Consider the following 447,879-nt stretch of genomic DNA (forward strand, 5'->3'; position numbering starts at 1 on the left):
AGAGAGGCTGAGTGCCAGGAGGTTTAGAGGCCAATCCTTACATAACAGTTCCAGAGACCCTACCTGAAAAATAACGAACAGAAAAACACGTTTGGTTATGGCTAAAGTGGTAGAGTGCAAGCAAAAGGTCCTGCATTCAAGCCCCAGTAGGAAGGGGGAAAAAGTCAGGGAAAAAGAAAAGCATCTCAGTAACTCTTGGCATTGATTGCCAAGTCTTTTTTAGAGATAATATAAATCCCTTTCCTGCCTCTAAGCAGTGCTTTAAAACAGTACAATTCTAGTACAAGTACAAAGGTTTTATAAAAATGAGAGGAAGAGGGGATGGAGAGGGGAAAAGGGGAAAGGAAAAAATAGGAAGGGGTAAAGTGGGATAGGAAGGGGAGAGTAGGGCAGGCAGGGAGAAGAAGACAGCAGAGGGCAGAGGATGGAAGAGAGGGCCAGGGAGGGGTGGTAAGCAAAAGGAAAGGAAGGGAAGGAGAAGGAAGGGAAGGGGGGCGGGAGGGAATCTCTGCAGATCACAAGAGAGGCAATGATTTCGTCTGTGGAATGATGCCTACCAACTTCTTGGTTGTGAAATGTGTAATTCCTCTTCCTGTCCACATTCTTGGCTAGAGAAGCTTGTGGTAAATTTCTAGAGAGGAAGCCAGAAGCTAACCATTTTCATGTCTTCACTTAAGAAGACGTTAATGTGTAAGTCAGGCTTTACCAGTCACCTGTTGGTAGAAGAAAGTCGACTTTAAAACATCCAGCTGTAGGCTGGGAAGGTGGCTGAGTGGTAGAGTGCTTGCCCAGCATGCACGAAGCAGCCCTGGGTTCCCTAACTCAGTACCACATATACAGAAAAAGGAGCTGTGGTTCAGGTGATCAAGCGCTTAACCTTGACCAAAAGTTGAGGGAACAGTGCTTAGGCCCTGAAGTCAAGGGGGGATAGTGGGAAGGAGGAGGTGGTGAGGGGGAAAGAAAGGAGAGAGAGAGGGAAGGAAGTAGCAGAGCAAAGAGAAGCAGGAAAAGATGAAACTTGCCAAAGTTTCCCCTCCGTGCAAGAGCACCCACACTGCCCGCCCCCCTTTCCCGTTCCCAAGCAGCGCCCGCCCTCCTCTCCCTTTCCTTCTCGCCCCGCTGTTCTTGCCCCAGCACACACGACATGGGTTCTGGGGTAGCAGGGCCCTGGTGGTGCTCCTTGGGTGGGTCGTGAGGCCCAGGAGGGTGCGCAGGCTCCCCTTGGGCAAAACCTCTCTTCCCCTGATCCATGCCAAAGGAAAGACTGAACCTGGAGCCGGCCTTCCCTTCCTGCTTCCTGGGGGCGCCCAGGCTGCGAGTGCGGGGCTGTGATTCACGGGCGAGAAAAGAGGGAGGAGGCAAGCGAACTCCAGAGCTAAAACTAAGTAAGTTGGCCCAGCAAACGCGCTCAGCCTACAGCTCCAGGGCCGGGGTTACCAGCCACCCCACCCCCATTCCCGCGCTCGGCGGGGACTTGGGGACCTGGCCTGGGACCCCTCCCTATGTGCTCCCACCCCGCTCGGGGACAAGGAACCGCGGCCGACCACTCTGCAGAGAAAGAGGAGACCCTCCATCGAGGGGGTCCGAGAAGCGGCTGCGCCGCCGCCTGGTGAGTGCTTGGAGCCTGGTAGACGCCAAGGAGAGAGCCCTGGCAAAGTGGAGAAGGTGATCGGGCAGAAGCCAGGCCGGTTCCAGGCTGGTGTGGTTGGCTGGGAGGAGAGCAGGAAGCACGGGACCACTTCGTGGTGCATTCCAGATGTTGGCACCACTGGATCCGGCGCCCCAGCACCGCGCGCCCAGCGTGCGCCCCGCACCTCTGCCGCCCGCATCTCCGCATCTCTGCCTCTCTACCCGGTGTGACTCGGGATGCTCCCTTTGATTTCCTTTCTTTCTGTCCCGGCTCCCCTCCCCCCCGAGAACTTCTTCTCCATCAAGAGATACTTTTCTTGTTGTTGTTGTTGTGGTTGTTTTCAATGGAAACAGCTCGTGGAGAGGAGTGGAGGGGGGGAGAAAGAAAAAGTGAAAGCAGACAGCAGGACCGCTTGTCCTGATTTCGACACCTCGGATGCGTCCAACCACCACTTCTAGAAGAAGACTGGAGTCCAGTCTTGCTGAGCTCGGGGAGGAGCGCAGGATTTCCTTCCAGGTGGAGACAGCCCTCTCCCCTCCTTCCGCACGCATGCCTGCGTGCACTGGTACAAGTGCAGAGTGCGAGGTTCTGCGGGGCGTCTTTGCCGGCACCAGAATAGATGGCCCCCAGGGGCTGCGCGGGGCCTCCGCCTCTGCCACCCGCGAGGGCCTGCGTCTGGCCCGGGAAGGTGGTAGCTATGGGCGCCCTAGCTGGCTTCTGGGTGCTGAGCCTCCTCACCTATGGCTACCTGTCCTGGGGCCAGGGCTTAAAGGAGGAGGAGGAAGGGGCCTTGCGAGCTCAAGCCGGAGGAGAGGGACCCGAGCCCCATAACCCGGTCATCTCCCAACCCCACATCATTTTCATCTTGGCGGATGATCAGGGATTTAGGGATGTGGGTTACCACGGATCTGAGATCAAGACGCCCACTCTCGACAAGCTCGCTGCCGAAGGAGTGAAACTGGAGAACTACTATGTCCAGCCCATTTGTACACCATCCAGGAGTCAATTTATTACTGGAAAGTAAGTGCTCCTGGCTTCTTTATTTTCATTCCTCAGAAAAAGTATTTATGATTGGTTCTTAATTTGAGGGAGTACCAGAAAGTATGGTGAACAGTTGAATGAATGAATGAATGAATGAACGAATGATGTACGGCATGGAATGATGGTATTGAAATGGATTGCCCTTCAATAATTTAACCAGTCTAATCACTTGTCTCGCAGTTTTGTTAAGCTGATGCTATGAGCAAGTTGTGAGCTGCTGAATGAGGTCAGGACTTGTAACTCTAATTCACCAACCAGAGAATGGAAAAGACCTCTCTTATCCCAAATCTGAGCATGCTCAGATTTTTGTTTCCACTGTCATGTTAATCATCACTGATTAAAACAAATAAATAAATAGCCAGGCACCAATGGCTTATGATGCTGAGGTCAGAGGAGCCCAGTGTGAAGCCAGCCAGCCTACCAAGCAAAGTTTGTGAGGATCTTATCTCCAATTGACTACCAAAAAGCCCAAAGTAGATCTGTGGCTCAAAGGTAGAACACTAGCCTAGAACAAAAACAGTTAAGGGTTCTTGAATTCTGAGTTCAAGCCCCAGAATCATCACAAACACACGCACACCACACACACACACGCACACCACACACACACACACACACACACACACACACACACCAAAATTACTAAATCTAGAGTAATTAAATGACCAAAACAACAAGTCCTCACAGACAGAAGACAGGCCACAAAAACAAATAGTACTTAATGTAAAATGTGACCAAATGAATCTTTGATAAGTGATTTTCTTTTGTGGTGTAACTAATAAGACATAATTTAATTAAGAAAGTAGTTCTCAGAGTGTGAATAAATTCAATTATTTCAAACTTCAATTAATTCAAACTTCATTACAAGTTTCACATATATATATATAATGTCTGGAAAATGTCTGCATAGCTAACATGGTTTAGATTATTTGGATGTTTATCTGTTTAACATTAGAGTCTTTTTGCTTAATAGCTGTTCATATTTGTTTATATCTTAAATAGTTCCATCGAAATATAGGCGAGTGTGACTAGTTACATCGTGCAAATACAGCCTGGCATGAGATAAGCAGGAAGGCCAAGGGTCACGCTCCTCTTGGACAGAGGTGCAGGAGAAGCCTTGCTCATTTCACCTAAGTACCTTGTGATTCCCTTACAGGACAGGGAGCCCTTGCTTCATGATGTTGTTCTTGGAATCGGATTCTAGAGGAGTAGCCAGTATCCACTGGAAAAATAAAGACTACAGTCATTTGTAGGAATATCTGCTTTGCAGAGACTTTTGCTCATAACAGAATTTCCACTGCCTAGCAAACTGTCAAAATTTAAAATCACTGCCAGGAGAAAAAATTCTATCCTTAGGAAGAGAATAAGGAAGGTTAGACATCTCCCTGTACTTGAGAGTCAAGTTAAAAGTTGACCATGGCATAGTAAAGTCAAGAACATTTGCTATTCATAAAGGAACAGAACCTTGGCTGAGAAACAAAAATTCCATGTGGTCTCCTGAGGGTCAAGTCCCTCCTGTCTAATCCTGACCACCTTTATGCTTGGCTCACGAAAGAAGTATGTCATAAAGCAGCATCAACTAACTTACAGAATTCCAATTTGCACAGATGGCCAACAGTAGTTGAAAATATGTAACTGAATCATATGAATTTATTTCTCACAAGCAAGCGTATGCTCAGAGCTTTTCACCCAACAAGAAAATATACATCTTGTACATAGATTTTGCCTTTGGGTCTTTTTTTTAAAGAACCTTATTATTTGATGAAACAAAATCTAAGCTGGAAATAATTTCTATTTTTTCTCTGCAGTCGAAGGTTGGTCCTTTTATATTTTCAATGCAATCAAACATTTGATGAGAAAGTTTTATTTCTCTTCATTAGGAAAATTTTCTATTCAGTGCAAAAGTTTTATAACTGCTTTGTAGATAGAAAATTCAAATACCTACTTGTATAATTTGATTTAAACTTCTCCCTAAAGGGTTGAAGTTTCACTTGTAGTTCTTCTTTTAGACAAACTACTGGAACCTCTTTTATTTTTGAATGAACACAAATGTAAAAGGAAAGTGGGGTTTTTTGTACTTTCATGCTGGTGATTTTTCTCTTTAAAATGTAAGCCACTAATGTTTTTAAAAATTAAACCAAAATTGCCTATTAATATTATACACAAACTGAAACATAGTAACTTTTAGCACAGTGTATACATGCTTACATAAACTTAAAATGTGTTACACATTTTAAACAATTTGCTTTAACATGTGAAAGTTTTAAAAAACATAAAAGTACAGTTAGGAAGTCTAGTTTCAGGTCTATTTTTAATAACACAGGACCAGTAAATATGGCCACTTACTTCATATGAGCACATGCAGATGCTTCCTACGATTAGCTTTCATAAGAACTTCCACATAGTTCCCAAAGTGATGCTTTCAGTTCACACTATTATAATTTGTGAGAAACTCCATCTTTGCCAACATTTGGTAGTGTCTTTTCTCATTTTAGTCTTTCTAGCAATTATGCACTAGTACAACATCTTGGTTAAAATTTTTATTTCTTGGTGACCTCGTAAACTTGAGTGTCTCTTAAGACATATTTTTTGAAGTCTTTTCTTTGACTATTTTTCTCTTTAGGGATTGTTTGTTCCTTACTGATATGTGTGTGTGTGTGTGTGTGTGTGTGTGTGTGTGTGTGTGTGTGTGTGTGTGTGTGTATTTAGAATATATAAATAATTATATGTTTTGTTTCTTTGTCAGAAATGTGTATTACAGATTTCTTCCAGGCTAACTTGCTTTTTCACTCTCTTAGTAGTGGTTTTTGGAGAATAGGTTTTAATTTTACTGTAATCCAATTTCCATTCTTTTATGTCTCATCTAAGATAGTCTTGACTCCATTCTGGTAAATTTATTTATTTATTTATTTATTTATTTATTTATGCCCATCATGGGGCCTGAACTCTGGGCCTGGGCACTGTCCCTGAGCTCTTCAGCTTGAACCACAGCACCACTTCCAGTTTTTTCTGCTTATGTAGTGCTGAGGAATAGAACCCAGAGCCTCATGCATGTGAGGCAAGCACTCTACCACTGAGCCGCCTTCCCAGCCCCTACTTTATTTTTTTATATTTAGGTCTACAATTAATTTAGAAATAAGTTTTAGTATGTTAGAAATCAGAACTCAGGATGATTCTTTTCCCATCGCATTTGCACACTGATATTAAAAAGACATTACTTTCTCTGCTGTCAGCTTCTTTAGAAATCAGGTGAATGAACTCTTGGCCTGCTCTTGGACTCCTTTGTTTCATAGTCTATCTTTATGTCACTGTTGTGTTTTCTTACTTACTATAGCTTCATAGTAAATGTTAATGTCTAGAGAAAGTTTCCCTGTTTGTTCCTCAAAATTTCTTTGGTTATTCTTTAGTATTTTTGCTCACATTAATCGGAAAGAAGAGGAACAACACATGGAAGACACAGATAGATAGGTTGAGCTGGTTGAGGGAACATAATATAACTATCTTCTGAATTATTCTACTTTGTGAGTAATACAAAAGTGAGATCACCAGCTGAGAATGAAAATATGGAGATGTAAGAGATAGCCAGTTGCAAAACTGGGAAGTGTGGGTGCATATTTCTTTTTTGAGGGGGTCCAGTCGTGGGGCCTGAACGCTGGGTCTGGGCGCTGTCCCTCAGCTCTTCAGCTCAAGTCTAGCACTCTACGACTTGAGCCACAGCACCACTTCCGGCTTTTTTCTTTTTTTTTTTTTTGCTTATGTGGTGCTGAGGAATCGAACTCAGGGCCTCAGGCATGCAAGGCAAGCGCTCTAGCATGAGCCACCTTCCCAACCCCAGGTACATGTTTCTTATGCCTGAAATCCTATAGCCTTAGTAGCCTGACAGCTGAGGATGGCAGTTCAAAATCACCCCATGTAGAAAATTCCATGAGACTTACCTCCATTCAACAAGCAAAAAGCTTGGAGTGGAGGCTCAAGTGGTAAAGGACTGGCCTTGAGTGGAAAATAAATAAAACAGGAGTCAGAGGCCCTGAGTTCAAGCTCCAGTAACCAGCACTGAAATCAGATGCAATATAGAGAAATTTATTTTCATTTGTTTCAGTCTTAAGTGAGTGTGCATACATAGGTACTTTATGTGTTAGCTAAGCCAGTACTTAAACAGAATAAAATCTGGTTATAAACACCAAGCCATCTATCGTGATACTTTGTGTTTTCCTTTGTCAGTCGTGGGGCTTGAACTCTGGACTTGTGCGCTGTCCCTCAGCAATTTAGCTCAAGGCAAGCACTCTACAACTTGAGCCACAGCACTATTTCCCGTTTTCTTATGGCTTATTGGAGATAAGAGTCTCATGGACTTTTCTGCCTGGGCTGGCTTTGAACTGTGATCCTCAGATCTCAGCCTCCTGCATAGCTAGGATTACAGGCGTGAGCCACCGGTGCCCATCTCATGGTACTTTTTTTTTTTTTTTTTTTTTGTCGGTCGTGGGGCTTGTACTCTGGGCCTGGGCGTTGTCCCTCAGCTCTTCAGCTCAAGGTGAGCGCTCTACCACTTGAGCTACAGCGCCACTTCCGGTTTTCTGGTGGTTTATTGGAGATAGGAGTCGCACGGTCTCTCCTGCCCAGGCTGGCTTTGAACCGCGATCCTCAGATCTCAGCCTCCTGAGTAGCTAGGATTACAGGCGTGAGCCACCAGCGCCCGGCCTCATGGTACTTTTATAGTCTCTACTTTTCATCATCTTATCATCTGCTTGATTACCTGTTCATCCTTATAAGACGGGATAGCACAAATAAAGTCTGATCCAATGGTAAACAAAAAGAAATAGTATGAAATGAATCTGGGGGAGAAGGAACAGACAAGATGGGGGACTGGCGGGAGGGGTAATTCTGACCATTGTCTCAATGGCCCCTCAAATGGACAGGTGAAATTGTAATCTTCTTACACAACCATTTGAAGTTCAGAAAGAAAATATTTCTCTAAGAGAAAGTGAACTGGATAAAGAAGTGCAGGAAAAATGCTGAGTAATAATGAAAATCTTCTCGAGATTTGAGTTCATACATTTTTCAGAGACTGACATCATTTGTTAATATTTCTCCCGCCATACTGAGGTGCTTGTGCACAATGAAGCCTATTGAAGAGGGTGAGTGTAAGTCAATCTGTGATTTCCCAAATGAGTAGAGTGGTGGATCAGATAGGTAGTCTATGAATGTGGCAAGGCAAAGAAGAAGATGCTGTGAGTGAGTGTGTGTGTGTGTGTGTGTGTGTGTGTGTTTTCTGAAAGACATGCTCAGGGGGCAATACAGCTTGGCTGCCTTTGTGGGGTAGGGGAGGGGAAGGGAGAGAAAATATTACAGTGCATTTGGAAAGCTGGAAAGATAGATGACAGCCATGGTGAACTTAAGTCCAAAATTCTGTCAATTCCCAATAAGGTGAGAGAGAGGAAAACATCTTTGAGAGTGAGACAAAATATTAAGACAGGATGATAAAGGGATAATTTTATGGAAGCCACTGGGAATCATGAGAAGAGTAGCAGTAAAGAGGAAAGCAACAAATAATGGGATTATCCATGAATGAACAATCAGGAGAGGAGGCTGCAACTGGCTGAAGGTGTTATACAGGAAATCAACGTGAGATACAGAGAAGCCACATTTTAGAGATCAAATCAGGAGTCTTTATTGGAAAGCCAGTGATTGTAGGTCACTGTCCCCAAAGAACATACAGCTTCAAATACACTTACTACTGTTAGAAAACTGGGCCATGAGGGTAGTAAAACAAAGAAAAAGCAGAAAAACAATCTCAATCAACTAATCATGAACTAAAGAGGAACACCATGGTACCTGCGGAGAGTCAGGAGACACTAGGCCTGGTGCAAAATGGTAGCTGAGCTGGTCAGGCTAAATAAAGTCCTGTTCAGGGAGCAAGGTTACGGGGAGCTTACTAGTCTCAAGAGTTCATGGCACAGGTCTGGCAGGTCCAGTAACCTATTGTCCAAGTCCCTGCCCCTGCCTCTAAAAATTCAAGCACTCCCTCCTCTGAGGATGGGACTTCATCTTCCTTCACCAAGAAGACAAGAAGATGCCAGTTAGACCCAGGATCCTTTTTTCAAAGGAAGCTAGGAAGAAAGAAACCAAATCTATCCTATTGCTTTGCTTTTCACAGCAACGGAGTTTTCAGAGGGAGTCAGTAGTGAAACTGTGTAGAAATGCCAGTGAAGACTGAAGCAGACATCCCTGCTCACCTCAAAATGTGACAACTAGGGTGTCTGTAAAATGTCCCCTTCCCCTCCATGAATGATTAGAATGGTAGAGACTTCCAACAACTGAGGAGCAAAATGGTAGAAGGAAGAGATGAAGTCAAAGAAGGTGTTGTAAAGATCAGACCTTCAAGAACAAAAATCTTGTTGGAAAGGGCTGGGGAGTTAGGATAGAAGTGCTGCAAGAGAGTATAGAACACAGAGACATTGAGGTTAAGGCTGGGAGTGAACACAAGTTTGTTGAGAAGGTTGGAGTGATAGTGAAGATGTAAATACATAGAGTTGAAGGAATAGATTGATTGTGTAGAAACTCAGGAAATAGTAAGCTGTTGATTTTTTTATGTTAGCCTTTCTCTGGAGCTAGATTGAGCTGGGCTCCCCACCATCCATCCTGCAGCTGATTCTGCAGCCCCATTGTGTGCAGACAGGAGCACAGTCAGATGCTCTGGGGCTTAGCACAGTCCAGGAAGAGAAAGACGCAAGTAGGCATCTCTGTGTGCTGCAGAGCATTACCCAGGCATGGGAACATGAGTTTCCATTATTCACAACTGGACTATTTGGGAAAACTCAAAAAGAAAGCAAATTCTTTGACCCTCTGTCACAGAAGACTCAGGAATTGCCTTGTGCATTTTATGAACATCTTAGTGTATAGTCTGAGCATGAAAGCCATGCTTAATTCCTCATCCACCTACTCGTTGTATTGAAGGCCTGATTTTAAGTAGTATTCTACACCCAAATGGTCCTCAGTAAATAGCAGTTGCTGATACATAGAAGAGCTCACGCGTCACCTTCCCAAATATCACATTAATACTTGGACATTTTGAGAAGCGTAAATGTTTACGGGTAAGATATTCCGATGAAATAAGAATTTCTTTCAAGCCTAACTTTTCTTTTGGAAAACAGATGCAACAAATGAAAAAAAAAAAAAATGGAGGGCGGAGAGCTTTAAAACCCCACACAGGCCTTGAATAGCTCAAAACCCTTGGCCTATTCCGATTTGACCTTGTGAGCTATCTAGGAGGAAAATCATGGTCAAATAAACTCTGAGCACACCTTGATGATCAAAGCAAGCACCTGATATTTTAAACAAGTCTTTCTTAAAAGACATCCTTTGATGTGAATGTCAATTCAGGTACTATTCAGTACCTGCGTGGCTGTTGTGCAAGAGAACAATCATTCAGGTGCAGGTTGCATGCAGTTCTGGTTACCTTCAGTGACCCTTGACAGAGCTGAAAAATGGGAAGGCCCCCACTTTTAATGTAGGGCAGCATATGAAAGCTGTTTTTATTTCAAAGTTTACTTTAATTCTGTTGTTTCCCCTCCCTATGGCAATGCTCTACAAATAATCTTTATTTAATCTTCTTCGGTCTTGGGCTGTGATATCATTAGTGTGTTTGAAATGTTCTTTTATTGATTGTAGATATTAACAATTCCCAGTTGTGTTACCTCACAGACACAGCTATTTCTTTTGTGCTGTACTGATATCAACAACAACAAAAATGTTTCTGCCCTTTCTCTTCTAATCCACCCCATACATTTGCTTTATTAAAGCCTGATTCTCATTATATGATCCCTCTCAGCGGAAAATCTCTTTGGATTCTCATCAGCTACCGAAAACAGAAAAAAAAAATTAATTTTTCCCAGAGCCCTTCATTCTCTTCTTGAACATTTCATTGCTACATCCACATAAAAGGTAAACTAATTTTTATCATTTTGAAAATACTACTGAATGATGAAACAAACACAGGTCCTATTTTTCTGGATGGTGTATTAAAAGTTGTCGGGAAGCTGGGCATTGGTGGTTCACGTCTGTAATTCTAGCTACTCATGAGGCTGAAATCTGATGATTGTGGTTCAAAGCCAGCCTTAGCAGGAAAGTCCTTGAGACTCTTATGTCCAGTTAACTTCCAAAAATCCTGGAAATGGAACTCTGGCTCAATGGTATAGTGAAAAAAGCTCAGGGATAATACGTAGGCCCTGAGTTCAAACCCCAGGACTGGCATACACACAGAAAAAAAACTATAGAGAAGTTATCTAAGGTAGTTGTAATTATACAATTCCTAAGATGCAGAGCATATATCTACACCCAATTAACCCTCATTGTTTCCATCACTGAATCCTGTCTCATACTTACATTGTAAGTACCTCTTCCATTCCTCAATTTGGTAAACCTCTTCAAAGTTTCCATATGAGAGAAGTAGGCAGTTTGCAGTTCTCTTTTCTTTTTCTTGTTTATCATTCTAAGTAGTTGCACAAAAGGGGTTTCAATTCAACAAGCCAGAAAATGAGTACAGTGCATCTTGGTCAATGTCACCCCTTTGATCATTCTCCTTATCTTTTCCAAGATATGTAGTTCCTTCAAGATATGTAGTTCAACTTTCCCATATGTATGAATAAAATGACTATATGTCCCCTTCCCCTCATGATTTTTTGAGCAAATCTGGCCATCCCTGTTTCTTTGTGCATGGGAGAATTCAGATCCTTTCTTCCTTTGTGCACATGCCAGCGTCTCATTAAGATGCAGCTAAAATACCACATTCTTCATACAGCTTTCCATGATACCTCAGCCAGAAATAATTTATCTTAACGATGATCTCCCATAATTCTTTCTATATCTGTCTTGCTGGGCAGGATTTTCCACTCCTTCACAGCTATTACCGGATCTTTTACCTCCCTTACAGGTCTGCTGAGAGGTAAAACTTTGATTTATGATCTCCATAAATCTCACAGCACCCAGTGCAGTGCTCCCTAGTAATAAGTACTAAGTAAAAGTGTGAAGAATGAATGAATGAATGTAGCGATGAATAAGAGAGTATTTATTTTCCTCTGGCAGGCAATGTGATGGAGCAAAAATAGCATAGGAATTTATAGTGAAGAAATCTAAATTGCAGTTGTGGATGCAATGAACAAATTACTAACATGATCTTGAATTAAACACTTAGTTTCTTTTCTGAAACACATATAGTTCTCATCATAAGCTTGGAAGTAGTAATATTACATGTATTTCCAAATTCCAAAGTGATTCTTCAGAACAATTGAAGCAATATAAAGGTACAAATACCTTGAGAAACTGTGCTATTGTATAACAAACTTAATTACTTTAAGGCTGGAGCTACATCTCCAAGACATAGACAACCTTAAAAATCAGCTGGCTATTTATCTTTTTCATAGTTTTCCATGAAGTAAAGCTATCTGTCTTCTTCAATTTCAACAGCGATAAATAGTTAACAATTAAACCCTTATGTCTTTTAATTTTAGTGTATTTTATTTGGAAATATTTTCCACCTGATATTCTTGTCCAGTATGATGAATTATTGCTAATTTTATATGTATAGATGCATATATGTATGTATGAATGCATGCATGTATTTGTGCATGTATGCATGCATGTATTTGTGCATGTATGCATGCATGTATTATAGTTCTGGTGATTGCATCTAGGGCCTTGCACACACTTGGCAAGCATTCTAATACTTGTGCCACACCTCCTATTCCTATCTTTAGAAACATTTCATTGAATGACCTTAAGTAATCTTGCTGAACTTTGAATTCCAGTGCACCCCAGGGACCACCATGCAATAGGTTCAAACTTGGTTTTGAATCAATACGTTGTTCTAGGCATCGTAGGTAGGGGGCTTTATGAGCTCCTAAGCTCCTAAATAATTATTGTGCCTGCAGCATCTATGAATGTACACTGCACAAAGAACCCAAGTGAAACTTCTGCAACACCATCCAAGCCACTCTACTGCCTAACAATTTTGGCAGCTCCCATTTCCTCCACAGCCCCATTTCTACGCATGCCATCTAGAGGCCTACAGAATACTGCCTTTGATAAGGTACTTGTGCAGTCTTCCAACACTTCTCCATTTATCCAGTCTTTGAGTGATTACTGTCAAAAATGCTTGTACTTTCTCAGGTGACTATTTCCCTTTACCCTGCTCCCTTCTAGAACATTCGTCAGCCTCCTCTGGGAAAAGGCCCCTACATTCTGCAGTCACTCCTATCTTTTCCTGATCACTCTCTCACTCCAAAGCAGGCAGAGTTGAGTGCATCATTTTTATTGTTAGTTTCTATAGCCTCTTCTGCATACCCATATATTAATTTTATAGGACATTATAACCACTTACTTTTCCTAATTCCCCAGATGTAGAACAGTGTGCTAAATTATAAACTCTCTACAGAGGCTAGTTAAAAAAAAATAACAACAAGAGCTGAACATGATAGTTAACACCTGTAATTCCAGCACATATGAGGCTGAAACAGAAAGATGAAGAGTTGATGACAAATCTGGGCCATATAACAAAACTCTATTTCTCTGTAAGCAGAGACCACTGGCTGTCCTAGAGAATAGCATTAAATGCAAGGTACTTGTGTGATGCCAACCTTATATCTTTATCTGTGCTTCAGGTTTCTCATAGGAAAGTTTCAATGATAATTACAATCTTATCTTGGTGGGTTTTATGGGGGGGGGGCATTAAGAGCGATTATATATACACAGCCCAGGGTATGCTGTATAGAAACTTACATAATCTTGATTATCTCAGTTGTCAGCACAATGAGTAAACGTAAGTGATCCTATTAATAACTAGTGTTTGCTGATAAGTAGATTCTCAAGTAGGTAATTAATGATTTGGGAGGATGAAGTGATAAAGATATGAATGAGAAAAAATTCAAAAATGCTTTGAAGTACATTATGACTGAGATATTTGATTCATCCTGAACCTCAAGGACTATCATGCTTTCATCAAAAGGTAAAATTAATATCTTGAAAGAATGTTTTGGTTTAAAACTGGTGAACAGGCCAGGCACTGTTGGGCTCATATCTGTCATCCTAGATACTCAAGAGGCTGAGATCTGAGGACTGTGGTTCAGGACAGCCTGAGCAAGAAAGTCTGTGAGCCTCTTATCTTCTATAAAGCTCTCTGAATAAGCCAGAAGTGGTTTTGTAGCTCAAATGGTCAAGTGGTATCCTTGAGCAAAAGAAGCTCAAGGACAGTGCTTAGGCCCTGAGTTCAAGCCCCAGGACCTGCAAACAACAACAACAACAACAACTAAACACCAAAAAACTTGTCAACATGTATGTCATCATGGTTCTTTTTTTTGGGCGGGGAGGAGTTCGGTCATGGGGCTTGAACTCTGGGTCTGGGTGCTGTCCCTCAGCTCTTCAGCTCAAGGCTAGCGCCCTACCACTTGAGCCACAGCGCCACTTCCGGCTTTTTATCTTTTTGCTTATGTGGTGCTGGGAATCGAACCCAGGGCTTCATGCATGCAAGGCAAGCATTCTACCACTGAGCCACCTTCCCAGCCCCACCATGCTTCTTTAATGGAGATATGATTCTGCATTTGATATGGTTAGATGGGCATAGACATTAAGATAGGTAACAGCCTTTAATAATTAACCAAGTATAATTTAATCTATTATGTTTAGGGAAAGCAGTCATATTGAGTGCAAACTATCTGAAAAGTGGTCAGCACTGTATCCAGTCCTTAGGTCTTTAACAAGCTCCCACTTGCAGTGAAGTTAGGTTCTTTGGAGAGCTAGAGTCTCCTAGTCAAATATAAGAAATGAGCATTTAGCAGACTGCTGCCTTCTATGTGGTTATCTTATTCAATAAGGACACTTTGTTGGGTGCAGTGGCTCACTCCTGTAATCCTAGCTACTCAGGAGGCTGAGATCTGAGGGTCACTGTTCAAATCCAGCCCAGGCAGCAAAGTCCGTGAGACTCTTATCTCCAATAAACCACAAGAAAACTGGAAGTGGTGCTGTGGCTTAAGTGGTAGAGCAGTAGCCTTGAGCTGAAGAGCTAAGGGATAGTGCCCAAGCCCAGAGTTCCATCCCCACCACTGCCAAAAAAAAAAAAAAAGAACACTTTGCCAAAGGTCTATGGAGCATTGTCTCACTTAAATAATAGGTGCCCAATACATGCTAGTTTTAGGTTTAGCTGAATTCTTTCTGGTATTTATTTTGAACAGAAGCACAGCATGTCTTAATTACTATTATATGTGTATATTATTTTACAAATTGGGCAAGCATATGAAGAATTCTTATCAGAATTATGACCATAGGACCATGCTAATGTGTTCATGATCATCTATATGTACTATATTATATATAAAATATAAAAATATATAATATATAAAATAAAAGTAAACATGTATGTATAAATTTTTGTTTTTATATTTTATAAAAAGTTATATATTTATAACATGTAAATGTGTAACATAAAATATGTATGAAAATATCTAATGCCTATATAATACATATTCATGTACTATAGATATACATATATGCTATATATAGCATAGATGGATTATATATGGTATACATATTTTATATTATAAATGGATTCCTATATAGTTTATAATTAGGAGGACATATGAAGAATCTTTATCAAAAATTATGACCAAACTGATGAACCTTCATGAAATGAGTGTGGGTGTGAGTATTTTACAAATTGGACACGTAAGGCATTTGTATCAGAAACTGTATTTTTAATAAGTTTTTTATTGTGAAAATTCTGTACAGAGGGTTTATAATTACATGAGCAAGGTAATGAGCACATTTCTTATCAAGCATTGTTGCCTCCTCCTGTTTTTCCCCTACCATACCTTCTCTCCCCTACACTCTCCCCCTCCCCCTCCCCGCTTGCCTAAATTGTAAAGTTCATTTTCAGAAAGTGTAAATATGCTCAAGAACCTTCATATTTTTGTTTTTTTCTATGAAGTGATTCATCACGCAAAGCTATTATTTCCAATTTGCTCATTTGTTCAAATGGTCAATTACCTCTCACCAGTGCATTGCTTTCCTTCAAAGTTCCCTAAACGATTAATAAGAGGAAAGAAAAGAAAAGAAAAGAAAAGAAGGAAGGAGGTCTTGCACATTAATAATACCAAATTTATGAACCTCCCAACATTAACTTCCATGTTTTCTGTTTTCTTTCCTGTGAGTATGGATGGATCACTCAAAAACATGCACCTTCCTAGCTGATAATGATGTGATGCCTTTGATCTCTTTCTTTACTGATTTCCTGTCTCTACTTTAGGTTAACTCAAGTAAAGCACCAACAGGCAAAACAGACATATTCGAAAAATCTACAAATTCATTTTCAACCTGGCTTTCTTATATCAGTTTTGGAGATGAGAATGAATTCCTGTTCTCCTTTGTTTTACACATAAGAATGATACTGTTTACCTTCCAACACTTCAACCACTAGCCAAACTGTACTTCCTTTTTGTAAGCTATGAAATGTCTTACTCTTTTACTATTACTGCAATATCCTAAATATTCAACAAATGTAGATCCTCATAAGCCATTTAAGACGTATTTTGAGTTCTATATATGGTATGCTTTAAAGTATGTTACCTAGCTTCTATAAAATATTTTACTGATTATGGCCTGGAAAACTTTGAATAATTTCTCTTACAAATTGCTAACAACTTCTTAAACTTAAGCATTTAAATATAAATAGTATGTAAGAATCACATAGAAGATGTTAAAACATTATTCATCTTGACCCCACCCTAGAAATTTTATTACAGAAGGCTTAGGGTGGGGACTGAGATTTTTACATTTTCAGTAAGTTCTCTGGTGATGCTGAAGTTGTTGGTGTGAGAACCTTCCATCTATACCATCTCCCCCTTTTATTTCACATTGCCATTGATTTAACACCAGCTGTATGCACATAACCATTTAAGTGCTCAGCCAAGTAGCAAGTCAGTTGGCTCATGTGCTTTTGCCTCATAATACTGTGCAAGTGAAGGCTTGTCTCAGGCTTCATAGATCTGTCTTTTAGAAAACACATGGTCTCAGTTAAAAGTGCGTCTGTTCTCCAATAAGATGAGTAATAAAAAGATTCCCATTTTAGGTAAAGCAATTGGTTCAAGAGCAAAGAGCAATGGAATTTCTGAGAAGTAAATCATGAAATTAAAGTTAAATCATAAAATTAAAGTTAGTAGGCGACGCTTGGGATATTGCATTTTTTGAAATCTTATGTGACGATGCCAACTTGAACAAAAATGGGTGGTTTGTCTGGAGTCTTGTTTGAATGCTGACTTTGATTTTTATCATCAGCTCTATTGCATATAGACACACACACACATACACACACACACTCCACACACACATATTCTGTGTAAATTATTTTTCTCATCACTCTAATATGACATCTGACTTGAACAGCTTAAAGGAGGAAGATTTATATGGGCTCATAGTTTCACAGATGGCAGATCTTGGTTCTTGGCTCTATAGATTCTGTCAAGGATGCTGCAGAAACTTATGGTAGTGGGCACCAGTAATGGAGAAGTTTCTTATTTTGTAGTAGATAAGAAGAAAAGACAAGAAGCCTGGAAGGACCCAGTGATCAGAGAACATCAAAGACTCTCCCTTATTTACCTATTTCCTTCCTGCTAGATCCTATTTCTCAAAGTTTCCTTAACCTTCCAAAATATCACCACCCACTGAGTATTTTTAAACATGTATTTTTAAATTATCATTGTAAAGGTGATATACAGAGGGTATATCTGACTTATACAGTCATACAGTATATCTGACTTATACAGTATATAGCTGACATACAGTTATATAAGTCAGATAAAGAGAACATTTCTTTTTAAATAAGTTCTCCCCTCTCTGCCCTCCGCTCTCTCCCAGTTTTTCCCTCCCATCCCCACTTACAAATTGTGCACACAATTCATTATCAACACAGTGTCTAGTGGATACCACTGCTGCATTTTTTCACCCTTTCTCCCTCCATTTACCTTTCTCCCCTAAAGATAAAGGAACAAACAAGACAAAAAGAAAAGAAAATACCCAGCTACAGTGGTAAATAGAACCCTTTTGCTTCCATTTCCTGGAGTTCATGTCTATACATATTATTTTATATGATCAAATGCACATAGCTATTGGGTCTTTGTGATTCCATCCTAGGAATATCCTCCTTTCATCTCACTCCATGTGAATGCCTAGGAACTTGTTTAATTTTTCATGTCCCAGTGTAGTTTTTTAAACCATGCTGTGTGTTTACTTGTAGATTTATAAGCAAATTTCAGCTTACCACAAATGAGGAAAACCATGTAACCTATGTTTCTCTGGGTCTGGCTTACTTCATTTAATGTAATTTTTCCAAGCTTTCTATTTCCTTATGAATGGTATACAATATCATTCTTTCCATTGGGCAAGCAGAATTCCATTCTGCATATATGCCACATTTTCTTGATCCATTTGTCCACTATGGGGCATCTGGGTTGATTCCATATCTCTCTTTCTTTCTTTCTTTCTTTTTTTCTGTCTTTCTTTCTTTTTCTTTCTTTCCTTCTGTCTGTCTTTCTTTCTGTCTTTCTTTCTTTTCCTTTCTTTTCTTTCTTTCTTTCTTTCCTTTCTTTTCTTTCTTTCTTTCTTTCTTTCTTTCTTTCTTTCCTTTCTTTCTTTCTTTCTTTCTTTCTTTCTTTCTTTCTTTCTTTCTTTCTTTCTTTCTTTCTTTCTTTCTTTCTTTCTTTCTTTCTTTCTTTCTTTCTTTCTTTCTTTCTTTCTTTCTTTCTTTCTTTCTTTCTTTCTTTCTGTCCTGGGGCTTGCCAAGGCCTAGGCACTGTCCCTGAGCTTCTTTTCAAGACTAGCACTCTATTTGAGCCACAGTATCACCTCAGGCTTTTTCTGTTTATGTGGTACTGAGGAATTGAACCCAGGGCTTCATGCATGCTAAGCAAGCACTCTACCATTAATCCACATTCACAGCCTTATTCCATATCTTGGCTAAGGTAAATAATGCTGCAATGAACTTAGTTGTAATCTACAGTCATACTACCCTGAATTTACACCCAATCTCATCTGATCTTGGAATCTAATTGGGGTCTGGTCTGGTTACTACTTGGATGGGATACTATGTTTTAATATATGACCTTGTAGGGAATATTTTGTATCCTGATCATAACAGATAATATCCTTAAATTGTTACATGTGTGTGTGTGTGTGTGTGTGTGTGTGTGTGTGTGTGTGTGTGTGTGTATCCAGAACTGTTATAACCATATGAATTTGTTTGCAAATACTTTGCTATTAACTGTCTTTAAAGGAAAACTGGATCAATTAGATCAGTGGTCAGATATTTCCTAGAGCATTTCAGTGAACCATTTCCAAGAATAGAAAAGTTTACATTTTCTTTCCTTTCTAATCTGCTTCTGAATTGTTCCAAGTTTTCAAAACAACCACAAATCACAGTATTTTGAGACCAATATTGTGGATTTATTTATTCCTCCACACAAATTTATAAGACTGCTGAGTATTATTATTTCTCAGTTTTATAAAGGATAAAATGTCCAGGATAAATTCATATGCTTATACTCCCATGATTAAGTATATTGTCTTAGAACTTCCATAAAGGAGAAGACTGCATTGACTTACATTGTAAGACATCATGGAACTTTCCATTATCAATTAGTGGTTTCAGAAATAACCACCTTGGATTTAGTTGGGCTTGGGTTCCTTTTTCTGAAATATATTCATCATTGATTCATTTGTTCACTATTGAGATCTAAGCATTGTTGCATATAGATCTATAAAATCTACAAAAATCTCTGTTCTCATGATATTTATAATCTAGTAGAAGACATAAGTAGAATAAATGATATGCTAGAGGTTAAATACACTCTACATGAATAATGAGACCAGAAAGGGAATGAAAAGTCATTGGGATTGAGAGAGCACTACCGCAGATGTTGGAAAGTCCTATGAACCAAGACAAGAGAAGACACCTTGTGTTTAGTTGATTTGAGCAGAAAGAACAGCAAATGTATATTCCCTGAGAGAGAAGAATCTCTGATGTGGTAAGATATCATATGGGGCCAGCACAAAAATGCTAGATTAGAGAGAGGTTAACAGAGGTTAAAAGAAGGTAGACGTCAAAGCAGTGATAGAACCAGATCCTATTACACTAGGCGGGACAAGGCTAGATGTTTCTGAGTTAATGAGAGTCATTGTGAATATTGCATGAATGGGGTGACATGACCTAACTTAGTTTTTATAGAATTTCTTTAGTTGCAGTGATAGTTGCAGGGGTAAGATTTGCAACAGGAAAATATATCACCTTGACCTGTTTGAGATATAGTGGGATATGGCATGGGATGATAGGAAGGGGTACATTTAGTTCGTATTTCACACAGCAGGCAAAAGTTTGCTTCAAATACCATGGGAAGAAAAGGAGGTGTCAAAGTCAACTTCAAGGTCATTTATGCAACTAGGAGAAAAAAAGAAGCGCTTGCTCAAGCAGATAACTAAAGTTTATTTGATGATTATACATTTTTATTTAAATCCCATCACTAAATAAAAGCCTTTGTTCCATCTCTTTTCTTGACAGTGGTAGGTTTTATGGTTTTGTGTGTGTGTGTGCGTGTGTGCATGCACGCGTGCGTGCGCACATGTACCTACTGGTATTGGGTCTTGAACTCAGGGCCTTGAGAACTTCCTCTTTCACTGCTCTTTTAAGCCACTCTTCCAGTTCCAACATTTTGCTGACTAACTGGAGGTAAGAGTTCTAAAGATTTGTTTTTGTGGGCTGGATTAGAAATCTCAAATCTCAGCCATCCTAGTAGCCAGGATTATAGGCCTGTACTATCAGTGCCTTCCTAGAATGATATAACAATTTAAAGATAACCATAGTAGGTAGGTCAAAATACCTGCAGTGAAGGTGTGGTACTTGCTAATATTTCAAAAGAAGATAAAGCAGTGGTGGTGGATGCTGAAGAGGGGTGCTGTGGCACCCAGGTTTTACTAAGTGGGTAAACTAGCATTCTCCTTCACTTTTCCACCTTGGGCTCTCAAGCACAAACTCTCCAACTTTTCCACACATTTGATTTTGCCTTGATGGTTGGTAAGGAAAAGGAACAATCAAGATGAAGCAACGTGTAAACTTAACATTTCTGTTTCCATCCAGTGAAAGAGCTGCCACTTAGACTATTGATTAGTTTGAACATCCACTATTCACACACATGGGTGTGTGCATGCATACACATTTCTCTCTCTTTCTCAGAGTCACATCACCGCAGAAAGACTCATGACAGTATTTTGTGTCTCCCTCTACCATTTGAAGTTTTTGAGTGATGAGTTTTAGGGATTTACTTTTGGCAAGATCTCTTTTTTGTTTTTTGTATATATTTTTATTGTAAAAATACTGTACAGAGGGTTACAGTCACATAAGTAAGGTAGTGAGTACATTTCCTATCAAGTATTGTTATCTCCGCCTTTGTTTTTCCCCTACCATCCCTTCCCTCTCCACCTCCCCAACTTCTCCTTCCCCACCCCTGAAATTGTAAAGTTCATTTTCAGTATAGTGTCTTGTATATCTCATTGTTACAATGGGTCATCCTGTAACCTTATTTCAGCATTTTGTTATTTCCCTTCCACTCCCCAAATTATAAAAATGTATATACAAGATGCAGGGCACCAGAATCAAATACAGTGAAAACGGAGGTTATAACCATGGGGGAAGAACATACAAAAGAAACAAAAAAAATCACATGGTGCATTATAAATACACTAAAACAACAACAAAAAAGATAAAACCACTTGTATCTCTATCTTGAGTTTCATTTCGCTTAGCATCTTCTTTATATAGTCATATGTACATAGCTTTTGATATTTTCTGCATCCCAGATATACTAGGCATAGAATTCCATTCTCTCTATAGATAGATAGATAGATAGATAGATAGATAGATAGATAGATAGATAGATAGATAGATAGATAAGTATAGATATATTACATATATATAAATATATATCACATTTTCATGATCCATTCATCTACTGAGGGGCATCTGGGTTGGTTCCATATCTTAGCTATGGTAAATAATGCTGCAATAAACATAGTTGTGCTGGAAGCTTTAGTATAGCCTTGTTTGTGATCCTTTGGGTAAATACACAAAAGTGGGATTGCTGGGTCATAGGGGAGCTCTGTGGAGTCTTTTGAGGAATCTCTATACTGCTTTCCAAAGTGGTTGAACAAGTTTATACTCCCACTAACAATGCAGTGTGGGATTCCTTTTTGGCCACATCCCCTCCAGAATCTGTTGTTATTAGATTTCTTGATTATAGCCATTCTAACTGGGATGAGATAGAATCTCAATGTTGTTTTGATTTCCATTTCTTTTATGGTTAGAGAAATTGAGCATTTCCTCATATGTCTATTGGCCATTCTTATTTCCTCTTCGGAGAAGTCTCTCTTTAAGTCTTTAGTCCATATATTAATTGGCAGTTGTTTCTTTGAGGATTTGTTGTTGGGGGATTTAACTTTTTGAGTTTTAAATATGTTTTATATATGAGGTCCTTGTCTGTTGTATGGCTAGTAAAAGTCTTCTCCCAGTTTGTGGCTTTCTATTGATGTTGCTAGTTATTTCCTTTGCCATGCAGAAGCTCTTCAGTTTCATGCATTCCCATTTTTCCAACCTTTCTTTGATTTGTTGTGTTTCTGGATCTTTATTAAGAAAATTTCAACCTGTGCCAAGAAGTCCTAGAGTTTATCCTATTGCTTCCTGTAATGTTTTCAGAGTGTCTGCTTTGACTTCAAGGTCTTTGATCCATTTGGAATTCATTCTGGTGCAGGGTTATATATAAGGATCTACCTTTAGTTTTCTACAAGTGTTTAAACAATTTTGCCAACACCATTTACTGAAAAGGCTGTCTTTCTTCCATTCAAATTTTTTAGCTCCCTTATCAAAGATCAGGTGACTATTGGTCTGTGGGCTCTGGATCTTCAGATCTATTCCATTGCTGCTCATGTCTTTTCTTGTGCCAGTAACAAGCTGTTTTGATTTGCTTTGTAGTAGAGTTTGAAATTTGGTATTGATATTCCTTCAGCACTGTTCTTCCTGCTAAGGATTGTTTTTGCTATTTGAGGTCTTTTATTGTTCCATATGACTTACTGGATTGCTTCTTCTATTTCATTGAAGAATGAGGTTGGACTACTGATAGGTATCTAATTGAATTTGTAGATAGCCTTTGTCAGTCTTGCCATTTTCATGATGTTAATTCTCCCAATCCAGGAGCATGGGAAGTTTATCCACTTCCTTAGTTCTGCTTTAATTTCCTTTTTCAGGTTTTTAAAGTTTTCATCATAGAGGTCCTTCAATTCTTTAGTTAACTCCTAGGTATTCTATTTTTTTATGAGGCTATTACAAAGGGAGTTGCTTTCCTGATTTCAGTCCTGCTCTTCTCATTGTTGGCGTACATAAAACTGGCAAGATCTCTTCAAACTGGAGGCACACCCTTTGGTGTCTCATTTTTAAATGGCTAAAAATATATTACTTAATTTTATTTTTTGCTTAAAGAAAAAAGAAAGAAAACAAATTCCACATGATGATGTCTCCTTTGTTCTCCAGAAACAAAGCATTTGCTCAATAGTTCATGCGCCACCCTGAGTAAGTTGTATTAACTTCTATCTCCTGCTGTTGTTTTCTGGGCTAAAGAATTTACAACAGCTGCACAGGCACAGAAAACATTTTAATGCAATGAATGTTGGTTTCAATGAATTTACCTTAATCACCACATCCAGTTTCAAAAAAAAAGACAAAATCTATCCAACAGCCATCTGATTAAATCATGTTAGCCAGAAATTCCTTTGCTTGGATTTTAAGGACTGCAGTATTCTTTTTGTAATATATATTGTTTTTATTGTAAAGATACTGTACAGAGGGGTTACAGTTACGTGAGTGAGGTGTGGAGTACATTTCCTATTGAGCATTGTTACCCTCTTCTTTGTTTTTCACCTATCATCCCTCCCCTCCCCCCTTCCCCAACTCCTCCCTCCCCGCCCTGGAAGTTGTAAAGTTCATTTTCAACATAGTACCTTGTACATCTCATTGTTGATCCTGGGGCTTGAACTCAGGATTCCCTACGTTTATTTGCTCCAGGCTAGCTCCCTTTCCGGCTTTTTGGTGGTTAATTAGAGATAAGAGTCTCATGGGCTTTCCTTCCTGGACTGGCTTTGAACTTCGATCCTCAGATCTCAGCCTCCTGAATAGTTAGAATGACAGGCATGAGCCACCCAGTGCCTGGCAAAACTTCTAATTTCCTTCTTACAGAATGCTGAATCTTTCAGAAAGGAATCTTTACAATTCCAAATCCTTCCACTAAGTATTCTTGCTTGAAATCAGATTGCAAAACTTTCGACATAGCCCTGTTGTCTTATCATGCAAATGTTATTTCACTTCTCATATGATGAATCTGTCCTCCAGGCTTTTCCAGCCCTGAGTATCAGGCTTTCCTAAAGTCTAAGTGGGAATTACATTTTTCTCTCATACTTAGTTTTGACCTAGATGGGCTGGCAAGTCTGCACAGATTTGTCTGCCATAGGTAAATTGGCTTATTTCCTTCTTGGACTTGAAAGTTGTTCTGTGATTTATAAAGTCTTTTTTTGCTGCTGAACGTTTCATTGACAGAAAAATTCAGGACATAAAACAGATGAAGAGTAGAGATGCCAGAAGATCCTAACACCCCCTCTTTCCCTGAAAGGTAGACTTGGGTCATTTTCACCCAAGCTTCAGGGCTCTCTTCAAGGCCACTGTCTGAAACCCTCCAGCCGACTTAATTCTTCAAGCAACATGTAGTTAACGTACTCATATCCAAGAAATAACTCTACAGTATGACATTAACTGCAAAAGCATTGACAAAAGCCTATCAATCTCTTAAAATACTTATAAGAAAGGAATTTTAATATATTTCTTTATTTTTATATTTACTTTATATTATATTTGTTTATTTTATATGTATTTATATATGTGTATTTATATTAAGATAAATATATATCTTTTAATGAAATATGACTTGTATTTTGAATTGTTTAACTCAGAGATCAGGCAGGTCAATGATCATCTTACTACATGGAAGTAGACTCAAAATCTAGGGTACAAGAGGGGTTTGGGGAAAGTAATGAGGAAACTGCAAGGTTAAGAAAGCTGAGACATAGCTGGGCGCCAGTCCTATAATCCTAGCTACTAAGGATGCTGAGATCTAAGGATCGTGGTTCAAAGCCAGCCGGGGCAGGAAAGTCCATGAGATACTCCAATGGGTGCTGTGGCTCAAGTGAAACAGCTCTGCTTTGAGCTGAAGAGCTGAGGGACAGCGCCCAGGCCCAGAGTTCAAGTTCCATGACCATCCAAAAAAAAAAAGGTTGAGACAATTTGTCCAGTAGCCAGTTTCCAGATTTTCTCTTGCCATCAAATCCCATTCCAGTTGCCTGGCAGAAAGGAACGTGTAGAAGGAAAGGACTGTTCAATAACTAAGCTTTAGATAAATTATGATACAACACACGCATAAAATATGCTCTCCATTGATGTATATTTTATGAAATGCCTATTACAAAGCAGTGCCTACCATCTTTACCATTTCAGCATGGCCTTAGTCTTTCCTTCATGTTTCTTGACCAATTTTCTAACTAGAAATCCTGAGACCAATACAAAGCTATTTTGAGATGAGAAATGAGAGAGAAGAAAAAAATTGTAAAATTAGAATAAGAATGGAAGAGAAAACATCGTTACCTAATAGCCCCATAAACATAGTCTTGTGACAAAGATGAGAAAACTAAAAGATTTTCAGAAGGAAGAAAAAAAAACGTGCTTGGGTGGATGTAATCACATTAACCAGACTACAAGGTGGGGAATATTCTAGACTCAAGGTCTGGCATTTGGCTTCATATTTCCACTCCATCTTCCAGAGAAACAAAATGCCAGTTGCTAATATGCCCAGTATCAACACAATCTGATGAAACAGTTATTCCCAGGCTGACTATCACTGCCAAATGGTCTGAAAAAGAAAATCATGGTAAATTAACATGAAGTAAAACACAGCAGCTGTCTGTAAAATTTTTGTTGAAATGCCACACATGCTTATTGCAGTCTCTTTAAGTTAAAATGAAAAAAAGATGTTGCTCCAGATAAACATTGTCCATTCAAAAATAACAATAAGATACTAATACAAAAGATACTGTTTTTCACTCACCCCAGAGTCCCGGAATTACAAAAATTTTTGCAAGTTTACATATGTCCCTAACGTTCAAATATCTAAGTGTCCCAAGAGACCTTTATTGCTCTGAGTCATATCTGGCTAGATGATTCAATATTAGGGAATTGAACCACTGAGTCAGACCGAGTCTGCATTTGAACCATTAAACAACAAGATCTTTGAAAGGAAATGTCATGCATTTTTAGCAGCAAAGTGTTAATGAGATGGAACTTTAGGCTCAGAGTAAACAGAAATGATTTCTCCCCACAGTGTGCTATTGGATTATGAGGTTTCTATTTTGTGTGAGCCATTAAGAAAAGTACCCATAGTAATGTGAAGCATAGCACAATGTTTGCCTATAAAGAAATTCTGTCTTCAGAAAGTCCCAGTTATTATTCAGTTTTCTTCCTTGTGTGTGTGTGTGTGTGTGTGAGAGAGAGAGAGAGAGAGAGAGAGAGAGAAAGAGAGAGGGAGACAGAGAGAGAGAGAGAGGGAGACAGAGGGAGACAGAGAGACAGAGAGACAAAGACAGAGAGACAGAGAGAGAGTTTAATTGCCCTTTAAACAGGAAAGATTTTGATTTTTGTTGACCACTCCTAAAACACAAATGGCTATGATTTTAATGGTTTGTTGTAAGGCTCACAGAGCTGCCATAGAATGGACCGTCTACCCAGAGTGGGAGGCTTGGCTTTGAACCAAGGGAAAGAGAAAATACATTGGTAATTAGAAAGTTTAGCACGTTCAAAGGCTTGTAGGTGTGAGTGAAGGCAGTGACAAAAGATGGAAGAAAGAAACTGGGTGAGCTGGGAAGGTGGCTCAGTGGTAGAGTGCTTGCCTTGCATGGATGAGGCCCTGGGTTCAATTCCTCAGCACCACATAAGCAGAAAAAGGTGAAGTGGTGCTGTGGCTCAAGTGGTAGAGCACTAGCCTTGAGCTGAAGAGCTGAGGGACAGAGCCCAGGCCCAGAGTTCAGGCCCTACAACTGACAAAAAAAAAAAAAGAAAGAAAGAAAGAAAAAGAAAAGGAACTGGGTGCCTGTGGCTCATGCTGGTAATCCATGCTATTTGGGAGGCTGAGATCTGAGGACTGGGGTTTGAAACCAGCCCAGGGAATGAGTCTGTGAGACTCTTTTCTTCACTAAACTACCAGAAAAGCAGGAAGTGGAGTAGCTTAAGTGGTCAAGTGGTAGAGCACTAGCTTTGAGCAAAAGAAGCTCAGGGACAATTCCCAGGCCTTGAGTTCAAGCTCCAGGACCAGCCCACCCCCCAAAGGAAAAAGAAAAGATGGAGGGAAGAGGAGAAGTAACCGTGTGTCACATCACCTCTTCTTATCCTATTTGGAATTTACGTTATCTTTGAAGAGCCAAGCCCACCCATGCCTTTCTCTATCACTCTATGCCTGAACACTCTCTCTCTCTCTCTCTCTCTATATATATATAGTATATGTAACATCTAAAGACAAATTATGATGTACTATCAGAACTAAGGATTTAAAGACTTTGTTTCCCAAGTTTGTTTGTGAAATAAAAGTTTGTGGGTGAATATAGAGTATAAAAATAATTAACAGATTTGTTTATTTTTCTATACATAGAGGCAAACATGAGACCACATTCTGACTTTAAGTTCTTTTTGTTTTTTCTTTGGAGGGGGAGGGTCTTGGTCGTGGGCCTGAACTCTGGGCCTGGGCGCTGTCCCTCAGCTCTTCAGCTCAAGGCTAGCGCTCTACCACTTGAGCCACAGTGCCACTTCCAGCTTTTTTCTTTTTGCTTATGTGGTACTGAGGAATCGAACCCAGGGCCTCATGCATGCAAGGCAAGCACCCTACCACTGAGCCACCTTCCCAGCCCCTTACACCTAACACTAAGTTTCTCTGCTTCTCTTCCCCATTACATAGGATTTGTATGAAACTATGCTCTCTTTCTTTTCTTTTTATAAGAACATTCAGAAATGACTGGATTTTCTTCTCCTTTTATATAGTAGACTGCTTTTCTTGATTCCAGTTGGGTCAGGAGAACTAGTGTTCAGCTTTCTGGTATGTTTGGAGGGAAAGCATCACTAATTAGATTCCAGACAAATTCAGGCTGCATTTTGTTAGGTTTCCATTTGCTGCCTTATAATTTCTTTCAAAAGGTTCCCTAAAACCACATTCACATTTAAAAAGATGTTCTACACTTGTTTATGTCATTCAACCTGAGGCTGCTTCCTTTGAACACCTTACATAGCATGGAAGGCAAAATAGCAAGCACTAAATCTTAACTTAGTAGATACTTCTCCAACAGGATTTCTTAACATCTGTGGGCTTGCCTGCTTTGTAATTTATTCACAAAAGTTTTAAGTTTGCCATTACATCATAAAGTTAAAAGAGGTATTTAAAAAAAGACCTTGTTGATGAAATTCTAGCTTACTTTTCATAAACACATGTTGTGCACTGGTGACTTTGTTTTCTTTTGTGTGTGTGTGCTCAACGATAGACAGATGACTTAGAATTGCTGGGTTGTGTTCTTCCATATCCTATCCTGAAAAGGTAAATTTAGATTTAAGATCTTTTGACTACTTAGTGGAACCAAACATGACATTTGTTGTAAAAAGAACAATTGTAAAGATCTATTTCCAGATCTCAATGATTTAATCATTCTGCTTATTTTTACACTTTATTTTCTAGTAAGAGGTATTGTGATTATTGACTTTGCAAACTTATGTCTCTTCACATTTCTTAGGAAAGGTCTCTCTCTCTCTCTCTCTGACATAAACTTAAAAAAAAAGGAGAAATCCTTATTGTTGAAGCATGGTAATAGAATGTTCAACTTTAATCAAAAGAAGAATAAATCTTGATTGTTGAAGCATGATAACAGAAATATTCAAATCAAGTGACCGTTTAGTGCTGAAAACAAAGGAATTGTGACCATCCAATTTATCACAATGAAGATTCTCTTGTTCTGAGTTACTATAGAATGAAGTATTCCCAATGGCCTCTTCTCAAATCTAGCCTTAGCTGAAAATATTTCATGCTACAAACTGCACACGATCATCACATGATCTAAACTAATTTTATGATCCTATACAGGATTCAACAGGTTCATTTTGCCACTAATTTCCAACTATTGAGAAATGGCTCATTGACATCAATCTCTCAGGCATTTTTCCTCCATTGAGCCACCAAATTGTCTTTTCCAGTCACACATCACATAGTATCTAATGAAAATATAGTTCTCTCATTGAGGCACAGAAAGTCACAACAGCCCATATTGGTAAAAAGACCCTTCGGAGTGTGACAGCCAAATGCTGTCTCACCTCTCCTGCAGGTACCCAAGACTATCTGTTCCATGTCTGTCACTGTTTGGTAGACCTATTCTTTTTCTTCTATGTTTCTGTGTTCTTTCCCAAACTGTTCCTTTTGAAGGGCCATTTATCCATTACTGATCCTGTCCATAATCTGATTTCAGCTTTAGAACTCAAATCAAATGATAATTCTTCATCTTATCACTGCAGGTAACTTTCTCATTTTCAATCGGCTATTTTTTTTTCTTTTTAAAATATTTTTGTAGTGCTGAAGATCAACCCCAATAGAGAAGGGCTCTCCCATGATGCTGCACATCCAACCCTTATGAGCTTCACTAGTACTAACTAACTGTTCTATTCCTCGATGTACTTGAGGTCTTTGGTGGCCTTATAAAGGTGCCCAAATATCTGGTAGTATATGACATAAGGCAAACAGAGAATAAATATTTATTAGCTGATTTTTATCACATGTATATTTCTTCACCTTATTTTTAACATCTTAGATCCTTGTCCTGTTAAAATTGATGATGTTCTCAAGAAAGTAAAAATTTTAAACATACCTTATAAAAAGAAGAGGGTTGCTTATGAATAATTTGAATCCTAATCTATCATACTCCATCACATAGTCTTTATCTCATTTGCTTTCTGAGTAATTACCATCTCTATTCTCTCCAATATCTTCCATCTTTTTTTTTTTTTTTGGTCAGTCATGGGGCTTGAACTCTGGGCTTGGGCGCTGTCCCTCAGCTCTTCAGCTCAAGGTAAGCACTCTACCACTTGAGCTACAGTGCCACTTCTGGTTTTCTACTGGTTTATTGGAGATAAGAGTCTCAAGGATTTTTCTTCCCAGGCTGGCTTTGAACTGTGATCCTCAGATCTCAGCCTCCTGAGTCTAGGATTACAGGCGTGAGCCACCAGTGCCCAGCCATATTCCATCTTAAAAAAAAATTGTACCTATAATTCAATGTATCTTCAACCTTTCAAATGTTGATTTCAAAAATTATCATAGCAAGGTGCCAGTGGCTTATGTCTGCAAATCCTAGCTACTCAGGAGGCTGAAATATTATGATGAAGGTCCAAAGCCAACTCAGGCAGACAAAATTTTTGAGAGATACTTATCTCCAATTAATTATGAATAAGCCAGAAATGGAGGTGTGGTTCAAGTGTCTGAGTGCCAGCCTTGAAAGATAAACCAAAGGAACAACATTCAGGTCCTGAGTTTCCCAGTACTAGCACAAAACAAGAAATATATTTTAATGCATGTGTTTTAACTTGCCTTATCTGCTACTCATCCAGAGATGGTTAATAAATGAAACTCAACAAATACTTTATTATTAGTTTGAATTATATCTGGATCAATCAAATTAGGCATTAAACTAGTTCAAGCCAGTTGGAAATTTCAACATAAGGGTAAGCCAAACAGCTGCTTTTTGGGCAAAGATGAGATGGTAGTTTTGAAAAGATATACCTTTATCTCCTGTAAGTTACAAATAAAATAATTCCAATTCATAAGACTTCCTTGTCTTAACTAGTTAAGTCCTATTGCTTTCACTTATTATAATTGGAAAGAATATTTATTTGCCATATTTAATTAATATGCTAGCATTCTGATTAAAATCACTACACAAAAAAGCAGAGTTCGAATTATCTACTGTGCTCCCAAAAAATATCCAAATTATTCACAAACAATTAGGGAATTAGTTTTAGTTCTTCCAGCAACAGTTTTGGAAATAGTCCATTTGGTATATTGAGTTGGTATTATAGGACAGATAAATGATCTCCAATCGGTAATTTTCACTATTTTTTTAAAAAAGAAGAATCTGTAGAATTCCAGAACTTTCCCTGATGTAACATTATTTTCAGCTGCATAATGAGGAAAGTTCCCCCTCACTGGCAATTTAAAATTCCAGTTAGTCTGCTTTTATGCTCCTTCTTACTCTTAACCATAAACCATCATTTTCATGCCTTACAAATACTTTAATTCATTCTTTATTTCCTTGAGCTTTTGATTTGGAGAGCCTTTACTTAAAAAAATCATAATTAGACTGCACACATAGCCAGAGCTCAATGTTAAATATTAACAACGCACTACAGTTTTTTAATAATCCTATTGATTATCCTACATTTAGTTATTTATGGTTTATAAATAACAATACATTTTGTGACACAGAAAGTTCTCTTATGCTGCAAAAAGCCCCCACAGGATACAACAGAATAAAACAGTACTATCCGTATTGCTTTCTTCACAAGAAATATATAATATATAATAATAATAAATAAATAAAAATAAATAATATATAATATATATTAATAAATTAGGCTGTATCATTTACATCATATTTGCACTTGTCTAAAATATAAAATAGAGCTATTATACCTCAATAATAAAATATGCCACAATGTTAAAATGTGGTAAACTATGAAGAGTATTGTAAATATAATAAGGCATATTATCAGGATATAAAAGTAACTGAGAAGAGGAATTATTATTTTTGGTGGTGTTATTTTGTCTTTATTTGGTTTTGTTTTGTTTCCGTGCTAGTACTGGGAATTGACTTCAGGGACTTGAGCTCTTGCTTAGTTTTTTCTGCTCAGGGCTGGTGCTCTACCATGTGAGCTACATCTCCACTTTTGGCTCTTTGCTCATAGGCATTTTTGCACAAGCTGACTTTAAACCAGGATCCTCAGCTCTCAGTCTTCTGTGTAGCTCGAATTACAGGTGTGAACCATTGTGGCAGGGATTATTGTTTTCTAAATGTTAGGCAGGGAAGATAGCTATGAGCAGGATGCATTTGAAACTGGAGGAAATGAAGATCTAGCTAAGAGAAGTTGTTCCAAGCCAGAGCTCCTCCTACCAGAGAGCCTGGGATTGGAGACATGCGTAGGAAATTATTTATCTCCAAAGAAATACGAGTGGCCAATGAATGTATGGAAAAAAGAATGTTCAACCTCAATCGTCACTAGAGAAGTACAAATTAAACCTACATTGAGATTCCATCTCTCCTTAGTCAGAATGGCTATCTGATGGAAAGAAACAAGTAATTGCTGACCTGGGATGAGATTGGCTGTTATGAGATGCAAATTAGCTCAGTCCCTATAGAAATAACTATGGAAATTCTTTAACACCGTAAAACTAGAACCACCAGTGTTGTGCCTCTCCTGTGTATGTGCCTGAAGCTGTGAAAGCCAGTGTACAGTGATGATACCTGCACATCCATGTTGATGGTGGCATGGTCACATAGCCATGTTAGGGAATCAGCCATCTACAGGTGACTGGATAAAAGTGTGGCATACGTACACAATAGATGATTATTTCTCCATAAAAAGAATGAAATTAAGTCATTGGCGGAAAACATAGATGGAAAGGGAAACCATATTAAGTGCCATAAGAAGACTCGGACAAGTATCGCATGCTTTCACTCAGATGCAGAATCTAGATTTTTAAAAATGACATGAAATTAGGAGGAAGGTTATTTGGAAAGAAGTCGTCAGAGAGGGGGACAAGAAGTGGCAACGGGGGGACAAATATGATCAATGGCTTATTTTGGTACAATCAGAAGATGCGAATAAAAGCCCATGCAAAACAAGATTAGCAGAAAAAACAATCAAATTTGTAAGGTTTTCACAGAAAATAAAGGAAAATAGTTGTCTGTAGGTTCATGTGACCTGCTGACTTGTGGTAAGAAATATATACACAGACCAAATCAGCAGTGGCCTAGCTAGGGACTAACAATCCTAGATCAGGACCTGGAAAATTACCTTGAGCCTGATAGGAGGGTTCTGTGAGCTTTTCCCACACAGATGGAACATGATCTATTTTATTTTCCAAAATGGATTTTTCTAAAACCCCAAACTGTATGTAACCAGGAGCTATTGTCTCTAAAGGAACATTAAGTGCCTCCAACACAGAGTGAAATTTGCTTCCTGTCCTCCTGACCACTGGATTATGAAGATGCAGAAAGCATCATATTTGGGGTGCTGAGTGAGATCGGGCAAAAGGGAAAGGGAGAGAGAGGGGGTGGGGAAAGGGGAAGAAGATGACAGAGAGGAGAAATAGAGTGGGGAAGAGAGACAGAGGAAAGATCGGGGAGGAAAGGGAGGTTAAAAAGGGGGAGGAGCAGACAGACAAGAAAAGGAGGAAGGCAACGAGGAGAATGGGGAGAAGGGGAAAGATTACAGAGAGTAGAGGGAGACGAAGAGAGAGCAGGGACGGGGAGAGAGAAGAAGGATTAGAGAAGAAAGAAGAGTTAAAAATGGAGGAGGGAGGGGAGGGAATAGGAAGGGAAGGGAGGAGAAGGGAGGGGAGGAGAAGGGAAAGGAGAGGAATGAAAGGAGCGGTTTCCAGGAGAGGAGAGAAGAAAAGAGAAAAAGAAGGAAATGAAAGAGGTGGAAGGGAGTGAAAGAGAGACGAAGGAGACTGGAAGGAAAGAGGAGAGAGAGGAGAGGGAGGGAGGGAGGGAGGGGAACCGGGAGGGAGGGAGGGACTGTTGATCATGCTTATTTCTGTTAACACGCTGGAACGGTCGGCGCACGGGCCAGGGGCGCGTGGAGGGGGGTCTTCCCACACCCACAGGTGCCGGGGAGGCCGCACCATGACTGCCCTCAAGCCTGTCACCCATGTCATCTTTGACATGGACGGGCTGCTCCTGGACACCGAATCCCTGCAGACCCAAGTGTTCCAGGAAATCTGCAAGCGCCACGGGCAGCTGTTCAACTGGATGGTCAAGTCGCGGGTGATGGGCTGCAGGGCGCCGGAAGCGGCGCAGACCATCATCAACATCCTCAAGCTCCCCATGGCCAAGGAGCAGCTGGTGGACGAGAGCCAGGAGATGCTGAAAGAGCTGTGTCCCCACATCAAGGCCATGCCAGGGGCTGAGAGGCTCGTCCGCCACCTGCACCAACACCACATCCCCTTGGCGGTGGCCACCAGCGCGGGCACCGAGTCCTTCGAGAGGAAGACAGCCAACTACAAGGAACTATTTAGCTTGTTTCATCACATCGTGGTGGGCGATGACCCCGAGGTCGCCGAAAGCAAGCCAGCCCCTAATATCTTTCTCACTTGTGCCAAGAGGTTCACTCCTCCTGTCGAGCCAGAAAAATGCCTAGTTCTGGAAGATTCTCCCAACGGTGTGGACGCAGCTGTGGCAGCTGGCATGCAGGTCATCATGGTTCCTGATGAGAACTTGGATAGAGATTTGACCAAAAAGGCCACGTTGGTGCTGAACTCCCTCGAGGATGTCCAGCCGGAGCTGTTTGGTCTGCCTGCCTTCCAGTGAGGCCCAGAGTCGTCTCTGCCGCTCTGGGTCCCATCCCTGATCCACGCTGCAAAAGGAAAGGAAACATCTTCCTTCCCCTGATTCAAGACCTGTCTCCTCATTATATTTAGCCTGCTCAAGTTAGCCTTTCTAGCCCAGATTGGCTTGGTTCACTCAAATGTTGGCAGGAGTCCAATTAACATCTGAAGGGAAATAGAGACAGCACAGAACATCTTTCTAGCTTTCCATCTGAATAATGAAGCGGATATCATTTAAGATAAAGAAGAATTCGCATGCATGCCTGCGTGCATACTCCCCTGCCAACACCTGTACACGTGGCTGTACATGTGTGGGTGGACGCATATGTGTAAGCCTGCGTCTGACCTCACAATTCACCAGGACAAAATAAGCATCTATGTGCACCGGCAGCTGGAAAATGTAAACTGCATTTGGATATGCATATTTGCTCTGGTGCATATCCCTCTACAGATATCCATTTGTAGATTGTATATCACTCCACCTTCTGCAATATTGACGTTTAACATGCAATTGTAACTAATGATGGAAGTAGTAATTCTCTCTGCTCTGAAATCTAGGTGGAAATGCCTTGCTAGAGATGACCGTGACGTGAAGCCCCTGAGTAGCTTTAAATTTGTTTCTTTGTGTATGTGTGTGACTTCAAGTATGTCTTTGGATGTTTTCCTCACTGACTCAATGAGCCAAACCATCAGCACTTTTTGTCTGAACATGTCTGCAGCAAATTCTTTTTTTATCTACCTGCTTATCTATGTTGGACAATGTTTTCTGTCTCAGGAAAAAAATTATCTCTTTGAAGAACATGGATTTTCTACTTGTTAGTATAAAAATAGATGTTGATTTCTGAATTGCTACTTGGTAAGACTGAGAACCAAAGCAGTACTTTTTGCATAATCGGTCATCATGTTTTTAGGCAGATTTACTCAGCCTCGGGAACTGGGCTCTAGTTTGCCAAAGGGGGAAAAATGAGGCAAGGCATTCAAAAAGCAGAGCAGGGAGCACTAGCTTTTTCTAACTTAACTCCAACTCCCTTCTAAGGTTTTCTGTCTTTTATTGTTGTTAAGCCGTTTATCAGCTCTGTAAGTGTTGGAAACCATGCATTAAAAACCTATGCATGTCTGGTGGGATGTGTTAATGAATGCACCTAGCTTTTCACCAACTTTACCTAAGCTTAGAAAATTCAGCATTCTTGTTTAAACTGTGTACTTGTCTGTTCTTTGCAAATTAGATGATAGCATCTTAGTGGTTTATCTGTAAGTTAATTTATTTAAAATCTTTGTCAGTGCTTAAAAAATAGCGTTCTTTTCTTATATGTCTGTGAGGACTTGAACTTAGGCCTCACACTCTGGCTTAATTTTTATGCTGAAGACTGGACTCAATCACTGAACCGCACTTCTACATATATATAATTTTGTATTTATATATACTATATTATATATTATACAGTATACATATATGTGTACATATGCACATGTATGTGTATATATACATATATATGCATATATAACCCAAATATATGTATGCATATGCACATGTATGTGTATATATACACATATATACAGAGGTGGAAGCAGTAGTGAGATTTGTGTTCTGCCACTTGAGTCATTTTCCAGTCTGTTTCTTACTAGTTATTTTGAGATGGACCTTCACAGACTTTTCACACTGGCTTGGAACTGTGAACTTCCAGATTTCCACCTTCTGAATATCTAGGATTGTACATGTGAGCCACCAGCACCCATTAAAAACAACATTCTTTTTTTTTTAACTTAGAAGATTTTATTGAAGGGTGGAGCACTGACACTTCAGGACTGCACCTGAGATTCCCAGGAGACCACCCTAGGTGCAGATTCACCTTGGCTTTTTAAACGAAAAACAACATTCTTAATTGATCTGCTCAAACTTTACAAACAATCCCCTATTTCAACTATATATTTTCATATGTTACCCCAAGTGAAAGTGAACACACATTTCTTTTAAAGCAAGAGTTAAAAACTTGTCCTTTAAAATCTGCCTTGCACTTCTCTTAAATATTGCTATGACAGAAGGATTTTCAGGCCTTTAAATAAAAACAAGCCCAACTTGCTTAACATAAGAATATAACTGTCTTGGAAGATGCATTGCTGGAAGACAGGTTTATCTATTATGTTTATATATAGTATATATAATATACATAATTTTAATAAACATACATTTTTCATCTTTAGTTCAAAAATAGTGACTACTAATGCCAGGGGTGCAGTTGGCTCACGTCTGTAATCCTAGCTATTCAGGAGGCTGAGATCTGAGGATGGCAGTTCAAAGCCAGCCCTGACAGGAAAGTCCATGAGACTCATAGCTCCAATAAACCACTCAGAACACCAGAAGTGGCATTGTGGCTCAAGTAGTAGAGCACTAGCCTTGAGCTGAAGAGCTGAGGGACAGCGCCCAGGCCCAGAGTTCAAGCCCCACAACCAACAACTACAAAAAAATAGTAAGTACTAAGATAGTTTCTTAGGCAAAGATGTTTTAGATGAGTATACTTTGAAGATTTGGGGGTTTTTTGGTTTGTTTTTGTTTGCTTTTGGTACTGGGAATTGAACCCAGGATATTGCATGTTCTAGGGCAAGCATTTTACCACTGAGCTACATTGTAGCTCATCACATTCACTTGAAACCATGACTCTTCACTCTTGGACATTGACAGCCCATATAGATGGAACACTAGTTCATAAATGTCAGAGTTCCTGTGGTTAGGGTTTGATCAGTTTTCCATGGCTATAGTCTAAACTACCAGCTTCGGTATACAGCAATAACTTTGGCCATAAGTAGAACCAAACAAAAGCATTTGAACGCGTTTCAACAAATCGTTCCCTCATCATAGCGTAGATGGCTCGGAAAATACTATCTTCAGAAAATATTAGTTTGCAGCTTCTATGACTGGGAGATAACAACGGACAGTGTTTTTTGGTCATAAAATTTCATTAAGAGATATAGCTCCAGCATTCTTATCCCTGCAACCTTGACCATGTTTAGACATTTTTGAAAAGGAAGCAAAAGGTGGGAATCATACTGGATGTGGTATTAAATAACTTATTTGGCATTGAAAAGGTCTGGTTTAAAGTATTACGTTGGGGGTAGGTGATTTTCACTAGATTTCTTCTCCTAAACCTCAGCTATAGCTTGAGCTATAAATGTGAATCACAACCATGTTGAAGGTTAAACAAAGCGATATATGGACTGGGTCATCCTCTAAGATGTTAGTCATAACTTACATAGTATTTACTGAGTTCTGTCCATGTGAGTTTGGTGCTGGGAAAAACCAGGCTCCTCACATCCCAATAGTTTAATTATAACCATAATCATAAACTATAGCTTTAGCTCCAGAAGAAGAGCTGGCCTTATTCCCCAAGATGGCTCCTTTACTATCCTATATCCTGTTTAATTATGTCATCACTTAGATTACCCTGAGTCCATATAGACTTAAGACCAAACTGAGTTAATAATAGCAACCAAACTGCCAGTGTATTCTGGTAGATTTTGCTTAGAATTTGGGAAAGAGAAAAATAAGTGCAGAGTGTTTTTAAGCCCAGTATAAACTGAGTTTTTGCCATGCTATTGGATCTGCTGAAACTCTGACCTGTGGTTTTAGTTTCTTCCTAACAATCACTATCTGCTTTATAGTTCTTCTTTCTCTTCTGATGGTATTAAAAGTACCTCGGTCTCCTTTTCCTCAGATTTTTTTCCCCCAATAATCAATGTTAATCCATCTGGCATGCATTTGAAAGCAGATGTTATATGGTCCCATATGCCGAAGAAATTGAGAAGAGAATAAAAAGAACATAGATAGGTTTATACAATGAAAGAAGGTAATAAAATAACTCCAGACAGATATGTATCCAGAAAATAGCAAAAGGAGAGATGTTCATCATTGCAGTAGAATGAATTCAAAATCACTTGTGAAAGGTTGCAGGCCTCTGGTTCCTAGAACATAGGTTTATAGGTATTCAACACACTTTAGAAACAGCGCTGCTTATCAAAGCCATGGCTCAGCTCACAGCAAGTTAGATGCTAGTATCAGTGGAACTGAGCTGTAACATAAATCACCTACTGGTAACATCTGTAGATCCATACATGCCCCTAAAAAAAAACAAAACAGGAGAAATCTTTAACTTCCAGATAATTTATGCAGCTAGTTTAAGGAAATGGATGTGGATTTGTAAGATATAGTTATTTCATCTGAAATGAAATAAGGGAAGAAATTTTCGTATCATGAAACAAAACATTCTAGAGGTTTTGCTTGACATAAAAATTAAACAATTATAGTATTTAGAGCTAGAAGTGGACTGTGTATGTGCAATATGTAGATGCATACAAATATCTATGTAATATTTAGATATATGTATATACATGTATGTAATATTTAGCCATATTTATATACATATACATATTTAATACATATACATATTTAATACATATGTACATAGAAATATTTATATCTAAATATCATAGAAATCCATCTCAGAGCCATAGAAATTCAAACTATGAAAGACAATGCAATATTACATATTACATATGCAATATTACATACATTATAAAGATATGTGATATTTAGATATATGTTGTATATATATAGTTTCATTTCTTTTATAGGCACTTGAAAATCCATATACTTATAAAAATGAAGATTCAAGCAAATATTATAAATATTAGTTCGTAAATCTGATTAATTTTGTCTGTTTTCCATCTGCCTGGGAAAGTCTGTTGTTTATTTTTGGATGAGAGAAAGCTGCTATGGAAACATTGTTCATTAACGTCATGGAAAAATTTGAATCAGTTGCAACAAATGTCTTAGAATGCTCCCAATACTTCTAAAACTGCTGTCATTCTGAATTCTTAAACTCTGTTTTCTTGAACAATTTTATTCAAACATCTCATGTTTCTCCAATACCAGGGACCTCAGTATTGCTTGAGATATCTTTCTGAATTACTTGGATTGTTTTTTTCATAGCTCTTTGTTTTCACTCATAACTTGTGGAAGGCTCATCAGTTTTAGATCCTATTAATTCATCCTTTCCATTTTTTCATCTACCTAAAATTAGCTTTACAGATGCTAAATTTAAGCATGATTTTATCTCCTTCAAATATTTCCTCCATTAATTCCTAAATATCTGTTTTTTCATGTGGCCGCTCGTGAAATTCATGGCTAATATTTGAGTCAAAGGTACAGGTCCTATTTAATATTAAACTGGTTAGAGAATCTTCACACTGTTTCTATTAAGTACATAGAACTACACAAAGCTCACAGCATGTATATTGACTTCAAAACTTTAAGAGAAAATTGAAGTCCTTCTCAGAATATTTTCATTACATTGTCCTTAAACATAACAGAAATCCCAATGGCAAGAGACAATGCAAACAGGTATCAGTAGCAAAAAAACAAACCCCAAATGAGATGCATTATCTCTACACAAGTTCTAAGAGAGGCGACCAGGTCTTGGAAGAGATTGCCTGTACCAGGCTTTCGACCATATTCCCTTCCCGAGTTCTCCTATGGAATCTGGCCATTCAGAATGGAGAGTAAGTGCTTTTCCGCTCAATTGATATCTGTCCACGTCCTAGCTCCACTACTTAAATTTCTTAAGCCCCTGTTTTCCCCTTTGTTATTTGTAATGTAACGATACTACTTTAAAACAAAAAACATCATTCCAAGAATGGATAGTTGCTTCATGGCTAGACGTCTAGTAGATGCTCCGAACAAAGACCTGTAGCCAATGTTTACAGATCCTGCACTTTGTTGATCTGAGCTTTGAACACAGACTTCAACCATGATACCCAGACTCCTCTTCTCAAGGCTATTTCATCTGGCATTGATAACAGACTTCCAAAATATGTCATAGCATTGCTTTGTGGTTCAGTTGAGTCCTGGCTGGCTGATCCACATGAACATGGTAAAACTCTACCCAAGTTCTTTTGTGAGCATGATCTAAACCAGGATTCCAGGTAGGCTTGGGTTTGCCATTCTTATCAGAGGGCTTGCATTCTTTGAAGAAAGGTCCTATTGGTCTATTGGTATCGCCAACACGGTCAGTCCTAGAACTGTTTCTCAGCGTTCTATCGCCCTCTAGTGCTTATTTTCAGCACTACCTCACTCAGGGTTACTCGGTACTGAAGCACTTGACATGGGTTGAAGGATTCGAACCATTAGCTTAATTTAGAATGGATTAAATGATGTGTTCAATTCTGGGCATTAAAACGTGCTGAAAATGTTTTAAAGTAGTCACTGAAGACTTATAATAACAAGTCTGCCCTAATACTGAATATGTATTACATCTCAATTTCATAAAAGAAAAACATACATTTGAGAAACAAGGTTAGCCAATAGATGGATTAAAGTTGTCTGAACTAAGAATAAAATAACTTTTTGATGAGTTAACTGATTGTTATAGAGTAGGTTACTAAAAGAATTGCTGATCATTAGAATTCATCTTAGGTTACTTGAGAAGAAATCACATCCAAAATATATCAGGTAAATTTGTTCTAGCATGCCGTATATCAGGGGAAACTAAACATACATCCTATTCCAATTTCAATAAGACTTGTAGCAAAGGTAATGCTTTTAAATTAAAAAAACATACTCCTAAGGCTTTGTTCCATGCCAGTTCTTCATCTTCAAATCCCTTAACACAAAATTTAGTTTAAAGACACTGACATTTTCCCAAGTGAATAGAAGGAATCACCAATATATATTGGCTGACAAAAGCAAATAACTTTTAGACTTTAAATAGTAGGAAGAATGAGATAAAGAACTGATAAATGAGAAATTCTTGCCAAACATGGTGGCTCATGCCTGTAATCCCATCTACTTAGAAGGTGGAAATCAGGAGGATTTTGGTTAGAAGCTGGCCAGGGCAAAAAGTTACAAGACTCCAACTCAATTAAATTATAGGAAGTATAAATAGGATGGTATAGGCTAGAGTGGATATAAATGTGAGACCTTAGCTTAAAAAATAAAGTAATATTCTTCTGTAACCATTTTCTTTCCACTGTTACCACTCAACAATATGCCCCCAAACAGCCCTCATTTTATCATTATGACATATTAGAATATATTAAATGTATGTAGGAAAACAGTACAATGGAACAAAACTATTGAAAAGGAGGAAGCAGTTAAAAAAGAGTAATATGATGACATTATCTGATCATAGTATGTTCATGTTATAAGCATCACAGTGAAATTCCTTTGCATAGTTAATGTATGCTGATTAGTTTTTATTAATAAAAATAACTTGCCAGGTGCTAATGGTTCACACCTGTAATCCTAGCATCTCAGGAAGCTGAGCTCTGAGGATCAGGGTTCAAAGCTGCCCGGGCAGGAAAGTTTGTGAGACCCTGATCTCCAATAAACTACCAGAAAACTGGAACTGGTGCTGTGGCTCAAGTGGTAGAGTGCTTGCCTTGAGCTGAAGAGCTGAGGGACAGCACCCAAGCCCAGAGTTCAAGCCTCACAACTGACACACAAAAAAATAAATAAAAAGAAGAAGTAAAGCTCCTGCCTAAAAATGCACCTAGCTCAACCCCCAGTACCTCTATCCACTTAAAAGAAATGGGAACTTCTCTGTGTAGATTCACAAAATAAACTGACCCCCTACAAGATGCAGAATACCTGGTTTAAGAAGAGTTTAGCAGGGAAGAAAATGCCTTGGGTTTCATCTGCGTGAAGGCTCCTGCTCTAGTGTGCTGCCATGAGAGAACTGAAGTATCTGTTTCAGATCAAGGAACCTAGCAATTAGCAATCCCATTGAACTTCACACTGCTGAGACCACATCTCTAACAATGTGATCAAGGTGGCAGATTTTAAAAGGACACTGACGATCTCAAATACCTTTCAGCATGTGGATAGGCTGAAATAATAGAAATCTCAGAAGCATGGTTAATCTTGCTCATGTAGTGAGAAGAATTGTAATTTCCAAGGAACTCACCACTAATCAAGGTTCCAGGAAAATAGAACTTAAATGAATCCCAATAAATTATTTCCAGTGAATCAATGCTTCAGAAGGAAAATAAGCTGTCTGGATGAGTAACTGAATCTCCCCCTACTAGGAATATTCTAAAACAGTCTAGAGGACTAGGTGATAAGTATGGTTCTTTGTTCATTTGATTCTGTTTATTTGCAGTACTGGGAACTGAACTCAGGGTTTTGTGCTTGCTAGGCAAGTGACTCTGTGTCATTGAGCCCCACCCCAAGTTCTTTTCTTTAATTTAATTTTTTTATTTTGTTGTGAAGATACTGTATGGAGGGGTTACAATTACATGGGCAAGGTAATGAGTACATTTCTTATCAAGCATTGTTGCCTCCTCCTTTGTTTCCCCTTCCCATCCTTTCCCATCTCCCCCCTTTCCCCTCAAAGTTGTAAAGTTCGTTTTTCGACATAACGACTTGTACATCTCATTGTTGCAGTGGGTCCACCTGTATCCCTAGTTAAACTATTTGTTTTTTCCCTTCCCCTCCACAAATTATACCAACATCGAATACAGTGAAAACAGGGGTTCTTCTTTTAAAAAAAACTGATGTTTTTGCATGGCCTGCTTTGGACTGTGATACTTCTGTTGGGGGCAGGGGTTGGGGGAGGAAGGGGTACAGCCACAAGTTTCTTAAATAAATGGGATTATAGGCATGTGCTACCACATCTCGTCTGTGTTTGAGTGAATATCACTGATTTTTTGTTGACGTTGGTCTTGATCCATGATCTTTTCTCCACCTCTTGTATCATCAGGATTCTAGGTTTACCACTTCTCCTGTTCCCCTACATTTTTTATAGCTTTCTGTTCTTGGATTTAAATTCAATTATAACCCTTAAGATTAATTTTCCTTCAGTCTGTTACATTAATTAATTATATTTTTACATTTTTCTGTGCCAATCCTGGAGCTTGAACTCAGGGCCTAGGCTCTGACCCTAATTTTGATTATTTTTTTTCAAGAGGCTAGTCCTCTACCACTTTTTAAAAAGAAGCTAACCTCTACCCTTTGAGCCCCAAATCCATTTCCAGATTGTAGGTGGCTAATTGGAAATAAGATTCCCACAGACCTTCCTGCATTGGCTGGCTTGAACCTTGATCCTCAGATCTCAGCTACCTGAGTGGCAAGGATTATAGGCATGAACCACCAATGCCTAGTTACGTTTACTTTCTCAAACATAGGAAACTTTTATTTACCCAATTTGCTTGCAAATTCTTCTTCCCAATTCTTACTCATGGACAGAGGTGGCACCATTTAGTACAAGGAACAGAAGTTCTCAATACCATTGCCATGCTGCTTCGGCTACACAAATGTACGCTGAATACAACACTGTCTGAGAACAAATTCCAGAGCAAGAGGCCCTTTCATCTGCCTCTCTAGCTCAGGAAGGCAGGCACAGCATCTTCATGTACAAGCCTTTATAACCGGTGGTGATAAAATTAAAGGAAACTATCACTGCAGCAGTTTTGATATTTACATGAATGACCCAACAGATTTTACATACTTCCAGAATTTGCAGCCTTTAGAGCAAAATCAGTGTCTAGCTGTCTTTCTTTCTCTCCTTCCTTCTCTCTTCCCCTTCTCCCCACTCTCTTTCCCTCTCTTCCTCTCTGCTTCCTTCTCATATTCTTTCCTCCCTTTCTCCTTCTGTTCCACTTTTTTTCTTCTTTCTTTCAATTTTGATCTCCCAGCTGTTCGTGTGGAATAATTCAACGTCACTTTTTTATGTTTCTCCATAGGCTTTTCTTATTACCAAACCAAACCTACTACTAGTCAGGCTGGGGTTTAATACCTGAGCTGTGATAGGTCCCCAGAGGACCACGAGCAGGGAGAAGGATGCAGGAGGTGAGCAGGTGTTGGAAGAGTATGAAAGCAAAGCTGATTGTGGAGAGAAAATTCCTTTCTTCCTTTCTTCTGTGTGAAGGGTTTCCTTCAGGAGAGTTCAGCATATCTAAATCGCTTCATAGAGGAGGAAATGGAGGATCTGCTCTTCCAGAAGCTCATTCCTCCTTAGGGGCAGCTGATATTATTAGCTCTGTGTAATCACTTTTTCGATACATTTTATGTGGACTTCCTTTTATTTCCAGAGAAACCATAGTGTGTACCTGTGTGTATCGCGTGTGGCTGTGGCTCCATAGAGCTTCAGCTGGACTCCTTTCTCCGATTAAAAGGAGGAAAAACCTAGAGGAAAGAAAACTCCCTCATATTCCTTATTTTAAAATCAAGTGGAGCCAGGTTCAGGTGGCGCACTCTTGCGATCCTAGCTACTCAGGAGGCTGAAATCTGGGGAACGTGGTCTGCAGCCAACCCAGGCAGGAAAGGTCTTACCTCCAATTAACCAGCGAAAAGCCAGTCATAGATCTGTGGCTCACATGGAAGAAGGCTAGCCTTCAGTGGATAAAGCTGCAGGACAGCACCCAAGAATTCAAGCCTCAGTACAGGTGGAAAAATATGCACACACACACACACATACAGACAGACAGACTTGAAAGAGACATTCTCTATTATTGACCATATCTTAAATTCTAGCCAGAAAGTATTGCTGAGAGATAGCAAATGTTATACTAGTGAACTTTAAGAAACCATTTGAGCTTTGTTGCCATGCGGGCCCTCAGAAAATGTAAATATTACATGTCAAGCTGAGAAGCAGTCAGGAATGGCTGCAGTCTTTCTGTTACACAGCAGATGCTTCACAGAGCTCTCAGAACTATAGAGCTATTAACTTTTCCAATATATGCTGCTCAAATATGATAGCCTGCCATAATTGGCATAAAACCAGTAGTGCACCATAAACAAGCAATTCCCAGGAATAAGACAGGGATGATGTAATGCTGGGAAAATAGTCTAGAATCCTGACTGTTTTCAACTATGAACCGAACATTTTCTATAGAAGCACTTGCTGTGTAGAATAACACAGCATAGGTACTAGGAAATGTGACATTGAATATACCTGTAAGAGTTCCAAGAATGCTTACATATTTGTTAACTCTAAGGAAGTTTTTGAAGAAAGGCACATGAATGAATAAAGTTTTCCTCCCTGGTTCAGGTGTAATGCTAACTACATAGGAGACAGATCTGAAGGTTGCAGTTTGAAGCCAGCAGGAACGTCCATGAGACTCTTTTTTTTTTTTAGTAAGTTTTTTATTGTGAAAATACCATACAAAGGGGTTACAGTTACATGATCAAGGTAATGAGTACATGTCTTATCAAGCACTGTTGCCTTCTTCGTTTTTCCCCTACCATCCCTTCCCTCCCATCTCCACAAATAAACTCCCCCCACCCTGCCAAAGTTGTAAAGTTCATTTTTCAACATAGCATCTTGTACATCTCATTGTTGCAGTGGGTCCACCTGTATCCCTATTTAAACAATTTGTTTTTTCCCTTCCCTGTCCCAAATTATACCAACATCAAATACAGTGAAAACATGGATTATACCGCGAGGGAGGGACATACAAAGCAACAAAAAAAAAAAATCACCTTATAAATACGTTAGAAACAATAGCAAGAAAGAAAAAAAAACATTTGTGTTTTTATCTTGGGGTTCATTTCACCTATCATCATCTTATCTGACCTTTTCTGCTTGTCTCAGATGTATACTAGTTATTATTTCCAATTAATCACAAAAAGCTAGAGGTTTAGCTTTGGCTCAAGTGGTAGAGTGCCAGTCTTGAGCAAAAAAAGCTAAGGGACACTCCCTGGCTCTAAGTTTAAGCCCCATACTGAGGCTTAATAATAATAAAAAATTTTTTTCCAAACCTTTGGTGATATAGAGAAGTCTTTTAGGCTTGCTAAAACTTTAAAGTCTTACTTTTCAAAACCCTGTGATTAAGGGACATATTTTATATCCAGAAAGATACAGTAGTAGTATTTTGCTATATTACACTTGCTCAAACGTTTTGTTTTAATATTCTCAAAATAAAAGATAAAGATGTTTTATTAAGAGACTTCTGAATTATAGAATCTTATGTTTTTGGTTATTGAATTTATTACTGCTTTTTAAGTAGTTGTACAAAGGGGTTTCCATTGGACACACCATTTGCTGAGTACTATGCACCTTGTTCAATTTCACCTCTTCCTTTGTTCGCCCCTTCTCTCCCTGCCCCACCCTTCCCCTCCAGTTACCCAGTCTGGATTTCTCCTCTGTTGAAGCTGCTTTTGTCCACCCTTCCTCTCTCCATTCACCTCGTAAGCCCTACCCCACCCTCTTAGACAAAACCTGTTCAACTTTCTTCTATTCATTTTCGTTAAATTCTGCAATACTTGTTTAGGACGTTTACCATCTCCCAATTTTTTTTTTAAAAAGCCACTATTTCGATGTTAAATCATTGTTAAGAGTACCTAAAATTATGGCTTAAAATATTTGAATATATAAATATTATATAAAAATTATTATTTATTTATGTTTTATTGAGGAAAATTAAATTTTTTGTGTTCTCCATTACGTCAATAGAATCTGTTATTCATAAAGTAGTAGAGTGAGTCACCAACTTTGATTACGTTCCACTTTGCTGATACCTTACCTGTAATTGCTGAAGGTTCAAATACTGTATGTTAATTTAATAATGTCACTTTTTAATGGAAATTTTTAACACATTTAGAAAGAGAAAAAAAAATCCAGAAACCACCATACAGGAAACCAGAAGAGTCATAAATTCAAATAACCAAAATTAGTTTAAATATTGCATTTGTTTTCTTATAATACTGTGTGTGAAAACAAAATGTCCTATTTATGCAAATACAAAATATTATGGATGCATTGGTATTCTTGAGGCAAAACGTAATGTAGATTTATGTAAGTTTGATATAAAACTTGGAGAGTATAGTATATTAAATATATGAATCATATTTACTGTCATGTGCATATATATAACATATAGACACATTTACTGTGTATTGATTAGCCCATCTTTCTTGATTTCTTTTTTAACTCTAAAATGTTCAGTGGAGACTGTGTGCATAATTTTGGATGCTGGTCCATTTCAAAACATGATATTTGGGTTATATTCAATATGTTGACATTCTTGTCTTTCAATTACATGTGCTATGGTATTAAAATGACATTGGATGTGCGAAATGCTCTTGGTATGAGCATGTCTTTATGCAAGTGGTTAGAAGACATGTTTACATTTAGGATTTCTGTTCTTTTTAAATTTGGAGATCAAAGACTCTGTTCTTTCCAATTCAAGAAAAATATAAAGGAGTTAGATATTAAACTGGAGAAAAGACACCAGAAAGATTGAAGGAATAAACAGTCACTTACTTCTTACTTTCTTTACACAATTAGGAGAATAGTGTTAGAAAGAACTTACCTCTCATTTATTTTTTTATTGTGCTCTCATTTATTTTTAGTTCATGATTCCAATAAGAGCAAAGCAAATTATTTTGGTCCTCTGGATCTTTGTTTCCTGAGGAGTTAGGATTATAGAAGTAAAACATCAGCATTCTACCTAAAATTGTAGTAATTTCTGGCCTTTCCTGACATATTGACAGGAATGGATATTTGAAGGGAAACCAACAAAGAACTCACCACAGCATGGCTGTTTGTATTTGGGCTTCAAAATTTGTTCATTGGGTTGTTTTGATTTTTTTTAATGTGCTATTGTTTTTCTTGTTAATGTGCAAGTTCAAAGGGTACAAATATTCCTACTCAAATATTCCTATTAAAGCCATTAATTAAAGAGGAAACAATTAAAATTCCAATTCTATTTCAAATGAAAATGTGAAGAAAAAGCTGGTTACTATGTATAAAATAAACTGTTTGGAATGATCTTTTGTATAGGGAAGAGATCAAGTGTATCTTATTGAACAAAATTCATTTGCATTGCTACAAGCAAAAGTATTTTGTCTTACTTTCAATTTCTTCTACTATTTCCTTTTAAAGAAAAGAATTAGGTTTACTGTGATCTCCTTGATCATGAAGATTTCAGCTATTTTCTTCATATTTCAACTTTCATATTATTTTATCCTTAAAATTTAGTTCAAGAAAATCAATGATCAATATCATTCAAAAGTGAATACATTTATTATTTATTTTTTTATTGTGAAAATATTGTACAGAGGGGTTACAATTACATGGGCAAGATACTGAGTACATTTCTTATCAAGCATTGTAGCCTCCTCCTTTGTTTCCCCTTCCCATCCCTTCCCATCCTCCCCTCGCCTCCCCCAATCCTCCCCGTTACCCCTCCCCCCCACCAAAGTTGTAAAGTTCATTTTTCGACATAATGACTTGTACATCTCATTGTTGCAATGGGTCCACCTGTATCCCTATTTAAACGATTTGTTTTTCCCCTTCCCCTCCACAAATTATACCGACATCAAATACACTGAAAGCAGGGGTTATACTGTGGGGGAGGGACATAAAAAGCAACAAAGAAATAATCTTATAGATGTGTTAGAAACAATCGCATGAAAGAAAAAAACATTTGAATACATATCTTAGGGTTCATTTCCCTAACATCAACTTATCTGACCTTTTCTGCTTGACTCAGACATATACTAGATATTGCAAATAAGGGAAACCATGGGACCTATGTTTCTTTGGGCCTGGCTTAATTCACTTAATATAATTTTTTCCAAGCCTTTCCATTTCCTAACAAATGGGGCAATGTCATTCTTTCTAATGGAGGCATAGAATTCCATTGTGTATATATACCACATTTTCTTGATCCATTCATCTACTGAGGGGCACCTGGGTTGGTTCCATATCTTAGCTATAGTAAATAATGCTGCAATAAACATAGTCGTGCTGGTAGCTTTAGTGTGGTCTTGTTTGTAAACATTTGGGTAAATGCCCAAAAGTGGGATTGCTGGGTCATAGGGGAGCTCTATGTGGAGTCTTTTGAGGAACCTCCATACTGCTTTCCAAAGTGGTTGAACAAGTTTACACTCCCACCAACAATGCAGTAAGGTTCTCTTCTGTCCACATCCCCTCCAGCATCTGTTGTTGTTAGAATTCTTGATTATAGCCATTCTAACTGGAGTGAGGTGGTATCTCAATGTTGTTTTGATTTGCATTTCTTTTATGGCTAGAGAGGTTGAGCATTTCTTCGTGTGTCTATTGGCCATCCTTCTTTCCTCTTCAGAGTAAGATATACTTGGAACTCAAAACTTAAATCCCCCAACAACAAATCCTCAAAGAAACAATTGCCCAATAAATAAGTGGGCTAAAAGTGAATGCATTTATAAGACACTTTTAAAGACAACTTTTGCTATTACAACTGAAAATTTGTATCAAGTTATGATTTTCTTCTTTTATTGTGAAAATAATGTACAGAAGGGTTACAATTACATGGGCAAGATAATGAGTACATTTCTTATCAAGCATTGTAGCCTCCTCCTTTGTTTCACCTTCCCATCTCTTCCCATCACCCCCCCCCACCCCCGCTCCCCTACCCAATTCTCCCCTTCTTCCCCCCCCCCCCACAAAGTTGTAAAGTTCATTTTTCGACATAAAAACTTGTACATCTCACTGTTGCAATAGTTATTATTTTCTTGAAAAAGAAAGTAGAATGGATCCAACAGAATGTATTGACACAGGTTCACATATGCACACACACACACACACACACACCTAGACAGAGAGAAAAAAGGGACAGAGGTTAATTTTAAGGACTTAGTCCAAGGGTTCCTATTTCAATTCAAAATCAGTAACCATGTATTGACACAATTCTTTATTAAGGAGAGATTATTCTTTATGTTTCTCAGCTGATTTCATGAGGCCCACCCATACTGTAAAGGGTGAGTCTCATAAACAGATTACTTTATTATAATTATCAGACTTCCCTGATTTAAATGTTAATCTCACCTCAAAAGCATTTAAAAAAATAAATATAGAAGAATGGTTGGCCAGATATCTGGATACCATGCTTTAGCCAGTTTGACATTTAAAATTAGCTGACATGTGGTTCATTTCACTTTTTTGTGTTTTTTTTCCTTTGTCAGTCCTAGGGCTGGACTGTAGGCCTGGGCATTGTCTCTAAATTTCTTTGCGTAAATGAGTGCTCTACCACTTGAGCCACAGCACCAATTCTAACTTTTTATTTTGTCAGTCATGAGGCTTGAACTCTGGGCCTGGGCACTGTCCCTCAGCTCTTCAGCTCAAGGCGAGTGCTCTACCACTTGAGCCACAGAGCCACTTCCGGTTTTCTGAGTGGTTTATTGGAGGTAAGAGTCTCATGGACTTTCCTGCTTGGGCTGGCTTTGAACCACCATCTTCAGATCTCAGCCTCCTGAGTAGCTAGGATTATAGGCATGAGCCACCGACGCCCGGCCAATTCTAACTTTTTTGAGTAGTTTATTAGAGATAAGAATCTCAGGGACTTTCCTGCTCAGTCTGGCCTCAAACTGCCATCCCCAGATCCCAGACTCCTGAGTAGTTAAGATTACAGGTATGATCCACCAGTGCCAGACTTCACATTTTTTTTAATGTTACAGTAAATTGTATTGTTCTGTAGACTGCATTAGAAAAGAATTTGACTAATGTTCTAAAGTAAATTACTTTCAAATAATGAAAGTTAGGTCCACTTTGATTCGTGTATTCTAAACCTCTTCATTGTAAGTTATTCTTACATAATATTTTATTGTGTTCTATGTATGTGTAAATGTCTAAAGACTACACATATTCATTATCCCATGGTGAGAGTATAATGGTGGTCACTGTTAAATCTACTCTTCCAATAAGGAACTACAGATAAAGTCACCAATATTTTGGGAGAAGACAGGATAGCAATATATTTAGAAGGACTTGCCATAATTAAACTTGGAACAATAGCTAATCATGGAAGAATCATTAGCATATCTGCTAGTAATCTTCTTATTTACATTTCAAATATGGAAATCAAATACTAAATTAGATGTCTGTGTTGATTACAAACACTTCCCAATTAACACTACTTAAAATTAAATAACCACTTTTGATTTGGGCTGGTTTATAATTTCATACCCAGAATTTCAACTCAGTACTTTTCTGACATAAAAATCTTTGACAAGTACATGAGATCTTATTTAATCAGAGCATCACCCTGGAGAAGAGAATTATAGTAGAAACAGCTCCTGGAAGTGTATGTGTATGTGAGGCTTGAACACAGGGCCTGGGTACTGTCCATTAATATTTTTGCCCCAGCCTAGTGCTCTACAATTTGAGACACAGTTCTACTTCCAGCAATGTAGAAGTTAATTGGAGAGAAAATGGAACTTGCTGCCCTGACTGGCCTTGAACCATGATCCTCAGATTTTAATCTCCTGGGTAGCCAAGTTTATAGGCATGAGCTAATGGTGCCTGTCATTTCCTGGATTATTTAAGAATGTCCTCTCATGTAGTAGGTATGATTTTGCTCACAAACTATGAATGACAAAGATGGAATTGGAGGGGAAATACAAACTTCTCTGTCTGTGTTGATTGTCCATATTGGCTGTTATTTGAATTATGCTTGTAATTATTTCAGAATCTCTTAGAACTTGCTAATTTGTTTAGATTCATTATACAACGGAAGCATGTTTTTTATAGATATTCCAGTGGCTGTTGTACAGTGGGGGTCTGCATAGGATTGTGGTAAAAGATGAAAAATGTATGTGTTTTTTACTGAGTGCAGCCTTTTATTGCGTTTACAAAGTATTCATGAACAGCCTTCATGGTCAATATTCCTCAAAGTAAGACCAATTCATTAGTTTTGCACTGACTACAGCCCTGAGTCACTTGGTTAAAAATTATATTCCTCGAAGATTAAATACATTTTGTAGTTTCAGGTGAATAATTGTGAAAATGTCCTGCTCTATCTTTGTAAACATCAAAGGTGCAGTCACCCAAGAAAATAATAATGATGATGATGACGATGATGATGATGATGATGATGATGATAAAGTGCATAAATAAAGTGAAAGAATGTTAATTAAGTCCTTTCCCAACACTCTGTTCCTACTCCTTAGTATTCTACCAGCCTCTCCCTTTATACCTTTCTATTACTACAATGAGAAATATTTAGTGGCTTATAGAAGCTGTATGGCACTTATAGCTTCTTCTACTTCTAGTCAGAGATGACTAAAGGTTTGAAGCTTCTCATTTTTAGTTTTACACTCTATTTTCCATGCAACAGTCATTAAAAATCTACATGTGCTATGTGTTTCAGAAAAGTTTAAACAATATTCTGCTCTCTGTATCTGAGGAATCTAAGTCACCTCCATATAATATCAAGAATGTTCAACTCTCCATGTATCAAACCCAGCTTTGCAATAGTGATCAGTTAATAGCTCAAGTCCCACAAAACCATCAGAGTACGCCTGCCATTAACACTCTAAACCCAATCATCACTGCACTGCAACACCATCTGCAAATTTAGAGGTGAACTGACCAATTCTTTTAAAGCATGGATAATATTTTAGCCCCTCAGGATAAATGGCTGTGAAAATACTGTATTTTGGGAATCAATGCTAGTTTTTGTAATTTCATTCCAAGAATTGCCATCACCTTTACTCTAATAATCTTCTGCAACTGTCTCTTCTTCCTTTTATTTTTGTATTATTCTATAGCAAGTATTTTTTGAATTTATAGAATAACTCCAGTCCATCTCTTTTAAAGTGTTATGAACAGACACATCTGGACCCATCTGAAAATGCATGCGTTTGTGGAATAATAATAGCTTCTGAAAGAAAAAGCCCATGAAATGTTAGAAATGAACAATCACTAAATTGTAACCTATAGAAACCTATCTTAGGCAATAAATGGTTGAAATACAAATGACCGTGGGAAACAAAGACTTATTTCCTGTTGTTATTGGGAAAAATATAATTCTCGGCTCTAGCTCCCACATCTATTTCAAATTAGCTTTTTAACAATTAAGTATTCTGTCATCAGATGCCCTCTTATTCTCTTGTTAGCTTTCCAATTGGCTGGATACTAAATGTGAACTATCGTTGGACAAGCAATCAAGATGTTTTTGTGCAATTTTGCATATATTCTTAAGAGTAAGTTTGAAACAATGATCCAGGGGAATAATTTAGAAGCTAACGTAAGATCATAATTGGAAAACATTAGCAAGAATTCTCCAATGCTGTGCTTTCATTGTTAGTTTCCTGTCACATAATAAAAAGACTAACAATGATTTGAATTAATTCTCTTATAACAACTTTCAAAAAACTTTGAGATAGGCAAAGATATCTTAGATTAAAAGGTACAGACCCAAACTGGGAGAGAGCGAGAAAAGGGTGACATTGTCCAAAAGAGAAATACACTCTTTACCTGACTTATATAACTGTAATCTCTTTGTAACCCACCTTTGTAATAACAATAAAAGGATGTAAAAAAAAAAAAGAAAGAAAGTACAGATTCAGATCCCAATGCATTTTCGATGTTAAATATCAAACTAATTAGAGTATCACTTCTCAGTGAAGAATAGGAATACTGAGTTGATTATATATGATTTGGGTAAAGCTCATCTTCCTAGAAACATTTGATATGGGTACCATTCATAATGAGCATCATCTCTTTTGCCCTGCCCTGACGAAGTGTTTACTTTCTTCTCAAGGTATCAGATACACACAGGACTCCAGCACTCTATCATAAGACCCACCCAGCCCAACTGTTTACCCCTGGACAATGCAACCCTACCTCAGAAGCTGAAAGAGGTGGGCTACTCAACACACATGGTTGGCAAGTGGCACTTGGGTTTTTACAGGAAAGAATGCATGCCCACGAGGAGAGGATTTGACTCCTTTTTTGGCTCCCTCTTGGGAAGTGGTGATTACTACACACACTACAAATGTGACAGCCCTGGGGTTTGTGGCTACGACCTGTACGAAAATGACCACGCGGCCTGGGATTATGACAACGGCTTATATTCCACACAGATGTACACTCAGAGAGTGCAGCAAATCTTAGCTTCCCATAATCCTGCAAAGCCTATCTTTTTATATATTGCCTATCAAGCAGTTCACTCACCACTGCAAGCCCCAGGCAGGTACTTGGAACACTACCGGTCCATCATCAACATAAACAGGAGGAGGTATGCCGCTATGCTCTCGTGCTTGGATGAAGCCATCCACAACGTGACCCTGGCTCTGAAGGCATACGGTTTCTACAACAATAGCATTATCATCTACTCTTCGGACAATGGGGGTCAGCCCATGGCAGGTGGAAGTAACTGGCCGCTCCGAGGTAGCAAAGGAACGTACTGGGAAGGAGGGATCCGAGCTGTTGGCTTTGTCCATAGCCCACTTCTGAAAAACAAAGGCACAGTGTGCAAGGAACTTGTGCACATCACGGACTGGTACCCCACCCTGATCTCCCTGGCCGAAGGGCAGATCGATGAAGACATTCAGCTCGATGGGTATGATGTCTGGGAGACCATTAGTGAGGGGCTCCGTTCACCCCGAGTAGATATTTTGCACAACATTGACCCCATGTATACCAAAGCAAAAAATGGTTCCTGGGCTGCGGGCTATGGGATCTGGAACACTGCCATCCAGTCGGCCATCCGAGTGCAGCACTGGAAGCTGCTCACGGGCAACCCTGGCTATGGTGACTGGGTGCCCCCGCAGTCGTTCAGCAACCTCGGGCCCAACCGGTGGCACAATGAACGGATCACTTTGTCCACTGGCAAAAGCCTATGGCTTTTCAACATCACAGCTGACCCCTACGAGAGGGTGGACCTCTCCAGCAGGTATCCAGGGATCGTGAAGAAGCTTCTACGGAGGCTTTCCCAGTTCAACAAGACTGCGGTTCCAGTCAGGTACCCTGCTAAAGATCCCAGGAGTAACCCACGTCTCAATGGGGGGGTCTGGGGCCCCTGGTATAAAGAAGACAAGAAAAGGAAGGCAAACAAGAATAAGGCCGGGAGAAAGAAAAGTAAGGCAAAGAAGGAGAAAGGACCGAAAGCACGCTCATCATTCCCAAGCTGCCATGCAGGGGTCACTCGTGGCTAAGTCAAAACATGTTTCCAGATTGGCTAAGTTTAAATCATATCTTATTCTTGCACCTGTTCGACAGGTACGCCAGCAGAATTTGGGCTCAGACATACCTCTGCCATAGGGGAAATCAGGTTGTCTGCATGTGACACCCGCTCACCACAGGGAAAACTATTTATTACACCAGGTGCCAAAGGTGCTACCTCTTTATAAAACGTGTGCTTTCGATCCTAGGAGGGACTGAGAGCCTGCAATGCTAATTTGATGGCAATCTACTGGGCAGTACGATTAAAAACGAATTTTAGAAGTGTGTCATCTCAAAGGCTTTGAAAAAAATATATTTTCTAAGTGAATTTTTTGGTATCTCTAGCATACGAAACTTGGGTTTTTACATTGATTCTCTTCCATGTATCATTTCCTTTCCTTTGAGAATAAGCTGTTTCTCTCACATGAGACCCTCCTCTGATTATACCCAAGGGAATGTCAAGGACCTTTGAGAATACTGCCCAAAATGAATGTAACTACTTTCTAAATACTTTAATAGAGTAGCGTTTCAATATAAAGTATGTAATTTATTTTTGCACAAGAAATATTTTTGTGTCCATAAAACTTATGCAAAAGACATGAATTATTGTATTTCTATTTTCTACATATCCTTAAAAGAATTTTATCTCATTTCTTCCAGATTGCCAATCACTGTAATATCATAACTTACTGTAATATGGTGTAAAGCCATCGAATATAATGAGAAAATTATTTGGAAGATGAAGTTATAATCATGATTGTTCAATTATTATTGTGAATGTGATTAGATGAATATAATTTTTAGAAATCACTTGGAAATTGTGCAGAGTTGGTACAACTTTATTGTTTTCACCACAAACTATTTATATCTGTTAATTATTAAAAGGAATTATTTAATAGAAATTTATTGTGACTTTTCTGATAGAACTTTTAGACTTGAACATAAGATTATGCTATTTACTACAATAAGCAAAGAGTTATTACAAATAAGCAATTGAGGGTATGGTACGTTAACAAGATACTAAGGATTTTTCAAACAAGAGATTTTTTTTCCCACCTAACTACTCTACTGAGAAAAATGTTCACTTATTGGTTAACAATATTTCTGATATCCCTACTTTTTTTTGTCAGTCATATGGCTTGAACTCTGGACCTGGGTGCTATCCCTGAGCTATTCAGCTCAAGGTTAGCACTCTACCACTTGAGAGCCACATTCAATTTTCTAGTGATTTATTGGAGATAAGAGTCACAGGCTTTCCTTCCCAGGCTAGATTTGAACTACAATCCTCAGGTCTCAGCCTCCTGATTAACTAGGATTACAGGTGTGAGCCACCGGTGCCCAGCTATACCTACTTTTATGCAAAAGAGACCCAACTTGGGAGAAATGGCAAAGGGAGGTAGAGGTCCTTCCTGAAATAGTTAAAAAAAAATCCACTTTGCTGCTTAAGCCCACAAGCATGGGGATTACAGAGGGATTACCTGTAATGGCATTTGTCATGGGCCATCGGTGAGCAGTCACAAAGTCAGAGAATGAACTGTGATCTGTGAAGGTTCAACTGTGATTAGAACCTGTATGTGTTCTAATGTGTGGCGGAGTACCACTAAATGCATACATATGGAAACTCTACAGAGATGTGGTGTCTGCACATCTCCAATAGAATCTGTAATCTAGGGCTGAACATATTTACTAAAATAGAAATTTTTTCTTAATTTCAATAGTTTACTTTCATAATAGATAGCTCCAATTTTCTCCATAGCATTAAGTTACAGCATATGCCATTTAATAAAAATCCTAAGAATAAAGGAACCAGCCATCTTTAATGTGACTCAAATCATATTAATCCTTCCAGATTCAATGTTTTAAGAATTTAAGGCCCTTCAGAGCCAGGTGTGGCAGCATGTGCCAGTAGTGCAAGTATTCTCCAGAGATAGAAGCAAGAGCATCATGACTTGAGGCCGGCTCAGGCAGAGTAAGCAAGACTTGATCTCAAAAACAAAACATCATCAAGAGGCATGGCAGTGTGACTCAAGTGGCAGAGTACATTCTGGAGGGTCATGGGTAGATAAAAAATATCACAGAAAAAAAAATTGTCTGAGGGCTGGGAAGGTGGCTCAGTGGTAGAGCGCTTGCCTTGCATGCATGAGGCCCTGGGTTCGATTCCTCAGCACCACATAAGCAAAAAGAAAAAAGCTGGAAGTGGTGCTGTGGCTCTTCAGCCTTGAGCTGAAGAGCTGAGGGACAGTGCCCAGGCCCAGAGTTCAGGCCCCATGACTGGACCCAAAAAAAAAATTGTCTGAAACAATTCCACCTTGAAACAAAAGACTGAGAAGCCTTGATAATTGTAATTGAAGAATACTATCAATGAATCCTCTAAACCCTAAACAACTATAAGAAGGGTAGGGGTTAAAAAGAAGTATTCTTTCTCTTTTCCCACCGAAGGTATGTGGGAATAGATGTGGGAACAAATAGGTTATAAAGGAGGGAAAATCTACACAGATGTGTCACGTACACCGATTTGTTGCAGACAAAACTTGTAATTAGTCATTAGCACAAAATAGGATAGAAGCTTATATTCCTCCCTTTTAGATAGGGAGCAGGGAATGTTAAGGGAAAGATTAAATGATAATTAGGAAAATTTGATGGACATAGAGAAATAGACAGTGGACAGGGACAAAATATATCGGATCAAGGAAAGAAAATAGATTTTGTAAATGACTGAGGCCAAAATAGAAGCTCATCAAAGTCTGACAAAAGTCTGTTCATGTGTTCACAGACTGCAGACTTTCTTCACATCATATGAATTCAGCTAATAAAAACTCTTCAGAGAAAGACCAGTGGTCATCATTTTCTTCCTTGCTGGGGCCAGACATTGAGCAGAAATGAGTCACAAGAGTAGAGCCTCCTCTAGCATCTCCTGCTCCAAATTCCCTTGACCTACAACTAACACCGTGCCAGGGCACCATATTTGGCTGTGATAATCCCTGGCTGGATTTCTTTAGAAGGTTAAGGTCAGTTGATTTCATTGAGTGTTTGAAACACCTTTTCGTCGTTGTTGTTGTTTATTTTACCACAGAGGACTTCCAGCAACTCCATTTCAGCAAGATGAAATTCATCAGTCACAGAAACTCACTCTGTCTCTAGTGCAGGTCCCAGGAACACTTGGCTATTTTTAGTATTTTCTGATTGGAATAATCCTCTTGAGCATTTATTAGTTGGGAAATGATAAACATCTAGACTCCCTCATTAATTCCCACTGTCTCTTCATGTTGAATAGCAACAAAGGACAGTGTTTTTATGATACATTGTGTGTGTGTGTGTGTGTGTGTGTGTGTGTGTGTGTGTGTGTGTGTGTGTGTGAGTGTGTGTGTATGTGCTGCTACTAGAGCTTGAACTCAGGACCTTGAGATTTTTTGCTCAAGACTACTGCTCTACCACTTGACTCACTTCTTTACTTCTATGTTTGTTTGTTTTGTGGAAATAAGAGAGTCTCATGAACTTTCCTGACCTGGCTAGCTTTGAACCACAATTCTCAAATAGCTAGAACTACAGGTATGAGTCACCAATGACTGGCTTCATCTATGATTTTTACGTAGGACTAAGACAATTGCTCTCTTCTTTTCCCTTTTTAAACAAGAGAAACTTTTGCTTTATATTCTTCTGTAATACTTTGGAATGCTAATAATTTCTCTCTGGAAGATAAAACTCCAAAGTTTGAAAACTCGGAAGGGCAATTAATTGGTCCTAAGACAAAGAAGTTTTATTTATTATGGGTCAAAGAGAAGCAAATAGTTCTATATCTAAGACCCCTTAACTGATGGCTCATGCCTGTAATCTTAGCTATTAAGGAGGCTGAGATCTGAGGATGATGGTTCAAAGCCAGCCCAGGCAGGAAACTCTGTGAGACTCTCATCTCCAGTAAACCACTAGAAAACTGGAAGTGGTGCTGTGGCTCAAGCAGTAGAGCACTCACCTTGAGCTGAAGACCTCAGGGAAAACGCCCAGGCCCAGAGTTCAAGCCCCACAACTGACAAAAAAAAGACCTTTTAACATCTAAAGCTTGCTCTTTAATTCAGGTTCCAGAAATATTTTTTTCAGAAAGCCATAACTGCTCCAACATAGATTCCCAGTCATCTGTGGATAGAGATCAGGGTACAAATTGACTGCAAAAGGTCGGAGGAAGCCTTTTGGGATGGAAGATGTACTTCTTTATAGCTAAGCCTTAGGAGTAGTTGCACAGTGCCTAATACACTAAAAGAATCTCTAACTTGTATGTTTCCAAAGGGAAAATAGTATAAGGGAGACAAGTCGTCCCTCAATAATGCTATTTGATGCAAGCCAGTGATAGAGGAGAAGTCTTCATAAACAAATACAACCTAACAAAATACCAGCTTCTGGAATCTGTCATAAACTCCTATGAAATCAAAAAGAGAAAATAATTGTAAAAATTCTTCAGAGAAGAGATACACAAAGGAACAGTAAATACGTGAAAATGTGGTCAGAATAATTCAACATCACAGAAATGTAACTTGAAATCATAATGCTATATCACTGTATATCTAATATGAAGCAGAAAATACTGTTTCAAAGATGAATACCAAGTATTAATGACTACGTGGAACACCTAAGGAAGAGAGTTGGTGGAGTTAACTCACTAATATTTTGGTTGTCTCAATAAAAGTTGGAAACATCACTGTGTCCCAGAAATTTTATTCCTATTTATATATCCGAGAAAAGTGTTTCTATGTTCACCCCAAATCATACAAAGTTACAGCAATTTGTAGGCCCACCATTCATAGTATTTCAATACCAGAAAGCTCCCCAAGTATTTCCCAATTAGGAAATGTGGTAGAATTATGATGAAAGAGTGAAGGGAATGTTGGCAGATTACCCAAAGGGCATAATTGAGACTTCTTGGTGTTAGTGTTTCTAGATGTATCTGTGTGGTGCTTATGGGAGAGGGTCACGTTTTAAAATGTCATTGAGCTGTGCACTTCTGGTTTGTATTCTTCTCTGCATTAGTGGTGTGCTACCCACCCATTCCACCATGGCCCTAGTACAGGGTACCTACTTCATGCTAATACATAAAACATATGCTGTACTGTCCAATTGACCTGAAATGCAGAAGAAGAAAAAAAGTGCCTGATTTTCTACACTATTAATCTGTCTGTGTGTGTGTGTGCACGTGTGCGCATGCATGCAGACGTGGGCACGTGTGTCTGTCTGTGTTTGTGTGTGTTAGTCCTGGGGCTTAAACTTGATGCCTGGGCGCTGTTCCTGAGCTTATTGGCTCAAGGCTAGCAGTCTTTACTGCTTGAGCCTCAGCTTTTTTTCTGGCCTTTTGTCTGTTAATTGGAGATAAGAGTCTCATGGACTTTCCTGCCCCAGCTGACTTCCAACTGCAATCCTCAGCCTCCTGAGTAATTAGGATTATAAGCATGAACCACTAGCAGTCTTATTTTAAATATTTTAATCTTTTTTTTTTGTTGTTGTTGTTAACCACACTGACTAACCAACATGCATAAATTGTGGGATCTAGACATCGAGCCACATCCCATGTGGTAGATGACTACAGCTTTGTGTCAATGAATTGAGGCCAAATACAATTGATAATTACATAGTTCATATTAATGCATTTATACTTATGTCAAGCAATATGACTAATATCTTACAAATGATAAAAACATCAGTCATATTAGTGGTTAATGCTAAGTATATAAAATACACATATGCATTTATTCACAGTTAAATCTTGTCCATTTATCATAGCCCAACCTTAATCCTCTCAAAATTACCCAAAATAAAAATAATGGGTCTGGCATATACACCTCAATGATTATATAATATATACTGAGAATATGTATTATACATACTTATATACATACACATGCATATTCCATACATTGTATCAGAAAATAAAATCCATAGGCTATTCCCCACCCATGATTAAATATCATTTCATTTTTGAGATATGATAGTACAAAAACATACAAAAAGTGATAATTCTATGACTGCAAAATAGCCATTGATATATAAACATTTATTCTTGATTATGCAAAAGAAGCACTTGGGTTTAACTTGTTTCATTTTTTTTTCAGTTGTGGGGCCTGAGCTCTGGGCCTGGGCACTGTCCCTCAGCTCTTCAGCTCGAGGTGAGTATTCTACCACTTGAGCCACAGCACCATTTCCAGCTTTTTCTGCTTATGTGGTGCTGAGGAATCCAACCCAGGGCTTCATGCATGCAAGGCAAACACTCTACCACTGAGCCACCTTCCCAGCCCCAACTTGTTTCATTTTTAAGGAAACCCATTTTATAAAGTTATTTTTCATGAATAATGCTGGGGAACTGAACAACATTTCTACTTTCATTACAAATGATCACTTTTCTCATTTTGTTAGGAATGGAGCCAGATGTGAAATCTGACTAGTAAGCAGGAAGCTTGGGAAAGGCCTGCTTAACAAAACTTACCTGAATAAACATGTTTAGCCTGCACCAAGTACGCCAAAGTCATTGTCAACTAAGTTATCTGTCTTGTAAGAATTAAAGTATTCCAAGCTGCTTATATCAACACTAGCAGACTGAGGAAAGGGAAGGAAAGAACTCTGAATAAACATGAATTCCTTTGGTGAGAAATGATCCAAACTCCATAGAAATCAGAAGAAAACAATGTAATCCACATTAGGCAAGAGTGGAGTAAAATTGCTGCTTTCCTGAATGTTGACTTTAATAAACATTGCTACAGGCCAATAGCAAGACAAATTGCATTACATCTCACCAAAAATCTTCCTAAAAATCTTCTCTATACTTTAGCCAACTAAACCTACAGAACTATTTTTCTGATGTGTATGTGAAAGGTAGAAGTACAAAAATAGTTGTCATGATTTGGTATATAATTATAAAAACTTCAAATAAAAATGAGGCTCTTCGTTGAAAACAAAGCCTAAGACGATTGCATTGAATTTATTTTTAAAATAACTTTGTAGGACATTTTTTCTAGATTTCAGTATTTTATTTTTTAATTTAAATTTTATTGTAAAGATGCTGTACAGAGGGATTACAGTTAACCTAAGTCAGGTAATAAGTACATTTCTTTTTATATTTCTTTTTATATAATATTCTGAGAGGGAAACAAAGAAAAACACACCATTAATCCCAGCTACTCATGAGTCTAAGATCTGAGGATAACAGTTAAAAGCCAAGCCAAGCAGGAAAGTCCATTTCCAATTAACTACCAGAAAACCGGAAGCAGGGCTGAGTGAGTAAGTGGTAGAGTGCTTGCCTAGCATGCATGGAAGCCCTGGGTTTGATTCCTCAGTACCACATAAGCTGAAAAGGCTAGAAGTTGTGCTGTGGCTCAAGTGGTAGAGTACTAGCCTTGAGCTAAAGAAGTTCAGGGACAGTGCCAGGGCCCTGAAATCAAGCCCAGGACTGGCAAAAAAAAAAAAAAGAAAGAAAGAAAAGAAAAAAGAAAACCTGAAGTGGTGCTGTGGCTCAAGTGGTAGAGTGCCAGACTTGAGAAAAAAAAATTTCAGGGCTAATGCCAGACCTTGAGTTCAACCCACATGACAGACAAAATAAAAACAAAAAAAGGTCAGCATTGTAATGCCATTTTATACTTAAGCAGAAATCCCAGACATTGTCCTATGAATAACCAGCCTGGCTGTTATGAGATGATTTAAAGTCCCCAGAGTGATCACCCTGACTGGGTTATTGTGTTCTCAGGGCCAACCACCGGTCAAAAAAAATTCTTTAATTGTGCTCTTTTTTCTTAAAACTTTATTTTAGTATTAAAGTTATAGAAATAGATTAGCCCAAGCAAAGTCAGTGTGGAAAAGTCCCTGCAACCGTCAGTTCCACCTATCTGCCATAGGCTGAGAAAATTCCTATACAAACTTTGTGGTCTATATTTTTAATTCAAAGGTAGACACACCACAGCTTTTGCTAGCCTGAGCTTTAGTATAAGTTCAAAGCATTCAACTTTAGTCAGGAATAGATGGATGAGTGTAACAGGAATGCCCATCTTGTTCATAACCTCCATTAATTATGAATACCTATTTAGCAGAATATTCTTTTTGTTATAAAGATTCATTTACTTAATATAAAAAGTAATTTCTTAATTTACTTAATGTTAGCAAAGATCTAGGCACTTACATTTTTGTTTCCTTCCTCCAAAATAGATAACGTTGTTCAACTCTGGGCTCTGAGAGGCTGAGTAGGTAATTCAGTGAATGGACCACTGAAAATAAAATTTGTGACATTTGACTATACATTCAATTTCTATTTATGTCTGCTTTTTAGTGATAGATGACAAGAGGTACCTAGATACACAGATGTACAGACAGAGGCAGATGATTTGCTTATTGTTGGCACCGTTATATTTGAAATCTGATACTGCTACACACAATTATGTCATGTTTCATTTTGAGATTTTAACAAGGCCTTAAAAGCCTGCCGAGTCAGTTTACATTAAATTCAGCTGGAAGAGGGAGAAACCCTCTGAGTGAAATAGTTCACTGTGGAAAATCTAAGTGCTTATTCAACTTCAAGAATTGTACGGATTGCTGGGGAGATAGAATTCAGGCCCTGCTGAAGCTGCCTGGCCACTGTTCTTCACTGCTGACCTCAAACTACAGGACTTCATCCTCTGGTCCTCACCTTAGGGTCACAAGAAGATGTCTCTGTCTTTCACATCAAGTATTAGGAAGGACAAAATAAAAAGCAAAGGAAGAAAAGGTCATGGTTAGATGCTCTATGTCTTGGAATTGGTAGTTGTCACTCATAAACTGATCCACACAGCAATCCTGGTACCAACTCCTACACAGCAATCCACTTCAATGGTCCATGGCTTGAAACAGCATCAAAATCATGAGGACTGGACTGGACTGGATTCCACACACTATTTATTAGCTGGGACAGCTGACCCTGGGCCAGAGGATCCAAGATGGCTTTTTCCATCCATTTGCACTAGGGTGGCAGGTGTGACTAGAGATGAACTGGGCCTCTCTCCTTCCCTTTGTCATTCCCTCACTCTTTCACTTTCCCTTTCTCTCTTCCTTCTCCCTCCCTCTCTCCTCCCTCTTCCTTCCCCTCTCCTCCTCTGCCACTCCCTCTCCCTCTCTCTTTCCCTCTCCCTTTCCCTTTCCTTTTCTCTTTCCGTCCCTCTCTGGACAATTTTCTAGACAGGTGGTTTCAATTCTTTCATATAAAATGGCTGGCTTCCTACAGGGTGACAGATGGAAGTTACAAAGCCTCTTAAGATTTAGGCCCAGCAGTCAACCGACATCACTTTGTCAAGGACAAATTTAAAATGACAGACTAAAATGTACAGTAAAGACACTTTACAATGGATAGGGTTATAACCCAGGATACAGCCACAGACAGGGTTACCTCTGCTAGTTATAGCCAGAGAATGAAGCTGCTTGAAGGAGCTGCAGAGCTCTCATTGGCTAGTAGCAGTAGGTACTCTGTTCAAGTTAGTCTCAAAGTTTACCATTACATCAACAATGACTTACAAGAAAAAAAATAGGCTTAAAGATAAATGAGGCTGTTTAACTAGATTGCTGTAATAGGCAAATCCTGGAATCACTGTCTGTGATCTCTTTGCCCTTTGCCTCTCAGTGTATGTTAGATGCGTATGACAGTATATTTTTATTTCTGTGATCTATTTCCACCACTTCAACAAAACGCACTGTCACAGCAAGTCAAAGATGCAAATCAGGCTTGGGGATAAAGAACACAAACTTCACATCTTCATCAAGGAAGGGCATGTAGGTCCAGGGATGGGGGACATCACGAGAAATAAGTCCCCCACAGCCACTGCCCTAACCAAATCACTGCTGTGAAAATGCTGGAGAAAAATCAAAATCTTCTCAGTCTATAACTTGTCCCTTTAATTTAAATGTGTTTTTTTTAAGGAATTCCTATTGTCCATTCCTCAACACACACACACACACACACACATACACACACACACACACACACACATACACACACACACACACACAAACAAACAATATGCTTAGATAAAATAATGTAAAAAAAAGTAGGCTCCATGTCACTTATTTGATTTATTACTAACTTTAAATATAGACAAATCAGATGTAAGAATGTTTTTCTATGTAGTAGGGCTGAAATAAATATACAACACTTAGCTATTGGCTATTTATTTATCAGTTCTTACTGATAACTGATGGTGTATTTTTAGTTTGCTCACTTTAGTTCATTCTTATGTTCTTTAAATAAGATACCAAGTTTCTGAATTTTTATGACTTCAAAAAATATGCAGGTGAGGTCATTTTTGCAATTCCAGACCTTTATCCTTATTTGGAGTGTTTATTCCATACTTAAATTTTTTTCCCACACCAGTTTGCAGACTTTTGTGGGGAAGTTTTCTTTTTTCTTTTTTACTTCCTCTACTTTTCTGTTCCATCCCTCCTCCCTTCCCTCTCACTCTCATTGTCTGTCTTTGTTCATTTGTTGTTTCATTCATGGCAGAATGGATGATACAGTCAAAGATTACCTATGGATAATAATCTTGAAGAAGGTGTGTGTAATATGAACTTCAATCACCAAGCTTCATCAAAGCCCATCCAATGAGCTGTGATTTTTCATAACAGAGGACTGAGAGCAGTAAGGTTGATATGCCAGCAAAGAGTCTGTTCAGTGAAAAGCAGCAGGAACTGGAGATGCTTTGCCATGTGATCTCAGGCTCGATTGTTTATAGTTCAGGTATTCTTGCTTCTCTCTTCAGTCAGGAGGTTCTAAGGGACACATTCACGGCCACCTCTTTGGTGCACTTGGCATGGGGTTACTTGTGGAGATGGAAGGAAAAATACTTAAATAAGTGAAACAAAAGATTTTGTAGTTGATCTGTACTCAGAGTTCCAACTGAACAAATATGGTGTTAGTGCAGTGAATAATCATTAGAAGATATCACTTTTGTCACATTACCTCTAAATCTATGTGTACAAATAGCCCATCCATTACTTAAAGTCTTCATTCACAAATATAGTCTAGATAACTAAGAATCTACATAGTAACTCTACATATTTGATATAACTAGCTTTCAACATGTATATGAATCCATTAACAACTGTAGAGATCAATTTGTTTATATAGAGAATTAAAAGAGAAAAAAATAATGGATTCTCTGGTATAAATCATAGGTTTTCAAAACAGGTCATTTTGTTTTGGCCTTGGGAAGAGAAGACTTCAATAAACAAGACTCTAAAGATTCCATGAAAATGTCTACTCTAGAGCAATTTTGTAACTAAGGAATTTTGTTGTTTCTGGATGGTAATTCTTAGAGTGGCATCTGCTTCCAGAGTTCATTCACTTCAGTCTTTAAAGAATAGGAAGTTGGTGGTCTCTCTGAGGAGTACTCTGGAAAGGTTGTAAAGGTAGGCTAGGGGAAAACACTCTTTAAGCCACCTCTTGCAGAAGTCCATGCCTAATTCTGTCCATTCTGCTTCCTGACCACCAAGATGAGAGGCATTCTCTCTACCACACCTTTTTTGTTGTGATGAACAGTGAACTCTAAAACATTGATGAGCAAAATAAATCTTTCCTCTTTTACTTCTCTTTGTATTTTCTGTGTGTGTGTGTGTGTGTGTGTATGTGTGTGTGTGTGTGTGTGTGTGTGTGTGTGTGTGTGTGTGTGTGTGTGTGTGCCAAATCTGGCAAACAGCGAAAGATTAAGGCATACTCACTGCATATAACCTATTACCCAAGCATAGAAAGAAATCTTATTGTTTTTAATCATGAATAATTAACACATAGCTACAACATAGTGCTGCCATTAATTCCCCCCTCCCATGGTAGATGGAATTCTACACTGATAGAATGTAAAAAAATAAATGGAACATGAAGGAGTAGGTTGCTCAGGCAAAGGGCTTTTAAATGACTCACATCTGGAATTATTTGGCCAGGAGAGAAGAGAAAAAAAAGAGAAATAAATGAAGAGCCTCTTACCCACCAGAGAAAGCTTAGACTGTCAAGAAGATTACAAGTAATAACTAAAGTTGACAAAGAAACTGAATAGCTTTTTCTCTGGGTATTAAAAAATATATACATAACATTTTCTAAATGACACCAGCCCTTTTTCATAGAAACAAAAAGTCATAAGAAATCAGATATCATTGATGAACAGTGGCTCTGCAGCTATATTTATGGTTTGAATCAGGCCTTTCATCATAACAAATTATAAATAAAATATGAAGCCTTCACTTCATATGTTGGTAGCCAAATGCACACACAATACAGACCTAAATTATTTTTCACTTGATATATTGAATTCAGGTCTGATAAGAAAGAAGTGCTATTTTGAAATTGCATAGACTCGTTTTAATGGAGGCTGATGTGAGCAAAATAGAAATAGTTTCAAAAAGAGGGCAGAGTTCATCAAACCCAGTGGAATTTTAAAGCATCTCTAAGAGAGTGAAGCTGGAAGTTTCATCAGCTGATGCTGATGATGTTAAATGTTCTCAGTGGCTATCAGCCTGACTTTTAGAAAGCCAGGCTTTGGGAAGGAATATAAGCCATACGGTGATTTACAAGACCAATATGGAAAGGCTAGCATTGAGGCAGTTTCCAACATTAGATTTTCCCAGTGTGTTAGTGCAAAGATTTCAATGTCTATTTTATCTCCATCCCTTAAAAACAGCGGACATTAGAGCTTTAAAGTGGTCATTTTGTGATGTTAAAAAAGTGTATTTTAAACAATTGTTATAGTGTTTAACAAATGTGTTACATTTCATATAGCCTGTGTATGTATATGACACATGCAAAGGATGTTAGCAACTGTTACACATGAGTATATGGTTATTTCATATGTTCAACTAGATAAATGTTAGCGAGGCACTAATGGCTCATGCCTGTAATACTACATACTCAAGATCTGATCTGAGGACCTTGGTTTAAAGTGAGCCCAGGCAAAAGTCCTGGAGACTCTATCTCCAATTGACTAGATCAAAAGCTAGACTGGAAGTGTGGCTCAAGCGGTAAGGCACCAGGCTGGAGCAGAAAATGTCAAGTGCGAATTCAAGACCTTGAGTACCAGCACACACGTGCATGCACGTGCTCACACACGCGCGCGCGCGCACACACACACACACACAAACACTAAATGTGTGTAAATGATATATTATAAACAAGTAAATAATATATATAGTATAATATATGTAAAATGCTTTTGAATTCATGTTGGTATGTTTATATGCATATCTGTGTTTATAATCAATAGGAGAGGCTCACGTATATATAATGTCAAGTTCATTGTAAATGAGCTTTACGGACACTTTATATATATTCATCAATTCTTTCAAAATTATAGGGTAACAAATACCATTATTCTTTCCCTTTCACTAACGGCAGCTGAAGAACACAGAGAGCAAACAACTTGCTCAAAACCACAAACATTGTACCATGTTACTGGGATTTAATCCCTGGAAGTCTGTCAAAATGCCATACTCCTAACTACTTCAAGAAGATACTTCAAAATTTTATTTTCAAATAAATAATGAGCAGCAGTGCATCGTCAGTGACTTGCTAACAAATTTTACAATGCTAAAGCATTGTTTACTCCAAAACATCTTACCAGAAATTGAACTGACTGTGTATGTGCATGTGTGTGTGTGTGTGTGTGTGTGTGTGTGTTGCCCCTTTACTAGTTGTATGGGAGAAGTTTTTAAAGGCAAATTAAGAACTTTTTAAAAGAGAGATTAATTATTAAGGAACATGTACTTTCTATCCACTTAGTCTCAAAGCTGTTTTTATTTCTCTATTCCTAAAGCGAATTATAGATCCAGAAATACATTTAAACATGCTATTCCCTTGGAGAATCAGGGGCTCTTTTTTTCTATCAGGGGCTGTTTGGAGTTTTACAGCATCATTCGAGGATCCTACAAAATTTTAAATATGGGCAGATGGCCAATGGAGACTATTGGGAAGTATATGCAAAGCAGCCCGGCCTGCCCCATCCTGTAGGGAATGATTTTGCGGGCCTTATATGGTCCATGAGCCAAAGGATATTCACCTCATGCCTATATAAACAATTCCCCATCTCCCTGGCTCCATAAGCATTCTTCCCTGTTCTTCAGAGCCTGAGTAGGTCTTTTCTCAGATCCTGCACAATACATTTTGGGTACCATTCATTGGCAATTAAATATCTCCTGTAATATTATATATACTACTGCCTTATTTTCCACGAACATATTTTAATTTGGATGTGTGTGTGTGTGTGTGTGTGTGTGTGTGTGTGTGTGTGTGTGTGTGTGTAGATATGGAGTGTAGGCTGCTAATGAAGACTGTACTCAGTACCTTGAGCTCTTGCCTGGTTTTTTCATTAAAGGCTGGTGCTCTACCTCTTATGCCATACTTCCACATCCAGCCTTTTGCTGGTTAATTGGAGAGTCTCATGGTTTTTTCTGCTAGTGATGGTTTCAAACCACAATTTTTCAAATCTTCAGCATCTTGAGAAGGTAAGATTAAAAACAAGCCATTTGTGCTCAGCTAAGGATTTGAATTGCTAGTTGTTTAGCAATAATAAATTTTACTTCCTCCAACAGCCCACAAAGTAAAATAAAAAGTATTTGTTGATATGGTTGAAACTTAGTGACATCAATAAGATTTTCATGCAGGGTGCTCATGGCTCATGCGTGTAATCCTAGCTACTCAGGAGGCTGAGATCTGAGGATCACAGTTCAAAGCCATCCCAGGCAGGAAAGTCCGTGAGACTCATATCTACAATAAACCACCAGAAAACCCGAAGTGGCACTGTGGCTCAAGTGGTAGAGCACTAGCCTTGAGCTGAAGAGCTGAGGGACAATGCCCAGGCCCAGAGTTCAAACATCATGACCAACAAAAACAAAAAAAAAGGATTTCATTCATTTAACAAGTGCATAAGTAAAGAAGGTATATTTATGTAACATAAAATTCTGTCATAGACATTTACATCATATTAAATAATATGTTATGTATAACACATATGTAATATATAATGACTTGTATGTGTCATATCTGATATGGAATATAAGAAGTATAATATTGTTATTATATAGTATATATTATATTTCAGTAATAGGATATGTATTAAATATAAATCATGCTTTATTTTATTTGAGACAATAAATATAGATAGCATTAATTTGTAATCTATTTTATAATGAAACTGATGTATAACAGAATATAACTAAAATATGTACAACATATAATGTAATATACAATTTGTTGATATATGATTATATCATATATATTTTATAATTGACTTCTCATATCTTTTATATATTTTATAAGATACTATACCTATACTATATATTGTGATGTGCATACTATGTGTATAAAAATATTATAACATAATATATAATATAATCTCTAATAATTACTTTTATGCTATATAATGTAGTTAAATCTAATAAATTATATAAATACAATATGTAAAATTAATGTAAAAATTATTGTGTACAATACATGAAAATGCATAAGATAATTACTAATATTATAAACAAATATTATGCAATATAAATACAATGTATCATGTGCTGTGTAAATTAAAATATTATATAAAATTATAATTATTATATATTGCACAATATATTATTCATACTATAATTTATGTATTAAATACATTATACATAACATGCTATCTATTATCTATATATAACATGCTTCATATTAACTATATATTATGTTACATTCTCTATATTACATGTCATTTATTCATTTTATATTGAATATGATATATATGTGTATTATTACACATATTATCATAAAACAATATATAATAACTATATAAAATGGTGGTGGATATATTAAAGATTATAATTGATTAATATTAAATAGCATAAATATAATTATATGATTATTAATATGATAGATAATTATTTGATAAATATATGTGATATATAATACCTATTTTAAAATGTATTATATGCTATCAGTGAGATGTATTATATTGCATATTATTTATGAAATATATTAATTTCAAAATATATCATATATAGTAAAGCATAATAATGCTATTATATATTACAATATATAATGTAATAAAATAGGCTAATGCAACATTTTATAGTATACATATTGCTTAATATATAACAATTAATAATATATATTATATAATATGTAGTATTATTACTATTATATAAAATAGTACATATATGGTATGTAATATATATTTGCTTATATATGACATATAATGAATAAAATACATCATATATTTTAAAATAAATACATATTTCTTATAATATATACATATATATGTATATATGGGGTTTGATCTCTAGGCCTGGGTACTGTCTCTCAGCCATTCAGCTCAAGGATAGTGCTCTACCATTTGAGCCACGGTGCTACTTCCATTTTTCTGAGTGGTTTATTGGAGATAAGAGTCTCATGGCCTTTCCTGCTCCGGCAGGCTTTGAACTTTGATCCTCAGAGCTCAGCCTCCTGGTAGCTAGAATTAAAGATATGAGCCAACCATGCCCAGCTATAATATATAATTTAATAAAATATATCATATAGTACATATATGAGAAATATTATGTGTAACATATGATATAATACATGTATGCTATATTATATGTATATAATATGTTAATATATTATCAATAATATACATTAATAGCATACAATATATATTAATACAATATAATTGCAATAAATTCTACATTATAATATAATTAAGCATATTTGTCACACTATATTATATATTATACAATACATAAGACATATTATATATATTAATTTTTATTTTCTTTTAAAATCCTGTACAGAGGGGTTACAGTTACATATTTTGCCAAGTTTGTTACCCTCTCCTTCGTTTTTCTCCTACTATCCCTTCCTTCCCCCCACCTCCCCCACTCATTCTCCCCAAAGTTGTAAAGTTCATTTCCAATATAGTGTCTTGTGAGTATCATTGTTGGAATGGGTCATCCAGTGTCCTTGTCTCAGCATTTTGTTATTCCCCTTCCCCTTCCCAAATTAGATAAATGTGTATACAAGATGCAGGGTACTGGAATCAAATTCAGTGACAACAAGAATATGCCATAGGAGGAAGAACATACAAAAGAAACAAAAATAAAATCACAAGAACAACAAAGAAAAACCTCTTATATCCATATCTTGGGGTTCATTTTGCTTAGCATTATCTTATATATCTATTATCCTAGACATAAAGGAGGAAGGGAGGGAGGAAGGAAAGTAGGAAGGAAGGAAGGAAGAAAAGGAGGGAGGGAAGGCAAACAGGCAGGCTAGGGCATATAAAAGATCACATGACTTAATGATAACCCTGGCCTTCACCCTGCACACTGCTAAAAATTAGGCCACTAGGACAGTTCATTATCATACAGTGTTTTATGCACCTGTTTAGTACTCAAGAAATGCTTGTTGAATTAGGAAGCAATGGAATTGTGTGTGTGTGTGTGCATGTGTGTCTGGGAAGAGTATGGACATTAATTCAAGGAAAGCTACTTTTATCAGACACTGTGAGAAGTATGTCAGGTGACTAAACAAGGAAATTCTTGCAATATTCAAAACCACTTACTTGTAACTATCCACGGTCTGAACATCTTTTAGAAAGAGGGAAAGCATGGTAAAGGACTTTGAGGAAAAATCAGACAGGGAGAATAGAAAAACTGGTTATGTAAAACCATGATTAAATTACAAAGGATGCCTTATCAGTGTGTCAGATGGATGTTCCCTGGACAGTGTGATTATTCCAAGAGATAAAACTTGGAAACTACTTGGAATTACATTATTTTAATCTTTTTCTTCTTAATAAAAAATCACTTGACAATAAAAAAGAGAAAAAAAATTAAAAACTACTTGATGCCAAAACAATAAATCAGGCCTGCATGCTTGTCATTATACTGTTTCTAGTATGATTCCAGAGTATAATTTCATAAATTTATCCTTTATCTCAGTATGCTGAGCTAAAACTACAAAGTTATAATAAAAATGATGTAAATTAAATTTTAAAGAGGATAAAATATTTATTGTTGTACATAAAAATATTTTACCTGAATGCTATACTTTAAAAATTTATAAATTTGTAGTCCATTAAATGCCATCTCGATTAGCATCTAAATATATCATTAGAGTTCTGAAATAAGAGATTTGTGCTTAAGTATAAGTACATTATTATTCTAATACCCTTTCTCTTTTGCCAGTAATTGGAGTTATAAGTACCAATCCTGAGGAATCAAAAACACATTCTATCAAGCATTGAGAGACTGTAACCTTTTTAGCATTTTTTAATTTTTTAAGTTTTAGCAATTTTTAACTCACATTTATTTATTTATTTTTCCTTTTGTGAGTTCTGGGGCTTGAACTCAGGGCCTGGATGCTATCCCTTAAATTTTTTGCTCAGGGCTGATACCTACAACTTTAGCCACAGCTTTACTTTTGGCTCGTGTGTGTGTGTGTGTGTGTGTGTGTGTGTGTGTGTGTGTGTGAGCGTGGGTGCGCGCGCGCCTAAGGACTTTCCTGTCTGAGCTGGCTTTGAACTGTGATCCTCAGATTTCAGCCTCCTGCCTAGCTAGCATTATAGGTGTGAGTCACTGGTGCCTAGCTGTAATTTTCATATTTTATTCTGATATAATATAGATTCCTTTGAATACTCAAACTTAGATACATCTATTAAACTCTTCAATATTGCCTAAATAATAATGGTGATTAAAATATTTAATTGAACTTTGACCCATATACAACCCCTAAGTGTACATTTCTTAGATGCCTAGCTCCATCTCATGCAACAACTAAGGGCAATCTTGGGACACACCAACTCCATCCTTGGAATCGCTTTCTGAACTTCCACTTCACACTGTGCTCTTTTCTTTAGTTTTCCCATTGGACTTCTCTTGTTCCCTCATTCCCTTGCTGTTTGGTTTGACACGTTGCTTGGCTGCCATCCTAGATCCAGAATTTTGGCTACATCCCAAGACTTGAAATTATAGCTTTTCTTCCTAAGCTCAAATAACCTATAAAGAACACTTGTAAAAAATGACTACAGTCCTTCTATAATGTGGCACACTCCTAATATGAAAGGTAGCTAATATTTGAACAGGCCTGGCCATAGAGTGAATACAAGATACTGTAGAGTTGGCATATGTATAAGGGAAGAGATGCTCCACTCGTGGCCTGCTGTTGAACAAAAGGGTAGCATCTGAGCCCTTGGCCAGCTCCAGGCTTCCCCATGTACCACCTGCTACAGAAATTCTGTTTCTGTAAGTGCTTGCTTCAATACATCTCAGGTGCCAGACACTTCCACTGTCAAAAACCCTTTTCCTGAATAGTAAGAAAAATCAGACACTAGATATACCACACATCACATTCACAAAGGTGAACTTGTTCACCTCCAAAATAAAAAGTTTACCCTCAAAAGCCAAGATTTTAACATTTGGACATCACCCAGTGTAAAAAATGTTTTTTTAATCCTTCACACACATACACACGCACTCACACACACACACACTCACACACACACATCACATGTTCACACACAGACGCTCAGGGTACATGAACTCAAGCAATAATTGAGAAAAGTTCGTAACAAAATCCTTAGGCCTTCAATGTCAATAACCTGACCAGCCAGAACTGCTTGGAAGAAAAGATACAAGATAAAAAAAAGTTGATTATGAAATCAATAGTTTCCATCTGTGGAAGACAGGGAGAAATAAAACTTTGGACTTGAAACTTTTATCTCTTTCTCTGGCCATGTGCTGGTATATTCCAAACCCTTTGAAGATTGCATGGAGGAGAAAGTAATGACTGACTGGAAGCTGGAATTTCATGTGCTTCATTCATTCATTCATTCATTCATTCATCAATGGTACTTTGAGCTTACACTGAATTCTGGGAACACCAATGCCACAGCCTTCCTGGGGCTTACATTCTCATGCAGGAGACACACAAATGTAATATGTAGGTTTAAAGCATATGGCAGTGCAAAGTATGGAGAAAAATATCAAATATCAGACAAGAGTGTGGCAGGTGCTATGTTCATAAGGGTGTCTGAGGAAGTTGTTTCTTAGGAGATAACACTGAATAGAGACCAGAATGAGATAAATGGGAGGGGAAGTGTAATGCAGGGAGATTCAGGCAGAGGTAGAATGAACGTGAAAATCCAAAGACAAAAACATGCCAGGAGGATCCAGAGAATAATAACAATAATTAATAACCTTCATCATCATCAGTAAATGACCAAAATATGTACAACATGGAGTGAAAGCTGAAAAATAGTGGAAATTATCTCTGAAAGGCAAAACCAAGACCAGATCATCTACAAACCCTAGGAAGCTGTAGTTTAGTTTGGTTTTTTTTCTCTAAATCTCATCAGAAGTTACTGTGGGGAGATTCAATTATTCATCCCATTATTTCCCTTGACTGTAATAGGATTATAGATCTATATTATTGTTCACATTGTTTTGAAACTCTCATCCACAGGTGGAGTATATTTCCCCATACCTATAAGGCATGTGACTTACTTTGCCCAAGGGAATGTTAGCAAGTTTGACAGAGAGGCTGTAAATTTGCTCACATGGGCTGTGTGGCCTAGACATTAGGCAAGACATGGGCATAATTACCACTTAAGGAATGGTGATTAATGCCCCTTCACATGGGATTGCAGAATAAGACCGTCGGAACACAATAGAGCCCATCTTAATGCCTTGAAACAGAGCAACACCTAGCTAACATGTTGGTGGTAAGAATGGATGCTAACTATAGAAAACCACTGAAAGTCAGGGTAGTTTGTAAAACAGAATTATTGAAACAAGAACAACTGACACACCATAGCAGTTTCAATCAAAGGAATATATATATATATATATATATATAGAGAGAGAGAGAGAGAGAGAGAGAGAGAGAGAGAGAGGGAGAGAGAGACAGGAGAGAGAGGAGAGAGAATATAGAATCTATATATAAAATAGAGGGAATGTATAGAATATCTATATATGGAATATATAGAATATACTGAGTTCTGGGAACACCTACATATATATACATATATGTATATGTATATATTCTCTCTCCTTATAGATAGATATATAGAGTGAGAGAGATCTATATATAGATATAGATCTATCAGAGAGAGAGAGAATATGAATGTGTGGGTGTTCCCACCAGTTCTCGGGGCTTGAACTCAGGACCTCATGCTCTTGACTATTTTTTCCAAGGCTGGTGCTCTACCCTTTGAGCAACACCTCCATTTCTGGCTTTTTGCTAGTTACTTAGAGGTAAACATATCTCAGATTTCTCTTCCCAGGCTTCAAACTGGGATCCTCCTATCCTAATCTCCTGAGTAGCTAGCTAGTCCGAATTATATGTTTACAACACTTTCTTGTGACAGCCTTGTAGAAAGCACAGAAGACAGAGAAGAGAGGGAATTGGAGACTCATTTACAGGTTGGTGGAAGAATCCAGGTGAGGTCAGGCAATGGGCTTAGGCCAGGTGAAAGGTATGTTGTTGCCAGGATTTGTTGAACACTCAATGTGAAGTATAAAGGAGATAAAGGAGTGATAATAACTTGGCCTTGCAGAAAGTTTATTACCCAGTTTGTTATTCTATCTGTCCCAGCCCTGCTTCCTCATTTCTAAGCATAAAAATCAGCATATAAAGAGTGTTGTTGTCAACTGCCATATATCCAGGGACATGGTTGTTGTAGAAGCCAACCAAGCCTCTTTGGGCAGCCAGGTGGAAACAAAAGTGTCTTAAAGAAGCCTAGAACTGAATAGGGAGATTTTTTTTCTTTAATATCTCATAACAAACTTTATAATTGTCTGTTTTTTCCTCCAAAAACAAGCTAAATCAAGATGCTTTGGTCTGGCACATAATTACCATCTTCAGAAATCACTGTTTTGGTGTTTTTTTCTATTTTGCAACTCATACTGAGGTTTTTGTGGGTTTTCCTATGCTATACCCAGACTTACTCTGTCAGATTCTGGGACATTTCTCTCCCATTCTAAATGGACACCTGTGTTTGTGTGCCTGCAATGGTCCAGTCCAGAGAACACACTGATTTCACAACCAGGGTTTTGCCCCAAATCTGTTATCTTTCCTAGCCCATGCCAGAAAATATTAGGGCCTCCAGAGGGCACCTCACCTCCCTCTGTCTACCCTGTCATCAGCCTTAGAACCAAGCCAGTTTCAGGAGTCAAAGCCTGGCTCATGTCACAACCATGAAAATTTCTTTTCTGCCTAATGGACACCAACACAGAGCCTTCCTCAGGGACATGGCTAATGGGTAATGATAGTCTCCAAGACTTGTGCATTTATGGTTCTCTCTCTCGTACAATTTTTCCACCTCCGACAGATGCATTGCCTCATAGGAACCTCATCCACCATCTGCATGCATGTATAGCTATTTTGGTGTTCCTGTGTCTATTGTGCTACTGGGGCCATAAATTAACATCTTTGTGCCTTCCTTCTTGCAGAGATTACAGTGAAGGAAAGCCAGTAGGTACTGCCACTGATGAGATTATTTTTATTTATCTCCGACATCTACCTCACATCATAGTAAATCAAGCTCTTTTTACTGTTGTACCTTTTGACAGAGTCAAACAAGATTTTAAGATATCTAATCCCCATGTACCATCCAAGGAAGACAGCTGGTTGAATATAACAAAGAATTATAATAAAAACTGGTCCCCAAAGCTCAGGGCTATTCAAAATACACAACATTAATGTAAGAAATGACAGCCAAACAGTCATTGAATTCATGAAAATCCTAAGAAACTCAAGAGTATTCAAAATAAATTGCATTTTGGCACCAGGAATTTAAACAGAAATCTCTTAGGAAAGAGCTTAGTATTGTCTGTAAGAGGGATATATTTCCTACATTTTAAGAAGAAATCTCACAAATAGGGAAGATTTACTTCTGCAGGGTTTTTTGGTGTGGTTTTTGTTTGTTTTAATAGCCAATAAGCACTAGGTAAATATGCACCTTATTGGTGAGAAAGCTGTTCTTGTTCTTATATCCTTTGGGAAATTCAAGCATGCCACCATAGACGATTGATGATGATAATAAGCAGGTCAAAAGTTACACAATGCAATCACACTATTTAAAGAACCGACCGTAGACACACTACCTGAATCATAATTCCCTTTGTGTCCTAGAAAACATGGACTACTTTGTACTTGTAGTACATCAGATGTCACAAAAACTATGTGGCTCTAAATGCTCATCTAGAATCATAAGAATCTCAATAAAATAAGGCACTACTATCATCATATTCTTAGGAAACAGTTTTGCTAAAAAAAAAAAAATAGTGTTGGGGGCTGGGAAGGTGGCTTAATGGTAGAGCGCTTGCCTTGCATGCATGAGGCCCTGGGTTCGATTCCTCAGCACCACATAAGCAAAAAGAAAAAATAAGCCAGAAGTGGCGCTGTGGCTCAAGTGGTAGAGTGCTAGCCTTGAGCTGAAGAGCTGAGGGACAGCGCCAAGGCCCAGAGTTCAGGCCCCACGACCAGACCCCCCCCCAAAAAAAAAATAGTGTTGGGTAGACAAAGCGGCATACTGTTATAATCCTAGTATTAGGCTGAGAAGGGGAAATTCAAGTTCAAAGCCATCCTGAATTGCTTAGCAAGACTCTGCCTCAAAAACTCTTATTGTCTTATCCTAGATGAAAAAGAAGAGATGACTTTTCAATGTCTTTGAATAAAGGTGAACCATATGTAATCAGCCCTTACTATTAAATGGTCAGAGTGTGTGGCTATGCAATGGTTCCTCTATTAGCTCCGGTAGGACTGTGAGCAAGTTTCCCCTCTTCCCTCCATGTCCCATTGCTTCTGTGGTGATGAGCTGTTGTGCTCTGAAGATTTCAGAATGCACGCCGTCCAAGGATGTGTCAGCATCTTTGAACTTTTTCTAAAAATCTTTGACTCTTACCATAAAGAAATGACTACATGATGACAAAATAGCCATATGGTTTGGATATGGCTTGTCCCTCACGGGTTGGAAGAACCTTTAACAGATGAAGCACAGTAGTAATATCACTACTATGCTTTACATCACTGGGTCCATGCCTTTGGCAGGGACTGGGGGGGCCTTTTGCTTGCTGCAAAAGCCTAAGCCCCACCAGACTCTCTCTGGCTTCCTGATGGGGATTGTGCATACACTGTTTCTCTTCAAGAATGGCCTAGTCCAGCGAGTCACTGAAATGACAAGAAGCTAATGCAATATCAGACAAGCAGATTATTTTAAAATACTGTTTTAGAAAACAAAAAGTAAGAATGCCTAATATATTTGCTTAAGAGCTCTTCAGAATCAATATACAAATGGGGAAATATGTTTTAACACATGTAAAATGTATACCCCACCTCTCTTTCTAATGGTCTATCAAATGCTTCTATCCATATGGCCCTTAGTTCCTCCATCCCAACCTGCGAACCAGAGCTAGTATTTCACCATGAATAAAGTCTCTGTCTCTCTGTCTCTGTCTGTCTGTCTGCTTTTCTCTCTCTGTCTCTGTCTCTGTTTCTCTGTTTCTCTCTGTGTGTCGCTGTCTGTCTGTCTGTCTGTCTGTCTGTCTGTCTCTCTCTCTCTCTCTCTCTCTCTCTCTCTCTCTCTCTGTGAGATATGTTTTTTTTACTATGTATCCCAGGTTAGGCTCAAACTCACTGTCTTCCACCCCCACCTCAGCATCCTAAGTGCTGGGATTATAGACATGCATCACTATGCCATACAAAGTCCTCTTATTAAATTTTGCATCTTAGTTTATTTCACTTCATCAGGAAACTCAGAGAGGTCTGGGGTTTGAAGCCAGCCCAGGTGGGAAAATCTTTGAGACTCTTATCTCCAATTAATCACAGAAAAGGCTGGAAATGAAGTTTTGGCTCAAGTGATAGAGTGTTAGCATCGTGCTAAAGGAACTCAGGGACAGCGCCCATGCCCAGAGTTCAAGTTCCAGGACTGAGAAAGAAAGAAAAAGGAGAGAAAAAAAGAAAACTGCTTCAACAGAGTCCCTATCACGTTTCATTTCTCCCCAGCCCATCTAGCACACCTTCCAGAATTATCGTCTGCAATGATGGCCTTATGATATCATTGGATAACTTCAAATCAGACTTCATTAACTCCTTGTTGGATAAACTCAAGTCATTCAATAACCAGTTGTTTTGTTTTGTAAGTATCACATGGGTAGTCTATTAAGTGAGGTGAATACAAAGATATGCAGGCATGGGCTCTGAAGTGGCCCACAGTGATTCCTGTGAGAAGAATAAAATGTGCTAACAGCATTTCACAAAACAATGGGATATACGTAACCACTAGATCCCATAGAAAGCACCACGCAGCAGACATACACACTTCCCTTAGGGGCTTCACAATGGAAAATGTTCTTGAGCTCTACACGGGTGTGAAAAATAATAGGAAAGGTACAAGGAAGGCAGGGAAGATAGAAACACCATTTCAGAAACTATTTGTTGCAGTTAGTTTTACTGCCGAGAATATATCCAGAACTTGAGATCAAGCTCACTGGAGTGAGTTAATCTTGGAGGTAGCATTATGAAGTAGTAATAGAGTTAAGAGAAGAGAAAAGAAATAAGAACAATGGTATGGAAGGAGGATCCAGCATGTATGTTGAAATATCCATAAGCAAACTTGGATGTGATGATGACATGCTTGTAATCCCAGCTATATGGTTAGTTTTTTAAATCCAAGAACACAACTAGAACTCACTATCTGACACTTGCTTCCACTGGTTGGCTGATGCTCTCACACTGAAGCCACAACTCTAGCACAATCCTAGCAGAGATGAGAGGATTACTGTCCAATGCTGGCACAGAAAAAAAAAATCAAGATCCTTTCATAAACAAACTGAAACAAAAAGGGGTCAGTTGTGGGGTGGCTCAAAGATCAGTTGCTTAGCTCATGAGACAGGAAGCCTTGCATTCAACTCCACATATACCTTGTATATATATATTCAGCAAGAATGCATCTCAGTCCAAGGGAGAAGAGCGAGAAATAAGGACGAGGGCTCTTAAAACTATAAGGCTGATGGAATCAATTAAAACAAATACACTGAGAAGCTGAAGATGTCTAGGGAACTCAGAAAGTACTGAAGAAAGTCAGAGGAGACCTTCAAAAATAAGATATGAATCACAGAAGAATGAGGTCAGAGAAATCCAAAGAGAAAACCTGTCAGAAAAGAGCCAGGACAAGCCCTGGCCTCACATCCTGAAGGGGCCTGCATGTCCAGCCTCTCTCTCTCTCCTGTCATACCTTCTCTCCTCCCCATCCTCTCTAGCCCTAGAAGGAATAATAGGAACTCTCACAATAATAAAGCTCACTTAGATCTTTCTGATTTGATCATGGCATATATCAATTGTAGACATTCTATACAAGTATGGAAATCAACATAGAGTCACATTGTATAATTAATACAATCAATTTCAGCTCCAAGAATCCCTATATTTATACTTTTATACCCATGGTTGACAAAGAAACTAAAAGTTAAAGAGAAGGAGATGGGTCCAAGACTCTACAGCGACAATGCAGCACAACTAGTATTTAAAGCAGGCATGTTTTATATGTATTGATAATCCTGGGCTATTTGCAAATCTAGAACATGTCCAAGCATTTTTATTTCTTTATCCTTGCCTAAAGTAATAAATATGACTATCCTTTCTCATGAAATCACATTTTTCTTTTAGAAATACAAGTCAAATATTATGTCTATCCACTGTCTTTTCTCCAGAGGACAGAGACTTCAGTCCTTTGGGTTTCCATTAACATGGTATTCATACTACCATAACATAAATAGTAAACAGATGAACACTCAATGAGATTCTTGCCCTGGTTCTTTATGCCTATAAATAAATTTGATTGCATGAGGAAAGGAATCTTGAAGGTATAAGTAAGTGTTTAAGATTTAAGGTTGTCTCAATGAGTCCAGTCTAATCACACAAACTCTCAAGGGAAGAGAAGTTCTATGCCTAGAGGCAGAGATGTGAGAAAATGAACATTCCCATGGATTGGCAATATCAGACAGAATCAACACACTATCCAGGAAGGGGGTAGAAAGGAACATGAAGAAGAATGTACTTAGATTACGGAAGAAATACTGGCTAAAAGATGAAAGCCAGAAAAAAATAAAACCAGATCTTAAACCTCTAATCAAAACAAAGCTTACTCAGTCAACAATCTGATCTCCAGAGCTTCTAATAAGACTTGCCACCGAGCCCAATCTTTAATTTAACCTGGTGAATCTCAGAACCCACCTGAGTTCATCTGAACTTCTGACCTGAAGAAATTATGAGAGAGTAACCTTTTGTTGACATTAAGCTTGTGACAATTTGTTATGGCAGCACTTGCAAATTAATACTGCATATCATATCACATGCAAGTTCATTGTTTGCACATTGGCTACACTTGGCCAAAACTTTTAGTTCACTGAATCAATACATTGAATTTTATGTTACCTGTGAGAAATTTGTCCTAAAGATTATGGCTATCCCAGAGAACAAATGAAGTCCAAGTTGAATTGAGTTTATGGGATGATTATCTGCTTTGCCAATCTCCATTACATAAGATTCCTTTATATTGTGACATGCATATTCTCAGTGCTTAGCTAAAAGCTAAGTACATCTCCCATTGTATTTGGAATCATGTCCTTAGAAACATGATCACAGGATGAATATGGTACTTTTCTGTCTTCAAAGACCCTTACACATAAGGCTACCTCAACAAGTTGGGTTATTTTATGTTCAAACTTTCTGTAATCTATTACCAAACTGGTGGCTCATGCCTATCATCCTAACTACTCAGTAGGCTCAGATATGAGGATTGCAGGTTGAAGTTAGCCTGGGCAAATAAATCTGAGAGTCTCTTATCTCCAGATAATCACTAAAAGGCTGGAAATGTAGCTGTGGCTCAAGTGATAGAGAACCCACCTTGAACATAAATGTACGGGAGTGTACCCTGTCCCAAACCTCTGTATACACACACACACACATACACACACACACACACATACACACACACACACACACACACATACACACACACACACTTACAGCAGTTCTGAAATTTTGATAATTTAGACCTAAATATAGGCCCTAAAAAAGCTTTCTCATTCTCTTATCTGCCTTATAACTATTTGCACTCTAAAATATAAGCAGAAGCAGTAAACACAGGATTTTTCCTTCAATTGAGGTCTGGGCTCTGCTTCATAAAGGTACAGCACGAACCGACATTTTCTGCTCAAACTCAGTGACCAAATAGTTATGTGACAGCCAATGTGACATTAAAAAAAATAACTCAGGTGCCAGGGGCTCAGGCCTGTAATTCTAGCTACTCAGGAGGCTACAATCTAAGGATTGCAGTTCAAAGCCAGTCTTGGCAGGAAAGTTTATGAGATTCTTATCTCTAACTACCAAAAAAGCCAAAAGTGGAGCTGTGGCTCAAATGGTAAAACACTGACCTTGAGAACAAAAGCTCAAGGATAGTGTCCAGGCCTTGGAATCATATTCCCAGAACTAGTGTATACACACACACACACTCATCATATACCACACGTCATAGTGATAAATCACTTCAGCCTTTGCCCCTGAGTTTGCCTACTTGACCTAATTACTTAGTACCATAGAAATGGATAATGCATGCCATGAAACCATTATATTTGTATAGAGTATCTGTTGAAGTAGGCTTTTTATTATTTTATTTTTTTGCCTCCTGATTTTAAAAATCTTATCCCATGCATATTTAAGCAGTGAAACAAGATGCAAAATCTGAGGCCCACTTTTTGGGGGCAGAATTGAAAAGCATCCTCCAAACACATATCCATATAGCCAGTGCTCTTTCCCTTAAAGCAATTCATAATGAACCCACAAGGGAATAAAAACTAATGAGGATAATGGAAATTTATTCAGATTAGATTTCAATTTTTATGAAATCTGGTGTGGAATATTACTGTCTGCTTCGTTATGCAGTGTGGGAAGAAGTCTATAATGAGGATTGTGGTAACAATGCTAACGTCAGCTTTAGTTTCTTTCTTGAAAAAAAAATTATCAAGTGGTTGTACAAAGGGGTTTCAATTCAACATGTCAGCCTGTGACAACAGTGCTTCTTGATTCGTGTTTCCTCTGCCATTTCCCCCTCGTCTCTCCCAAATCCACCCCCACTCTCAATTTGCCTGGTTCCATTTTCACATATGTAAATTGAATATTATGATTGATTTAGCTACCCTTCTCTCCATTCATCTGCCTTCCCATCCACTTGATTCCCCCTCTCCCTCACCAACAACTCATTTTCCAGATTCCTGGTGTTAATTTGTTAAACTATAAGCTAGTTGTTCAGAAGAAGTACATATTTGGACTCCACCCCTGCATTTACCATACTTTAGCTAATCTGACTGTGTGTGTATGCATGTAACACTGTACATATTTTCATATATGTTCATAATTTAGTTCTAACTTCCATATATGAGAGAAACACACATTATTTGTCTGAGTTCATGTGGCATGATTTTTACAGGTTCATCCATTTCCCTGCAGAAAACATAATATCCTCCTTCCTGATGAATGAGAACAAAAAGTATATATATATATATATAAAATATATATATATAATATATATATATTATATATATATATTATATATAATGTACACACACATACACATATATCCCCTTGATCCATTCATCCATTAAAGAAAATCTGGGATGTTTCTATAACTTAGCTGTGACAAATAGTGCAGCAAGTTTTAATATTTTCCCCTTTTCCATTAGGCTCTTAGTTGAGAATCATGAGTGTCATTCGGCAGCAGAGCTCCTGGATTCCACCACCTTTGGGGACTAGATTTGCATCTGTTTATCTATTCATCATTCTGAGCCTTCATCGAGTGGCTCATTCTTCATGTGGCATCTCAGGAGTGTTCCTCAGTCAGAAGGCAATGTGCTGCTTTTGTGAGTATAGCTTTTCCTGTTCATTCTTTGAGACAGCTTCAGACAAAATAATTTTCTCATCCAAGGTTAATGCAAAGACACGGGGTAGGGTTTATACTTCAATTCCGACCGTTCAGCTATTTTCTTCCTTATTACATCATGGGAAGTTCTTTTACCTGGGATGTGGGCTTGATGTTGATTTGACAAATTACTTCTCTTTTAAAGATGTTTTGAACTACTACAGCTTGTGGCACAGTGAAAAATTCTGAAATGAAAGCTCATGATTTCCTCTACTTTTCTCAAGACACCAGGGATGCCAACTTGGTACCTTTAACCTTTCTCCAAGGTTACAGAAATGTACACATACATATTCAAGTGTTGCTTGATTTAGCCTGAGACAAAACACATGCATCTGCAACTAGCTTTTCCTCATTTGACAATCAAATGCCTCTAGATACCTTTTCCTGCTGTTTCATCTTGAAAGTAGCCATGGTTTTTATCTTGGATTTAAACCCACACACACTCCATTCCTGAGACAAAAGCTTGTTTCCAAGCATTGTATTCTGATTAGGGAGCCTAGGACAAGAACTAGAAGAATGGGAAGAAGAGCTCAGAGAAAATAGGCAAGTATGTCACCCAGTAAGTAAGGCTGAAGCTGGCCATAATTGGAGCTTGTGCTCTGGAGAAGCAGAAACTGATTTTCCCTCTCTGGTATAGCAGTCAGGACACACCTATGCCCTTTGTAATTTCAGGTTTACCTGTGTAATGGAATGGCTGAGGTACAACCTACCAATTTCCCAAGTGTTGACCAATAGACTCTGAGCACAAAGAAAAAATAATGCAATGCAGCTGAAACAAAAGTGATGTCAATTATACCTACAAGCAGTTGGTTGCTATAGCAACAGCTAGCATACAATGTGGACAGAGAGGATGTGAAATGATACCCAAGAGATACTTAGAAATGTGTAACATTCCATAACATGCACATGGCTGCATTTACTTAATGATACACAGTCGAATTCATGTGTGTTTTTGTGAATTTTTGATATTTGTGTTGCTTCCAATTTCATTTCTTTTGGCCACTAAAAATGTACTGAATGTTCTTAAATGTATATTATGATGCACTTGTGATTTTTTTTTGTCAGTCATGGGGCTTGAATTCAGGGCCTAGGTGCTGCCCCTGAGCAATTTTTTTCAAGGCCAGTGCTCTACCACTTAGATCCACAGCTCCACTTCCGGTTTTCATAGCCGTTAATTGGAGATAAGAATCTCAAGCAGGCTTTTCTTCTCAAGTTGGCTCTGAACCGTGATCTTCAGATCTTAGCCTCTTGAGTAGCTAGGATTACAGGGGTGAGCCTCTGGAGCCCAGAGTGCTTTTTATGTCTATATATTCTCCAAAGTACAATTGCTATCTCAAAGCATTTTTCAGGTAACATTCTTGCTACTTTCACTTTTCATGGGGAACCCGAGGCTCCATAAGAGTCTCTACTATACAAGCAGTCAGAATTTTGTAATGGCTGCTGGAAGATTAGATAAAAGGAGAGAAATACTCTTAAACTGTAAAATAAAATGTTTCAGAATGATTTAATTAATTTTCTCTTATCTTCCGTGTGTGTGTGTGTGTGTGTGTGTGTGTGTGTGTGTGTGTGTGTGTGTGCTGAAGTTCAAATCCTGGGTCTTGTACATGCTAGGCAAGCGTCTGGGCACTGAATCACAACACCATTTTTTGCTTTTATGCCCTTAACTTGTGACTCCCATTACTTCAAAACCCTTTAAATATAATGACTCCAAGAAGAAAAGCTCAGGGACAACACCAGGCTTATCACACAACTTACAACAACAACAATAATAATAATGACTCCAAAGAAAATGGGTCACTGTAGGGAAAAGGGAAGGGAGGAAGGCCACTGCACCTACAGGAGGAGGCTGTGCTCTAGAGAAAGTCTGCACACAGAAGATGAAAAGGACAGCCCAACCCTAGTGAGTGCTTTATCAGGAAAAGCACCTTCATGGTGTGTCCTGGGAAGTGGTCTCCAGTTGTAGGCTCTTCAGCTTGATCACAGGACTTCAGAAGCTGTACCTTTTCTTGGGCAAGGAGTTTCTGTGAGGAATTTCGTGCCTCCTGCTCTGCTTTGGTTATCCACTATCAAGTAATTATCACGGGGTGGTGCCTGTGCCTCACACCTAGCTTTAGCATCATAAATCTATCATCTTACCTACTCAGGGAATGAGATCTGAGGATTGAGGCTCAAAGCTAACCCATGCAGGAAAGTGCATGAGGCTATTATGTACAATTAAACACCAAAAATCTAGAGGTAGAGCGGTGGCTTGTGTGGTTCAGAGCACTAGCCTTGAGAGTATAAAGCTAAAGAATAGCACCCAGGCCCTGAATTCAAGCCCTAGTACCAGCAAAATTATGTTTTAGGGAGTAAATAGTTTCTCTATCATGTGCCCTCTTCTTATCTATCATTCTATGCCAAAGCAAAAGTATGTATTTCACTTAGACAGCCTAACATGTTTTATACTTTGCAAGATTTTTTTATTCCTTTACAAAAAGAGGCAAAAGGGGCTGGGAAGGTGGCTCAGTGGTAGAGCGCTTGCCTTTCATGCATGAGGCCCTGGGTTCGATTCCTAAGCACCACATAAGCAAAGAGAAAAAAGCTGGAAGTGGCGCTATGACTCAAGTGGTAGAGTGCTAGCCTTGAGCTGAAGAGCTGAGGGACAGCACCCAGGCCCAGAGTTCAGGCCCACAACTGGACCCCTCCCAAAAAAAAAACAAAAAGAGGCAAAAGATATACATGTGCATTAATCACTTGATTAGACTCAACAGAAAATGCATCTTAAATTCCTAGTTATGAATATTTTAATAAGCAGTATCAATAAAAGCTTCTTACTCCTTGGCCTATTTATGTTGCTAAAGATTCAGTTAGCAGTAAATAGCTCTTAAAGATAGAAGGAAATCAAAATAATTTATTTTTCAAGAGCATAAGAAGCAAAGATGCTCCAGAGTGTTTTCATAGCCATTGCCAAATTGAAATAATCGTTAAACTTTCTAAAACATAGACAAATTTTTGGTTTTTTTGTTTGTTTGTTTCATTTTGTTTTGTGCTGGTTCTAGGGCTTGAACTAGGAGTCCGGATACTATGCCTAGATGCTATTCCTTATTTTTCTTTCTCAAGGCTAATGATCTGACACTTGAGCCATAGCTTCATTTCTGGCTTTGGGGTGATTAAGAGTCTCAATGACATTCCTCCTTGGGCTGCCTTTGAACTTTGATCCTCAGATCTCAGCCTCCTGAGTCTCTAAGGTTACAACAGGCATGAGCTATTGGTACCTGACAAATTATTAGTTTTGGAGAAAATAAGTATTAAAGTATTTGTCTATTTGAGATAAATACAGCATAGAGACATCTAGGAAGTCAAATGTTTTAAGTGGTATGGCTATTTCATAGTAGAGCTATGATGTTCCACATAATCGAAAATTCAGAGAGTTCCAAACTGTTGAAGGTTGTACATCTAAACTAAGAAAGCTGCTCCCTTCCACAGTTCAAGCCTTCCTCATACTCTCCTAAACAGTAAGCAATTGGAAAGTCTAAAATGTTGTAACAAAATGTTCAAACTTTCAAAACCTCAATTGGTTCTGTCAAGGAACACATCATAACAGCATCTGGCTCACAGGTTTCTGGCAAGCCAGGCACCAATAGCTCATGCCTATAATCCTAGCCACTGGAAGCTGAGGCTCATGGTTCAACGCCAGTCTAGCCAGGAAAGCTTGTGAGACACTTATCTCCAATTTACTACTAAAAAATCTGGAAGTAGAGCTGTGGCTCAAGTCATCAAGCACTGGCCTTGAACAAAATAAGCTCAGAGATAGCGTGCAGGCCCTGAGTTCAAGTCACAGGACAGCACACATACACCCACATAAAAAAAGATTAAGTGAGATATGAGGAGCTTACACTGGGTATCCTGCCCGCCACATCATTACACCAAGACATAGCTGCTGATTCTCAAACTGCATCATAAGAGAAAGAAGCAAGTACTTTGAAAGAAGTAATAATAGTTATGGTAGCATATGGTATCTGCGAAGCCAAGAACACTCCAGAATTCACCTGACACAGAACAGCTGTAGGGTTTAATTCAAATGAAGTGAGAAACTTCCCGTATGCACCACAAGAGAAGTTTCCAGGCAACTTCCTTCAAAGGTGATCTGTCCTCTCCAAAAAAAATAGAAAGACGGGCATATTGAAAAAGACTTGGCTCTCCCTCAGGCTTTAGTTCATTATAAATAGCTTTATTTAATGCATACACTTTATAAAGTGAAATCTCTAGTGCATAGAGATACCATTCACTATAGCCCACAATTTAGAAACATTGGATGTAATCCAAAGGTTTTTAGTTACATGAAGTTGCATAAGGACTTTATTAAAATGTGCTTACAACCATTGGATATCATGGACTCTGAAGGTGGCATTTGTAGGAAAGCCAAATGTAGTATATGATAAGAGAATTATTTAACTATGAAATGGAAAATTACTCTAAAAGATTACATAACCCTTCCAGGTGATGGTGGCTCACTGCTGTAATTATAGCTATTCCAGAGGCTGAGATCTGAAGATGGCGATTCAAGGACAGCCCAGGCAAGAAAGTCCATGCGACAGAGTTTAGGTCCTGAGTTCAAGCCTCAGGAATGGCACATATATTTTTTAAGATATTTTTATTGTTATCACAAAGGTGACGTACAAAGGTGGTACAGTTACATAAGGCAGGTAATGAGTACATTTCCTTTTGAACAGTGTCACCTCTTCCCTCATTTTCCCCAGTTTACCGCCTCCTTGAACCCTCCCTTCCCCGACAAGTTGTGTAGTTCATTTTCAACACAGTGTCCAGTGAGCATCACTGTGACATTTGTTCATCCTTTATCCCGTCATTTCTGTGCTCCCTCTTTCCCTCCCCCAAACAGATAAACTTCCATGTAAGACAAAAGATACAGAAATCAAAACAGCACCAAAGGAGAAAACAAACAAAACACAAAAAGCAAAATAACAAAACACCTTGTGTTTCCATTTCTTGGAGTTCAATAAACATCATTTTCTATGAGCATATGCACATAGATATTGAGCCTTTGTGATACTCTCTTAGTAATATCCTCTTTTAGTTCACTGTGTGAATGTTTAGAGTTGAAGTATAATTCCTTGACTTATTACCATCCTGTGTGTTTACTTGTATATTTATAGATACTTTCTAGTTACAACTGTGCAACCTGTTTCTTTGGGTCTGGCTTACTTCATTCAATATAATTTTTTCCAATTCTGTCCATTTCCTTACAAACAATGCAATATTGTTCTTTCTGATGGAAGCATAGAATTCCATTGTGTATAGAAGTAAGAATGACCAATAGACACATTAAGAAATGGTTAACATCTCTGACCATAAAAGAAATCAAAGCAACATTGGGATTCCACGCCACCCCAGTTAGAATATCAAGAAAATAACAATAACAGATGTTGATGGGGATGTGCCCAAACGAGAACCCTACTACACCATTGGTGGGAATGTAACCTTGTTCAACCACTCTGTAAAACTGTATGGAGGTTTCTCAAAGGACTAAACATAGAGCTTCCCTATGACTCAGCAATTCCTCTCTTGGGCATTTATCCAATTGACCATAAACCAGGCCACCCTGAAGTTGCCAGCACAACCATGTTCATTGAAGCATTGTTTACCATAGCCAAGAGATAGAATCAACCTAGATGCCCCTCAGAGAATGAAATGATCAAGAAAATGTGGTATAAAATCTTTATGTTTTATAGCTAAGGAAATAGACTTTGAGAACCTAAGTACCTTGTAACATTTTTTTTAATTCCTTGTAACATTTTTAATGTAATTTTCTGCATGTGTATGTCTGTTTGTGTGTGTGTGTGTGTGTGTGTGTGTGTGTGTGCTGGTCCTAGGGCTTCAACTCAGGTTCTGGATGTTGTTCCTATGTTAGGAATGCGGGCATGAGTCACTGGTACCCAGCTTTCACTGTGAAATTTATTTAATGAAATTAATAAGATGGTCGCAGTAAGGAATGACTTAGTATGATTTATCTTTTGCATCATAAAACAGAGAAGCCAGAGATAGTATGATAATGATGATGATGATGACGATGATGATGATGACGATGATGATGATGATGTTGGTGATTATGATGATGATGTTGGTAATAATAGTAAGATGATGATGATGATGATGATGGTAATAATAGTAAGATGAGGATGATGATGAGATGATAAAGGTCTAACAAGATTCTGTGGAGACATGTATCTATATTTTTTCTTGTACTGTTGACCATAGGTCTTGTGGGTTTTCATTCTCATGAGACTTTGCCCATGGCCCTTCCAAGTAAGCAGCTGGAATTAGATCTCATGTATTCTGAGTCACATTTAATAAGGGCAAGTCCTCATTCTCATTCTTATTAAGTGCAAATCACAGAGGACAGGGCAGGCCCCACAGCCACACATCCGGGATGACCTCACCTCACCAATGATCACACCACATGTAGCCTACCTGTGTGGCTGGCCTACTGAACAAGAACAATCACAAAATAGAAATCTTTTCCATGTTTATCTACTGCTATAGTTAGTGCCCATTCACTTTATTGGTTACAATGACATGGCTGACACTATTCTTTCAGAACTTAATGAAGTCAGTACATTATGCTTTCCTCCCATAGACAGGAGGAAATTGAAGCAGACCACACACAGTAAGACCAGAAGAGGATGCAACCAAAACAAACTTATGCAATGTACATAAGTATCTGATCATATAAAATAATACTTACGGAAATGAACTCCAGGAAATGGAGGCAATAGCTTTTTCTTTGTTGCTCTTTTTGTTTTCTTTTCACTCATTTGTTTATTTTTCTGTCTTTCTGGTAGTAAGGGGGTACACAGAAATAGAGGGACAAAGAGTGAACAAATGCAGCAGTGGTACCAACTAGACACTATATTGAAAATGAACTATACAACTTGTGGGTGAGGATGGGAGGGAAAAACTTGGTGGGAACAAGAGAAGGGGTGACATTGTCCCAAAAGAGATATATTCATTACCTCACTTGTGTAACTGTATCCCATCAGGACGCGTGTGTATGTGTGTGTGTGTGTGTGTGTGTGTGTGTATGTGTGTGTGAGTGTGTGTGTGTGTGAGAGTGTGTGTGTGCTGGTCCTGGGCTTGACCTCAGTCAAGCTGTCCTTGACCTCAGACGCTGTCCTGACCTTTTTTGTTCAAGGATAATACTCTACCACTGGAGCCACAGCTCTATTTCCTGACTTGTCTGGTTTTGAAGGACAATCCTTAGATCTCAGCCACCTGAGAAGCTAGGATCCCAGACTCCATCATGACGTTCTTTTTTTAAGTTTTTATTATTATTATTATTGTGATGTACAATTATATAAGTATAGCAATGAGTACATTTCATGACATTCTTAAATACTGTTTCCCATAATATTTCTAATTATCTCCTCTTTTAAACTGTATTTTTTATCTTTTTTTTTTAGTCCAGGGGATTGAACCCAGGATTATCAAGTCTTATCTTCCTTTTCGATATATTAAAAAAAATGTTTAAGTAGCTGTACAACAAGGTTTCAATCCAACATGTCAGATTGTGAGTACAGTGAATCTTCATCAATGTCACCCTTCTATCATTATCCCCCATCTCTGTCAGCTGCACACATCCCCTCCGGTTACCCGGTTCCGTTCTCACATCTGTACATTGAAGTTATGACTGCCTCTGCCTACTCTTCCTCTCCATTTGTCTTCACCCTTTCCTCTTAACCTCACCACTCCCTCTTTTGAACTACATATAGTTCCATTAATTTACTAATGAAAAAGAAAACCCTAGACTTTAGAGGTAAACAATGTTAAAGAGGTCATAATGCATGACAAGAGGCAGGACAGACTAGATTATAATCAAGGGCTAACTGATCTCACTCTTTTAGCAGCAGCTGCTCCAGCTTCAGGAGCATTATTCCCTGCTATGACTAGAACCCAGGGGCCCTAGCTCAGCTTTCGGGGTCCGTTTCTTTCTCTGTGATGCTGACTTACGGGCACATATCTGGAATCATTATGTGGCCATCCACCACACATTGCTTGTGGCTTTGTCTTGAAAACGCTCTCTGCCTTCCTCCACAAACTCAAATCATCACCATTTTTTTCTCTTTTTACCAGCCTGGGACTTGAATTCAGGGTCTGTGCATTGTCCCTGTTCAGGTCCAATGCTCTACCATTTGCACCATAGTTCTATTTCTAGCTTTTTGGTAGTTTATTGGAGATAAAAGTCTCACAGACTTTCCTGCTCAGGCTGGCTTCAAACCATGATCCTCCAATCTCAGTCTCTTGTATAGCTAGGATTATAGGCATGAACAGACTTTATCAATCTTTTGACACCATTTATTGAATACTGGCCAGACCTCCTTGTAAGAACTTAGAAGAATTTTAAAAGGCCAAGTTACCTTACTCCACGCTAGATTTTTTTCTTCTTCTCATTATTAGGCACATTTGAGGACCTGTATATCTTCCATCCCATAAAACTCATGTCTGTACATTTGAAATATATCCTTAATTGGTAGTACTTCTGATCAGTAACTTTATATGCAGTGATATACACACATGTACACCTATGCATATGCATTACATTTTATCCTATATATTTTAATAAAGAAATTTTAATTATAAATATATTTAATGATGTGATCATATGTCTGCAGAATGTGTAATTGTATATATGGTCACTGTAAGTATATGTATGTATAATTTTCTTTCTCTGTCTTTATATATATATATATATATATATATATATATATGGTATTTTACTGTTCCTAACTCCAGTACAATTGTTTAATATTATGGAGTATTTTATCCTTAAGTCATTAAATTATAGTTTTATTGATTAGTTATGCAAAACTCAGCAATTAGTCTAATTATGTCCATGTTTCTTAGGCTGATTTATTTATGCTTTGATTTAGTCATTTTGGCTACAGTACTAATATGGCAATTGCCCTTGAAAATAGTTCATGTCTTTGTCGTGTTCTTGGTAATATTATAACTGCAATCTACCAAAAATTTGACTCAAAAGATAGAAAGTTCTTTCAAAACTTAGGACATTATTTTCCTGGGTATACTAAAAAAAAACTTGGCCTGGAACATTTTGATGCATAATTTTCTATCATGTGAACATATTATGGACATTTCAGCTAATGTCAATCCTAAAAGTGACAATTGTTGAAAATACCTTTCTAGCTACACATCGTGAATGTGTGTAGTTCCAAGACATGTATCCTATTAAAATTTGAAAGTCTTGAAATACATTCCTTTTTCCAGAGTCACAACTGTTGAAAATGGAGCAATAGTTGCCTATTCATCCTTGCAGATAAACTTTGGCATAATTATATAATAAGCAGAAACCATGACTCCTCTGAACCAAAATGACCTTTCAGAGACAGATGGCACTTTCTAACATTTATTACCTTCTTACTGAATATTCTTACTGAATATCATTTTCAACCACATATTCAGCAAAAACGACTTGAGTGAAACCAACAGGATAGTTGGTTCTAAGCAGGCTGAATGGGCAGTATTTGAATATATTCCTTAGATATTGAAGTGAAAAGAGCTATCTTCAACAATATCATTTCTAAGATCTTGTGGCACTCATCATTAAGGGCATAAATGGGAAAAAAAAACAATGTGAGATTGACATTATAGTCAAATATCAGAGGTTCTCAATGTCCAGAGCAAAAATTACCAGTGAGTAAATACAGGAAGTCTGCTCTGCAGTAATTACAGTGAATAATGCCTTAGATCTTCAATAGGCTCAAGGGTAAGGTATTTCCTAAGCTTGAGCAGCAGTGAATAATGGCAACAGCTCGGACATGAGTGACAGTAAATCACATACGTGGATACAGGTTCTTCTTTTTTTTTTTTACTACTTCTGTTGATGTCACAGGTCAAATTATTTGTACTTTCTGAGTCTCAAATTAGTATCAAATTTAACAACATGCAAGGTAGTTCATACAGACTTGATTTTATTATTTACTTCCCTCTTGGTTTTATTTATCTTTTAAAATTTTTGTTGTTATTCTGTCTACTAGTAGCAGATCTTGAACTCAGGGCCTAGGCATTGTCTCTTAGCTTTTTCACTCAAGGCTGATACACTACCACTTGAACTTCTTGATGGTTAATAGCATATAAGGCTCACAGACTTTCCTACCTGGGTGGGCTTCAATCCGTGATATGATCCTCAAATCCCAGCCTGCTATATCTAGGATTACAGGAGTAAGTCAGTGGAGACCAGCTTCCCCCTTGGTTTTTATCAATCAAAACAGCAGAATCTTGACCATAAAATATGTGTAATCTCATATAGGAAATCTATATTTAACAAACTCTAAAACTTAGGCTCCTTGGGAACTTTAGAAAAATGGCAAAAACATTTACTTAAATTAACTGAACACACACTTTTACCATAAAAACGTATCAAGTTTACTTCATATATTGTCTAATTATTATTAATAGGATAGCACTATTTTCACGTGCTCCCCATGATGCTTGTGAAGCTTTAAAATGATATGATGTATTTTTTTCCTTCTTTTAGGGCTCTTACTAGTTGGTTTTAGTTACCTTTGTTTTTAATCAAAATATAGGATTCAAGAGCCAGGTAACAATAGCTCAATAGCCTATAATCCTAGCTACTCAAGAGGCTGAGACCTGAGAGTTGCAGTTCAAAGCCAGTCTAGGCAGGAAAGTCTGTGAGACTCATGGCCAATTAACTACCAAAAAGCAGGAAGAAGAGCTGTGGTAGAGGGTCAGCCTTGAGCAAAATATAAAAACCAAACAACTCATCAGGGATAGCATGCAGGTCTTGAGTTCAAGCTCTAGGATCTGTGCACGCATGCACGCATGCACACACACACACACACACACACACACACACAATATGTAAGATTCAACTATGGATATTTCTTTGGCAGTACTGTATCTTTATTATGCCCCACTCAATTGAATTCTACAGAAGGCTTTATGCTCAGCTAGTATGCCATGACCTGTTGGCATTGTGATGTGATGCCTTATTGTTTGGAACAGTATCCGCCACTCCTTTTTAATCATTACATTCTCTCTGTAGGTCCAAAATTCTCCCCATGCAGTAGTAACCTCAAAGAATTTGAATGTTTAGGCAAGAAAGTGATTTCCTGTACAGAGCAGGAAATGATATCAGATCCATATGCTAGTTCCATTCAACTCTTTATGTAATATATTAAATATCTCTAGCAATACTAGCTCAAATCATTTCTATTTAATAAGTTCTTGCTCTCTCTCTTCTGATGGTCAAGGATAGTTACATAACAGAATCCTGCTGAGATAATATTTTACTCTAAGTGCAATATTTCACTGTAAGTGTGAAGCCTTTAATCCCTTTTGCTATAACCAGAGAGCATTTAATGGTGGCTAACAGGAAACACATAGATAATGGATTTTGAATGTTTTTGAGGAATGGGAGAAAAGCAGAAAAGAGAAAAGATGAGAAATGGATTGTTTTGGAAAGAAGTTGTAAAAATTGAATTGGAAAGTGATCCTTCTGAAAATCAGCCTAGAAGAGATTTTCTTTAATTTGTTTTAGAGTTATATTACCATAGAGTTATTTTAGGGAGTCAGCTACCAGTTATGTATTTTTTCCTTGAATAATTCTTTCTTCCTTGTACAGGCTCCCATTTTAGTCCCAGCTACTTTAGAGCTGGAGATTGATGACATTGTGATTTGAGGTCAGCCGTGACAAAAATTTAGTCAGACCCCATCTTGACTAGTATATCGAGCATTATGGCTCAGGTTTGTGATCCCAGCTACACAGGAAACATAAAAATATAATGCTTTTTGGGGGACAGACCAAGAAGACATTATGTTTTTCTCTCATATGTGGAAGCTAGATCTAAAGTACAAACATGCTCCCTAACATATACACACAAAGAAAATAAATAAGGATGTTAGACTTAAGGGAGGAGTCCAAAGGTGTAACTTTTCTGATCAACGAATGAACTATTTAACAAAATGAATACCAGAAAGTGAAAACATGTTGGGGGTAGAAGGCAATGAGGGCTGGGGGGACACAAACGAATGGAGGCAGGAAGGGCAAGCATATTTGGTCATTATATTCAATGTACATTATGTAAAAATTATCTCCAGGAATTGAGGGTAGGGATAGGAGAGGAAGCTGGAGAAGAACGGTGGAAGGGATGCCTTAGACTCATAACCTGATTTGTAGAATTGTAACCTCTTTGTAAAACCACTAAATAACAGTAAAATTAATGAGAAAGACAGAAGGAGAACACTTTTAAAAAGTTCAGAATAGCCAATAGACGCATGAAGAAATGCTCAGCATCTCTGCTTATAAAAGAAATGCAAATCAAAACACTGAGATTCCAGTTGCAAAAAACTATGTTAAGTGAAGTAAGGCAGACTCAAATAAACATGTGTTGGTTTTCTTATTTTGTGGTAACTAGAGTGTACCTATAAATCTACAAGTAAACATGAATGGTAAATAAAAAAATAAAAATAAAAAATACACAAGGATATGATAAATTATACAGGTCTCTAGGCATTCACACAGAGACCAAAGGAGGACATTCTTAGGAGGGGAACACAAAGGTACAATACCTATGTAAAACTGATCATATAAAATATTTATTGAAATGAACTTCAGGAAGTGGAAAAAGAGGCTGTTTTTCTTTGCTGCTGTTTTTTGTTTTCTTTTTCTTTCCTCTCATATGTCATTTATCTGTCTTTGGGAAGGTAAATGGTGGGAAAAAGGGTGAACAAATATAGCAATGACACTAGGCAGTGTGTTAAAAATGAGTTATACAACTTGTGGGTAGGGATGGAAGGGAAAAACTGGGAGAGAGAGAGAGGGAAGGGGTGACATTATTAAAAAAAGAATTAGGTGGGGGGGGCGGGGGGAGGATGGGAAGGGATGGGAAGGGGAAACAAAGGAGGAGGCTACAATGCTTCATAAGAAATGTACTCATTATCTTGCCCATGTAATTGTAACCCCTCTGTACAGTATTTTCACAATAAAAAATTAAAAAAAGAAATGTACTCTTCCTTACTTAAAAAGCTCAGTCATTTATCACCCATTTAATTGTCTACATGAGACTGGCTGGATGGCTTATTCCTATAATTCTAAAAATAAAAATTAGAAAGAAAGAAAAGAAAAGAAGTACCATTATTTGAGGACATGCTGAGCAAAAACGTAAGACCATATCTGAAAAATAGCTGAAGCAAAACAAAAAAATGGCTGAGGGTATGGTTCAAGTAACAGAGGACATGCTTAAGTATGAATCTCAGAGTTAAAATCCAGTACTGTCAAAATAATAATCAATAATAATAACAATAACAATAATAACAGTAATAATTTGTGGAGATACATCACTAGTAAAGACTACCAGAAGGGCAGGCAGGTTGTCACCAGAGAGAGAGCCATTCATTGAGAATGAAACCGTTCACAAACAAATGACCTTCATGAAAGTCAGGAGATCATGGAAATGTGATGATGAATAAATAGGCTTCAGAGATGGAAAACGATTTGAACGTGGAAAACATTTAATATATTCTGTTTCGAACTCCTCAAAGACATCTTAGGCAGGCTGAATATACTTTGAGATAAATCGACTGAGGGGCAATTTTAGCCTTCCTGTTCTACCCCCTCCTCCACTGCCACACCTGGTTCTTCTGGAAGAAATTCTGAGCATACATACACATATTTTGTGTCTTTGTTTATGATGGGAAGATTTTCTCCCTTTTTCTACACTCCTTAAGTTTCAATTGAAATCCTATCTTCTCAACATTTGAGCTAAATTCCCCTGAAGATGTCACTAAGCCCTTGTGTGTTTCAGCCTTCGACATTTAACTTGCCTTTGAAAATTCATGGCACCTGACAGAGTGCCTGGTCACTGCTAAGCATTGGTACACTTTCAAATAATTTTTTTAAAAATCCATAAATGTAAATTTCTATCATTAAGTGGTATGCCACTTAGTTACATTCCTATGCAGCTTTATTTTTGTCATTTGTGTTCTTTGAAAGCAACTGTTCTGTATGACATTATAAAATAATTGAGAGGCTTGCATAAAATTAGGGCAGGGATGGCATATTCTAAGCTCCAGAATGCTCTGCAGAGCTCATCTTGTTGTTATGGAATGAGCTGGTCCCACTACAGAGCAGTTCTCTTCCTTGGTTCTCTAAACTCTCCCTCATTTCCATGGTATCTTTGGGGGGGGGGAAATGGCTGCTGTTTTTGATAGTTTCATTTGTTTGAAGTTTAATTTTTAACCTCCTTCACTCCCCCACTTCCAGTCCATAATCACAATCTTCTTGTTGCTCTCAAATTCTGGTCACTGGAGTACAGAAAGCACTGGATGATGAAGCCACCAGAGTCATGCTGTGAGAGCTAATTCTCCCAAGCCCATCCTTTTACCCTCCTAGTTCAAGATTGATGCATATGTGTAATTCTAATAATAATATTAATATTCTAATTCAGCCAAGTGAGGTCCCAGCCACTGTGAGACTGAAGAGTTAGCCTCACTAGAATCCCCTCCCTCAAGGAATTGATCACAATAGATATTTTGTTACTTCATGCCACTAAACAGTTGGGTGACACATGACATGAAATAACTGGAAAACTTTTCATATACAGCCTGTAAATTTTACCCTTGTCATTAATTAGATGTAGTACCCAGAATAGGCTAGGTAACACTGAAATTAAAATCATCATCATCATCATTGGTGTTTTTTTATTCATCGTGAAAATACAGGAGACTGACCCCAGGGTCTCACAATTGTTAATGCTTTTCCACTTCATGTAAGCACCAAGGCATTTTGCTTTGTTTAGTTTTGTTTTCAGACAAGGTCACCTGCATTTGTTTGAACTGACTTAACAGCTCTGGCCTTTTTACCCCCATCTCCCAAGTAATATACATGCCTTGCAATACCCGTAGCTCACGCTTTACTCACTGTAAGTCTATTTGAGGTCACAGAAAAGGCTCGCCTCATCTTGATACCAGGGAATGTAAGCTAGTGGACATTGTCAATCATTACCAATCACTGGGAGGGCAAGCAAACAGAGCTCTGGAGAGTCTATTACCAGCAGCTAAATCATGGGATGGAAATATTACATGTCACTTCTGCTCAGGGCTCATTGACCAGAGCTGCCTATTCCAAACCCCAAACTGTCAGAGGTACTAGTTTTCAGGAGGGAGAAGATACAGTAAGCAATTAGCATTCATCATAAACTCTTTCAAAAACATTGTCTTTAGCAATGCTTGACATGAAATGCAGTCACTGCCTTACTCATATAACTGTAACCCTCTGTACAGCATCTTTACAATACAATACAATACAATAAAAGAAACACATTGTCTGCTGGATTTCCAAGTCAAATTCTCCAACCTCATCCTCTGGCTCCAATTTTCTCTAGATCTCTCTCCCAAGGCCCTGTGGCTTGTTATTGTTACCATTTTACCATTTGTGAACTGTATGAGTATCTAATCTTACTTGCTACCCTTCCTTCACAGTATCTAAATCTCCATGACAACCAAGATTAGCTAGTGCTTCTGCTAAACCTCCTAATCATGGGGTTTTTCTCTCCTTCTGGCTTTTACTTTTTAGAGCCCCAAATAAAGTCATATGGAGAGCTCATCACTCTTCTATACATAGATGTATGTGTGCATATGTGTGTGTGCATATGTCTGTGTATATACACATACACATGCATACATATATAAACACTTGGACCTAAAACATGGACAAGTGTTCCTGTATATAAATATACATGTGTGTATAGAGACACAGACATTTATGTGTGTAAATATGTATGCATACATTTTTCCACTAATTTGTCTATTAATGTTTCCAAAGTGTAGGTCATTTTCATCAAAAATGGGAATTTTTATAGTATATCTATCTAATAGTGTAGCTGTAAGAATAAACATAACCAGCCCAATGATTAACAAATAAAAGGTGTTAAAAACCAAAGTACCATTCAGGTTCAAAACATTAATCTTACATTTATATTAAGCAAACAGGGAAATGCTAGCAGCTGTTGAAGGGTCTCTCATGACTCTTGAAATATTTTAGAAGGCTTTCTTTATGCCTGACCTATAATATGATTCAACTCAGTTATTTAAGAGCTCTAGGTACAAGGTGGTAAATGACAAGCATAGTTAGGAGTATGAAATGTGATCCTACACATTAAACTGTAGGAGGCAAGTCTTGCCAAATGCTAAAATCAGGAAACACAAACCTAGGATAAGTGGTCAAAAGCCTTTCTAATAGGCTCCATCGCCTACATACCATTCAAGAATTGTCTGTCCATCAGGATCCTCCTTGAGACTTTAACACAATGTGATTGGCTCTGCTTACTGGTTCTTTGCAAAATGCATCTCTCTACAATTCAATGTCTTTTTAGTTAAAAATGTGAACGATGGATATAGAGTAAAAACTAATAAGATTGTTGGATAATTAAATAATGCACTTCTCTAGAATTCAATGGTAATGACAGGTGTAGAGTAAAAAATTAATAAGATAGCTGGAAAATTAGATAATCTCTGTCAAATCCCTAATACATATATATATATATATATATATATATATACTTTCACTGATTTATTGTGTTATAGAATAAAAAGAGTGCTGCTATGATTTTAGAATGCATTATATAATGAATAGTCCAGGCTCAATAAAATACCATTTACCTCACATATTTTACTTTCGTATGATGTGAAGACTTGAAATTTACCCTCTTACCACTGAAATGCACATCCTTCAATCAGTAGCGATAGTAGATTATCCCCCACGCCCCAGCCCGTATCACCTACTGCTCTTGCTCTGATATCTTTAACAAACCTTCTTCTCATCTCCTAAGTATGGACTCTCCCCTCAGGTTTGATCATCTATTTCACACGTTATAATGACTTTCACACATTAAAATGCTGTCTCAAGGATTCTGGGAAAACAATACAGTTAATTCTGCTTCTCTCCTCCCAAGTTCTTAGCTCATATTACTTTAGATTCTATAGAGTTGTCTCATTTTTTCACTCTAATAGGTAGGCACCAAGTAAAGCAGTAACTTATTTGGTCTATTTTCACATTTCCCAGAGTGTCTAGCAGTGCTTTGTACACATAGTAGGCAGCAAAGTAATGCTTATATGAATGAGAACTAAAGACCTAGAATATATCTTATAGAAAGATGGCATACAACTCATAAAAATGAACAATTTGTGAAGCTTACACTGACATTTTCATATGCCTAGTACATGCTTTGCAGTCTTTCACAGTATATATTAGTCATCAGTGACTATGTTCAATTATTTACATTCCAGAAGCTATAATTCAGGCAGAAAGGAACTTTGTTTTAGAGAGTCTGGCTTAATTAAAGCATATTTGCTGTCTCTCTAACAGCCAACACTGGAGAATACAAGGACATCATTTCTATTTTTTTTTTTACATTGCCTCATGTAACTATGCTTCGTGCCAGAGGGACAAACGATGCCTATTTTGTCTGAAATGGTAAGTTGAATTATTTGTCTTATAATGGTGCTGTGAACTAAACTTCTGCAAATTTCAGCCCAGCAAAACAACAACATTTAGAACATGCAATGCTAAAAATAGATGATTCTTTGCTATTCTACTCAGTCCTCCAGTTCCAACTCTTGAAACACACCATCCTGTTTCATTTAAAGCCAAGAAAGTCAAAGATAGTAACTTGAAAATCAAACTCTCATTCCATTTTATTCTCTATTATATGTCTTAAATAATTTGCAATTGTGTTTATAAAATCAGTTGTTTTATACAAATAAAACTTTTTGTGGTGATGGGCTCTCTCCACTTGCTGAGCAGATGTCCTAACACTAAAGCTATTCTATTAGGATACTCTACAGGATACACTTATTTCTTTTTGCATTGATTTTGAGATAGAGTCTCACTTTATGCCCAGGCCAGCTTGGACAGACTGTGATCCTCCTAGTTCTACTTTCCCTTGTAGTTAGGGATGACAGCTGCACACTAGGGATCCCAGGCATTTGTTGAGAACAATTCTTGTGAACTTTGGGCTGGACTGGCCTTGAACTGTGATCCCCTGATCTCTGCTTCCCAAGGAGGTAGGATTATGGTAGATGTGAGTCACAGCCCGTACCCCTATATAAAAGTATATTAAAGTTACTGTCTTGAGACTTTTTATGCTTTTTATGTTGAGACCTTTTACTTTGCATCCAGTAGGATAGGAGGGAAGCTGCAAGGTCAACTCAAACTCATAGGAGATGCGCTTATTTCTAGTCATCTCTGGCTAAAACAAACAAAATCTACACAGCCTCAGGACACCTTGATATGTGCCTCAGGAGAGAATCAATTCTATTTCCAAATTATGGCCACTGTCACAAAATTGTTCCATAAACTTCTACCTGGAGTCTGAGAAAAATAGATCTAATGCTTCTTAACATTAGGGCCCTTCAATGATTTGAAGAAGGCTGTCACATCTCTTATTTAGTCAAACTGTTTTGTGAGATAGGGCTTAGTTTTAGTCTAGTATTACAGAATACACTTATTTCAAAAGCTTGAAAGAGCTCAGGAGGCAGATGTGGGTTTTTGTTTGTTTTTGTGCTTTTATTTTTTTAGTGCAGGTCCTGGGGCTTGAACTCAGGGCCTGGGCACTGTCCCTGAAACTGTTCTCCTCAAGGTTAACAATCTACCATTTGAGCCACAGATCGACTTCCATCTTTTTCTGAGTAGTTTATGGGAGATAAAAGTCTCACAGACTTTCCTGCCCAGACTGCCTTGACAACGCCATCCTCATATTTCAGCCTCCTTCCTGAGTAGCTAGGATTATAGGCACAAGCTGCTTCCCAGAAAAGCAGATGATTTATTAAGCCTTTCCTAGGTGTATCCCCTGAACCTCTTATCCTCCCATCTTTGTTTGTTTATTGTTGTTGTTTAACCACTGATCACCAGCTACTGGCTTCATAGACTGGAATTTTATGAGGATGGTATGTATTCATTGGAGAACACTGTCTAGTATGTCACAGGTATCCATTAAGAAAGTGTTTGTTAAACAAATGGAGGATAAAAATAAATTATGTCAATATAAAGAGACAATGTAAGCTGGGTGCCAGTGGCTTACACCTGTAATCCTAGCTACTAAGGAGGCTGAAATCTGAGGATCACAGTTCAAAGCCTGCCAGGGCAGGAAAGTCCGTGAGATTCTTATCTCCAATAAACCACTAGAAAACCGGAAGTGGTGCTATGGCTCAAGTGGTAGAGCGCTCGCCTTGGAGCTGAAGAGCTGAGGGATAATGTCTAAGCCCAGTTCAAGCCCACGACCTACAAAAATAAAAGAGAGAGAGAGAGAGACAATGTATTAGTCAAGAATAGCTAATTGGAGCCTGATGCAGGTAGTTCATTCCTGTAATCCTGGTACTCAAGTGGCTGAGAATGGAAGTTCAAATTCAGCTTGTGTAGAAAAGTCAGTGATATTCCTATCTCCAATTAATCAGCAAAAGCTGGAAGTAGATGTGTGACTCAAAGTGATAGAGTTCAGCCTTGACCAAGAAAGCTAAGGTACATCTATCTCCTAGACACTAAACATAAATAAAAGAGAAGTACTGACATAAATAGAATAGCTAATTAGATATTTGGGTATTTCTAATGATTAGAAACAGTAGTAGACGATTTCTAGTAACAGCATTTGCATTTTCCTATGAATTGCTTTGGTTTCATTTTATAATCCTATATTACACATTGACATTTTTTTAAAAAAATATACAGATAAAAAGAAGAAAAAAAACCATTTGAAGTGAATACATGCATTCAACCACCTGGCAACTAACAACATAGAGGTCAATAAAAGACAGCTACACCGTTGGCTTCTTGGCAGGAATAACTGCACACATGGCGTCTAACAAGGACTATCCCAAGTAAGGACAAGATGAATGTTATATAATAAACTCCAGCTATCCATGTAAGCTGCTCCTGACCACCATTCCTGCTTCACTGTGTCCTAACGCTCATTGTTGGACTGTCTCAAAGATTTTCCTTTTGCGGCCAGTTTGAATTTCCAAAGCAACGAAACAAAGAAAATCTCAAAACTGATTCCACTGCAATTTTAGTTACTGGAAGTGAACTATTTCTTTGAAAGGGGCTAATTTTAAAAGGACTTGTTTAGTACAGGAGTTCTTTATGTGAAAGCCAGGTGTACTTTTAACCTTGAAGCCTAGCTAGCCAGAACATTGTATTTTTTCTTTTGTTTTGATGAAGGGCTCAGAGGTAACCTAGATCTCTAGGAATCTCAGAATTGGTTGTGAGATCAAAGCACTGAAAAAAATGAACTGGTGGCTCATGCCTGGCATCCTTGGTACTCAAGAAGTACTAAAATCTGAGGATTGTGGTTCAAAGCCAACCCAGGCAAGAAAGTCTAGAAGCTTCTTATCTCCAATTAAATGGCAAAATAAACTGGAAGCTGTAGCTCAAGTGGTAGAACACTGGCCTTGAGATTAAAAAAAAAAAAAAAAGCTAAGAAACAGTTCCAGGCCCTGATTTCAAGACCCAGGATTGGCACACACACACACACACACACACAAATCTTTGTTCACTCTGACAAAGCAGCTGTCAGTACCACTGCTCCCAATAAACATGCTGCAAGGGTAGGGTTCCAGAATCTCATTAATAAATAGGATATTTGTTTATATTTGGTTGTTTTGGTGCTGTTTGGTTTGTGTTTAGGTTTACGATGGAGGAAGAAATAAACTAAAATATCAGACTTCATCATAGCAATTTTTACCATATTGCCCTAAACCTTTTTCCTATTTGGTCTCCCCAAACAATGTAACTTGAGAAGGGAAGAGAAATGGGAGGGAGAGTGGAAGGAGAAAATGGAAATCTTGTTGGAGAGGAAGAGACTGGGATCTTAGGAGAGTTTGCACAGGCTCTGCAGGAAGGAAACTACGCAAAACCTAGGGGCTTCCTGCTCTTCTACCCACTCTCCTACACCAATGCTTTCAGAGCAGGATTATTTGAAACCCAGTGCTTGATTTTCTGCCTCATTAGAAGGCCTTATGGATACTGGGATTTGAAACCACAGATTTAATTTCCTTTTGCTTTTTTTTAGTTTACTTGATTTTAAAATGATGAGTGAAAACACTTTCCTCCAGGTTAATATTGTAAAATAAAATGGATACTTCAAATGTGTCATATTTTCTCTCTTTAAGAGCACACTGGTTGCACTGGACATTGATGAAAGGGAACTATGCAACTCATGGGTGGAGATGGGGGAGGGGAATGGAGAGAGTGAGGGAACAGATGATGTTATGTGAAAGGAAATGTACTTACTACCTGCCTTATGTAAAGGTAACCCTGTCGTATATCAACTCTAAAACAATAATACAGTAAAAAACTTTAAAGCCTGAAAAACTCAGCTAAGAAAACAGTTTTAAAACAACTATACCATATACTCACCATGCTTATTTGAATTATTGTTAGAGGCCATTATTAAAGTACTGAGAGTATTATATCATTTACCAGGTACATAAACTATAATTGGCTGTATTTTAGACATTCATGTTTTCTATGTATTTGTCTAGGCCAGATGACATAAACATATATTTAGATCAGGTGCACTGACTCATTCTTGTAATCCAACAACTCAGGAAGCAGATAGAAAGATCAAGGTTCAAGGCCATTTTGGGGGGCGGGAGGACAATTGTGGAATTATATCTGAAAAATATCTAAAGCAAAAGAGGCAGGAGGTGTGGTTCAAGTGGCAGAACACTTGCTTAACCAGCATTATGACTTGGTTTGCCAGCATTATACCCTGAATTCAAACCACAGAACAGAAAAAAATGAGATGTTTTCAAAAAATATATAGGCAAATGTAAACAATGGCTATTTACCAGCTTTAAAAACTAGAATCAAGTCATAGGCCCTTCAGATGAATGAATGAGTAAATCAGCTATAGCATTTTTATGCAATGAAATATAACACATCAACAAAATGAAAGTAAGATGGTAAACAGGGAAAAACAAATTAGAGACAGTTTGATCATTCATACAAAATATAGACAAGAAATATAGAAAGTATAGTAAAAGGGAAACATGAATAAGTCCAAACATATGAATAAACAATCAATCTATGTTATTTATTAGGTACATATTTATGTATTTCCCCTCTGTTTCCAAGGAACAAAATAAATTTAAAAATAAAGAAATTCTGCTGGATGCTGGTAGTTCATTCCTGTAATCACAGCTACTTAGAAGGCTGAGCTCCAGAGGATTCATATTCAAAGCTAGCCAGAATGAAAAGTCTCTGAGACGCCAACTCCAAAATAATCAGCGAAAAGATAGAACTGGATTTAAATGGTAGAGCAAATAAGCCAACCAAGGGCAAGGTCCTGAATTCAAGCCCTGATATGCTCCTCCCCCTCCCCCAATAAAAGAACTAAAAGTAATAAAGACAAATGCTTATGAACTGGAAGTAGATGCAAAAGTAACACAACCGGCTCCACTCATAATTCCTATTACTTTTTCCAATTCCATTACATGGTAAACAGCATCTTGTCATGTTTAACCTACTTAGAAAATAATCTCTCTCTCCTCATTTAATATTAATTTCCTGAAGCTTTACGTCAGCCAAATGTAAAGGTTTCAGTGTCTCTACCAGTCAAATGACACAATGATCACAACAGTCGTTCTGTTATTCCCTACTTGGATTTGTGGAACATTGGCATCTGCTTCATCCTGGTATCCTTGGAAATTTCAGTGTCTGATAGACTGAGTTCTTCTTTACCAATTAAGGTGGATGGATTCTTAGTGAACCCATAGTCCTCGTCTCCAGGTGTTCATGTTTTACATAATTTCTCTTTCAGTCACAGGTGGAGTCTGTTACTTCCTTTTAACCCTTGGGACCTGGTCATGATGATGGCGTAGTACTCTAGCTAACCTCTCCCTGTGCTAGTTTGGTGAAGAGTGGCCCCATATTGGGGCTGCTCACAAGGCAAAGAACTGCAGGCAGTTTCTATGAACTAGAGGGGGCTCAATGAAAGTGGATACCAGGGCCCTCATTCTTACAACTGCAAGGAAATGACTTTAATAACCTGAGCAAGCTTGCAAATGGATTCCTCAGCAGTCAATCCTCAGATGAGAACCCATGATTGCAGGTGTAGAGGGCCCTAAAAAAGAGAATTTGATGAAGCAGTGTCTGGCCTTAAGACCCATGGAAACTCTGAGATAATGATTGCTGTTGTGAGCTACTAAGTTTGAGGTACTTTGTACCACAGTGGTAGATAACTAATACAATAATTTCCTTTTGCACTTCTTTCAGGACAGCATCCTACTCTCCTTGTTTTACTCTGCACCTTGCTATTCCATGGAAACTAAAAGTCCTCAAAGTGTTAACTCAACTATGTTTTCCTTCTTTTTAAAAGTCTTCTTCAAAGGGGTTGTGCGAAGGGGTATTAATTTAAATTTTAGTTGATGTACACAATGCATCTTGAGCAGACTCACTCCTTCCATCCTTCTCCACCCCTTTTTTATGTTAGCTCCAGCCACGTCTTCAAATGTCCTAGCTCAGTTTTTACATAGGTACGTTAAGTATTATGGCTTCACTCATCCCTTATTTCTCTTTTCATTTGGCCATTCCACTCCTACTCGTCTCCACCATCTCAGTAAAAACACATTTCCATTTTCTGACATTCAGTTTGCTGAACTCCTTGTTAATTTTTCAAAGGAGTTATACTGTAGCATCATATTATTTTCACATGTATTCCAGACTTGCTTAACCTGTCTTGTATTCTCACTATTGATTCATGTACAGCTATCTTTTCTCATCTTGGCCAAGTCAAATCCCCAAAATGATCAATTCTAGTGTTGTATCAATATATCTACAGCTCAGTAAGTGAGTACAGAGGATCAAATCTGGACCAGAAAATAAATAACAGGTTAAAAACTGTCTGTGCCCACACAGTATTTTCTACCTTATATTCTTAAATGAATTAGTCTAAGCAAAAAAACAATTATATATATATATATATATATATATATACACATTATATATTATATGTGATAAAATAAAAAATATATTTATATGAATAGGACTGTAGAGTCACCAGAAACGTTATATGTTTTCTATCCCTGGAAACAGCTTTATTTAGAAAACCATCAGCTGCAGGTAGCAAACTATAAATGTGTGCTAGGTATATGCTCTACTACTGACTTAAATCCTCATTCCAGGATGTACATTTTTATAGCATAAACAACCTTCAAAATCAGGGGATTCTATTCCATTGAATGGACACACTCAGTATGAATGCCTATTGTCTATGTGAACAGACCATTCATTAGGTTAAATAATCAGATAAATGGCTGAAAACATTTGGATCTTATTAGAGTTTGCCTATTCTGTGAGAATATTCCAGTTCTACTATAAAGACCATAAACATTTTGCACTCCTATCTCCGTCTTCTCTCCCCCAATGTGTCTCAGAACACTCCAGCAACCTGTCAGCCACCAGCATCTTTTCCTTTTCTACTTTCGGGATGGCAAGTTTAATTAACTACTTTCTCCTCCTACCTTCATCTGCTCTCTGTGCAGTAATATTTTTCTTGTGATTATCCCAGCCCTCCTACTGATTCCATTAAAGTGTAAGCAGACATTTTCTGACTCAGATTTTTGGTTCCTCCTTTGTTTTTCCTGGCAGTTACAGTTCCCTTATTATATGGAACACCTACGGTAATTGCTGTTGCTTAAAAAAAAAAATCTGTAAGTTCTTTTCTGAATGTTATTAAGGCATACAGAAGGAAAAAAAGAGTTCACAAAACAGAGATATTACTTTTATTTATATTCTAGCATTCTCAGAGGGAGAAAAAAAGGTAGAAAGCCTTTCACCCTGGTGTCTCATTAATTTTGACAACATCCCTAGAGGCAAGGAAGTGGGGAGAGCCATTATTCTTGTTATAGTGAAGAAAACACTGAAAAAATCATTGAGGTTAGATACCTTGTTGAAGGTGACACACAGTTAGTGGGAGCCTGGAGGGTGGCAGCAGGTGGGGGGGGTGAGGAGGGAGCTGGGAGGAACATATAGGCAATCATCAGGTTTCAGCCTCTTCGTTCACCTTTTGTTAGTAAGCATCTGCATATAAAGTCCGCTTTGCTTTTAACTGCTACAGATAGTTCCCTCTACAATTTTTAAGAGAAAGGGGGCAATTCAATCCTCAATAATTCTCAGGCTACCCCCCCCAAAATCTCTTCATTTCAGATCCCCCAGGAAGAGTTATACTTTTAAACAAAGTACAAAAGGCAAAAAAAGGAATAGCAACTAGGAAGGACTAGATGCCTAAAAATTTATCCTTTTTCCTCCTGCGCATCATTCAGAGGCTAAAAACCTGACACCTACCTTTTCTCAGATTCCTTGGCAGTAATGGAGCAGAATGCAAAACAAACAATGACAGCCAGGTGATGGGAGGCAGAAAAAAAGGAGGAAGATACCTCTAGGTTGCATTGTTTGCATGGTTGTGAGCAAACAGCTTACAAAGATGCGTATTGTTTCACAAGAAAATGTACCATCCCCATGTGTAGGGATGCTTACTCTGGCATTGGCTGTTCAGTTCTGCACTGAGGTATCTAGTAGCTTATTTTAGCCATTGGTACTTATCCCTAGATGGCAGCCAAATGTCCCTATTTCCCACTTATGGGGCTTGGATGATCAAGCGGGAAAAAGTCAGGAACTTAGAAAGTCCTAGGTTTGAAAGGTATTCTATCATTGTCGTTTATTAACTTTGCAGAAATTGGCAGTTTATCTTCTTAATGTGGTAGTGTCTCTGTAAAATAAAAACAAAAGCACGTTGAAGGAGTGTTGTTACCATTGGAGTGACTTTCTCACTGAGCCTCATACCTGGGGTCAGATGCCTTGTCCATCTAGGTGGAAGTCACCATGAAAGCAGACGTAGTGTCTGCTTCTATATGTTAAGATGCTCCAGAATGGTCACTCATCTCACCAGTTTAGGCTAGGTTTAGGGCTAGTTCAAAGCAAGCAGCTAAATATAACTTATTGCCCCTCCCACAAAGGGGTATGAATATAAGCCGTGTTCAGATATGGCTCCCAGAATCTTCCTGCTCTACCTTATAACTAGATTTGTATAGAAAACTCAGAGGGTAGTTTGGAATCTGGGAAATGCCTTAAAAGAGACTGCTACATTGATCCCTTATCTGGAAAATACAAAGTCCTCAATACATGACATAGTGTCATTTTCAACATCACTGGTGTAATCATCATCTGAAATCTCTCTTCCTTCATGCTCTAAGTGTCTGTTAACCTCACAAAAACATGTTTTTCCTTCAGCTACACTTAAATCTTTGAGCTTATTTTTGCCATGTTTGTTCTGTACTAGTTAGCCAGTCAAGACTGTAAATTAAGTTTATTTTATTGAAAACAGACACAACAAAATAGCCTAGAAGATGTTAGGGAAATGAGAGCATATTATAGGGATAGTTTAAAAAAAAACAGAAGGGAGAATGCATTCCAGCCTCTAGAAGTACTAGAATCCAGAAATATAATGCAATCAGGAAAATATGAAAAAAGCAATATCTCTGTTTCATTCTTGTCTCTGTGCAAACTTGATTCCTCGAGTCACCAATCAATGTGGTAGAATTTGATTTCCAATAGCTGTTACTTGTAGATCTAGTAAATACTGATTTTAAGAAGAAAAAATAAAGAAGACAAGGAGGAAGAGGAGGAGGAGGAGGAGGAGGAGTTGAAGCAGTAGAAGAGGTATATAGTATATAGTTCTACATGTCATTTTGCAGTTTGCATTTCTTAGTGATTTTCCTTTTACCTTTTGCCCATATTCACCTTTTCCACAGAGCCTTCTTACAATTTCCATTTGAAAATATTTCCTAGCTTTGGCTTACTTTAGCACTTTATTGGGTTTCCAATGGACCCTATCCTTTACCATTGTGTGAAAGACAAGAAGTCTGATGATGGAAGAGAGGGAAGCTTCCAAGGCCACCATTTGGAGAGGAGGGAAGCAAGGAGAGACCCATGCTTGTTTTGTTACTGGGTTGTTTTTCTTCAAGGGGGGGGGGGGAAGAGAGAGAGAGAAATTTATTAGTAGCAAAAGGGAAATAAGAAAAGTGATAGTATTAACAAAAGAAACGAACGAGGAAAATAAGAGCACCAACTCACTAATACTTACTCTGTAATTCTAGAAGCAGAATATTCATTATGATTTCTGACATACTTGAAAATGATCTAAAACTAAAATAAAATTAAACCATGTATTCTGGCTCACATCCGTATTCCTAATGACTTGGGAGGCAGATGGAGGGAAGATTGCAATTCAAGGCCAGACTGGTACAGGCAAAAATGTTAACAAGAATCCATCACAAAAAATAAGTTTTATACCGACATCAAATATAGTGAAAGCAGGGGTTATACTGTGGGGGAGGGACATACAAAGATACAAAGAAATAATCTTATAAATGAGTTAGAAACAAATGCATGAAAGAAAAAAGCATTTAAATACAGGAGATGGGGAAAAACAAGTCGTTTAAGGATACAGGTGGACCCGATGCAACTATGAGAAGTACAAGTTGTCATGTCAAAAACGAACTTTACAACTTTGGTGCAGGGGGGGGATTGGGGGTGGTGGGGGGAGGCTGGGAAGGGATGTGAAGGGTAAACAAAGGAGGAGGCTGCAATGCTTGATAAGAAATGTACGCATTATCTTGCCCATGTAACTGTAACCCCTCTGTACAGTATGTTCACAAAAAATTAAAATTTAAATTTAAAAAAAGAAATGTACTTGCCCATGTAATTGTAACCCCTCTGTACAGTACTTTCACAAAAAACTAAATAAATAAATACAACGTAAAATTTTACTGCTAAAAAAAAAAAAAAGTTTTGTGCCAGGCACCCATGGCTCACACCCGTAATCCTAGTTACTCAGGAAGCTAAGATCTGGGGATCATGGTTCAAAGCCAGCCCGGGCAAGAAAGTCCATGAGACTCTTATCTCCAATTAACCACCAGAAAACTGGAAGTGGCGCTGAGGCTCAGGTGGTAGAGTGCTCACCTTGAAAAATATTCTTTTAAAAATAAGCTTTGTGTGATGGCACATGCCTGACATGCTGGTTACTCAGGAGGCATAGACAGGAGCACAGTGGAATGAGTCCAGTCCTGGGCAAAAACAGTAGGCCTTAGCGGGAATTTAACTAAACTAAAAAGGGCTATAGCCATGATTCAAATGGCAGAACATCTGAGCAGCAACTGAAAGACCCTGAGTTCAAACACAGTACTGCCAAAAAAAGAATTAAGACTTATTTTTCTACATCTTATATAAACATAACGATGATAATGTTACAACTATAAGCATTTGCTACATGCCAAGCACAATGCTTAGTGTTTTACAAGGATTATGACCTCATTTAATCCTGCAATAATACTATGGGTAAGTACTATTATTACACCGATTTTACAGATTAGAGCATGTAAGGGCAAAGTACTTTGCTCATGATTTCAAAACTAATAAACAGGCTGATTTCTAAAACCATACTCAAAGCCAATAAGCTATAATTCCTCTCTACTTTGAGATTTGCCTGGAAGGCATTATAATTTCAAAAATATAAGTCACAGAATATACTAAAAATGATGTTTCCTATTTATTACTATTATTATTGTTAATAATAATTTGTGTGTGCCGGTCCTGGGGCTTGAACTCAAGCCATAGGTGCTGTCCCTCAGCTTTTATGCTGAAGGCCGATGCTCTACCACTTGAGCCACAGCTCCACTTCCAGCTTTTTGGTGGTTAATTGGAGATGAGAGTCTCAAGGACTTTCCTGTCTGAGCTAGCCTCCTGAGTAGTTAGGATTGTGGGCATGAGCCACAGATACTCACCTCTTACTTAATTTTATATAACTATTTTGTTGTTGCTGTTGTCAAGGTGATGTACAGTGGGGTTACAGCTACATATGTAAGCTAATAAACTTGCCAAACTTGTTACCCCTTCCCTCATTTTTCTTCAACTTTTCCTCCCTCCCACTCCCCACTCCAGAAGTTGTACAGATCATTTCCAACATATTGTCTTGTGAATATCGCTGTTGCATTGATTTCTCCCTTGTCCTTTGTCTCACCATTCTGTTGTTCCCCTTCCCTTCCCTAATTCAAATAAATGTATACACAATCCCAGGGTATCAAAATCAAATACAGTGACCACAGGGGATATACCATAGGGGAAAGAACATACAAAGCAAACAAAAAAAGCACATAGTACATTAAAAACAACAACAAAGAAAAAGCTCTAGTATCCATGTCTTGGAGTGCATTTTGCTTAGCATCATTTTCTGCGGTTCTATGTACACAGCTATTCAACTGTATTTTTAAAATATTTACAAAGAAGAAAGGAAAAAGTAAAGACTGTTGCTAGTCCTCGGTTGCTTTGATGGAGAGCTCAGCCCTGGAGACACTGGTGTACATATTCCCTGACTGTGCTGTGGTATCTTTTCACATGAACAGATACTTTATCTCATCTACTAGTCATCATGCTCTTTGTGAACAGGATTTCCAAACACAGGTGCCACTTTCAAATCAACTTCTACTCTGTGTGTCTTGTATGGTTGAGTGACTTATCTCCCATACACTTTAGATCTCCTATGTGTAAATGGGGCTGATATACACCAAAGATTAGGAAAACTAAATGTCCATCTCCTTAATCCTTGCACTTTGTTCAAGGTGATATCCAATAAATACGACCACTGTAATTGTGACTGTGGTTGTTTTTAAGAAACTATAAGTGGTTAGTTAAGTATTTTAAGGAAAAATACAGCTCAGACCTTCTCTCTCTGTTTTGTTCCTCTTAGTGAACAATTGTGTAGCATCTAGCATGAGTTAGAGAATGGGAAAAGAAGAGCAAAAGATATTGGCATTGATGCCAGCCATCATTAAGGTTTGAAATGAAAAGTAAAATTTTTTCACAATCTCCCCTCATAGTTATTTAGAAAGCAGATCAGTTTTCTATAAAAAGAGTACTTGTATTGAGCTATTTATTTTTTTATTGCTTTTGCCAGACTTATCCTTTAGGGAGGACATGGCTTTTCCATTTCTATAATTTTAACAGTGAGAGATAATAAAATATTTAGAATATTTATTCTTCCATTATTTAAATTTCATCAGCTTTGCAAATAGATTGAATCATGCAAACAATAAGTGCTTCATAAAATCAAAGCCAATATCAGCACCAGCATTCACTCTCATCCAGACAATCCAGCTCCTGTCACTGGGCCATGACTTAAAAAAAAAAAAAAAAAGCTAAAAAGCTGGGAGCTAGTGGCTCATACCTGTAGTCCTAGCTACTCAGGAGGCTGATATCTGAGGATTGTGGTTCAAAGCCAGCCCAGGCATGAAAGTCTGTGAGAATCTTTCGTCTTATTAACCACCAGAAAACAGGAAGTGGTACTGTGGCTGAATGTGGTTGCTTGCTAGCCTTGAGCAAAAAGAGTTCAAGGACAGTGCCCCAGGATCTGAGTTCAAGCCCCATGACCACCACCAGCAACAACAAAAGGTTACAATTTTGTGTAATACATAGAAAATATAGGACATAAACCTTTTTTCCCACAAAATATGATATACAAATAATTAGGTTTCACATGAAAGTTATTTATTATCTTGTTCTTATACACATGTAAAATATATACCATATAAAATATATATCATTATAACGTATATAATTTTATAATCAAATATAAATATTTGTATATATATGTGAGTATACATATGGTTCATTATTTTAGTTATCTATTCTTTCACCAGTACCATACTAATTTCTTTTTGTGGGAATGTGTCAGAGCTGGGGACTGAACCCATGGCCTTGTGCATGTGGGTCTAACCCATTGCGCCATATCTCCAGCTTTCCCCACCTCCAAGAATATATATTTTGAATGGTATCTCTAGAAGAATGAGTGCATAGAAAAGATTCATTTTCCTTCAAATATAAAATAAAAGAAATGGTAGGTTGTATCCGGTTTTTCCTCCTTCTTCCAAAATTTTAATCGAGTCTCAAAATACAGCAAGACATCGCACATCATTAAAACTATATTTAGTAATGTATGAATCAAAAGCATTATTTTTTTCTTAAGTTGTCCCTTATAATTTCCCGATGGAGCTTAAATCTTAAATATTGTTATTATAGTTATATTTGAGATTCTGAAATCCATTATCCAAAAAAAGTAATGCTTCCTCTGAATCTCCATCCCTAATCTAAATTTGCTGTGAAAGGGGAAAAAAACTGTTTGGCATTACATTCATTCTAAACCAAAGTATATACTGAGTTAATTTACACTGTTGCACTGATCAGTATTTGGAGTTAAATGGCTTTCTTAATTGTGGATCTTTGTGTTTGTTTGAAAGTGTCTTCGAGGAGAATTAAAAAAGAACAGTAGAAAATGAGAAAACGATAAAGAAAACCAGTAATTCAAAGCACATAGCATGTATTGCTTTAACCCATCACAAGCCAACAGGGGCAGGGACCCCTTGGGCCTCTTCCCTTGCTTTTCCGTGAAAATGTTAATGTGCTGTCTTGTTTCTACTCAGTTTTGCATGCCTACTTGCATACTTAAGCACATACTCTTGATGAATTGACAGGAATATTTAAACACTGAATTTAAGTTAGACCTGGAGTGGAATGTGCTCTTCAGAGGAGCTGATGTGCAAAACGATGTTTCAATCTTAGCGTTCTTCAGCCCTCAGCAGCCTCTTCTCAACAAGAGGCAGGAAATCAATGATCAGAGGCTGTAACTTTCCACTTCAGAGTGTGCAACTTTTGCTTTTATTACTAGTGTGCCAAAAGTCTTAATTCTTAAATGCTGACAAACTGTCTGCTTCAAATGGGCTATGATTCACCTTCGTTTATAAATATACCTAACAGACAGGCTCTAGCATTCTTTAGCTGCTCTCTAGGAGACTTGCTAAACATCAGTGTGGAAGGATAGGCTGAACCGTGTGGAATCTCTTCTGTCCTGGAAATCTCTCCCTTTCATTGTCACTTCTGGATTGTTGAAACAGAACATGAAGACAGTTTAGTGTCGGCAAATTAATTCAATTTATAACATCATCTGGACGAAAGAAAATAGCCTATGACACGCCACTTGCAAATAGCCTACAGCATGAAGTGTGGGACCACATCTAAACGAATATAGTGGAGAGTCACCATTTAGATTTCTTACACTGAGCTGTGTGCTTGTTAGATTTCACTCCAAGAAACTAGGAACAGAAAATGTAAAAGGGCCAAATGTGATGGCTCACACTTATAATCCCAGCTAGTTACTTGGGAGGCAGAGAAAGGAAGATAGCAGTTAAATAATGGTGAAACTATCACAAAGAACAAGACAGATATAGTGGCCCATGCTTTCAATCATAGCTCTCTGGGAAGTAGAGGCTGGAAGATCATGGTCACAAGCCAGCCAAGTGGAAAAAATGCAAATGCAATATCTGTCTGAAGTGTTAGCAAGGACAAGTCCCAGAGTGAGAGAGAGAGGTGGCCAGGGAGAGAGGGAGGGGGAGGGAGAGGGAGAGAGGAGGAAGAGAGAGTGGGAAGGAGAGGGAAAGGGAAAGGGAGAAGGAAAGGAGAGGGAGAGAAACAAAGACAGATGGAAGGAAGGAAGGAAAGAGAAGAAAGGAAGGAAGGAACGAACGAACGAAGGAATGAAGGAAGGAATGAAGGAAAGATGAAAAGAGGTCAGAGGACTCTGTCATCATAAACAAAGACTACTTACTCAGCTATGAGATGGTTTCCTAAACCAAACCAACTAAAATTGGCAGAATGCTGCCTTACTCTTCAGTAAAAATACAACCAATGGTTGTATTAGGGCTGTTCACTTATAGGCATGTTGGAGAAGTTAATTGACTTGTACTCTCATGTCCAAAGAAAGCGCAAAGGAGAATTAGAATGGATTGAACCACCAAGATATACTTTGGAACTCCTATTATAAATTGGTAGGATACAAATATATCTAGGGAGAATTCTTGATTATATCATGGTGATTACTTTGCCAGCTACCTCCTTGAAATGCATTTTTAACACATTTTTTTCAAAACTCTTTCTACACTGTAAGTATTCATTTCAAACCAATGTGGGGATAACTTCATAGTTGGTATGATCACATCAAACTAACAGCAGGCCTTCCAAATTACTAACTCTACTTGCAAATTCATTTTATTTCAAGGAGCTTTCAAAGAATAAGGATTTGCTTCTTGGCTTTTGTTTCAAGCAACTAAGATGTTTCAAAGGTATACTAGAAATGTGACAAAATGATATTTTAAGCTCTCAATCTTTTTCTTCCTGTGAATATTTTACTGTCTTCAGAATACCATGATAAAGAAGTACATTAAAATACTGGACAAGGCAAAAAAACACTAATTTATATATAGGAGATACAAGTTCAATCATTTTTTTGCAAGTACTAGGACTTAAATTCAGGGTTTCATACTCTCACTAGGCTTTTTCACTCATAATTGCCCACTACTACTTGAGCGAACTCTCCATGCCTGGATTTTTTGCTGGTGAACTGGAGATAAGAGTCTATGCATTTGTCTGTCTAAACTAGCTCCAAATTGCTAATATCAAATCTCAGTCTCTTGAGCAGGTACAATTGTATATACGCTCCACCAGCATTAAGTTAGTCAATACATTATTTGGTAACAAGTGGTGCTATTTACATTTACTCTTAAATTTTAAGAAATACCAAGTTTAATGGTTGGATTATTAAAAAATAATTTCTTATAAAAAGGAAAAAATGTCTTCACTAGACAAAATATTGGCTCTGCAAAGAGCAAAGACATATTCAGATGACTCAAGTGAAGGCTTCTAGAAAACAATGGGTGGAAATAGAGAGGAAAAAAATTTTACTCCATATTTGGTAACAAAATTTCAGATGTGGGAAAATACTTCAATAATACTATCAAAACTCCGGGAGCTGGTGGCTCATGACTATAATCCTAGCTACTCAGGAGGCTGATATCTGAGGGTCCTGGTTTAAAAGCTAGTCCCAGACAGACAAATCCTATAGACGCTAGAAAAATCTTATCTCTAATTACCCAGCAAAAAAGCCAGAAGTAGAGCTGTGGCTTAAATTGTAGGGTACCAGCCTTGAGAAAAAGAGCCAAATGGGAAGTTCAAGGCTCTGAGTTCAAACCAAGCCTGTGAACTACCACAAACACTTTCTCTTCCTCTCTTTCTCTTTCTCTCTTTCTCTTTCTCTCTTTCTCTCTCTCTGTCTCTCTCTCTCTGTCTCTCTCTCTCTCCCCCTCCCATCAAAGCTACCACTAACCATGTGTAACACACAAAATCGTCCTGCATGAAAACACAATAATTTTTCTAAGCAAGTATTCATGTTAACAGGACAATATAATCTAGTATATGATAACATACCACCAGAGAAAGAAAATATATGAGGAGGAAATATGCACACATCTATATTCACACACCTATTTGTACATAACGCATTTATATTTCCAATCCATGAGATGATTTCAGAAAGAAATGACCACTGAAATCCTTGCACCAAGATCTTGAAAATCAATAAATTTCACAAACTTTAGTGCCTCATAAATCTCTACACAGCATATTCCTTCCCTGCAAGGGTGAAATGAAATACCCTGTAGCACACTCCTTCAAATCATACTGAACATTTACAAAAGGAATCTGTGGGTCAGGAACTTCTCTTAATGCCCAGATAATCTCTAGTAATGAGGTCATTATTCAATGTCATCATAATGAGAGACTGGTAGTAATTTAGATTTTATGCTTACCATTTCTCAAAATCACAAAAAGAGTTTTTTTTTATTATACATTATTCTAAAGTCAGAAAAGGTTCTTTCACTTTGTCGAAAAATCCTGAGGCATAAAGAATTATGTCCAAAAAAAAAAAAAAAGACTTAAAGAAACAAAATAGAATTTATTCTGAAGCTTGGTGAAACTCAGACAATATGTTCTTAGTTTGGGTTCACAAGTTCTAAGGAACTTTCAGTATTTCTTTTCCTAAATTCGCTCATCCACATTATGATTTGTCTGAAAGAATTTGAGTGAAAAAATAATCCTTGCAGCCTGAGTGATACATGTTAGAGAGTTTCAGAATTAGGATTTTTTTTTGAAAGATAACACCAGGAGACATTGCTGTGAATTTGGTATAGCAGCTGATGCCCTGTGTCCAGGAAATGCTTCACTAAGATCACACCCCATTTTTGGAACTGACCAAGTTCTGTAGTGGCGACAGGACAATAAATACACTAGCCTGGAGGTAGTGTCCTCACACAGGTGATGATTTTTTTTTTTTTTACCATAAGCCTACCACAGAGCCTAAACAGCAAAGCAGCCCAAGCTTACAGCCTACAACGTCTGTCCTTCAAGCAGCAAGCCTCCTTCTACATGCTAAGGCTTTTCTCTGTTTCCCTTTTGAAGAACATCACAAAGGGAGAAAGCTTGCCACAATTGGCAGCTGGTAGCTCTGAGAAGAGAATTTTCCTCTGCGTCTTGGTTTCTGTGTATTTAGGTCACCTCTGAATCATGCAAGCCCACGTTTTAGTGATACCATGGACAGACTTCTGTTGTCTGCCTTTTAATTCAGCTCTCTTAGGAAAAGTAATTTTGAGGGTTTGCCTCAGAATTAGAATTAAGTTAATAGGTCACTAACAGGAGAAAGGCATACAAAGTTATTTAGTGTAAGTTTGATGTGACAAGGGAAACTTCATAAGAATGCGAGGATCCAAAGAGGCAGTTAGAATTGTGTAGTTACACACTGAAATGTAGAAAGAATAGGAAATTATGAATTCCCAACAACACAAAGGAGGGACTTGTGCTCAGCAGTTAATGGTAGAAAAGAAGCTAAGAAGACAATGTTAGTTTAACACGGTTTACTTACACTGATTATCAGCTCCCATTTCCTGCTGATAATGACATTTTTTTCTCTGTATAGGAAAGGTATCTTTTGTATGGGGGAGTATTGCTCTCATTCATTCATTCACTCAAATATAGATATATGTTTTAGTGTAAATTAATTGTATAATTGGGTATCATTATGATATTGCCATACGTGCATACTACATACTGTGAATAATTGAATTACCCTTCTGACTATTACTCGACTTTGCCTCTCATCCTCCTCTCTACTTTAAAAATATTGTTCAGTGGGTTTTATTATGCTATTTTCACACCTATGTAACTTTACCTCTTTTTGAACTTTGTATTCATGAAACCCTAACTCATGGACTACTTTATGTCTGGCTTCTGCTCCAGTTACCTGTGTTGTTTGGCATATGTGTAATTTCTCCTTTTTTCATTACTATAAGGTGATATTTATTTGTCCATTCTACTCTTAATAGACACGTGTATTGTTTCCAGTTTCCAGTTTGGACTAGCAAAATTATATTGAAATAGATATTCTCAAGTATTTATTTTGGCACACCTCTGTGCCTTGTCTGCGAGTTTAAGCCTAGGATTCCTGAGTCATTGAACAGATAACATGTGCTCATGTGCCAAGAGACACATATTCTGCTTCTGTTTGTTTTGCAGCTACAGAGAACTCATACCCACTATATCCACCACAGAATGTATTAACTTCTAAAGACATCCAGTGCTGCTGGTTGGTTGACTAATAGATAAATGTTATGAATCCTGCGTAACACAGAGAATTCAACTAAAAATCTGTTTCAGGCCATTCAGTCTATAATAACTCTGGCCTCTAAAAATGTTGAAATGATCCTCCTAACATCTATACATTTAAATACTGGAGCTGCTAAATGTGTCCTAGATTGAAGAAAATGTATTAATTTTTTTAAATAACAACAAGCTGTTGTATCAGCCATGGGTAATCCCTACCCCCTAAATTTTACCAGTGAACTTATTTGGTGGTGGTATTTTAATATTTTTTTACTCCAAGATTATCATCTAAACTGATAGAACTTTGAATCTCACTTCAAATCAATTAAAGAACTCAAACCTATCATGACTCCAGCATAAAGCCTGACTAATATTCATCATAGAGACAAAAATTCATGGCTCCTTCAGGCTATAGTTATTTTTACACACCCTAATGTCACAGTTATTTTTCCATTAAGCAATGTGCTAGTTAAATTTAATCTCATTGATGCCACACAAATTTGGGTTTTTTTAAAAAATAATGTCTTCCTGTAAGCACTTTGGTTCTATAATTATTTAAATGCCTATTTTTCTTCTATAAGCCATAGTTCTAGCATGGGATCATACATCATCATCGTCATCATCATTGGCTTCTTCTTCCTCTTGTTCTTCCTCCTCCTCCTCCTCCTCCTCCTCCTCCTCCTCCTCCTCCTCCTCCTCTTCCTCTTCTTCTTCTTCGCAGCCTTCTGCATGCTCCTTAACCGACCATGACTGGTTTGGAGTAACAGGGAACCTTTAGTCTTCTGCCTGCAACATATCCCAATGTTCCATTAACCAAGGTTTTTATTGGTCTTGTGCAAGAAGTAAGGTACACACTTCAACATGTGACAATATTTTGTATGCAAGTGGTAAGTGACCTTCTTATTCTGGGAAGTGGAGCTAAACAGTAAACACCCTACAATTTGCATAAACCTAAGTCTACCCATAGGCTCACACACAGTTTAGGCTGGAATCTGACTTCCCCTTATGCCAAGACTGATTGACTTTTCAAGGAAAATGCTTAGCCACTTGAGAGTATATTAGGAGAAGGCATTCCAAACTCCCAATCCTTTCAGGGTCTCACAGCTTGGATTTTCGGGCTCTCACAATTATTATCATTTATAAATATCCACTTTGCTAAACCATTTTATGATAGGTTAATTTTAATTATATTTCTTGAATAACATTGATAACTGATAGCATTTAACATCATAAAAGATCTCTGATTATTAATGAAAATACAGTTCTTAAAAATGCAATACATGGGTGATGAATAAAACTAAGAAGGCAAAGTAAATAACGAAATAATTTGTGTTTTATTGCAAATATTTATCACAATAAATAAGATGCCTATATACTAAATCATAGAACATAGTTATTAGATTTAACTAAAATTATTCTTACCTATAGCTCTGTATATTTCCAACAATGCTTTGAAGCATTGTTGATAAAAAAAAATCATCTAAAATGAAAACTACCAGTAAGCTCATAAATTCACATATAAGTGTTTCTTTTTTTGCTGTGGTTTTAATTAATAGGAAACCAGAAAATCAACAGAAATGTAATGAGCGATTTGTTCAGTGAAAAATATATCATAAAATGTCTATTAAACTTTTGAGCCTTTTACACAGTTCAAGATTAGGTAGCACCAAGGATCACTTGAGTTTAACATATATCCACCAGGACTGAGTCTTTCTGAATCAGGATCTGTGTGGACCAACCATGAATAACATTTTCCTTTCCTAACATATGAGAGGTCTTGATTTTCCCAGAGAGCTAGTCTGCTAGCCAACCAGAATCTGCCAGTGCATTTAGGAAGCAGACATGATAATTGAATGCCTGGCTTCCATGACTCTGGTTATAAAATTGGAAACATCATCATGAAAAAGAGAATTTGTCTTGGCTGCTGGATTTATTGCCCAGTTGCTAAAAGAATTGTCTGGATTCATCATCTTTGACATGGTAGCAAGCATATTGAGTTCACATTAATAGCCAGATTTAAAAGCAGAGTGAAACATAATTCCCTACTTCTATTAACGTTTTAGCCATATGACACTTCCAAACACATTTACCTCTGTGTATATAATTGCTTTTTGTAAAATGTCAGCAATGAGGGGATGGAAAGGTGGCTCGGTGGCAGAGTGCTTGCCTGGCATGTATGAGGCCCTCAGTTCGATTCCTCAGCACCCCATAAGCAGAAAAAGCTGGAAGTGGTGCTGTGGCTCAAGTTGGTAGAACGTTAGCCTTGAGCTGAAGAGCTGAGGGACAGCAATCAGGCCCAGAGTTCAGGCCTCATGACCGATAAAAAAAAAAAGTCATCAATGAAAGACATCTTTCAGTTGTGTTGAGCACTTCCAAAAGCAAGGAAATGCTTTGATGATGTTAGTTCATCTGTGGCTGATATAAACATCTAGAGGAGCATAATGTGTTCCTGGGGTATGTTAAACTACCAGCAAAACATCTGTGAGTATTTTTGACCATAGAACACTTACTTTTATTTTGCTTCCCACTACCTTAGTTCATAATGAACAGAAATACATTGGCTCACAATTCTACAGGGCTCACAATTCTAATGTCAAAGTGTTATTGGCAAATGAAGGCCTTTAACTTTGCCACTGGTGAATCACAGTGAAAAGACAGGAGAGAGCTGAACTCTCTCTCTCTCTCTTTTTTTTGCCAGTTGTGGGGCCTGAACTCTGGGCCTGGGTGCTGTCCCTCAGCTCTTCAGCTCAAGGCTAGCACTCTACCACTTGAGCTATAGCGCCATTTCCAGCTTTTTCTGCTTATGTGGTGCTTAGGAATTTAACCCAGGGCCTCATGCATGCAAGGCAAGCACTCTACCACTGAGCCACCTTCCCAGCCCTGAACTCTCTCTCTTTTGACAGCATTAATCCCACTTTGGAGGTGGGGGGGAGAATAAACCAATCATTCTTTAAAGATCACACTAGTGGTTTCAGTGACAATTATATTTCAATGAAACTTTTGAAAACAGGACTAAAATCCAAACGTAACATGTAAAGCTCATTCTTTCTGTCGTTATTCTATTTTCTTTGCAATTTTTTTTATTATCTTCAAAGTTATACAAGTAGGTTACAATTTAACACATCTATGTATGTATGCATTGCATTTGGATCAGAATCATCATTTTCATTATACTTCTTCTTTTCTTTTCTTTTTTTTAGTTCCTGGCAGTACTGGTGTTTACTAAGCAGGCATTCATATTATATACCTTCATATGATGAAGGCATGCCTTCAGGAATGATTTTCTTTCTGTGAGGTGGGATGTCATAGGCTTGTCATTCCAGAACACTGGATGTTGAAGTAGACGGATTGCCAATTCTAAGCCAACCAGGGCTACATCTTGAGATCTTGTCTACAAACAAAAAATACCAAAGCAGAACACAAAACGAGGACAAGAAGGGGTGGCAGGTACACATTGCATGTGAACTCAGTCATGAAGGAATTATTTTAAAAGGCTGATAACTGCCTTCACAGGTCGTAAATTTTGCCCTTGTATTAATATGTGGAATTTCCTAGCTAGAACAGGGTATAAAGACACTGTTGGGATGGGAAGAAAAATACCCCAACCGGAGGGAGAGTTAGCAGTCCTGGCCAGGTACAAAGGAATAGAAAAATGTGGCTGATCCTAATGTCAACGTGAGGGACAACTGTGCCCCTGTGGGGAATGCTACCCTTGCTCTCATCAGGCCGCTGGAACTCGGGGTGGGGGGGGGGGGCTCTTTTCACATGAGTTTAAAAGGAGATATGGCAGAGTACTTAGCCTCCCCTCCCCCCACATTTTATAAAATGGGTTCCTCATGCTGAACAATACTCTGTGTCATTTAGTATAAATGCCTTTTCTTTCTTCAGAAAAATTTAAAAACAGACTAGGAGAGGTGACATAAAAAGAACATTAAGATCATTGGTTCCTTAAATTCATTAAGTTCACTGGTCTTTCAGTGTTAAATTTCAGAATTTAACATAGTTACATTCTAATCCTATATAATAAGCTTGCAACTATCCCATTTTCCTATGAACCTTAATCTGCTCTGCATTCAACTATCGAAACACTGGTAGAGAATATTTTTAAATATATATTTTTTGTTGTAAAAATACTGTACAGAGGAGGGGTCACAGTTACATGAGCAAGGTAATGAGTCCATTTCCTATCAAGCATTGTTACCCCCTCCTTTGTTTTTCCAGACCATACCTTTCCTCCCTACCTCCCCAACTCTTCTCCACCCCCACTTCCCCCAAGGTTGTAAAGTTTATTTTCAACATAGTGTCTTGTACATCTCATTGTTACCATGGGTTATCCTGTATTCTTATTTCAGTATTTTGTTATTATCCTTCCCCTCCCTAAATTAGAAAAATGTATATACAAGATGCAGGACACATACTGAATAATTATGCTTACTGGAAGCAGCCATGAACAAAATATTGCCAAAGACCATGGCTGATTCCATTCCTTCATCTGTCACTTCCTCCTCTTTTAAAATTATTTCTTCTTCTAAATTTATTACTTTAATTTTATGCTGTAGTTCTGAGTGTGCTTGCACTTAAAACCATCCAAAAGTACATCTTATATGGAATTCCCTCTAGAAAACAATTTATAAGCCAGTGGGATCACTTAGCCTTTCAGCTCCCAAAAGAATATTAAAATTTTAGAATTTCCTTATTGCCAGCTGAATGAATTGCTACTGGACCCTATTGTTTATTTTCTCTTTTGTTTATCTTTGTTTTATTGCTTTTACCTCTTAATAATATATTTCCTAATTCAGTTTTTTAAATATCTTGTTGGTTTTTTTTTTTGTCGGTCGTGGGGCTTGAACTCAGACTGGGCGCTGTCCCCCAGCTCTTCAGCTCAAGGCCAGCGCTCTACCACTTGAGCTACAGCGCCACTTGCGGTTTTCTGGTGGTTTATTGGAGATAGGAGTCTCACGGTCTCTCCTGCCCGGGCTGGCTTTGAACCGCGATCCTCAGATCTCAGCCTCCTGAGTAGCTAGGATTACAGGCATGAGCCACCAGCGCCCAGCAAATATCTTGTTTTTTAAACATTGTAATCCACTAAATATTTTGTCTTTCCCTTGTCTCCCATACATGATTCCTGGTATTACCAAAAGTTATTTAGTTTTCTACTATCACATTAAATATATTGACTTCATTTTTCCCAAATACTAAGAAGGATGTACTATCCTCTGGAACAATTGATTTTTTTCCTAGAGCTTGAACTCAAAAAGATATGTCTCAACTCTTTTAGAGTAAGCATCTGCATTAAAAAAACAAAACAAAACAAAACAAAACTGTTCTCTGACTTACCACAGCCTCATTAAATCTTTTGGGATGGGAAGAAAACTTACCAAGGAAGGCCTTATTTGTAAAGTAGCAAAAATACAAAAAGTATTATAAGGTTTTTGTAATGTTTCAATGAGTTGTGTTAGTAGAACCACATTAAGACTATATTAATCATCCAATTAATGTCACCTGCACAGTAATAATTATTAATACTCAGCACACTGTCAAACCTTGGCTTCAATCCATCCCATGAATGAATACTCTTTTAATAACTCCTGACCCACAGGGTCGGTATGTCTGCTTTTCCTTTTCAAAATTTAATTCAGCCCTTAGCAAAAGGTGTTCAAGAACTAGTAGAATATTAACTGGGATCACACATTTCCAGCCCTCCAGTGATCAGCATTATATTGTTAAGTATCTAAAACGGTGTCCTTTAAAGAAAATAAAAAGTTGCTGTCATTTATGAAATATATTCCCTCCATATGTAATAGGACATTTTACATCTCCCTTCATAGAGTGTACCACAATTGCTGACGGATTATTCATCACATCACTAATATCAATACATTGTTCAGATTACATATTTACCTTTATTAAGAATTAGAGAGTTGGATGCTGGTGTCTCATGCATGTAATATTAGCTATCAAGAGGCTGAGATCTGAAGATCATGGTTAGAAGCCAGTTCAGACAGGAAAGCCTATGAGACTCTTCTTTATCTCTAATTCACAGAAAAAGCTGGAAATGTCCCAAATGGTAGAAGGCTGTTCTTGAACAAAAAGCTCAGGGGCTTCCTGGTCCTGAGTTTAAGCCCTAGGATCAGTGCACACACGCGCGTGCGCACACACACACGCACACACACACACACACACACACACACACACACACACACACACACACACACACACACTAAGAAATCATCAAAGCCAGGATTTAGCCTATTTTCCATTCCAAGCTACACTTCACAAGTAACTGACTCTTAGGACATTTCTATGGTTAGTAATTTGTCTAATTTTTTTTTTTTTTTTTTTTTTTTGCAAAAGAGGTATTTTGACAATTTGTCCCATGAAGGCTAAGATGTGTTTGTGACTTAAACTAAGTGTCACTATCTCACAATGCTGTGAAGTTTGTGAAATTTATGTAATCACTTAATCACAATAACAATGCTATAAAAAAGAGATATTTGAATATCTGTCCGAATCATCAAACCCTATCCAATTTACAGCATTATAAAAATGTATTCATGCAGTTTGAGTCACAAAAGTAATTAAAACAGAAGTAAATATCACACTTGATCAAAATATGCCCTGATATATTCATTTTCTCTGGTTAATCAGACTATAAACATCCAAACCCATGACTGGTAGATGGTATGTCCACTTGGCCGTATGCTGCCTTTTTAAAAGCTAGAAAACATTCTCTTTCTAGGACAACTCAACTCCTTAACCCTGAACATTTACAGGTAGGCCAACAGGATTGGCCATCAGAATTGGCCATCATTAGAACCGTCCCTGTATTCCCACTCAGTTGGACAAATTTGAGTAGCCTGTGAGCAACCCGTAATCTTTTGGGATTGCTTTGCTGCTTCATACCATGAAAAATTAAAAGTAGAACAAAGAAAGAAGAACAAATAAAAGAGGGAGCTAGGAAATGTCTGAAGATCTTTAATGATTTTCCAGTCTTAAATTCTAATCCTCTTTGAGACCATGGATATCCCTATCATTCTTCTCTGTTAAATGTTCTTGAATCTTTACAAAAAAAAAAAATCTTCATTTTGCTTTAGGTCATTAAAGCTCACTAGAAATAAAAACTCACTTGAAATTAACAAAATGACGGTTGTTATGTAAACAGCTTTAAAGGAATAGCTGTGGAATCACTGGCAGATTTTGGTAAAATTCTGACAATAAGATCTACTGAACTGACATCGGAATATACCAAATGTGGCTTACTTGTGGGCTGATCTCTTGAAGTCTCTTTCAGATTCTGTGTTCTTGTAGGATTCAAAGAATGACAAATCCTTCTCGAAGATGTGAAGAAGCAGGACTGCATGCATTCATCTATTTTACATAATGGGTTCCTTGGGCTGATCAATAAGCTGTGTTGTTTAGTATAAATGCCTTTTCTTTTTTCAGAAAAATTCAAAAACATAGACTAGAAAAGGTGACATATAAAGAAGGAACAAGAGCTTTTTGCCAATATTGCTTAATGACATCAAAACAATAAAAATGGGAAAAAAGTGGACAAACAGAAGACTGGAACCACTTAATCCATTAATTAGCCCTCCCAGGCAGTGGACTTTTACTTACTAATATTTGTTTTGTTCTGTGGTGCTTTAAAATTGTTAGTTCTACGATTACAGAGAAAAGCATGACTATTTCACACACTGTGGCATGTTGTGTGTTCACAGAGCTATTTTCACATACAAATTGGCATCCCTTCCAGCTGGTGGAATAGAGTTGCTTCTTCTTTTCTTTATCTGGTGCATGAGAGGCAAACTCACCTGTGTACATAGGTCATTAGTGACCTCCTTTGTAATTGGATGTTTACAAGTATCCATTTCACTCTTCTGCCTTCCTGAAAATGCTTCTGTCCATGTTTGCTGTGTGATAGAATAAATTCTCTTCTTACAGCTATGATTATAGATTAGAATTACACACTTGGCTGACCTAAAAATGACCATTTCTTGAATTGGAGTTAAGAAATATAGAATAAATATATGAATATTTAATTTTGTTCTGTTTCAACAAACATTTCTAGTCAGTGAATATCTGAACTTCATCAGATTTGTTATCAGAGCCAGGTTCTTGGGCCCAGAAACAGTAGACATGAGATTGCACCCAGAGGAATTCAGGACAGGCTTTATTAAGTAATAAGCTTGAGATAGATGAGAAATATAGCTCCTAATAAAAGCAAGTTTTCCCAGGGCTCCTTGAACAAAGGAAAAGTAGCTAATAAAGGGTGAGTTTCCACTAAGAATTCCCATTCATGCAAATAAGGGTTTCAAACTCACAGAGAATATGGAGTCCTGAAGGATCAATGTTGGGTCTTTCGTGGGAAATTTAAAAAAGAAAGAAAGAGAAGAAAAAGATTCAAGCTTTCAGAGTCAGCCCTGCTGTTCAATATACTGAGTGGTTAGCTTTGAAGACTAGGGTAAGGTCGGCTTTCAGGAGGTGGTCCTGAAAACTGAGGTATTAGGCTATGTTTGTAATTCATTGTATTTATAATTCCAGGGCTGCACGTGAGCCTTGGGTTCCCATTTATGTCCTTATTTTGGTTGCTCTTCTATGAAAATACAGAAGAATCATGGTCCTTACAGGGTACTTTCCTAACACCGGAAAATTCTAATCTTTCAGATGGTCCCTGACTGTCACAGAATGCATTAATATTTTCAAATGCAGAGTGGCCATATGTTCGTTTTCATCTGGTGACTGGTTAATATATGTACCTTGGTAGTATCAATACATTAAGTTCTCAGGATGATCATAGCATCTAGGAGGCCTGGATTAAATGATAGCTTAATTGTTGGCCTTCTAGGATGTGTAACTTCATCAAAGCAAATATTCTGCATTGTTTGCTCAATGTACAATAAGGATAACAAGCTTTGTTTTCAGAATTTTACAACATGACTAGCCAAATGTTTGGTACATAGTAGATGCTAAATAAATACTACTCATTTTGGATGCAATTTTATTTCAAGACCTCATTTCTTAACTGGAGCTCACTGTTTAAATGGAAGGTGATGTCTCAAAGTAGAGTGGCCCAAAGAAAGATAGATCCTATGGTTTCCCTTACTTGCAATAACTAGTATATGTCTGAGACAAACAGAAAGGGTCAGATAAGTTGATGTCAGGCGAAATGAACCCCAAGATAAGGACTCAAATGGTTTTTCTTTCTTGCTATTGTTTCTAACATATTTATAAGATGATTTCTTTGCTACTTTGTATGTCCCTCCCCCTGTTTTAACAGGTATAACTGCTGTTTTCACTGTATTTGATGTTGGTATAATTTGTGGAGGGGAAGGGAAAAAACAAATTGTTTAAATAGGGATACAGGTGGACCCATTGCAACAATGAGATGTACAAGACGCTATGTTGAAAAACGAACTTTACAATTTAGGCAGGGGTGGGGAGGGTGGGGAGGGGGAGGAGTGTAGTTGAGGAGGTGGGAGGGAAGGGATGGTAGGGGAAAAACAAAGGAGGAGGCAACAATGCTTGTTAAGAAATGTACTCATTATCTTGCTCATGTAATTGTAACCCTTCTGTATGGTATCTTCACAATAAAATTTCTAAAAAAAAAAAAAGAAGAAGAATGGAGAACTAGGGTGAGCATTTTAGTAGATGAAATAATATGGAAAGCATGTCAGTCACTAAGTGCCAAAGTAAACAAGACTCCATGATAACAATTTAAAGTCAGAGGATACAAGGAAGTAAGGTTTTTTGTTTGTTTGCTTTTGCAAGTTCTGGGGCTTGAACTCAGAGACTGGGCACTGTCCCTGAGTTTTTTGCTCAAGGCCAGAGCGCTACACTTGAGCCCCAGTTCCACTTTCAGACGTTTTCAATGGTTAATTGGAAATAAGGAATCTCACAAACATTCTTGCCCAAGCTGGCTTCAAATTGCAATCCTCAGATCTCAGCCTCATAAGGCCCTAAGATTACAGGCATGAAACACTGGTGCCCAGTTTTGTGAAGCAAGTTTTGGTCATTAAACGATAAGCAAAGCAACAAGCTGTATCTAATAACCTGAACCAAAGAATTTTTTGAGTTAGATATTATTTATTGATTTATCATCTGATTTATTAGGTAGAATTAAAAAAATCATGATATATGATATCTATATCTATATCTATATCTATATATATATATGCACATTTGACGGAAGCTAGGAGGAGGGGACAGAATCAAAGGGAAACAGGAAAATATACACCTGAGGAGCCCATCAGCTGCACTGGACATTGATGAAAATGAACTAAGCAATTCAAGGGCAGCGATGGGAGAGAGGGAATGAGAATGATTAAAGGATCAGCTAACACTAAGCAAAAGGAAAGAAATGTACATATCACCCAATGTGGAAGAATAGTTGTAATTGTCAAAGCTCATAGAATTCACATAGAATTCACAAACATTATAGACCAAGATAATGACAATTTTCCTTGTGAAGGTTAAAATGTGTTTGTGACTTTAACTGAATGTCACTATCTCACATAATGTGAAATCTGTGAAATTTATATAATCACTTAATCTCAATAAAATTATTTTAAATAAGTCATGATAATATAAGTGGTCTAGAGTCTTGTCTAATTTATAATAATATAGATATTACCAATTCTTGTTTTCTTGTCTTTCTTTCTTTTTTTTCTGGGGCTTGAACTCAGCATCTGGGCACTGTCCTTGAACTTTTTTGCTCAAGCCTATCACTTACCACTTGAGCCACAGCTTGCTTTATGGATTTTTTGTTGTTGTCAATTGGAGATAGAGTCTTCTGGAATTTCCTGTGTTGGCTGGCTTTGAACTTCCATCCTCTGGTCTTACCCTCCTGAGTAGCTAAGATTATAAGTGTGAGCCACCATGCCTGGCTGATGTTGATTTTAAAAATAATTTATCTTTTTAATATTATCCAAATAGATTTAATATACGCATTTACTTGTATTAATACCACCATTGTCAACATTTAAGCTTTATTTTAGTTTATTTTGAAGATTAAACACCAGAGATTATTAAAATTCATTTTTTTTCTCCAGGGAGCCAAAATTGTTTCAGCATTTCTGAATTTTTTTTCTGCTAGTACTTCAATTTGAACTCCGAGCCTTATGTTTGCTAGGTAGATACTCTACCATTGACCCATACCTCCAGCACCACACTGTTTTTGTATAATGTTCACTGACACATAAAATCTTCTCCTGTTCATGCATAGATTCACCTTGCTCACTGCACCCTGGCAACATTGATTCTCCCACCATTCCTAAATATTTCATATTCCATCCATTAGAGTGCTTTTCCCTGTACTTTCTCTTCTGTCTAGTTAATTACCATTCATCTATTTTTTTTTTTTTTGCTCATCCTTTCTCATACTAATCATCAGTGTCTACTCCACCAAGCATAAAGATATAACAGCCTCAAAATTCCCTATAGTCTTCCTTTGTATTAGTTGTTCTCAAAAATAATTTGTTATCTCTTTGCTCCATTAAAAAGTAAATCCTGTAAAAGGGATATCATTCATTTGTCTGAATATTAAGTTCATGAAACGCATGCACACATGGTGTATCTCAAATAAATGTTGCAAAATTAATTATAGCATTATTCCCATTTAAACTGGGGGAGGTGCACTTTGTTTTGTTTTCTCTTGCTGTGTTCTTTAACAACCCACTCTGCTTAATTGCCTTCACTTTCATAAACACTGTTAGGTTGAGAGGACACCTTTCTTGTTAAATGAAGGTTGCGAAAAGAAGTGTTATTCACAAATAACTAGTAATTGAGACGTATCCTTCAGGGATATATTAAAGAAATAGAAAACTATGATAGCTGGAAGGAAGGATTTAAAGAGAAATATTCATGCTACTTTCCAGTCACATGATAGATATTATCCTATGTTCCAGAAGTTTGTAAAATATCTTTTAGGCCTTTGAAGTGGTTACTAAAGAAGTCCATAATGAACTCTGGGAAATGAAAAAACTCAAGAATAAGAAATACCAGATGATCTAAGAGTTGAATAAGTTAGCACCTTCACGATAATAAATCAGCTGGACTTCTTAAATGTAAATTGGAGGGGACTCCTATAATTAGGTAAATTTGATTAAACTGAAGAATATGCTGTGTGAACTAAGGCAGTTTAGGAATAGATAAGTAGATAACTAGAATCTAATAGAGAATAAATAAGCAATCCCATGTATAAATGAAGCCATGAGCATTTATATAAGTATAAATATGTAAATACAATATATTATATATAATATATAGAAATATAATATGAATAAATATAAATATATTATAGTATATAATATATTATAATATATTATATAAATTATATAACATATATTTTATATTATATTATAGTTCGTATTGTGAACATTATATTATAAAACATATTAAATATTATAGCATATATAATATACATTATATTTTTATACAATATACATTATATTATATATTTTATATAATATTAAACATTATATAATATTTATTATAATATAATGTATATTATGTATAATGTGTGATATAATATATATTATATAATATATAATATTATATAATATATAACATTATATAATATATAATATAACATTATATAATATAACATTATATAACATATAATATAATTACATATTATATAAGTTATATACTATACAATATAAACTCATCATATATTATATATTTATATAATGCATATATACATATATATTTATATACATTTTATTTATATATATATAAGTATATACTCTTTTCAGTAAGTGAGAAAAGATGGACTTCAGTGAGTGAGAAAGAAAATGTACTAATCAGCTAATGTATTTGTAAGACACTGCAGCAATTTGCTATAACTTCGTTCTTGAATGAGATTAGAAACCCTTGTGATGAAGATTTGGGCCTCAGCCTGCAGTGCTGTTGGAAGAAGTAGACCTTCTAGATGATGGAACCTAGTGAGAAGAAATTCAGCTCTTAAAGGCTTCAGGATATTCCCAGACCTTCTCTGTCACTGTCCCTGTCTCTCTTGTTTCCCAGTCACCATGTATGAACAGCTTCCTTGGTCACGTGTGCTGACACAATATGCTACCTCACCACAGGCCCAAAAGCAATGGCCCACCAAACCAGCGTGATACCTCCGAAATTGTGAGACAAATCAACTTTTCCCCTCCTTCAATCGATTGTCTCAGGTGCTCTACTGTAAGTAACACATACTGTCCATTTGAGGAAAAAGTAAGGAAAGTATATCTTTGCTTCATATTCACACACAAAATTGCACACAAGTTTAAATACTGATCAGAGTATATATAATAAGATAAAGAAAAATATGGGAGACTATCTTTATAGCTTGGTGGGTAGAGAAGGCTTTTTAAAAATAATTTTGCTTGCTGGGCACTGGTGGCTCATGCCTGTAATCCTAGCTACTCAGAAGGCTGAGATCTGAGGATTTGTCGTTTGAAGAAAACCTTGTGAGGCTCTATCTCCAATTCAGCATCCACACAGCCAGAAGTGGAGCTGCAGCTCAAGTGGTAGAGCACTAGACTTGAGCAAAAAAAAAAAAAAATGCTCAAGAACATGTGCTAAATTCAAGTTCAAGCCCTAGAACTGGCACCAAAAAAATAAGTTTTTATTAGCATACATTACTTTCACAAGAAGGAGGTTCAGTATGTCATGTCAACACATGTATGCGACAGGGTTCAATCTCCCTCATCCCCTCTTATTCCCTTATCCCTCCCCACTTCTTAAGGAAAGGGTTCTTAACTGAGATAAGAAGTGGGAATACATCATATAGGCTTTTTGAAACATGAAAGAATGACTTTGGTTTCTATTTTAAGATCTCTCTCAAAACAGTTGAAATATTTCAGCAAAGGGATTATGGTTTCAGATTTATTTTCAAAAGGTGTTTCTCTCAGCTGGTGTAGGAAATGGAAAGAGGCAGAAGTATTAGAACAGTTAGGAAGTGGTTTCTGCAAACTTGAGTTAGAAAAGATGACAGTTTAGTCTGGAAAACCTGCCAGGGTTGAGATATGGAGGAAAGTAGACAACTCTAGAAACTCTTCTCACTGGTTACATGCATGGGAACAGAAGAAGAGTAGGAAACTCAGCAGTATCCTATCTTGAAAGTACCTGGCAGGGTATACTAAAGATTTTGGAAAAATTTTGCCCCTAAGGCTAGGTAAGGATGGTTAGTAATGGTATGGACACCTTGAAAAAATACCTTAGATTACTTTGGTATAAATTCCCTGGAGAAGTTTGCCTTCCTCTCTGAATCATAGTGAGACAGGACAGTTGGTTAATTGAGATCTTGGTGGAGGGATGGTACAAAGTATCTGGACTTGTGATTGTGGATGGTAATTCAGGAATTTTGGTATTGCAAGTGGTCATCAAATTTAACTGAGATATGCAGGAGGTGTAACCATAAAGAGAAGGCAGACTCACTTTAGGCATGAAGATACAGGTGTAATACCCAAGGGGAACTTTCCAGTGGGGAGTCACCTCCACAACACCTGTATCTCTGAGAGAGATCTGAACTGTAAATATCAATTTCAGAGTCCTTACCATAAAGGTATCTCACTTCCTTGTTGCTGTTTCCTCTTCCCCATTTCTCTAGAAACACCATTCTAGGACCACACCCCAGTTCAGTGCTTATACCCCATTTTGTGTACACACTCTAAGCCCTTCCCTATTCTTGTAGTTTGACTTGTAGGTGCCTGAACCTGGTACTCTTTCCTTCGTTGTATACCTGAGATAGTGGAGCCATTTAGCAGCAAAGAATAAAGACCTGACTGACCCAGAGGGGACTCTTCCTTCTCCTTCCCTTCCTTCCTTCCTTCCTTCCTTCCTTCCTTCCTTCCTTCCTTCCTTCCTTCCTTCCTTCCTCCCTTCCTCCCTCCCTCCCTCCCTCCCCCTCTGTCTCTGTCTCTTTCTTTCTTCCTTCCTTCCTTCCTTCCTTCCTTCCTTCCTTCCTTCCTTCCTTCCTTTCTTTCTTTCTTTCCTTCTTTCTTTCTTTCTTCCTTTCCTTCTCTTTCTTTTTTTCTCCTCTCTCATACCTGGATATCAATGACTGACTGAAGATTACGGCTGTGTATATTACACATTTCCAAGTTCCTTCAAACCTAGGCTTGCTTGAAAACACATACTACTTTGTGGATGGTTTTGTTTTTGTCCAGTTTCCCCTATTTCTTTGCTGACAGTCTGCACTTGACCAAATTCTGGTTAGGCTCTGTTGTCTCCTTCCTTTCTCTTGGTCTTTTGGACCTCCATCTCCATCATTACTCAAATTTTAGCAATGATCCTCTTTTGTTGGATTATCTAGAATTCCCAGCCTGCCTCCAGCAAGAATCTTGTTAGGTCAGGTTAGCCAGCATTCCCTCTTACCCCAGAAGTATTTTTTTTCTCTCTCCCCTCCTTGTTTTTCTTTCTTAGTTATATGTTGACACTTTTCTTTGTATTTCCTTCTATTGAGCCCAATCTCTCTTCTGTGTTGCAGACCCCCCCCTTGCAGTAGTTCTGATACCCATCTTGATAAAGTCTAACTGCACCTTCAGAAAAGGCCATTGAATAATGTCGTCTTTAATATTATCCTGGTCTCTCAGAGCCATGATTCAATGTGTGCCTTTTTCATTCCTGTCGTGGAATCTCCATCTGGAAAGCCAAATTTAAGTCAGACCATAATGAAGACAGCAGGTAGTAGCCTAGAGTTTTATTTTTTATTTTTTTATTTTTTTTGTTTGTCTGTTTGTTTTTTGCTGGTCGTGGGGCCTGAACTCTGGGCCTGGGCAATGTCCCTCAGCTCTTCAGCTAGTGCTAGTGCTCTACCACTTTGAGCCACAGCGCAACTTCCAGCTTTTTCTGCTTATGTGGTGCTGAGGAATCAAACCCAGGGCCTTATGCATGCAAGGCAAGCACTCTACCACTGAGCCACTTTCCCAGCCCCTGTTTTTTTTATTTTTTTTATTGTGAAAAAACTGTACAGAGGGGTTACAATTACATGAGCAAGATAATGAGTACATTTCTTATCAAGCATTGTAGCCTCCTCCTTTGTTTCCCCTTCCCATCCCCTTCCCATCCTCCCCCCCCCAATCCTCCTCCCCTCAAAGTTGTAAAGTTCGTTTTCAACATAAAGACTTGTACATCTCATTGTTGCAATGGGTCCACCTGTATCCCTATTTAAAACGATTTGTATAACCCAGGAAAACTGTTTTAAAATAAGAAGAAGAAAAAAAGCAACCCAAAGATCAACTGCTGAAAGTGTTAGAATGTATCATAAGTTGGAGAAAGAGTCCAGTGTAAGACTGTAAAATGTTGGAGGTAGAAATCTTGTGGTGTAAATGGGAGATTCTGAGTAGATAACATTATATAATATATATATATATATATATATATATATACATATATATAGAGAGAGAGAATATCAGGTCAAGAGTATGAAATGATGCTCACAAGTCAAATTACTTAAGGACTAAAAAGATCTATTAAATATAACAAAAAAGACTTATGATAGACTATTTTGGAAGACAATATCTGATAAGAACACATATTCATTTTATTCAAAAGTAAATACTGAATGCTGGGCGCCAGTGGCTCACACCTGTAATCCTAGCTACTCAGGAGGCTGAGATGTGAGGATCACAGTTCAAAGCCAGCCCCGACAGGAAAGTCCATGAGACTCTTATCTCCAATAAACCACCAGAAAACTAGAAGTAGTTTTGTGGCTCAAGTGGTAGAGCGCTAGCCTTGAGCTGAAAAGCTCAGGGACAGTGCTCAGGCCCAGAGTTCAAGCCCCCCAACCAACAACAAAAAAGTAAATATTGAAGCATATATTATAGACAGTCTTTGTTACTGCTATTGTGGGGTAGGTGAATGACAGTTCCAATAGACTTTGTACCATTCACTGAGATATATGTTGAAATAAGAGTATGTAAATCCAGGCCATGGTGCCTTATGTAAACCTGCAATCCTAAGCAACTCAGGAGGATGAAATCTGATAACTAAGGTTCTAAACCAGGCTGGGCAGAAAAGTCTGTGAAACTCTTACCTTGAAGCAAAACCCTGGAAGTAGAGGTGTGGACTCAAGTGGCAGAGAGCCAGCCTTAAACAAAAAAAGCCAAGCTATATCTTGAGTCCCTGAGTCTAAGTCCCAGCAAACCCCACCCACAAAAGAAGAAGTAATAATCATTACAAGGATACCAAAGAAGGCCCAAAATTTGTTAATTTGTTATCTTTATCTTGTGAAGGACCCCAAACCAATATGGTATTTTGATTTATATAACTTACTTAATATAATTTCTTACTGCAATTGTTTTTTTTTTAGTAGAAGGCTATTAGGGGATCATGAAATATGCTTCTGGATTCTGCAGTGTCAAGTAGGAAAAAGAATGTCAACTGGAAAGGAACTAGGTAAAGCAAGCATTACTTCTGCAGAAGACAAATTGAGTGTGTGGATGGCAGGCTGCTCCCCTTTTATCCCTAAAGCAGTGGGCCCTGCCCCTCTGCTCAGATTGGCCTAGCTGAGCTCAGATTCACAATTTGCAACCGCATTTGGCTTCATGAACAGGAACAAGATGTCTTAATCAACGGGAAACAGCTTGTAACAGGATTTAATTAAAGTGTAACAAGAATAGGTTGTAAGTACAACGCAATCTACTAGGGCCAAGACCCCTGGCTAATGCAGAAACATGACAGAAAGGAGGCCTCACACGGTGATAGAAAAGATGGCTTTTATCTGAGGATCAAGTAGGCTAATCAGTGCAGGTAGTTGAAGACAATGGAAAACAGCCATTTCTTCATTGCATTGATATATTGACATTATTTTATTGCATATCTACTCAATTCATTTTAATTTTAGGAAAAAAGATTTCAGCATCTGGAGACTAAGTCTCTTCTGTTATTTCTTTTGGTTTTCTTTCTTTGTCTGCCATTTTGTCTCATCTGACACAAGCTGATGGTCCTATGAGAAGGAGATGTTATCTTAGATTGTATCTGTGTCTGGCTCAGAAGAGTTAAGTTACCACATAGCAAGGCAAACTGGAGAAACCAACAGCAAGTTGTATTTTTCCTCTGGCTGCCTCAAATCTGCAGCAGAGATTGGCTTAAATACACTCAGGTACAATTTTTGCAGGATCTACTTATGATTGTAGGACCTTGTGCTTTGGCACCTATTGAAATAACATTTTCTCCACATAGTTTCTTTTCTCATAAGTTTGTATCAAGGAAAAAAATCAATAAATGTTGCAATTCCAAATATTTATTAAATTTATTCAGAAATTTTACCACCCACTAACCCCCAACAGGCTTCTTGATTATAAACTTCCACTTGTCTTTTTTGGAGTCAGATTTGAGTTAACTCCCCAATTTCAAAACTAGCCTTCTCTGTCATCATAGTCTAATTTGAATGAAGCCTGTCTCATCAAGTTAAATAAATTTCATGAATACAATTTGATTAACCTCTCCTCTTAACTCTTTTCCTTTTCTTTTGATCAGGGGAACAGTTAAGCTTTTGATGACATGTAAATACATCTGTCACTGAACTAAAGAGTAACATTCAGTGTTAGCCTATTGTTATTGATCTAGATACGATGGTTTAAAATTTAACTCTTGTAGCTGTTTCTGAAATGCTGTTAAAGTATGATAACAGCAATCTTTGATTCCTGTCTTAAGGAAATTCAAAGTTTATCAATATAGGTAAATATTTGTGCACATTAGATGAACATTTTAGTCCAAAATATAGATCAAACAGTAAGGGCTGATTAAGCACCATTTGTATAAAAATGTACACATTCGTTGTCTAATAATATACCAATAATGAAACTCAGCTATGTTTCCTTTATTATAGTGTGCAATTATCATAGCTATTCACAATTATTTGTAGTTTAAATAACTGAGATAAATACTGTAATTGTGTAGGTTTTATTTCTTTACTATTTAAGAAACAATTTTACTTCCAGAGTTGCAAAGTTTCAAATTACCATTATTTATTGTTTTAATTTTATTGTTTTCTGTTTCATTTTTAGATTCAGAGAAGGCTATTAAATTATTTCATTATAACATAGGGCCGTATTGCTTACTATTTAAGCTATCAATCAAAAATCTTTACCCAAGGCCAGATTTTTTTTCAGCTTGTAGCCTTATTATTAATATTTAAATGCCATGTTTCTGAAACCAGAGGTTTAGGCCACAGGCCCAAACTCTAGAAGCCTGGCCACTACCACCTCTCCACAAGCTAAATAAAGAAGCATGATGAAAGTAGAGAAAGATTTATGATGTTAAGACACTTAAGGCCATGTTTAGCTATCTTTGGGGTACAGACATGACTTTTAGGTTTAAACAGAGAATTGAGATCAAGAAGATACATGTGTGCATAATGCATAAACAGTCTCAGTTCCAGTTTGTGGCCTGGTTGACCATTATCTCAGTCTTCATTTTCCTGAGATTCCAAAGAGATTTGTCCAAAGTTGTAATTACATCATTAGAGGGAACAAGTCACTGCTGTCTGTCAAATGATCCATCCCGAGCTTTGAGCTGTGCTCCTGCTTTGCGAGAAAGTTTTGTCTTTTGTCGCAAGATGCTTATCCATAAATCTTGTCCTTCCTGGTGTCCCAAGGTGATTGTTGGAGAAAGACTCAGGATGGAATCACAGACAAAAAAAAAAAAATGGAGGCAAGGATGTCTAGCTTTTTTCCTGCTTTGAGTTAATTTGTGGGCACAAGGAAGTAGTCAGTGTTTCTGAGCAAAAGCCATTTAAGTATCACTTACATCTTCTTCCTTTGTGTAGTTTCTGGTGTTATCTTTTTCTAAATCACTACATTTTTTACAAAGTGCTTTTTATGGCACTTTTTATGACATACACAAACTTCAGACACAAACTTTGTTTTCCTAAGTCTTAAAAAATGTTATGAACCTAAAAGATAATATATATGTATATTTCAAAAAAACAAGAAATTATATATAAGAAAAGGCACCTGCATTAGAGAAAAGGCAGAGAATTTTAAGGATGAAGCAGAGTGCTCCATGGCATTAGAAGAAAAGCAGTGGTCTCTGTAAGACATATCCAAGAAAAGAAAATACCATAGTGGGATATATCCAAGAAAGAAAGCAAGGGATAGCCTGATGTGCTAGGCATTGTTGAAAATTATGTGGAGAAATTATTTGAAAGAAATGGGAAGAATTAATAACACGTACAAATAAAATCAAGCAAAGGGAATTTTTTCACTAAACTGTAACACTGGATTACAGAGCACCATTTCATAGTTCTAATGCCATAGACAGTGAATACTAATGTAACACAAAAATATTGATTGGTGGTGGGAAAGTATATCTGAAGTGCTGATAATATTTGCAAGATCTACAACCATATTTTTTTAAAAGAGCATTAAAATGTTTTATTAACCTCCTGAGTATTTCAGTAAAATCTCAGACATTAGCAAAACAGTGGTCTTTTGATCAGGAAATAACATAATGAAGATTACCGTGTGACAGTAGGTAAAGTAATTTATCTATTTATAGCAGCCTGTCTTGGAAACCAGCAACACAACCTTTAATAAACCTTCAATTCTCTGCTGTGAATAAGTCTTCCATCTTCCAACTGTGAATGTTTAAGCTCATGATGTAATACTAACTATGAACCAATGAGAAAGAGGAATACGAAGTTTTCATGGTCCCAGGCTGTATGGAGAAACAAAAGGTATTCATTTGAACTATGACAGTTCCAATTTCCTTTTTCTTTTTTGGTTCTGCCTCCAAATTTGCCTTCGTGTACAGTTCGCTAAAGCCCTGGCTCAGAGAAGAAGGCCCAGAAGCTATGTTTAGCAATCCCCAGTAACTCATCTATTTTAAATGTCGTGCATAATAATGTCTTCTAGTTACAGAAAAAAATATAATAAAACAATGGCAGACATGCCATGGAGTGTAAGATGTAAATTCTGGACTGTTCGGTGGTTCCTACCAGAGCAGATCTGGCCCTTATTGGCGCGTGCAAGCCGAGCACACACACACACACACACACACACGCACACACACGCATGCATGCAAGCATGCAAGCATGCATGACCTCTCCTTTTTCCTTCCCTTTGCAAAGTGAGAGACTAGACACGTTCACGTGACGACAGTGACGTCAGCCCCCCACTGGGTCGCGTGACGGACACTCAACTTTCTACTCTCCCCGCCCCCTCGGGGCCGGGATCTCGCGAGATCTCACTTACTATCAGAACTTGGGAGGCTGGCGGGGAGTCGCGCGCTCCGCGGGGCCGGGAGGGAAGGCGTGGCCCGGGCCGGAGTTCGTCCGCATGCCCCCCACCCCCGGAGGTTCCTAGGCCCGGTCTGGCCGGGCCTTCGGGGGTGGCCCGAGTCTGATAAACTCCTGGGGAATCGGCCGGGGCGGGGTGGCACGGTCAAATCCAAATGGAAACGTGGCGCCGGCCCCGGGCTGCCCGGGCCCTCGGGGTGCGGACCCCAGCCCAGGCCCGCCCCCCCCTCCAGTCGCTTCCCCGGGCTGTGGCGCGTGGGGACCCGTGTTTGGAAGCCGAGGACCGTCCACATCCGGCTCAGCGCCGAGTGGCGTCTGTCCCGGCGGTGGCGTCCCCCTGCCAGGCTGCTCCGGGGACCGTGGCCCGGAGCTGGCTCCCGGGTGGGGCGTGGGTCCCGGTTCCCGCCCCACCCCGCGGCTGCTCATCCACGCGCGGCCCTGCTCGGCCAGCCGCGGGTGTGAGCGGTGTGTGGGGCGCCGTGGGTGATGTGGACACCTCGCGTCATTCACCTGGAGGCCCCCCGAGCTTCTCCCCGCGTCCCCAGACGGGTGGCGGGCGCTGGGGACCGAGGGAGGGAGCGCCGCGGGGCGCTAGGGGGAGGTGTGGGGCCGGCGGCAGGGAGGGGGCTTGGGCAGGGAGGGGTGCTCGCTGGCTGGAGGGAGGACGGAGGGAGGGGAGGGAGGGAGGAGGCGCCGAGGGCGGAGACGCAGCCCTGCGGACCCTAGCGCCCGAGCCCAGCGCTCTTTCGCTCGCCCGCGCCGCCGTCTCCCAGCTTTTGCGGGCCATCGCGGGGAGCCCGAGGCCGCGGTGGTGCGGGGGACCCCCCGCTAGCGCCACCCCGCGGGAGGGAGCCTCCTCCTCCCCGCCCTCCCACCCCCGATCCCGGGTGCGCGCGCTCCACCGAGTGCGGCGCGCCCCGCGCTAGGCGCCCCGCGCCTGCCTGACAGCTGCAGTTGGGCTGGGGCTGTGCGCCCGGCTCCGCTCCACCCGGCTCCGCTCCGGCCGCGGCCTCGGCCCCTCCGCCCTCCTGTCCCCGCCTCCGCCCCGATCGGACGCCTTCCCCTCCACCCTTCACCCCTCCTGCCCCGGGTGCCGAGATCGTTTCGCAACCGTGCGCTCGGTGCCACCCCTCATTTTCCCTGTTTCCTTCTCCCCCCCACCCCACCCCACATTTGGGGAGAGGGTCTGGAAACGGAAGCTTTGGCTAAGCCGACTGGAAGAGGATCGGCGGAGCGTGGGGACGCCCAGGAGGAACCCCACGCCACCACCACCCCCCCTTTCTGGTCAGCTCTCCTTTCCCGCCCCGCCCCTACACGCACTCCTTCGCCGCGGACCAGCTACTTTCTCGGACGGACGAGGAAAGTGAGGGCGGCCCTGGTGACAGCGCCGCGGGGCCAGTCCCGGGGAAGCCGCGCGCCGGATAGCCTCGCGTTCTTCGCGCTCCCGGCCAGGGCACAGCCCGAACCCGAGCCAGGATGGCTTCCACCACCACCTGCACCAGGTTCACCGACGAGTATCAGCTCTTCGAGGAGCTCGGAAAGTAAGCGCCTGTGCGGGGGCATCTCAGCTCCCCTTCCCCACAGCGGAGGGAGGGCGGGTCAGGAGGTTCCGCCCCAGCCCCCTCTCCGGACCCCGCGACCTCCATCTGGCCGGGGGCCGGAGGGAGTTCCGGAGACGGGAAGGACGGGGATCCCTGACTCGTGTGTCTGGGGAAGATGCGGTGTCAGGGGAGGGGACCTAGTCAGGGAGCCCCCCACACACACCTTCACCCCATCATTGATGCATCCCTGTCATTCCGGAGACTTAGAGAGGGAGACAGAATTTACGATCTCTGCAGTTGTAGCTGTCACCAGGATAAGTGTATGTGTGTGTGCGCGCGTGTGCGCGCGTGTGCGCGCGCTTGCATGTGGAGAGGAAGCTAGAACCCGGGTCGAATGCCACATTTCCCCCGTTTTCCATAAATAGATGTCTCCCGGTTCGCCGGCCAGTGTCGGTCGGTGACCTGACCCCCCCCCACCCCGCACCCCAATCCCGGATGAGGGAGCACTGGGCTGTCACAGGCGGTGCCATGTTTATGGATGCCGAAAGTTGAACTTGGCCATAGTGCACAATCTTGTTTCGCATCCAGTAGTTAGTTGTTCTGTCCAGGAAAGAAAAGGAAAAAAAAAAAAAAAAAAAAAGGTCACCCGACCAAACCCAAATCTCCTGCTCTGCTCTTCCATTCTCCTCCTTTGCGCTCGATTCCCCCGTTCACTATTCCGCCTGGGATTTCCGAGATAGGCATCTTTGCTTTCTCCAGGCGGATTTATTTATACAGGCAACGGAAAACCCCTCTGGAGACAGGCAGAGCGCTTCCCGAGGGGTTTAGCCTAGCACAGGACCAAAACGACTTCCTACACTCAAGTGACAAAACTCCCCGGGAGATGACAGGGCAGGGGACAGCATGTCCACGGAGGACCCGCGCCGCGGACACGGATTTATGTAGTATCCTACTCAAGTCCAGTTGCTAATTATTGCTAGTTTTGCCTGTGCTGTTGTTTTATGCAGGTAGATGAAGGGAGATGTAAATGGTTTGTTTTAATGTAATAAACATTGCCTCTTTCTATATTGTCTGCTGTTAAAAATGGACAGTATGTCGGAAGAGCTGCTGAATTCAAACCTCTCCCCTCGCCCAGACCCAAACAGGGCAGAGACACATCACCATCCCAGGATTTGTTAAACCACATCAGTACACTGGAGAAATATATATATATATATATATTATAATGTACATATTATATTATATGTGGGAAAACAATCTCCATTTTCCCTTAGGATTGGCGCCACCTTAATTATATTTCTCTACCAAAATACATAGGCACCAGATTCTTTATTTCCTCTTTCTTTCCTTCCTTCCTTTCTTTCTTTCCTTCCTTCCTTCCTTCCTTCCTTCCTTCCTTCCTTCCTTCCTTTCTTTCTTTCTTTCTTTCTTTCTTTCTTTCTTTCTTTCTTTCTTTCTTTCTTTCTTTCTTTCTTTCTTTCTCTCTCTCTCTCTCTCTTTTTCTCTCTTTTTTCTCTTTCTTTTCTTGCTCTTCCTCAGTTCTGCTTTTTACAGGTTCCCCCCCCTCCCCCAGAGCATTTGGTGCTGTGTGAGTGTGAATTGTAAAAGTGTTTTCAAATTCCATGTGCAAGCACAAATGATCATAGTTGGCAGTTCCTTTCATTTTTGTTGACTAATAATTGTTTCCAGTTAAATAAAAAAATTTATTCCCCAGTATTAAAGAATAAAAAAAAATGGTCTGATTTCTAGGAAAAGTAGCTTTTTTAATATGACTTTTCTGAGATTTGACAGTTTTGTAAATTTCAATAAAAACTACCTGTCATTTTATTGATGACCTATTATTTATTGATTTTCAGGGGGGCTTTCTCGGTGGTACGAAGATGTATGAAAATTCCTACTGGACAGGAGTATGCAGCCAAAATTATCAACACCAAAAAGCTTTCTGCTAGGGGTGGGTATTTTCAACCGTATGTTTCTTGATTTTGTATTTGTCATGTTCATTGTTGGTTCTCTTGTAAGTGAATATGTAGTCATAATTGAATTTTAGGCTTAGGTATCCTAGGAAATATAGACATTTTTTCCTTCCTGAGTACCTCTTCTGTGTGCAGCTTAAAAAGAAATGAACATATATGTACAATTATTTCATAAATAATTAAAATTCTAGCTGTCTTATGAGCAGTAACATAAGGAACTGTTTTGTAAAGCAAAGGATTGTCACAAAGTACATTTTGCTTTTAGCTCTACTGTAAAATAACTTTGAGAAGGATCCTTAAATGGAGAATTGTTAGTCTCACAACTCTCACAATTCCCCTTTTGCTTTTGAGAGGGGAAAAAAATAGGTCATAGCTCAGTTGAATCATATATTCCAATTGTAGTTACACTTGAACTTAATTTATCAAGGTATATTTAACAGCCATGGTTGGGGAGGAGAATTAATGTTACTATCTTCTAGGAAGTGAAGCTTGATTTGGTATTTCTGGGTGCAGTTTAGACCTTTACTTGATTTTCAGCATGAAAGCTGTGTAATGTATTTTACACATGCAGTTTCTAGCCACTGAGATAACTCATAGTCATAAAATAGCTGTTGACATAAACCAAAAAAACCCTTCTGACTGTATTCATTCTATTTTGTTGAACTCATGTAAAAGCGCTTATACTAATATGGTAAGGCAATTCAGTTATTTTGGGCACGTGTCTAAAGTGTTTCCATGGGGATTTATAGTTTGATAAAATATAAAATGAACACAATACTATGGTTGATGTCCATCTCAATGACCTGGTTTATTATAAGTAAGGAGAGAAGAAATTCCATATTTATAATTTTCCTCATTGACTCTTTCTTTTAAATTATGTTTCTTATCAATGTGCTGGTATCATTGTCTTTGTTCTCTGCCATGCTTACTTTCCTGTATCTGTTGGAAATTCTACTTTTAATATGTGCTAAGGTTTAGGTGGGCATTTCCACTTAGTTGTTGCAGTGAGACTTTGTTGGGATTTCCTTCATCTGGTTGAATACAATTTGAAGGAAAATCTATATGCCAAAGTACCGAGCACCAAGGAATCATGGTGCAAAAATTTGTGAGAAGCACATTATTCTAATTCTATTCCTTCCTTAGCCTCCACTTTACAGGAAGATTTTTAACAATGAAAAGGCATTGCTACAGTACAAATGCCACTTTAGGAAGAAAAAAAAGATGGAAGAATGAAAATGTGAAAAAAGATTTTTACTGTAATTCTATATTTCTAGTGTGATAGACTTTTTAAATATCTTTAATAGACACTTTATTGAAATAATATTAATATGAGGTATCTCTTTTTTGAGTGGGGAATTATAATATCTCTCCACATCTTTCAGTGGCTTTAAATTTTCTCTCAAAACAACTCAGTCTAGTCTTTATCTCTTACTGACTTCCTTAATTAGAATCCTCCGTCCTTATCCTTGCAGTTCATAATCCCTCCATCAGAATAGCAAATCCACTTGTCCCTGTACACACACTTATTTTACCCTCTTTTGATTCTCGTTTGTAGAATATAAGTCTTCCCTGGCCTTGTTCTCTTGAAGTTTTCTCTTCTTGCCATTCTGCCTGTGTCCCTCTCCAGCTCACAGGCAAAGGTGTTTTAACCCTCTGAGTTAGATTATTTCAAGTATTGGATTATTTTTTAAAAAACAAAACATGTGTAAGGTGTTGAGTTAGAACATAGCCTCCTTATTCACACACACACACACACACACACACACACACACACACACACACACACACACACTTCTTTAACTGGTGACTTTAGGCAAGTTTCTTAAGTAGCTTTTTATTGTTACCCTTTTCTAAGGGAGGTGATGCAAAACACCGTTATTGCTGGAACCAATCGCTCTGAACTCATGTGAGAGTGGGCTCTTTATCATTTTTTTTTCTGAGCCTCACTTTTTCCTCTGCAAAATGGGATAATACTAGAGACATTTTTGGTGAGGTTCTGTGTGACATAAATAAATTAATATAGAACAGCTACATATTATGTTCTAAATGAACGCTAGCTTCTACTATTATCTGATAAGGTTTTCACAGTAACCAAATTGGATTACTTATATGAAAATGACAAATCTAGACATAGTTTTGATTTAGCGAGGAGAGCCCAATTTAAATATCTGGTTTCTAGTGCTTAATGTGGTTCAATTAATTACCTTTCCTGGATCTCAGGTTTTTCAATAGAATAGGAAAATGGACCTACCAAGTCTCATGGGACTGATGATTTTTATCAATTTTGTGAGAATCCCTTCTTAAAGTATTAGTTTTTAACCATAAAATTTTCTTTCCTATAAAATACTTATCAACATTGCATTTTCATATAATTGGAGCTGCTTGTAGAATATTGTATTTTTAAATATATTTTTTTAAACCTATATCCATATTAAATGGTAGACTCTTGAAGGAAAGGTGACATGTTTCAACTTATTGTTTTAATATTCAAAATATACAGCAGGAAGAGGCACAAGACATAGTTCCTAGAATCAAAAATAGTTATTAAGTTATTTAGGAGTTAGTTATTTTGTTTATTTCTAAGAAAAGCAAATGCTAAAAAGTAAAGAGATTTTTAGTGTATTAATTGCACAGGCTTTAAAATATAAATTTTATTTTAATAAGATTCTCTTAAAAAAACAAAACAAATGTTGTTTTTCTTCAGAATAGAAGAAAATGGCATATATATTCTAAGAAAAATGTAGAATGAGATGCAAAGCAATATGCTTATTTTTTCTAAGTTACTGGTTTTGGGTGGCTGCAGTATGTACTAATGCAGAATGTACAATTATGGTGGGATATTTTGTTTGTAGTGTTTGACTTGTCATACATTTGTAACTATTTGTGTTAAAGTTCAGGTAGGTCCTTCAGTTAACTAATATTCTTAAGAAAAGCCAGTTGTTAATAAATCTGAGGCTATTAGAGATTTGCCAAAACTTGCTACATTTCTGCACAAATTTGCAGTCTGCTCTTAAGCATTTTGTGTGCCTAGATTTTAGTGGATTTCCAGCAGTCTCCGTTGCATTACATCTCAGCTGTTAGTCGCACATACCATATTTGGATACATATACTTATACTATATTTGGGAGAATCAGTGATGGTTGAAGGATTTCTTTCCTTTTGCATGTGTATGCTCATAGAGATCATTCAGTATCAACATTACTGTGTAGGTAAGTAAACTCACATAATTAAATTAAAAAAAAAATAGTGAGGGAAACATCTCTAACATCCAATTTTTATTGCCAGTTCTGTCTTCTGAAAAGTTTAGTAATAGAGGGCATGCCTAGTAGTACAATAGAATTTTTTCTCTCAAATATACCCCCAAGAATTAGACATTATATCATTTTTGTTACCAATTAAGATAGTTTCTACCAAGTGCTAATTTATTCTGCTTAACACTGGAAGCTGTTGTTCGAGTATATAAAGTTCATAAAGGGCTATGATGGCAGTTCAGAATCCAGTGCACTGATGGTTTTTGAAATATGCTATTAGAAATAGGTTGTTTATTTGTTTGTTTACTTATTTATACTGGTTCTACAGCTTGAATTTAGGGTCTGGACATAATCCCTGAGGTTCTTTTTTTTTTTTCCTCAAGGCTAGCACTTTTCCACTTCAGACACAGCTCCACTGCCAGTTTTTGTTGTTGTTGTTGTTTTCTGGTTAATTAGAGATTAGAGTCTCATGGACTTTCCTTTCCAGGCTGGCTTTGAACTATGATCTTCAAATCTCAGCCTCCTGAGTAGCTAGGATTACAGGAGAGAGCAACCAGACACAACTTATTTTGTTTTTAATGATTCGAGTGGTAGTAATGACTTCCTGACATCTTCTGGTATATTTCTTGATTCTTTGGAACCATTTGTTGTTACATAGTATGATATGACACAAGGTATTCTTTAAAATTTTTTATTTTTTATTTAGGTAGTTGTGCAAAAGGGTTCATTTCAACATGTCAGCTTCTGTGTACAATGAATCCTGATCAATGTCACCCCTTCCATCCTTCTCCCCCATCTCTCAAACCCACCCATTCCCTCAAACTACCTGGTTCAGTTTTCATATTGAATATGATGATAGGACCATTCCTTTCTCTTACCAGCTCCTCCCTTTCCTTGACCTCCAAAGATAAGAAATTCTCACTTTACATTCTATGTCATAAATGTGTGTCATAAATGCTGTGACTGTAACTTTAATTCAGGGCCTCATGTTGCTTGGCTTTTTGCTCAAGGCTGGCATTCTACCACTTGAACCACATCTCCACTTCCAAGTTATTGTTTTGGTAAAATATAAATTGCATTATAAACTTTTCTATTTTATTATTATTTTTTTTTGGTCCGGTCGTGGGGCCTGAACTCTGGGCCTGGGCACTGTCCCTCAGCTCTTCAGCTCAAGGCTGGCGCCCTACCACTTGAGCCACAGCGCCACTTCCGGCTTTTTTCTTTTTGCTTGTGTGGTACTGAGGTATTGAACCCAGGGCCTCAGGCTTGCAAGGCAAGCGCTCTACCACTGAGCCACCTTCCCAGCCCTGCATTATAAACTTTTCATAGTAAATGATACTACAAATATATTTTACCTTCACTCCATTGCCAATGTTAAAAATGTTTTCTTTAATATATCAATAAAATGTCATTGTGTAGTTAAATAATTTTGTTTTTAGTTAACTAGTTCTATTAATTTCCAAATTGGTAATATTAACAGGACATGAATCAGGACTTTAAAGAACTGGGAGAGTCACAAATTTAAGACTGGGAGAGTCACAAACTTAATTTTTACTACTTCTAAGTTTGGGGCAACCAGGTAGATAAGATGTGATGGTAATTTATCAACCTCAGGGTTATTTGTTTTGAATTAAGCTGTTCTCCTTGTGTGTGATTGATTGGGTGATTTGGGACTAATTGGGTAAATTATTATCTCAAGATTTCTTGGCTGAAACAATATTTTAGGAAAAGAGTATCATAGTATGTTCTTTTAATTTTTGTTCATGAAATTCTATACAGCTGTGTTCAGAAGTGACATGTGTTATCCGTACTGTTCTGTGTCCTTTTGTTATGTGCAGCTATATTTATATTTGCATATAGGCCTTGATAGTAGGCAGTTGTTTACATTGTTCGGTGAATGACAATATTGTTGATCATTGCTACTAATTAGAAGATAAAATTAATAAAACAATATATCCTCACAGTTCCAAAGAATAATAAAAATATTCCCATTTTTCAGCATCATTAAAAAAGGTAAACTTATTGAAGAATAAATATGATTGTCAAGCCCCTTACTGTAATATTAATGATTACTGGCAACTTCTGCCGGATCTCTGGGATATCAGACCTCCTAAGGAATTTGATTGTTTATGCAATGAGATGAATGCTTTTGCATTTCCATTAAATAATTGAATAAACTTTCTTTAAAAATTAAAATTTAGTACTCAGTTAAATTTTAATACATGCAATCAACCACTAGAAATTACATGCTAGGTTTCTTCTGGGCATTGAATACTTTTCGTTAATTGAATTTTTAACTTGTACCTCTAGAACTGGATTGATATATTTCTCTGTTAACTCTCCCACCCAATTAATTAATATATTCATAGGTATACAGTATGTTGTCAATTAATTTTCAGTTAACTGTTAATTAGTGGTTATTTACATAGTAGGCTATGTTAAGCATCTTAAGTTACAAAACTAACCTGCATTCCAGTACATTCAATGGAGTATTGCCAATAAATATATCTTTATTTTGGCAACTAATAGTTCACATCACTTTATGGGTTATTAAACATGGTCACATGGGGCTTATTTTATATAAATGTTTAATAAACTGTGAAGGATTATAGTAGGCACAGTATTAGAAAAAAATTAAATGGTAGCAAAAACAAATGTATGAAAATAGCACCAACTGTTGTCTGAAAACTTGTTTAGGAAGTTATATAAAAGTTGAAGCAAGAAACAAAGAAAATTCAAATTAGGATAAATGGTGGAAAACAGAAAATGTGTTGAGATGAAATCAGGAAAAATAAGAAGTGAAGTGAAGTGTGCTGGAAAGCTTGGGGAAATAAATGCACCATTTACAGCAAGTGGAGGTCTGGTGAGCCTATAAAAAGCATGCAGAGCTTGAGGCTGTGTTGGTAATGAATATGCCTCAAATATAACATACTTATTAACATTGTTATTTCCCCATTAAACATAAAATTTTCACTTAAACACTAGTGGCATCGTGCACCATATCTCAATTCTTCATAAGAAAAGACTAAAATTTGATACATTTTCTCTATTTATATTTAACAAATTTGCTTATACAAATTAGGCTTGTTTTGTTTCAATGTGTAGGCACCTTCATAGTGAAACTTCACCAAGAAAAATAAGAAGAAAATAATTTCATGTTACTTAAAAAAAGAAAAGAGCACAGGAGGTATATATTTTCTTGAAAAGACTCATGTATGAGGCTGTTTTTTAAATGAATTGAGTCTGATAGCGAAGGGAAAAACGACTTCCTAGACACTATAGGTGACATGTTTAGAGAAAGGAAGTTCCGATTTCCCTTTCTAGATGGGCTGTGAGTACAAGAGTGTTTAAATCCTTCCTTTTAAGTTCCAGCATTTTTTTTCCCCCATGAAACTAACCTTGTCATCCTTCCTTCCCATCTCTGTTTAGAAATGGTTTATTTTTTCAATCCTTTGCTTTTTGAATAGCTCCTTCAAGTTTCTTACAGAGCCTTTTACTGAAGTTTGATATGGCGTAACTCTTAGATGTCTTGGGGATATTCCTTAGCTTATCTTTGAACCTGTGCTTGAAACAGTAATTTCAATGTGATATATATAATTGTAAATGTTAAAAGAGTAGAAAAGTGAATGAGTGAACAAGTAAGATGCTATCTCTTAAACAGACACACACTTCAAAAATGCATGACAGGTAAATGAAAATTACCTGAGGATTTATGTGAATTGATGGAGCAAACTGTATACATTAATTACTTATTTACACCTTATTTCTTAAGTTTCTCTATGGCAAATTTTGCTTTGTTAAACAGAATTTTTGTTATTCAGTATTTTTTGACCAACTACTTGTATATTTTCATTGCTTGTTATTTATTTCCCCTTTACTCATGTTCTTTAACGAGAGTAGCATTTTCATGGTCTGTGTGTGTCAGAACTAGATTTACTTATCAACATCATTAAATTATTTTAAAATGTATTTATTTGGAATTTTTATTCTAAAGAGATGCTTGCTTAAATGTACATTTATCTTTTTTAATACAAAGCTCATTTAGAAAGCATTTTTGTTGACTCTGTAGAGATGGATACACAAATCAAATCATGGATACTATTTTTTTAGGGATTACTTGATTTTTTTTTTTTTTTTTTAAGTAATGACAGAGATCATGAAGGACCTTACAGCAGATTCTTATTGAATATCACTTTCATTTTTTTCTTCAAGAGGAACTTTCCTGTGATATATTTAAGTCTGAGAATTTATAATGCTAATATATGTATTATGTATATGTGCATATATATGTATATATTTGGTAATATAATATAAATTCCATTGCATTCAAAATATGTGGTATAGTAGAATTTTTTTAAAAAATCTGTTCATATTTATACATGGCACTTAGTGGCTGTCATCATGGTGGCAAAAGTAATTTGGGAAATAAGTTTAGATAAACATTTTGTTTATTTAACATTTGTTATCGTGTAGAGCTATACACCATAAAATTCTTTATTATTTTAATTATCTGAATAATCTGAAATTATACAGTTATAAATAGTTCTATAAAACTTTTTATACTTTTGATAATGAGTAAGAGATTAAGTATTATCAAAATTCCTCATAAAGATTGCTTCCTGAATGTTTTGTACATTTCAGCCTGGTCATTTAAGTGCAATGCTATGTTTGATTTTTGAGGAGTTAGATTGTTTTTTCTTCTTTTCCTTTTTGTCTTTTTAGTACTGGGACTTGAACACAGGGCCTAGGTGCTGTCACTGGAACACAGGGCCTAGGTACTGTCACTGAATTTTTTCACTCAAAACTAATGCTTTTATCATTTTAAGCCACAGCCCCTCTTCCAGTTTTCTGGTGGTCAATTGCACATAAGAGTTTCAGGGACCTTGCTACCTGGGCTGGCTTTGAACCATGATCCTCAGATCTCAGCCTCCTGAGTAGTTAGGATTACAGGCTTGAGTCACAAACACCTGGCTAGGAGTTAGATTCTTAAAAATGTTTTCTCATTGTATCCTAATCTCTCTGTTAGGTCCTATGTTAATAAAGGTACAAAGCTCAGGTCTTTCCTTTTTTTTTTTTATTGTGAAAATACTGTACAGAAGGGTTACAATTACATGGGTAAGATAATGAGTACATTTCTTATCAAGCATTGTAGCCTCCTCCGTTGTTTCTCCTTCCCATCCCTTCCCATCCTCCCTCCCCCACCACCCCACCCAATCCTCCTGGCTCTTCCCCCCCACCAAAGTTGTAAAGTTTGTTTTCCACATAACGACTTGTACATCTCATTGTTGCAATGGGTCCACCTGTATCCCTAGTTAAACGATTTGAGGTCTTTCCTTTGAATGTGAACTCACATGGTGACACCTAAATTATCATGCAAGTTGGTGTCACCACCAAACTGTTTATTGGATTTTGAAGTATCAGTCATAACAGGTTAGTGAAATGTCAGAGAGATGTATTGGAGCAGATGGGCTTTGAAAAGAATCATTTGTGAATTTAATGTTATGTGGGAAACTAGGAATTTATCTAATAAAAAGTAAATAGGAAAGTACCAGTAAAGAGTTAAAATGTAGTGACCAATTTACCCTGTGTAGTTTCATGCAAACATGTAAAAACCAGTGAGAAGGAGGGGAATATGTACTTTTTCTTTCAGTGAATCATTTAAGTGTGGCAAGCTGTTGGAATGTATTAATAAGGTGAATTGTGGGAGTTTTACAACAGTGAGTCATTAGGGATGAACTGCAGATAAGAAGAATCACTAACTTCTTATCAACAGGCATTTTGTTTTATTTAGCCTAAGGGCAAAGTACAAAAAAAATAAGAGTGACTATGTAGAAAGTAAAGATAGAAGATAATTAGTGATTTTCAAAGATCAACCCTCTCATGAAAAGACCTTAGAGAATCCTGTGTATACTTTTAAACCAGGAAAACTGGTATCTGCAGTATCTAACAACTTCTGAAAGTGTGTTAGGTGTCTGCTCAAAACCAAAAGTAAGCCCGGCACTGGCTCACTGCCTGTAATCCTAGCTACTTAGGAGGCTGAGATCTGGGGATCATGGTTCAAAGCCAGCCCTGATAGAAAAGCCTATGAGACTATGTCCAATTAACTACCAAAACACTGGAAGTAGATCTGTGATTCAAATAGTAGAGCTCCAGCCTCAAGTGGAAAAAGCTAAGGGACAGTGCCTAGGCCCTGAGTTGAACCAAATACATGAAATGTATGAAAATGATATCAACTTTATTTATTGCTGGAATGTCTGTCTGTAGAATCGTACCTATCCTTCACAGGTATTTCCTTAATACATGAAGGAATAAATGAATCTCAGAGTGAGGACACATTATCTTATGTTTTGTGAATGCTCCTGTAGAAACCCTGAACTTTAAAGGTAACATTGCAGGCATGATATCAAACTATTGCCTTCCTGTCATTTCTTTTTAAAGAAAAAAAACTCAGACATATACTGTAAAAGCAATTCTCTGATACAATTTTGAATTTAGCAGAGCTCATGGTTGGAAAGTTGTTTTCTAAATACTTAGAAATAGAAAAATTATTTATTTACCTTGAAGACAACTTCAGTTCAAATATTTAACCTTTCTAGGTAGATTCAGTCTTGGAGCCTTTCCCCCTCATTTATAAAAGGATCTTTGTAGCTACAGAAAATTCACCCCTCCTCAACTTTATTAGTGTTAAGCTCTACATGCTTATGTTTTAAAGTGGAAAATCATTATTTTATTCAATGTAAATATATAATTCATAGTAGAATTTTTTACATTTTTAAAAAATTTTCGGTGTTAAAGTAGAAGCTTTGTGAGTACAGCAGAAAGCCTTGTATTGACTTTAACAAAAATTCTGGCAGAGTCTTTAGAAAGCAAGTTGGGAACATTCTAATTATACCTGCAGAACTTAAGGGTCAAAATCAACTCCTGTTTTGGAACGTAGGTCTCTTGTTATCAGGCCTTATTTTGTTATCTTAGAATTAGAGAAAAATATGAAGAAAAACTATCAAGGAGAAAGAACTGTTTGCTTCCTGTAAATGGAGCTGAGACCTACTTTCCTCTAAGCTTGGAAATTATTTTTGGAAAAAGGTTTCTTTTGGTTAACTTTGCCCCTTGTGTCCTATGTGTTTCTGTATTATCAGGAAAGACAAAATAAAATTTAACTGTTTAAGCTAACAGTTAAGTCTATTTCAAATACACACACACATACACACACACACACACATTATATAAATCATGTCTTATACTGACAGAAAAAAAAACAGTTTGTGGATTACTTATAAAGATATGTCCTCTTATGGTGATAATATCTGTGATTCTTTAATGACAAAATTATACTTCAGGTCGAGAAGGGATGGTCTCAAGGAAAACTGAGATAGTTACATTTTTTAAATGAAATTGGTATTTATTAACACACACACTTAATTTTTTTATTTTTAAGTAGGAAGCTTTTAGGTATAAGTTTGGTATCATCCAAATCAAATAAACCTAAATCTAGAAACACCTGTCTTTGAAAAATATGGTGAATGCATAGAAAGTCAGTTTTAAAATTAACACTTCGCTTTAAGCTTAGAGAAAGAGGGAGATGGAGGGTGAGAAATAAGTCTTGGAGAAATTCCTTTGCTCACCTTAACTTTTGGGTAAAGAGCACTCTGGCAGGCCTCTGCCCTGTGCTATGAGGCCTGACATTACTAGGGGGCATCTCAGGCTGTTTCTGAGAGCATGCTACATTACCGGCTAAAATAGCAGAAGGATTAGGGAAACAGAAGTGATTGGGTTTGTGGGTCAGTAACTTTATATTCCTATAAAAATGTTCCGCCTTGAGGACATTTTATGTCCCATTTTATCTCCAGGAAAATAAACTCTACCTTACTTTTCTTCTAGAGGATTCTGTACCTTTGAAAGCTAACATTTAATCATGAAGAATATGATAGCCTTTATCTACTATTGATGAGATGAGAAAGCAAGGTTAGTATGTTACCTCAAAAATATCAGAAGAGAACCATTTACCTTATTCTAATGGAAAGCAAATGGGAGAGAGGATGAAGATGTTAAAATATGGCTAGTCTCCACCTAAATAAAAAAATACAGTCTTGTTTGACTAATAAAAAGTATACATGAAGGAAATAAAGATGTGTGCCAGGAGGTGATGTGAGAATTTCAGTGTATCTCGTGATGACAGTTTTGAAGAGCAAGAGAAGTGTCATTGAGAAAGTAGAAGATAGAGATGGAGACAGACAGACAGACATCAGAAATAGACAGGTATCAGAGTAATATTGGCCAGGTCAGACAAATGAACTTTTGTGATAAATAAAAGTGGAGCTTGTTTTGGGAATAACAGGACAAAAAGAATGGATAAGGCAGAGAAAAACAGATACTTCAAGAAAGAGAGTCAGGTTTTCTTGGAAGAGTCCCAGAGGAGACTGGACATGAATTAACTTGGGTTTATTTGGGGAAAGGACATTCTTTTTCCTCAATGAGGAACAGAAGAGACAAGGCAGCACACGCCCTGAGAAGTTTGAAAGAGGAGAAGAAAATCATGGAGAAAAAGAGAAATACAAGGGCGATTAAGAGTTTGGAGCAAACAGATTAGAGATTGTAGAGTCAACCAAAACTTAGTACAGTGGTGGTTAAGAACCTGAATGTTTTGCAGGTGTAACTCAATGACTTTAAATCTGGCATCAAAATTCCTATGGAGGGCTCTTGCTACCAAGACATAGCAAAGTAAACATAGTGAATCTGACATGAAAAAAGATTTCAAGGGAATTTCTCTTTCCTCTCTCTACTCCCACTTCCCTCCTTCCTATTCTCTCTACCTTCCCTCCCTGCCCTCTCAGTCCCCATTTTATTTTGCCTTAATTTGTGATTTGAAATTAATCCAACCTACATAATAGCAAAAGCCTTTGTTATCATCATACTATGATGTCATTTTAAGGTTGCTTCTAGCAAGATAGATGGTTAGAAGGTAGGTGGTTAGAAAGCTGAAAATTGCTAAGAAAGTTTTACACTCCAGGATGACATAGCTTGGGAATATTTGCTCTAATTTTCTTTTTTTTTCTATCTGAAAACAACGCCTGGAGAATCTTTGCTTCACAATCTAAATATTAGACTATTTTCCTTATTTTATTCAACTTCACTCTGTTTCTCTGCATATGCAAAAGACTGTATGGGAAGCTTTTGAGTTCAGGTTTGTATATAATTTTATCTGTAGAAAAGCACTATTTATGGAGAAAAATTATTACAGATCAGGAAGAAGGTTTATCCTGGATATTCTGTTACTGAAGTTTAATAAGATTGGGCATTTCTTTCTTTCTTTTTTTTGTGTGGGGGGGGAGTCTGGGGCCTGAACTCTGGGCCTGGGCGCTGTCCCTCAGCTTTTCAGCTCAAGGCTAGCGCTCTACCACTTGAGCCACAGCGCCACTTCCAGCTTTTTTCTTTTTGCATATGTGGTGCTGAGGAATTGAACCCAGGGCCTCATGTATGCAAGGCAAGCGCTCTACCACTGAGCCACCTTCCCAGCCCCAGATTGGGCATTTTTTTAAACAAAGGTTTTCTGTGTTTCTGTAAGAAAAGCATTGAACGTAAGGATTCTTATTTGGATATATGTAATTATAAAGTCCTTGTTATATTTTAAAATTTTATTTTACATAAAATATTTTAAAAACATTTTATTTTCCACTCTTTCCTCCTTTGTAAAATTATTTCTATGTTGACTATCTAGTTATTCCTCCTTTCCCCTCCATTTTCAATCCATTTATTAAAAATAAACACGATAAGGTCAAACTTTTATATTCAAGAAAAAAGGATCTTCACACCTTTCCATTATCATCTTATAGGTAGAAATTATATTATGTCTCATAATGATGATTTTTCAAACCTAGCCCTTGTTTCTCTAGTTCACAAGAAATCTCTTGTCTTGCTTTACCTCTGTTATGTCATTTATTCATTCATTTAAAGACTCTTGATTGAGTATAGGCTAGATGCAGGTGCATTTCTTTGCAGGATACAGGAGTGAACAGACAAGTTGAGTGGGAGGAGGGGGAAGAGTCATTTGGGTAGATAAACACTGTGCAGATGCATGTGGTACAGAAAATGAAGTCTATAAATTAGATAGTCATTGGAAGTAGAATTAGCTTAGATAAGCCTCATTGATGATGTAGCATTGGGTTGAGCTATTAATGGTGAGATGATATAAACTATGAGAAAATGGAAAGGAGAAACATTCTAGGCCAGAGGATCAAGGTGACACTGAACTTGTACAGGTTTAGAAGAAAGCACATAGGCTGGAGTTTAATGAGTCCAGAGGAGAAAGTACAAGGTGAAGTTGGAAAACAGGCAAGCACATAGAGGATAGGGGCTTCTAGCTAGAATTTAGAGCTTATTTGAATGTATCAGATCTTGAGGGTTACAGCAGGAAATGGTGTGATGATCAGACTAGATTGCTGAATGTCATGCGGAGAATACATTGTTTAAAACAACAAGTCTGAGTGCAAATCAGGAATGTTGGTGAGGAGACACTTGCAGTCTGGTCTATGTGAAAGTGGGAACTGAAATAGGATAGAAACATTCGAGGAAGAAAATATGGCTTGCTGATTAAAATGTAAGAGAATGGAAGGGACCAAATAGGTAGTCATGTTGGTGCTGTTGCTGAGATTGGGAAAAGTGGACAAGAATTAGGTTGGGGTAGACATTCCAAAGTTGTGAAACTCATCACCCGCTAATGAACTCTGTCTCTGCTGTCAGCTATTTCAATCCTCACCTCTTCTCCACCAACGGGGCAACCATGAATCTACTTTTTGACTCTATATTTAGAACCAGAGTCTTCTGTGCCTGGCTTTTTTCCCTTAGCATGGTGCTTTCCAGGCTTATCAAAGCTGTAGCACATTTTATTGTTACACAATCATGTTGTACTTGATACCATATTCTGTTTAACCATTTTAACTGATTACCAGTTGGAATGTTTTGACATATTTTACTATTCTGAATAAAGCTACTATGAACATTCACATTCAGTTTTTGTGAGAGATTTCTATTTTTCATATATATATATATATATATATATATATATATACTGACAATTGGAGGAAATATTTTATACACACGCGCGTGCACGCACACACACACACACACACACACACACACAACAGATACCAAGTTAAGAATATAAGATACAGACAGTATCTTATCATATAGAATTTGTGATTATTAGTGTGGGTGGATTTATATCATATCACATGTGCATATAATTAACTGGTGAGAAAAACTTTGCACTATAGATAAGTTGATGTTGAAAATGAAATGACGGTGCTGCAGAATAAGAAATTGAACTATAACCATGTGCTCTTGGTGTTTGAGAAGAGGAGATATCACATCATATAAGAAAGAATTTAACCACCATTTTAAATGAACTATACTCTAAGATGGAGGAATATCTATTATATGTCAACAAAATATTAACTTGGTCTGTCTATTACTGTATGAACTCTTAAATCAGTTGTTACTAGAAAGAATTCAATATGGGGATATTTCTTTGTATCATGTTTTATTTTGTTTTTTCATTGATGTAGATGGGTATTTTTTTTTTCAGTTGAATAGAAAGTTTCCTGACCCAAGACTCTCCTCATTTTTTCTTTTTTCTTTTCTTTTCTTTTTTTTTGGTTGATCTTGGGGCTTGAACTCTGAGCTGTCCCTGACCATTTTGAGCCACCGCTCCACTGCCAGTGTTCTTGTAACCATAAGAGATAAGTCTCATGGACTTTTTTTTCCTGGATGGCTTCCAACCCTGATCCTCAGGTTTCAGCCTCCTGGGTAGCTAGGTTTATAGGTATGAGCCACTTCGACCTCCCCTTTTTTCCCTACTTTGAGAGAGGTTTGTTTTCTGTATATTGAGTATTGACGGTGGTAGATTCTTACATATTCTCACTGGCATAAAATTTCCTAGGTTTTGCTTTGGGAGTGAGATGCTGTTTGAGGGAATGCTGCACACGGGACCCGAGGAGAAGTAGGCAGAAGTTGTCTTGCCCTACAACCTTGTATTAGATATTCAGTAAGAAGTTTGCATTTTAATATTTTAAGTAAAAGGGAGAATTTTGGATCCCTTGCAGGTCTAATAATGTAATACACTGCCTTTCTTTCCCGTGAAACTGGAATGTTAAATTTTAGTGTTTGACAGCACTGTATTTTCACTACCTGCCTGGTAGAGCAGAACTGGCATGTCTTGTCGCTGAAACTTTTCATGTTATTGTGGTTCTAACTATGCACAGTTTAAGAAACTGAAAAGAAGAAAGTTGATTATTTTACAGATGATATTCTCATTCATATTTCTTTTAATTTTTAATGAATGCACTTTGCATAAACAACATGGCATTTTGGAGATTGGTCATATGTATTTATAAATATTTATAACTTGCTGTATATTTTCTAGTGAGTTAGTAAGCATTATTTTCTGTGCTACATCTTTCATAAGATGTTAATTCATTTTAAAGACTAGACTGGTTTAATACCATTTCAAGCCTTTCAAAATTGACTTCTTAAAAGGTTTTGGTGACATAGAGAATTTTCCTGGAAAAGTTTGCCTTAATATTTAAACTTGTAGCAGAATACTTGAGGAGTACTTGCATGCTATACACTGAAACACATATGCATGCACAGAAACACACACATACACATTTGACATAGTAGGTACCTATTAATGTTATTTCATTAATAGGCTTAATTTTAGTATGGCTTAATATATGAATATATATTTAGCATATTGATATATATTATATTTAATATAGATATATTCATATATATAAACATGATTTCAAGGAAATAGATATAAGATCATAAAAAGTATGATTATATTTTGCCAGAATCTACTGAAAAGCAGGAGAGGACATTAAAATATTTTTTTTGTATTCACTCATTGTGCAAGATTGTATTTTCATTTTAAAACATTAGTTGGTAAGTTAACTGGAAATGAAGTATGAGGCTGGTTTACTTTCCCACACATACTTTCTTCCTTGTGGTTTTTATATGGCTATATTTAAAGAGCCAAAACCATTATTTGTGAAGGATAGGTTGGAAGGGGGCATTTGTTGAATATCTTGAATAACATTTATGTCTAATTTATTGAAAAAATGTTAGAAAAGTAGGTACAGTGATTTTTTTGTATAGGAATTTGATTTATTATTTCATCTAACTTAATTTCCTCCCTTATGGAAGTGATTTTCAAAGAAAATACTTTAACATTTTGTGGATTCTTGTGATTTTATAAAAGCTGTGATTTGTTATTTCTTTCATAGCAATTTGGAAACTTTGATTTCTGACATTAGAAAATGACCTAAGGCAATTTGCTTAACTTACTGTGATTTGCAAAAGCCTAATTTGCAGTTGTGAAATGAGAAGCTCCCAAGGCATATTATCTTTGGTGCACAACGACCGTGTGACTTTGCTTTCCCAGATGGAGAGAATAAATTGGAAAGGTATACTAAATTTCTCCAAATGGATTGTCCTCAGTGACATCTTCCCTCTTCTCTTTCCCAACACATTTATAGAGAGCCTGATGTTTTGTTTTTGTTTTATTTCCAATTTTGAATATCATTTAAAAGAAATAATTATCTTTGGAAATAATGCATTTGTCTTGGTTTTTGGAATTAAATTATGAAGACTTTTAGGCTTCATATGTTTTCTTGCCTAACTCTAGATACAATCAACCCATATTTAAATTATTCTATTTTGATCCAGGCACTGGTGGATCATTCCTGTAATCCTAGATACACAGGAGGCTAAGCTATGAGGATCATGGTTCAAAGCCAGCCCCGGCAGGAAAGTCAGTGTGATTCTTATCTCAAATCACACACACACACACACACACACACACACACACACACACACACAAATGGCTCAAAGTGATAAGTGCTAGACTTGAGCACAAAAGCTCAGGAACAGTATCTAGAACATGAGTTCAAGCCCCCAGGGACTATAAAAACAAAAAACAAAAACTAAAAGATTCATTTTGAAGAAAAGTACTTAAAAGTTGTATTGAAATACACAGGATGTCTTGAGAGATCTGATTTTATATTAATATTTCAAAGTAAAATTATAAGTAGAGAAAGAAGCCATTAGAACTCCTTGGAGTCTGAATTTGGTTTTGGTTTTGTATTTTTAGGCTCTCACTTTTCTTTGTGATAGGTTTACATATACTTTGATGCCACTTTGTACTACTGTAATTTTTATGTGCTGCTTTTCTAAAATTGTTTACATAAAATGTCAGTATTTCTTGGCGAATTCATAGTTTCCTACACAATTGCTGTTTTGAAGTTACTATGTTAATGTTTTAATATTTCTGAGCTTTATTTCTTCACTAGTAGGGCAGAAATAAATTTATATTTCTCAAGGTCATTGCGAAAATGCAATGATGGACTATAAGCTATTATGCAAATTACAAAGCACCATATGCATTATATTCACTTCTACAATTACATAGATTTATATATAGTACATGTGTCTTAATGGCAGAATTTTGCATACGCTATTTAATAATATCCTGATTAGGATTCTACTTCTTTAGGCATTGTGGTTTCTCTGATAAACGAGAAGTTTTACTGTCATTTGTTTTGTGCATGGATGTTTTGGTTCTTATGTGTCTTAGGTATTTTTGGAATTTTCTTTGGTGATTACAAAATAGTATAAAGGGTTTTCATGTAAGGTAATAAAGAAAAATCTCATCATTTGTTGTTGTTGTTTGTTGTGTTTGTTTTTCTAAAGCTGTTAGGAATATTAGTTTAAAACATTTTCAGTAAATTAAAAAAAATTAAAGGGAGTACTCACATTTGTGTTATCTTTCTCTTGGTTTTCCTTTTGAATCAACACAAATATGTTCATTACATTTAAAAATGATCACAGTAAACGTATTCTCTCATCAGCTTTTCAGATTTGTTGTACTTGTGATTATAAAATTGTTGTTTTAATACTCACTCTACAGACTCTCAGCTAGTTCTTGAAATGGACATATTGCTTTTGAATTAATACCAGGACTTCTTAATCTCTTGCTGTCAATTGATAATAATGAATTCTTTGATTTGCATGTACTAGCTGTTTGGAATTATTGTTGTGATATGGTTAAATCAGGAAGTTTCTATAGGAATGAGGGAAAAAAGCAATTTAACATATTCTGGTATATTAGAGTAAACTATTATTTTGTAATTTTGTAAGTCATTATTCATTCAGTAGTCCTGTGAGTTCTTCTCAGTTGTTCACTCAAGAAAATTTGGTTAAAAACCACCACAGGTTTCCCAAGCCTGTTTAGTGTTTTCTTATAGAAAGAAGCAACTGAATTAACCTCTTGTGGGCAATATCCAGAATAAAGTTACTCCTCAACCTTTGGTTTTCATAGAGATTCAGGTGTACAAGCTATTTTTAATTTTTAGATTGAAGCTGACATATATGAACATTTATTTAAGAATTGTTAGACAAGGTGATTTGAAACAATTTCAGTTTTTCTGTCCTGTTACAAAAGTCAAGTGAGGCACCATCATTTTATTTTAAAATTGATTTTTTTAAACCTTAAAATACCTTCGCTTGCTGGGTAAAGGCAGAATGGAAACTTGTTCTCCTTTGCCCGTATTTTGGCTGGCCTTTGGCTTGCTAATGGTTGAGTCATGAACAAACTTTCTTTGTGCATGCATTTTGTGTCAAGTAATCACATTATAAAGAGGCACATTATAAATTAGATGTATGCATCACTGTTTACTCATGATGAAAATGCCATTTATAGAACCTCATACTTTAAAGGTCCATACTGGAACCAAGTTTAGATTTTCATATTTGAAAATATTTTCATATTTTGTCTTTATGCACAAACATGTTAAAGATCTATATTTTCCCCATAGTTCTGGTTTTAGAAGTATATCTAAACTTTCAATATAGTAGTAACTTTAATTTCTGATAATTTTATCATTATTGATATATTAGTATGATTGATGCTTTGCCTTTTTTTTGTTGTTGTTGTTGGGCAAGCTCTATAGCTTGAACTCAGGGCCTGGGTGCTATCCCTGAGTGCTTTTCAAGGCTAGCACTTTACTACTTTGAGCCATAGCTATACTTCTGGTTTTCTGATGGTTAATTGGAGATAAGAGTCCCACGACTTTTCTGCTTAGGCTGGCTTGAAACCATGATCCTCTGATCTCAGCTTCCAGAGTAATTAGGATTACAGGCATGAGCCATTGACACCTCTTAACCTGACTTTTGCTTTGATTTGAGGCCTTCTAACACTTTGAAAACAAATGCCATGAAAAGAAAGAAAACCCCTAGATGTTCAATTCTGCAATAAAAGAATTTGTACTTGCTAACAACAGTTGTATTAAATAATAATAAAATCACCATCTATTTCCTCTTGATGTATTTGTATTGGACATTAAACAAAAGAAAAAGAAAAATTTTCCTACACAGGAGAAAAGACATTAGAGACCAAGATACCATCCATAAATGCAGGCAACTGGGACTGGTGTTTGGGAGATTCACAAAAACTCCTGTTTGAAATTACCCAGAAACATTACTCATTGATACTTTCGTTGATTGTGGCTTGCCAAAGACAACATCGTACATCACATTCCCAGCTTCGTTAGCTCAATTTTTGTATATACCTTTGCCAAAACCCAAAGTTCTTCACTGGCCTACCTTATCTCTCCCTTTAAACCTTCTTTATTGTTGTTAAATCTTTCTTGCATGAGCTCTTTACTTACTACCCATTATATGTTTATATTAATTTTTACCCTCTGTTGATTTGGAAACTATAACTATTCTTGCCTTTTATTTGTCTTGTATGGGTATGTCTTTGTTAGCATGTATGTGTGTCTATCTATGTATCTGTCTAGTATCTATTTATCATCATCATTACATATGTATATAGCTACCATTTACTATCCATCTATAATTAAATAAAGATCTAGTTATATTACAGGACAAACTAAATAGATGGGGCACTTATTATTTAAAATACATGAAATGAGCTTCATGAGAATCTGTCAGAAACAAATGGAAAATCAAATTTGGGCTGTTTTATTTAAATAATACTCGACAAATCACATTTAAAAGATGACCAAAGAATGATAATGATAGAAAGTAAGAATTTAAGCTCTTAATAGGGTCATATTAAAGGAAGTTCTTGTGGAAAGAGCACTAGCTTTGAGCCACTCACCTATTCTGTGGATATTGCTGAAATGTCTACTGTGATTATCAGTACTGTTTCTTTCCTCTGTCAGCACACTTCCCTTTCTCGAAGAAGCCTGCCATGTACTAGTGTCTGGGCTGGGATCAGCTGGGGGAGTTCTTAAAGCAGCTGTTGTCAAAAAGTTCACGGATTACAGGTGCAGGACCTTTGCTATTTCATCACTTTTGGCAGTCTTCAGTTCATGTCCACTAGTTAAAATATGTAAAAATATGTGTAACTGATACACTGTGAATTAATGCCATTGTGATTTAAGTTCAATTCATTACAGAGTTTACTGAATTTGAAACAGTTTAGCAATATCACTGTAGTTTCATGGCAGAGCAAGTGAGGTTTTGTTGTTGTTGTTTGTTTGTTTATTTGTTTTTGGCTGGTCCTGGGGCTTGAACTCTGAGTCTGGGCTATATGTTCCTGAGCTGCTTTTTGCTCAAGGCTAGTGCTTTACTTGAGTCACAGTGACGCTTCTGGCTTTTTCTTAGTTTGTTGGAGATAAGAGTCTCTCGGACTTTCCTGCCTGGGCTGTCTTTGAACAGTGATCCTTAGATCTCAGCATCCTAAGTACCTAGATTTATAGGCATGAGCCACAGGCATCCAACTAGAGCAAATGTTTTGACATTCAAATGAAGATACTGATGCCCCAAGAGTCTAGGCACCAGTGCTGGAGCAGAGTTGCCTAATTTTGAAGATGAGGACACTGAACCCGAACATGCACATTGATTCAACCAGCATCATTCTGAGGTTCACGGGCACTGGGCTGGGGTCCTGAGGCTCTGTCATTTCTTCGCTTCTCCATAGTGCAATAGACTTAAAACAGGGGAATGAAATTTGTTTGTGAGAGAGCAACAAACCTTGCTTCAATTATCTTTTATAATTTGAAGTATTGTATTAACCCTTAGAGAATAAGATGCAAGGAAAAGCTTGAGAAATAAGGAGAGTGTTCCATCATGCAGGGTGAAAATAGTTTCATCTATTATAATGTTATTTTTATTTTCAAGAAACTCATTAGTATTACCAGAGGCAGTATTTGAAGAATATCTTAAGCTTTTAATTGTTTGAATTGTTACAATTTTTTAAATCTTTGCGAAGCCCGAGAAACCAGTAAGAAGTGTTTGGTGAACTGCTTTCAGACATACAAATGCTCATAAGACAGAGAAATTTAATAAGTGGTCTGAGCTATGAACTATGAGTCTCTTGAATCCTTAGTTCTATTTTGTATCACTTACATACTTTATCTTGGTGTTGTGTCTGCTCTTCTGTGTTTCATCTAGTAAGAGAGATTTTTGGGTAAGAAGTAGAAATATTTGTCTGGCATTTAGGCCTTTTTTGCTAGTACTAGGAAGAATCAGTTGGTGAACTTACTGAAGTGGATGACCAATAAAATTGAATTAATTATATTAGATACCTACTCATTATGTAGGTTGCATGTTTTACTCCAGGAATTTTAAATGCATATTACCATGATATCTTATAAAAGCTTCTATCAAGTAAGTAGCAAGTCTTACCGCAATCTTGCAAGTTGGCAAAAGGAGATATTAACATACTACCTTGCATGTTGTGTCCATAAAAATAAACAGACAGAAAAATGTCAACCACATATACTTTGCTGAAGGATTGTCATGTAGGTGAGATGAACCAGTGAGCAAGTAGAACAGAAATGCTAGGAAGGAAATGATTTCAGTGCAAGTACTTTTAATCTGTACTGTAGAATGGTGAATGAGTAAGGAGTAAGATCCCTAAATTCCATTAATTGCATTGAGAAAGAGTTATATCACAGGACAAGAAGCTCTCTTGAATGATACATTTTTGCATGTGTGTTGGGGTGGGGGTTGTCCTTGATGAAATTCTTTGTGATGTGCTTGTATTTTAGTATAAAAGGTCATTCTATCTATAGCAAAAGAAATACAGAGCATGCAATTAATACTATTCATGAGTTCCTTAGTGAAATCTTTCTAAAAAATAGGAAATGTTTTCTTTTCAGGAAGCTTTACCTTATTATTGCTGTTATCTTTTATTTCAGCATGTCACTTAGAAGAAAGTATTATCTATCAAATTGAAGACAGTGAGAATAAGAATCAAATAGAACTATAAAATGAGTTTATAAAAAAGGGAGTTGACAATGCATATGTAGCTGAAGTGAATTTTCTTTTAATGTAATCCCAAAAGTTAAAGAATTATTCTGGGGATGCTGGGTAAACAAGGGACAATTTAAGTGCTTGTGAGGCTTGTCTTGTATTATTGGATACAGATAAGAAATATATATAATAGATATATAAAAACTTAAAGACTTTGTCTTTGGGCTACTGTAACAGAATACTACAGACAAGGTAACTGTGGTATTATGAAATTTATTTCTCATAGTTTCAGAAGCTGGGAGGTTCAAGATAGAGACCCTGGTAGATTTGGTGTATGGTAAGGGTCCATTTCTTGGTTCATAGACAGTTGTTTTTGGTTAGTGTCCTCACATGGTGGAAGAGCCAGGGAGCTCTCCCTGATCACGGGGCCTCTTTCTTAAGAGTGCTAATCCCAAAGGCTTCATGCTCATGATTTAATTGGTTTCTCTGGGAATGGGGAATGGATGTAAAAATTGGTTATGTGAAATGTGAGAGTAGTTGAAATAATCCAAGGATGATATGATGATAAAGATGACTTTAGTGAAAGTTTAACTTAAAATATATAGTTGTTGTGTGGGTGAGAATTTTTGTCTATTTTTCCATAATCTTTAAGAAAGCAGTTTTCCAGAGTTCACTGTTGTAAAAACCATAAACACACAATGCTGTAAGAAGCTTTTTGTGGTAGCCAACTGTGGCCAAAAATTAGTTTTAGGTGAATAATCACAATGTGCTTACCGATGATTTTATTGGGCATGTTCTTTGAAAAGCTTTAATTAGTCATGAATTAGGAAGAGTAGTAAAAGGTTTTAGTGAGCTGTTTCATGCTGTACAGTAAGTGATTTTGTCTACTATGCTAAGCAATCTTCCTAACAGAGTAAGAGGTAGGCAATCTCCCTGTGAAACAGAACCACAAAGATGAGAGTGGGAGGAAGTTAAGGTCACAAAAGGCAAGAAACCAGATGCAAAGAGAATAAATTAGATAGAATTTGAACCTCACACTGTCTGACTCCATAGCTCAAAAATGAGCATAATTTACACATAAAAACCTTAAGAATGATAATTTAATAAATTCTAGCTATATCGCCAAACTATAAATCAGCAGTGCTGCTTGCAGAATGACCCTTGATGGTATATTCTACCTCCAGCATCCTCTCACCGCACAGACAACTACTTTCTGGTTCTATCATGATATGTGTGTCTTGCATCTTCTTGGATTTCATTCAAATGAAATTAGATCACTCAATGTTTGAAGAACTCATCTGTGTTGTGGCTTATTGCTGATTTTTCTTATAACTGAGTGGTTGCGTTACATTTGATGAATACACATCTAATCACTTGCCAAGAGACATGGAGATATTTCCAGTTCTTACTTGTTAATTGGCTAATATAAAACTGTTTTGAACATTGGTGTTCAAGAGTTCTGTTTTCATTTCTGTTGAGTAAATATGTCAGAGCAGAATTGTTGGTTCCGAGGGTGAGCTATGTTTACCCTGGTAAGAAGCTAGCTGCCCAATGGTTCTCTGAAGTGGTGATACCATTTATTTCCCGGTCAGCAGTGCTTGTGAACCACAGCTGCTCTGTATCTATTTTGCATTGCGAATCATTCAAATAGATTAATTAATTAATTAATTAATTAGTTTTGTGACAGCACTGGGCTGAAACTCAAGGCCTTGTGCTCTTGTTTGGCTTTGTGCTCAAAAGTGGTGCTCTTCTACTTGAGCCCCACTTTTGGCTTACTGCTGGTTAATTCATTGGATACAAGTTTCTTTCTTGCTGCCTTCCTTTCTTTCTTCCTTCCTTCCTTCCTTTTTTTTTCCCTTTCTTTCTTTCTTTCTTTCTTTCTTTCTTTCTTTCTTTCTTTCTTTCTTTCTTTCTTTCTTTCTTTCTTTCTTTCTTTTTCTTTCTTTCTTTCTTTCTTTCCTTTCTTCCTTCCTTCCTTCCTTCCTTCCTTCCTTCCTTCCTTCCTTCCTTCCTTCCTTCCTTCCTTTCTTTCTTTCTTTCTTTCTTTCTTTCTTTCTTTTCTTTCTTTTTTTCTTTCTTTCTTTCAACTCTGAGCCTGGGCACCATCCCTCAGCTCTTCATCGCAAGGCTAGCACTCTACCACTTGAGCCACAGCGCCACTTCCGTTTTTTTCTGCTTATGTGGTGCTGAGGAATCGAACCCAGGGCCTCATGCATGCAAGGCTAGCACTACCACTGAGTCACCTTCCCAGCCCAAAGAGTTTCTTTCTTTTTCTGCACAGGATCCTCAGATCTCAGCCTCCTAAGTGGCTATGATTAAAGGTGTAAGCCACTGGCACCCAACTTTGTATTTTCAAGCTTTATTTCACCTGGTCTACTGGAGGTGAAATGACATCTAACTGTGGCTTTATTTTACAAATTGCTAGTAATGTTGGATGGTACCTGTGGGCCATCTGTATGTTTTCTCTGAAGATATGACCCTTAAAGAATTGGGGTTATGTGTATTCTGTTACTGATTTCTAATAATAATTCTTCATATATTGTAAGTACTGATTTCTAATAATAATTCTTCATATATTGTAAGTACTGATTTCTAATAATAATTCTTCATATATAGTAAGTTCGATTACTTGTCAGATGTACATATCACAAATATGTGCTCTCTCAATGTAGTTTATCTTTCCATTTGCCTAGCAGTATGCCTTTTGATGAGCAGAAATGTTGAATATTGATGCAAGACCAATTGTCACCTTTCTCTTTTGAAGTGACAGATTTATGTATGCTAAGAAATCTTTGCTTCAGTCACAAGATTTTCTCTCATGTTTCTCTTGAAGACTTACCTATGTTCATCCTTTTTAAAAATATTTATCCATTTCGAATTTATTTTTTTAAAGTATGATATAAGGAAAATGACTAGACTTCTTTCCCCCTCCCCATACTTATCCATAGCATTTAAAAGACTTTCTTCTTTCTATTAATTTACTTTGATACCTTAGGTAAATCAACTGGTCGTGTGTGGGTCAGTTTCTAGACACAAAGTATCATGGGTTTTTTTGTCTATCCTTATTCTAGACCATATTGTCATGTAAACCGTGGCTCTACCCTGTAGAGTATGTTGTCTAGGGTTTTTAGTAAGGCTAGTTTTAGCTCTCTGAGCTTATTTTATTTTCATAGGATTTTTTTAGGAGCAGCTTGTCAATTTCTTTAAAAATGTAACCTATTATCTTCCAATCACATACATTGTTTCATCTTTCAGTTTATTTAACAAGCTTAGATTATGTGAACAATTCCCCTTAACAGGCATAGATTTTCTCCTTATTTTAATGTCTGTTGGAACACTGGGTTTCAGAAAACACACATGTGGTATTGGGAGAGGCTGTCTGAATTGAAAAATTAGTGAACTAGGCTACAGTGCATTATTAGGAACAGGTTAACTATTTCAGCATTTTTGAAACATTGCTTTCCACAAATGTGTAGCCCTTTTAAAAGTTATATATATATATATATATATATGTATTTTTAGTTATATGTAATTAATATTATACCACATATATTACATATTTAATATAACGTATTATGTTGTATAATCTTGTTATGTATTATATGTTGATTTTTTTTTTTTTGTCGGTTGTGGGGCTTGAACTTTGGGCACTCTGGGCTTGGGCACTGTCCCTCAGCTCTTCAGCTCCAGGTGAGCACTCTACTGCTTGAGCCACAGCACCACTTCCAGTTTTCTGAGTGGTTTATTGGAGATAAGAGTCTCACGGAATTTCCTGCCCTGCTGGCTTTGAACCGCCATCCTCAGATCTCAGCCTCCTGAGTAGCTAGGATTACAGGCATGAGCCACCAGCACCCGGCTTTTATATGTTGTATTATGTTTAATTGAATTACCAAATAGTCTATTCTGGGATAGCCGATATTATTATAAAATATCATATTATAAAATATCATAGATTATGTATCAAAAGAATGTATATAAGACATCACACAATCCATCTGGAGACAGTCAGAAAGACTTTTTCAGTATATAGTGACTATCTCTACATTTTCTAAAGGCAGAGGGAATGTGTACAACAGAGCTAACATAAGTAACTTCTTTTAGAATTTGAACTTTGCAGTGGCAATACTGAGTCAGAGCATTCATCTTTTTAATTTGGGAGGAGTAATGTAAACTGCATTTCACAGGATTACTGTGGGGATTAAAGCAGGAAATATTCCTCAGGTTCAGCGCACACTGCTTGTTTGTTATAGGTGAGATATCAACACTGCCTATTTCTTTATCTTTAGATTCAGGGCAAGCTCTGGGTGCCAGTGCAGTTGCTTTACCCCTTCATCTCCTGTATTTTTGATTTGAAACACTGTTGTAGATGTTAATATTTTAAATGCTTTGCAGAAGTGCCTCTTTTCTCACATTCTGAATTACTTTGATTCCTATTTTCTTGGCACATGAAAAAAATATTGTGCATATGTCTCTATGCATATGAAATATTGTTTATATTTTGAGCAGTCTACTTAACATAATTTCCCCCTTTTGTTGAATTTGAAACCATTGCTCATTTAGCAGAAAAAAAATACTCTGAACTTTTTAATCTAGTACAGGGATTATTTTATGGATCCATAGTATTATTATTTTAACTTTGGCCTTATTTCCTATATTCTAACTAAGTTTATTGTGTGCATTTTTTGAGATATTATATCACCTTAATTTCCAAAGTGGGGCTTGATGGATGTTGCTAACTGATAAAAAAAATGTTAACCATCTGGAAATATAAGAGACTTTCATTCTAAGTATTGTTAATCAGTATAAATGAGAGAAGGGAACAGGCATGCTGGAAGGGAGAGAGAATGGCATAGGAATGTAATATAATGATCATTTGGCTTTTATTTAAGCAAATAGTGATTAGTAGAGTGACGATTTATTTTACATATTAATGAAAATAAAATTTCATTCCAAACACGTTGTTGAAATTGTGTATGATTAATGGAATTAGACTTTTTTTTTTTAATGCTGCAATGGGAGTTCTAACTCAGGGCCTCATACTTTCCTGGCTTTTTTCCTCGACTGGTAGTGCACTACCACTTAACTCACACCTCCAATACTGGATTCAGTCTTACAAGTCCTTTTATTTTTATGTGCATAGGATACGAATGTTTGTGTAGAAATTCATCTCTATTTCCTTAAATCTAGTTGTGCCAGGTAGCTCAGGGAAGATTGCTTTTCAGATTTTGATGATATTTTAAATGTTTTAAGTATGTTACAGGGGCCTAAATTAGAAAGATATGCAAGAGCCCAGTGATCCGCTTTGGCATGGAATTTTGTTGGATAGTTAGGTTTCACTTGCCACATTGCCACATACTATCTTTTCTATTCCTAATATGCTAACCATCGTGGAAGTGTTCATGATTTTCACAGGTTTTAGTGGGTGCATCTATGGGAAATTGGGAAGATAGGGTTTCCAGAAGAGAAGTCCATCTATTAAATAATGCTTTCTTAAAATGTCCTGACTATCCCACAAAAAATCATGTTGCATTGGAATTCACCTATGCTGTTTTTGTAGGCCTCTTAGCTCCTTTTCATCATCAGTACACAGATTATTTTCAAGTTCTATCATTTTTATGCATAAGATTTTAAGAGAAGATCTCATTCCAAATAAAAGGGACCAGATAATTTTAGATGCACTAGAATTTACATATTAAAAGGCACCCATGATCACCTGTGCTAATGGGACATGTGTAAGTTGTGGTAATTTTGGCAAAAGGTGTTTTAAATGATGAGCTGATTACCATGCTAAAAATTACAGGTGAGGCTATTACAGTAGTTGCTTCAAAAAAAAAATACTTGACTTTTCACATTTATCCCTCCCCTTTTCTAGTATAGAATGTACTCATCAACATAATTGTCCAGTATTATACCAAATAAAATTGCTTGATAAATGTACTAATCAACTAAAGCTATTTCCACTAGAAGAGAAAAAGAAAAATTATACTGTATTTGTATGTGTGTGGGTAAGTCTTTAGACCTGTGTACATACTATTAAAATGTCTTTAAAACACAGTAATAAAATTCCAGGGACATTTTATATTATAAGGATACGCAACTATTCTTACACTTAATTTGAAAGCATTCTTTTCCTCATTGAGTTTTATGCTCTTTGTTGAAAAATCAATTAATCAATTAATCACATAAATGCGGGAGAATTACTGCATTTGGCATGCATCTTGTTTATTTTACTATCATTATACTTATCCACGTTCTGATTGTTGCAAATGAAATGAAGTTAAATGGCCCTCTAAGTATTTCTTTTCCATTTAAAATAGTCTATATCTTTTATGATTTTCTACTTCAATCTGTATTTTAGATATTTTGGTAAATTTCTGTAACCCACATTACTGGGGGTTCATTTTATAGGATAATACATTAAGATAGCAATGAGGAGAAAATTGGGTTAACAATATTGAGTTTTTAAATTCATGAACATGATATATAATTACAGCAAGAATCTTTCTTATAGTCCTTTTTTACATAATCTTCTATTTTTATATAATAATTTTACTGAGATTAAATTACATGAATTTCACAGTATTGCAGGATAGTGATAGTTAGTTACAAACACATTTTAACCTTCACAAGGCAAATTGCCATTATCTTGATCTATAAGGTTTGCGAATTCTACCAGCTTTGACAGTACAACTATTTCTTCCGCGTTGGGTGATATGTACATTTCTTTTGCTTAGCTTAAAGTCCTTTTATAAACACAGCCCACCCTCCTTTTGTAATCCTTCATGCCTAAGCCCTGGAAGTGGCTAATTTTTTCTTCATCTTTGTAATTATGCTGTTTAAAGAAAGTTATGTAAATACAGTCCTATACTAGGTAACTTATTGAGATTGGCTTTTAAAATTAGCATAGCACCTTTACAATTAACCCCAATTGCTGCAGGTGTAAATAGTTTGTTTTTCTTTTCCTATTTTTTCAGTATAGTTTGGGGGCAAGGGGCTCCTGCTTGCTAGGCAAACATTCTACCACTTGAACTATAACTTTGAGATGATTATCTTCCATAAGCTCCTTAGATTCATGGTCTATTCATAGTTTATTCCTTCTCGACTACTCAGTAATGATATTTATAGAAATAGGATTAAAGAAACCAACCATACATCTTTTTCCTTTATGTTTGCTTAAGTCTTTTTGGATACATAGTTTTAAATGTATCTCTCAGTGATTATTTGTCTTTGCCCATACAACCCGGTTTCATCTTTACATTTGTTTCTCAGTAGTCTACTAGAAACATTAAAATATCATTTGTTCTTAATAGCTGTAATAGGGGCATATTTAGTAAGACCTATGATTTAATCAGGGACCATATTTGATCATGTTTTTCTGTCACAGAATTTCATATTGAGAATATGACAGTTATTTTAAATCAATATAAATGTTGAAATTACTTGCCACTACATGAAAAGATAGTGGGATTTTAATGGTGAAATTATGATCATTATTGTACAAATTGTTTCTTGCATTTGAATCTAAATATGCACTTTCATTGGAAGCTGAATCAGACAGCAACCAATTTTTTGTTAAATTGAGATTACATCGTAGGCTATCTGGGGATATTTGGCATTTTAGATGGCTCATATCCCATTCTGTTCAAATTACCAGTCTTATTAAAGAGAATTTTAATGCATTTTTACTTTAAAATTTTCTCAGTACGTTGAATGCTCATTTGTAAGACATTTTGGTTCTGAGTTGCTAAATGTGTTAAATGTCTTTAAAATTAAATTGTGTTGAGTCTACGGCCATACCACCCTGAACGCGCCCGATCTCGTCTGATCTCGGAAGCTAAAATTAAATTGTGTTGATGTTAGGGGAATGAATCCCAAGATAAGTATTCAAATGTTTTTTTTTCTTTCATGCAATTGTTTCTAACATATTTATAAGATGATTTCTATGTTGCTTTGTATGTCCCTCCCCCACGATATAACCTCTGCTTTCACTGTATTTGATGTTGGTATAATTTGTGGAGGGGAAGGGGAAAAACAAATCGTTTAACTAGGGATACAGGTGGACCCATTGCAACAATGAGATGTACAAGTCATTATGTCAAGAAACTTTACAACTTAGGTGGGGTGGGGTGGGAAGAATATGGGAAGGGATGGGAAGGGGAAACAAAGAGGAGGCAACAATGCTTAATAAGAAATGTACTCGTTATCTTGCCCATGTAATTGTAACTCCTCTGTACGGTATTCTCACAATAAAAATAAAATAAAATAGAATACATATTATTCAATCAGTAAAAAATAAAAAAATTAAATTGCGTGTTTAAGGCTAGATACGTGTTTACACAGTTGTTACGTTAGAGTTTCATCTAGGAAGAAAAGAGAAGCCAGGGCGCTCTTGCTTTTCAGGCGTCTCTATTTCAAAATCATCAACACACCCAAACACCATATTTTGGGGTTGTATTTTCTAAAGACTTGATAAAGAAAAGTTGATTCTGAAGTTCATACAGAATCATGAAGGGACAAAAAAAGAGCAAAGGCTGTTTTTAATAGGAAAAGTAGTGGATTAGGAGATGATGGCAGGCCATTATTTTGCCAATGTCAAAAACATACTTGCATTAAATGGAAGAATATAGTGTCAATATAGGAGAAAATAGAGGGTAGAAATGGAGTAGTCTATCATGTTTTTTTTTAATATGTGGGAACTTGGTATTTAACAAAAATACTATAATGAATGAACAGGATTATGGGTTACTGAATCAGTAGAGATGACATCATTGACATATGCATGAGCAAAGCAAGGTAAAAATGGATGCTATATAACTATAAGAGAAAATGGTAGAACTTTTAGAAAATCTTATCAGAGGATATGTCTACAGGCTAAGGAAGAATATATTGACTTTTGAAAATCACCAAAGATGCCCTAAATAAGAAATTCATATAATCTGACAATATTAACAAAAATCAATGAAAATAAATAAATGTTCTAGAGAAATTTGTATGACTATGTTTTTTAGTTTTGTTTTTGTTTTTGGTGCTGATTCTAGGGTATGAAGTTGAGGCCCAGGCTCTTCCTCTTAGCTTTTGTGCTCAAGGCTAGTCCTCTGCCACTTTTAGCCACATCTCCATTTCTAGCATTTTGGTAATTCATTTGAGTAAGAATCTCAAGGACTTTCCTTCTTGGGCTAGCTTTGAACTGTGATCCTTTGATCTCAGCCTCCTGAGTATGAGTTATGATATGAAAACAAACAAGAAAGGATGTTTCTAAGGAAAAGCAAGCCTAAGATACAATCTGAGGGAAAAATATTGATCACATTTATTACTTACATAATAGTTTAAGGGTATACATACCCAGGCTGTTTTTGGAAAAGCTTATAATTTAATAAGAAAAAGGAAAAAATTGGAAAGAAAGGAGAAAGAGGAAATCATAACCATAACAGAGAATTCAAATAACCAATACACATATAAAATATGCACAATTATTTCAATAATAAAAGTGCAAGCTCTAGGAGAAGCAAATTTGCACTAATTACTTTGGCAACTAATCATAAAAAAAGCTTGTTTTGGAGGAACACAAGTCTAAATTTGCAACATCACATTGAGAACCGCTTGGTTGTATCTAAACAGACAGCTTCTCAGTTCAGCGCTCCAGGATTTCACTAGTAGTTTACAATGTAGAAAACTTCAAATTGTTCTTTCAGGTTCTTAGAAGTGTTTAGAAGGAGGAAAAGAAGTGGCGATAGTTCAACTATCATTTGGTAAGATAATTGCTAACTAAACTGTGGTGAATTGGGGTATTTTATAAAATATCCAGTGATTAAAATGGTGGAATTTATTATTTTTATAAGTATAGTCCATCTCAGAAAATACAGAAGGAATAATAAAAGTTTTAAAAGCAAGACTTTTAATACAATGCCAATTGTGTAAAAGTTTAAACACAAAACAATAGTGCATATTATTTATGAATGCAAATATATTTATCAAGAATCTAAAGTAAGGAGCTCCAGTGGTGCAATCAGTGCACAGTACTTATAAGAATCTAAGGGAAAAAAATGGGGATTCATATCTTTTAATTAAAAACATCCCTTGGTAGAAGGGAGGAAAAAAGATGAAAGGTTGAGGGGTTACGTGTATATAAATATCCATATGGTTTTATATGTTTGGTGCATACAACTTTTGGTTAATTATTTTGTTAATGATTAAACTACCATAGAATTAAAGCTAAGAGCAATCTGAGATTTAAGTTCTTGTGGTTTTAGAGCAGAAGAAGCCTTTCAGAGTTGCTCACTCTTGCAATAACATCTGAACCTACTGGAAACTTCCACATAGTCTAGTTTGATATAGTTTTTGCTGGTTAGTTACACTTAAGTGATCTCTGAGCAGTTAAAATCTTCAATGCATATTTGTATAAAACATATTTTCACTTCAGCTTGGGGAACACTGTTTCCAACTTAACTATAAGAATAATAAGAGATAATAGCTGGGTAAAAATTGAGCATATTTTCAAGTAGTTCAGTTAGTTGTCAGCTACCCTAGGTGTTTCTCAGATTTGTCTCTGCCTCCTAGGAATTTGTGACAATCTTGTGTCTTATATAAATCTTTTGTCATGAGCAGAGCTGATAAATCAGCATGCAGTTAAACATAAGTGACCGTGGTAATATCTTAAGAATGTTCAGACTTAAAATAATGGTTTTGTAAAAGAAGAAGTTAAAGCTTTCTTCAGTAGAGTAGAGGATACATGTTTGGGGGAGTTATTTTGTACTCGCCATACTTGCCAATTGAAACCAGAGGTTTATAAACTCTCTAACACCTAAGCTATGTTTCTAGCCCTTTTGTTTTGGTATTTTCTTGCTCTCTCTTTGAATTTTCCATACAAATCTCTACATCCCAATCTTTCTGCCTGTCTCCTGAGTAGATGGAATAGTTATTTTGACAAAGAGCTTGCCTAAGATCCTTTAAAATTCATTACCTCAAGAATGGCTACCACAGTTAGGAGAATTAATGAACATGTTTGTGTGTGTGTGTGTGTGTGTGTGTGTGTGTGTGTGTGTGTGTGTCTGTCTGTCTGTCTGTCTGTCTGTCTGTGTGTGTGTGTGTGTGTGTGTGAGAGAGAGAGAGAGAGAGAGAGAGAGAGAGAGAGCGCACATGCCAGAGAGCATGCCAGTATTGGGGCTTGAACTCAATCCTTTAGCTTTAGTGTTTTACTCAATGCTGCCACTTAACCTATAGCTCTACTTCTGGCTTTTAAATTGTTAGTGGGAGTCTCACTGATTCCCTACTGGGCTGGCTTCAAACCCAAATCCTCAGATATTAGCCTCCTGAGTAGTTAGGATTACAGGCATAAGCCAATGGTACCTGACTAACTCAAATGACTGAGGGAAAAAGTGTATTTGTGGAAACAATCATTTAATTTTTTAAATTGTAAATTAAGAGAAAATTAGGAGACACACAACTTCATCATCTTGACAAATATTTAATATTCTGATACTCTGTATTCATAAGCTGAGATGATGATACACTGGATACTCAGTGTAAGGCCAGTGATGGTCATCTAATAAGTGAATTCTAAGGTGCATTTCACTGCAATGGCCATCATACATAACTTTCTATATCATTTATTCCTGTTTCTCAGCATAAAAGCAGCTTTCAGGCTGGTATGCATCTTTGGGTAATAAATATTCCATTACAAATCATTGCCATTGTTTTATTTAAATTTAGTTGTGTACTTGCTTTGAGGACCAACTTTATTCATTCATTTAAATTTCTCTTTCAGCTCAGGCAGGTTTTACTCTCAAAAAGACATTTTCACACTAACACAAACAGCTATCATAATACAGGTTATCTATATATTAATGGACATTGTGAATTTATTTTTATACTAAATGTTTTTAAGCACACTACAGTTTCTACTGGGATAATTTATGTGCAAGGAGACTCAGTAGAAACTTATATGGAGATTACTACTTTTTGAATTGCAAAGGAAAAGCCATAATGTGCATATATATCTACATTTATATATGCACACACATACATACTTGAAATACATATCATAAAATAGATAATAAAATCTGTATAGGTTATGTATTTTATTTACAATTATGTATTTTATTTACAAATATTATAAACCATACCCTTTCTATAAATTCACTGAAATATGAAATTCCAAATCACTGTTTGAACTTAAAGCTACTGTTACAGAGCTTTTTGGAATTCCACTGATTCAGACTTTAAAGAGTGTAAGCAGGCTGGGTGCAGGTTTTTCATACCTGTTATCCTAGCTACTCAGGAGGCTGCAATCTTAAGATCTCAATTCTAAGCAAGCCTGGGTAGAAAAGTCCTTGAGACTCTTTTTCTTTTTTCTTTTGGTGGATTGAGACTCCTTATCTTCAATAAACTACTCAAAAAAACACTGGAAGTGGAGCTGTGGCTCAAGTGATAGAGTGGTCGCCTTGAGGAAAAAAGCTGAGGGACGGTGCTCAGAGCCTGAGTTCAAGCCCTAGGATGGTTAAAAAAAAAAATGAGAGTATGTAAACTAGAAAGTATTTTGTATGTTTTACAGAGGAGTCCAAAGAAGGTGCACATTCAACATCCTTCCAATTCGTCATAGGAGTTGTGCACTTGATCAATACCCTCATGCTTGTTCAGACAGTTTCCTGTTTATGAGTGTGAATTTAGTGTATTGCAAGTCAGCACTCTCTGATTTGGTATTTCCACTTGTGGCATTGCCATGCCCCAGTGTAGAAGCTGGAGGGGCAGCAGTGGCTGAGACAGCAGTGATATGTCATTCCATGGGATGGATCTGCACCCACACAGCGCATCACATCCCAGATTGTTTGAGGCCCTTAATACAGACTCATTCTGCCAACCCTACTAAGCACTATCAACGCAATTGAATAACCCATTCACTATTTGTGATCCCTTTATTTTCAATTCTTGCATCAATAGAGCAAGGAATACTCGATCGACACTTGCGACTGCTAGCCTGGGGGGAGGGGCAGGGGCAGCAAGTAAGGGGCTAGGCAATAATTTCAGGTAGGTGTCACAGAGCAAGTGTATATTGTCTTGTCTCCATCAGGGGGTAGAAACACCTGGTATTAGATAGTCTGAAGAGATTAGAATATTTCTTTATTTAGAGGTTTAGTTCCTTCACTTTGTTCATCCAACCTGAAAACACACTTTGCATACTTTGAATTTGTGCCAGTAAACTGATGTGAATAGTGTGAGTTCTATAATAGTCCTTTTTTGGTGGGCTAGCCAGCTCTGAGCGTCTTGCTTATATGGTGTATTCTAGCAAGATAGATACATATATACACATGTATAGCATATGTATGTATATATATGTACATATATGGCATGCTAGAATACACACACAAAAAAAACCCTACTGTAGTCTATGCACATGCCATGGTTGTCTTTTGGGTTTCTTTACAAAGCAAACAGGAATTGAATCAAAAATAATATGAGTAAGTCTTCAACGTATCCTACTTTTTTCCTTTTTTAATTGTTAAAGTGATGTATTGAGGGGGTTTTAGTTACAGAAGATAATAAGTACATTTCTTGTCAACCTTGTTACCCCTTCCCTCAGTTTTCTCCTACTTTTCCTTCCCTCCAAGTTGTACAGATCATTTCCAACATATTGTCTTGTGTAGATTGATGTTGCATTGGTTCCCCTTGTCCTTTGTCTCATGATTCTGTTGTTCCCCTTCCCTTCCCTAATTCAAATAACTGTATATACAATACCAGGGTACCCAAATCAAATACAGTAACAACAGAGGATCTCCAACGAGGTGTTGAACATACAAAAGAAACAAAACAATCACATAATACATTAAAAACAACAACAACAAAGAGAAACCTCTTGTGTCCATGTCTTGGAGTTCATTTCCCTTAGCATCATTTTATATGGTCATATGTACTGTTTAAATATCATGAACTAGAACTCAGAAAAATCTGTAATTCTGGGATCTGTCAAATTCTGAAAGGTTGGAGTTTTCAATGATTTCCTTCTATAGATGCTGATTCCTTTCCGTATGTTGGCCCTCCTGTGAGAACGAAGCTGTGGCAAAGGCCTTAACTGAAGAGCGGTGTCATTTTGAAAGGGGCTGCTTTTGCTTACAAGTGAAGACGGTGTTCTCCCTAATTCATTCCTGTTTGTTTTCTGGGGTGTTAGTATTCTGACCTAAAGGTTATTTTATTGGCCCCTGTGATCTCTCGTAATGGTTAGTTTTTCATTCCACTTACAAGAGCATCCTAGAAACAAGAGTGTGTTTGACTACTGCCTCTAATAGTTAGCATATGGCATTAAACTTTTTTTAAAGGCTTTTAATTTTAATGTAAAGGTAATGTTCCGAGCGGTTACAGTTACATAAGTCAGGTATGAGTACATTTCTTTTTGAATAGTGTGACCCGTTACCTCATTTTCTCCCATTTTTTCCCTCCTGTCCCTCCTCCCCCCCTCCAAATTGTATACTTCATTTTCAACATACTGTCAAGTGTCACTGCTGAATTAATTCATCCTTTACCCCATCATTTTTGTGACTTCCCTTTACCCTCTCCAAATCAGATAAACTTACATACAAGACAAAAGCTTCAGAAATAAAAAGCAGGGACAAACTGGAAGAAAACAGAAAAAAAAAAATAACACCGCAAAAAGTAAAATACAAATCATCTCTTTTTTTTTTTTTTTTTTTTTGTCAGTCATGGGGCCTGAACTCTGGGCCTGGGCGCTGTCCCTCAGCTCTTCAGCTCACGGCTAGTGCTCTACCACTTGAGCTATACCACCACTTCCAGCTTTTTCTGCTGATGTGGTGCTGAGGAATTGAACCCAGGGCCTCATGCATGCAAGGCAAGCGCTCTACCACTGAGCCAGCTTCCCAGCCCCATAAAAACCATCTTGATTCCACTTCTTGGAGTTCATTTCGATAAGTGGTTTTTTAATATGGTCATATACACGTAGCTATTGAGCTCTTGTGATCCTCTTCTAAAATATCCACCATTGTTCTCATTTTGTGGATGTTTAGAATCCTGTTTAATTTATCATGTCCAACTGTAGCTTTTTTGTCTTTTACTTTCCATTGGGTTTCATCATAGATTTCTAGGCACATTCTAATTGTTACAAATGGGGGAAACCATACAACCTAGTTTTCTTTGCATCTAGCTTACTTTGTTTAATATAATTTTTTTCAACTCTTTCCATTTCCTTTCTAATGGGGCAGTGTCATTCTTTCTGATGTAAACACAGAATTTCATTGTGTCCATGTGCCACATTTTCTTGATTTGGGGTACTTTTGATCCAGGAACACGTAGGTATTTGCAAGTATGGCAGGCAAGAGAGATTGTGAAGAGTACTGTACTTAGACTTGCATAATTAGCCCACAGAATATTTAAGTCATTCCACCCCATGTTTTTCCTCTTTTAAGTGCATGTGCTTAAAACCAATCTCAACTTCTCTAACAGTTTTTCTGCTAGTTCTGTGTTGTAATTGATTTGGGATGTGTTGGGTAAGGGTTTTGTTTTGTTCTGTTTTGGTTTTGTTTTGTTTTGGGTTTATTTTTTTGTTGGTGGAGCTTGAACTCAGGGCCTGGGATCTGTCCCTGAGCTCTTTTGCTCCAGGCTAGTACTCTACCACTTTGATCCACAGTGCCATTCTGGTTTTCTGATTTTTAATTGGATATGATAGTCTTGTGGACTTTCTTGCCCCAGACTGGCTTTGAAATGCAATCATCAAATCTCAGTCTCCTGAGTAGCTAGGATGACAGTTGTGAGTCACCAGCACCCAGCTAAGGGATTTTTTCCCCCTTCTATTAATTTTGAACATGAATATTTGGTAAATATTAATGTAGTTAAGTTAAATATTAATGTATTTAAGTTAAAATATGTCAGTGTTTTATTTTCTTTTTGTTTTTTCATGCTGATACTGGGGTTTGACTTCACTACCTGGAAAACTAAAATATGATGGAGGAAAAAAAAAAGCATTGTGCCAGTACTGGGGCTTGAACTAACAGCCACCAGCTCTCACTTAGTTATTTTGTTCAAGGTTAGTGTTCTACCACTTGAGCCATACATCCACTTCTGATATTTTTGTCTTGTGGTTAATTGGAGATATGAATTTCTTGGGTTTGTCTGCCCAGGCTGGCTTTGAAATGTAATCCTCAAGTCTCAGCCTTCTGAGTAGCTAGGATTATAGGAAAGAGCCACCAATGCCTGACTGTAGTGCTTTTCAGTGGCCCCAAACCAAAACCGTTGTGTGGTTTAGACATGATTGGCCCTCCAAAAATTTCATGCATTGAAAGTTTGTTCTCTAGCCAGTGGCATTATTGAGAAGTAATGTGATCCTAAGAGTGTTGGCTTCATCATCAATGGATTCATCCTTTGAGGAATGAGCTACTAGAAGGTGGACCCTAGTTGGAGGCTATTAGTCATCAGGAATGGATTTTCCCTTGGAGCCTTGCTCAGTGTCCTTGCTTCCTGGCTACCATGATGTGGGTAGCTCTTGTCTGCCCCACCTTTCCACCAAAATGTCCCTGCCTCACCCCAGACTCCCAGACCCACAGAACCAGCTGACCAAGGACTGAACCTCTGAAATCATCAGGAAGAATCAATCTTCTTTTCTGTAAGTTGTAGTCTCTGCTCTTTTTGTTACCATGGCAGAAAATTGACTGAACACAAACATCATTCTCTAGAATGGAGAAAATCTTTTTATTTTGTTTTGTGTAAAATTTTTCTGAAAGAAATATAGATACTCAGAAAAAAAATGAGTTGATTTTGAAAGAATTTCATTTGGGGTAAGTCTTCAAAAACAATGAAATAGAAACTACTTTACTGTTTATTTTATTCTCATGAGCTTACTGTAATTACACTCCCCTGTCTTGAAACTTAACATAATTAGGGATCCCTATTGAAGGCAATACAGCATATTTTGCTGGAGAACCTATTCTATGTTCTCTCTCACATGCCAAATGCCAGGGAGGTTTTCAAAAAAATTATTCCTACAGCTTTGAGGATAACTTTCCTCTTGTTCCTTTTTGTAAAATAAGTTTTTTTATTGTGAAAATATTGTACAGAGGGGTTACAGTTATATGAGCTAGATAATGAGTACATTTCTTATCAAGCATTATTGCCTCCTCCTTTGTTTTTCCCCTACCATCCCTTCCCTCCCACCTCTACAACTACACCTCCCTCCCCTGCCTAAATTGTAAAGTCCGTTTTTCAACATAGTGTCTTGTACATCTCATTGTTGCAATGGGTCAAATGGTATCCCTATTTAAACATTTTGTTTTTTCCCTTCCCCTCCCCAAATTATACTAACATCAAATACAGCGAAAACAGGGATTATACCATGGGGGAGGGACATACAAAGCAACAAAAATATCACATGGTACCTTATAAATACGTTAGAAACAATAGAAAAAAAGGAAAAACCACTAGTGTCCATATCTTGGGGTTCATTTTTCTTAACTTCATCTTATCTGGTCATACGTACATAGCTTTTGACCTTTTGTACTTGTCCCAGACATATACTAGTAATTGCAAATAAGGGAAACCATGGGACCTATGTTTCTTTGGGCCTGGCTTACTTCACTTAATATAATTTTTTCCAAGTCTTTCCATTTCCTAACAAATGGGATGATGTCATTCTGTTGGTGGGAGTGTAAACTTGTTCAACCACTTTGGAAAGCAGTATGGAGGTTCCTCTAAAGACTCCACATAGAGCTCCCCTATGACCCAGCAATCCCACTATTGGGCATTTATCCAAATGATTACAAACAAGACCATACTAAAGCTACCAGCACAACTATGTTTATTGCAGAATCATTTACTATAGCTAAGATATGGAACCAACCCAGATGCCCCTCAGTAGATGAATGGATCAAGAACCAACCCAGATGCCCCTCAGTAGATGAGTGGATCAAGGAAATGGGATTCCATTATATATATATGTATATATATATACATATAGATATATATTGATATATATATATAGAATTCCATTTTATATATATATATATATATAATGGAATTCTATGACTTCTCTTGCTCTTGTAAAAATTGCAGGCAATGTATGTGTGTGTGTGTGTGTGTGTGTGTGTGTGTGTATGTGAGAGAGAAAGAGAGAGGAGAAAGAGGGAGAGAGAGGGAGAGAGAGAGGGAGAGAGAGAGAGAGAGAGAGAGAGAGAGAGAGAGAGAGAGTTGGAGAGAGTTGGAGTGAGTTGCCAGGCAACTGATATCAAGCTAAAAGAACTAGACAACAGTCAGTATTTTCCATATCTTTATTTATTTGTCAATAAAGAGACTGCAGCCACATAGTCCAATGCTTGATAGTCATGTATATAGTTAGTTGCTTCTGATGGAATCTGTTGCCAAATTTTGTTATTTCACTACTGAAATACCTCACAAACCTTTATTATAAGCAGCATTGACCTTTCCCTACACCACTTCAAAAATGACTGTGATAATCAGAAATGAGTCTTTTGCATCACAGTGAACTCATAACATCCAAAATATGGCTCATCTCAGTGAGAACAAAAGGAAAATAGCAAGACAGTTGGGAGAAAATTTGAGAGAATGAAAATCTAGACTTCAGAGAAGATTGTTTAGACGGTACCCTTGCACCTTTCCATGTTGTAGTTATGTAAATAATATGAGCAGAAACTCAAGGAAAGTTCATGGCAATATATATATATATATATATATATATATATATATATATATCCCTTTGGAATATTTAATGTGTTATGCATTGCATCTATTAAGAAACTAGTATAACTGAGTGTATAAAATATTTAAGAAATTGTACTCAATCTCTTATATATATCATTGTAATACTTTCACAGGGGATTACTGTGATGATCCCCTTCCACTGATGAGCATTTTCTATAAAGATGAAGAGTCAAACTCTTACCATGATGTTATTTTCCCCATTGATTTAATTAGGAGATTTCTCATATTATGACTCAATATAAAAATTTCTTTCTTTTTTCTTCTATGATTCAGAATAATTGATTATGATCAATAATAATTTTCTCAATTCATTTTAATGTGTCCATTTGGAAAAAGTACATGTGTGTGTGTGTGTGTGTGTGTGTGTGTGTGTGTGGCAATGGTGGTTTATACTTGTAATCCTTGCCCATCAGGAGGTTGAGGTCTGAGGACTGTAGTTCAAAGACAGTCTAGGCAGGAAAGTCTCTGAGACTCATCTCCAAAGGGTGAAGTGGAGGTGCAGCGTAAGTAGTAGAACAGTAGCCCTGAGCAAGAAAAGCTAAGGAAGAACTCACAGGTTTCAAGTTCAAGCCCTAATACAGCACCAACACCAAATTTTTAAAAAGGTAGGAAGGAAAGAAGAAGAGCAACCAGAGTTTTAAAGACTCTTGCAAATTATAGTTCTCAACTCACTAGGTGCATTAAATATCTGTCTAATTTTAAGTACTTTTGGGAAAGAATCACAATTTCTTTTAGTAACCCAAATATATCATTGCTTTGATTGAGGCCATTTTCTTCTAGTGTGTCCCCAAATAGCAATGGAGAACAGCTGGTTACTCTTCTCAACACAATAGCCCATCTAGTTCTAGAACATTAGAAAGAGTTCCCTCCTCTTTTCCTCACAGCCTGAATACTTCTTGCCTTTTTATCTGCCTTCTTTTTCTCAACTCTTTCATCATTTTATCTCTCTGGATTCCTTTTGAGCTGTGGAGATTAAAACTGGGTATGAATACCCAATATGAGTCAAGAAGTAAAGAGTAAAATAAGAAGCTTACCTCAGGCTTTCTAAACTAATTTTCTATTTATGAACTCCAGTAATGTGCTTGCTTTAGATACAAGAATGATGGTGTGCTATCATATTTCACTGATATGTCTGTTTTTTATTTGAGGTATTATTTTTTTCTCTGCTGCATGGCACTTATTACACATGACCAGCCCTTAACCTAATTGCTGTCTCTTAGATTCCAAAGCACTGTTTGCAAAACAGCAAAGAAGACCCGCATTAACTATGAGGAATATCTTCTTGCGGGAGGAAAAACAGCTTTTAAAAGATTTAAATCCATTAAAAGTGATCATGTTATTAGGCATGTTCTTTATAAACAATGGGACATTTGGAGTATTTTATTTATGACTAAACAATTGATAATACTAGTTTCTCAGTCATTAAACTAATCCCATGCAGAATTGGCCTGAGAAAATTGAACCAAAACCCAGGATAGCCCCGCCAATGGTTCAAGGAGGAGTTTGGACAGAAAGTGGCCCTGCAGAATATTCTCCAGGATGGCTGAAACGATGAATCCTTTACACCTCCTCCAATAGCAGTCACTGAACATGGCCTGCCGTGGGCAAGACTTATCAAACATGATTGTTACTCACCAAAGTGCTATAGCTATGATATCCTTACTTACTAATAGGAATTGTATGAAGCTTGTCATCAATTATGTTATATACTTTACTATCATATATTTTATTGTGAACATACTGTACAGAGGGGTTACAATTACATGAGCAGGGTAATGAGTCCATTTCTTATCAGGCATTTGTTATATATTTGAATAGTACTAACTGTAAGGAGAAGTTTTAGCCATTCTCCCCTTTAAGACTCACTCCAGAATGGATATTCTTTGTGAAAAATCCAGTCTCTTCCTTCCTTTCACACATTAGAACATATACAGTTTTGAAATCACATTGTTTCGTAGTAGCTACTATCCTAGCTTTTTTCTTTTCTCTTTCTTTCTTTCTTTCTTTCCTTCCTTCCTTCCTTCCTTCCTTCCTTCCTTCCTTCCTTCCTTCCTTCCTTCCTTCCTTCTTTCTTTCTTTCTTTCTTTCTTTCATTTTTTTTTTTTGGTTGTTGTTGTTGGTGGTGGTGGTGGTGGTCGTGGGGCCTGAACTCTGTGCCTGGGCGCTGTCCATCAGCTCTTCAGCTCAAGGCTAGCGCTCTAACACTTGAGCCACAGCGCCACTTCCGGCTTTTTCTGCTTATGTGGTGCTGAGGAACTGAACCCAGGGCCTCATGCAAGCAAGGTGAGCACTGTACCACTGAGCCACCTTCCCAGCCCTGAGAGTTTTTTTTTTTTTGGGGGGGGGGGGTGGTGGTGCTTTGGAAAAGCATTTCAAAATCTGTTCTCACTTGCTAATTAATATCTTCTTTGCTTCTGAATAATCCATTCATTGGACCAGTTCTTTATTGTGCACAGTACTGAGTTTGAACTCATAGTCTGGGTGCTGTCCCTTTCTCATAAAGCTGGTGCTTTACCACTTGAACAACACCTTCATTTCTGGCTTTTTAGTTGTTAATTGGAGATAAAAGACTCATGGACTTTCCTACCTAAGCTTGATCCTCCGATCTCAGCCTCAGGAGTAGCTAGCATTACAGGCGTGACTTTGGACAGTTCTTTTAAAGGAAGACATTTTCACCACTCCGTTATCCCTTGATCTTAACTGAGGCACATCAGAGCTGAGTAGTCATTGTTGCCTCCTTTTTTTGAAGTGTCTGCAGGGATATTTGGTGCCATAAATATGCAGGTTCCTCCTCATACTGCTTTCCTCTCTGAGTGCTTTGTTTCTCAATACCTAACTCCTCACTAGGCAATGTTTCTCCCCATTAAACTACAGTCATTCTATATTTATAAGAAAATTGAATCTCTGTTTTAGGCAGGTGTATGGAGAAAGCAAAAAATCTATGACTGATTAGTCTCTCAGAAAAATATGTTGGTTGGACCTTTTCATTTTGTATTATGTTTTTAATTATTAATTTTAAACATTAGTTTTAGTTGCACTAAGGGCTTTTGATTCAACATAGAATGATCTGTGTACTATGTGTCTTGACCCATGTCAACCCCCCTCCCCACTGGAATGATTTTACACTTCTAAGATCAGTTACAAAGATGGTACAGGGCGTTCTCACATAACCTATTACTCAGCTCAAAGCTAAACCTTTTTACAGTGTCTACTGTTTAAGGACCTGATCCTGGATACCTTTTAAAGGCATATCATGGCCTGTGGAGGCCCTTGTGTGGGTGGTATGGAGTGCAATACAAAGTGTCTGGGCAGAGAGATGAGAGACGAGTCAGAGGACCTTTTGAAAGAGAGAGAGAGCTCTGCTCTGTCCACCACTTTTTAAGGAGGAAAAGGTATTTCTGGAAACCACCCTAGTTTGGGATCAAAAATAGCACAGCAGCAACAAGTGAATGCCAAAGAAATCAGCTGGTCATCTTCCGTTTTGTCTTCTGTGGATTGTTGGACTCTTGCTTTAAAGTTTACAGTTTATTCAGTTTTTCCCCTTTTTGTTATTGGAGTTTAAGCTCAGGACCTGGGCACAGGCTTTTAACGTTTTTATGCAAGCTATTGTTGTACCATATGAGCCTGTTTTCCTGTTTTTAGTGGTGAGTTGAAGATAAGAATCTCTTGGGTTTGTCTTCCAGGGCTGGCTTTGAACCTTGATTCTCAGGTCTCAGCATCTTAAATTAGCTAGGATAATAGACTTGACCCACCATTGCCTGGCAATATTACCTCCTCTGGGCCCAGTGCTTATTCAGTATTAACTTGAAGTAGTGCAGAGCCTCATTGATGATATGTTTATTTCAAATGGACAGCTTCATATCCCATCTGTCTGATTTCTCAGGGTCCCGACCCTCCAGGAGCTGTCACAAGATGTCTTTTGAAATGAAAGTTTTAAGAGATCCTGTTAGAAATGTGTTCAAGCATCATATGATGTAGAAGTGAACTAGAGGTGGGACGTGATGGGTGAGATGATTCTGGTAGGATGAATGGACATGGTGACTCATTCTCCTGCTTGGTAAGCAGCTCCCTGGTCTAGGGTCATATCCTGCTCAGGGTGGGCCATGTCTGGTGACTTGGAAGAGGCATAAAAGACGCATCATTTCAGCTATCCTGGAGAATATTATGCAGAATCATTTTTGCTCTGAGCTCCTCCTTGAACCATTGGTGGAGGCTATCCTGGAATTTCTGTATGCACTTGTTCAATCTTCAATTCTGTATCCTCTTGTCCTTTTTTTTTTTTTTAATTTTGGGGCTTTCCTCCATAGGAGGCTGTCTAGTGTTTTGCCTACTAACTCCCAACACAGAGGCAACTGCCTGGAGAATGTAACCTTTCAGTGGGCAGAGAGGTTCATAGTCCTCTACCAGCGGAGAATTAAACACAGGGACAGAGGCAAGAATAAATAACACCTCTGTTGGAGATTAGAGAGATTAATTACCTGAATAGTAAAAAGTGTTTGTATTTGAAATGATAGGTGATAAGACAACTTTAAGGCTTTATCCTAGGAAGGGCAGAGATGTGAAAAGACAAGGTACTGTAGGGCACAGCATTGGTGGCAAATAATCATAGCTACCCAGGAGTCTGAGATTTGAGGATGGAGTTTTGATGCCAGCCCAGTCAGAGAAGTATTGAAATTGTTATTGCCAATTAATCATGAAAAACCCAGAAGTGGAAGTGTGGCTTAAGTGGTAGAGGGCCAACCTTGAGCAATAAAGCTTAGCATGAAGCCCTGAGAGTTCAAGCCCCACTACTGGCATGCGCGCACACGCACCCCCCCCCCCCCCCCCCACACACACACAGAGGCAAATTAAAGGGATTTAGGGAATCAAAATTGTTAAACTGTATCTGTTTCTAGCTGGTTTTTATTTAAACCTATGCCTAGTTTTATGCATGAGCAGTAAATGATGGTTGAATATATCATTTCACTAAAAACCTTATGGTTAAACAAAATTAAAGAACTTGAAACTATTCTGGCAATGCACTCTTTGGGCTCTTTTCTGAAGGCTGGATCAGGTTTTCTGCCTTTAGTCTATTCCTGAAGAGGGTAGGAAGATTGCCCTTCTAAAGTGTCCTGACCTGGTCCAAAGGGCTACCAGCATTTCCCCCCTTCAGCTGACTCAGCTGAGCTTTCTCTTACCAGATGAGTTTTCTGTGACCACTTTCTGATCTTCTATGGAGAGGAGAAAGAAAGCAGAAGTCCATACATATAGCCAGGGGCAGAAAGACAAGTCTTGCAGCCCTCCTCCTTAATAAGTAGATGAGCCTGAGTTTACACTGCAGTTTAAACTTGTTTTCAGGGAAACTTTTGTTGTTGTTGTTTGTTTGTTTTTGTTGTTGTCTCTTAATCTGAAGTAGTTGGTTATTTGATACTGTTATTTAGAATTAAGGAGGAAATGCCTTTGTTACCAGGGCTGGGAAATGTGGCCTAGGACTTGGATTTAGTATCAGGAAAACTAAGCCAACACCAGTAATTTGTAAAGTTGAAACAGCATCCTCTTATGGGTGGATCAAGTTTGAGAATGATCACTAAAAAGACATACTATATTTACGTGTGGTGATTTTCTCAACCTGAGTGGACTAATCCTCCTTTGGCCTTTATTATTATAAACAAATGGAAAATAATTTATTTAAATTTAGCTGTCAGACAAAGAGCCGCATACAATGAAAAATAGCCCTCTTATTAAAAATAACCCTCTAACAGGACAATGAAATGGTTGCCTGTTTTATAACTGGCAGATTATCTTAGATGTTTTATTATTTTAAAAAAATAGCTTGATTTTTGCTTGGTTTTGGTCTGTCCCTCTGAAGTAATTTCAGTTGCAGTTACCCATTGAATAGTAGTACATGCCAGTGTCTTCACAAGTAAAACCTGACTTTCAGAAAGTCCCTGTTTCTAGAAAAGCAAGAATGTAGGATGGTTTAGTCCATAGTCATTTGAAATAAAATACTCAAGTACTAGAACTGGTTCATGTGGCTGGCCATCCCAAATCATCCCAAGGAATGTTTGCATTATCGAAGCACCCTGGTAGTTTTCTAAAAGGAATGTCTCTTGATCATAAATCTGTTTCTAAATTCATGCTTTTGGTTTATCAAAATTCAAATTGGGATATACATATATATATATATATATATATATATATATATATATTACAACAAGAACACATGTATAGGAATGGTTATCTTCATTTAAATTTGCCAGAACTATTTGTTCTTTTACACACACGTATTCTACATATTGTATTTGGCTTATAAAATTGTGTGGGAAGGTAGCTCAGTGGTAGAGCGCTTGCCTTGCATGCTCGAGGCCCTGGGTTCGATTCCTCAGCACCACATAAGAAAAAAGCCGAAAGTGGCACTGTGGCTCAAGTGGTAGAGCGCTAACCTTGAGCTGAAAAGTTGAGGGACAGCGCCCAGGTCTAGAGTTCAGGCCCCACGACCAGACCCAAAAGAACAATTTGAGTTTTTTATATATAATACACACATTTTGTCACACTCATTTGGTATATTTGATGGGACGAGATGATTATAGATTACATAACTCACCAAACCCGGGTGATTAGGCATAGGAAGGGAAGACTAGAAAATGAGGCCAAATGGAGGGGAAGGAATATGGTATTGGGGCCTATCTTCTAAAAGATCTAGACTGGTGTTAAGTCAAAATGGACCTCTTTGGAAAGCCTTATTTTGTGTGTTTAAATACTCTTGGCATCATAGTAAAAGGATTAGACAATCCATAAATATGTCAGTGTTTTTCTGAGGACATGTTGTAATGAAAAATAAATCTTGGTAGTTCAGGTACCCTGGATCTCATTATGGATATTAAAGAAAATAAAAGGATATCAGATATGCAGCATGACAATAGTATTTCACAGGATAATTTTTCTTTAAATTCCATGACACATGTGTTGTATCTCAGCTATTTACCTGCAAACATCCTTGCACTTCTGGGCTTGTCAGACTGGTTCACTAACCAACATCTGTAGCTACCTTTGATAGTAGATAAGGTGAATGGTTACATCATAGTTATTTTCAGCTGGAGAGATCCTTCTTATTTTTATTGGATTACTGTAACTTTTAAGACTGGTGTAACTATTGAGCCAAGTGCTGGTGGCTCTTGTCTGTAAATCAGCTACTTGGGAGGCAAAAATCAGGGGGGTTGTGGTTTGAGTGCAACTCTAGGAAGAAGTTTGTGAGACTCTATCCACATGAATGTGGCTGTGTATCATCCTAGCTATGGTGTGAAATGTGAAATAGAAAGATCTCTGTTTAGGGGAGCCAGAACTGAGTAACCAAGGCAAAAAAAATAGTTTAAGGGTCTGGCTCATGTGGTAAGGTTCTTGACTATCAGATTCAAAACCCTGAAATGAAGATATCCATTGAATTAGCAGTACCCTTCTAGAATTGATTACCCAGATGTAATTCCAGAAGGGTCTGTGTATAATATCTCTAAACCTTATGCATCATTTTTGTTTATTTTAGCATCAGATATTCGTTGTGAATACTGGGTATACAATCCATGACTAGACAATTACTAAATAAATTACGTCACATGTATTTGAATTATTCACTATGTACCACAGTAGTAAGATAGAGTATATAAAGAAAACATGTGCACAAAACAGGCTAGATGGCAGAAAAGCAAATTAGAGAATAGTTTATATAATATTATTCAGCTTATATAAATAAAAAAGAAACTGGACACTGGTGGCTCATGCCTGTAATCCTAGCTTTGCAAGAGGATGAGGTCTGTGGATCATCGTTTAAAGCTAGCCCAGGGAGGAATGTGCATGAGACTCTTACCTCCAATTAATCACCAAAAAAGAAAAACAAAAAGCCTAACGTGGAGCTGTGGCTCAACTTGTGGAGCTCTAGCCATGAGCAAAAAAGCTTAGGGACAGTGCCCTTGCTTTGAATGCAAGCCCCCAGAATACCCTGTCCCCATGTACACACATACACACACAAATACACTCAAAGAAAATGTCTCGGTATACCACCATTGTGACCAGTCACAATATATGTCTAGAAGAATACATGCAATGATTCCTTTAAAGAATGGGATGGCATTATCTTAAGCATTTTGATCTCTCCTCTCTTATATTTTTCCAGCAGTTCTCCTCAGCAATTGAGTAAAGATTAATGAAACATTTTAAATTTTTTTTAAAAAAGAATAGGATGAAAAGACAGAGAAAAGGAAATAGATTTTCTAGTGTACCTTTTTCAGGTTGAGTTACTTCAGCAGAAATATATTTGTAAAAGAGATTTTAAAGTATGAACAGGGAAATTATGTTGTAATGAATAAGATACTTATGGCAATAGGTTACATTTATTGAATATTTATAGTGGACCAGGTGCTATGCATGCAACATGTATTTATTCATTATTACAGAAACCCTGTAAGATATATACTGAGAACTTCATTTTGTGCAAGGTAATTCTAAGGCACAGAGAGATTTGGGGTTATATGTTCAAGCTAAAAAGAATCCAAATAAAAATATTGAAAATAGATACTGATGACTATAGACATCAGTATTGATGTTCATCAATATCTATATTGATATCCTTATAATGAGGATAAAGAGTTCCTCCAGATTGTGCAAACACGGCTAATTTATGAGCTGTCTTGGGCACATTGTCAGTAATTGAGTAACAACTTTATGACAGGGGAGACTTAAGATTCCTTATGAGTTATTTCTGAGAACTATACTTTTATTGATTGAGCGACTGAGTGATATAATGATGCTAGAATTCAAACCCAGATAAACATCCTGCTGCTTGTATATCTAGCCTCTAAGACATTAATTCTTCTCTCTTGCTCTTTAGTAGGTCCAGTAGTTGCTTAAACAGATCACGATTGCTTCTTTTGCTTTGTGTTAGATGCCGTTCTAGGTCGTGGTGATAGTATAGGGACCAAAACAAAACAAAATGCCTGCTTCAATCATACGTAAAATATAAGTGAGATAGCAATAGAACTGTGGAGAAAAATGGAGCAAGACAAGTAGGCTAAGGTGTGTGTGTGTGTGTCTGTGTGTGTGTCTGTGTGTGTGTGTCTGTGTCTGTCTGCCTGCCTGCCTGCCTGCCTGCCTGCCTGCCTATCTTATTGTCTAAGGTATGGGTTGCAATTTCACATAGGATGGTTGGGAAGGCCTCATTTCCATTTTTTGCTTGGAGACATCCTGAAGGTGATAGAGGATTCACTACATGGATGTCTAGGGGAGGAGCTTTCTAAGCCTTGGAGTCAGGATGTACAAAGATCCTGAGTTGGCAGTGGGAGAATTTAGGATTGGAGATATACACCTGGGCTTATCAATATATAAATCATTTTGAAACTCTGATGTGGGAGAATAAATGATGCAACATTGCTTTGACTTCAACACTTTTCTTTTTCATCTTTTTTAAAGAATATTTTTATTGTAAAGATACTGCACAGAGAGGTTACAGTTTCATGAGTAAGGTAATGAGTACACTTCCTACCCAGCATTGTTACCCCTCCTTTGTTTTTCACCTACCATCCCTTCCCTCCCCACTTCCCCAACTCCTCCCTCCCCTCCCCCAAACTTGTAAAGTTCGTTTTCAACATAGTGTCTTGTACATCTCATTGTTACAATGGGTCGACCTGTATCCTTATTTCAACATTTTGTTATTTTCCTTCCCCTCCCCAAACTAGAAAAGTATATATACAAGATGCAGGGCACCGGAATCAAATACAGTGACAACAGCGCTTATACCTTACCCAGCGTCCCACCCCACAGATCCCAGAATGGCAAATTGTATTAGAAGTTATCACCTCACTTTGAGTGTGGAGGTGCATTCTCTGGTTTTCTTTTTCACTTTGGGATATAATCAGCATAAACAGTCATATCAGTGAGGTGGAGGGGTCTGCTTAGTGGGTAGAGAGCTGTGATCAGATCATGTCCTCCCTTGGAAACTTATTTTCATGTACCTTTCCTTGTCAGTATTTCTTTTTGCATTGGCTACATGCTAGTCAAGGTGGTAGCCTTCTAGGACTCAGTCTGTCAAATGGGTGCCGTGGGCCTGTGGCGGTGACGATGGTGCAGAGCCTCACTCCCCCCTAGAGCACAATGTAAAATACTGTCGAGTGTGCCTTAGGTTGTGTAATGAAAAATATTGGGGAACGCTTATTAAAACTCACGTTTTGGTATTTTTGACCATGTTCTGATGAATGACTTTCTTTTCATGTACTGGGGTACAGACAGCAGACAGGCTGTGTCCCCATGCACACAGTTCTCTATGATAGCCTTAGAGGTACTGGGGTCAAACCTGCTGCTCCTGTCCCACCGAAGTCAGTGAGCATGTGACCTGCATTCCCACAGTGAGAGCACCGAATGATGGCTTATTCGTTCATAGACATTTACACAGTTTTAGAAACATAAAAATTTTTAGTAGTTTTCAGGATGCTTTTTCTCTTGACTGTTAACTTTAAAATAAACACATCATTAGTACTTGGATGGCAGCTCTCTTACAATAGCTAAGAGCATTAATAAAAGTGGGTATTAATGCTTCATTAATAAGTCAGTAGTGGATAAGAAATTAGATCTTCAAGGGTGACATTGGTCAAGAGGCACTGTGCTCACTAAGTGACATGTTGAATTGAAAACTCTTGGTACAACTACTTAAAGAAAATAATATATATATATACATATATACATATATATATATATATATACACAAAGATTGAAAAAATACCAAGACATTCAATCTTTTTTCTCTTAAGGACTTTGTGTCTCTGTGTATCATTTGTCTGAAGGGTCAGGAACGACTTACAGTTTGAGATCAGATGATGTCATATGGCATTTCCATTCTCTGGAAAAAATTCACTGATTCTTACACTTTTAGATTAGTATACATGCTTCCATAAAAACTCTTTGACAGTTGTATGTTATGAATGTGTAATTTGTTTTCGTGTAAGTTTTTGTTTTGTTTTGTTTTGTTTATTGTCCCTTGTAGGGCTTGAACTTAGGGAGTGGGTACTTACTGTCTGAGTTTTTTCACTCAGGGCTAGTGCTCTACCACTTTGAGCCACAGTACCACTTCCAGTTTTCTGGTGGTTAATTGGAGATAAGAATCTTACAGAGTTTCCTGTCCAGGTTGGCTTTGAACCCTGAGCCTCAGATCTTAGCCCACTGAGTAGCTTGAATTACAGGCATGAGCCACCAGTGCCCAGCTAATGTGAGTGTTTTGAATACTAAACAAGCACAAGAAATTTATATATAGAAGGGGTATATTATTTGGTAATGCTACTCTAACACTAATAAATGAAGGAGTTTGGATACATTAAAACTCATTCTTGTGGTCACTGATAGTTCACACCTATAATCCCAGCAAATCAAGAGACTTGTTGTCCAAACTATCCTGAGCAGGAAAGTCTATGAGACTCTTATTTCCACCAGCAAAATGACAGAAGTGGAGCTGTTGCTCAAGTGGTAGAGGGCTGGCCTTAAGCAACACATCTAAGGGACAGTGTCCAGGCTCCGATTTCAAGTGCCAATACCAGCACAGAACAAAAACAAGCAAACAAAAGTACCAAACCCGTTTAACATCTCAATACTTAAAAGAATGGTTTTATAACAGATATGTCTTTCCATTTGAGACCATTTTTGTTGACATTAAAAATATTATTTAGGTAGTGTAGGAAAGTCTAAAATATTTCCTTTGGATAATCACTACATAAATTTAATCTGGACCTATAAAAACATTTTCATTGGTAATAAGATACTGCTTTATTTTTGTACTCGTATTTGGTTGTACTCATAACCTGAGAAACAAAACATCTATACTAATTTCAGACTTTGCAGCAAATACTTTTAAATTATTAGGTCCCGAGAAAAAAATCCAATTAAATCTCACTAACCTTTCAAAACCCCAATATTTCCATCTTGGCTGAAATACAAGGAATATGAGTAACAAATAGAGACAGAAGTCACAGGCAGGGTGGAGAGGTGGAGAATTCAGAACACTAGTTCTTCATCCTCAGATACTTGCAAGCTTTTGCTTGGTTTTTCCATTTTCTCTATAAGGGTCAGAACCAGAGAAATGTTGGAGTCTTGCCAAGTGAGTAGTCGATCTTTAGCAAGGACTCAGCTGACACTATCAATAAAGGTAGTATTTATTGGATTTTCTTCAAATAACTTACACCAATAAAGTCTCCATAAACATTGTTGAGGTTCTAGCTAAGGCCTCCTACAGCTTTTTTTTTTTTTTTACTTTTAGGTTAGTTTCATAGGAAATTTTTTATGGGAGCTTAGAAGCCCATAAACTTTGCAAATCTTGTTCATGACAACATAATGAAACCACAGTGGCTAGGACCACTCCTGGGGTATATCACTTAGTCCTGGCATTCTACCCATGACCCCTCATGCAGAATACTTCCTTGACTATGGTTGTGATCTGCACGTGGCTTCCCTTGCCAGAAGCAGCTCTGGCAGCCATTCAGTCAGCTGCAACGAAATGGTTTCAGTTACGTTTCACATCTCCTGTAAGTGAGAGGGAGCAAGAATGACTTCCTGTGGGTTCTGACCCACAAAACAAAGCAAAAGTAAAACTTGCCTGACCTGGTAACTTGATGAGCACAGTTCTTAAAATCATAGAAACAGACTTGAAAACAGATTAAAAAAAAAAAAAGATAGTCAATAAAGAAAGTATTTGGCAGGGTAATTCCTGCCTTGTGTATAGGCTGAGGAAGGAAGATCACAAGTTCAAAGCCAGCTTGGACTACATAAGGAGATCTTGCTTGAGGAATAAAAAGTGGAGGGGGGGAGTGAGGAAACAAAAAAAGAGAATATTAAGGTTGGAAATGAACTTTGCAACTTGGGGGTAGAGGGGAGTTGGGGTGAGGGAAAATGGGATAAATCAAGGGCGGCGTAACAATGTTGGACAAGAAATGTACTCATTACTTATGTAACTATAACCACTCTGACATCACGTTTACAATAAAATAAAATTTTAGAAAAGAGACTATTTGTAAATTGTAAACCTTGTAAACATTTGGATTCAAGGAATATAATATATATATGCACACATACATGTACATGAATACGTATACATATACATGTATATGTGTATGTTGTATGTGAATACTCAATGCAACCAAAATTAGCAATGTATAAATTATTAAAAGTTGACATCATTCAAAATGTCTATAAACACTGACGAGTTGATGTTATGAAAGAGACCTTATTTTATTTTATTTTTATTTTTTTGCCGGTCATGGGGCCTGAACTCTGGGTCTGGGCGCTGTCCCTCAGCTCTTCAGCTCAAGGCTAGCGTTCTACCACTGGAGCCACAGCACCACTTGCGGCTTTTTCTGTTTATGTGGTGCTGAGGAATCGAACCCAGGGCCTCATGCTTGCAAGGCATGCACTCTACCGCTGAGCTACCTTCCCAGCCCTGAGACCTTATTTTAAATATAGTTTGTTATGAGGTCTTCTCAGATAGAGTTGAGCTGAGGCTTGGGTATATTGATGGGTAGAGATGTTATACAGAGACAAGGAGTCTGGGACTGGTGGGAGAACTGTAAAAGCTCTAGATAACCCTTTCTTAGAGAGCAAGAGACTGAAGAGAGAAGCACTCAGCAAAGACTCGTAAGGTATTTACCGATTTCCTCAGCCACAGTTTCGTTCTTGCTTATGCAATTGTTTCATGGTTCACTTTATTCGTTCCATGTATTACTATTTTTCCTTGTCCTTTTTCTCAGGAAAATGGAGAACATTTCATTAAAGCCCAGCACAGAATTATATTCATTGGCCATGCTTCACAGAAGATATATTGTGTAGCTTGGCTGGTTTCCCTCCTCACCCATTTAAGTAGTGTGGCAAATGTAATTGGGATTTCCCCAGCCACTCAGCAACATTTATGAATCTTTTACAACGTAGACGTGGCTGTAGGATGGCTATAGTTCAGGAAAATCTACTCAGCCTAATGGAATTACCTTTACCTCCATCATTAGGCTGTATGCTTCTCTCCACTCATTTTTTTTTCAGCCTGGAATGAAGTGTTTTCCTCTAATAAAGTACATTTTCCTTCACATTCTAACTATTGGTAGACCAGGTATAGTACTTGAGTCTAAGAATCTGTACAAAGTAGGTAGGGTTTTTAGTTATTGTTTTAAAATCCAAGTGTTGTAATGGAGAACCTATGTCTTTTAATTGTAATGATAATGTATGGATGGGGGAGAGAAAGGGAGAACAAGATGTTTTTTGTGAGTTCATTTTGATAAAATTTTACATGATCAGAAGCACAGAGGCCTTGGCACCTTTGTGTTCTTCCCTGAAGAGATTTGTCTTAAAGCATTTATCTTGCTGTAGTTATAGAATAGTCTATTATGGAATGTTTTGTGTTAGAATTGTCAACGTGATTGTAAATCTTAATTACTCTCTGCATGAAATGATAACTTCTTTATGACAATAAATTAATTCTATTAATTTTATTAACTTTATTCCTGTCTTGGGTCTCAGGGAACATAGCATCTTTTCATATCTCCTGTGTGATCTATTGTCAGTTTTAATAGAGAAGTATTTATGAAGAGGAGATGACTGGTCTGATATAGTGAAGAAATTAATATCCATAGATGGAATAGAAGTTCTTGAATTTTAGTTTCAGAGTAGTTGTTTGTGCGTCAAGATGTAATCCATGTATGTTGAGTAAATTAATGCAAATTTAGGACTGACCTGGAAATTGTTCAACATTAAGTAGGGAAACATTAAATATTTTAATGTGAAGGAAAAGTTTTATCACCATCATACCTGAGAAAAGATAAAAGCAGTTGGTGGGAAATGCCCAGAAATATACAAATCATTGAATAGATGCTTTGAAAAACAATATAATAAGTAATAAAATAATAATATCGCCAGTTAAGTACTGCTATCTTGGTTTCTCCAAAGTAATAACTGTTTGAGGGAAGAAGAAATGAGATCATTGTAGGTATACATTTGCTCAAAAGAACTTATTTTCTATTACTTCACAAATCACCACTTGACTATCCTAGGATTCTCCCCCATAGATTCTTTGCTAAATGTGATGGGAGTTTAGCCAAGATGTGTTATTGGATAGGGTGGCAGGGGTTATGGACCTGTGAACTTTTGTTTGCATGTTACAATTTTATCAACACCTTTACCAGTGTGAGTACTGGAATAGGACTAGGCTGTCACTGGAGGAATTATAAATCATATTGATCTTGGTTATCACACTTGGAAATTCACAAGTTTTGCTTTGTTTGACTAAGGATAACCAAGAATTTTATTATTATTGGTCTGGCTGTGCTCTGTTTTTTTATTTGTTTCTTTGTACATGGACACTCTCCCATGCCACTTCTTCGTCTTCTGTGACAATGATGGCATTCACATTTAATGTTAATGCCTACATGATAGCTTTATCAACTGTCACAACACTGATTGGGCATCCATTAGGTACCAGGCATTTTCTAGACTTTGGAGAGACAGTAGTTAACAAGACACAGAGTCCCTACCTTTTGGAAGTTATAAGAATGGTAGGAACAGGAGCCATTTCCTTTAAGCAAATAGTCAAATAAACATGATCATTTCAGGCTAGGCTGTGAGAGTTCTTGGAAAGCGATGAGATACACATTCATAGGCTCTCAAGAAAAGCCTCAGCTGGTCTTATGGCAGGCTCTAGGATGATGTCCCTGCTTTAGACAAGGGCCCAGGTTTTTGTAACTGGGCAGAGATTGCTGATAAATGCAGGCATGACCTTAGCTGAGTTGCTGTCTAGCTGAAGCAGCTCTTTCTGACCACGAGCCTTCTTGGAGAAAGGACTCAGCTTAGATCCTTTTGCCTATCATGTGGCATGGGTGGGAAAGGAGAATCTTGGTCCTGAGGAGGGGTACTAGGACATCTATTGACCTTCTTTATCATAACATTGCTCACATTTTGTCTTCAAATACTTAGAAAATAATTGAATAACAACATGATTTATGTACATAATTATTCATGAGTTTTTAATGTTTATATGTGGTGGTGGGTGGAGGATCGGGTTTGCCCATGCTGAAGCTTGAACTCAAGGCATGGGTGCTGTCCCTAAGCTTTTGTACTCAAGGCTAACATTTTACCATTTGAGCCACAGCTCGACATCCAAGTTTTTGGTGGTTAATTGGAGATAAAAGTTTTTCAGATTGGGCTACCCAGGCTGGCTTTAAACTGCAATCCTCAGATCTAAACCTCCTGAGTAGCTAAGATTCAGGTGTGAGCCCCATCATCAAATACAGGTGAGTTTTGAAAGGCAGAGCTAAAAATGGAGGGTATTCAGCATCACACAGCCTTGATTTTGCCCAGAGTAGGACTGAAGGACCACGGCTGAGAAGTTGGAAGTTTTAAGAGACATCGAGCCATCAGGAAGCTGACTGAATTCTAGGAGTGGAATTAAAAGGAAGGAAGAACATTTTTGTTACAAGGAACTAGAAGAGGATGACTTCTCTGGGAAGGGTGTTCTTGGAATGTCTTGCAGAACAGCCCAGGGAAGATGGAGCGCTGGGAGCTGGAGATGTGTGGGAATTAGTACAGAGGTCAGGCTAGAGACAGGAATTCTGGAATGTGCATGATGATGAGAATTGTGAAAATAGAAAATTACTGTGCTATTTGTAATGTAAGTACATACCACAGAATGCTATCTTTGAACTGGAAAATGATGGAAAGCTATTTTTCTTCTCATGTATTTAAAAGAGATCTTCATCTTCCTCCTCTTCTTCTTCTTCTTCCCCCCCCCCCTTTAGGGTCCTTAAGCTCTTTTACCAGATGAAATTCTGAGACTTCCTTATGCAAAACCCCTTGCTTTGCTTCATGATCCTTTCTGATGGCAGGAATTTGGGACTGCTTTGTAATGAACATAGTTTTGATAGATTAACTTTGATTACAGAATTTTCTACAGGGTTTTATCATATGTTTTATATCCTGGAAAGTTTTATTACTGGGGCTTGAACTCAGGCTCTGGGCTCTGGATCTTAGCCTTTTCCTTCTAAGGTTAGCCCTCTTCACCCTGAACCACACTTCCATTTGTGGCTTTTTGTTGGTTCATAGGAGGTAAGAGTCTCTGACTTTAAGCTACGATCCTGAGATCTCAGCCTTCTGAGTAGCTAGGATTATAGGTGTTACTACATTTAAAGAACTGTAAGGAATGAGTCATTATTTAATAATGAAGAAATTTAAAAGCCTCTCCTTTGCAGAGCCTGATTTGCCTAATGGTGGTTTTATTTGATAAGGCATGAATGCCTGTTTATTTTGAAAGAAGTCTTCCCCTCCTCCCCCAGGGAATTAACATTTTTATTCTTTATTCTTTCATAGCACTTTAGAAATCTTCACTTAACTTAAGAAGTTTTAACAAGTTTTATCCTACAAAGAACCAACTGAAAATTATGATTGTGGGAGATTCTCTGTGCCAAATGAAGTCAAAAGGGATGAAGGAAAGAGCATTTGCTGACTTATTATTTCATCTTAAAGGAATAGGGAAACAGGAGCACCTCATTTGTATTTGGCTTCATTTATGTTGCTGACAAGAACAGTCAGGAGCTACCCATTTTGGGCTGGCAGGTATATAGCTGAAGAATTCTTGGTTTTCTTATAAAACATATACCTCGGAAAAAGCTTTAGCAACTGAATAGTTTCCTTGTTTAGACATAAGAGAAACTCACTTATTTGTCGCAGACTTTCTCTCTCCTTGCCTGACTTCATGCTCATTTTGAATTAACGTATAACATCCTTTTGTCCATTTAAATCACTAATGCTCCTAATAAACAGACAGCTTTGTAGACTATCTTTTTTTTTTTTTTCCTATTCTAGTTGTTTAGACCATTTGAATTGGATTTCATTGATGACCTGATTTTCCCATCAGATGTTTTATGAGCACAGATCACAGCCAATGACATGCCAGGGCAGTTGATGTTCAGTGCAAAGTATCCAACCAGCCATTTTGTGAGACATTTTTCTGCAGGGATTCACTACTGTGGATTACAATTTAGTAATGATTTGTAACAGAATATTTTAGAACATATAAAATGTTCAACCCCTGGTCTGCTCCTACATATATTTTGCTCTACTTCAGCTACACATGGCTGAAAATCTAACATGAACACTGGTGAAGTGATTTCTCTCAAAGGGAGAAGGAGAAAAATGAAACATTGTTAATAATTTTCCCAGCTCTGATTTGGAAAGATCACAATTGGAACAAATAAGGAAGATACCTGTGCTCCTGACTTACTTTCTGGTGAATTCTTCATATATGTTGTGTGACTTTATTACACATACATATGTACACACACATACATACATATCTTCTTGGGAAATTTCTATCCGCTAAATCTATTAATTTTACAGTTTTGTCTTTGGAAACTATTTTTTCTCTTCTGTCTTTCTCACCCCCCCCCCATCCCTCCTCATCTCTCTTCTTTTTTCCTCTTGTTTGAAGTAGAGACTCACCACATAGCTCAGTTTGGCTTCAAATTTATGCCTTGCCTGCTTCAGCCTCCTGAGTGGTAATATGAAAAGTGGATCACACCATACCAAGTTCTGAAATTAGCTATTAAGAAGAACAGAGAAATTAAAGAACTATTGAATGTGCGTATGAGAAAGAGACTTTCATTAAAATGTTAGCAACTTATTAGCAGAAGAGATGTCTAAAATGTCTGTGTAGTACCATTGCTTATTTGGATATTTTACAGGGAGCTGAGAAAAAAAAATGTAAAAACCCATATGATGAAGGTAGCTCACCGGGCATTTTTCTATTGGCACCTGTGATTTGAAAATGTTTCGTTAAATTCTTCCAATGATTCTCCCAGGTAATTTTTTTATTGTAAAGGTGATGTACACAGGGGTTACAGTTGTATAAGTAATGTGTACATTTCTTTTTGAACAGTGTTACCCCCTTCCTCCATTTTCTCCCACTTTCCTTTCACCCAGCTCCCCTCCCCTCAAGTTCTAAAGTTCAAGTTCATTTCCAAGATGTGTTGCTGTTGCATCGGTTCACCCTTTGCCCTTTGTCTACCATTTCTGTGATCCCCCTTCCCATCCCCAAACAGATAACCTTATATACAATACAAAGGGTTCAGAAAAAAAAAAAAAAACAGTGTCAACAGGCGGTGAATCAAAGGGGAAAAATGAAAGAAAAAAGAAATGACTGCGTACAGTACCTAAGGAAACAAACAAAAATCTTGTTTCCATATCTTGTACCAAAGATATTGCTAGAATTAATTGCATTTTAGCAACTTGGCATTCATTGTTCTCCATCTATTTATCTTTTAAGAAAATGCAGAAGCACTAGTTTTCACCATATCCAAGCACATCCATTCTTTATTCTCGCAAATGGGCAATTTTATGACTATCATGACTGAAGTTTAAAAGCCCATATTCCATGCTATCTTTTTATTTTTTTGCAGAATTATCTAAAACTTTGTTTGCTTTTTCCAGGTTTTCATAATGTTTAAGCTAGGTTTACCATGATTTTCCTACTTAAAGTCTGCAGTGTAAATTCAAACTATCGGGGATTCTTATATGTGAGAAGAAAATTATTCAGCAAATTATTCAGATAATTTTGAGCATTTCTCCTAAAGGTACTCAAGAGAAAAACTGAACTGCTATTTGCAGCTTGTTCTCTCAAGGTGGGTATGGGGGCTTCAGTGAGGAGAATTTCTGAAGACTAAGGGATTTTGATCAGCCTCTTTGCTGCTGGAGGGCTGGGTGGGAAAGTGTAGCAGATCCTCAGCAGCTGCTCTTCCCAGATGAGGGGCAGCAGGCCTGTCCAGCCTGGAAACCTGTGGCCTGTGGTGGGTGGGGCCGAGCTGGGGCCCAGTAGGGCCGCTGCTGCTCCTGTAGCTGCTGCACATTATTTGAACCTGACCTCAAGACTTTGATTTACTCAGATTATTTTTAGAAGTAATGACAGTATAGCACTCTGAAGCCTGGATGTTATTTCAAGACTCAAAGAGTAATGTTGCTTTGTGTGTGTGGTGGTGGTGGTGGTGTGTGTGTGTGTGTGTGTGTGTGTGTGTGTGTGTGTGTGTGTTTCCTGAAAAAGAGAATTTCAGAATTTTAAATGGACTTTTTGGTAAATATTTCGGTCGCTTTTCCAGTAACTGAGACTTTCTGAGCAGAAAAAAAGAGAGCTGGGAAGCAATGTGGTTCTGCTATTCCTGCTGAGTGCTGTCTCGGACAGTGTGACTATAGGGTATCTTGGAGCCGATACACCAGCTAACCTTGTTTTTTATCCTGAGCAAGTCCCTTGATAACCCAAGAAAAAGGAAACATTTTTTTTAAATTTTTTTCAGCCATTCGCCATCCAACTTGCTAAATTTTAAATCATAATTATACACACATCGCCTATGAGGTTGTTTACAGTCTGTTTCTGTTTATAATTTATAATCTGACATATTTACTGGTTTGCCTAATGGACTTGGAAATACACACACACACACACACACACACACACACACACACAAACACACACACACACACACACAACTTGAACATATAAAAAGAAACTTTCATAGTCAAGGCCAGTGTATCATGCCTATAGTCCCAAGTACTCAGGAAGCTAGCTTTGACTAGTAAGTCCTTGGGATGCTTATCTCTAATTAGCTACTTAAAGAGCTGGAAGTGGAGCAGTGGCTCAAATGATAGAGCACTAGCCTTGAATAAAAGAAGCTCAGGGACAGCACCCAGGCCCTGAATTCAAGCCTTAGGACCAGCAAAAAAAAAAAAAAGTAACTTTCATATGTACATATTAGGCTATGTGTTAATTTATATGGAATGTGATTATTCCATATGGAAATTTACATACAGAAATGCACTCAAAACCATTTAGCTTTTTCACATACAACTTCCATTAGTTTCCTTGTTGAATTCTTTGCCTGTGGTCCTTACTCTGGTTCCGTTCTCCACAATCCACTCCATTTCTGTGAAGTCATGCACTTTGGTGTTGCTTAGAATGTGCCTGCACTGTTATGAATGAAATCCCTTGTAAGTATTATTGTTGTTCCTCATTTCATGGCAGAAGAAACTGAGGCACAGTAAGCTAAAAACACCTGGTCCAGGCCCATACTTCCTGAGTGGTAGAGGTGACATTTGGGCCTAAACATATTCTTGCTTAGTGTCAGGACATTTAACCAATATATTAATTTACTGCCTTGCAAATAACTTCCATGGCTTCACCCCTGTGATTAAAATCCACATTTCCTGCAACAGAAAGTCTTTACTATGTCGCTTAGGACACATTTGTCAGCTCTTCTTTGTTTTCTCTGGCTCATATTTGAGCTTGTTACCCCAAGCAAGTACTGTAGACTGTTTGTTGTTCTCCACACCCTCTAAATATAGTTTTTGGATTCTGTGATATGAATCATACTATGTTCTTTTTTATTTGTCTAAAATTTCCTTCATCATTGCTAAGTGGAAAACCCCTGCTTACTCTTTGAAGCCAAGTCAAACTTCATCTTTTTCAATGAATTGTACCAAACGTTTCTTTTCCTGGCTCTTGCGTTAATATTTAACTTTTATCGTCTTTACCCAGTTGTACACAGGGATTTCAATTTGACCTATCAGGACAGTGCATCTTAACCAGTGTCAACTCTTCCATCACTACATCTCTCCAAACCCTACCATCTCCTCTTACTATCCAGTACCAATTTTCATCTGTACTTTGAATGTTATGACTGTTTTCTCTCAATCTTTCTCTGTGTTTATTCCTTCTCTCTTTGACCCTTTTCCACAGCACCGTTTCAGCTTCCTGGTATTCACTTTGATACACTGGAAATTATTCAAAAGAGTTACACCATTGGAATCTTCCTCTGCATGTACCATGCTTTAGTCAATTTGTTGTGTGTGTGTGTGTGTGTGTGTGTGTGTGTGTGTGTGTGTGTGTGTGTGTGTGTGTGTGTGTGGCCCTGTACATTTTCATATGTTTATAAGTAACGTCTACCTTCTACATTTGAGAGAAAACATGCATTCTGTGTCTCTGAACCTAAGTTGCTTCACTTTACATAATTTGTTCTGGTTTCCATCCATTTCTCTGGAAATTACATCATATTTATCCTTCCTGATGGATGAGTGCAATTTCTATACTTATATAGAAATTATATAACCTATACATATAGAAATTATATAACATACACATATATAAATTATGTATATATAGACAATTTGTAAAATTTAAAATTGTGTGTTTTAAAAATAAAATTTTATATATACATAAACATATATATCACATTTTTCTTATTTTTCTTGCTAGTGTTCCCACACTACCTTCTGTGTACCTGTTTGGTGTTTCTTTTGTTATATACTGTTGGCTATATGTCTGTAATTTTGCCTCCTAGCCTTGTAGGGCTTGTTGAAGGCAGTAATCTTTACCCCATCATTGTGTTCTCAGCATAGCAAGCAAAACGCTTCCTTCATGGATAGCATTTAGGGATCGTTGTTCGTGTCTGCATGTTAGACTGCATGAAAATAGAAGCTACTTGGACCTGACTGCAAATCCTGCAGACCTGTGCCTTCCACTGAGTAACCTCGTCCCCTGTCTAGTAACCAGATCAACCCTCAACCTTGCCCCCTGTACTCTCTGCTTCTTTGCAGGAACCAGTCTCGTTTTCAGTCAGTTTCCTGTGCAGGTGGTGGGGGATTTTGACATGTTGAAACATAACCATTTACAGCCACTTCAATAGTTTCTCTCCTCTCTGTGTGATAAGAGGTGGGAGGGAAAACTTGGTACACCCAGCTTACTTGGAGTTGAAAGCACCAATTAAACTACATAGAGGGGGTGAAATAACCTACACCAGTTCTGCATAGACTATTAGCTTCTCAGATGATTGGTCATGGTAAAACCTATTTCTCCAAGTAAAAAAGTGAATTCTCAAGGGCTGACGTCATGGCTTATGTGATAGAGCACAAGGCTCTGAGTTCAAACCCCAGTACTGCCAAAATACTAGTAATCATAATACTCCGGTTTATTATGGTTAGAGCATCGTGTACTTTAGTTCCTCTTTTATTCAGCCAAGCTCTGATGACTTGCATTAACTTGATCTGAAGAATGTATAAATAAACAGTTTCATCATCATCATCATCATCATCATCATCATCATCGTCATCATCACCATCATCATCGTGATGTTAGTGCAGGCACACTTTTTTGTGTATACTGAACTAAAATGCTACAGTGTTATAATTCTTCATTTTAACTAAGACAATAACAAATTAAAGATGCAAGCAGGAAGAGATAGAAATTATTTGAGTTGATATAAAGGCTGAAGGAGGAAAGAGACAAGCTTGGCCTATTTGTAATTTACTCTAAAAGTTTCCTGTGTTAGACCAGCAGTTGATATCTGAATAGCATTCAAATATATCAGAACTAGAATTTTTAAACGTTGAAAATATGTAAAGATGGTAGAGGCCAACACTCTGCAACTGAAAGAAAATAATGGAGCTACTATTTTACTGCAGCTTATTTTTATAAACTCAGTTTTATTTCTAAGTTTATAAAGGATATTTTCCATATCTCTTACTTTTCAGACAATTTGTGGCTATATTGTTAAAATTAAATACATTAAAAGCAAATTATCGAACTTCCCTCCCTCATTAAAGTCACTAAAGTAATTTGACTTGTTTTCTGTGATACTGAGTTCCGCGATGTAATAAAAGAGAAAGCTCACTACCGAACACATTCTATGAAGCCATCATAACCCTCATCCCAAAACCAGGTAGGGACTCATCAAAGAAAGAGAACTATAGACCCATTTCTTTGATGAACATTGATGCGAAACTTCTCAACAAAATATTGGCCAATCGACTTCAACAATTCATCCAAAAAATCATACACCACGATCAAACAGGATTCATTTCAGGGATGCAAAGCTGGTTCAATATACGCAAATCAATTAATATTATTCATCACATCAACAGGAGCAAGAATAAGAACCACATGGTTATCTCAATAGACGCAGAAAAAGCATTTGACAAGATCCAACACCCCTTTATGATGAAGGTTTTGGAAAAATTAGGAATCCATGGAACATTCCTCAATACAATAAAGGCTGTATATGACAAACCTACAGCCAGCATTATACTCAATGGTGAAAAACTAAAGCCATTTCCTCTTAACTCAGGAACAAGACAAGGATGCCCACTCTCTCCACTTCTCTTCAATCTAGTATTAGAATGCCTAGCTACAGCAATAAGACAAGATGCAGACATAAAGGGGATCCAAATAGGGAAAGAAGAAATAAAACTCTCCCTCTTTGCAGATGACATGATCTTGTATTTAAAGAATCCCATAGACTCCACTCCCAAATTACTCAAGCTGATTCAAAACTTTGGCAAAGTAGCAGGTTATAAAATTAACCCCCAAAAATCAATGGCTTTTCTGTATGCCAACAATGAGAAAAGTGTGGCTGAAATTAGGAAAGCAACTCCATTTGTAATAGCCTCACAAAAAATAAAATACCTAGGAATTAACTTAACTAAAGAAGTGAAGGACCTCTATGATGAAAACTTTAAAATCTTGAAAAAGGAAATCAACACAGAACTTAAAAAATGGCAAAACCTCCCATGCTCCTGGATTGGAAAGATTAACATCGTGAAAATGGCAATACTGCCCAAGGCTATCTACAAATTCAACGCAATACCTATCAAAATTCCACCCTCATTCTTCAAGGAAATAGAAGAGGCAATCCAAAAATTCATATGGAACAATAAAAGACCCCGAATAGCAAAAACGCTCCTCAACGGAAAGAATACTGCTGGAGGAATATCAATACCAAATTTCAAACTCTACTATAAAGCCATAGTAATCAAAACAGCTTGGTATTGGCATAAGAACAGACCTCAGGACCAATGGAATAGAATTGAAAACCCAGAAATGAACCTACAGACCTATAGCCATCTAATCTTCGATAAGGGAGCTAAAACAATAGAATGGAAGACAGACAGCCTCTTCAGTAAATGGTGCTGGCAAAACTGGTTAACTACATGTAGAAAACTAAAGCTAGATCCTTATATATCACCCTGCACCAGAATCAACTCCAAATGGATCAAAGACCTTGAACTCAAAGCAGACACTCTGAAAACATTACAGGATGGAATAGGAGAAACCCTGGGTCTCCTTGGCTCAGGCCGAAGTTTTCTGAATAGAGACCCGGAAACACAACAAATCAAAGAAAGGCTGGATAAATGGGATTGTATAAGGTTGCAGAGCTTCTGCAGGGCAAATGACATAGCTAGCAAGATCAATAGAAAGCCCACGGACTGGGAGAAGATCTTTACTAGCCATACAACGGACAAGGGTCTCATATCTAAAATATACTTGGAACTCAAAAAATTAAACCACCCAACAACAAATCCTCAAAGAAACAACTGCCCAATAAGTAAGTGGGCGAAAGACTTAAAGAGAAGCTTCTCTGAAGAAGAAAGAAGGATGGCCAATAGACACATGAAGAAATGTTCAACATCCCTAGCCATAAAAGAAATGCAAATCAAAACAACATTGAGATATCACCTCACTCCAGTTAGAACAGCAAAAATCAAGAACTCTAACAACAACAGATGCTGGAGGGGATGTGGACAGAAAGGAACCTTACTTCATTGTTGGTGGGAATGTAAACTTGTTCAACCACTTTGGAAAGCAGTATGGAGGTTCCTCAAAAGACTCCACATAGAGCTCCCCAACGACCCAGCAATCCCACTTTTGGGCATTTACCCAAATGATCACAAACAAGGCCACACTAAAGCTACCAGCACAACTATGTTTATTGCAGCATTATTTACCATAGCTAAGACATGGAACCAACCCAGATGCCCCTCAGTAGATGAATGGATCAAGAAGATGTGGTATATATACACAATGGAATTCTATGCCTCCATCAGAAAGAATGACATTGCCCCATTTGTTAGGAAATGGAAAGGCTTGGAAAAAATTATATTAAGTGAAGTAAGCCAGGCCCAAGGAAACATAGGTCCCATGGTTTCCCTTATTTGCAATATCTAGTATAGGTATGAGTCAAGCGGAAAAAGTCAGATAATGTGATGTTAGGAAAACAAGACCTCAAATATGTATTTTAATCTTTTTGTTTCTTTCATGCATGTGTTTCTAATGCATTTATAAGATTATTTCTTTGTTGCTTTGTGTGTCCCTCCCCCACAGTGTAACCCCTGCTTTCACTATATTTGATGTCAGTATAACATGTGGAGGAGACAGGGACAAACAAGTCGTTTAAGGATTCAGGTGGACCTGTTGCAACAATGAGAAGTACAAAATGTCATGTCAAAACCAGCTTTACAATGTCGGTGGGGGGGGGGGGAGGGGGGGTATGATTGGGTGGGAGGGAGGGGGGAGGCTGGGAAGGGAGGTGAAGGGTAAACAAAGGAGGAGGATGCAATGCTTGGTAAGAAATGTATGCATTATCCTGCCCATGTAATTGTAACCCCTCTGTACAGTATGTTCTCAAATAAAATAAAATAAAATTTAAAAAAAAAAAAAAAAAAAAAGAAAAGAGGCTAATTTAACTCCTAGTCCTAGAGCATGCTGGGGGGGGGGGGGGGCGGGGGGAGAGGAGGGGGAAGGGTTGGCACATATCACCAGCTATCAGTTTCCTATCAGGGCCCAGGTGAGGTAGCATCACATGTCAGGAGCACCTGAGAGAGATTACAACACTGGAGAAAGCAAAAGAGCCAGACAAAAGGAAAAAGCTGGATTCACTTGGTAATAACTTGCTCTCATAGTCATCTTTCCAGTCCAGGTCCTTAGATTGAACCCATTCTTAGGAGATGGGCATGAGTCTCTTAGAAGAGTGGAAGCCCAGTGACTAACCATCTCCTATTGGTCTCTGCTTCCACCACTTTCCAATATTGCTACAATAGGAACCTAGCCCCCAGCTCACAAACCTTTGGTTTACAACGCATTTCCACAAGAGAGTCCCCTGTGAACCAGTATCATCATCCCTAATGTAAAGGTGGAAAAGGGAGCCCAGTGACTGGTCCAAACAATGAAGGGCAGAGTGAGACTCAAACCCAGGTCCAGCAGTCCTGTATCCTAGGATTTTTATGGCATATACGTAGGTTGAAAATTTGGTTTTTGAGTTCAGATACTTCATGAGCTGGGGAACAAAGACATATTGGAATTACAAAAGCAACCAAAGACAAAATGCAACTGGAAAAAGTTGTTTTTAAATATTGGGTCTGTCATCTGGCACCTTCAACTGGACATCATCTAAATGAAAGACTAATTTCTACATCAGTTTGTCTTTAAAATCACAATCGAGACTTCATTACATGGTAGGTTAGCCAGGTTTCTATGTAGTACTTCATGTAATGAATGGTTATAGAAAAAAATGTATTTTTTTTCTTTTTCATTTCTTCTGACTTTGATTTGTGACCTACCTGTCTCCCAGGGATCTGGTGAAGATTAATTAACCCAGGACAGCTAAGTGCTTGGTTCTGTCCTAGAGAATGGGGTTCCATAAATCAGAGCTATCACTAAGAGGCCTCCATTTGTCCCCAGGCCTGGTGCAGGATGAGCCATCGCTCCATAGCCTACTGGGAGTTACCCACATTCAGGTCAAGGACAGGCTTTCCAGTGACACAGAAACATTTCTTGAAGTTCTTTGAGACTGAGCCCATTTTAACCCCGTATGCCTCAGTGTCCTCATCTGTCAAAGTGGAAGCACATGACCAGATGATCCCTGAAAGGAATTTACCCTAGACTTGTTCTTGCTGATGCTCTTTCTTTCCTCTTGGCCTACTCATCCACTTGAATCTAATTAACCTATTTCTTTTTCCTCAGCACATGTCCTATTAAAGAACTGTGACAGACAGTTGTCATCCAGGTTCTCCTCTACAACTATAGACAGTTGTCTACAGATTTCCCAGGTTTTACTACCCCAGAAGCAGGGAAAGGTAGTCAGCAGAAACTCTCTAATTGAGATAGTCCCAGCTCAGAGCTGAGGTCATTTACCTCCTGTGCACATCATCAGATGAAGTTGACAACCATTTGGGCCTACTGGGCAGTTTTCTCCATCCATCTGAACAAATGATTTTATGTCATTTGCAGGGAAATAGATGGGCCTGGAAAAAAGTTGTATTAAACAAAGTAAGTCAGGCTGCAGAGAAATAAGGAATGCATGTTTTCTCTTGCATGTAGAAGTTGAAACAGAGTTATAACTATATATCAAAACATATTCAGAATTATATGCAGACATACATACATGTATTACCTAGTGGATAGTGTATTCAAGGGACTACTCCAATGATGTGATTTCTTTGAACATATAACTCATCATTTAACAAAACTGGTACCAGGAAGCTGGAACATGTCTTGTTGAGGGAGTGTCAGTGGAAAGAGGGAAAAAGATGAGTAGAAAAAAAAGAAAGAGTGGACACATGCAATCGTAATATTCATTGTGGGTATGTGAAGGTGAAACTCAGGAAATGAAGGGTGGTTGGGTTAAGAGAATGATAAAAGGGGTAACATTGATCAAAATGCACACTGACATGTTGAACTGAAACCCTTTGGTAAAATTACTTGATAGTTTAAAAAAAATTAAATAAAAACAAGATGGCTTCAGAATGCTTGGCTCAATTGAGACCTTGTTAGGTTGGCCTCAAAACTGTTTCTCATGCTGCCCAATCTCCCTTTCCTTTCTTTTTACAGCTATCAAAGAACAGAATCCTGCACTTTATCTTCAAACATATCTTGTACTGCACGTGCTGTCTCAGCATCGATGTTCACAGAATCTGCTGAGTGACAGGAACTAGAATATCATGTGAAATGAGAACTAATAGAAGCCACAGATGAGTGGACTTCTTTACCTCTTGTTTCATATTACGTGGCTTACTAATTTGGAAATTATATTTTCACATGAAAACAGAGCAAAGTTACCGTGGGAAACTTTCAGTCCCTTATATAATAGGATTTTTGTATAAGGCATGAAAACTTTGACACGACATTTTTAATTCTATTAGTGACATTTGTACTTAAATCTCTACTCAGCTTAATCTCTAAATAAACCCCCTTTTTGCTTTTCGTTTCACGCAAAAGAAAGTCTGGAAAAGAGCATCTAAAAGAGAATTTAAATATTATCAGTTCTTCCTGAAAAAAAAAATATATATATATATATGAGATACAGATTGAACTTTAACTGGTTTCTAAGTCATTAAATGTATAACAGATAGGCCTTCCTTTTTCCCTTTCCTTCATTTTCTTTTATTCTTTTTTTTTTTGTTGTTAGTCATGGGGCTTGAACTCTGGGCCTGGGCGCTGTTCCTCAGCTCTTCAGCTCAAGGCTAGCAATGTACCACTTGAGCCACAGTGCCCCTTCCGGTTTTTCTGAGTGTTTTGTTGGAGATAAGAGTCTCTCACAGACTTTCTTGCCAGGGCTGAATTTGAACCGCGATCCTCAGATTTCAGCCTCCTGAGTAGCTAGGATTACAGGCGTGAGCCACCAGTGCTCAGCTTTCTTTTATTCTTTTCTAAATGGTTTGGGTTGATTGGCTTTGTTTTAAAAAAAAAAAAAAAAAAAAAACTGGGTCCGAGAGGTGCTACAATGTTCATCTTACAAAGAAATCATATGCTGTGTATAGGAAATTAAATTTTATATTGTAATGGAAAATTGCGGTTTCCATGCTTGTGCTTAAATTTTCAGTTTCCATTTAAAAACTTGGCAAAATTTATGTTTTGAATCAGATTTGTCCAAACTCAGTTACAGAGTATTTACCTTTTTTGCATATATCTCATTCATGATCAGGGATATATTTACAATTTCTCTTGTTTTTAAAAAAAAATTAAGTACATTATCATTGAATTTTAAACCCAGATCTGACTAATTTCAATGTCAGATATTTAGGGAAGAATTAAGAAAGAAAAGAAATGAGCTTTTCCCTTCCCCTCCACAAATTATAACAACATCAAATGCAGTGAAAGCAGGGGTTATACTGTGGGGGAGGGACATACAAAGCAACAAAGAAATAATCATATAAATGTGTTAGAATCGTTTAAATAGGGATACAGGAGGACCCATTGCAACAATGAGACGTACAAGTTGTATGTTGAAAACGAACTTTACAACTTTGGTAGGGGGGGTTGGAGGGTTGGGTTGGGGGGTAGGGGGAGGATGGGATGGGAAGGGGAAACAAAGGAGGAGGCTACAATGTTTGATAAGAAATGTAATCATTATCTTTCCCAAGTAATTATAACCCCTCTGTACAGTATTTTCATAATAAAAAGAAAAAAAATGAGCTGAAGAGAGAAAAGCATTTAAAACGGTATATAAGAGAACAAATTCCTATGTGTGTACATTAATAAACCTAAGCTACATTTTTCCTTTTTGGGAAGCTGGGGCACAGAGCAGTACTTGGATTTGAACTCATAGCCTGGATGCTATCTCTGACCTTTTTTCAAGTGAGAGGTTAGCACTCTACCACTTGAGCCATGGCTCCACTTCCACCTTTTTGGTGGGTAATTAGAGATAAGAGTCTCATACACTTTTCTTCCTGGGATGGATTTGAACCACGATCCTCAGATTTCTACCTCTTTAGTAGCTAGAATTACAGGTGTGAGCCATGGAGGTGCCCTGCTATTCTGTATCTTTTGGAGTTCTGATTGCATGGATGTGTGTTCACGTTAATAAGGTTATTGGGTGATATACTTTGAACTTATGCAATTTTTTGCTTGTATTTTATATATGTACATGCACACACATACACTCACACAGAGGTGATGGTAGTCAAATTCAGGATATTTCATTGAGCTGCATCCTCAGTCCTTGAGTTCTGGGCATAAGGTCTCATTATGTAGCCTACGCTGGTTTGAATCTTGTGAGTCTCCTGTTTCTGCCTCCCAAGTGTTGGGATTATGGATATGTGGCTCTGTGCTCAGTTTTCGTTTGAACTAAGATGTTACTAGATATCCTTTGATGCACATTCATGAATATTTTTCATAGAACACACATATGATATTTTTATTTCCTGATATATCCTCTGTCCCCATGAGCAGCCACTTTCCTTTCTGTGTACATGGAGCTTTTAAAATTTGACTTATTGTATTTCCCAGGTCACAGTCTATAATTCCCATTTTTGCCATATGCATGTCCACATATATATACACATATATATATATATATCTTTGTTTTTTGAAGACTGGATTTTCTAAACTCAACCTGGTTCTTTTCCAGTGAGAGCAGGCCCTTTTATTCAAGTGATACTATGTTGTTTGACTCTTTCAGTAGCCTCTAGATTATCTGACCAGATTATGCTGATGATTCTGTGACCCCTGAATAAGGAAGTAAAGCAAGCTGTATCACAGATGCCCCCAACTTTTGTTTACTTGGACTTTCCTGTTCGTACTTTCCTGTTTAGTTGTGAGTTCCTTTAATCAATATATACTGAATGTTTGCATGATACCACATACTACCTTAGGTGCTAGGTATAAAATTGTGAACAAAAGAAGAAATCAGCCCATGTATTGCTGTCCTGAACTTTATTGCAAAGACAGAATTAAAGGAAAAAAACTATAATTGAAAAGAAGTCATAAATAAGGCAAGGCAATAGAACTGGAACTGTGTGATGGACAATAATAGGGATTTGATCCTATTAGGATGAGCTTCCTTGAGTAGAAGAACTTGTTATTATGAAGAACTTGTTATTATCAAACGGAAAAGAGATATGAGAATTACTCATGTTTTCTCCATCTGAGAATTACATTAACATAATAGCTCAACAGGAAAAACCACACTGATTTATTTAATACAAGTGTGACATGGCATGGTGGCTTTCTAAAGAAATGAATACTCCAAGCAGCAGAGTGGGTCACAGACATGATGATTTGGACAAAAAAAAATCATGAATTGTGACAAACAGCCAAATTCTGTGGGGGAAACTTAAATGACAGCTATTTTAGCAAGGTCTATCAACAAATTCATTTGTATTGTTTTTGCCCTGGATTTTATGCAAGTTGCTTTTCTTCTGCTGTAGAGGAGGTGTTTTTCACATCTCCTGAGTCTAGACAAGACAGGAAGTCACAATAATTGTGCATACATTTTTTAAGTGCCTTGAATTGAAATCAGTTAATATACCAGAGTAGCATATTTTTAACTCAAGCAATGGTATATTTGAAGAACTGAAAGAAGGATGGTGTGACTGAGGGGAGAAGACACGGGGTGTGGGGGAGTCTCAGGATAGAAGATGACTTAGAGATAGAGGAACATGGCTAAGTCAGTTTGTGTGCTTTGCTGGAAAAAGTCCCCCTCCAGAGACACGGAACAAGCAGTTTGCAAGATGAGCAGTCGGTGACCAGAGACTGAGATTCTTTTTGTAAAAATGATTTTTGAAAATTGTCTTTAAGTACTTGTACAAAGGCATTTCCATTCAACATGTCAGTCTGTGAATACAATGCATCTTGATCAAGTCACATCATTGGCCTTCATATTTCTCTACCCATCCATCCTCTCAATTTAGCTAGTTCTGTTTTCACTCTTGTATATTGACTATTATAACTTCATCTGCTCAACCTTTCTCTCACAATTCATTTGCCACCCTTTCTCCCCTTGATCTCACTCACCCCTGACAATGCATATTCGAACTTCATTTAGTTAAATGTAAGTTATTCAAAAGAATTATTCCATTGGCATCCTCCCATGCACGTACCATTCTTTATTTAATGTGTTTGTGTAGGTATGCATAGGACCCTGTATAACTGTATATGTTTACATGTATATTTAAAATTTAGATCTAATGTGTATGTGAGAGAGAGAAAGATAGAAAGCATGTATCCTTTGTCTCTCTGCAGCCTGACTTCCAGGTCTATCTATTTCCCTGCAAATGATATAATATCATTCTTCCAATGACAAAGTAAAATTCCATTATATATGTATAATGTATATATAATTCCTTAGATACAATGGAATTCTATTATAATGGATTTTGTCTATGCATATAATATATACATATGTGTGTATATATATATATAAATATAGTTATATCATTGTTTTTTGGATCGATTTATCCATTGAGGGCATCTGTGCTGTTTCCATAGCTTGGCTATGGTGAATAGGGTAGCAATGAACATTGGTGTGCACATATCTTTACTGTACTCTTTAGTGTGTATCCTGATTCTAGAGGTGTAAGACCATGCTTCAGGGGGTGGAAATGTAGATCGTTGAAGATGGAGAGGTCAAGGAACTGAGAGACAAGTGTTGGGCCAGTTATCAGTATGTGTGCTAAGCAACCCTAGTGTTCAGTGAAGGAGAAGCCTGGCCAGGTGCCAGGTGTTTAATCCATAAGGTGCATTGAGTGTGGGATAGGGGCGAGGTGGGGAAGAACCACTTAGTGTGCCAAATACACATTTCAGGTACCATCAGATGGTTTGTATAATAGCATTCCTTATTTTCAGTTACAGCCTTCCTCAGTTTTCCTCCTCTTTTGGCCCTTGTGTAGATATCCCCAGATTGGAACTAGATAAGTCTCCCTTTCAGAGTTTCATATTCCAAGATGACAGGAATTGTCTTAATCACTAGTGTGGACAGTAGGTAGACTTTCCTGCCTTACCCAAGGACAGGTGGTAGACATTGATCATTAAGTAGTAGATGAAGTAAGCAGTGCAGCTTTAGACGAAAAACAGAACCTTGTTTTTTATTTATATACAAGTCTATGAATTTTATAAACTTGACATGGAGTTTTGCATTTGTGACCACAATTACCTTTGCATATGTGTCATTTATATTGTATTCTCATGTTATTTCTTTCAAAAGTTGACCTTTTAATCAGAATAATTTATTTCATTTGGATTCCATTAGAAATCTACCAATTATCCCAATATTTTGAGGACCAAATTCGTTAGATTCTTTTTTTTTATTATATATATATGTATTGTGAAAATATCATACAAAGGGGTTACAATTACATGTGCAAGATAATGAGTACATTTCTTATCAAGCATTGTTGCCTCCTCCGTTGTCTCCCTCCTCCCACCCTGTCCACTCTCCCCCAAAAGTTGTAAAGTTTGTTTTTCGACATAACAATTTGTACATCTCATTGTTGCAATGGGTCCACCTGTATCCCTATTTAAACGATTTGTTTTTTCCTTTCACCTCCACAAATTTTATATATATATATATATATATATATATATATATATCTTTAGACAGAAATTACTCTCAGTGGAAAAGCCCCAATATGGCATGACACATTTCTTTGGAAAGGATCACCCTGTCTCTCTCCCTCCACTTTATGTCTAGAAGCTTTATCATTCTCCATTCATTCATCCCACCAGCCAGCAATCTTTACCAAGATTTTAAAGTCACAATAGTATGATAGACAGACAGAGAGACAGATGGATAGATGGATAGATAGATAAGATACAGTACATCTTACCTATCTACCAGCAGGCATACATCAAAATTGTGAACAGCGGTCTTTCTAGGTCATGAAGTTTTAAATGCTATTTATGAGCTAAAATATACTTATACAAACTATGGTTTTGTTAGTAAGATTTTTTTAAACATAATATTAGGGAAAGGGAAAGCATGAGTGGATCAAGAATGTCAGGAATCTGGCTGTGTGAAATGGAAGAGAGATTAGCTGTGTAGAAGCACAGGACAGGGAGATGGGAGAGGTGGAATGTGCAGGCATGGGATATTTGCAGTGTATTGGATTTTGCTGCATGCTCGCCTTAAATGCTTCTGCTTTCAGTCCTCGTTTCCAGGTCACTTGGAAGAAATCCCAGAGTCTCAAGTTAAAGAGTTGGGAGTTTGGGTTTCTCCTTAGAAACCCTGTTGTTTTATTCCCTGGGGAGACATAGCCATTGATTTAACTGTGATATTTCCTAAAACCCAAAAAACTGCCTCCTTCCCACCCTAAGGGAGCCTTGTTTCTGACTCTGATAATGTCTATGAATCAACACCAATCAAAACTTGTTTTCAGTGACACTTTATGGTCTGACCCTTAGCAGGTAGGCAAGTGGGCCTGTGGATTTCATATGGATCAATTTGTACCTCCAAGCTTTAACATTTGCCACAGAGACAAACATCTTTTACAGTTTAGAAGGAACTGAAATCTTTTTTTTTGAGGGAAGCGGGTCTGGTCGTGGGGCCTGAACTCTGGGCCTGGGCACTGTCAATCAGCTCTTCAGCTCAAGGCTAGCACACTACCACTTGAGCCACAGTGCCACTTCTGGCTTTTTTCTTTTTGCTTATGTGGTGCTGAGGAATCGAACCCAGGGCCTCATGCATGCAAGGCAAGCGCTCTACCACTGAGCCACCTTCCCAGCCCGGAACTGAAATCTTTTAAGATGGTATTTAATATGCCTTCTTGTAAACTATGGGCATCAAGCCATTCAGGTTTGAACAAAGCTCTTGCTTGAGATCTGCTCCAAGATGAAACCCATGCCAATGCCAAATGTATAATCTAAATGATATAGTCCTTCCTCTAGGTGGAGAATTCTAGGTGGCAAAGTGATGAAGTGATGAAGGATGATATTGAGCAAGAAAAAGAATGAACAATGTCACTCCTGAGCTGGGTGCTGGTGGCTCACTCCTGTAAGCTTAGCAACTCAGGAGTCTGAGATTCCAGGATAGTAATTTGAAGCCAGCCTGGGAAAGAAAGTCCATGAGACTCTGATTTCCAATTAACCATCAGAAAACTGGGAGTGTAGTGTGGCTCAAGTGGTAGCGCAGTAGCCTTGAGTGAAAAAGATCAAGGACAGTGCCCAGGCTCTGAATTCAAGCCACAGGAACAGGACAAAAAAGAAGAGGAGGAGGAAGTGGAAGAGGAGGATGAAGGGAAGGAGCCAAAGAGAGGAGGGAAGAAGAAGGAAGGGGAGGGGAAGGGGGAGAATAGAATCAGCAGCAATGCTACTCCTGAAGTCTGGAGGATTGGGCCCACACTACATATTCATTATGATTATTACTATTTCAATATCAAAAGGAAAAAGATGACTTACTTTTAAGTTTAACATCTGTAGAAAAAGGTTAAGTGGTGGGTACATAAGCACTGCACATGATCAGAACATTTGTTAAATAAGCGTCCTAATCTTCCTTGACTGTTCTTTCCAGCTCTTTTTTTCAAAAGGAGTTGGACATGGAACTTTGAAAGCAGAGGGATGTGATATGAAGGAAATCCAAAATTCCAGAATGCTCCAAATTCTTGAATTCTGTAAATGCGGCTTCTAGATCATTATAGAATTGTTAAAGAAGTTGTCTATGATCTTGTTAGTAGGTTAGAATGCATAATCTACCTTCAACCTCACCATAACTACAATAAAAAATGAAGCAAATTACAAAACAAACTCTCTTGTGTTTCCAAGCAACTGCCAGTAAAAATCATCAGTGTTCCTAAAGGAAACAACAAAGCATGGTTTATGCTTAGACTTTGTATGCTTTGTGTCCATTCTGGGTCTTTTTAATCTTGAGGTAGTAAGGTTCAGAAGGTTTTAATGGAAAGTGTGTTAAAGGGGCTTAGCTCTATTATACTTAATGCAAAAAATGTAATTTTGCTGTAAGTCCCTCTATTTACAAGTAAAATTAAACCTAGGGGAAAGTACACTGTGCCATCTTAGTGAGAACTTTAGCCCTAAAACAATTATTTTATTTTTTTTAATTTTCATATTCTACATATTTATCAGGTATCATGTGATGTATTTCAATGCATATATAAACTGTGTAATGACCAGAGCAGAGTAATTGGTATGTGTGTCACATCAGGCATTTCCATTTCTTTGTGTTCAGAACATTTCAAATCTGCAGTAGCTATTCTAAATATTCAATAAATTGCAGACGTTATCGGTCAGTCTTCTGTGTTACATAACATTGGAATTTCCATCTGGATGTGATAATCCATATAGTTCATAAGTTTATAGACCATTTACTATGTCAGGTGACTGAGTTCTGCTTAAACTACCATGAAATAGAATTGTCCCACAAATCCCTCCCATCTCATATGTCAAATTGCACCCAAGGGAAAGCATAGAGTAGATCAACTGGTGGTTCCATCTGTAATCTTAGCTACTTGACGTGGAAATGAGAGGATTGTGATCGAGGCCAACCTGGACAAGAAGTTAGCAAGACTTTATCTCAACAAATAAATCAGGCATGACAGGAATATATGGTTGTAATCCTAGCTATGTAGAAGGTGGAAACAGGAAGCTCACAGTTCAAAGCTGATCCCAGGCAAAAGGTCAAGACACTGACCAAAAAATACCGCAAGCAGAATGGATTATGGGCATGACTCAAGTGGTAGAACATTTGCTGAACAAACATGAGAGTTTGAGTTTAAACAGAAGTAGCATCAAAAGATAAGTTATGGTAACGTGAACATCCCACCAGTAGTAAGTGATAGAATCTGGGTAGCAACCCCAATGCATTTCTTTCCATCCCCCTGGATTGTCGCTCCAATGTGTATCCAGTGCTGTGAACAAGTGACTTCATGAGTCCTTATTCCTCTAGAGACAGGGAAAAACTCCATTTCCTTCTATAGATGGAAGTATAGAAAGAAGGCCAAATAAAGCAGGGACCTGAGGGTTTTTACATGCCATGATTGTTACAGGAAAAAGGGATGGAGAAGGAACTACAAGGGAATTAATGTGTTCTAGTCCACATTGATTCCAGCTTCAATTTACAGATTGTATAAACTTCTTATAGAATAACTTCAAAGCATTACAAATCTGAATTGAGGCGAATGCACTTTCCATGCATATAACTAATTCTATTTTACCATCTTACATACTTGTAGAATCTTACTGACTTGTTCAGGGTATTAAGGGAGTAGCAAAAATAACAGGTAGTTCAAATATGAATGTCAGAAGGAATCTAGGTCATATAGTTATTTGAGTTTCTGGTAGAGCACCTTCAAAATAAAAGTATGAAGTGACAATGCAATTACCTCTATGGGTTTGCACTCATGGTTTGAAGGTGGCTAGAGTTGTATACTCAGCTAGTGCTCTATCCCTGAGCCATGCCTCCAGCCCAGCTTTTTGGAGATGGAAGTTATTTTTGGAGATGGGGTCTAGCAATAATTGCCCCAGCTAGCTTTGAACTTCAGATCTCTGAATTGAATATCTGAGCCCTTGGTACCCCACTATGTAAATGGATCTTTAAAACTTCCAGTTAAAGGCATTAAATCCATATTTTGTAATAAAATGAACCTTCTAACGTAGGCTCTGTTTTAAATATGACCTATTTAAGTAGAGAGAATTTATATTCTTTCCCAAATAGTGCCTCATTTGCCAAGGTGAGATTTCTCTAGAAAGAAAAATGCATTCAAAATATACTTGCTAATGTTCAGGAATAAGGCTTCTGAGTAGCCATCCCTAGTTTCTCCAAAATCAAATCTCTGCAACAAAAAGGTTTCTTGGTTTTGTTTGTTTTTGCTAGGACCATTGTTTGAACTCAGGGATTTGCGCTCTCTCAGCTTGTTGGTCAGCTGGTGGTCCTCCATGTGAACCATACCTCCAGCTTTGGTTTTTGCCGTTTGTTTTGGAAATGCAGTCTCATGGACTTTTCTTTATGGCCCGGCTTTCATGGTGGTTGCTGGACTTCAACCTTCTGAATAGTTAGAATTACAGGTGTGAGTCCCTGGCCCCCAGGAAACTAGGCCTTGTTTTAGGAGTATCTTTGCAGGTTCTACTATCAGGTTATTGTTGATTATTTTATATTTTGTGCCCTGATTTTTCTTGGGTCTTAACTCATAGCACCTGTAAAATAAGAAACAAACAGCCACCCCTCATTCATCTCTGTCATTTATCAAATATTTAATCTCTATTGTATCCACCAAAAACTTCCTTATATACTGTTAGTATTCACAGCAATTAGACACCAAAACCTTGTAAAGAAATAGGAAAGTATGACGAACAGATACAGCAATACAAAGCTTGAAATAGTTTAAGTTCATTTTGTTTCAGTTTTCCACTTCTGAGTGTAAAACAGCTAGCCAGATTTAGTCCCAGCACGCCTATAAGAGTGCCTCTTACTGGAGACTCCAATACCTCTGAGGGTGAATAAATGTGGAAAGAAAATTGAAAATCGAGTTTGGCTGATTGTATTAGAGAAGTGAGTGAAGCAGGATTAACTTGCCCTCCAAGCCAGACAGATCTGAAACATCTATCTCAAACTGGAGCCTAGGGCCAAGGATAGAAAGACCAAAGAGAGAGATGAGTAAGAAATGCAGCATCTTAAACTAGTTGGAGAGAAATTGAGAGAGAAGTGGATTTTAAATACTTTGTTGTCATGAATATGATGAGTCTTCCATAATTTACTATTTATTTGTTGGTGGTGGTGGTCGTGGGGCTTGAACTCTGGGCCTGGGTGCTGGCCCCCAGCTTTTCAGCTCAAGTCTAGCACTCTACCACTTGAGCCACAGCGCCAGTTCCAGCTTTTTCTGCTTATGGGGTGCTGAGGAATTGAACCCAGGGTCTCATGCATGCACTCTACCACTGAGCCACCTTCCCAGGCCCCATAACTTAGTAGTTTTGATAGAAAGGGTTATTTTAGGAGTAAGTTCATCGTGGGGAGAGGTGGTCACAAGAGTTAAACCCTTTTGGTGGTGGCAAACTCAGGCCTTCCTTCAATTGTATGACTACATTTCTGTGTGGGATTATACATAGTGTGCATTGGCAAGAAGAAGGGTAACTGGCCAATTAAGAAAGATCCTTTTCTTCCCTCTACTCAGACCACTTTGGCTGAGGAGTGTTTTCACTGAGTATGCGCACACACACACACACACACACACACACACACACACACACAGATACATCAAGGCCTGAACAGCCTGGACATCGTTTTAGCCCATAAGTCTGTACTGGATTAGAGCAGAGAGATAATTATGATGTTTCTGTGTAGTTATATATGATCTATATAAGGATAAATAATAGTACCTGACTCCTCGACAGGAGTCATCTTTTGATGGTTTGGCATTCATAGGCAAAGTGCTAAACAATTATTTTTGATTTTAAAAAAAAACTTGCCAAATAATTAACTTCTCACTTTGTTTGGTTTTGATGAAACTGCTGTTGTTGAGTCAAAGTGATTCAGGCCAAGCACTTTAATTTGCATTGGTAATCAGTTATTTTGCATAAAGATTAAAATTGTATTTGGAACTGGAGTGAAGTTACTTCATTAGAAGGTGAATTCTCATTCTCCTACCACTTGAAATTAGACTTTTAAGTTTAAAAACTGTCTTAAGAGATGAAGGTGAAACGATATCCAAATTCTTAGAAGCTATTTTTAAATCTAGAGGTCTCTACACTTGGTGATACTGTTCCCCCATTGATATCTATGGGAAACCGGGGTGGACCACATATTTTCCTTAAAAGCCTTGTTTATCTGACAGGTTTTAGTTGTATATTGCTTGCAGCATTTAGCTTAGCAGACCTGACAAGATTATGGCCAGAAAGGTTATATTTTTACTAATATAAGAGTATAGACTTGAGCTTCAAAGGAAGAATGAAGCCCAACTATTACAGCTAGAGAACTTTAATAAATATTAAATGCCATATGAAGCTGGTTCATACCTTAGCTTCAGGACTTGGAAGTAATAAGAAATTCTTGTAATGGTGCTAAGGTATTATGGATGTCTTGCTTTTTATAAGCTACCCTTACCTTTTACCAATATAGTTGTGAGAGCCAGGAAAGATGAGGTAGGATGGGTGATTTGTGTTGCTGACCGAATTAAAAGTGAGGAAAGTCTTAAATGTAAAATGAATTCATGTCTTCAGCAGGATAAATACAGAAATATGCTTTTGATATAATAGGTACTTAATCCCTCCTCCTCACCTACTCCTTCTGCAAGTTAAGTTATGAACTTGATGTTGAATTTAAAGCACGCCAAGAGATGAGAATCTCCATTATTGTTAAATTCTCATGTTAATGAACACAAGAAATCAGTTGTATGGTCCTAGTTGGAATGTCAAAACATGCTCCAGTGGGAGATTGCAGAATAATTTACAACTCACAGGACATCTCTAAGTGAGATGATTATGTGAGAATAAAACTAAGTGAATGTGCTTGGCAGAGAGAGAGAGAGAGAGAGAGAGAGAGAGAGAGAGAGAGCACTTCAGTATCACAAACTCTGACATGGCCCCCTTAATATTTGCCTCCTTGTCACTAGAGCAGCCTCATTTCTTGCTTCTAAGAAACTGGATATTCTGCTTAGGTTGAATGGATGTGGCTTTGCCTTTGCCTCCCAGATTCTTTCCCCAGGTGACTTTGAGGAAACATGCCACCGTGTTGGTACGGGATAAGGAAGCCTTCAACAAACAGGAGCTCAAACCCTCAGCTCAGCATACCTCAGAGACAACCCTCCCAACCACCAGGTTCTTCTCCAACTAACACTGAAGATGAGACCCCAGCCACAGCTCAGCTTTTGATGGCAGTCTTAGAGAGACCCTAAAGGAAAATGTCTGGCCCATTGTAACTTGGATTATAAATTCAGGGGGCTTCAGCTGCACAGCTGGTGGTATTTGCTGCATAGCAATGGAAGGCTAATATGTTAGGTGCATTAATTTGCTTGAGCTTCCATGCTGAAGTTCCAGGGACTGAATTTACTTCCTCCTAGTTCTGCTAGACACTGGAAGTCTTGCACTTGAAATTTGAGAAGGTATATTGTTCCTGAGGCCTTTCTTATTTCTTCTTACTTATAGAAGCCCATCATCTCCCTGTGTTTTCACAGGGTCTTTCTTTCCTATACAGAGAACAGCTATATTGGATTAGATACAGCTCACACTACTGACCTCATATTGACATAATGACCTATTTAAGCACCTCATCTCCACAGATAATTGCATCTGGAGTCTGGTAACCTAGGACTTCAATATAGGACTTTTCAGGGAAAAAACTTAGTCCATAACAATAATCTGTCATTATTTTTATCTTTATAACTAAAACTCTGTAGAATTTATTGCTTATGAAGTTTCTTTTTACCTTTTTGCCTTTTAAAATTTTGATGTATTATATAATTTGAGTGCTTATACATGTATCTCACATAGTTTAGCATATATGCATATATTTTTCTTTTTTTTTACTTTTTTTTTTTTTGGTCGGTCATGGGGCTTGAGCTCTGGGCCTGAGTGCTGTTCCTCAGCTCTTCAACTCAAGGCAAGGTCTCTACCACTTGAGGCACAGTACCACTTATGGTTTTCTGGTGGTTTGTTGGGGATAAGAGTCTCATGGACTTTCCTGCCTGGGCTGGCTTTGAACCACAATTCTCAGATCTCAGCCTCCTGAGAAGTTAGGATTAGAGGCATGAGCACTGGCACTCACTTAGCATATATTTTTACATATCTTATCCCTGTAAAATTATTGCATTTATAAGCATATGTCTTTTCTATACTTTACATACAATAATTTACAATCTGTAAGCAAATGTTATTAAATGCAATTTTAAAATTTGGCTCAAATGTTTATGTTTACTTGTACATTCCTATATGAGTATTCTAAAAGTAGCTTATTTTAAAAAATAAGCTTGTTTGAAATATAGTGGCTTGAATTATAAATATTTGATGTATGTGTAGTGTTATGCATTAGTAAGGTTAGAATACCTGTTTATCTTCTTGATAATATGGATTTATTTAATACATAGCTGGAAACTATCCATACTGTGATGCTAATTCATTAAAGAAATATTATTCTCTAACTACTAATAACACTATATCCGTATCTATCTATATCTACCTAGTAGATATAGATAGGTAGGTAGGTAGGTAGGTAGGTAGGTAGGTAGATAGATAGATAGAAAATAGTTTCCTAAATTGCCACAAACAAAGAAATAACCTGCTAAATGTGTCAGTTCTTTATAGTATATCCTCCAAATAGTATATCCTCCAAATTCACAAGATCAAAGATATTTTCAAAATAAAGCTAAAACATGATTTGCTTTTCGACAAAGATTGTGTTGATGCTTATGCATGTGTTGGCATGAGTTATGTTATAAATACAAAAGAAATACAGAAGAAGAAGAAGAAGAAGAGGAAGGAGGAGGAGGAGGAGGAGGAGGGGGAGGGGGAGGGGGAGGGGGAGGGGGAGGGGGAGGAGGAGGAGGAGGAGGAGGAGGAGGAGGAGGAGGAGGAGGAGGAGGAGGAGGAGGAGGAGGAGGAGGAGGAGGAGGAGGAGATGATGATTGGAGTAAATTTGCAATATCATTTTTCATCAGTAGTATGAGGCAGTAGTATTGAACTCCTGTGAGCTGTAGTGGTGCATGTCTATAATCACTCATCGCTCAGCTGGCTAAGGGAACCCAAGATGGATGGATTGAGAGTCTGAGGCCAGCCTGAACTATACAATGGGACTGTTTAAAAAAAAAACACACACACACAAGGGAAGGAGATGCAACTCAGCCATAGAACACTTAGAATGGCTTTCACAAGGCCCCTGGGTTCTTGTCCATCTCCAGTGTTATAACAAAGGAAAAAAAAAACCCTATTTCATGGAGAAATCAACAAGATCATGAATTTGGTTAGCACCACTTTTGAGGAAAAGCTGGAGAAAATGTCCCTCCATACATGGTAGAGTTCTAGCAGAGCCTGGGTAGCCTAAATTATAAGCAATTAGTTGACAAAACCACAATGAGAAAGATTTTTTTTACCGAAGAAATTTTTCAGAGATACAGGGGTTGGAAGAGACAGGGTGTTAGGGTGAGGAAATGTTCCAAATTAAAGGAAGTGAAAGAGAAATGAGAAGTAAATGTCATATGTAGCCTAACCTTAATGCTGCAGTACAGGGAGAAAATGCTACCAAGGGTCTTTCCCCATTAAAGCAGAAAAAAAAAAAAATAGAACATGATTGGTAAAGTGCTGTAATAATGCTAAATTTACTGAAGTTCATAGGTATAATAGTAAGCAAATATCCAAAACCTTTGAAAATACACACTGAATTTTTAAGGGTAGGATAAAGATCTTGATATTTGAAAGCTACCTTCAGATGAGACTGGAAAACTATACACAAATATACACGTATCCATCTGTATGCATACACACACACAATTAGCTAAATATGTATACTTGCAGAGAGAAACAGAGTAAGTAAAAATATTAATAATAGGTTTATCTAAGTACATAATATCCAGATGCTACTGTATTATTCCTATTTTATTTTTTCAGTAAGTTTCACTTATTTTCAAACAAGAAGTTAGAATTAAATTTACTTACTTTAACAATTACGTAACGTATTCATTATTGTATGCATACATGTATTAACGTTTTTATGTTTATTTTTTCTGATTGAATACGAATAGAGTGAAACCTAGTCAATCAACTTTATATCAGCAGGTTTTTGGTGTTCATCATTTTTAAGAATTATAGGAGTTCTGAGATCACAGAAATTGAAGACATTGGTATACACATAGGCATCCCCTCATTCTCTTCAGCCTACTTTATGGCATGAATTAATTAGAGCTTATTTTCTAGCTGCCACTTCCTAGTGTTATAATAGAGGAAGCTGTTTGTACCATCTCTGTTCCCTAGTCCTCTTATTTGTGAAATAAACGTGCTACCCATGTCAGAGGACTACTGTACAGTTCAAGCCATATATCCAATAAAAAGATTCTCAGCTGATGACCAGTACATTGTGGTGTTCTTACAGACAACATGTATTCCTATATTCTTGTCTCTCTGCCACTTACTTTATTCCTGGAAAGTGTCTTGGGTTATCATCAAATACCTACCTTCTACTATGACTACTACCACCACCACCACCACCACCACCACCACTACTACTGCTACTACTACTACTACTACTACAAGGAAACTAAAGATGGTTCTTAATATGTGGATTTATAATGGTTTCTACCTCATAAATGGTCAGGGAAACAGGCAGGTGGAGATAAGCAAGCCACGGCGGCACCTCGAAGTCCTTGTTATGAGAAAGAATATTATGCATACAGGAAGTTAGATTAACAGTTATTTGCAGAATGGTTGACAGAACATTTGGCTGGACCGAAAACAATTCTCCCTCAGGAGTAAAGTATGATTACCTTATTTGACTCTAATATCACTAGCACTCCAGTTTCTAGATATGCACACTCTGCTTCAAATGAGCATGCCTGTTTGAGTTACTGAAGTTGAAATGAACAAATGTCACAAATGTCTGTAATCTTAGCACTGGCACTGCATTAGAAAACCCTATCTCCACTAAAACAAAACAAAGTTATACATCATTACTTACAGTCAAGTTGAGGAGTAGTACTGTTTTGTGCAATCTCAAACAGCCCAGTTATAATTCTAAATCCAGCTGTAATCTGTATCTCATCCAATCAAGCATCAAGCCAATAAAAAAAAACTTCATCTGAAGTAATTATTAGATTGTTGACTTAGAGTGTTTAACTAAACCCAAATGCAAATGATAAATAAATGCCAAAGTTTTGTGTCTTCTTCGTATGACATTTATTATGCTTTATTTTTTCTTTCTTGTGATTTTGTCTTCTTTATTAATTTTTAAAACAGATCATCAGAAACTGGAAAGGGAAGCCAGAATCTGCCGTCTCTTGAAGCACCCCAATATTGGTAGGAAAATGTTTACAATGTATTCTCCATGTTTTGTTTAACAAAGTGTTATACCAAAATGAACATGTTGATTTCACTAGCTATAATATATACCAATTCTTTACAACTTTGTCTTTAAAAGCAAATATTAACTACTATTAATAGATTCCTACCATTTGGTCTTGGTTATATTAATTCAGTGTAGGTTTTACATACTTGTGTTTATGCCATTTTTGAAACAAGAATGAAAAATACAAACCATCCCCACCAATTAGACTAATCTTGCTTTATGGAAATTAATATCCTATATTAACTGAATCAATAGTGTATGTTTCCTGTTGTGCTGAGGAAACTTGATTACACATCACCAGTGGACATACTGAGTGTAATTTAAAGATGAAACAAAGTAAAATTAAGTAATCTTTGGTTATATTACATTAGCTTTATTTTTAACTACATATTTTGGTGTCTGCTACATGAACTAATTCACTTTTCCTTTGAAGACTAATGTGAAATAACAATGGTAATTCTAATTTAGAGAAGCATAAAGGTAAAAATAAAATAAGTATATAACATATACTGAAAAAATATGTAGATTTATTAAAAAAAATCTGAAAGCAACAAATTTAGCTGAAAAGATTGTTAGTTCAGTGTTAGAGCACCAGCCTGGTGCACTATTTAAGGCCCTGGGTTCAATCCTCAGTATCACAAGAAAACCCTTTCCAAAAGTATGGATTATATTTGTAATTATAAACAAAATCATTATAATATACATAGATAAAATGTATATCTAACTACAGTAAAAGATAAGAAAATGTGTATAAGTGGCTAATAGAATTCTAAGAAAAATAAGTCTAAGGTCACATTTAAAAATTAGCATCACATGACATTTCTAGCCCTAAATTTTTGATTTGTCTCTTGGAAGAGACCTAACTTGCAGCAACAAGACTGAAAAGGTTTTGGTGAATTTGTTCAAGGAGAATTTTGAAGTTGATTTTGTTTCTGACCAAATCCTCCTCTCAGATGAGACAGACATCAAGTTCAAAAGTTCTAATACTAGGGGCTGGGAAGGTGGCTCAATGGTAGAGTGTTTGCCTTGCATGCATGAGGCCCTGGGTTTGATTCCTTAGCACCACATAAGAGCAAAAGGTGGAAGTGGTGCTGTGGCTCAAGTGGTAGAGTGCTAGCCTTGAGCTGAAGAGCTGAGGGACAGGGCTCAGGCCCAGAGTTCAGGCCCTATGACAAGGAAAAAAAAAAAAGTTCTAATACTAAAGGAATCTCAGTAGGAAACCATTGTGTTTCAGAAGGATGGTTGCTTACATGGACCTTATTGTTAGATATACATGGCACTGTATGCAATTCCATATGTGGGCATGAGGAAACTTATAAGCACACAAACTGTCCCTTTCTATAAAAGAAGTTTTCTCATGCCTGTGAGTGAGCATAGCATTCAGGGTCCATAGAATTTTTCTTTTCCTAAAACTGGGAGAGTCCTTGGGGATTATCTCAACCCCATTTAGATTATGGAGACTGAGACTGGAGATCTCTAGAATAATGATTTATGCCCATGTTCACACACAGATCTCCACAGAGACAGTATCTGCTCTTTTCCTTCACCTTAGAGATAGGAAGTCATACTGCAAAAGTGGTCTTTGCAAAATAGCATCCCTGAAATGTTCCCAGTGTCAACAATCACTGTTTGTTTACTTTTTTTTTTTTTTATTGGTTGTAGGACTTGAACTCTGGGCTTGAAGGCTGTCCCTCAGTTCTTCAGCTCAAGCCAAGCGCTCTACCACTTGAGCCACAGTGCTACTTCCGGTTTTCTAGTGGTCTATTCGAGATAAGAGACTCGAGGACTTTCCTGCCTGGGGTGGGGGGGGGAAGGGGGGGACTTTGAACCATGATCCTCAGATCTCAGCCTCCTGAGTAGCTAGGATTACAGGTGTGAGCCACCAGCACCCGGCTATTTTACTGTTTTAACAGATGACTTTTCCAACCCATGAATTTTGTCTTAATGATCTTTTTTGGTGTGGGGCTTGAACTCTGGGCCTGGGTGCTGTCCCTCAGCTCTTCAGCTCAAGGCTAGCGCTCTACCACTTGAGCCACAGTGTCACTTCCGTTTTTCTGAGTGGTTTATTGGAGATGAGAGTCTCAGGGACCTTTCCTGCCTTGGCTGGCTTTGAACCGCCATCCTTAGATGTCAGCCTTCTGAGTAGCTAGGATTACAGGTGTGAGCCACCAGCATCCAGCCTCTTAAAGATCTATTTTTTGAACTTTGCCTCTGATTAATTGAAGCAGTGCCTCTTCATCTAGTGCTCTTGGTGCACAGCTCTTTCTGCCACACCTGAATCTGTGGCATTTCCCAATTGTGGTAAAGCACAGTGGCAGGAACATTATAGCTGAGCAGAAGGCAGGTGGATAGAGTCAATGAATGTTGTAAAATTATGAGTGTTTACAATCACCTTCTCCTAAGACAGAAGTTTACTGGATTGGACAGTGTTCATCCTGCAGACTTACAACTTTGTGGAGTGCCTTTTAGTTCGCTTAAATTTTTTTCAAGATTATTTAAAATGTATATGTTTAAGTTTGTAAATATAATGGAAATGCTGTGTATCTTTTGAACTGGAAAAAATCCACTTGGAAATTTAAAGAAAATCTATAGTAATGCTGCCGCTCTCTTCGCTTGTTTTCTATTTCAGCACATACATGGAGGCGAATGAGTGTTCATAGTATTATAACTGCTTAGCCATTGAATGATAAATTTGTCAGTGGAAATGGGGAGGTTTATTTGTGAAATTCTACAGAAGTCATTCATGTTTCTATTTCCAATATTTCCAGTGTGCCCAGGAATTACTTGTCAGAGGAGTAGATCACTCAATATAGCAATTGCAACAGTATTTCACTTCTGAACTCTTTGCATGATACTTACAAAAGGAAACAGGAACAGAGTCAATGCAGAGTAAATACTAACTTGTCTGCAGATTAAGCAAATGAATGATTTTATGAATGACAGCTATTTTTTCCAAGTAATAGAAAAAACTCAACAATACTCTAAAAGAAAAAAAATGCTTGAGGTTTTTCTCCATGACCTCTCCTTTTGTTGTTGAATGTGTCTAACATTCACAACAAGAATTATGCAAGAATAAGTCATTTTATTGCTCTATGACTTTCTCTAGTGCCTCTCCAAAAGGCAAAAGGTAATTGAACACTCTTCAGTGTAAAAAGCAAAGTACTCTTGTCCTATGGTCACCTTTTGTTTGATTAAATCTCACCTATTTATCTTGTTCATTTGGTGGAAAGACCAAATTTTACCTTCTAGAATATGTTGCTGCCTGCAGAACTGATTATTCACTTTTAACAAATGAGAGGGAATAAAAGGCACAGAGACTCCTTTGTCCCTCCAAAGAAATATTTTCATACATCTGCATTACTCTCCCACTCAGTTACTTACTCCTATTCTTCCCCTCATTCCCAGTCCCCTCCCTTTCTTCCTGTTCATAGAGTATAGTGCCAGTGTTGTATACTTCCATAGTGCTTGCTTCTCTAAATCTGCCCTTCAAAATTAAATTGTATATCCGTGTCACTTACTAATAACATGTTTATGGTATGTGCAAGGGGAAAAGAGTTGAGACCATTGTTTTCTCTGCAGAAAACCAGAGAGGTAATCTCTTAAGATAGTGGTTTTTCAACTGGGAGAATTTTACCCTCTTCAGTTTCTCCTCCTTCTGGAGACATTTGGAGATGGGAACACTGTTGTTGTTGTTGTTTATTGTGCTGGTAGTAGGGATTGAACCCAGGGCTTCATGTTTTTTTTTGTTTGTTTTCCACTTAAGATTAGTGTTTTGCCACTTGAACCACACCTCCACTTCTGGTTTTTCCAGGTTTCACGATACCCCAGAAATTGGTAATGTGCTATCAATACAATTCATGGGCATACTGCCTCACCAAATCACCAATGTCCTTCTTCCAATGACGATGGAGTCAGGGTAGTTCTTAATTTGACTGTTCTACTCTTTGAAACAAAAGCCATCTTTTCAGATACAGTTACCAAGATGCTCAGTAAATAAGGAAGGTTATACTCTTTCTTTGGCTACTCACTTTGTATATATCATCATAAACCAGTAACTATAAATAAAAGCAAAATTTTTAAATAAAGAAGAAAGGTTACTATTCTCTCTGTCACTTCTAAGGCTTGGCTGGTCTTTAATAACTCCTATCAAGGTACTCTGGAGGAGAGATGGCAAGCATTTTCTCTAAATCACTCATAGTAAATATTTTAGGATTTTTGTGACCATAATGTCTTGTCCTAACTATTTGATTTCACTATCTCATGAAAGCAAGCCTATGCAGAAGGCATAGATGGTGGTGTTCTAGTCGTATTTTGCTTGTGGATTCTGAATTCTGAATTTCCTGTGATTTTTTTCCCATGTCATAAATAGTCTTTGAGTGCAACCATTTCTAAAACTGTCCCAAGTGTACAGAAAACACACGGCTGAGGATTTGTTTTTTGGATCATTGTCTGCTACCCTGCTTTTAAGTCTAGGATACTTTTTCTTTGTGGCTTAGGCCTTGGATGTCATTTGAATGCTGTCACATGGTTTCCTGGATCTGGCAACTAGCTTTAGTTGTGTCTCTTGGTTATGTTGCATATTCTGAAGATGAGCAAAGTGTTTTTGTTTTGTTCTTCAGAGTTCTTTTTGTTCTGGAAGATAGTACCATTTCAAAGCTGGTTTCTAGTTTAGCTCCTCTCTGTGTTCTAGGAAAATGTGGCATTATAAAAAAGTGTCCTAACTGGTTGCATAGTTTGGTTTCAGCTGCTCTGTGCCCCAGTTACCCTGGACTAGGTGCTCTTGGCTCAGGTCCTAGAGCCTTGCTGTCCATCTCTTTGTATCTCATTACCCAACAATCGCACTAAGTAACCTATGGATTATAGACTTGGTTTAAATGTGAGTTGACAACCACTGAAGATTCAAGAAAAGTGTTCTTTGGAGAACAAATTATCTGTTTTAGATTACCTTTGACATTATATGTCAATATGGTTGTAGAATGATTTTGAAGCCTAGCATTATCTTATACCTTTAAACCCTTAGTTTGTGTCTAACCAAGGGCAGCCATGTCTTTGGTAAATGTTCTACCATCTCAGCCAGGAATCAAACCATGTAGTGTTGTTTTCCTATTTTTCCTGATTTTTCTTCATCTGTCCTTTTTATCATCTAATCCCCAAACCCTGAGTATGCCTGAGACCCCTTAAGCAGATAAAAATGGAATGGCCTTAGTTGAGAGTTTGCCTTTTTAGATGACATAATCCCATTCTAACAATTATAAATCAAAATGACTGTAAATCAGAATGAAATAATTTTGATGTAAGAAAGATTCTTCCTATGAGAGTATGAAGAACACACTATGTCCTTTTTCACTTAAAACTATCATAGGAGGGGAATTATATTATCTTTTAGGAGTCATTTTTGTAAATTTTGTAAATCTGACCTGGATATATTGAAATAATCTGCCCAGTTTAAGCAGCCTGGGCCAGTGTGATCACTGTTGGTTGGTGTTACTCGGAGCAGGAGTGATCGCTCTGTTCCTGTGGGGCTTTATCAGGTATAATATAAATTTGCCCAAATGAGGGAAGCAGAAAAACACATCCAGGCCCTGAGCCAGAAACAGCAGGTTATCAAGATGGTCAGGGAAACGAAGGCTGATGGTTCCCACTGCTATGCGTGGGAGGTCAGGATCCACTCACTTGCTTACTTACATGGAGATACAGACTGTTAGCTGCCAGAAGCGAAGACAAATCTTGCTTTGTGTGGGCAGTGCATCACTCCTGACTTGTCTTCAAGTCTTGTCACCACCGCTGTAGAGCCTTCACTGACTCCTGTGATGGATGCCCGCTATCTTGGCTCCTGTTGAATTGCTCTTGCAGGGCCTGCAGGATGTGGGCATGTGTGAGCCAGTCCTGTTTGTGACCTGACCCTGCTGGAATCCTCTCCCATGCTTCTGCCAGTTCTGGAATCTTCTTCTCTGCTGGCCTCGACATCCTGTAAAACAGAAACCTCACTTTCATTGAAATGTCACCTCTGTGGCATTGATTTCAATGAATATAAGACTAAAGAAATACAATGTAACTGATCTTTTAAGGAAGATTTTCTGCCTTGCAGGTTTATTTGGTATTTTGATGATTTAACTTCTGAACTTTGAATTATGACACAGGGGCAATGCATGTGATTCTTTAGGGTAGATCTATTTTAAAATAATTTTGTCATTCTGTTCAGGTGATCTTTTCCTTGTTCATAACATGATTTTTTATCTTTAGGGGTTTTCTGGGGGAGGCTGTATGTGGGCTTGAACATAGGACTCTGTTCCTTTAGAAGCAGGTGTTCTACCCTTTCAGCTGACTCCTAGGCCTTTATTTCTTCAGCTGCTTTTTTACATAGGATGTTGTGGTTTTGCCTAGGGTCAGGTTCAGACAATGATCCTTTTACTTATACCTCACTCATATCTGAGATTACAGGTATCTACCACCACAACTGGCTTATTTGTTGGCATGGAGTCTCACTAACTTTTTCCCTTCAAATCATGATCCTTTCAGTCTCTTCTTCCTAAGGAGCTGGGATTACAAGCATGAGCGACTACACCTGCTCCTCTTATTCCGTGTGTGTGTGTGTGTGTGTGTGTGTGTGTGTGTGTGTGTGTGTGTGCGCGCGCGCGTGCATGCGCACGTGCATGTGGGGGATGGGGCTTGATCTCAGAGCCTGGGCACTGTCCTTGAGCTTTTTGGCACAAGGCTAGTGTTCTACCTGAGGACCTGGCCTGAAGTTGAGTTGAGTTAAGGACAGGTGGGGTGCACTGTGAGAGAAGAAAGGGAACAAGGTTCTCTCTTGTCCTAACCAGCTCCAAAGATGACTTTGCACACTGTGTTCCCATAACCTGTTTATGGGAAAGAAAATGAAATCTGCACACTGGGCAGAGGAACGTTGAGGAAAAGAGAAGAGAGTTGAGTGTTTTTCCTCCTCCTGCTACACCTGACCCAGAAAGATTACAGGGACTCCCAAAGCAGCATTCTTTCTGAGGGAACACAGAGGTGTTTACTGAGCTCGAGTCGCAGTTCTGAGGTGACCTGTGTACGCGAGAGAGGTGGGTGGCAGGGGACTTGGAGTGAACGGAGGTTCTTGAAGAATCCTGAAAGGCCTAGATTTTCTAACCACTCTGACTGCTCGGTCTGAAATCCCACATGAAGTTTGTGTCTGCTTTGAGATAAGAGTGATTCTGTGGTGCTCCTCCTCTAGGGAATCCTAATGAAGCATGCACATGTGCAGTGTAGCCTCATAAGGGCAGGTGTTTTGTGAGATTTGTGAGCATGGCAACAGTGGGGAAAATGAGTGGGGTGAACTGGACGCAAGGGGCAGGGAAGGTTCTCATGCACGCACGCGGTCGTGTATGTTAGTTTCCCTTGATGCAATTGCAGGTTCTTGAATTTTGCCTTCATAGATTGCACAAAGACAGGCTACAGGAATCTACCATTTGCTTATCTTTTGTGTATTCTTTCCTCTTCTATACCCCCTACTCCTCTTTCTCCTCTCCCTTTTTTTCTCCTCCTCTTCTTCCTGGGCACTGTCACTGGGCTTTAGCTTTTTTTTGGGGGGGGGTTGTTTTTTATTGTAAAAATGCTGTACAGAGGGGTTACAGTTACATGAGCAAGGTCATGAGTACATTTCCTATTGAGCATTGTTCCCTCCTCCTTTGTTTTCCCCTACCATCCCTTCCCTCCCACCTCCACAACTACATTCCCCCCCCCCAAAAATTGTCAAGTTTGTTTTCAACATAGTGTTTTGTACACCTCATTGTTACAATGGATCAACCTGTATCCTTATTTCAGCATTTTGGTTTTTCCCTTCCCCTCCTCAAATTAGAGGGGTGTATATACAAAATGCAGGGCACCGACATCAAATACAGTGGAAACAGGGATTGTACCATGGGGGAGGAACATACAAAACAACAAAAAAATCACATGGTACATTATAAATACATTAGAAACAATAGCAAGAAAGAAAAAAGATATTTGTGTTCCTATCTTGGGGTTTGTAAAAGGCCAAAAGCTATGTACATATGACCATATAAGATGATATTAAGCGAAATGTGCTTTAGCTTTTACATTTAAAGTTGGCACTTGATCACTTAAGCTACACTTCCTCTTCCTGATTTTCTGTTGGCCGATTGGGGATAAAAGTCTCCGAGACTTTCCTATCTAGGCTGGCTTCAAACCATGATCCTTAGATCTCAGCCTCTTGAGTAACTGGATTTATAGTCATGAACCTCTAGTGCCTGGCTTGCATTTGCTTCTCTAAAAACTACCCTGGGTATTTTATATACATTTATGTGAATTAGAGAAGGGAAGGAGAACAACAAACTGGTGAGATAAAGGACAAAGAGCAAACCAACGCAACAGTGATACTCAAGACAATACTGGAAATGAACTCTACAACTTGGGGGGAGGGAAAGAAGAAGAAAAACGAGGGATGGGTAACAGTTTGACAGGAAATGTACCATTACTTATGTAACTGTAACCCCTCTGTAAATCACTTTGACAATAAAATTTTTAAAAATGAATTAATAAGTTAAATATGATGTACACTTACCATTGTGATAAAACTCAAGGAAATGGGATACACCACCAGTAACCCCTGAATATATTATCCTAAATAAAGAACTGCTCACAGGAAAAATATAATAAATAAAATAAAAAAATATTTATTTTTTAAGTTAGGTATACCATGTAGCTTTGGTAGAGATTTTTAGGGACCATACTTTAAAAAAAAAAACAGCATTGTTAAAGAGATAATAAAAAAAAAAAACAGATCTCCAATAGAGGTGTGGATCAGCAACTTATTCATCCTACTCCAAAGAACACTGGATTTCCTTTTCTTTTTTAAAATTAAATCTTTTTTATTGTTATTATAAAGGTGATATACAGAGAGGTTACTTTTATAAGTTAGGTAATGAGTACATTTCTTTTTGGATAATGTCACCTCTTCCCTTTCTCCCTCCCAGTTTTTCCCTCCCATCCCCACAAGTTGTATAGTTCATTTTCGACCTAGTGTCTAATGAGTACCATTGCTGTATTTGTGTTTGTTCACCCTTTGTCCTTTCATGGTGGTTTTTTTTTTTGTAATTATTGTGGCTATACCATTCCCATTAATTATGTTATTTATCTGCTGGTCTTAGACACTCAATCTCCATTTTCTACTCAGTTTACTAAATATGTGCATTTATTATTATACTGTGTTCTATAAATAGGAAAGTTTTCAAGAAGTTAATGTAATTTGGCTGAGGTTGTTTAGCTTATAAAGTGTCGAACTAGGATTGAAATATATTTGTTTGCTTCCAAAGTTCACATTTCTATTGTATAAGCCTCTGTTCTTTACTTCCTCGCCTGGGAAAAGCTGTGGGAGTTCTTTGTGAAGCCACATGACATTTCATGTAAAGAAAGCACCAGAACATGACAGATATATCAGGGGGCTTCTTAACTTGTAAAGGAAATTCAGCCATTTATACATTGAAATGCTCAGTGGTTCCAAGGAGCATATAATTGAGATCCAGAATGAGGTACCCGGAGGAGGGGCTCCTGTTGTCTATAGAATATTTTCTTCTTTATATTTTGTAGAACTAGAGTTAAGGAAGGAGAGATATTGTTGCTTCTGAATCCCGAAACGAGTCTGTCAATGAATAACTGCAGGGAATCTGCCTTCCGCACCTAAAAAGTTGTGAATACCATGATTTTCCTGCTTCTTTCTCACTGGGACTGGCTGAAGAAGGGAAACACTGTTTTCATTGCAAATACATCCAGTTCCCAGCCTCTTCCCTTGGTGCTGGCTCCTGTGGATGTGTGAAACTGCTCTCCTGACTACCAACGCCTCCTATTACTAAGTCTAGTGAAACTACGGTTCTTGTCTTACTTGATATCTCTAGAGGTGAAAGTGTGAGTCATTTCCTCAGACTTACGTAACACTCCTGTTTCTGAGCTTTCTTCTTTCTAACTAGTGTTTCACTACCCCTTCCGGGAGACCCTCTTCCTCTTTTATCTTCACAAGATAAAAAAAAAATTACGTCTTGACCTAGAATGATACCCACAAATCCTCATTTTTTCCCCACGCTTATGTTTCCATGTGCTCATACCTGAACAAACCCTTCCCCTGTATTAACCTCCTCTCCTCCCCTCCCCATCCTTCTTCTGTTCAGTTTTCTTGCATGTGTATAGAATTCTTGGAGCATATTCACCTGCCCCATCCCATTCCCTCATTCTACATATGAGCAATAACATGATATTTTACTTTTTTTCTTTCTTTCTTACTGATTTATTTCCGTGTGTGTGTGTGTGTGTGTGTGTGTGTGTGTGTGTGTGTCTATGTGTGTACATCCTGGGGCTTGGAATCAGGGCCTCCAGCTATCCCAGAGCTTTTTTGCTAAAGGTTAGTGCCCTGCCAACTATTTGAGCCACAACTCCACTTCCAGATTTTGTGTGGTTAATTGGAGACTTCTTGCTGGTTTTACACCACAATTCTCAGATCTCAGCCTCTTAAGTAGTTAGGATTATAGTCATGAGCCACTGGTAGCCCAACAACATTTGACTGTCTTGCCCTGGCTTATTTTTTTGAATCTGTCCAAATCTTCTCACTAGCATACCAGTAGTTCCTTACTCTAACGTTTAGCTTAAAACTTCCCTACAGACATGTTCCTCATTACCTATGGGAAAGTTCACGTGAAGGTATTCTGACACCATATTAACAATACTATGCATGAAATGGACTTTGTGTTTCCACTCATGCCCCACCCATCCCTCAGTCAAACCTGCTATTCAACTTAGGTTGTCTGCTTCACCCTGTAGCCTTAGGCCCAGAGTCCTTCTGCCCACCCCAATCCTTTGCCAATTTGCACTAGCACTTAGCAGTTCCTCTCACTTCAATTTCCATAATGGTTTTTAAAAGGGATATACTTGTCTATAATGTATATCCCATAGTCCCAGAAGAAAGCCTTTCTTCTTCCTTCTGCTTCATCTGGCTACTGCATATGCCTGCCTTCCTTCCTTCCTTCCTTCCTTCCTTCCTTCCTTCCTTCCTTCCTTCCTTCCTTCCTTATTCTATCCCTCTCCCTTTCTTTCTTTCTTTCTTTCTTTCTTTCTTTCTTTCTTTCTTTCTTTCTTTCTTTCTTTCTTTCTTTCTTTCTTTCTTTCTTTCTTTCTTTCTTTCTTTTCTCTCTTCTCTGTTTCCCTTCCTTTCCTTTAAAAAAGACCTTTTCTTTTCTTTCTTTGTCCCAGGCCAGAACTCAAACTCACTATTTGATGCTTTAATTCATTGGTTGATGCTCTACCACCTAAGCTACACTTCCACCCCGAAAGGCTATTTTTCAAAGTCCAAATTAGATCTATCAGATCCTTCTTGCTCTCCCTAGATTCTCAGGACAAAGACTCAAGCCTAACACTGCAATATCATTTAAGTTTGGAAGTCCTATCATTCTTCTGTATTCTCTCTCCAGCCATGAGACATCATCCCCAGCGCTGCAACCTCCAATTCTATCATCTATTCTCAGTGGCTTTCTAATTTGTGCTTTCTTTATGTGAAAAGCTCTCTTTTTTGCCACTCTGACTCTCTAAGTGATCTTTATTCTCTGACACCTCTCTCTCATGCTGACCCTGGAAGCCATAACTTTGCACAGGCTTAAGAAAGTTCTCTACTTGTGTTCACAATCCAGCTCCTCTTTTCTCTCCAGGCTACATCTCTGTGCACATCCCCAGCCTTCCCTGACATCTCTCATTGGTACTATAGATAGATTCATTCATCTACTCCCTCCCTTAATCTCTCCTTCCCTGGCACCTCAAGCTTGAAGGATACTTGAAATGTACTTTCTGTAGAGTTACAATAGCTGGGCTGAAGCATAGCTGGAATGAACAAGAGACATGCTCTATAGAAATAGGTAGTTGCTGACTGAGGATGAAATTCTACTACTGTTTTCTTCAACTTCATTTGGGCAAAGTCAAACTTGCTCAAATGCCTTCCTCTCATTTCCAACAGTCCTAGAAGTACTTCTAGAAGTGCTGAGTACATATTGTATTCTGCATATTATAAGCAATTCATCTCCACCCGAGGGAAGCACACTTATAGGAATCATACCTCAGATAAGAAAAAAAAAATGAAGATCCTGCTCAGCTCTCTCATTAATCACATTCCCCTAGCCCCCAAATACTGCTTTATTTTCCTCCTCATCTACTGTGGTTCCCTCATATTCCCCCTACCACACATTTCTGACACATGTATGTGTTCCTGTACACAGATGCAGATAACTTGTCCCTGATGGTCATCTTCTAGTCTGAGCTTTTTCAGTGTTTCCATTCACGAGTCATAATTTTCAATCAGGCTTCCTTTTTTGCCCTCCTTTCCTCATAACCTGCATGGTAAAGGCCTGGGAACCAATCTACAGACAAATTCTTAAAATCCCTTTAGTTTCTGAAAATAATTCAGATGAAATCCTCCTTGACAGATTTCATAGCTCTTTCCAGTTTATATCACAGTAAATCTAGAGAAGAAAGATTGCAATGGAATCTTTGAATAGTGGCATTATTGTGTCGTGGCTGCTAAGCTTGTTGATTATGTGCCCAAACTAGAACAAAAGAATGCATTTAGCTTTCTGAATGAGAATTTGCAAAATGATACTGTTGAAGCCACTAGAAGCAAGATAAGGGCTCACAAGTTTATGAAACTCACTCCTGTTACATTAAGTAACTCCCTCTGAGACGGTACCTTCCTTGGGCTTTTCTAAAATACTTGCTATATCTTATTGCTCATTATTTTGGAATTAAATTGTGGGTGCGTGCTCCATTTTAGATGTAGCACTATCTAGAGAATTGTAGGAAAGTTTTTGTAAATTTAAAGTTACACTTTACATACAACGTAAGGCTCATACATTTAATTCATCCGTTTAGCAAGTATTTTTTGAGTATCTGATAAATCAGTTTTTGGACACTGGAATACACCAGTGAACAACACTGGCAAAATAAAAAATAAAGCCAGTCAGTGATACGGTTGCTATAAATGAGATATACTAGGCAGGAAGAAAGGGTACAGGCTTTGCCATTACTTGAGGGTAGAGCCAGTGTGAAGCCGGCCTGCTTGACTTAGCTATGAGCTGCACACAGCCAGGCCACAAGGTGTAAAGTGAGAACACTGGTGATAGTGATAACTAGAAAGGTGAGAGGGATTTTGTATACGGTAAGAAGGGCCATACCTTTCCATTGTGGGAGATATTATGGACTGAAGGGCTGTGTGTCCCTCACCTCCCGCAATTTATGTTTGATGTCCTAGAACCCAGTGTGATGGTATTTATAAGTGGGGCCTTTGGAAGATCTGTAAAGCAATATGAGGGATATTTGGGGATAAAGGTGGGGCTTCTGAGGTAACATTAGAGTCCTTGTAAGAATAGAAGCCTCCTGTAATGGTGCCGCCACGTGTAGCTGCTCAGGAGGCTGAGACCTGACAATTTGGGTTTGAAGCAATCTAGGTAGGAAAGTCCATGAGACTTACCTCCAATTATATACCAAAAAGACAGGAGTGGAGCTGTGGATTAATTGGTAGAGTGTAGGAAATTCCATGAGACTTACCTCCAATTATATACCAAAAAGACAGAAGTGGAGCTGTGGATTAATTGGTAGAGTGCCAGCCTTGAGCAAAATTACTAAGGGACAGCATCTAAGACCTGAGTTCAAGTCCCAATACTAGCAGAAAAAAAAGGAAGGAGGGAAGGAAGGAAAGAAAGAAGGAAGGAAGGAAGGAAGGAAGGAAGGAAGGAAGGAAGGAAGCAGGGAGGGAGGGAGGGAGAAAGAGAAGGAAGCAAGGAAGCAAGGAAATGGACTAGAACTTGCTCTTTGTCCGCCATCTGAGAACACAGTAAACAAGTGGCCAGCTACAGGCTCAGGAACAAACCTTCAACAAGAATCAGATCTGTCAGTTCCTTGACCTTGCACTTCACAACTTCCATAACTGTGAGGAATAAATAAATGTCTAAGCCACCGAGTCCATCATATGCTGTTATAGCAGCTCAAACTGACTAATACAGACTGGAACTCTTTAGAAAGCTCTTCAGAGTGAGCCAATAGAATTCCTTGGTTAGGGGATTGCCTCACATCCTGTGATTGAGCCGATGGCAGTGGCCAAAGCAGAGGCTGGGAGACCTTTTAGGAAGCAACTCCAGGTCTCTGTGATTTATATTATAATGATTGCCATGGAAATGGGTCCATGGTCAGATGTGCTGTGTGTTTTGAAGACAGAATTGAATAGACTGGGTTGTCACAGACAGGAATGTCAAGGATAGAGCCTGAGAAACTGGAAGATAGGCATTTCCATAGCTGGGAGAGAGCTAGTAGGTTGTGAAGGGAACATGAGATTATCAGTTACCAGCACATTATTTCACAATGTCTGTTAGACTTCTAATTGAGATGCAAAAGAAATCATTTGATAGGCATCTGAAGTGTGCTGAAGGTCAGTACCAGAAATATAAAATTAGAAATTGAGAACATGCAACCAAGAATAATATTTAAGATGCTTAGGAAGCTGCAGGTTGCTATGGGACATGGCGGCGGTTGAGCGTTTCTTGTGTGCTTTTGTTTGAGGCTTTATGGAAGACTACTTTGTTTCTGGAGGCCTTAATGTAAGGCTCTGGGGAAGCGGGAGGAGGCTGTAAGGTTAGAATAAAAACGTCTACAAAAATAAAAAAAAAAGATGCTTAATACTCAGTATGGCTTGAATACTTAGCACTGGGCCTATTGGTTCAGTCCCTTGATTGTCCATCATGTACTTGCTAAATATGTCCTGTCTGTCTGTCTGTCTGTCTGTCTCTCTCTCTCTCTCTCTCTCAATTTTTGTTCTGTTGGTGGTGCCAAGGATTGCATTTTTTTCTTGCCCTGATTCTCCAGGGCACAGTTCATGTGCGATTATGTAAGAATTCCAAAAACAGGTGTACATTAGGCCAAGTCTAGTTAACTGGGCTTCTGAAGATTTCATATACTAACAAACTGGAAGTTTCTTTTTCTGGACAGAGCTGATGGGGATGTCTTAGTTATCTACCTTCCCACATAGGGTGGAATATAAATTCTATGAGGTTTTATTTTCAAAGCTGTTTTGGTTAATGTGGATTTCCCTCATACCTAGAAAATAGCTGGCATAGAACAGTTGCTGTTGGGTTGGTATATGGAAACAGTATTGTGGTGCTAATTGTACCTTGGTGTCAGATTTTTGAATGAGTATCTTCTTCTATGAATGCAGCTTTTAACTGATGTACAAATGGCATCTATTTCTTGGAGAGTTGAACTTAGTGTCTTGTTGCACTCAATATTGCTCATTAAAATTATGGATTTTACTTTCCAACTTTTCTCCTCACCAAAGGAATATAGAAAACACTGTAGTCTCCAATTTACTACTGGTCGATATTAATTGTTCAATTCTGTTTTCTTTGGAAGAGTTCTTTTCTCGGTTGTGTCTTGGTCACTCAATAAAGTTGATCCCTTTCTCCAATTTGCCACATAGGCCTAAATAATAGGATAGGGCTTGATTCAAAACTGTTTTGTACAACATGTAATGCAAATGTGGATAACTGCAGGGGATCAAAGAAAGGAAGCAGATACAGTGAAGACTGAGATTTTCATGCCTGATTTTCAATGCTTCACAGGACTTCTACTAAGCTTTCGTTTGTGTTTTTGACCTACTTTTCCAAGCAAAGATTTTCCTCTGGAAAGATTTTTTTTCTGCTCTAAGTGATATGGGATAGTAAAAATTTGAACCTAATTCTTCAAATTATATCTACAAAACTGTACTGGATGGATATCATGCATCAGGCATGCTTAATGTTGTGTATGAATGATCTTGTTCAGTAGTTTTGATAATTCCCTGTAAATAATACCTTGTATGGCATTCGGAATGGAGGGAAGAGAACAGAGAAGGAGCTAGCACCCAGCTAAGCTGGGACTACGGGCCAGGAGGTCTGCTGGCAGAGTTCACACTCATTTCTGCATTGTGGCACTCAGTGACAGCTATAGACTCCTGGGGTGGTTTTGTTTGTCCTACTAGAAATGACAATTACAGTAATGGCCAAATAGACTGTGACATTAATTCCCCCTGGAAATGTAATCCGATTATGTTGGTAAACTGAATGAGTGTCTGAGATGTATGAATGTTGCTTTTAATTGATTCCTACATGACATTATTTGTAGCTGTGGCTGCTGGTGTTGGCCTTGGTGTCCTCTGGGCTGCTGCTTTGCTTCTTTGCATCAATAATGTTTTCTGTATTCTCCAGTTTGAATCATGCCCTGCGAAAGGACTCCTAAGTCATTATGGGTACTATGTGGTCTTACCATAATTGAGTGGGGATACTAAAGTAGTGCTGCATGTGATGTGAATTACTTTTCAGTTATTGCACATGAAACTAGCAGAAATGTATGGATAGGGAGATGATTTTTAAATGTATTTTATATATCTAGATTTTTTTAAGATTTCCAGGAGTTATTCACTATAATAATTGTCATACTAAAATAGAGTTGCATAGGCTTTGATGTTAATCAATTCAGTTCAACAAGCAGTAACATGGAAGAGAGAATATGCTCACTAAAGTTTTGAGATGGTTTAAGGATATATTTTAGCATACCTATTATATGACATGGGCTATATCATTCAATCCTATGTTCAAGACTAAATGAATATTGGGGACTGGACACTGTAAATATTCTTTCAGTAAGTACTTAGAATGTGCCCATTTAGTACTGCCATTGAGTAATAGTTGTGTCCTATGAAGTAATGCAGCTGGAGTTGATGGGGAATCATCCTTTATAAAAGCTACCCTTATACTCAATCACCTGCCTGTGTTATATACATCTAGATTTTATAACACATTAAAACGATGGCTTATAACCCATCTCATCTCATGTCTTTGAATATTTACCTTTGGTTTCCCACATATGGATCTATCTGTTTAATTGTGATGTACTTTTCAATAGAATTTGCTGAATAGTTTTATAACAGGATTACCCTGACTCAAGTCTTTCTTTGAAAAAAAAAAGCATTTTTTTCTTCTATTTAGAGAGCTAATTCCATTTGGGTTCTGGTGAATTTAGAAACATTCTCAGTCCACCTTCCCAGCATGTGGTTTCTAACTATATCTAAACAGATAGATGTTATAACTTTTTTAAGTCAGTGAATTTTCCACCAGGGAAATCTTTCTTCATTCTTTTTTTCTGGAAGTACATTTGGCGACCCTGGGACCCTGACTGAGGTCCCTAAAATGAACATGTTGTCTTCATCATACATCTTAATACCACTCCTCAAGTCAGCACAGTGCAGATAGGCCAGACTCTAAAATATCTAATAATTCATCAGTGTCATTGAGAAAGAATGAACAAACTAGAAAATTAGCCTTAATGGATAGTGATTTTTTTTTTTTTCCAGCCTTGGGGCTTGAACTCAGAACCTGGGCTCTGTCCCTGAACTTTTTGAGCTCCAGGTCAGCACTCTACCACTTGAGCCACATTTTCACTTCCAGCTTTTGTGGCAGTTAATTGCAGATAAATCTCAAGGATTTTCCTTCCCAAGCTAGCTTCAAATTGCAATTCTCAGATCTCAGCCTTCTGAGTAGCTAGGATTATAGGCATGAGCCCAGACACCTAGCTGTGGATAGTAAGTTTCATGAAAATTTTCACTGATGGTAATTATAAAATACTCACTGATAATGTTTCTCAAGGTTATTAAAAAAACAACCTTTTTATGTATTGTTCTCAGTCTCCAGAGAGGCCAACTCTATGTAGCCATTTCTCTGGATTGAAAATAACTACACATTCATTTTTTGCTAGACACCAAGTAGACATTTAAAGTTCTGTGATTTCTATTAGATGAGAGTCATAATGCTTACCAAGGTTAACTTAGGTAAGTACTGAATTTTACGACCGAGGAAGTGGCGCTGTAGCTCAAGTGGTAGAGCACTCGTCTTGAGCTGAAGAGCTAAGGGACAGTGCTCAGGCCCAGAGTTCAAGCCCCATGACCGACCAAAAAAAAAAAAGACAGACTGAATTTTACAACTGAAATGCTTGTTCCATTGGGGCTAATTCATCATGCTGCTATCTTACATTACTCCTCTTAGTTGAGACCCTAAATGCCCACTGAAGAGTTTTTTTGTTTTTGTTTTTTTGGGTCCGGTCGTGGGGCCTGAACTCTGGGCCTGGGTGCTGTCCCTCAGCTCTTCAGCTCAAGGCTAGCCCTCTACCACTTGAGCCACAGCACCACTTCTGGCTTTTTTCTTTTTGCTTATGTGGTGCTGAGGAATTGAACCCAGGGCCTCATGCATGCAAAGCAAGCGCTCTACCACTGAGCCACCTTCCCAGCCCTCTTTTTTTTAATATTGTGAATTATACATCATTTCTCACAGTTCAGTTGACCTGAGGAAAGCTCTCCATTCGTATTAAAATGGCAGAATGGAGAATTTGTTTTTCTCTTCCTTCTTTCTGTTTGTCATTAAGAACATAATCTAATTGACAAGAGTACACTGAAATCTAAGGAACTTAGATGCTAAATATATGTCAAATATATTGTAACGTCAGTTTACCATTGCTACTCAGGCTCCACTGTGGGCAAGTTATAACAAGTAGTGGTGCTCAGAACTCTCCTGGCTAAGCACAAAGACCTTCATGAACATTAAATATATTGAGCCAGGTGCTGGTGGCTCATGCTCATAATCCTAGCTTGTGGAGGCTGACATCTCAGATTGTGATATGAAGCCATCCCAGGAAGGAAAGTCTTTGAGACACTTGTCTCCAATTAACCACCAGAAAACCACAAGTGGTTCTGTGACTCAAAGTGGTAGAGCTCTAGCCTTGAGCAAAAGAGCTCAGGGACAGCGCCCAGGCCCTAAGTTCAAGCCCCATAACTGACAAAAAGGAAAAACATACATATTGTAATACATTTCAGAAATAAATGTCAGAATGTATCATGTGATATGAGGTTTAGTATTCATCCATGTTACTTATGTTTCCTGTGTTTCTTAATTTTATCTATAAATTGAGTTACCACATAGAATGTTAACCATTTGTTATTTTTAAAAATGAACAACTAGCCAAATTTTTTTTAATTTAATTTTATTTTATTTGAGAACATACTGTACAGAGGGGTTACAATTACCTGGGCAGGATAATGCATACATTTCTTACCAAGCATTGCAGCCTTCTCCTTTGTTTACCCTTCACCTCCCTTCCCAGCCTCCCCCCTCCCTCCCACCCAATCATACCCCCCCACCCCCCACCCCCCACCGACATTGTAAAGCTGGTTTTGACATGACATTTTGTACTTCTCATTGTTGCAATAGGTCCACCTGAATCCTTAAATGACTTGTTTGTCCCCATCTCCTCCACATGTTATACTGACATCAAATATAGTGAAAGCGGGGGTTACACTGTGGGGGAGGGACATACAAAGCAACAAAGAAATAATCTTATAAATGCGTTAGAAACACATGCATGAAAGAAACAAAAACATTAAAATACATATTTGAGGTTTCGTTTTCCTAACATCACATTATCTGACTTTTTCCGCTTGACTCATACCTATACTAGATATTGCAAATAAGGGAAACCATGGGACCTATGTTTCTTTGGGCCGGGCTTACTTCACTTAATATAATTTTTTCCAAGCCTTTCCATTTCCTAACAAATGGGGAAATGTCATTCTTTCTGATGGAGGCATAGAATTCCATTGTGTATATATACCACATCTTCTTGATCCATTCATCTACTGAGGGGCATCTGGGTTGGTTCCATGTCTTAGCTATGGTAAATAATGCTGCAATAAACATAGTTGTGCTGGTAGCTTTACAACTAGCCAAATTTTTAAGTCCAAAAACTCCAAAATTCATTTGGCCAGTTAATGCCACATTCAAAATATTAAATTATTTTAATTATTTAAGTCCATTTTGCTTCTTTTCAAATAGATTGTCATACAAATGGTCACCTAGAAATTGTCACCTTACATTCTAGGCCTTTCTGATACGAGCCTATTTATTCAGATGCTAGTTACAGCAGTAGTTTTTAAGTGCTTTTCTGAATTTTTATTCAGAGTGATACTATTCAATCTGGTAGTTAACAGTCCCATCTCATAATTTTTTTTCATTTTTTTATTGTGAAAATATTGAACAGAGTGGTTACAATTACATGGGCAAGATAATGAGTACATTTCTTATCAAGCATTGTAGCCTCCTCCTTTGTTTCCCCTTCCCATCCTTTCCCATCTCCCCCCATCCCCCACACCAAAGTTGTAAAGTTCGTTTTCAACATAAGGACATGTACATCTCATTGTTGCAATGGGTCCACGTGTATCCCTATGTAAACGATTTGAACACATTTATAAGATTTCTTTGTTGCTTTGTATGTCCCTCCTCCATGGTTTAAGTCCTGCTTTCACTGTATTTGATGTCGGTATAATTATTTATTTTAGGGTGTATTTTTGTCTTCAAATAGTTGTACAAGGGAGTTGTCATTTAACACAGCAGTTTATGATCACAATATATCTTGATCAATGTCACCCCTTCAGCATTCTCAGCCAACCCTCCCCTACTCACCCCTCCCTTCCATCTTCTTAATTTTGTAGGATATATATCATATATTTTAGAGCAGTCTCTCTTCTCCTCTTCATTTATCTTCCTTTTTTGCTTTGGTCCCACCCCATTTCTTTCAAATACCCACTTCCTAGTGTTTTATTTATGTTTAGTGCGTTATATAATTGAGAGACTAAGCTCTAAATTATTTTAAAAAGTCTATTTGAGCTGTTAAAGTTATACATGTTTTACTCTTTGTTATTATGTTTTTCTTTCTTGTGCTAGTCCTAGAGTTTAAATTCAGGGCCCGGATGCTGTCTGAGATATTCTCTCAAAGCTGATGCTCTACCTTTTGAGCCACAACTCCACTTGGAGATAAGAGCCTCATGGACTTTCCTGCCCAGTCTGGCTTCGAACCAAAATCCTCAAATCTCAGCCCCCTGAGTAGCTAGGATTACTGGGGTGAGCCATGGGTGTCCAGCTGGTTACAGTTTTGTCTGGTTATAGATAAATGAACTGCAGGTAGGTCAGATGGGCCAGCATCTGTGCTTGATATTGCTGGCACAAGATTCTTTCCTACTCCTGGAAAAGGAAGTCTTTCCTACTCCTGGAAATGGAAGATAGAGGACCAGGTACAGCACCGCCTCTTCAGTTCTCAGATTGTACAGACAAATGTTCAATCTTCTAACAATTCTTTGTCATTAGGCAATGCTACAAGTGGAATCTTTTCCAAAATGACTCTGGAATAACATTTCATTTTCTAAGATTTTATTCTCCTTTAGGAAATGGCAGTGGGGGTGGGGAGGAGAGAAAAGCAAAAGGAAACTTACCTTTACCATTACCTTCATATTTTATTATGTAAGAAAAGACCTTTTCGTTCCTACCTTCTTTGTTCACACACATCATCTTTAGAGAGTTATTTTTGCCAGGGAGTCCTAAATATGTCAAGAAATGATGAATAATTTGAATGCTCAGTCTTTGTAGCAGGAAAGATAGTCCTGTGAGAGGATAAGAAAGTGTGAGTGATAGCAAACTCACATCAAACTTCACTGATCCGAGAATCAGAAGAAAGGTCACCCAGACTTCTGAAAAATACCATTTTCACGTTTCTGTTAATCACAGTTTGTTCTAACATTGAAGATTATTTCTTCAAATTACCAATACCACTTATCTTACTCCTTGTCCATTTTTAAATACATCTTATCCTGAATGGAAGCCTGTCTTAAAATATAAAAATCTAGTAATTTGGTAATATTATTTGTAACATGTTATCATTTGTGGATATTGTGTGTGTGTGTGTGTGTGTGTGTGTGTGTGTGTGTGTGTGTGTGTTTGCGTGCATGCGCCAATTCTGGGACTTTAACTAAGGGCCCCATGCTCTTGCTTAGCTTTTTTCATTAATGTCTGGCACTCTACCTCTTGAGCCACAGCACCATCTCCAGTTTTCTAGTGGTTTATTGGAGATGAGGGTCTCACTGAATTTCCTACCTGGGCTGGCTTTGAACCTTGATCCTCAGATCTCAGCCTCCTGAGTAGCTAGGATTATTGGTGTGAGCCACCAGCACCCAGCCAAGTGAATTAATTTCTATATGTTAATATAAGAATTCATTTGTAGCAAACTATTTTTTTAATTATTACTATTTTTTTGATCATTTGGGTAAATGCCCCAAAATGGTAAATGCTGGGTCACAGGGTGCTCTATGTGTAGTCTTTTGAGGAACCTCCATACTGCTTTCCAAACTCGTTGAACAAATTTACATTCCCACCAACAATGCCCTTCTGTCCACACCCCCTCCAGCATCTGTTGTTACTAGAGTTCTTGATTATAGCCATTCTGACTGGGGTGAAATGGAATCTCAAGGATGTTTTGATTTGCATTTCTTCAAGTAGTTTACAAAGGGTTTTCAATTCCATAAATCAGGTTCCATGCATACAGGGTTTCTTGGTCATTGTGGTCCCTTCCATTTTCCTGCCCCATTTAGTACAACTATTTGGGAAAAAAAATTTTTTTGTTAATTTCTTTAGCTTCAAATAGAGCATCATCAGGTAATCAGTAATTCAAGAGTAATAATCAGAAGTTCCCAGTTGATAATGAGGTACTTTATTCGTGGATAAAACTGAGACCTGTTATGAAAAAATGTTTAAACCTTCATAAAAGGTAAAATCTTCATTTGTATAATTAATGCTATAAGAAAGGTTGTTTAAAGTCAGATGCCAATGAGTTGCTCTAGCTCAAAGCTGAGACCCATAGAATTCTTTCTCTTGACTCGCTTATGAAGAATGGAGGGGCCATTGTGTCCTTTTCAGCGATTACAGGAGTGGACAATGTCAGTAGTTGAGGAGCTTAAGTCATGTTTCATGATTCAGTCACGTAGTTCTGATCTTCCTCGGGTTATATTCACCTTTTGAATCCCTATTGGAACCTTGGAACAGTTGCTAACATAATTGCCTAGTGACAATCACAAGTATTAAAATATATAGTGCATAAATGTTTATTCATTGGATAAATGTATTGAGTTTGATAGAAAATTTTAATAATGTACAAATAATAATTTAATAATACAAATAATTATAATAATACATGACACTTAGTTTGTACCCTGCACTTGGTATATATTACCTCTTTTAAAATGTCCAAGAAGGAATTCCATTGTACTCAGTTTATAATTGAGAGACATTCTGACTTTAGAGATCTTGATCTCAGAGGTGACATTATTATATTTAGATATCTATTCTAATGTGCTGTGTTTAGGCAGGCCAACAATAGTCTTTTATTTATTAAAGGATGAATTCATTTGTCAACTGTTTCCCTGATTTCTCTATTTAGATATGTAGTTGGCATTGCTAACTGACTTCCATTTTCCCAGCATATTTCCCTCCATCTTCACCTATCCCAGCAGAGCAGCCGCTGAGGACAAAACCCTTAGCACCAAACGTGATTCCTCTCCTTCTGTCACATCCTAGTCAGTCAGAATTTATGTCAGCTATCATTGCACGCACGTGGAGAATCTGGCACATTTGTCCCTCCGCTTGGTTATCTTTTTCTTCATCACCAGTCTCTTATCTGTTGCCAGATATTTCACAGGTAAGTTTCTATTTTTATGCCTTTCCTTTCTTACAAGTGGATAATCCTTGAAACTCATTTACTTTGTCATCCATTTCCCACAAGAGAAATACCTTAATCCAGACATCTCTGTCAAGTAGTAAATCCTTTAGGCTGTGGGTGGGGAGGGGGAGGAGAGGTGTAACATCTCTGCTAAATACATGTCTAAATGGAGAAATCAAGAAAGATGTTGATACATGAATTCATTCTTTTGTAGATGATCTACTGAGATGCAGCACATTAAAATTAGATCTCAGAAAACCCCTCATGTCATATCAAAGAGTAACACATCAGTCATTGTGTCGTTCTTCTAATGAACACAGCGGGTTCCCCTCTTCTTCAGGGTTCTACAGTGAATTTCCTGCTGTCCCTGGAGGGGGAAGCCAAAGCCTTCAATAATGCCCTACACAAAAGCCCTCCATGACCCCCCAACACATACACACCCCAATCCTCATCTTCTGCTTCTTTGCTCTACTCCAAATGCACTCCCAAGCAGGCCAAATGTCATCTTGCTTTAGGATATTTACATCTGCCAGTGCCTCTGTCTTCCTGCTCATCTTCTCTTAGGCATCTCCTGGTTTGTTCTGTACGATTCCCTCTGGTCTCCCCTAAGATCACCTCACCGTGATGCTTTCTCTTAGTACCCTCCATCTGCCTTCTCGTGGTTCTCATTTCCTCTGCTTTTCAGAGCACTTACATTCTCTTTCATCTCCCTTCGCCTGTTTATTTCACCTTAGTCTGTCTTCCCACACTTGAGTATCATCTTCAAGAGATCAGGCACATTATTTTATTCCCTGCAACGGACAGTGAACCAAACAGGGTGGGAACTTAATAAATATTTACCAGAAGAATAATGCGCTCATCACCAGCAGCTCTTTCTTGAGTGCCTGATCCCTGTCTTCAGCCTTTTGTGGATTAAAGAAGACAAATACAAAGGATGGGGAGATGGCTCTGATCCTGCTGCGGGCTCCTGTGTCTGCTCCATTGATCACCAGACTTCTGGCCAACAAGGCGGGTGGTCTCTATCTCATTATTCCACCTGCATGATCAGAAAGGCTAGAGGACTTTGTTTCTGTCAAGGACACACACATACACAAAAACTTCAGGAGAGAGTGTGATAAAAATATCGTAGCTCAGATGATGCTATTTTTTTCTTTTTATAAAAATTTGAAAGTCGGCCTTCTCAATAATTCTTAGGGTGCCTGTGTGGTGATTGTAGGTTACCACAAGTCAAGAGTTTGACCCTTCATTTCTTTGCAATTACAGAAATGTGGGTTTATCATTTACCAAGAGAGGATTTGGTTCAGGAGACTGACTCATAACCAGCCCACTAATGGACTAATACCGCAGTCTATTTATTCCTTTTGTAAACATTTACCTAGTTTCCTACATATGCCAGAGTTGTCTAGTCACGGAGAGCAGACACTAGAAATACAGCACTAGGTCTCAAGGAGTATGATAGCTTATGAACAGAACCATTATGACTGCTCTATGTGTCAGCTCACTTGTATGAAATATTATGTCAAAAGGCAACTAGGAACAGAAAGCAAGCTAGCTAACTGCCTACCATCTGTCAATCACTCTATCATTCTCTCTCTCTCTCTCTCTATTTATCTAATTTTTCTACCTATCTAGCATCTATCTATTTCTTTATCTTGTGTGTTTTTCCATCATTTATATTTTGAATAAATCTATAGCCAAAGCATGTTTCCATGATAGTTCCTTTCTGGAAATTTCTGATGTTTTTAACCTGGTTATATATATCCAATAGGATGTATTACGTGCAAGATAATTAAACTGCCTCAAGATTTTCCTATAATTATTTTTAATGGGTCCTTCCCTGAAAGGAGCATAAAAAAGGAAAGAAAGAAGAGTTCCTTTCTGGTGGTCTCTTAAATCCTGAAAAACTAACTAGGTAAACCTGGAGGAGAAGTGTGGGTACCTGAGAAAATTTTAGAGGCAACTGTGATTCCAGCTACTCCAGAGACAGAAGTTAGGAGGATCACAATTCAGAGCCAGCTTGGGCAAAAAGGTAGTAATCTCACCCAGTGAATTAGACATGGTAGATCATGTTTGTGATCTTAGCTAGGCAGGACACACAGACAGGAGAATATCAGTCTGAAGCCATCCCTGGGAGGGGAGGGGGCAGGAAAGGCTCTATCTGAATAATAACCAAAGCAAAGCAAAACAAACAAACAACAAAAGAACTGGAGCCATAGCTCAAGGATGTTGCACTGCCTTGCAAGCATGAAGCTGTGGGTAGGAGTTTCCTTTCATTTTACAGCTTTTATGAAACTGCTTCACACCTCCTTCCTCAGCCTCCTTCACATCCATCCTTCCACCACCTCGTCTTCGAAACACATGTTCTCAGGTCCAGCACCCCACACATTGTGCAGCAGTTTTCTACCATTGTTTTCTTATACAGTAACTGATATAGCCTCTTCTTTCCTCTTCCTCTCTGCCATCATACATCACAGGTAGGGTCAACCACAGAGATAATGCAGGTGCCCTCTCACAAGCTGACTTCTGTAATTGTGTCCTGTCTCTAGGGGGCCACACATTTCTGTAAAAGGTCAAATCATCAATACATTAAAGAGTCAAAACATCCATATGTTCAAGTTACTGGCTGTAGAATGGACTTTGTTGCATGTACTAAGCTCTGCAGCCTCAGCTTAAAATCAACTGTTTATAATACAGATGGACATGGCTGTATTCTAATAAAACTCTATTTTTTTTTTTTTTTTTTTTTGTCTGTCGTGGGGCTTGAACTCTGGGCCTGGGCGCTGTCCCTCAGCTCTTCAGCTCAAGGCGAGCACTCTACCACTTGAGCTACAGCGCCACTTCCGGTTTTCTGGTGGTTATTGGAGATAGGAGTCTCACGGTCTTTCCTGCCCGGGCTGGCTTTGAACCGAGATCCTCAGATCTCAGCCTCCTGAGTAGCTAGGATTACAGGCGTGAGCCACTAAAACTCTATTTTTTACACAAACCACTTCTCTGAAATGCTGAGTAGGGAACTTGACGATGAAATGGCAAACTTTGTGATATGTGGGAAATAAAATTTACAAGAGAGAAGGAATAGCAACTATAAGGACTCTAGAATGTGCTTGCCTGGAATTCTCAAGAATAAGCAGGGGCAAATGTAGGTTAAGTGTAGTATTTCCAAGAAAGAGTAGCAGAAGGAAAGGCTGAATAGCTCATGTTGGGAGGTACACTTCAAGCCAGAAATGGGATTTACCTCTTACTCAAAAGCAGTAAAGAGTCACCGGAAGATTCTGAGCTGGTAGATAGTAATGAGATTTAGTTTGAACAGGATTGTCTTGTCTGGTTACTATGCTAAAGACAATGAACATAGTGTAGAGAAACAGAAATGAGCCAAGAGGCTCCTTAAATATACCAAGAGTCCTAATAGTGGAAGAAGTGGAGAGTGATTAGATTATACATTCATGTGTCTGTCTGTCTGTCTGTCTGTTTCTCTCTCTCTTTATCTCTCTCTCTGTCTCTCTCTGTCTCTCTCTGTCTCTCTCTCTCTCACACACACACACACATATTTTTCACTCTCTATATTTTGAAGGATTTAAGATTGGCTTTTTGCTTTCACAGAAGGAAGTTAAGAACTGCTCTAATAATTTATCTTGACCAGTTAGAACAATGGAAAACCCTGGATGAAGCAGACTATAGAGGGAGAATCAGAAGCTCTTCCATTTAAGATGTCTGTGAGAGGGGCTGGGAAGGTGGCTCAGTGGTAGAGCGCTTGCCTTGCATGCCTGAGGCCCTGGGTTCAATTCCTCAGCACCACATAAGCAAAAAGGAAAAAGCTGGAAGTGGCGCTGTGGCTCAAATGGTAGAGCGCTAGCCTTGAGCTGAAGAGCTGAGGGACAGCGCCCAGGCCCAGAGTTTCAGCCCCATGACTGGACCCCCCCCCACTCCCAAAAAAAGATGTCTGTGAGATAAGCAAATGAATGAAATGTTTTCTAGGTCTGTCTGATATCCATTACAATTTAATTTTGTGATAAATATACAAACCCTTCTTTTTTATTCTCCTCCTTGTCTTCTCTCTCTTCCTCCTTCTGTAGCTGGTAATTGAACACAGGACCTTCTGCACTTGCTAGGCAGGCAAACACTCTATCATTTCAGCTAAACTTCTAAGCTCTTTGATTAGATTTTAAATATAATCTTCTTAGTTTTTCTTAGGCTGGTCTCAAACTTATGATTTTCTAGCTTCAACCTCCCAAGTAGCTGTGATTACAGGTGTGTGCCACCCTGCCATGCCACAATTCTTTATTTACGAAACAAATTTATTGGGCTTGGAAGGTGGCTCAGTGGTAAAGTGCTTGCCTTGCATGCATGAGGCCCTGGGTTCGATGCCTCAGAACCACATAAGCAGAAAAAGTAGGAAATGGCGCTGTGGCTCAAGTGGTAGAGTGCTAGCTTTGAGCTGAAGAGCTGAGGGGCACACCCAGGCCCAGAGTCCAGGCCCCACAACCGACAGAAAAAAAATTACTGACCTAGGTTGAACTAAATATTCTAGCCAAAAATACATTACCGTATGCCAAATACATGCAGACCAATTTGGCTGTGCCTACATTTTGATCCCAATAGTATCTAATTTATAAATAAATTTATAAATAACTTCCATGGTTTTTTTTATTGTGAGCCTAAGATTACAGAATGTTCTTTTCTATGTGCTTCACTTGTGTTATCATCCAGAGAAATAAGTTGGTATTTTGAAGTATTTTAGCCTAAAATTATTTAGGCTAAAATTATTTAGGGACAAATGTTAGGATAATATAATTTAATATAATATGGCAATGAATTCTAGTTTACATTGCATTTCTTACCATTTTAGTTGTACTTTAAACTCACATATTTCTATTTATAGGAAAAATCAAGTTTGACAAAAATACCTTTGCAATAAATTAATTTCTAGGGGGAAATAAAGATTTGAAAGATAGCAAATGGGGAAATTTAGGTATAAGCATGAAGACAGTGTGGTAGTTTAAAAGAGAAGGTGATGTAATAAGTTTTTCCACTCAGTGTTCTCCAAAGACTAGAATCAGAAATTGACATAACTCATCCTCTTGGTTAATGCCATAGAGGACTCAGCAGGAGAAATCTTTTAAATTTTCTCTCTAGTTATTTATTAAAAACAATTCCAAAATAAAATGAGGCATATTTTAAACCTTAGCTTGTTGAAATGTTGAATAGGAAAAAAAAATCTCACTCTTAGGAGTTGTATTAAGGTAGAGACTTCAACTAAAACAGATCTTTTAGGATCCTCTTAAAAGATTCTCTATGCTAGGCACTTGTGATTCATGCCTATAATCTTGGCAACTCAGGAGGCTGAGACCTGAGGATCACAGTTCAAAGTCTGCCTGGATAGGAAACAGGAGAATTTCATCTTTAATTAATCACCAAATAGGAAGTGGAGCTGTGGCTCAAGAGATAGAGCACTAACCTTGAGCAAAAAAAAGCTCAGGAAAAGCACCCAAGTCCTGGCTTTAATCCCTGGATTCTCTCTCTCTCTCTCTCTCTCTTTCTCTCTCTCTCTCCCTTCCTTCCTTCCTTCCTTCCTCTCTCTCTCTCTCTCTTCTCTCTCTTTCTCTCTCTCTCACACACAGATTCTATAATCCAGCACATATAAAGCATTTTTTATTGTTACCTAGAGAATAAGGAAGGTTTTTTATTTTAACATGATTCAGTACACACTGTGTGTGTTTGTGTGTGACACTGTGCTTCAAGCAAAAGTTTCATGAAGCAGTAAGTTCCTTTAATATGAAACACCCTTCAATATGTTCTAGGTTGCCTGTTTATTGTTGGATTTTTCCTTCTTTAAAAACAAGTCTATTGTTTCATTGTAGTAGTAATACCTCTTCATCAGCAAGAGATTTGCCAGTTCCGAAATACCTTGTTCTCTATTGTGTAGTACTGCCTGGCCTTTCCTTACTTTCCTCTGCTTATTACAGCTGATATGTTTCAGAGAACATGGTGTGGTAGGCTAGAGAAACAATTTCTTCTTTCATTTCTTTTCCACTTTTTGCTTTATTTTGTTTTGTTTTTAATGAAGGGTTGAACTTCAGCCTCATGTGATTGGCAAGTACTGTAGTCTACCTCTCAGCTTTTTCTGTAGGGCTGAGAAGACCCCCACAGAATCTCTCTTTCTCTCTCCCCCTCTCTTCTCTCATTCTCTCTCTCCCTCTCATATTCTAAAATTAAGAATAGTTGTGAGAAATAAATATTGGAAGAGGTAGTAAGAGCAAAGAAAATGAACATTCCCAGATTTTACTGTCTCTGATTTCTCCTAACATATTTATTTTTATGGGAAATCACCAGAATGGGATTTTAAATGAGCTATGTAGCTGCTTACTTTTCTATTTTCTCTGAGATTCTATAACCAACCATTTATGAGCATCCCCCCCACTGCGCAAAAACTAATCGTTTTCTCTCACTGTTTTTCCTATCATTTGGTCCATGTGTTCAATGATCACTGTCAGCAGCTCATCTCTCTGTTCCTCCCAACCTCTCCTCAGTTCAGATTCTCCCAAGTTACAGACCTTTTGATCATTTAAAAGCACAATTGAGTAGACTTGCTTATAATTAACTCTAGACTATCAGAAGACATCACAATTCTTCCTTGTCAGTCTTGTATGTTACTAGCCTAATCCTATATATCTCATGGAGGCTGAAACTGGTCTAACTTGTATTTTAATCTTGAATCAGGAATGGGTGGGAAATTAGGAATAAAAAGCCAGACTTTTCTGCCCAGGCTAGCTTTGAGCTGCAGTTCTCAGATCTCAGCCTCCTGAGCAGCTAGGATTACAGGCGTGAGCCACTGAAACCCGGCCAAACACAACATTTTATTTAACCTTAGTATTATTCTCCAAAATTTTCTCACAGTATAATTTATTTGTCCCCATTAGCTCATTTGTAGGGATAGCATTGCCATAATTCAAAAGCACTGAATAAAACTAGTGGATGGAGATTTATGGTAAAATAGTCTTGTTGTTCCTATTTGTTATTTTGTATCTATTTTTATAATGGTGATATAGCAATAGAATTGGATGAAATCTGGGTAATTTGAGTATTCATGAATAATTAGACTATGGATTTCTTACAAACCAAAAAATATACAAGATATTTACTTGCATACTTTGGTTTATTAACTATTTCAAGTTAGTTTGAAATGAAAATTATATGCAGATATTCTCTATGTTCTCGAGCCACAGACTTTCCCTAGGTTCTCATGTTTTTCAGTCTCATAAATAAAATGTTAGGCTAAGGAAAAAAAATGGGGTCTCCGATCAGCACAGCTGGTTTACTGGGACCTCAAGTACTGGTTTTGAATTCCAAAACCTGTTTCCGTGTTTTTTAGAATAGTTTGTAAATTAATGTACATGGAAATCTACATCAAGTTTTTGTGTAATAGAGTTACTTAAAAAAGTGCTTAATTAATTTTTAGTCTCTATTCTTAAGTATAAACAACTTATTTTTTTAAATAATTTAATGCTAGTTAATATTCAATTGAAAAAGTAGATTTATCAGTATAGGAAAATATTTACAATTTTATTACAGTAGTCTTTCATTTTCTGATGTAGATGTTATTTTGATTTTTTTTGAGTGATGAATAATGGGTTGCTTGGCCTGTATTAGTGGGGCATATTGCTAAATATTTTATTAAGAATACATACTGCATGGGCAATGATGGCTCACACCTGAAATATTTGCTACTCAGGAAGCTAAATCTGAGCATTATAGTTCAAACCAGCCTGGGCAAGAAAAATTTTAAATGTGTCAAATTAATATATTTTATATTGAAGTGATTAAAAAAAACAACTGGATGTAATCTTATTAACTGTATCATCTATGCTATAAGAAATAGAGACTGAAAAAAAAACCAGAAATGCCTTTAGTTTTTCACGAGTATTTTTAATTGGTCTTTGAGTGTGGTTGTCAGTGCTTCTGTTTGTGGATTTGTGTTTTTTTTTTTTTTTGTCTGAAAATTGGTCTCTAGAAATCAACAATGTTGACACAGAAGACCCAGTAGTAGAGCTGAAATTTCTCTCTTCAGTGATGCTTTTAATTGTTAAAATGGCCTACTACTGGTATAGGTGGTTTTTTTTTTTTAATTTACAAATGAAGTCAATATTGGCATCCTGCTTTTGGCATGTTATATGACCTAGCTTGGCTAGTGCTTGCTCTGGCTGTGAATTATAATTAACTACTGATGGTAATATAAAAAGGATCTGATTTGCAAGCTGCCATTTTTCCATCCTAGTATATGAACTGAATCCAGCTACCACAAGTCTTATAACACAGAAAAGCTAAAAATGCAGACTGTGTCCCATTTATATCCAAAGCTGATGCTCAGAAACCATGAATAGTGATGTCAGGGATGCAATGCAATCTGTTCTCTGTGAATTACTTTATTAGTATTGTGATAACATTGGCAGTATTGCCGTACCATGTTCAATTTCAGAGAATTATACTAATTCCTTCATGCTTTCTAGGCCAAACTTGTTCTTTTTCTGCTAAAAAAAAATTACCTATGACATAGAAAGAATTATTGAAGACAATTACACATTTCAGATTAAGTCATTACTGTGGATGTATCTTTTTTTGCCCACAATACTTTATCCCCTACTTTGTGACTTGAAACAGTCCCAGTTCATTATTTGCCTTAATATTTTGAGTTGATGGGTTCCATCAGATGATGTTTTTTAATGCATGTATCTATGGTCACTCACAGAGTTATGAGCTTTGCTAGTGATGAGGTGTTAAGGTGACTTCTCACTATCTCTCTGGTCTTTCAGTATGCTAACACAACTTTTTAGCACTGCAGGTGGTTTGCAAGAACTCACCTGGAGAATACTAAGGTTGTGAAGCCTCTGTTTGCCTCACATATACAAATCATATAAGAGAGGAACCAAGAAATGAAGAAGGATATGATTTTTGTTTGTTTGTTTTGGGAATTGATTTCAGCTCAGCGCCTCCTATTCTTGCTTTTATTTTATTTTATTTTTGTCACTCAAGGCTGGCAGTTTACCATTTGAACCATACCTCCACTTCCAGCTTTTTGCTGGTTGAATTTCACAGATTGTCTCCTAGGCTGGCTTCAAGCCTCAGTCTTTTTAGCTAGGATTACAGGTGTGAGCCACCAGCTTTAGCTGTGGTGAAATCTTTTAAGAACAAATGACAGGAAGAGAAAGTAGAACTACTATGATGATTTGAATACAAACTACCAAAATGGTAATATATAAAGAAGAGAGAGGAAGTGAACTAAGCCATGGATCAACTAACTTTGGGACTAGGTTAGCCTCGAGGCAATTTTTTTTCCCTTAGAAGTCCATATTTCAAGTTCTGGAATTTAAAATCTTATTCCAGATAAGTATATGGCTGTTTCAGTTTAAGAAAAATCACTTGTTTGATCTTAAAACTTAATTTTACCTTTCAGCAAACTTCAGAGAAGTGTAACTACCACAAGCTATCTTAACAGCTTTTTTCTTTATCTTCTCTAAATATTCCCTCAAAAACCATTGTAGAAATGGCTGTCATTAGGCTAATTGTGTGCAGCCATATGTGTGGCTTAGGGCATCGGCAGCAAGCAGTTGTATCAAGAACGTGATACAATATGCTTCGGCACACATCAGACACAAAGCAGCCAGGCTAGCCAAGATCTCAATCTTGAATTAACAGCGTCGATGAGCAGAATGACAGATTGTCCTGTGGTCCCTTTGGTATGGAAAGGAATTGACAATTATTTTAGGAAATGATGAGCATAACATGTTATAAATGCAAACATTTTTCAACCATTGAGTATCTGTAACAAGGAAATAAAGGATAGAAAATGAAGGATACTTTCAACTGACTGCAGAGTCTCGAAGAGAACCAGATAATGGCAGTGACTATAAAGTATGGGGCAGACTGAGCAGTCAAAACATCAACTCTGACAATAGAGTGGAAGAGTTAAAATTAACTAAAAAAGAAACAAGTTTATTCCCTAAGGTGCTGTAATTATGTGGCATAGTGCCATGACTGTATTACATAGTTTTGTTTCCAAATGACTGTGATGATTGTGTAGAAAGAAATAAGAAAGGAAGAGGGATATTTGTACCTTTCAATCATAAATCAAGAGAAATTAGATCAAGGTTGGCCAGAGTAAAAACAAGAGTCCTTATCTGAAAAGTAACTAAAGCAGTTGAGCTCAATTCTAGTTTAGGAGGCAAAGAGCTGAGGTTCAAAACCAGCATGGGCAGGAAAGTCTATGAGACTCTTATCTCCAATTAACCAACACAGTGCTGGAAATGTAGTTGTGACTTCAGTTATATAACAGCAGATTAGGAACAGACCATAGGCTCTGTAGGTTCCAAAACTGGCACATGCCTGTGAGTGTGTGTGTGTGTGTGTGCACGAGAAAACACACAAAGTACAACAAAAAACAAAACTAAAGCAAAATAGGGTGATATGCTTCAAGTGATAGAGTACTAGCCTAGCAAGCATAAGACCTGAGTTCAAACCCAATAGTATCAAAAAAAAAAAAACCACCAAGATTATGACCCACAAAACCATATTTAGAAAACAATTGTCTGTAATTTTGAATAACTCAAAAGTCTATTTTTCTACCTTGGAGAAAATTCCAGAGAGGGATTCAGTAGAGATTTTTATAATGTACCAGCAGTGATACTGTCAGGAGATAGAATTGGATTGTAAATATGGAATAGTATAAAGTGTATAGTGGAGGAATTTTTATGCATTCTGTTGACTTCTCTGGACGTCTTCAGTCTGTATGGTAACCTGAATGTGTAACACGGTGTCTGTGTGGTAGTCATCCCTGCACTGTACAAACACTGACGCTTTTGTAGGAACTCTTGTGATGTTTGATGTTTGCCTTGCCTTCTATTACCCCAGTAAGGGTGAGCTACCACCCAAGGGATTGTGTTAAATAGAATTCATCATCTATGAGGGATTGAGGGAATGAATCAGAGGGTTTATACAAAACTAAACATCAGAATAGCATGCCTGTAAGTTTTAAATATGCATTGAATGTGGTGAGAAACAAACCCTGGTTTTAGCTAGAATTTTCTGCCAAGTCTAACTCATTGGAACCTCTTAGGATCTTGAAAAACTAATTTATTTTTTTCAATAATGTTCTAGGTGCATCCAAATTATAGCTAATGATTTAGTATGGGTTTTGGAGAGACTTGAGTAAAGAAGGAACATACAAGCCGGGTGCCGGTGGCTCATGCCTGTAATCCTAGCTACTCAGGAGGCAGAGATCTGAGGATCATGGTTCAAAGCCAGCCCAGGCAGGAAAGTCTGTGAGACTCTTATCTCCAATAAACTACCAGAAAACTAGAAGTGGCATGGTGGCTCAAATGGTAGAGTGCTTGCCTTGAGCTGAAGAGCTGAGGGACAGTGCCCAGGCCCAGAGTTCAAGCCACATGACCAACAATAAAAATAAACAAAAAAACAAGGAACATACATAGTAAACTGAGTATTGTGGTACACACTATAACCCCAACTCTCAGGAGGTCGAGGCAAGAAGATCAATCATGAGTTCTAGGGCAGCCATGGCTATATAGTAAAACTCATCTCAAAGAAAACAAACTGAAAAACTAAAAAATGTTATTTTAACAGATGAGCCAGACAGTATTATTCCAGAAGCAAAGAGCAGGGAGACCCTTTATTGGACTTACAAGGATTACTCTTGCCATCCCTATTTGTAGTCAGTATGTGAGTTAGTGAAGGCATGAACTAAAGGCAAGAGAAGTATATGACAAGAAAGTTTAAGACTTGTTGGAACCTGGTAACTTCAGATATATACTGTAATAATTATTAACGTTTACATAGCATTTACGTGGCAGTATGTGGATGATTTTTACCTTTATTGTATCTTTATTCTCAAGTATTTTTGGAAGAGTAGATATGGATATCATTACAAATTAAATAATTTTTAAGTTGCCATAGTTAATCATCATTAGTATCAAAATTCAGACTTTGAATCAGTCTCATCCCAAGACAAGCTGAAAGTGTATCGATGGATTAAAAGGCTCAAATAAAGAATGACATTCACATTTCCATTTAGAGACAGTTGCCTCCTGCAAGACTGGCTTTATGTTGATCATTGGCATAAGCATAATAGAAACTTTCTTCTTTGTTTTTCTTAGTGAGACTCCATGACAGCATATCGGAAGAAGGCTTCCATTACTTGGTGTTCGATTTGTAAGTATATTCATTTCCTTTTAGAAGATATTTGAGATCATGTTCAATTAAACATGACTTTTCTCATTGCCTGGCCCAAATTAATCACCACTACATTATTTTTAAGTGTTCTTTCAAGTCATGTTCTGCCCTAATTCTTTTGAAGAGAAAACGACTACTTGGTAATGTTTTATGTGAAATTATTTATGAGTCTGTTTCTCTCTGCATTGGATATCATGATAAACAAAAATGATGACAAATAAAATTGTCTGTTGGATGTTTAAGAATTTTTAAAATGTATATGATTTTTTTTAAAGACTGAAAGGAAGAAACTGTGATGATTTAAGTTGATTTAAACTACTTGGGACTTTTAAACTGAGTTTCTCTCAGGAAGATAGTGCTCCTGGCAAGTATACAGAAAAGCAGGTGACATGCATGGCTGGTTGGTGTTTTATATGAAAGTCTCACTTTCTTGAAATCGTTTTGATACTACTTATGAAGAGATTAAGAAATGGCTGATTCATTTGACATAGTCATCTCACTTCTGGAAACAAGCACATGGCAAAAATACACTAACTATGGATAAAGTTGCCATACTGGTGAATCAAATGTGTGTGCTGTAAAATAAACAACAAAGCTATACTCTGCATAGCCCTTGTATGTAGATCCTTTCCATAGTTGAAGCTAATGTTTGGTAGCCATGTTGTTGATAGTAGCCCTACCTCTTTAGTCCTTTCTCAAACATACTGTTTTTGTTCTTGCTTTCTAGTATTTAAAGAACCTTTCTCTTACTGTTTACTTGCTTGATCTTCCTTTAGCTATTTAATTTTGAGATAGGGTCTCACTCTTTAGCCTGTACTCCAAGCTGGCATGGAAATCATGATCTTCCTGTCTCTGTCTCCAGACAACTGAGCCATCACACCTGGCCCTTTAAGCCACTGTTTTAGAGTCAGGTATGCTAGTCATAAATTCTTGATTTACCTTTTTTGAAGAATGTCTTGGTTTCCCTTCATTCATAATTGATGTTGGTAAATTCTTTTTTTTTTTTTTAAATTGTGAGAATACCGTACAGAGGAGTTACAATTACATGGGCAAGATAATGAGTACATTTCTTATCAAGCATTGCAGCCTCCTTGTTTTCTCCCTTCCCATCCCTTCCCATACTCCTCTCCCCACCTGGTCCTCCCCCCACCCCCCACCAAAGTTGTTAAGTTCATTTTCAACATAACAACTTGTGTATCTCATTGTTGCAATGAGTCCAACATAACAACTTGTGTATCTCATTGTTGCAATGAGTCCACCTGTATCCCTAGTTAAATGATTTGTTTTTTTCCCTTCCCCTCCACAAATTATACCAACATCAAATACAGTGAAAGTATGGGTTATACTGTGGGGGAGGGACATACAAAGCAGCATAGAAATCATCTTATAAATATGTTAGAAACAATTGCATGAAAGGAAAAAGAAACAAAAAAAAATTGAATACTTATCTTGGTGTTCATTTCCCTAACATCAACTTATCTGACCTTTTCCGCTTGACTCAGACATATACTAGTTATTGCAAATAAGGGAAACCATGGGACCTTTGTTTCTTTGGGCCTGGCTTACTTCACTTAATATAATTTTTTCCAAGACTTTCCATTTCCTAACAAATGGGGCAATGTCATTCTTTCTGATGGAGACATAGAATTCCATTGTGTATATATACCACATTTTCTTGATCCATTCATCTACTGAGGGGCATCTGGTTTGGTTCCATATCTTAGCTATGGGTAAATTCTTTTCTTCAGTAGTGTGCTACTTTCTTCTCCATGCGTAGTTTTTTGTTTTGTTTTGTTTTGTGCCAGTCCAGAGGCTTGAATTCAGGGACTGGGTCATTTCCCTGAGTTTTATTGCTGTCCAAGACTAGTGTTCTATCACTTGAGCTACAACTCTTAATTGGAGATAAGAGTAACTATACTTTCCTACCATGACTGGCTTTGAACTGTGAGCTTCAGATCTCAGTCTCCTGATTAACTAGGATTACAAGCATGAGCCATCTTCTCTCAGGTAACACCTTGTTTTCAAAAGAGATATTTTCCCTCATTCTTGTTATTTTACCCCAAAAGATAATAAAGTATTTTTTCTCTCTGACTGCAGTAGTGATTTTTCCTTCTTCATTGATTTTTTTTAATTTGTGATGTGTCTTGCCTTACATTTCTTAATTTATATTTTCTGGATTTGCTTAGCCTCAGGAATATGTAAGTCTATGTCCGACAAACTTGGGAATCTTTTAAATATTATTTCTGTGAATTCTCTTTTAGCCTCAACTTTCTCTGCTTTAAAAAACAGTATTTTAAGTAGTTGTACAAAGTGATTTTCATTTCTTACTGCTTTTGAAATTCTGGAGACATAATGTTGGATTTTTGTTGTTGTCATTAGAGTTCCATAAATTTCTGAGATTCTGCTCTCTACTGCCCCACCTACCACACCCTGTATCTATTTTTTCTTTCTGTTTTTTTGTTTGTTTGTTTGTTTTTGTTTTTTTGTCGGTCATGGGGCTTGAACTCTGGGCCTGGGCGATATCCCTAAGCTCTTCAGCTCAAGGCTAGCATTCTACCACTTGAGCCACAGTGCCACTTCCTCCTTTTTTAATGATTGGGCATTTACATTGCTTTTGTCTTCAAGTTTGGATTGCCTGATTCTTTCCTCTGTTTGTTTATTTTCCCATTCTGCTATTTGGCTTATTCATTAGATCTTTGTAAAAACTGAGTTATTTCTTTTTTTCAATTATAATTTCCTCTTTTTCTTTCTATCCTGTATTTCTTTGCTAAAATTTTCCATATTTCCTATTTTTTCCATGTGTGTTCACTTTTGCATTTGCTATATCAAAATATTCCTCAAGGTATCCCAACAACATCTTCATTTTGGCACTGCTGTCTGCTGATTGGTGTCTCATTGGAATGGAGCTTTTCTGGCTTTTGATAATTAAAGATCATTTTCATTATTGTCTGCTGCACATTTCGGGGTATTATTTTATGGAACTCTATATCTGCTTAATTCTTCCTTGCAGCAAGCTTTCTCACCAACAGGAATAAGGAGGTGCTATCTTTATAAACAAATAGCTCAGGTCTGGACTCAGCCTCCACAAACTGTCCTCAGCCTACATGGGTGGATGGGTGGGCAGGAATCACAGCACTGAATCACAGGATTTTATTCAATGCAAGAAATGTACTATATTCTATTTAATTATTTATTAAGAATCAGATCTGTTATTTCTTAATGGGCTTAATTGGTCAACTACCCTTTGTTATGCAAAACAAGGCATGATACTATGAACTATGTACTTCATTCTACAATGAATAGTGGAATCACAGACATTTTTTTTTTTCCAAATTCTTATGCCTTTTTAACCAACAGGAAGATTTGGGCTTCAAAAATTTACATATTGGGGTTGGGAAGGTGGCTCAGTGGTAGAGCACTTGCCTTGCATGCCTGAGGCCCTGGGTTCAATTCCTCAGCACCACATAAGCAAAAAGAAAAAAAAAGCTGGAAGTGGCGCTGTGGCTCAAGTGGTAGAGTGCTAGCCTTGAGCTGAAGAGCTGAGGGACAGCAGCCCAGGCCCAGAGTTCAGGCCCCACAACCGGACCCTCCCCCCCCAAAATTTTACATATTATAGAGAAAAAATAATAAATATATGGAGAAACTAATGGAAGAAAAAAAGATATCTGAAAACGTACATTTGTTCATTCACTTTGCTGTCAAACCTTGCTATTTAAAGAGAAGAATTACTCTCCCTGGTGGGGGTGGGATAAGAAAAGGGAATGACTTTCTCAAAGAGAAATCTGGACCATAAACTCAAGCAGATTAGGGGAGGGAAAAGAACTCTTCCTGCATCCATGGAGTTTTAGTTACCCTAGCTCAAAATAATTGTTTTGCCTCCCTGACACATTTTTAGGGTAGCAAATTAGGCTTTCGTTCCTCCATGAGAAGTATTCCAGTGTTAGGGTAAATCCTCTGACTTCTCAGTTCCCACAGTCACCAAGTTATTTATAGTTATGCCTGAATTTTATAGAATCCCATATAAAGAGAATAATGAGAATCAGACTTTAGTTTGTTGTGTCACATGTCATAATTTTAAATTTCATTAAAATGATTGATCATCTGGTGCAGGTGATAATCTAATCACTCAGGAAGCTGAGATCTGAGGACCATAGCTCAACGCCAGTTTGGGTGAGAAAGTCCATTAGAGTCTTATCTCCAATTAACCACCAAAAAAAGTGTCAGAAGTAGAGCTGTGTCTCAAGTATGCTAGCCTTGCTCAGAGACAGTGCCCAGGCCTCAGGGCTGGCCAAAAAAAAAAAAAAGAAATGAAGAACATAAAAAGTAAGAATTAACAAAATAAATAAATAAAAAGATTTACAAAGCTGGGTGCTGGTGGCTCACAGTTGTAATACTAACTACTCAGGAGGCTAAGATCGGAGGATTCTGGTTCAAAGTCAGCCCAGACAGGAAAGTCCTTAAACTCCTAACTCAGATTAACAACTAGAAAACCAGAAGTGGTGCTCTGGCTTAAAGTGATAGAGTGTTAGCCTTGATCGAAAAAGCTCAGGGACAGCACCCAAGCCCTAAGTTCAAGCCCCACTGATGACCAACAAAAAATAAGATTTACAACTACAATATAGGAATGATATTTGTCTGTTTTTATTGTTTCTGAAATCAAAACAGAGACCTCTAAAGGTGAAATTTACATACAAACTGTAATAATATGAAATATGATATGTCCAGCAATTAATCTCTACTTCTACAATGCAAAGCTCAGACTTCTTGCCATTATTACCTAGTATTTAAACTTTAAGATATGGATTTTTACTGTTCTCATCAAAATGCTTTGTCAGTAAATGAGATTAGTTGATACTATTCAAAAAAGCACTGAGCTTTAGAGACAATTGAAGAGTAATGGTTACGATACAGGTTTATAGTGGCCCAGAAGAATACAACCAATAAAAGTACATTATTCTTCAAAAGTATCTACTTGTGGTGAAAAATCAAGGAGGAGGAAAAGTAAGTTGCTTTGGAAACATGTAGATTTTCAATACAGTTAGGGGAAGTATGGTATTAAAGTACAAATGGAATACTCATATGGAAAAATTGGAAGCCACTTAGCCAATCAGTTCCAAGATAAAATAAGTTTTTGAATTCCTAAAGAAGGAATGTCCCTTGTGTTCCTCCTTTCGATGCTAGTTTTGGCAGGGCAGTACTTGTGCCTGCTTCCTGTGGAATGTCAGACATTCAGAGTCTAATGGGAAGTTCTATTTTTATAGGTGCATTGAGTCATTTTCTAGTGGAGTACTTTTTGCTTGCTAAACTACCAACTAAAGAGGACATAAGTTCTATGTGAAAAAGTTTCTCATTAATTAATATATTTTTTAAAATTTATATATATAGATATACTACTGTGTTTGTATAGAGAAAGAAACAGAGACATGAAGAGAGAGATAAACATTTTTTTTCTTTTCTTTATTGTCAAGGCGATGTACAGAAGGGTTACAGTTACATAAGTAAGGTAATTTCTTGTCAAACTTGTTACCCCTTCCCTCATTTTTCTCCTACTTTCCCTCCCCCCCATCCTCCCTACTCCCTGAGAGAGACAAATTTATATGGCAATGTGGTCTTGATATATAACCTGAGCTATTTTTCATATTGGAATCTTCCTGCCTTTGAAGTGCTGAAATTACAGGTGTTCACTGCTGCACCCAGCTTAAATGTGCATTTTTTAATTAGCTATTTGTCACCAGCTCCAACTGCAAAGTATTAACAGCTTCTTTTACAAATAAATTTAGGAACCAGGTTATCTTGTGGTTTTTCTAAATGGTCACAAATCAAAGTTCTTCACAGCAAATAAGAAACTGCCCTGACTTCACAATCACCCTCACTTGAGAGTTGTGCCTGGCATGGTTTTCAGACATATGTCAGCTGCTCTGAAGAGCAGAAGGGCTAATAATAGACATGTGGATTTAAGTAAAATCTAAGGGAAACCAAGAAAGTGAAGGAATTAAATTACATTGTAGTCCTCTAGTTGGAAGCATACAGGGAGGAGAATTTGACCTGTAGCAGATTCTTTAGAGGGCTTTTGAGAAATAAAAACTTCCTTGTATATGCGTGAAAATGGAAGCAGGTAAATTGAGGGGACTGTGAAGGGGTTGGGAGAGTGCCATGGAAGGGGTAACATGGATCATGATACATAGTACTCTCAAACTGACATATTGAATTGAAACCCTTTTGTACAACTTCTTGTAGCTAATGCTAAAACACCAAAAAAAAAAAAACCCAGGCAAAGAACGAACCTAATAAATTATAATTAAAAGAAAGAAGGCCTTAACAAAAAACATTTACTTGCAAATACACATCAGTGTGGGAAATTTATTTTCTCTGAACAATCTGAGTTGCCTGGAACCTTGTAAATTAGATTGAAGGCAGCTTAAGAATATCTATGGCAAATGGAATGTTATTAACATATATTTTATTTTACATACTCAGGGAGGAATTATAACTCAAAAGGATGGTTAGAATTTGAGCTTAAACCACAACTTAATAAAAACAATACTTATTTAATACAGGAAATGTTTGTGGGGAGAGGCTACAAATTATGGAAAGGCGAGTATAAGAGAAGACTTTAGGTTAGATAAGGGCTAACAAGGTATATAAGTTATCCTAGGGGTTAACTTCTGTGTTCCCCAAAGAGTTAGAGAGAGAGAAATAACTTTATAAATATAGTTCCTGCTTTTAGGCCATCTAAGAATGCAGAGAGACTTTTCTTATATCTGATTCTTCTGAATTGCCTTCAGCTCAAGAGAATTCTTATGAACACATGGCTTATTTGAGGGAGGGTAACGAATTTTATTTCTCCTCTCTAGTCCCTTGTGTGTCTCAGAATTTCTATATCAAGAAGATTTATAGTGTGTGTGTACATGTCACAAAATTCAGATTTGTCACTCAGCTCCTCAAAAGCATGAGAAACAGGCCAGAGAATTATACTTGTGTTGAATTTTCGTCATGTCCACAGAGAGTTAAAGGTGGATAGATTAAAATAAGGTGCATCGATCCTCAGTGCCAAAGCTATCCAGGGTTAACTGTAACAACATCTCTCTAAACCCTGTTTTTCTTATACAGCATGCTCTTGTGGGACTGGCTGAAAAAAGTCTGTAAATCCATCTCTAAAATCTTTCTTGTTTTGTAAAACCAGGCTGCTATTCTCATGGATTTGAGATTTCTGGAAGAATTAATGAGACTTGATGTCATTTATAAATATTAAAAACATGCTTAATAGCTAACCTACTAGAGAAAATGCGGTTACTACATTTAATAAACAAAAGACCATTTGTGCCCTTTAGTGAAAACACTTCTTGGTACATAAAGTACTTTTCCTTTTAAACATTTCATTCTCTGTTTTAAAGTTTTTCTATTCATGTTACCAGATAAGAAATTGTCATTGCATGCATGAAAGTGGCCTACTAACTTTTCTTGAGGGGGAGAGAAAGGCAGTATTCAATTAAGTGCCCCATATTAAAAAATTCAAAAGTGATATCTGAAGGGAATTTGGTTTGATGTTTAACTTTTCCCCATTTTATCACATTTATAATAGGCAAAACATTAGCCAACTTGAAGGCTTTGTAATTGTTATTAGAAAACATGTTTAGCAGTTGAACTTAAAATATTAAAAATAACAAATTACACAGATTGGATGACAGAGTGACAGTTATTAGTGATATCAGGAGTACTTATTAGTAATATCAGGACTAAAGACCAATTCAAACCTCATCTGTTTTTCAAAGACTATATAGTTTAGGAAGTAAATTAGATGCTAGAAATGATACCGTTTTGATGTGGTAAAAGCTGTAAGTTTGACAGGGGTTTGGAAAGAGCACCTGCATTCATTCTGGCTGCCTATTAAGAAACAACAGCATCCTTTCAGTTAACGAGGATATCATCAGGCTCTTGGAAATAGTTTTTAATTCAATAATCGCAAGAAGATTTGGCTCTATACTTGAATAATAATGTCTTTATCTGGTTTGGATATGCATATAATGCTGGCTAATTTAAAATTTAGAATGTGTTCACTTTGCTTCTGTATTCTGGAAGAAATTGTTGATGTTATTTCTTCCTGGGATTCTTTATGCATAGTAGAATTCTCCAGTGAACATGTATAGGTCAAGTTTCAGGTTAATTTTTTAGCCAAGATTCAGATTGTTTTCACTGTTGTTTCAATTTTGTTACTATTATAGGCCTATTATAATTATGTATTCTTTTTTTAAGTAAGTTTGTGTCTTTTAAGAAATTCATTTCATCATGGGTATCACATTTATAGACATGGAGTTCTTTTTATTTATTTATTTATTTTTGCCTGTCCTAGGGCTTGAACTCAGGGACTGGGAGTTGTTCCTGAGCTTCTTTTGCTCAAGGCTAATGCTCTAAGACTTGAGCCACAGCACCATTTCCAGCTTTTTCTGTGTAGTTTATTGAAGATAAGAGTCTCATGGACTTCTTGCCCCAGCTGGTTTCAATCTGTGATCCCCAGATCTCAGCCTCCTGAGTAGCTAAGATTACAGATGTGAGCCACTAGAGTTCTTTTTTTTTTTGGGGGGGGGGTCCAGTCCTGGGGCTTGAACTCTGGGCCTGGGCGGTGTCCCACAGCTCTTCAGCTCAAGGCTAGCGCTCTACCACTTGAGCCACAGCGCCACTTCTGGCTTTTTCTTTTTGCTTATGTGGTACTGAGGAATCGAACCCAGGGCCTCAGGCATGCAAGGCAAGCACTCTACCACTGAGCCACCTTCCCAGCCCCCACTAGAGTTCTTTATACTATTGTTATTATCCTTTTAATGTAACGATGTCACAATGTCCTTATCATTGCTCTTACTTATTTGTATTTTCCCTGATTTTTTTTCCTTAGCTTAGTTAAAGACATGCCTTTTACTTCTTTCATTCATCTTTTCAAAGAACTATCTTTTGGCTTTGTTACATTTCTGTATTTGTTTCCTATTTCCAGTTTCAGTGTTTCCACCTTTGATTTTTATTAACTTTTTTCTTACTTGAATTTTATTAGTTCTTTTTACATTTTAAGTAGAATCTTAAATTTGTAGGGTTTGGATCTTTGTTTCTCCCTCTCTTCAGTAGGTTCATTCAAGTATATAAATTTCCCCTTTAACACTACATTGTTGCAGCTCACAAATTTTGATGGGTTGCATTCTTATTTTCATTTACTTAAAAATATTTTAAAGTTACTCTTGAGAACTTTTTTCTGTGGCTTATGTGTTTATTTAGATATTGGTTATTTAATCTCTAAGAACATTAGATTTTCCAGCTAGACATTGGTTATTGTTTCTTAGCTTATTCTTTGTATGATTTCTGTTAGTGTAGGTATGTTTGATGACTCTAGATATAATGAATCGTAGTGAAAGATGAGAATGTGTACTCTTTTTTTTTTTTAAATTTTATTTTATTTGAGAACATACTGTACAGAGGGGTTACAATTACATGGGCAGGATAATGCATACATTTCTTACCAAGCATTGCAGCCTCCTCCTTTGTTTACCCTTCACCTCCCTTCCCACCCTCCCCCCTCCCCCCCACCCAATCATACCCCCTCTCCCCCCCACACTCCGACATTGTAAAGCTGGTTTTGACATGGCATTTTGTACTTCTCATTGTTGCAACAGGTCCACCTGAATCCTTAAACGACTTGTTTGTCCCCATCTCCTCCACATGTTATACTGACATCAAATATAGTGAAAGCGGGGGTTACACTGTGGGGGAGGGACATAAAAAGCAACAAAGAAATAATCTTATGAATTCGTTAGAAACACATGCATGAAAGAAACAAAAACATTAAAATACATATTTGAGGGTTTGTTTTCCTAACATCACATTATCTGACTTTTTCCGCTTGACTCATACCTATACTAGATATTGCAAATAAGGGAAACCATGGGACCTATGTTTCTTTGGGCCTGGCTTACTTCACTTAATATAATTTTTTCCAAGCCTTTCCATTTCCTAACAAATGGGGAAATGTCATTCTTTCTGATGGAGGCATAGAATTCCATTGTGTATATATACCACATTTTCTTGATCCATTCATCTACTGAGGGGCATCTGGGTTGGTTCCATATCTTAGCTATGGTAAATAATGCTGCAATAAACATAGTTGTGCTGGTAGCTTTAGTGTGGTCTTTTTTGTAAACATTAGGGTAAATGCCCAAAAGTGGGATTGCTGGGTCATAGGGGAGTTCTATGTGAAGTCTTTTGAGGAACCTCCATACTGCTTTCCAAAGTGGTTGAACAAGTTTGAGAATGTGTACTCTTGAGAGAAATATGCAATCTGTTGTTGCCAGGTAAAGTAGTCCATTCTTGTTGGCTACTTGCAGTTGTTTGTTAGTGCTGTGGAGCTTAGCTCTTTCCTTACTGATTTTCTTCCCCATGCATCTATTTCTGAGGGCTATTAACATTTCCAACTCTAATAACAGATTCTACTATTTTTTTATTTATAATTCCAACAGTTTTAGTATTTATGTATTGTGATTTTCTCTTTTTAGGAACATACACATTTAGTGTTATCTTCTTATAACATGTACTCCTTTATCATGATAAAGTATATTTCCTTTCATCTTTAATAATTGTTTGAATCTTGATCCTCTGGCTACAGAAAAATAAAGTATCAATATGTAAAATTTCTTACAAAAAAAAAAAATAATTGTTTGAGATGAAGTCTACTCTGCCTTTAATATCAGTGTAGATTAATGTATCTAGTTTTGCCTTCTTTTTGTTTTGTTTTGTTTTCAGGTCATGGGGCTTGAACCTACAGCCTGGGCACTGTCCCTTGGGTGTTTTGTTCAAGGCTAGCATTCTACTTCTTGAACCATAGTTCTACTCTGGCTTTTCTGAGGTTAATTGGGGCTAAGAATCTCACAGTCTTTCCTGTCTGTGCTGACTTTGAACTACATGATCCTCAGATCTTGCCCCCCTGAATAGCTAAGATTACAGGCTTGAGACACTAGCATCCAATTCAAATGAATGCCTTTGCCATGAAAGGACCTATGGAAAATATGCCTCCATACCCGTAGAAGGCTGGGATTAGAGGTGGGGGGGGCGGGGGGGGGGGGCATTCTAGAGTCCTGTGATTGGATCTCAGAGTTTTGATGAGCTTGTGCTTCCTGGACTGTGAATTTCACAAGTACTTAGGGCTAAATCTGTGTAGAGTTTGGGAATTCTATTCCTCAAGGCTGATTAGGCACTGATGAAACTTCAGGTAATTTTGGCTAGGATAGTTTCTCATGCAGGTATATCTTATTAAGACCAATAGCATGCTTTTCTGTATTTCCAAATAGTTCATTTTCCTTTCCAGCTGCTGGAAACAGGAGAGGATTTCTCCTCCAATATTCCGTCAGGACCAGATACAAATTGTGAAGTTTGCTGCAATATAGTTATAGTTTGAGTATATCCCCAAAGGGTTCATGTGTTAAAATTTAATTTCTATTGTGAGATAGAAGAATAATACAATTATGATGTACAGATAGTGTCTCTTAAAGAGAAATCCAGAAGAGACACATATGTGAACTCTCTTTAGGTTGTCATATGATGTCACGTGTCACTGTAGTACTCTGCCAGCATGTAGGCCATCCCCAGCTCATATGGGCCTTTGAGAATCTAGAGCTGTAACCCTTATAAAGTTTTACTTTATAAAGTTTCCAAGATTCAGGTATTTTCTTTTTTTTAATTTATTTTTTATTGTGAAAATACTGTACAGAGGGGTTACAATTACATAGGCAAGATAATGAGTACATTTCTTATCAAGCATTGTAGCCTCCTCCTTTGTTTCCCCTTCCCATCCCTTCCCAGCCTCCCCTCGCCCCCTCACCCAATCCTCCCCCCACCCCACACCAAAGTTGTAAAGTTCGTTTTCGACATGACAGCTTATATTTCTCATTGTTGCAACGTGTCCACCTGTATCCTTATTTATTTAAACGACTTGTTTTTCCCCTTCCCCTCACAAATTATACCGACACTAAATACAGTGAAAGCAGGGGTTATACTGTGGGGGAGGGTATTTTCTTATAGAAATGAAAAACAGAGTGTAATGGACGTAAAACTCATCAACATACATAGCACTGCTAAGATTAGGTTCCCCTGGAGTTTTTCCCTTCTTCATAACAAGCCTTAGCAATACATCAGAGTGTAAGTTTTCCTACTTTATATGGCTTTGAGGCAGGATTCTGTTCATAGATTTCCTCTCTTACAAATCCTGGCATCTTGTATATACTGCCTTATTCCCCCACAAAGGGATTTAAGAAGAGTTGTTCATTTTGTCAGTTTATTCAGCTCTTTGTTTCTTATTCTTACAGAGTAAGCGGCTTCTAATGGCCTGTGCCTGCTAGAGTAGAAAATGGAAATTTCTCACTTAAAGGCTACAGATTATTTACAAAGTTCAATTAAAAAACTTCTTCGTGTTGGAAATAGAAGCAAGGTATGGTTATCTGAGGAGATGTCAGAAATCAACATGCGCAATTTGATTTTTACAAATCTCCACATAATTAGAGATCTCACCTGTATGTTTCACAAACACTAAAAGTAACCAATATTGAAAAAATAGTACTTTGAGTAGTTCTCAGAAAATATTGAGTCAACGGACATCTTACATCCCACTCCATTGGAATTTGATTTCCAGAGTCATTGAAGAAGTCTCCTGCCTCTTTAGTTCAATCAGATTTTGGAAGTACACTTTCCTCAAAAAGTTAATGAAATGTGAAACATGGACACTGATTTGATCGCTGCTTTCTAAAGTAATTTCACTGAAGCTCCTGGGTCAGATGGTTGTCCTTGGGAGAGGACAGAGTTGCCCTCTTGGGTAAGAGGTATTATTTTGGAAACAGTCATTATCTGTGCACCATCAGTGACCTTGAGCTGTGTGAGGTTATCTGGAACTTACAGTGTAAAAGATCATGGACTGAGATCAGCAGTCAGCTTCCTCAGTGTCCTCCTATCATGTGGCCACCCATTTACCCTTTCACCCTGGACTTCATAGGCAATATTGGATGTCCAGTCTTACTTTTCACTGCTACATAAGACACTCAAAACGGCAAGTTCTACTCCTGCCAGGTGGTGATGGTGGTAGTAGTAGTAGCAGTAGTAGTAGTAGTAGTAGTAGTAGTAGACTACAGTCTACCCTACCTCACCTTCCATTCCCTTTCCCAAGTTCATTAGAATTTTAGCCATTCTCTGAAGCTAAATTTATTGTTATAATACATTTATTCAATGCTGCTTGGCTGCTAATGATATGTGAAACACTTTCTAAATAATTTAATAAATAATAGGGATCAAACCATAAACAAGAAGTAAAACCATAGCTGGGCCTGTGGCTCACTCCTGTAATCCTAGCTATTCAAGAGGCTGAGATCTAAGGTCTGTGGTTCAAAGCCAGCCTGGGCAGGAAAGTCCATTAGACTCTTATCTCCAATTAACTGCCGAAAACAGGAAGTGGCACTGTGGCTCAAATGGTAGAGCTGACCTTGAGCTGAAGAGCTGAGGGACAGCCCCCAGGCCCAGAGTTCAAGCCCTATGATTGACAGGGGAAAAAAAGGAAGTAAAAGCATAAATAAGAAATAGTCTCTGCTGTCGAGGAGTTTACAGCCTAACAGGAATGAGAGATGTACAGTAAGCTCAAGGACCAGGCAAGCAAGCAATGATCTAGGTGGCACTGATTGGGAACATGTAAAGACTCCACTTAGATTTCAAAGACAAGCAAAAACAATGATTTTGCTCTTCTTAAGCACACAGTAATTACAATATACTTAAATTCAAAGAACTGATTTTTCTTTATTGTTAAGATGTATTTAATTAATTGATGTATCATTACATGCCACATACTGACTTTTTCTTTGGGATATTTTACTGATTTTTAGTCAGCAAGCAAAGTAAGATACTTAATTACCACGAGACCCCAAAGCGAAGGGCTGTAATTATTTAAGAAATTAAAATCATTCCTGTCATTTTCTTTTCTCAAACTCACAAAGCACCAACACTGATACATGTGATGTATATGTGGCCTCCTATATTTCTTCCTTGGTTGCATTCTTCATTGAAACCTTTGGAAAGAAAGCCTCCTTTGTGCTATTTTGTTTTTAGGTCCCTTACTTTGGAATTTGAAAACTATTCAAGCCTTTCCAGAAATGTTAACCAAATAGGTCATTTTCATGAGCAGCAAAGAATATTTTCTGCCTGTTCTTACTTGAACAAAGAAACCCACTGATCTGGGAGAACAACATCATCGGTATTTAGTTTCTTGTTCTATCAGTATTTAGTTAGTGATAAGTGACAATACCGATTTCCTCCCCCACTCCCCCCCACACGGGAATGCCATGCTGACAGTCACGTGGCTAGGAACACTTGAGAACCATAAATAGGAGCCTTAAAATTATTAGCATAAGGTATAGTACCTAAAAAGTCATAGTTAGACCCTCAAAAGGTATACCTAGTATGTTAGTGAGCTTTGCATCTCTGTGCCAAAATGCCTGAAATAATCAGCTTTTAAGGAGCAAAAGTGCCTGGCTCATGCCTGTAATCCTAGCTACTCAGGAGGTCGAGATCTGAGGATCATGGTTCAAAGCCAGCCCGGGCAAGAAAGTCCATGCGACTCTTATCTCCAATAAACCACTAGAAAACCAGAAGTGGTGCTGTGGCTCAAGCAGTAGAGTGCTCCCCTTGAGCTGAAGAGCGCAGGGACAGTGCCAGGCCCAGAGTTCAAGCCCCATGACCTACCAAAAAAAAAAAAAAAGAGCAAAAGTTTGTTTTGGTTTATAGTTCCAGGGATTTCAGTCCACGGTCACATGACCTTCATGTTCCTGGCCTGTGGATGCACATGTACATCATGGCAGAAGTGGATAGCAGATGAGGAATTTCATCTCAAGGTGGCCAGGAAGTAAAGAGAGAGGGCATGGTAGCCAGGGTACCAATATCACTTCAGGGGTATGGCCTAGGGCATAACTTCCTTCAGTAGACCTCATCACCCAAAAGGCTCAAACTTTTGAGTTATGCATTGCAAAAATAGAGTTTTAAGAACTGTAACTACAGATTTGGTCTCTACTCCATGAAAGCCCCAACAATGTAAGTTAAATTGAAGAATATAAATATGTATACTTAAGGGATGTCTTTTTCCTAAGTAAATGCTATAGAACTGCTCCATCCTCTTGTTATATTATCAGAAAGTCCTTTTAAAAGGATTGTCCAACCTTAATAAAACCTAACATTTATGAAATGCTTACTATGATCCCCTCTCCCCCAACTGTAATTTATGATTTGTTGTTATGATTTATTACTATTATTCATGTCCTATTAGTGATTTCAACTGTTACCCATTGCTGAGAAGCTCTGCTATAAACATCTTGATGTTTCAGACCCTCAGTCAGTGGTATTAATAGTATTGGAGAAGGTTTAAAAGAAACCCTAGATGTCTGGAAGTTGGTCTTATTTAAAGTACCATCCTTTGGATAAAGGGGAATTGAGGTGAGCCCCACTTCTTAGGTAATTCTACTGAGAAGAGCAGTGAGAACACAGTAGTTAGAAGTATAATCACATGATGGATTGACTAGAGGGACACATCACTGGAGAGTGAATTACAGCAGCATGTTAATAAATGAGTACATATTTTCAGGGATCTTTGTATCACCAGGGATCGAAACCTAAAATTTCTTCAAGCAGAAAGTTAACTTATACCATGAGTTGGTTTTAAAGATGACCCAAGTTCTCCTGGCTCCAGGAAGTATCTTCTGGTTTATTGACAGGCAAGTTCTCTCAGGATAGCGACCCCAGCAGTTCCCAAGGTTAGGTTATTCTAAGAATAGTAAGTGTCATGGCCAAGAGCATTCTTTTTCCAGTGAATTCCTAAATTATAAAAAAATTAATTTGTATTTTTCACCTTTATACCAGACCAATTTCTCTGGCCAAGGAAACTATCTTGCAGCCTAGGAAGCTAGGAAATGTGGTTATGGAGCTAGGAAATATGGCAGGAGTAGGGAAGGAGTCATTTCCCATAGGAAAAGAGGGTAGTATTATACCAAAAGTGAGTGTGAGGCAAAGCAACCCAGGTACACTATGAGCAACTGGGAGCAAAAGAATCAAGCCAAAAGCCAAATTTCCTTTGAAGGAAAGGAAGTAATATGGCTAAAAGGAGGAATCAGAGCAAGGCTAGATATCTACTGGTTAATATCCTTTTTTTATTAATAAGGTTTTTTAATTGTGAAAATACCATACAGAGGGGTTACAATTACATGAGCAAGGTAATGAGTACATTTCTTATCAAGCATTGTTACCTCCTCCTTTGTTTTTTCCTTACCATCCCTGCCCTCCCATCTCCACGACTACACTCCCCCCTCCCAAAGTTGTAAAGATCGTTTGAAGCACAATTACCTATAGTTTTAATACTAGCAGAGCAGAGTATGTATGTTTATATACATATGTATTACACATATGTATATATATATGCATATCCACATACCTATATAGGTATGCACATAGGTATGTGTGAGTGTAAATACACACATACATGAGACTTTCAAAACTAGTGACATTTTAAAAGGAAGGGGAAGGGGAAAACCTAATCTTTTAAATTGGGATAGAGGTAGACCCATTGCAACAATGAGATGTACAAGTCATTATGTCGAAAAACGAACTTTACAACTTTGGCAGGGGATTTGGGGGAGATGGGAAGGGATGGGAAGAGGAAACAAAGGAGGAGGCAACAATGCTTGATAAGAAATGTACTCAATACCTTGCCCATGTAATTGTAACCCCTCTGTATGGTATTTTCACAATAAAAAAAAATACAAGAAAAATAAATACATAAATAAAAGGAAAGCACTTCAAAGATTTAGTGCCTAGTCTGAAATTTTTCATGTTTGATTATACTAAACTATAACCCCCCCTCCCACTTTTTTATTGCTAATTTTAATATATTATGGCATTTCTTAGTTTGAAATTCCAACAAGGTCTGGTCTTTTTGTCTATGGATAATTTAATGCACAAATAAGTAAAACTTTTGTATTTGAATGAAAACATTTGAAAATGATTACTTAATCATTTGAAACTATCATGTTCTCATTTTTTTTCTTTTTCTTGGTGGTAGGGTTTGAACTCAGGGCCTTGTGCTTATTTATAGTTGGCACTCTACCACTTGAATGGTCGTGCTTCTCTAGCTCTTTTGCAGGTTAATTGGAAATAGAGTCTCATAGGCTTTTCTGCTTTCTCTTTCCTTCTATGTATATATGAAAATGTTATGGTGACTCCCATTCTTCTCTAAAGGACACTCATCTAAACAATGGAAACAACATGGATGCAGACTCAGGGTGACACTCATGATAAAATTATTTAGCATGGCTACAATTTAAAATTAGAAGCCTTTGGTGAAAGATGAGACCTGTTGTAGGCCACTTGGACAGTCACATCTTTTAAAGGCAGGATTTCAGTCCTTTGAAGAGCAGAGCAGTCACAGGAGAAGAAGAGGTCAGGCTTGTCTCTGCTCCAATAGGAATGTTTGTTTTCCCATTCCGTATGTGATAGTGTTAAATAAAGCTGTGACCTTTGATTATCTCCCAGACATTTCCACCCCTCCACTGGCAGAGTGCCATGGCAAAGTGTATATCTATCAGCAAGCCATGTGGTCTAAATTCAGACATTGTCGAAGGCTTATGACAATGTCTACTGTATGAACTGTACAGAGACTTTACCTCTGAGCTTCTTTGTCAATCCTTATGGACTAGGGACTTTTTATACATGTGTTTCATGAATTTGTAGCATACAGTAGAGCCTTCAGTATTTATTTAAATAATAGCCCAAAGGAGAAGATGAATAAGAATAGCCTCTTTTTTATTACAGTCATTCAAGTTCCAGTCTTAAAATGTATTTAATATTTATGCTGCTTCTTAAAGGCAAGTTTTAATGAAATCTCCAATAATGGTATCTTCAAAGTGAGAATAGATTATTTAAAATATATAATTTTGAAAATTTTTAAGCAGAATTGATGGAACAGACTTTGTCTTCACTTGAAATAATTATATAACTATTTGTATTTGTCCAAAGTAATAGAACATTTTTGAAAAGAGTATGTAAATTATACCTCAATGAATGCTAACTAAATTTGACTAAAATGAGGATATATTTCAATGTTTTCATTTGCTTTAAGATTTATATGCAAGCTCCCTTTCTACTTCATCTTGCTCATAGAAAACACACCCCATGCGCACCCTAGAAAGGCCTTTTCCAAAGGCCAAATGATTCTGGTCTTGTAGACATTATTTAGTGGGTCAAGTGGGGATACTTACATGCCAGCTTGGATTTGGAATCAAGACACAGAATAAGGTTGTAAGGTTGCATAAGTTTGAGGCCAAGTCACAATGATTTCCCTGATAGGCATGGTCAAATAGCAATCTACATACAGGAGCTATACTAAAGAAGCTAGCAATAATGAAGGAGGATTGGTCAAGAGTCTTTGCATTGCATTTTTATTTAAGGCCAGAGGAATATTATTTCATGATAACTTGCTAATTTCTGAGTATCTGAGCTGAACCTGTAACTGAATTTTCTGACTTGCTTCTATAAATTTACTTTTGCTACTTAATATTACTGGAATGACTCTGTAAAGACAAGAAAATAACCATGACACCATTTTACCTTTTTTGTACCTAAATAACTGCCTAGAAAGGAAGAAAAAAAGAAAGACTAAGTCTCAAATTCTCACTTTGAAAGTATTTCATTAAAGGAAAATGCACACACAAAAAAAACAAAACAAAGATCTAAAATTTCTACATAAGAATAGACCTAAGAGAAATAACCTAACTTCTTCAAGACTCAAACCTTTCCATGGCAAAATCATCACGTTATAAGAATAATAATGGTGTGCTATATTGACTTTATATCTTTATATTAATAAAATTATTCTCTTTATAGGAACCTATCTTGCCTCTAGTTTGCCTTTGGGTTCCTGTTTAATAATATATATATAATATATATAATCTTGTGACAGTTTATATTTATTATTATTAATATTAATAACACTTATTATTATTATTTGCCAGTAATTGGCCTTGAACTTAGGCCTTATGCTTGTATTAAAAGCTGGCGATCTATCACTTGAGCCACATCTCCACTTCCAGCTTTTGGTTCCGGTCATGGGGCCTGAACTCTGGGCCTGGGCGCTGTCCCTCAGCTCTTCAGCTCAAGCCTAGCCCTCTACCACTTGAGCCACAGCACCACTTCTGGCTTTTTTTCTTTTTGCTTATGTGGTGCTGAGGAATCGAACCCAGGGACTCAGGCATGCAAGGCAAGCACTCTACCACTGAGCCACCTTCCCAGCCCCCTGATTAATAATATTTTTAAAGAAAAAGTAAAACAAAAATAAACATACTTTCTAGAGATTAGAATATAGCTTTAAATTTTTTCTGCATCTCAGAGAGAGTTGCATCTGTGTTTAGTTAAATATGATACATTTTAAAGAGGCAGAACTAAATTGATCCCATTGTTTTTATATTTGTTTAGATATATAGCAGAGACTTTAATGAATAAAATATGAAAAACAATTTCTATTTGTGTTCATGTATAAGTATGATAAGTTTCCTTAGTAGATATTCACCAACTATGGCATAACAGAGTAACTCCAAATGTTGAAGTGCTGTACCAAGAAGTGTTAAATTACTTATGAGAGTCAAAACATGTTGTTCTCTATTGCTTTATGAATTGGTTAAGTGTGTCAGTAAAAAGATCTGAATGAAGCTGGGAGCTGGAGGCTCATGCCTGTAATTCTAGTTTTTCAGGAGTCTGAGATCTAAGCATCCCAGTTGGAAGCTAGCCCAGAAGAAAGTCTGTGAGATACTTCCAATCAACCACCAAAACAAACAAACAAAAAAGCTAGAAGTGGAGCTGTAGCCTTATTGGTAGAACAGTAGCCTTGAGCAAAAGGAAGGAAGGAAGGAAGGGAGGGAGGGAGGGAGGGAGGGAGGGAGGGAGGGAATAGCTAGCTCAGGGACTGTTCTCAGGCCTAGAGTTCAAGCCCCAGAACCAGCACAGAGAGAGAGGGAGGGGTGAAGGAAACAGAAGAAAAATTTAAAAAGAAAGTCTGAATGAAAGCTCTTAACTACTGAGGTGAAGAAATTTGTCCTTCCAAGTCTTTTCATTTCCTTATGATTGGGGAGTGATATCATTCTTTCTGATGGAAGAATAAAACTCCATTGTGTATATATTTTACCACATTTTCTTGACCCATTCATCTACTGAGGGACGTCTCTGTTGGTTCCTTATCTTAGCTATGCTGAAGAATACCGCAATGAACATGGTTGTGCTGGTAGCTTTAGAGTGGCCTTGTTTGTGACCATTTGGATAAATTCCTAGGAGTAGGATTGCTGGGTCATAGGGGAGCTCTATGTTTAGTCTTTTAAAGAACATTCACACTGCTTTCCAGCGTGGTTGAACAAGTTTACATTCCCAGACCCAAAGAAACATAAGCTCCATGGTTTCCCTCATTTGTAATAACTAGTATATGTCTAGAATAGTCCTATCAGAGGTTCACAATAACTCAATAGCTATGTACATATGACCATATGAAATTGTGCTAATCAAAATGAACACCAGATATGGAAATAAGAGAGTTTTTGTTTTGTTTTTAATGTACTGTGTGAAGTCATTTCTTTTTTCTTTCAATTTTTTTTTCCATTTGGTTTATCCTCTGTTGTCACTGTTTTTTATTTATTGTTTTTTATTTTAGTATCCTGTGTCTTGTATATATGTTTATCTGATTTGGGAAAGGGAAAAGGAATCACAAAAGACAAAGGGTGAACCAAGGCAACAGCAATACTCACAAGACATTATGCGGGAAATGAACTTTACAACCTAGGGGGGAGGGGTGTCCGGGGTGAGGGAAAGTGGGAGAAAACGAGGGAGGGGTTAACTCTGTTCAAGAAGAAATGTACTCCATTCCTTACTTAGGTAACTGTAACCCTTCTCTATATCACCTTTAGAGTAAAATAAAGTAAAATTTAAAGAAAAGAGATGTGGCCTTAAAATGGAAAAAAATTAACAAAATGTTCCATTGTTTTGGAAAATAAGATAATATTTCCATTTGGGATACTGAGAATGAAGAAAGAAGGGAAGAAGTAGGTATTTAAGCAGCAATACGGGTTGAATGTGACTTTAAAATATGTGTATGGCAAAACAAGTGCCAGTGACTCACACCTGTAATCCTAACTACTTAAAAGTCAGAGACCCAGCAGACTGAATTTCAAAGCCAGCCAAAGCAGAAAAGTCGTGCAACCGGGTCTCCAATTAACCAGCAGAAAGCAGGGTTGGATGTGTGGCCTGAATGGTAAAACACCAACACTGAGCAACAAAACTGAGCAAGAACTCAATTGTGTGTGTGTATGTGTGTGTGTGTGTGTGTGTATGAGAGAGAGTAAGGTAAGAAAATATAGAGTGAATAAATTGTCTCCATTGGGAGAAGCTGGGGAAAGGGCACAGTGGATTTCTAGCACTATCTTTACAACTTCCTGTTTTTAAGATAAACTTAAAACAAACAAAGCTAAGAAGAAACTATAGAATGTAGAAAAGTCCGATTGGGCTTCCATACCACCCGTAGTAAGTCTTGGAACAGAAAGCTTAAATTCAATGGAGTTGACCTTTTCAATAGTGACAGTCTTTGGGGTAATATTTTTCTAGTTTCTAATAAAGTTCCCCTTGAAATGTCAGGTTATTTTTCAAATATAGGAATGGAAAACTTGCTTTAGGGAAATTAAAGTAAAATTAAAGTAGGAGCATGGTGTGGCATTGAGAGTGAATATGGTAATTCCGGAGAAAAGTGGCACCAAGCCTAGGGGAGAGTGGTAATTCCAGGAAGGACTCAGCCATTGAGCCCTGTGTCACAGGCATGCCAACAGAACAACTTCCCTTCAGACTTCTTATCTCTAAAGCCTTCCTAGAATCTTATCTAGATTTGTTTGTGTGCTCTGTTTTGTTTGTTCTGGTCCAAGAACTTGAACTCAGGGCCTGAGCTTCCCCACTTTGAGTCAAAGCTCTATTTCCAACTTTTGAGAGGAACATTGAATTGGAGATAAGAGTTTCATGGAATTTGAACTGTAATCCTCAGCTCCCAGCCTCCTGAGTAGCTAGGATTACAGACAAGAGCTACCAAGTTCTGCAATCTTACCTAGTTTTTAAACTGGCTTTTTGTCATATCAGTTTTAGGAGAGAAGAAAATTTCAGTGGTTAGTATACATCCACACCTGATTCCTGATTCACCCCCAATGACCTAACTTACTCCCTCTAGTCTACCTCCTATTTTACTACCTCTACTTAGCACCACAGGTAGGCAACTAAGCCTTTAATCACATAGGCCTTGGGAACATTTCAAGTGCAAACCAAAACCATAGCTCAGTGGTGCTTTCTGCAAAAGGCCAAGGGTGAGCTTGTTCCATTGTCAAGGTGACTTACAAAGGGGTCACAGATACATACGTAAGGTAATAAGTACATTTCTTGTTGAACTTGTTACCTCCTCTCTCATGTTTCTCCCACTTTTCCTCCCCCTCATTCCCACCCAAGTTGTACAGAATATCTCCAACATATTTTCTTGCGAGTATCACTGTTGCATCGTTGCTCTGTCCTTTGTCTCACCATTTTGCTGTCCCCCTTCCCTTCCCTAATACAGATAAACATATATGCAATGCCCAGGGTACCAAAAGCAAATAAGTGAGAATAGGGGATAAGCCACAGAGGGAAGAACACACAAAAGAAACAAAAAAAATCACATAGTACATTAAAAACAACAACAACAACAACAAAGAAAAAGCTCTTGTGTCCATGCCATGGAGTTCATTTTGCTAAGTGTCATTTTATATGGTCATATATATATAGCTATTGAGCTATATTCTGTTCATCTGCTAAGATTATCCTAGACATGTAATAATTATTGCAAATAAGGGAAAACATGGGACCTATGTTTCTTTGGATCTGGCTTATTTCATTTAATATGATTTTTTTCCAAGTCTTTCCATTTCTTTACAAATGGGGGTCATTCTTTCTGATGTGCAACTTTCTTTGCAAGTATTTAGGGAGGGGGAATTAGAAATCATACAATCTTTGGATGTATATATATTTTTTAAAGATGCTCTACATAATTCTATGAAAAAATATTTCTTAAACAACTTAAGGAATGTTTTTCACATATCACATTGAGACTGCAAAACATTTTATGCTTGAACATAAGAAATGAGGCACAATGTAATACATCTGAAACAAAACAAAAGCTATAAAGGAACATATGGAATTGTATGACTCCATTTTTTTAGGTTATGTAATTGCATGATTGTGTCACTGAACAGCTTAATTGGAACACATATTTTTGACAAAATGGAGTTCAAAGCTTCAATCTAGAAATTCTATCATGTACATAAGAAATAAATTGTGGGCAAAACCAACACCATTATGAAACTAATTGGACACAGACAAATACAGGTTATTTGACAAAAAGTACTAGTTATCTAAGTAGTTTATGGACACACAAAAAAAATATTTGTGATAAATGTAGGGTATGTTGAGAACAACCTAATTTATAGAAACTCTAATAAACATAGAACAGTGCTAAAGCTAATTCAATACAAGGATAGTTGATGTGCCTGAAGAAAACAACAAAAAGTATGAAAAAGGATATCAAATTGAAGAGAGCTTTTATAAAGTGAAGAATTAAGTCCAGTGTGTGTCTGTGTGTGTGAGAGAGAGAGAGGAAATTTTGAATCAAATTATGAGTCTGAGATGTGTCCCCGTAAGCTGATATTTTTTTGAAAGTAAGAAAAAAGTCTTGAAGTATCCAGGCAGCAAGGCACCATCTAAGGGTAGATGCAGCAGTAAAAATCCTCCCATGAGGGCCAAGTGTGGTGGTGCATGACTGTAATCCCAACTACTTGGGAGGGGAACACAGTTCAAAGCCAGGCCAGGCAAAAATGTATGACCCTATGTTAAAAGCAAACTAAAAGTAAAAGGATTGTAATAGTCTAGGTGTACAGCATCTTTGTAGGAAATGAGACACTTTGAGTTCAGTCTTCAATATCAGTATTTGATTCAAGTGAATAAAATATTTTTAAATTAAGGATTCAGGAGGCTGTAAATTACATTTCAATAGAGCTACGTAGTTAAATAAACATTTGCAAACTCAAAGGAGTAATTTTTTGCTATTGGAAAGAATAATAATTTAAGAAAACAGCCTCTCCCCAGTGATACAAGGTGAATGAGGCATTTTTGTAATTAGTGTTTTTACATTTTGTTGCAAGAAAACACTGCAATTTAGCTAACAGGCCTATAACATTAATCTGTTTATCCAAAGAAGTGTATATAATCTTCAGATAAACAATTACCCTTCTCTTACTTTCTTGAAGATAGCAGATGAACAGAATACACCCTTACTTCCGTAACATAGCAACTTACATTCTCCAGAGAGGAAAACTGAGTATATTCATTAACTTGAGCTTTTCTGGAGCTAGAAATGTTGATGGCAGAAAGTCTGATTGGCTGTGAAAAAGTCACTGCACAGATGCTGTTTATTTTTTTCTCCAACTCATCCTACCTGGGGAGCCCAGTATCTTCTGTTGATACTGGACGAAATATCTGGTGGAAAAATTCATAGGAATTTTTCTGCACTTCTCCAATATACTAGGGGTGAGATGAGGCAGATTGAACTTAGGGCTGTGGGTCATTCTGATGGTCCCACTGTTAATGCAGTTTCCATTCCCACTCTCTCTAGCTATGTTTAATATAGATTCTTACCTTGTAACAGGGTTTGAGAATTGGCGAGAGTCCTAGCGTTCATCCTTCCATTGAGATCAACAGAGAAAAATATGCTCCGTGACATCTGGTCCAGTGAAGCACATTTGTCAAAATCTCTTTAAGATCTTGGGCATATTTTGCATCATAATATGGACATATGGTTGAAAAGAGCATTTAGGGATGGTTGCAGTTGATAACTGAAAGGAGAAAGAAGTATGTCAACTTTAGAAACCAGGACTCAAGCTTGGAAGTAAGATTTAACACAGGCGCCATGTACAATCAGGGCCTTTGCTGTCTGATACCACATCTGGTGTTTAGTGGCTGATGACCTTGAAATGGCCACTCCGCCATTCTGTGATGGAATGGCTTGTTTCAACAGTGCTTCTGAGCTCCAAAGCCTTATAATTTATTCAGATCTTATTCATAGGATGAAATATAGGTTTGAGCTGAGGGAGCATCAGAGTTGTCCCACACTAAATAATAATAACTTTAGCAGCAATGTGGAACATGTATTTATAGAAGAGCCAGGTGGATTGGAAGATTGGCCAGGAAGCTTTTCCATAGCTCATGTGAGTCATAGTGAAGTATGGATCATGGGAAGCAGGTGGAAAGTGGGGATCTATGTCAGAGGTGTCTGCAGGTAGCATTTCACAGACGATGGCAAACCCTGGATGGGGAAAGAAGGTAGAGTTGAGAAGTTAGCTTAACTTCTATCATAGTATGAGGTGGGTCAATTAGAATGAGTACATTTTTCACAGATAAATACCTCTGGGCTCCCCAGACATTACTGGAGGTAAAAGTTGAGGAATAGTACATACAGAGAGTGAGCGTGGACAGAGAGAGACATGGGAGACTCTGAGACTATGAAAGATCTTAGGTTAGAAGGAGGCAGTGAAGAGGGAAATGTCTAAAGTCTTTAGAGAAAAAAGGATGCTACAATCCTAGCTGCTTAGGAGGCTGAAATCTAAGGATTGCAGTTGGAAGCCAGAATAGACAAGAAAGTCCCTGAGCTGAGTCTTTTATACACACACACACACACACACACACACACACACACACACACAGAAGGACCTCCATCACTTACTTCTTAAGATTACTTCATGTACCTATGTAAAAATGAACTTGAAGAGGAATGAGTGGGCTTGAGGCAGATGAAGAATGATGGAAGAGTTGACAATGACCAAGGTGCTTTGTACTTATAAGCCAACGTGTTGAACTGAAAAGCCTGTATCAGCAACTACCAACAGATAATAAAGCAAATGAATAAAGTAAAATAAAAAGGAAGTCAGAGAGGACTGAAGAATAAAAGTTCAAAAGGAAAGAGCTGCCAACAAACTGAGCTGAAGGCTGAAGTCTTTGATCTTGGAAGGAGGAAGGCTAGTTTCTCAGAGGTAGGAAGAAATACAAGTCTAGATGTATTCAAACTAGGGGCTACATAATGTATAGACAATATAGGGAGCCCCTCTCTATTATCTGGAAAGTTCTGGCAACTTCAGTGTACAGGGTTTGAAAGCTACACTTCAGCTACCATTCATGTCCATGGTGAGCAAAAGTTTTCAGTATTTCCCTGCCTCTTTGCCTGCAGATGCTGAGCAGAACTCCTCGGCTTTATTTAGAGCCTCTACAATAGGTCAAGTGAGCTGAAATTAATCAAGAGAATGGTTGCAAATGTCTTAAAATCATCTTTAGCATTTTTCCTGAGAAAGTTGTTTTTCCCAAAATGCTTAAGGAAATCAGTAACATAAATATAGCTCCTGCATACATTAGGCAGTGTCCAATCAATCACCTTAAAAATAAAGAAGAATTCCCAACATAAAATGTTTCTTTAGAGGTAATATAGGTATGTGTTGTTTCTCATTTGTCTTTCTATAAATTAAAAATATATTCCAATCTACCAGCTTGGAATTACCACCAGTAAAATACTTCAAGTATCTTTTGCTTTGTATGAGAAGCAAACCTCTTGTGTTATGTTTTTGAGTCATCAAAATAGCCTCAGAGGATTTTTTAATGTAAAAATAATGGTTGAAAATCAGTCAGTCCTGATCAGGATCTCTGGACATTTCCCCTCTTCTGCAATATTTGTGATAAAACAGTTCATCTGCTTCATCTCGTTGCTTCATTCAGCTTAGTGTAGCCATTTTTTTTTCCTTTATGTGCCAGAACTGAGGTTTAAATTTAGGACCTTAAGCTTTCTCACAGTTGGCTTTTTTTTTTTTTTTTTGCTCAAGGCCAGTGCTCTACTACTTGAGCCAAACCTCTACATCTAATTTTGGCTGATTAATTGAAGATAAGTCTCACAGACTTTCACTGCATGGGCTGGCTTTAAACCATGATCCTTAGATCTCAGCCTCCTGAGTAAGTAAGATTACAAGTGTGAGCCACCTGTATCTGGCTACTCCAGCCAGTTTGGTTTTGCTGATTTTTGAGATAGAACTTGCTGTGTGTAGCTCAAGTTGTTCTGCAACCTGTATTCCTCAGGTTTCAGGTTCTTATAGAATTATTTCTCAGTAGAGGAATCCCTGCTGGGATTATATGGAACTTCTGGTCTTATAGATATTTTTTAATGATTATTAAACTATTCTCTTTATTTTTCACTTGAGGACTATTGCCTGATTATTGTTATCATTCATCTTGAATTCAGATCATCCTGCAGGAATTGTCAACATGTGTTATTCTATGAAATAAATTGGTGTTGACTCTTAAAGGATTATTGTTGTTGTTGTTTAAGTTTATCTCATGTGTCTGTCTTTGTTTGTCTTTCTGTGTAGCCCAGTCTGGCCTCAAATTTCTATCCTTCTTCCTTCACTTGCCATGTACTAGCACAACAGGTATATGCAACAACAGTTGGCTTGCATTCTAAGGAGATGATTTTTTTAATCAGTTGGATTTATTGTCTCTAAATTAATTTCACACTTTTCTAGTACAATCTGTGTTGTTTATAGCATTTATGAAAATAGTAGCTCACAGAGAGTATAATTCCACAAAGAGTTATCAATAGATTTTATCAAAACAGACCAGAAACTGAGTTTCCTCACTTTCATTTCCACTAGGTGCCTATTGTTGTAGACAGTTATGGCATTTCTTTGGTCTGGCTTTAAACATTTATATTTATCCTGAATATATACATTGTGTGGTGATACAAGCTGTAAGAGTTGGGGTCTAGCAGAAGGGAGTTAGATCATTGGTGGAGTCTCTTTAATGGAGTACTAGGACCTTGGTCTTTCCTGCTTCCCTTTTTATCTCCTGGTCCATATACTCCCATGGTTATATATTTTATTTCCAGAGATCCAAAGCATCAAGGTCAATGACCATGGTCTGAAACTTTGAGGCAGAATAAACCTTTCCTTTTTCTTAGAGTTGATTATGTTTGTCATAGTGTCATAGTCATGGAAAACTAACAGAAAAGGAATGCACATATTTACATGTCATACTGGTTTTTTTGTTGTATAATGTGGCACCACCCCTGTAAAAATGTTTATGAAACGTTTGGAACACTGAGGTCTAACGAATGTACTTGTTATAGATATATTGGTTATATGTATTGTAGTTGTTATGTCTTCCATACTGTCTCTGGATAAAAAGAGCCATATAAATCAATTAGGTCTGGGGCAAAGGCCCCAGAATGCCTCTATATTTTTATTCAGAAGTACCTAGTGTTCTTCAAAAGTATTTGCTTCATATAATTCGTTCTCTTCATTTTAGACAGAGACCTTTTTGTTGCACTTCTGTATTGCCTTCCATAATAAAAGTGAGACATAATGGTTGACACAGGAAAAAAATGTACCTTGTTTTTCTAGAAGAGTAAGAATAATTGGTAACACTGTAGAGTTTTTAATATATGTGGAGTAGATTATGAGCTTTTTATAAACAAACACACAACTCTTGGTGTCACTCCTCCGTAATGAACAAGAATTCAACACTTTTTGAAACAGTCCTCAGGTTGTCTGTGTTTGCGTTGCTATAAGAGAACACCTAAGGCTGGGAGATTTATAACTAAAAGAGGGAAATTTTAGCTCTTGGTTTTGAAGTTGAAGGCTGAAGCAAAATGGCACCAGCATGGGCATGGTCACCTTGTAGGGCAGGAAGGATCCAGTCTTGTTGTTTTATAACAAACCTCTCTTAGGGGAGCTGATGTCCCACAGGAACTACCTTTAATCCTGTTTCAAGATAATACTCACAACAGCCTAATTACCTCACTCTGCGCTCTGACTGTCATAGGGTTCACCACTTCCCTCCATCACCATCCTGTGCACCACATTCCAACACATGAATTCTTGGGGGCCACGCATACCTAGATTGTAGGTATATAACTGCAAAGTTATTGCCAGGGGCCGTAGCACATAACTGTAATCCAAGGACTTGAGAAACTGAGGCAGAAGGAATAGAGCCAGGGCTACACCTAAAGAGCCTGTCTCAAAAATAAACAAACAGCCAGGAGCTGGTGGCTCACGCCTGTAATCCCTATCTCCAATTAGCCACCAGAAAACTGGAAGTGGCACTGTGGCTCAAGTGGTAGAGCACTAGCCTTGAGCTGAAGAGCTGAGAGACAGCGCCCAGTCCCAGAGTTCATGCCCCACAACCAACTAAAATCAACCAATCAATCAACAAACAATAAATATATGAAGTTTTACCTGAGGAGCTGAGATTTTCCTGGCTGATGTAACAGAATAATAAATATGAAATCTGGTATGTTTGTGGTCTGGACATGTTTAGTATATCCCTTGACTAAGCCAAAGAAGAGTTATTGTCCATTGCTTAGTCTTGATAACAGAAAGACAGATTATTTATTAATTTATTCAAATCAATAGACATTTATTGAATAGACACATTTTAGCACTTTGTAGCCAAGAACACTGACAATAATAATTTTTCTAAGTCACACTGCGAAATAGCAAAGTAGCAGAGCCACGATTCGAACACAAAATGGCTAGTTCCTCAGTGTTTCAACCAGTTTCAAAATGTATACAGTACGTACTCTGATAAACTTTGGGAATACAGTGTTGAACAGGACAGAACTTAAGTTGTAGGAATCGAAGGAGAGATACAGTAAGTACATAAATGAACAAGAGAACTCGTCCAGAAAGATAAGTTTAGTTCTAACATTGTGAAGAAAACCAGAATATTTGGGGAGTGGTAGGAGCTAACATCTGGGTTGGAGGAGAAGACCCAAGCTAGGGTCACTCTATGAGCCTCTGGAAGGAACAGAGCGAAGGCCAGTCCAGCTTACAAACCCCAGGACTAGAGGACAGGAAGATCAAATAGCACATGCTACTGGTATGGGTTGGAGCTCAAAAGAACTTGTAGGTCAGGAGAAAGGAATTTATAGTTATTCTGTGTTCCGTGAGAAGCAGGGAGGGTTTAAAATGGGAATGAAATAATCCGATTTCCTATTGCAAAGCTCTTCCTTACTTCAGTGTAGCAAAGGGATTAAGGGTGCTGGGGAATGGGAGGGTGGGGGTAGGAGGATAGATATTTCAGGAGTCAAAATTATAAAATGAAACAAAACTGTGATTTGGGCACGGGTGAGGGCAGTAATGAAAGAGAAAAGTTAAAGATTCAAACTGAGCTTTAAAAAAAATAAATCAATACATGCAACTAGTGAGCTCAGAGCTCATTTGATCGTCTGTGTTTCAACCGACTTATTTGCATATAATAGCTACATGTTTGTACTTTGGACTTTTGAGTTGATGGCCTTTTGCAATGTCTTACTGCGTATTTGTATTTTCTACTTTTGTTATCTTTAAGTAGTTGGACAAAGGAGTGCCATTTAACAAAGCAGTTTGTGAATCAAATTGGTCTTGACCCATGTCACCCATCCCTTCCCTACCCATACCTTTCCTCACTCTTCTTCTTTTTTCTTTTTTTTTTAATTGTGAAAATACCATATAGGGGGCTGGGAAGGTGGCTCAGTGGTAGAGCGCTTGCCTTGCATGCCTGAGGCCCTGGGTTCGATTCCCCAGCACCACATAAGCAAAAAGAAAAAAGCCGGAAATGGCACTGTGGCTCAAGTGGTAGAGCACTAGCCTTGAGCTGAAGAGCTGAGGGACAGCGCCCAGGCCCAGAGTTCAGGACCCACGACCAGACCGAAAAAAAAAAAACAAGAAAAAGAAAAAAAAAGAAAATACCATATAGAGGGGTTACCATTACATGAGCAAGGTAATGAGTACATTTCTTATCAAGCATTATTGCCTCCTCCTTTGTTTTCCCTTCCCATCCCTTCCCACCTCCTCCCCACCCCACGCCAAAGTTGTAAAGTTCGTGTTTCGACATAATGTCTTACATATCTCATTGTTGCAATGGGTCCACCTGTATCCCTATTTAAACTATTTGTTTTTTCCCTTCCCTGTCCCAAATTATACCGACATCAAATACAGTGAAAACAGGGGTTATACTGTGAGGGAGGAACATACAAAGCAACAAAGAAATGTCTTATAAATATGTTAAAAACAATCACAAGAAAGAAAAAACATTTGAGTCCTTATCTTGGGGTTCATTTCACCTAACATCAACTCTTCTTAATGTTTCGGATATCCATTGAATTCTTGACTGCATTCTCCCCTTCTTCTCCTCTTCATTAGTCTATCCCTTCCCTTAGGCCTTAACACAGAGTCACTTAAAAATATACCTGCTGAAAGAATAGATGTGCAAATGACTTCAAGGGTAGCAGGTCTAAATCTCCCTTTACAAAGAAAGTAGCAATGACAAAATTTACCCGTAATTCCACTTCCCTGTTTTGACTGATTCCACAGTGACATCTTCCCTTTCACATGTTGTTTGATTCAGCTAGTATGTATTGAGGTGCCACTGTGTTTCAGGCCACAGGCGGCTTTGCATTTGTTAGGCTGGGGGGACACCAACACCAAGTCATGCTCCTTGACTCTTCTAGTAGTAGGGTTTAGTCCCAGCCCTTCGTCTCTTTAGAAGATCAAACAAGACAAATCAAACAATGTACAAGAGCACCTGAGGTTGGTTTCAGAGGATTTCTGAAAGAGTTTCAGGGTCTTTCTTGAAGGTGTCAGGTCAGAATAACTAAATGAATATCTTCCAAGCATTCCTAATAGAGAATTTCATTTAAATGAATACATGGAGAACTAATCCATTACTACCTCTTCATGTGTGTGAAAAGTTAAAAAGCCAGAGATCTCAGTAAACAAGAGCCAGCTCATGCTAGTCTAAGTACATCATGATAAAAACCTAAAAGTTCATACTCTAAGCTAACCAGCCTTAACTTTTTGGGTGTGGTGGAGTTATTGATGCCTTGAAATTGTGGGGTGTGTGTGTGTGTGTGTGTGCAAGAAAGAGACAGACAGACAGACAGACAGAGAAAGACAGAGAGAGAGACTGAGTAGGACCATAGGAATGAGTAGCCATGGAGGAATTTTAAGCATGGAGATGACACAGTCAGGAATTCTTTTTAGGCAGATGATAACTGCTTACAATGTGAATGGAGATGAAACTGGAAGAAGAGTTAAGTAAATGAAACCCACGGAGAAATTATATGGCCACAGCAATGGTAGAAGGAATAAAAGGGAAGAACATGCTATCATGAGTCAAGAAATATTTAGAAGGAAAAATTATATGGCTCATTAATTATTGGAGAAAAGTAAGTAAACCTCATGAAAGATGATGTCCTGGTTTTAGCCTTTTGCTTCAATCAGAGCAAATTTTAGAGACAAATATTGTGGAAACAATTGTGTATTAGAATTTTCCCAAGAAACAAAACCAATATGGTGTGTGTGTATGTGTGTGTGTGTGTCTGTCTGTCTGTCTGTGTCTGTGTCTATGTGTGCAATACATATACGTTACTTACAGGTATTTATTATGAGCATTGGTCCACTCGATTAAAGAGAGAGAGAGCTATGCTGGGGTCTGCAAGTTGGAAAACCACAAAAGAAGCTTGAGAATCTGAGCTTCTACAACCAAAAGAAGATGACTTTTCCAGTTTCAAAACAGTGGGAGAGCAGCATCCATCCATCTGTCCATCTGTCACTTCACCATCTTGAAATGAGAGATGTGACAAACCCCTGAAGCATACCAGAGTTTTCATTGGAAGGCCCAACCCAATGGTACAACGCCTCTGAAAAACTCCCCTCCTGTAGGGCTGGAGGCAGGGAAAGGGAAAGAAAACATACAGGAAGAGCCAAAAGTGCGGCTTCTGTGCACAGAAATGAAAGACAGCTCTCAGGGCAGAAAAAGCCAGAGAGTAGACCTCAGACACCCGAACCAGAGCATCTGCTCAGATTGCCCATTCGGCATTGTGCATGTTCTCATTTGCATTGTAGCAATTTAATGCCTACAGTCCTGGGATGACGCGCTGTCAGGAGTGATAAGGACAAATAAATGCTGTGTGGAATGTGTTTGTAAGGATACAGTTTCTTCTTAAATCCATGGCTACGGCTCATGTTCTCCTGTGAATTAGGCATTTGTACTTCTGCAGTGTCAGATTTAATCAAATTCAGTCTGATAGTTTTGAGGACCTACTAGTCTATTTGAAATAAACTGTTTATTGAACCAAATGACTGAACCTTTTCAGTAAATTAATTGCCTAACAGTAACTTACCCATAACAAATAGCAAAAATAGTGTTTTTTTTAATTCTATGGAAAATTAATCATTAAATTCCAGTACATTTTCTCTTAGTCAGCTATTATGATTATAAAAAATGAAAGCAATCTCTTTCGTGTGTTAGCCTGAATACAAATATGGACTAATACTTCCCATGAGGAAATTTGATAATTCATATAATTTGACAAACGATATGCTGTCAGAAAGAGAGAGAGTATAAATAACATACAAACATCTAAATAAGAAATAATTTTAGAAAGATAATAATTTAAATGACTTAAGTATATATAAATCTCCCTGATGTAAATTAGTAAAATGCTAAGGATTTCAACTGGGCACCAATGGCTCACACTTGTTATCCTAGCTACTCAGGAGGCTGAGATCTGAGCATTGTGATTCTAAACTAACCCAAGCCAATCCATGAGACTATTATCTCCAATTAACCACCAAACCATAAATGGAGCTGTATCTCAAAGGACAGAGCACTAGTCTTGAGTGAAAAAGGATAGGAATAGTGCCCAGGCTGAGCTCAAGCCCAAATACTATATAAATACATACATGTACATATACATATATATATATATATATATACACATGTATATAACTATTCCTGTGGTTGTCCACATGAGTATTCATATGAGCCTGTAATCCTAGCTATTGAAGAGGCTGAGATCTGAGGATCGCTGTTTAAAGCTAGCCAGGGAAGAAAAGTCCCCTGGAGACTCATCTCAAAAACTGGAAGTGGAGCTGTGGCTCAAAGTGATAGAATGCTAGTTTTGAGCAAAAGAGCTCAGGGACAGTGCCTAGGCTCTGCGTTCAAAGTCCCACAACCAACAACAACAAGAAAAAGTTTATATATTCCCAAGTATTTCCTAAGTATTCTGATATTTGTTGTTGCATTTTCTCCTATAAAGAGTCAAGTGTGTAATTATATCCATTCCTCATCCTCATAATATGTATTCACCAAGCAATATTGAGTAATTTGCCTCTTAGTACACCATCCCAAGTCACAAAAAGATGATTAAGATGTGGGAGTTGTATCCACAAAGCAAAAGCCCCAAATCAAATATTAAGATTTCCATAAGGATGTCTAAGGAACCTATAAATGACTTGTAATTTACAGACACCACTGAAGGACCACTTCCCTTCAGATTTGATGTTCTGAGTGTGAGAACATTGTTTTACATTATCTTTGCAGCATGTAAATTCAACACGACAGTTCAGGAGTACACTGTATCTTGATGAATGTCAGAATGGGAAGGTTTTGACTGCTTCAAGGATCATCCCCGGGGAGTAGCTGAAGAGGCAGTTATGTCTTCATGAGCTGGGCCGAATGAGTTCAGAATTTACTCATAGAACCCTTTAAGTTTGTATGGAGCCATTGTTAGCCTGTTTGATTCTCCGGTGCCAAGTAGAAATGGTTCCTAAGATAGAATTTGCTTAGAAAGCATGATAGGGCTGGATGGGAGCCCTCCCTCATAGAACACAAATTGACAACCTTTTCCCAGTGGCTCTGAGTGAAGTGAATTTGTGTCTTTTTATATATTACAAGTCAGCAGAATCCAGCACAGACAAATCCTGACCTGATGTGACCTCACACCAAGATATTGGGTCTGCCTGATCCCTCCACTCAACTGTACTATTCAAAATGAAAACATGAAAATGAAAGAATATGTTGACTTTTAACAACTGGCCAATATTTATTAGATAGCATTCAAGATTATGGCATGCATAGTTTTCTAAACCCCTTTAGGACCCCCAAAATGAACTAGGAAGTAGCAATATTTACAACATATGTATTATAAGATTTATTACACATTATTATCATGGCTACCATCAAATTTTTGATATATTTGTTAAAATACATAGGACAAAATTTCCTGTCCTATTTTTTAGTTGTTATTATTATCTTGTTTTATTATTTTATTATCTTTTATTATTTAAGAAACTGTATAAAGAGATTCCAAGTCAACATGTCCATTTGTGAGTACAATGCATTTTGCTCGTTTTGGGTGTTTTGTTTGTTTTCTATTTTTTTTTCTTTTTTTGCAGTTCTAGAGATAGAATACAAGGTGTCATGCATAATAGACAAGCACTATACTGGAGAGCTATGCTACTACACTCTCAGCTCTAGGAAGCATTTCTTTTGATATATACACTTTGGGAAAATACAGATGCTCTCTAAAGTAATGGTTAAAATGCACAACCACAAACTCATATACACATACACATTTGTCTAGCTAGATAGCATTTAACTCATGCTACACCATGAATAAACCTTGAAGAAAGACTATGCTAAATGAAACATGAAGCCACTAACAAGATAGAGAAGATATACAAAGAGAGGTTGGCATGTATGTTTCAGTGGCTAATTTGTCACATAAGAAACTCTATCTATGTGAACACTGTTATATATTACAGACTGTGGTAGACAATTTGCTCCAGGGAAGTTAGAATGAACTTGTGACTTTGAAATTATGTAATCATTTAATCACAATCAAAAAAAAAAAAAAAAGAACCTCGGGGAAGGGAGGGAGGGAGGGGATGGTAGGGGGAAAACAATGGAGGGGGTAACAATGTTCAAGAGGAAGTGTACTCATAACCTCACTCATGTAACTGTAACCCTCTGTATAGTAGCTTTACAATAAAAAATAAAAAAAAAGAAACTCTATCTTATACATAAAACAAAAAGAACACATTCCATTTCTGCTCCTGTTTTAGTCCATCGACTGTCAATTATCTTTTGTAGTCCTGTTTTCATTCTTACTGTCATGTGGATGTGGAAGGAGAACACCAATTTTAAGAATATGACTAGTGGAGAGTGTTTCTGAAAGATAGGTGAAATTAGAAGGGAATTATAAACTAAAGTTGTAGAAGTGAGGGAAGATATGGAAGTAAATGAGAAGAAAAAAAGATGAAAGCTATCATGGTATTAAAGGGGTAGATTTAAGACTCAGTGTTCAGGCAGAAAAAAAGAGGAGTAAAATAAGTAAACTAGAAGATATAGGTCTTGTCATCTGACCCGCCTCCTTCTTAATGATGCCAAGCCCAACTGTGCTCATAAATACACTGTATGTTGTCTTGCTTATAACAACCTAATAGCCCACTTACGCCTGCTGTATCTCTCCTGGCCTAAGTCAGCTTTCAACTGAAACAAGTCCAGCAATCTGTCTCTTAGCTTGATCATCCTTGTGATTCTTAGCATGACTCAGTAAATCTACTCATCTTAGGATCAATAAGAAACTCTTTGACTCTCCTATTTTAGCAACTCTCTGTCTTCTTTGATTTCTATCCTCCAATTTCCAATCCATTGTAAACATCATTTCTGGATACCCACAGATAATCCTCTTTTTCAATTATGCAGTATTGTTAGAAAATATCTTATATACACAATTAACCTTATTAAATAAACCATAGCAATCAAGCTAGCACTGATTTTGTTTGTTTGTTAGTCTTGTCACTGGGGCTTGAACTAGCCAGCATGAGGCCCTCATTTCAAACCCAGTACTGCCCCCAACCAAAAAGGTAAAGTACTTTACCTTCTTATAGAAATGTAAAGACATCATTAATATAAAATTATGGTATGGACATATGATCATCCTCCACGTCTACCCATCTGAGATTATATACTCTATATAAAGATAAGTAAAGATATAGATGGAGAGAGGGAGAGAGAGAGAGAGAGAGAAAGGCCCCTGCTATAGCATCAATGCTGATTCCAGCACTAATCACGTGAAAGAAAAGGAACCAATTCTGCCCATGAAGACCTACCATCTTAGTGGAAAGGCAAACATCAACAAATGAGTTCTCAAGCAAACACATAATTGTAATGGCACTCAGGGGTTATGAAGAATAACTCATGGCACAGGGAAAATGATAGGTTATATTGATGGATGAGGGATGATATAAAAATCTAAGATGTGAGGATTAATGGGTATCTACTGAACAAACGGTAGAGGTAGACAGGTCATGAAAGCCCTGGAAGAAAGATGAGCATGTGAAAGAGCCCTGGGGCAGGATGAAGCTGGATGTACTTAGTCTATTGTGGCTAGAACAATAGACTGGAGAGTCTATCGTAGCTAGAATGAGAAGAACACTGATAGAGGGGTGAGGAGAGAAATTGGAATGTAAGTTATGCAGTGACATGTATCCAAAAAAGAACAAATGAAAGATAAATATGTTCCTTTCGGGAAGGGGTGGGTAGCTGAGTTTGAACTCAGGGCTTTTCTGTGGGCCATGTAGCTGCTCTAATATTGGAGCCGTGTTTCCAGCTCTGGTTTTTTAATGTTTAGTTTTAGATTATGTAGCTAACTATCTCTGGCCACATCTTCTAGCATTCATTCTTTCCACTATTTAGACATATTCTTGCCAGCTACCACCTGTGGCTCACTCCTATAATCCTAGCTACTCACAAGGCTGAAATCTGAGGATACAGTTCAAAGCCAGCCCAGGCAGAAAAGTCTGTGAGACTCATTTTCCTTTCTCTTGTTTTTAATTATCTTTAAGTAGTTGTACAAAGGAGTTATCATCTAACACAGCAGTTTATAAATACAATGTATGTTGATCAATGTCATCCCTTTCCACATTCTTACCCATCCTACCTTGAGCCCTTCCTCCTCTACCCCCTTCTCTCACTTTTCTTAGTTTTGTAGGATATGCATGAGATGCTTGCCTGAATTTTCCTCATCCCCCATCTTCTCCTCTCCCTTTGTCTACCACTTTCCCCTTGACAACCCCCTCACCTTTCCAGCACCTACTTCCTGCTGCTTTATTTTGGTGAATTTTGGCTTTGCCAAAGTTTATATAAGTTTTTATTGTGAAAATACTGTACAGAGGGGTTACAGTTACATGAGCAAGGTCATGAGTACATTTCTTACCCAGCATTGTTGCCTCCTCCTTTGTTTTTCCCCTACCATCCCTTCCCTCCCACCTCCACAACTACTCCCCTCCCTGCCCAACCTAACAGTATCTTGTACATCTTTTTTTCCTGGTCCTGAGCCTTGAACTTGTAGCCTGGGCTCTGTCCCTGAGCTTCTTTTGCTTAAGGCTAGCACTCTACCATTTGAGCCATAGTGCCACTTCCAGAGATGGATCTCACAGTCTTTCCTACTTGAGCTAGCTTTGAAATGTGATCCTCAGATTTCAGCCTCCTGAGTAGCTAGGATTATAGGCATGAGCCACTGGTGCCTGGCTTCTGTGAGACTCTTATCTCCAATTAACCACAAAAAGCCCTAAGTGGAGCTATAGCATAAGTGGTACACCAGACTTGAGTGAAAAAGCTAAGGGATAGTACCTGAGCCGTGACTTCAAGATCCAGTACTCATAAAATATAATATTATGTGAATGATTCCATTTGATCACTTCTGCAGCATCAGTGATGAATGTCTGAGGAAAATATGTGAGTTCTAAAAGAATTCATTGACTTAAAGAGAAAGTGTTAAATTTCATATTTTAAACACATTTCTATATACAGATTAGTGTTTAATGGAGCGCAAAATTAAGCAGTAGTTTCCACAGAGGTTTAAAACTTTTAACGTGCTATGTGAAATTTTGTATAATGCCACAAATTAAATCAGTTCCATGAATAAACTCTCAGATTAATTAACTAATTAGAGATTGGAGAATGCATTGATGCTAGAGTTCTGCTATGATACAAAGCATAATGATTCAATGATTTGAAGAGTTAATTACTATTTGTGAATCTTTAGAATGTTAGGGCTTTCTAGACAAAAAAAAAGACGAAGAAGAAAATAGAAAGAAAAACTTAGAGTCATACTCTGTAATGATCATACTGAAAGGCTTTACCGGAGGCCTTTACAAATGACTGGTTCCTTCTGAACATCCAGACAGAATGGCAGTGTAATTACTGGAAAGGCTGTCCCACCAATGGCTGAGGGCATGGGCTGTGGAATGGATGGCTACCGGTGTGAGCAAATATTAAGGCTGTGTGGTCTTGGGCAGCTGACTTCATTAGCCTCAATTTTCTCACCAATAGACAGGGAGCGTGGTAAAACAGCTTCAGAGGTTAATGGCAAAGATTCATGAGGTAATAGAATGTTCTATTCCAAGGTTAAACCCTCAAACTGAAATCTGCTTTTAAAGTCAAACAAGACCGTAGCAGACGAAGACATAATGCATAAATGCACAGTTAAAGACTTGTTGAGGGACAGGCCTTGTTGGCTCAGATCTGTAATCCTAGCTATCCAGGAGGATGAGATCTGAGGATCATGGTTCTAAAACCTGGGCAAACCTGAGACTATTATCTCCCATTTTCCACCAGAAAACCAGAAGTAACTTTGTGACTGAAAGTGGTACAGCACCTGATTTGAGCAAAAAAAGCTCAGGGACAGTACCAAGGCCTGGAGTTCAAGCCCCAGGACTGACACACACACACACACACACACACACACACACACACACACACACACACACAAAACCTTCATGGCAGAGGATGAAATAACTCCTAAATGCATATTAACATGGTTCTCCTCACTAAGAATAATTTAAAAATGTGCACCAACATGAGAACTTATTTCCCAGTCAGGTGTGTTAGCTTATTCTTAGTGGTAATGATTGGGGTTCTGTGGATACTTTGACATGTTAGGGTAGAAACATTTTAGAAGTCAATTGTCAATGTTTTTCCAACAAAAAATTTAAATGTTCATAATATTAGTAATCTTTTGATATCTGTGAGAATTTTCTCTCTAGATATGTCCTGCAATATGTAAATGTGTGAGTGCCCATTAACACACATGCAACACTATTCATTATGTTGGGTTTTGGCTGTGAAACAGTTCTCTTCATTTAATATAAAATGAAGAATACAATTTACTTATTACTAGACATTTTTTGATCCTACTTTTTTAGAAGAATATTTCTTTGTGTGTATTTATTTGGAGAACATTCATATGATCATTAAATACTGAACAGCTATCAAAGGCAATATGGCTTATTCAGATTCATCACCTGTGATGTGGATTGTATCTTTTTGTTCAGAAAATGCTCCTAACCTATGAAACTTTATTCACCATATGTCAGCTAAAATCTCCAGAACTGCAGTAAAGACTTCCATAGAAATAATTTACTGTAAAAGATCTTTCTGAGTATATTTATGACATGTAGAAAAATGTGTGACCTTAATGATCTATGGATGCAAAGACAAAGAAATAAGTGACAGAAAAATGTAGACCAATATGGATTTGACTATTAAGAGAACTACGTGAAACAATATCTTTAAAAACTGTTTTGGTAACACAGGGGAAATTTCTTGATAAACACTATCTGCCTATACAGTAATGCATTTTATTTTAAGGTCTTGTTTGTGTTCACAGAGTTACTGGAGGTGAGCTGTTTGAAGACATCGTGGCAAGAGAATATTACAGTGAAGCTGATGCCAGGTAAGTGACTTGCTCTGGGCAAGAGATAAGACTCATCATTCAAGTGACACTGGGCTGCATACTTTTACTTACAGAAATGAACCATGATGGTCAGTACTTAAAAGAATGTCTAAATATCATCCGTAAGTCCTTGTTAGAACAAGTTTCTTTCTTTTAAGAATCTCTAGGATGAGTCTTCAAAGCAGGGGGATGATGAGGATCTGCTTTAAATGTTTTTTGTAGGAGCTCAAAGGCTCCATTGTCATAGGAGCTGAGGGTCACCAAATGAAGAGAGCATTTCTGTCATTGTGTTTTGCTAAGCATGACAGATCCATCCGAGCCCTGGTACCTCTTAAATCATGGCTCTTGGTTGCTTTAATGCTTTGGAAATTTCATTCAAACCCTTAGAACTCTCACTTGAAAGAATTCAGGTATTATTTGTGGTTGGGGTTGTTTGTGTGTGTGTGCCAGTAGTGGGGCTTGAACTTGGATCCTGGGCTCTATCCCTTAGCTTTTTCACGCAAGATTGGCACCCTAACACTCAAGTTACAGCTCCACTTCTGGCTTTATGCTGGTTAATTGGAGGTAAGAGTCTTACGACGTTTCCTGTCCAGGGCTATTCAGCCTCCTGAGTAGTTAGGATTATAGGTATAAGCTACTGGCATCGAATATTTTGGAGGTTTCGTGAGTAATTCCCTATCTTGTTGATTACCAAAACTTTCACAAAAAAATTTTTAATGCTATTTTATCTAAGTTGGATCTTCCTAGGCTAACATATTTAGAATGAAATAACATTGATTCATTTGCTTAGTGAACATTAAAAATCTTACTTAAACAAAGTGCTATTGATTTTTCTCAGCATTCCTTGTATATCCTGTAGCTGTCACTGATTTTTAAAACTCTAATCAAGAACAGTTACCTCATTAGCAATGTCCATAGATGTTATGAGAAGTTGGTTTTTGGTCATACTGCCCTGTTCTGTATTATCCCCAATCTTGGAGGGAACCATGTGTAGATATTAAACTGATATTTGAGGTTCCCTCATCCTTCCAAAGTACACATGCATGCCCAAGCTCCCTTTTCAACTTCTAATTTTATTTTGGGCGTAATGCTACTGTTCATGGTACTCTGTGAATCTATCTGTACATGATTTCACTCTAATTCTTAATGGAATTTTTACTGCTAAAGTCAAGTTGACTGTGTGGTGTCCTTTATGTGATGATGACTGAATCATTGCTTGCTCCATTTACCTCAGAGCTTTCCTCACCTTAGGCCCTAGAAAGGGGAGATACTGAAAGGGAAATGATCATTTTAATCATGGTAGTAAACAAGTTAAAGAATTTTTATAATTTTTATTCAGTGCTGGTCCTGGAGCCTGAACTCAAGGCTTGGGCACAATTGTCCCTGAGCCTTTTTCTGCCCAAGGCTAGTGCTCTACCACTTGAGCCATAGCACCACTTTTGGCTTTTTCTGAGTAGTTTCTTGGAGAGACTCACAGACTGTTCTTCCTGATCTGGCTTCCAACTGCAATCCTCAGATCTCAGCCTCCTGAGTAGCTAGGAAAACAAGTGTGAGGCACTGGTGCTGGGCAAGTTAAAGAATTTTCATCTAGTTTGCCTTTCAACATTATGTGAAAACTGTTATATTTGAATAATATTGTTGATATTTAGATGGACACTGTTTTCACTGTTGAAGAATGATACATAGATAATAGGAAAGACTTGTGAGTTGGATCCTTTAAGTGTATGTACATTAATAGCTTGAGAGTTAATCATATATATATATATATATATATATATATATAGAGAGAGAGAGAGAGAGAGAGAGAGAGAGAGAGAGAGAAATGATCTCACCTAAGCATGAGGAGTATATATATATATATATTCCTCCAACAATTTTTTCGTATCTGTGTATGTGTCAGTATTGGGGCTAAAAGTGAGGGCTTCATGCTCTTTCTGAGCTTTTTCCACTATAGGCTGGCACTCTACTACTAGAGACATGCTTTCACTTGTGGCTTTTTGCTGGTTAATTGGAGATAAGTGTCTTGTGGACTTTCCTGCCTGGGCTGGCTTTAAACTGTGATCCTCAGATCTCAGCCTCTTGTGTAACTAGGATTACAAGTCGTGAAACACCAGTGTCCAACTCACAAATCATTTTCAAATGTCTGTTTCTTTATTAACCTTCAAGTTGAAGAATTAAATCTACATTTACGAGTTAGTAAAGAGTAAAGTTCATTTAATAGAAATTATTGTTTTCTTCCTTACTTAATAATTTTTACTATTGTTTAAGAACTGTGAAAAGACTATTACCAAAAGGAATATTACAATAGATTTTTATTTAATCACTTACTCTTTATAAATAATAACCAATGCTTAAGTAAACCATGTAGTCAACACACACTAAAATGAGCTTCTTTGTTGGTATCATTAATTGTAAGAGCTAAAAAAATCAAAATCGTGATTAATTTTATGATACTTACATTTCAGTAAGTCTGATGTTGATTGTATTTTAATTCAATATTTTCCTTTAGAGTAATGCTATTTGACAAATGAGATCATCAAAAATATACCTACCAAATTGTGTACCTCATTCTTGAATCCACAAACATGTACTTTTGCCCACAGTTGTATTTGACTTACACAGTGAATTAGTACAGAATCCATCAGCATGATCTGCTCTACATTATTGTGTGCCAGGTGGTAACTCTTGGGACCTTCTGAGTGCCAGGGAAAAGATTTCTTCTAATTGAATTAGCCATCAATTTGACATAGATGGCCTTTCCATGAGAACAATACCAATGGTGCATGTTGATTTGGAAACAAGCAAAATATTTGTATCACTAGTCTGTGGAAATGGATAATTACCAGTCTCAGAGGGTGGGTTGCAATTTTTTATTTATATGTTTATTTCTAAAACCCCTAGCCCTCTCACAGAGTATTTTTGTATTTGGGAGAGTGCTATTTTGTATCCTGAGTTTACTTTAAGTTATCCCTCTTATTGGGGACTTGCATTAGTTTTCCTATCCATCTATTTTTACAGGCAGTACCATGTCTAAATCGAAGTGGTACATGTTTCCCTTTTTCTGTTAACCCTGTTTCACCTGCCACTTCATCTGTGTTTTATCCTTTTGTTTCAATACCTGTGTTTAATTGTGACCTCAGATTTCAAACAGTTTAGATGTGTATTAAAAAAATTCCTGGAAATTTCATGTTTCTGGAGAAATTTCCCAGAACATTTTTGGGAGATTCTTTACAATTTTTTTCTTCCTAAATATGGAGATTTCAAGTTTAGTATACTACTGATTTAATTTGTACCTTTTTTAACAATGAAGAAAAAAAACACACAGCTCAAATTGTTTCATCTGACTATGTCACAAATTATTTGTTGGACGTCATTTTTTGTTAGCACCAGAATTAGCTTTATTCAGCATCATGTGATCCCAGTGTAAAGCTAAGAAAAATGTGAAGAAATATGATTTTTGTTTGTTTGTTTTGTTTGAACTTTCATTGTAATTTGCATTTGATGTGATTATGTACCTTTAAAATGTTCTCCCTTCCCATTCTGCCCTTGTATCTTTACAGTCATTGTATACAGCAGATTCTAGAAAGTGTAAATCATTGTCACCTAAATGGCATAGTTCACAGGGACCTGAAGGTCAGTATATGGAGTCCATAAATCTGAATCAAAGGAGTTGCTTTGTTTTTGGTTTTGTTTTTCTGGGAAAAGGGCAGAGGTGGGGGGTGTTATTTAAAATTGTTCCCTTGCCTTTCCCAACGTTTTCTTGAAATGAATAAATGATGAAATGATAATGCATGATCACCTCTTTCAGTTTGCTCATCTACAGGCTAAATATACATCATAGCAAAAAAAAAAACCCAAAAAACAAAAATCAAAGCAAAATATTAAAAATGCAACCTGTTAAGTTCCCAGGCAGTATGCTACCGGATGCAATTTGGGGTAGGCCTTCCTGTAGCATCCAGCATTTGAACTGGAGTTAAAGTTGGCCTGTGATGTATGTTGGCCTGTAGACCTAAACACCACTTCTGTTCTGAGACCGTGGGTTGCCACAGCAGAGCAACTGGTAACGCATTGCTCCATTTGAGTCTGATGAACCCTTAGGCAAGAGATAATAATTGCCAGCTAAATTAAAGCACAAAAAAGTTAATGATTGATCAAAAATTCATTACGTATCCTAATTTAACCTTAATGGTGCCTGATCTGGAAAGTTAACAGCTTTCAGAATGATGCTGGAAAAAATGGAAGACAGTGGGAAAACCATATTTGGTTCACGGGGTGAAAGAGGAGCAATGAAGCATACAAAAGATTGTATTTGATTTTTTTTCTCTTCATTTCCTGGAAGAATTTATAACCAGGAGCTGAGCGCTTAATCAAATATGGTCAAATTGGATTTCTCTAGGAAAAACAAAAAACAAAAACTATAAAAAGTGTATCCACCATCTGGCCCACATCTGGCAAGATCTTGATTGTTCTGAGGTAGTAGTCACTCTCCTTGAGCAATATGTTCACAATACTAAAGGAGTTAAAACACAAGTCCAGTTGACTGCTAGCTCTGCGCTTGAACCCAGTCTCTCTGAGGGTATACAGACAGTGAGTGTAAGCTTGGAACTAACACACGCCCCCTGGTGTTTGCATGCAGTCATTGCATTCAGCAGATCCTGGAGGCTGTGCTACACTGCCATCAGATGGGCGTAGTCCATCGGGACCTGAAGGTGAGTAATACCTTGGAGAAGATAAACCACCACTCAGTCCCTAATGACTGTTCAGCTGCAGTTATGCCTGTAAAGGCAAAGACACAAGCAACAACGTTTTGTGGACTCATTCCAACACATTACCTAGGCACTTTCCTTCACCACAACCCCCATTTATTATATCTCTTCCCAATTACACAGTTGCAACATAGAAATATCAATCCAAAGAGAAATAATTTCTTTACCTTAACCGTAAATAGGGTGTTATATCGACTTACTCCTAGGAATAAATAGTGTTTCCAGTGTGACTTTGGTAGTACTGATGATCTCATCTTCATTCCAAACTTTCTCTGTGAACATCTATCAAACATAAACCAAATATTATTTAGCTATCAAAATCATAAAACAAGTTATTACATAAACTTTTAGCCATAGTTACTGGGTGCCATTTTTAACTCTTCCTTTACCAATAGCTCTGAAAATTCTGTGTGTGCCGAGATATATTAGATTGAGTGAGGGAAGGGGTGACATTGCCCAAAAAGAAACGTCCTCATTACCTGACTTATGTAACTGTAACCCTTTTGTACATTACCTTTATAATAAAAATAATTTTAACAGACATACTAAATTCTTCTAAAAGTATAGATTAAAAATCATATCCTATTAGATCATGTATATGCAATATATATTTATATCCTTATATAAGTTAATACCTAACAAGTAACTGTGGGAATTCTCTCAGGCTTTCATTAAAACTTAGGACAAGATGTTTTTTGATTACTTAGAAATGAAATTGTTCAGAAGGAGACAACTTCCCCATTGATTTTTTTTTGTTCCCTTCTCTCAACAATTCTGGTTTTACTTGTATTTCAGAGAAACAGTGGGGCATAGAAATTTAAATGGAAGAAAATGACAGGGTGAGAGAAATAGCCAATGTGCTACCAGTACTGTATAATTTCTATTGCTTGTTTGCAACCTCAGCATTTCTGAGGCATGAGTACAAACAAAGACAAAAAGTTTTGAAGATCTGACACTGTATGTATTCAGCAGAGGAATCTGGACTGGTTTCTCATGTGAAAACTTCTGTGGCTCTAATATACTGTCAACCTGTTGTTAGAGAATATGTCTCTAAATATCCACCATTAGTTACATGAAGCACTTCACTTTCTGACTTCTTCAAATTTCCGTTGTTCCTATGAGTTTTAACCCTCAAAGCCATGGCATGGCTAGGGGCATTTTCTTTGGGAAGGTGAAGCTAGGATTGTTTACATTTTCTAACACTTACCCAATGTACACATTCGGGTAAAGAAAAAAAATCCAGTACGTACTTTGAAAATTTCTCTCTTTAGCTATCGCCTCATAAACTCCTTACCAGCCATGTTGAACAGGAAGAGGCTCTTTGTGTTATCCTCAAAGTCCACAGCACTGTGTACCTTCTCAGTGAGCCCATGGGGACATGCATAGTATTTGTGCTATTTTAACAGATACTCTTTTATATTTATCACTCGAAACTCTTTCCTTCATTTGGTTAACTGTAAGTGTACCTCAAAAACCAGGCATGAAAAACGGCCATTCTCTGCATAAATTCGGCAAAGTCATAGTGTGGGATTTCTCTATGTGTCTGGGCTTTGCTGAATCCCTCAAAGATTAGAATTCTAATCAGAGATACCAGTAGGGGCAGGAACATGGCCTGTGAAGAAAAAGATCTATTCTGACATAGGAAACTAAATGAAGACAAGTCATTAAAAACGCAAGCAGGTGCTTTTTTTTAGAGAGATTTGTCACCAGCCTGTTAGATTGCCCATCAGATTTATCTCCATGAGGAGAAGTTTTGTTCTGTTTCTTACTCTGATCTTTGGAAAAGATATAGATGAACTCTTGATGGAACATGCTATAATTTTTGTCATTGCTGTCCTCGTTTCCATCAGACTAATAACTGAGATAGGCTTCTATTGACTCTGGTTCTTTTCACAAACATACTAAGAAGGCCTAAAAATTGTGCATTATAGGCAATGGAGGCACTTCTTGGATATACTAAATCCCTGGCTTTGTGCCTTTTATACCCAAGATATGCACTCTGTATGATAAATACACAGCTTGGAGCTGCAAATGTAGTAAATTAAGAAGTTATCCACTGCTGCCCAGCTTTGGACAATAAGCTGTTCTTTACTGTACCTATGCCACATACTTTTGTTTTCTTATCCCAATTTATATGTCAGTTCATATACAATTCAGATAGTGAGTGCACATAGTTTAATTGGCCCCATTGAAAGAAAAACACAAGAAAATTATTGTCATTATGAAAGGTCCTAAGAGTATATAGTTGCTGTACATTTTATTTGTAAGCTCCTCTTGAAACAACTGTTGAAGACAGTGCGTGATTCCACTGTGGCTAACACAGGACTTTATATTCCTTCCCTTTAAGGATGAATGAAGTTCAGCCAAAAGCATAAATATATACCAAATTGCACATCTATAATGTGAAGGATAATCTTAACAGATTTAGTAAGTTAATTAGTACTTGGATACTGCACAGAATACACACTTATCTTTCCAGTAAAGATGATCTGAATACTTGGTTAATTTTCCTTCTTTGCAATCTGCCAAGATGTGAAATTATCCACCTCTTGAAAGAAGGCCTTCTTTTTGAGGGGGGTCCCAGAAACAAGCTATGGAATGAGAAAAGACTCACCGGACTTTGACTAGAGGAATCACGTTAGTTGTCATCATGTAATACCTGGAGGACACATGGACCCCAGTCTTCCGTCTAGGTTGCACCCTGTGTCAGGCCGATTGATGTAGATCCTGGTAGAATGGGAAGAGCTTGCAGTCCTGATGAAAATGACAGTTCTCTGGTTCAGGGGTAAGGCTACAGTTTCTGAAAGATCTGGATCTAGACAGGACCTGAATAATAAAAATTATAGTAGCTGTGATTTATCAGGAAGTTATGAGGGAGCTGCTGGGACCATCCCCTAATTACACAGGGGAAAATTTGGCCACCATGAGTTTTTAAAAAAATGCACTCAATGTCACTCAGCAAGATATGATGAGTGCCAGCAATTTGGCCTCAAAATTTTGCATACTCGATCATTACCACTTTCCAATTCAGTTAGCCAAATAAACTGAACACCTTCCAGAGATTATATTTAACATATAATGCATAACCAGGCACTGGTGGCTCATGACTGTAATCCTAGCTACTCAGGAGGCTGAGATCTGAGGATCGTGGTTCAAAGCCATCCCAGGCAGAAAAGTCCAAGACACTCTTATCTCCAATTAACTACGTTAAAAAAAAACAAAAACAGAATTGGAGCTGTGGCTCAAGTGGTAGAGCACTAGTCTTGAGTAAAAAGTTCAGGGATTCTTGACTCATCACACACTTCTGCAGAAGTAAATTTGGCTTTGCTATGAAAAACTTAAGTGACATTAACCAACATAGTGTAGAAAATGAAACATTATTTAAAAAATGAAATACATATGCAACATTTAATTTAGACCATATGAAACAGTTCAAGAACCTTAAATTAGATTGTTCTTACTGAACAGAGTACTTTACCTCAACATTGGATATTTGTGACCTAGTACTTTAAAGTTTAAGTATGAAAAGGTGGGGGGGGGAACTAACCAACTATTTATTAGACATTTCTTGAACAACATCTGAATGTTCTTAGCTGCAGGAATCCATTACATAGCTAAAAACAGACCTTGTGGACATGAACCCTACAGGCCCTGGAGTTAAAGTAGGTGAAAGGTGTGCTGATATTGCTGTTTCTCCCACAAAGAAAGTACTAAGTCAGAGTATTCCAGAGAAATATTAAGTCAATGTGAACCTGCAATAACAAGTGGTAGTTTTTGATGCCACAAGAAATAAAGGACTTCTTAGACCAGACATGTACCCTCATTATATATGGTGTATTCATTAACATTGTGCATATATAATGCATATATTATATATAACCACAAGAAATAAAGTAATTCTTAGGTCAAACATGTACCCTCATTATATATGGTATATTCATTAATGTGCATATATAATGCATATATTATATATAATACCATTTCTATGAATCAACTGACAGAAGAAAGGAGATAGTTATACAACTGTCCTTTGTTAAATCATGATATTTTACCCACAGTGAGATTTCTTTGCTTTCAGCTTATTAGAAAGAGTTACTAAACTACCTCCTGGACAGCAATTGGGATCTGTGGGGTTTCATAAACAAAACTGAATATTTTAGCAACAAATCATAACCCTATGAATTACCTCAGCCAAGGATGCTGGTTTTTCCATTAGCTTCTCTTCTTGAAATCAGCATTATTAAATGGAAAGGCCATTAGGTGGTTGGAAGAAAGGGCGAAAAAAGGATGAATGATGGATGAGTATGAGAATATATAGATGGGCAGATAGATCATATTAACAAAGACAACAATTCTGGAATTTTATGACTGCCTCATCGTAATTAATTAAATTTAAGATGAGGGCAGAAAGAAATTTATGTTTAGATTGCAAGGGTAATGAGCAGCATTCAGTAAATCTCAACAAGAGAAAAACCATGTCAGTCAGCTTCTTCTGCTTCCCAGGGGGCATACAGACCACAGTCTAATGTGCTGGTACTTGGGCTTGAACTCAGAAACAAATGCTCTCACTTAGCATTTTTTGCTCTAGGCGGATGCCTTATCACTCAGGCCACACCTTCACTTCCCACCTCTTGCTGGTGAAGGGCAGATAAGAGTTTCCTAGTTTTGACTGTAGACTGACTTCAAATCAGAATTCTCAAATCTCATTAGAGAAAGTGAGACCTCGTTGTAGGAAAGAATCATTAAACCAAGGAGAGAAGGACTCTGTTCTTTGGGAAAACTCCTAATCACCCACAATCTTCTCCATGACCACTCAGAGCCTTGTTTTTCATTTTGTCCTGTCTCAGCCTCCTGAGACGCTAAGATTGCAGACACAAGCCACTGGTACCTGGTGCATTCAGTAAACCTTTCTTAACATGTAAGGAGTAGATATATCATACTATGGATTTTCCATTTTGCATGACTATAAAACTACAAGTAGTCCTTCTTTCTCAGATGTAAGTTGGAAGGATGTATCTTTTATATATCATGTATGGCTAGGTGTTGTAGAAACCGTACATGTAAAAAATGCAATCATTAATTTACTCATTCTAATTTTGTTGTGTGCCTCCCATATGGGCAATTGGCATGGTCACACTGGAGTTACAACCTACCAGGCCAGGTGTGCCAATGATGTAGAAAAAAGCCAAGAAGCAGGAGTGAATGCAGCATGGTTCTTAGGAGTGGCAGTAGTACTTCCTCATTGGAAACTTCCTGGGCTAAGTACATTCAGGCAGGCATTCATTCCATAAGGAAATGAGCTAAGTCACTTTACTGTGCACACAAATGAATCAAATGATATAGACAGACACTCGAGCTTTTCAATTCACCAAAAAATGTCATGGAATTAATATCCGGGAGCTTTGTTTGCACCATCTCTGGCAAGGACGAAAGTGTTTGGAAACACATGGAGGCAGAGAACATTTAGCTTCCTGTTCCTATACTGAAACTCTTTAATACAGGAAAGAAATTCTAAAACAACCATTTTTGCCACCACCACCCAAGGGATGGAAGAAGCAAATAAAATTGGTAGAAATAAAATTATTTGATGCTTTTGTAATATTTAACAAGAGAACAAGAATAAAAATAGGTAAAGATGCATGATTCCATGCATATTTTCCTAACAACTTTGTTTTATTGGGTAGTTACACACATGTACCTAGATAAATCCATGGTATGGTTAATGCTAAAGATAATCATTGCCTTTGCCTAATTAATGAATAAAGATGATACAAACCATATAATTAAGATTAAAACAATGCCTTTTCATAAGGTTTTCTCTTGTCCAATTTGGATGTAATAAAAAAATGGAATATGCCAAACTCTTCTAAAAAATACCTATGAAATGGACTGCCTTTGGAAATTGACCATTCTCATGCCACCAGGATGGTTTCCCTTGAGTCAAATTAAAATGAAAGAGTTAGAAATGTAGCTTCAAGTCCTGGCTTTATCATTTTTGGTCCTCCTGAGCTCCCTACATTTACAAATGAATGGGGTTGTGAGATTTTCATCTCCTAAGTCTTCCCCTTCTAAAAGTGATTCCACAATTCACCCACATCCTTTCAGATACTTGAACAGTCTCAGGAAAATGTTGGATCATGCCATGAAAAACACTCATTGTATCCACAGGGACAACACACAGAATGAACCTTGCAAACAGTTGCTGTTCATTACAGCTGAGCTGCTATAAATGGCTGTTGACACTGAGACCAGATGTCATGGAAAATCCTGCATCATGACGAAGCAATGGGGTGGGGAAAGAGCCTTTGTGTGAAAATGTCAGTAGACTCTATTTAAAAGCCAACCTCAAACTGAGTGCATCGAAAGGATTTAGAAATAATCTCAGTTTATAAAACCAATTGAATTCATTATGTTAGTATTGTATATGTAATGTATAAGTATTAAGTTAGCCAACTTTAGTTGGCTGCATTGTTGTGGTTATTTCTCAAGTTTTGAACATTCATTTCAAGTATTACATGCTCTACATGTCAAAATAACCTGAAGCACTGAACCATAACAAAACGAATCCCTAATGTATATATTGTTTTCAAAAAAATCTCCAGTGCTCCAGTGATACAAACCCACTGTGATTTGATCAACCCATAGACACTATTATGAGATATAACTTCCGTCTTAGAGTGTTCATTCAAGAAATAAAGGAATTATTGGCTTTGAGAGTCTATGAGTTGCCCAAATTCACCAAGCCAGAGTTGCAAGGAATGAATTTTCTTCTAAATCCCACTGTTCTGTTTCTCTCAAATTTAACTACATTGGGCGATTCTTGTTTCTGATCTTAACCTACCTCATCCACCCTCCAAAGTCAGAAATATGTAATAGTTGTAACAAAGCATGTGGTTAGAGATCCTCTCTAAGGAGAAGATACCGATTAGGTGAGAAAGTCTACTCCTTCTGTTCTGATGAACTATAAGCATGATAAGCACTATAAGTTACTTTTCTATCTTAGGCATTCAGAATTTGCAGTAACCTACTTGGCAGTAGACTTTTCCTATGACAATATGTTTTCAAAGTCGGAGGCTCTGTTATGAAAACAATTTAAAGAAATCAGAGTAAATAAGCCTGCTCTGGCTAAAATGTTGCTCTAGATTTAGGCATGAGGAACCTACTTCCTGCCAAGGGACATTTAAACATTTCTCACATCATCACAGGCCCTACAATATTATCAACACAGGAAGACATGACACAGGCAGTGGTAAGGACCATTACATGTCTGTCCTGTCAAGTACCAAGAGTTTTTGTGGGCCTTACCTGGCTGATGAAGGATGGGGTAGATGTTCCCCACTTCATAAGAATTTCTATTAGAAAAGCTGAGCCTCCTGAACCCTCACAGAACACAGTGACAGGATTATTCCCACTACATTTCAAAGAGTAAAGGTCATTTAAAACAATCTTGTAGTGAAACATTAGAAATCAATTAACCCTTAAATAAATTCAGTAATTACTCTGATTTCTCAGCTTGCATACCAAGGGTCCATATTTGGGATGGCCTCATAGATACACACAATGTAAAGCTTTTTCAGCCCTATTTATTCAAACATGCAGACATGTTTAAGATAGGCCTTAAGACATATTTGAGATAGGCTTGCCTTTTCTGGTATATAGCTGCAGCTGAACAGTCCTCAGGGTAGAAGGTGAAACACTGATGCACATTTCATCTTCCCAGATGAATCACAGGCCCTGCAGCAAGGCCTTGTAGGTCATCTCTAGTTATGAAGAATGGCCCACCCCTGTCATTCAGAGGTCATGCATGACAAAACTCACAGGCCACCATTTCTTCTGAATTGGCTTATACTTCGTGTTTATGGGCATGATGCACAGCCCTTCCAGTGCATCTAGTGATTAACGTACCCATTACATTAGTTTATTGACTAATGACACTGGCGTTTGCTCAACTAACTTTCATACCATGTAACCAAAAAGTCTTTAAATGACTCTGAATTCTAAAGTGATTTGAGCTCTCTCATTGAATGAGTCTGCGGCTAACAAACCAGTCTGGATGTGTTAGCAGACATCTCTGAAAATCTCAGTGCTTTTAAATGTGTAAGTCACCCAGGAGCACATTTAACTGTTACTTACAGTTTGATGTGCATTATCCAAGATCCTAATTCTAAAATAAACAGTTGGAAATTTTCTCTTGATTCAATTATCAAATGCATGAATGCAGTGGACCATAAATTTTAGTTGTGAAAGTAAAATGTCAAATGTGACTACATTCACACAGTTAGACATTTTATCATATTAATAAGCAACCACAGTTTCCCAGTCATTTCATAGGTAAGATGTTGTCACTAAAAGCTAGTTCAGCACTCATTCATAGTCTAGAGACAACTTTACCCCAAAGTCTAAATTAAATTATGCACTTGGTGTTATATAGTTCAAACCCCTATTGGCTCCCAAAATTTTACAAAGGTTTCTTCACATTTACCAATGGTCACGATAGTGGTGAATCTGATGGCAGTGAGAAGCAAGAGCCTGAAGAAGTCTGGTACTTAATCAAAACTTATTTGCCCACACTCTGATCTCTTATAGATTTGATCTAATTTCTTCTGAATTTTGGTTATGGGTTTTCGCTATTTTGCATGGCTGGCTTAATTTTTTTTTTAAATCAAAGACTGGTTTCGGCTGTGTTTACACAAGGTCAAAACTAACAGTAGAATTACCTAATTCGATAAGAAGACAGGTGCTAATATGGTGGAGAAAATATTTAATTTGTCAACATACAAATAAAACCATTTTGATTGACTGAATTTTTAGATTTCTAGAGAACAGTTTTGGCACTTGTCAAACCCATTGTTTCCCAATGTCATTCTGTCTGAGACACAGACTTAAATTCACTGGATTTTGTCCCAAACTAGGAAGATATTTGACTATTCTCCCTTATGGACACCAATCTAGCTTGTTCATCCAGATAGCTTGGTGTTATATGTATTGACCCAGCATCTTTTTCTTAACCATCTTCTCCCTCCATTTTTTAAATATCCACAAAGAGGTCCAGGGAAATGGAAGACATTGGCTTGTTGCTTATTTGGAAATTCAATGTGTCTTGATGCTCTAGTTGGGAAACAATACCGTAGACACAGCCTGATACCAAGATCCAGTAAACAGTGCTTGAGTAACAATAACTATACAAGAACCCAGAATGTAGCTTTCTCACAGTCATTTGAGATGAGAGAAGAAATATATAAGTAATGTTTTGAATCACACTTCAAAAAGATGTAAATTATATTTTAAAAACCTAGCTTATAAAGGGAAAAGAAGTTAACTGTAACATTTGGCAAATGCTAGGATACTTTTTCTGCCTTTAAGAATAAACAGATTCTTAAAGACAGCAGTTTTAATACATAATTTAGAGTGCATCTCCAAATTTTGTAGAGACATTGTTTGGAAACATTGAGGAATCACAGAATCACTGCACTTGGATCCAAACTCTTAAAGTCAACTAGGATTTAATTTGCACAGTTTTATTTGCCAAATGTCTGTAGATTGGTCCAACTTTTGTCATCATTTTGCCAAGTTTCCTTCTGCTGAGAGTATCTGTGCTCTGTGAGCCTGCTAAGTTTATGTCTGTGGCCAACTCTGGGCCTTGAATGGTCCTTGAAAACATGTGTGCAGGCCAAGACGCATGCTTGTTTATTGGATCTCTCCCCTCTACCCACTATCTCTCCCCAACCTTTATGCATCTGTCTAAAGCCTGCACACATGATGTTTTGAAAACCATTTTCTAACCATATTTTCCCTGGGATTTAGGAATGCCAGTCTCCGGGAGAGACAACTGTGCATGACTCTTTGTTTTGTTTTGTTTTCTCCCTTAATCTTTTGTTAAAAAAAAAGAGTTAATTTTGAATAGTCACTTAAAATAGGTTCTCACCTTGGTCTCTCTCTGTTTTTTTTCCTTTCTAAATAAAGCCTGAGAATTTGCTTTTAGCTAGCAAATCCAAGGGAGCAGCTGTGAAACTGGCTGACTTTGGCTTAGCCATAGAGGTGCAAGGAGACCAGCAAGCATGGTTTGGTGAGTAGAACCGAATCCTTCACACAATCTCTACGCTCCATGCTACTTCTCTCCTCCATAGTACTCAATATCTTTTTGTTTCTAACTCCTGATACTTTTTCTTAATTTTGTCAGTTGTGGGGCTTGAATTTGGGGCTTACATGCTGTCCCTGAGCTCTCTTGTGCTCAAGGCTGTACTCTACCACTTTGATCCACAGCACCACATCTGACTCTCTGATGATTAATTGGAGATAAGAGCCTTGTGGCCTTTCCTGTCTAGGCTGGTTTTGAACCATGATCCAAAGATCTTATTCTCCTGAGTAACTAGGATTACAGGCATGGACCACCCAACACCTGACTTCTAACTCCTGACTCTTAATCCTACTTTAGACATATTTCTTCTAGCAGCATCTTAACTAATGTAAGATACTGGACCTGTAACATTTTGAACCTGATAATAAGAGGGGACAAAATCAAGAAATAATTTTAGGGAAAATAATAACGGGGACATGGAAACACAAGTTATTTTTTTTCATTTAAAGATAGATGAGGAAAAAAATTCTGTAGTGATAAATAATAAGAGTATTGCAATATCCAAAGACTTTTTTGTCCTGTGGCTTGATGAATAGAAATTCTTTTCCTCCACCCCTGTCCCAAGTCCTGATCTCAAACTCAGAGGCTTGATGCTGTCCCTGAGCCTCTTTGTGTTCAAGGCTAGTGCTCTACCACACCTCTACTTCCATTTTTTTGATAGTTAATTGGAGATAAAGAGTCTCACAGGTTTTTCTTCCTGGCTGGCTTTGAACCATAATCCTCAGATCTCAGCCTCCTGAGTAGCGAGGAGGGATGAGCCACTGGTGCCCAGCTCCAGAGATTTTTTTTTAAGAAAGTTGATTGATCACATATTGTGATGCCACAGAGAGCAATGGACAGAGTAGGTTTCTAGGATATATAAATTTCATACATTTGTTACCCATAAATTAAGGAAATTGTATTGCACACACAAAGCTGTGGGTTTGAGCCCTAGTACCACAAAGAAAGAAATATTTTTAGCTATTCCAAGTCATATATCTATATGTTTATGTGTTTTGTCATTTTCTAATTTATTGGTGTGCCAGTTTTTGATGGTTTTGAAATTTCTAGGGTAACATTCATCAAGATGCATTGTACTCATTAACTGACATGTTGAACTGAAACACTTTTGTAAAAATACTTAAAGATAATAAAAGAGAGAAATAGTTATGTGATGAAAATTGTTTCTTCTACTAGGAGAAGAAAAGTATGCTCACTCATCACAAGAGCTAAAGCCAACACTCCTCTAATGAAAGCCACGCTAACAAGAGAAAAGCTAAAAAATTTATTTAATCAAAGTATTGCATGGTACAAAGGAAGACCCAATGACCCAGATTTTTTAAATTCTTTTATTTAAAATGCATACGTTTAATAACCTTCAAATACAGTTATAAATGTTGGATACATACAATGCAGAATGTGTACATATTGCAGAAGCTGTTAAATTCTACTTACCTCTGGACTTTTCTCTTAGGAATGTTAATCTCACGCCACTCAGAGTGGACATCATTTAGAATACAAAAAAATTGTTGGTGAAAATTCAGGAAAGAAATGAACCTTATTATATGGGAATGCAAATTAATGAAACCACTATGGAAATCAGTTTGGAGATTCCGCAAAATTATAAATATAGAACTACCCTATGATCTATCTATACCATTCCTGGGCATTTATCTGAAAAATGTAAAACAGGGTACAGTAAAAATACTTGCACACTTACTTATATTGCAGCCACAATAGCCAAGGATGGAAACAGCCCAGATGCCTTCAAAGGGACAAATGGAAAAGAAAATGTGCTACACTCACACACACACACACACACACACACACACACACACACACACACACACATACACACAGGACTTTTATTCAACCATCAAGAAGAATGAAATTATATAGCATCTTGCAAGGAAATGGAGGGATCTGGAAAACACTCAGACTGAGTAATATAAGGCAGGCCTAGAAAGCAAAGGACGAATCTGCTTTCTCATGTATGGGTCATAAACTCAAATACTACCTGTTATGTATACATAAAAGGGCAGATAGATAGATAGATAGATAGATAGATAGATAGATAGATAGATAGATAGATAGATAGATAGATAACCAAGCTTACTAATATATAGTAATGCAGACGTGAAACTAAATGAATATCATTTCTGTATGAGCACAGAAAGGCTAGAAGTTATACTTCTAGATTTTATAACTGGTTTGTGATTCTAGTTTCTAGTTTCTGTGGCTCATTTTGGGCAATAGGAATTCTAGTTTCTATAGCTCATCTTAGGCAATCATCTTAAGAAATCTAGTTTGTAAGGCTGTTGTGGAGGAGAGAGGGGAGCGTGAGAAAGAACATGGAACGTGAAAAAGATCCTACCTTGCCTTCCTTAGTTTAGGTCCATGTTTCCAGTGTGCCAGGGCCTTGTACTCTGAGCCCTATCATTTAGAGTTGATTCCTAAGAAGGAAATCAACTCTAGGTAAACTTTCAATTTTACTAATTCCAGCTGGGCTTATGGATTGATTCTATATGTGGCTTGAATAAGCCAAGAGTTTTTCTGTCTCAATTCTCTGTGCCTCTGTCTGTATCTGTCTGTCTGTCTGTCTGTCTGTCTGTCTGTCTCCCTCTCTCTCTCTCTCTCACTCTCTCTCTCTTTCTCTCTGCCATTTCGAGTATGAACTTATTTTTCTTATAGAGTTGTATAATATAAGCTTTCCCCATTGTAAGTCTTATATCTCCCTTCACAGTCAATGTATGTGGGCTAACTTTTGAAATACTATTAATTTCTGATTTCTTTTCCTCTGAAGAACAAAAAAAGACAGACCCCCACCCAAAGTGCTCCCCTTTTGGGTTGTATGTACAAAAGCTTCTCTGTAGGCTAAAAAAACATGCCTTAAGATGGACATATAGACCCTGAGATCTGCCTTATCTGTCAAGGTCACCAAATCTAGTTAATAGAAGTGGCCCAGCAGCCTTCTCTCAGCGCTTTGTGACAGCCTAATTCAGGACCTCATTTCCTGGTGTTTAAATAATCCTATCCTAGTTAACTGTAAACCGGAAGACAGTAAGACCTCTACTTATGTCTACAAATTGGAGATCTAGATGTATTTTTGTATCCTGGGGAACAAGCCAAGCACTGGTTAGCTCAAGCCTATAATCCTAGCTTCTCAGGAGGCTGAGATTTGAGGATCACAGTTTGAAGATAACCTGGGCAGGAAAGCCAATGACAGTGATCTCCACTAAACTACAAAACAGGCTGGAAGTAGAGCTTTAGCGCAAAAGTGGTAGAACACTATCCTTGAGCAAAAACAGCTCAGGGATAGCACCCAGGCCCTGAGTTCAAGCCCCAAGTCCCTGCTCTTCCCCCAAAATGAAGTACCAACAGTTAGATTTTTGACAGGAAGTACAGTAAGGAGTGTGTCAGATACATTGACAGAGAAAAATAACTGGAGGTGCATAAATTAATAGGAGGCCCTGATCCCTAAGGAGCTATAGCTTTTGTGTCAGTAACTATTCATCTTGCAGGGTGGGAGGGCCTTTCCAAAGGCCTCAGGAAGTACTCTGGGAGTGTAAGGAAGGAAGCCTGCATTCTGCCTCTGATTAAAGCTTCAGTGTTGGAGAAAAATCAGATCTACAGTTATCTGGGCACTGAATGGCAATTGGTTCATTGATGTGCAAAGACATAATGATGTACCTTTTGAAGAGTTTGGCTTTTATCTTAGAGGTTTCAGGGATCTGGTGAGGGAATTTGAGTGGAGATGGACATATCTGGGTTTAAAGTACATAATGATGGTTGCATTGGAAGATAGTTTATGAATAATTAACTTGAGATAGGCGCTGGGGGCTTATATCTATAATCCTAGCTAGTTAAGAGATTGAGATCTGAAGGATAGAAGCCACTTTGGGCAGAAAAAATCCACAAGACTCCATCACCAATTAACCAGAAAAAAAACAAAAACAAAAAGAGCCCGGAACCATATCTCAAATGGTAAAATGCCAGCTGTATCTAGAACACACACACACACACACACACACACACACACACACACACACGAAGAATTCATAATTAACATGAAAGCAAGGACCTTGTCATTTAAATTATGAATGCTAGCTTAAACCAGGAAATAGTTGGGACCAAGCAAGTTCCAAACATCACAGAGAGTAGACACAGGACAGACAAGGAATCTCAACTTTAGGGGAATCTGCACCAGCCTTTTTGTATCCATGAGGTACAAAAATACTGTACAGAGGGGTTACAGTTACATGAGTAAGGTAATGTGTACATTTCCTATGGAGCATTGTTACCTCCTCCTTTGTTTTTACCCTACCATCCTTTCCCTCCCACCTCCCCAACTCCTCCCCCTGCCAAGTTGTAAAGTTTGTTTTCCACATAGTGTCTTCTACATCTCATTTTTCAATGGGTCAACCTATATTCTTATTTCAGCATTTTGTTATTTCCCTTCCCCTCCCCAAATTAGAAAAATGTATATACAAGATGCAGGGCACTGACATCAAAAACCAACCCAGATGCCCCTCAATAGATGAATGGATCAACAAAACGTGGTATATTTATACAGTGGAATTCTATGCCTCCATCAGAAAGAATGGCATCGCCCCATTTGTTAGGAAATGGAAAGACTTGGAAAAAATTATATTAAGCGAAGTAAGCCAGGCCCAGAGAAACCTAGGTCCTATGGTTTCCCTTATTTGCAATAACTAATATAAGTCTAGCACCTGCAGAAGAGGTCAAAAGCTATGTACATATGACCATATAAGATGATGTTAAGTGAAATGAACCCCAACATAGGGACACGAGTGGTTTTTTTCTTTCTTGCTATTGTTTTTAACATATTTAAAATGTACTGTGTGATTTTTTTTTGTTTCTCTTGTATGTTCTTCCCCCACAGTATAACTCCAGTTTTCACTGTAAAGTGTTTTATCACAACATTTCCATAATAGCATACAGTATACTTCATATTTATTCCCCCACTTCCAACTTTTACTTTCTTCCTACTCCTCCTTTTCACATTCCTCTGCCCTAGTTATCCCTGCTCTGTTTTCATGACCTTGGGAGAGGGAGTTGCATTTCGTGTTATTTGTTTTCTTCTTAATAGCCATTCAGACTTGGGGTAGAGATGGAAGAATCTCATTGTAGTTTTGACTTGCATTCCCCTGATACTTAAGGATATTGATCATTTTTTATATGTTTATCAGCTATTTATACTTCTTCACTTGAAAAGTGTTCAGTTCATGTCCCCATTTATTGATGGGATTATTTATTATTTTGGTTTATACTTCATGCATTCTTCGTATATTTTGGATGAAGTTCATTGTCAGATGCATAATAATAATATACTGAATGATAGATGTAACGACTAATAACACTATAATGATTAATAATGAATAATAATCGGTGAATATTTTCCTCCCTTCTATATTCTGTGTCCTCACTGTTGATTGCTTGTTTTTCTGTGCAGAAACTTTGAAATGTGATAATGTCCCGTCTGTCATAACTCTTACCTTTTCAGCTACTGGAGCTCTGTTCAGGAAGTCACTACCTATGCCCAATGAAGCATTTCCTGAGATTTTTTTCTCAAGTAGTTTCAAAGTTTCAGGTTTTATTTTAGGTCTTCATTAATTATGAGTTTTATTAATTATATTTTTGTAGACAGTAAGAGATATGGATCATGTCAGTCTTCTACAAGTAGATATCCCGTGTCCCTAGTATCACTTGCTACAAAGAGTATTTTTTCCTCCAGTGTTACGGATTTGGTAACTTTTTGAAGAACCAGGTGGCCACCTGCTTGAGCTCATTTCTGGATCACTTATGCTGTTTTATTGGTCTGTGTGCCTGCTTTTGTGTTAGTACCATGTTGTTTTGTAACTAGTGGCTCTATCATATAGTTTAAATCAGGCATTGGGATAGTTTTTGCATGTTTTTGTTCAGCATTGCTTCACCTGCTTGAAGACTTTAGTACTGTTTGGGAACTTTTTATACTTTTGTTAATTTGTTTCATATAGCATCTTACTATGTATTTCTAGAGGCTTGCCTCAAATCCTCAGTCTCTCTTGAGTGCTGGGATTACAGGTGTGATCCACAATGCTATACTTGAGCGGTTCACTTTTGCTTTTTGTGGGTTTTTTTGTTGTTGTTCTTTGGTTGAGGGGGTTTTTTGGTTGTTTTTTTTTTTTCAGTTGTGGGGCCGAACTCTGAGCCTGGGCGCTGTCCCTCAGCTCTTTGGCTCAAGTCTAGCACTCTACCACTTGAGCCACAGCACCACTTCTGGTTTTCTGAGTGGTTTATTGGAGATAAAAGTCTTATGGACTTTCCTGCTGGCTGGCTTTGAACTGCAATCCTCAGGTATCAGCCTTCTTAGTAGCTAGGATTACAGACATGAGCCAGGAGTACCCATCTCGAGTTACTTTTTAAACACATGTCGTGACTTACTTTCCTATTTTTCCTAGAGAGAATAGCATTAACATTCCTGCTTTGGGTCAGACATTCTAAGCTATTTAATATATGCATTGAAGTTTACTAATTTTCTTTTTATTCATTTGTTTACTTTTTTATTTTTGTCAGGACCTGGGTACAGTCCCAGAGCTTCTTTCACTCAAGGCTAGCTCTCTACACTTGAGCCACAGCACCACTTCCAGCATTTTGGGTAATTAATTGGTGATAAGAATCTCACAGACTTTCTTTCCCCAATTAGCTTCAAACCATGATCCTCAGATCTCAGCCTCTTGAATAGCTAGGATTACGGTCATGAGCCACCAGCATCCAGCTAACTAATTTTAGATAGTAGTCAATAGATTGGACATTAAAGCGTGATTTTCCAGAGTGGAAAAGAATCACTGGGAAATGTAGACAGCTAATGATAACTGCAGGTTGGAAATAATTTAGAACTGCTGTCTGCTAGAGATTTAGATAACAGCAAAAAACGGCATCAAGTCTACCAAGGGAAGTTCACTTTCAAGAAACTGTTAACAAGATCCATCAGGCCAAATGCTCACAAGGAGAATAAAATCATATTGGATGAATAAAGGAGAACCAGATGATGAAAGACTTGAAACTGTGCACTCTGGTCATTGGATTTAATCAAGCTTTGTCCCTTGGATTCTCACTGGATTCTCTTTTGACTCATGTCATGAAGAGTTGGAGAAAGATTGTGGGAATGGAGATTGGTAGGTATGGCATACCAGAAGTATCTCCACTCCAAGTAATTCTCAAACTTGAGGCAGCAGAGACCTTCGTAGATTTAGCCATGGACCATGTTAAGTTCAGCTCAAGACACATGGGTTTTGCTTGTCTTAAGGAGGTGGATTCAAACACCCTTTGACTCATTTTCTAATCTAATTTTGTTTTCAGAAGTACCTGTAAGTGCCCAGCATTTTTATACCTCCTGTATAAATACAGATTTATAAGAGAAATGAGGGGAAAATTATTTTTTGGAGACTTTTCATCCCAAGAAATACACAGTATGCTTTGTCAGTGACTCCCGGCTGGAGAGATTCCTATGACTTATCCTTCTAAAGATATGCTCCCAGTTTTTATTCGTGCGTTGGAAGAAAACTTTGCAAATGTCAATGGTTACACTGGGTCCTTTTAAAGTAAATATTTTTATTTGAAAAACTTAAGTTTCAAAAATAAGAAATGCTTTAGACTCTATCAATCCTACAATTACTTCAATGTACCTTATTGAATTCTATGCCAGTTTATATAATTCACAGCTTTTTCTCTTTCTCTTTCTTTTCATTTTTTTTAACCATCTCATGTTTCTTACTAGATCCTCTTAGATCGAAAGTCTTGTTGGTACAAGTTCAACAGTGATTCATCTGAATGTTCCAGAGTCTCCTTTTTAGTTGCCAGTTACAAGGACAGCCTGATTATTTATTAGAACACATTGAGCTCTTTGATATATTTTAAGCTTATTTCTTCTCCTGATGAGGTCTCCAATTACTTTTAGTCCTGTCTCTACCCTCATCACCCTACAGCCTACAGACTAGCTCTTTCACAATTATTTTCTGGAAGTTGCTTTTAATTTGTCCTTATTATATGCCTTTTATATCAAACTCCTTCATAAGTGACTAATTATCATAATAAAGTTGTTTGGGTATCATGATAACTATGATCTTTTGCAAAGTTCTAACCCTCTCTTCCATTTTCTACTTACTTCTTTTCGGCTTGAGGATTTTTACTCTAATGGAAGCAGTCATCATCACCTAACCAAAAGTGGCACATTCCCAATAGATTGGCCTCTGTATCTGGAAAAAAATATAGACAGAAAGATCGATATTGAATAAGAGAAACTGGTCTCCACTAGTTTGGTATTCTGGAAAGTTTTTCTTATTTCGTTATTTAGGGACACCACATAAATGTTTTCCTTTCAGGTTCTTCATTTCATAGTGACTCTGGCTCTGACTGGCACAAATCTGTTTTCCTAGGTTTCGCCGGCACACCTGGATACCTGTCCCCAGAAGTTTTACGCAAAGACCCTTATGGAAAGCCAGTGGATATGTGGGCATGTGGTAAGAAACCATAGTTTCAAGTAAATTTTCTCTAACACTTCAAGGATTTATTCCACTGAGCTAGGATGAAAAACATAAATACATAAAATAACCAAAATCTGAATAACTTCAACATTTTAAAAAGTATTTCCCACAGTTCTAGACTAGGAGGTCCAAGGTTAAAAAGCTGGCAGACTGAGCCTTGTGAGGACCTGCCTTCTGGTTCATAAATGGTCACCTTTCCTTCGGGTCTTCACATGGTAGAAGGGACAAGGAGCTTTGCATGGTCTCTTTCATGGGACACTAATTCCATTCAAAGGGTCTCTAGCCTAGAAGAGCCCCTACCTCCTGGGGCTATCATAGTGCAGGTCAGGATTTCAGCCAGGAATTGGAGAGAACACAAATACTCATTCTACAACCATCCGTATTGTTACAACGTAAAGTGGGATTGTTTTCATGAGCATGGCATGAATTAGAATGAAATAATGTAAGCCTTTAATGAATACAAGTTATTTATGATTCTGTACTATAGTGAATAGCTAATAAATAGATTTAGGCCTGTAATGAACAAGTTATTTTGCATTTGCCCTACAGTTTCATCTTCTATAGAAGATAAAATAATGATTCTGTACTTATATAAGATATTATGGTGAGGATTAAATTTTTTTAATGTATAAATAATTAGGATACTGTATTATATAACAAGTATTTAGTCGATGTTTATATTATTAATAGAAATTCAATGTCACTTAGTGTTAACAGTATGGTAACATTCCCAACATCATTTTAAAGGAAAGAAATATATGTTTCTATTTGTGATATTATCTGCTTACTTTTAAATAAAAGACCACAAATATATAAAAGTAAAATAAATCAGTTTCTTTTACTTGATGCTCCCTACTGATCACCTCAGAAATTCTAGAAGAAATCCTCAAACGTTGGCCTATTGTATAATCTTTTTACAAAGCAATGTTTGCTTTAACCAGCAATCTTGTGTTTTTGATTCAGTAGATGTGGAGTGGGAACATTTATTTATTTATTTATGTATTGGTAGTCATGGGACTTGAACTCTGGGCCTGGGCGCTGTCCCTCAGCTCTTCAGCTCAAGGTGAGCACTCTACCACTTGAGACACACAGCACCACTTCCGTTTTTCTGGTGGTTTATTGCAGATAAGAGTCTCACGGACTTTCCTGCCTGGGCTGAGTTTGAACCATGATCCTCAGATCTCAGCCTGCTGAGTAGCTAGGATTACAGGCATGATCCACCAGTGCCTGTCTATTCATTTATTTTTATGCCCATCCTGAGGTTGAACACAGGGTCCAGATGCTGTCCCTGAGCTTCTCTTACTCAAAGCTGACACTCTACCCCTTGAGCAACAAGTGATAGCTTTTTTTAAAAGTAGTTTATTGGACATAAGAGTCTCCTGGACTTTCTTGTCCAGAGATGACTTCAAACTGCAGTCCTCAGATCTTCTGAATAGATAGGATTACAGACGTGAACCAACAGCACCCAGCAGTATTTCTTGGCACCAGTTTGAAATGTGGGATGTGGTAGAGTTCATAGTGATGCTAAGTTCCTATTTCTGTCCCCTAACAGCTCCGCCCACCCTTCCAGTAAATTTTGTATGAAACCAAGATGCCTCCCAAATGACAGTTAGGGAAATAAATTGATTAGCCTATAAGGACTAAGCTCTGATTGAAGGCTTTCTCAGCCAACTCTAATCAAAGAAAGTCCCAAGGACAAGGACAAAATGGAGAGGATTTCAACCTCACATCTTACAATGATATTTCTCCATTTCAACATATAGGTCAGAGGCTGGAATAAAGGGGAGGCTGAGAGATACTCTGAATCACTTCTCTCCTAAGATTATCAACATCAATTAGTTTTCTGGGTTTTGACAGTATCATTCCCACTAGTCTATAAATAGGTATTTGACTCCCATAATTTGGCTTTAGTGTACTGGCAACAGCTTTCACTCAGCCTGAGAGGTGTTAACTAAAACTTTTATTTAAATGTTATCAGAATAATGTTTTAGATTTGGCTGTAATTTTTTTGAAAGAGTAAATACATCTCTCAACACTGTGCCATAATGACAGATTACTGTACAGTATATTTCTTTGTGTCCTTAGCAATACCAAGGTTGATATTTAATCTTAAATTGGATTGTATCCTGGGCCTTCAAAGTTTCCTCCATGCCTACAAAGGCAGGTATAATCAGGGAACTGTATTTTTAGTCATGATACTTGGTTTCAAATATTTTTCATAACTCTGTGTCTGTAGTATCTCAGAGTTGATTTCTTTCCTATAAAATAAGAATGCATTTCCTTCATGCAACTGAGAGTGTCAACATTTTCCTAAGGGAAAACATTTTGTAGCAAATAAAAAGGAGTTAAAATGTAAACAGCCATTGTCATTCTAAAACATTGAAAATGACACTTGTTTGGCGGCAAAGGTCTGAGACAAACAAGTCCAAGTCTGTCTTTCTCCTCTCCACTTAGGCCTCACTATGCTCTAGGATCAACTCCAAAATGCCTTTGAGTTTGAGCATTGCTCCAGAATGTTCCTGTCCAAATCTAAATGCTAATGGTGAATAGCTCGAATACTTCCCTTGCAGTAAATTAGTTCCCAGTGCAAGATCTGTCTCTGCTGATCAACTTGGAAAGCCTTAGTAGGGCCCGAATCTGGCAGACACTGACAGACGATGTGCAAGATATACAGTCACAATCTTAAAGGCTTAAAAAAAAATGATAGGGCCATATTTTTGTGAAATATGGTAGCCTCTGGAGGTAAGATACTGTGTTTGGACCTTAACAACCTAGAAGGATGGGCAGTAATGAGGCTGTGAGGGCTGGTACAGTGGGCATATTGTGGTCTTTCCTTGCCTGCATTGACAGAGGTTGTCTGACATTTTTCTTAATCACGCCTCCTGTTTGTAGATTTCTCCCGATTTTCTCCTTTTGTTTTCTTCCTCCTTCCTATCCACTGCTTAGGTTGGAAGCTGTTTGTATAGGGGTTAGTGGACACATGCAGCTGCTCGGGTTACTTGCTGTATGACAGAGCATGACTTATTTAGTTTCTGGATCTCAGCCTCTTCTTGTAAATGGAAATAATCATAGTGCTGGCCTCATAGCTTCCCCAAAGAGTTTTTTTTTAATGTTATAATTGTTAGTTATAATTGCCATTATTATGAGAAAGTGCTTCGTTAGAAGTGAAGTTACCAGAAAACTCATTAGAGCCTTACTTTAGACTTAAAAAAAATTAATAAGCAACTAGTATTAACAGTATGAGAGTTAAATACTATGAAGCTCCATTCAGTGGATTATCTGAATATTAGATTTCTCTTTCTCTTTTGTCCCTCTGCCTCTCCTTCACCCTTTCTCTCTGGCGCTCTCTCTCTATTTTTTAACTTTCTCTTTTCATTATTTTATTTTTCTTGTTTTGTAAAACATTTTCTTGTGGCTACATTTCACAGTTCTTTACTAGCATTTTATCGGGTCCAAAAATTTAAATAAATAATTTGCTTCTTACACCAAAAAACATTTTTTTTAATATTGTATACATTTTGTTGGTAATGAGTAATATCAGACCCATTGAAAAGAAATCAAAACAATTCACATGCACACTCTCTTACACACATTCTCTTGCACGCATTGCCTCATATATATACAACCACATGCACACACATATTCTTAGATACAAATACACACTCTTACATATACACACACATACTCCTTCACATCTCTCTCTCTCTCTCTCTCTCTCTCTCTCACACACACACACACACACACGGGTCTTATGAATTTATGAATGACTTCAGAACTTATGGAGGGCAATTCAGGGGTTCAAGCCTAATTTGTGGTGGTCTTTCACTGTGCCCTATTCTGCCCTTTGCTTTCTTCACACAATGTTCTGTACACAGCCACATTTCTTTGTGATAAACCAAGCCCCAGGCTTCTATTTTCTTTTCTTTCTTTATGGTGGGGGGGGGGGAAGGGGGGGAATCTAAGATCTGGACTCAGATTTGGTACCTGGTGCCTCCACTCATCATCTAGGGCTCTGCCAACTGAGCCATGCCTCCAATCCTCATTTTATTGAGAGGCAGTGAGTACCCTTTAGTCATGTTTCTAGAAATGCCTTGCAATTCGATAGCTCAAGGTGTGATACTCTTGATTAGATGCTGTAATGTCACACAGTTGAGGAAAATGCCCATTACTGTTAACATCATAGTGAACTTTTTGGTTACACTTGTAAGTCACTGCTATTGGCCTAGAATTACTGTTTTCCCCATGTTAACTTTTTTCCTTCAGGTACCATGAAAGGTACATCACACACATTTTACATATAAGGTGATGTATTCTCATGCATCACTGTTTAATCAATATATTTTCTGGTTGCATTTAGATTATGGTATATATTGAGGTCACTGCTTTTTATGCTACTAGTTCGCAAGTTCTGACTAGGTTAGCTCTTCTCCATGTAGTGGTGTAACCCAATGTCAGAGCGCTTTATCATAGCAGAGGAAGCCTTCACCCTCCACAATGCACAGGGCTTGAGAACAGCTATCATCATCATCATCATCATCATCTTCTCTCTCTCTCTCTCTCTCAAATTTTCTGCAATGTACTTCCCTTTGTTTCAAAGGGTGCAGCTTAGTAGCATTGTATCTGACTTACATTCTGTTCTCATGCTAATTTCTTCCAGGTGTCATTCTCTACATTCTGCTGGTGGGGTATCCACCCTTCTGGGATGAAGACCAACACAGACTCTATCAGCAGATCAAGGCTGGAGCTTATGATGTATGTAATAAGCATTCATAGCAGTTCAGATACCGTATTTACAAATTAATTCAGTTTTTGTCTATTGACAAAGAACTGCACTTTTTATTGTCTTCTTAGCCATAATTTTTAAGAGTTTTCCTTATTATTTTTCTTCTGTCCCATTAAAAAAGGGAGATAAACAATAAGAAATAATGCTGGGTATCATAGTGTATGCTTGTAATTCTAACTTCAGGTGGCTATAGCAGGAAAATGGAGAGTTTGTGCCTAGCCCAAGCTGTGTAGCAGGGTCTTGTCTTTTAAAACTTTATATAAACAGCCGGGTGCTGGTGACTCATGCCTCAGGCTGAGATCTGAGGATCATAGTTCAAAGCCAGCCTGGGCAAGAAAGTTTGTGAGACTCTTATTTCCAACAAACCACCAGAAAAATGGAAGTGGTACTGTGGCTCCAGTGGTTGAGCATTTGTCTTGAGCTGAAGAGCTCAGGGACATCACCCAGGTCCAGAGCTCAAGTCCCATGACCAACAAAAATAAAAGCAAAAACAAAACCACTTAGGTCACATGCTGCCTTTGTTTTTATTTTTTTATTGTAAAGATACTGTAGAGAGAGGTTACAGTTACATGAGTAAGGTAATGAGTACATTTCCTATGGAACAGGAACATAATTACCCCCTCCTTTGTTTTTCCCTCTACCATCCCTTCCCTCCTCATCTCCCTAACACCTCCCTCACCCCCCATGGCCCCGGGAAGTTGTAAAGTTCATTTTCAACATAGTACCTTGTATGTCTCATTGTTACTATGGGTCAACCTGTACCCTTGTTTCAGCATTTTGTTATTTCCCTTCTCCTCCCCAATTTAGAATAATGTATATACAAGATGCAAAGCACCAGAATCAAATACAGTGACAACAGGGGTTATACCATGGGGGAAGAACATACAAAAGAAACAAAGAAAAAACATAGTACATTAAAAACAACATCAACAAAGAAAAAATCCTCTTGTGTCCACTACACATAGAGCTCCCCTATGGCCCAGCAATCCCACTTTTGGGCATTTACCCAAATGACCACAAACAAGGCCATACTAAAGCTACCAGTACAACTATATTTATTGCAGCGTAATTCACCATAGCTAAGATGTTGAACCAACCCAATGCCCCTCAGTAGGTGAATGGATCAAGAAAATGTCGTATGTATATGTGTATATATATACATATATATGTATATGTGTACATATATATGTATATATACATATATATATATGTACACGATGGAATTCTATGCCACCATGAGAAAGAATGACACCACCTCATTTGTAGGAAATGGAAAGACTTGGAAAAAATTATATTAAGTAAAGTAAGCCAGACCCAAAGAAACATAGATCCCATGGTTTCCCTTATTTGCAATAACTAATATATTTCTAGCATAATCTTACCAGACAAGTAGAAAAGGTCAAGAGCTAAGTACATATGACCACATAAGATGATGCTACGTGAAATGAACCCACAGATATGGACACAAGAGGTTTTTTCTTTGCCTTTTCTATAAGTACTAAAAGTATACTAACTAAAGTCCACCACATAGTAACAATAATTTTGTATTACATGATTATTAAAAAAGCTGAAACCAGGAAAAGAACTCTACATCCTGTCATTAAGATACAACTAAAATACATTTCTCTTAACTGAGGAAGAACATTATTCCTAGTATGCTAATATTCTAATTACATGCAAAGAAAGTTAAATGATTACCAACACAAAAAATGAAGAGGATAAATAGCTTCATTAAATGAAGGTTAACATAAGATGGAAATTCTGAGATTTGGTTACTGAAATTGGTAACTTTTCTTCAGGTTCTAATCTGAAGTCCTGCTGATGCTTTTGTAGTGTCAGATTTCTTCTTACTGTGGCCTTGTAAGCAGCCACAATTAATCCATCATTTTTGGTCTAGGAATTAAAGCTGTTTTCTTACCTCTGCTATTACTGCTCATGACTTCTGAAAGGTCATAATTTTCACATGGCAAACACTGACAAAGTGGTAGGATGGCATTGACGCATGGTTCAGAGTGACTGCTTTTGCTGGGATTGCAAATCATTATGCAAGTAGATTTCATATATGCTCAGTTTCAGATCAAAGGAATAATATTTGGGAAGAACAGAAGATTCTTGTTAACTTTTCTAAATTTTAAAATGCATTGACTATGTATAAAATGAAATTTAGGCTATAAATATATATAGGTTTCTTTTTCATTTCTCTTTAAAACTGTATGTAGTTTTTTTTTCCTGTATATAGTTTTATACCATAGCGGCTATATATTTGTCTAGACAAATCTATCCAGATATTTATCTATTTTCTCTAGAGATAAATTTATTTGTCTACATCTAGATCAGTTAGTTGATCTAGATACACTCCTCTATTTTAAATGTAATAATTTAATTTATACAATTGATTACTTGCAGAAATGATGAATATATTTGGCTCTTCCCTGTTTGGCTGAGTGTATCTTTTCAAAAAGAAAAAAAAAAACCTCTTTACAAATTTATATCTTTGAAGTTTCCATCACCAGAATGGGACACGGTGACTCCTGAAGCTAAAGACCTCATTAACAAAATGCTTACCATCAACCCTGCCAAACGGATCACAGCTTCTGAGGCACTGAAGCATCCATGGATCTGTGTAAGTACCAGCCCAACAACCTGGAACCGAAGGAACCTCTTGTCTGTTTTTTCAATGGATTTAAAATAATATTACTGAAAAAAGATGCACCTAAAAAGGTGTGCATTTTTCATCCAAGAGATTGAACAAAATGAATTTCATGAGAGCAAAACAACCACATCATTTCCAGTTAAGAACGGCTGATTTGTGCAAATAACTAAGGAAAACTTGTCCCAGGACACAAGGAATGAGTATGCATTATACCAATGATTGACAAGACTCACTGAGGTTAAGAAAATAACAAGTTTTTATTGCAATCCAAAAAAGAGAAAAATCAGACTAAGTTCAATTATGCATTATTTAGCAGCTTCAGACACATGCCTGAATTTTAAAATCTTGGATTAAAGGTTTAGTTGCATAAAAGGACAGCTAGAGATGTCTGAATATACTAAGAAGCACTAAGAAATAACAGTGGAAACTTAGGGGGAATCTAAAACCTGCAGTAAGTTTCTGAGGGTAAATGTCACATGTCAGAACAATACAGTACCAAGTAAATGAAAGGCAGTGCCATAAAAATGTGCTAAAATACATATTGACACAGATAAATTAAGAAACTAGTGAAATTATTTTACACTTTCAGTATGTAAATATTTCAGCTTAGTCACGAATAGCTTTGACAAAGTCATTCTTTTCATTTTAGGTAATTTTGTTCAATGGCTATTTACGACTCAGATCATTGGATCATAGGCATGGATGCACTAGCAACAAAGATTTAGTGAAGTTGTGAATGCTATTTATTATGCTCCATGTGCTTTAACTATCCTCCCCTTTCTTCTCTCCATACAGCAACGTTCTACTGTTGCTTCCATGATGCACAGACAGGAGACTGTAGACTGCTTGAAGAAATTTAATGCAAGACGAAAACTAAAGGTAAGGAATTATACACTGTTGTGAGGAGGGGACAAGTGTACTTCTAATGGAGAAAAAATAACTTTCAGCAAGAACTTTTCACATGTAACATGTTGACATTCATATTCTTTTCCTGGGCTCTGGGGATATGAATATTCCCTCAGAATCAATTGTAGGATGATTTGATGTGTGCTGTGACTGCTTCCTTCAAGTGGAAAACAGCTAGGCAAGTTGATCATCTAAAGCTGGTCCCAGAATCCTGGGAGCCACAGGACTTCCAGGAAACTAAAGGAAAAACCAAAACCAAAAATCAAACAATCAAAATTCCCTTAACTGAAAAATACAACTGGAAGATTGGTTATCCTAAAACCAAAAATCAAACAATCAAAATTCCCTTAATTGAAAAATACAACTGGAAGATTGGTTATCCAAGACTCTATGTTTGTTAGGTCAGAGATGTGCAGGGGCAGCATTGACTTTTGTCTTATTTCTATCATAGGGTGCCATCTTGACAACCATGCTGGCTACAAGGAATTTTTCAGGTACATGCATTAAGAACTATAATCCTTTGCCTCCCTCCCACCCTCTCTCTCTCTCTCCCTTTTCCTTTTCTATCCCTCCCTCTATCCTTCCCTACCCTCCCCGCTTCTCATTTCCAGAAATCAGAATATCTCAGTGGTGTTTTCTTTTAGCCAGATATTCTTGGGCTCTCAGTTTAGTCATGCTTACTTGTTCTGATTCAAAAAAGAAACCTTTCTTCCCAAAGGATTGTTACCTGTGAACGTTTGTGTGCCCAGTAGTATGGTTCCTTACTTTTACTAATAATATTTCAATTTCTTTTCATTGGGAGCCATCCCTTGATTTGCATGATTTCATAGTGGTGGAAGTCACTGAAATCTGGTTTGGAATTCAAATCTTGATTTCTCATACCTTTAACTGACCTTGATTCAGCCTTGGACCATGACATTTGACTTTGGGAACAATGGGGGAGAATAATGGAAATGGCACAATAAAGTGCAACTTAATCAATCAAGATGCATTCATTGACATGTTGAAACCCCTTTGTTCAGCTAGTTACACACACACACACACACACACACACACACACACACACATATTACTTTTTTTATTTTTTTGTCCGTCGTGGGGCTTGAACTCTGGGCCTGGGTGCTGTCCCTCAGCTCTTCAGCTCAAGACTAGAGCTCTACTACTTGAGCCGCAGCACCAGTTTCCAGTTTCCTGGTGGTTTATTGGAGATAAGAATCTCACGGAGTTTCCTGCCCGGGCTGGCTTTGAACCACAATCCTCAGACCTCAGCCTCCTGAATAGCTAGGATTACAGGCGTGAGCCACCGATTCCCGGCAATATTTTTTTTAAAGAAATCAAAGTATCTACTAATTAGGAAAACTTGGCTGTTCAGAAATAGCAAATGTGAGCCCTACATTCCCTCCACACTTATGGCTGCCATCATACTGTCTGCCACAGAGCATCATGGGACTGTGGTCCTCACAGGAGCAGCTCTGTCCAATAGTCAGTACTAATAATGAATAGAACTGTCCAGTGTTGGAGCACGCAAGTGGTAGAGATGTGTATCCACTCAAGAGTTCAATGTGTAGAATTTGTGATGTATTAATTGATCATTTCATGAGGTACTAACTATGAATAAGGTTTCTCACTCTCACTGGGAATTCTAATAAGTAAACGCTTTTTAAAAAAGAATACAGTTACTAGCCAATCTGGTTTTCTTTGACCTAAATTCTTTCAAAAGTACAATAATATTCTGACACACAAGGCTAATCACAATTGTTTCAAGATATCTAACCAAAGATATCAACTCAAGAACTTACAGAGAACAGAACATGGGGTACCATAAGGATAATACATGTTCTTGAAAATAATTCTATGGTTAGTAATACTCATTATTATGTTAATAATTAAAATAATAATAATGTTTGTTAAATATGGGCGACCTGAAACCCCTTTGTTAGATTATCTCAAAGCATATGGTTTCCAAAAAAAAACAAAGTTTGAGCAATACTAATCAGTCATGTGAAAGTGGAGGAACTGGAGCTGTACTAGGTAAGCTTATAATTTAGACATTTCAGTTTAGTACAGTTGTCAGAAGTTAGTGCTAACTATACTACCATTTCAGTTAGCACACTGTCTATGTATTAGAGACTTGCAGTGCCAGCTGTTTCTTTCATTATTTTTATTTTACCTGGCATGGATGTTACTGTGTTATCATTATCAGGTGGGAAAATTTTACTGTATTATTATTATTAGGTGTAACAAGTAGCCGAACCCTTTCCCTTCACCTAGAGAATTGGAAGCCAAAGGCTGTTGAACAACTACAACACAAATAGTAATGCACCAAAACAATACTACACATTGAAAGACTGTTGTCAGTTATAGAGTTTGTCCGATTTGTTTGGTGTCGTAAATTTGTTGCCTCTTGTCAAGTTGCCTGTTTTATAAACATTTCATTGATGTGATTGACATTTATATGGGTGAATTTAATACCATCTCATTAAGTATTGATTAATATAGGTTAAAGAAGTATTGCACTGTGATCCCTTAATTAGTAAGTCACCAAAAGGTAGAATGAATTATACAGTATATACTGTTACTAGCAAACTTACATTTTTTAAAAATCTCCAGAAGTAAAAATGTGTATTTTATTGAAATGTTAAATATACTCTTGGGCATGAATTGGGCCTTTATTAAGTAATGTTCTCATCCACTTATAGAAGCCTTTTTTTAGTTTCCTCTCCATCATCTTATAAACCAAAAACTCATGACTAATAAGTGGATTTTATACTGTTTCTGAATGTTATCATAGCATGAAAACAAACTTCTGATATCCATCACTAAAAACAAAAAAATCAGCTGAATAACACTGGACTCATATAATTTAGTTACATCTTATACTGATGTTGCATTTTAATTTTGAGTATTTCATTCATTCTGTTTCATTGCCAAACATGCTCTTTGATCTGTCCATAAGTATATGGTGATAAAGCTCTTTTTTATTTTCTTTCTTTTCTCTCTGTATGTGGAATGTATTTCTTGTGAGGTAAGGTGATAGAAAGCACAAGGCACATTTCTGCACCTCCCAGGCCAAATCGCTGCTTACCCTGAATCATTGTCTTTATGCTTGCCATTGCAATTCCAATTATTCTGAGTTTGCTTTCTAACCTACTAACTGCCACGGGATTTCTTAAACATTGTATTTGAGCTCCAGGAAAACAAGATGTAAAGTTAAGGCAACTATTTCTTAGCAATCTCAATTGATAGTAAATTAATAGCTTTGCTGCTAATAACTTTAGATAAAATTTTAAATTATTCCAGATCTAATGACTCAAGTCAAGGAAATATCAGGAAATGACATGCTCATGCTGTTTTATTATAGCTATGTATTTCCATTTCAGATGCCAAATTCCATTTTGACATGCTTAAATAGTTATACATAATTAACATTAAGTGGAAATGTGTACTTCGTTCTTCACATGTGTAAATGCTCTACAGTTGTATACAAATTGTTGTTGACAGTTACATTATCAGTTAATGGGTGTATCTATGTACCTGTTATCAGGACATTTTGGAAAAGATGACCTCACCTTTTACTATATTCAAGAAGTTCAATTATAATAGCAATAATGAAGGCTTCCTCTAAGAAAAATGAAGTCTGGTAGATGACCACATATTCTAGAATTTTCTTCTATCTTGTTTCAAACTTTATAGCTTTTCATTTTTCATTTTAAAATGGTATTGTTTGGGAAGCCTTTGTATTCTGATTTTGAAATGTCAAAGAATACGTGTCATTTTTAAAAATCATATGCTTAGCATTTAAAAAAAATTCGCTCCAGGTCATTTTAGATAGTTGTTAAAATTTTCTAAAGCTGAAAATGATCTGATTTCAAAAATCCCAGGATGTTTGGCCTGAGCAAATTTTTACAAATGAGTTTACGTCTCTGGCAAGAAGGGCTTCAGTGGCAGAACTGACTTGAGTGCCATACTTGTGGTGTGAATGGGCACATGATACAAGCTGTCCGCTGATGTCTAAAGACTGATTACCAACTTACTGGATTGCAAAAGCATAGTCCAGTTAAAGTTCCAGTATCCTTTTCGCAACCTCCAGTAAAACAAAGTCCAGTAACACAACTTGGCAACGTATGCAATTTCATGTAATCACCTACAGAAGAATTGAGTTTGGAATCTGTGGTGGTAAAATCCAGAAAAGTGATACTGTATCTCAATGTCTGTAAGCTCGCGCTCATCAATGTAACCTTGACTTGGCATTTGTTGACCATAACCCAATAGACGTGGCAGGAGATAATGTCTTAGCAGCAACCTAACTTTGGGTCTGTCTGAGTATCTCATTAAATTGGTTTTATTCTCATTTTACAGCAGCCAAGAGTTTGTTGAAAAAACCAGATGGAGTGAAGGTAAGTTACATGGATGCTCTTGAAGCATTTTTTTTCTTAATTTTAGATGTTGGACAATTTTATATTATTGAAATATAAGTCTCAGGTTTTGACACCTTGTATTTTTTTAAGGATGAAGCCTGAAATATCAAATAATTTAATGGTTTAATAAAAAGTTTTATCTTTCTATTTTATTATATATTAAGTGATAATGAAAATTATACTATTATATAGAGTTCCTATAGAAACTAATTCTAAATCCTCTCTGCAGAAACCATATTCTTTTCCAAGTAATTTTAATGTATCCTTAAATGTCACCAAAAACTAGGTAATATCTTTTAGACAGTCTGGAAAATTGGATGTCCTATGACCAAATTTCTCTGCTTGAGAAGTTTTTTTTTGAAGATCTTAACTGTTCTTGTGTTTCTGTTATAAGGTTTGCAGATGTATTCCAGGTACAGAGTGTGAACAAATGATAGAAACCCCTCCAAGAAAGATGGCACAATATTTTGACTTTCTTGGATTTCTAGTCATAGTAATACCATTATTTGCTATAGGTTATATTTTATTTCAAGGGAATGTATGTTTTAGTAAAAAAAATGTAACCTTAATATCTGCATAATCGTATTTGTTATCTTTCCACAGTCTCACCTAAATGTTTTAATTTTTTAACCCTTTTCTTTCTCTTCCAATAGCAGATTGTACACATTCCTCATCCATGCTTCAGCATTGTTGGAAACTAATTCATGGTCTAATATTTTAATATGTGAACTTGACCCAAAGCAAAGCGGTCAGTTCATATAGAAAACTCTGACATGGCAAATCATTTGTCCCTCCTGTGTTCATGCCTAGCCATTTCTTCACCTCTTGTGTGTGCAACTGGGAATTTCCAGAGCCATGGGGACCATTCACTTATGATTCCTGTTAGGATGGTATTTCCCTTTGCCAGTACCTTTCCTTAACCTGTTATTGTACCTTCCACTTTCTTCATTCAGTTTAGATTGCAGTCATTTAGATTTCAATAATGATAGTCAATGTGCATATTATTCCCAGCACTTACATTGGTGAAAATGTAATACTTTGAAGTTATCCAACTGTTTTCCCGTGGGATTTTCTATATCACTCAGTAACGGAAAGCTCAGGTTTCCTAGGAAATACTCATTTTCACTACTATCCTTTAACAGAATTGAATCTTTTTTGAATTTTTTTCTCTCCTAGCTTTTTTCTCTCATTGGACAAAAATACTCTGTATTCCATATATTGGTACTTTAAATTCAACCGGTCATATATTTTTTTTTCTTTTCCTTTCTCTTTGACTGGTCAATTCAGAAAAGGAAGTCCAGTTCGAGTGTTCAGATGATGGTGAGGATCTCTCTCTCTCTGCCAGATTTCTCTTCCTGAAAAAAAAAAATCACATTTAAGAATAAAACAGTCTTATTTACCTAATTTAGTGAGAATGGAGAAAGTAGCATCATTCCTAGTCAGTATTATTCAACTAGCCAAACATAGAATCCCACCTTGACATGATATTGAGGTTTTATTGTTCCCTTCTGCAATTAATTTTTTTTAGATGTAAGAAGCTAATCCCTTATCCACAGGCTATTAATGGGTTTATCTTCTATAAGGACACAATTCAGATTTTTATCCTCAAAACTAAAGAGATCATGCCAATTATGTGGTGTTTACTCAAAAGTGAAGAAATACTATAGGATTATCTTAAAACAATCATGCCTACTAAAATAGAAGAGTTTTTTTTGTTCAAATAGACTGTGATATATTAACCTTGAAGTTTGTAAAATATGTGAAAGCAATCTTACAGTAGATCCATTCTAGCTAAACACTGTAGAGGAAGTATGAATTAACCTCGACATTTATGAACTTCAATACTTCATATTTTGTCCTTGCCTTGTAAGAGCAATTCAGTACATCATTTAAATATCTGAGTCTACTCCGATGTTTCTGAAGAGCAAAACAAAAAACTCTCTTTCCATAATGTAAAAATAACTGCATTCATTTATACATATAAAAGACATAGTTATGGTTAAACCATTAAACCATTACTTGACATTTGACTCTTTGAAAGGAGGTTCTTCTAGCTTTTTAACTTAATTTTCTAATTATTGTTGAAATAATTCATATGATGAATACCTCCAAAGGTTTTCCCACAGTTTTTTAAAAAAAGATTATCAAGCTAAGTTTACATTAACAACAAAAAACATAAAAAAGATTTATGTGCATAGGTAAGCATGATTGAAAGTAGCTGTCATTTAACTCATATTTCCCATATAGGATGATAAAGAATTCTTTACCTGTATAGAATGGGAGAGAAAGAGTCAAGAGAGGGTACTGTGTGTGTGTGTGTGTGTGTGTGTGAGAGAGAGAGAGAGAGAGAGAGAGAGAGAGAGAGAGAAAATAGGGCTAAGTTTACAAAGGTGTACATTTGGAAAGTTTTCACTAAAATAATAAAAAGCAGTTCTTAGCAAGCATACTCTAGAATGAAAGTCATCCACCTCAAAACAGTATTAAAATAAATCAGACTATTTCTCTTTCATTTGCTGATAGAAACTGGAGAGTATATTCAATACACGTGAACTTGAATCACTTGACAAGAAGCCAATTATATTTGTGTCTGCATCCCCTACATTTTTATCACGATTTTATACTAACATATATACATTGTGATCCCTGTATAACAGATTATATGACCTTTTATCGCTGGCTGCTCACAAATTTTGTGTTAAATTCTGTGCACTCTGATTTAAACAAAAAGTTTTTTTTTCTAAAACTATCTGCAAGTATACAATGGTGACTTAATAGTTAATAAAGTTTTAGAATAAAAAAGCTTTCTCTGCATGCCACAGAGCACAGTGTTGCAGCTTATTAAAATAATACTGATTCCAATAACCCTCTAACTAATAATGAACAGAAAAGCAAAACATGACATACTTATATTTATTTTTGGTGCCTTCTATCTTCCTATCAATGGCTATTTCAAAACTACCTATAGGCAGGCTGATGCCTATGTAATCCTAGCTAATCAGAAGTCTGAGATCTGGGGATTGAGGTTTGTAGCCAGCCCAAACAGAAAAAGCACATGAAACTCTTAGCTCCAATTAACTGATAAAACAACTGGAAGTGGAGCTGTGACTCAAGTAGTAAAACATCAGCCCCACGAGACAAAGCAAAGTGCCATCATCCAGGCTTGTAAGCCCCAATACCAGCACAAAAAATAATTAATTAATTGAGGCAAACTTAAAAACCAACCTATAGAAATACATTATATACTTTTCCAAAAAGCCCAAATGATTACTAGCGTAATCACTTGTAAATATTCATTGATTTTATGCAGTATGTGTATAAGTACAGAAGTATATTTCCATTCATCTTAGAATTGTGGGACACATTCTTTTGGAAAATAATATGTGACAAAAATACTGAATGCTGGCTTACATTTGTGTTTGGTAACCTAATATGATGTGTCCTGCATGAGTTTAAAATAATGTTATTACTTTTTTAAGTCTTTTATTCTTTAGTTCCTCAAGTCATTAACAGTTCCAAGTTGCCACTTGTCTACAAAGCGTTTTCTCTGTGAGCCATTACACTATTCATTGGTTCTCAAGTGTCTTTCTCAACATGGTGCCCATGGTGGGAAAGCTGTTTGTCTTCTTTAAAGGCAAATTCAATTGTGTATAACAATGGGGTGAAGGAATGGTAGTACCAAACATACTCTTCTACAGTACTAATAACGCTTGGAGAATAACCATAGTATTTTTGTCTTCAGTATTATGAAAAATGAAGTTCTTTGTCCTGAAGCATACAGTGAAGAATTTCATTTCCCATACATAATTGAAGATAACGTTTCTTAACAGAGACCCAGACTCGCCTTAAAAACAAAACTATTTTGACACATTCTTTCAGAAAATCCAAGTTTTTAATTGGCTATCTAATGAACTAAGTAATGACAGCTCCCCAGAGATAGAGGGTTTATATGTGATTTCAGGTTCAGGAATAAAATAGAAAGGACAAAAAAATGGAATGTGTTTATAACAGTGAACAATTGGAAGCTTGGAAATAAAGTCTTACTTGAGGAGTATGAAATGGCTATAATTACCTCATACTCTAAGTCTTTCTTTGAGCCTCATTGAAGCTCTTCTTTGTCTGTTTGCTTACATAGCACAGGCAAAGCATCCATATGTGTTATTTTATCACCATCCATCACAGGCAGGGTCCTAGCTCGTGTGTGACCTGCGGAGACTAACTGTGATCCTCATTCCCTCAATCATCATTGTGTCTATCATATCCATCTTCAGTGGCTCTTTATTTTCATGTCTATATCTCCATGTAGACATGCTGCATATAGAGACATTGGCTATCAAGGGGCTCAAGGTGTCTCTGTTTCTATTTTCTGCATACCCACAGATAAACAACAAAGCCAACGTGGTAACCAGCCCCAAAGAAAATATTCCTACCCCGGCGCTGGTATACCTGGACTCTTTGTAACCCTTCTTAAGTTCTTGACTGTTTTCTGTTGTTCTCATTTGCTTTCACTATTTAGATACATAAGGACCAAATATTTCATTTTGTGATTGTTGAGTTTTGTTTATTTATTTTTGTTTTGCTTTCTAAGATATGAAGACAAATCCTTTCTCTCTTTTTCTTTTCTTTTTGTTAAGATAGCTGTCAAGCAGTGTGTTTCTAACATGAGATTTTTCTCATTTCCTTGTTGAACATTGTACTGGTCTCTGTAGTTGAAATGGTTGCATGCTGCATTAGAAATACAGTAGAATGCGCTTTGGTTACTCTTAGCTCTGCCGATGATGATAGCTCTGCATCATGTAAATAATGATTTCTTCTGTTTGTGACATAAATGTTGGCATCAAGGAGAGCTAACAGGATGATTGCTAGACAACATAAAAAGTAGACCTTATTCAGAATTCCTATTTGCCTCAGCAAAAGACAACATGGCTTTGTAAGAATTCACATTTTCTGAGATAAAGAGGCACTGGATATTTTTTTTTAATTTGTGTTGTGTTTGGAATGAAATTTTCACTGTTTCACTATAATACAATGAATGAAGTCACATATCATAAAAGTCTGAATTATCAATGGAAACCAATTTTGTCAATTTTACTCAATCTACACAATTAATAACTAAGTCAAGGCAGGTGCTGGTGGCTCATGCCTTATAATCCTAGTTAGTCAGGAGCCTGAGATCTGAGGATCATGGTTTAAACCCAACTTGGACAGTAAAGAGCAAGTAAGCATCAAAAACAAAAGATAGCCAGAAGTGGATCTGTGGCTCAAGTTGTAGAGTACTGTCCTTGAGCATAAAAGCTGAAAGACATTCCCCATGGCCTTAGCTCAAAGCCACAGTATGGGCACAGAAGAAGAAAAAATCATATAGCATAGAACTTTGAATCAACAATGGAAAACATTTAAATCAAGTCCACACAATTAACTAAAGCACTGTAACACTGGAAGATGGTGCTGTATTAAATTCCAAAATTTGAATACTGGCATCCAATATTCTACATTTTATAATGCTTTGTTTAGACTTCAGTTTACAATTTTCAATACTTGTTTTGATATATTACTATCCCTGGAGTATTACGTTTATTATTTTTTAAATGTTAGGCACTTGAGTTACCTAGTTGCCTTAAAATTATTTAAATGGAAGACACATAAAGATAGCAGATTATTAGGCCTGAAGCTCTATCTCAGTGGTAGAGCAATTGCCTAGCATACTTGGGTCCTGGGTTTAATCCCCAGTAACACCAAAAAGAAAAGAAAAGCCAGTAAATAAAGAAAGGGAAGGGAAAGGAAGGAGAAGGAGAAGCAAGGGAGATAGGAAAGGGAGGAGGATTTTTTAAAACAAGTTATCAATAAAAACAATACTGTTCATGGCTCTTGCTCTGGAGAGGGAAAAAGGAAGTAGTATTTAATGCAAAGTACACTGGTAGAAAAGTACATGTGGTAGAAGAGAATTCAGTGAATTACAGTCAGAAAGTGTCATACTTTCTTCAAAACTAAAAACCTCAATTATTTAAATATTACTTTCCACTATAGAATTTATTTTCTAATAGAAAAATTAGGGAAATAATATTTTCTTGTTGGGAAAACAGGACTTAACAGCCAAATATTCTCTACATGAAGTCCATGAAGCAGACATTTTCTTTTAGGTAGAAGTTATCATAGGGTTTAACAGCAATGTGTTTCTAAGTACGGATGACATGATAAGTTCTAGAGCCATCTAAGAAAACACTTTAAACCATCCTTAGAATTTCTCATGGGTTTTTGAAATGTATTCTTTCACACAGTTTTTTAATATATAGTCCAATGTTCTTAGATTTTCAGAGGATATTCAGTTTTGTGCTACTTAGGATTCCTTGACCAATTCCCAAAGCAATCCAGCTGAAAACTACCTTTGTAAGGAATGGAAATCAAAGAGTTTTATCTCCAGTGCCCTTGGCCAGTTTTCTATGGATGGACATTAACAGGTCATTCATTAAAGAAGAAAGGAAAGCTGTATGTGGCACGGGACTTGGTGAAACAGTGAATGCCTCTTTAGGTCTCCAGCCTTCAAAGCCTTGTTGGCATTCTGAACAGGAATAAGGTCTTCTGCATGCTGCTTCTGGGTACAGAGGTGTCCTATCTCCTGGGTTCAGCAGAGAAGTCTTTGATCAGGGATCTTGTCAGCTGTAGCCTCTGACAGCAGTGAACATGGCTTTAATTCTTGTCAGTATTTAGTGTTGTCAGTTGGCTCTCTCTGCTTCTGTCCCTTAGACTGGTGAGGATGTACTTATCAATGCGAATGTTTCTTTCTCTATTTTTGTTCTCACTCAGGAGCCCCAAACTACTGTAATCCACAACCCTGATGGAAACAAGGTATTCAGAAAGAATCAGCATCATCTAGCTCAACAAGATTGCACATCTCATCAAATGCGCAATGCAAAATTAATTCATGATCCAAACATAGAAAATCTTCACCCTTTTTTTTTTCTTCCTACCACACTTTCTTTTGTTTGGTCTAATTGGCCTAGAACTATACACAGGTTTCTTTCAAAGAAAAATAAATGACATGATAGCTTGAAAGACAAGTCAATGGTGCCTTGGTTAAAAAAGAAAATATGGAAGTCAGGTTGAACATTGAAAAAGTCTTTGTGTCAAGAGGACTATATATTCTGAACAACTCTATTTGGTCTTTTCTTTTTTCCATGACTGTTTGTGCATCATATGGTAGATGTGTGCTGCATGAAATTTTAGGATTTCTTGCTACCATTCCATTGTCTTTAAAAAAAAAAAAGTCACCGTTGGTTCATAGGTTTTTCTTTTTCTTTTTTTTTAATGTTGTTTTTGAGTTTTATTCTATTCCATTGTCATAGTGTTTGGGAACTTTTGTCTTTCCATTTCTTCTTTTGATTGTGTTGTTGTTTGGCATGAGTTTGAGGAGAATCAGAATTGACTTCTCATGAAATGTGTCTATAGTTGAGGTATATGCATTTCTGTAACAAACGTTTAACTACACTTTTGCAAGTGAAGATTTATGAATTCTACCTGTTGTAAATAATTTTACAGCATGTTAACAAAACAACACCACTTACATACATGTCTACATGAGGAAAGGAGACATTTTCTGAAAGTATTCCATGTTTCTAGTTTATTCCTTTATGTATTACGTCTCTAAGGAGAGGAGAAAAAAATACATCATCAGGGTTTTCTCAAACATTAAATACAATTGTGGGTCTTATGTTTCCTTACTTTTATCAGTGATGGCAAAGACTTAGAAAATACACTTAGTTGATCAATATGAAAACTACTAAAGTTAAAGCACATGAAAATGTGTTTGAGAATAGGATGTAGTTTGTAGTTATGGTACTGGAAATGTTCTAAGTTACTGAAAGACTTCAAATAGGGCAATCTAACATAGGAGAAACATTTTTTTTAATAGCATTAGCAAATGAATGACCAGGCTTAACACCTGGAGTGCTAACTTTGTCATTCTATTGCTGTCATTTGTAAGAGTGGCTGCATGTGTTTCTTGCTTATGTGAATTGGTTTATCTTTTACAGTGCATGGGTTTACCTCCATTTCTCATTTAAGTCTGAATGCTCCATCACATTGAGAAACGCATGAAGACTTTTCTTTGGTTTTGTGTGTATGGAGACTCTGGATACATTTTTCATTAGTTTTTCTCTTTGGTTTTATATTGTGTACTATATTTATATCAATTGATTACTTTTCAAAATATTGAATCTATGAAAGAACACTCTGTGGGATTTGAATCACTTTCTAAAGCCTGGTTTTCATTACTAAACATTGAGCATCGGAAGTTAGTTTCCAATTAGCTTCAGCTCTAGTCTTTAACCATTCCAGGCAGAAAATTGTGTCTTTCTTATAAGTAGTGCAAAATATCTTTGCTAGGGAATATTTCATTCATTCATTTTTAATGACAACATTTATCAAACCATTTTAAGCAATCTTAATACTGGCAGTTACAATGAACTTTTAAGTGTTCCTACTTACCTACACCTTCATTTGTAGTTTTATAAAGGAGGAGCTTTATTTTTTTTTCTTACTCCAGGAGCAGTTATCATTGCTAGCCAGTTTCCAGTTTATGGAAGAATGGAAAAATTCTAACTGACCTAAATTATTTATTATAATGCAACCATTGTACTCATGACAAACATCAGTCTATCTCAGCTTAATGCCTTTAGCTTCTTATTCAAATTGTTTCATGCAATGAAATATTTCCTCTCTGTCCAAGGGACATACACAGAAACTGCAAATATTCTATCTGACAGACAACCTCACATAAAGATACCATTTGTTAGTTACTTGATTCATTCTGCTAATAAATTTAATTTCTCATAAACATTTATACACATACACAAATCATACTTTACAAAGCAGTGTAGTACCCATACATTTTACGTAGTTCTAAAAAAAAAAGCCACATACTTCTGCTGTTTCTAGAAATCACCCAGATTTAAATTGCACTAGAAATTAGACAACCAGAGTACTCCCTCTTTGAAGTGTTTGCAGCATTTAACATTTTATTTCTGTTGAAAACCACTTAACATATTTTGTCAATTTTGTTCATTTGCATGTCAGCATATTCACACAGCCTGCTGAAGAATTTTTGCATGATATGTATACATCACTCACCAATTGTTTTCTTTTTTAATGAAAAACTCTAGCTGCTCATTAATGCAACTTCAAAATGTGTCTTCTTTTCAACAGGAGTCAACTGAGAGTTCAAACACAACCATTGAGGATGAAGATGTGAAAGGTATGACTGAAATGAGAAAGCCTAATTCAGAGCTCCACGTTTATCAGAGATTTTTTTTGTATATATTTTTATTGTAAAAGTACTGTACAGAGGAGCTACAGTTACATGAGTAAGGTAATGAGTACATTTCCTATCGAGCATTGTGACCTCTTCCTTTGTTTTTCCCCTACCATCCCTTCCCTCCACACCTCCCCAACTCATCCCTCTCACCACCCACCCCTGCCCCAAAGTTGTAAACTTCATTTTCAACATAATGTCTTGTACATCTCATTCTTACAATGGGTCAACCTGTATCCTTATTTCAGTATTTGTTATTTCCCTTCCCCTCCCCAAATTAGAAAAATGTATATATAAGATGCAGGGTACCGGTATCAAATACAGTGAAAACAGGGAAATTGTTTAAAATAAATAATATATTTAGGAAGGAGGCTCTTAATCTTTTAAAAAAAAAAAAAGTTTTTTTTTTTTTGTAATGAGTAAAATGTCCATTTTCAGTCTTTCCCATCATATATGTTTTTAAATTACAGGTAATAGTACATGGTCGTAACCACTACTAGTAATGAATGACAATGGCATAAATAATAACAATGTAAATATTTCAGTTAAAATGTAATATATGCAAATATATACATATTAGGTATATTCATAAATCTTGTTTAGTAAACAATTTATATCCAGAGATGAAGTTTAATACCCGGGTGCTGGTGGCTCATGCCTGTAATCCTAGCTACTCAAGAGGCTGAGATCTGAGGATCACGGTTCAAAGCCAGCCCAGAAAGGAAAGTCCATGAGACTCTTATCTCCAATTAACCACCAGAAAACTAGAAATGGCACTGTGGCTCAAGTGGTGGAGTGCTCGCCTTGAGCTTACAAGCTCAGGGACAATACCCAGGCCCCATGACCGACAAAAAAAAAAGAGAGAGATGAAGTTTGAAAATAGCATTTAAAGGGCACTTAAACTTTTCACAGTCTCAAGTAGGTACTAATGGAATTTTGTACATACATGACAGCATTTTATTCTGTGTTTTACGTTTTTTCCTATCTTCTTAACCTTTATTCATTTTTGTTGCCGAGGTGTACTCACCACCTATAAACAAATATACTTAACACACATTTGCAATTCATAGCCTTCCTTTTGGCCAGTCACTTTGTAAATGTGTCCATTTAGCAGATCAACAGTGACTCACACCTATAATCCTAGCTACTCAAGAGGCTGAGACCTGAGAATTGAGATTGAAAGACATCCCAAGCAGAAAAGTCCATGGGACTCATCTCCAATTAATCACTAAAAACCTGCAAGTCGAATAGTAGCTTAGATGATAGGGCACCAACACTGAATGAAAAAGCTAAAGAACAGTGTCCAGGTCCAAAGTTCAAGCCTCAGTACTGGTACCAAAAAACAAAACAAAAACAAACACAGAAAAAGTGTGCATTTGGCTTCAGCTGCTTTTGCAGTGTTGTCCTCTTCTTTCTGTAATTCAGTATACAAAACTTCTGCAGGTCATTTGGGTGAAAAAAATGATAACAATAAAGTATTTAAAATAGAATTCTTGTAGGAAAAGAATTTTTTAATTAAAGATTTTAAATTTTTTTAGTTTTCAATAGTATTTTTAAATATTTTTTATTATAAAGATACTGTACAGAGAAAATTAAAGATTTTGATCCAGTAATTGATTCTACCTTATCTGAAAAGATAAGGTAGACATCTAATAATGTCACTGGCAGCATTAAGTATATAAGTGGCGTTAATAAAGTACAGTCTTTAAAAGTTGTGTTCATGTTATAGAATAAAGAACCAGGAAATTCTCAAGCCAAGAAGAGATACAGGCAATTTAAGAAATGAAAGTGGCAGTTCGCTACAAGTTGCCAATCACCTTTGCTGACTTTCTCTCTTTTGGCTGACTAGAACAGCAGGTGCCGTTCAAGTGTTTTCTATTTATATTATAGAGTGCTGACCTAACTCTGCTTTAAGTAGTCAGTCATTATTTTTTACAGTGCAAAGGAGGATGGCTGTGTAAAGGATTTTATTTAGTGAGTCTGTTTCTCTCACTCTTGCCCATGAGCTAAAATTTGAACTGAAGTAATTTTATGAATCACTAATGCCAGTCACATTAGATAAAGAGATCGTTTTTCAAAACCAAATAAACAGATGTTCCAGTTAGCTTTTCCAACGATCCAGGAAGCACCTTTGCTGCTCATATTTTAGATTCATTGGCTTTTTCAACTAAGCAGAATGTTTTCTATGGTTTTTCATCCTCCTCCTTGATCCACAGTTTTGAAATGACTAAATAAAGTCAGAATACGGAAATCTCATAATTTGTGTAGTTCATCCAGGGATTGTTTCTATCTTGCTGATACAAGAAGGGCTTTAATTGGCGATCTTTTTCACCTGAATTTGACTCTTCAGTTATTAAATACTGGCTCAGCATCACTGTTCATAATTTATGAAACTATCAATGTACAAAGGAATCCTTCAGCCAAATGGTGACATATACTTACAATGCCAGAAACTGGGAGGCTGAGAAACTAAGATCTTGAGTTTGAAGTTAGCCTAAGCTATATAGCAAGTGTGCATCTCAAAATGCAGGGGAGGAACAGGCACAATAGCTCATACCTATAATCCTAGCTTCTGGGATGGGAAGGTGGAGACTGAGTGGGTTTTATTGCCCAGGCAAAGGATTTGGGAATTCAATCCCAATCAATTAAAAACAACAACAATGCTAGTGATCATCCCAACCACTTGAGAAGCATAAATAGGAAGGCAGCAATCCAAGCTACCTGAAGCCTTTTGAAAAATAACAAAAAGGCTTAGGATGTGACTCAACTGAGAAAACACCTGTCTTGTAAGCTCAGGGTCTTAAGTTCAAACTTTATTCTTTCCTACAAGAGGTAAAAAAGAAAGTCCTAAAGGGCTCACAAGTAAAAACAGTATTTGTCTTTATAGTTATGTTGAATCTGTGTGCATGATATTAAGCATCATATTGAAATAAAAAAGAAATACCTATTTGATAATCCACTAGAAGTTTTAGGGTTTTTTTTTAATTTATTTCCTTGGCCTACTAAATTATTTAACTTTGTCTTATTTTACAATAATAGAGTGTACACACGGGCAACAGATGTACCATAGTAAGTCCTTATTCTCTGTACAGACCAGTCTTTTGGTAGGTTTAAAAAAATGATTCTATGTTGTTTTTTGGGGGATTCTAATTCATTTAATTCTGATTTAATTTTATTATTTGTTTCTATCTACTTGATTGGGGTTTAGGTTGTTGCTCTTTTTCAAGGAGCTTCAGGTGTCTCATTAAATTGTTGGTTTCAGATGTCTGCAACTTGTTTATGTAGGAATTCAGAGCTATAAACTTGCTTCTGAGGACTGCCTTTGCTGTGTCCCAGAGGAGCTGGTAATTTGTGTGTTCATTTTTGTTGAATATCATGAACATTTGAATTTCCTTTCTAATCTCTTCCATGGCCCACTGATGGTTCAACAGTGTGTTATTCAGCCTCCACATGTTACAGGACTTTCTTTGGTGGCTTTTGGTGGTCTGAGAGAATGGAATTCTATGCCTCCATCAGAAAGGATGACATTGCCCTATTTGTTAGGAAATGGAAAGACTTGGAAAAAATTATATTAAGTGAAATAAGCCAGGCCCAAAGAAACATAGGTCCCATGGTTTCCCTTATTTGCAATAACTAGTATAAGTCTAGGACATGCAGAGATGGTCAAAAGCTATGTACATATGACCGTAGAAGATGATGTTAAGTGAAATGAACCCCAAGATAGGGACACAGTGTTTTTTTTTTCTTGCTTGCTTGCTTGCTATTGTTCTTAATGTATTTAAAATGTACTATGTGATTTTTTTTTGTTTCTCTTGTATGTTCTTCCCTTCCCCCACCCCCCCGCCCATATAATCCCTGTTTTCACTAAAACAGATGCCCTGCATCTGGTATATACATTTTTCTAATTGGGGAGGGGAAAGGAAATAACAAAATGCTGAAATAAGGATGCAGGTTGACCCATTGAAACAACGAGATGTACAAGATACTATGCTGAAAACAAACTTTACAACTTGGGGGGCAGCGGGGAGGAAGACTTGAGGGGGTGGGGAGGGTGAGGGATAGTAGGGGAAAAACAAAGGAGGAGGTAACAATGATTCATAGGAAATGTACTCATTACCCTACTCAAGTAACTCTAACCCCTCTGTACAGTATTTTTACAATAAAAAAACACGTAAAAAATGAGTGATATCAGTAATCTTTAAGACCAAAAGGTGTCTTGAAATATCACCCAGGCAGGCTATTATTCTGACTGTAAGGCAGATGAATGAATGAATGAATGAAGCAGTCATAAATGAATGTAATATGTTTGCTGTATTGATAATAGATATGCTTGTATAGGGTTCTCTCCACACATGAAGCCCAGTCCTCAGGAATGTCCTAAACAGCCTTTTATAGTCTGACGATACATGCTTCTATTCACCCGTGATTCACTGTCACCTGGGGTAGCTTAATAGGAAATGTGCTCATTGTCTCTGTTAAGTCCCAAATGTACCTACCTCTGTGTGTGTGTGTGTGTGTGTGTGTGTGTGTGTGTGTGTGTGTACCTGTGTACCTATGTACTTATATGAAATGGTCAAAAAGACTAACTCATAATCTGACCAAAACTGTATCTTCTGTTCAAGACCATAATGTATCTAGACATTGACAACCTTGCTTCCATAAGCGCAGTGTTGATGTCATTCTCTCTGTGTACAATTTGGTTTCAGGATGAAATACCACACTTTCCCAGAACATCTTTTTTTTTTCTTTGTCAGTCGTGGGGCTTGAACTCGGCCTGGGCGCTGTCCCTCAGCTCTTCCGCTCAAGGCTAGTGCTCTACCACTTGAGCCACAGCGCCACTTCTGGCTTTTTCTGCTTATGTGGTGCTGAGGAATCGAACCCAGGGCCTCATGTATGCAAGGCAAGCACTCTACCACTGAGCCACCTTCCCAGCCCTCCCAGAACATCTTTTAAGCATGCTCCCGTAGCACATGACTACAGGCCAGTCCATGCACTCCACACTACAGCTAGTTCTCACAGGCAGCATCTAATGCTGGCACCTAGACTTGCATTATTTCGAGGTGTTAATTGGGCCTTTGGCCTTTGACATGACAGCTTCTCTGTTCTCTCTCCACTGTAAAGAGCATGGCTGTGGGTCACTCACACCATAACCTCTTCAAAGGAAGAAATGAATGAGTAACAGTTCCTTTATCAGTCATACTAAAAAAGTTTCATTGTTTAATAACTTTTATTTTCAAAAAGTGTCTAGAGTTTGTTCCTCAAAGGCAGTGTGTTTGCTTTGTGCTGTTGGCCTTTTGACTATTTGTATAACTTCCTAAGTATTGTCCTGTGTTAAACAACCCAAATATTATTATTTCTAATGCTGTGTTAGTAAATTCAGTAGCAAATCTACTGTCCTAGAGAAATACTAAGTTTGTAATCCAATAGAAGCCATAACAAAGCACCATTACTGCTACTTATTTAATTATTTATTATTTTTGTTATTGTTGGTTGTGGGACTTGAACTCAATGTCTGGGTGCTGTCCCTGAGCTTTTTTGCTCAATGCTAGGACTCTACTACCATTTTGAGCCAGCCATAACTCCACTTCTGGTTATCTGGCGGCTAATTCGAAATTAGAGTCTCACAAACTTTCCTGCCAGGGCTGGCTTCAAATCACAATTCTCAGATCTCAACCTCCTGAGTAGCTAGGATTTTATATATATATATATGAAGGGAAGTTCTCCTACTAGAGCTTACATCTTCACAAATAAGTTTCTAGGCCAAAATGTTGAAATAGCCTTTTGCATTTCGAATGTCTTTCTAGTAAAACATTCCGTCTCGTTAATTGCAGGTGTCATGGAACAGTGGCCAGCCTTAGCCTTTCATTAATAGAGGCTAGCTCTCACAGTGCTCCTGGGCACAGGTGTGAGTGAACCTAACTGAAGCCAATATTTAGTCCTTTCCACACTGTACGCATTTGAAGATTGTCCTTCGGTTTGTGGCTATAGCCACAGTTTGCAGGGCCTGTCGTTGTATGCCACAATGTCTGTTCACCTCCTAACATGCCCAGCACCATTATTCAAAGTGAGCTCCTCCTTCCTGATGAACACCCATCCATTCAGTCCATCTGTGACTCTTCCCCAGCATGCCAGATGTGTGCAACACCTGTCGAAGTCGGGCTCCTGTGTGTCCTTGTCACCTCTGTCACTCATCCTGCTTGCAGCATCTCACTTCAGCTCATCCCTCGGCAGCCACTTGGATGTTTTGCTACATTTCATTCTCCTACAGGCTAGGACCTGTCTCTAGGCCAGTATGGCTCTCTACCACAAGCATTCATCTTTAGTGATGAGACTGACTAAAAGGAAGGCCTGTTCTTGGATATTCTAGTTCTATTTCCTGAGCAGGTGATAAAGAAGCTGTATAGGGTGTTTGCAAAAGGCTCAACTAAGGACCAAGACATTGGTACCTTTATCAGTGGAATAGAGATCTAGCATCTGATGATAACTGGATGTCATGATGTGAGCTAATCTACAGAATCTGTTGATAAATATGCTTTCTATGTTCATCTTCCTTTAAATTTGGGTATCAATGGACAATGTAATGCCCCATACACTCAGATTCTTCTATTCCTTTTTTGGGTTTTTGTTTTTGTTTTCCTTTTTCTGGTCCTAAGGCTTGAATTCAGGGCCTGGGCACTGTTCCTGAGCTTTGGTGCTCAAGACTAGTGATCTACCCGCTTGAATTACACCAATCCACTTCCATTTTTTTTAAGGTTTGAATTAGAGTTGAGAGTCTCATGGCCTTTCTTGCCCAGGTTGGTTTTGAGCTATGAGACTCAGATCTCAGTTTCCTGAGTAGCTAGGATTACAAGCATGAGCCACCATGACCTGACTAGATTCATCTATTCTTTAGCTTTAGTTTTATCAGCGACCGTCTTCAGTTCCAGGTAGGAATTTCTGAGGAAGATGGTCACATGATGCCCAGCTTCTTCTCTTTGCATGGGGCTTCTCACTCAGGACTTGTTTTACCTGGATTTCTGTCTTTCAGAAATCTGCAAATCAAGAAACCTGTTAGATATTTACTTAAGGACTTTTGATAGTTCTATGAGGTTAAAAATGTCTTTGAGAACCTATAGTGTGTTACATAATAACATTTCAGTTTTGTAACTTGAAGTTTGATTTAGAATCATTTTTAAAGAAAATTTCTGGTCTGTGCATATTTATGTACCTAATCTTGTAAATTTTTAAATGAGGATCAACAAGTTATAAGACTGAATCAGAAATTCTACTCTACCAGGAATGCACAGTTGTTTCATGTTCTTTCTTTTTCACATTCCTTCTATTTTATCTCTGCATTCTCATTCATTCTGATTTTCTCTTTACTTGTTGCCTGTGTCAGGCTTGATTCTTGAATTTCTCAGCGATAGCCTCAGGCTTTTGCAGTGTAAAACAAGCTCCAAACTCAAAACTAAAATTAAAACTAACAAACAAGAATATACAACTGCTCATTTGTATCATTAGAAAAACAGACACACTCTCTATCTTAATAAATTTTCTAGCTCAGAGGTTCTATAAATAGCTTTTCTTGCAAGTTTGCAAAACTTATGTAATGAGTTTTAGAAACAGCTATGGCAAAAATAAAATAGCATCATTTTGTGAATTAGTGCATAACTTCTAGAAGCATATATGTGTGTCTTTAATATCCAAGGTTCCACATCCAGATTCATCTGCAGATGAAAAATATTTGGAAAGAAAGCAGTACCTCTACTGAAAATGCACAATTATTTTTCTTACCATTATTCCTAAACAAAACAGTATCACTGTTTATATAATGTTTATATCATGTCAGGTATTGGAAGTAATGTAGATAACCATCTCGATTCAAAGTATACAGTAGGATGTAAATAGGTTATTTGCAAAACCAATTACCTTCTTTACAAGGTGCTTATATGTTCATGGGTTTTTTTCTTATCTATAGAGGTCTTAGAACCTCTATATCTAACCATTTCTAAACTTAAATCTAAAGTATTAGATCTAGGCTTAACCTTAAAATCATTTTAATAATCAAGTTGTTCAAAATTCTGACATTTATTATTCATATTCCCATTATTTTATGTGTGACATAAATCATAATCAGATTCAGCATTTATGCCATTGAAATTTTCATCAGTTGGCAAAATCTAACTTATAATACCATGTAGAGACCAGACAGAACTTGTTTGGTTTTGCTCTTGGGTCTATTTTTTCCCATTATCTAATTTAAAACTTGCCCAATTTAATAAGCAGCTAAGTTTAAAGCTATGTATAAATTTAAAAGATATTTGACTACTCTGTCTTTTTATCATTTTAGATTAAAATTGTATCACCTTATTTTTTTCTTCACTCATGAAAAATATGAAATATTAGTAATGACTGAATTGGACTCTAAAATCTATACTTCTAGCTCCTTTTCTTATCTACCTAGCTTTGAGCAATATGTATAGCTACAAGAAGTTCGGATAAAACAGGCCTCTACATCCTAAAATAGATTGTTATGAGATCTTATTATTATGTATGTATAATTATGCATTATAAAATAATATATAAAATTGGGAAAGAGAAAGGGAAGAGGTGGCGTTGTCCTAAAAGAAATCTACTCATTACCTGACTCATGTAACTATAATTCCTCTGTATATCACCTTCATACTAACAATAAAAATTAATATCAATGCTAATGACAAACTAGGTAAGATCATCATAGAAAATTTTTCCAAGTTTAAAAAAGCATCAGTTGCGGTTTTATGGAAATGATTGGAAACAAATTGTGTCTATTAGCCTATCTATTCAAAATTTTAGCATGAGTGTTGTTGGACCAAAAAATAGCTTAAACACACTTCAGCACAAAATTATTAAGGGACATATTTTGTATTCATCATGTAACTAGTATACAGGAGAACTGTTATCATACCTGAAATTGCTGTTTGACCTCATTCCTTTCTGTTTAGAAGTAAAATCCTATTTTTTTACTGTTTTTATTAACTGTGACTTTTAAATAGTTCTTAAAACTATTTATTAGAATAAAAGTAATCACGTAAATAAACTACAATTTCCTTTACTCAGTTTGTATTGTTTTCTACTAATAAATATATCTAGAAATTCTGTGAAATTTTATGTATATTGTGAATTTTCTATGAGTCACTGAAACAGTCTTAATGTTTTTTGCTGTTTTCTTTTATATAATCCCTTTTATATACTCAGGAGAAGTAAGATCTAAACTTACCCATGAAATTAATCTTACTCCTGTGAAATTTTAATATTCTGTTAAGTTACTGGTCAGCCCTTTATAGACCAGTACATTAAATGAAAAAGTGAGATAGGAACGTAGGAAAGAGAAGGAGAAAATGTATTAGTAAATGACAGAGCTCAATTAAAGAGTCTGTGAAACTATTTGTTAATAAAATAAACATTTTTATTACATCTGGAATAGCAATATTTCAGTTGTGTATTTAGCACAACAAATATTTTGTTGTTGTTGTTGGTCGTGGGGGTTGAACTCTGGGCTTGGGTGCTGTCCCTGCACTCTTCATCTCAAGGCGAGCACTCTACCGCTTGATCCACAGTGGCACTTCCAGTTTTCTAGTGGTTTATTGGAGATAAGAGTCTCATGGACTTTCCTGCCTGGGCTGGCTTTGAACCATGATCCTCAGATCTCAGCCTCCTGAGTAGCTAGGATTATAGACATAAGCCACCGGCACCCAGCTCACAACAAATATTTTGTGAATGCAGAGGGTAGTATCCCAGGTAGACACATTCCTTGACATCCTAGAACTCAACTGAATAACTAAATAAATAAGTAAATAAGTCAAATGACATGAAGACATAATTATCATCATGTTATAAACAAATACAGTGAATTTTAGATGCATTTAACCCATGTAATTCTCAGAAAGGTCTTTGTTTAAAGTATTTGAATCTATTTATTAAAAACAAAGATTGAAAACCTACTGCATGCTAGAGTAGTGAAGGTTGAAATTTAAAAGGCTTAGCTTTTCCCTTGAAGAGTTCTTAGTCTAGTAGGGCCCTCTTAATGAATATGTGCTAGTAGATTTCCACAGCTGTTTTTGTTTTGTTTTGCTTTGTTTTCTTTTGTTTGTGTTTTTTAGTCAACCTTTCATTCCATGTTAAAGGTTAACTTTGGGCCAAGCACTGTTGGCTTATGCCTGTAATCCTAGATTCAGAAGAGACTGAGATCAGGGTTGGAAGCAGGAAAGTCTTCAAGAAAGTCTGTGTGATTCTTCTCCATAATTGGCCAGCAAAAAGTCAGAAGTGGAGCTGTGGTTCAAGTGGTAAAGCACGAGCCTTGAGCCAAAAAAAAGGGAAGGAAGGAAGGAAAAAAGGGGAAAAAAAGGAAGGAAGGGAAAAAAAAGTAAGAAAGAGAGAGAGAGAAAAAAGAGAAGGAAGGAAGAAAAAAGGAAGGAAGGAAAGAGAGAAAGAAAGAAGAAGAAAGAAGGAAGAAAGAAGGAAGGAAGGAAAGAAGAGAAAGAAGGAAGGAAGGAAAGAAAGAAAGAAAGAAAAGAAAAGAAAGAAAGAGATGGATAGATGCTAATGGACTGTGCCCAGGTTCTGAGTTTTAGCCCCAGGCCTGGACGTCAAAGGAAGGAAGGAAAGAAGGTAGGAAGGAAAGATTAACTTTCATCTTGGGTATATGAGTAAAAACTTTTCTCCTTTGGTAGTCTGTTTTACTTTTATGTGTTTGTTAATTACTTTAACTAATTTTTTTTTTGTGCTGGTACTGGGGCTTGAACTCAGGACTTGAAGCTCTCCTTTAGCTTTTTTTGCTCCCGGGGAACATTCTACCTCATGAACCATATCTCTACTTCCAACATTTTGCTAGTTCATTGAAGATAAGAGTCTAGTGGGTGTGTTTACCCAGGCTGCCTTTAAACCTCAGTCCTCGTATCTCGGCCCCCTGAAGTATCCAGGATCACAGGTGTGAGCCAGAGCATGAGACACTTTTCCTTGGCCTCTGTTGAGCAGAATGTGCTGCCTTGTCTCATGAAAACCAGCTTGTGACCGTACTGAAGACTAGTTTTAGTTTTCCAAGTTACTGTCATTTATTTTATTGTAATAAAATTAACTCCTCTAGAGCTATGTTGTCCCATGCTTGTACACACTGAATACCCAAGGAAGACTGTTCACAAGGTGTAAGTCCCGTGGCATGGTTGGTTTGATCTCTGTAGATTACAACTGAAGATTTTTAAATCAATACTAAAGTTTACAGCAATAGTATTAATTCAATTAGATTTACCTTTTCTTTTTCTTTTTTTCCCTTCGTTGTACTAGGGCTTGAATTCAGAACCCTATGCTTGCTAAGCAGATGCTCTTCTGCTTGAGCCATTCTGCAAGTCTTTTTTCTTCTTAGCTTCTATCATTTTTCTGATGGGATGTGGACTTTGCCCCAGTCCTCTTAGACTGTGTTCCACCCACGTGTGCTCCTGACTATCTCAGATGATGGGTGTGTCCCACCATGCCCAGAATTTTAGAGGTTAAGATGGAATCACCTGAATTTTTTGCCCAGACTGGCCTCAAACCACAGTACTCCTAAACATCTAGAATTACACATGTGAGTCACCATACCCAGCTGCAAATACATTTTCTTTTTAAAATAAGAACAGAACCAGGCATCAGTGGCTCATGCCTGTAATCCTAGCTACTGAGGAGGCTGAGATCTGAGGATAGCAGTTTAAAGCCAGCCAGCACAGGAACGTCCATGAGACTCAGATCTCCAATTAACCACCAGAAAATCCAAAGTGGCTCTGTGGCTCAAGTGGTAGAGCACTCCTCTTGAGCTGAAGAGCTTAGGGACAGCACCCAGGCCCAGAGTTCAAGGCCACAACTGACAAAAAAAACAAAACAAAACAAAAAACATAATAAGTACAGAAAGTTCCCATACATCTAATTTACAGCATGTGTGTTACAGATTGCAATATATATTTTAAAATAGGAATGCATACTGACATCTCTAAAGAGCATTTCCTTTCCCTTTCTCCTCACACACACATGACTATCACTGCAGTATGCAATTTTGATCTAATTGCATTATTCCTATGTATTATGTCCCTGGGTTTTTTTCCTCCAAAGAGTGTATGTTCAATCACATCTGGAAAGATTGAATTTGATCTGACTTTGCTATAGACTAGATCTTTAACATTTCTGGGGTCTTGTCTTACAGTGTTCCTTGTCTCTTCAGTTTTGTTTATACTCCACATCGAGTGTATCAGTAAATTCTCTGTCCCCTTCTTCAAAATAATTTTTTCACATCAACTCAGCTCAGTTCAGTTACTTGACTGCTATTACTCTGGCACTATGGCTCAAGAAGAAATTACGTTTTGCCTATTTATTATTATTACTATTATTTTGCTGGTACTGGGGTTTGAACTTAGGGCCTTATACTTTCACTTGGGTTTTTTTCTCACAGCTGGCAACATGTCTCTTGTGCCACCCCTCCAGCATGGCTTTCTGCCAGTTATTTTGGAGGTGAAGTATCTTAAGACTTTTCTGACCAGCTGGTTTCAAACCTGATCCTCCAAGTCTCAAACTCCTGAATAGCTCACATCGCAGGCCTGAACCATCAGTGCCCAGCTCATTAATATTGACATAGCTTCACAGTCATTTGTCTTGCTTGCATGTTATCTGCTTGTAGTTGATTCTCAGGATAGTATATATATATACTGTATATATACAGTATATATATAAATACATACATATGTATATATATTGTATATATATATATAAATATTAGCTAATTTACTGCTTCTGCTATGAGTTGTCCTGTGTTTTGCCAGAACCAATAGAATCCATTAAAACCACCCACTTCCCCACACATCACACTTGAACTCTCTTCCTTCTGTAAAAACATGGTTCTGCTTTCCTGCCTTTGCACTGATTATTTCTTGCCTGGCATGTCCTGATACCGATTTTCAGGTGGCTTACTGCATCTTCCACTTTAGTCTCTGATCAAATGTTACCCTTTCAATGAGACCTTTTTTGACAATGCTATTTTGAAATTGCATCTCCTTTCAAAATCCAATGTTCATTTTTTTCAATTTTACTTTTTCTTTTAATATTTTACTATTTTCTGAAACATGGAATGGACATATTTTGGTTACTGCCTCTTTTCCCCCTATTGAAATATAAGTTTCTTGGAGAAAGATTTACTTTTTCTGTTTGGTTCAAAAGTATATTCATAGAATATAGAATAGAATTGGGTGGTGTTTAATAGATGAAGAAAGTATCCTATCAGCCATGCTGTGTCCTAATAGCTACTAAAATACCCAGAATTCACAAGGTCACACCACAACCTTTTATTTCATGTGACTCTTCCAACTATAATTTAGCAGAAAACAGGCTAGGTAGACCTCTGTGGTAAAATGCCTGTTTAGCATGCATGAGAATCTGAGTTCAATCTTCAGCCTCACATATATCACAAGATCTGCAATAGCTTCTTGCCCATTTGGATGGCAGTGTGTTGTGGTGAAAAGACTAGATTTGAATCCCAGCCCAGTTCAGCATGGGCTGTGTAATTTGAATCCTCATGCAAATCATGCTAAGTCACATGCACAATGGGGATGATCTATCAGTACAAAAAGAAAAGGAAATTTCCAGTGATTCCATCTAACAGTAATTACAGTTCCTAAAGCCTGGACACAATGGGCAAAGGGATTGCCACATACCCCCAAGACCCCTGGCCTTTGGCTCTCAGAAAAAGCAGTGATTCCTGCCTGCTCTTCTCTTGAGCACAGAGGAGACCTGTGAGGTTTTGGTTTCTAGCATTATTGTTTCTATTATCTCCCCCATTTATTTTAGGAAATGGGAGTAAAAGTCAATACCTATATCTAGCCAAGTACACACACACACACACACACACACACACACACACACACACACACACACACATGGCAGCTGCCCCAAAACAGAAAGCAAATTCAATTTTACATTAAAATACATGTGATTTTGTGAATACCTTTATCTTATAATGAATTTGAAACACCTAGGTCATTTTAATGTACTTTGGGCATTCATAATAACATAATGACCACATCAGGCCCCTCTCAGTCCATCAATTAGTTGCCTAGTTTATATATTAACTTAATTCTACTTGCAGGCTTAAAGTTTTGAGTTCAGAGACATGTTTTTTTCTTTAATTACCCCTAAGAGATAAGACTGGAAAGTCTTCTCTACTTCTGCCCCTGGGAATCACTTTAAGAGAAACATTCACTGCTTTTGCCTGTGTCTTAATGATCACTGCTAAGACTTGAAAAAGAAAAAGAGGAGTTGATTGTTTTGATAAAAAATGAAATATACTCTTTTAAATAATACATATTTTAAAATACATTGGAAGTCTTCTTAAGCCTCTCTTTCAGAGGATTCCTTTCAGTGTTCCTCAATGAGACACTAATCAGATAGACCTTAACAGACTAAATGTGCATGACTATTATTTGTTTTTGAAATGAGTTTATACAGGATCATTGAATTCTGTATTAGTGTCATTGCATTTCGTTATTTAGAATGTGTCAAGAAAAACACAGATGGCAAATATTAAGGAGAGAACTTTGGATTTTAGGAGTTTTGAGGTAATAAATGCATATTGCATATGATTTTCCAATTTAGAAAGAACAAATCAGGACCCATTGACCCATGCTTATAATCCTAGCCATTCAGAAAGCTAAGATCTAAGGATTGCAGTTTGAAGACAACCCAAGCAGGAAAGTTTGTGGAACTGTGATAAACTACCCTCCCCTTAAAAGAGGCCAGAAATGGAGCTGTAGTTCAAGTGGTTAGAGCACAAGCCTTGAGCAAAAGGAGCTCAGAGACAGCACCTGGACTTTAATTCAAACCTGAGGATGGCAAAAAACAAAAAGAAAGGACAGCAAAAAAATTTCTCTCTATGATATCATTTGAATTAGGAAATGTTTTCAATTGAAGAAAATAACATGTTGAGGTAATGTCTGTTTCAAAAGGAGAATTTTTCACTGTGCCCAGCCTACTTAGAATTAGAGACTTCTAATCAACTACTGTATCACATTATTCAAACTCAAGCTGGATAAAAATATATTCCTGAACAATAGAGAAATACCTCTGAAAAGATTAATGGTCTATAATAAAAAAAAATGGAGCTTGCTTCCTGGAGACTACATAGATTTTTTTAGAGGTGTTTTTACTAACATAGAAATAGAATGAGCACTTAAGATCACATATTCAAATCTCTCTTCAAGCAATAGAAGCTCTTTGTCCATAGCTTTTATAAGAAAATGAGTGCTTATGAAAGAACCTATAAATGTTCTTTAACTATAGGAAGACTTTATAAAACACCAATGTAATGCTTACCTATTACGAAGATTATTAACAAAAAAATCACTTGTTTGAAGTAAGTTTGGCAACAACTTGAATTGCTATGTGTAGATAGAATTTACTAGCATGAGCAGAGGTATGAATTATTGGAGGCCTTCCTTATTTCTCATTAGTGGCATGTGCTTAGGATTGTTCTATGACCATATAATACTAGAGATACCCTTTGAAAGCCCATTCCTAAGTTGCTTTCAAGAATTTCTAAATCAGTATTACCATTTTATCCCAGAGTTATTTTCTATGAAGGATTCCTTCCTGGTATTGCCTTGTTTAATACAGACATGAATTTTCTAATTGTAGAATGTTACTAATTCAACCGGATTTCAAAGCCTTGATAAATTCTCATCATTTGAACGAAGCAACTAAAAGAAAAACAATATGTCTACACCAAATATGCATCTATTCCAAGTGACCCTTTATAATTGATAATTTGTGCTTATTTACATTTCATAATTCATTTAGAATAAGTGAGAATAAGGCCCACATATTCAGCTCTGAAATAGATGGTTTATAAATTGAATTTTGACTATAGTCACATTATTGATACCAGTCATCAGAGCCTAACAAACCTGAGCCTGTTGATACCATTATTACTGAGCCTATACTATTTGGCCAAGATATTTCAATACACACTTTTAAATTAACTTGACAAGCTGAATTTAGGATAGATTATCTCAATGCCAAACTGGTTATCAAATGTAATTGTGAACTTTCCCAAGAGCTGGCCTGCTATAACCAATTAGGAAACTGTGGTCTGGTAGTGTTTTCATCTTCCCACATTAAACTTTGAAAAATAGAGTAACTAGCTCTTGATCCTAGTATTCTTATTACTTCTGTCATAGGCATGACAGAAATGTGTATCACTTTCTGTGTATTTCTAAGTGCGTTTATGGTGAAAATGTAATACGCTAGTGATTTTGTCTGACCCTAAATATGTCTTGGAAGTTATGCTAGGCCTGTGTTATTCAGGCGGACTCCGCTTTATCTCTGTATTGTTTGTTGTTGTTGTTGTTCGTAGTGAAAGTCAAACACACGTTCTTGCACTTGCTACATGAACTTCTCAATCACTAATTTGCAGTATCAATACAATGACTAATATGGCAAAGGGCTACCATATTGATCTGTTTGAATACATAGGTGCATATAATATACTAGCTCCCGTCCTTTGGATCTATAATACTGTATGCACAAATATACTATCGACTGATCCAAAAGATCCATATTTTTTCCAAATTTTCTAGCTTAAAAAATAAATGTTATAATTGTTGTATTTGTCTCATAAACCTTTTTTATTAGTTCCCCAGGTAGTTTGTGGATGCTCTATAAACAATACATGAGAGAGAGTGAGTTCTACTGTATGCTTTGGGAATTCACCTTGCTATTTCTCCCTTCCCTGGACTTGAGTCACTCATTTATTTGGGAAGGTACAGACTGGGTAGGGCTGGACTTTACAATTGAAGTATAAGCTAGTACATTTTGCAGCTGCTGAACATAAGAATTAGGTAGAAAAGATGTGTTTGCATAGACAGGAGATACTGCTGTGTATTTCTGGTTGACTCTATCATCTTCTAAGCTATCCTGTCAGTCTCTTCGAGGACAATAAACCACCAAGGGCTAAGTGGAAGTATTTAGCACTGTAAAGAAGTGAGATGACATTCTTACAGGAGAAATATCCTCACAATATTAGGTATTAAAACTGCTTGACTTCAACCTCGTTGAAGCAATACTGATGTGAGAAAACTTGAAATCTAACCATGAGACTCTGCTAACCTGGAGACAGGGAGGGGAAAACAATAAACCCTTCAAAAACATCACATGAAATTCAAAACATTTGAAGCAATAACATTTTTCAGCTATTCTATGAGAGTCCTTAGAGTTCTTTTCCAATGAACAAATCCTACAACCCCATATTTCAATTAGTATTACTGCAGGTATGTGTTTAGATAGTTGGGTTTTTGTTTTGTTTTGTTCTTCACAAAACTAACAAAGAGATATGAAATTCATTAGAAAAAGAATATTCTCTTCAGTTCTTCCTGCTTTATTGGTCTCTTTAACCAAGGTCATACTTACAAATCTACCAGCTAAATTACTCGGGAAAAGTGTGGTCACAAATACAAGCATGTATTGAATTTTGCTTTTCACTAAATCCAGGTGTTATCTTTTCATGAAAGAATGGTATAAGTTACTACAAAGAAATTTAACTATTTTCTAAATAACAATAAAAAATGCCTGAGAAGATCAAAAGCTATTTATGGATTCACAAGATTTCAGTTGTTTTCAATGTTTTACCCTTCTGTCTATTAATATTGAAAGAAAGAACCTGTGTGCTAGTGGCTCAGTCCTATAAGCCTATCTACTCAAGTGATTGAGATCTAAAGATTCACAATTCAAAGCCAGCTAGAGCAGAACATCCCATGAGATTTCTACCCCCTATATATAATGACACACAGGCTTTTTTCTTTATCATGTGACTTGGGAGATAGTTTATCTAATCTCCATTACTAATGATTTCAAGAATCGTCAACTCTTATGTTTGTGTTTAAGTTTCCCAATATCAAATTTATTCTGAATATTAGGTTTTAACCTTGCTTTGTTGTCATTTGTCATTCTAATGTGAATATTTTCTGTGCCATTAAAATGTACCTATAAACATATAAAATAAAAAGATAACCAGTAAAATGTTGGGCTAGAGGTATTTTTCAAGTGTTAGACTGCCAGCTGAACAAGCAAGCCAAGAAGGCCCTGAGTTTAAACTGGCAGCAAAAGAAAAGGGAAAGCAGAGGAGAGGGGAAAGGAAAGAGAACGTTCACTTTTACCCTGAAAGATGCATGCCCTCTTCTCATTAACATTATGTAAAACTGATAGGAAAGGATTGTTATGGTATCAAGATTTAGGGGAAACTGAATATTCTTCATGACCAAAAAAAGGAAAGAAAATTTAAAAAATAACTGTATAAATATTTTTAAATCCTATGTTATATTCACTCTTCCAGGTCTATGTTTTCCCCTTTGCAAAAATAATTTTATCACTTACTTCAGCCTAAACATACCCCTTAAAAATGCATAGAAATTCTCTTGGCATGAAGCACATAAGATAAATACCATTGGAGTACAATTTGTAATCATAAATCCAAGTAGATGGTGAGAGTATTTAAAACAGTTTCTTAAAACCTTATTCTTTTATGTCATCAGCTCTTAACTGGAAATGGTACCACACCTAAGTGATTCATGGAGCATCTCAATACTTAAAATACTCTGTGCTTTTCACAATGCTCTACTATTTCCAGTATCTACTGGGCAGCTGGGGGTAAGAGTCATACAATTACTTTGGTGTGGTTTACTGACTTCTTTAATAGAAGCAAATGTTCCCTGTAACCACACATTTCTTTATCCCATTAAACTTTTAAGGGGTTTCTCTATAAAAAAAAAAAATCTTCATACTGATTTCACACACCTCTTCAATTTTATAGTAAATATTTTTTAAAATTATTTTTAAGTAGCTGTACAAAGGAGTTGCCATTTAACAAAGCAGTTTATGAATACAATAAATCTTGATCAATGTCACCCCTTTCAACCTTCTCAGCCATCCCCAACCCTTCCCTCAATCCCTCACTCTTAATTTTGTAGTATATACGTTAGATTCTTGACTGCCTTTTCCTCCTCTTTTTTGCTTCCTGTGTCTAATCCTTTCTCTTTGACCCCACCCCACCCCTTTGGAATACTGCTTCCTGATGTTTTCATTTGCTGAACTTTACCTTTCTAAGGAATTACAGTCTTTGAAATTTCCCTGGAATCTACTATAGTTCAGTTAATATATGTGTATACACTTGCATACCACCCAATGTATTTACTTATCAGTTTATAAGCTAAATCTGACTTCCAAATGTAAGGGAACAGTGCATCTGCCATATTCTGTTATGATCTAATAATATCCTTGCAAACTATTTTTTTTACAAAAATTATCCCAGTGCTATGTCTTTCTGTTCTTGATTGATAGGCCATATGGGATAAGACTAATAGTACTTCTTTCTCTAATCCTCTAACACTAACACCTGGAAACTTCTCTGTACCATAGAGAAAGTACAAGGATAGTTTGAATAATTTTTCCTCAGTCTTGTGATCCTCAAATGCTTAAAGTACTGAAGAGTTGGTGTTATTGAACAGGTAATTTCAGGTAAAAGGAACTTTACAGCAATTTCTGGAAAATATTCTGGTACATGAATTTGGCAATTGTTCAGTCTGATAACTGAATACAGTATTATAGGTTATGCATCCAGTGGACCCTAGAATCCTTGAAAGGTATAATTTTGAAAGCTAAAATAATGGAAATCTCTCCAGTGTTAACTAAGATGAAACACTGGTAAAAAATCAAAATAAAGTACTGAGAAATAAGCATTTAATTGCACAGAACATACTAGGGATTGCTGAGTTGATAGACACCTTCTTTTTATAAAGCAACCACAAACATGAGCATGATCTTGATTTGTATATTTGCCTAACATAGCTGTACCCAGGTTGTGTGTCTAAGGACAATAATGCTTTGGGGCACCCAGTTGTGTGAAATTGGTGTGATAATTAATTACAAATGTGCCCCAGTAATTAAATAGTCAGTCATCCTGCCAGAGTAAGTTCAAAAGCATTTAGGTGGTTCAATTAAGTTTGCAATTTCCAAATATTGAATTAGGCACTGCAGGCTGAAAGAAGCACAGATCAGCAAATTACAAAGCAGCCAAGCCAAGCCCTAACCCCAGCACAGCTTCTGAGTTGGTTGGATGACTTAAAAAAGTCATTTAACCTCCTTGTCCTTCAAGGGCCTATTGCAGTCCAAAAATGTATTACCCAAGGGTAATACATTTTGTAGAATGCAAAAGCTAAATTAAATAGAAATACACATGTTAAGAAAAAGTAAATGCCAGGCACGGGTGGCTCATGCCTATAATCCAAGCTACTCAGAAGGCTGAGATCTGAGGACTGCAGCTCAAAGCCAGAAAAGAAGAAAGAGGAGGAGGAGGAGGAGGAGGAAGGGGAGGAAGAGGAGGAGGAGGAAGGTTTGTGAGACTCATCTCCAATTAACCAGCAAAAAGCTGAAATGGAGATGTGAGTTGAGTGGTAGAGTGCCAGCCTTGAGTGAAAAGCTAAAGGATAGTGCATAGGCCTTGAATTCAAGCCCCAGTATCAGTACAAAAACTAAAAATGAAAAGAGTAAGTGAGCAGAATTGTTAATTAAAGGTGATATACCCCAAACACACTGAACAGCCATTTTATTGATCCAATTTTTAATTGTTGAAAAAGGCATCTTTAACCAAAGGAGGATACTCTTAAGTTGAGAAACGCAAAAGCACAATACCTATGTGCCTCTGTTCATATAACATAATATTTATTGAAATGCACCCAGGAGATATAAAGAAGAGGCTTTTACTTTGTTGTTGTTCTCTTTTTATCTTGTTTGTTCCTTTATCTGTCTTTGGGAGGGTAAGGAATGGAGGGACAAAGGATGAACAAATGTAGCAATGGTCCTCACTAGGCACTATGTTGAAAATGAACTATACAACTTGTGGGTGGGGACCAGAGGAGAGAGTGAGGGAAGGGGTAACACTGTCCAAAAAGAAGTGTGCTCTTTACCTGACATATAACTATAACCCCTCTGTATCTCACCTTTATAATAACAAAATTTTAAAGCCATGTTTAGGCAAAATTCATTTAAGAATCTCAACATGTGACCATCTTCAAATATCCTAATGGCAACCAATTTGCAGGTGTAAAGGTAGCACATTTTTTAATTCAAGTTTTAGTGTAGCTAGAATCTTGAATAAGATTTATCATCTAGTAGTTTTACCTCAATATTCTGATTAGTCCAAATCTATACAAATGAAAGGTTTAGTCTCAATTAAGATGCTGCTCAGTACTCTTTACTTTGCTTAAACATTGACTGGAAATCCCTAGTTGATTCTGTGAGCTATTTACATGTTAAATCTGCTGTCATCCTATCATGGAAGATTATGTAACATCATATATCGTGGTCATTCTGCTGAATGAAGCACCAAAATCCACAAGAACATTCACAGTTAGTACAATCATGTCCAGGCTAATATCAAACATGACTATCATATTTGCATTGATCTATTGTTTTAAAATGTAGACTTGCCAGGTGCAGGTTGCTCATCCCTGGAATGCCAGCTAGCTACATGGGAGGCTGGGATCTGAGAATCAATGCTTGAAGCCAACCTGGGCAGTAATGAGACTCTTTTCTCCAATTAACCAATAAAAAGTCAGAAGTAAAGCAATGGTTCTACTGAGCAAAAAGGCTAAGGGCCAGTGCCTAGGCCCTGAATTCAAGCCTTAGTACTGGCACACACTTGTGTGTATACACACACACACAATGTAGACTGTATTTTAACTGTACTGTTTATGTATATAATATGTATGTATGTATGTATGCATGCATGCATCCATTTGAAGTAACTGAGTTAGGATTAAGAGTTCCAATTCAAAATGGCAACATCTTGGTCAGATATATATGACTATCCTAAGACAATGAAGACAGGAGCCATGAGGAAGATCAATATTGAGGAGGTAACATTTGAGCAGAAGGTTGGAGTTGATTTCCATCTCCAGACAGAACCAGAAGAGCTTCCAAGTGAGAGGAAATGTAGAGAAAAATACAATGTAACCTTATAATCAGTACTTGAAGGGCAAACTTCTTGGTATGTCTGGTATTCTGTTCAGAATAGGTTCTATGGGAGCCCCATTAGTACAAAACAAACAAATGAGTGTCAGGAGAAAAAACTGGAAAACAAAATAGGAAGACCCTTCAAACAATGAAAGAAAGTGTGAGTTTTCATTTCTAGAGGGTGGAGAAGGCATCCAGAAACCTTAAAGGGACTAAGGAGGAAAGCTATAGAGAAAAGGTATAGGCCTGGTGTTGGAAAAGACCTTTGGAACAAGAAGAGCTGGAAGTTTCTGCTAGCCTGAATCAGCACAGAGGCAAGCACCTAGGGAAAAGAGGAAAAAAAAAAAAAGTGTGAGAAACATTTGGCCAAGCAGCAAGGAGCTAGTGATGCATTGTAGAATTGCAAGCAAAAGAGGCAGCAAGACCAACGAGAGTTAGAAGAAAAGCAGGGAGCGCCGGGAAGGATATGAAATGAGCCATGTGATGGGAGAGGTTTGGGATGCGCCTAGAAATATGAATGTGGAGCCTGGAAAGATTGAATTGATTTATCAACTGATTTGGCAGCCTTCAGCATGTGGTCAGAGCCAGAGAGGAGAGAGAGGCTGCCAGGGGAAAGAAAATGAAATGAGGAGGACGTGGAGAATATACCCTAGGAAATGTCTATAAAAGTGCCAAAGGAAAAGAATTATTCATGGATGGCTGTATAGGGGGCACACAGAGAGTAGAGTCCAGAAGAAAGCCAAGGTGCGCCGGGAGAAAGTGGGCAGATGACCTGATTGGGTTTGGATGCATTGTATTTTCTCACATTATGCACAACAGTAAAACTTTGTCTTGAAGGTTATATAGATGGCAATTTTAAACACTGGTGTAAACAGGACAATAGGTTTGCAATATGAGGTGTGAAAAGGGCCTCAAATAATAATAATAATAATAATTATTATTATTATTGGTATACCTTTATCTCCTGGGGATAAAACCCAAAGTTTTCAGCATTCTAGGCAGGTGATGTGTATAAACTAATTCTAAGCTTTTCCAAAGGCCTGATATTGAGTCTTTAAAAGAAATGGAAATATTTAAAGTTCAGGTAGAGAAAAGTAATGGGTTATTCCAGAGAATTTAAGATCATGCAAGTGTAGCTGAGTGCTGGTGGCTCATACCTATAATTCTAACTACTCAGGAGGCTGAGATCTGAGATTGCAGTTCAAAGCCAGCCTGGGCAGAAAAGTCCCCAAGAGCTTCTTTTCTTCAATGAAACTCCAGAAAAACAGAAGCAGAGCTGTGGCTCAAGTGGTAGAGCGCTGTGAGCAAAAGAGCTCAGAGATAGAGCCAGGCCCTGAGTTCAAGCAGCAAGACTGACCACAGAGAGAGAGAGGGAGAGAGAGAGAGAGAGAGATTATGCAAGTAGTTCAGAAAGGCTGGAAATTTGGCTTGGTGAGTACTTGCTTAGCACGTGTGAGGCCCTGAATTCCTATCCCTAGCACCAGAAAAAGAAAAAGGAAAAAGTGTGTGTGGGGGGGTCTCTAAGTAAATAAAAGGATAAAAGGAGGAGAAAGTTCTGAGTTTAAAGGGAGGAAGAAATCAATATCCTACACCTTTCTGCACTGCTAAGATCTTAGTCTTTATCTGTTAAACAAAGAGGTGGTGGCCTCTAGCTGCATTCCCTCCGGGCATGGTTGTGCTAATGGAGTTGAGCAAACCTTGATTGGTAAATTGTTTTATTATATAATCACTCTCAATTGAGCCTTTGTTTGTTGTCTTTCCTTATTGGTTCTTTGCTTTTAAAACACTGAGAACCTTTCACATCTTTTTCATACTCTTTCAGGACTCTTTAAATGCTTTTTAAAAAGTGAATTTATCTGGCTTTGGATGGCTCAAGCCTACTAGTTACTAGACAGGACCTCAGAATCTCTATTTGAAGCTCTGCAGGGCATAGAAATCCACTCTTATTAACTACCAATTAACTACCTCAACAAAGCTCAAGTTGGAAGTGGTGCTGTGGCTCAACACACTAGCCTTGAGTGAAAAAGCTCAGGGACCATATCCAGGCCCTTAGTTCTAGCTCCATGACCAACAAAAATTAAAATTAAAATGGAAAAAGCTCAAGTGATTTTTTTGAAGGGAAAAAACTAAGGATTGGTGTCCAGGTCCTGAGTTCATGCCCAGTACCAAGACTGACTAAATAAATAAATGAACTTATATGGGAAACCACTATGTGTGTTTGAATGGAGAACAGTTAGGAATCTGAAGCATCCTGGTCACATGCTTTTTCTCTCATCCCTTCCCCTAACCTGGAAATCCCCAGAAGCTACTTTAAGACTTGTGAATAGAAGCTTGAACACCTCATTTCTAGAAATAAAATTGCTGGGTAGCCAGCTGCTTGTAATCACAGTGTTTGTGGTGCTGGAAGCACTGCTATTCAGAGAATATTTTAGTGCTAAGCTCTCCTTGTGTTGCTGTCATTAAAGACAGGTTCCCTAGTCCCTAACTTTCCCTGCTTGGATTTCTGGAATGATCAGCAATGTGTGTGTGTGTGTCTGTGCCAGTACTGACACTTGAACTGAGGACCTGGTACTCTACCTCAGACTTTTTGCTCCAGGCTACAACTCTAACACTTGAACCACCCCTTTACTTCTACTTTTTGGGTGGTTGATTGGAGACCAATTGATAGGTCTGCCTAGGGTGGCTTCCACCTTGGTCTTCAGATCTCAGCCCCTTAAGTAGCTAGGATTGCAGGCCTGAGCCTAGAATCCTTTCTTATAGTCAGGATGAATGAAGGCCAAAGAAGGTAGAACAGAGTGATTCAGTCCACAGACATGGGAACGGACCCCTCTAAAGTTTCCCTCCTGGTCAGCCAACCTCCATCTCTCCTTCTTCCTCTCTTGTCAGATGCTGAACTTGTAGCAACAGCTCCAACCACAAGCCAGTTACTATATACAAATGATTCACTTGCAGCCTTCTGGTCTCCTTTAAAGAGTCAGCTGTCATGCGCTGCCTGCCCTGTGACTCACTCACTCGGGCTCTTTTGCCCCAAGGAAATGAGCACTCAAGATTCCTGAGTTCCAGGCCCCTCCTAAAAGCGATGGGAGTCATGTGGCTGCTGTGATGATACAGAGCAGAAGCATGCTGGCTGGCGAATTCCCAATTGCTGCTCAGCCAGAAGAAAAAGCAAAACAAAACAAAAATTTGCTTCTGAGCAGCAAAACTAAGAGATGTGGCTTTCATTATGCAGGACAAAACTTAAGTTGAGGCATAAAGACTATCTGGGAACTAAGGAGTATTTTGCGTGTGTGATTCCAAGAGTGAGAGAAAGCCTTCCATAGCAATGCTTCTTACTCTATATTGTATTTGAGGAAATGTAAGGCTTCCAGAAGCTCTAAGAAATGCTTCTGAACTTTTCATTCTCTGACTAATGAAACTCCACCACAGACTCTGTGTGTGTGTGTGTGTGTGTGTGTGTGTGTGTGTGTGTGTTTGTAGGTGCTGTGGGCCTTCAACTCAGGGCCTGCTTTCTATCCCTTAGTTTGTCACTCAGGGAAGGCTTTCAACCACTTGAGTCACAGCTTTACTTCAGGCTCTTTGGTGGTTACAGCTAAGAATTGCAAGGACTCTCCAACCTCATCTGGCTTGGAACTGTGATCTTCACATCTCAGCCCCTTGAGTAGGAAGCACTGCAGGCAGGAGCCACCATGCCCAGCTAAGGCTTTTCATAATTGCCTGTTTGTTGTTGTTTTAGTTTCAAAAGATTGTTTTCCAATCAGCCATATAGCAAACTAAAAATGTTTATGTGTTGTTGTTGTTATTGTTTCACAAAGAATTGTGACAAGTGCTGTGATTACAGGTATGAGACACTGTGCCCTGCTAATTGTTAGTTTTAAAATGACCATTTCATAGGAATTGCAATCTTTGGTAGCCAATCTTTTATACTCGTTTTCTGAGTTCCTTCTCAACAGTGCCCTTTTCATGATGGAATTAAGTCGCCTGTCAGTTGCTTTTTGCCAAAGCTTCATACTGCTGAGGCCACAGACAGAGGAATCACCTACTGCCCAAGAGAATTAAGCTAGGATGTATCCTTGGCAGAGACCTCGGCTAGCACCTTTATTGATAGGCTTTGAGAGTTGATAATTCTATTGATAGACATCAGTGGAATGACCAAGGATAATACGTGTTTTAGATGTGTGTAAGAGCTAAGGATCCCAGGGTTGTGTTATTTTATTTATGCACAAAGTAATTGGTTAATCAAATATGAATTCTAACCTGTACATTGTTAACAACCATTTTATAGACGATTTTATTAATTACTTTGTGTGTGTGTGCATGTGTGTGTGTGAGGTGTGGGGGGGGGTATGTGTGTATCTGTGTAAGTCAGTTTTGGAACTTGAACTCAGGACCTTGAGTGGTCACTTGGCTTTTTCATTCAAGGCTGTCACTCTACCATTGAGCTACATCTCCACTTCCTGCTTTTTGGTAGTTAATTGGCGATAAGAGCATCACAGAATTTTGCCAGGGCTGGTTTTGGACCATGATCCTCAGATCTCAGCCTCCTGAGTAGCTAAGATTACAAGCATGAGAGATCAATGCCCAGCATTAACAAATAATTTTATAGGATAATCAGTTACTATATTTGTCACAGTTTTATATAGTCTTAATGACGTCTAATTAGGCTTACAGGATATTTATCTTTAAATAAGGACTCATCACCTGGATAAATGTGAATGTAAACTTAAAATTAAGCTTGTGATCAAAATCAACAGATCAGATTCATAGAATATCCAGATTGGATTTATAAATGGGGAACTAGAAATACAGGTTAGCTTTTTGAAGGTAAATATTAGTTCTATTACCTCACTAGGATAAATTGGAAATACGTTTTTGTGCTCCCCCTTCTCCATTCTGGTCTATTTAGAATGACTTTAAGAGAGTATAATAAGGTCCCTAAAAACAAAGCTCAGGAAAAGTTAATTTTAAAAATGTTCCTGGCAGTAATTTCATGTGTAGGCCAGCAGATCAGTGATCATAAGTCTCAACTGGCCAATTCTCATATTTTGTGTATCCATTTTATTAAAAATATTGGCTAAAGCTTTTTTAGGGACTATTAAAAAAAAAGCATATTCTTTGCTCCCAGGAACTTGAGGTCTAACTGGGAAGACAGTTTATGAAGTGTGCAAAAGTTGATAACCATTTAAACAAATAATACGGTTTAACGAAAGAAAGTGTTAAGGTATAACATCTACCTACTTACAAGTGAATGGCACACATACAAATAGGAGACAGAACTTTTGAGGCAGATGTAACCAGAAAAGAATTTACTGAATAAGTGAGATCTGAGCCAAATCAACCAGTAATAATTTTACCAGTTGTGGGCCAGAAATAGAAGCAAATCATGTTTGGTGTTTGGGTTTGACAGCAATTCAGGAGGTTGCCATCTGCTCCTTGGCCTACATTCACAGCACCAAAGCTTAGGTCTCCTTTCTAATTTCGAGTTTACTAAAAGCCATTTATCTAAATAGGATGGCCCCTCACAATGGTATAGTGTTTTGTAGGGCCTGAGCTCAACAATAGATACATTTGTACCTTGCTGCCTATCTTCATGTAAGAAATCACCTGTACTTTGAAGATGTACATTCATAGATTAATCCTTTTCTGTGGTTAAATTGATTTGATCTTCACAGCGACTAGCATATTTTTTATTGTCCAAAAAATATTTTATTCATTACCTGACATAGGGAATTCTAACCTGTCTGTATAACACTTGAATAATAACAATAAATTTTCATTTAAAATATTTGAAAGCTGCAATCCAAACACAAATCATCTACAAGGTGTGTCTCCCCTGTTTAGAACACTAGTCATTAAAATGTTAAGATCGCCTTACAGTATTTCCAAATTATTTACTACATTCTGAATATCTGTGAGGAATAAATACCTCATATTATGTAACTGGTAAGAAATAATGATGACTGGCAGAGGTCAGAACCCTATTTAAATGCAGGTTCTGGAAAGCTAGAAGTAGAGCTGTGGCTCAAGTGGTTGAGTGTCAACCTTGAGAGAGAAAAAAATAAGCAAGAAATTCAAACCCCAATACCAGCACAAAACTTTTTGATTAATTAATTAGTTAATGAATCCTTTTTTTTTTTTTTTGAAAATGAAAATGCAGTTTCTGCTGGGCACCAGTGACTCACACCTGTAATCCTAGCTACTCAGGAAGCTGAGATCTGAGGATCATGGTTCAAAGCTAGCCCAGGCAGGAAAGCTCATGAGACAATCATAGCCAAACAAGGTAGAAGTGGAGATATGGCTCAAGTGGTAAAGCACTAGTCTTGAGCACAAAAGCTTGGGGACAACACCCAAGCCTTCACTTCAAGACCCAGAACTAACATGCGTGTCTGTGCGCACACACACACACACACACACACAAAGGTAGGTTCCAGATGTGATGGTCTAGTGTAAGGACCAAAGATCTTTTTTTTTTTTTTTTCTGTCGGTCGTGGGGCTTGAACTCTGGGCCTGGGTGTGGTCCCTCAGCTCTTCAGCTCAGGACAAGTGCTCTACCATTTGAGCCACATCGACACTTTCAATTTTCTGGTGGTTTATTGGAGATAAGAGTGTCACCGACTTTCCTGCCCAGGCTGGCTTTGAACTGCGATCCTCCGATCACAGCCTCCTGAGTAGCTAAGATTACAGGCATGAGCCACCGGTGCCCAGCTGGATCTCTGTTTCTAAGAGTCTGAAGAGGCAGATGAGGCTGGTCTGTGCACTCTGAGCAGGACACTTGCACAAAGAAGATCAGCACCGTCTCTCCATGATAAATAGATCTTATGGTCCTGTGCTGCTTAAGAAAAGTAGTTATGTTATTAGACTTATATTTCATGTGCAATGTTGTTAGTTATGTTGTATACCAGCTTTGTCCTTTGTTCTCACCCAATGTTGTATCTTCACGTTCAGCACGAAAGCAGGAGATTATTAAAGTGACAGAACAACTGATTGAAGCTATCAACAATGGGGACTTTGAAGCTTACACGTGAGTACAGACACATTTAACTTGCTGTCGTATGCAGGGCAAATATGTTTCCTATATGAATGAATTCTTCTGAACTCACGAGTAACCCTATATTTTATACTTACATTTAACCCTAATAGTTCCCCTAAAGTTTATGCTTAAGGTTATTCATTTATAATTTAATGATTTATTTAATTTAAATAACCCTAAGTTTTATAGGGCAACATTTGTCACATAAATGGCCAAAGGGCTGTAATGAGAAAAATAAGTGATTTGAGGTTTCAGGGAGCTCATATCTGTAATTCTAGCTACTCAGGAGGCTGAGGGCTGAAGAACATGTTTCGAAACCTGCCTAGCCAGGGAAGTACCTCCAATTAACTACCATAAACAAATGAACAGAAAAGGCAGAAGGAAAGCTGTGACTCAAGCAGTAGAGCACTAGCCTTGAGTGAAAATGCTAAGGGACAGAGCCAAGGGCCTGAGTTCCAGTTCTAGAATCTGTGTGCATGCACACACACAGACGTACTACACAACACACACACACACACACACACACACACACACACACACACACACAAGTCAGGTACTGGTGGCTCACACCTAGCTACTCAGAGGCTGAGATTTGAGGATCTTGGTTTAAGCTACACTGGGCAGGAAAGTGAGTTTGTCTGAAGTGGTAGAGCAATAGCTTCGAGTACAAAAGCTTGGGACAGTACATAGAAGAGACACAGAAACAGAGGGAGGGAGGAAGAGACAGAGACAGACACAGAGAGACAGAGAGATGGGGAAGGAAGAAGGGAAAAAGAAAGGAGAGGAGAAGAGAGGAGAAGAGAAGAGAAGAGAAGAGAAGAGAGAATATTTCAGGGAGCAATGAGATGATCCAACTTTTGATCCAAGGATTAGAGGTGTCTTTATAAGTGAAATGTCTTTGTGGCACCAAATGCGGGAAGATAAAGAAATCCAAAAGAGCAAAGACACCAGGAACAAGCAAACACATTTTAAAACAATGCATCTTGGTCTATGACATATTTTCCTCTGTAGTTCCACAGAGAGACAGGGACAGAGGAAGAAGATCGATGGTGACATCAGCTAGCCACTGTCTTCAATCAGGGCAGCTCAATGTTATCTCTGTCTAGCTTTCATGGGCTTCTCTCCTAAAGGGAATTGTATTCTCTTTTCTTTCTTTTTCCCTCTCTTAAAGAGAAGCAGCAATTTGAATGCTTACCTTAAAGAAATTCCTGGATTGTGAGTTATGTAGTAGATAAAATTGCAATGGAAATTGCTTTGCTATGAGCAGAAAGTGTTCGGTACAAATAAGGCATGAAGGCTTACTGCAGCAAAAGTATGTGAGTCAAAGAGTTACCTATTCAGGATTTAAGGATATAGATCAGTCTGAGCCTTCGCCTTACCCCATAAACAAATTTAGTTTCACTTCAGTGAAATAGTTAAATGCAAAAAACAAAACAAACAAAAAAATTACAATGACTTTGAACTCTACTTAGAAAGGTGTTTCTAATTTTAAAATCTGAGAAAGTGACCTGTTGCCAATGCCTCATGCCCATAATCCTAGCTACACTACTCATGAGGCAGAGATGCAGAAGATCAAAATTCAAAGCCAGCCTGGGCACAAACGTTCGTAACACTCTTGCTCCAAGGTAACCCGCCAAAAAGCTGGACTGGAGGCATATCACAAGTGGTAGAGTGCCAGCTGAGTAAATCCAAGGTCCTTCTACCATAGTAAATAAACTCAGGGAAAGTTATCATGACTGTGAAGATAAACTGATTCATCTGTTTAAATATACAACACTAGATTAAATACATAAAGCGTATGTAAGTATATAGTATATGTACAATATATATAGCACACATAGGTATATATGCTTTAAATTTTTAAAGTCAATAGTAATTAATAAACTTAGAAAAAATTCTCAACATGTGTCAAAAGATAACCTTTCCATATTGAGCAGAAAAGATCAACAAGTAGAAAAACAGTTAAAGGAAATGGAATAACCATTAACAAAAGAGGAAATAGAACAAGTAAACGTTAAAAAGCACACTGATACCCATCACCTAAACATCATACAAAACCTGCGTGCAAAGACATCACCTTACAACCAGAGAGAGAGAAATCCGCTTGACTTTCCTCAGGACAGACGCAGTGGAAATGGGTGCACGCTCTCATGATGCTGGTGGAGACAAGAGTGGAGGGACTCAGAGACTTATGCCAGAAAGCTTTTGCATAGGTTTAATTTGCTTTAGTCCTCAACTCCTACTCATGAGTATTTAACGTGAGCATTGATCCTGAGTCCAAAACATGGATACAAATTTATGAATGAAGATATACATGGAAGTAGTATTCATAGTAAGAAGCTTTGGGGGAAAAAAATGTGTGTAAGTCCAACAGTATGGTGTCGGTTAAGTAATGGTGGGTGTTTTTATTTCCATGAGTATGTTTATGTAGGGTTTCTAGTGATTTGGCAGAGTAGTCAGGATGAGTTTTGAGGGAGAGTTGTTTCCTGTTGTTTGTTTTCTGTTTTATTATTATTATTAATTATTAGACAAGCCCTTATTGTGCAGCAATGTTGTCCTTAAACTCTTATTTATCCTTCCTCCACCTCCAGAGTGTTGGGATTACAGGTGTGCACTACCATAGCTAGCTACTTAACAATCCTTTTGTTGCATATATTTTTGGTTGAATATAAAGCAGGATATAAAATTGTGCACACATAAATATCGCAACTATGTTAGTTAAAAAATGAACAATGGAGTGAAATATACCAAATTGTGTAAGAACTTTAAACAAGATTTCTGAAAGGAATAAAGTATATGTAGTTTTTTTTTTGTCCTGCTTCTTTCCTATTCCTTCTAAATTGCATATAAACTGGTGCTGTCTTTTCCCATTATTTACAAATAAATAGCTTTATTAGTTTTCTGTCATTGCAACAACATACCTGAGGCAATAAACTTTTGAAGATGAAAGGTTTGTTTTGGTCCACAGTTTCGGAGGCTTTAGACCAACTAGTCCCATAACTTGGTGTCTGTGGTAGCATAAGTTATTCTGCCAGGGATATGTGGCAGCAGGATCCTATTAACCTCATAGCCAGACAGTGAAAGAGGGAGAAAGAGGAGGGGCTGGGGTCACAAAATGCCATTTAAGGGCACGTAGCCAATGATCTAACTTCTTTACACTAGGCACCACCTCCTTAAAGGCACATAGCCAATGATCTAACTTCTTTCCACTAGGCACCACCTCCTTAAGTGTTCTATCTCCTCCCACTAACAGCAGGGGCCAAGCCTTTACCACATGAGCCTTTGCAGGAAATTCTAGCCTCAAACTATCACAATAGACAAGTGCAAAATACAGAAGAGAGTAGATAACTGTAGGAAGTAAATGCATGCAGGCTAATACTTGTAAATTAGATTGTGTACATATACATACTACCACACATATGCATGTGTTCACACACACGCACTTATCAACTGTTTTTAGCATGACCTAATAAACTACCCTTGAAATTTAAAAAATAGTAAAACCTGGGTTAAGAACTCTGTGGTCAGAGCAAAGAGTTCTTTTTACACCATGGTTTATAACTCTGTGCTGTAGAACATGCATTTACTCTTTCTGCTGGTAGGACCTTGTTAGACCCTTAAAGAATATATTCTTTAAAAAAAATTATTTATTCTTGTATAGCTCAGTTGGTAGAGCACTAGCTTTGAGAAAAAGAAACTCAAGGACAGCACCCAGGCCCTGAGTTCAAACCCTAGGATAAGCAATAAATAAATAAATAATTCTTTTGAAATGGAATGTTGTTATTACATGGGAAAAAGCTTATGCTTTGTTGATTTTTGATTCGTGGAGAGGGAATTAATAGCCAAGAAAAATTGGAATGCTTTCTGTTTTGATAGATAACGTGGATATTTTAAATAATACAACACATTGGAGGCACACTACCTCTCTATTCCTTTGCCTAGAGAAGCTGTGCTTTCAGGCCTAGATATAATCCAACAGGACTTCTGATTGAAAGATTTTTTAATGGAAGAATGTATCGGTATCCTGTAACTCAGCAGGTCCATAAAACATTTGTTCACAGAGTATGCACACAAATGCACAAACACATACACTCGAAAAATCTAAAAACCTTTAACCTTTTTAAAATATAAAGCCTATTATGGACTATACATGATAGAAGAAAAGATGGATTGATGTAGATAGATGGATGGATGAATAGATGAGTAGATGAATAGATACATGACAGATAGATAGATAGATAGATAGATAGATAGATAAGAAAGATTTAACAAGCATTAACTATATTGTCTCTATTGAAACCTGGATAAAGATATATCATAACACAGTGATTTCAGATGATTTTGGAGCTATTTTGAAGTAGAAAGAAATTTTGATTCAGTAATTCTGACAACCCAAATCCATATTTGTAGAGAAAACAATAGCTCCAGGCAAAATAAATTCCTGTTGCCATAGAAACACTATTCCTATTTTGCTCCTTAGGAAGAGATTATATATATTTGATTTGAGTCCAACAGAGAACCTGAGACAAAATTTATAATCTCACTCCCGCCCCCAGATTTAAGGCTTTCTAACTACAAAGGATAATTGATGTGATTTTCTATGTTAAAATTGTGCTTCGTACTTGTTCCACATTGTGTGAATAGTACTGCACTTTTTGAAAACAACTAGCTAAGTTAAACTCTGGAAATATGTTTTCTTGTTGAATAGTTAAGAAATTTTGTGCCAGGTGTGGTAGTGCGTGCTTTTAATTCCAGAGAGCTGGAAAGTGGAGATCATCAAGATCATTCTAGGCAAAATGTTAGTGGGGAAAAAAAATGTATCTTAACAAATAAGCCAGGCTTTGTAGTTTATGGCTGTAATCTCAGCTCCACAGGAAGCACAGGTAAGGGAAGTGTGGTTTGAGATCTGAACTGGGCAAGAAAACAAAAGCAAGACCCTGTCTGACAAACAACTAAAATAAAAAGGAATGGAGCCATGCTAACATGTTAAGGACTTACGTAGCATACGTGAGTCTACAAAAGAGAGAAAGAAAGTAACAAGGGAAAGTACCACAAAAGAGAGAAAGAAAGTAACAAGGGAAAGAATAAACAATAAACTTTGCCTGCTAAGCAGAGATTTCTGTGTAATATCAGAAATGGTCCCATTGACAGTATTGCCCTTTGGAGAAAATTAACAAACAGGTCCAAATCCTTTCATTTGTAGTATTTTATCAACCTTATGAATTCTCACTAATTCTCCAAATCCAGGTTTGGTTATATTTTCTGTAAAACCTACCTTGGTCATCCTAAGCAGAAAGGATCTCATCTCCACCTTGTTTCCATTGGGCTTAGTATCCCAGTGGGCACCATATTGAAGGGTCAATCACCACCTCCCAAACAAAACCAGCAAATTCTAACCTGCCCTCTACATTCCCACATTCCATCCAACTCATTCATAAAAACCCAGCTCAAATTTGCATTCCTTCTCGAATCTACCCTAGGGAATGTTATCTAGAACTTAACTACTTTGCATCAACTTTTATTTTAATATTAGTTATTGTGTTATAAATGCTTGTTTGGGAAAATATCTGTTACACAGTAAATAATTCAACAGTTCTTTATTAAATAAATTTCCCTAAAGAAAGCCCAATGGCTTTCTCTGAATATTTACAGTATTTACCGCTTTGTTGAGTTTCACTGCTGAGATTATAATGAAAACCATTATGTGCGTTTGAACCTCCTACTAATTTTCTTTTGAAAGTATAGTGAATCTCAAACAGCTTCCTGGACAGGAGATGCGATACTTTCCTTCCTATCAATGATAATATTGTTAGTCGGTACAGTTCATCAAACATCATTCCAATAATATTCAATTCTGGAAAGTGAAAAGACTCTACAGGACTTGGAGAATGTCTTAGACTTCAATTAGGAGAATACTTGAATATTTAGAAATCATTTTTGAGGTGGTAAACTTCAGGGTTAGGGAAAATTGGAGAATTCATCTTGAAAATTAAAAAGTAAAAAAAAAAAAAAATTGAAAAAGGAGTCTTTCCTACTTGAAGAGACAGAAAGTTTTGTCCCTATCACAGTTCTCTGAAAAATGTTTGTTAGAGATATTGTTGACCCATCTTACCCTGATCTATGACAAATATATGGTTTGGGTGCTTTTTAGCGATTCTTTCCTTCAGAAGATGGAGAAATATGAATGCTTATGTGAAAATCTACAAAACTAATCAGGCACATTTCTTGACTGATTGTTTTCCTTCCTGCAGAAAAATCTGTGACCCAGGCCTCACTGCCTTTGAACCTGAAGCTTTGGGGAACTTAGTGGAAGGCATGGATTTTCACCGATTCTACTTTGAAAATGGTACATTTATTCCAAACCCTCTGTAGCCTGCCCTTTCCAATTGCTCTGCCAACTTCAACCCATTTTCATATTCTTTGGCTCTTTTCTGCCATGAAAATTTTTGCCTTCAGCCAGTATTTTTTGTGTGCTTGAAATTAAAATTATAAATAGATAGGCAGACAGACAGGACAGACAGACAGACAGACAGACAGACAGACAGACAGATAGATAGATAGATAGATAGATAGATAGATAGACAGACAGATAGATAGATAGATAGATAGATAGACAGATAGATAGATAGAGTATAGGCGTATACATCACAATATAGTCACATGCATATATCCAACTAAAAAGTTTGGTATTTTGAAAAACAATTGCATTGCATAAAAAGTAATATTGACCAAAAACATCCATTAAATCCTAATGAATGTATTTATTTTCAAAGTAAAATGAAAACAAAGGAGCATAATGAGAAAAACAAAAACAAAACCTTCCATTCATACTGCTTCAGTGGTCTCATAGGGCTTTAGTGGTCTCGGGGGAAGCAGCTGCATTTCAGAGGACGATGGCAAAGGTTTGTGCACTACAAAAATCCCTCAGGTCATCAAGAATAAAGTAAACCTGTAATTCCCTTTATCCCTGTCTTCTTTAACCCCAATGACAGTATTCAACCACACATTATATTTATATATGCATGGAGTGAATGTAGTCTCTGTTATATTTATATGGTGCATGGAGTGAGTTCAGTCTTTCAGGAGCGAGATGTCATTATAGGAATAATAACAGGATAATTAAGACTACTCTTAGTGACTAGGTGTTAACAAGAATATCTGATTTTTAAGTTCAGATGTACTGAATGAATTACTTTTTCTTGTATAGGCATTTACAGACAAGTTGAAAAAAAATCAAGTGATACATTCCCATTCACAAAGCTTCAGTAAATGTTTTCAGCCTGTCTACATTCTAGCACTCTGATGAAGCAGGCCCTAGTCCTCCCGACTCTCAACTAAAACATTTCATCTGCAGTAAAAGACTTAATCCATTAACATTTTAACCTATTTCAGCATAACTACATTTTATTACATTGTATAAATATACATTCTTCATTATATGCCATCTTTTTTATTTTTATTAAAAAACTTTATTAAACAGAAGGGTTACAGTTGCATAAGTCAGGCAAAGAAGAATACATTTGCTTTTCAACAATGTCACACCTTCCTTCCCTCTCTCCCAGTTTTTCTGCTCCCATCCCACCCACAAGTTATATAGCTCATTTTCAACATGGTGTCCAGTGAGTAACGCTGCTACATTTAAAAATTTTTTAAATTTGTTATTATCTTTGAGTAGTTGCACAAAGAGGTGCCACATAACAAAGCACTTTATGAATACAATGCATCACGCCTTCAACCTTCTCCCCTCCCCCTTTCAACCTACCCTCTCTTCCCTTACTTTTCTTAATTTTATCATACATACAATAAATTCTTATTTGATGATCATAATATCTTGTATAATTGAAGAGTTATATCTGAGAAGGAGAAGCATGTTTGAATAACAGCTAGAGCAGTTCCATCCATTCTGGTCATCTAAATAAGAAACACCATCAATGAGTAATGGACACTAAATTTTCCAATCATTTTATCACTTAATAATCCTAATGGGTATGGCTCTCAAAACACCAGCATCTGAAACCTGATAAAGACTACCTAAAGTTTTCAAAAGAAAACTAGAGGGCTAGAACCAGGCTATGTGGTCAGCCATGTATTGTCACAAATAGATGAACACAGCTGGGGACTGGTGGCTCACATAATCCTAGCTACACACACACACAGACACACACACACACACAGTGGACAACCACAGAACGGACTCTCCTGCATGGAGCAGTCACAGGATGCTATGCAGAAACCAATACATGCCTTGGCCAGCCTTTCTTGGGGAGTGATCTCCATGGCTGATACAATAATATTTCCCTCATCTCATCATCTCCACTAACAAAACCCACCCACCACAAGCTATCATGGCAACTGTCCCAGTGGGTCCTCCATTAAAATATCAGGAACTGCACCGAAGCAAGGCACTTAGTATAAATAAATTAAGGAATGAACAGGTGGCATTCCATTTTGTGATCTCAACTGAGCTTATGACTGATTTGCACAGTTGATACAGAAAGTCCTTTTTGTTGTTGTTGTTCCTTTGCATGGTGTTCGCTTTCAGCTTTGTCCAAAAGCAACAAACCAATCCACACGATCATCCTGAACCCCCACGTCCACCTAGTGGGGGACGACGCGGCCTGCATCGCGTACATCAGGCTCACACAGTACATGGATGGCAGCGGGATGCCAAAGACAATGCAGTCCGAAGAGACCCGCGTGTGGCACCGCAGGGACGGGAAGTGGCAGAATGTCCATTTTCATCGTTCCGGGTCACCAACAGTCCCCATCAAGTAAGTAAATGTCACTGTGTCAGAAACTTCTAATCACCCCCACGGTTGGTAGCATGGCCTGTGTTATTTACTGCTGGTGTGGGTTACCGGTGGAAGCTTTTTGTGAGTTGAGGCCTCATTTGGGCAGTACAAGATCGTTTTAGATAGGAACTAGAAGCTACCCTACTAGAAGCTATTGCATTCGTTTATCATAGGGCTAAATTGGGTGAATTCGTATGATGGGGCAAAATATTTGTTACTTCATTTTGTTTCATTTTTGTGCCCATGTTGAAGCTGGAACACAGGGCCTGGGCTCTGTTGCTTAGCTTTTTCACTCAAGCTGGTGCTCCACCACATGAACCAAACCCCCACTTCTGGCTTTTTCCTGGTTGGTTGGAGATAAGAGTCGCACAGGCTTTTCTGCCCTGGCTGGCTTTGAATCACGACCTTCAGATCTCAGCCTCCTGAGTAGCTAGGATGACAGGCATGAGCCACCAGTGCCTGGCTGTGATTTCATTTTCACAATTGGTAGAGGAAGAGGGTGAGGGAGGAAGCACAAAGAAGGGTTTCTGATATGGCCAATGTACTACCAAGAGCTTTTGCTTCCTACACTATCCCTGAGGTACTGACGCTAGGGAAAATGTGCAAGCAATATGTAAAAAGTCCATCCTACCTTGTGTGGAAGTATGTCCTCACCTCGCCGCTTAACTCAGTCAAAAATCAGAAGAGTGCTTATTGTACATCATCTCGGTGCTCCTCCTGTTCCCGATACAGCATGAGGTAAAAGACATCGCCCTTAGGGAGCATCATTCAGTTTAGAAAGCAACTAATCACTGCCACCACAAAGAGCTATAAAATGATATTTATAATCAACTTCCTGGTAGAATGAATCACCAACGTGGCCCAGTGTTTATAACAGTATGGATATAGACTTTGACTATAACGTAGAATTCTGAATGAGATCTTACATGATAAGTAGAATTTGAAGACATGAAAAGATAGAACAAAGAGGAGACCATCAAAGGAGCATTATGGGAAGAAAGGAGTGTCAGGACTCCAGTTAGCATGATAAAACATAATAGGTAAAGGAGGTTCCAGCTAGATGGAAGGAGATAGGTGGTTATTGGCTACATTAGGAAATTGGAATTTAGAATTGGTTGGGAGAACTTTGTCCGCTGTTGATTTCTTTGAAAATTCTCTCATCAGAATCTGGATCTCTTCTCTTTTCTTTCTTTTCTTTTTTTGTGCCCGTACTGGGGCTCGAACTCAGAGTCTGGGCACCTGCCCTTCACTTTTTCTCTCAAGGTGGGTGCTCCACCACTTGAACCACAGCTCCACATCTGGTTTTTTTTTTTGAGATAACAGTCTTGTATGCTCTATCTTTCCTACCCAGGCTGGCTTTCAACCGTGTTTCTCACTTAGATCTTAATCTGCTGAATAGCTAGGATGACAGGCACAAAATCTGACAGGCCTGGTAAAATCGATATGATAATACATGATCAGCCACAGTGGTTTACAAAGGCCTTCTCTCTAGCCTTAATAATCATATATCATTGCTGGATTTCTGCAATGTGGGTCAACAAATGACCAAAAAGTAGACTAAAATTTATTCCCAAGTGAATAACCATGTTATCAAGAGGAAAACAAGAAGGGAATATGAAGAAAATGAAGACACCAACACTTGTGTGTATCTGGGCTTATTTTACCTCAAAGAGGCATGGACACAAATTGCCAATTAATACAGGTGGGGTTACATTTATACAGTACTACAGGGCTGGGCTCTCTTGCCGTTCTGGGAAGTTTAATGGGTTAGAGCCTATTTAAGACAACTTCGTTTTATGCCAGATGGCTTAAATGGGCTTCTCTTAATAGGCCACAGTGTATTCCAAATGGGAGAGAAAACTTCTCAGGAGGCACCCCTTTGTGGCAAAACATCTAAGGCCTGAAAACCATTCACATTGGGTCTTGTAAGTAATGTCCTGCTCTGTGCTACTTGGTGATTGGAGCTATGGACTGAAAAGTTGCATGGCTGTTTCTCTTCCCTTTGAAAGATATTCACACTGCATTATACTCAATGAAACACCTACCAGGTCTTTGAAAATCCAGTGCAATTTTGCATGAGCCCTAACATCTAACAGTGATTACCATTTTAGAGCATAACCCTTACTTGAGAGGTCATAAGTACCTTTTCTCAGTATTTGGATTGTATCATTCTAGACCTCTGGAGTTGCCATGTCAATAGTTGGTTATGTATGTCTGGTTCATCTCAGACAACTTTCAATTATCCAGAGTAAGTTATATTAAGTTTTAGAGCCTGTTGGTGTCTTAATTCTTTTTTCAGAAGTTACCATTACTGTAAGCAATTTGCAGTGGTCAGTATGTAAATGAGTGTAATACATGCTTCTGAATGTATGATGGTTGTCTATGATGACAATCACAAGAGAATCAACCTAAAATTTAAAATGTCCAAAATGAAGTAATACCAAAGGATAATTGAAAGTTGACTATGATTAAGTTTATGCTCATGATGATGGATCCAAAGACATAGGGGTTGGAAATATTTTTTGTACTCAAAGATGACCTCTAAGCTGGGCACCAGTGGCTCACGCCTGTAATCCTAGCTACTCAAGAGGCTGAGATCTGAGGATCAGAGTTTGAAGCCAATCTGGGTATGAAACTCTTATCTTCAATAAACTACTCAGAAAAAGCTGGAAATGGCACTGTGGCTCAAGTGGAAGAGCACTAGCCTTGAGCACAAAGAGGCTCAGAGACACTGCCCAGGCCCTGAGTTCAAGCCCCAAGACTGGACATAAATAAATAAAGGAATTACATCAAACCTTTAAGAAATAAGTTCTCAGCTGTTGCTGTACAAAATTAAATACAAATAAGTACTCTTTTCTCCACTTTTTAGACTATATCTCTTGCTGAATTGGCTTCAAGATTGATTTCCTAAGTAGTCTAAAAACAAGAAAAAGCTTAAGATAAATTTACACTATGAGTGTGTTTCAACCAAATAATATTAATGTATTAAATCTGTTTAGTAACTATGAATGCTGTTGACCCTGTCTCTTTATTTGTGTGAACAAATAGACAGATCATACCGGTAATCTTTGTAAATACTGTCTTTGTTAAACATTGTGCCTTTGTTAAACATTGTAATGCTCTCGACTAAAAAGTTCTTATGCCTAGTGTTTTCAATCTAATCTTCAGCTGAGTTATGAAAAGCCTAGCTTTGTCCCCTCTGTGGCAAAGCAGTTTGATGGTACTTCGTCAACCCATATAACTTATTTTTCCTCCCCTTTCTTCTTTCAGCTAATGATCAACAGTGCCACTTCCGCATTCTCTGTTCTCAAGGCACCTGGAGAGTAACCTTGGACCGTCCTCTCCTCCTCTTCATGCATGGTTCTGAGTGCATGAAGTTGTGAAGGTCCTAGTGGAATGCCTATGTGATCATCACCCTCTCTTCTATTCCTTCCTATACATTGTTTACACTTCAACTACCAGGCTGGGATGCCCAATGCAACTTCAGTTACTGTTGGCAAACAATGGGGGGAGGTCAGACACACCAACCAAAAAGTCCACAATATTCCAAGTGCAACCTTTTCACCAACTTATTTTGTGTATGCCAAGATTGAACAGACTTAACATTTTTGTTGTGTTCTGAATGACAGCAAGTATGAGAAATGCAAAAAAAAAAAAAAAAGAAATTTAATTCTTTGCTGTTAATCTGTTTTGATTTTTCTTTATTTCTTTCATTTTTTTTTTTGCAAGGCAAACACACACACACACACACACACACACACACACCTTCAGTTTCCTAGTGTGATCCTGGTTAAAATGGATGGTTCTTCTATGAGTGTTTTGTGGGCTTGATATATGAACAAAATTACATATGAATGTAGAAGAAAGAATGTCTTGGTAAGATACTATCAAAGCCATGTTGTTTTAGTCAAACTGTGTAAACTGGAAAACACGTCATTTACAAGTTTGATCATTTCAGGGCAGATGCACTATTCTGCTGAATTCACTCAGGTGAATTCACTAAGGTTCTTTTTTTTTTCTTTTTCACATCTTTATGTTTTCTTCATTTATCCTATTTGTTTACTACTTTTGTTTGCTTTTGAAATCTTCTATTGTTATTGTTGTTTTCTTTCTGTCCCCCATTCTTTATACTTATTTCTGTGTTTGGCTGGTAGTATGTAAGAGCAAAATAGAAGTGAAATGTGTGTGGTGAAGGTCAAGTAGAAATGGAAGTCTTTTGGAGAGAGCTAAACTAGCATTTTTGATGTATTTAATTCTGCTCAAGCTCTGATTTAGCCGTAGGCGTCCTAAACATGATAGAGCTATTTGGATCGTGGAAACTTCAATAAAAGCAAGAAAGTCCCTGCTGTAAATGAGGAATGATCTTTCTCATTGGGGCAATTGCCAGAAAGCCAAGCCAGGAGCAGATCAGAGTTTTGTGCAAAAGCTCCCTTCCACCTTGCGGAATAGGAAGCCCCTCCTCCTCGCCTGTCATTGAGCTATCTTTCTAAAATTAGAGTGCTTAGCAATGTTTTCCATTTTCATACATGTTTTGAACTTGATCTTTGTGACTTGGGATTTTTTTAATTTCTCATTGTTTTCCTCTTCTCTCTTAAGTCAGAATATTATTCTTTTCCTCCAAGGAATTAAGATTTTTTTCCCCCCAGTTTCAAACAAAATGAAAAGGGAAATGTCCCGATTTTTTTTTTTCTTCTATGCTTCTTTCTCGTCTTTCTTTGTTGAATGAATTTCCTGTGAGGCTTTTCCTCATCCCTGCAATACTTAATAGTGCATGGAATCTCCATCTGACTTATGTTATCCATAATCACCCATACTCCTCAGAAACCTATTTTTAAAGCAGAAGCAAAAAATATAAAAATAAAAATAAAAAAATTTAAAAAATCAACAAAAAAACCCAACCCATCCCTTTTCTCCGATGCCACCTTTCTCTGTTGATTACGTATCACCGTAAATATTGTTGCTAGTGGATGTATGTAGCTGGGTTGAAGCTTTTCTGATAATTATTACACAAATTTAAAACAATATATATTTAAAATGAATATATACAGTAAATGTATTGAGCCATGTTAACCTGCCAATGAGATCTGTGAGGAAAAAAAGAAAATAATGGCCTCATTTTTTCCCTTTGTAATTTCTTTCACCTTTTTGTGAGGCGGCTCCACGTGACATTCATGTATTTAAAATTAAAAAGAAAATAGGTGTAGAGTGTTTCTTGTTTTTTACACTTTGAACTTAGCATGTGGTGTTGAAGTATTATCATAGATCAAGTTTGTCTTCCCCACTGCAATGTGAGGAAATTGTGATTTGTTCTCTCCGCCACAATTTAATTACACATTTATTATCTTCTATCATTTTGAAACACTGCAGTTTACCATGGGACACTGTATATATTTCTTGCCATAATGGTAAATGATTGATTGATATATTTAAGAGTTAATAAATTTGTGATTTCTGCTGATGAATGTGTCCATCTTTATTTCTTTTTGTTTACATTGATTTATTCTATCATTACTAACCTTAAGGAGTTGAACAAAGGAATTGCCACCCAACAAAGAAGAGGAGGGTATGGTATTTGTGTGTGGTAAAGACAATGCCAAGGGCAGAGTGTCCTTCAAGGATTTTATTTAGTACCAAACAATTTGCCCTTGGGGAGAATGGCAAGCTACTTGTTCTCTGCAGCATAAAACAATGGTCTCTCTAGGGGAAAGTCTGCTAAAAGAAAAAAAAATCAACAATGAAAAGACCAGCCATAGAAATTTCACTTGACTGCTGAGATGTTCCTTGGCTAACTCCAATCTGAGCAAACAGTGATATTATCTCTAGTACACAGGCAGCACCAGTCACTTCCACCTGTCTACCCCACACAGTGAGCCTGAGTGGACAGAAAGCTCAAACTGTTTTACATTTCCTAACAGTACCGCCTGCTGTTTCCGTCATAACTGTTTATGCTGTTTATGTTGCTTACCCAGAATACTCTGGCCCTGCTCCATTAGCCTGATTCTTACTTATTTCTTAAGGCTGGGTTTAGAGTGTCATCACTTCCAGCCAATCTCCTTAGGCAGCGCTTGCCGCCTTGCTTTCCTTCCCTGTAGTTTGTATTTACTATCCTATAACCATTGTTTTAAATATATATATTTATAACACATAAATGAATAATAATATATAACATATATTATTACTATATTATTATACATTTTATAATATATATATTATATAACACACACACACATGTATATATATAAAATCTTTACATAGTGGCTCACACCTGTACTCCTAGCTATTCAGGAGGCTCTGATCTGAGAAGTACAGTTTTAAGCCAGAATAGGCAGGAAACTTTGTGAGACTCCCATCTCCAATTAATCAGCAAAATGTTGAAATGGAGCTAGGCTCAAATAGTAATGTGCCAGCCATGAGTAAAAGTGCTAAAGTATAGTGCCCATACCTTGAGTTCAAGCCACAGTACTGGCACAAAAATCAAAGATGTCATCTCTCTATCTATCATAGATCCATCGATCTATATTTCTGTCTCCTTTACTAGAATATTACTGGACTATATCAGTATAGAGAAGAACTATATATTTATCCTTTTATTTCTAAAACCAAACCAGAGGAAGCGAGGGAGTTACCATTAATAAATAGGTATTGATCTGAGGCTATGACGAAGTAGAAGCCTCAGAATATACTAGGTTAGTCCTGGCTTTCACTTTGGGTTCTGTGGTGGTTGTCTTGATAAGTTAAGCACATCGTGTCTTCTCTCCATAATCCTCAATTTCCATATTTATATAATAATACAAGACATACTAATTTAACAAGAACAACCTGAGGATTTGAACTAATGGATACAGAATTCCTGAACAATTTGATAGGTATTCAGTGGTAGCAGCTCTCATGGTTGGAATCAGTTTTACTTGCTTAGAAAGGTATCTAACTCTTGTGGTTCTGTTTACTGCTGTTAATAATGTATTCAAATAGGCTCAGCAGGAAGATGAGAAGCGCTAAGTGAGGTCCCCATCTCTCAGAAAGTAAGAAAGGTGCCCCCACAGTATAACCCCTGCTTTCACTATATTTGATGTCAGTGTAACTTGTGGAGGAGATGGGGAAAAACAAGTCGTTTAAGGATACAGGTGGACCTGTTGCAACAATGAGAAGTACAAGTTGTCATGTCAAAAACGAGCTTTACAACGTTGGTGGGGGGGGATTGGGTGGGGGGGGTGGGGAGGGAGGCTGGGAAGGGATGTGAAGGGTAAACAAAGGAGGAGGCTGCAATGCTTGAAAAGAAATGTACGCATTATCCTGCCCATGTAATTGTAACCCCTCTGTACAGTATGTTCACAAAAAAAAATTAAATTAAATTTAAAAAAAAGCATAGGCACACATGCTAGAATAATAAAAAAAGAAAGAAAGAAAGTAAGAAAGGTGGAGCCAAATGAACGAAGACACTCTAGGAGGTTCTCAAAGGATATTAGTTTGAAGTAACTGAAAAAGTGAATCTCCATGCAAAGAATTCTTTATGATGCAAGGCAATTTTCACCAAGGTAATTACATGCGATGCAAAGAGAAGTTTAGAAGACACAAGTTGGGAGGGAAATAAATTTTTTGTGCTCTCCTTTTGTCAGATTAACTATTAAAGATAATAAAAAGAATGAAAATAACTGCAAAGTAAAATAGAAAATATCCTTGGAAACAAGATAGAAAAAATAGTAACAAATAAAACCAACTATATTAAAGTAAAAAAATTACAAAAATTAAGAATAAAAGGTGTGAATCTATAAAAAGATTACAATGAAAACCAGCCTATGTGGCCACAGATCTTTGATTAATCAGTAAGTCTTCTTAAACTACCATGGCCTGTGACAGCGGAGTCAAGTGTTTACAGAATTCCAGGCCTTTAAATCAGAACAAAATAAAAATAAGCAAATAAATCTGCAAAAGGCATGTTTTTTCAGACTAGGGCTGGCAAGATTGATAACAGATGGACATTTTTAGATAGGATGTTAACTGATAACAGATAAGGTCACTCACTATTTGATCCCAAGAAATGTTCTCTTTTGAAATGTGCTATTGTTTTGTAACAACTGAAACTTTTCTGTGATTTATTCATTAAAAAGTGTTTTTACCTCTTTAAAAAAAAATCATGAGCCAGGCACTGGTGGCTCATGCCTATAATCCCAGCTACTCAAGATGTTGAGGTCTGAGGATTGTGGTTCAAAGCAAGCCCCAGTAAGAAAGTCCTTGGGATTCTTATCTCCAATTAAGCACCAGAAAACTGGAAGCAGAGCTGTGGCTCAAAGTGCTAGAGCTCTGACCTTGAGCAAAACAGCTCAAGGATAGCCCCAAGACCAGAGTTCAAACCCCATGATTGACGAAAGACAAAAAAAAAAAGTCACATGGAGTTCCTGGTTTCAAAGTGTTCTATGATTCTGTTGTTCCCTTAGACCAGTGTTTATGGTGGTAGTAGACATAGTCATAAGGGCAGATGCCCTTGCTGCCACTGCCCCAACCCCCACTGAGAAATGCTTGCTGGGCTTTCCTGACAGCCCCTATGTGGACATTGAAGGGTTTGTTTGACTTTATTGTTGTTGTTGTTGTTGTTGTTGTTTGTGTTGGTCTGGTGGCGGCTTGAACTCAGGGCCTGGGCACTGCCCTTGAGCTTTTTCACTCAAAGCTGGTGCTCTCCCACTTGACCATAGATCCAATTCCAGCTCTTTGGGTGACTAATGAAAATAAGAGTCTCTGGTTTGTGGACCCTGGATGACTTTGAGCTGTGATCCTCAGATCTCAGCCTCCTGAATAGCTAGAATTACATGTCTATACTTTTTTCTCAATCTCTGACTAGCCAGCCTTTTCCCCTCAACCTTTCTTTGAAAGTTTTGGAACTCTTCTTTTTCTATCCTTATTTAATTCTCAAATAGGCTCCAGCCCAAATCAATTCCCTAAACTCCATAGTCACATCCCACATTCTATATGAAATCTATACTATAGATCCAATACTGGGGGATGTTAGGGGAAAAACAAAGGAGGAGGTAACTATGCTTGATAGGAAATGAACTCATTACCTTACTCATGTAACTGTAAACTCTCTGTACAGTATTTTTATGTTTATAAAATCATATAAAAATAAAAGAAAATACCAGTCCCCTTTTCTCCTCATTGATCAGACAAGAAACTTTGATCTCTTTCTAAAGTCTTCTTTTCCTTTTTGTGATGTTATCACTTTCAAAACTTAACTGTGATCTGAAATCTCCGGATGCCACCAGCTAACTCCTCCACCCAAACCACCATCATCTCTCTCTACTTATCTCCTGGCTTCTAGTCTCAATTCAGCAGACAAAATGAACTTGTTAAGATGTAAGTGAAATCATAATCCTTTGCTGCTCCGAAGCATCCAGTGGTTTACACAAAGTAAAAGCCAAAAGTCAAACTCTTTTATTGGGCTCTGAGGCCTTTCTGGTCTGGATCCCCATTGCTTTCCCCCTCTGTGAACCTGCCAAGAAGGATCCTGTCTCAGGGCCTTTGCATTGACTGAGCCTGAATTATCTACCTCAGATCCAAATAGCTGCCTCATTTGCTTTGTCATTCTTTCACAAAATTAAATTACCTTTTTGATAAAAGCATCAATGACTTACCTCAAGATTTCATCAATGACTTACCCCAACTAGGTACCTTATATCCTCTGTCTTTGATTTATTTTTCTCCTTAGCATGCACAATTTTATATACGTCTCTCCTCATTTTACCTTTGTATGAATTGTCGCCTCCAATCTAATATACACAACTCCAAAAAGAAAGGGATTTTCATCTCTTTGGTTTGCTGATATGTTCCCAGGTCTTAGAATAGCTGGAACATAATGAATATTTACAGCTGGATGAGGAGATAAACTGCCCGCTCTCCTGTCTTATAGAAATGCTAAAGCTCTCAGCTCCTGAGTAAGTGCTTCAGAGTAATCTCAACATTGTAAATTGCTCGCATCATTTTTACTTGGAAAAAAAAGAAAAATGACAGTTCATTTGAAGCTTAGGAATAAACTTTCGGCATTGTTGTTACCCATGTGGAACTCTTTAAGGCTGTCAAGAATAAAAAACTAAGTTCCAAATTTCGTCAAGAATGAGAAAAATATATTATTTGCCAGAGTAAGACATATATGAGTCAACTCCAGGACTGTTTATTTCTGTGACTCAATAACATGAAAAGGCTCAATTCCTTTCCATTTTCCCCCCAACTTTGCCCTTCAGAGAAGGTAAACTGCATCCTCTAGGTGAGGAGGCCCCAGGGCCCTACTGTGCATGATTCAGTTTCTCATGTTACCTCCAAAGGGAACACAGCCAAGGGAAGAGTGGCTGCTCTATGTCTCCTCCACGCCTCCATTCCCGCCTCCAGCAAGGAGCAGTTTCCTAGGCAGCCAGCTGACCCAGAACCAGATTGCATGCCATGCCCTATTTGGCGTTGACTGATCAGGGCAGACCCTGAGCTACAGTGGTCCATTTTTTTTTTTTTTTTTTTTGTCACTTAGACAGTAACTGGAATGTTTTGCTTTTTTTCAAGGAAGGTTTTGGGGACTGAGATGGTCCAATTTAATAGACATGTATGAAAGTCAGAAAGTCATCATTTGGATTCTTCTCTTCACTGGAGGGGAGAATTAAATGTGAAGAAATAAATTGATAGTTTCTGTCATCTGTACCTCTCACTGCCCACCCCCCCAACTTTCACATCTTCTTTCTTGCCGTATGTTCATATGTTCAGGGGAGCTAATACTGGAAAATTCTTTCATAGACTCTTTTGGGACTGGGAAAAATGAAGCCACTTCACTCTGAAGTTACTCCAGGAATTCCAGTCTTACAAAGAGGTCATTAAAACACATTCGCCCTACTCTAATTCTAATGAAAAAATTGCTTCACAGAAAACCAAGTGAGGATGACTTGGTATCTGAAACCACACCCTCGGTGTGTGTTTTTCAAGTTTCTTAAATTCTGGTGGGTTTTTTTTTCTTTGCTTTTCTTTCAATAAACAAAACAAGTGGGTAGGTGAAAGTAGGACTAACAAGCAAGAAAATATCAACAGTCTTATTCACCAGCCACCTACTTGGTTCTGGCCCAGCAAAGAGAACAAAGGAACAACAGTGTGTTCATCTGGAGAACCTATTCCCCACAGACTGAAGAAATAGCTGTCGCGTGGGAAGTCGTGTTTTGCTCAATGATTTGTGATTAGGTGGTGGTGCAGTACAATACATCTCTGTATCAGTGACTCAGAGGCTGCGACAGAAGATGGCTGGTTAAATCATAATGGTCTGTCACGTCTCCACTCTCAGAATTACCTTCCCCTTGTATTGTGTCTTTTCGTTTTAACCACTACTACTTTCTCCCTCTCAAATAGACTGGCCTTTCTGCTGTTGAAGCTGTAAGGTACAGTCCTGGGGCAGGAGAGGGTGAGGGAGAGCATTGAGCTCAGAGGAATAATTTTCAAAACAAATATTATCATCACACTCCTGTCTTCCCTCCAGCCACGTAAGAAAATTAGTCCAGTCTGCTTAAAGATGAAAGACTCAATATAAATACATGCAAACAGAAGCATAGAGAAAGACCCAGCAAACTGAGCACTTTAGAATGGCAGACAGGTACTTAACTAACAATTTAGAGATAAAGAATTAACAAGAGAAAATAAAACAAAATTTCCTCACAAGGAGGGAAGAAGAAGAAAAGAAACTTTGATCAAGAGGTTATTCTGTGACAGGCACTGTGGCAGAAATATTAACAGGGGACCAGAGCCCCTGAGCAGAAGATCAGAATTATAGGCTGAGTGACACCTTGTCCCTAACCTGGCCCTATTCCCCCGACCACCACCACCAGAGATTACTGCTCAAAAGAATAAATATGGAACCAACCCAGATGCCCCTCAGTAGATGAATGGATCAAGAAAATGTGATATATGTGTGTGTGTGTGTGTGTGTGTGTGTGTGTGTGTGTGTGTGTATATATTAGAATTCTATGCCTCCATCAGAAAGAATGACATTGCCCCATTTGTTAAGAAATGGAAAGACTCGGAAAAAAATTATATTAAGTGAAGTAAGCCAGGCCCAAAGAAATATAGGTCCCATGGTTTCCCTTATTTGCATTAACTAGTATATGCCTGAGACAAGCAGAAAGGGTCAGATAAGTTGTTAGGCAAAATGAACCCCGAGATAAGGACTCAAATGGTTTTTCTTTCTTGCTATTGTTTCTAACATATTTGTAAGACATTTCTTTGTTGCTTTGTATGTCCTTCCCCCACGGTATAACCCCTGTTTTCACTGTATTTGATGTTGGTATAATATGTGGAGGGGAAGGGAAAAAACAAATTGTTTAAATAGGGATACAGGTGGACCCATTGCAACAATGAGATGTACAAGACGCTATGTCGAAAAACGAACTTTACAACTTTGGCAGGGGGGTGGGGAGCAGGATGGGGGAACAGGGTGACAGGGGGATGGGGAGATGGGAAGGGATGGGAAGGGGAAACAAAGGAGGAGGCAACAATGCTTGATAAGAAATGTACTCATTATCTTGCCCATGTAAATGTAACCCCTCTGTACGGTATTTTCACAATAAAAAAAAAAGAATAAATAACAACAACAAAATCATTAGGACATACTCAAGTAAACAAGCTTGACTTTTGGGAGAAGTCACACTTAGCCACAGGAGAGCTTTTATGGCTCAGCCATTACTCATTTCCTAAGAAATTGGAGTTTGAGACACCGAGCAGCTGGAAGAGCAGTATTCTGGGTCTTACTCAATGCAATCCCTCCATGGATGAGGGGATACACTGTGCCGAAAGAAGACAAGCGAAGTGAGGGAAAGAGGAAACAGGGAGAAGCAATCCTGAGGCCCAAGGCCTCAGCAGCAAGAACCCTCAAGTGTGTATCTTCTTTGGATTAAAGCTATCATTGAGTACATGAATGAGTACATCCATATCTTCTTTCAATTTTTAAAAAACTTATTGTGCGTGTGAGAATACTTACTGGGTCTTGAACTACAGGCCTCTCTCACTCTCAGTTAGCTTCTTTATTCAAGGCTGGTGCTCTACCACTTGAGCCACAATTCTGCTACTTGTTTTTTGCTGATTAATCGGGAATAAATGTCTCTTGGATTTGTCTGCTCAGGCTGGATTTTGAACAAAGACCCTCAGATTTCAGCCTTCTAAGGAGCTAGGATTGCCAGCAGGACCTTGCTCAAAATCTTTTGTGTTTCTAAAGTGGTTGTAATCATGTATACCTGTAATCCCAACTACTTGTGTGGCGAAGGTATAAAGATCAGAGTATATGACCTGCCTGGACAAAGTTAGTGAGATCATGTCTCTAAAACAAAACACAAACAAAAGATCAAGGTCTGTGGCTCAAATGGTAGAACACTAGCCTAATATTTGAAAGGCTATAGGTTAACGATACTTTTAGTGCTTCTGTGCTAATTTGTTTATCTAAATGATACACCATTTATTTCATCAGTCACCTATCAGCGAATATACATGATTTTTCTTACTTTTATGCTATCAGCAATAAGCAGTGAACGTTCTTATAGCTGACACTTTCACAAGCCCTTCATTATTTCCCTAGAGAAATTGCTACAGGAGAAGCTACTGAGTCATCCATTCAATGTGAATCTCACAACAGAAGTTATGATTTATAGGGCAGAAATCATCAGAAAACAGATTGCAAACTCAAGCTTACTCTGTGTTCATTTTTTTGAATCTCAAATCTAGGTTTCCTCATTTCACATCCAGTATGTTTCTGCTGTCCAGCACCCACACAGCAACGATACAGGAAGAAGAATAATAGAATGGAAGGTGAGGCCCCTTGTAAAGATCAGATAGATGGCTTGTAGATGCTATCCAGTCTAAGCTCTAATCTTGTGAATGAGAAATGCAAAAAAAAAAAATCAATGCGTGTTAGCAATTTAAAGCTTAAAATCAAACTCAAGGCCTCACACCAGTGGCTCATGCCTGTAAATCCTAGCTACTCAGGAGGCTGAGATCTGAAGATCAAAGCCAAAACTCAAAACCAAACAGGCAAGAAAGTCCGAGAGACTCTTATTTCCAATTAACCACCAGGAAACCGGAAGTGGTGCTGTGACTCAAGTGATAGATCACTAGCCTTGAGCTGAAGAGCTCAGAGACAGCACCTAGGCCCAGAGTTCAAGCCCCATGACTGACAAAAAAAAAATCAAGCTCAAGGTGGAGTAACTCTAATCCTAGTTCCAAGAAAGACTGAAGCAAGGTCTCTAGTTTAAAACCAGCATGGGTACATATATATATGTATGTATGTATATTAAAAAACAGCATCGGATCATGGCCACATACTATCTCAAAAAAGAAAAAAATGGAAAAAAGAAAAAGAAAAGGGAAACAAAAACATAAAGAAAAAGAAAAAGAGCCCATGTAATTGTAACCCCTCTGTATGGTATTTTCACAATAAAAAAAAAGAAAAAGAGAAAATATAAAGAAAAACACCACAAACAGACACAGATAGATAGATAGATAGATAGACAGACAGACAGACAGACAGGCAGACAGACAGACAGACAGACTTATAAATCCAGGACATTGTTTCTCCAGCAATTTAGTTCCAGGACCTTAAAAAGAACTGACAATCGCATAAAGCATTTTCTTTTTGGCCAAACATTTAAAATTAATTTGAAGTTGGTCAAGATGGAATAGCAGGGTCCAGATTTCATCTCTTGTCTGAAATAATTTTAACAGCATGTAAAATAAGTGAAACAGTGGGTAACAGGTGTCACAAACTGTGAACTCAGGAAGTAGAGCATAATCAGAGTGGCGGGGATGGTCCCAGTCCATCACCAAGAATGTTGTCAGCCTCTACCATGAAGCCAGGAAAGCCCAGCGTTACTCAGTAGTTCTCTGAGTAGATGAAATGGAGATGGGCAGCCAGGGGCCTCTGGGTATTTATGGTTTACAGGGCAATTTACCAGAGAGAAAGACCCACAGAAGCTGTGGAGATTTCCAGTGGGCCTTCTTTGTTGCTTTCAGCTGAGATCTGATTAGCAAGGCTAGAAAGAACATTGCAAAGGATTCAAGAGAAGTCACATAAGCCTAGCAACAGTCTATGCTTTTGACAGCCAGGATAGAAAAGCATTGTGAGGGGAGCTGTGCTTTCCTGTACTCAGAGCTCCCAGATATCTGCTTGTCTTCCCACGTAGATGGTCGCATGACCCAGATGATTCTACAACTGGGAAGGTTGGTCTTGTTCATTTTTGTTTTGAGAGGATAAAAGCTTTATCTAATATAGCTTTGGCACTTTCTGTTTTTGGATATGCAATCAAAGCAGACTGAGAAATCTGTTTTGAACACACATACTTATATTTATTAGATATGTAACATATTTGCTGTATTATTATATTTACATGATATATCCTATATTTGCTGCATATTATATGTATGCATATATGTATGTACTTATTAATTTATTTGGGTAGGAGACTAAAAACCAGTGCTGCTTACATTATGTTATATAATAGGTATGAACAAGAAAAGAAAAAAAAATAGATAAATTAGAGTTCGTCAAAAGTAACTAAAATTTTTGTCAAGGGAAATAATCAAGAAAGGAAGACAAAGCACAGAATGGAAGGAAATATTTATAAATCATCTATCTGATGAGGATCTAAGATATTGAGATTTTATATTTGCATACATATATTCACACCTATGTATGAATGCATACGCATGTGCACACCTATAAAATATGTGTGCCTGCCTAAAGATATCAACATAGATTTACATAGATCTACATATATGTACACACATACACATACACACCGATAAACATGCACATACACAAATATACATATGTATACATGTTTGGAGATGTGATGTGTGTACACATATGCACACACATATGTGTATATATAACTATATGTGCACAAAGTCTTATTGTATGTGCATGTGTATACACATATGCACACATCTATACACAGAAATCTATATACGTAGCATACATAATATACCAACATAATGCATATATTATATGCATGTAACTTAACCATATGAAGACAATACAATTAAAAAATGATTCAAATAGATATTTCTTCAAGTAAAATATACAAATGGCCAATAAACACATGAAAAGATGTCTTAACTCTTCTGTAATATTGTCTTAAGATTTATTAATGAGTATTTTTTACCTGACTTATTTAACTGTAACCTCTCTCCAACTCACTTTATAATAGCAATAAAAATTAAAATATGTATCAATGTACAAAGAAATATTAAAAATTACATGGCTTGCTGAGACCAGAGGCTCATGCCTGTAATCTTTGCTACTCACTAGGTTAAGAACTGAGGATCACTGTTCAAAGCTAGCCCAGGAAGGAGAGACTCCCATGAGACTCTGATCTCCAATTAACCACCAAAAAAAAAAAAAAAAAAACAAAAGTGGAGAAGTAGAGCAAAAACAAAGCAAAAATCCTCAGGGACAGCACCCAGTCCCTGAGTTTTAGCCCCAGGACAGACAAAAGAAAAAAAGTACATACCTCTGGGCATATATTTACATAATCCACAGCAATCCTGTGAAATTGTACATATTATAATCCTTGATTGTGAGATGAGAAAAGTGTGCACACAACGTGACCTACCAGACAGATGTGACCTACCACCTGCCCAAGGCTGCACAGCAACTTGTGATGATCCCAGAAGCTGGTCCCAGACCCAGACTCATTCCTCGTATCATTGACTTCTTTAGTTATTTTGGGTATTCTCAAAAAAAGGAATGTTGTAGTAACTGAGTAGATTCATTGCCTAATGTGGTATGTTACTGTATGCCTTTTTATTTTAATATAGTAAACACCTGGCATGTTTGAATCTGATGGAAATGAAGCTTAATAGCAACAGGAAGTGGTCACAGGAGTGTGTGTGTGTGTGTGTGTGTGTGTGTGAGAGAGGGGGGGGGGTGATGTACAATTGCAAGACTAAAGTCTTCAGAGGACATGGGAACAGAGCCCAGAGGAATACCTGCCTTTGAAGGGAACACTTTCCATAAACATGGGAACAGTGGATTTTAGAAACTCACTACAGAGAGGAAGTAGATTATTGGATGGATTGTGTAGGCCAGGAGATAAGAGTCCAGAGCTCAGTGAGGATAGAGGAAAGATACTAAGCATTTCGGAACAGAGAAGGTAGACAATATTGTTGGTTCAGGAGGACAGGAGAGAGGATCAGAGAAATGTGGTTGGATGGGGGCATAGTTCTGAGAGCTCACTGGAGTTGTGGTCACATGTTTGAAAACATGTGAGCACAGTGAAATGCCCTTGGCGTACATGTTCATCTGCAGGAGAAATAATATCAGTCATTAGTTTGATTTAATTAGGGTTTGACCAGAAATATACACTAATTTTTTAATTTTTTTTTAATTTTCTTGTGAAGATGCTGTACAGAGAGGTTACAGTTAACATGAGTAAGATGAATACATTTCTTGTCAGGCATTGTTACCCTCTCCTTTGTTTTTCTCCATCCCTTCCTTCCCCTACCTTCTCCATTCCTCCCCTACACTAAATGCTAAAATGGTCATCAAAGTGGCCAGCAGAGCCAAAGAGGAGATTGAGATGCGTGAAATAAAATAGTCAAAGCAATGAAGGAGTGTAAGGACATGGCACATTCAGAAACTATTCATCCTGTAGCCCTGGTAAAGCGAAGGGTGGACAAAGAGGGAAGATGTCAGGAGATGATATAACAGAAATTAATGGTTAAGGTCTTTTTTTTAAGTATCCTTAAATTTAAAATATTAGACTTTGCATAGCAACCGAGTTATACATTAATATTCTATGAATCTAATGCTAAAGGTTTTTCTATTACGGCAGGTAAATCTATACAAATACCAGATTCCAAAAGAACCAAAAGCATGCAATGCATGGCATGGTAAGAATTTACTACGAGCTAATGGATAGAGAACCACTGAAGAGTTTTAATGAGGAGTGAATTTGATGAGATTTATATTGTGGAAAGATTATTCCAATAGCACTGAAGAGCCTATATGGGATTGGGTTGAAATTACAGATGTTGATTCTGCAGTAGGAAAAATAAAAGCCCTCCAAAGTCTGAGTCCTCCACTTCCCAGTCCCCAGGATCGGGGTCCAAGTTACCTGACAAGGCAGATGAGATTTTGCATATGCAAATAAGGATCTCAAGATGAATGAATTTTCTGTGTGGGCCTAGTGTAATCACGGGATCCTTATAAGGGGAAATAGAACGCTTAGAGAAGGAAATGTGAGTTCAGAAGAAGACAGAACACACCACACATAGGTGCACAAAGATGGGGAGGGAGGGAAAGGTTTCAAGATGCTTCATTGCTGGTTGTGACAGCAGAGGAAGCTAAAGAAGGCAGGTGGTCTCCAGAAGCTGGAAAAGAAAGAGCGAGAGAGGAGAGAGAGAGGGGGAGAGAGAGAGAGAGAGAGAGAGAGAGAGAGAGAGAGAGAGAGAGAGAGAGAGAGAGAGAGACTTGCTCCCTCCAAGAACTTCCGGCAGGTCTCTAGCCTTTCCCACAACCGCATGTTAGCCCAGGAAGACTGGAGACCCTCAGAAGTGTAAGAGAATCAGTATGACTTCTTTGAAGCTACTAAGATTGTGGAAATTTGCTACAGCAACAATAGGATTTCAACTAGGAGTTTGAATGTAGGAAATGAATGTAGGCAAATGATAGAAAACACTGAGCAATAATGGGAAGATTGATTATGAGCTCACTAAGACTTTTTTTGTGGGGGGGGGGGGGCCTGGGCGCTGTCCCTCAGCTCTTCAGCTCAAGGCTAGGGCTCTACCACTTGAGCCACAGCGCCACTTCCGGCTTCTTTTTCTTTTTTGCTTATGTGGTGCTGAGGAATTGAACCCAGGGCCTCAGGCATGCAAGGCAAGCGCTCTACCACTGAGCCATCTTCCCAGCTCCAAACCTACTAAGACTTTATTAGAGAGGTGGGGCTATGGAAAACTAGTGTTCTTGGGTCCACATGAAAGGGAAATCTGCTCAAAAATGGAGTTGGGGGTGGCACATGACTAATTGATAACCATTAATCATTCTTCTGAAGTAGAATGATATTACTGGAAAGTAGTTGCCTGGCAAGGAATGACTTTTCTCAGTCCCCTTCCAGTTAATAGTGATATATCTAGCTCTTGCCAAAGGAATAGGAAGAGAAGCACTGTGTCCCTTCTAAGCCAAAGACCTTCCTAAATTGTGGGCATTCCATATTTCCTCTTTGCTCACTCACTGGCTAAGTGTGGAGGGTCCTAGCATTCTGGGTAGCTAGGTAAAGAACCATGATAGCAGTCGAGGTCTTAAAATCTCGACATGTAAGGTCCATCTGTGAGCAGAAATGCTTACATAGGTTTTAAAAAATATTATTATGTTTAAGTAGTTGTAGAAAAGGGATTCAATTTAACATGGTAATTGATGAGTATAAGGTATATCACCCCTTCCATTCACATTGGCTTGTTTGTTGAGCAAAGTATGTTTCCATTAAAAAAATATTGGGGAGGTCTATTTTCATCCTAAAAGTCAATAATATAGTTGATATAATATAATAAAACCTAAATAATTTGTGCCATTGTTGAGTGGATGGGAGAAACTGGTATCTGAGTTTGGGGAGTCATGCTATGTGGTAGAAATAGACTTGAAAACACTTGGTTGACAATAGCAAAGAACTGTATAGTTCTGAAGTAGGAGGCTGGGTAATATTAGCCTGTAGAGGAAAGATAAGCTGAGGCATGAATTGACCATAATGCAAATACATCTGAAAGAAGCAAAAAGAATTATAGCAAATACATCTGAAAGAAGCAAAAAGAATTATAGCTCTTTGGGTTTTCACAGAGTTGCAAAATCTTCATGGTTCTAGAACTCAAAGATTAATGGATTTTGAACAACAAAGGCCCTTTAACTTAACCTTTCTCTGTTAAACTAAGTGATCACACTTGGAACAAGTTAGATGAAGTGTGTTTCCTTCCCACCAAACTTAGTATTTCAAATAGTTTTAAAATTAGCCCAATTTACTTCAGAAAAAAATGTGGAACAAGAAAGTGAAGAAACAGGAGAGTCCTTACAATAAAACTTTAGTTACAATGCCCTGGCATATAAAACTACCTGGAAAGGAATATAATAAGAACTTAAGTTTTTCAGTAAGCTGCATTGCCAAAAGATCCACAAGTCTGAGCAAAATTTAGGGTTTAAGGATAATGCTTAGACATTATAATGTTATTGTGATACTTAGTCATTATCCCAAAGTCTAAAACTTATATAAACAGAACAAAAATATAACCAAAAACATTTTTTTCTTTTACATATATATATTATTGTAAAGATACTGTACAGAGGGGTCACAGTTACTTGAGTAAGGTAATGAATCCATTTCCTATCGAGCTTTGTTACCTCCTCCCCGAAGGATATTTTTTTCAATGTCCATTGCAGATAAAGACATTGGGCATGGAAGGACTTCTTTGTATGGCCCCAAGATCAAACATTAAAAAAAATAAGCTATTGTATTTCTACTGAAATATCTGTCTTTTGCTTTTGTTTTTTTTTATTTTGTTGGTCATGGGGGTTGAACTCAGGGCCTGGGTTCTGTCCCTATGCTCTTTTGCTTAAGGCTAGTGCTCTACCACTTTGAGCCACAGCTCCACTTCTGGTTTTTGAGTGGTTAATTGGAGATAAGAGTCTCACAGGACTTCTTTGCCCAGGCTGTTCTGGTGAAAATCTGTTTTAATATCTAATCAGAGATGATTTCAGCTTTGCCAGGAGTTGGTGACTGCTGTATGTTTCCTCTGTTCTTCTCTTTGATGGAGAAATAAACTCCACAACAACAGAAAAATCTGTGAATAAGCAAAATAAAGTTTTTTAGATGTAATCTCACTATAATGTCCAGGCTAACCTTGAACTCCTGGACTCAAATGATCTCCCTACCTCTACACCCTAAGCAGCTGGGACTAAAGTTTTTAGAATATATTGCAATGAAAGAGAATATCATCATCATACTGTCTTAATGGAAGTTTAGCAGTATCTGAAAAGAAGGCACCAAATGTGGAATAAATATAGATATAGAGAGATATAGATATTACTAGATATAGATAGATAGATGTAAATATAGATAGATATGAGTAGATGGATCTATATATATTATAGGTATTCTATATCAATATCTAGATAAAATATCTAGTTAGATCTTAGATATATCTATAGAGAATGTATCTAGACATATAATATATAAATAGAATATACATCTAATATAGATAATCTATATATTATCTCTTGTATATATCTAATATACTGATAGATATTCTATACCAATAGATTAGATGATAGATAGATAGATAGATAGAGATAGGTATGGATTCAGATCTAGAATCAGCTAATTCAAGGTCTCAATTCTTTGAGACAGGACAGAGGTGTTAGTAGTAAGCTATCTATACAGATGAGTAGATTATTATAGATGAAAAAATTATCTGTGGAAATTTCCTGAGGCAAACTATGAAGTTATTTCTTGATTTACTGCCTTGTAAATCAAGCCTTATAAGTTTTTCCTGGTCAAAATTTTATGAACAAGCAACAGATTTGTGGTCCATCATATTTATCTAACTCATATTGCACATAAGGTCTCGGTGTTAGTTCTTTAAGTTTTCCTGGGCAGGCTTCCACCATGACATGAGTATGTGGTGACACGAATATTTCCAAACCATGAGGAGACATGTCTTAGCCTGATGGAGAGTTCTGCTCATCTTCCAGAATGAGAGGATTGAAATACTCTGGTTCCTTGGAGATAGAAACTATGTGTGCTCTGTGTTCAGAAAGATTTTCATACATAGATATTGGCCGTCCAGTTGTATGGATTATGAAAATAAAACAACACTTAGCTGATCATCAAAATTGTGTACTGGCCTTGCATCATATAGAATCATTACTGAGAACTGGCTGTCCAATGAATGACCAGGGGGAGCCTTGTATCACTTTGCAGCAATGTGAGCTGGCTGTGGTAGAAAAACTTCAGTTTGGTAAAACAAATATGGATTCTGTTTTCTCCTTCTCTATTTGGCACTGAAACTGGAACACTGTATGGCTCAGAGGAGTCAAAACCACAGACAAATGTGGCCTGGATCCAAAGAGGTGCACATCTGAAGGATGTCCACATACCAGAGAATGCCAGCAAGCAATTCCAAATCCCAACTCTGCTTTGAAAGTGGAGGAGATGAAGTGAGAAGCAAAGCAAAACAAACATTCCTTTGGCCTGGGAAGAGCGGGGAGGAAGGATAACAATCTACTTATAATAGGAGGTAACGGAAATTCACTGGAAGTATATAGTTATAACAACATGCTACTTTGATAATAACAAAAAAAATCTACATAAATAGAAGAAGAAAGAATTTCCATTACATTTTAATAAATTCACTACTATCTCATTCCATATGCTCTTCTGAATTTTCCAAATGCTCTGTAGTAAATACAAGCCATTTTTTTACATAAGGAAAAATAAAGAAAGATTATTTTAAAGATGTAGCTATTAACAGCCAGATCTAAGTGTTTTCTAAGAAAGAAGCTGTTAGCACATAGAGTTTCAACAAATATATGCAGTAATAACAGTAGTAATAATAATAATATTATATGGTATACAACAGCTTTAGTTTCCTAAGATTTAGATTGTTACAGAAGTAAAGAGCTATATGGTATTTTTTTTCAGGTTTCAGTTTGAAGATACTTTTTTTGCTTTCTGCTTTAATTTTTATGGCAATTATAAATAAATGTGATATGCGGAGGGATTATAATTATATAAGTCAGGTAAAGAGTACATTTCTTTTGGACATCACCCCTTCCTTTGCTCTCTCCTTGAAACTCTTTTCTAACAAAAATCAAATTTGTTAATAAATCTTTTTTTCTAATGATAATGTTGAGTAGGCAGCACCACTGAAAATTTTCTAAAGCAATTTTTTATTTAATTTTATAGTCAAGGTGATGTACAGAGGGGTTACAGTTATAGTAGTGAGTACATCTCTTTTCAATTGTTAACCCCTCCCCCCCTTTTCTTCCACTGTCCATCCCCCACCCCTCCCAAGTTGTAAAGTTCATTTCCAACATACTGTCTTGTGAGTATCGCTGTTACATTGGTTAAAGCCATTTAAAAATAGTAGGCATGACTGGCCTAATGCTGCAGTTCACAGTAAGAACCATAATCAGGGTAAGAAATGAGTCGGAGCACCTTGCTGGCAGAGGTGTGCTTCCCCCAAAGGAACGCTGAAGTTCTATCCTTTCTGACTAGCTGGGAAAACATGCTTCCTATCACCATGGCAGCAAAGCTGATCATCTTGGTTAAACACGTTTCTGCTCTCAGTCCCACAAGGGTGAAATCAGTGCTTTGAGACACTGGATGAGTCATTGCTTTTAGACTCATTAATGGGGTAGAGACCTTCTGTCTGCTCACAAAAACCATTTAACCCAATGATTAAAAGGATGGAGCCAAGCCGGGGAGAATTCCAGCAAGCCATTCCAAATCCAAAGTTTGCTTTAGAAGAGGCAAAGGTAACATAGAAAGCAAAGCAAAACAAAACAAGATCTATAGAAAACTACATTCACTCTTGAAATTGGTATTTTTCCCTCCAAGAGCCATCAGCTTGTTAGAGGAAAGCACCAATTAAAGTAAGTATGGGACATAGAAAAACCCAAACAGTATTTCACAAACAAGATACAGAGTTGCTGGTTGAATATATCTTGTGGAGAAAACTGGAGACAGAAGAGAGGTGCAGGAGCATTGTCCTCCTGCTGAAGCAGACAGTGGAGTGTGGAGAAGCCATTGAGCACGTTGTGAAGCAAGTCTGTGGGTTTTCAAATCAGAGACTTGTTTTGCTAAGTGAAAGGGCATGGAAGAGACTGGGTAAAACAAGAAGAAAATACAATGGTTCAATTCAAATTTGACCATCGTTAAGGATTCATGATCACATTTTGTGTGTATAAGCCGGAACTAGGACTTGAATTCAGGACCTGATCACTGTACTTGAGCTTTTGTTTGTTTGTTTGTTCAAGGCTACTGCTCTACCATTTGAGCCACAGCTCCACTTCTGGCTTTTTGGTAGGTAATTGAAAATAAGAGTCTCACAGACTTTTCTGCCCTAGCTGGCTTCAAACTGTGACCCTCAGATCTCAGCCTCTTGAGATGCTAGGGTTATGAGCATGAGTCATGGGTACCTAGCCATGATTATATTTTTTAAGTGTTAACACATGCGTACACACACACACACACACACACACACAGCATACAGCTTTTAAGCTGGAAGTTCTCTCTCTCTCTTTCTCCCTCCTTCCCTCTCCCTACAGTTACCATGGTTACAGACCAACCAGCACAAATAGCTAATTGATGCATCATTTAAATAAAAAACAAAAACACTGTTTCACAATCTTTAAGACAAAAAGTCTGCCAGTGTTTTCATGTGCAGGCTAGGTAAAGAAGAGAACAATAATAAAAAGAGAGCAATAAAAAGGAATGGGGTAAAATGACAGCTGTGTGGTTCTTCAGTGGGATGGAAGGAAAGGCTAATAATTTGTCAATGAGAATTATGAGGACCCATAATTATCTTTAGAAAGCCTAAGTGAACATGCTCCCATTGTAGAAAAACATCACTATGTAGAAGAATTAAGTAATAAGAATGGAGCTGAGGGAGAGATGTGGCCAGGGCAGCACTGAGCATTGAAACACATAGTTCAATATGCAATTGGCAGACATGGAGTATCCTGGGGTTCAAGGTCCACTAGAGATGGATGGTGCAAGTAAGTCTTGGTTGTTCTGAGTGAAAGCAATCTTGGTTACTCAGAACAAATATTGAGGAAAACCAAATAAATAAAATAACTTCAGGAAAAACCGGGCACTGGTGGCTTATGCCTGTAATCCTAGCTATTCAGGAGGCTGAGATCCAAGGATTGCAGTTCAAAGCCAGCCCAGGCAGGAAAATCCATGAGACTTTTGTCTCCAATAAACCACTCAGGAAACTGGAAGTGGCACTGTGGCTCAAGTGGTAGAGAGCTAGCCTTGAGCTGAAGAGCTAAGGGACAGTGCTCAGGCCCAGAGTTCAAGCCCCACAATGACAAAAAATGACTTTCAAAAATTAAAAATATATAAAATAAAGTAACTTCAGGCTCCAGATACCTCTACCCAACTGGGATTTTTAAGGTGAAAATACTGAAATGTGGATTGTAAACTAAACAAGGAAATGCAGAACCAGTGATGAGCACATTTAGTTTGAATTTCATGTTCCCTAATATAGTCCGATTTTGCTTGGGTTGGCTGGATGTATGATATTTTTTTTGCCTAAAACTAGACAGCAATTGCCAATAACAGAACACATAATGACAAGGCAAGAGAGATGGGAAAACACCTGTAGGGATCATAAAATTGTCTTGAAAACCATGTGTTGCTTAACATCTAACAACTCACTGTTCATTATCCATTCATGGTTACAGCTACTGTCTAACAAATTCCTGGTTTTTCTGGGCAAGCCACCTTCCTTAGGAAATTCAGATATATAATTGCTCAGTAATTTCTGTCTCCCTTTCTCCATATGTGCCTCCCACCCCTTCTGAAAAATGGTCCCTATTGCTGGGCACTGGTGGCTTATGCCTGAAAATCTAGCTACTCAGGAGGCTGAGATCTGAGGATCGAGGTTCAAGCCAGCTAAGGCAGAAAGATCCCTATGAGACTCTTTTCTTATCTCCAATTAACCACTCCAATACTGGGAGTGGAGCTGTGGTTCAAAGTGGTAGAGCTCTAGCCTTAAGCAAAAGAGCTCAGAGACAGTGCCCAGGCCCCAAGTTCAAGCCCTACAACTGACAAAAGAAAGAAAGAAAAAGAAAGAAAAAAAGAAAGGAAGGAAGGAAGAAAGAAAGAAAGAAAGAAAGAAAGAAAGAAAGAAAGAAAGAAAGAAAGAAAGAAAGAAAGAAAGAAAGAGATAAAGAAAGAAAGAAAGAAAGAAAGAAAGAAAGAAAGAAAGAAAGAAAGAAAGAAAGAAAGAAAGAAAGAAAGAGAGAAAGGAGAGAGAAAGAGAGAAAGAGAGAAAGAGAGAAAGAGAGAAAGAAGGAAAGAAAGAGAGAAAGAGAGAAAGAGAGAAAGAAAGAAAGAAAGAAAGAAAGAAAGAAAGAAAGAAAGAAAGAAAGAAAGAAAGAAAGAAAGAAAGAAAGAAAGAAAGAAAGAAAGAAAGAAAGAAAGAAAGAAAGAAAGAAAGGGAAAACCTATCAAACTGGGTGCTAGTGGCTCACATTTATAATCCTAGGTATTCAGCTACTTGTGAGGCTGAGATCCCAGGATCTTAGTTGGAAGCCAGCCCAGGCAGGAAAGTCTGTGAGACTCTTATCTCCAATAAACCAAAAGAAAACTAGAAGTGGAGCTGTGGCTCAAGTGGCAGAGCACTAGCCTTGAACAAAACTCAGGAAGAGCACAGAGACCCTAAGTTCAAACCTTAAGACTGGCATACACACACACACACACACACACACACACACACATACTAATAATGGTTCCTGGTTCCTGTGTACATGTCTATGCTAGACATAAAGTAGAGGCAACTCAAATGTCTACTAACTGATGAATGTATATCTACCGTTGGACATGTATTGACACATTGAAATAACATTTGGCAATAAAAAGGAATGAAATACTAATAGATTCACCTATTGGTGAAAGTTGAAAGGAAGGATGATGCTAATGAAAGAAATAGTCATAAAATACCAACATATGGCTACATGGTTCCATTTATATAAATGTACAGAGACAAAAATCTAGGTTAGTGGCTTCCTAGGACTAATGGATGGGATGCATGGGAAGTGCCTGGCCATAGAACTCACAGTCTTCCTGCCCCTGCTTTGTGTGGATTGGATTACAGGTCATCATGGACCACACTAGATATTAAAAGCCTAATGAAGGAAAACTACAAACAATTCTTTGTCTTCAAGATTGATAGCTGATATAAACACACTAATTGTTTGAAAGATAAACTACTAAAATTCTCACAGGATAATATGAATTGGTCAATATTTATTAAAGAAGGTATATAAATAATTGATAACCTTCTTCTTCTTCTTTTTTTTTTTGGTCCAGTCGTGGGGCCTGAACTTTGGGCCTGGGTGCTGTCCCTCAGCTCTTCAGCTCAAGGCTAGCACTCTACCACTTGAGCCACAGCGCCACTTCCGACTTTTTTCTTTTTGCTTATGTGGTGCTGAGGAATCGAACCCAGGGCCTCAGGCATGCAAGGCAAGCGCTCTACCACTAAGCTACCTTCCCAGCCCCAGATAACCTTCTTTTTTTTTTTTTTTTTTTTTTTTTTTTTTTTTTTTTTTTTTGTCGGTTGTGGGGCTTGAACTCTGGGCCTGGGCGCTGTCCCTCAGCTCTTCAGCTCAAGGCGAGCGCTCTACCACTTGAGCTCTACCACAGCGCCACTTCCGGTTTTCTGGTGGTTTATTGGAGATAGGAGTCTCACGGTCTCTCCTGCCCGGGCTGGCTTTGAACCGCGATCCTCAGATCTCAGCCTCCTGAGTAGCTAGGATTACAGGCGTGAGCCACCAGCGCCCGGCCCAGATAACCTTCTTAAGAAAGAAAATTCCACATTCACTTCTACCAAGTAAAAGTTAAAGAAGAAATAATTCAACTTCTCCACAATTTCCTCCAGAAAATAGAAGTAGATTTTACACATTCTAATATAGTTTATGAGGCTGAAATTACCCCAACACCAAAACCAAATGAAAACAGAAACTATAGGTCCATATTCCTCATGAACATAAATATAAAATTCTTCATATAAGAAAAAAAATTAAATCAAACAATTGCAAAGAGAACTATGAAGGGCTAGTTTAATATTTGAAAATCAATTAATGTAATTGAGCGTGATCTATATGCAAAAAATAAAAATTTATTATAGCAGAAGAAGAGATAAAAATGGCAAAGAAACACATGAGGAAATGTTCATCATCCCTGGTTGTAAAGGAAATGCAAATAAAAACAACCCTGAGATACTACCTTACTTCAGTCAGAATGGCCCACATCCTAAAGTCAGCCAACAACAAATGCTGGCGGGGATGCAGAGAAAGAGGAACCCTATTGCATTGCTGGTGGGAATGTACATTAATACAACCGCTTTGGAAAGCAATCTGGAGGTATCTCAGAAAGCTAAATAAGACCTCCCCTATGACCCAGCCATACCACTCCTAGGCATCTATCCTGAACAACAGGAACCAGGATACAAGGACACATGCACCTCCATGTTCATTGTAGCACTGTTTACAATAGCCAAGATATAGAAACAACCCAGATGCCCCACTACACATGAATGGATCCAAAAATTGTGGTACCTATATACAATGGAATATCATGCAGCCATTAGAAAGGACAAAATAATGGCATTTGCAGGGAAATGGATGGAACTAGAAAAAAATCATTTTGAGCAAGGTAAGCCAAGAGCAAAGACAAACGGCACATGGTCTCCCTGATATGTTGATGTTAAATCTAAAATGCAAGGAGATATGACAAAGTAAACAGGACTTGAGAAACAAAGGACCTCCATCCAATTTGTCATATCATTTCTAAATGACTCCATGTTCTTGACCACATATTTGGCATATACATGTGCACATCTGAGGGAAGTTAGGAGGAGGACACAGAATCAGAGGGAAACTGGAAAATATACAACAGAGGGGTCCATCAACTACACTAGACATTGAAGAAAATGAAGGGTAGTGATAGGAGGGAGGGAATGAGAGAGAAAGAGGGAACAGCTTACACTACGCAAAAGGAAAGAAATGTACATATCACCCGATGCGGAAGAAATAGCTGTATTGTCAAAGCTCATAGAATTCACAAACGTTATAGACCAGGATAATGACAACTTGCCTTATGAAAGTTAAAATGTGTTTGTGACTTTAACTGAGTATCACTATCTCACAATACTGTGAAATTTATGTAATCATTTAATGTCAATAAAAATTATTTTAATAATTATAGCATGCAAGAAAAGATAAAATTCAATACATAGCCATGAAAGTAAATGAAGAACAAGTAGCTTTCTCAACTAAATGGAGAATACATACAAAATTCATGGACCTAGCAACCTACATAATAATGAGAAAGTAGGCATGTTCCACTGACAATAAGACTAAAACTGAGCTAAGATATCCTCTCTCAAAATTTGTTTTCAACGTCATATCAGAGTTACAAGCTATAGCAACAAAAAAAAAAGGAGACAGGAAATACACAAATTGGACAGGAAGAAATAAAACTGCCTTACTTACAAGATTGTCCATTTCCTACACTCTAAATAATTAACAAGGGAGGTCTTGAAATGAATGAGTAAAGAAAACTTGGAGACTAAAGGTTAATACAATTTCTTGCCTGTGTGCCAACAATAATTTGAACGTGAAATTTAAAAATCGTATCTACCAAATGAAGAATTTAGGCATAAATCTGACAAAAATAAATGTAGAAACTGATCAAAGAAACTGAGGAAGATATGTTAGCCAATATTTTATGTTCTCAGATTTAAAGACTCAATATTGTTAAAATGTCACTGCAGCCAGGTGCCAGTAGCTCATACCTATAATCCTAGCTACTCCGGAGGCTGAGATCTGAGGATCTTGATTGAAAGCCAGCCTGGAGAGAAAAGTCCTCATGACAGATTTATCTCCAATTAACTACTCAAATACTGGAAGTGGAGTTGTGACTCAGACTGGTAGAGTACTAGTCTTGAGCAAAAGAGCTCAAGGACAGTGCGAAGGCCATGAGTTCAAGCCTCATGACTAACAGAAAGAAAAAAATAATAATAATGTCCTTGCTCTCCAACTTGTTCCATGGCATAGAGCTACCCTCAGTGAAAAGCCTACGAGGAAGAATGGACCAATGAAGTCGTAATAGTCAATGTACATATGCCCAAGTAGAGCTAGGTAACTTCAGGGGTGGGGTGGGGCTGGGAGAGATTGGGAAGAAAAATTAAAAATTTAAGGGTGACACAATCAGGATGCGTTGTACTCACAAACTGGCAATTGAGTTGCAGCCCCTTTGTAAAAACTACTTACAGATAATTCAAATAATAAATTATATTCAAACAATAATGAAAAATGTATGACTCCTTCAGTAGATTAATCCACTGGTAAATTCAGAATTACATGCTCTAGTCACTTCTGAAAAGGCCTACCAGCTGGCGCTTAAGATTTCAGCACTCGAGGTATATGTTTCAAGTTGAAATGTCCTAATGATACAAGAGAGGAACAAAGAACAAGTCAGGGTAGAGCAGGGAAAAATTACCTAACGTGTCTGGATCCCACACTGCTTATCCATTAGTAGCATCTTTGTAGTTAGCATTTTATTCTGAGTTTCACTAGTGTCTAGGATGGCAGTATCAGGATTAAAATTTCTTCTTTTTAATTCACATTTATTATCATGGGTTGCATACATTATCTATATCTACCTATCATTTATGTATCCATCATTTATTTGTTGTTACTTATATTTCTGACTATATAAGCCTATTTTAAACTTCCAGTATATCCCTGAGTGCATGAAAATCATTGAGAACCATGTGTGTGTACTTATATGTATATATGTATATTTATATATGTATACATATACATAATGTAATTGAAGACCTGACCAAGGATCTATATTTGTAAAAAAACATCCTCTGTAAATCTGATGGTGCTCATCCTAGAACTTAAAGAAACAGGAACTGAGGTAATAGAACTAACACCTTTAGGGGCTGAGTGGTCCTGGGGCTTGAAGCTCCAGGCCTGGGTACTGTCCCTGAACTTTTTTACTTCAATTTAGAGCTCTACCACTTGAGCCACAGTTCCACTTCTGGCTGCTTTTTGTTTTGTTTTGTTTTTGTGTTGGCTGGCTCCAACTGCGATCCTCAGATTACAGCCTCTTTGAGTTGTTAGGATTATAGGCATGGCACTCGGCAGAACTAATTCCTTTTAAGATAATTTATTTCATTCCTAGAGACAGCCTCATGCCAGGAGGCATGTAATTGTTGCTGATAATTGTCACCTAAGTACTCCTTCTAGCCAGCGTGCTGTTCAGAAATTCAGTTTTATGTAATTCATTAGACACTGGAAAACAGAATAAAGGGCTGATGGATTTCTTTGCTGAGTAGTAAAGATAATCATCCACTCACAACAAGCTCCTATAACTCCTTTCCTTAAGTGCATACTATCTTTTTAAGAACCACAGAGCTTATGGAATGTTATTTTCTCTATGGTTGACAATATATGAAATCCAAGTGTGTTTCCATGTGTAGATGCACTCATTTCTTCCTCTCTGATGCTGATCATCTTTCCTTAGATTTGCCAGATCTCAATTAAAGAGGATACATGTATGTGATCAATCACGAAACAAAGCACACTTCTTGAGAAGTGGTCCATTAGGACTGAAAGCACTGTGCCCAAACCAACGAAGCACTCACTTAGAGGGAAAACAGGAACACTAGGCCACAAGTTTTTCAATATGAACAGACCATGCATTTCAGCACCCCTTACACATAGCACCTCTGCCTCCCTCCAGTGTGGCATTACATCTTATGCTCCTGCTTTCATCACAGATCTTTTATCACCCCATTAGAGATGTTGTAGAATACTCTGTCACTGTCACTTTCCTTGTCAGAATCCCATTCTTATCTCTCCTTGAGCAGAGGAATTATGTCAAAGCCATCTGTATATCCAAAGCTGCAGGCAAAATGCCTGAACTAAAGTAGGCAATGAAAAAGCCAATAGTCTAAGCAATGAATCAATAAACTAACCTTCTGGAAACGGCGAGCTAGTTTCTCCTCAAGCTTCTAGGAACATTTCCTCATTTTTTCCTAGTCAGATTAGATGTATAGGAGCACCCCCTCCTGACAGCCCAGAGCGCCTCCTGTGGCTGAAGATTGCTTGTGCTAAAATTGTTCTAGAAGGATTGGTGAGAAAGAGATTTGTTTTGAACCTTGTTTAAGTCCCCCCAGACAGTTAATATCTAGGGTAAAAGAGAAACTGAGGATTAGCAAGGGTCTGGGATAGCAGGGAGGGGTTGAGGCAATCTTGAACTTTCTAGATTCAGAATGTAGCTCTTCACTGCTGAGGGGACATTCTAAAACAACCTACCATACAGAGTTGTTCAAAACTTTCACACAAATTCAAGAGCCTTTTATTGTATTTGTTTCCCACAATCCGAATCAGTTAAAAAGGAAGAAGAGGAAATCTCCGTGATTTTGAGAGAGTTTGTCATTTATTAGCTTCCTAAGTGCACTTGAATCATCTGGACCTGGTAAGGAAAAGCATTTCCCCATCCTCATCAGAATGGCAAAGAAAACCCTCGTGTTCCGAATGCATTTTCATGTCTCAGGTCTATCCACTCATGGTTCCTGTCGCTGAGCTATTTTCTACCTTTGAAACATCCTTAGTAGAAAAAAGGAAGTAGAGCACTCATAAAGGAGAAGCTAACTGTAAATAGAACAGGCCTAATCTCAGAGGGACTGCAGGAAATGGAAAGATTTTTTTTTTTTTTTTTTTTTTTAAGATCTGGTGACTCTGACACCGGGTGCTTTAAAGCTCTTAGGTCCAGAAGAGGAAAAAAAGTGAAAAGAATACAAGCAGGCAAAAGCTTAGGGAAGCTGGGAAAAAAGGAACACAGTAAAATTTGGGTTTTAGTAGGGGTTCCTTTCTTCTTTTTATTTTGCAATTTTTTTTATTGTGATTAAGTGACTACATACATTTCACAAACTTCACAGTACTGTGGGATAGTGATACGTAGTTGAAGTCACAAACAGGTTCTAACCTTCATGGGGCAAATTGTCTCTAGGGGTTCCTTTCTTAATAGTAACACAAAATAATGTAGCATCCAGAAAATTCTCTGGCATCTGGGCTTTCCACTGTACTCTGATCACAAAATGAAAAGGACTAATGATTTGAAGAAGAAACTTTTAGGATCAAACAGAAACAGAGTTACCTACTACCCTGCCTTGGAAACATTACTTCAACTCCACGAATTCCAATTCCTTTCCTTGACTCAGGAAAATGAAGAAGAAAACAGCTCACATATTATTGATGATATGAATAACGGATCTCTAGAAGACAGACATCAGCCACTGAGAGAGATCCATTGTATAGTGCTCACTGTAAAAGTTCCACAAAAACAAAGGTTATCAAATTTTAGCAAATGGCAACATACATCTAGATTGGAATTTGGTCAGCCTCTGGCTGACCAATTAACTATTACATATCTTTTCCACTTCCCTGAGTCCGCCTCTGGCTGATCAATTACTTATTACATATCTTTTCTCTTCTACTTCCCTGAGACTTTGTATGGACACAGCTCATTGTGTTCTTAATTTCTTTTTACTTCTTCTAACATTTTCAGTTTTCAATTTTTAGTGAAACCCTAGAAAGATCATTTTATCTGCAAAAATGCTATCTTGTAGGATCCAACCAATATGTCTGTCCATGGGTTAAAAAATCATTGTCTATTGCAAAGACTTTTTTTCAAGTAAATTAACTGGTTTAGAAAATTATTTTCCAGTAGCTTGAAATTATAAAATTGTTGTTCGTCTATGAGCATTCATGTGCCATGAGGTCTGGTATTTTGCTTATTAAAAATCCCTTCATTATAGGCTTTACACTAAAGCACCTGTGATTAATTCCATTAAAAAGATTCTTCTGTGTTTAATAGAAAAATGTCAGAGAAAATTTATGTGTTGGTTAATTAAGGGTTTTCAAAGACAAGCTTTTAAATTCTACAGATAATCTCAAATGGTCTTCACTTTTACCATCTATATCAAGTGATTGCAAATCATCTGGTTTCACAAAATGGAAAAAAAAACCTCCTAGGCAGCAATCTTACACAATACAAAAATAATCCAATGCTGGCAAGGATAGCCTGTTGGAAATAATGGCTCATTTGTTTAGAGTTCGAGTGTTATTAACTTCTGGTGATCAGGGAGTGAGAAATGGAAAGTATGCAACAGAGAATCATTAGGAACTCACCACACAGAGATAAAGCCACTTAGCTGACAAGCTGCATGGTGCAGTTTGGATTAAAAGTTCACACACACACTACGCGCGCGCGCACACACACACACACACACACACACACACACACAAAGCAAAATTTGAGCCCACTGAAAGAGATTGTAAAGGACTAGAATATTCTGGCAGATCCCTAAAATCTCTACAAAGAAAGAAACTATTTCGATGTTGTTGTCTCAAACCAATAACAAAAGCTAAATGTGTTTAACAGGAGCTAGGGAAATTAGCACAAACCAATTCCTAGCTGGAATTTGGCCATGAATATATGTGTGATGTAAGGGACCTGGTAACTTGAGTCTCCCATTTTGAGCTAAACTGTCAAGGGGCTGATATTCTATCAATTTTACCTCCTAAACTGGCTATTTTGTAGGGCTTAGTCATATATCTCTCTGTGGGTTAAAAGTCATTATCTACTGTTAGAAATTTTGTTTCAATTAAATAAATGTGGCAAAAATTATTTTCAGTGAGCTGAAATCATATCACTATTGCTAGTTCTGCTACAGAGTGTAAATGGGCGTAGGCTATTATGTTCTACTTATTTAAAACAATCTCAAGCTGGACTCGGTAGCTCATACCTATAATTTTAGTTAACTCAGGAGGCTGAGATCTGAGAATTGAGATTTGGGGCCAGCCAGGGCAGAAAAAAAATCTCAAGAGTCAGGCTGGGAAGGTGGCTCAGTGGTAGAGCGCTTGCCTTGCATGCCTGAGGCCCTGGGTTCGATTCCTCAGTACCACATAAGCAAAAAGAAAAAAGCCGGAAGTGGCACTGTGGCTCAAGAGGTAGAGTGCTAGCCTTGAGATGAAGAACTGAGGGACAGCGCCCAGGCCCAGAGTTCAGGCTCCACAACTGGACCCTCCCCCCCGCCAAAAAAAAGAAAGAAAAAAAGAAGAATCTCAAGAGACTGTTTCCTCTAATTAACTAGGAAAAAGGTGGATGTGGTGGTTTGGCTCAAATGATAGAACATACACATGACTGAGAAAAATGGCAGAACATAACCTGTAATTAAGAAAACTGGGCAGGCTGGGAAGGTGGCTCAGTGGTAGAATTCTTGCCTTGCATACATGAGGCCCTGGTTTCGATTCCTCAGCACCATATAAACAGAAATAGCTGGGAATGGTGCTGTGGCTCAAGTGTAGAGCATTGGCCTTGAGCTGAAGAACTGAGGGACAGCGCCCAGGCCCAGAGTTCAGGTCCCCACTGACCAAGAAGGAAAAAAAGAAAAGAAAACTGGGCAAGAGTACAAGACCCAGAGTTCAAACCTCAGTACTGGCATTAAAAAAAAAAATCTTTTTATCTGGTATAGTGGTACATGCTAGCTAATCCTAGCTAATGGAAATCAGCAGTAAAAGGATTGTAATCTCAGGCCCAAGCAAAAAGTATAACATCCTAACTAAAAAATAAGCTAAAGCAAAAAGCAAAAAGAACCAGGGATATCTTTCAAGAGGTAAAGTGCCTGTCTAGCATGTGCAAGACCCTGAGTTCTGAACCACAGTTCTTAAAAACAAAGCAAAACAAAAAAACTACTAACAAATATTTTCTATTAACAGAGGAGTCAAGCAATATGGATCATTTCAGACTTGCAAAGTGAAATCCTGTAAAAATTTTTAAATTTATTTACCTGCTAAATAGGCAAGTCTCATTTGCCATTGAAGAAAGATCACTTCCTGAATGTATTGATCAGTGCCTCCTCCTTTCTTCATTTCCTCTTCATGCATTAAATCATTCCTGCTATTTAACTATAACATGGCTCCCAAATGAAATGTAATTAAATAAATTGTTTGTTCAAATACAGTTATTGGCTTTCCTTGAATGCATTGCAATGAGGCAGTCATATGTGTTTCTACAAACAGCTATTTTGGAGTAAATCTTTTGACAATTCTTTACATGTTCCTCTTCAAACCCAATTACCATGTTATGAGGTTTAATCATAAATACCACTAGTCACTACACAAGGGTAATTTCCCTTTGCTATGTAAGGATGACAAAGAACCAGCCTACATTCAAATCTCCAGTCAGTCTTCCCTCTGTTCAGCCCATCTCCTCTCAGAATCTTAGCTAATGGCTCCTCATGTCCTGCTTAGTGGGCTCTTTGTCTCCTATTGTGTTCAAGACTACAGCCTCACCCTTCTACCCACCCTAGGGAACTAAAGAAGAACTTTTAGGTAGCTAGGGATAAAAAGTGGTATGTGTCAGGCAAGATGGCCCATCATGTTTCTTGTTCCCATAGTGCCTTGGGCTGCCACTCAAATGCTTCTTCCCATAATGCTTCTTCCTGCTCAACCAGTGAAAAAGGGTGAATGGCATGTGAACAAGCCATCCACCAATCAGCACAAAGCCCAAGTAGGTGATATAGGAAAAGTCCCGTATTATAATAATGGCCTCCATTGGACTCCCATCTTTGGGAAGTCTAAGTGCTTTCCTTCTACTGCTTTCCTTTTGCTTTCAAATAAACTTGTTCTATGAGCTTTGAAAACTTTTCTGCCTTTTAACTCTTAAATAGGTGAAGAAATTAGCCCTTACTCCTAGATAATAACACTACTAAGATTTTACCTTGGTTGCATATTTCATTCATTTCTTTTACCTAGGGAGACCTCAACTTTTTATAAGGGAAGGAGCCTTTGCTTCTTTGCTGCTGTACCTATGTGAATTAAGAGTTCTAGGTATTTCCTAGGCAGTAAGTAAAGACCGAATGAAAAAAGAGAAGCTTGTGTGATTGAATGTTTGCTGTGAAGCCATCTCTAAAATTACTTTGATTTAATGGAGCTAATTCAGTTAGGTAGGAAGAAATTATATCATAAAAGATCTCTGCAGGGAAAAATCAGATGTGCTTAAATTAAGAGGGATAGCAAATACAACTGGTTATTTGGTGAAGAGAGGGACATATGAAACAAAACATAAGAAAAGACACACAAATATAATCTAAGCAGGAAGACACATCCACATGGAGTTGGCTGGATCTCATTGGGAATGTTTAGTTCCTTCACAGGTAACTAAGGAAACTGTCAAAGCCTGTGAACTTGGAACAGGAACCTGAAATGAAGGAAAGGTTTTGTTTGTTTTTTTGTTTTTCCCCAGCTGCCCACAGGATCTACCTGTGTAGAGCTTCTGGTTCCTGAGCTGGAGTTGTGGCCATAGAACAGGACTTTTAAGAGAAAACATTTCTTTTTCTTCTATAGCCAAGGAGCCCTTTTACAGTGCTTTGCTTTGTGGGGGCTCACAAAACTCAGCAACCATATCCAGGGTTGCTTAGGGGAGCTTTCTGGTGACTAATTGGGCTTCTCATTAGACACAGCCATTGATGTGCCTCTGGATGACCCTGCGCCTGCTGGGCACTCATCAATGGACTCTTTGGTATTTGCTAGAGGAATGTTTATAGTTTAAGCTGCAGAAGAGAAAGGGCAGGACAAGATTTAATGTAATACATGATGGCAGCCCAGAGTGCTGTATAACCCCCTGGAAATAACCCTTACAAACAAAGTCAACACGAACAGGACAGAGAGACTCTTTTGGAACATGGTATGGCTCCCTTCCTTGGCTTCCCTTTCATTTGCTTTCTTCTCCCCTTATGGTGAGCCAGGGGTTGTAGGTGATCTAAACCCCATGGTATTTTACTGCCCCAAGTTCTTTACTAAAGACTGTCCAGTGGGAATTGCTTTAGTGACTTGAGTTTTCTTGGGTTCTTCAACTTTCAGCTAAGATAGTTCTTCCCACTCTAATCTTATAAAGGTAAAAAAGAGTTTCACAGATTAATTCACCCTCTCAAAAGGAAAAGAAAAACTATATTTGCCCTATTTGCTTTTCAAATGAGCATGCTATCTGTGACTAATGAAAGAAGAAGTGAGAATAATGTAAAAGTTCCCCTGGAGGACCCTTCAATCAGCTAGCTCTGCCTTTGAGCACTGCCTGCTTGATTCTTAGGTAATCTGTTCCTCGGTGCTTTGGCAAATCGCTCCCTGTTCCAATTTCCTTGACTGAAATTGGGATGATAAAAGCATTTACCACTAAGGGTTGTAGTAAGAATTAAACAAAACCATGTGCATCGAGGATTTAAGGCTATACCTGAACACAAAATCGTTCAGTAAACATTCACCGTTATAGTTATTTCTCATTTGCACATTATATGGAGAAAAGTTCATTTGTCTTTTAAAGCAAAAAAAAATGTGATGAACTGAACAAGGTCAGGTAGTGTCCAGAAGTTTATCAAATGTCAATGGATATGAAATCACAAAATCCTAATGGATAGTTATCCATGGTCCTAACTCTATTCCATTGCAATCACCCCACCCTATTCTTACTATTTTTTTACCCTTGTATTCTTACTATTTTTAACAGGCTTATAGTTATATAACAGTTGTTAATAATAACAGGTATATTTCTCCATCTCTACCTCTGAAAGAATAGGTGACAGCAAATTCATTTGCTTCACATAGAGCCCCCCCAACCACCACCCTATTTTCTGCATGTTCATTCCAACAGATGTCCTGATTTTGCAGCCTAACACAATAGGTTGTTCTCTTGGTGAGTGTACAACCAAAAGATAAACAGAGGAAGATTTACTATGTGAGCCACAGAAGGAAGAAACTAGAATAAATCCAAACACAATGCCCTTTTTGACCAGAAGGATCATGGGATTTTACGCAGAGAGTTTAAACATATGCATACAGAAAGCACTTTGTGGTGGCCACATTCTTGAGCATGCTTGGTTTAAGATGTACATTTCTGAGCATGCCAGTTTAAGGTCATAATCCAAGGAGGAAAGATGGTTTACATATTCCTGGGCATGCTTTTCCCAAGGTCATGGAGAACACATTCACAAGGTTAAAATGGCAGACAGAAACATTTCTGGGCATGCTCAGCTTCTTTCTCCCATGCCACTCACCCCCATTCTGAAAAAATAAATAAAGACCATTTTAGTTAAGACAAAAAGAAAGGATATTTGGGATGTTAATGCAGAAGTTTGGTCTTTTCCCCCCCCTGGTGTGGGGCTTGAACTCAGGGCATGGGTGCTGCTCCTGAGCTCTTTTGCTCAAGGTTAGTGCTCTACCATTTGAGTCACAGCACCACTTTTGGTTTTTTGAATGGCTAATTGGGGGTAAGAGGCTCACAGGGACTTTTCTGTCCAGGCTGGCTTCAATCATCAGATCTCAGCCTCCTGAGTAGCTAGGATTACAGGTATGAGCCCCCTATGCCTGGCAAGGAGTTTGGTCTTAACAATGCCTATCTCACCCAGCTGCTGACAATTTTGCTTTCAGTCTAAATGCAGAAATGGTTCAATGGTCTTTGCTGTTCTCTATGGTATATTTATGCTGTTCCTGACCCAAGTTCTTTATGGCATGTTCTGTGCAGCACGGACTTGACTTGGAGCACTCAACCAGTGCCAGCAGATGTACGGTACATGGTGTTTTTATACTTGTCAGGATCCACATGGCCCCAAGCTTACGACTGGCTTCTAATAAAGCAAAGTGAAGCTCCCATCTGCTCCTCAAACCTGGAATCACCATGGCTGAAGGCCGCCTTGGATGGTAATGGCTAAGACTTTTTATACTTGTACCTATTACCAGCAAGGCTTTGAGATATTGGATTTACTTGAGCTCTGCTGTACCTTTTTTTTTCTTGGTTGTGGGGCCTGAACTCTCGGCCTGGGCATTATCCCTCAGCTCTTCGGCTAAAGGCTAGAGCTCTACCACTTGAGCCACAGCGCCACTTCCAGCTTTTTCTGCTTATGTGGTGCTGAGGAACTGAACCCAGGGCCTCATGCATGCAAGGCAAGCACTCTACCACTGAGCCACCTTCTCAGTCCTCTGCTGTACCCTTGAATGCGTGATATCTTTCTCAGACTTCGCCTTTAAAAAAAATTTCAATTACTAGACCAGCATTTACTCTTTTTAAAAAAATAAGTTTTTTATTGTGAAAATACCATACAGAGGAGTTACAATCACATGAGCAAGGTAATGAGTACATTTCTTACAAGCATTGTTACCTCCTCCTTTGTTTTTCCCCTCCCATCTCTTCCCTCCCACCTCCACAACTATATTCCCTTCCCCCACCCAGCCTAAATTGTAAAGTTTGTTTTTTGACATAGCATCTTGTACATCTCATTGTTGCAATGAGTCCACCTGTATGTAAACAATTTGTTTTTTTCCCTTCCGCTCCCCAAATTATGCCAACATCAAATACAGTGAAAACGGGTTATACCATGGGGAGGGACATACAAAGCAACAAAAAATCACGTGGTACCTTATAAATACGTTAGAAACAATAGCAAGAAAGAACAAACCACTTGTGAGCATTTACTCTTTCATTTATTACGATCTTTCCCATTGCACGTACTCAAGTTTTTCTCCTTGAAGATGAAGAAATTGACCTCTGTATTCTCTTCTGGGGTTGCATATATTCAGAAAGAATAGGTGTTCAGCCTTCACCTGAATAGGAAATTGTCACTACGGACAGGTGACTGGAGGAGCCTTTTTCCTCTCCCGGCCTTTCCTCCCTTATCATGAGAGGCCATCGACCTCTCCACAGCTCTTTGCCTTTGATTCAAATTGGCTTCTAAAATAAAATCCTGGATCAACACCAAATCTTGGTTCTGTGCACAAGATCTTGGACGATTAGTGAGGAATCTAGGCCAAAAACAAATATGACTTCTATTCATCCATTTCCTTTTTTATTTATTTTTAATGTTTTTCAGAACTCCATTCCCACCCCACCTCACCCCCATAGCTCAGTTGCCAGGTCTTCCTCTGATAGGGAAGGGGGTTCATATCATAAAGGTCTACTGACTCCTTTTACTCCTCAGCCAAACCGGCAGAGTGAGGGAAAAATCACTTCATGAAGCTGACTTCTTGATTTTAAAATCTTCCTAGTGTTTGTTTTTTATTCTGATAGTTATTACTTCTATTCATTCAATCCAGAAGAACAGACTAATTATTTAGTAGGACACTATTAAAGGAACTACCCTGGGCATTAAGTAAAGCAATCCACCCCTCACCTGATGGAGTCCACAGAGTAGATTTCAGATATGTTTAGCCATGAGCAAAGTCATGACAGAATCTGTCATATTGCCAATCGGGGAGCGGGGAGGGGCGCTGTTGGAATGAGTAGGAAAATTAGGATACAGAGAGGGAAGAGGAATAGTGAGCCCAGTTTCAGCCCCAAATGCAGCCCTAAAACCTAGTTTTATCAAAAGAAGTGTGATATTTAACCCTAAAGCTTTCTGTGCTGTAGTTGCTATGCTCAGAACTTGGAAGATAAGAGCTGCAATTTGTGATAACCCTTGAACATCATATTCAGTCTCCATGGCAACCAGAAAAAAATGGATAATTAAAGAATATTTATATCCTTGTACATTTATTCAAACTCAGGTTTAGTTTATAACACTTGATTTGAGATGAGGGTGGTGGTATATACTGTGATCCCAGCGCTCAGAGGCTGAGGCCAGAGGACCAGAAAGTACCAGGCTACTGTGGATATCAAAGCAAGTCTCTGTTATAAAACAAACACATACAACGTTTTGAAAACAAGGTTCTGTTTTGGTACTGGGATTTGAACTCAGTTTCCTCCTATTGGGGCTCTACCTGTTGAATCACAACCTCAGCTCCTGTTTGCTTGTGTTATTTTCCAGATTGGGTTTATGGATGGCTGTCTGGGATTGAAGTCAGCCTGTGATCTTAATGGCCTGTGGCTGGGAAGACATAGCTGGGAAGACAAGCAGGTGCCTCCATGCCTGGTTTATGGATTGAGATGAGGTCTGACTAATTTTATGCCTGGGCTAGCCTCAAAACATGATCTCTGGATATCTGCCTCTGGATAGCTGGGATTACAGGTATGAGTCACTGTTCCCAGTGAAATTTTAAATTTGAACATGGAAATTCCAATATCTTCTTAGAATGATCTGTTTAGTTCATGGTTATTGGTCAAATTCAGGGTTACAGTGAATTTTGCAAAATTGATGAGGTAGATCACAGTGTTATCTCAGCCCCAAAAAGAAAATCCAGGTCCACAGTAGTTGAGGGAGAGCAAATTCTGTTGATGTGTGATTCACATTTTTTTTTTTTTAGTTTGCTTGTGATTCAGGGCTTATTTTGTGGTTATTTGGAGGAAAAAAAGAACATTCATGAATTTAACAGATTTCTAAAGAAACATTTATGAACCGAAACAATTTCTAATGCATTATAATGTCCGAAACTGAACTTCAAACAAATGTCAATCAACATTTTTACAAGGTCTCATTTTAAAGCTATGCTAACCTAAAATATGTAAATATTTTATTGAATCTAATATAATCTATGATACAATAATGGAAATTAATATTTCTATGAGGTTAAAAAAACAAAACTATAAGCCAAGCGTGGTGGTGCACATGTGTAATCCTGGCATTGTTGAGTTCCGAGCAGGAGGATCCTGCCTGCAGTCTTACCCAGCCTGGATGGCAAAATGCACAGTGCAACGTGGTCTCAAAAATCCCAGAGAAATGCAATGCGTCACACAAACAGAAGTGAAGCTAAGAGCTACCCAAAGAGAAAATCTTGTTCTCTGAGGAGTTTCATTCACGTGTGATATACAGTAGTTGCTCTACGGTTAATTTGGCTGATATTTTTTACATTTGTCAACATTTACTATTTATTCATTGTAATGTAACATATGTGATATATAAACCATATGATGGATACAATTTATATTACTGATAATGTATGCTATATTACAATAAGTATATATCATGTATATTAAAATGAATAAAATAGTATGTATTAGAATGAATATAATATAAAATAACAGAATATATAGTATATATTACAATATATTAGTATATATTACAATGACTAAAATATAGAATAATATATGACATATATTTATATATTATCTTACATTTTATATATTATATAATCATATATTATATTATATATCATTTTATATTTTATATATCATATAATATTCATTATATTATATAGTATATAATAGGTTATATTTTATTATATGCAATATACTGTATATATTATATTTTATTATATACAACATATTATATACAATTATATTATATATAATATGCACTATATATTATATTACCTATTCTAGTATATATGTCATATGTATAACATATATGATGCTGATATGCTTGAACTCTGAGCCTGGTGCTGGCCTTCAGCTTTGTCACTGCCATTTTAGCCACAGCTGCACTTCTCCCTTTTGACTGGTTAACTGCAGATAAGAGTCTCATGGACTTTCCTGTCTGGGCTGGCTTTGAACTGTGATCCTCAGATATCAGCTTCCTGAGCAGCTAAGATTACAGGTGTGAGCCATTGACATCGCACTAAAGTAAATTTTTTTAAGAGAAACAATTTGGAAAACACAGGAATACACAAGATGACAAGTTAATTCTTTTCTTTATGGACAGCTGCTGTTCAACTGGTCTTTCCTCAGGATGGTATCTGCTTTGCCAGCTGGTATTTGTCTGCCTATCTCAGGGTCACCTTTCTGGGGACTCTGATCTGGGAGTTTTGGTGGAGCCCTAGAGGCCAAGAACATTGTGTGCTTTACCCCCTGCCCCTACACACACACACACACACACACACACACACACACACACACAAGCCAGGCTGCAAGCTTGAGAAACCAGTAGGACACATTTGGCCCATCGCCTGTTTCGGGATCATCAAAGTAAGAAGGGACATGCCAGGCTTGGTGGTGTGGAGTTCTCTAGAAAGTTGACAGATGCTGACCTGTGAATGTCACTCCATTGCCCCCTGCTAAGCAGGTGGAGCTTCATAGAAACTCAAGTCAGGTGTGTATCTTCTGGAATTTGGGAAAGCAATATTATCTGACCCTGGTCTGACTGAGCACCTGTGTGGTCAGACTCCAGAAAGAAAGAAGTCTGGATTGCATTTGCAGATCTTCATAGGCCAAGACCCGGAAAGAGTCACATGAACAAGAAAAGAGCTTGCCAGACAAGGACTCACCTTGAGAACAGGTCAGTTGATGTGGGCTCCCCCAGAGAAGGGATGCACGGAGAGCACAGGTCAGATCTCACAAGCATACACAACACAAACACGAACACGAAATGCACACACAGGTACAGGCACACACAAGAGGGGTGACAAGCCTCTGCTCCTAATGCTCTTATTTTTTTCAAGACAGCAGTTTGCATAAAAGTATATGTGTGTGTGTGTGTGTGTGTAATATATAACATATATATATTCCTCCTTTGCAAAATAACATTTACCACACAGTCTAGAAGCATTCGTTTAACATTTACCAACTATGTAGGTTGAACACTAAATGACTTTTTTGTTTTTTGTCGGTTGTGGGGCCCGAACTCTGGGCCTGGGCACTGTCCCTCAGCTCTTCAGCTCAAAGCTAGCACACTACCACTTGAGCTGCAGCACCACCTCCAACTTTTTCTGCTTATGTGGTAATGAGGAATTGAACTCAGGGCCTCATGCATGCAAGGCAAGCACTCTACCACTAAGCCACCTTCCCAGTCTACTAAATGACTTTTGCATATACAATTCAATGGTATTAGGCACAAAAGGAAGGGACTTTCAGTTATGAAGGAGCTGCCATTCAACAAAGCAGTTTACCAATACAGTGCATCTTGATCAATCTTCATCATTCTCCCCCATTCCTCAATGTTCTTAATTTTGTAGGTTATCCATCATTCTTCCCTCTTCCTCTCTCCATTCATTTACCTCTCTCCAATCCCCCACTTTTTGAGTGTCTATGTCCTGTGTTTATTTTATGGCACTGTGAGCTAACCTTTCTAAGGAATTACACTGTGTAGGAGTTCTCCCCTGAATCTATAGCATTTCAGTTGGTACATTTAGGTACTTATGAGTTTACTTACATTTCTATATTTAGATATATATTTACATGTGGAGATAGGGAAATAGGAGAGAAAATATGCATCCTTTGTCTCTCTAGGCCTGATTTATTTCACTTCACCTAAGTTCCCCCCCCCCCCCGCCCCCCCAGGTCAGAAGGAAACTTGTTAAACCTTCCGGCATTGTGTGTGATTCTAAACTGTGAACAGTTCCTACAGTTGTAAACATACGTCTTACAAAGAGGAAATGGAAGGGTGGGCAGTCATAATATTCAATGTACATATGTGAAAATGGAGCCAGTGCGGGGAGGGGTGGAGAGGGGGAGGGGGAGGAGAATGATGGAAGACACTGATCAAGGTGCATTGTACTCATAAACTGACATGTGGAATTGAAACTCCTTTGCACAACTACTTAAAGACACTAAAATAATAAAAGCTCCAACTGGGTAAGTGCATTTTTGTATTCAAATAAGTTTTAGCTGAATGTTTAGCTTTCAAAAATGTAAATGCATTTTGCCTTCAAAGATGTTTTAGGGTTTTTCTTTTAATAAACCCTGTCTTTACATTCTATTTTTTTTCTTATGATTTTATTTGCATGAAATTCTACCCTGCTAGTTTTATCAGGCTTTTTATTTTCATTTCAGTGTTTGCTAGGACCTTAGACCTCCACCACACCACCTCTTTCTTTCTTCCCCTGTACCTCACAAATCCACAGGGCTCCAAACCTTGCTAAGCAAGTTTCTCCTGTGTTTATCTATGGCCAGTCACATAACATGTAAACCACACAGCTTGAGTTTTTATCAGGTACTTAATTGTTTTTCAGGAAGTGGAACTAATAACCTTGAGCACAAAAGTTCAAGGACAATACCTGGGCTGAGTTCAAGCTCTATGCTCCCCACTGGGGGAGCACACACACACAAGTTCTAATTTATTGTTTATCTTTCCTTTAAATTAGCTTCCTCTATTGGGGGAACTGATCAGTTCATATTCCCCACACCTGCCTTTCATATTTCTTCCATCTTGGGGTTTCCTCTCACACCAGGCTCTCCCTGGCTTTCTATACATGTTAATTTAAAAGTTCATTATGAAAGGAGAGGGGTAGCCTACGTAAGGGAAATATAGATTCTCCAGACGCTTGCTTCAATTTAGAGTAGGAAAGGCTTAGGTGTATTCATTATAGTCAATGAGGGAAAGAAATCATGATACAGAAAGCAAAGGAGCAAAAGGATATATGATAGGATGCTACTGAAAAACAGGGAGTTTGGTGACGGTGGCTCACGTCTGCAATCCAAGTTACTCAGGAGGCTGAGATCTGAGGATCGTGGTTTATACCCAGCCAGGCAGGAAAGTCCATGAGTCTCTTACCTCAAATGAACTAGCAAAATGGAGGTGTGGCTCAAGTGAGAGCCACAACCTTCAATGAAAAGTTGAGAGATAGTACCTAGGCCCTGAGTTCAAGCCCCAGTAGCAGCACAAAGGAAGAAAAAGAAGGAAGGAAGGAAGGAAAGAAGGAAGGAAGGAAGGAAGGAAGGAAGGAAGGGAGGAAGGAAGGGAGGGAAGGAGGGAGGGAGGGAGGGAGGGAGGGAGGGAGGGAGGGAGGAAGAAATAAAAAGAGAAAAAGTAAAAGAAAACAAAAAAATGGCAAAGAGCAATTTCTACACATAGAATATTATGGGTGGTTGGAGCAGTGAGCTTAATAGATGCTTGAACCCTGAGCACACTTTACAGAAAAGCATTCAAGTTAGAAAGAGATCCAGTCAAGGATTAGGTCTTCATCCTTCCCTCCCTCGCTCCCATTAATCCTTTGGTTTGGTCCCTTTTTATTCCATTCTTATCTCTCCCTTAATCTCCCTTCCTTCCTTCCCTCCCTCTGACTCCTTCCTTCACTTTTTTTTTCTGTAAATAGAATTCTACTTCACTCCACAGTACACTGTACTATACTCTCGGCTACAAAGATAAGAACAAAGCACCTCATGGGAAAAGGAAAAAGAAAAAGGCACCATCTTTGACTGCCTGGGATGACCAGGAAATTCTCCTCTGAAGCCATTGTAATGTTTATTGCATTTCTGATAAGGAAGGGAAGGGGAAGAGTAAAAAGAAATGGAACGTGTGGAGAAGCAAGAGGCAGCAAGACTGTGTGGAGAACCTGCAACCAGCAGGAACACCTGATGGGAAAACCTGTGTGGTTCTTGTGTGTGTGTGTGTGTGTGTGTGTGTGTGTGTGCGTGCGTGCATGTGTGTGTATATGTGCATTGCATGTGCATGTGTGTGTGCAGATGCACATGTGTGTCTATGCAGGGAGCAGGATGTGGGTTTGCAAAGATATCAAAAGCCATCCTAAGTAAGAAAGGATGCTGATAAACTTTTTTAGTTCTCAAGAAACTCATTTTTTTTTTATAAAAGCAAGACTATGAATTCCCAGCCAGATACAACAATTACCATTTTCTTAGACATTTGGGTTACCTGGCAACTGAGAGTTCACAGAATGAGAGAGCCGGGACAAAGGGACTTTCACATCCTGATCTACCATGCCTTTGCCTCTCCCGGCCACATCTGCTCTACGTGTAGTTTCCAAGGGAAGACTTCACTTAACTCAACTACGAAGACAAAGTGTGGAGGTAACAACAGAGGCAAAGGGCTTAAAAGAAGATGTGGCTCACAGGAAGAGCTCGATAACCACTGCTGATTTTCAAACGAGAAATGAATGATTGCAAGAGAAATGTACTTGAACTTGAACTTTCGTGGTCATTATGTCAATGAAACTCGGTGTTAAAAATCAGTCTGTTAGGAGAAGGTCTTAGTCATTCACTCGGTAATGCTGTCTGCATTTTATTGGTAAAAGTTCAGCAACTTTCCTGGTGCCAAGGCCTTAGAGCTGAGTTGGGGATTTCTCATTGTGGCTGACTCTACCTTGAGCAAATGACTGATCACTTACTGCCCTCTAGTGGTTGGGGGTTGGGGAACTCTTTTGTGCTATATTGTTGTATATAACGGTGCATCGTCATTAATTTATTTCTTTTTGTTTTTTACTTTTTAACCTTTTTGTTTTTTTACTTCTAATATTAAGCATTGGATCTTGCATGATTCTCGTTAAATTAAGAACTAGATATTCAATCTTCCTCCCTCCCTCCCTCTTTCCCCCTCTCCCTCCTCTCTTTTTCATCAATCAGGGCCTGGGCACTGCCCCTTAGGATTTTTGCTCAAGACTAGAGCTCTACCACTTCGAGCCACATCTCCACTTCCAGTTTTCTGGTGGTTAGTTGAAGATAAGACTCTCAAAGATTTTCCTGCCCAGGATGGCTTTGAACCACAATCCTCAGATCTCATCCTTCTGAGTAGCTAAGATTGCAGGCATGAACCACTGTGCCAGGGTTAATCTTTCTTTTAAATTATATGTATCTTTGGTCCATCTGTATTTTCTTTTTTGTATGTGTGCTGGTACTGAGGCTTGAACTCGGGGATTAGGTCTGGTCCTTTAGCTTTTACTCCCAAGGCTGGCACTTGAGAGAAAAAGCTTGAACCAGAACTCCACTCTAGGATTTTGTTTGTTAATTGGACATAGAAGTCTCATGGACTTTCCTTCCTGGGGGTGGCTTTGAATTGCTATCCTCAGACTTCTGAGTATCTAAGATTAGAGGCACAGACTACCAGTGTCCAGCTACCATTTGAAATTTTAAAATTTATCAGTGTGTGTGTGTGTGTGTGTGTGTGTGTGTGTGTGTGTAAACAGGGACTTAATTTTAGCCATTGTATTTTCCTTTGTGTGGTTTTCTTGCTTCTCTTGATTCACAACAGGTGCACTAATCATTTCTTCTACTATTTCCAAGATGTTTCTTCAATTTTTTTTTCAGGTAGCATTGACTATTTCTTCTTTTGTCAGTGTGAAATAACAATAAACTTGCTGGAATTTATTCTCTTATTCAGTTCCCGGTGGCCATCATTAATTTAGATAGAGCTAGAGCTCCTTATTCATTAAAAAAATCAGTTTACAAGATGTAGAATAAACTAACGGTATTTCTGATGAAGCACCAAGTTGGGTTAACATAACAATCATTTGTGAACTACTTCTTAAAAGCCAGGTCTCTTTAGTTGCATTATGTGACAATAGAAAGACACCTCCATTTGCTGCCTTCTCTCTTATTATGCTTTCTAGTAAATAAATGACTTGATGAATATCTTTTGACCATCTTGCAAGAGAAGATGCAAAAATATTCCATAACTGAAAGCCCCTTAGAAGGAGCTGAGCTGATTACTCAGATACAAACACAAGGCCATAATGGTGCCACTGGGGATGCCAAGGCCCAGAATTGGAGGTGATTTTGAGGGGGAGAGACCGGGAGTTGAACCCTCCTCTACTATTCAAGGTGATTGCCAAAGCTGTGTTAGAATGGACCTAAGTTCAGGCCTCTTAGCCCAAACATATTTGATTATGTGAAGGAAATTCTGTTTCTACTTGTACATGTACATATATCATTGATAATGTTAGGAAAAATATATCACTTCCTCAAATGATACAAAATTAAGAATGGATGCTAAATTTGTCAAATATTTCTTGCCCATCTATGGCTATACCAAGTATATTATTTGTTTGGCTTTTCTCTTTTAAGTTTCCAAAGTGAGAAATTTTATAAATAACTGTTAGTAACGAGTCAATAGATACCTCACAATGAAGCCACATGGTCACAGTTTATGACTTTTTTCAAATGAGTGCTGAATTGCGTTTGTTAATACTTTATGGTTTTTGCATAGAGATCCCTTAATGAAACTGATCTATGTGTTTTGCTGTTCTTCTTTTGGAGAGATTTTTCAGCTTTTTTAAAAATCCCATTTTGTAATGAATGAAAAGTGTGATTCAGTTAAAAAGCAAACAAATAAACATCACTAAACTAGGCGTTTTTCTCTGTAGTAGTTTCAGTGTGAAATCACGGTGCATTGACAGCTTGGTAAAGTCTGTTTAACAGTCCTGAGACCTAGTACTCTCTTGTGTTACTTTCTCACATTCTTCTCTATGGCTGTTGACGCTTATTATCTGTTCTTGGTGAATGTCAGTGATTTCCATTAAAAAAATTAATCTCCTTAGTTCATTTAATATAATTTTTCCTACTCTTTCCATTTCCTAATGGATGGGGCATTCTGATGGAGGCATAGAATTACATTGTGTGTATGTGTATGTATGTATGTATGCATGCATGTATGTATATATATATATATATATATATATATATACATATGCCACATTTTCTAAATTCATTCATCTACTGAGGGGCATCTGGATTGGTTCCATATCTTAGCTATGGTGAATAACGCTGTGATAAACATAGTTGTGCTGGTAGCTTTAGTATGGCCTTGTTTGTGATCGATTTTTATTATGGTGTCCTGCATCTTGTATATACATTTTTCTAATTTGGGGAGGGAAAGGGAAATAACAAAATGCTGAAACAAGGATACAGATTGACCCATTGTAACAATGAGATGTACAAGACACTATGTTGACAACGAACTTTACAGCTTCCAGTGGAGGGAGGAGTTGGGGAGGTGGGGAGGGAAGGGATGGTAGGGGAAAACAACTGAGGGGTAACAATGCTCAATAGGAAATGTACTCATTATCTTACTCATGAAACTGAACCCCTCTGTACAGCATCTTTACAATAAAAATATATATTAAAAATTAATCTCCTTTATTCAAATTTTCACTTTTAGTTATCTAAAATTTGATAACATTTTCTTTTTTTCTTTTTCTTTTTTATTGTCAAGGCAATGTACAGAGGGGTTATAGTTACATAAGTAAGGTAGTAAGTACATTTCTTGTCAAACTTGTTACCCCCTCCCTCATTTTTCCTCCCACTTTCCCTCCTCCATCCCCCCCCCCAAGTTGTACAGAACATTTCCAACGTATTGTCTTGTGGGTATCGACACTGCATTAGTTTCCCCCTTGTCCTTGGTCTCACCATTCTGTTGTTTCCCTCCCATTCAGATAAATGTATATACAATACCAGGGTATCAAAATCAAATACAGTCACAACAGGGGATATACCATAGGGGGAAGAACATACAAAAGAAACAAGAAATCACATAGTATATTAAAAATAATAACAAAGAAAAACCTCGTGTGTCTGTTTTGGAGGTCATTTCACTTAGCATCATCTTATATGGTCATATGTACATAGCTATTTAGCTATTCTGCTCATTTGCTAAGATTATCCTAGACATATACTAATTATTGCAAATAAGGAAACTATGGGGCCTATGTTTCTTTGGGTCTGACTTACTTTACTTAAGTGATTTTTTCCCCCAAATCCTCCCATTTCTTAACAAATGGGGTGATGTAATTCTTTTTTATGGAAGTATAGAATTCCATATATATATATATATATATATATATATATATATCACATTTTCTTGATCCATTCATTTACTGAGGGGCATCTTAAAGAAACAACTGCCCCATTAATAAGTGGGCAAAAGATTTAAAGAGAGCCTCCTTTGAAGAGGAAGAATGGCTAATAGACACATGAAGAAATGCTCAACCTCTCTAGCCATAAAAGAATTGCAAATCAAAACAACATTGAGATTTTACCTCACCCCAGTTAGAATGGCTATAATCAAGAACTCTAATAACAACAGATGCTGGAGGGGATGTGGACAGAAGGGAACCTTACTGCATTGTTGGTGGGAGTGTAAACTTGTTCAACCACTCTGGAAAGCAGTATGGAGGCTCCTCAAAAGACTCCACATAGAGCTCCCTTATGACCCAGCAATCCCACTTTGGGGCATTCACCTGAATGATCACAAACAAAGCCATACTAAAGCTACCAGCACAACTATGTTTATCATAGCATTATTCACCATAGTTAAGATATGTATAACATTTTATTATAACTGTTTCCTCTCTCTTTCTCTCCCATTTTTTAACATTATGCTTATCTGCTTTCTCTTTTGCCTCTTAATTATGTTCACGGCAATGATATTTTGCAAAATAGCTCTTTATATCTCACATTTTTCTTCCTTAATTAATAAATAACTCTTTGATGGTTTCTTATACGTTGACTGATAGATGATGGATAGATGATAGATAGATAGATAGATAGATAGATAGATAGATAGATAGATAGATAGATAGATAATAGAAATCAAACTGCAGGCTTTGTTAACTTTGTCATCTACCCTACTCCTTATTTTCTGTGCTCAGAATATTTATGCTTTATTTTCCAGTCTGGCAACTCACAGAAGTTAAATTATAAACTGAGGTTATGGCTTTTAGTTTTCCTCTGACTACTACTTAGCTATTTCTCATAGTATCTAATAAATTTAGGATTTACAAATTTATAGCTCACAAAAAGATTAGTAAGACCTGAGAAACTGGGAAATCATATCTAATAAAAAGAAGGATGGTATTTTTTTGCCATTTTATAAAATTGTCTTTAAACAGTTGTACCAAGAGGTTTCAATTCAACATGTCAGTTAGTGAGGACAGTGCATCTCAATCCTTGTTGACTCCTCCGTCATTCTCCCCCATCAACAGAGTGTCAATTAGACAGCAAGCCCGGAGATGAATGTGAATGGGCTGCTGAGATTGTGCACAAGAGCAAGAAAGGGGCAGAGGATGGGATTAGCAGCGAGGAATGGATGGCAGGCAGAAACCACAGAGCACAGGAATGGGAAAGCAACACTGTCTTATCTGTCTTTGTCCTAAGGTTCCCCTTAGGAGTACCCTAGACTAAGTAGCTTATAAACAGCAGACATTGTCTCTGACAGTGGCCATGGCAATCAAGTGATGCCATATAGTATAGGCGATGCTGGATGGTATGGGTGATGCTGATATCATGGGTGATGCTGGGTGTGGTGCGTCTGCGTCCCTTCCCTCTAGTTCACAGAGGTTTCATTGCTATGTCCTCATATAGTGGAAGGTCCTTGCCAGCTTGCTGTTTGGACTTGTTTTTTTGTGTGTACCAGATCTGAGGCTTGAACTCAGGGCCTGGGCACTCATTGTCCTTGAAGTTTCTCAGCCAAATCTAGTGCGCTACCACTTGAGCTACAGCTTCACTTCCAGCTTTTTGGTCGTTAACTGGAGATAAGCCATGGACGTTCCTGATGGGGTGGCTGGCTTCAAACTGTGATCCGCAGATCTGAATTTCCTGAGTACCTAGGATGGCAGACATGGACCACCAGTACTTGGCTATCAGTAAGGGTTTTTTTGTTGTTGTTGTTGTTGTTCTGTCTTTATATTAATTAATTGGTAACTCTCAAGCTTCATTATATTTTTATTTAAGTAGTTGTACAGAGAGGCTACCATTCAACATGTCAATTGGTAAGCATGAAGCATCTTGATCAATGTCACCCTTAGGGATCCTTTATACATCTCACAAGGTGATACACACACACACACACACACACACACACACACACACACACCCTTGGGTGGGTGACATATATACTTGGGTGACTTAAGCATTTCTCAAATTTGTGCCACAGAGAGAAGGATTTCAGCATCTGGATTTGGGAAGAAGGGACAAAATCACTCTCTAACAAGGACAAGGGCTACAAATCCAAGAAGCAAGCTAGCATTCTCTGTGGGACCAATCGTGTTCAGGGGAATCCAGGTCATTTTGGAGGTAGGAGTAAGAAAGGTATTTGTGGTGGCTAATATTTTGGGCTAACTTGATTGGACCATGGTTGTCTGTGAGGGGTTTCTGGTAGAGGGTAACAGACACTTTGTGTTGTTGGGTATACAGTTCCAAGGAAAACACCATGAAGGCAAAACCAGTGCATGTTCAGGATGCATAGAGTTCAATAGCACATTATTTCTGCTTTTCCCATAGCACTGCAAAACTTGCATTATAGACATGCTGCCCTTCACAAATCTCAAAATTTCATGGTGTCTTTTCCTTGGTTGGTGGGGGTACCATTTGCTTTGAAAAGGCACATTAGCCAGGTGTTGGTAGCTCACGTCTGTAATCCTAGCTATTCAGGAGGCTGAAGTATGAGGATCATAGTTCAAAGGCAGCTAGCTAGTGCAGGAAAGTCTGTGGGACACTTATCTCCAGTTAACCATCCAAAACTCAGAAATGGAGCGATGGCTCAAGGAGTAGAACACTAGCCTTATGGAAAAATTGTCAGGACCTGAGTTTAGCACCTGAATTCAATTCCCCAGAACTAGCACAAAAGAAAAAAAAAAGGAGAAAAGCATATTATCACAAAATTAAGGGCAGGGAAAAACTCAGCAGATCACATTATTTTTGCTTTGGGGTAGGGGGTGGTGGTACTGGGGCTTGAACTCGGGGCCTTGTGCTTTTGCTTGGCTTTTTCCACTCAAGGCCAGCACTGTACCACTTGAACCATGCTTTGAGTTCTAATCACATAGTTTACATTCCAGTGATGATAGCATGGGACTGGACTGATTGAGAGTTTCTTCATATTAACTGATATGAAGAAATTGATTAAATTGACATATCAATTCATATCAATATGCATACAGGGGAATTTAAGACTGGTTAGCTTTGATGTTGATTTTTAAAGAGTATCTGCTTTTCACCCATGCTCCATTAAAATCGTGTGTAACAGATCCATGG

General features: G+C 37.7%; 3 protein-coding genes across 6 annotated transcripts; all 3 read left to right on the forward strand.

Annotated features, from left to right (window-relative positions):
* The first annotated feature begins 1,903 nt into the window (after positions 1-1,903).
* Arsj (arylsulfatase family member J) lies at positions 1,904-56,268 on the forward strand. The gene is made up of 2 exons (XM_042697589.1): positions 1,904-2,650; positions 53,986-56,268. Exons 1-2 carry the CDS (start codon positions 2,250-2,252, stop codon positions 55,379-55,381), a joined length of 1,797 nt encoding a protein of 598 aa, XP_042553523.1. The 5' UTR covers positions 1,904-2,249; the 3' UTR covers positions 55,382-56,268.
* LOC122123186 (pseudouridine-5'-phosphatase-like) lies at positions 33,770-34,453 on the forward strand. Its single transcript, XM_042697590.1, has one exon. It carries the CDS (start codon positions 33,770-33,772, stop codon positions 34,451-34,453), a length of 684 nt encoding a protein of 227 aa, XP_042553524.1.
* An 88,215-nt stretch (positions 56,269-144,483) lies between the features above and the next one.
* Positions 144,484-398,930, forward strand: Camk2d (calcium/calmodulin dependent protein kinase II delta). 4 transcript variants are annotated; one of them, XM_042697578.1, is made up of 19 exons: positions 144,484-144,728; positions 146,585-146,679; positions 233,393-233,452; positions 269,306-269,360; positions 310,060-310,125; positions 314,762-314,834; positions 324,855-324,957; positions 333,447-333,530; positions 338,212-338,306; positions 340,838-340,960; positions 341,786-341,869; positions 342,348-342,390; positions 346,256-346,293; positions 355,513-355,561; positions 384,596-384,671; positions 390,932-391,026; positions 393,223-393,451; positions 395,303-395,397; positions 396,743-398,930. In XM_042697578.1, exons 1-18 carry the CDS (start codon positions 144,664-144,666, stop codon positions 395,367-395,369), a joined length of 1,500 nt encoding a protein of 499 aa, XP_042553512.1. In that variant the 5' UTR covers positions 144,484-144,663; the 3' UTR covers positions 395,370-395,397; positions 396,743-398,930. The 4 variants fall into 4 exon arrangements, with proteins under 4 accessions (XP_042553512.1, XP_042553509.1, XP_042553510.1 ...); XM_042697575.1 differs by lacking the exon at positions 314,762-314,834 and adding an exon at positions 313,686-313,758 and having other exon boundaries at positions 144,487-144,728; XM_042697576.1 differs by lacking the exons at positions 314,762-314,834; positions 395,303-395,397 and adding an exon at positions 313,686-313,758 and having other exon boundaries at positions 144,487-144,728.
* Positions 398,931-447,879: the final 48,949 nt, after the last annotated feature.

Source organism: Dipodomys spectabilis, unplaced genomic scaffold (genome assembly GCF_019054845.1).
Source record: "Dipodomys spectabilis isolate Male_0828 unplaced genomic scaffold, ASM1905484v1 ptg000225l, whole genome shotgun sequence".
Classification (NCBI taxonomy): domain Eukaryota; kingdom Metazoa; phylum Chordata; class Mammalia; order Rodentia; family Heteromyidae; genus Dipodomys; species Dipodomys spectabilis.

Bases quoted from the DNA above. Each gene is read 5' to 3' on its own strand.
- Arsj (XM_042697589.1), top strand. From the start codon at position 2,250: ATGGCCCCCAGGGGCTGCGCGGGGCCTCCGCCTCTGCCACCCGCGAGG. The intron at 2,651-53,985 runs GTAAGTGCTCCT...TTTCTTCTCAAG, and splicing joins AGTCAATTTATTACTGGAAA to GTATCAGATACACACAGGAC.
- LOC122123186 (XM_042697590.1), top strand. From the start codon at position 33,770: ATGACTGCCCTCAAGCCTGTCACCCATGTCATCTTTGACATGGACGGG.
- Camk2d (XM_042697578.1), top strand. From the start codon at position 144,664: ATGGCTTCCACCACCACCTGCACCAGGTTCACCGACGAGTATCAGCTC. The intron at 340,961-341,785 runs GTAAGTACCAGC...CTCTCCATACAG, and splicing joins TGAAGCATCCATGGATCTGT to CAACGTTCTACTGTTGCTTC. The intron at 391,027-393,222 runs GTACATTTATTC...GTTCGCTTTCAG, and splicing joins CCGATTCTACTTTGAAAATG to CTTTGTCCAAAAGCAACAAA.